This window comes from Macaca nemestrina, chromosome 13 (genome assembly GCF_043159975.1).
Source record: "Macaca nemestrina isolate mMacNem1 chromosome 13, mMacNem.hap1, whole genome shotgun sequence".
In the NCBI taxonomy this organism is placed as follows: Eukaryota; Metazoa; Chordata; class Mammalia; order Primates; family Cercopithecidae; genus Macaca; species Macaca nemestrina.
The window spans coordinates 60,796,934-61,299,864 of NC_092137.1; the positions used below are offsets into that span (position 1 = coordinate 60,796,934).

Genomic DNA, 502,931 nt, shown 5'->3' on the forward strand with positions numbered 1-502,931 from the left:
CTGATGTATAACAGAACAACCCATTTGACCCCCAGTCGTAACACAGCCATTCTGTAAATCCTTCAAAAACCAGCATTTTCAAACAGAAGTTAAGTGTGCTAAATTCATTTGCCAAAGTACATCCAAGTGACTTATTTAGAATAAGGGAGGGTGGGTCTGCTTCCTTCTGTCTCATACAGTCTTCAGTTACACAGAAATGGTTTCCCTCAAGATTAGAGGTGTTTCCTATTTATAACTGAGGATTCCTTTTCTCTGAAAAGCTCCCTGGAAGATTTCTGGATGACTTGGAAACCAAATAAACTAAAAGTTTTTAACAATCTTTTAATCCTGCTTTTGTCTCTCTTGAGCCACTGAAATCAAGATTCTTCCACAGGCAGAGAACCAAAGTGATTCCTCTCAGCAAACTCTTTGACTTACTGTCCAGGTTCTGACACATTCCTCTGCCAACAGCAAATAAGTGAGAATGCTTCCAATGAGCAGTGGCATCTCTTCTCATTTGTAAAAGGGAGTGTCAGACTGAAAATAGTGGCCAACTGTTTTAACCCAAAAAGCAAGAATTTCAGGCCAACTGCAGCCAAGTGGGCTATTCTTAGCTATGCATAGGAGACTGGGAGGTCTCTCTGCGGGTTGTGGGTAGATGGTTCAGGGTTTGTGACTTTTAAATTGCTCTTGAAAATGTTTAAAGATGAACAAGCTCCTGCAGATCACATTCATCATGGATACTTCAATTCTATCAGACCTTCATGGCCCTTCTCAAACATCAACTGGTTTTTGAGGTTTCCCACCAATAACTCAGGAATCAATTCGGAATGATTCTTTCCACTCCTGGTCACCCATGACCCCTTTGATCAGTACTGTATTTATACTTGGATGACATCCTAAGTGGCACTTGGATATTACTTTTGCAGAGTCCTGGCACGGTCTTCATCCACCTTGAGTTTTCAGAAGTATTTGAGGTAACCGCTTCTTCCTCCTTTTGTTTCTAGACCTCTGTGACACATACTTGCCTAGTTTTTCTCACACGTCACTGGACTTTTTAAATTCTTTACTGATTTCTTGTTCTCTAACAAATCTCTAAATGTTGAAGTACTCCAGGGTGCTGTCTTTTGTACTTTTCATTCTCTGTCCACCTCTCTCCCTAGATGATCTTATATGGTTCCATGATTTTATGAACCATGGCTTTGTGATAACTGCCAAATGCTACCCACAGCCTGAACCTCTTCTCTGAATTCTGAACTCATATTTCCAACAATTCACTCAACAGCTCCACATGGATGTTGTGGCGGATTTGTAATTTGTCAGCTTGGCTAGACTAAACTACATTTTTCAGCACTCCCTTTCTTATACGCATGCTTCTTGGCTTAAAATGGGGTTATATCCTGATAAACCCATTGCAAGTATCATAAATCAAAAATGCGTCTAATATACCTAACATATAGCTGCATATACCTACATCATAGCTTAGCCGAGCCTAACTTACATGTGCTCAGAACACTTACATTAGCCTACTTACTTATTTATATGTTTTTTAAAGACAAGGTCTTGCTCTTTCGCCCTTGCTGGGATGCAGTGGCATGATCAAAGCTCACTGCAGCCTTGAACTCCTGGGCTCAAGCAATCCTCTTATCCTAGCCTCCTGAATATCTAGAACTATAGGCACCAGCTACCACACCTGGCTTATTTGTTTGTTTGTTTCTTTCTTTCTTTCTTTGTTGTAGAAACGAGGTGTGACTTTTTTGCTCAGGCTGGTCTCAAACTCCTGGCTTCAAGCAATCCTGCAGCCTTAGACTCCCGAAGTGCTGGGATTATAGACATGAGCCATTGTGCCCAACCTACGTTAGCTTATAGCTGGCAAAATCATCTAACACAAAGCCTCTTTTATAATAATGTGTTGAATTTCTCATGTAATTTATTGAATACCATACTGAAAGTGAAAAACAGAATAGTTATATGGGTACCCTAAGTATTTTCTACTCAATATGTATTGCTTTCACACCATCATAAAGTCAAAAATCATAAGGAATTCTGTGTTCTGAATGGGCTGGCAACTTTTTTTAATAGAGTAAAATAAAACTAGTAAGTCAAACCATCAGACGTCAGGGACCATCTGTGTATTTTTAGTTAGGATAGGCTACAAAGGTGATTCCTGGGAGATTTTGGAAGGTCACAAAAGCAGCATCCACTTTATAGCTCACAGATATTATGGCTGATCTGCTGACTCACTTCATTGGTGTGAAGCAGCAGTTGGGCCTGCAACTGCACTATCTTCCCTGGGATCTTTCTTCAGCTTTTCTGACTCTTGAATCTGGTGTGTGTGTTTAGATCCAGGACAAAGGGCCCCAGCTTCTGCAGGATATATCTATCTAAGGGTTTTATAAACATATATATATGCGCACATACTATATATATATGCACATACATATATATACACACACATACATATATATATGTTCTAGTGGTTCAACTTCTCTGGTTGAATTCTTGAACTCTGAGAGATATTGATTTCTAAAAGGCATATCAAGCTGGGTGTGTGGCTCACACCTGTAATCCCAGCACTTTGGGAAGCCGGAGTGGGCAGATCATCTGAGGTCAGGAGTTTAAGACCAACCTGGCCAACGTGGTGAAACCCCTTCTCTACTAAAAATATAAAAATTAGCCAGGCGCAGTGGCTTATGTCTGTAATCCCAGCTACTCAGGAGGCTGAGGCACAAGAATCACTTAAACCCGGGAGGCAGAGGTTGCAGTGAGCTGAGATCCCACCACTGCACTCCAGCCTCAGCAACAGAGCGAGACTCTATCTCAAAAAATAAATAAATTAATAATAATAATAATAATAAGATAAAAGGCATCTCAAACATCAAGTGGCCCAAACAGAATTGTTCCATGACTGCTCCCTAATCTTCTCCCCAAAGTTCTCCCCATCTCTATAAATGACAGAAGGGAAACTGCAAGTTAATTCACCAATTGGTCCTGTTAGCTCTATCTCCAAACTACATTACCAGGGTAACTGCCTCTTGCCACCTCTACTGCTAAAATTTATTCCAGCTACCACCATCTCTTACCTGGGTGACTGCAACAGTCTGTCAGCTACACTCACAGTTTCCCCTCTTGCCCTATTTACAGCAGTCTATCCTTCACACAGTAACCAGAAAATCTTTCTGGATCTTAAATCCAAACCCTTCCTTTCCCCTCCTTAAAACCTTCAATACCAGGCCATGCGTGGTGGCTCATACCTGTATCTCAACACTTTGGGAGACCAAGGCAGGCAGACCACTTGAAACCAGGAGTTTGAGACCAGCCTGGACAACATTGTGTTGCCCAGCTCTACAAAAAATACAAAAATTATCCAGGATTGGTGGTGCACACCTGCAGTTCTAGCTACTTGGGAGGCTGAAGTGAGAGGATCCCTTGAGCCCTAGAGGCTCAAGTCCAGCCTGGGCAATGGGGTGAGATTCTGTCTCAAAAAAAACCTTCAATATCTTCCCACTGCAATCAAAATATAAATCCAGAGTCCTCCAAGGTCCTATATATTTTGACCCCTCATGCTCCTTGGGCCTCATTTCCCTGCACTGTCCCATTTATTCTCTATCTTTAGGTACCCGCACTCTCAGACATGCCTGTTCACACCCTGGAGCCTTGGCAGCAGCTGTTCCTCCTGCTTGGAATGCCCTTTCCTCAGGACCTCACGTGGCTCCCTCCTCACTGTTTAGACCTCAACTTAAATGTCACCTCCACAGAGTTCCTCTCCACTCTCACATTCTCAGTTATCTGCGTAAGGTTTCTACCACATTACTCTAATTTGTCTTTTTCATAGGACCTCATTGCACATGAAATTATCTTATTGATGTATTACCATTTTGTGTTCCGGAGTGTCACCTCTGTGGAATGTAAGATCTTTGAAGGCTGGCAATCTGTCTGGTTCACTGCTATTCTCCAGGAGCAAGAAAGTGCTCTTGCAGGGAATAGAAGCATAATAAGTACCTTTGACTATTTCTTATGTTGTTCCCTAACTAACTGGTTCAATCTTTTAACCTTTCCAGTGATAGTTTACACACTTTGGAAATCAAAACCATCTTCAGGAAAGGGAGACCTTACAACCGACACCACAGAAAGACAAAGAATCATTAGAGACTATTCCAAACAACTATACACCAACAAATTTGAAAATCTAGAATGAATTGATACATTCCTGGATACATAAAACTGACCCAGATTGAACCATGAAGAAATGGAAAACCTCAACATGCCAATAATGAGTAACCAGATTGAAGTTTCCCAACAAAGAAAAACCCAGGACCTGATGACTTCACTGCTGAATTCTACCAAACATTTAAAGAACTAACACCAATTTTACTAAAACTACTCAGAAAAATTGAAGAGAAGGGAATACTTCCAAACTCATCCTACAAGGCCAGCATTTCCCTCCTACCAAAGCCAGGCAAGGACATGATGAATAAAGAAAACTACAGGCCAATATTACCAATGAACAAAGGTGTAAAAACCCTCAACAAAATAGTAGCAAACCAAATTCAACAACACATTAAAAAGATTATTCACCATGATCAGGTGGTATTCATCTCAGGGATGCAAAGATGATTCAACATATACAAATTAATACATGATACATCACATTAACAGAACCAAAAACAAAATTCATATGATCAATTCAATAGATGCTGAAAAAGCATTCCATAAAATTAAAATGTTAAAACCCTCAAAAAACTGGATAGAGGAGGAACATATCTCAAAATAATAAAGTCCATATATGACAAACCCACAGCTAACATCATACCGAATGGGAAAAAATTGAAAGCCTTTCCTTCAAGATCTGGAAAAAGACAAGGATGCCCACTTTCACCACTTTTATTCAACATAATACTGGAAGTCTTGGCCAGAGCAATTAGGCAAGAGAAAAAAAGAAAGGGCACCCAAATTGGAAAGAAAGAAGTCAAATTAGCCTTTTTCACAGACAACACGATCTTATACTTAGAAATGCCTAAAGACTCCACCAAAAAATTGTTAGAACTGATAAATGGATTCAGTAAAGTTGCAGGATATAAAATAAACATACAAAAGTCAGCAGCATTTACATGTACCAACAGCAAACAATTTGAAAAAGAAATCAAGAAAGCAATTTCATCTACAATAGCTACAAAAAAAACTTACGAATCAATTTGACCAAAGAAGAGAAAGCTCTGTACAAGCAAAATTACAAAACACGGTTGAAAGAAATTGAAGAGGACACACACAAAAAAGAAAGATATATTCCATGCTCATGGATTGAAAGAATTAATGCCATTAAAATGACATTACTACCTAAAACAATTTACAGATTCAATGTAATCCCTATCAAAATACAAATATATTCTTCACAGAAATAGAAAAAAAATCCTAAAATGTACATGGAACCATAAAAGACCACAAATAGCCAAAAAAAAAAAAAAAAAAAAAAAAATCCTGAACAAAAAGAACAAAGCTGGAGACATCAAATTATCTGACTTTAAAATATATAACAAAGCTATATTAACCAAATCAGTATGGTACTGCCAAAAAAAAAAAAAAAAGCCAAAAACAAAAAAAGAAAAACGGACACATAGACCAATGGAACAGAATAGGGAACCAGATAAAAATTCATTCATTTATAGCCAACTGATTTTCAATAAAGGCACTGAGAACATACAACAGGGAAAGGACTCCCTCTTCAATAAATGGTGCTGGGAAAACTCTATAACTATATGCAGAAGAACAAAACTAGACCCCTAACTCTCACCACAAGCAAAAATAAAATCAAATAGATTAAAGACTTAAATGTAAGACCTGAAACTATAAAACTACTAGAAGGGAACACTGAGGAAATATTCTAGGACATCATTCTGGGCAAAAAGTTTTTGTGTAAGACCTCAAAAGCATAGGTAACCAAAGCAAAAATAGACAAGTGTGATTACATCCAGCTAAAAAATTTCTGCACAACAAAGGAAATAATCAACAAAGAGACAACCCACAGAATGAGAGAAAATATTTACAAATTATCCATCTGACAAGGGATTAGTAACTAGAACATATAAAGAACTCAAACATCTCAACAGCAAAAAAAAAAAAAAACCTGAAACAATCCAATTAAAAAATGAGAAAAAGAACTGAGTAGACATTTCTCAAAATAATATATACAAATGGCCAACAGATATATGAAAAAATGCTTAGTATCACACATTATCAGAGAAATGCAAATCAAAACCATAATGAGATATCATCCATCTCACCCCAGTTAAAATGGCTTTTATCAAAAAGACAGGGAATAATGGATGCTGGCTAGGATATGGAGGAAGGGGAACCCTCATACACTGTTGGTGGAAATGCAAATCAGAGCAGCCACAAAGGAAAACTGTATGGAGGTTCCTCAAAAAACTAAAAATAGAACTACCATATAATTTAGCAATTTCACTACTGGGTATATACCCAAGAGAAAGAAAATCAATATATCAAAGAGATATCCACACTTCCATGTTTATTGCAACGTTATTTACAATAGCTAAAATATGGAATCAACCTAAGTGTTCATCAGTGGATGAATGGATAAAGAAAATGTGATACATATGCACAACAGAATATTATTTAGTCATCAAAAAGAATGAAATCCTATCATTTATGGAAACATGGATGGAACTGGAGGTGATTATGTTAAGTAAAACAAGTCAAGCACACAAAAACAAATATCTCATATTCTCACTCATATGTGGGAGCTGAAGCCAGACAGTAGATTGGTGGTTACCAGATGCCAGAAATGGTCAGAGGGGTGAGGGGCAGATGCAAAGAGGTTGATTAATGGGTCCAAATAAACATAGAAAAAACAAATTAAAAGTTTGATGAAAGAAATAAGACCTCATGCTTGATAGATTAGTAGAGTGACTATAGTTTGCAATAATCTATTATATATCTCAAAATAGATGGAAGAGAATAACTCAAATGGCTCTAGCATAAAGAAAAGACAAATGTTTAAGGTGCTAAATACCCCAATTACACTGATTTGATTTTTACAAATCATACGAATGTATTAAATTATCACGTGTGCCCTGAAAATATATACATCTATTATTTATCAATTATAAAAAATATTGAAAGTGCTGCATGGTACCTAGCAAAAGGCTAGGAATATGGGTGGCAGGTTCTCAATAAAATTCATCTCAGACAAGAGTGGTGGTTGCAACATAAATCACTGTTCAGGGCCCTCTGCACCCCAAGCCTCCATGTAGTTCCTTCTTTTCTCTTGGCTTTTCTCTCTTTGCTTCTTAAAGAGTGATTAAGAACACTGGGCCAGAGAGACAGGGCTCTGGGCTGAGGTGTGTTGCTAACTAGCTGTAGAACTCTGGGCCAGTAGCCTTTTGTGGAACTCAGTTTCTGGAACTCTAAAATGGACAGGTGCCATTCAGGTCACGGAAGTGTAGGAAGAGGCCTGGTTTTAGTCATCAAGGAGTGGAGAGGACCAAAGGACTCCAGAGACTGCCAATGTGCCCATCTTCCCTTATATGACCTCTTACATATATTCAGCTTTCCTCCTCTCTTTCTGCCTTAGATTGAACAGAGCCCTTTTGCCATTTCTTAGTTTAGTTATCTCCTCCAGCAAAATCCTACAAGCACTGCTTCCTCCCTGATGCTCTATGTAAGTGCTGGAAAATTCAGTGAATGCCTTCTCTTCTGAATGGTGCCTGCACCTGATGGCTAGGCCATCCTTCAGAGAACCTGTTCGTCTACTCCCCTGTAATACCACTAGTGTTTAGGTTTATGAAAAGGCAACAGAGGGTGGAGAGTGAGCACTTGGGTGCTTTCCAAACAACTCAAGGCCAAAACACCAATTTGGAGAGGGAAGATTTCTGACTTAAACTGCTCAACTAATTGCTCAACTGCAAACTTCAGAATGTCACAGCAGAAATATTTTTTGTCTTCCAACATTTTAGACAAGGCTATGAGATCATCATGGCTCAAAGCTCTTCAAAATGCTATTTGCAAATAAAGGCAGCAAACTGGGCAGATGGTTGGGGCAGGGGTGAAGGGTGAGCTGCTGCTCTATTTTGGGAACCCTGTGTTCATAAAGAACCAGGTCTCTGAGACACAGCTGTGGATCTGATATCCCCCTCATGCCTTTGACATCCGAGCAAGAGCTATTGGAGCTCAACCACACTGAAGACCCATTTCAAAAAGGCTTCATGGTTCAGGAATGCTGTGCTTCCTTCCACAACAGCCACCTTCTGACTGGCTGAGACCATGGTGGCTTAAGGGATATCAGGACTCCCAAAGGTGTTTTGTCAGCACCTCCTAGGATCTATCCCTAGCAAACTAAGCAGAGATTTTTCTTAAAAGATAAGTAAATAAGCATTAAGAGAGCCAAATGATGATGCCTCAACCAAGTGGCTCATCATTTCTATTCTGAAAACTGTCTCTTTGGACAGGTGGGCAGAGCTATGGTCATAAGTTTTTTGTGACAGGGGAGTCATTGAGTAATTCCAAACTAACACAATTTCCTTAACTATGCAAATGAATTCATATTAATAATTCCATGAAGTGTGTCTACAGTAACACAAGGACAGGAGATGGGCCTTGTAAGAGTGGCCCACTACGTTCTTTGAGGTTTTTGTCAGTTTTACCTGTCACAGACTGTGTAGACTAGCTGCAGTCAAAATTCCCATTCCCTCATCACTTGCTATGAAATTTATCTGAAGTCAAAAGGAATAGGTTGCCAAAATAGAAGCATCCAGAGATGTGGATGGTGCAAGAAGAAATGTTGTAGAACCTCAAAAGCTAGATTCTAGTACCTGATGCTCAGTAAGCCAAACACTAACATGTCAGCACTTAGGAGCAGAGAAAGGTTTATTTGGTGTGCCCACAGTGTGAAGATGGGAGTGGCAAACCTTAAATCTGACTTGCCTTTGAGCATCACTGGCGGATTTATGAGTAAGGTAGGTATGCAGGAGGTGAGATTTCTGATGATCAAAGCTATTTGCATCTCTCGGCCATCAAACTTCTGGATGCCTCCAAGAAGGTCTGTATGACCAAAGGATCACTGTTCTTTGAAAGAAAAACAAGTTCATTAATCTTGCAGACAGCCCCAGGGATCAGGATATGAAGTTAATCAATGATTAGTGAATTAGTGACCACACTCTACCGAAATGACTACGTGCAAGTAATCATGCATGGAGAAAGAAAAGGACAAAGAGAAAAGAAAATAAGTAAAACAAACACTTGGATGATCATATCATACAGGCTTGGTTACAGAAACACAGGAGGAAGAATCTGAATCTACACTGGGGTCCACAAAGAGTAATATTCCCTCTCTTTTCATTAGGATTATAAAATGTTAAAGCTCAAAAGGGACATAAGAGATTATATTATGGGCTGAATATTATCTCCCCAAAATTCATTTCAAGTCCTAACCTCCAGATCCTCAGAATGTGACCTTATTTGGAAATAAGGTCATTGTAGATGTAATTATTTAATATGAAGATTTAATATGAAGTCATAATGGAATAAGGTGGGTCCCTAAGACAATATGACTGATAACTGATATGGCTTGGTTCTATGTCCCCACCCAAATCTCATCTCAAATTATAATCCCCACATGTCAGTGGAGGGACCTGGTGGGAGGTGATTGGATTATGGGAGCAGATTTCCCCCTTGTTCTCGTGATAGTGAGGTTTCACAAGATCTGACAGTTTAAAACTGTGTGACACTTCCTCCTGCTCTCTGTCTCTCTCTCCTGCCACTATGTAAGATGTGCCTTGCTTCCCCCTTGACTTCCACCATGATTGTAAGTTCCTGAGGTCTCCACAGCCATGCAGAACTGTCAGTCAATTAAACCTCTTTTCTTTACAAATTACCCAGTCTCGGGTACCTCTTTTTTTTGTTTTTGTTTTTGTTTTTTGAGATGGAGTCTCTGTTGCCCAGGCTGGAGTACAGTGGCATGATCTCAGCTCACTGCAACCTCCACCTCCGGGGGCCAAGCGATTCTCCTGCCTCAGCCTCCCGAGTAGCTGGGATTACAGGCACGCACAACCACACTCAGATAATTTTTGTATTTTTAGTAGACACGGGGTTTCACCATATTGGCCAGCCTGGTCTCAAACTCCTGACCTCAAGTAATCCACCTACCTTGGCCTCCCAAAGTGCTGGGATTACAGGCACGAGTCATCGCACTGTCTCCCTCAGGTAGTTCTTTATAGCAGTGTGAAAACAAATGCAGCAACCTTATAAAAATGGGAGATTTGCACACGAGCACACGCATGGGGAACACTTCATGAATGTAAAGTCAGAGATCAGCCAAGGAATGCCAAAGATTGCCAGCAAATCTCCAGAAGCTAGCAGAGAGTTTGGAAGAGATTTTTTTTTTTTTTTCTCAGAAGGAACCAGCCCTGCTGATACCTTGATCTTGGACTTCTAGCCTCCAAAACCGTGAGACAATACATTACTGCTGCTTAAGCTGCCCAGTTTGTCATCCTTTGTTATGGCAGCCCTAGGAGATGAATACAAATAACCTACTTAACCTCCTCATCTTAGAGCAGTGGTTCTCAGCCAGGGAATTTTGCCCTCCAGGGAGTATTTGGCAACATCTCAAGATATTTTTGGTTGTCACAGCTGGGAGGTGCTATGGCATCCAATGGATAGAGGCCAGAAATGCTACGAAACATTCTACAGTGCTCAGAACAGTCTCTTACAACAAAGAATTATCAGACTCAAAATGTGAATAGTTTCAATACTGAGGAACCCTCTTTTAGAGATACAGAAATGGAAGCTTAGAGGGCTTAAGCAATTCACAAAATCTCTTAAGAAAATTAGGGCAAAACTGGAACCAGGATCCAGTAAGAAACAGATTAGGCCTAGCAAGAACATTGGTGAAACCATGTCCTAAGATACAGGTAGAGGCAAAGAAACCTACTGGAGGCAAAGAAGGAGAGAAAAGCTCAAGAGGAAGAGACCACAGTATGTCATCCCAGGGCCAAAAAGATAGGTGCTTCACGGAGAGGGAGATTAATGGTGTCCGCTGCAACAGGGAGCCCAAGCTAGAACTCTGCAAGGGGCTCATGGAACTTGGGGATTAGGATTTTGCTGAGGGACCATGGAGAGAGCAGGTCCAGGCACCCAGGGAGTGGGGCCATGAGTCAGACTCCTGTATGACTGTGAGTGAAATGGCAAAGATGGAGTATTCTAGAGCAGAAAACTTTTTTTTTTTTCTAAATATCAATTGGATCTACTGAAGAGCATAAAACTCTTAAAAGACATTGGAAGGGAGGAAGGGATGGAGTCCAGCTTGCAGGGTCAGGGAAATTAGCTTGACCATGAAGAGGATGGCAGAAGCAATTAATGGAAGGTGATCTTCAGAAGGAATAAATGCTCCCACTCTACTATGTCTTAATCTTATTTTACCTTGAGAATGCTTTTTGTTAATAACTAATAAACATGGTGGAGAACTCTGGACTTCCTGGATATACATGCTCAAGGATACGGTAGGAGCATGATCTCAGGAAGGCTTCCAGTTTTCCTTGCTATTCCCTGAAAATCTATTGCTACTTCCTCCTATGCATTGCAGATATGCCTTAGGAAGTTTCCACACTCTGGTCCTACCATGGCTGGTAGATACAGGGAAAACAAAAAACAAACAAACAAACAAAAAACAGTGAGAATAGGCCAAATTCCACAGGAAGGACTTCAATAGGACATGGATGACAGAGAGGGTGGCTTCATGTGTATTTAACTCTTGCAGTCTCACAGCACCCTGTGTTCAGAAGGGAACCCCAGGCTAGGTGTTTAATGCTCTGTGGTCACCATCTTCAAAATGTCAATAACTTTTTTTTTGACATAAGATCTCACTATGTCACCCAGGCTGGAGTGCAGTGGAGCCATCATGGCTCACTGCAGCCCCGACCTCCGAGGCTCAAGCGATCTTCCCAACTAAGCATCCCAAGTAGCTGAGACTATGGGTGCATGCCACCACACTCAGCTAATTTGTAAGTTTGTTTTTGTAGAGACAGAGTCTCGCCATCTTGTCCAGGCTGTTCTCTAACTCCCAAGTTCAAACAATCTTCTCACCTTGGCCTCCCAAAGTGCTGAGATGACATATGTGAGCCACCACACCCTGACCAAACTGTCAATAGCTTTATCTTTGAATTTTTATTTTGTAAGTGAAGTCTGATGAGACAGTGGAGTGTACCCCAAGGGCTTAGAACCTCAGCTCACATGTGGTCCTGCCTCCCACCACCTCCCAGATCGGGCTCTTTACCTTCAGCTCTCATATCCTTACCGAGAAATGATGCCCGCCCCCCTGCCCAGAGTAAGTGAGTGAGTGAGAGGGCCCAGGAGCAGGCAGGTGCCTCTGGGGGGTCTGCATTCCTCTTGCAAATATCCCTATGCTCCAGGGTACACAACATTATATAGCAAATTAAAAAACAAACAAACAAAAAAGAACACTACAATGGGTCAAGAGAGAAGAAGAATGAAAACAGGTTTCCTGCTTTTTAAACAAGGGCTCCCACATTTCCATTTTGTACTGAGAGCATGAATTAATGTAGCTGTTCCTGGTAACTGGCATAAAAGGAGCTGAAAGAACTGAGAAGCAGAAAGTTTCCTAGAGTTTCCATCACCATTTATCCAACTATTAGTTACCAAGCACCTCACAGACCTAGGAATAAAATGACTAAAAAGCATAGTTCCTGATTCCAGTAAGCTTAGAGACTGGGAGGGCTGAATGGATACACATGAAAACAAATCATTGCAGGGCTATGTGAGGGAGCAATGATTTGTTTTCAATCCTCCTTTCATCAGGAGGAAGTCCGCCAGGGGTCTATGGGAGCACCGAGAGGGCCCCAAGCTGCCTTAGGGAGGGCAGCAAAGGTTTTTCTGAGAGCATCTCTTCTGAGCAGAGTCTTGAGTGAGGAGCATTCAGAGGAAGAACAGGGAGCAGTTATTCCAAGGAGGCAGGGAGTACATGGCCAGTTTGGAAGCTGCAAATCATTCCAAGTAGCTGGAGTACGGGGAAGAGGAGCACTCAGAGAAGGAGGCCGACATCACAAGGTGCCTTGCTCTGCAAGCTAAGCATTCCAGCGTTATCCTTAGACTACGGGGAGCCACTGAGGGGCTTTAAACTGGACTGACTGACTCAGATTGGGGCCTTAGAAAGATGGTGCCAGCTCTGTATAGAGGTAGCCAGATTGGAGCCAGAAAGAACACTGAGGTGTTTGTTTCAATCCTAAATCCATGCAAGAAGCCACAAGGACCTGAATCAAGGAGGTGGCAGTTGGAATGGAGAGAATGGACCCCCAGTTGAGTGACCTTGAGAGATATTTCAGAGGTAGAATAGAAACAATAAGACAAGGTGGTAGACTCGCTGGGGTGGAAGGGAAGAGAAGGAGCAAAGGGTGAGTTTGTATTTCTGGTTTGGGCCAATGGGAGAATGGCCCCTCATCGGGGTCCATTACACTGCTCATGGAATAAATTTATGGGATAGGCAGTCCCCCATGATCACGTTCTGCTATTGATGTCCTTGTGTAACCCCCTCCTCGTGAAAGTGGGATAGACCTAGTGACTTGCCTCCAATGAATAGAATATGGCAAAGGTTATGAGACGTTGCTTCTGAGATTTGGTTATAAAATATTATGACACTCATCTGTTTCTCACTGGTTCTATCTCTCTTGCCCTCCTCCTCACTCACAGTAAGAAAAGGTGGCTATCATACTGTGACCTGCCCTGTGGAGAGCCCATATGGCAAGGAGAGGCCAGGAGGCCTCTGGTCAACAGCCTGCAGACAACTGCATCCTGCCAACCACCACCTGAGTGAGCTTGCAAGCAGATCCACTCCAGTTAAGCCTTTAGATGACTATAGCCCCAGCCAATACCTCAAAGCCTCATGAGAAAACAGAGCCAGGGGACCCAGCTAAGCCACATGCAGATTCCAGATGCACAGACACCGTGAGGTGATAAATGCTGTAGCTTTAAGGCACAGTGTTTTGAAGTAATTTGTTATACAGTAATAGCTCATCAGTACAATAAGCAAGATAGGGTTATAGTCACAAGGAATAAGAGAAGGAAAATTTCAAGTACATTTGGTGAACTTCTGGAGCACCAATTTATTTATCTATTTGTTTTTGTTGTAACCTGGTCTTGCTCTCTTGCCCAGGCTGGAGTGTAATGGTGTGATCTCAGCTCACTGCAACCTCCGCCTCCGAGATACAAGCGATTCTCCTGCCTCAGCCTCTCGAGTAGCTGGGACTACAGGCACACATCACCATGTCCAGCTAATTTTTTGTCTTTCTTTTTCAGTAGAGATGGGGTTTCACCATGTTGGCCAAGCTGGTCGGGAACTCCTGACCTCAGGTGATCTGCCCACCTCAGCCTCCCAAAGTGCTGGGATTACAGGCATGAGCCACCATGCCTGGCCTGGAGCACTAATTTATAAACAATAGTTTTCTAAGGATGAATCATGTTTATATTTCTTTTATGCTTTTTTTTTTTTTTTTTTTTTTTTTTTTTGAGACAGAGTCTCGCTCTGTCACCCAGGCTGGAGTGCAGCAGTACAATCTTTGCTCACTGCAGCCTCCACCTCCTGGGTTCCAGCAATTCTCCTGCATCAGCCTCCTGGGTAGCTGGGACTATAGGCACATGCCACCATACCCGGCTAATTTTTGTATTTTTAGTAGAGACAGGGTTTCGTCATGTTGGCCAGCCTGGTCTCAAACTCCTGACCTCAGATGATCTGCCCACCTCGGCCTCTCAAAGTGCTGGCATTACAGGCATGAGCCAGTAAACCCGGCTCATGTTTATATTTAATTCGATAGGTTTCCTAATAACTTCTACTGAATTAGACTTTTATTTGTATATGTTCTCTACTTATAACACTTTGACATATCTCTTTGTATGTCTGTCTCTCCATTAAGCTAGAAGATCTTGGAAGACAAGAATGCTCCTCTATTCAACTTCGCAGCCCAAACACTTAGCTTGGCGTGTAGAGTCAGTAGTGACCAAGTGTTTGTTGAATGAGATTCTAGTTGTTGAATATTCTCAAAATCTCTATCAAACTTTTGTTTGATTAAAAATTGCCATCATTAATCTAGTTCTACTCCCAAGAGGAATTTGGATATAAATTGAGTTCTGGTAAACTGAAACTAGCAGAGGCAGAAAGATTAATAAGAATTTTTTTTTTACATTCTCCAGTGCTATTTTTTGACATTTGTTAAAAGTAGGTGATATAATTTCTTTCATTATTTGCCATGGTATAAATTGTTTAAAACATGAGACATGTGAGAATACTTAGACATTTCAGAAAGAACTTGCAAGTGTGAGGTGTTCAAAAATATGCTTCTTCTGACTGCTACAGAAATTCCACAGATTCATGAATTCATTTATTTAGCAAATGACTCCCTGCTTTGCCGTTTCCTACAGGACCTTGGACACATTCCTTCTCACCTCTGAACCTAGTGTCTTCAATTGTAAAATAAGAGGAAAGGTGGTCAGATCACGTATTTTCGAATTTCTACTTTGTGTCTCAAGTTCTCGGAATCCTATGAAATATACTGAGATATTGTGCTCATTTAGACCCGGGGCAGAGCTGGGTTTGAATTTCAGCTCTGCTTTTCAATGAATAAGTTATCTTTTTCTGTGTGCCCAAATGTAAAAGGGGGTCGTTGGTAACAATTAGACATGAAGAATGTAAAGCATCTGCCTTAAAAAAAAAAAAAAAAAAAAAGAACCATGACCAATGTGTCAAGCACTAATGGGGAAATACAAAAGAAAAATGTAAGATATTAAATCAACTTTCTAGAAATCTCCAGTCTAGCTGGGGACACTATTATTTATGATCATCTTTTAAAATATCTTCCAACCTCTGCTCAGGTAACTATTATCTTATCCTGACTAACCATGAATGTATTTCATTAGCATGAAAATTTTCCCAATGCTTTTGAGATTCAGCCAGCACACCCTGTCCTAACACTGAATTTCCTGGCCTCAATACCTGTGGAAAGCTGTGGTTTCTCTTTTCATTTAGCTTACATTTGCTGCCCTGTAATTTGATTCTTCCCCTTCATTCCTGGACTCTCTCCTTTCTTCTCAAACAAGGGGCCTACTTCGGTCTTGACCAAGCCCTTCATCTTCCTGAATTTCTCAGCTAAATCGTTTCTAACGCTTCCCTTTTTCCAACATAAATAGTTCTTGCTCGCTCATTGTCCCACCCTGCCTCACCTCTGGCTCCAATTAGAGCAATATTTATTTTTCCTTTTTAAGAATCTCCGTAGCCTCTACTCTTCGGAAATGAGGCAACGCAGCTCGTGTTAAAAGCCCTTTATTATGGTCACAGAAAATCTGCTCTGACAAGATCCAGCTCGACAAGATTGTGTTCCTGGAGATCCTTCCCTCATTTATCTGTCATCTCACTTTCTAGGTCACATCATTTCCTAGCATCTAAAGTGTTGTCTGTTTATATATATTTTAAAGCAATGGAGGAGTGGAATGTGGAGTGAGTGCCTCGTGGTGCTGGAATGTAGAAAAGTCTCTTCTAATTTCAATGAAGGGCACGCTGCCATTTTCTGGAGAAGAAAGAGGAACAAACACACATATAGCCTTGTTTTCAAAGAACCCGTTGATGTTAATGGGGTTTATTTTAGTTCACTGAGACGGCTAACAGTAACCCAAAGCCCAAAAGTAGACTCAGATTTGCTGGAACAAGGGCACAGGTCAAACCTCAGGGAAGCGAGTGTGAGTATTCCCTGGAATCTTCCAGAAACACAGACAGCTCTCAGGGGTTTGGGGCCTCAAAAACTCCGGGAGGACACTACAGGCCCCCACCTTCTTAGAAAACAGCCAGTTCCACAGTAAGTCAGCTTGCATCAGGTAGGCCCCAAATCATCATCCTGGCATCTTCTTCCTCAGTCTCTTGCCTCCCTTTTCATCATAATGAAATTTATTCATTGAGTGCTTATAGCCACCAGCACTGTGCTCAGCATGGGACAAGTGCAACCACATAGATGCTTCACAACTACACAAAAAAGGAGGTTCTATTATTACCATTCCCATTTGCAGTGAGGAAACGGAGGCCCATTGAGCACACACAACTTGCCTAAAGGTTCAAAGTGAGTAGAGAACAGAGCCAGAATGTGAACTTGAATGGTCTGGCTCAAAGCCCAAGCTCTTGGCTTGACTCGGTTCATGTTATGTGTTGAACCGTGTCCCCCAAAAAAGATATATTGGAGTCTTAAACCCTAGTACCTCAGAATGTTACCTTATATGGAGATAGGGTCTTTAAACAGGTAATCAATTTAAAGTGAGGTCATTAAGGAGGGCCTTAATCCATTACCCCCTGTGTCCTTACAAAAAGGGGAAATTTGGACACACTTAGAGGGACGATGATGTGAAGAGACATACATAGAGAAGCAGACCATCTACAAGCCAAGGAGAGTGACTGGGGACAGATCCCTCACCCATAGCTCACAGAAGGAACCAACTCTGCCAACACCCCAATTTCAGACTTCAGGCCTCCAAAAATTGTTAGAGAATAAATTTCTGTTGTTTGAGCCACCCAGTTTGTGGTACTTTGTCACAGTAGCCCTAGGAAACTAATATTATTAGTGATCCTCATTGTAAAGCAAAGTCACTCTAGGGTCAAAATTCATTTAGCAAAAACTCTCGGTTTCTCTTTCAGTGTGATCATTGGACCCTGATTGGAGTTCACACACTCTTGAAGCCTAGGTGGAGTCTGACCTAACAGAGATTAAGGTGTTCTTATGCAATGGTCTGTAATATGCATCAAGTTTCTGTGCATCCATAGCAAAGCCCGGAGTAAGCCAGGGACTTGACTATGACTGGGCCCAAGACGGCTGAGGTTCCCAGGAACATCTTTGCCAGCAAAGAGTCAAGTCATCCGATTTGCTTAAAAGAGAATAACTTGGTGTGAGTTTATGGACAGCACCTGGAGGGACACTCGAATCCTCCTCCTGCCCAGCAAACTTGGGCCTGGGTCTTCAAGAGAGGTCATGGAACTGCAGGTGAATAATGTAGGAGTGGGTGGACTCAAGCCCAGTGACACATTGAGAGTGAAGGCAGCACAGCCCTCATGACCAGATATCAGGGTGAGCGACATAAGGAGGTGCAAGGGACACTTCCACCTTGCAGGAGAGTACTGAGGGCTTGGGTACACCGAGAACCCCAAGACACATCTGCCTTGACAGTTCTCAGGACTTTCTGCAGCAAAAGGGGCAGACACTGTGGTTACTGCAGCTCCTGGAGACCCTCTTAACCCAGTCCAGCCCCCTCCTCCTCCTCCTGTGGACCTTGCCCTGGCAACCACTTTATGGCAATCCCAGGTATGGACAGCAGGTCATCATCAGAGCCTGGTGGATTGGGAGCATGGCAGGTGCCTGAAAAATACAGTAGCTGCCAGTATATAACACACGGAGAGAATCTTGCGGTGGAGAGAACACAATCTTTGGAAGCCGACTTGTGACCTGTGGAAGTCAGAACATGCATCTTAACCTCTTTGAGCCTCATGCTCATCATCTGTAACATAGGGACAATATCTATCTTACAGGATTATGGTAAGTACTAGAACAATGTATGTAAATAACACAGCACTGAGCCTGGCACACTGCAGTTGCCAAATAAATTGTAGTTATTGTGAAGATTATATATTTATGTATAAGTAGATGATACTATTTGTGTCCATATATATTCCCTTATTTAGCACAAACTCTAAAAGGCTATACATAAATCAAGAAATCTATTGAGTAGTTATTTCATTCAACAAATATTTGTTAAGCCCCTATGATGTGCCAACTTCCGGGATTCTAGCAGTGAGCAGGGCTCCAAGAAAATGGTACCCCTGGGATCTTGTGAATAAGAAGGAGCTCTTAGTTCTGGGAAGAAGAACAAGGAGACAATCACCACACACTGTGATACAGCCTATAGGAGGTATGGATATATACCGTGGAATCCCATTTGGGGGGATCAGGAAGCTTCCCAGAGACCTAAAGTGCAATAGATGTGAGGCAGGTGAAAAGAGGGTTGGGAAGGGCGTCAGAGGGAGCACATAGTCAAAGACTGGGAGCAGAGCGCAGAGCTCAGCCTGGTTGGGATCTAAAATGAATAACAGGGTGGCAGAGTGAGAGGAGCTGAGGAGCTGGGAGAACAGCAGTAAAACACATTACTCTTTAAGATGCAAGGCACTGGAAAAAGGCAAGTGGCATTTTCTCTGCTATGTAGCATAAACAGAAAGTAAATTTTGCTCAGGAAATGCGAGAGAGAACTCAGGTCCTAGTCTTATGTTTCCATTTGAGTAGCCCAAAGAAGGAAAGGGTGAAGTGTCTTAAAACCTGATAAGTGCCCGGGCGCGGTGGCTCATGTCTGTAATCCCAGTGCATGATTTGCCAAGGCGGGCAAATCGTGAGGTCAAGAGATCGGGACCATCCTGGTAAACGTTGTGAAACCCTGTCTCTACTAAAAATACAAAAATTAGCTGGGCGTGGTGGTACGTGCCTGTAGTCCCAGCTACTCAGGAGGCTGAGGCAGGAAAATCACTTGAATCCGGGAGGCAGAGGTTGCAGTGAGCCAAGCCTACTGCACTCCAGCCTGGCGACAGAGCGAGACTCCATCTCAAAAAAATAAAATAAAATAAAATAAAAATCTGATGAGTCTATGCTTTTCTTTGCATGCATCATCTGAGTAGTATGTTACGTACAGATAAACACCCTACCACTCACATGTATGAATTATAACTACCTTGTTTTTCCATCAGAGTATATGTACCATGAGCTATGAATTCAGGGTCAGCTTCTTGGATAATTTAAATTAAGCATTTTTTTAATTTTTATTTTATTTTATTATTATTTTTTTTTAATGGAGTCTCACTCTGTCACCCAGACTGGAGTGCAGTGGTGTGATCTTGGCTCACTGCAACCTCTACCTCCCAGGTTCAAGCAATCCTTCCACCTCAGTCTCCCAAGTAGCTGGGACTACAGGCATGTGTCACCCTGCCTGGTTAATTTTGTTTTTTATTTTTTGTAGATACGAGGTCTCACTATGTTGCCAGGGCTGGTCTCGAACTTCTGAACTCAAGCCTACCTTGGCCTCCCAAAGTGCTGGGATTACAGATGTGAGGCACCACACCTGTAATTGAGCCTTAATACCTTGACAAGCAATATCTGATATCCTCTGATTAAACAGTGTTGGCCAGCTACCGACTTGTCCTTTCTCCTCCCTTCCTTCCTTATCTACTCAGGGTACATCGTTTGCATATTTCCACTCCGATATGCATATATTCATAAGAAAGTACATTAATTTTCTAGGGCTGCCATGAGTAATGACCACAAACTAGGTGGCTTAAAATAATGAAATTTATTCTCTCACAGTTCTGGAGACCAGAAGGCTGAAATCAAGGTATCTACAAGGTTGGCTCCTTCTTGGGGCTCAAAAGAAGGGTCTGTTCATGCCTCTCCCCTGCCTTCTGGTGGTTGCTGGCAATCTCTGGAATCTGTTGGCTTGGGGCAGCATAACTCCAATCCCTGCCGTCATTATCGGATGGTATTCTCCCTATGTGTCTGTGTTCAAATTTCCATCTTATAGAGACACCAGCCCTGCTGGATTTGGGGTCCAACTGAATCCCATATGACCTTATTTTTATTTGATTACATCTGCAAAGACACTATTTCCAAATGAGGTCACATTCACAGGTTCCAGCGGGGTGTGAACTAACTTTTGGGGGACACTATTTAACCTAGAACAGAAGGTGAATACCATCAGGTATGTAGTCAGTTCCCTTTCCCCTCACCATAGGCTCCCACAAGGAGGCCATTCAGATCGAAACCAGTGTCAAGGACAGGACAGGCAGCAGGGCCAGCTGGCTTCTAGATTCTTAAGTTCAACAAATGGGAACCAGCTTATACCTAGGGAGGAAACCTGATTGGGTCTCAAGTCCCCAAACAATAATAAAATTTTGATTCTGCATGAGACGTAATCCCACCACGTTCCCACCCAGGGATACCACTAGGCTGCCGGGGGCTCTGGAGCCTGCCTTGATGTCCATGAGTCACTCAGGGGCTCCTGCAGACCAAACCACCTCTGTTTGCTGGGGGTCTGGTTGGCAAGTCTGCTTACAGGATCTGGATGTTACTGATTTTGATCTCTTTGACGATGCTAAATCGTGAGAGGAATCTAGAGAATGACTTAGTGAATTCATGGCGTTCATTTTCTAGACTGGTTGAGTCCAACAAATAACCAGTACAGTCCACGTTTTTTTTGAGAAAAATATATTTATAGCTATTAATATAAAAAGCTGACTGCAAGCTATTATGTTAAAAAGATTGTAGGTGTCAAAAGTGTATAACTTGATCCCAATTGTGTGAAAAATAGATATGAAGATATATTCAGAAGTAATAACAATAACAATAAACAAATATTGAACACTTTACACTATGCCAAGCCCTGTTCTAAGAATTTCATGTAGCTTAATCCTTACAACAGCCCTATGGAAGTCCTATTTTTATCCTTACTTTACCACTTTCAGTAGAGTTGGCTAATCTGCTACATATTAAGTGTGACAATAGTGATATTCACAAGACAGAAAGGAAAGAGTTTCATATAAATATTTTAAGATAGAAATCCCATGAATCATTAGAAAATCACAAATATAAATTTTAAATAAGCCCTGTGTGTTTCTCTTTTATTATATTTTGGGTTTTTTTGGACATATTTAATTCTTCCCCAAGTATAAATATTTTCTTCAGGAAGGTTCCCACGTTTTGAACTCATATTCCTATCCTTTGATTCATTGAATTTTTGGCCATTCTCTCATTAGGTTAAAAAAAAAAAAAAAAAAAAAAAAGTCTTGTAGGGCGGGAGTTAAGAGTTGCTCAGAGTTTCATGGGGAATAGCCAACTTCTTTTCCAAGACCTGCCTTGTACTTCCTGCTTCTCTCACTAGGGGCAAATAAAAAACAGAAGATTTAGGAGACAAATTATCCCAGAGAAAGCCTCCTAGAACAGAGTAAAAATAATTGAAAAATGATAACAAGTGGCTGAAATGTTCAGAGAGATAAATGTGATTTATCATAGAGCGCATAAGCACAGACGTGAAATTGTAACTGCAGACTTCCCTTCACATCTGGTGACCTTTGGAACTTTCAGAAAAACTTCCACTATACACAAACACCTAAGAATTTCTAGTTGGAGATGAACCCTGGTTTGTGTTCCACTTTCCTAGATGTACCTTTTAATTTTCCTTGTTTTGTATTTTAGTCCATCTTGAGAGGTATTTCTTAAGAACTTAATCAAAAGCTAAAAACAAAACCAGTTCTGTATCCAACATTGTGAAGTCAATTTGAGTTTCCACAGATGAAGATGTGAAAGGTCGTTTTAAGTAAGGCATTTTTCCTTCTCAACATATTTGCTAAAGAAAGAGGATAAAAAGAACATATGTGTATTGCTTCATTGTTATCAGCCAGTTAGTTTTAAATTTCTGTCTTCGCAGCATTTTCTCCTTGTATAGCTGATTTTCTCACCATTCTGTTACAGAATATGAGACAAGCACCACCACAAAAGAGATAAAGCTTTCCAATAAGAGCCTATTGCTCTTTGGTATGGAAATTTGGGGTTTATGCTTCTTTGATTTTTTGTTTTGTTTTGTTTTGTTTTGTTTTTTTAAGTTTAGCAGCCAAGAATTCAAGAGTTAAGGCTGATAAAACTGCATTAAGATTATCTCACCTGCCCAAGTGTGGGAGAAAACATGAGTCCAGAATAAATTGCCTTTCTCAAAATAGAAAGATTTTTCTGGTTTTATTTGGCCTGGGAACAAAGCCGAAAGGTAGGTGGGGCTTCCCCCTCTAACATCTGCTTCTTGGATCTCTGGGAGGCTCAGAAACTGGGAATCCCCCAAGCACCTTTATGGATGAAGTGAGGGCTCCAGCTCCCCCAAAGAGCAGCGGGCAGGAGACAGTCACCGGGCAGCTCCTGCTGCAACCCTGAAGCAGCTCCTGCACCCCCAAATCTCACAGACTCACATAACATCAAAAATTCAGATGCAGAAACTGGCACCTCACCTTAAACAGAGTAAGACCCTGATTAATTTCCTGAATTATGATCTAATACATATATCTGTAGGTGTTTTAAAGACAATACTTTTCACAACTAAAATTACGGCCAGGTGTGGTGGCTCATGTCTGTAATCCCAACACTTTGGGAGGCCAGGGCAGGAGAATCCTTAAACTCAGGAGTTCAAGTTTGTAGTGAGCTAGGATCACACCACTGCACTCCAGCCTTGGCAACAGAGCAAGACTTTGCCTCAAAATAAAAATAAAAATTATATATATATGATAAAACCAACACAAATCCCAACAAGCATGGTAAGTGTGTATACTGTTGCTGTCCCCATGGCAGTCCATTGTGCACTTAGATACTGAGGAAGACACGTTACCAGCATGTAGTGCTAATGGTACTGTCATGTGGGTCCACTGAACCCAATTGCTGCTATATCTCCTTGAATTGTTCTTATCCAGATCAACATCTTCAAATCCCTTAACTGTGTTGGTCAGTCAATTTCTCAGTTCCTTTTAATACACATCTTCCAAACCCACCATCTTCCCAAACCAGGCCTATTAACCAGAAATCAATTCTGAAACATTGTTTGTTTAAATTTTTAAATTGCAATTTAACTGCACATGCCATGGGATCATGGACCAAAAGCCCAACTGGAGAATAATAATTTTTTAAAACAGCTCTGGGTAACAATGACCTTGTGAAAATGTATTTTGCACATGTTCCATTGGTGAATTTTTGCTGTTCTTTTTTTTTTTTTAATGGGAAGTCGTCATTTTAGGAGATAATATAGTAACCTCAGTTAATTCGTATGCCGCTGTTCAATCGGAGTCTGAAAGCTGAAGGCCACAGGGTTGTGCTGTAATGGAAAAAAGCTTTTTAACTAAAAGCCAGGAGACCTGGGTTCTAATAGCCAGGCTGCTGCCTCGCTGTGAGACAGTAGGCAAGTCGCTTAACCTGCCTGCGTCTCAGTGCCTTCATCTCTAAAATGGGGATAGTGGCCCCGTCCTTGCACACTTGGGGTTCTTGTAAAGATTAAAAGCAGTGATGGAAGTAGAAGCCTATCATGAATTAGGAGTACAGTGTATTTGCCATGTTTTTTGCCACCGAAGGGTTTTATTCATGCCTTCTTTAGACACCGGGGAGCCAGGATTGGCTTCAGGGTACCTTTTCAGAGCAGCCCAGTGCAGGACTTGTGAGGCTGGGCACTCAGTCCAACCACCCTAGGTTTAAATACTGGCTCCACTCTTTATAAACTGAGTGACCTGGGGCAAACTGTATAACTTCTCTATCTCTCAGTAGCCACATCTGTAAAGTGGACAAAATGATACCTACCTCTTAGGGTTGCTGTGCGGACTAAATGAGTCATAGGGACTAAATATACCTAATGAGCACTTAATGCCATCATCAGACTTCTTGTTTATAGGCATATAAGGAGATATTCTTTTATAGAAATAATACTCAGTCGCTATAATGTCCCAAGTCTATCTGGTCCCTGGCTACGTTCAAGTAGCTTGCCCATGAATAAGTTTGAAATAATTGGAGACCAAAATTCAACCATTTTCTGATGTAATCCAAATAATTTAGATAGTGATCAGCTCGGGAGTTACCCCTGTCCTTCCAAAAGCCAGTGACAGATAGTCAAGACAACAGGCAGAGGTGATTTTGCGGAGCATGAAGCCGACTGAAATGGACCTTCTTAAATTAAGTTCCAGCACAAAACAAGTTTGTGCAGTTCAAGTCAGAAATGGGATAACCTGGAGCTGCCTAGTTATTAATGACTCTAGACTTAAAACAGAGATTTTGAAGACAGAGAAACTTGAGAATTCTTTGCAATTGGCTTATGAATCCAAATATAGTAAGGCGACCATCCAATGCTTCCACTGTCTCCTACGTACAATTAGTTCTCAAATTTCCATTTAAATCTGCAACCTGATCTTCTCTACCAAGTTCCAGAGCAACACTCTCAATTTATGCTAAACAACAGATACCACAAATTCACACAGCAAATACATGGTAAGTATCTACTGTGTGCCAGACAAGCCACACAGAGAACTTGCACCCCGGTGGGACATATAGAAAGATGAACAGATAATTAGGGTATGAGCAGGGTCACAGAGTGCTTGGGGAAGCTACATGGGCTGCTCCCATCTGTGGGAAGCAGGGCACTTCATTTTCTGGAGGGAGTGAGGTCTCAGCTGATACAGGAAGGGCAAGTCAACCAGGTGTGTTGGGTTCCGAGGAGCATTCAAGCAGAAGAAACTGCCTATAGAGACCCTGCAGCAAGAGAAGCTACACTAAAGGGACTGGGAACCATGAATAGATTCAAACATAGAAAATCTCTCAAAACCATGCATATTTGAAGGAGGCAAGACTACAGGTAGGGAGACCAATTAGGAGGCTGTGGGGTAACCCAGGCAAGACATAGTGGATGGCAGTGGTTGAGAATTGGAGAACAACAGTGGAAATGGAGAAAAACTCATGAATTCAGGGTTATGAAAAAGTTGGAGCCAGTCAGAAGTGGAGGTGGACTGGATGTGAACTGGAAATAGAGATTTGAGAGTCATCATATAAATCATAAAAATAAGCAAGATCATCCACGGAGAGTTTAGAGTAAGAAGGGAAGAAAGCCAAGGATGGAATCCTGAAGAATGTCAGAGTTTAATTGATGGCAGAGGGAAAGAAGCAAAGGTATGACTAAATAACTAGGAAGAAACCAGAAGAGGATAATTCTCTAGAAGCCAGAGCAAGAGAGTGCTTCAAGAAAGCATTCAGCATCATCAGTGTCAAAAATCCAAGAGGAGAGAATGGGAGCTTGACGAGTGGCTAAGGGGTGTGAGTTTTCTTTCTGGAGTAATAAAAATATTCTAAAATTGATTGTGGTGATTAATATCCAGAATATATACAGAATTCCTACAAATGAACAACAACAAAAAAATTCAAATGGGCAAAGGACTTGAATTATTTTTCCAAAGAAACCAATAAGCACATGAAAAGATATTCAACATCACTAGTCATTAGGAAGATGCAAATCAAAACCACAATGAGATACCACCTCACACCCATTAGCATGGCTACTATTTTTAAGGAACAGAAAATAAATGTTTGCAAAAATGTAGAAAAATTGAAATTTTTGTGCACTGTTGGTAAGAATGTAAAATGGTTCAGTTTCTGTGGTAAACAGCATGGCAGTTTTTCAAAAAATTTAAAATAGAATTATTGGCCAGGTGTGTTGGCTCACACCTGTAATCCCAGCACTTTGGGAGGCCTAGGTGGGAGGATTGCTTGAGGCCAGGAGTTCGAAACCAGCCTGAAAAACACAGCAAGACATACATATATATGTATTGTGTGTATGTATATATACACACACAATATTCCAGTGGAGAATGTTCCTAAGAAGAGAGAAATTTGAGCATCTAAAAGCATCCATACAAAGAATAATGGACAAAAGTCAATGTTACAGGAGAGTGAGGGGATAATTGATCTTCCCAGGTTCTGAAGGAGGTAGGTGGAGTTCAGGTATGTGTTAGTTCATTTGAGCTGCTGTAACAAAATGCCAGCTGGGCACAGTGGCTCAAGCCTGTAATCCCAGCACTTTGGGAGGCCAAAGCGAGTGGATGGCTTGAGCACAGGAGGTCGAGACTGGCCTGGGCAACATGGTGAAACCCCGTCCCTACAGAAAAATACAAAAATTAGCCCAGAGTGGTGGTGTGTACCTGTAGTCCCAGCTACTCAGGAGGCTGAGGTGGGAGGACCATCTGAGCCCAAGAAGTCAAGGCTGTAGTAAAATGTGATTGCACCACTGCACTGCAACCTTGGCAACAAAGTAAGACCCTGTCTCAAAAAAAAAAGAAAAAAAAAAAAAAGTCATGAACTGGGTAGCTTAGAAACAACAGAAACTTATTTCTCACAGTTCTGAAAGCTGGGAAGTCCAAACTCAAGGCATCAGTGGATTTAGTGTTGTGTGAGGATCTTCTTTCTGGTTCATAAATGGCACCTACTTGCTATGTCCTTGTGTGATGGAAGGGTGAAGGCAGCTCCCTGGGGCCTCTTTTATAAGGGCACTAATCCTGCTCATGGGGTCTCCACCCTCATGACGTAATCACCTCCCAGAGGCTCATCTCCTAATATCATCAACTTGGTGATTAAAAGTTTCAACATATGAATTGCTGGGGGAATACAAACATTCAGTCCATTGCAAGATGCAAGGGGCAGGAAAAGGGAAGGAAGAAAGCAGGTCAGTTTGGAGTCAGGAAGCAGAAAACTGAAGGAATTCTGACTTGATCCTTGGCAAAGTTGAAGGCTAAGAGTGAGAAGGAAGATGGTGACACAAGGGGAAATCTGTAGAAAGCCGAGAAGGCTCGAACCACCACCCATGGAGAATGAGAGAGAGAACTGACAAGGGAAATGAGATATGGTTTGCTGGCAGTGTGGAAGGTCTTGGTAAGATTCACAACATGAATCTTACGAACATGTAGTGCTTCCAGTAGGTGAGGTCCCTTGTAACCCATCTGTGGGAAACCAAACTCTCCGACTTACCTCTTCATATGTCTTCTTCTGCAGATTTGGCTGCTTCCTTTACTCAAACCTTCACCCAAAGGGGTGCTCCTCTGACGACCATGTCTCAGCTGGCTTTGGGCTGTTCTGTATCTGCTACCATCACCCTACTTGAGGCCCTTGTCTGTCTGTCTCTCTCTCTCTCTCAGCTCCTCCTCCATCACTTAGTGAAATCCAGACTAACCATGTAGGAGCATGGCTCCAATCATGTCACCTCTTCACTACCAAAGGATGGCCAGTATCCCCAGCCCCAGGTTCCCAGCTTCCTACAGTAGGCCATCAACCATACTTCAGAGCCTTACCTGCTCATTTTCTTCCATATACCCCGATCTTTAGTCGCATTGACTACTCACTGCCTCCCAGATATACTTTGTGTTTTCCTGCCTTGGTGCCTCTGCTCATGTTCTTCACTCCCTAGATAAGAATGCCCTCTCTGCCAGCCTCCTGAGTGAAATCTCTGCCATTCAAGACCAGTCTCTTCTCAAAACATATCAGATTTCTTGTGTTGGACATAACCTCTCCTTTCCATGGATCTTTGCTAATACTTCTCTTATTTTCTTCTTCCCACAGTCCTTTGGTAAACTCACTAGGAGCACAGACAACGCCTTGTACACAGTAGGTATACAATAAGTATTTACTACATTGAGTTATGTTAAATTAATAACATGGGATTTAGGAAGAGAGTCATGTCTAAGCAGGACTTCAAGCAGGCTACTCTTTAGTCAATATGGCAATAATTGATGAGCTCTTAAGCTTTATTTCTGGCAAAACAGTTCCTTCTTTTTTTAAAGGATATATCACATTTTTCACTGTGGTAAAATATATATAACATAGTAAATTCATGTGCCACACAACGATGTTTCACTCATAGATAGACCACATATGCAACCTCGTAAGATTATAATGGAGCTCAAAAAATTTCTATTGCCTAGCAACTCCTGTCATAATGTCATAGGACAATGCATTATTTTATCCACATGCTTGTGGTGATGCCGGTGTAAACAAGCCTACTGTGCACAAGTTGTATACAAGCATAGCACATACGGCCTGTAATCCCAGTACTTTGGGAAGCTGAGGTGGGAGGATCACTTGAGGCCAGGAGTTAGAGACCAGTCTGAGCAACATAGTGAGACCCCATTTCTAAAAAAAAAAAAAAAATTAGCTGGGCATGATGTTGTGCACCTGTAGTCCTAGCTACTTGGGAGGCTGAGGTGGGAGGATCACTTGACCCTGCGAGGCAGAGGCTGCAGTGAGCTATGATCGTGCCTCTGCACTCCAGCCTGGGTGACAGAGTCACACCTGTTTCAAAAAAGAAAAAAAAGTACAGCACATACAATTATGTACAGTACATAATACTTGATAATAATTGACTATGTTACTGGTTTATGTATTTATTATACTACACTTTTAATCATTATTTTAGTGTACTCCTTCTACTTGTTAAAAAGTCAGGTCCTCCAGGAGGGATTCCAGAAGAAGGCAGTGTTATCATAGGAGATGACAGCTCTATGCATGTTGTTGCCCCTGAAAACCTTCCAGAGGGATAAGAGGTAGAGGAGAAAGACAGTGATATTGATGATCCTGCCCTTGTGTAGGCCAGGATAATGTGTGTGTGCTTTGTCTTAGTTTTTAACAAAAAATTTTAAAAGTAAAAAAAAGAATGCTTAAAAGAGAAAAAGTTTTTAGGATAAGGATATAAAGAAAAAATCTTTTTGTACAGCTGTACAATGTGCTCGTGTTTTAAGCTAAGTGTTACTACAAAACAAATATTTTTTGTTAAAAAGTTTATAAAGTAAAAATGTTACAGTAAGCTAAGGTTAACTTATTATTGAAGAAGTCAATTTTATTTGTTTATTTATTTTTATTTTATTTTTTGAGATGGAGTCTCACTGTGTCACCCAGGCTGGAGTGCAGTGGTGCGATCTCAGCTCACTGTAACCTCCGGCTCCCAGCTTCAAGCAATTCTCATGCCTCAGCCTTCCCGGTATATGGGACCACAGGCACATGCCACCATGCCCGGCTAATTTTTTTTTTCTTTGTTTTTTTTTTCTTTTTTTTAGTAAAGATGAGGTTTCACCATGTTGGCCAGACTGGTCTTGAACTCCTGACCTCAAGTGATCAGCCTGCCTCAGCCTCCCAAAGTGCTGAGATAACAGGTGTGAGCCACCGTGCCTGGCAGAATGAAGAAAATTTTTAAAATAAACTTGGTGTAGCCAACGTGTATAGTTTTTACACTTTTTATCCTAGGCCTTCACTTTCACTCACCACTCAGTCAGTGACTTACCCAGACAACTTCTAGTCCTGCAAGCTCCATTCATGGTAAGTGCCCTATAGAGCTGTACTATTTCTTACCTTTTATACCATATTTTTACTGTACTTTTTCTATGTTTAGATGTGTTTAGATGCACAAATACTTACCATTGTGTTACGGTTGCCTGCAGTATTCAGTATGGTCACATGCTATACACATTTGGAGCCCAGGAGCAACAGGGCATACCATATAGCCTAGGTGTGTGGTAGGCACCACCATCTAAGTCTAACTACACTCTGTGATGTTCACACAATGACAAAATCGCCTAACGACGCATTTCTCAGAATGTGTCCCCATTATTAAACAATGCAAGACTATATTTATTATTTTAACACATTTGTAAGTGTATAATTCAATGCCATTAAATATATTCATAAGGCTGTGCACCCATCATCATTATTTATACCCAGACTTCTCATTATCCCCAACATAAACTCTGTACCCACTAAACAGTAACTTCCCTTTCCCCCTTGCCTCCTTCTCCCCAGCCCCTGGTAACCTCTATTCCACTTTCTGTGTCTGTGAATTTACCTGTTCTAGGAATCTCACATAAGTAGAATCATATAATATCTGTCCTTCTGTGTCTGGTTTATTTTACTGAGCATGATGTTTTCAAGGTCCATCTATGTCGTATCATGTATCAAGATTTTATTCATTTTTATGGGCAAATAGTATTCCACTGTGCATATATACCACATTTTATTTAGTCATCTACTCATAGACGTGGGTTATTTCCACCTTTTACCTATTGTGAATAACGCTGCTGTGAGCATTGGTGGACACTGAATCCCTGCTTTCAATTCTTTGGCTATATACCTAGGAGTGGAATTGCTGGGTCATGTGGTAATTCTATGTTTAACTGTTTGAGGATCTGCCAACTGTTTTCTATAGTGGCTGCACCATTTTACATTCTCACCGGCAACACACAGGGGTTCCAGTTTCTCCACATTCTCACTAACACTTGTTATTTTCTTTTTTGAAAAAAATTATTATAGCCATACTAGTAAGTATGAAATGGTATCTCATTGTGGTTTTGATTTGCATTTCTCTAATGACTAATGATGTTGAGCATCTTTTCATGTGTTTATTGGCCATTTTTATTATCTTCTTTGAAGAAATGTCTATTCAAATTCCTTTGCCCATTTTTGAATCGAACTGTTTGTCTTCTTTATTGTTGAGAGTATTTTCTTTTTTAAAAAGGTGTCTAGGGCTGGGCACAGTGGCTGACGCCTGTAACCCCTGCACTTTGGGAAGCCGAGGCAGTCGGATCACCTGAGGTCAGCAGTTCGAGACTAGCCTGGCCAACATGTCTCTACTGAAAACACAAAAATTAGCCAGGCATGGCGGCAGGCACCTGTAATCCCAGCTACTCAGGAGGCTGAGGCAGGAGAATTGCTTGAACCTGGGAGGCAGAGATTGCAGTGAGCCGAGATTGTGCCATTGCACTTCAGCCTGGGTGACAGAATGCAACTCCTTCTCAAAAAAAGAAAAAAGAAAAAAGAAAAAATATATATATATATGTATACACACACACACATATATATAAAAAAAAATAGAAGTAACCTGTGGTCACTTCACGCTTGGTGAAAACCCACCATCCAGTATGGAAGTTTTCTATAGGCTATTGCATTCCCAAATATATACATCAATTTTCTCTATATTCTTTTCATTTATCAAAATGTTAGGATTTTCTTAGATCCCAGAGAATCCACTCATCAAGATCATTAAACCTGGATCTTCCAGGCAGCCTCCTAGGTTCAAATCTGTACACGGCATTAAAACATCACAGAACGGCTGGGCGCAGTTGCTCATGCCTGTAATCCCAGCACTTTGGGAGGCTGAGGTGGGTGGATCACCTGGGGTCAGGAATTCGAGACCAGCCTGACCAACATGGCAAAACCCTGTCTCTACTAAAAATACAAAAATTAGCCAGGTATGGTGGCAGGTGCCTGTAGTCCCAGCTACTCAGGAGACTGAAGTAGGAGAATCACTTGAGCCTGGGAGGCGGAGGTTGCAGTGAGCCAAGACATGCACAGAGGAAGAAGGCCACATGAAGATGAAGGCAGAGATTGGAGTGAGGCATCTACAAGCCAAGGAATGCCAAAGATCGCCAGCAACCATCAGAAGCTAGGACAGAATCATGGAATAGATTCTCCCCGACAGCCCTGAGAAGAAATTCACAACCCTGCCAACACCTTGATGGTGGATTTCTAGCCTCCAGAACTATGAGACTATACATTTCTACTGTTTATGCCATCCAGTTTGTGGTACTCTGTTAAGGCAACCCTGGCAAACCAACATAGTTCTCTTCCTTCAGAAACAGGTCCGGAGTGGTATAGTGGAGTCATTTGGAATGGAAATTTAAAAAAAAAAAAAAAAAAATCCTGGTAGTATGTGGAAGTTGTTTGTGGTGATAGAATAGCTCTGTGTGTTGATTGCAGTGGTGGTTACACAAACCTATACATGGAACAAAAGTGCACAGAACTATACACACACATTCCAAGGAGTGCAGGTTTTAAAAATGGTGAAAACTGCATAAGGTCTATCTCTAGTTAACAGAAATATGCTAATGTCAACCTCTTGGCTTTGATATTATACTACAGCTGTACAAGATGTCACCTCAGACTGGGCAGGGTGGCTCACGCCGGTAATCCTAGCACTTTGGGAGGCAGAGGTGGGCAGATTACCTGAGCCCAGGAGTTCAAGACCAACTAGGGACACATACTGAGATCTCATATGTATAAAACATTTAAAAATTAGCTGGGCATGGTGGCGTGTGCCTGCAGTCCCAGCTACTCAGGAGGCTGAAGTGGGAGGATGGCTTGAAGCAGGAGGTTAAGGCTGCAGTGAGCTGCGATCACACCATCACCCTCCAGCCTGGGTGACAGAATGAGACTCTGGTTTAAAAAAAAAATTTTTTTTTTAATTAATAAAAAATAAAACGTCACCTTTGGGGGAAGCTGGCTGAAGAGTACACAGAATTATCTTACTGTTTTTGCGAATTCTTGAGTCTGAAATTATTTCAAAATACAAAGTTTTGAAAAAAATTAATAAACAGCAACACTCCCGACCAAAGCTGTCTTCCTGAGTATTTTTGCGCCACTCGTATGCAAGCTGCCCACCAACGGAGACACTAGCCCTGAAGTCGGCCAGCTCACAGCTACAGTCAGTGAAATTCTGAAACTGCATAATGCTAAGCACAGTGTGACTATCAGGAACAAGTGTTGCATTTTGGCCAGGCGCAGTGGCTCACGCCTATAATCCCAGCACTTCGGGAGGCCACGGCCGGTGGATCACTTGAGGTCAGGAGCTTGAGATCAGCCCTGGCCAACATGGTGAAACCCTGTCTCTACTAAAAATACAAATTTAGCTGGGCATGGTGTCATGCATCTGCAATCCCAGCTACTCGGGAGGCTGAGGCAGTATAATTGCTTGAACCCGGGAGGTGGAGGTTGCAGTGAGCCGACATCACGCCACCTCACTCCACCCTGGACAACAGAGCAAGACTCCATCTTAAAAAAACTGAAAAGAGGACAAGAACAGAAAGGTAAGAAACATTATGCTGCGATTTTTTCAGAACATTGTCACAACTTCATCCAGACGTACATTTAGTAAGAAAATTAGCCTGTGACTACAATTTTTATTTGTAGAAAATCAGTGTTTTCCATATCCTATTAAATACAAGCTAAGCAATTTTTTTTAAAAAAACTGATTTGAAGGGAAGTCAAATTATTGTCATGCCTGGAGCACTTTCATGTCTCTAAACCCAGCTCTACAGGTAAGACTTTCAAAGCAACATGTATTTAATAAAACAAATTGAATGTGGTGCAAAGGCAAGTGAGGGTCAAATTGCAGAGAGAGCCCAATTCCTCTTGGCTCTGTCACCCCACCACTATCTCCTACCTCCTCTTTGCTTGCTGGCTTTCTCCTTTTCCCACCCCTCTATTTTCCTATTCATAGTGTCATGGAGAAATGCTTGCAAAGGGTCAATTCCGCCCAGCGTGGTTCTAGTGGAGATATGAATCACCATCAGCAGCAACTATAAGAAGTGGCTAAAAATTATAGGATGCTTTTCTTAAAGGGAGTTACAGAAATAGAATATGTCACAACCATCCTGAAGATTCAGAATTGATCAACACTTGAAGGGAATGAAGCCCCAACTCCTGGGGCTGTGTCTTTGGTCAAAGGTAACCATTATCCTGGGACAATTAACCCCAGTGTCTCCACTGAAAACAGGTTCTTCTCTGTTTGTCAGATGGAAAAATGAAATTTTTCCATTTCCAAAGAAGGTAATTATTATGAATACTTTTATCCAACAAAATGATTTTCTGTCTCACCTCCTGGGTCTGGAGGCTGCACGGACTGCCTCATGGGGTAGACGTTTCAGTGGGGAGAAACCTCTCATCTGTACTCTGTTGCTTTCAGGCTTGGTGCTTTGTTTCTTGGGAGCCTTTAATGAAAACAGGTTCATTGGGATTTTAACATAATTTTTTTTTCCTTCTGAATAAATTTATCAAGCAATTCTCCTGCCTCAGCCTCCCGAGTAGCTGGGACTACAGGCACATGCCACCAGACCTGGCTAATTTTTGTATTTTTAGTAGAGACAGCGTTTTACCTTATTAGTCAGGCTGGTCTTGAACTCCTAACCTCAGGCGATCCACCCACCTCAGCCTCCCAAAGTGCTGGGATCATAGGCGTAAACCACTGCAGCTGGCTAGTATTTATTCTTAAAGGGATAAGAGAGAAACTTTTGAGACTTTCTGGAAAAGCTTGAGTTCAGTTCCACCATTCTACCTTGATTTCTCTTTGAGAAGGGAGACTTAAAGCAGCCACAACCTGATGGCTTCTTAGATGTGGGTGCCGTGATTCTCTTTGGTCTATGTGCCTTTGGGTATTGTGATTTATCTTCACATCCCCTGACATGGCTGTCTCATTAGTTGGAACATAGAAGTAACACTCTTTCTTTGTAGGCAGATCTGGCCCAGACTCAAACTTGGTAGTAGCCTTTGTATCCTGCATGAGGACGTTGGTGATAAGAAAAGATGCAATTCAGAATGTCATTTGTGCACATTGTAGTTGAAGACAGCTCCAAGTGGGCCTTACTGGTGTTGGGTCAACTGTACTCTCTGTGCCTCTCTCTAGTTTTACAGAAGTTGAACCTTCTGTGTTGGGTTCTCCTTCCCTCTGTTATTTAAATTACATTTGATTCTTCCTTCCATCTTCATTTTACAACTGCTCCTTCCCTTAAGTAATCTACCTCCTACCTTCTCTTCACTGCATCTTATGCCTCCATCTAAGGAAAGCAGGAACTATGACATGCAGTACTGTAGGTTGTGTTCTGAAAGGACCCAGTCCTGGAACAGATATGAGACCTCTCTTATGCTTGATGTTAGAAAGCCATTGTCCCTGGGGCTTTCACCAGGGACCAATGGAACAAGTGCAGATGACTCTGGCCAGGGCCCCTTCTGTGATACCATCCATTCTGGTCTGGAAGTCAAAACAACTCAGGAGGTTATAAAGATAGCCCAAAATTGGCTTCTCTGGGTTCAAAGTAAAAATGAAAAAAGCCCAAACTAAGCAAAACAGTCCTTGCTTTTGGTAGACAGAAGCAGAAAGCTTGGATTTGTGACTCATTCAAGGAAACTGGCACTCACCTGGCTGAGTCAAATACTAAATATGATCCCTCTGCCCACTCCCCAGTCTCCTAGTAGCACTTGTACTTATTCAATAGAAGAAGAAATTTCAAGGCTTAATTAGTGCAAATGAAGAAGTGTTAACAGTGGTTAATGTACCCAACCAACAGTAAATATTTTATTAAACATGCTTCACACAGATGCAGTTTCTATTACCTACTATACTTAAGACTACTATCTAGCATTAGTAAGTGTAGGACTGCGGAGGTAGTTAAATAACAGATATTACTTTTACTCTGTTTTTAGCCAAAGCTTATGATATTCATTCATTCAACAAACATGCATTGAGCGCCTACCAAGTGCTAGGTACTGTGTTACATACTGGGAATAAGCACTGAAAAGACAGATCCGTGTTGTCCTGGAGTGATACATGCTGTTGACCATGAAAACTGGTTAGTGTAAGTAAGATAAAAAAAGGAAAAGGTAAATGTTGAAAAGAAAACCCTCACTGCCTTTCAATTTTAAAATAGCCTTCTGAGACCATGGGGTCCAGTGGTCAAGTGGTCATCCATTCTGTGCAAACAACTTTAACCTCACTCATCTTTTTGAAACACTCTTTTTCACTGGTCAGTTGAAGGCCAGGCTTGAAGAGCTTTTTTGTTTTTTTATTTTTCTGGTTGCCTCATTCTGTCTTTTAAACCATGACAGAAAAGGATGAATAGCCAGAAGAACGCAGAGCCTGACAACTCAATTCCATCACCCAGAGTCCTTACTGAGCTGCCACCTGGACAGAGCCCAGTGCTAGATGCTCTTGCTAATAATATGTGTTTGTGTCTTCTCCCTGCAGGACCTTGGCACACACAAGACTTGACAGGAAACTGCTCCAGAGCCCATGGTGGGTGTGGGATTAGGGCCTGGGATGAGACTTCACGTGTGAATCTTTGTGGGGAGTAAGGAAAAAGAAAGAAAATATGACTCTAAGGTTAATTACTTCCCAGGGAGCTCACACTTTGAGCAACATTGTGGGGAAGGGCTGGCTGGTGACTGTGTGAAGGTTAATGGCACTACCATATACTCTAAGAGTCTATATTGTTCTATGACAATTAACAATAAAGAGATGGACTTCTTTTTAACAATAACATAATTGACTATAACCACTCTTCTGGTGCACAGAGACAGGGCAGTAAAAACGGGGGCATTATTAGAAGACGCAAACGCACACGCACACACACCAAGCACTTTGCAAGGAGACTCTCTCCACTATCTTTGGCTTCTCAGATGATCATGGCATCAGTTAAAATTGGGAGAGCTTAATTATTCTTTTGGTTATTGGGTGATATGGTTTGACTCTGTGTCCCCACCCAAATCTCATGTTAAATTGTAATTCCCAATGTTGTGAGAGGGCCCTGCTGGGAGGTGATTTGATAATGGGAGTGGATTTCCCCTTTGCTGTTCTCGTGATAGTGAGTGAGCTCTCATGAGATCTGGTTCTTTGAAAATGTGTCATGCTTCCCCCTTTGCTCTCTCTCTCCTGCTGCCATGTGAAGACATCCTTGCTTCCTCTTCACCTTCCACTGTGATTATAAATTTCCTGAAGCCTCCCCAGCCATGCTACCTGGACAGCCTGAAGAACTGTGAGTCAGTTAAATCTCTTTTCTTTATTAACTACCCAGTCTCGGGTAGTTCTTTACAGCAATGTGAGAATGGACTAATGCATTGGGTGAAACTCATTTGAAGATACCAAAATGCTAAAGCTTAGCATGGAGAGAGTTTCAAGGTTTCCTTAGAGTGAGACTTTTAAGGCAATGTATGTTTCTCAATTGGACCCACTGGGAAAAGGTCAACCAGGCACACTTGAAAACTGTGTCTGTCTTACTCTGTCCCTAGCCTGCAGCATGTGCTCTGTGAATACCTGCTAAATGAAGACTCTTCAAATCCCAGAAAGGTGGGCAAGGCTGCCTCTCCATCACCCTGGGGGCAAGACAAGAGCAGAGACAGGAAACTGACTATTGCTCGAAGCCTCAGTTTTCTTTCCTTTAAAATGAGGCTATTACCCCAGTTTTGAGAATTACATGGAACGATAACTGAAAATTTATTTAATTATTAAAGGGATTATAGATGTAAGAAATTATTTTTAGTTTAAATAGTTTAAACACCTGTTTAAATGTTTCACCTTATTAAGGGTAAGAATATAATGCTTTAAAAGGAGATGTTCTCAGTCTAGAATATATGGATTATACAAGTGACTCTTAGTTCACCCAGGTCATGTAAATGGGGTTTACGGAGAAAAGCGCAGAAGAGTTTTCCATGTCACTATTGATTTCAGTTTGCCCAGGACTAAGAAGTTTCCCTGAGTGTTTTCAGTGCTAAAACCAGAACAGAAGTGGGAAAACCAGGATGAGATTTTCACCTGTCCCTGTTCAACTCTCTTAATTCCATGAGCTCCAAGTTCAGTTTTCTTATTTCTAACAGAGTGTTAACAGAAAACCCTGTCTCTACTAAAAATACAAAATAAAGACAATATCCTTGAGTGATGTCAGATATTGAATGAGTGACAGAAAAGCTGTCCCTGTGGTCCTTGGTGAAATATTAGGGGTACCAAAGGAGCAGAAGAAAAAAAATATTCTCTTTCATTTTGTTTCTTCTCCCAGCCTCCTGTTACTCATCTTTGAGAAGAGCTGTGAGTTGAACAATGCACACTCAACACTGGCCACCTGAAATCAGTCACTGTGCGACTCCCAGGCTTCTCCAACCACAGATATGCAAGAATAATGTTTTCAAAGTGTCAGTGGAGAACATAAGTTCTACTGAGCACAAACTTGGGAGGCAACTAATCAAGGCATTTACCTGATGAATGAAGAGGGGGAAGAAGGCATTATCATTTCAAATATATCCAGCACATTCCCATTAAGCCATGGAACTTGCAGTTATTAATCACCAAAATAAATGTACCTTGCCCTTAGGCAAGTGCAGCCTTGAACAAGAGAAACCACCAATACAGCTCTTTTTTTCATCAAATTATCGAAAATGAAATGAATTTTGAAAGAATATCCTAGGTGAATTAGACATTCAACTATTTAACAAGAGGTTTTGCTGGGACTCTCATTTATTATTTTGAGAAGTTAAGTCAGTTCCTGCCAATAATTCAGTAGCGTTTACATCTCCATCATTTCACAGGCAGGAGATTCTGTGGCTAATGGCCAGTCCCTATTATATCTCGAGTTTGGCATTGGAAATGGTTATAAGAGCTTCCCACTGAGCCAAGAGTCAAGTTAGAGATCTCCTGTGCAGAAAGGAGTGGGCATTCCATTATTCTGCAATATAGCAGAGTAAAATAAGTAGGATTTCATTTAGGCTGTGTGGTTTTTGTTTTTTAGATTAGGTTAAATGGCCAAGATGCTAAAAGCCTTCCTGTCTTGTACAAATCGAGTGCTTCTGTCTGCTGGTTCCGACCATTCTGGCTGCATATTCTGTAAAGCTCTTGATAAGCGTCTTAAGTGTAGACAGACATCTCATGTGTCTTGCTAAGCACAGGCACATTTTCATATCGAAAAGGTGCTGCGCCTTTTGAAAGTCTCCCTCTTCCTTCAGGGGTACTTTATAAGCAATACAGAGAATTTTAAATTAAACTCTAAATTCAAGATTCAAACATTAGTCCCCAGTTTTAGGGGAAAAAATTGTTTAGAGGACAAGCCAGAACATCAATATTTCAAAGTATACCCACCAGAAAGATACCTGTTCTCAGAGAAAGCTCATTTCACAGTTTAAAGAAAACAAAGAAAAGAAAAGGCACAGAATGAAAAAAAAAAAAGCAGTCTGGGTCTACTGTCCATCCATCCACCCATCTGCAATCTGGCCTTGCCCTCCCTGGACCGTCCTCCTCTCCCTTCAAGCCTGGAGGGAAGGTCCCTCTGGCAACAGAATATCCTCTTCCACCCACTGGCTGATGCTCAAAATTCTACTATTAGGACATAATCCCTTTAGTTTCAGCTTTGATCACTGTTAAAATGCAAATACCTCTGGGTGGGGTAATACTTAAACTGTTATCAGCCCTTTACAGTCCACCAAGGAGGAAGGAGCTGGGCAAATTTCACTAAGCATTGGAGGGTAGATCTGGAGGCCGAAAAGCCACAGAGGGTGACGTGTGGGCATCCAAGAAAGATCCAAGGGCCAGAAAACAAACCGCTTCTCCCATGTGCCAAATCATGGCCGGACCTGAAAATAGGAATCTTATTTTGTCTGAATGGGACAGCATACATTTATGTAGAAATTCGTCCACCTAAGAATCTAAGAAAAGCAGTAGCTGAACAATGGGACAAGCTATCATTCTACTAAAAAATAATTCAAATGTTGGGGCTCGTTCTGCAATAAAACATAATGGCTAATCCTCAGGGTTCAGCCTTTCTGTTCTAACTTTAACTAAGGAAAAAAGTTTAGCCTTGTTAAAGCTATTATCTGTTCCTAAATTGCATAGTATATAAAATGTAAATGTGATCACACCACTCTTAAATTATTATAACAATACACCATTCTGTTTTCTTCCCCTTGACATTTACAAAATTCATTTGGAAGAGTGGGATCTACCTCACAGAGATTAGTGATAAATCATGTATTTTTAATGAATATCAATAGGAGAAACCCCATGACATAGCCCACCATCTAATTTGATTAAACTGTGCTTAAGGCAACACTACCTCTCTGGCTAGGGAATAGCTCCATAATGACTTTGTGAGCATTATTGCAGGCTGTTTTAATGATTTAATGAACTGCCTCTATATTTAGTTCAATAGCCTTAAAATGATTAGTGTTTAAGAAAAATTAGCTCACTTTGATTTGATTCTATTTGATGGTAAGTTTAAATAACCTAACCCTTCAAAACACAGTGGAAAAAAAATCCTACAATCCCAGCCAGCTAACTGCTAGAAAACATTATGACCATCATTAATAACCATTCATTTATGTTTAGCTACAGTATCCAGCCTGACATGCTCATCCGAGGAGCTGGGCTGTAGCAACAAGGGCTAATGCTGCATTTCATCTTCCCTCTCTACGACTGGGAAGGGGAGGGAGAGGAGAGGAGAGGAGATGGCAGAAGCAAGACAGAGCCTTCGATTTCATATGTTGGGCTATAAGGAATTTTCTCTAGTTCAGGTCTAAAGTGGGCGTCTGTCTACACTTGGGAGAAGTTCTGGGTTTCTAAAAGAGAAGGAGGGGAAAATTGGTGTGAGGTTTTCAGCCAACCTCTCCTGCTGTGATGCAGGCAGTCAGCATAGTTAGGTTTGAGCAGTGTGGTCAGGAAGCTCCCTGGGACACCCGGATGGGAGTCAGGGAGGCTTTCTGCAAAAAGACTGAGGCAGATGGCTTTTCACCAGGGAAAGCGATCTAAAAGTTGGTGTGATACCGCAGGGACCAAAGCCAGCTCCTTATTCCAAAAGAAAGAAAGTCACAGCACACACACAGAAGTCCATTCTGCAGTATCCTCGTGGGTGACCGCTGCTTGTCCACACCCCAAAACGTGGAAAAGAATTGCACATTGGGTACCCCAGTACTGCGCTTCATCTGAAACCATCTAGGCCAGTCATCTTCTGTGCAGACCACAATGTTACGAAACCATTATCAGAAGAAGGAGACAAACTGGGAAGTCTGTTTAACTTTGAACTGTAGAATAACAATAGGTAACATTTATTAAGCACTTACCAAATGCCAGGCACTGTTTACTCTCTACATAAACCCAAGAGTTAGATACAATGATTATCCCCATTTTTGGCAAAGAAGCCAGAGGTCAGAAAGACTAAGCAGCTTGCCTAAGGCACACAGCAGAGTGTAGAGAGGGGACAGGCTTGCACCCAAGTCTGCTTGACTTCTGGTTCTTACCTACTCCGTCCCATTGTCTTTCATTTTGCCATCTGTGCCATGTGACGTGCTGAGTATATTCTGAGTTAGAAACAGGGATAGACTTAAAGAAAATGGATGTTAGAGGAAGGTTGGTGAGTATCCAATGAATAATTCACTAAATGAGGCCACTCACCCCAGCCTTCATTATTCAGAGCTGTCGCTGTGGATTCTTGGGCCTTGGGGGCAAGAATGCAATCCACTAACCATTACTACTCCTTGTCTTTGGGAAGGGAGAGGAAATATTTCTAGATGAGCCATTGTCATCTAATGAAAAAGCCCTGTATTTCTTGGCATGTATTGGGTACTCCCAAGACACCTTCCTCTTCTCTCTCTCTCTCTCTGTTAAGGTCCACCCTTCCTCCACTCTCCTAATCTGCCTCTTCCCACACTCAGATGTGTGCACACAGATCCACACAATGTGCTCACACATGCAACACAGGTGCACATGCACACATGCACAGGCATACCATTTAGTCCCATTTCATGGACATTTACTGAGTCCATAGTGTGGGGCAGGTACTATGCTGATATGGTTTGGCTCTGTGTCCCCACCCAAATCTCATCTTGAATTGTACTCCCATAATTCCCACATGTTGTGAGAGGGACTTGGTGGGAGATAATTGAATCATGGGGGCAGTTTCCCCTATACTATTCTCGTGGTGTGAATAAGTCTCATGAGATCTGATGGTTTTACCAGGGGTTTCCACTTTTGCATCTTCCTCATTCTCTCTTTGCCTGCTGCCATCCATGTAAGATGGAACTTGCTCTTCCTTGCCTTCCGCCATAATTATGAGGCTTCCCTAGCCATGTGGAACTGTGAGTCCAATTAAACCTCTTTCTTTTGTGAATTGCCCAGTCTCGGACAATTATGTCTTTATCAGTAGCGTGAAAACGGACTAATACATATGCCAACATAGGAAACAGAGATGAATGAAAAAGGGTCTGTGCCCATGGCTCTGTACTTGAAGGAGGGCTCGGTCTTCTAGGGAGGAGGGAGTGGTTCAGTAATCATGCCCACCATCTCATGGCCGTAACTCTCTTGGCCTAATCCCAGACAACCCAACACTTTTTCAGAGTCCTTTTTGCAAGTGTGTCAACCTCCCTCCTTTCTTTCTTTCTTCCTCTCTTTCTTCCTAACTCTTTCTTTCTCTCTTTCTCTCTTTCTTTCTTTCTCTCTTTCTTTCTCTCTCTTTCTTTCTCCTTCTTTCCTTCTTTCCTTCTTTCTTTCTTTCTTTGACAGGGTCTCACTCTGTTGCCCAGGCTGGAGTGCAGTGGTGTGATCTTGGCTCACTGCAACCTCTGCCTCTCAAGCTCAAGGGATCCTGCCACCTTAGCCTCCTGAGTAGCTGTGACTACAGGGGCCACCAGCATGCCCGGCTAATTATTTTTTGTATTTTCTTGTAGCAACAGGGTTTCGCCTTGTTGCCCAGGCTGGAACCTCCCTTCTGATATCACCTTCCCCAGTGACTCAGAGCCACCCTTTGTCTTTCTCACCTTACTTCAGACTTTTCTCTTCCTTCTCCATCCCCTCACCAAAAACAAAAGAAAACAAAACAAAGTCCTGAACCCACGACTCATTTTCATGAGGCCAATTATTCTGACACACTCATCCTAGACTTACGCATAAATAACTGAGAATAACTTTAGTAGCTTTTCTCCTCCCAGAGAGGCTATGAGCAACTATTTTGTACTATTTAAGAGAATCAAGCCATTTGTGTGGACATTTCCTGATGGTGGAGCCGTAAATTCTTGTACAGGGCAGGAAATGTAAACGAATGAAGTAAGCTACATGAAAACTGACCAACTAGACAAACAAGTTCCATCTAAAAGGGGCAGCACCACTCAGCAACAGCCCATGGCTACCAATCAGTGTCCCCAGAGCACCCCAGCTTTCAAGGAAAATACAGCATCCTGATTTTTATTCAAAACATTCTAATTTTTTTAAGTTGGCTCAGTAAAAAATAAAATAAAATGCCATACAGGCTAAACAAATACAGTCCACAGCTGCCAGTTTGCAACCTCTGCCCCACCATTACACAAGCAGCATTGACAGACCAGTTATGTGATGGCCTATAGAGCAGCAGTCTCCAGTGCCACAGCCACGGCTCCCCGCAGGAGGGATGCTCTGCACAGGCTTGCTTTCTTATTTTGGAACAGGGTCCCCCTCTGTTGTCCAGGGTGGAGTACAGCAGTGGGATCACCACTTACTGCAGCCTCAACTTCCTGGACTCAAGTGATCCTCCTGCCTCAGCCTCACGAGTAGCTGGGACTACAGGTGTGCACCACCACGTCTGGCTAATTGTTTTCTGTTTTGTTTTATTTTTGAGGTGGAGTCTCACTCTGTCACCCAGACTGTAGTGCAGTCATATAATCTCGGTTCACTGCAACCTCCACCTCCTGGGTTCAAGCAATTCTCCTCCCTCAGCCTCCCAAGTAGCTGGGATTGCAGGCGCCTGCCACCACACCCAGCTAGTTTTTGTATTTTTAGTAGAAACAGGATTTCACCATGCTAGCCAGACTGGTCTCACTCCTGACCTCAGGTGATCCGCTCGCCTGTGTCTCCCAAAGTGCTGGGTTTACAGGCATGAGCCACCACACCCGGCCGCATTTATTATTTATAAAGACGGGGTCTCACTATGTTGCCCAGGCTGGTCTCAAACTCCTGGACTCAAGCAATCCTCCAGCCTCAGCCTCTCAACGTGCTGGAATTGCAGGTGTAAGCCACTGCACCCGGCTGCACAGGGTTTCAAAAACCTTGGCTTATGCCTATAGTCCCAGCACTTTGGGAGGCCCAGGCAGGCAGATCCCTTGAGGCCAGGAATTCGAGACCAGCCTGACCAACAAGGTGAAACCCCGTCTCTACTAAAAATACAAAAATTAGCCGGGTGTGGGAACCACAAGCCTGTAGTCCCAGTTACTCTGGAGGCTGAGGCATAAGAATCACTTGAACCCAGGAGACAGAGGTTGCAGTGAGCCAGGATCACACCACTGCACTCTAGGGGCAACAGAGCAAGACTGTCTCAAAAAAAATAAAAATTAAAAATTAAGAACAGTGCTAAAATAAGCACACAGCAACACATGTGTAAGCATATATCTTGTGCGTGGATACACGTATTTGAGTGTGGAAAGGGGTAGGTTGGGGGAGTGGATGAAGGGTGGTCATTAACAGAGAGACAGAGAGAAGAGGCTGACACGTGCCTCTTGAGGTGAACCTAGAAGACCCTAGATGTTGCTGCTAATAACTTTCCTGTAAGCCACCTAACTCTCCAAATCTGTAATTCTTGATGGGAAAAAAAAAAAAAGCTCCTGGCTATGCATATGCAATATCCTCCAATTGGAATTAAAAATTACTTGACCTACATTTAGATCTTCTGACTCTGTTTTTCAGCACTGCGTTCTTGAAACAGCTGCTGCTGATTCAGAATTCTGACCCTACTTGTTATTTGCTTCTGCTCTGCCTCTGAGAGCTTTCTGTAATCACAAATCCAGTTGTTTTAACAGAAAATATGAAGTTTTATGCAGAAGACAGGTTTTAAAATTTAGAAAGCTTTATGGGAAAGTGGCAGACCATGATTTTCAAAGAGCGGGGAATCCCATAAATTTTCCACTTTAAATTCCATCGTCTCCTGGCGAGTGGAAAACTTGCCCTAAAAACTGGGGTGAGGAGATGGATCAGCGGTTTTGGACCCAAAAGGGAAAATCTCAACAGGTTTCCTGTATGTGCAAAGCCACTTGAAATTGAGTATGTGTCAACACAGATTTAATTAACTCCCAGCCAGGACCTATTGGAAATGATCCCAGAAAGTTGGGACAAAGGAGAAGGTGTTAATTTCTCAGCAGGAGAGAAAGTGCCTTTTAACTGCATTGGATTATGGCTTAGGGCCTGGTGATAGAGCCGCAGTGCATTTTCAGATGATTCATTTCAAGTGGGCTGAAAACAGGTGGCAATAAAAATCAACAAGTCAGTCCCTGCCGGTAAGGCCGGAAGATGCAGGACAGGGTCCGGCAGTCAACCCCACTCACATTATTCACTTATTCCATGCACAGGTAGTCCCAGAATCTCTGATTCCAGGAAGGACAACAGGAAAGTGTCCTCAAGAATTTAAAATCCAGGTTACTTTGTAAGAGTTAAACCACTTTTTAAAAATGAAAAATGACACACTTATATGATTACCTTTTATAGGAGAAAGCCAAGAGACTGGGAAGTTTAGGAGCTTCAAACCCCAATTGACAATGGCAGCCCCTAAACCAGGATCCTCCCTCACATCCTCAGAAAGCCATACAGATCCACAAAGACAGCAAGTAAACCACACATAAACCAGGACTTCAGCCTACTGGGACAAATACTGTGAATTTCAAATTACCTCTAAGTAATAGATATTGATTGATAGATGATAGATTAGATAGATAGATAGATAGATAGATAGATAGATAGATAGATAGATAGAGGCAAACATCAGTTGAACCCATTGAAGTAATCAGAGTATAATCTTGGAGAAGCAGAACCGGACGTGATCGTAATTGAGTAAGCAGACACAAAATCAATTATATGGTACCCTGTTAGGAGAAAGCCTGGAACACAGAAGGGAAACTCTAAGGAGTGGGAAGTTGACCCTGTTTAGTCATTGGTGTTCAAGGGGAGGAGGCATTGAAGTCGGGGGATTGTGAACCTCCTACTCCCTGGAGAAATGGACTTTGTTGTAGGGTAGGAATGACTCATGAAGCCACATGGTAGGCAAGATTGAACACTTTTCTTAAGAGTCCACTTATCCACACCAGGGTTCCAGGATCACCAAGCAATCTTCCCTAGACAAACCTGGCTTCCCAATCATGCAGGTACCCAGAAGGGGCTAGGCAGGAACTATCAACATTTCAGGGATCAGAAAGCAGTTCCCCACTCTAAACAATAAGCTGACATCTGGCTGCTATGTATGCAGCAGTCATCTGTGAGCTTGATTGATGTGGGTCTGCCTCCCCAAGTCCAATCAGCTACAATGACATGGCAAAGGGCTAAACCCAAGACAACTGTACATTTACCAACAAATTACCTTTTGTTAGATAGTAACTCTGAAGCAATCTATGCCCCCTTTTGTACCTAAAATGCTTTCTGTGTGCCCAGACCTGGTCTAGGTGATTGAAGGCAATAAAATAAGGTCCTGCCAACCGACTCAGAAGAATAAAACTTGACATACAAAACAATTAGAGGACAATATATGGTAATAAGTAATTGAGTATTAGGTAGGGCTCATCAGACAGTATTTGCATGAAAGTTGAAAGAGAAACACATCCCTTGGGGACTAGAGCTGTGATACTAGTAATCATAATATGTTTAATTTTATCACACTTCATCATCAATAAAGCAATTACACATATTTGATCTAATTTAATCCTCTCACTAACCAGTTGAAGCAAGTGCTATCATCCCCTCTTTACAGACAAAAAACCTGAAGACCAGAGAGCTTCAGTTACTTGGTCCAAGTCTTATAGCTAGTTAAAGTCAAGCCACATCTCCTGATTCCAAAGCCAGTGCTCCCACAATACCCAGCTGAGATCAGGAAAGTAAATGAGAGGATACAAAGGACCTTCAGTGAGGGGAGAAAGACATGACACCTGACATCAGGGGAGGTTTCCTGAAGGAATCAAGATTTGGGGGGAGGCCGGGCGCGGTGGCTCAAGCCTGTAATCCCAGCACTTTGGGAGGCCGAGACGGGCGGATCACGAGGTCAGGAGATCGAGACCATCCCGGCTAACATGGTGAAAACCCGTCTCTATTAAGAAATACAAAAAACTAGCCGGGCGAGGTGGCGGGCGCCTGTAGTCCCAGCTACTTGGGAGGCTGAGGCCGGAGAATGGCGTGAACCCGAGAGGCGGAGCTTGCAGTGAGCTGAGATCCGGCCACTGCACTCCAGCCTGGGCGACAGAGCAAGACTCCGTCTCAAAAAAAAAAAAAAAAGATTTGGGGGGAGAACCTGCAGGTGAGTGGGCGTTAGAGAGAAGGAAGAGAATATATCCTGAGCAAGGTCAGACTCTCCCCCTGAGATGTCCTGAGGTGTCTCTGGGTCATATCCTTGCAAATCAAGACTAAAACATCAGTCTGTGCCAGAGTTGGATCCAGATATTGTGGAGCCTGGGGTTTGTAACATTGAAGAAAAAGAATACGGATCCCCTCAGGGCCCCTGGAATAGGTCTCTACAAATTTTCAGCATCACATAAACCCTTCTTTGGTCATCACTGATATTCATAAGCCCCCAGATCCTATTCAGACCTATCTGCTGATCCGCTTCCAAAACCAGGAAAGGCTCCTGCCCTTCCCTGGGACCTGATCTATAGAAAGGATCTGTATTAGTTTGGTTTAGACTCAGCTGTCAGTGACAACAATAACAGCAACACCAAAACAGTAGCATAGATGAAAGAGGTTACCTTTCCCAATGTAAATGTAGACCCTTTGGGGTTTATATGATAACTAATGATCAAGATAAAAGAGACTCACACTCCTTCTATCTTGTTGTTCCATTACTCTTTTTTTTTTTTTTTTGAGACGGAGTCTCGTTCTGTCGCCCGGGCTGGAGTGCAGTGGCCGGATCTCAGCTCACTGCAAGCTCCGCCTCCCGGGTTCACGCCATTCTCCTGCCTCAGCCTTGAGTAGCTGGGACTACAGGCGCCCGCCACCTCGCCCAGCTAGTTTTTTGTACTTTTTAGTAGAGACGGGGTTTCACCGTGTTAGTCAGGATGGTCTTGATCTCCTGACCTCGTGATCCGCCCGTCTCGGCCTCCCAAAGTGCTGGGATTACAGGCTTGAGCCACCACGCCCGGCCCATTATTCTTAATACACAGCTTCAACCTCATGGTCCAATATGGCTGCTCAAGTCCAGCCATCATCTGTCTTCCAGCCAACATAAAAAAAGTAATTTCTGGAAGATGTGCATACTTTTCTCTTTAAAGACACTTCCTTGGGGTTACAAACACTTCTTATGCTTGCAACCTATTGGTTAGAATTTATCAGATGGCCATACCACACTGCAAGGGAGACTGAGAATAAATATGGTCTTTATTCTGGATAGCCATGTAACCAGCAAAACATCAAGGGTTCTATTACTAAGGAAGAGGAGGAAATGTATGGTAAGAAACTACTTACCACAGAACTCAAGTTCCTTTGAGGAAGACTGTGGAACTCCCAGTGAAGTCACTGAAGATGGACATGGTAATGATTGCACAACCTGAAGGCAAGATCACAACCAGGCAAGAAGCAGTCCATTTCATTCACCCTACTTCAAGGCCGAATGAAAACCACCAGAGAGGAATAGTGAGCATGTGCAGCTCTCACAGCCATTGGTATACTCTGGGGCCTTTGGAGGACTTAGTTCAGGTTCCTTGGGCAAACCTGGGTTTAACTCCCAGCTCCACCAGTCACAAAATACGTGACATCAAGCAAGTTACTGAACTGCTACATTATCCAAAACTCTTCTGGTTGCAAGTGACAGAGGCCAATTCAAATTGACTTACATTAAAAAGGGAATTTACTTGCCCCCCGACCCAGAAGTTTAAAAGGTTGTCTAGCTTTAGGCATGTCTGAATCCAACCTCATGGCTCTGTCTCAGTCTTGGACTCTGCTTCTCTCTGGGACTGGCATCATTCCCAGGCAGGTTCTCTTATCAGGTGTTAGCAAGCCAACCAGCAGAGCTTATCATCTCCTTACTTAGCAACCCCAGAAGAAGGAAGAGCCCCTTTCTGATTGTCCCGATCAAAGACCCGAAGTCAACTCTGGTCCAGCAGAGGTGATTTATACATCTTTGAGCCAATCATGGTGTCTCTGACTGGCCTGGAGCTAGGTGGGGCTGGCCTCACCTGAATCACAAGGGCCAAGAGTGGTTCTCCAAAGGAAACTGAGGATGCTATTAGAAGAAAGGGGAGAATTATGCTGGTTAGGCAGAAGCAACATGTCTTTGTCCATTTTGTGTTACTATAACAATACATGAGGCTAGATGATTCATAAAAAAAAGAGGTTTATGTAGCTCATGTTTCTGCAGGCGGGGAAGTACAAGAAGCAAAGCACCAGCATGGCTTGGCTTCTGGTGAGGGCTTTCGTGCTGCATCACAACATGGCAAAATGTGGAGGGGGAAGTGGGCTCAGGGGAAGACGCAAAACCTGAGAGGCGCACTGGCTTTATATCAACCCACTCTCGTGGGAACATTCCCTCAAGAACTAGTCCAGTCTCCAGAGAGCGAGAACAGCCCCAAGCCATTCGTGAGGGATCCGTCCCCACAACCCAAACACCTCCCACTAGGCCTCACCTCCCAACACCGCCACCTCAGGGATCAAACATCAACACGATTTTTGGTGGGGACAAACTCAAACCATAACACAACAGAAGCTTATTTTTTTCATGCCTTAGTATAATACTTACTTTATCAGACAATTATGAGAATGGAATGAGACGCCACGCAGGAACACATTTAGCATAGTGCCAGGCACATCGCAGGAGCTTAAAAGATACATGTGACTGGTTATAAGGGGCTACAACAGAGAGGGGAACCAGCACAGAAACTTCAGAGCAGAGTACCAGTAAAGTGTGTGGCCCAGAGCAGAGGCAGTGCAGAGAAGAGGGACAAACTGAAGTGTGTGGCACGACAGAGGAGAAAAGTTCCAGAACAAGCATGTGGCACTGTCCCTGGAACAAGCCAAGCAGCTATAGCCGGTCAGAGTCAGACCTGGTGGGGAGACGGCCTAGGGAACAGGGGGCGAGGATGGCGATGCCAGGCAGGACCTGGCAAGAATCACAACCCATGCCAAAGGGTCTGACTGAAGAGTTTAGCAAACTGTTCGCTTGGTGCAATTACTTTGGCACCAACCTAATATTTGCAGATGACTTACAGAGGCATGGTCAAGGCTAAGTGAACTCCTGCGAGGTGTGTGGGTCCCAGAGACCAGCAAGAGGGGGCCACAGTTTTTTTTCATCCCCCAGGCTGAGGGAACCAGGGGAGAAATTGTATTGCTGGAAGCCAGTGACAGGTGGAGTCCCTCCATGAGGAAGGGCCGCCCAGCAGGAGCTAAAGTCAAAGAAGGATACAGCCACTGCCATGCCCAGGCTCTTTCTCACCCACCTCAACCTCCTGCTGGTGCCTCCTCTTGGCCAACCCAGAGCACGAAGGAGCCGCATAATGCATTCTGCAGAGGTTGGCCTCCCAGGACACAGAGCAAGCAGAGAAGGCAGACAGGGATCTAGAGGGACAAGTAGAATACCCAGCCAAGCCAGCATCAATGGCTCCTGGGGACCCTAACTCTCTGGAATCTTCTGCTCCTAATATGGAACTGCAGGGAAAGACGTGGTGGTGGGCTTTCCTCCTACTCAAAATCTGCCAGCAGTGGGAGAGAGGCATGGCTTCCAGAGGGTCGAGAAGGCAGGAACTCCAAGCAGACTGTAATTTCTCAGGCAAATACACTCCAGAAAACTGTCCTTGCCTACCCCAGCATGGCCAGCTCACCTTACAATTACCCCGTCCTCATGGGCTTTACCCCAAGCCCTGACCAATGAGACCACAGTGGGCAGCGGGGATGCGGGGACAGGGCCCGGGTAGTCGTGTCGTGTTTCTGGAGAAAGCCTCTGAAGACCTGCATGCCTGCAGTGCTGTGCCCCCGACCCTTATCTCCCATCTCCTACACAGAGTCCACAGGTTGGGCTTCTGTTTCCTCTCCTAGTTTGTTCTCTAGTCCCCAGCAAGCATGGGAAGTTCACCTAAGCTCCAGCCTGTTCGGCCTGACTCCCCCACTTTCTGGACATGGTCCTGTCCCATTGTAAAACAGTGCTTGGTATTTGTTTTTTGTTTTGTTTTTTTGAGACAGTCTCACTCTGTCACCCAGGCTGGAGTGCAATGGTGGGATCTCGGCTTACTGCAACCTCCATCTCCCAGGTTCAAGCGATTCTCCTGCCTCAGCCTCCCAAGTAGCTGGGATTACAGGCACCTGCTACCACACCTGGCTAATTTTTTTTTGTATTATTAGTAGAAACAGGATTTCACCATGTTGATCAGGCTGGTCGCTAACTCCTGACCACAGGTGATCCACCCACCTCGGCCTCCCAGAGTGCTGGGATTACAGAGGTAAGCCACCGCACCTGGTACTTGTCTTTTTTTGAAAGAGGCTTTAAGGTAACGGTTTAAAGTACAAACACTGCAGCCAGTGGCTCCATCACTTACTGTGCACCCTTGGGTAAGTTACTTGACCTCTCTCCTCCCTAGTTTCCTCATTCATAAAATGGGAACAATAATAGTACCTGTCTTATAAATTGATTGTGGTGATTAAATTAATAGCTGGAAAATGCTTAGAACATGCTTCACACATTGTTAGCAACCAATAACTTTTGACTAATGTTACTATATTTTCAATGAATGAAAGTTGAATCAGTTGTGGCAGCAATGAGGACTGAATTTGGGAAGCTGGTCTTGAATTATGAAGCTCCTGCTCCATGAGTGAAAAAATGACCAGTCTGTCTTCTCAATTATATTCAACTTGGATTTGAGAGGCTCTCTCTGGGAGGTTCGTCCTTTGATGACCCAAAGTCATGCTCCGCGTGCTTTTGTGATTATGCTCATTAACAGGACCAGGAGCGAAGTTATTTTTAGTATGCCTGGAGACAAATCAGAAAGCCCATGAGAACTAAAAGTAATCTTCCGAAAGTCTCCATCGGTGATCAGCGCGTGTCTACACAGGCTTTTTGAGTGTGATGGAGGCTCAGTGTGTGTCTCATGCTCTGCTGAAACCAGCTTTCTGAAGGCTGAGGAATGTCCACAGAACTTGGGCAATTCGTTATTTTAAACCAGTGACAATAAACAATGCCCTCCCTTTCCCTCCTTCCAGGCTCCACCTCGCTGACAATTCCATGTGAATGTCTCAGTCCTAAGATCAGGGAAGCTAAAGATGGGAGAAATTGAGGCTCCCTCACCATGTCTTTAAAGCGAAGAATGAGACAAATCACCTCTCCTTCAGATCATGGTGAGATTCAATAATTTTATTTATTTGTTTAGAGACAGAGTCTCCCTTTGTTGCCCAGGCTGGAGTGCAGTGGCACTATCTCAGCTCACTGCAACCTCTGCCTCCTGGGTTCAAGTGATTCTCCTGCCTCAGCCTCCCGAGTAGCTGGGATTACAGCTGTGCGGGACCACGCCTGGCTAATTTTTGTATTTTTAGCAGAGAAGGGTTTCACCATGTTGGCAGTCTGGTCTCAAACTCCTGACCTCAAGTGATCCACCCGCCTCAGCCTCCCAAAGTGCTGGGATTACAGTTGTGAGCCACTGCACCTGGCCAATAATGATATTTAATTCACATAGACAGTTCACCCTCCAGGGCCCCACCCTCTATTTTTTACTTTGAAAGATAAAATAGCAAGGATTTAAAGTTGTGAGCAATGTCAGACATGGTGGTATGCACCTGTGGTCCCAGCTACTTGGAAGGCTGAGGTGGGAGAATCGCTTGAGTCCAGGAGTTCTGGGTTGTAGTGTGCTATGTCAATCGGCTATCCACACTAAGTTCGGCACCAACATTGTGACCTTCCAGGAGCAGAGGACCACCAGGCTGCCTAAGGAGAAGTGAACCAGCTCAGGTTGGAAACAGAGCAGGTCAAAACTCCCATGCAGATCAATACTGGGATCATACTGGTGAGTAGCCACTGTACTCCAGCCTGGGCAACATAGTGAGACCCCATCTCTATTTAAATAAAGTTGTGGTTATGCTTTGCTGATTCCTCTCTGGTGTCCTCCTGTTCCTCATTTTCCGCCTCCATGCTATCAGCAGCAGTGTAGGGTGCTCCTTAAGAGCCACATCAGGCTCTGAGGGTCTGTCCCACCATGTCCTTCTGTCCCTAGATCTCTAACACCAGAGCTGATCCTCAGAGTCGCTGCTCATGTTCATCCATCCAACCAGGGGTAAAAGCTGAGTTCTCATGTTCATCCATCCAACCAGGGGTAAAAGCTGAGTTCTAGAGGTGTTGGATCTGAAAGATACCTCAGATACCATCTAGAACCAACACTTCAACTTACTGAAAAGGACACTGCATCCAGAGAAGAGACAGGATTTAGACAAGACTACAGAGCTAATAACTCTGAGATCCAGAATGTAATTTAGACCTCAAGACTTTCAAGTATTCATGCATGCATTCATTCTTCAACTAGGGTATTTGACAAGCATTTTTGAGTATCTGTGATGTGCCTAGCACTAGATTAGCAAGACAGGACCCGCCCTCCCAGGGGACACAAGGCAGCAAATGGACCATTTCCACATAGATTTATAGCCCAGAGCTCTTTCCCTACACCTCACAGCTGGGATTTGAGCACAGAATCTGACCCTCCACATCTATGGAGGCACATCTGCAATTCAGATGCATATCACTTATAAGAATGACAAGAATAGCATGAAACCACTCACTTTAATCCATCTGACCTGTGATGACAAAAACCAAAATGAAAATGTGCACACCAAAGCACCACCCTTCCACAGAATGGTTGTGTGCGTAAAAAAAGAGCATGAACTTAGAAATCAGAAAGCCCTGGATTTGAAACTGATCTACTGTTAATAGTTACTAGCTGTGTGATGCTGTGCAAGGGACTTTACCTCACTGGGCCTGTTTCCTCACCTATAAAAAGGAAGTGATAATGCTATTTCATAGGGTTATTGCAGGATTAAATGAGGTAATGGACCAATGGATGCAATTCACGCAACACAGTCCCTAACACACCACAGTGCTCAAAACACATCAGCAACTTTTCTTCCTCTACCACCCCCTCTGCTATAGTTAGCACTGCAGTTCCATTGCTGGCCTCTGAGGAAATCATAGGCCAGGTGCAGTGGGAGGCAGAGGCAGGCAAATCTCTTGAGCCCAGGAGTTTGAAACTAGCCTGGGCAACCTAGCGAAACCTCATCTCTACCAAAAATACAAAATTAGCCAGGCATGGTGGGAAGATCTATTGAGCCCAGGAGGTCAAGGCTGCAGTGAGCCATGATGACACCAGGCACTCCACCCTCGCAATAGAGTGATATCTGTTTAAAAGACAGAGAGAGAGAGAGAAATTATGGTATTTGGAAGACTTAATAAAAATGATTCACTTGAAAGGGTGATATGATTACAAACAAAGCCCCCAACCAGTTTTCCTTTTATTTCCTGGAATTTTTTTTTTTTTTTTTTTTTTTTTTTTGGCACTTATCAATAAGTGTTAGAGTCTGCCCCCTAGTGGTCATGCCACACAGCACGAGCTTACGCAGATGAAAATTCAGCCCGCGAAACATATCCCCCATCTGTGTTTGATTAACGTTCAATGGTGCCTCCTGCCTAGTCACAACAGATTTTTATCTCAACAGAAAAATTGAACAGGAACAACTGTGACTAAAGTTAATAAGATTGATTGTTTAGCATAGAGGTTAATCCTGGCTACACATTAAAATCACACACACACATACACACATCAATGCCTGGGCTCCACCCCAAACCAGTTGAATCTGACCGTCTGGGGGAAAGGTCCAAGCATGAAGAGTTTTTAAAGCTCTGTAGGTGATTCTGATGAGTAGCCGGGATTCAGAATCGGAGATTTCAAAACTCTATCAGAACTTGACAAATGACAGCACAGGCCATCCACTTGTAAGCAGCTCTCCCAGAACCCTCTGTGCATTCTGCAGAGATATTGCCCTTGATCAGAATGGTTTTGGTGCCCTCGGGGGAAGCTGCTTTCATACCGTGTAGCATATATTTTGGAGCACTCTCAATACTGGCAAATTTTTGTCTTTTGACAGTGGATTTGAGTTTGGATAAAAACCCTCAAATGATTCCAAAATCAAGCTCGCTGAATATGCTGGGCCATTTTGCAGGATAAACTGGGTAAGACCATTTTTGGTCAAACACAACATATGGCCAAGGGGATGGATTTGTCTCATGCGCCTCATAATTGACACAAAAAGCAATTCCAAAAGAGGGCCACAGACATTTTTATTAGTAACAGCTGTATTGGAGCCCGCATGCTGCTCCCCAAAGCACTGTCATTAAAAGACAATGTTGATCTGGATGTGTGAGGGCTGGCGGGACTATTAAAAGTCTGCCTCATTATGTAAGGGTCAAACCCAAATTTAGAATTGAAAGGGGGAAAACTGGTGGGAGGGGTCAGAACCGAACAGCCCCTGGGCTTTATGGTCCTCTCTGTTCATCACCCTACACTGTCAGAATCCAATCTGCTGCACCTAAGAGGGACCTCATTCCAGGCCAGCAGAGCGACAGCCAACCCCAGGAGCTGCTAAGGATCTCTGTTCAGGGACACCAGACTTCTCTTTCCAGGAAACTCTGCAACCAGGTGAGATGATTCAATATTGCGTTGTGATTTTTGTTAGTCCTCTAAACCCTCATAACGAAATTCCCTCACATTCTATCAGATAAATCCTAACTGGTGAGAGCACAACACACTGTTAAACGCAAATAGTCAATCATAAATCAACCGGACTTTACTTCCAGCTCCAACATCTTGCAGTTATTTTCTTTCCCAGATGAGATTTTATTTTGCACTCATACCTCCCGAATCTGCTATGGACATTAACCATTGCACCCTCCTGTCTGGAGTCTTCTGTCTCTAGGATGGAGTTTCCCAGTGTGTATTTCAGGGAACACTGTTCCCTCGGTGCAACAGTAATTACACTAATTACGGTTTTTGCCATTACTTTTGTAACCACAGTTACTGTTGCTCCCACCCAATAGTTTCATAGTATCCATTTGTTCATTCATTTATCTAATAATGATTTGCTGAGCACCTAGTGTGTCCCAGACAGGGGTGGATCTAGGTTTTGTGAGGTCAGAAGCTTATACAAATTCTCACAGTCCTTTTTAAGGAAAAGAACACAATTTGTGGATACAAAATTAGGCACAGGGCCTTGGAAGGGGCCTGTGCAAATGAGGGGCCCCCAAAGCTTAAGTTCTATCACTTCACAACACTTTCGTCTCTGGTTTCAGGCACTGCTCCTGGCTGTGGGGCTAATAATTACAGATGAAACGGACAAAGACCAGCCCTCATGAAGCTGACATTCTAAAGGGATAGAAATGGGAGCTGGAGATCAATAGAACTTAGAGGGGGAATAGGTCCATGGTCATAGGTTTGGAAACTAAGATGCTAAACAAAATTAAACAGGCTTCTTCATGTAAGGGCTTCTCAGAGTCATTCAAATGCAGATGCATTCCATGGCTCTGTAAGAGGGGAATTGCGATGCATCACTCCCCAAATTTATTTATCAGAGAATTCTTCTTTTGTGAGGCATCCCCATGGACAGAATTCTGTGAGGGCCACTTGGGGAAATCCCGCTCTGTCATGTAGTGAATTGCTTGGCATGTGGACATCATCTGTATGTCATCCTCCATGAAACTGGGTCTCCTTCTTGTTTGGGGAAAAGCATTTGGTTTGTGTGCTAGAGAAATAATTTAAATCATTTCTCATTATTGTAGTTTTCTGACTCCTCTCCTACTGTTTTAGGCATTTTGAACACTTATCTCATCTCCTCTGCCTCTAACATTTCAGACTATAAGTCTCAAAATACATGTTTTAAAAGCCTTCCAATCAGGCCCTGGATTTTACATAGCATGGGTTCCTCTGAAAGTAACAAGCATTCACCTTATGAGGGATTTCCAAATTTAGAAATGCAAAATACCACAATACCTTGTGGCTTCAAAACCAGACGTTATTCTTAAGAATCACGGAAGAGTCAGCATTTGGGGTCCTCAATCTGCCTTCACACCTCCCTTTAACCCCTCCAACAGGGTGAGAAGGCTCTTGCGTGGGGCCTTGCTTTCCAGTGGTAAGAATTATATTTGTCTCAGTGCTGGTTTCAGAGACATCTGTCATGGCAGCCCATCCAGCTCTGTTCTCAGGGAGCTAACTTTAGCAGCAGATTCTGCATCTGCTGGCGGAGTTTGACACAGCATATGTTTGCCAAAGCAGCCCTTCCCAATGGCTGACTCTGTCTCGTGTGAGGACATTTAATATATCCTGAGAACTAATCATCCCCCTACTTTCCTAACGTGTAAGCTATTTTTAATTTCATCCAAGTTAACAAGCAGTCCTAGCTGGAGCCCATCTTCTGACTTCAAAATAAATAAAAAAGATTTTCTATAACTCAGATTTCTCCTCTGGGCAGGCCAGCAAATTTATCGTCACCGTTCTCCAAATAAAGTCTTTCTTTCATAGGCTCCCTGACTCTCCCATTAACCTTTTCGCCACTTGAGGAGATTAAGTACAAGTGAACGACCACTATGGTGGTCTTCAAATATGTCCACAATTTCTTTAACACTTCTCTCTTCAAAAGGTGGAGTTTCATTACCCTCCCCTCACGTGTGAGCTGGACTCAGTGATAAACTTCTAAAGGCAAAGTGATGTGTTTGACTTCCGAGGCTGGGTTATAAAAAGCATTGTGGCCTCTTTGTTTTTCTTGGATCACTCACTCTGGGGATAGCCAGGTGACGTGTCATAAAGACACTGAGGCAGCTCCATGGAGAGATCCACAAGGTAAGAAACCAACTCCTCTTGCCAACAGCCAGGAAGGAGCTAAGGATTTTGCCCACAGCCGTGTGAGTGTGGCACTGTGGAAGTGGATCCTCCAGCTCCAGTTACCCTTTGGGTGAATGCAGCCCTGACCACATCTTCACTTTGACCTCATGAGAGACTCTGAGACAGAATTGCCCCACTAAAGCCAGGTGCAGTGGCTCATGCCTGTAATCCCAGCACTTTGGGGGGCCAAGGCGGGTGGTTGACTTGAGGCCAGGAGTTCAAAACCAGCCTGGCCAACATGAAACCCTATCTCTACTAAAAATACAAAAATTAACCAGGCATGGTGGTATGCACCTGTAATCCCAGCTGCTTGGGAGGCTGAGGCAGGAGGATTGCTTGAACCCCAGAGGTAGAGGCTGCAGTGAGCCAAGATCCCACCACTGCCCTCCAGCCTGGGTAACAGAACAAGACTCTGTCTCAAAAAAAAAAAAAAAAAAAAAAAAAATACACTACAAAATAAAAGAATCACCCAGCTAAGCTGCTCCTGAATTTCTGACCAACTGTAAGAGATAATAAATGCTTAATATTTTTTAAGCCACTAACGTTTGAAGTCACTTGTCATGCAGAAATAGATACTAATATAACCATCTTATGGGATCCCATATGATGGTCCAGCTGTACACCCTGGAGCACTTGTCTCATCCATCTGCAGCAGCTGGACTGGGTTGGTCTAGAGTGCTATTACTTGAGTAATGGGAAGGATGTCCATGGACTCCACCTTCTGGGTAAAGTTCAATCCTGTCATGAGAGGGGCCTGCTTTCAAGATTCCCACCCCCTGGTGGGACGGGAAGTGGCACCCACAGCACTCCCAGTTTAATCCTGTCTGCTTCCTACACGCCAGGCAGGCGCCCCTGCACATCTCCAGGGGCCCTCTTCATGCTTCCCCAGGCCACCAGCTAAGCTGCTACCATTGCCTGCTGCTTGGCTACTGAGACTACTCCATGGGGCCCTGTCATTGTCACTGGATGCTGAGCTGACAGCTGTCCTCTCATCTGTTTGTATCTCTTAGAGGGGTCCCAATGCAGTGTTAGGTCTCCATGAACTTTATAGGCACAGCCTTCCTTTCTATGGGGAGGCTGCCACCATGAGGTACCACATACAGGTAGCAGGCAGCATGCCAGAGAAGAACCATCACTCCCTTTTGACCTCCAGAGCCCTATTGCAGAATTTAGCTAGACACACCTAACACTTTTGTTCTTCAGACTAGATTCTCTCCCAGAGCCAACAGCCTCCTTCTTCATTGCTTAGTAATCCCACCAGCAGCAGACACAAACAAGCCCACCAAGCATTCCTGTACAAATAAACGAATCCTAGTCATTTATCTTATTTATTTTCCTAAAAAGTTTCTTGGCCCCTATAACAATGAGATGGCTCTTTCTCTGAGTGGGGAAGCTCTCAAGTTTTAATCTTAATAGCCCCATTTAAAATTTATTTCTAAGATAAGTATGTACATGTGTATATTGCAGGGTTTTGCTGCTAAGCAGTGATTGGTCTCCAGATGGACCCTTTTTGGAAGGAACTATGGCTATATTTATGTATCACCAAACCTCCAACTTTCAAAATCCTTCCAAATACATTGTGCAGCACACCAGCTCTTCAGGATGTTGGGGTTCTGTGGTCATTGGGAGAAATGCCAGAGTCCAATATTTCCCTACTATTGGCCTTCTACAAGCCTTTAATATGGAATGTTCATCATGTGGCACCAAAATAAGGGTTTAGATTAGATGTGTAGGCCGGGCGCGGTGGCTCAAGCCTGTAATCCCAGCACTTTGGGAGGCCGAGACGGGCGGATCACGAGGTCAGGAGATCGAGACCATCCTGGCTAACACGGTGAAACCCCGTCTCTATTTAGAAATACAAAAAACTAGCCAGGCGAGGCGGCGGGCGCCTGTAGTCCCAGCTACTCGGGAGGCTGAGGCTGGAGAATGGCGTGAACCCGGGAGGCGGAGCTTGCAGTGAGCTGAGATCCGGCCACTGCACTCCAGCCTGGGTGACAGAGCGAGACTCCGTCTCAAAAAAAAAAAAAAAAAAAAAAAGATTAGATGTGTAATGTTTCCCAAACTCACCTCATCACAAAGAGCTCATGGTACTAGTATTATATGGAGCGTATTTTATAAAATGCTAGGTGAGACCTGCCCCAAAGAAAATGGAATGTAGCAAATTTGCTACCTGTCCCAGATCATTCAGCTTTGATCTGCTTCCAGCAAGTCTTAGGAATGTACAGGGGAAATAGTTCCTTAAAGACATAGATCTGGAATTCAAAGAACCTTTAAACCAAAATAAGCTGGTTAGCCCATTTTCTCCCTAAGGACAGAAACAATAAGAGTGCTCAGTGGATATCCGTGGGTAAGTCAAATCTGATTTTGCTCTCAGTCATTAAACTAAGACCAAATGTCCCATTTCGAGCCCCAGATTGAAAGCCTGGGATGCCTAGACAGAGAATCATCAGAACCGAGGCCCCTACCCCAGCCCTCCTTTTCAAGAAATCCCCATAAAGACTCTCAAATGAAGGAAGGTGATAGATGGAGGAGGGGGAGAGAGGAAAAAAAACTTTATTCTTTCAACATTGACCCATTTTGTTCAGGTCTAACAACTCAAAAGCAGCAGAGTCATTGAAACACGATTGTAAAACTATAACACTCCTCAATTACTTCTTGTTGGCCAGACAAGCAAACCTATTATTTGACAATGCATCATGCTCCAAGATAGTAAACTTTATCATACAGAGGTCATGAGAAAAAGACCACAGGTACAGTTTGCTAACCTCCACTAGATAATTTTTCACAGTTATCATCCAAGCACTGTAAAAGCACAAAAGATATGTTATCTTTGGGCTCAGTTTATTATAACGTGTGGGTGAAACTCCCTATAAAACCACTTACTAGGTAACTGTTGCACGTTCTCCTGCACAGAAAGTCAAATCAGTAAAACATCTTTTTGACAGTGTCTTTTTAAGTGTCAGAAATAAAAGGACGTGCTCTTAAAGGAGAGGTAGCACACGATTTATCATCCCCCCTCACTTTCCCACACGTACACAAGAAGATCCCCATCGCCTCTCTGCATGCCAGAGACACTCAAAAGAGTCCTACTCAGTAGTCTCGTTTCTTTTACAGTTAAGTATTTCACGACAGAATTGTTCCTGGATAAAGCTGCAAGTAACATTAACTCAAGATACTATAGGTGCCAGCCTCTCAAATACTAGTCATGGTATTTTTTTCCCTAGAGTCATAATATTGAGTGAGACCCAGGAAATACAAATAAAAGGATGATGGATTTCCCCAGCAAATGCTCTCAAGAGTCACGGATTTAATATTAGAGCCTAAGAAAGGTGGTCTAACTATAGCTCAAACCTTGGATTTTTCTAAGATCCTACCTCTCTCTCACAGTAATGGCTTCATGGTCCCTGGGGACAATTCAAGGGGAGGGAGGAAGTCCTGGGTGATTAAACCCTAGGATATATAATGACATCCCAAGAAGCTCAGGGTTCACAATCCTATCCCCAAAAGGAAAGACAAGTTGAAGAATGTGAGATGGGGAATTCCTCCCAGAATGCAGTTTTCTTTAGAATTCACTTCTTCCAGTAGTCCAACAAGTCTAGGAGTTTTTATCCATTCAAAGCAAAGAAACACTTTCTAAATTGGTATACATGAAAGCAGTGATTTTCAAAGCAAATCAACAATACTTTGCAGGGTTAGTTATGTCTCCCCACTAATATCTGCTAAATAAATATTGAGGGTTTTTTGTGTTTCCAATATAAAATAGAGGCTTTGGAAGAATAAAGAGAAATGGAGCATGTGATTGTACAGCATAGTGACTATAGTTAATAATGATGTATTGTATTCTTGAAAATTGCTAAGAGAGTAGATTTTAAGTGTTCTCACCACACTTAAAATGATAAGTATGTGAGGTAATGGATATGTTAATTAGCTCAATTTAGTAATTTCATGATGTATACATACTTCAAAACAATATATTGTACACAATAAATAGATACAATTTTTATTTCTCAATTTCTAAAAGTCAAAAATAAAATAAAAGCTCCCCAGCCAGGAATAAGAACTACTGGTATAGGTTTGATCTGAGGCAAAATGAATGGGGGGCAGACCCAAACTTAACAAAACAAAACACCTGTTCCCAGAGTGGATCTCTTAAGGGTTTGCCAAATTGGCCAAGTTGGTTCCCTGCTATTCTTTAGAGCAGTGGTTTCCAAACTTCAGTGTGCATCAGAATCACGCACACATACACAAGAAGGGAGGAAGGGAGGGAGGGAGGCAGGAAGGCAGGGAGAAAAAAGGAAAGAAAGGAATAGAAAAGAAAAAGAAATAGACTATGCACTCCCTATGCTTGTAAAGTTTACAGTTTGGTTGACAAGATAATACTTTTACACAGAAGACAAAGAACAACTAGCAAAATGCTAAATTGGTTGTCTTATGGTTAAAAAGTTTCCTCATTACTGAAGTATGCTTGGGGACCAAGAAGAGGATGTACAAATTTTCTTTACCTGGAGCTGAGCTCAAAAAATCAACTCAAGGAACCTGAAATACAACCACAAACCTTTAACAGGTAAGCAAAGCCACTTTCCAAATCTTTTTCCCATATCTACCATGTTGAAAGGCCTTTGAAATCTTTCTAGTGCATTCCTCATGTATTCAACCTTCAGTCTTTGAATAAACACTGATGGGGCACTCTCTGTGGTCTAGGCATAAGGTCTCTATTTTATTAAAGACCCAGTCCATGCCTCCCAGGGCCACAGAGATAGCCCTGGGATCCATTCTATGCCTAGCATCATCATCCATTGGGATTTCTAAGCCAGACCAAGTGTGTCACAGAAAACTTCTGAAAACGAAATGGTACCTGAGTTGAAGCATGAAGATTAGTGGGAGTTAGCCACTGGAAACGGGTAAAGAAAGAAAAGCCAGCAATGCATGAGGGCCAGGAGGCTTGGGAAAACATAGGGTGGCCACAGAGCTGCAAGTCACTTAATTTGCTTAGAGAAGAAGATATCAGCGATTTCAGAAAAAAGAATGGCTACATATCTGGGGAGGCTTTGTGGAGGAAATGAGGTTTGGAGCTGAGCTTTGGCAAATGGGTAGGATTTCAGTTAGATGAAGTGAGAAGACAGGAAAGGGAGGTGGTGTTCTCCAGTTTCCTGTACATTGCCTGGCACGAACAGGTGCTCAAAAAACATTATTAAATGTTGAAAAGGTACCAAGGGAATATCAGAAAGCAGAAAATCCAGCTCAAGATATGTTCAGAACAGTGAATAACCTAGTTTGTTGGATGCATAGAATCTTTATGGAGAAGATATGGGAGATAATGTAGGCCAGAACTGAGGCCAGATTAAAGTCTTGACTGTCAGTTAAAGGACATGGGAAAAATCTTCTAAGCAATAGAGAGCCATCAATGAATTTTGAGCAGGACCATGGCAAGACCAAAGTGTGCTAGAGAGATCTTTTGGTAGGATGCAGGAAGGGAGGAATCAAAGTCTAGAGGCCAGTTAACATGCTAACCATAGGCCAGACTCTGTGGCTCCTTCCTGTAATCCTAGCACTTTGGGAAGCCAAGGTGGGCAGATCACTTGAGCTCAGGAGTTTGAGACCAGCCTGAGCAACATGGCAAAAACCCCATCTCTACAAAAAAAATAGCCAGGCATGGTGCCTCATACCTATAGTCCCAGCTCCTTGGGGTGATGAGACAGCAAGATCACTTGAGCCCAGGAAATCAAGGCTACAGTGAGCAGAGATCACACCATTGTACTCCAGGATGGGCAACAGAGCAAAACGCTATCTGAAAAACAAAACTGAAATTCAACTTTGTGCTATTTGTAAGAGACATACTTAAGAAGAAATGGCACAAAACAGTCTAAAATTAAATGAAAAAAAGCAATATCAGACAAACACTAATAAAATGGAAACTAATACGGCAAATTTAATAGCAGCAAGAAAAAAAAGGATGCTAATGATAAACCCAGAGTGACATAATCAGGTACCCAGCTAGGTGGGACCATAAGAAAGGAGACTGTGAACTAACTAGTTACAGGTAGGAAGGGGACTGCGGAGAGAAGAATTACAATGCTCTGAAGGTTTTAGGCTCTGTATTCTAGGAATGTCTAAGGCTACATAAAACACCAGTCACCAGTGGCTTAAAATGTCCCTATTAGTGGCTTAAAACAACAATCACTATTTTGCTTATAAATATGCAATTTGGGTAGGGCTCAGTAGGGAGGGCTGATCTGTGCTCCATGCAGCACCAGCTGGGGCAACTGACTGAGGCGAGAGAGTCCACTTCCCAGATGGCTCAGTGGCTTGGCTGGCACCTTGGTGTTGGCTGTCTCTAGGAACTAAACTAAGGCTAAGGGGAGGGGACCCTCAGTTTCTCTCCACATGGTCATGTCCATGGGCCTGGGTTTCCTCACAGCATGGTGGCTGCATCCCAAGGGCAAGCATGGCAAAAGAGGCAGGCAGAAGCTGTGTGTCTTTTATGAGCTGGCCTCAGGAGTCACACAGCATCACTCCACCACACTTGGTTAGTCAAAGTGGTTGCCAAGGCACACCCAGTTCAAGGAGAAGGGGCATCAACTTCACTTGTTCGTGGGAGAACAGCAAGGTTCTGGAAGAGCCCATGGGATAGGAAAGATGACTTATGTAATATAGTGGGTTGAATGGACTCCAAACACCCCACGCCCCCCCCCCCCCCGCCCACACACACACTTCATGTTACTGAGGACCTCAGAATGTGACCTTATTTGGAAAATGGGTCTTTGCAGATGAATTTTAGTTAAGATGAGGTCATACTGCTTTAGGATATGCCCTAAATCCAATGACTGGTGTCATAAAAAGAGGATTTGACATGCAGACACAGAGACAGACACACAGGGAAGGAAGCCACATGAAGACTGAGGCAGAGACTGGAGTGGTGCAGCCACATGCCAAGGGAAGCCAGGAGCCACCAGAAGCTGGAAGAGGCATGAAAGTCTCCTCCCCTAGCGCCTCTGGAGGGAGCATAACCCCACCAACACTTTGATTTCAGAGTTGGGGCCCCCAGAACAATGAGAAAATACATTTCTGTCATTCTAAGCCACCAAGTTTATGGCAATTTGTTTCAGCGGCCCTAAGAAATTAACACACAGCCCTTTTTGGAGAATGCCATCTGCCATACTGGGTGACTTGAAGATTTGGGGGGATGGTCTTGAAATGTAACAGCAGGAAGAGGAGCTGGCCTAGGCGGGCAGGTTCTAATGTCAAGATTAGCTCTGTGGATTTCGTCGGGCGCCACAAACGCCAGGATGGTGCTGGTGTGAAATGTGGGACTGTTGCTTACAGGACTGGGCTGGGACTAAAGAGGCAGTTTTAAAATCCCGGCCATCGGCAAGAAGCTCGGCACAGAGTCAGACATCCTCTGTGTTGCCACCTCCCGTGGGGACTGCATCAGGTGACCGCACATGTTTCTACGTTTTAATTATTTATGGTGTACAGTCTAAAGTGGCATTCAACCAGCCTAATGACTTGGGGTGATTGAATCAAAGAGGAAGGAGATTGGAGCCGTACATGGAGAGTTTCTAATAGACTTCTCTAGAGTGCGCAGCTGAAGGGAAGAGCTGCTCCCTCTGCTTCCTAATAGACTAACAAACCTCTCTAAATCTTCTTCTGAGACCCCAAAGGTACCCGCCAGTTGCTCTTTCGTTCGAGAGCCAAAATGAGTACAATAAGTTTTGTGGCTGGCACAGATGAAATTAGGAATTTGTTAGTGAAATGTTCTATACGCTGATTTTCCTGACAACCCTCTTATGGTCGTAGATAGCAGTCCCTGATCAACCGGAGGCCAATTAAAAGAGAGCAGCCGTTTCACTCATCCAAATATTTCCACTTCGCTCAAAATGGATTCCAAACAGTCCTGGGATTCTCAGGGATGCTTTCAATTCTTTTTCCTAGCTAGACTGTCTTTTAGATTTTCTGCTCAAGACTCTCACCCTTCCTGGCAAAGCTTAAATGGAAATTAGACCTCAGTTTGGTTACCCACCGCCCCCGCGCCCACCCTCCTCCTTTCCACACCCCATGATAGGGTACTTATTAATTTAGATTTCCTGGGAACTTGGGTCCCTCCTGGCCAGGGCTAGTAAAGAAATCCTATTAAAGATAATGAATTTTTTTCCCTAAACTTTTTGGGCTGGTAGTTTTCCTGAAAGGTGCAGAGGGACAGAATTTTCTTTGCAAGGCACAAAGCTGCAACCACTGTGGATGAGTCCTTAGAGAACTCAACATGAGGAGAAGAAGATGGAGCAAGGAATCAGAAGGGAGTCCCTGGAGGGTGGTGCAGGGGAGGAAAAAAAAAAAAAAAAAAACAGGCAAAGAGGAGGGAGAGAAAGTGGTGAAGGGGAAAGAAAGACACAAAGATGCCTTGCTGCCACAAAACCACAGGCGGTTCCACGAGTGCTCCACAGGTTTGTGGGGTGGGCAACCAGGAAGCTGCACACAGAGCACCTGGGTGAGGGATTATTGGGAGTAGGAGAGGAGGGTCCATGGATTCCAGAAAGGCAAGGAGGGAGCACACCATGAGCCAACCCCAGGAAGGACCACTGCAGAACCCAAAAGAGTTTCTGTCCTCACCTTCCTCCTTCCAAGGAAGGCAAATACCCTCAAAAAACTTAGGGTATGGGGAAAGGAAAGGGTTCTCCACCTTTCTATACCAGTCTCTAAATCAAGGCCAATTTTTTTATTTTTTGCTGGGGGAAGTGGTTTGCTCGCTAAACTTGCCACAGCAATTTAAGCCCATAGTTTTTCTAAGTTACAGCAAATAATAAAATTCATAATACAGCTAACATTTAGTATTTAGTGTACACCAAGAATTGCATTAAGCTTCTTTAATTCTCACAAGCTTTCTGTGAGGTTGGTGCTATTATTGTCATGCCCACTTTTAGAGGAGAGAACTAAGACATAGACAGGTTGCAAAATTTGTCCAAAATCACTCAGAGCCAGGATTTGAACTAGGAAGTCCAACAGCAGAGCCAACCCTTTGAACACTTACTCTACTACACCATTGTCTGGCCTAGTGTAATAAATAACCAGAGGTGTAACATACTGAATAAAGTGAGCTAATTATGAGACTCTTCAATGAGGATCTCCAGACCCGCACATTGTGGAACAGAAGCTACTGTCATTCTAAGCCACCAAGTTTATGGCAATTTGTTTCATTAATAATCCATTTTAAATGGATTTTATAATAGCATTTAAAACTGAAAGGACAGGCTGGGTGCAGTGGCTCACACTTGTAATCCCAGCACTTTGGGAGGCCAAGGTGGGTGGATCACAAGGTCAAGAGATCGAGACCATCCTGGCCAACATAGTGAAATCCCATCTCTACTAAAAATAGAAAAATTAGCTGAGGCAAGAGAATCACTTAAACCCAGGAGGCAGAGGTTGTAGTGAGCAGAGATCACACCACTACACCCCAGCCTGGTGACACAGTAAGACTTGATCTCAAAAAAAAACAAAAAAACCTGAAAGGACTTTAGCAATCAATTGTCCCAGTTAGGGAAACTGAGGCAACAGGGAGGATTTGCCCAAGGTCACACAACTACTCTGGCAAAGCTGTTTTAGAATTGGAGCCTACCAACTCCTGGCTTGTTGCAGGGATGACTGATGCGTTAATATCGCTTGGCTCCTAGAATTGACCAGTGACACCATCAGCCCAGAAGACATATATGGAAACATTCAGGCGTGCCCCCGCAGAGGGAGAGGAGTCTACAAGAAAGGACTGGTCACAGAGGCTCGCAGAGCTCCACTGCAGAGACAGCATCTTTGTTTTACCCTCACCTTCTGTGAATGGAGACCCCAAATCCCAGGTCTGTCATTGGGAACACAGGGGGAAAGAAGCTGCTGATGAGCTGACCCTCCAGGGGCTGGAAAGTTTATCTGCACAAACGGGAAAGGAATTGGAGCTGCAAAGAGAGCTGAGCTGCACGAGGGCTTCTTATTTGTGTTAACAAAATAATCAAACCTTTCCTTGGATCCCTTTATGGCAGATTAAGAAGGCTTTGGGGGATCCTGGCATACCTGTCACTGAGCATTTGCATTTCACACTGCAAAAACCCTTTAGATTAATGACCTCCCTATCTGCAAGATATTCTTGTCTTAATAGTCAAGTTATGTGTAATGCCAATCCCACTAAGATTAAAGAGGAAAGAATTTCTGGTACGAAATTTTCTAATGACTGACGAAGCCATAAAATCCTGCTGCAATAAATTAACACGTGTCTTTAATATGGACCTGCTGATTTACTCGAGGCAAAATTGCTCTGGAACCACACACCTGGGCATCATCGGGCCCCCCTTAGAAATGGTGGTTTTTATATTTATGCTCAGCTGCGGTGAACCCTGAGGACAACCATCTGGCACTGCAAGCACCAATCGCCCTGAAGAGGAAAGCGGCATTTCTGTAATGCTGCAATCAGTAATCCTGCAGGCAGGGTGTGGTGGAGAGAGAAAGGACACCCCCTTAGACCCATCATTGCCACCTAGGCACCCCATACTCCCCTTTACTGACCTCTAGGCACTAGACATTTTTACCTGTTTTGCGGATATTGCATGTCAGGAAAAAGAGTGCCAATTCTGTGCATGCTCTATGCCATCATGCCTCACAGCATGGCGGGAGGCCAGAATAGCCTGGCCCCTAAGCACAAGGACTCTGACCCTACCCTGACTTGGTTCAAATCCCAGTTCTGCCACTTATTATTCATGTGGCCTCAAACAATTGACCTCTTTATGCCTTAGTTTCCCCACCTGTTAAAAAAAAAAAAAGCAGTAGCAGTGGGGTGGGTGGATAACCATACTTATATAAGTCACTTAGAACATGGTTCCTGGCAGATAGGAGGACATCAGAGGGCAGGCATAGAACTGGACTCCCTCTTCTTTCTAATTTTTCAGCCCAGGCCTGCATGCAGAGAAAGCAATTGACCTCAGTGCTCGCCAATAATGTAGCGCTCTACGTGAAAGACTAAATACTATGAACTAAACAATCTGTCCCTCTACTAAGCATTGATTTAAATACGAGCCCAGCAAGGAGAATGTGAGGCATTACTTCACATCACTAATAAGTGAGTCTAGCCACTCGTCCAGCATTAGGATGCCCACAAAACTCCGAGGCTGAATCCTCACCCGACTCCTCCACTCCTCACTGTTTCCTGAGTTCCCCAGTGCTGGGTGGTGTAAGTCCCTGCAGACTCTGGTGTTTCAGAGTTTTATTGCTTTTCTGGTTCCACCAAGACCTTTCCCTGATGCTGACAGTTTTCAGTAGTTGCCAAAGGAAGTCTCTCCACGAGCTTTGTGAATATGGGTTTAACCCATTCAACCTATAGCATAAGACAGTGGCCCCCAAAGGCTAGAGTTTCAGAGGCTAGGACTTGAAATGCAACCAAAGCCCAAGTCTCTGTGTCTCAATTTACACCACTGGTTACTATGATTACAAGGATTCCTGCTTCCCTCCCTACCCATTTCCCTTGCTAGAGTCTGGCTGAACAGGGCACCTCTTCAGGACCAAAGGGCCCTGACATCCCGCTGCCTTCCTCTCCCTTCATTTTTACCACTGAAGCATGTGAAGGATGTGGAGGCAGCCCTTAGCAGCTTGAAATTCGCAAGGTAAAAACGTAGTCCCATCTGTGTGAGATGATGACCAATGAGGCTTTCACCACAGTGCTTCACTGACCTGTCCACAGAACCTCTGGAGGGCAAGAAAGGATAGAGCAGGTCTAGGACAGAGCATCCCTTATCAGTTGCCTTCTTATACACACCATCCTGAATGTGTCTGTCCATTAAGAGTGAGTGGGGGCCAGACACAAGGGCTCACACTTGTAATCTCAGCACTTTGAGAGGCTGAGGTGGGCTGATCACTTGAGATCAGGAGTTCGAGACCAGCCTGGCTGATATGGTGAAACCCTGTCTCTACTAAAAAAAAAAAAAAAAAAAAAAAAAATTAGCCGGGCATGGTGGCATGCACCTGTAATCCCAGCTACTTGGGAGGTTGAAGCAGGAGAATCACTTGAACCCAGGAGGCAGAGGTTGCAGTGAGCAGAGATGGTGCCACTGTACTTCAGCTGGGTGACAGAGTGACACTCCATCTCAAAAAAAAAAAAAAGAAAAAAGAAAAAAAAATAAGTGTATAAATGTGGAAGGGAATGCTGAGCTCCAGGTGAGAATCCAGGCCTGTCGACAACTTGATTTCAACTTTGTAAGAGACCTTGAGCAGAGAACCCGGTTCACTGTGCCCAGACCTCTAACCTACGGAAACTGTGAGATTACAAGAGGGTGTTGTTTTAAGCCACAAAGTTCATGGTAATTTGTTACACAGCCATAGAAAACTGATACACTCACCTTGGTGCTTGATCATATCACATCAGTTTGAAGTCAGGGCCGGCTGTAGGTCTGTTTCTGTGTAGCTTGGTCATCTTTAGCCTTTTCCCTCAGATACTTCTTATGTGTCTCTCCATTTTCAGCTTTGCATTGTCTTTCTATCAATATGCTCTCACCTCTTGGCTCATTATCCTGCTCTGAAACAACTGTGAAATCCTCAGTTCATCCAGCGCTCCTCAGCCTCCCATCTGCTGGGACCTGATAAGTTCTCTGTTTAATAGCCGATATGTTTGGCTGTGTCCCCACCCAAATCTCATCTTGAATTGTAGTTCCCATAATGCCCACCTGTTAGGGGAAGGACCCAGTGGGAGATAATTGAATTATGGTGGTGGTTTTCCCCATACTGTTCTCATCGTAGTGAATAAGTCCCACGAGATCTGATGGTTTTATAGTTTTATAAGGGGAAACCCCTGTTGCTTGGTTTTTCATTTTTTTTCTCGTCTACCACCAGGTAAGACATGCCTTTTGCCTTCCACTGTGATTGTGGGGCCTCCCCAGCCACATGGAACTGTGAGTCCATTAAACCTCTTTTGCTTCATAAATTACCCAGTCTTGGGTATGTCTTTATTAGCAGCATGAGAACAGACTAATACAATAGCCCAGATCTGCATGCAGCTCAGCACAGCTTTGCTTTTCTCTGCTAGTCTTCATCTACACCATGCTCACAAGAAGTGCTCTTATGGATTGCCCAAGTCCGGAGATTGCAAAGTTCTCTCAGCTATATTCCTTAAGGGTATCAAGGGGCTAGCATGCCTTGGAGTTCCACACAGAAGACAATCATTGGTAGAAATAGGAGCTGGGATTTCTCAATTAAAGTGAGATATATGAATGACTGACACCAATCATGAGGACAGTGAAAGTTCTTTAATGAACCAGTGGAATCTGCATAATGAGGTTTTACTGTATTTGATTTAAATTGCAGAAACTTTCTCCATGACCCGCACAAGTGTGTGATTAGTAGTTTCTAAATGAAAGAATGTGTGAATGAAGGAACCAAACAATTTACTCAATCAGCAATAGAATGATGGACCAGTAAGAATGGTACCTAACAAACACCAGCATCCATCAGTCTTTACTTCTTGATGAAATTCAACTATTTAAATACAATTGTCAAAGATATTAGTTGCTGTTTTTACCTAGTTATTTCAATAAAATGGCTTTTAAAAATAGCATTTAATTGAGAGGGAGGACACGCTAACTTCTCTCTGCGAATGCTCATAGGGAGAATAGCCAGTCCACAAGAGTGTAACTAGTAACTAGGCCGCTAGAGACACAGACACAGACATGGAGAAGGGGAGGAGGGTAAAGCACCCTACAGAAAAAAATTGGCCAGGTGAATATTGTCCCTGCAAAATTCCAATCCATGAAGTGATAACAAGCAACTTGAAATTTATTTATAAATATGTTATCATTCTCAAAAATTTGAAATAATCTAAATATTCATCAATGCAGGACCCGTTAGATAAACTTAGGTACATTTGAATGAAGTAGTAAACAGTCATTAAAAATAATAAGGATCTGTATTTATTGACACGAAAGGATTTTGTGACATATTGTTAAGTAAAAGGAAAGCAAATTAGAAAATATTATTTACAGAATAAGCATAAGGAAAAAAAGACTAGATGGCTATGTAACAAAAATGCTAACTGTGGCCATCTCTGGAGAGTGGAACTTGTAGGAGGGGTGACCATACATCTTGGTCTGCCAGGTACAGTCTAATTTTAAGAACACTCTGCTTCATTCTGCAAAGTGTTCCTGTCTGTGTGATAAATTGTATGGTCACTTTAGCTATTGGTAGTTTTACTTTATGCTTGTATTTTTATATTTTAGCATGCTTTCTTTTTAAAAATCAATTAGGTAGGCGCAAAAGTAATGGTGACTTTCGCCATTACTTTTGATCTGCTGTCCAATGTTGTACCTCCGAGCTCCACCCGCTCCTTTTGCCATTACTTTTAATAGCTATTTTCATTTTTGAGGGGAAAGCACTTTATCATTTTCATTTCTCAGTCATTTAAATGGACTGTCTTCCAGGTTAATCCAAATTATGCATTTTGGCTAAATTCCATGGTGTCTTCTAAACACCAGGCACTGTGCTAGATGCAGGGGATACAAGAATAAATTCAGCAGTCCCCATTCTCCATAGCTGGAGGAGTAAGCACCACAGACCACTGTCCATGTGCCAGGCTAATCACTACATGAATTATCTCATTTGACCCTCATGACAACTCAGAAGTGAGTACTATCATTATTTCCTTTTTATAAGTAAGTACTAAAGAGGTTACACTACTTGCTCAAGGTTGCATAGCCAGATTTAAATCCAAGCTATCCGCTCATGTCTTAATTTGAGCATGCGGCCAGGGGGTATAGACAGTGGGGAGTAATAGGCAAATGCAATACCTATTGTATTGTATCACGGAAAGTCCTATGATAAAAGTAGGCAATGAGGGCTATGAGAGCACCCAGGCTGGACAGGTCACCCAGCCCAGGAAGACAGAAGTTGGGGCTCTTGAAGGATGAGCAGAATGAGGATGTAGAGAGCGTGAGTTGGGGGAATGTGCCAGACAGAGGCAATAGAACAGTATTGCTGGAGTCTTCAGGGAGTGGCAGGTAATAGGCGTTGGCAACCTGTAAAATGCAAAGGAGGAACAGGGATACCAGGCTGGTCCATGGAGGGTTTGATGTGCCCACTATGGAGTCTCATCTGTGCCCGGGAGACAATGGGTCACTGGCAAAGGATGCCAGAAAGGGTCCTTATTTTTTAATTTTTAAATATTTATTTTTTTAATTTGTTATTGAGACAGGGTCTTGCCATGTTGCCCAGGCTAATCGTGAATTCCTGGGCTCAAGCAATCCTCCTGACTCAGCCTCCCCAAGTGCTAGGATTACAGGTGTGAGCCACCACATCCAACCCCAAACAGGGCCCTTCTACAGCTGATGCTGGAGGCCATATGAAGGAACACTAGAGTGGCTGGACAGATCAGGGAGCCTCTACCACATAATCATAGGAGGATTTACTGTGACACTTCTGCAGCTGAAGTTTCAGGGACCACCACCAGTAGAGGCCCCTTCCAGGATTTATTTCTAATTTTGTATCCATAGTTTTGTAGCCTTTCTCTTATAAGCCCTCTACCAAAACTGGTTAAGCTCCAGGCCCCCAAAATCTAGATCTGCCCCTGTGAATAGTTATTGTTTTCTTATGCCAGTTTCCAATTCCCAGCACTGTAGTAAAATTCATCTTCTTTAAATTCCTCTTTTGACTTTAGTTTCTCTTCCTCTTTTTTGAAATAAATACCTTGTTTTTCTTAATATCCTAATCTATTCTTATCTTCTTGCTTTCATTTTGCCACCTAGTTATATTTGTTACTGTCAAACTTCTGCTGCTTTTCATACCATTTCTCTCTCTCTGTTGCACCTCATAATATTTTAAAGTGTAAATAACAACAGAGTCTGGTGAAATGGAAATAGAATAATGCCATACAGACCCCATCCATCATGGAGCAGAGCCTTCTGCCGGCAAAGACTTCCCCTGCAAGGCCCCTCTGCCCCTATTGCTAAACCTCTGACCAGCTTCTCCTCTCTCTGGGGTTCTCCCTTCCTGCTTACCTTCTGCTAATTTACCTTCCTTTTCTGCTAATTTACCTTACCACTCTTTTCTCTGAGCCTCTGACAGGCCTGAGGTCACAGCCCCAGGTCTTTCCTTCAAAGTCAAACTTTGTCTTCTCAATGTGATGCCCACTAGGCACTAGCAAATAGGGTGATTACAACAGGGTCCCCAAAGCATGGGGCCTTTGGAGAGTACCGTGTGATGGGCATTGAAGAAGGAAGCAGAAGGGAGCAATCACTATGCGATATACATATATGAGTCAATATGCAGATCTTGCCCCTGAATTCTGCTGCTCAAGCCGGCCCTGTTCCTCATCCTCAGTGTTGGAGGACACCAGTTCTGTCACTATCTGTGTCCTTCCCACCCTCCCCAGACCCATACTTTCAGAGCCTTCTGGAAGCATCCTGACTTAAATATTTAGCACCTATGACCATGCAGCCAACTATGCAACCAATTAGGCATCCTCATCAGCAGATTAGTGAATGTGGTCACCTAACCCATATTTCAGAACATGAACCCCTTGAGGGCGTGGCTGGTTAGTCCTCTTGGCTCTCTAGTACTGCCTCGCCTGGAACTCAGTAAGTATTTGCTGTATAAATGAAAACCTGCCAAGGAGATAACATGACCTTCAAATGTGCCTTTCACCTTCCTGGCTCACACATGTTGCCCACTTCCTGGATGGTCCTCCCATCTTCCTCTCCCTCTCCATCTCAACCTTGCATGATGTGCCTTCCTGCGTCCTTGCCAGCTGAAAAAGCAGGGCCAAGAGCAGGAGAGACATGCACAGCATCGCCTTAGTAACAAGTTCTAGGCCACTGAGTCTCCCAGCAGGGTCAAACACTCTTCCATTTCTGAGTGCATTTTTCACCCTCCCAAGTCAAAGCAGCCAAATAAATGGCCACAGGCCCATACTGAGAATGTCAGATCCGTCAATAGCAATTAAGAGTCTCATTTAAAAACTGGATGGTTGGTCCACAGAACTGGCAGGATTCTTGCACAGGCTACTGAAAATCAATGTCACCACATGTATCATGATGCCACATTGGTTGCAGTTAGAAAGATGTGTAGGCAGGAAGGTCGTGGGTCTCACCCAGGAAAAGTCAGTGGCTAGGCTTTCAAGAGACCTCAGGGCTTGGACTGGCCTTGATGAATATATCACTGTCCAACATCAGATCTTCAACTTCGCAGTATCCGAAATGAACTTGCTCAACAAACCCAGAGATGATCAGACTTTCTTTTTTTTCTTTTTTTTTTCTTTGAGACGGAGTCTCGCTCTGTCACCCAGGCTGGAGTGCAGTGACGCAATCTCAGCTCACTGCAAGCTCCGCCTCCCGGGTTCACGCCATTCTCCTGCCTCAGCCTCCCGAGTAGCTGGGACTACAGGTGCCAGCCACCACACCCGGCTAATTTTTGTATTTTTAGTGAAGACGGGGTTTCACCGTGTTAGCCAGGATGGTCTCGATCTCCTGACCTTGTGATCCGCCCGCATCAACCTCCCAAAGTGTTGGGATTACAGGCCCGCCTCGACCACCCAAAGTGTTGGGATTAGTATCTACAGATACTAATTGGCCAAGTTTTCTGGATCCAGTTTTTCAGTGACGACCTCCTCCACTACCTACACATTCCTTTTTCTTTTTTGTAACAGCTTTATGGAGCTATAAGCCACCGTGCCCGGCCAATCAGACTTTCAATGGTAAACTCCAGCTAACTAAACTCACAAAAGACTCAAATATAAATCAGAATACTAGTTCGTTCTTTTTACACGGCTTATTTCTTTCCAGAAGCCAGAAAGTTTCAATTTCCCAACCCAAGCTCCACCCCTTCCCTGTGTCATGCTGAACTAATAATCTGAAGATTTCTTGGTGCAATAGAAACAGAGCACAAGGAAATGGGAGGTCTTGAGCCTTATTTTGTCCTCAGCAGAAAATCCTTCTCAAGGGAGAAGAAGCCCCATCCTACTCTTCTCTACAGATACTAATTGGCCAAGTTTTCTGGATCCAGTTTTTCAGTGACGACCTCCTCCACTACCTACACATTCCTTTTTCTTTTTTGTAACAGCTTTATGGAGCTATAAGTCACGTACCGTACACTTCACCTATTTAAAGTATACAATTCAATACTTTTCAGTATATTTGCAGAGTTGTGCAGCTACCAGCACAATAAGTTTTTGAACATTTTCATCACCTCAAAAAGAAACCCTGTGTCCTTTAGCTATCACCCCCCACTTTTTCCATCCACCTCCTCCCCCAGCCCTAACCAACCAGTGATCTACTTTCTGCCCCTATCTATTTGCCTATTCAGGACATTTCATATGGTCTCTGTGCCTGGCTTCTTTCACTTAACACACGATTTTCAAGGTTCATCGATGTTGTAGCCTGAGTCGGGATTTCCTTCCTTTCTATGGCCGAATAACATTCCATTCTATATATATGCCGCATTTTGCTCATCTATTCATCAGTTGATAGAAATTTGGGTTGCTTCCACCTTTTGCTTTTGGCTATTAGGAATAATGCTGCTATACACATTCAGGTACAAGTTTTGTGTGGACATATGCTTTTATCTCTCTTGGGTATACATCTAGGAGTAAAACTCCTGGGTCACATGGCAACTTTATGTTTAACTTCTTCAGGAACTGCTGAACTGTTTTCCAAAGTAGTTGCACCATTTTGCATTCCTACCAACAATGTATGAGGTTCTGATTTCTCCACATCCTCGTCAACACTTGACTAACTTTCTGATTACAGCCATATATAGCCACTGGGCATAAAATGCTCTCTCATGGTTTTGATTTTCATTTCCCTGATGTTAAGCATCTTTTCATGTGCTTATTGGCCATTTGTACATCTTTGGAGAAATGTCTGTTCTGATCATTTTTAATTAGGTTATTTTCTTTTTATTATTGAGTTGTGATAGTTCTCTATGTGCTCTAAATACAAGCCACTTATCAGACACGTATTCTTTTTCACATGTGTTAATGGCTCTGGATAACATATTAAGGTATTGTTTCCTCCCCCTTACCTGTCTATTCTTGGTTTAAAACTCAAGTGTTTTTAGACGTTAATATTTCTGGCATTGAACTAAGTTGATAAACACTGTGTGTGTGTTTCCTGCTCCTCCATGCCTGTTATGGTTTGGCTGCATCCCCACCCAGACCTCACCTTGAATGTATTCCCCACAATGCCCACATGTTGTGGGAGAGACCTGGCAGGAGGTAATTGAATCGTGGGGGTGGTTCCCCCATGCTGTTCTCTTGATAGTGAGTTCTCATGAGATCTGATGGTTTTATAAGCACCTGGCATTTCCCCTGCTGGCACTCTCCTTCCTGCCACCCTGTGAAGAAGGTGCTTTCTTCCCCTTCACCTTCCACCATGATTCTAAGTTTCCTGAGGCCTTCTCAACCATGTAGAACTGTGAGTCAATTAAACCTCTTTCCTTTATAATTACCCAGTCTCAGATATTTTCCTTATAACAATGTGAGAACGAACTAATACAATACCCAAAAGCTGGAGAGAAGGCAATGGTGTACATTATGATGGTGATGACTTGTTAAAGAGCATCCTGAGGTCACTTCTATGTAGTTATGGTAAGTAAATAAACAAGGGAAGAACTGACGGGAAGAATAAAAAACTAGAGGAGGCAGCCAGGCGCAGTGACTCATGCCTGTAATCCCAGAACTTTGGGAGGTCTAGGCGGGTGGATCACCTGAGGTCAAGAGCTCAAGACCAGCATGGCCAACATGGCAAAACCCTGTCTCTACCAAAAATATAAAAAATTAGCCAGGTGTGGTGGTGCACTTCTGTAATCCCAGCTACTTGGGAGGCTGAGGCAGGAGAATTGCTTGAACCTGGGGGGCAGAGGTTACAGTAAGCCAAGATCGTGCCATTGCATTCCAGCCTAGGCAACAGAGCAAGACTCCATCTCAAAAAAAAAAAAAAAAAAAAAAATCAGCTGAGCAGGACCTTCAAAATGATCAAGCCCAGTGGTTCGCAAAGTGCAATCCATGCATCTGCAGACTCCACTTTGAGACCCCAAGACCTGATGGTACCCAAGACATTTTCAGGGTCATCTGAGAGGTCAAAAATTATTTCATAATAATACTAAGACATTATTTGTCTTTTTCACTGTAATGACATTTTCACTAATGATATGAAAACAATGGTGAACAAAATGGCTCATACCTTAGCATGAATCAAAGCAATGGCACTAAACCGTACCGGTGTTCATCATAGGAGCAGTTACGAAGAAAACAGCCAGTGTCCCCGAAAAATGTCCTTGATGAAGCAATAAAAATTTTTAATTGTATTAAATCTCAACCCTTGAGTTAATATTTAGTGGGACAAAATGGGGAGAATAAATAGAGCATCTGCCGCATTCCAGGACAAAGATCCTGAGTGAAAGTACTTGTGCAATTGTTTAGTTGAAAGCCGAACCAGTCATTTTTTTCATGCAACTTTATTTTTATGTGAAAGAACAACTGACAAAGAGTCATTCTTCAGACTAGGGTATGAGGCAGAGATTTTCTCCAAAATAACTAAGTGTATCTGTTCGCTCAAGGAAAACAATTGACAGTATTTGTTGCCAATGATAAAACTCAAGCTTTCAAATAAAATTTTGAAGCTGGAAAATTTGTCCTTGCCATAATGTGCTTAATAGCTTCCCAATACTTAGTAACTTTCTGGATAAGGTTTGTGGTGATAGTAACAAATGTGATTTTTAAATGTTGTATATTTGGTATTGTATATATGATATTGTATAATGGAATGTGTCCACAATTCAAATATTTGCTTAACTCTGTGAACTAATATTTTCCAAATGATGAACACACAATGTTATAAAATCATAAATGGGGACCAGGTGCAGTGGCTTCTGCCTGTAATACCAGCACTTTGGGAGGCCAAGGTGGGGGAATCATGAGGTCAGGAGATTGAGACCATCCTGGCTAACACGGTGAAACCCCATCTCTACTAAAAATACAAAAAATTAGCCGGGCGTGGTGGCAGGTGCCTGTAGTCCCAGTTACTCGGGAGGCTGAGGGAGGAGAATTGCTTGAGCCCGGAGGCGGAGGTTGCAGTGAGCCGAGATCATGCCATTGCATGCCAGCCTTGGTGACAGAGCGAGACTCCGTCTCAAAAAAAAAAAAAAAAAAAATCATTAATGGCCAGGCACAGTGGCTCCTGCCTGTAATCCCAGCACTTTGGGAGGCTGAGGTGGGCAGATCACCAGAGGTCAGGAGTTCAAGACCAGCTTGGCAAACATGGTAAAACCCCATCTCTACTAAAAATACAAAAAATTAGTCGGGTGTGGTGGCACACATCTGTAGTCCCAGCTACTCAGGAGGGGAGGAGGGAGGAGAATCACTTGAACCCAGGAGGCAGAGGTTGTAGGGAGCTGAAATGGTGCCATTGCACTCTAGCCTGCGTGACAGAGTGACACTCCATCTCAAAAAAAAAAAAAAAAAAAGAGAGAGACTAGCTTTTCTTGGACTGCATTTTGAGAAATGCTGACCTAGTACTACCTCCTCATTTTGCAGAGGAAACTGAATTGGGACATTCTAGAAGTTTCCTAAATCCTAATCACAGAGAACTATCAGAGAAATAGTGTCATAAATTATACTACTAATTGGTGGCTATATAGAGACTAGGACTCAGGTGTTCAGACTGCCAATCTAGCCAGACATGGTGGTCCCAGCTACTCGGGAGGCTGAAGTAAGAGTTTTGCTTGAGCCTGGGAGGCAGAGGTTGCAGTGAGCCCAGATCAAGCCACTGCACTCCAGTCTGGGCAACAAAGTAAGACTCTGTCAAAAAAAAAAAAAAAAGGAAACAAGGGAAGGAAGAAAGGAAGGGAGGGAGGGAACAAATAGACTATAGGTCGAGTACGGTGGCTCACCCCTGTAATCCCAGCACTTTGGGAGGCCGAGGCAGGCAGATTACCTGAGGTCAGGAGTTCAAGACCAGCCTGGCCAATATGGCAAAACCCCATCTCTACTAAAAATATAAAAATTTGCCAGGCGCGGTGGGGCACGCCTGTAAGCCCAGCTACTCAGGAGGCTGAGGCACAAGAATTGCTTGAACCTGGGAGGTGGAGGTTGCAATGAGCCGAGATCGCACCACTGCACTCCAGCCTGGGCCACAGAGTGAGACTCTGTCTCAAAAAAACAAAACAACAAAAAAAAACCACAGACTGCGAATCTAGCATTCTCTCATTCATTAGAACCTGGAAGGCTCCCCCATCCCCATCCTCACTGAAAGGGATTAGAGCACAAATTTCAGTTAATTTGCACCATCCAGGGTTTCTAATCTGTTACCTTTAAGAGATAATCCTACAAAATGCAGCAGAATGCAGATTCCAAAACCTGCAGAGATTACATTTTATGGGAGGGGAATTATCTCTGTAATCCAATTAACACAGCAAGCAACAGGGGAAAAACATAGGCTTTAGATTAGTGTTGTGGGGAGGAATTGGGACATTCTAGAAGTTAATTCATATTAACAGGTTCAAAAACCTCTGAAGTACATTTATAATTTCCTAAATCCTAATCATTAATCTGCATTGTGAACCAGTAGCTTTTGGAAAGAATATTACAGCTATGAATCGTGTGTTTTGTTTTGTTTTGTTTTGTTTTGTTTTGTTTTGTTTGAGACCAAGTTTGCTCTTGTTGCCCAGGCTGGAGTGCAGTGGCACCATCTCTGCTCACTGCAATCTCCGCCTCCCAGATTCAAGCGACTCTCCTGCCTCAGCCTGCCGAGTAGCTGGGATTACAGGCTCCTGCCACCACGCGCGGCTAATTTTTTGTGTATTTTTAGTAGAGACGGGGTTTCATCGTGTTGACCAGTCTGGTCTCAAACACCCGACCTCAGGTAATCCGCTTGCCTCAGCCTCCCAAAGTGTTGGGATTACAGGCGTGAGCCACTGCACCCCGCCAAATCAAATGTTTTTAATGTTTGGGTTTTTTTTTTTTTTTTTTTTTTTTTTTTTTGAGACGGAGTCTTGCTCTCTCGCCCAGGCTGGAGTGCAGTGGCGCGATCTCGGTTCACTGCAAGCTCCGCCTCCGGGGTTCACGCCATTCTCTTGCCTCAGCCTCCTGAGTAGCTGGGACTACAGGCGCCGCCACCACGCCCGGCTAATTTTTTTTGTATTTTTAGTGGAGATCGGGTTTCACCGTGGTCTCGATCTCCTGACTTCGTGATCCGCCCGTCTCGGCCTCTCAAAGTGCTGGGATCATAGGCATGAGCCACCGTGCCTGGCCCGGAATTTTCTTTATTAATGTCCTAGTTTCCTTTGAAAGTTGAGTACATTTCTCCCTTTCAAATGATGAGTTTATAATTCACCACATTTCCCTCTTCATCTTGGCTGCCAGGAAGCTTTGAATCAGGTTAAACACACATCCAGATAATCAAATCAATATTTGGCGGGTGATTCCCAAATTTCTAGAGGTGGGAGATTATTTATGTCATATAGGATTAGCTAAATAATCCTTCCCCTCTCAGTGGGTCATTTTTGTCATCTGTTGAGTCAAAATGAAATGGCCACTACCAAATTCCCTTTACAATCTTCCCAGGTCTCCAGGCAACTTCCTGTCTAAGTTCATGGTCCTAGCTGCTGAGCATCAAGGTGTCCATCAGATGGTTACTCTGCCTTCCCTTTCAGTATCTCCTATGCTAATATGATCAATAATTATGCAGAGGGCAATAATATTAAACTGCTTTTATCCCCTGAAGGAAATGCTTATGTGCTCAGGATTGCCTGCATTTTCTGAGTATATTCCAAAATCTCTGAAGATTTTATTCATGCAAGATAAGTGTGACCTTCAACTAAACTCAAATCTATAATTTAAAGTGGCCTCTTTGACTCAAAATCCTCTCCATTTCAATGCCAAATGGATCATCAGCTGCTCTCCAAGTAATACTCGCTCCAGTGGAAGGTTCCAGCTACTGATCGACACACATTTTTGCATTTCTACTCACAGACTTAAGTTCTGCTCTCCAATATGTGACTGTAGCTTAATTGACGGAGGAATGCAAAAAGAGATTTGGAGGCGTCTGACTACTGTCGACTCATTGACTTCCCTCAGAGAATTCTTTCACTTGTCTTTTAAATTTTCCTTTCTTGTCAAAATTGCAGGTGCAGATAAATGCTGGAATCTTATTTCAATCAGAAAGTGCCAAGAACAAGAAAAGATGGAGAATTTTGATTGTCGTTGAGGACAGAGCCTCAAACAGCTGGAGGCCTTCCATTCTCTTTTAGCTTCCATCCATCTAAGAAAAAAAAAATGCACCAAGGATTTCACTCAATTTGTGCAGAAAGATGAGGAAATTCACACTGAAATGAAGAACTGCATTCCCAAAATAGCGTTAACCTAGAACAGCACTGATGAGGGAATAAGAGACCTTGGATGTGGTGGGTCCAACCTTTGGTAAAAGGTCCAGGGGATGCCCCAGAAGGGATTCCTGTGTGACAGTTAGCTGATGATACATTGGCCTTTCAGGGAAGCTTAGAGCCAGCTTAGGGATTCTCACCTCAGCCAGATTTTCTTTCTCCAGACAAATGTGTATTTCAGACAACTTCTAAGTAAATCTGGAAATGATTATGAAAAAGGAAAAATAAAATCCAACAAAAGCCTCTGACTTAGTTATCATTCAGAGTCTCTCCTCCAGGGTGGGTCTAACGATCTCTCCCAGGGTCCACACCAGAGCCTGCCCATAGACTTGCTGTGGTGGGTGTTTTAGGGATTTGAAAGGTTCTGTTTCCATGCTGTCTCCCAACTACTCTGGACCCAGGTCCTCAGATCAGGGACTGTGTGTGGTGGCTTATATATCTCCAGCCTCTGGCCCAACTGCTAGCATATAGTAGATGCTCAATAATGAACTGAAGGCTGGGCACAGTGGCTCACATCTGTAATCCCAGAACTTTGGGAGGCCGAGGCAGGAGGATGGCTTAAGCCCAGGAGCTTGAGACCAGCTTGGGCAACATAGGGAGACCCCATCTCTACAAAAAAAAATGTAAATTAGCCAGGCATGGGGGCATGTGCCTGTAGTTCCAGCTACCCGGGTGGCTGAGGCAGGAGGATCAAGGCTGCCTCGAGGTGTGATCACACCATTGCATTCCAGCCTGGGTGACAGCAAGACCCTGTCTCAAAAAAAAAAACACAAAAAAACAAAAAAAAAACAAATGTAGCTCTTTGGTGAATATTTATTTATGTACAAAAACACCAGAATCGGCCAAGTGCGGTGGCTCATGCCTGTACTCCCGGCACTTTGGGAGTCCGAGGCAGGCAGATCATAAGGTCAGGAGATCAAGGCCATCCTGGCTAACATGGTGAAACCCCATCTCTACTAAAACACAAAAAATTAGCCAGTCGTGGTGGCGGGCACCTGTAGTCCCAGCTACGCAGGAGGCTGAGGCAGAAGAATGGCGTGAACCTGGGAGGCAGAGATTGCAGTGAGCCGAGATCGCGCCACTGCACTCCAGCCTGGGCGACAGAGAGAGAATCTGTCTCAAAAAAAAAAAAAAAAAAAAAAAAACCACCAGAATCTGTCCCCAGGCCAAACGTTAATCTTTCCCCATTTCTGGTCCTAATTTCCCCTCTCCCCCAGCTTTAGATATACTCTTAGACATGCACTGTCTAATACGGTGGCCACCAGCCATGTGTGGCCATTGAGCACTGGAACTGTGGCTAGTCAGAATTGAGATGTGCTGAAATATACACAGACCCTCAAAAAGTTAGTGGAGGGAAAATGGAATATAAACTGTTTCATTAACAATATTAATACTAACTACATGTTGAAATGATTTTGGATATATTGGGTTAAATAAAATATATTATAAAAATTAATTTCACCCATTTCCTTTTACTTTTTAAAAATGTAGCTTCGGGCTCACGCCTATAATCCCAGCACTTTGGGAGGCCAAGAAGGGAGGGTTGCTTAAGCCCAGGAGTTAGAGACCAGCCTGGCAACAAAGCAAGATGTTGCCTCTACAAAAAAAAAAAATTAGCTGGGTATGGTGGTGCATGCCTGTGGTCCCAGCTGCAAGGGAGGCTGAGGCAGGAGGATTGCTTGAGTTCAGGAGGTTGAGGCTGCAGTGAGCCATGATCATGCCACTGCACTCCAACCTGGACAACAGGGTGAGACATCATCTCAAAAAAAAAAAAAAAAAAATACAGCCAGCATGGTAGCTCATGCCTGTAATCCCAGCACTTTGGGAGGCCAAGACAGGAGGATTACTTGAGACCAGGAGTTCAAGACCAGCCTGGGCAACGTAGCAAGACTACTTCTCTATACAAAAATAATAATAAACAAAATAAATAAAAATGTATCCTCTAGAAAAGTTTAAATAACCTTTGTAGTTTGCATTGTATTTCTACTGGGCTATACTAGCTCATACCTTACCTGGCTCCCATTCAGACTCGGCAGAGTCTACTGTGCCCCCCACTGACTTGACAAACCTAGGATCAGATCTGATGTCCATAAACAGCTCCAGAAAGCGCCAGAAGCTAGTCGCAGAAGGACACTCCAATCTTGCCTCCGGGCCACACCGTGCACCCAGCAGGTCCCCGTGTAGGACGTGCTTTGCTGCCCTCTGCTGGCCGCGTCCCACTTCCCACAGTCCCCAGGCACTGGCCTCTCCTGCTGCACCCTGGGAGCTGTTCTCACACTTCTCCTCTGCTTCCCTCTTCCCTTTTGATAGCACTGTTTTTAAGAGATAAGGTGGCAAAGAAAAGGGAGACTGCATCTTTTCAAAAGGAAAACATGATCTGGAAGAAGCAGTTTCTTTTTTAGATCATTATATATTTCTTTCAAAAACATAAAGGTATCCTGTAGTGTTCTTCACACTTCATTCATGACTTGTATCCTGTGGGGCATTTGTTAAATATACAAATTACCAGGCCTCTCTGCTGCAAATTCTGGGTCAGTAGGTAAACAGTTGCAAGCCCAGGAATCTGTGTTTAACAAGCTCCACAGGTGATTCTTGTCTCCCCTCCCTGGAGGAAGTTTGAGAAATACAGCTAGGAAGCTGTGCATCTTGAATGTGGAGATGCTCAACTGGCCACGTGGGACCTTGTTAAATCCTGATTCTGATCCAGTAGGTCCCAGTTGAGGCCTGATAGCCCACACCTGTAACAGGCTTCCAGCTGCTGCTGCTGCTGCTGGTACTGCTGCCTAGGGCCACGCTTTGAGTAGCAGGGTTGTAGTTATGTGAGGTCCACACCCTTAGCTGTAGCCTTAACTAAGCACACCCGTGCTATTTAGAATCATTAAGCACTCTTGCTGCCCACCACTCCTGCCAAGGCTGCTCTACAGAGCAAACTCGAATGATTTCTTTTGTCTGGAAAAGCAAGGATGCCCCCTTTTGACAGCTCAAAATATTTTCTGTAAAATGCCTGGAGAGGAATAGCAGATATATTTTCTCCCAAAACAAAGTCTTTTAAATCATTATTGGTTAGAAAGAATTCATTTATCTAATAAACTGTGTAGCCCTGTCTGTTGAAACCATGTAGAGACCCTGGCCATTTACACTACAAATATGATAGGGAATGACTCAAGCTCCACTATCTAAGAGGGTAACCTCTGAAGATTGTCCTGAAGATGAACCACGCAGGGATAGCTGGGGCTTGGGAAGTGAGCAGTTGCTTTTGAGACCTGTCTGTGGTGTCCAATATTTAAACTCAAGCTTCTGTCTTTAATTTCCTAACCCTTTCCTGCACTGGTTTCCAGCAAACATTTTTACTGCTGTCAGATTGAATAGTTATGCTGGCTTAGGTTGTCACTGCTCCTAACTGTGCCCTGTGATTCTCTGGAAGTTTGCGGGGAAAGGTAGTGGATGGGAAGGGACTCTATTGTATCACCTTTGGTTAAACTCTGCATTTGAAACTTTCTCTTTTTAAAGATGAACTTTGGATTTACCCAAGGTTATGCCTTAATTTCCCAAGACGTCATGAGACTGCATCATAAACCGTGCGATTTCCAGGCACCGATGAAACTGCATTCATGAAACAGAGCCCTTTTAGGGGGGAAATCTTAAATGATCAAAATGTAACATACGCACTAGTGTATAAAAATTATCTGACCATTCTGTTTCTGGCTTAATTTCCAAGAGCTCAGAATATGAGTCTAACTTCTATCTACACAGCTTACATGATGGCAGATCGGTGCTGACGGAGTTATTTGTTTTCTTTTGTCTTGTTTGAAGGCCAAGGATATAATACATCTTTACAGTTAATACCTTCCGATCCTCACCCCTGAATTTTCAAAATACTCCTTCGATAGTTAGCTATATCGCTCCCATTAAAGTCAAATTTCCTTAGATGAGAAAGTCACTGAATGCCTAATTACACATGCAATGCTGGAAAAAAATATTAAGACTGCATTTACATTGCCAGCTTTCTTTTCCCATTACACAACAGAAGATTTATCCTTTCATCTTGTACATGAGCATTGCTCTTGCAAGCTTGTGATTCCATGTAACATATATTAGTATATCATTCACTATTAGCACCAACCTTGACAATCTGGAAGTTATGCCTCTCTCAATGTTATATATAGTCTTTCTTCTGAGCTAGAAACAAACCAAACCAAAAATAATCACCAAATCCCACATCCTGGCTGTCACTTACCCAGACAGAGTGACATTGCAACATCCCAGGGCCCCACAGATCTCCTGTGAGCTGTGTGGATTCCTGCCACAGGCTGCACCCACGTAGCTATCAAATGCAGTTCACTGGCAGAAAGCCCATTTAAACCTTTCTCCAGTGGTATGCTCAGGGTTTTTTTCTGGACAGGTTTCTTCTGCCTGTGGAAATAAGTGAGTACTCAGTGATCAGTCACTATCCAAGGATCAATCTATTTCCTACTGAAAGTGACCCAGCAACGCGTGTAATGCCTGTGTATGTACCTCTGACTATGTTAATTTACAAACGCTTAGACTTTGAAATGTTCATGCAGTTTGAACAGAAGCAAAGCCCAATACCTGCATTCTCAAACTCCAAGGTCAGAAAGTAACTAAAGAAAAACTGCAACCTTTAATTGGGCTGCTGCCAAGGCCTCAGGTGTGTGGGTGTCACCTGGTTTTCCCAGATGTCAGCAGACAGACAGGATTTGATAGATAGATAACTTAGTCCACAACTCTTGGGAACCGCTACTGCAATGCTTGGATTGCCTACCAATTCACATTGCTAGCGGGTTCCCAATAAACGCAACTGACAGACTGTCAAGCCGTGAGGCAGGTCTACTGGGGGAGCAATCTGCTGAGCGGCCCAGCAAACGTCATCATGTCACGCAGAGCCTCAACAACTCATTTGGGGAGTGATCCAGCTTCCAGCCTTGTGCCTCCCGCGATTCTGCCAGGAGAAACCCAGTCAGGACAATTCAGTGCCCTGAACACTGGCATGAGAGGACAGGGGCTGCAGACTGGGGCCTGAGAGTTCTCCGCTTCTCATAGCTGCTGTCACACGTGGCCCCAGCTCTCACTTCCCAGGCTCCTCATGTGAGTTCTATGATTGTAAGAGTGGGAGTAACAGGCGAAACCCCAGGAGAGTCTTCCTGGGATTCAAAGAGTAGGAAGAAACCTCCTGTTAGGTGACACCAGCCCACACTGTCTCCTTAGAGCCTGGGCATCAGCTCATAGCCCCTTTACAAGGACACATGCCCCAGGGACAGATTCACTAAGTCCCTGGGGTCCTTCTCAGGCCTGGGGTTGTGCCTCCCTAGAGTGACATTCATGACCCCTGCCCAGAGAGCCAATTTGAGAACTGCTATGCCACAAGAGTGACAAAGGCAAATAACATATCAATATTTTTGTGCAAATACAGTTGTTTCAACCTCCTGGACCTCCTGAAAAGGTCTTAGGAACTCCCAGAGGTCTGTGGACCATACTTGGACAATCCCTGACCTGTCTCATGATTCTGCCCTTTTTTTTTAGAGATGGAATTTTTCTCTTATCACCCAGGCTGGAGTGCAATGGCACGATCTCGGCTCACCACAACCTCCGCCTCCTGGATTCAAGCAATTATCCTGTCTCAGCCTCCGGAGTAGTTGGGATTGCAGGCATGCGCCACCACGCCCTGCTAATTTTTTGTATTTTTAGTAGAGATGGGGTTTCTCCATGTTGGTCAGGCTGATCTTGAACTGCTGACCTCATGGGCTCCGCCCCCCTTGGCCTCCTAAAGTGCTGGGATTACAGGAGTGAGCCACCACGCCCAGCCATGATTCTGCTTTTATCACCTTGTCTCGTGTATTTGTCTACTTGGCATCCCCGCCACCTGGCTATAAGCCCTATAAGAGCAATGACTTGGCCTTTTGCTCCCTTGTAACCACAATTTCAGGAGTGAAAAAGAATGCTTGGAACATATATGTACATAGTAAATGTTTGTTACATGAATGAGTAAATGACTGGGGTGATGTAGCAAAATAGACCCTCCTAGGACCAGTGCCAGGATTTCTGTGATCACACAGGTAGAGCACATTACGTAGCACCTGCAGGACACGCGGTCTGCACTCAATACCTTTACTCTCCATCTTGGCTGAGAGACTGCTTGCTGATAGACTGAATCCTCCCGTTCCCGACAGCCTTCATTGGCCAGGTCATGGCTAGGGATCTGGGTTCTTGCAGCCCTTTCTCAAGGAAAGATCCCAAAGAAATCCTGGCTGCTCCTCAAGCACAAAGTACACCCCCGAAATACGAGTGTGGCAAAAATTCCTCCTTCCCGCAGTTGGTGTCTTTCCGAACTCAACCGATGTCCAAGTCCCCCAGTGCTGACTGCAGTTGGCTCGAGTCAACCGCTGCTTAATCTGAATCTCAGTGTGAAGCCAAGAAGGGAATTAGCAGAGCCAGAAGATGAAGTCATTAAGGTCTGGTCTTATACAAATGTTTTTAAAAGTTAGTTTTATGGGATCTTTCCTGATTGGCATGTCCTTCCCAGTCTACACACATTTTCCTGACAGAATGTCCCTCTGCACTCCCTAAATCTACAATACAGGCAGGTCACTCTTCCTCTGTCTTACCCGCTCTGGCCAATTCACATCAGACAATGGTAAAAATACAACAAAATACAGGGAGGACATGTACTCTGATCACAGAGCTCTCTTAGCAGGTGTGAGTTTTGCTTTGTAGACTCAGGATGAAAACAATGCCACATTGATTTTCTAGGCACGCATCCTGTCTGGTGGGATATTCAGCACAGGTGTCATGATGACACCCTCTCCCTGGCAATGGCCACAGTGGTCATTACTTGGAGGAGCTGTCTCCAGGGGAATGAGGACCTCAAGGAAGCAGGGAGCTATCTTGCTTGTTTCTTTATTTTCTTTTTTCTTTTTTTTTTTTTTTTTTTTTTTTTTTGAGACAGAGTCTCCTGGGTTCAAGTGATTCTGCTGCCTCAGCCTCCCTAGTAGCTGGCATTACAGGCACCCGCCACCATGCTTGGCTAATTTTTGTATTTCTAGTAGAGACGGGGTTTCACCATGTTGGCCAGGCTGGTCTCAAACTCCTGACCTCAAGTGATCCATCTGCCTCAGCCTCCCAAAGTGCTGGGATTACAGGCATGAGCCACCGCGCCCGGCCAGAAGCAGGCAGCTATCTAAGGAGATGGAGACTGATGAGGAAGGGGGCTTCTTTTAGATAGGATAGCCAGAGAAGACTTCTTTGAGGAGATGGCATTTAAGCAGATATGTGAATGACATAAAGATCTTCAAGGAAAGCATCAGGCAAAAGAAGAAACATAAAGATCTGAGGCAGGGCTGAGCTGGGCATGTGAAGGAAAAGCACGAAGGCTGGTGTGACCAGAACAGTGTGAAAGTGAGGTTGAGAGGGAGGTGGGGGCCTGTCTTTGTTAAGCGTTGTAGGCCTTGGTAAGCAGGTGGTTTCATCCAGAGTGTGATGGATGCCATTGGATGGCTATGAGTAGGGGTGACCTAGCTGACTTGCTCTTTGCAAACAGCACTCTCAGCTAGGCACGATGGCTTATGCCTGTGGTCCCAGCTACTCAGGAGGCAGGAGGATTGAGCCCAGGAATTTGAGGCTGCAGTGAGCTTTGATTACACCACTGAACTCCAGCCTGGGCAACAGAGCGGGACCCTGTCTCTAAAATAACTAAATAACTAAATAAATAACTAGCACTCTCACTGCTATGCAGAAAATAGACTGCAGTGTGGGAAAGGAGCAAGAATGATGGCAGAAAAACCATAAGCCTGGCAGCCATGACAGGTGTCCAGGTAAGAGAGGGCTGACTTGGACTAGGGGAGCAGCAGAGGACATGGTGAGAAGTCGTTTGACCAAGATCTGTTTTGGATTTCTTTTTGCGGGTTTTTTTTTTTTTGGTGTTTTTTGTTTGTTTGTTTGTTTTTGTTCTTGTTTTTTAGTACTTTTAGTGTCTCACTATGTTGCCCAGGCTGATCTTGAACTCCTGGGCTCAAATGATCTGCCCACCTCAGTACCCCAAAGTGCTGGGATTATGGACATGAGTCATTGTGCCCCACCAACCAAGATATATTTTGGAGTTGAAATTGGATCATGAAGTTGGATTAATGTAGGTGTCAGGGGAATAGCCTAACCAAGGATGACCCCTGGGTGTTCAACCCAAGCAAAATCTAGGTGAATCTTAGTAGTATATACTGAAATGGAGAAGACTGAGGTAGGCGATTTGAAGGATAAAAGCAAGTTCTATTTTGAAGAGGTCCAATTTGAGACACTTATTGGACTTCCAATGGGAAGTCTCAGATAGATGGGTAAACATACGCAAGTATGAAGCTCCAGTGTGTTGCAGAGGTTGGAGCTGAAGATATATACAGTCGACTGTGGTATGCAGGGGGATTGGTTCCAGGACCTCCTGGGGATACCAAAATCCACAGATGCTCAAGTTCCTGATACAAAATGGTGTAGTAGGCCAGGTGCAGTGGCTCATCCCACCTGGTAATCCCAGCATTTTGGGAAGCCAAGGTGGGAGGATCACTTGAGCCCAGGAGTTGGAGACCAGACTGGGCAACATGGCAGAACTCCATCTCTATGAAAAATACAAAAATTAGCCCAGTGTGGAGGCTCACGCCTGTAGTTCCAGCTACTCAGGAGGCTGAGACAAGAGGATTGCTTGAGCCAGAAAGGTCAAAGCTGCAGTGAGCCATGATTGCACCACTGTACTCCACCCTGGGTGACAGTCTCAAAAACAAACAAACAAAAAAAAAAGTGGTGTAGTATTTGCATATAACCAATGCATATTCTCCTGTGTATTTCTTTTTCTTTCTTTCTTTTCTTTTTTTTTTTTTTTTTTTTTTTGAGAAAAAGTCTCACTCTGTCACCCAGGCTGGAGTGTAGTGGTGCAATCTCAGCTCACTGCAACCTCCACCTCCCAGGTTCAAGCTATTCTCCTGCCTCAGCCTCCTGAGTAGCTGAGACTACAGGTGTATGTCATCACACCTGGCTAACTTTTGTATTTTTAGTAGAGACAGAGTTTTGCCATGTTGGCCAGGCTGGTCTTGAACTCCTGACCTCAAGTGATCCACCTGCCTCAGCCTCCCAGAGTGCTGGGATTACAGGCGTGAGCCACTGCATCTGGCTTGTGTACTTTAAATCATAGCTAAATTACTGATATCATACCTAATACAATGCAAATGCTATATAAATAGTTGTTATACTTTATATTGTTTAATTGTCATTCTTGCTATGATGACAAGAAAATTCTGTACATGTTCAGTACAAACATATTTTTTTCTGAATATTTCTGATCCACAATTGGTTGACTCCATGTACACAGAACCCACGGATATGGAGAGCCAATAGATATTGGCAAATAGATGGTATTTAAACCCACATGACCGCATGCCACCCAAGAGAATGTAAGTAGAGAAGAAAAAAGGACTGAGCCCGAGGGCACACAACAGTTAAAGGTGAGAAGGAGATACCAGAAAAGGACGCCGAGAGATGGCAAGAAAGACAGAGAGGGCTTCAAGGAGAAGGGATTAATCATATCAAATCCTACTGAGAATTTAAGTAAGATAAGGCTTGAGAATTGTCCAGTGGATTAGGCAAAGTTTTGACCTTGATAAGAACAGTTTCAGCAAAGAGGCAGGGATAAAAGTCTGGTTGAAGTGGGTTGAGAGAATAAAGACCTCTGTGCTGAATGTGGAGGACTGAACAGCTGCATTTCTTCCTTTCTTTCTTTTTTCCAGGAACATGTGCACTTTATTGAATGCCATTGTAGAAAAGTATGTGAGAATAAAGGGCTGATACAGAACTCAGGCCCAGGGTGTAGGGCCTGCAGTGGACGGCGAGTAACTGGGCGCTACTGCTGGCCTTGGAGATTCTTTACCGTTTGAGAAATTGCTTGGAATATTATCATAGAGCTACTGGTGAAAAGGATGATGAGTGCTGTGGTCACATGGATGTCCAGGATGAGGATGCAAACGTTCAGGCACTTGGCAGTGGAGGCGTAGGCCTGGGCCCCGCTCAGGTCGCCAACCATCTTCCTGTCCCTAGACTTCACGGAGTAGGTGAATGCTATGAAGCCCAGGTAGCACCAGTTCATGAAGAGGGTGTTGAACAGGGACCAGATGACGTGGTCGGGCACAGCGGTCTCACTGTGGATGTGGATCACGGTGGATGTCGGGGGAGCAGGGTTGTGGGGTACCCTCAGCACAGCTACCTCCTGCTCCTCCTTGAGCATTTCGCAGTTGAGGGGTGGCTGGTGTTGGCGGAAGTGAAGATGGTCTGGACAGCGTGGTTCATGGTGTCCAGGGAAGATCAGCTGTGGTCAGGATGGTGGGATGCTTCTCCAGCTGCATTTATTTCTGTTTCCTCTTGAATTCTCACTAAAATGACAACAGTGTTTAAAATGCATAAACCTATGGAACAGAGAAAACAAGAGCAGTGATAGGAGAATACGAGAGATGTCAGTACAATTTTGGAATCTAGAAAGTAGATGGATGAGGCCGGGCAAAGTGGCTCACGCCTGCAATCCCAGCACTTTGGAAGACTGAGGCGGGTGATCGCCTGAGGTCAGGAGTTCAAGACCAGCCTGGCCAACATAGTGAAACCCCATCTCTACTAAAAATACAAAAAATTAGCTGGGTGTGGTGGCGTGTGCCTGTAGTCCCAGCTACTTAGGAGGCTAAGGCAGGAGACTCACTTGAACCCGGGAGGCAGAGGTTGCAGTGAGCCAAGATTGTGCCACTGCACTCCAGTCGGTGCAACAGACTCCATCTAAGAAACTCCATCTAAGAAAAGAAAAGAAAAGAAAAGAAAAGAAAAGAAAAGAAAAGAAAAGAAAAGAAAAGAAAAGAAAAGAAAAGAAGAGAAAAGAGAAAAGAAAAGAAAATAGATGGATGAGTTGTAAGTGACTCAAAAGCCTGAAAAAAATTTAAAGTTGAGGATCTGTAGTCTAGATGAGCAAGAAGTGGTCTAATTCGGCCAGGCGCGGTGGCTCACGCCTGTAATCCCAGCACTTTAGGAGGCCGAGGTGGGCGGATCACGAGTTCAGGAGATCGAGACCATCCTGGCTAACACGGTGAAACTCCGTCTCTACTAAAAAATACAAAAAATTAGCCGGGTTTAAGCGTGGTGGCGGGCACCTGTAGTCCCAGCTACTCGGGAGGCTGAGACAGGAGAATGGCATGAACCTAGGAGGCAGATCTTGCAGTGAGCCAAGATTGCACTACTGCACTCCAGCCTGGGCGACAAAGCGAGACTCCATCTCAAAAAAACAAACAAAAAAAAGAAGTGGTCTAATTCATACCAAAGAACCTCAGGAGTTGAAGGTACCAAGTACTTGGGAAGGTGAGGTTGCGGGAAGGTGAAGTTGCTAGAAGGAGATGAAAGCAGGAATGAGTGAAAATCTTCATAGGAAGAAAAAGACTCCTAGCTCCTCTCCTCACGCCCACACAGCTGGATGACTGCCCCTCTACCACCCAATCAAAAGACTAGAACCTCAGCCAGGCCGGGTGGCTCATGCCTGTAATCCCAGCACTTTGGGAGGCTGAGGCAGGTGGATCATTTGAGGTTGTGAGTTCAAGACCAGCCTGGCCAACATGGTGAAACCCATTTCTACTAAAACACGAAAAAAAAAAAAAAATAGCTGCACATGGTGGTGTGTTCCTGTAATCCCAGCTACTCAGGAGGCTGAGGCGGGAGGATCATTTGAGTGTGGGAGGTGGAGGTTGCAGTGAGCCAAATGTTGCAGCGAGCTGAGCTCGCACCACTCCACTCCAGCCTGGGCGACGAGCAAGACCTTGTCTCAAAAAAAAAGAAAAACAAAGGGCGAGCGCAGTGGCTCATACTGTAATCCCAGCACTTTGGGAGGCTGAGGCAGGTGGATCCCCTGAGGTCAGGAGTTCCAGACCAGCCTGGCCAACATGGCGAAACCCCATCTGTACCAAACATACAAAAAATTAGCCAGGTGTGGTGGCGGGCACCTGTAATCCCAGCTACTCAGGAGGCTGAGGCAGGACAATAGCTTGAGCCTGGGAGGCAGAGGTTGCAGGGAGCAGAAATTGTGGCACTGCATTCTAGCCTGGGCAACAGAGTGAGACTCAAAAAGAAAGAAGGAAGGAAAGAAGGAAGGAAGGAAGGAAGGAAGGAAGGAAGGAAGGAAGGAAGGAAGGAAGGAAGGAAGGAAGGGAGGGAGGGAGGGAGGGAGGGAGGGAGGGAGGGAGGGAGGGGAAGATTGGGAGGATGATAAGAAAAAACAAGGTAAAAAGACCAGTTTCTCATTGAAAGAGAGAGGAAGAAGAAAGAAAGAAAGAAAGAAAGAAAGAAAGAAAGAAAGAAAGAAAGAAAGAAAGAAAGAAAGAAAGAAAGAAAGAAAGAAAGAAAGAAAGAAAGAAAGAAAGAAAGAAAGAAAGAAAGAAGGGAGGGAGGGAGGGAGGGAGGGAGGGAGGGAGGGAGGGGAAGACTGGGAGGATGATAAGAAAAAACAGGGTAAAAAGACCAGTTTCTCATTGAAAGAGAGAGGAAGAAGAAAGAAAGAAAGAAAGAAAGAAAGAGAGAAAGAGAGAAAGAGAGAAAGAGAGAAAGAGAGAAAGAAAGAAAGAAAGAAAGAAAGAAAGAAAGAAAGAAAGAAAGAAAGAAAGAAAGAAAGAAAGAAAGAGAAAGAAAGAAAGAAAGGAGGGAAGGAGGGAGGGAAGGAGGGAGGGAGGAAGGAGGGAGGGAGGGAGGGAAGGAAGGGAAGGAAGGAAGGAAGGAAGGAAGGAAGGAAGGAAGGAAGGAAGGAAGGAAGGAAGGAAGGAGAAATATTGGGAGGATGGTAAGAAGAAACAGAGGGTAAAAAGACCAACTCCTTATCTCCCACAACAGGAAGTCAATATATAACACATAAAACTAAAAAATCAAGAAGTAGCAGTACATATGTTATCTGGGGGAAAAAAATAGAGATGAAGAAAACCTAAAGAAACAGTTTAAAAATGGAAAGAAGTTGCTTCTGGGGGGAAGGCATTGGATAATCCTTTTTATTCTAAGCATTTTAAAACTGTTTGATTTTAATTTTCTTACAATTTAAAACTATTTACATGACTTTTTGAAACAATACATGTACAGCGTTGATAAAATACATTTTGGGCCGGGCGCGGTGGCTCAAGCCTGTAATCCCAGCACTTTGGGAGGCCGAGACGGGAGGATCACGAGGCCAGGAAATCGAGACCATCCTGGCTAACACGGTGAAACCCCGTCTCTACTAAAAAAATACAAAAAACTAGCCGGGCGCGGTGGCAGGCGCCTGTAGTCCCAACTACTCGGGAGGCTGAGGCAGGAGAATGGCGTGAACCCGGGAGGCGGAGCTTGCAGTGAGCTGAGATCCGGCCACTGCACTCCAGCCTGGGCGGCAGAGCGAGACTCCGTCTCAAAAAAAAAAAAAAAAAAATACATTTTAATGTCTAAAAAATAAAGCAAAAGAAAATATGAGACGAGATAGAGAAAAGTAAAGATGCAACAGGTCTATTGAAAAGTCTGGACTTAGTGTAGACAGCAAACAGCTTTAATTTTCTTCCATTGTTGCTTTCAATCACTTTCCAATTGAATTTCATTTTCCTGTTACTTAATGAAATATTGAGCAGATTTCCTAACTTTCTGGTGACTTTTGACTACTAACTCCATCGCATTTTAAGTGCTAATCTCATCAATAATTTTAATCTCATTCCCACCCACTCCCACAAGGCAACTGGCTTTTGGAGTTGGAGTGTGGACCTGGAGGAGTCTGTTCTTTTCAACTCCTGCTGCCAATTTCCTGAGGTGGGATACCTGACCTTGGCTCAGACCTCTTCCACCTGCTAAGCTTCCCCTCCCACTTCATCCCTGACAGTCCTGGTTGGTGAGCTCAAAACCTATCCTTAGGTTTCCTTGAATCACAAAAACTAACACTCCCAACAGGGAGGACAAGCTGCCTGCTGCAGCCTCCCCTCTGCCTGACCATCCCCCAGCTCCCATGTCCCGCATTCAGATGGGCAGAGGGAGACAGATGCCCAGCTGGAGAAAGGACATCATCCCCTCCACTCGCGGTCACAGGTGGATCGCTGGGACTCCTCACTTGCTTTACAGGAGGAGAATGAAGGGCACAGCTCTCCCCACTAGGCTGACAGCCGGTGTGATCCTTCTATTTGTTTCTTTTTAATATAAACTAAGGATTGATAGGAAAAGGGAAGTGACAGCTGGGGGAAACAGAGACAGTTAAACCATCTCTTAATACACTTAATTGTCTCCATCTTTGGCCCTCATCAGTTCCAGGACCACAGAGAAAGTCCCACCCAATATGGTATTTCAGGATTTCTTGGAGTGTTGCTGTTGAGAGAAGCAGAGAAATGGAGCCATTGCTGGAGGAGGATATGGGAATCAGAGAGGCATTTCCTTTATTTATTTCTTTATCTTACTTTCCTTTTATTTCTTTCTTCTTTTTTTCCTTCCTTTCTTTTTTTTTTAGGCTGGAATATAGTGGCACAATCATACCTCATTGCAGCCTCAGGTGAGCACCACTACACCTAGCTAATTTTTTTCATTATTTTTGTATAGACGGAGTCTCGCTATGTTGCCCAAGCTGGTCTCAAACTCGGCCTTAAGTGATTTTCCTGTCTTGGCCTCCCAATCCCAAAGGGCTGGGATTACAAGCATGAGCCACCATGCTGGGCCCGGGGAGGTATTTTCTTAACTGGGAAGTATTGCCACATGTTTGTACACTGATCAGAATAACCCAGTAGTGGAGAGCAGATAATGACACAGAGAAAGGGGATGATTGCAACAGCAAGTCCTTGAGCAGGCAAGAAGGCATGGACCAGGAAGTGCACAGTGCCAGCAATAGGAGCAAGGATGGGACAGTTATCGCAGCTCTCCAGAAGGCAGAGCATAGGTGGCTACCAATGAAGGTACATTTGAAGATTCTGAATCATTCTCTGCTGATTGTTTTCATTTCTTTAGTGAAAAAAGGAGACACAAGCCAAGTGTAGTGGCACACACCTGTAGTCTCAGCTATTTGGGAAGCTGAGGCAGAAGGATGTCTTGAACCCAGGAGTTCCAGGTTACAGTGAGCTATGATCACACCACTGCACTCCAGCCTAGGCAACACAGCGAGACTCCATCTCGAAAAATAAAAATAAAAAATCATGCCTGTAATCCCAGAACTTTGGGAGGCAGAGGTGGGTGGATCACTTGAGGTCAGGAGTTCAAGACCAGCCTAGCCAACATGGTAAAACCTCATCTCTACTAAAAATACAAAAATCAGCTGGGTGTGGTGGCGCATGTCTATAACCCCAGCTACTCAGGAGGCTGAGACAGAGAATTGCTTGAACCCGGGAGGCGGAGATTGCAGTGAGCCAAGATCATGCCATTGCACTCCAGCCTGAGTGACAGAGCAAGACTCCGTCTTGAACTCCTGACCTCAAGTGATCCGCTCACCTTGGCCTCCCAAAGTGCTGGGATTACAGGTGTGAGCCAATGTGCCCTGCCAAGACTCTGTCTCAAAAAATAAAACAATAAAGATGAAAAATAAAAAAAAATAAATGAAAATAAAAAGAGACAAAAGGAGCCAGGCCAACAGCGAAGACTGAGAAAGAGAGAGGTGATATTGAAAGTTTGATGACAGAGGAAAAGCTATAATGTAGTCATTTCAAAGGAGGAGAGCAACTTGACCATGGCAATAAGCTGGACAACTGGACGAGGCTGTGGGCTCCTGACATTCACGATCCTTTGTGGGCTTCTCTCCAGCCACAGCCAGCTGCTCAGGCAGGGAATGGAGGATGAAGGGTGCTAAGTTCATCAGAGTTGGGGTTTTGCTAGGGAAGTGTGGATGAAGAGAGAGGCAGGTATATTGAATGTCGTATCAGGGTGTGATGTCAGGGATGAACCATGGAATCCAAACTGATCAAGGTGGGAAGTAGGTAGGCAAGGAGGTCATATGAAAGTGGGTAATTGAGGGGAGGTCGGTGGACTGGGGTCCCAGTGGGAAGAATGCTGGAGCATGTCAAGAGACTGAACATTTGGTGGTTTTCCTGGGATTTCCTCCACACCATGACACACTTGTTCCCACTGTTCTTGCTGTAATTCCCTAGCACTGCCTCACTTAACGATCTTTCTGTGGGCCCCCTTTATGTTAGGTTAGTAGCCTCTGATACCTCAGATGTATGCCTACCTCAACCTCTCTAATATGTGAGATTCATAGCTTCCCCAGACCTACCTCACTTTCATTAGGGAGGAAACCTATTTTCTTTCCTCATTATCCATTTTCTTTGTTTTGTTGTTTTTGTTGTTGTTGTTGTTGTTGTTTAAGATGGAGTCTTACTCTGTCTCCCAGGCTAGAGTGCAATGATGCGATCTCGGCTCACTGCAACCTCCACCTCCCGGGTTCAAGTGATTCTCCTGTCTCAGCCTCCCAAGTAGTGGGACTACAGGCGTGCACCATCACACCTGGCTAATTTTTGTATTTTTAGTAGAGACGGAGTTTCACCACGTTGGCCAGGCTGGCCTTGAACTCCTGACCTCGGGTGATCCATCCACCTCAACCTCCCAAAGTGCTAGGATTACAGGAGTGAGCCACCGTGCCCAGACTCATTATCCATTTTCTTCCCGTCTCTTGGTTCTTTTTCTTCCTAACATCCACCTCTGTCTCCATGGGCCACCCAGAGGCCTCGTAGAAACTTTCTCTTTCCAACCAACCCATTGACTCCTCTCCCTGTGGTGCCTCCCACACCACCACGGTTGTGTCCTAGTTTTTCTTTTGACTTCCTTTCAAATTTTTGTTCATCAGATTAGAACAAGAAGTGGTTGCAGATAAAGTTTACAGGGGAAGGGTGTGACCACCATCCTCTTTACAGGAAATAACTGGCAGTTGTAAAGAATTTTTTTTTTTTTTTTTTTTTTTGAGACGGAGTCTCGCTCTGTCGCCCAAGCTGGAGTGCAGTGGCCGGATCTCAGCTCACTGCAGCTCCGCCTTCCGGGTTCCCGCCATTCTCCTGCCTCAGCCTCCCGAGTAGCTGGGACTACAGGCGCCCGCCACCTCGCCCGGCTAGTTTTTTGTATTTTTTAGTAGAGATGGGGTTTCACCGTGTTAGCCAGGATGGTCTCGATCTCCTGACCTCGTGATCCACCCATCTCGGCCTCCCAAAGTGCTGGGATTACAGGCTTGAGCCACCGCGCCCGGCCAGTTGTAAAGAATTAATCCAGGCTGCAGCCAGGCGCGGTGGCTCACGCCTGTAATCCAAACACTTTGGGAGGCCGAGGCGGGCAGATCACAAGGTCAGGAGATCAAGACCATCTTGGCTAACACGGTGAAACCCTGTCTCTACTAAAAGAAAATACAAAAATTACCCAGGTGTGGTGGCGGCTGCCTGTAGTCCCAGCTTCTCAGGAAGCTGAGGCAGGAGAATGGCGTGAATCTGGGAGGCAGAGTTTGCAGTGAGCCGAGATCGTGCCACTGCACTCCAGCATGGGCAACAGAGCCAGACTCCAGAATTAATCCACTCTGTAATACCTCATGTAGTCAGAGAGAGAGAGAGCATAGTCTGTGTGTATCTCCTATGGTAGTAGAATTCCCCAGGGCCTGGCTTGCTTGGCAAGGGGCTAATGCAGGGCAATAGCCAACAATAACTGGCTCTGGGTGTCCATTTGGATGTCCCAAAACTCATAAGGAATCATGGGTTATTAATATGGCAAGAGGATGTGAGAGATTTGTTTCTGCACACACCCGAGATCCCCCTGGCTTGAAGTTTTCCAAATTTGCTTTAAAATAATTGTTCTGTTTTCTATAATAGCAACAATTTTATTGTAGCAAAGATGGTTCATTGTGTCTGCTATGGTTTGACTGTGTCCCCTCCAAAATGTAGCTGTTGAAACTTAATGGCCAATATGGTTTGGCTCTGTGTCCCCACCCAAATCTCATGTCAAATTGTAATTCCCCATGTTGGAGAGGGACCTGGTGGGAGGTGATTGAATCATGGGGGAGAATTTTCCCCTTGCTGTTCTCATGATAGTAAGTGAGTTCTCATGAGATTTGGTAGTTTAAAAGTGTGTTGCACATCCCCGCCACCACCACTCTCTCTCTCCTGTTGCCATCTGAAGACGTGCTTGCTTCCCCTTTGCCCTTCCACAATGATTGTAAGTTTCCTGAGGCCTCCCCAGCCATGCTGCCTGTACAGCCTGTGGAACTGTGAACCAATTAAACCTCTTTTCTTTATAAATTACCTAGGCTCAGGTAGTTCTTTATAGCAGTGTGAGAATGGACTAATACAATGGCCAATTGATAGTATTAAGAGCTGGGCCTTTAAGAGGTGGGTAGGCCGTGTGGGCTTCTTCCTCATGAATGGGATTAAGGCTCTTAGAAAGTAAGCCACACACAGCATTCCTCCCCTCCATAGCATACAGCAACAAGGCGCCATCTTGGAATCAAAGAGCAACCTTCACCAGACAACTAAACCTGTTGGTACCTTGATCTTCAACTTCCCAACTATGAAAACTGTGAGAAATAAATTTCTGTTCTTTATAAATTACCCAGTCTCAGGTATGTTGTTATAGCAACACAAACAGCTAAGATAACATTTCAAAATTTATTCTCTTCTTTTTAAATAATAGCACTCCTAATTTTTAGCTGGACACATGGGTATCCAAAATGAAAACCAGACTCATTTGTAGCTAGGTGTGGTCATAAATCTGAATCCTGAGCACAATGGGGTGTGATTTCTAGTCATATCCTTAAAAGTAAGGATGGGTCTTCCCTTCCCCTTTTTCTTGCCTCTACCTCTCTGCTTGCAATGGCAAAGAAACAGGGCAGAAGGAGCCAAGGTCTCTGCATGATCTTGTGGATCAGAGCCACTATACCTGCCCTGGACCATCTTCACAAGACAGAAATAAGCTTCCATCTTGTTCAGCACACTGTTACTTTGGGGCTCTGTTACCATCACCTGAGATTGTATCCTAACTAATACCTTCATCCTTCTCTTTCTTTAGCTATATAGGTGACAGACGCGTACAAAATGCCTAATGCATGCTTTCCTCTTTCCATCCTTCATTCCATTCTTGAATCCATCATTAATAAGATTGTTACCTTGGTGATTTTCTTCTTAATAATAGAGCATTTAAGATTTATATCAGGCTGAGCACGGTGGCTCACACCTGTAATCCCAACACTTTGGGTGACCAAGACAGGCAGATCACCTGAGGTCAGGAGTTCGAGACCAGCCTGGCCAATATAGTGAAACCCCATCTTTATTAAAAATACAAAAATTAGCTGGGCATAGTGGTGGATGCCTGTGATCCCAGCTCCTCAGGAGGCTGAGGCAGGAGACACTTGAACCTGGAAGGTGGAGGTGCAGTGAGCCAAGATCTCGCCAATGCACTCCAGCCTGGGTGACAGAACAAGACTCTGTCTCCAAAAAAAAAAAAAAAATTATATCAAAGATAAGGCTGAATTTTCTTTCTGAATTTCTGCAGTCTACAGTTGCAATGGCTAGATCCTATTCCCAAGCTTATGGTGATAAATGAATGTCTTTGATGTCTTTGGGTAAGTTAGATAGCAAATACTGGAGTAATTGAACAACATTTTTTGAATAGTAATCTTTTTTTTTTTTTTTTTGAGACGGAGTCTCACGCTGTTGCCCAGGCTGGAGTGCAGTGGCGCGATCTCGGCTCACTGCAAGCTCCGCCTCCCGGGTTCCCGCCATTCTCCTGCCTCAGCCTCCTGAGTAGCTGGGACTACAGGCGCCCGCCACCGCGCCCGGCTAATTTTTTGTATTTTTAGTAGAGACGGGGTTTCACTGTGGTCTCGATCTCCTGACCTTGTGATCCGCCCGCCTCGGCCTCCCAAAGTGCTGGGATTACAGGCTTGAGCCACCGCGCCCGGCCTTGAATAGTAATCTTTAAACAGAACTAGTTGTATTTAATTCTGAGTATTCCAATAGAAATGGTTTCCTTTACAGTATGCCATCTTGCCCTTTCCCCGTTTGTATTGTTATTGCTAAACCACCCCCATTTTAATTATCATTTAATTATCTTCATCTACAGTTGAGTGCCCCCCTTCTGTTGGAAAGCTTATTTTATACAAACCAAACCATGGGTAATTACCTATCAAAAGCAGATTTATCTAAATTCCCACTGAAACTAGATGAAGCAGTTCCCTTAAGTCATAAAATCATTCAAAATTAGATCCAGGAAAAAAGGCCAGCATTGAATTTGAATTTATAGAATACCAACAACATTATAGGTACCATCGGGAATCAATGCCTATTCATATTCCCTGCTAGGGGAGTATAGAATCTTAGTTCTAAATTCATCCTCCAGGATGTAAATTGTGGCAGGTACTGTATGTGGACTCATTCACCACCTTTTCCCAGCCCACATTATCTTGCCTTTATCTACTGTACTGGAGAGGCCAGGCACGTTGGCTCATACCTGTAATCCCAACACTTTGGAAGGCTGAGGCGGATAGGTCACGAGGTCAGGGGTTCAAGACCAGCCTGGCCAACATAGCGAAACTCCATCTCTACTGAAAATACAATAATTAGCCAGGTGTGATGGCAGGCACCTGTAGTCCCAGCTACTTGGGAGGCTGAGGCAAGAGAATTGCTTGAACCTGGGAGATGGGTTGCAGTGAGTGGAGACCACGCCATTGCACTCTAGCCTGGGCAACAGAGCAAGACTCCATCTCAAAGAAAAAAAATTTAAAAGACTGCAGAAAAAAATTAAAACCTCATTTTCTCAGCCCCACCTCATTCCCTTGCAGTAAGGACACACCATGTGACACAGTTCCTGTCAGTGAGACACATGTACAAATCCCCTACTTAAAAACATAAACTAGCCTGGTGTGGTGGCTCACTCCTCTACTCCCAGAACTTTGGGAGGCCGAGGTGGGCAGATCACTTGAGGACAGAAGTTCAAGACCAACCTGGCCAATATGGTGAAACCTTGTCTCTACCAAAAATACAAAAATTAGCCGGGCGTGGTGGCACACACTTGTAATTCCAGCTACTCGAAAGGCTGAGGCAGGAGACTCACTTGAACGTGGGAGATGGAGGTTGCAGTGAGCCAAGACTGCACCACTGCACTTCAGCTGGGGCCACAGAGTGAGACTCCATCTCAAAAGAATAAAAACAAGAATTACTGGAATTTCCACTCCCAGGTATATTCCAAAAAAAATTGAAAGCAGGGACTCAAACAAATCCTTGTTCACCAATATTCATTGCAGCATTACTCCTGATAGCCAAAAGGTGGAAACACCCCGTGTAGATGAGTGGATAAACAAAACGTGGTATACACCCTGTGATGGAATATTATTTAACCATAAACAGGAAAGAAATTCTGCTACATGCTACAATAGGGATAAACTTTAAAAACAATTATGCTAAGTGAAATAAGCCCGACACAGGACAAATACTGCATTATTCCAATTATACAAGGCACCAAGAATAAGCAAATACATAGAGACAGAAAGTAGAATAGAGGTTACCAGGGACAGGCAGGAAGGAGGAATGGGAAGTTGTTGAATGAGTATGGAGCTTCTGTTTGCAATGATGAACCAGTTCTGGAATAGACAGTGCTGGTGGCTGCACAACATTGTGAATGTGTATAACGCCACTCAATCGTACACTCAAAACGGTTACAGCAGTAAATGTTTTATTATGTATGTTTTACTACAAAAAAATACAAATTTTTAAATCCTTATGCTTATTTTCTACCTAACAAATTGTTAGTCTGGGTCTCTCAATCCTATATTTTGTATAAAGATTCCATATGTTACTGACTTTAAATAGGATTCTAGCTTACTACTGAAGGTGTTTTGAAGGCAGTTCATTTTACCTGAGGCTAACTAGAAGTAAAACCAATAATAAATAATGACAGGCCAGGCGCAGTGGCTCACGCCTGTAATCCCAGCACTTTGGAAGGCCAAGGCAGGTGGATCACTTGAGGTCAGGAGTTCAAGATCATCCTGACCAATGTGGTGAAACCCCGTCTCTACTAAACATACAAAAAAAAATAGCCGGGCGTGATGGCGGGCACCTGTAATCCCAGCTACTCATGAGGCTGAGGCAGGAGAATCACTTGAACCCAGGAAGCAGATGTTGCAGTGAGCCAAGATCGCGCCATCCACTCCAGCCTGGGCACAAGAGTTAAACTCCATCTCAAATAAATAAATAAATACAGAGGTCTGTGGCTCCCTAAATATCTGCTTTGCTTCCCCATCTTGAAGACATGGAGAATAGAAGGGATCTGGAGAGAAAGAGGAGGAAATATGTGCAACCTTCCATTTGGTGCTGACCAAGGCCGGAGCACCCACAGGAGGCAGGAGATGCCTGTGCCAGATGATCAGAAAGGAGGGATATTCTTTCCAGAAGTTTAAGATGCTCCTCCATTTGGAGGTGTCCTACCACAAGATTTAACCTGCCTAGTTGGGAATCACGTTGATGACATGTGGTGCTAGCCAGGAGTAGAAGCAGCTTCTCCTCCCCACCCCACCCTACCCTCACCTTCTCTGGACTCTGGACCCCTGCTTGACACAAGTTTTTTACTTGGTAATAATAATTAACTAATATTTATGGAGTGCTTCCTTTGCCAGGCACTGCTATAAGCATTTAACACATATTACCTCATTTGAATCTTACAAGATTCTTATAAGGTAGATATTATCATTATTATTATTTCCATTTTATAAATGAGGAAATGGGAGCAAAAAAAGTTCATCTGTCCAAGGTTGCAGATTACAAGTGGCAGAGCCAGGATTCAAACCCAGTCTGACCCCAGTTCCCTCTTGCTTAAGCATTACTTTGTGCTGCTGCTTGTTATCTTACAGATAATTTTCTTCTCTGAGTAGTATCTCAGTTTCCAGCTGTGTTTTAACTTCAAAATATTTTTAGCTAGTATCCTCTCTGCCATCGTCATAGGTTTACAGAGAAACAAAAATAATGTCTGTGTGTGTGTGTGATTATACAAATCAAATAACTTTCTATTTCATAATTATATTAATTATGGTAACATTAGCAGCTGTTATGGTTACAACCCCAAAGTTTTCATTTGCCTAACACAATGAAAGACTAATTCTTGCTAAAGTGCAAAATAGGTGTTCCTAATCAGAGGATGAGTCTCTCCTGACACAGGCTTCCAACTTATGGCGTCCCCTTCTAGGAAAGTCAGAGATTCTAAGGACATCATGCTCTTCTGCATCAAGCAGGAAAGAGAAAGAACATGGAGGCTTATCTGTAGAAGGTTATTATGATCCAGGCCTGGAAGAGGCACTCATCACATGAGTTCACATCCCATTTGCCAGAACTCAGTAACATGGCCATACCTAGCTGCAAAGAAAGCTGGCAAATCTCAGCCAGTTGCGGTGGCTCATACCTGTAATTCCAGCACTTTGAGATGCTGAGGCAGGCAGATATACTTGAGGTCAAGAGCTCAAGACCAGGCTGGGCAACATGGTGAAAACCCATCTCTACTAAAAAATACAAAAATTGGCAGGGTACAGTGGCTCACGCCTGTAATCCCAGCACTTTGGAAGGCCGAGGCGGGCAGATCACCTGAGGTCAGGAGTTCGAAACCAGCCTGGCCAACATGGTGAAACCCGGTCTCTACTAAAACTACAAAAAATTAGCCAAGCATGGTGGTGGGCACCTATAATCCCAGCTACTTGGGAGGCTGAGGCAGGAGAATTACTTAAACTTGGGAGGCGGAGGTTGCAATGAGCTGAGATCGCGCCACTGCACTCCAGCCTAGGCAACAGAGCAAGACTCCTTCTAAAAAATAAAAGAAAGAAAGCTGGCAAATCTCAACCAGTTGTGCATGCCAGGAAATGAGAAAACAGGTTTTGGGTGAATACAAATGGCAGTCTTCCATGATAGCCTTCCCATCCAACAATGCGTTTGCCTAGGTAATGTTTTCAGAGCTCTCCTGAGCCAGAGACTCAAGTCACTGAAAAGTGTCTTGGGTAGGTAAAATGGACCACCAACAAGTGAAGACTTTGCCTAAAACTCCCCTTGAATGCATCTATCATTACATACCCTTCCGCCTATTTTATTTTATTTTATTTTGTTTTGTTTTTTGTGTTAGGGTCTCACTCTGTTACCCAAGTTGGAGTGCAGTGGCATGATCTCGGCTCACTGCAACCTCTGCCTCACGGGTTCAAGTGATTCTCCTGCCTCAGCTTCCCTAGTAGCTAGGATTACTGGTGTGCACCACCACACCCAGCTAATTTTTGTATTTTTAGTAGAGACGGGGTTTCACCATGTAGAGCAGGCTGGTCTAGAACTCCTGACCTCAAGTTATCTGCCTGCCTCGGCCTCCCAAAGTGCTGGGATTGCAGGCATGAGCCATGGTGCCTGGCCCTTTATCCCTTTTTTAACCTTACAGATTAAAAAACCACAAGTATGGCTGGGCTTGGTGGCTCACTTCTATAATGTCAGCACTTTGCAAAGGGAGCAGATTGCCTGAGTCCAGGAGTTCCAGACCAGCCTGGGAACATGGTGAAACCCCGCATCTAAAAAAAATACAAAAATTACCCGCCTGTAGTTCCAGCTGCTCGGGAGGCTGAGGTGGGAGGATCACTTGAGCCTGGGAAGTCAAGGCTGCAGTGAGCTGTGATCATGCCACTGTACTCCAACATGACTGACAGAGTGAGACCCTGTCTCTAAACAAATAAATAAAATGAAAATGAAAACCACAAGTGGCCGGGCGCGGTGGCTCAAGCCTGTAATCCCAGCACTTTGGGAGGCCGAGACGGGTGGATCACGAGGTCAGGAGATCGAGACCATCCTGGCTAACACGGTGAAACCCCATCTCTACTAAAACATACAAAAAACTAGCCGGGCGAGGTGGCGGGTGCCTGTAGTCCCAGCTACTCGGGAGGCTGAGGCAGGAGAATGGCGTGAACCTGGGAGGCGGAGCTTGCAGTGAGCTGAGATCCGGCCACTGCACTCCAACCTGGGCGAGAGAGCAAGACTCCATCTCAAAAAAAAAAAAAGAAAAACCACAAGTAATATGACAGTTTGATGCTTTCACTGATTACTCCCATAGAGAGGTATCAGCTAAGGTCCAGAAGATTTAACCAAGCACAGGCTCCTCAGCTATCAACGCTTTTGAGAAGTGTTTTGATACCTTTTGATAATGTTTGGAGCAAACATTAACTTATGATAGATCACAATCTCAAGGAGCAGGAAATGGGGCTATTATTTTAGCCCCTTTTCTGTTTAACCTATACTTTAATAGATGGATATGACTTTTAGGTTACCTGAATGCATGTCTATATGTCACACTAGATAAAGAGGGGATGATAATGTGGCTTCTGTATCTAAACTAGGAATGACCCCAAAGAGCAATTGGTCTAAATGTCTATGACCAGAAGAAAATGTATTCCCTTTAATGAAGTGAGATGATAGTTGAGATAAATTAAGGCACGGCTTTTAAAACATGTTAGCAGCATATTATGACTTTTAAAAGAAAAAACCCATTCCTTAAAGACCTAGCATGAAATATACATAAAGTGACTTGATACTTGCCAAAAACATCGGTTGCAACTATGCCCAAAATACGTACATATTTAAGTAAGGACCAACAGGCAACATTCAAAAACAAAAAGAGTAACCACTATGCTCAGGCAATATGATTATGAGTGGCATATTTTCTCCTTTTAATATTTTCTCTAATATTTTTACATCTTACTGTTAACCATTTGTTTCCAATTTATTGCAAAAGAACAAAGTAAAAGAAGAATCCTTTCCTGTTCTTAACACAGATGTAAGAAGCCTTCCATTCTTCAGTAGGAGACAGTCACCATTTTCATCGAGACTGGCAGAGTAAGCAGTTCTAAAGTGAAGTGTAGAATTTTTAAAAATTATAGTCCCCTGATCAAAACTGGGGGAAATTAATTTTTTAAAGCATGAGAAAAGAACACTTTCCTAGAGGATACACAAACACTGGTCAGTCTTTTCCTAACACTGAGGATGCCCAAAATCTGCTACTCTGACCAGCACTTTCATTATTAAGAAGCTGAGAGGTGAGGCTACTCTTTGACTTAGAGAATATTTTATTGGCAGAAGCTCCGAAGAGATCCTTTCTTTAAATATTCGCTGTGTTCAGCGTACCCTATTACCTCAGGGAGTTACTGAGAAATCCGAGAAAGTCTGTTTTGCATCCTTAGGCAAAGGTTAGCTATTTCAGGGGGTTGGTGTATGTGATGTGTTTTCTTATGGAAACCATAATTCTGTCCCTGAAAACCCCTTTTTTCTACAAGGTCTTTTAAAGTTCCTGAGTATCTTTGAGATTCTTAAGCTCATCAGTGAGTATCAAAAAGTGCCACCTGCGTCCAAACCCACAATTTCTCACCTTCATTAAAATATCTGCCTTCATTGCTATATTAGATCCCAGAGAATCTTTGTCTCACCTACTTGGATATCACTTAAAAATCCAAGAAGATGTAGGGACATTTGAAGCTTCCCTGAGAAGTCAAGTTAGAAATTCAGGGCTCTCTCCTTTATTTATTTATTTATTTATTTATTTATTTATTTGCTTTTATTTTTATTTTTATTTATTTATTTGTTTACTTTGAGACAAAGTCTTGCTCTGTTGCCCAGGCTGGAGTTCAGTGGCATGATCTCTGCTCACTGCAACCTCTGCCTCCCAGATTCAAGCGATTCTCCTGCCTCAGCCTCCTGAGTAGCTGGGATTACAGGTGTGCACCACAACACCCAGCTAATTTTTGTATTTTTGGTAGAGATAGGGTTTCATCATGTTGGCCAGGCTGGTGAAATCTGCCTGCGTCAGCCTCCCAAAGTGCTAGGATTACAGGCATGAGCCACTGCACCAGGCCTGAATGTCTTTAGCAAATGTAACACCACTATAAACACCAACTGTGTGGCCAGGCTATGCACGCACTTACTTTTGAATAGAGTTTTCCCAGGAGGGCGCTGTTTTGTTCTCATTGAATAGAACAGAGTTCTTCCAGGAAGAAGACAGAGTTTAGAGAATGAAAGCTGAAAAATGTTAAAAAATTTCTACTAAATCAAATAATCTTCAACTAGGAAACAATAAAATATACAAAAGTCATATGCAGATACCTCAGTTATAAAGTGAACCATCAATATTTTGCCAGCTATACCTAATGACATATTTTGATTATCAGTTACTTTCCATTCAAACTGTAAATCTTTTTCTAAGAATGAAAAAACTAAAAACATGAGAGAATCTGGCCATCTCTAACAGTAACAGATTATGATACTTAATTCCAAACTTGTGTTAGATAACTTTGATCTACACTGGACACCTGGGATGTAGAATATATTTCATATTTTGTTATTAATGATCATCCAGAGATAGTCTAGAAATTGTTTTCTAGTATCTATGCCTTGTTTTTCAGACTAATACAATCCAAGATTGTTCTAAAGATGCTTAATTGCAGTAAACTAGAGATTTATACGAAATTTTCCTCATTCAATCCAAATATGTATATGATATTTCTACTGTAAACTGGGATAAAAGCAGGTTTAACCACTTTAGTTTGAACTTTACTCTTTGCTTTTCACTAAAATGATAGAGCTGTATAGTAAAATTGTACTACTTCTCATCAGTATTATCATTTGTTACTAGTGAGAAGTTCCTGAATATCAAATGTGTTTTGAAAGAAGAGGGGCCAGTATTTTAAAGATAACTTTTCAAAGGGACATTGAATCTAACTCAAATTGAAATTTCTAAACTTATTCTTTACCTTACTTTCCCTACCCAGAAATATCCCCTAGAGATCAAACCCATTCATAAAAAGAAAAATGCAAATTACAATCACACTGCAATGTGAAATATATATTTTTATCTATAAAATGTACAAAGATAAACAGATTTGGTCATATACTGTGTTACAAGTATGGGAAACCAGGCACTGTTATATTTTACTTAACAGGAGAGGAAATTGATATAACCTCTATAAAGAACAATTAGACAATAGATAAGTATTTTAAATGCAGAAACCATTTGGCTGAGAAATTGAACTTCCAGGAACTTAATATACAGATATGCTTGCACACATGCAAAATGGCATATGCACAAAGCTATTCATTGAAGCACTGTTTGAAATAGCAAAGGATTGGAACAACCCAAGCACAATGGAATACTGTGCCACCACTAAAAAAAAAAAAAAAGCATAAATCTATATATAAAAATTTGGGCCGGGCGTGGTGGCTCACGTCTGTAATCCCAACACTTTGGGAGGCCAAGGCAGGTGGATCACCTGAGGTCAGGAGTTCAAGACCAGCCTGACCGATGTGGCAAAACCCTGTCTCTACTAAAAATACAAAATTAGCCAGGCGTGGTGGCACGTGCCTATAATCCCAGCTACTCCAGAGGCTGAGGCAGGAGAACTGCTTGAACCCAGGAGGCACAAGTTGCAGTAAGCTGAGATTGCTCCATTGCACTCCAGCCTGGGCAGCAAGAGCAAAACTCGGTCTCAAAAAACAAAAGAAAAGAAAAAGAAAAAGAAAAAAGAATTTGGTAGGACCTCTAAGCAAGGTGCAAAAGAATGTATACAGTATGGTAGCATTTGTGTAAGAGACAAAAATGGCATGTATGTAGTGCCTCTGTAATGCGTCAACTTGACTAGCCTAAACTACATTTCCCAGAATTCCTTTCCCAATTTGTTTCCAGTTAAAGTGGGCCTCAGGAGACACTTCTGCATGAGGTTTCAGAAGCAGAAGTGAAACAAAGCCATTTTAATTTTTTGCAGAAAAGGTGGAAGCAGGCACTTTTGTAGTTCACACACAATGTTGTGCATCTGTTGGCTCATCTCTTTGGCATGGAGAGCATCAGCTGGCCTTCAACCACTTCACCTTCCCCTGGATTCTTCTTCAGCAAGCGTCTCCAACTCCGGGCTCAGATGTGTGCTTTGTTTTTTTGTTTTGTTTTGTTTTGTTTTTTGTTTTTGAGATGCAGTCTCGCTCTGTCACCCAGGCTGGAGTGCAGTGGCACAATCTCGGCTCACTACAACCTCCACCTCCCAGGTTCAAGCAATTCTCCTGCCTCAGCCTCCCGAGTAGCTGGGATTACCAGTGCCCACCACCATGCCCGGTTTAATTTTTGTATTTTTAGTAGAGGTGGGGTTTCACCATGTTGGCTAGGTTGGTCTTGAACTCCTGACCTCAAGTGATCCGCCCGCCTCAGTCTCCCAAAGTGATGGGATTACAGGAGTGAGCCACCGCCCCCGGTCAGATAGAGGTTTTATATGAGGGATTGGCTCACTTGAGTATGGAGCAGTCCCTTGATCCGCAGTCTGCAAGCTGGAGGGCCCGGGAAAGTTGGTGGTGTAGTTTCAGTCCAAGCTCCAAAGCCTGAGAAGCAGAGGCCAATAGTGTAAGCCCCAGTCTGAGTTTTATAAATATACAGATAGAGATAGATTGATGATTGGTAGGTAGGTAGGTAGGTAGGTAGATAGATAGATAGATAGATAGATAGATAGATAGATAGATAGATAGATAGATCAATCGATCGATCTTATTGGTTCTGTTTTTCTGAAGAACCCTAACTAATACTTAGGGTTTCTCTGTCTATAATCAGCCTAGGCAAATATAAAAGAGAACAGAGCTCATACACTGGTTCTCATGTGTCCTTTGTCCTTTGCTCTTTCTACCACTCTCTGTCAAAGTACTTCATTTGTTGGGACACTTAAGATGTATAGTACTAAAAGGCATTGGGATGCCCTAAGAGAATGAGTCCCTCTTAAGGCCTTTATGTAATCAGCATACATAACCAGCTGTGTAATCAGCATCAAGTAGACCCTATCAAAGGTAGCTCATCTCTCAATGGTTTGTTCAGTCCAACTGAGATCAAGCATCCTGCATATAATCAGAGTTCCTTGAGGGTTCGGGACTTTGGAAATAATACAATCACTTTCAAGAACCAAAATAAGACTTGTGGTAAAGATGATCATCATTAATAACTGTATAACACTTTACAATTTTCAAAGTACTTATATATACATTGTCTCATTTCTGATTTATATATTAATAGAAAATATTAATTGCTGTATATCCTCATTGTGCAAAAATTTCAACATACTCTAGTCACTCCTGAGGGACCATCATTAATCCCATTCTACAAATGAAGATATTGAGGTTTAAAGACATTGAGACTTACCCAATATATTCAAGTAGGTATCACGATTAAGACTCGAGCCTAGCTGGGCACAGTGGCTAACACCTGTAATCCCAGCATTTTGGGAGGCCAAGGCGGGTGGATCACTTGAAATCAGGAGTTCGAGACCAGCCTGACCAACATGGTGAAACCCCATCTCTACCTAAAATACAAAAAAAAAAAAAATTAGCTATGCTTGGTGGCACATGCCTGTAATCCCAGCTACTTGGGAGGCTGAGACAGGAGAATCACTTGAACCTGGGAGATGGAGGTTGCAGTGAGCCAAAATCACGCCATTGTACTCTAGCCTGGGCAACAAAAGGCAAACCCTGTCTCAAAAAAAAAAAAAAAAAAAGACGAGCCCCGACGCGCCTGAGTCCATGCTCTTCACTAGTTTACAGTACTCTTTCTCACTATAGTCCTGTGAAGGTGGTAGGGTTGATTTTTTTATCATACTCATTTCACAAAAAGTAAGGCCCCAGAAAGAATATGACTTGCCAAGGCCATGTAGCTATGACAAAGTAGAAATCAATAAGAATGTCTGACTTTATATCTCACACTCTGGTTTACTTAACCCCAGCTGCTTGTTATAAGTATATATAAATGCATTCTTGTTTGATATGTATTACTTGCAGAGGATTGATAAATTTTTCCATGAGTAGCTGGAAGCAAAATCTATAAGCTGTTTTGATCTTCAATAGCTCGTGTGTGTGTGTGTGTGTGTGTGTGTGTGTGTGAAGTTCTCACTATGTTGTCCAGGCTGATTTCAAACTCCTGAGCTCAAGGGATCCTCCCGCCTCAGCCTCCCAAAGTGCTAAGGTTATAGGCGTGAGCCACCATGTCCAGCCTTTTTGGGGTTTTTTTTGTTTTTTTTTACTGAAACCATAACACCTGCATTTTAAAACACAACCGGATGGCAACAGTGTAAATATTTTCAGAATATAAGAAAAACCCAAATATAACAATGACACCAAGTACTGATCTAGGAAGATACATTTATTTATATAAGATTTGACAGAGCAGGGGAGTCCCACCCTTAGCTGAGCTATTAAATAATTCTTCCTGTGTGAGAAAATAAGAACATTTACTTACTCCACGTACCTTACCTCCCATTTCTTACTTTGGGAAACATGGCCCACTGCAGTTTCTGCAGCATTGTTTTCCAGGTAGGCTAAAAGTTACTTCGTGCTGACTGTATTCCTAGAATATCTAGAATAATACTTCCCTTGTACCTTTAGCACTAGATGAAGCTTTTTATGTAATTTAGAGGGTAATATGCCCAGTTAGTCTCTGCTTACTTTGTGACATTTTTTACTGGCACCAAATACTCAAATGCAGATCCACCTTTCCAGCCCAGCAAGAAACCTCCTGATATGCAAAGCAGCACATTGGCGGGATTTGGAGAATTTCATTCAATTCAAATCAAGGACTTATACTGGACCTTTAAAATCATTTCACTTGCTGAAGGACAAGCCCTTTCTAGCTCATAATTGTGCAGTGGAGGCTTCCAAATAGGAGCTTCATATTAATAAAAAAAGTATAAGCGGGTTTTAAAACCTATCAACAAACCCTCTCTTGATCAAAGCTGACTTTATACAAATCAGATTTTTATACAATATTTATGTGTGCCTAGAGAGTAGTAGGCATTATAAGCACAATGAATAAAATAAAATATATTTGTCCTTATACGCTCTTGTGCTTAGGTATCTCCCTGGGAAGTGAATGAAATGGTTAAGGAGGAGTATTAATGTTTTTAGGCTACTTAAGGCATAACTACTTGAAGAGGTTAGTACCTTAGTGGGCTCTCTAAACTTATAACTTACTCCTAAGGAGCGACTAACTGGGCATATTGTTTTTGTTTTGTTTTGTTTTGTCCTGGACATATGTAGTTTATTTCCTAGGTATCTTGATGAGCCTTCAGGTTGGCAGAGAAGTTCTCAGACTCCTCTTGCAATATCCCTGAGTCTGATTATCATGTAGTTCCCTGCTCCCACTGATGTCCCTTAGACTAAGCTCTCATAGCAGCATCTTCTCTCCTTCTTATCTCTCGATCTTATCATCTTTGGCAAGGATTGCTTTCTTTTCAGCGCCCCTCTTTGTGCTACTTCTGCATTCGTGTTAGCTTCTAAAATACATTTCAAGCTTCTGAATTTTAGGCAGTAAATCTCAGATTTGTTCACAGTCAGAACACTAGAAAACATTGCTATTAAGGAAGTAAATTAGGGAATCAAAATGGCAAGCCAGGAATTCAAGAGTAAGGAGCAATCTCTAAACAATGAAATGGGAGTAGAGTTCTATGTCAATAACTGAGGCAAGACCTGTCAGTTTGCTTTTTAAAACTTTTTTTAAATATTTGATATGAATATTAAAGCACATAGAACAATATTTCTGAACACTTGAGTGCCTACTCCTTCCCACAATTTTTCTAAAACTAATGAAAGCATCAATTTCAAGATTCAAGAACCACTACAGACTGTGCACAATGGTTCACGCCTATAACCCCAACACTTGAGGCCAAGGAGGAAGAGTCACTTGAGCCCAGGGGTTCAACATCAGCCTGGGCAACATGGCAAGACTCATCATAACAAAATTTAAAAATTAAATAAATAATAAAATTGAACCCCTACATGGGCCAAATAAAATAAATATTAATGGCCAGGTGCAGTGGCTCACACCTGTAATCCCAGCACTTTGGGAGGCCGAGGTGGACAGATCACCTGAGGTTGGGTGTTTGAGACCAGTCTGACCAACATGGAGAAACCCCGTCTCTACTACAAATACAAAATAGCCGGGCATGGTGGTGCACACCTGTAATCCCAGCTACTTGGGAGGCTGAGGTAGAATTGCTGGAACCCAGGAGACGGAGGTTGTGGTGAGCTGAGATTGCACCATTGCACTCCAGCCTGGGCAACAAGAGCGAAACTCTGTCTCAAAAAAACTAAATAAGTAAATAAGTAAATAAATAAATAAAAATATTAAAACAGACATATTGGAACAGAATTTCTTAAAACTAAACAAAAAGGGGCCGGGCGCGGTGGCTCACGCCTGCAATCCCAGCACTTTGGGAGGCCAAGACGGGCGGATCACGAGGTCAGGAGATGGAGACCATCCTGGCTAACACGGTGAAACCCCGTCTCTACTAAAAAAATATAAAAATTAGCCGGGCGCGGTGGCGGGCGCCTGTAGTCCCAGCTATACCGGAGGCTGAGGCAGGAGAATGGCTTGAACCTGGAAGGCGGAGCTTGCAGTGAGTGGAGATCGCGCCACTGCACTCCAGCCTGGGCGACAAGCGAGACTCCGTCTCAACAAAAAAAAAAAAAAAAAAAAAAAAAAAAGCTAAACAAAAAGGATAATTTCTAACCCAAAGCACCCAGAGAGAAAAGAAATATTACTGTCGATCTCATAACAATAATACTCACAGTTGACTTCTCAACAAAAACAATGAAAGACAGATGATGATAGAAAGATATATATATACACATATATATACATATATATAGGCCGGGCGTGGTGGCTCACACCTATAATCCCAGCACTTTGGGAGGTCGAGGCGGGTGGATCACCTGATGTTGGGAGTTCAAGACCAGCCTGACCAATATGGAGAAACCCCATCTCTACTAAAAATACAAAAAGTATCCAGGTGTGGTGGTGCATGCCTGTAATCCCAGCTACTTGGGAGGCTGAGGCAGAAGAATGGCTTGAACCCAGGAGATGAAGGTTGCAGTGAGCGGAGATCCCGCCATTGCACTCCACCCTGGGCAACAAGAGCGAAACTCTGTCTCAAAAAATAAATAAATAAAAAGAAAGGCATATATATATATATATGTGGATATATATATAAAAACATGAGTAGATCTATCTCTATGCTGTTTCTCCTTGCGCAATTTATAATAATGCAGTATAACATGTAGCTAAAATAACGAGGCTTTTTTTTTTTTTTTTGAGACAGACTCTTGCTCTGTGGCCCAGGCTGGACTGCAGTGGCCCCATCTCGGCTCTCTGCAACCTCCACCTCCCAGGTTCAAGCAATTTTCCTGCCTCAGCCTGACCTGGCTAATTTTTTGTATTTTTAGTTGAGATGGGGTTTCACCATGTTAGGCAGAGTGGTCTCAATCTCTTGACCTCATGATCCGCCCACCTCAGCCTCCCAAAGTGCTGGGATTACAGGAGTGAGCCACCATGCCCAGCCAAAAAGTAAATTTTAATAACAATTAGCTGGGCACACTGGTGTGCACTTGGAGTCTGAAATACTCAAGAGGCTGATGTGGGAGGATCACTTTGTCCTTTCCACCTCTAAAAGCAAACAAAAATAAATAAATGTTGTAGAAAATTCAAAAACAATTCCATATATGTTATGATCAAATTCAGTGTATTTAATAAAAAAGTACTGTTGAGCAATTGAAGCAGTTTCGGTGGATGATTCTTATCCTACACATTGTAATGTAGTTTGGCACTACCAAATTTTTCAGATTACACTAAATAGCACTTGCAAGTAAAAATTCTTAATACTATATATATATGTGTATGTGTGTGTGTATATATATATATATATTTTTTTTTTTTTTTTTTTTTGAGACAGTCTCGCTCTATTGCCCAGGCTAGAGTGCAGTGGAGCAATCTCGGCTCACTGCAATGTCCACCTCCTGAATTCAAGTGATTCTCCTGCCTCAGCCTCCTGAGGAACCAGGATTACAGGCACACGCCACCATGCCCAGCTAATTTTTGTATTTTTACTAGAGATGGGGGTTCCTCCATATTGGCCAAGCTGGTCTTGAACTCCTGACCTCAAGTGATCTGCCTGCCTCAGCCTCCCAAGGTGCTGGGATTACAGGTGTAAGCCACCACAGGCAGCCTTAATACTATATTTTTAAGCAGTTTTTGGCTCACAGCAAAATTGAAAGAAAGATCTAGATTACAAGCATGAGCCACCGTGCCTGGCCCAGGTTATGCTTTTCTTGAGTATTATTACCTTCCTTTAGTTTAAACCTTCCTATGTCATTCTGTTATAGATGTACCTATTGTAAGAAGCATAATCAAATCTTGTAGCCACTTGTCTTTCGATGTATGACTTTCATTTACTTATATTTGTTGTTTCAGTGATCTATATAGATTTATTTCTACCACCATGGTTGTTTTCTTTACTATTTGCAATTCTTTTTGTCAGTTTTTTCTCTTTTCTTCCTTGTTTTCTGTTGGACTGATAAATTTTTACAATGTCACTTCACTTTCAAAATCTGTCTATTATATTTCTATGTTTAGGCTCTTAAATATTTAGCATATATTCTTTGTTTTCTTTCATTCTTTTTTTTTTTTTTTTTTTTTTTGGAAACAGAGTCTCACTCTGTTGCCTGGGCTGGAGTGCAGTGTAATCTCCACCTCCAGGGGCTCAAGCAATCAGCCTACCTCAGCCTCCCAAGTACAAGGGATCACAGGCACTCACCACCATGCCCGGCTAATTTTTGTATCTTTTTATAGAGATGGAATTCTTCCATTTTGCCCAGGTTGGTCTTGAACTCCTGGGCTCAAGTGACCCTCCTGCCTTGGCCTCCCACAGTGCTGGGATTATAGGTGTGAGCCACGTCACCTGGCCAAATATTTAGCATATATTCTTCACCATAAGTTTTCAATAACATCTAAAATTACTTTCTATTTGTATCCTCTTCCTAATTATAAAAAGCACATAAAGTCCGGGCACACTGGTTCACACCTGTAATCCTAGCACTTTAGGAGGCTGAGGCAGATGAGTCACCTGAGGTCAGGAGTTCAAGACCACCCTGACCAACATGATGAAACCCCACCTCTACTAAAAATACAAAATTTGCCGAGCATGCTGGCAGGTGCTTGTAGTCTCAGCTAGACAGAAGGCTGAGGCAGGAGAATCACTTGAACCTGGGAGGCACAAGTTACAGTGAGCCAAAATCACGCCACTACACCCCAGCCTGGGTGACAAGAGTGAAACTCTGTCTCAAAACAAAAAAAAAAGTTGGCAAAATGTTAATTATTGCTAAAGCGGGGTAATGACTACAGTATTTTAAAGGACTTAGAATAAACTATCCATTTAACACACACACAATCTTTTGTTTTGTTTTGTTTTGTTTTTGAGACGGAGTCTCCCTCTGTTGCCCAAGCTGGAGTGCAGTGGCATGATCTTGACTCACTGCAACCTCCACCTCCCGAGTTCAAGCGATTCTTCTGCCTCAGCCTCCTGAGTAGATGGGACTACAGGCACACGGCACCATGCCCAGCTAATTTTTATATTTTTGGTAGAGACGAGGTTTCACCATGTTGTTCAGGATGGTCTCGAACTCCTGACCATGTGATCCACCCGCCCTGGCCTCCCAAAGTGCTGGGATTACAGGTGTGAGCCACTGCGCCTGGCCCTTTTTTGTTGTCTTTTGAGAGACTGGGTCTCTCTGTCGACCAGGCTGGAGCACACCAACACAATCATAGTTCACTGTAACCTGGCACTCCTGGCCTCAAGCAATCCTCCCCACTCAGCCTCCTAGAGTATTAGGATTATAGGCATGAGTCACCACAATCAGCCATAATCTTTTTATGGAGGGGAGTTATTGTTTTTATTGTTTTATAAAAACATACAAAAATGTGTTTTATGGGGGACTGTTCAGCCACATAAATACATATCCTGATATAGTTCATCTGCACCTGTGCCTACTCTTTCGGTCAGTCGGTTACTTACGTTTGTATGCCATGCTTTCCCTCTGGGTGCACTTTTCTTCTTGAGGAGATTCTTAACCATCTCTTCAATGAGAGCCTGTGACAAGTTTTACTTTTATTTTTGAGTGACAGTTGAATGGGGCATACAATTCTAGGTTGATGGTTGTTTTTTTTCCTCAACAAACACTGTCATAATTTTACATCTTTGTCTTCTGGCATCTATCATTGTTGATGAGAAGCCAGCTGTCAATGTAGTTGTCATTCCTTTGTAGATAATTGGTCTTCTTCCTCCTTCTGGTCATTTCTAAGATTTTTCTTTTTCTTTTTCTTTTTTCTGAGACGGAGTTTCACTCTTGTTGCCCAGGCTAGAGTGCAATGGAGTGATCTCAGCTCACTGCAACCTCCACCTCCCGGGTTCAAGAGATTCTCCTGCCTCAGCCTCCCAAGTAGCTGGGATTACAGGCACGTGCCACTACACCTGGCTAATTTTTTTTGTATTTTTAATAGAGATGGGGTTTTGCCATGTTAGCCAGGCTGGTCTCAAACTCCTGACCTCAGGTGATCTGCCTGCCTTGGCTTCCCAAAGTGCTGGGATTATAGGCGTGAGCCACCGCTCCGGGCCAACTTTTCTATTTATTTCTGATGTAGTGTCACAATGTGGCCAGTGTGTGGACTTATTTTCATATATTCTGCTTGGTATTTGGGATGCACTTTCATTTCAGGATGCATATTATTTAATTCTAGATTTTGTTTCAATCCTAGAATTTTTAAATATTTAAATTTCCTCAGTTCTCCTTTCCAATCTACTAATATTCTAATCCTCTCTGATCCGGAATTTGTCTCAGCTATTGACTTCTCTTTCAAGAACTGTATTTTTATTTCCATTTGTTTTTCTTATATGGATAGTATCCTTGAATTTTTCCTTTTGAGAATGTGACATTGAAGTAGAGAAAGTAGAAGCCATGGGAACCGGCAGGTCTGGAGTACTCCTGGCAGAGAGGATACCTTTAGGACTGTCTGCTCCTTTACCAGCATTTACTTTCAACGTGACCTATAAGCACAGCTTGATTCGCCAGCACGTTGACCAAAGCTAGAGGCTTCTGGTGCTCTATCCACGCACTTATCACCTAGGTTCAGAGTTGTGAGTAATGTGATCCACAGACCCTCTGAGTAGCTGACTGGGTCTTGGTCTCATTAAATGAGCATACACTAACCGACAGAATCTCTACCTCTATTAGGCCAATTCCACCATATTGTATCCCAGAGATAAACACAGCATGAGCTGACTGAGCAAGACTGCATGGTTTTAGCTGGAGTGAACAACAAAAGGCAAATTTTTATATTTACTTATTATTGTTCCTTAACCTATAAATGTCCACGTGTTCTAGCACCATTTGTTTTGTTGTTGTTCTTGTTGTTTTGTTTTGTTTTGTTTTTAACAGATAGGTCCCATGATGTTGCCCAGGCTAGTCTGGAACTCTTGGGCTCAAATGACCCTCCACCTCAGCCCACCAAGTAGCTGGGACTATAGGGGCAACACCACCACACCTGGCTTAAATTTTATTTTTAGTGTCAAATATGTACTTTATGGAAACCAATAAAATAATTCTATACATATAAACAAAACAGTTAAATATCATCACTTAGCATGATCTTGATTATATATAAAAGTGCAAACTTGGGAATTAAAATCACATGGCAGTGCTCACAAAGGTATTATATGGATGATTTGGATGCTCCAAACTGTACTAATGTTGATTTTTGGGGGTTTGTTTTGTTTTGTTTTGAGGCAGGGTCTTGCTCTCACCCAGGTTGGAGTGCAGTGGCATTATCATAGCTCAACTGCAGCCTTGAACTCTTGGGCTCAAACAATCCTCTCACCTCAGCCACCCGAGTAGCTGGGACTACAAGTGCACGCCACCACAACCTGCTAAATAGTTTCTTTTTTTAGAATATTTAATTTGCAACCAAAAAAAATTTAATCTTGGCTAGAATTTGAAGATACCCAGTTGTAGAATTATTCCTCCCACTCCCTGTAGATGACTGAGTAGCTGGCTGAGTCTTGGCCTCGTTAAGTGCATGTATACTGGCAGACAGAATCTTTACCTCCAGTTGGGTGGCAGTGGCAGTAGGCAATTCTAATGTTCTTTTCCTCATGCCATGTCACGTTCAATACCAGAGTCAATCCCACTGATGCCTCTTCTCTCCCTCTTCCCTTCCTCCTTCTCAACAGTTAACATTCTTAAAATTGCCCATTTTGTGCCATAGGACAGTACTATACTTTCTGACTGAGAAATTAACATATCCACATATCTTGCATTGTCTAATAAAGTGAGCTTTACTATCAGTCTGTCAGACCACTCAGGTGCTGACACACAGCACAGGTAGGTAAGGCGATCCTCTTGGCACGACCACACAGTTTGCCTACACATAGCACAATGGGCCCACTGGCTGTATGCGTGCCATCCACCAACCTTGAAGTCATGCTGAATGTTTTTCTTTTATAAACTTAATAGTGTTGGCTCTGTCTAGCATTCATCATCCTCATTTCTCACAGTGCTTCTAAATTAAGAAACATTTAGATAAAAAGAGGCTGACTAATCTACATTGAGCTTTAAATTTTTAACTCACTTCTGAAATTCCCTGACAAAGTAAAACAATGTTAAGTTTTTCACATTGCAGAAAAACTCTCATACTTTGGGGCTTGGCTAATTCTAGTAAGTCTCTTTTTGGATGAAGTAGTTCAAGCACAGAAGCTGTCTTCATGAAAAGAGAAAACTCTCTCCAGTTCCTCCTTAGAAAGAGGTCAGTGCCTTGATGATGTTCTCTTCAAGAGAACAATGTCCTATGTTTTCCAACAAAGAACCTGCTGCTTCCAATTCAATAACCTGTCTAAATTCACTGCCAAATGCTGGTACAGAAAGAATGTTTAGTACAAAAGAAATCTATGGTCTTAGAAACCAACAGATCAAATCAGTTAATATGAAATCAAATTCAAGTTTTTAAAAAATATTTCTTCCATTTAGAAGCAAAGTATGTGTACAGATAATTTCAACAAAATTAATTTTTAAGTGAATACAGGCTGGGCGCGGTGGCTCATGCCTGTAATCCCAGCACTTCGGCAAGCCGAGGCAGGTGGATCATTTGAGGCCAGGAGTTCAAGACCAGCCACTGCCAACATGGCGAAACCCCATCACTACTAAAAATACAAAAATAAGCCGTGTGTGGTGGTGTGTGCCGGTAGTCCCAGCTACTCAGGAGACCGAGGCAGGAGAATCAATCAGTTGAGCCTGGGAGGCAGAGGTTTCAGTGAGCAGAGATCGTGCCATTGCACTCCAACCTGGGTGACAGAGTCTAAGACTCCATCTCAAATAAATAAACACAGTCTGTTAAGATGGGATGAAAGTTATCATAACTGAACTTCCCATGGCTTTTGAGGTTTCCTATGGCCTTCAAAAACTGGTGTGATCTGGCCCTTGGGGTGTCTTCCAGCCACAACCCAGGCCTTATGCGATTTGCTAATTTCGTTTTCCAGGTATGTCAGCCTTCCCTCAGCTCCTAGATGAGCTGTTCCTACCACAGGTCCTTTGCATTTATTGTTTTCCCTGCCTGGAATATTCTTCTGCCTCTTCTCATTTAAAGGTCACCTCTTTTAAGAAACCTTCCCCGAGCGCCCTATGCAAGTAGGTCAGCCTCCTCAGTCCCTGTCACCACACTCTGCCTATTTCCTGCCATAACATTAATCAGAGCCTTACTTTCTTATTGACTGGTTATTTATTATCTGTTCCCCACACGAGAATGCAAACACCATGAAGACAGGAATCTGATTTGTTTTGCTCTCCTAGACTTTATGTGCCTGGTGCAGAAGTCTACCAGCCAACGACATCTTCCTGATACAGCTGCCTCCGATTTAGAAAAAAGTCATTAATATGATTTAAACAGTAAAGCCAAGACACTTCAATGGATTTCATGCAGAATTATCCACATAACAGAATTTAGGATATTCCCTAAAAGCCACAAACCCTAGCTAGTCTTAAGGTTTGAAATTTTGAGTTCAGTTCTGAAATAGTTGTATTATGGTTAATTCTGCACAATGGCCACTAGAGGGGGCCATGGCCAAATACTATACTCTGAAATTTAAGCTTTTTCAGAGAGAATTTTTTGAAGTTCTGCAGCCCAACCCTACTTCCAGCTTCCCTGACAGATGTCCATCCCACTTCTTTAAAAACAAGCAATATATGATGAAGTCACTACCTCGTGGGACAGACTATTCTTCAGCAGGGCAGCACCATTACTTAGAAAGTCCTCTTTGTCCTTGACCTATCTGTAACTGCCTTGTTCAAAACCATTAAGACGCCAACACCAGGCCAGGAGCAATGGCTCATGCCTGTAGTCCCAGCACTTTGGGAGGCCAAGGTGGGTGGATCACTGGAGGCCAGGAGTTGGAGCCCAGCCTGGCCAACATGGCAAAACCCCATCTCTACTAAAAATACAAAAAAAAATTAGCCAGGTGTGTTGGCCCGAGCCTATGGCCGCAGCTACTTGGGAGGCTGAGGCACAAGAATCGCTTCAGCCTGGGAGATGGAGGTTGCAGTGAGCCAAGATCTCGTCACTGCACTCCAGCCTGTGGGACAGAGGGAGACTGTCTCAAATATAAAAATAAAAGAAATCAACACTTAGAAGCAGATCTTAAAATGAGGGGGGAAAAGCCAGGCACGGTGGCTCACACCTGTAATCTCAACACTTTGGAAGACTGAGGCGGGCAGATCACTTGAGGCCAGGAGTTCGAGACCAGCCTGGCCAACGTGGTGAAACCCCGTCTCTACTAAAATACACAAATTCCCAGGCGCCTGTAATTCCAGCTACACAGGAGGTTGAGGCAGGAGAATCGCTTGAATCTGGGAGGCGGTGGTTGTAGTGAGCCAAGATTGCACCACTGCACTCCAACCTGGGGGATAGAATGAGACTTCGTATCAGAAAAAGAAAAAGAAAAGAAGAGAAAAAAGAAAATAAACCAATGCTACTTTGGGCTCTAGGCTGAGCCATATTGTCTAGAATATCATTTGGAGTCTTGGCCAGTCTATGCTAGCACGCCTCCCACCCTTCCCATCCTCAGCCACTGCTCCAGATGGAAGGCCCCTGTGTTTTCTCTCCATTGACCCACTGGCCCACTGCTCACACAGTAAGCCTACCCCCAACATTGTCAGCACCCCTCCCACAGGAAAATGCTTCATTTCTTGCCATGACTGAAAGCTGGCTGTCCTCAAGAAGGTCTGGCTCCCCTGCCTTTGTCTCTGGGAAAGGTGGCAGGTTCTCCCAAGGCCCCAGTATCGTAAGCAGGATTGGCATTTGCCCAGCTGCCAGCACTGCTCTCAAGGCATCACTTCTGCTGGGAGATTTGTGTCATTCTGCTGCTCCACCGCCCCTTGTTTATCTACTGGTCAAGCCAGCATAGAAGACTTTGGGTTCTCATGTCGATCCAGTACTACCCTGTTCTGTGCGGATAACTTGTCCATTCCCCTCACTCCTTCATTGAGCCCACACCTGGGATCTCACATTGGCCTTTACATGGGCCCTAGTAATTGTGTCTCCAGTTTACTCAGTCCCCACTCCCCATACTATCTCCTGCCTCTCACTAAGCTTCCACTACATTTGCTCCTCACAGCTCAGCTTCCACTTCTTTTCCTATCCAACCTACACTCCCACTACTATTTTTCTGTCCTCCTTAATATCCTTATCCACTTATCTTTCTTCCCCATTACCCAGTGTCAAAACCCCAACTGTATAAATCCAACCGTTGTTGGATTGTTCCTTTTTGTTGCTCCTACACTAAACACTGCTAGTGAAGATAACAATAGCAAATATTTATTGATAGTTACTTCATGAAAAAGCACTGTTATTATCAGTAGATGATGAATGAGAAAAACAAGGTCGTGAGGGAATTAGTAAATCGCCCTAGGTTACACAGGGAGTAAGCCACACAATCTGGCTTAATCAAATGTATTTAAAACATGTAAAGGCACGGTGGCCCACACCTGTAATTCCAGAACTTTGGGAGGCCAAAGTGGGCAGATCACTTGAGGCCAGGAGTTCGAGACCAGCCTGGCCAACATGGCAAAACCCCATCACTACTGAAAATTCAAAAATTAGCCAGACATGGTAGCATGCACCTGTAATCCCAGCTACTCGGAAGGCTGAGGCAGGAGAGTCACTTGAACCCAGGAGGTGAAGGCTGCAGTGAGCCTGGGCAACAGAGCAAGACTCCATCTCAAAAAAAAAAAAAGACATAAATGATGAGAACACACTTAGCAAGCTCGATCTAGTGGACAAATATAGAATACCATCTCCAATAAGTAGACAAGCACACACGCATTTACAAAGATTGACAATGAACTAGGTAAGTAGTACTCAAAATTTCTGGTCTCTGAACCCCTTAACAAATATTATATTTATAAGTTGTATTTACACACTTAAAATTACTGAGGACTCAATGAGCTGTGTTTATTCGGGTTATATTTACCAAGATTTATTATATTAGAAATTAAAATTGAAAGATGTTTTATCTATGAACATATTAAATAAATTTTAAAATAACAATAGGCCAGATGGCTCATGTCTATAATCCCAACACTTTGGGAGGATCATTTGAAGCCAGAAGTTCAAGACCAGCCTGGGAACGTAGCAAGATGCTGTCTCTACAAAAAATAAAAAATATAAAATAAAATAACAATAATTAAAAATCCATTGCATGTTCTCATAAATAACATTTTTGTGGGAAAAAAAATGCCCTTTTAAAAAAAGGGGGGGGAGGAGGAGAAAATGGCATTGTTTCACATTTTGGCAAATCTTTTTAACATCTGGCTGAATAGAAAAGAGCTGGATTCCGTCTGTTGGGATGTGTTGTTTTGGTTGAAGTCCATAAAGAACACCCAGTCTCACATATGAGAGAAAGAAAAGTAGCCCCCGATGCCCAACCAGGCCTTGGTTCTTCCAGGAGCTGGCCTGGCACATAGCTGGCCTTCGTAGTCTCCTGCTGAACATCATGTCACAGAACATCCACATCAGACAAGGCCACCCTGTGACTGTGATGAACCAAAACAAAAACAGAACCAGGAACTTGTCTGAAATGACCAAACATCCTCCTTTTCCAGTCAATCTGAGTCACTGCTGACAGCTACAGCGTGGCTCCACTGAGCCCTTCTCTTCTTTCCTGCAGCTGCTGTGGTGGAGTACCACAGACCTGATGGATTCAAACAGAATATAGCCTCTCTCAGTCCTAAACTCTAGAAGTCCGAAGTGAAGGGATAGGTGGGGCTGTGCTCCCTCTGAAGGCTCCAGGGAGAATCCTTCCCTGCTGCTTCCAGCTTCCGGTGGCTCCAGGCATTCCTTGGTTGGACAACTTCAATCTCTGCCTCCACCTTCCCATGGTCTTTCTCTGTACCTGTCTCAAATCTCGATTTTCTCTTCCTCTAGGTAATCCAGATAATCCAGAATGATCTCATCTTGAGAACCTTAATCACATCTACAAAGATCCTTTTCCAAATAACCTCACATTTACAGGTTCTGGGGGTTGGGATGTAGACATACTTTTTGGGGGGCCACCATTCAACCCACTATACCTTCCCATAAATAAGATTTTTTAAACCTTTGCAGCCATCACCAAAGGTGGAGCGTCCAAAATGAAGTTCAATCCCTTCGTGACTTCTGATCAAAGCAAGAATTGCAAAAGGCATTTCAATGCACCTTCCCACACTCGCAGAAAGATTATGTCTTCCCCTCTTTCCAAAGAGCTGAGACAAAAGTACGATGTTCAATCCAAGACCATCCAAAAGGATGATGAAGTTCAGGTTGTGCGAGGACACTATAAGGGTCAGCAAATTGACCAAATAATCCAGGTTTACAGGAAGAAATATGTCATCTACATTGAATGGGTGCAGTGGGAAAAGGCTAACAGCACAGGTGTGCCTGTGGGCATTCACCCAGCAAGGTGGTTATCACTAGGCTGAAACTGGACAAAGACCACAAAAAGATCCTTGAATGGAAAATCACATCTCGCCAAGTAGGAAAGGAAAATGGCAAATACAAGAAAGAAACAATAGAAGATGCAGGAATAAAATAATCTTATTAAGCTTTTATTAAAACTTGAAGTGCGGCCAGGCACGGTGGCTGACATTTGTAATCTCAGCACTTTGAGAAGCTGAGGCGGTGGGATCACAAGGTCAGGAGTTCCAGACCAGCCTGGCCAACATGGTGAAACCCTGTCTCTAATAAAAATACAAAAAAAAGGCCGGGCGCGGTGGCTCAAGCCTGTAATCCCAGCACTTTGGGGGGCCGAGACGGGCGGATCATGAGGTCAGGAAATCGAGACCATCCTGGCTAACACGGTGAAACCCCATCTCTACTAAAAAATACAAAAAACTAGCCGGGCAAGGTGGCAGGCGCCTGTAGTCTCAGCTACTCGGGAGGCTGAGGCAGGAGAATGGCCTAAACCCGGGAGGCAGAGCTTGCAGTGAGCTGAGATCCGGCCACTGCACTCCAGCCTGGGCGACAGAGCGAGACTCCATCTCAAAAAAAAAAAAAAAATACAAAAAAAAAAATTAGCCAGACGTGGTGGTGCACGCCTGTAATCCCAGCTACTCAGGAGGCTGAGGCAGGAGAATTGCTTGAACCCGGGAGGCAGAGGTTGCAGTGAGCTGAGATCACGCCACTGCTCTCCAGCCTGGGCAGCAGAGCAAGACTCTGTCTCAGAAAAAAAAAAGAAAAAACTTGAAGTGAAAAAAAGATTACGATACCCAATTATAGAATTATCCCATTTCCTAACAATCCAATCCAAAGCAAAATCCCATTTTCTTAAACTGTCCCCAAAATCACCTAACACAAGCCCAAATCTACAATTATTTTCTAAAACTATCTTACTAAGGTGCCCAACAGTTCCCTATTATGTATGTTCTCCCTCACTGCAATGATTAACAAATCCATCTTTTCCAATTACAGCTGTGTTCCCCGTGGTCTTTGTCTGGAAGGCATTAGGCATTGACACATGGAAGGGAGGAAAGAGTGGTCAGGCGCAGTGGCTCACACCTGTAATCCCAGCACTTTGGGAGGCCGGGTGTGGTGGTGCACGCCTGGCACAGTTAGAAAAGGAAGGAGTGGGCCAGGAGCAGTGGTTCACGTCTATAATCCCAGTCCTTTGGAGGCTGAGGTGGGTGGATCACCTGAGATCAGGAGTTCGAGATCATGGCCAACATGGTGAAACCCTGCCTCTATTAAAAATACAAAAATTAGGCCGGGCGCGGTGGCTCAAGCCTGTAATCCCAGCACTTTGGGAGGCCGAGACGGGCGGATCACGAGGTCAGGAGATCGAGACCATCCTGGCTAACACGGTGAAACCCCGTCTCTACTAAAAATACAAAAAACTAGCCGGGCGAGGTGGCGGGCGCCTGCAGTCCCAGCTACTCCGGAGGCTGAGGCAGGAGAATGGCGTAAACCTGGGAGGCGGAGCTTGCAGTGAGCTGAGATCCGGCCACTGCACTCCAGCCCGGGCTACAGAGCAAGACTCCGTCTCAAAAAAAAAAAAAAAAAAAAAAATACAAAAATTAGCCAGGGGTGGAGGTGCACGCCTGTAATCCCAGCTACTTGAGAGGCTGAGGCAGAAGAATTGCTTGAACCTGGGAGGTGGAGGTTGCAGTGAGCTGAGATCGCATCATTGTACTGCAGCCTGGGCAACAAGAGTGAAACTTCGTCTTAAAAAAAACAAACAGCAACAACAAAAAGGTTATTGTGGACGTTTTTCTCTGATACTATGCCAAAATTCAACAAGTTATGATTTTTCTTTTTTTGTTGTTGTTGTTTTCTTGAGACGGGGTCTCGCTCTGTTGCCCAGGCTATAGTACAGTGTTGCAACCTCGGCTCACTGCAACCTCCACCTCCTGGGTTTAAGCGATTCTCCTGCCTCAGCCTCCCAAGTAGCTGGGAATACAGGCATGCACCACCATGCCCAGCTAATTTTTCTATTTTTAGTGGAGACAGGGTTTCACCATGTTAGCCAGGATGGTCTCTATCTCCTGACCTTGTGATCCACCCGCCTCAGCCTCCCAAAGTGCTGGGATTACAGGCATGAGCCACCGCGCCCAGCCAACAAGGGATGATTTCTTAAAGGTTACTTGCAATGTGGAATCTGAAACCACATCAGTAAACATTCCATACTCTATTACATTAAAATTCATGAGTCTAGGCCAGGCACAGTGGCTCACGCCTATAATCCCAGCACTCTGGGAGGCCAAGGCAGGTGGATCACTTGAGGTCAGGAGTTTGAGACCAGCCTGGCCAACATGATGAAACCCCATCTCTACTAAAAATACAAAAAACAAGCAAACAAGCAAACAAAAAATCAGTCTATTTTGCACTTTGGATCATTTGTCCAGGCATAATTTTGAACATCATTCAATGGTCACTTGGGAAATATTGGTTCACTGAATTATGTAGACCTTTTGAATGTTCACACATTTCATTATACATTTTTTAACCACACTTTTTAATATCCCCACCAATCTCATCAGAAAAGTCATTATGCTTTAAAAGACGTCAAATTTACAGAAATGAACATAAGATTGTTTTGTTTTTGTTTTTGTTTTTTTGAGACGGAATCTCCAGCCTGGGCAACAAGAGTGAAACTCCATCTTCCAAAAAAAAGGTTGGGGGGGGGCAATTCTAGGTGACATAGCCATTCTAAATGTGTACACAGCAACCAACAGAACTGCAAAATATGTGAAGAAAAACTGATAGAGAGAATATTAGACAGAAAATAAGGAAGGGTAGAGAGGAATGCAACACTATCATTAACCAACGGGAGCTGTCGACATATATAGAACACTCCACCGAACAACAGCAGAATACACATTCTATTTAGGTGTCCATAGAACATATATCAAGACACACCATAAATGTGCCGTAAAACAAACCTCAACAAATTTAAAAGAATTGAAATCATACAGTGTGTTTTCAACCACAATGGAATCAATCCAAAAGTATATCAATAAAAGTATATCAATAATACACTTTTCTTCTTTTTTGTTTTTGAGATGGAATCTCGCTCTGTTGCCCTGGCTAGAGTGCAGTGGCGCCATCTTGGCTCACTGCAAGCTCCACTTCCTGGGCTCAAGCAATTTTCCTGCCTCAGTCTCCCAAATAGCTGAGATTACAGGCACCTGCCACCATGCGTGGCTAATTTTTGTATTTTTAGTAGAGACAGGGTTTCCCCATGTTGGCCAGGCTGGTCTCAAACTCCTGACTTCAAGTGATCTGCCTGCCTTGGCCTCCCAAAGTGTTGGAATTACAGGCATGAGCCACCATGCCTGGCCCTACATAATCTCTTCTATAAAATAGAAGAAAACGTTTCCTAATTCATTTTATGGAGTTAGTGTTATCCTGATACAAAAACTAGACAAAGGTAGTATGAAAAAGAAAACTACAGACCATTATCTCTCAAGAACTTCGATGTGAAAATTCTCAACAAAACATTAACAAACCTATTCCAGCAATGTATAAAAAAAGTATATACACTATCATCAAGTGGGATTTATTTCAGGTAAGCAAGGCTGGTTCAACATTTTGGACACAGTATAATCCACCATATCAATAAGCTAAAGAAGAAACATTATATGATCAAATTAATTGATGCAGAAAAATCATTAGACAAAATTAAACATTCATTTATGATAAAAATAGGAATAAAGGAAGGTTTTTCCAACTTTATAATGAGCATCTGCAGACCTATAGTCGCATTATTCTTCATGGTGAAAGAATGAATGCTTTCCCCCTAAGAGCAAGAACAAAGCAAGATGTCCTTTCTCACTACTCTTATTCAGCACAGTGCTAGAGGTTTTCAATTAATGGTGGTCTTACGTTGATGTATCTTGGATGTGATTGGATGGCCATAGTTAAGATAGAACACTTGGAAATTGTCCAATACAGAGGAACTGTATGTGGTGCATTTAGGGAGCCCATGGAGGGAGAACCTTCCAGAGAGCCCACATCTCCCACCATTTGTCTGTTTTAAGGGAATTTGCCTGGAATGCAGGGTGCACCTGTAGCACCTGGAAACCCACAGGCTCCAAGAGCCCCAGGCTGATGTTCAGACTAATGGAAGCAGAGCTGAAATGACTTCCTGCCCCATGGGGTTATTGTAGCCATGATTGTGGCCATATATGGATATACTCATATCCAGCCCCTTAAAGGTAAGTGTTATTACTTTCCAGATTTACTATTTCCTTAATGATATAATATGTAATCTATTTCAAAGATGAAACATTCTAGATACCTCAAATCATTTTTAAAATCAGATTATATTTAAATAAATTTCAAAAATTAACAAATAGGCCAGGTGCAGTGGCTCCCGCCTGTAATCCCAGCACTTCGGGAAGCCAAGGTGGTCAGATCACTTGAGGTCATCTCGTAGCTCCCATAATTACCACGTTGTGGGAGGGACCCAGTGGGACATAATTGAACCGTGGGGGTGGGTCTTTCCAGTGCTGTTCTCCTGATAGTGAATAACTCTCATGAGATCTGATGGTTTCAAAAATGGGAGTTTCCCTGCACAAACTCTCTCTTTGCCTGCTGCCATCCATGTAAGATGTGGACTTGCTCCTCCTTGCCTTCCACCATGATTGTGAGGCCTCACCAGACATACAGAACTGTAAGGCCATTAAACCTCTTTCTTTTGTAAATTTCCCAGTCTCAGGTATGCCTTTATCAGTGGCATGAAAACAGACAAATACAATAAATTGGTACCAGGAATGGGGCATTGCTGAAAAGATATCCCAAAATTGGCTAGACATAGTGGCTCACACCTGTAATCCCAGCACTTTGGGAAGCCAAGGCGGGCAGATCACCTGAGGTTGGGAGTTCAAGACCAGCCTGACCAACATGGAGAAACACCATCTCTACTACAAATACAAACTTAGCCAGGCGTGGTGGCATATGCCTGTAATCCCAGCTACTTGGGAGGCTGAGACAAGAGAGTCACTTGAACCCAGGAGGCAGAGGTTGTGGTGAGCCGAGATCATGCCATTGCACTCCAGCCTGGGCAACAAAAGCCAAACTTCATCTCAAAAAAAAAAAAAAAAAAAAAAAAAGATACCCCAAAATGTGGAAGCAACTTTGGAACTAGGTAACAAGCAGGGGTTGGAACATTTTGGAGGGCTCAGAAGAAGACAGGAAAATGTTGGAAAGTTTGGAACTTCCTAGAGATTTGTTGACTGGCTTTGGCAAAAATGCTGATAGTGATATGAACAATAAGGTCCAGGCTGAGGTGGTCTCAGATGAAGATGAGGATGGAAACTGGAGCAAAGGTGACTCTAGTTATGTTTTAGCAAAGAGACTGGCAGCATTTTCCCCTGCCCTAGAGATTTGTGAAACTTTGAACTTGAGAGAGATGATTTAGGGTATCTGGAAAAATAAATTTCTAAGCAGCAAAGCATTCAAGAGATGACTTGGGTGCTCTTAAAAGCATTCAGTTTTAAAAGGGAAATAGCATAAAAGTTTGGAAAATTTGCAGTCTGACAATGAGATAAAAAAGAAAAAACATTTTCTGAGGAGAAATTCAAGCTGGCTGCAGAAATTTGCCCAAGTAACGAGGAGCCAAGTGTTAATCACCAAGACAATGGGGAAAATGTCTCCAGGGCATATCAGAGGTCTTCACTGCAGGCCCTCCTATCACAGGCCCAGAGGCCTGGGAGAAAATGGTTTCCTGGGCTGGGCCCAGGGTCCCTGTGCTGTGTGCAGCCTAGGGACTTGGTGTCCTACGTCCCAGCCACTCCAGCCATGACTAAAAGGAGCCAAGGTACAGCTCAGGCTGTTGCTTCCGACAATGGAAGCCCCAAGCCTTGGCAGATTCCATGTGGTGTTGAGCCTGTGGGTGCACAGAAGTCAAGAATTAAGGTTTGGGAAACTTCACCTTGAGGTGTGTGTGTGTGTGTGTGTGTGTGTGTGTGTGTGTGTGTGTATTTTTTTTTTTTTTGAGATGGAGTTTCCCTCTTGTTGCCCAGGCTGGATGGAGTGCAATGACTTGATTTCGGCTCACCACAACCTCTGCCTCCCAGGTTCAAGTGATTCTCCTGCCTCAGCCTCCCGAGTAGCTGGGATTACAGGCGTGTGCCACCATGCCCGGCTAATTTTATATTTTTAGTAGAGACGGGGTTTCTCCATGTTGGTCAGGCTGGTCTCAAACTCCCAACCTCAGGTAATCCACCCGCCTTGGCCTCCCAAAGTGCTGGGATTACAGGCGTGAGCCACCACGCCTGGCCTTTTTTTTTTTTTTAACCTTTGCCTAGATGTCAGAGGATGTATAAGAACGCCTGGGTGCTTAGGCAGAAGTTTGCTGCAGGGGCAGGGCCCTCATGGAGAACCTCTGCTGGGGTAGTGCTAAAGGGAAATGTGGGGTCAGAGCCCCCACACAGAGTCCCTACTGGGGGCACCACCTAGTGGAGCTGTGAGAAGAGGGCCACCATCCTTCAGACCCCAGAATGGTAGATCCACTAACGGCTTGCACCGTGCACCTGGAAAAGCCGCAGACAATGCCAGCCCGTGAAAGCAGCCAGGAGAGGGGCTATACCTGCAAAGCCACAGGGGCGGAGCTGTCCAAGGCCGTGGGAGCCCACCTCTTGCATCAGTGTGACCTGGATAGGAGACATGGAGTCAAAGGAGATCATTTGGGAATTTTAAGATTTGCCTGCCAGTCGCGAGAGAATAAGCAAGAGGGTGTTCGACTGCTAGAGCCAAGCGAAGCGGTGCCTAAATCAAAGGAACTTGTTTCTTCAAGCTCTTCTGGCAATGATTCTGACAGTGAAGTTGACAAAAAGTTAAAGAGGAAAAAGCAAGTTGCTCCAGAAAAACCTGTAAAAAAGCAAAAGACAGGTGAAACTTCAAGAACTCTGTCATCTTCTAAACAGAGTAGCAGCAGCAGAGATGATAACATGTTTCAGATTGGGAAAATGAGGTACGTTAGCGTTTGAGATTTTAAAAGCAAAGTGCTAATTGATATTAGAGAATACTGGATGGATCCTGAAGGTGAAATGAAACCAGGAAGAAAAGGTATTTCTTTAAATCCAGAACAATGGAGCCAGCTGAAGGAACAGATTTCTGACATTGATGATGCAGTAAGAAAACTAAAATTCGAGCCCTATAAATAAAACCTGTACTGTTCTTAAAAAAAAAAAAAAAAAAAAAGATTTGCCTGCCCTGCTGGATTTCAGTCTTGCATGGGCCTGTAGCGCCTCTGTTTTGGCTAATTTATTCCATTCAGAATGGCTATATTTACCCAATTCATGTACCCCCATTGTATCTAGGAAGTAACTAACTTGCTTTTGATTTTACAGCCTCATAGGTGGAAGGGACTTGCCTTGTGTCAGATGAGATTTTGTACTGTGGACTTTTGAGTTAATGCTGAAATAAGACTTTAGGGATGGCTGGGTGCAGTGGCTCAAGTCTGTAATCCCAGCACTTTGAGAGGCTGAGGTGGTGGATCACGAGGTCAGGAGATCGAGATCATCCTGGCTAACATGGTGGAACCCCGTCTCTACTAAAAATACAAAAAATGAACCAGGCGTGGTGGCAGGTGCCTATAGTCCCAGCTACTCGGGAGGCTGAGGCAGGAGAATGGCATGAACCCAGGAGGTGGAGCTTGCAGTGAGCAGAGACCAGCCACTGCACTCCAGCCTGGGAGACAGAGCGAGACTCTGTCTCAAAAAAAAAAAAAAGACTTTAGGGGACTGTTGGGAAGGCATGATTGGTTTTGAAATGTGAAGGCATGAGATTTGAGAGGGCCCAGGGGCAGAAAGATATGGTTTGGCTCTCTCTCACACCCATAGCTCCCATAATTCCCAGGTGTTGTGGCAGGGACCTGGTGGGAGATAATTGAATCATGGGGGCGGGTCTTTCTTGTGCTGTTCTCGTGATACTGAATAAGTCTCACGAGATCTGATGGTTTTAAAAATGGGAGTTTCGCTGCACAGGCTGTTTCTCTTTGCCTGCTGCCTTCCAAGTAAGATGTGACTTGCTCCTCCTTGCCTTCTGCCATGATTGTGAGGCTTCTCCAGTCATGTGGAACTATAAGTCCATTAAACCTCTTTCTTTTGTAAATTGCCCAGTCTCAGGTATGTCTTTATCAGCAGCGTGAAAACGGACTAATACAGATCAAGGGTTCAAGACCATTCTGGCCAATGTGGTGAAACCCTGTCTCTCCTAAAAAATACAAAATTCAGCCAGGCATGGTGGTGCATGCCTGTAATCCCAGCTACTCAGGAGGTTGAGGCATGAGAATCACTTGAACCTAGGAGGCAGAGGTTGCAATGAGACAAGATTGTATCACTGCACTCCAACCTGGGTGACAGAGCAAGGCTCTACTCAAAATGATAATAATAATAATAATAAATAATTAACAAATAGTCCCCTTGCCTCTCACAAATTAGACAGTACTTCCCAGAATGCCCTGCTGAAGAGTTGTAACAGATAACCCTGTTCCTCCTTAACCTGTGCTTCATTTGCTCACCTGTAAAATAGGATCATAGTAGTACCTATCTTGTGGTGATGCAGAGGATTAAAGAAGCTAATAAGGGGGGGCAGGCACAGTGGCTCATGCCTGTAATCCCAGCACTTTGAGAGGCTGAGGTGGGCAGATCGCTTGAAGTCAGGAGTTCGAGACCAGCTTGGCCAACATGGTGAAACCCTGTCTCTACTTAAAAAAAAAAAAAAAAAAAAGACAAAAATTTGCCAGGCACCAGGCATTGTGGCAGGTGCCTGTAATCCCAGCTAGTCAGTTGGCTGAGGCAGGAGAATCGCTTGCACCCAGGAGGCGGAGGTTATAGTGAGCTGAGAGCGCACCACTGCACTCCAGTCTGGGTGACAAAGCAAGACTCCATCTCAAAAAAAAAAAAAAAAAAAGCCAATTGGGGTGGAAGCACTTAGAACAGTGTTTGCACATAGTAGGCCTTCAGAAGTGCCCTAGCCTGTGACTTGCAGTTATTAGGGAGATCAGCCTTTCAGCAGGGCATGAAAGAGAAGGCTTTCTACCAATCCCACCCCGAAACCAGAAACAATTTGCCAATAGAGTGTTTGCTCCTCACTATCAAAGACTGATGAAAGGGGGTGTATTAGTTTGTTCTCGTGCTGCTAATAAAGACATACCTGAGACTGGGTAATGCATAAAGGAAAGAGGCTTAATTGACTAGCAGTTAAGGCTGGGTGCAGAGGCTCATGCCTGTAATCCCAACACTTTGGGAGGCCAAGGCAGGTGGATCACCTGAGGTCAGGAGTTCAAGACCAGCGTGAATAATACAGTGAAACCCCGTCTCTACTAAAAACACAAAAATTAGCCAGGCATGGTAGCAGGCACATGTAGTCCTAGCTACTCAGGAAGCTGGGACAGGAAAATTGATTGAACCTGGGAGGCGGAGGTTGCAGTAGCAGAGGTGGCACCACTACACTCCAGCCTGGGTGACAGAGCAAGACTCCATCTCAAAAATAATAATAATAGGCCGGGCGCTGTGGCTCACACCTGTAATCCCAGTACTTTGGGAGGCCGAGGTGGGCGATCACAAGGTCAGGAGTTCGAGACCAGCCTGGCCAACATGGCGAAACCCCGTCTCTACTAAAAAATACAAAAATTAGCCGGGTGTGGTGGCGCATGCCTGTAATCCCAGCTACTCGGGAGGCTGAGGCAGGAGAATCACTTGAACCGGGGAGGGGGAGTTGCAGTGAGCCGAGATGGCGCCACTGCACTCCAGCCTGGGTGACAGAGCAAGACTCTGTTTCAAAAAGAAATAAATAGTAATAACTGACTCACAGTTCAGCATGGCTGGCAAGGCCTCAGGAAACTTACAATTATGGTGGAAGGGGAAGCAAATATGTCTTTCTTCACATGGCGGCAGGAGAGAAAACAAATGCCCAGCAAAGGGAGAAGCCCCTTATGAAAACACCAGATTTTGTGAGAACTAACTCACTATGGCAAGAACAGGATGGGAGAAACCACTCCCATGATTCAATTACCTTCCAATGGGTCCCTCCCACGACTCACGGAGATTGCGGGAACTACAATTCAAAATGAGATGTGGGTGGAGACACAGCCAAACCGTATCAAGGGGTATCGGAAAGAAAGTGAGCCGGAGATCACCCACTGGCCTGCAACTGCATCCATCCATGTATCATTTGCTCTGATTTCCATGACCTGCCTGGCCCCCTGAGGCATTTGAGTTTGTGACATATGATATTTTGCTAATCATCTTCTTTATGGAATTCTCCACCACTTCAGCCAGAGAGTAATGGTTTAATGGCTGAGAGAGAGCAATCCTGTCAGACGTAAAGGAATAAAGAAAAGACTTTAGCATTTTCCATCACTGTATGATAAGTCACTTATTTAAAGGTTTCATATGTGAAACCTCAAAGCTAAGTGGACAGGGGGCTGGGAGTGGATTTTAGGGGTTTTCATAGATACTTTTGTTAGAGTAGACAGCGAGTCAGACATGAGCAGGGTAAGAGAGCCCCCCACACAGACACACACACACACCGGGAATGTCAGGCAACCATCAGGTGCTGGTCAGGTGGTTGTTAAACAGTCTCTCTAAAATTGTTCACAGCCAGTACCAGGGACAGGCAGTCTTCCAATAGATAAAAACACCTGAAACTGGTGATCAGCAGCTTCCCGATAAGATCTTAGGAGTTGGGCAAGTGGGCTCAAGCACAAGCATTAAGAGGCAAAATGACGGAGTTTAACATACGTGGCCACCCTCTAGGGACATTTGACTGGTAAGGGAAGGACACCTCAAGTGAGCATGGGCACGACTCCAGAAAACACATCGTGCGTGCTCACCTCCCAAGTGCTAGCAGGCCGCTGCACATAAGCACAGCCCACCCCAAGGGAAGAATCAGGGGAGAAGGGATGCAAGCCCCCAGAAGTCTGCCAGCATATAAAACCCCAAGTCAACAGGTCAAACCACACAGTTGCCTTTCAAGTTGTCTGCCCTCTTCCAAGTGTACTTTTCTTCCTTTCCTTCCTGCTCTAAAGCTTTTTAATAAACGTTCACTCCTGCTCTAAAACTTGTCTGTCTCTCCTTCTGCCTCTTACCCTTCAGTTACATTCTTTCTTCTAAGGAGCAAGAACTGAGGTTGCTGCAGACCTGCACGGATTTGCCACTGGTAACATATTTTCGTGCTGTGTGACTCGGACGCTTTCCACCGCTAACATACTTCCCTTACCAGTCTACCATTCCTAGAGGAAGGTCATATAGAAGGTCATATACCAGTTAAACTCCACCACTTTGTCTCTCTTATGTATTTATTTGTATGTATTTGTTATTTATTTATTTATTTATTTATTTTTTGAGACAGTGTCTTGCTTTGTTGCCCAGGCTGGAGTACAGTGGCACAATCTCGGCTCACTGCAACCTCCACCTCCTGGGTTCAAGCAATTCTCCTGCCTCAGCGTCCTGGGTAGCTGGGATTACACTACAGTAGATGCGCCACCACACCCAGCTAATGTTTTTTTGTATTTTTAGTAGAGACAGGGTTTCACCATATTGGCCAGGCTGGTCTTGAACCCCTGACCTTGTGATCCGCCCACCTCGGCCTCTGAAAGTGCTGGGATTACAGGCTTGAGCTACCGTGTCCGGCCCATTTTGTCTCTTAATGAGCATGCTTGAGCCCACTTGCCCAACTCCTGAGATCTGACTGGGAAGCTGCTGATCACCAGTTTCAGGTGCTTTTATCTATTGAGAGACTGCCTTTCCCTGGCTCTGGCTGTGACCAATTATTATTTTAGAGACACCATTTAATAACCACCTGACCATCACCTGATGGCTGCCTGACATTCCTAGTGGTGGTTTGAGGAGGGGGACTCTCCTACCCTGCTCACGTCTGACTCGATACCTACTGTGACGCTTAGGGTTATCTGTTGTGCTGGTGTCTTTGGTGTGCCCACTTGATGTTCTCTCCACCTTACCCACCATGCCCTGTGCCCGGGACTACATCAGCAACAGGCTGACTTGCTCTCTGCCTTCAGTTAAAGGTGGGGGCCGCTGGTGGGAGATGGAAGAACAAGAGAACAAGGTCAGGGTGCTTGTTTCCTATCAGGGTCACTTCAAACATCTATACTCAGTCAGGTGACCTTGCCCACACAGCTTTCCCTGACTCTGCGTTCCTGTAACCAGTTCCTCTCATGGCCTCTGCAGGCCTAGGAATGGAAACAGAACCTGCTATGACAAGTCTTGAGTGTTGCCCAATCCATTGTGGAGGTAAACCTCACAGCGATAGCTTCGTAGAGTCCCCTTTTAAACTCTCCTTAAATATCTTCATTTGGCAATGCCGTCTATTTCCTAGCACTCTACCTGATGAATGTATATGTGCTTTTCACATAACTCCCTTTTGAACCTAGTACCTGGGTAAAGTACAACTCTCTGTACCAAGAGCCAAGGTCAATAAGAATAGTAGTTTCAAACATCAGTCTGAAAACTCTCAAGTGTGCAAAAAATACAACTTTTTCTACTTTTCTTTTCCTTTTTTTTTTTTGAGACGGAGTCTCGCTCTGTTGCCCAGGCTGGAATGCAGAGGTACAATCTTGGCATCTTGGCTCACTGCAACCTCTGCCTCCCAGGTTCAAACAATTATCCTGCCTCAGCCTCCCGAGAAGCTGGGACTATAGGTGCATGCCGCCATGCCTGGCTAATCTTTTTGTATTTTAGTAAAAATGGGGTTTCATCATGTTGCCCTGGCTGATCTTGAACTCCTGAGCTAAGGCAAACCGCCCGCTTCGGCCTCCCAAAGTGCTGGAATTACAGGCCTGACCCACCGCACCTGGCCCAACTGTTTCTACTTTTTTATACTCCGACTTAATTTCTCTTTCAGCCCCAATCCTCCAGGGTGATAGAAACGTAAGTTAAATCAGCACAGGTTGCCCCCTAACAATTAAAATACAATTAATAGCCAGACGTGGTGGCTCACGCCTGTAATCCCAGCACTTTGGGAGGCCGAGGCAGGCGGATCACCTGAGGTCAGGAATTCGAGACCAGCCTGACCCACATGGAGAAACCCTGTCTCTACTAAAAATAAGCTGGGCATGGTGGCACATGCCTGTAATCCCAGCTACTTGGGAGACTGAGGCAGGAGAATCACTTGAACCCGGGAGGCAGAGGTTGCGGTGAGCCGAGATCGTGCCATTGCACTCCAGCCTGGGCAACAAGAGTGAAACTCTGTCTCAAAATAAATAAATTAATTAATTAATTAAATTAAATACAATTAATAGGCATAAGAATAGAATGACACACTGGGAACTTAGGAACCAAGAGGAGGGACACCTAACCTAACCTCAAGGGAGAAAAAAAAGAAATGTCAGGGAACTTCCCAGAGAGTGTGATGTGTTTGAGATGAGACAAAACAATGAATCAAGTTAGCCAGACTTGAAAGGAAATGATATGCTAGCGCAGGGAACAGCCTGAGCAAAGTCACAGAGGCAAGAAATAGCACAACGTGTAGGAGACTTAAAATTGGAACAATACAGAGAAAATTAGCATGGCCCCTACACTAAGATGACATGTAAATTCGTGAAGCATTCCAAAGCAAATAAATAATAAATTAATTCAGGCCTGGCATGGTGACTCACACCTGTAATCCCAACACTTAGGGAGGCTGAGATGGGCGGATCACCTGAGGTTGGGAGTTTGAGACCAGCCTGACCAACGTGGAGAAACCTCATCTCTACTAAAAATACAAAATTAGTGGGGCGTGGCGGCACATGCCTGTAATCTCAGCTACTCCGGAGGCTGAGGCAGGAGAACGGCTTGAACCTGGGAGGGAGAGGTTGTTGCAGTGAGCTGAGATCGCGCCACTGCACTCCAGCCTGGGCAACAAGAGTGAAACTCCGTCTCAAAAATAAATAAATAATAAAATAAAATAAATTCAGAGCCGGGAGCGGTGGCTCACACCTGTATTCCCAGCACTTTGGGAGGCCAAGGCAGGTGGATCACTTGAGGCCAGGAGTTCAACAGCAGCCTGGCCAACATGGTGAAACCCCACCTCTACTAAAAAGTACAAAAATTAGCCAGGCATGATGGCACATACCTGTAATCCCAGCTACTCGGGAGAATGAGGCAGGGAGAATTGCTTGAACCCAGGAGGCAGAGGTTGCAGTGAGCCAAGATCGTGCCACTGAACTCCAGCCTAGGCAACAGAGTGAGACTCCAACTCCAAAAAAAAAAAAAAAAAAAATCAATGTTGTGGGAGTATAAGGTTCAAGGCAGGGAAAGGTGAGAGGCAAGGACTCTGTTTATAGGACTCTGTCTATAACACAGAGTCCTTTGAACTCTGTGTTATAGGTCAGTGGTCTATAAGGAGGGGTACACACACCCCATGTACAGAAGAAAGTTCACTAGAATACAGGAAGAAAATGTTACAGCTTCTATCTTGTGCTTTAACTTTAAAAAATTTTATGTATGTTTTGTAAGGTGTTTGTCCCCTCCAAAACTTGTGTTAGGATTTAATCCCTGCCGGAGACGGCAGCTTACGCCTGTTATCCCAGCATTTTGGGAAGCCAAGGCAGGAGGACTGCTTGAGCCTAAGAGTTTAAGAATAGCCTGGGCAACATAGTGAGACTCCATCTTAGAAAAAATAATAAAAAGAAAAAGAAGAAATTTAATCCCCAGTGTGGCAATATTAAGAGATGGACCTTTAAAAGGCGATGACTTACTGGGCTTGATGGCTCACGCCTGTAATCCTAGCACTTTGGGGGCCAAGGTGGGTGGATCACCTGAGGTCAGGAGTTCAAGACCAGCCTGGTCAACACGACAAAACCTCGTCTCTACTAAAAATACAAAAATTAGCCGGGCATGGTGGTACACGCCTGTAATCCAAGCTACTTGGGAGGCTGAGGTGGGAGGATCACTTGAGCCTGGGAGGTGAAGGTTGCAGTGAACCGAGATTGTGCCACTGCACTCCAGCCTGGGTGACAAAGTGAGATCCTGTCTCAAAAAAAAAAAAAAAAAAAAAAATCACTTTCTTTATAAATTACCCACCTTCAGGTATTCTGTTATAAGCAACATAAAACAGACTAAGATAATATATTAATAATACCCTACTGCAGAAACATAATATATTACTGCATTAGGGTATTACTACAGTATATTATTTTATATTACATAATAAACAAATACATTAGGCATATACTAAAATGAGTTAAGCCAGAATCAGCCAATTGACTTTGGTTTTGACCAAGAACTTGCTATAAACATCATTTCTGATGTCCCTGAATCTGGGTAATTCTATGAAAGAGTAGCTTACTATCTTTTTTTTTTTTTTTTTCCTTTTTTTGAGACAGATTCTCACTCTGTCGCCCAGGCTAAAGTGCAGTGGCACGACCTCGGCTCACTGCAGCCTCCGTCTCCCGGGTTCAGCCGATTCTCCTGCCTCAGCCTTCTGAGCAGCTGGGATTACAGGCGTGAGCCACCACACAGGCTAATTTTTTGCATTTTTAGTGGAGAAGGGGTTTCTCCATGTTGGCCAGGCTGGTCTCGAACTCGTGACTTCAAGTGACCCACCTGCCTCGGCCTTCCAAAAGTGCTGGGATTATAGGCGTGAACCACCTCAACCCAGCCGTGGCTTACTATCTAATCATGTAACAGGAACAATTATATAAAGTAGGCATGTGATTTGGTCTCATTATTAGTATTCGAATATTTGTTTTCCAAAATGGTGAATATTCTTCAATGTAATTTGGAGTAAATGTTCTTTCTGTGTTTTTTATTTGTTCATTTGAGATGGAGTCTTGCTCCATAGCCCAGGCTGGAATGCAGCAGTATGATCTCAGCTCACTGCAAACTCCCATTCCAGGATTCAAGCAATTCTCCTGCCTCAGCCTCCCAAGTAGCTGTGACTACAGGCGCCTGACACCACTCCCAGCTGATATTTGTGGTTGTACTAGAGACGGGGTTGCACCACATTGGCCAGGCTGGTCAGGAACTCCTGACCTCAAATGATCCGCTCACTTCAGCCTCCCAAAGTGCTGGGATTACAGGCTTGAGCCAAAGTACCAAGACGGCAAGAGAAAAAAATTAAAGACCAATATATTATAACAGATCACTTAGGCACAAAAAGCCTCAACAAAATGTTAGCAAATCTAATCAATGTATGAAAATGGTAATGGTTTGTTTATGGTATAAATAACCATAACCAAGTAGGATTTATTCTATATATGCAAGGCTGGTTCAATATTTCAAAAAATAATCAGTATAATCCACCACATCAATAAGCTAAAGAAAAATCACATAACCATATCAATTGAAAAAAAGATTTAGCAAAATGTTCCAGCTACCCCAGAGGCTAAGGCAGGAGGACTGCTTGAGTCTAGGAAATTGAAGGTTCAGTGAGCTATGATCACACCACTGCACTCCAGCCTGGGTGACAGAGTAAAAAGACCCTGTCTCAAAATAAAATAAGATAAAATAAAAAAGTCTCAGCACACCAGGAATGAAAGGAATTTCCCAACTTGAGAAAGAGCATTGTTCCATGGCCCACAGATCTATGTAAATCTGCCCCAAAGTCTGAGGAAGCTGAGAGGCTGAAGAAAGAGGTGGATAAATCCAGCTTCTTAGAAAAAAACATTAATAGAGACTTACTCACAGAAGTTATGTCTGTGTCTCGGGTAGCAGCGATGACAAGATGTTGGATGCTGTACCCTTACTCACAAGACTCAGGGCATTTTTCTTTTTTTTTTTTTTTTTTTTCCTGAGACGGAGTCTCACTCTGTCACCCAGGCTGGAGTGCAGTGGCACGATCTCAGCTCACTGCAACTTCTGCCTCCCAGGTTCAAGCAATTCTCCTGCCTCAGCCTCCTGAGTAGCTGGGATCATAGGCATGCGCCACCACACCTGGCTAATTTTCTTTTTTTCTTTTTTTCTTTTTTTTTTTTTTTTGAGATGAAGTTCGCTCTTGTTGCCCAGGCTGAAGCGCAATGGGGTGATCTCGGCTCACCGCAACCTCCGCCTGCCGGGTTCAAGCGATTCTCCTGCCTCAGCCTTCTGAGTAGCTGGGATTACAGGCATGCGCCACCACACCCAGCTAATTTTTTGTATTTTTAGTAGAGATGGGGTTTCTCCACATTGGTCAAGCTGGTCTCAAACTCCCGACCTCAGGTGATCCACCTGCCTCGGCCTCCCAAAGTGCTGGGATTACAGACGTGAACCACCACACCTGGCAATTTTTGGATTTTTAGTAGAAACGGGGTTTCACCATTTTGGCCAGGCTGGTCTCAAACCCCTGACCTCAGGTGATCTGCCAGCCTTGGCCTCCCAAAGTGCTAAGATTACAGGGTGAGCCATCACGCCTGGCTGACTGAGGGCTTTTATATCATATGGGAGGGGTAGTTCAGAAGGGATGTGTATGACCTAAGGGCAGAATTTGTGGTAAGTACCTGCTCTTACGAAAGGAACAGTATATAAACTGGAATTCATAGAGGCCTTTCCAGAACATGGATTAATCAAAAGACAACATGGTAGATTTGTTTCCAAAATGAATGTAGGCTTACAAAAAAAAACTTACAGCTAACATCATACTTTTAATGGTGAAAGACTGAATGTTTTTCCACTAAAATAGGATGTCCTCTCACGACTCTCATTCAACATAGTACTGAAAGTTTAATAAGAAAAAAAAGAAAAGAGAGAGAAAGAAAGAAAGAGAGAGAGAGAGAAAGAAAGAGAAAGAAAGAAGGAGAGAAAGAAAGAAGGAAGGAAGGAAGGAAGGAAAGAAAGAAAGAAAGAAAGAAAGAAAGAAAGAAAGAAAGAAAGAAAGAAAGAAAGAAAGAAAGAAAGAAAGAGAAAGAAAGAAAGAGAAAGAAAAGAGAAAAAGAGGAGGCAAGGAAGGAAGGAAGGAGATAAAACTGTCCCAATTTGCAGATGATATGATTCTCTATCTAGAAAATTCCAAGGAATCTGCCAAAGAAATTCCTAGAACCAATAAATGGGTACAGCAAGGTCACAGACACAAAACCAACACAGAAAAATCAATTGCATTTCTATATGTTAATAATGAACATGTGGAAACTGAAATTAAAAACACAATACTATGTACAATCACTCCAAAGAAAATTAAATACTTAGGTATAAACTTATAAAACATGTACAGGGCTGGGCTCAGTGGCTCATGCCTGTAATCTCAGCTCTTTTGGAGGCCAAGACGTGTGGATCACTTGAGATCATGAGTTCAAGACCAGTCTGGCCATGGTAAAACTCCATCTCTACTAAAAATAAGCTGGGAGTGGTGGCACATGCCGTATTCCCAGCTACTTGGGTGGCTGAAGCAGAAGAATCACTTGAACCCAGGAAGCAGAGTAGCTGCCGTGAGCCAAGATCGTGCCACTGAACTCCAGCCTGGACAACAGAGTGAGACTCTGTCCCAAAAAAGTATATACATAGATAAAATAAAACAGTACAGGATTTGTATCCTACAGATTACAAAATGCTGATGAAAGAAATTCTGAAAGACCTAAATAAATGGAGAGACATACCATGTTCATGGATTGGAAGACTCAAAGTAACAAAGATGTTAATTCCCTCCAAAATTTATCTACAGGTTTTATGCAATTCCTATAAGAATCCTAAAAAGGTTTCTTGCAGACATAGACAAGCTTATTCTAACATTTATATGGAAAGGCACAGGTCCTAGAATAGCTCAAACAATCTTGAAAAAGAAGAAACAGAAAAGAATCACTCTACCAAATATTAAGTCTTACTATTTAGTTGCAGTAATCAAATGAGTGATATTGGTGAAGGAATAGAGAACCCAGAAATAGACCCACACAGATGTGGCAAATTGATTTTTGACAATGGTATGAAAGCAATTCAATGGAGGAAAGATAGCCTTTTTAACAAATGATGCTGGAGCATTGAACATGCATAGGCAAAAAAAATGAACTTCAACCTAAACTTCATACCTTCTACAAAATTTAACAAAAATAAATCATAGACTTAAACGTAAAATGTAAAACTATAAAACTTTTAGAAAAAAATAAGAGAAAGTCTTTGGAATCTCAGGCTAGACAAGGGATTCTTACACTTAACATCAAAAGCATGATGGAAAAATTGACAACTTGGCCCTCATCAAAATTAAAATATTTATTGCTTCATAAAAGATGCTGTTAAGAGAATATATAAGTAAAAGCTACAGACTGTAGGGGGAAATATTGGCAAAGTTTACATCAGACAAAGGACTAATATCTAAAACACATAAAAAATAGCCCTCAAAACTCAACAGTAAAAATACAAACCACTTACATGGGCACAAGATATAAACAGACATTTCATCAAAGAGAATATTCAGAAAGCAAAAAGGCGCATGAATAGATGTCCAACACCACTGGCCATTAACCGTATGCAAATTAAAACCACAGTGGAATACCACTACACATCTAGTAGAGTGGCCAAAATAAAATATTGCCAAATGCTGATAAGGATTTTGAGAAACTAGATCATTCATACACTGCTGGTGGGTATGTAAAATAATACAACTACTCTAGAAAAAAGTCTGAAAAAAAATTTTTTTAATTAGAGATGGGGGTCTCACTATCTTGACCAGGCTGGTCTTCAATTCCTGACCTCAAGCAATCCTCCCATCTTGGCCTCCCAAAATGCCAGGATTCGGCTAGGAGCAGTGGCTCACTCCTGTAATCCCAGCACTTTGGGAGGCCAAGGCGGTTGGATCATGAGGTCAGGAGATCGAGACCAGCCTGGACAACATGTTGAAACCCCGTCTCTACTAAAAATACAATAAATTAGCTGGGTGTGGTGGCACGCACCTGTAGTCCCAGCTACTCGGGATGCTGAGGCAGGAGAATTGCTTGAACCCAGGAGTCAGAGGTTGCAGTGAGCTGAGATCATGCCACTCACACTCCAGCCTGCGTGACAGAGCAAGACTCTGTCTTAAAAAAAAAAAAAAAAAAAATGCCAGGATTACAGGCGTGAGCCACCACACGAAACAAGTCGTTTTTTTTTTTTCTTGAGATTAAGTCTCCCTCTATTGCCCAGGCTGGAGGGAAGTGGAGGGTTCTTGGCTCACTGCAACCTCTGCCTCCCTGGGTCAAGCAATTCTCCTGTCTCAGCCTCCCAAGTAGCTGGAATAACCTGCGTGTGCCACCATGCAATTTCTTGTCAGCCTGTGACAAACAATTTTTTCTATAACAACATGCAATTACTATTTGACCCAGCAACTAACTGACCTCCTGGATTTTTTTTTTTTTTTTTTTTTTTTTGAGATGGAGTTTGGAGCGACTTCCTAGGCTCAAGTCCAGTGGCACGATCTCAGCTCACTGCAATCTCCGCCTCCTGGTTTCAAGCGATTTTAGTGCCTCAGCCTCTCAAGTAGCTGGAATTATAGACATGCACCACCACGCCTGGCTAATTTTTGTATTTTCAGTAGAGACAGGATTTCACCATGTTGGTCAGGCTGGTCTTGAACTCCTGACCTCAAGTGATCCGCCCACCTCTGCCTCCCAAAGTGCTGGGATTACAGGTGTAAACCACCACGCTGGCCCCTCCTGAACTTTTATCCCAAAGAAAAGAAAACAAATGTTCTGGCGAGGTGGCTTACGCCTATAATCCTAGCACTTTGGGAGGCCGAGGCGGGAGGCGGCGGGATTGAACTCAGGAATTTAAGATCACCCTAGACAATATGGTGAAATCTTGTCTCTACAAAAAACACAAACAATTAGCCCGGCGTGGTGGTGTATGCCTGGCTGAGGCAGGAAAGATTACTTGAGCCCAGGAGGTCGAGGCTGCAGTAAACTGTGGTCGTCCCACTGCACTCCAGCCTGGCAACCAGACCAAGACCCTGTCTCAAAAAAACAAAAGGACAGCACTTTGGGAGACTGAGGCAGCCAGATCACTTGAGGTCAGGAGTTTGAGACCAGCCTGGCCAACATGGTGAAACCCCGCCTCTACCAAAAATACAAAAATTAGCTGGGCATGGTGGTGGGCGCCTGTAATCCTAGCTACTTGGGAGGCTGAGACAAGAGGATGACTTGAGTCCACGAGTTCGAGACCGGCCTGGGCATCATGGCAAAACCCCGTCTCTACAAAAAATATAAAAATTAGCTGGGGGTCATGGCCCGTGCCTGTAGTCTCGGCTATGTGGTAGCCTGAGGTGGGAGAATTGCTTTGAGCCCTGAAGGTTGAGTCTACAGTGAGCTATGATTGCACCACTGCACTCCATCCTGGGCAATAAGAGTGAGACCCTGTCTTAAAAAATAAAATAAAATAAAGAAATGAAAAAGAAAAAATTAGGCCCGGCGCAGTGGCTCATGCCTGTAATCCAAGCACTTTGAGAGGCTGAGGTGGGTGGATTACTTGAGGCCAGGAGTTTGAGACCAGCCAGGCCAACATGGTGAAACCCTGTCTCTACTAGAAATATAAAAAATTATCTAGGCATGGTAGTACACATCTGTAATCCCAGCTACTTGGGAGGCTGAGATAGGACAATCACTTGTCCCAGGAGGTGGAGGCTGCAGTGAGCTGAGATCCTGCCACTGCACTCCAGCCTGGGTGACACAGCAAGACTCTGTCCCAAAAAAAAAAAATAAAGTTAAAGTTAATGGTTTGAGGAAAAACTATTCTTTTCACTACTCTTGCAACTTGTCTTATAAGCTTGAAATTATTTCCAAAAAAAGGAAAAAGAAAAAAGTAAGAGCAGAGCTTAAAAGTTTGAACTTGAGACAGGCAGTGTCAGAGGCATTTGAACCAGAGCAACTCCATCTTGAATTGTGTCTAGGTAAAATAAGGCTGAGTTGGCCGGGCACGGTGGCTCATGCCTGTAATCCCAGCACTGTGCAAGGCCAAGGCAGGCAGCTGAGGCCAGGAGTTTGAGACCAGCCTGACCAAAATGGCAAAACTCCATCTCTGCTAAAAATACAAAAATCAGCCGGGCGTGGTGGTGGGCAGCTGTAATCCCAACTACTCGGGAGACTGAGGCAGGAGAATCCCTTGAACCCGGGAGGCAGAGGTTGCAGTGAGCCGAGATTGCACCATTGCACTCCAGCCTAGGTGACAGAGCAAGACTTTGTCTTGAAAAAAAATAAATAAATAAGGTTGAGACCTGCTGGACTGCATTCCCAGGTGGTTCACAGTCACAGGATGAGATAAGAGGTCAGCATAAGACACAGGTCACAAAGACCTTGCTGATAAAAGGATGCAGTAAAGAAGCCGGCCAAATCCCACCAAAGCCAAGATGGCGATGAAAGTGACCCCTGGTGGTTCTCACTGCTCATTATATTTAATTATAATTATAATGCATTAGCATACTAAAAGACTCCCACCAGCGCCATGACAGTTTACAAATGCCTTGGCAACATCATGAAGTTAGTCTATATGATCTAAAAGGGGAGGAACCCTCAGTTCCAGGAATTACCCACCCACTCCTTGAACACTCATGAATAATCCACCCCTTGTTTAGCATGTGATCAAGAAATAACCATAAAAATAGTCAACAAGCAGGCCTCGGGGCTCCTCTGCCTATGGAGTAGCCATTCTTTTGTTTATTTACTTCTCTAATAAACTTGCTTCCATTTTGCACTGTGGACTCACCCCAGTTCTTTCTTGCCCAAGAATCAAGAACCTTCTCTTGAAATCTGGGGTCTAGATTGGGACCCCTTTCTGGTAACAGGAGGAGTCAAGAATGACTTCCAGGGTCATGTGCAATGGGTCACACCTATAATCCCAATACTTTGGGAGGTCCAGGCGGGAGGATTGCTTGAGCCCAGGAGTTCAAGACCAACCTAGGCAACATGGCGAAACCTTGTCTCTCCAAAAAGTCAGGTGTGGTGACGTGCACCTGTATTCCCAGCCATTTAGGAGGCTGAGGTGGGAGAATCTCTTTAGCCTAGGAGGTCAAGGCCGCAGTGAGCTGAGATCGAGCCACTGCACTCCAGCCTGGGTGATAAGAGACAGACTCTGTTTTGAAGAAAAAGAATGACTCTCTTAAGTGACTAGGGATCTAGTCACTGAACGTGAGAATATAAAATTTCATATCTTAGAGCATACATTAAATATGATTTCTTTTTTTTCTTTTTCTTTTTTTTTTTTTTTTTTTTTTTTTGAGGCAGAGTCTCAGTGTGTTGCCCAGGCTGGAAAAGAGATCTTGGCTCACTGCAAACTCCGCCTCCTAGGTTCAAGCGATTCTCCTGCCTCAGCCTCCGGAGTAGCTGCAACTAAAGGTGCACACCACCACACCTGGCTAATTTTTGTACTTTTAGTAGAGACAGGGATTCACCATGTTGGCCAGGCTGGTCTCAAACTCCTGACCTCAAGTGATCTGCCCACCTGGGCCTCCCAAAGTGCTCGGATTACAGGTGTGAGCCACCAGGCCTGGCATTAAATATGATTTCATAAATTTAATGTGAAAGAGGATTGCATATTAATATTGCATAAATTTATTAAGGTTATCTTGACAATTTCCTTTATTCTTGGCTAAATTCTAAAAGTTGCCTATCTATAGTCAGATGATTTGGTACAAGAACAAGAACCAGAAATACAGAGTCTCATTCCTGGCTCTAATTTCACAGAGAACCACAAAATGCTTAATTTCTTCAATGCTTGCTTTTTCATTTACAAAGTATTACTGATAATTATAATCTGCAAAGTACTTTCCTCAGGAGAGAGTCATGATTTGAGTGCAATTAACTGCTTCTAATTTTTCTTTTTTTTTTTTTTTTTTGAGACGGAGTCTCGCTCTGTCGGGTTCGGTGTGATCTTGGCTCACTGCAACCTCTGCCTCCTGGGTTCAAGCGATTCTCCTGCCTCAGCCTCCTGAGTAGCTGGGATTACAGGCATGCGCCACCATACCTGGCTGGTCTCAAAGCCCTGACCTCAGGTGATCCACCCACCTTGGCCTCCCAAAGTGCTAGGATTACAGGCATGAGCCACCTGTACCAATAATTATCGAAACTAGAGTTTTATGTAAGAATTGACATTTCTTTTTGTTGTTTATATTTCTCCCCACTTCCACGATGTACAGCCTTCCTAATATGAGAATGTTGAGCTGTTGTGATGACTAATGTTAAATGATATTATATTTATCTGAATTAGTTTCAACTTAATCAGCATTTCATGAAGTCACCTCAAAATGAATTGATGACTCTAAGAAAATAATCACTTTTAGGAAACAATTAGTTTGGACACTGTGTTTCTACGTGAGAACCAAATAGAATTTTATGTTTGAAAAATTAGGCCGGGCGCGGTGGCTCAAGCCTGTAATCCCAGTACTTTGGGAGGCCGAGACGGGTGGATCACTAGGTCAGAAGATCGAGACCATCCTGGCTAACACGGTGAAACCCTGTCTCTACTAAAAAATACAAAAAACTAGCCGGGCGAGGTGGCGGGCGCCTGTAGTCCCAGCTACTCAGGAGGCTGAGGCAGGAGAATGGCCCGAACCCGGGAGGCGGAGGTTGCAGTGAGCCAAGATCACACCACTGCACTCCAGCCTGGGTGACAGATTGAGACTCCGTCTAAAAAAAAGAAATTATTGGTATCCATTCCTCTGTAAGTTTTCTCAGAAAACAGCCAAGATAATTATATAATTATACATAGTCTCACACCTCTACTATGCTCTGCAAAATAAAAAATAAAAAAAGAATTATATATAGTCCCAGCATTAAACTAATGAATTCATGACAACGAATACCACTGGAAATAACAAGATTCTGCCTTGGGATGTTAGTGTCAGACTTTAACATTGAAGACAAGACTTGGAGCTATACTTTTATTTATTTATTAATTTATTTTATTTAGAGATGGAGTCTTACTCTGTTACCCAGGCTGGAGTGCAGTGGCGCCATCTTGGCTCACTGCAACCTCCATCCCCCAGGGTTCAAGCGATGCTCCTGCCTCAGCCACCCAAATAGCTGGGACTACAGTTGCACACCACCATGCCCAAGTAATTTTTGTATGTTTAGTAGAGATGGGGTTTCACTATGTTGGCCAGGTTAATCTCGAACTCCTGACCTCAGGTGATCCACCCACCTGGCCCAAAGTGCTGGGATTACAGGCATGAGCTACTGCACCCAGACAGAGACATATTTTAATCTAAATGGGACTGACTGGGAAATGGTGTCCAGGTAGACACTGTGTCCAAACAAGTTGCTCTTATTGCTCATTGGTAAGCCCCTTTCCCCACCTCTTCAGAATGTCTCTCAGATCTCAGATTGTTCTTTAGTAACTAGAAGCTGAGAGAGAAAAAACAATTCATGTATTCATCACCTCTCCTCACAAACAATGACTTTTATAATATACTAATTTTTCAAATGTTATCCCCCTTCCTATTTTAATATGTCTTTAGTTTAAATAGGCAGACTCATAAAATGATAATAATCATAAAATCATTAAATATGCCTGTAGTCACAGAAATGACAGAAGCTAATGCTTAGAACATACCTAGATAAAATTCTACAGTCACTGTACTGAGTTGAGGAGGAATAGCTAATAAAATCTTTAGATTTTTTTGAGAAAAAATTTATTGGAGTGTAACATATATACAGAAAAGTATACAAATCCTAAATATAGAGATCAATAAATAATAAAAAGGTGACTACATCTATGGAAACAACAGTCAAGTCAAGAAATAGTAGAAATAGTAATCAGGCCAAAGCAGGATGATTACTTGAGCCCAGGATTTCAAGGCCAGCCTGGGCAACACAGGGAGACCCATATCTACAAAAGATTTTTTTAAAAAAAATCAGGCATGGTGGTTTATGCCTGTAATCTCAACACTGGGGCCGGGCTCACGCCTGTAATCCCAGCACTTTGGGAGGCCGAGGTGGGCGGATCACAAGGTCAGGAGATCGAGACCATGGTGAAACCCCGTCTCTACTAAAAATAGAAAAAATTAGCTGGGCGCAGGGGCGGGCGCCTGTAGTCCCAGCTACTCGGGAGGCTGAGGCAGGAGAATGGCGTGAACCCGGGAGGCGGAGCTTGCAGTGAGCCGAGATTGCGCCACTGCACTCCAGCCTGGGCGACAGAGCGAGACTCCGTCTCAAAAAAATAAAAATAAATAAAAAATAATCTCAACACTGGGAGGCTGAGGTGGGAGGATTGCTTGAGCTCAGGAGTTTGAGGCCACCAGGGGCAACAGAGTGAGACCCCATCCCTATAAAACATAAATTTAAAACAATTAGCTGGTCATGGTGGCATGTGTCTGTAGTCTCAGCTACTCGGGAGGCTGTGGCAGGAGACTCACTTGAACCGAGGAACTAGAGGCTGCAGTAAGCTGTGTTCATGCCATTGCACTCCAGCCTGGGCAACGAAGCAAGACCTTGTTTCTAAATAAATAATACAAAATCATAAAGACAAAAAGTGAAACTGATTGCTAGGGGTTAGTGGGAAGGGGCAATGCTCATTATTATTTAATGGATGATAGAGTTCAGACTCTGTCTTTAAAAAAAAGAAGGAAAAAAAGAGTAGTCTATGGAAAATCTAATTCAAGGTACAAATAGATCAGAATAGTAGTTGAAGTTTGGAGTTATCATCTGGGAGGGGGACACAGTTACTGGGGGATGAAATAGTCCATATCTGAATCTAGGTATTTAACATTATGAATGTTTTCCATATGTCAAAATGCTATAATGCTATACATTTAAGATTTGTACATTTTCTCTGGTTATAATTCAATTAAAAAGTAAAAATGTTTTGTGTTTTATTTTTGAGACAGAGTCTCGCTCTGTCCCCCAGGCTGGAGTGCAGTGGCGCGATCTCGGCTCACTGCAAGCTCTGTCTCCCGGGTTCACGCCATTCTCCTGCCTCAGCGTCCGGACTAGCTGGGACTACAGGTGCCCGCCACAGCGCCTGGTTAATTTTTTGTATGTTTAGTAGAGACGGGGTTTCACCGTGGTCTCGATCTCCTGACCTTGTGATCCGCCCACCTCAGCCTCCCAAAGTGCTGGGATTACAGGCGTGAGCCACCGCGCCCGGCCGTAAAAATGTTTTAAGAATGAATTTTGCCTGTTTTTGAACTATGTGTAAATGGACTCATACTGCGTGTGTTCTTTTGTGTCTTGCTCAACATTAGGTTTGAGAAATTCATCCGCGTGGTTGTATATAGTTGCAGTTCATTCATTTTTATTGCCCATAGTGTTCAGTTGTATAAATATGCCACATTTTACTTATCTATTCTATTTTGGGGTTGTATCCAGTTTGGAGCTGATGTGAATAATATTCCTGTATATGTCTTTTGGTGCATCTGTCTTTTCTGCAGGACACATATTTAGTAGTAAAATTGCTGGGTCTTAGGGTATGTGTGTGTTCAATTGAGTATACTAACAGCTTTCCAGAGTGATCATACCAATTTATTTATTTATTTATTTTTACAGATGGGGTCTCGCTCTGTCACCCAGGCTGGAGTGCAGTGGCATGATCATCGCTTACTGCAACTTTAACCTCCTAGGTTCAAGCAGTCTGCGCACCTCAGCTGGAATCTCAGCTCACTGCAACTTTGGCCTCTGGGATTCAAATAATTCTTGTGCTTCAGCCTCCCAAGTAGCTGGGATTACAGGCATGCACCACTGCACCCAGCTAATTTTTGTATTTTTAGTACAGATTAGGTTTCATCATGTTGGTCAGGCTGGTCTTATACTTCTGACCTCAAGTGTCCGGCTGCCTTGGCCTCCCAACCTGCTGGGATTATAGGCGTGGGCTACCCAACCTGGCCCCTCTGTTTATACATTTGAGTAAACTGCAGACATGATGCCACTTTACCACTAAATAACTTTGCAAAAACAATGATATTCTCTTACATAATCACAATATAGTTATGAAAATCATGAAATTAACACTGATACAGTACTATAATTGGTGTACCTTATTTAAGTTTCATCAGTTATCTCACTAATGTCCCCTGTAGCAAAATAATGAGTTTTTTAAAACCTTGGTCCAGAATTCAGTCCAGCATCACGTATTACACTTAGTTGTCACGCGTAAAAAGAAAAACCAGGCTGGGTGCAGTGATGTGAGGTGGGAGGATTGCTTGAGGCCAGGAATTCAAGACCAGCCTGGACAACAGGTGGAGACCACATTTCTACAAAAAAGAAAAACCTTTTTTTTTTTGGCCTTTAATCTCACAACCAACAGAGAAGACTTCTGAGACCCTTGGCCACCAAAATGTGTGGGGATTTTTATCCCACTAAGCAATGCTTCAGTGGGTTCTCCATCGGGGTGTCCCATAATTCAGTTCAATTCTGATGCCACACATTGCATGCCTGTACCAAAATATCTCATGTACTCCAGAAATGCATACACCTACTATGTACTTACAAGAATGATAAGTAAATGAATGAATGAGTGAATGAAAACTCTGACACGATCCTTAGGCCACTGGTACTTCTGACTGGCTAGAAATCAGGGTTCCTGCAACCTCTCCTTGGGTTTGACTACTTTGCTAGGACAGCTCACAGAACTCAGGCAAACACATTGCCAGTTTATTATAAAAGATATCATAGGCCGGGCATGGTGGCTCAGGCCTGTAATCCTGTTACCGGTTGAGGGTGTCCAGGTTCTTGGCATCTTGAACAAAGAATTGGACAAAATGCACAAACAAAGCAAGGACAGAATGAAGCAACAAAAGCAGAGATTTCTCGAAAACAAAAGTACACTCCAGAGGTTGAAAGTAGGCCTGAGCATAGGGGATCAAGAGCCCCGTTACAGAATTTTCTGGGGTTTAAATACCCTCCAGAGGTTTCCATTAGTTACTCGACATACACCCTATGTAAATGAACAGGATGAAGTAAAGTTACAAAATCATTTACTCACTGTACAGCCTAGGTAAATGAAAAGGATATTTCCTGTCATAGCTGAGATGTTTCCATTTGATTTAGTTTTCGGAAGTCCTTAGGTTCCCTGCCTCCAGGTCCTATTCTCCTGCCTAATCCTAGCACTTTGGGAGGCCAAGGCAGGAGGATTACTTGAGGCCAGGAGTTCGAGACCAGCCTGGCCAACGTGGTGGCTACTAAAAATACAAAAGTTTTTTGTACGCCTGCCATGAAATGGGCGCGGTGGCTCACTCCTGTAATCCCAGCACTTTGGAAGGCTTGAACCAGGAAGGTAGAGGTTGCAGCGAGCCGAGATCGCACCATTGCACTCCAGCCTGGGCAACAAGAGTGAAACTCCATCTCAAAAAAAAAAAAAAAAAAGAGTCCTGCTGTCTTGCTCTGTTGCCTAGGCTGGAGTGCAGTGGCATGATCTTGGCTCACTGCAACCCCCACATCCCAGGTTCAAGTGATTCTCCCATCTCAGCCTCCCAAGTAGCTGGTCAACGCGGTGAAACCTCATCTCTACTAAAAATACAAAAATTAGCTGGGCGTGGTGGCAGGCACCTGTAATCCCAGCTACTCATGAGGCTGAGGCAGGAGAATCGCTTGAACCTGCAAGGCAGAGGTTGCAGTGAGCTGCGATCGCGCCACTGCACTCCAGCCAGGACGACAGAGTAAGACTCAAAAAAAAAAAAGCAGGGTCTTGTCCGGTCACGGTGGCTCAGGCCTGTAATCCCAGCACTTTGGGAGGCCAAGGCAGGTGGATTACATGAGGTCAGGAGTTCAAGAACAGCCTAGCCATCATGGTAAAACCCCATCTGTACTAAAAAATACAAAAATTAGACGGGCCTGGTGGTATATGTCTGTAATCCCAGCACTTTGGGAGGCCAAGGCAGGTGGATTACATGAGGTCAAGAGTTCAAGAACAGCCTAGCCATCATGGTAAAACCCCATCTGTACTAAAAAATACAAAAATTAGACGGGCCTGGTGGTATATGCCTGTAATCCCAGCTACTTGGGAGGCAGAGGTTGCAGGGAGCCATGATCATGCCTCTGCAAACCAGCCTGGGCGACAGAGTGAGATTGTCTCAAAAAAAAAAAAAAAATCATAAAAAGATACAGATGAACAACCAAATGAAGAGATGGATATGGCAAAGTAGAGAGGGAGGGTTGTGGTGCTGCCATGACCTCTGGGTGTGCCACCCTCCCAGCACCTTCTGGTGTTCAGCAGAAAGGAAATTCATCAAATCTTAGTGTTTAAATTGTTTAAAAATATTTTTCATATGCACTTTAATTTTCTTTTTTTCCTTCCTCACATACAGAACTTCTCCACATACCACATTTCTTGCAGCTATAAAGTCACTTGATGTTGGCCGGATACCATTTTATCTCTAAAATTCTGTTGACATCAAAACATGACAGTGTTATATCCATAAAATATTTACATAGCACAGCATATTAAGCTTTAGACACTTAACAATTAAACCACATAAAAAAAAGACAAGACCCCCATCCTACATGTTTGGAATCAGGTGTTCACCGGTCCCTATCTGGCGACTGTACACTGGTTCAAAGGGCAGCAGAGGCAACAGGCAGTTACTTCAGAGGACATTGAACACTACGATCTGGAAGCACGTTATGATGTAACCCAGAGTCATGTACCACACATCTTTCTCCAAGGTGGTCTCATAATTCTAGAAAGGAAGGTCCAGCTGATACAAAATGAAGACAGACAACACAACATTTACTCTGTGGAGATATCCTACTTATACTATGCACTTGCTGTGATTTTGAACATAGCTCATCCCAAAAACTTGTCACCATCATCCTGACTTTTTAGGTTGGCTCATCCATCAATCTTGCCCTCAACTGTTACTTCTTTCCCAGTATTGTTAGGAGCAAAGCTGACCTGAACAGTAACCAATGGCTGTAGATACCCCACATGAAGTTTTTTATCATAATATGGGAAATATTTTAAGTCTATAATTCCATTATGAGGATAAAATGCTACATTTGGTATATTTTCGTTCTTTGAAACACACTTTATCCTTGGCACTCCTTCAGGCTTTAATCCAATTATTCTGTTCATTTTCACAAGAATACAAGGGTTTCCTTGAGAATAGCCAAAATCAGGATCATTCATACCACTGCATGCTTGAAGTAACGAAATAGGAAACTGACATGCAACATAAACTGGACCCTTCTGTTCGGAAAGTGCTCCATCAGGACAGATTGTGAGGTTCTTCTGTTCTTCTAAAGTATATGGTTTTAGAAACTTCTTAAGGTCTTCAATGTACCCTGCATACGAAGTTGGATCAGACCTACTGAATGTATATTCCAATGCAGTCACTGGTTTTGGAAAAACCGTAAGTCCTGGGCTAGGAATCTGGTCACGGTATTTTGGAACACGGTATTTGGTTGAGAGTCTCAAGCATAACCCACATCGTGAATGAGAAGAGTGCAGCCAGGAACCCATAAAAAACTAGGTAGAAGAGCAAGATCAAACCCCAGCTGTTGGCGGTGCGCCCCAGGAACTCTCCGGTGGTCAGGTTGCATATGAAGAGCTTCCACTGGGCGAGGCTCTGGTTGAGGGACTTCTCGTTCTTCATCACGGTGTGCGCGCGGACGGCGAGGGGAGCGGGAATGGAGGCGGCGAGGGCAGCGGGAATGGAGGCGAGGGCAGCGGGGATGGAGCCGGCGAGGGCAGCGGGGATGGAGCCGGCGAGGGCAGCGGGGATGGAGCCGGCGAGGGCAGCAGGGGCGCGTCCAGGCTCCGGCGGCGCAGCCGGGCGACTGCAGAGGAGGGTGGGACGCCCGGGAACACCTCCTCGTTATTAGGAGTACTCGAGCCGACTACAGTGTTTACATTTTTTTTTTTTTTTTTTTTTTTTTTGAGACGGAGTCTCACTCTGTCGCCCAGGCTGGAGTGCAGTGGCCGGATCTCAGCTCACTGCAAGCTCCGCCTCCCGGGTTTACGCCATTCTCCTGCCTCAGCCTCCCGAGTAGCTGGGACTACAGGCGCCCGCCACCTCGCCCGGCTAGTTTTTTGTATTTTTTAGTAAAGACGGGGTTTCACTGTGTTAGCCAGGATGGTCTCGATCTCCTGACCTCGTGATCCACCCGTCTCGGCCTCCCAAAGTGCTGGGATTACAGGCTTGAGCCACCGCGCCCAGCCCAGTGTTTACATTTTTAATAGAGCTAAATTTCTTGCACCCTCAGCCCTTCCAGATGTTGGTGGGTGGGGCTTAAGTTCCAACCCTCTAATCCTCTAATCACCTGGACTTTCTGGTGACCAGCCCCATCCTGAAGCTATCTACGGGCCCGCCCTAAGCAGGTTCATTAGCATAAACTCAGGATTTATCAAAGGAATTAATTATGAATCACAAAACTCCTCCTAGCACTCAGGATATTTCTAGGATTTTAAGAGTTCTGGGGCAGAAACTAACCAAATACATTTTATACCACATCATGTCTCTTTAGTCTTCTTTACTCTAGAATAGTTTCTCAGTCTGTCTTTTTCTTTCTTTCATTTTTATTTACTTAAAAAGAATTTTTTTTTTTTTTTTTTTTTTTTTTGAGATGGATTTTCACTGTTGTTGCCCAGGCTGGAGTGCAGTGGCGCAATCTCGGCTCACGACAACCTCCACCTCCAGGGTTCAAGCGGTTCTCCTGCCTCAGCCTCCCCAGTAGCTAGGATTACAGGTGTACACCACCACGCCTAGCTAATTTTGTATTTTTAGTAGAGACGGAGTTTCCCCATGTTGGTCAGGTCTTGAACCCCCAACCTCAGGTGATCCGCCAGCCTTGGCCTCCCAAACTGCTGAGATAACAGGTGTCAGCCACCGTACCTGACCTTTAATGTTTTAATTCTTTTAAAATTCTTTTTATTCTAATAATTTTTCTGTAGATTATTTTGAATTTTCTTGACATGCAAGTATGTCAATTCCATATAATTGAGGGGGGGAGAGAGAGAGAGAGACCCTCTCATATTGTTGTTGTTGTTTTTTTTTTTGTTTTTTTTTTTTTTTTTTTTTTTTTTTTAACTTGAAACACAAACGCTTTATTTAAAGGAGCATCTCAATTCCGCGTGGCGGGCAAAAAATAAAGGAGCAGATTGTGACACACCAATCCCATCGGCCAAGTGGTCGAACCCAACATCCGAGACCCAGCGAGCAGGCAAGCTCAGCGCAACCTCCGGGCTTCTCGCTCTGACTCCAACAGGGTGAGCATGTCGCCCTCGCGCACGGGGCCTTTTACATTGCGGATGATAGAGCGGCTCGTGTCGTCCATGAATTCCACGCGCACCTGCGTGCACTGTCCCTGAGAGCCGGTCCTGCCCAGGACCTTAGTGACCCTGGCGAGCTTGATAGGCTGCACACGGCTGGTGTCCATGATGGCGGCGCAGCGGCGGTCTGGCGGAGAGAGTCATATTGTTTTATATTGTTTTATATTCAGTACCTGTTTTAAGAAAAAAACAAGGAAGTAAAACCAAAGACAGGCAGCCCGGTGCCAGGCCCAAAACCAGGCCTGGGCCTGCCTGTCCTAAACCCAGTAGTTAAAAATCAACTAATAACTTAGAAACCGATATTATTCATAGATTCCAGGCATTGTATAAAAGAACGTAGTGAAACTCTGTTTTGTTTCTCTCTGACCACTGGTGCATGCAGCCCCTGTCACGTACCCCCTGCTTGCTCAAATCAATCACGACGCTTTCATGTGAAATCTTTAGTGTTGTGAGCCCTTAAAAGGGACAAAAATTGTGCACTCGGGAAGCTTGGATTTTAAGGCAGTAGCTTGCCGATGCTCCCAGTTGGATAAAGCCCTTCCTTCTACAACTCGGTGTCTGAGAGGTTTTGTCTGCGGCTTGTCCTGCTACATAATGACAGTTTTTTCCTTCTGTTTTGAGCCTTATATGTTTTATTTTTTCTTGCCTTCTGTATTTGCTAGGACAATGTAGAGGTAGTGGATATCATTGTCTTGCTCCCAACTTCAAGAGGACAAACTTTGATATTTTACTACTATTTTACTATTTAATATGATATTTGCTACAGTTTTTCATTGAGTCACTTATCAGATTAGGGAAGATCTTTTCTATCCATTGACATTAGAATTTTTTTTTTTTTGGAGAGAAAGTCTTGCTCCATCTCCCAGGCTGGAGTGCAGTGGCACAGCCTCGGCTCACTGCAACCTCTGCCTCCCAGGTTCAAGTGATTCTCCTTCCTCAGCCTCCTGAGTAACTAGGACTACAGACATGCACCGCCACACCCAGCTAATTTTGTGTTTTTAGTAGAGACAGGGTTTTGCCATTTTGGTCAGGCTGGTCTCAAACTCCTGACCTCAGGTGATCCACCTGCCTCGGCCTCCCAAAGTGCTGGGATTACAGGCATGAGCCACTGTGCCCGTGCGCCGGGCCTTTTCTTCTTTTTTGTTGTTTTGTTTTGTTTGAGATGGAGTATTGCTCTGTTGCCCAGGCTGCAGTGCAGTGGAGCAATCTCAGCTCACTACAGCCTCCACCTCTCAGGTTCAAGGGATTCTCGTGCCTCAGTCACCTGAGTAGCTAGGATTACAGGCATGTGCCACCACACCTGGATGCTTTTTCTATTTTTTGTAAAGATGGAGTTTCGCCATGTTGGCCAGGCTGGTCTCAAACTCCTGGCCTCAAGTGATCCACCCTCCTCAGCCTCCCAAAGTGCTGGGATTACAGGCGTGTGCCACCACATCTGGCTTGTTTTTGTATTTTTTAGTAGAGAGGGGGTATTGCCATGGTCTCAAACTCCCTGCCTCAAGTGATTTGCCTGCCTCAGCCTCCCAAAATGCCAGGATGAGCCACGGCCTGAGTCAGTCTAGGTTCTTTCTTTTTTTTTTTGAGATGGAGTCTGGCTCTGTTGCCCAGGCTGGAGTGCAGTGGCTCAGTCTCAGCTCACTGCAACCTCTGCCTCCCGGGTTCAAGCGATTCTCCTGCATCAGCCTCCCGAGTAGCTGGAATTACAGGTGCCTGCCACTACACCTGGCTAATCTTTGAATTTTAGTAGAAATGGGGTTTCGCCATGAGGCTGGTCTCAAACTCCTGACCTCAGGCAATCCACCCCCCTTGGCCTCCTGAAGTGCTGGGATTATAGGCATGAGCCACTGCGCCCGGCCCCTAGGTTCTTATTTTTAAGAGTAAATTGCGGCCGCGCACAGTGGCTCCCGCCTATAATCCCAGCACTTTGGGAGGCCGAGGAGGGTGGATCACCTGAGATAAGAAATTCAAGGCCGGGCACGGTGGCTCAAGCCTGTAATCCCAGCACTTTGGGAGGCCGAGGCGGGCGGATCACGAGGTCAGGAGATCGAGACCAGCCTGGCTAACACGGTGAAACCCCGTCTCTACTAAAAATACAAAAAACTAGCCGGGCGAGGTGGCGGGCGCCTGTAGTCCCAGCTATTTGGGAGGCTGAGGCAGGAGAATGGCGTAAACCTGGGAGGCAGAGCTTGTAGTGAGCTGAGATCCAGCCACTGCACTCCAGCCTGGGTGACAGAGTGAGACTCTGTCTCAAAAAAAAAAAAAAAAAAGAAAGAAATTCGAGACCAGCCTGGGCAACGTGATGAAACCCAATCTCTACTAAAATACAAAAATTAGCCAGGCGTGGTGGTGCATGCCTGTAATCCCAGCTACTGGGTAGGCTGAGGGAGGAGAATCGCTTGAACCTGGGAGGCAGAGGTTGCACTGAGCCTAGACTGAGCCACTGCACTCCAGCCTGGGCAAACAACAGTGAAACTCCATCTAAAAATAAATAAATAAATAAATAAATAAATAAAACTAAATTGCAGTTACCCCAAATGGTTTTTTTAATCCTAACTACAATTTGGCCCAGGTTATGGTCAATTTTGGTAAATGTGTCTAGTTTCCTTTCCCAAACACTATGACCATATAACAAATCGCCCATAAAATTAATTGTTTTGAACAACAATCATTTTTACTTCTCATGGTTTCTATGTGTCAAGAATTCTAGAGCAGCTCAAGGGCAGTTCTGCTCAAGTTCTCTCATGAGATTGCAGCCTGACTGGTTGGGGTTAGCTATCTCAAAGGTTTCTTCGTTTACATGCCTGGTGCTTATGCTGAGGAGACTCCAACAGCTAGGTACTGGAACACCTGGGGCTCCTCAGACATCCCTTTTAACTCTGTGTGGTGTCTCCTGCAAGGCAGCTTGAAGGTAGTTAGATTTACATAACAGCTCAGGGGTTCCCAAGGTAGGTGCCCTAATAGGCAGGGAGAAGCTGTTTTATGACCTAATCTTAGAAGTCACATGGCATCATTCCACCAGATTTTTTTTGGTTGAGGTAGACACAAAAGGTTACTCAGGTTTAAGGGTAGGGAACATAGACCTATCTCTCAAAGGAGGAATATCCAGTCACATTGTAAGGAGAACATGTAGAATCAGATACGTACTGCCAGGGCAGTCTTAGAAAATGCAGCTTGCCGTAGCAGCATCCCACAAGTCCCACAAGCAGCCTGATGGTCATCTTTGCCATCAGACCCAGCTCTAGCTTTTGTGTTAGGTCACATATGTCCCTTTTTTTCTCTGCCCCCAGCAGCATAGTGCCCATTTCATTGTCTTTCATGCACAGCCACACTCTGGAGTCCCATAGTCCTTGTGCTTAAAGGCAAGGTCTTTTCTTGTTTGTTTCTTGTTTCTTTGGCTGGAGGGCAGTGGTGCAAACACGGCTCACTGCAGACTCAACCTCTTGGACTCAAGTGATCCTCCCACCTCAGCCCTGCCAAGTAGCTGGGAGCACAGGCCATGTTGCCTGTTGCAGGTGAGTGGCAACTATCTAAGATTGCTATCATGCAGGCGGTAAAGGAATTTACCAAGACAGTTGTTGGTAAAAAAAAAAGGCAGATTTATTACAGAAAGTATGAAAAAAGCTGGGCGCGGTGGCTCACATCTGTAATCCCAGCACTTAGGGAGGCTGAGGTAGGCAGATCACGAGGTCAGGAGTTAGAGACCAGCCTGGCCAAGATGGTGAAACCCCATCTCTACTAAAAATACAAAATTTAGCCGGGTGTGGTGGCCCATGCCTGTAATCCCAGCTACTCAGGAGGCTGAGATAGGAGAATCACTTGAGCGTGGGAGGTTGAGGTTGCGGTGAGCCGAGATCCCTCCATTGCACTTCAGCCTGGGTGACAAGAGCCAGACTCCATCTCAAAAAAAAAAAAAAGAGAGAGAGAAAGTATGAAAATACATTGCAAGGATGCAAGGGGCAGGTCAGTGAGAGAGGGGCAGACTGCAAGGAGACAAAGGTTTGCTGGGGATTTTATAGGATGGTACTGTGTGCTGACAAGGGCTTACAGCAGTGCTGATAACACCAAGGTTGCAATGAGCTAATTAATCTGCAGGTGTCTTGTGATAAATTGGGTGCAGGAGAGCCACATATCCTGGACCATGAAGAAAGGCAGACCCACAGGTTATATGCTTTTGCTTTCTCTTGGTCTTGCCAGCCTGACTCCTTTTCCCTAGATAGGACTCCACATTGCCCAGGCTGGTCTCCAACTCCTGAACTCAAGCAATCCTCCCCACTCAGCCTCCCAAACGCTGGTATTACAGGCAACAGCCCCCTTACCCGGCTTTTTTTTTTTTTTTTTTCTTTTTTAAGACATGGCCTCACTCTGTCACCCAGGCTGGAATGCAGTGGTGCAATCACTGCTTGCTGTAGCTTTGACCTCCCCCGGCTCAGGCTGTCCTCCTGCCTCAGCCTCCTGAGTAGCTGGGACTACAGGCACGTACCACCACATCTGGCTAATAGTTTATTTTCAGTAGAGACAAGGACTCACTATGTTGTCCAGGCTGGTCTCAAATTCCTGGCCTCAAGCGATCCTCCTGCCTCAGCCGCCCGAAGTACTGAGATTATAAGCCTGAGCCACCGCACCTGGCCTAAGAGAGGTTCTTAAGCTTCTCTCAGATACTCTCCCTGGGATTTTGAAGGGTAAGGGAGAGCTCCTGTGGGCTTAAGAAATGAGTGTCACACATCACCCAGGCTAGATAGAGGTCCTGAGAAATGTAATTACACCCCTGGGACCCCTAAATGCATCTTCATGCCAAGGCATCAGGATGAAGTTCTTTCCTCAATGCCTTAAACATTTGTTCAGTGAGGGCCTCCTGTCCCCAGGACTGTTTTAGGAGCTCGCAGCACAATGATAAAGAAGCCACTGCTCCAGAAGGAACTCACAGTGGAGAGAGACATGTATAAACTCATGGGAGTATCATCCAGAGGTCGCAGGGAACATTTAAAAACGTGAAGGCAAGAAGTATTATGATCGGGTTTGTACCTCACTATGTGAAAGCAAAACTATTCGTGTCCTTTACTGCCAGGAACAAGGCATAGTCAGTTGCAATTTGTGTACAAAATCTCCATTACAATGTATTAGACCTGAAGGGGATTTATCTGATATGAGACCTCTTTGAGAATCATCCAGGCTAGGTTTGTTTCTGTATATACCAGGAAGCATACACTGAAGAAAACCTGCAACAGAATGGAGTTCGTTTTCCTCAGTTAGGAAAACAGGATGAGGCGTTGGAGTAGCAACAAACTCATCTTATAATGAATTTCCTTCAAATTCTTTTCTCTTTTTTTTTTTTTTTTTTGAGACGGAGTTTCACTCTTGTTGCCCAGGCTGGAGTGCAATGGTGTGATCTCGGCTCACTGCAACCTCTGCCTCCTGAGTTCAAGTGATTCTCCTGCCTCAGCCTTCCGAGTAGCCGGGATTACAGGCATGTGCTACCACGTCTGGCTAATTTTTTGTATTTTTGGTAAAGATGGGGTTTCTCCATGTTGGCCAGGCTGGTCTCGAACTCCTGACATCAGGTGATCCACCAGCCTCAGCCTCCCAAAGTGCTGGGATTACAGGCGTGAGCCACCACGCCCGGCCTACTTCAAATTCTTAATTAACTTTCACCATTCCAACGGACAAGCTAATTTGATTCCCTAGCTATGAGAAATGTCCATAGCAACATCCTTTGTTAAATGTTTAGAAAATGTCTGATTTCTTAAAAATGCAAGGAATAATCCAGTCCAGGTGGCACTTGCCTGTAATCCCACCTATCCTGGAGGCTGATAAAGGAGGATCATTTGGTGCAAGGCTCTTGCATCGGTTCAAACCCTGAAAGGGCACCAACAAACACAAGGCGGTGTGGAGCAACACAGTTTTAATGAGCGCCTGGATGCAGTCGGGCTGAGGCCTAATATGGCATCAGCACCAAAAGAGGATGGGGCAGGGATTTTATAGTCTCCTGTAAACAGGAAGTGTCTCAGGCTGATGTAACTGCTACACAGTACCGGATAGCCTCTCTCTCCGTCTTCAGGGGATACGTGTCTTCCAGCCAGCTCTCTTCCTGCTTCTGCTATCTTGCTGACGCACACTGCTGGCGCAAGTGGCCTTGCGCCTTGGGACTGGGCCCGAAGAGGGAGGAGTTATTCATTCCCTTAAACTTTCATGCCCTGGAGAGAATCTTTCAATTTGAGGCCAGGAATTCGAGGCTGCAGTGAGCTATGATCATGCCTGTGAATAGCTACTGCATTCCCACCTGGGCAACATAGTAAGACCTTTTCTCCAAATAATATAAATCTAGGCCCTGCACATTGCTCAAATCTGTAATCCCAGCACTTTGGGAGGCCAAAGTGTGTGGATCACTTGAGATCAGGAGTTTGAGACCAGCCTGGTCAACATGGTGGAATCCTGTCTCTACTAAAAATACAAAAATTAGCTGGGTGTGGTGGTGCACACCTGTAATCCCAGCTACTCAGGAGGCTGAGGCAGGAGAATCACTTGAACCTGGGAGGTGGAGGTTGCAGTGAGTCGAGATCACACCACTGCCCTCCAGCCTGGGCAATAGAGCGAGACTTTGTCTCAAAAGAAAAAACAGAAGTCCTACAACAGTGCTTAAGAATTTTCACAATAGGCCTTCCTGGAATCCAGAGCAACAGCAGTAATTCCTGGTAGGACTGTCTTTTCCTGCACCATAACCTACATTGGACATAGAAACTGTACACCTGATTGATTCAGGAAATCAAAGTAATAAAACTGCCAGTGACAATGCAGCCAAGTGATTAGAAGAAGGTTGGTTGAAAATTTAAACACCCTTTTTACTCATTAATCTCCAACCGCTGAAGACAAACAAAAAGCAAAATTAACATGATTGTAAACTAAGCACTTGTGTCCTGTGGCTAGCGTTTTGGCCTGCTGAGAGAGAATGAGTTGATCAAAGCAAGTGAGTCGGCTAAGAACTGTGGGACCAGTGCTGCTTCGGGGAGCGCACAGCTAGGATCCATTAACCAGCATGTTTCAGAAACAGGTGAATACCGTAATTAATCTTGGCTTCAATTTGGAGGGAAGCAGAAAACCTACCTCCCTGTCCACTGAGTTTATACATTAATCCCCTGAGTTCTGGGGGAAAGTTTTAACATTGGAATAAAGACTTTTTCTGCCCTTCCTAATGTGTGGAGAACAAACGTTTGGGAAGGATGGCTGAGTTCCTTAACTTCAGCAGTTAAGATGCCTCCTAGGAAAGCTGTGGATCACTGCCTTGTTTGGTTTGACGCATCCAAGCTCACAGATCAAAGGCTCTTCCAATGAAGTTAGCGGGTTTTTTAATGCAAGAAAACAGGGAGCCTCACCTTACAAACATAAATCATGAAAATCCAAAGACTTGGAATTGGGAAGTTTTTCTGAGGGCAAACTCATCTAATTAATGGATTCTTGAATTGCTTAAAGCATGTCCAGGACTTTATTGTTCTAGGTACGGGAAAATGAATAGATACCTGACTTTGCACCAAACTATTTTTAAGGAAAAAAAAGGCTACAAGTTATACAAATATCTGCACCAGCCACGGAAACTTCATATTAGAAACACAGGAAGCTGGGCGCGGTGGCTCACGCCTGTAATCCCAGCTCTCTGGGAGGCCAAGGCAGGCGGATCATGAGGTCAGGAGATCGAGACCATCCAGGCCAACATGGTGAAACCCTGTCTCTACTAAAAATACAAAAATTAGCTGGGCATGGTGATACGCACCTGTAGTCCCAACTACTTGGGAGGCTGAGGCAGGAGAATTGCTTGAACCTGGAAAGCAGAGGTTGCAGTGAGCTGAGATAGCACCACTGCACTCCAGCCTGGGGACAGAGTGAGACTCCATCTCCAAAAAAAAAAAAAAAAAACCCAGGAATTTATGCTAAAATTAAATGCTAAATGAACTGGGTAGCAAAATAAAACCAAACCACGCAAGGCAATCTTTCCTCAGAGACAGCAAATTATAAGTGTAAACCAAAGACGCTACGAGGTGCCCTCTGACATCCATGTATACATATATGCACCAGCAGTCCAGGCAGCAATAGCACCCCAGCTAGACCTAGCTGTGTACCATGCCCTATTAGGAATGGAAGGATGCCCTTCCTAACGGTGAAGGCTCAGGGTCTAGGGGTGCCTCAGGCACCATGGCCTTAGGCGCATGGCCTTATCTTGCATTAGGACTACAGGTCCTAAGGCTTCTTGTATCTCTGCTGCTAAGGGACTTGCACTCAGCATACTCTGCTGTTCTAAGTAGGCATCCCACTTCACTAAAGTAGATGTCTGTGTTGTCCCAATCCAGAAGATCATTACCTATGAACACACCCATCCTGCTACCAGGTAAGTCATCTGCACAACTGTAACCCATCCTGCCATGTTCTTATGAGCCTGAAGGGCAGCATATGCAGTCACTAACTGCTTATTAATGAACGCCGGAGCTCAGCTCCCTTCGGCAATTGGGACTAACAGCCCATTGGCGCTTCCAAGACCTCTGTGCATTGCTATAGGCCCTATCCAAAACTATCTGTGGTTACAAGTACATCTACACGAATGTGGTTACATGAATGGGCACCCTTGGTTTACTACCCAGAAAAGCTGTCTCAGCCTCATTATCCCAATCTCAGGCAAGAAGGGTGCTACTGCTTCTAAACCTGCAAGAAAATCAGAGATTGGCATAACATTATTAATAAAATCATGACACATGGTGGGGTTGTACATATATCCATGTGGCAACACTGTAAAAGTCCACTGTTGCCCTCCCATGAAGGCAAGTGTTCCAGAAACTGTTCCTGGCTCTCGGTGGACTGTCCCAGTTCCATTGTCAAATGGTCCATCAAGTCCGCGACAGACGGCACAGCTGCTAACCTGTGCAAAACATCCACTCCCAGAATGTCTTCAGGTACAGAACAGACATACACAGTGCATAAGCAGAGAGCCAAGCGGCTGATGCCAAGATGTAGAGATACAGGTTTCACTTTCACTGACCACTCTTCATAGCCATCAATAAATGCAGCTCTGCCCAGAAACTTACCCAGGTTCAGGGACCAGTGGATTGCCAAGTCCACATGTGGCTCCAGTTGTCTGGTAACCCCTCAGTCAGGTATCTTGGTCAGTCTCTTATCAAACAGAAAAGGCTTTACACTTCTGCCTCACTCCAGCAGGTACTCTCTAAATTGGAACGCTCAGGCAGGACCGGCTTGCACATCAGGGAGAAGCAATGTCCTTCTGAATGATTTGCTCTAAATCTGTATACGACTGCCGACATTACTTGCCTAACTCCCACAACTCAGCAGGGGCACAGGCACCACAGGAAATGTGCTTCACCATGGTAGTGGGGTGTGTCTCTGGGCCCAGTCTTGGGGCCTAACAGCTGCTCATGCAGTAGTTCCTGGCAGACCACTAGGTTAGCCTGCCACGGAGGTTCTTCCTCCTTCCTGTGCTGCATCCCACAGGGACTGGGCGCGCACTTCCTGCAGCACAGTCACAAATGCCCATCTGACTCTGCTGGTAAAGGCATGCTTCTTCTCAGTGCTGGGTGCTTCAGCGCCTTCTCCACACTTGCAGGGGACCTGCAAACACATTCATGTACCTTACACTCCACTCCCCTGTCACAGGGGGCTAAAAGAAAAGTTTGTTGACAGTCCTTTTAGGAATTGCAACACTTGGGTGTCCTTTCCTCTTCTGACATCCTTAGTGGTGTCTGAGGTCTCAACGAGGCACAAATTCGCCATTTAAGTATAAAACCTTAAAGGGGAGAGTCCTTTTCTTAGCAATCCTACTCACATTAGAAATATGGCTTCAGTTGTCACTCTACTTTCCCCATTCGACTCTGCTCCTCCCTCACAATTTTATAAGAAATCTGCTATATTTCTGAAATGTCACTACTGCCAGCTTTATTCTTTTTTTATGGTATCTGGATCTGATGTCCTACCATTAAAATTTTGATTGGAAGCCCAGGTGCAGTGGCTCATGGCTATAATCCCAGCACTTTGGGAGGCTGAGGTGGGTGGATCACTTGAGCCCAGGAGTTAGAGACCAGCATGGACAACATAGGGCGACCCCATATCTACAAAAACTGAAAAAAAAAAAAATTAGCCTTGCATGGTTGCAGGTGTGTGGTTCCAGCTACCCTTGGAGGCTGAGGTGAGAGGATTACTTGAGCCATGGAGGCAGAGGTTGCAGTGAGCCATAATCAAACCACTGCACTCCAGGAAGACCTTGTCTCAAAAAATAAAAATTGGTTGGGGATCCACATCAATTTCTGACAACATCCAACTCAGCTCCTGTTTGTTCAAAATCAACCAAGTAAGACCAGACATGAATCCTCTTGGAGCCCATTCAACAATATGTCTTTTTCATTTCATTTGGGTTGTTCAAAGTGAGTGGGGATTCCCTTCATGGTTGCCACCCTTTGTGCATTAGGGCTTGGGATGAATTTCACATGGTCATTCAGCTTGAGTTAAGGAACAGGCTTTAATGGAAAAACATACAAGCCAAGGGTCACCAAGAGATGACATCGTCACAGTCTCCCATCATCCCAGAGGGATGCTAAAGCTATGTGCTATCTGTGTTCCAACGGAAGGACGTGTGCCCCCTGAGATGACACCCTCTTAAAATGTGTCAGAATGTGGACACAGAGACTATTTAGAGCCAGGGTGGCTGAGTTTAGGTGCCAGCTTTAGGAGTTGTCTGGGAAAGCCAGCAACTCAGCAAAAAGCCATCGTGGGAGAAGCTAAGTGCAGGCTCCCTCCTGTTTTTAGAAGGGGAGACCTTAGCCCCACCTGGCACAACATGCAGGCAACCCTAGCACTAGCTCCCAAGATTGTTTTTGGAGGATACTATTGTCAGGTAGGATCACCACACTTTTCTATTCATTCTTTAAAAAGTGGTCACAGCCCACAATATTGACCGGCTGATGACCAGTGCAAGCAATACCATGCTACAATAATCTGCCAGAAAAAAAAGAAATTCTCCAAGTCAATGAAAGAGTCCAGAGATGAAAAGTTTCAATGGAGTAATTGTATAACATTCAGACACATCACAATATTTATTAAGTTAGTGAGGGAGAAGGCAAGGTTGACATAGTCTGTCAATTGGGGCAAAAGATGGAGAAATGATGAGATAAACGCAGATATAAGAAAATAATAGTTGAAATGAATTTTTCAATGACTATTGAGCACTTGTGCTAAGTTTTGAGGATGACCCAGTGTACAAGACTGAGATGGTCCCTGTCCTACAGTCAAGTAAATAACCCAGTAGTAGATATTTACAAAAGTTAAAATAATATTTTATTTTATTGAGATGGAGTTTCACTCTTGTTGCCTGGACTGGAATGCAATGGCATGATCTCAACTCACTGCAACCTCTACCTCCCGGGTTCAAGCAATTCTCCTGCCTCAGCCTCCCAAGTAGCTGGGATTACAGGCATGTGCCACCATGCCCGGATAATTTTATATTTTTAGTAGAGATGAGGTTTTACCATGTTGATCAGGCTGGTCTCGAACTTCTGTCCCCAGGTGATTCCCCCACTTTGGCCTCCCAAAGTGCTGGGATTACAGGCATGAGCCACCACACCTGGCCAAGATAATCATTTTTAAAGATTTTTTCCCCATGAATTACTTGTACTAACATTTTAACATTCTTCCAAGTTGCAATTCTGTTTATCTGAATGAAATTTTAAAAAAATAATAGAGCCAATGAATGGAATAGAAGCAATAATACTTTTTATAGCAGAACAACAAAAAAAGAATGTATCCAATCTTTTAAAAAATACTCAGAAAAAATAATGTTTAACTTGTTCTATATACATTTTTAGGAAAAAGGCCTAACTTGGAGGAATTTTTAAACTTCAAAAATAAGAATTTCACTGGGCACAGTGGCTAATGCCTGTAACCCCAGCATTTCAGGAGACTGAGATGGGAGAATCACTTGAGGTCAGGAATTCGAAACCAGCCTGGGCAACATGGCAAGACTGGTCCCTACTAAAAATGAAAAAAAAAAATTAACCAGGCATGGTGGTGTGCACCTATAGTCTTAGCTACTCTGGAGGCTGAGGCAGGAGAATCTGAGGCAAGAGGATCGCTTGAGTCCAAGTGGTTAAGGCTGCAGTGGGCCATGATCATGCCACTGCACTCCAGCCTGGTCAGCAGAGCAAGATCCTGTCTCAAAAAAAGAAGAATCTTTACAATGTCTAAGATACAACAGCTAATAATAAAACATCTATCAAGCTCTGAAGAAAATGTTATCATGCAGTAGAAGGGTATTTTCAAATAAACCAGAAGAAAATGTATCCCTTTTCTGAATAAGCTGACATTCTAGAGCAGGGAATCATCAAAAGAAAAAATTCAAGCATAGGGAAGTTGTAGCTGGAAAAGACTGGCAGTAAGCACTGAAAACAGTTCATCTGTAGAGATGAGTGTTGATAATTAGTTACATATACATATACACAGTTATATCAATAGGACAATGGACAAAAGATATGAATAGGCAATCCACAGAGTAAGAAATATAAATGGCTGATAAAATATGAAAGATATTCACCACTGGTAAAATATGAAAGATGCTCACCTTTCTTTTTTTTTTTTTTTTTTTTTTTTGAGACGGAGTCTTGCTCTGTCACCCAGGCTGGAGTGCAGTGGCCGGATCTCAGCTCACTGCAAGCTCCGCCTCCTGGGTTTACGCCATTCTCCTGCCTCAGCCTCCCGAGTAGCTGGGACTACAGGCGCCCACCACCGCGCCCGGCTAGTTTTTTTTTTTTTGTATTTTTAGTAGAGACAGGGTTTCACCGTGTTAGCCAGGATGGTCTCGATCTCCTGACCTCGTGATCCGCCCGCCTCGGCCTCCCAAAGTGCTGGGATTACAGGCTTGAGCCACCGCGCCCAGCCAAGATGCTCACCTTTCACCACTGATGAGGGATCTGCAAGTTAAAATCACAAAGAAATAGCACTTTCCAACCTACCAGATTGATTTTTTAAATTTCTAAAAAATACTGGCCAGGCTCGGTGGCTCATGCCTGTAATCCCAACACTTTGGGAGGCCGAGGCAGGAGGATCACCTGAGGTCAGGAGTTTGAGAACAGCCTGGCCAACATGGAGAAACCGAATCTCTACTAAAAATACAAAAATTAGCTGGACATGGTGGCTGGTGCCTATAATCCCAGCTACTTGGGAGGCTGAAGTGGGAGAATCACTTGAACCTGGAAGGTGGAGGTTGCAGTGAGCCAGTATCATGCCACTACACTCCAGCCTGGGTGACAGAGCGAGACTCTACCTAAAAAAATAAAAATTTAAAAAAAATAGAATAAAATTTACAGAACCAGCAGCTTGACAGAGGCATTTATTGGCCAAAGTTGGGACAATTTTAGCATCAAAAGAATAATGCCTGTAACAAATTGAAACACATTGACTATATAAAAATCCATGAGTCAGGCCGGGCATGATGATTCCCACCTGTAATCCCAGGACTTTGGGAGGCGGGTTGGGCAGATCACTTGAGGTCAGGAGTTTGAGACCAGCCTGGCCAACATGGCAAAAACCTATCTCTACTAAAAATACAAAACTTAGCCAGGCATGTTGACACATGCCAGTAATCCCAGCTACTCAGGAGACTGAGGCGGGAGAATAGCTTGAACCTGGGAGACGGAGGTTGCAGTGAGCCAATATTGCACTACTGTACTCCAGCCTGGGTAACAGAGCTAGACTCCATCTCAAATAAATAAATAAATATCCCTGCATCCATAGAATACTTTAAAAAAAAAAAAAAGAGGAGGAGGAATAAAAGAAGTGAGCAAATAAACAAAAACTTTTCTACAGGTGGCCATTCCACCAAGTTCTTATCTGAAAGGGCAAAGAATTAGGTTATTTGCAGTAACCTATTGCAGAGTAACCTAATAGTCCCAGCTGATGAGCAAGAGCCCTTCTTTCTGAAAAAGGCTAGCTATCAATGTAGACAGAATTGAAAACAAACAAACAAACAAAAAAACAGAATTTGCAATCCCTAGGGAAATAATTTATTAAGCCACGAATTATCAATGGATGCTGAAACAATTAGGTGAAAGGCTGGGGAGCTGCATATTCATCTGGTGCTAAAGTTATCACCCTGCAGCTTACTAATGAGTTCTAAGATGACTGTCACCACATAGACCCAGTGATCAATCTTAATATCATTAATAATGGGATAAACAGAGCTTCACTATGTACCTTCTGGTATGATGCAGTATTCAGCCTGAATCTCATCAAGCCTTTAAATCCAACTTCCATTAATAGAAAATACTGAGGTTATTGTTAAATGACACTACAAGGAAACAACCAGAAACATCTAGAAGTTGAAACATTCTAAGGAAATACTAGTCTACTCTCTACAAATCAATGTAACAGGAAAAATGAAAAGCTAGGGAGAAAGTCTGTTCTAGATCAAAATATATTTCAGGATGTTGATAATGGAGGAGACTATGCATATCTTGGGGGAGGCAGCACACGGGGAATCTTTGTATTTTTTTTTTTTTTTCAATTTTGCCATGAACCTAAAACTGCTCTTAAAAAATAAAGCCTTTTTTTTTTTTTTTTTTTTTTGAGACAGAGTTTCACTCTGTTGCCCAGGCTGGAGTGCAGTGGTACAGTGATGCAATCTTGGCTCACTGCAACCTCCACTCAAGAATCGCTCAAGTTCAAGCAATTCTCCTGCCGAAGCCTCCTAAGTAGCTGGGATTACAGGCACCCGCCACCATGCCCAGCTAATTAAAAAATAAAGACTTTTAAGGAAAAAAAAAAGCCATTTCAGAGACCCAACAACTAAATGCCATCATACTTCTTGCTTGGATCACACTATAAACAAACTTGGTGCAAAAGATATTTGGGCAACAAAACTTGAGTGTGTTAATATTATTATGGTTGTACAGGAAAGTATTATCATTAGATATGTGTATCAAAATATTTAGGAGTAAAATTTTATGCATTTACTTAAAAAGATTTCAATGAAAAATGTGTGAAACATGACAAAATGCTAAAAAAATTCTACGTGATAGGTATATGGTGTTTATTATATTATTCTCTCTACTTTTTCTGTACATTTATAGTTCTTTTTTATAAGCATGAAAACATTTTTTTAAAATAGAGTTGGGGTTTCGTTGTTGCCCAGGCTGGTCTCAACTCCTGAGCTTAAGGGATCCTCCTGCCTCAGTCTCTAAAGTACTAGGATTGCAACCATAAGCCACCACACCTAGCCAAATTAAAAAGTTGTTTTTTGTTTTTTGTTTGTTTGTTTTCAAGATGGAGTTTCACTCTTGTTGCCCAGGCTGGAGTGCAATGGTGAGATCTCGGCTCACTGCAACCTCCATCTCCTGGGTTCAAGTGATTCTCCAGCCTCGGTTTCTATAGTAGCTGAGATTACAGTCACCCGCCACCACACCCAGCTAATTTTTTTGTATTTTTAGTAGAGACAGGGTTTCACCATGTTGGCCAGGCTGGTGTCGAACCCCTGAACTCAGGTGATAAACCCACCTGGGCCTCCCAAAGTGCTGGGATTACAGGTGTGAGCCATCGTGCCTGGCCAAAAATTGTTTTTCTGGTTGGTTTTTTTTGTTTTTTTTTTTGAGACAGAGTCTCCCTCTGTCACCCAGGCTGGAGTGTAGTGGCTTACTGCAACCTCCACATCCCAGGTTCAAGTGATTCTCGTGCCTCAGCCTCCCAAGGGGCTGGGATTACAGACGTGCACCACGACGATCAGCTAATTTTTATATTTTTAGTAGAGACGAGTTTTCACCCTGTTGGCCAGGATGGTCTGGAGCTCCTGGCCTCAAGTGATCCACGTGCCTCAGCCTCTCAAAATGCTGGGATTACAGGCCAGAGCCACCACGCCCAGCCATAAAAAAAAACAAAAAACAAACAAACTAAAAAACCCGGATATTTGGCGGGGCACAGTCTCTCATGCTTGTAATCCTAGCACTTTGGGAGGCCAAGGAGGGTGGATCACCTGAGGTCAGCAGTTTGAGACCAGCCTCGCCAACATGGCAAAACTCTGTCTCTACTAAAAATACAAAAAATTAGCCCAGCATGGCAGTAGGCACCTGTAATCCCAGCTAGTTGGGAGGCTAAGGCAGGAGAATTGCTTGAACTCAGGGATGGAGGTTGCAGTGACGCCATTGCACTCCAGCCTGGGCAACAAGAGCGAAACTCTGTCTCAAAATAAATAATAATATCCAGCATTTGTGAGTGTTTGAGAAAACAGACCATCACATACATATTGGAGTATATACTGGTATAAACTTCTAAGAGGACAATTTCGAATATATACATTTTATTTTACAATATACATATCGGCAGGGCAAGGTAGCTCGCGCCTGTAATCCCAGTACTTTAGGAGACCTAGGCGGACGCATCACTTGAGGTCAGGAGTTTGAGACCAACCTGGCCAACATGGTGAAACTCCATCTCTACTAAAAATACAAAAATTAGCCAGGCATGGTAGCGTGCACCTGTAATCCCAGCCACTAGGGAGGCTGTGAGCCAAGATCACACCACTGCACTCCAGCTTGGGCAACAGAGGGAGAGTCTGTCTCAAAAATAAAATAAAGGCCAGCCACGGTGGCCCACGCCTGTAATCTCAGCACTTTGGGAGGCTGAGGCAGGCGGATCACCTGAGGTTAGGAGTTCAAGACTAGCCCCGCCAACATGGCGAAATGCTGTCTCTACTAAAAACACAAAAATTAGCTGGGTGTAGTGGCGGGCACCTGTAACCCCAGCTACTTGGGAGGCTGAGGCAGGAGAATGGCGTGAACCTGGGAGGCATAGCTTGCAGTGAGTCGAAATTGTGCCACTGCACTCCAGCCTGGGCCACAGAGCGAGACTCCAACTCAAAAAAAAAAAAAAAAAAGAAAAAAAAAAAGAAAAAGAAACAAAAAGAAAAATACAGTGTTATTTCTTGCATGTCTGAATTTTTGAGCTGAGATTCATATTGTCTATATATACTATTCTCATTTCATTCTTTTGCAACCCTATTATTTTCACGTTACATATAAGGAAAAAAGGTTTTTTGTCTTTTGTTTGTTTGTTTGTTTGTTTGAGACAGAGTCTCCCGGGTTCAAGCGATTCTCCTGCCTCAGCCTCCCGAGTAGCTGGGATTACAGGCATGCACCACCAGGCCCAGCTAATTTTTGTATTTTTAGTAGAGACAGGGTTTCACCACGTTGGCCAGGCTGGTCTCAAACTGTCGACCTCAGGTGATCCACCCGCCTCGGCCTCCCAAAGTGCTGGGATTACAGGCGTGAGCCACCGTGCCCGGGCGAAAAAAAAAAAGATGTTTTTAAGTTCATTGTTCTGAAGTGACAAAACTAGAAAGTGCAAAACTAGAACTCAAATTTGGGTCTACCTTGCACTGAAGCCCATGCCAGCTACTACTCTATGCCATCTGGAATAGGTTTTGACTTCTCTCCACCACCCGCACTCAATCCCTCCTCTCAAATCTTGCCAGCTTAGACCGAATCCCCTCTTCTAAAAAGGCACGATTGAGGGCCCCCACCACCATGTTTAAATGGCCCTCTTTAGGCCTCCCTTAATACTTTGACACCATCTGTATCACAGACCATACTGTATTTTAATGATCTATGTATAGGTTCTCCATTACATAGTAAACTCTTAAGGGCAGGAATTAAGTATCTGGAGATACTATTGAAGTGCTTGACACATAGTAGGTGGTTTCGTTCTACAACAGAAAAATATCACTTATATTTCTATATGACTATTTCCTCCCTAACCTGTGAATGAACTTTATAGGATCAAATAATATATCTGGTTTTATGCACCATGAAATCATTGCAGCCTAACACACAGCTTGACATAGATCAGGATTTTTGTTTTTTTGAAACAGACTGTTGCTCTGTCGCCTAGGCTGCAGTGCAAATGGCATAATCTCGGCTCACTGCAACCTCCGCCTCTCAGGTTCAAGCAATTCTCCTGCCTCAGCCTCCTGAGTAGCTGGGATCACAGGCGCGCCATGCACCCAGCTAATTTTTCTATTTTTAGTAGAGATGGGGTCTCGCCATGGTGGCCAGGCTGGTCTCGAACTCCTGACCTCAAGTGATCCACCTGCCTCAGCCTCCCAAAGTGCTGGGATTACAGGCGTGAGCCACCGCGCCAGCCCACATCAGGTTTCTGTTGTTGCTTTTTAAGCAAAGATGGTTTTTTACCATGTTGGCCAGGCTGGTCTTGATAGAACTCATGGCCTCAAGTGATCCACCAGCCTTGGCATCCCAAAGTGCTGGGATTACAGGCAAGAGCCACTGCACCTTGCCCAGGTTTTCAAAAATATTTTTTTGTAGTCTTTTTTTTTCTTGAGACAGGGTCTCCTTCTATCACTGTGCTAGAGCGCAGTGGTGCTGTCCTGGTTCACTACAGCCTCCACCTCCCAGACTCAAGAGATCCTCCCATCCCAGCCTCCTGAGTAGCTGGGACTACAGGCACGGGCCACCACGCCCAGCTAATTTTTTTTTTTTTAACTTTTTGTAGAGACAGGGTCTCACTATGTTGCCCAGGCTGTTCTCGAACTCCTGGCCTCAAGCAATTCTCCCACCTTGGCCTCCCAAAGTGCTGGAATTACAGGTGTGAGGCACTGTGTCCTGTCTCAATAAATATTTTTGAATGAATTAATCAGCAAGTAATCTTCTCTATTTACTGTGACTCTGAGTTATGTTCAAGGGCAAGCAGTTCTTGACTTCCCTTTTCTTTGTAATGATTTAGTGCTTGAAATTACTTCTACTCATCAGCATTTTAAAATTGGTCATTATTTTCCCATTTTCATCCCCACACTCACATAGAACATGATCTCCACTATTTAAAAGTGTAAGATTTTTGTTTCAGCCTGGGATTTATCCTATTGCAAACTGCTAGCTATAATTTTCAACCTTTCCCGGCTAAATGCCAGAATGTCACTAATCAAAGGTGGTACTTAGGGGTGAAGTGAACAGTTAAGCCTCCAATTTACAAGCTTGTTTTTCCCTGGGATACTTGTGTTAAAGTCGCACGTTCCTGGGTGTGACACTTTCGAGACAAAAATTTCAACTGGTGAGTTAATTACATATTACTATAATTAAATCAAAGATGTAGGATAATGGAAGCGTTGAAATAGTATTTGCTAGGCAAGGGTGTGATCTTTTTAAAAAATGTATAATATATGCTGCCATTCGAGAAGCAAGGAAAACATTTCCAAATTTCCTTCCAAGCAGTCTACCGGGATTGACAGTACCGCGGACAAAGGAGGGTACCAAATGCTCCTTTGAACCAACGGTACACCGAAAGCCCTGAGCCTGTGGGCGGGGCCCCGGAGCCTCCCGGGGCTTAAAGACAGAGGGGGCGTGGCTGAGGGTGGTCCAGACCTCCAGGGGCGGGGCCGCGGCCGGCGAGAGGCAGGCTGGGAAGCGGCGCCATATTGGCGTCGGCCGCGCTGTATTGTCATAAATAGAGCCGGTTTTGTGGTGTTTTCACTACTCGGTTGGATGCCTCAGCCATAGTAAGTGGGAAAGTGAGGGAGCAAGCGAGCTACAAGCGACCGGAGGAAAGTGAACAGGGGGAGAAGGGAACAGCAAGAACAGGACTCCAGAGCGATAAACACTTGCTGGAGAGGGAGACGCAGGAAGCGATGAAAGAGATGTCTGCGTAAGTGGTGGGGGGCGGCGGTTGGGGTGAGGCGGGTTGGGGTGAGCTGGGGTGGTCCGTCTGTGTCCTCGTTTCCGTTCCCTGTCCCTTGCGCCTTGCACGCAGCTCGCCGGGGGTGGTCTCCTTCCCGGCTCCCGGCCGGTCCGCAGGGGCACCTCCCCTAAACCCGGCGGCTTACCTGGCCACCCCTGCACGGACTTGGGGACTCTGGGAGTCCCCAGCTGTCCCGCCTCTGAGAACGCCCTCAGAAAAGGATGAGGAGGGAAAGAGGTGCCTGTGTCCGTAGGGAGAAATTGTCGGTCACTCGCCTGTCCCCAGCACTGTCTGAGCCCGTCTGCTCCTGTCTGCATTGGCGCAAATACCATCCCCCTACCTCCCCCTCCTCCCTTCCCGACCGGCTGTCTCCAGGTCTTCAGGAGTGAAAGACCTATCGCAGCCCAGGGGTTTCTCTTTCATATGAGGGTAAAGTCTTTTCATCCCTGTCCCCACCCTCTCCCTCACCCCCTGCCTCCCCACCTACCCACAACATCTACCGGTCTGTACCTCTTGTTCACACTTTGATAAGTCAGAAACAGTTCCCAGACTTGGCAAGATTTTGTTGTAGCTTCTTCCATTTTGGCCTATTAGGAAACAATTTAAACATGCAGAAAAATGCAGAGAATAACATAAGCATCATTTGTGGAGCCACCACCCATTTCTCCCAAAACATAACTGTACACACACACACACACACACACACACACAGTGTGTATATACATATCTATGTATTTATTTTAAAGAAATCAGCATTCCAGATACATCTGAAGGACTCTCCTACCTCCTTCTCTGGTCCCAATCATCTCTTGCTCCAGATGTCTCCACAGTCTTGAATTTGATGTGTATTGTTGCTGCGTGTTTTTTATTTTACATTTTTTTTTTCGCCCTCGAATCATGGGAGCTGCATGTTTTTTAATGCTATTACTGCATACACATGTGTTCATAATAACTGGCGTAGTTCTAGTTGTTTTTAAACTATATAGCTGGTATCACACTTGGAATTCTGTAACTTTAGCACAACGTAGTGTCTCTGAGCTTTGTTCACGTTAGTATTTTAGTTGTAATTAATTAATATTGTATTGTATTCTACTGTAGGAATGCATCCTAATTTAATTCTTTTCTTGTTAGTGACTATTTTAGGTTATTTCTAAGTTTTAGTGTTACAGTGTGACAGCGAACATTCTTTTACAGTCTCTTTGTGCGTTTGTAACCAAAATTTCTCTAGGGTGTTTGCCTACAAGTGAAATTGATGGTTTAAAGGAAATGTGGGATTCTGTTGTTTACTTTTCCCTCCCCTCTAGATGGGGGAAGTTCAGAACTCTAGATTTGGAATTTTAGGGCCAGTAGGCTAGTTGGCTAACTTTGTCAGCATACAGGTAAGAAAGTGAGGCTGTCATCATAGTGTCAGAGCTGAAGTAGTTATGGAGGAGAGAATGGAGTAGTGGAAAGAGGTTTTGGAGGTCAGATTCTGGCTTGTCCTCTCTTAACTTTCAGATACTTATCTGTAAAATGGCACTTATTCAATACCTCTTAGGATTATTGTGATTGAGTGATATTATATACATATGTAGATAATTACTCTGTCCTATTCATTTACCATGTATATTTACATATATATAACACAAATAATACCAAAACACTGCTCTAGCTTTCTCAGAGGTAAAAAGCCAAATCTTTAAAAAGAAATTACAACTTGAAATAACTAATTGGAGTTTTGTTTGTTCTACAACAAAATAAATACAGAAGAGAAATTAAGCTGTATTTTGTTTTTTGGGTTTTGTGTTTTTTTTTTTTTTGAGTCATTTTGGAAGGTATACACGCTGTTTTATCTTCCATTGATTCTTTCTCCCTCTCTACCTAATGAGATCTTTTTTTTTTTTTTCTTTTTTTTGAGACGGAGTTTCGCTCTTGTTGCCCAGGCTGGAGTGCAGTGGTGCGATCTCAGTTCACTGCAACCTCCACCTCCTAGGTTCAAGCGAATCTCCTGCCTCAGCCTCCCGAGTAGCCGGGATTACAGACGTCAGCCACCACGCCCAGCTAATTTTTTGTATTTTCAGTAGAGACGGGGTTTCACCATGTTGTCCAGGTTGGTCTTGAGCTTCTGACCTCAGGTAATCCACCCACCTCAGCCTCCCAGAGTACTGGGATTACAGGCATGAGCCACCACGCCTGGCCTCTAATGAGATCTTTATCTAAAGAGCGTGTCTTACTCTGTGCACTTAGTAGGGGTAAGACAGTGTTTTGACGAGTTAAAATCCAAAAACAATTAAACGATCTCTATAATGTGTTATTTTTTACAGGGCTAATTTATTCAACTTGAAAGATTGATTATAATTTTGAGATTACATTCTTACTCTTGGTGTTAATGGCCCTTCATGGAAGCATGTTGAAGACAAATGGTAGCGTTGGTTGTTTAGTGTGTATGTTTTCACTTTCATAGCAAAATTAGAAGTTTTGCCAACCCCTGTTGGTCCCAGAATTTATTTTGAAGTTAATTAGTTTGTGTAAACTCAAAGTCTCAGAACTTCAATTGGCCGAGCGCAGTGGCTCTTGATCCCAGCACTGTGGGAGGCCGAGACTGGTGGATCACCTGAGGTCAGGAGTTCGAGACCAGCCTGGCCAACATGGCGAAACTCCATCTCTACTAAAAATGCAAAAATTAGCTGGATGTGGTGGCACATTCCTGTAATCCCAGCTACTTGAGAGGCTGAGGCAGGAGAATTGCTTGAACCCAAGAGGCGGAGGTTGCAGTGAGCTGAGATCTCCCTAGTGCACTTCAGCCTGGGAGACAGAGAGAGACTCCATCTCAAAAAAAAAAAAAAAAAAAAAAATCTCAGAACTTCTGTTGTACTTTATTCAAGACCGTAGTTTCCTGATGGCTAAGATCTTTAGAGGGTGGCTCATGTATCTTCCAAAAGATTGCCAGTAGTGTAAAGAATTTTATTTCAATGCGAAGATGGTATGGGTACCAGTCTAAAATGAAGAGAATAATTAGCTAGAGTGGCAAAATACTAGGACTGTAAACTCTGATTCAAGCAGAGGATGTTAACCTAGGTTTCCCAAGGACAAATCTAATTATGATTTCCTTTTTAAAAGCCAGATTATTTCACAAGGACCTTCTAATGGGATGTTTTCATTTCTTTCCTGGGGAAAAAAAACCCATTGTTTTTACTAAAAGCTTTCTTTCAAGTGGTTGACTGCTTTTCAAAGATTCTAGAATCTGGATGGTACTTGACTTAAGTCTGCAGTGTAGTGGAGGTGGCCCTGGCGCAGATCCCAATCAAACTCTGGGTTTGAGCTGAGTGGTGTTGGTACAATTGTCTTGATGCCAACACATGCTGCGTTTGGCTTGAAAAGACATCCTAACCATGAAAGCTGCAGGCAGTATGAATAGCCCCTTCATAAACATAAACATAAAATACTCATTTTTCCTTTAAAAGAAAGTATCTGCCCCCACTGTTAGTACTAAGTAAACTTTTAAGGTAACTGAATTAACATGAGTAGATTGAGAGATTCAATGTATCAGTATGATATATATTTTAAATTTTTTCCGTTGTTTCATTTTTCTTATTTTCTTGAACAGAAACACCGTGCTGGACAGCCAGTGTCAACAAAAGCATTATGGAATTACTTCTCCGATTAGTTTGGCGTGTCCTAAAGAAATTGATCATATTTACACACAGAAATTAATTGACGCCATGAAACCATTTGGAGTGTTTGAAGATGAGGAAGAATTGAACCACAGGTGTGTCATTGAAAACCATAAAATATTTGACAGTGTACTGTTTAATCATTAATTCTACGAACATATTGAATACCTACTATGTCTCTACATACAGGTGCAGAAATGACAAAAAGAAAAGTCTTGGCCCTCTTGGAGCTTACATTTTAGGTAGGGGTTAGAGGAAGAGATTTGTCATCAATAATATCAGTATTACACTCGTGAGTAATACTACACATGATAAGTGCTACTGAGAAAAAGCTGAGGGGTAGAGGTTTCAGGGAAAGCCTCATTGAAAAAGTCACATTTAAGGGAATATTTAAAGATGAAAGAGGGAGCCATGTGTCTATCTGAAGGAAAAGTGTTCTAGGCAGAACTCTTGAAGTGGTGTGTTTGAAGAGTACTTAGCAAGATACCCTGGGTATCAGCAGTGAGGAAGCAGGAAGATACAGGCTTGCAGAAAGCAAGGTGGGAAGGAGCTTGGAGGGCAAGAGCTCTTAGGACCTTGTAAGGTGTTGTCAAGGTTTGGTTTATTCTGAGTGAAGTGAGAAGCTATTAGAGTTTTGAGAAGAAGATTGACATGACTGGACTTAAAAAAGTTTTAACAGTCACTCTGGCTGCTGTATTAGAGTAATCTTAAGAGAAGTGCAAGGGCAGAGCAGAGAAACCAGTTATCTAGCAATTATAATAGCCCCAGGAGGAAATAATGCTGGCTAGAACCTGGAGGATGGTCATAGAGGTAATAAAAAGTAGAAATCTGGATATATTTTAAAGGTAGGGTTCTTAGAGTTTAATGACTGGAATGTGTGTGAGAGAGAGGTCAAGGATGATGGCCAAGATTTTTGGTCTCGGCACCTTGAAGGAGTAAGTTTGGACAGAAGTTCAGTTTTGCATGTTATCTTTGGGATGTCTTTTTTTTTTTTTTTTTTTTTGTAGACAGAGTCTTGCTATGTCACCCAGGCTGAAGTGCAGTGGCATGATCTTGGCTCACTGCAAGCTCCGCCTCCCAGATTCACGCCATTCTGCTGCCTCAGCCTCCCCAGCAGCTGAGACTACAGGCGTATGCCGCCATGGCCAGCTAATTTTTTTTGTATTTTTAGTAGAGATGGGATTTCACCGTGTTAGCCAGGATAGTCTCGATCTCCTGACCTCGTGATCTGCCCACCTCAGCCTCCCAAAGTGCTGGGATTAAAGGCGTGAGCCACCACACCTGGCCTTCTTTGGGATGTCTTAAACCCTGCTTTTCTCTTCTAAATGTGGATTCATTTATGCCATTGGTTATAAGTTTGTTTTAATAATACTAAACTTCTTTAATACTATTAGACAGAAATTAGCCAGTAATTAGTTTGCCCATTTTAATTAGTCAAAGACCTATTACTAGCAATTCTAGCTTCTATTACCACATTGAATTGAATTAATTCCATAGTAAAGCCAAGAAAGTTGACAATTCACTAGGCCTTTAGAGCCTCATTGAAGGCAATTTTATGGTTTTTATTAGGCTTTTTGAATTTTGAACATAGCTCAAAAACTAAAATATTGTAATCAGATTTATCACCTCTTTGACACTATTAAGGATCTAAGAATGCCAAAGAGATGGCCTTGTGTCAATAGATGTGATAGCATTATTGCATGTATGTTTTGGTTTTACCCTAACATCAACACAAAGGGTATTGCCTATATGGGTTTTTAAAAATACTGTTGTTCATTTTAATCTGAAGCTTTTTTTTTTTTTTAATAGGCTAGTGGTTCTTGGTAAATTGAACAATTTAGTAAAAGAATGGATTTCTGATGTCAGTGAGAGTAAGGTAAGACTTTAAACTATGTGGAATTCTTGTTTTTATTATATCTTGGTCATTCATCCTGGCAATGAGATGCAGGTGTTGAGAAGTAGCTGAAATACATCAAAGCTTGGCTCTCTGGTATACATAGGAATGAACTGGTCTAGACGGTTGAATTTCTAAGTAGATGAGGATTTACCCAGAAGTAGCCAATATATAGCTGTGAGTCCACATAATTGTCTTGTTTGACTCGTATGTAGTAGGCCAAATATCAGATTTTACTTAAAAATCACATTTCAACAGTTTTTATAAAGTGTTAGATCTGGCAATGCTGGGCCTGCCTTTGTGCACAGCAGGAAGAGGCTTGAAGGGGATTGGGCTCCTATCTTCCATTGCCTCATGGCCCCCACCACTCCTTGTTTTCTTTGCAAGGTGATTAGTTGAGCAGTTACTATGTTTCTCATGTGGGATTCCCTTATTTGCCTACCTGCTTGGTTCCTAAGACATAGGAATTTGCAAACTAATTTATAACTACAGAACTCTTTTCCCCTCCTGTAGCTTAACTATTTTTCCCCTGAAATTGATTACATTTTCCTGCTTTGTGTAGTGCAGTCCTCCCTTGGTATCCTCCGGGGGATTGGTTCTGTGACCTCCAAAGATACTAAAATCTGTGGATGCTCAGGTTCCTTATATAAAGTAATATAGTACATATTTGCATGTTACCCTTTCATATCCTTTTGCATACTTTCAATCATTTCTAGATTACTTAAAATATCTAATACAATGTTAATGCTATGTAAATAGTTGTCACTGTAATTTTTTTTTATTAGCATGTTTAATTTTTTTTTTTTTTTTTGAGACGGAATCTCACTCTTTCACCCAGGCTGGAGTACAGTGGCGCAATCTTGGCTCACTGCAACCTACTCCTCCCAGTTCAAGCGATTATCTTGCCTCAGCCTCCTGAGTAGCTGGGACTACAGGCGTGTACCACCACTCTGGACTAATTTTTGTATTTTTAATAGAGACGTGGTTTCATCATGTTGACCAGGCTGGTCTCGAACTCCTGATCTCAGGTGATCTACCTTCTTCAGCCTCCCACAGTGCTGCGATTACAGGCGTGAGCCACCACGCTCAGCCTAAATTTTATTTATTGTTATTATTTTTTTTGGAGACAGAGTCTCGCTCTGTCGCCCAGGCTGTAGTGCAGTGGCACGATCTCACCTCAGCCTCCCCAAGTGTTGGCATTACAGGCGTGAGCCACCATGCCCGGCCATAAATTTTATTTTATTTTTTTTTATAGATAGACTCTCCCTCTGTCACCCAGGCTGCAGTACAGTGGCACAGTTATATAGCTCACTGCAGTCTCAAACTCCTGGGCTCAAGTGATCCTCCCACCTTAGCCTCGTGAATAGCTGTAACTGTAGGAATGCACAATTGTGCTTGGCTTATTTTCTTCATTATTTTTTGTAGAGACAAGAGTCTCACTATATTACCCAGGCTGGTCTCAAACTCCTGGTTTCCAGCAGTCCTCTGACCTCAGCCTTCCAAAGTGCTGGAATTACAGGCATGAGCCACTGCGCCTTGCCTAAAATTTGCTTTATTTTTTATGGCTTTTTCCCCCCCAATATTTTTTATCCGTGCACGATTGGTTGAATCTGCAGATATGGAAGGCCAACTATATTTTGAATATAATTGTTTTTGTTTTTGTTTTTGTTTTGAGACATAATCTTGCTCTGTTGCCCTGGCTGGAGTGCAGTGGTGAGATCTCAGCTCACAGCAATCTCTACCTCCCAGGTTCAAGCGATTCTCCTGTCTTAGCCTCCCAAGTAGCTGGGATACTTCCCACCATACCCGGCTAATTTTTGTAGTTTTAGTAGACACGGGGTTTCACTGTAATGGTCAGGCTGGTCTCGAACTCCTGACCTCAGGTGATCTATCCGTCTCAGCCTCCCAAAGTGCTGGGATTACAGCACACCTGGCCTTGGTTTTGTTTTTGTTTGAGACATGGTCTGTCTCTGTTGCCCAGGCTGCAGTGCAGTGGCATAATCTTGGCTCACTGCAGCCTCTGCCCCTGGGTTCAAACAGTTCACTTGCGTCAGCCTCCCGAGTAGCTGGGATTACAGGTGCATGCCACCATGCCATCAGCTAATTTTTGTATTTTTAGTAGAGATGGGGTTTCACCATGTTGGCCAGGCTGGTCTCGAACTCCTGACCTCAAGTGATCCGTTCTCTTCGGCCTCCCAAAGTGATCCGCCTGCCTCAGCTTCCCACAGTGCTGGGATTACAGGTGTGAGCCACCGTGCCCAGCCTAAATTTTATTTATTATTATTATCTTTTTTGGAAGCAGAGTCTCGCTGTGTCGCCCAGGCTGTAGTGCAGTGGCACGATCTCACCTCAGCTCTTGACTTACAGGCATGAGCCACCGTGCCCAGCCTCACAATTGAATTTTTATTGTTGTCTGAGAATCACCACTGTGAAGATTATTTTACTGGCTGTACCAGAATGAGGGAGAGAATGTTCAACTGGGTGATACCATTTGCCTCATCACTAGGTAGACAATACTGTTACATTTTAAGGTTTTTGATTTTCATAGTTTTCCCATCTTTGCCCTAACAGCAGTCAGTTGAAAGGTAACGTCTCACAGTTGTCAGTGTGTCTACCTGTAAAGTCCCTTTCTGTCCCTTAATCTGCACGGATTTAGAAATTAGGTAAACACCTGCAGATTTTTTTTTTTTTTTTTTTTTTTTTTTTTGGAGATGAGAGTCTCACTCCGTCACCCAGGCTGGAATACAGTGGCGCGATCTCAGCTCACTGCAACCTCCGCCTCCCAGGCTTCAGCAGTCCTCCAACATAGTTGGGACCACAGGCATGCGCCACCATGCCTGGATAATTTTTCTATTTTTGTTAGAGACAGGGTTTTGCCATGTTGGCCAGGCTGATCTCAAACTCCTGACTTCAAGCAATCCACCCGCCTTGGCCTCCCAAAGTGCTAGGATTATAAGCGTGAGCCACCACACCTGGTCTAGAATTTTTCTTTTACAGCTTTAAACAGTGGGCTCAGAATAAAGTTGAGTCTCCTAAGGACTATAGTCATTGAGTTTAACATGGTCTTTATGCTGTTTACTTTTGTTTTTTTTTTTGTTTGTTTGTTTGTTTTTTTTTTTTTGAGACGGAGTCTCACGCTGTTACCCAGGCTGGAGTGCAGTGGCGCGATCTCGGCTCACTGCAAGCTCCGCCTCCCGGGTTCCCGCCATTCTCCTGCCTCAGCCTCCTGAGTAGCTGGGACTACAGGCGCCCACAACCGCGCCCAGCTAATTTTTTGTATTTTTAGTAGAGACGGGGTTTCACTGTGGTCTCGATCTCCTGACCTTGTGATCCGCCCGCCTCGGCCTCCCAAAGTGCTGGGATTACAGGCTTGAGCCACCGCGCCCGGCCGCTGTTTACTTTTGTTGCCAAAAGGCCGTCTGTCTCATTTCTGAACTCAACAGGGTTATCAATAGTTAAAGTTATTGGATGAGTCAAATTCTGAGCAGGTGAAATTCTAGTCACAAGTAATTAAAAAAAAAAAATAAGTTAACATCTTCCATTGAGTAGATGAGGTCATTTTTCTATGTGAATTATAATTGTCTCTTTCATGTGGGGGAATGCGGGAAGGATCTCTGTCTCCCAAGCTGTAGTGCAGTGGCATGCATAATCATGGCTCACTACAGCCTCAAACTCCTGGGCTCAAGCAATCCTCCCACCCAAGCCACCCAAGTAGCAGAGACTGCAGGTACACATCCTGATGCCCAGCTACTTTTTTTTTTTTTTTTTGTAGAGATAGGGTCTTGCCATGTGGCCCAGGTTGGCCTCAAACTCTTGTACTCAAGTGATCCTCCTGCCTTGGCTTCCCAAAGTGTTGAGATTACAGGCGTGAGTCGCAACCATGCCCAACCTATAATTCTCTCTTTTTTTTCAAATTAAAAAAAAAAGTCATGAGGTCTCACTGTGTTGTCCAGGCAGATCTTGAACTCTTGAGCTCAAGTGAACCTTCCACCTCAGCCTCCCGCAGTGTTAGGATTGCAGGCAAGAGCCACCACTCACAGCCTATAATTCTCTTTATGTATGGTTTTACTTTGGAAAGTAACTGAAGGATTTGGGTTCAATCAAAGATGATTTGAATCCATACACAATTGGGATATTTAAACTTTAAATAGTATAGAACCCCAGATCAAATAATTTTAGTTAGATACTATGGCCGTGGCAAACTGTGATTTAGTGTATCACTTTCTCATAAATCATCCAAGAATCAGACTTCTCAAAGTAGAAATGTGAACTAAAAGATTTTTTTAAGGTCCTGGCTTCTCTGTCCATTTCATTCATGTTAATTATGAATAAATTTATAGATTCCTGGGCATAGTGGTGCATGCCTGTAGTCCCAGCTACTCAGGAGGCTGAAGCAGGAAGATCTTGAGCCCAAGAGTTCAAGGCCAGCCTGGCAGCATAACGAGACTCTGTCTCTTTAAAAAATCTGATTAATAAATTTACTGACTTCTTTTTAGCTATAAAATTATTTGTGATACTCTGAACATTAATATTCATTACACAGAGGCGTTAAGCATAATATCCTATTATATAGATACTTTTATTCAAGGTGAAGTTAATCAGCACATATTATTCTTCAGAACTTGTACTGGGCATTGTGAGAAAATACAGAGAAGTAGTAGACAAAGTTCTTAACTTTGAGAAATTTAAATATTAAAGATTAAATATGATTTTACATACCAAAAAAGTCAGTAAATATAGCAAAAAAGAATTTAAGAATTTTAAGGGCAGAGAGCACAGAGGAAAAAAAAGCTTGTTAGGGAGTAAGGATAACCAGGGAAGGCTTCATGGAAGAGGTGGAACTTGAAGTGAACTTCCAAAAGTGGATGATACTGATAGCCAGAAGCTGGACATTGTGGCTCATGCCCGTGATCTCAACACTTTGGGAGGCTGACACAGGGGGATTGCTTAAAAACAGGAACTTGAGACCAGCCTGGGCAACAGAGCAAGACCCCATCTTTACAAAAATTATTTAAAAATTATCCAGGCGCGGTGGTACATGCCTGTAGTCTCAGATACTCTGGAAGCCGAGGCAGGAGGAATATTTTGTGCTCAGTAGTTTGAGGCTGCGGTGAGCTAAGATCACACTGCTGTGCTTACTTCAGCCTAGGCAACACAGTGAGACCCCATCTCCATCTGTTTTTAAAAAAAAAAAAAAAAACCCAAAAAACAAAAGATGCCCAGAGAGGATGGGCAAGCACTTGAGGCAGGGACAATGGCAAATGCAGTGGAAAGGAGGCTGGATTCTGTAACCATGTTGGTTGGTGGTTGGTTGGTTGGTTGGTTGGTTGGTTGGTTGGTAGGTAGTTGGAGCTTCAGAAAGGAAGATAAGAAGGCAAGAAGGATCCCTAGGAACATGTGGAGATTTTCAACAACAGGCCCAAGGATCCTTACCTCAGTAGTTAGAGAAAAAGGCATTGGCAACTTTTGAGTAGAACAGCTATATTTAATAGAGTAATTTAAGAACATCAGCCAGTGAATTTTATACAAGATAGTGAAAGAGAAAAGGAAGATTAATTAGAGGGTAGTTTAGGATGCCATTAAATAGCCTAGAATTAGGGGAGTATTCGTTGAATAGAAAGGAGGCCACAAATTTGAGGGATATAAGCTAAGAATTGGTAAGTCAAGAAGAAGGAAAAGGTTTGGGCAGTGAGGAAAATGAGGAACAAAAATAGAGAACTCAGAAGCAATATCTGTTAGCATTGGAATAATTTTTTTTGCTTGCTTGAGGCTGGATATTGAAGTGGATCAGGATACTTGAGTGAATATCTGATGGGCTTTTGGAATTGGCTCTGAAGAGAGGCGAAAATTAGCTTTTTTTCTTTTCTTTTTTTTTTTGAGGTAGGATTTCACTCTTGCTGAGGCTCAACCTCCTGGGCTCAAGCAGTCCTCCCATCACAACCTCCCGAGTAGCTGGACTAGAGGCACACACCACCATGCCCAGCTAATTTTTTATTTTTTGTAGAGATGGAGTCTCATTGTGTTGCCCAGGCTGGTCTTGAACTGGACACAAGTGGTCCTCTTGCCTCAGTCTCCCAAAGTGCTGGGATTGCAGACATGACCATGCCCAGCCAAAAGGTAGCATTTTAATTATGTTATAAACCAAGAAATGTTAATTAAGCTTGTTGGAATAGCTCTCATAAGGAGATCATGTCAGGAATGACCCCGTTCTTACAGAAAGGTTGTACAGCTAGAATCAAGAAATTAAACATACCTGTCACAAAAACTAAAGGGGATATGGATTGGCCAAGAGTATTATGTTTTAGAGAGCTGAAAGCACATTAGTTTGGTGAGAGTTCCTTGGTGACTACCAAAAGAGTGATGAAGCAAAAGACAGGCAATTGGAGGGGACATGTATGGTCAAGTGATTAAAAAGAAAAGCTTTTCTTTAGATAGAGATGTATGCATGTGTAGTGGGGGTGAATTTGTTTTGTCTTCCCTCTGGTAATACCCTTACTACTTCAAATCACAGTCAGAGGATCTGTGAAGTACTTTTACAAGTCTAATCTTGACAAAGTTGACAAGTCTGATCATTTGCTCAATAAAGGCCAGTAGACATTATGGTGATTTTTTTTTTTTTTTTTTAATTTTTGAGGTGGAGTTTCGCTCTTGTTCCCCAGGCTGGAGTACAATGGCACGATCTCGGCTCACTGCAACCTCCACTTCCCAGGTTCAAGTGATTCTCCTGCCTCAGCCTACCAAGTAGCTAGAATTACAGGCGCCCACCACCAGGCCCAGCTAACTTTTGTATTTCTAGTAGAGAAGGGGTTTTGCCATGTTGGCCAGGCTGGTCTCAAACTCCTGACCTCAGGTGATCTGCTGGCCTCAACCTCCCAAAGTGCTGGGATTACAGGTGTGAGCCACCACGCGCAGCCAATGTTGAGGTGACTTTTGTGCTAAATAATTTGAATAATTGAATATCTTCTGCTTAATTTTATTTTAGAACCTCCCACCTTCTGTTGTGGCTACTGTTGGTGGTAAAATTTTCACATTTGGATCCTATAGGCTTGGAGTACACACCAAAGGTAACTGCTTTTCTGTGTTCTAGTGCTAAGAACATTCAATGACAAACTCTTGTTCATAATTAGAAAATACAGGAGAACAAAGTTCCCATTATTCCACTACTTACAGCTAATCATTGTTAACATTTTCTTGTACCTAGCTTCCATACTTTCTTCTGTGCATATGTTTGAGTGTACTTTAACAAAAAATATAACACATAATATATTCTTCTTAAGAACTACTTTAATTTACAGGAGCTGACATTGATGCACTTTGTGTAGCTCCAAGACACGTGGAGAGATCTGATTTTTTTCAGTCTTTTTTTGAAAAATTGAAACATCAAGATGGCATTAGAAACTTAAGAGTAAGTATCCTCTGGCATTTAATATTTTGAATTTAGATTAGTAACAAATATCTATAAAAGCTAGGGCTTAAGACTATTGAAATACCTCCTAAGTTACTATTAGGAGATATTTAATAAGAGTAACTTTAATACGTGATGATTAAATGATGATTAAGAACATGGGCCTTAGAGTTATACAGACTTGGGTTGGCATCTAGAATCTACTACATAATAGCTCCTAGATCTTGGTCAGGTAACCTAATCCTCTGAGCCTGTTTCCCAATCTGTAAAATGGAAATGTGGTAGTAACTTTTTTATAAGGTTTTTGAGTATTGATGAGATATTTACATAAACCATTTACTGTAATAGCCAATAATGATTGATACATATCAAATGATGAGTGCTATTATGTGTAAAGCTCAGTTAGTAACTCTTTATATGTGTATATCTAGCCATTCATTCAGCAAATAAAATTTCAGCACCAGTAATTTGTTAGATGCTGTCATTAGTCTTACAGATACAGTAGTAAACCTGACATTGTTTGTTGAAGAGGGGGTTATGTGAACTAAATAAACAAAACAGTGTTAATGCATTCTGAAGTACTAGAATAAGGTGAAGGTCAAAGAATCTGTGATATTTGGGGAATCTGGGAATGTTTTTAGACAAGGAAGTTAAGAATTTATTAGGTTGGGGAGTTAAGGAAGACTCAGAAAACCATTATTTCTACTAATCTCAACTGTATTAATTAAATTTTTAATATATAAATCATGAGCTCTCATTATTTTAAAATTTCTAACCCTAGTAGCCTTTCCAAATAATCAGTTTTCAGTTTAGACTCAAGAAGTTATAAGTACCCAGATAATAGCAGCTTTTTGTTTTTTTGTTTGTTTGTTTTTTAATTTTACTTTAAGTTCTAAGATACATGTGCAGAACGTGCAGGTTTGTTACATAGGTATACTTGTGCCACGGTGGTTTGCTGTACCCATCAACCTGTCATCTAGATTTTAAGCCCTGCATGCATTAGGTATTTGTCCTAATGTTCTCCCTCCCCTTGTTCCCCACCCCCAGACAGGCCCCAATGTGTGACGTTCCTCTCCCTATGTCCATGTGTTCTCATTGTTCAACTCTCACTTATAAGTGAGAACATGCAGTGTTTGGTTTTCTGTTCCTATGTTTGCTGAGAATGATGGCTTCCAGTTTCATCCATGTCCCTACAAAGGACATGAACTCATTCTTTTTTATGGCTGCAGACGATAGCAGTTTTGCTTTCCAGTTCTGAGGAATATTTTTAGAGGGATAATAAATTAGATACCATTATAAGCATTTTGTGTTTCTTACATAATACAGGTCACAAAGGAGAAATACCTGGAATGTAAGACCAAAAGCATTTTCACTTTGTCTGTTGAGTTAAAATACAAATTGGGAGCAAAGATATTCACATTATTGGTAGTTAGGAAGGATAAAGAAGGGATTACACCTATATGTTAAAATTGTTTTCCTTTTTTGTAGGCTGTAGAAGATGCCTTTGTACCTGTTATAAAATTTGAATTTGATGGTATTGAAGTAAGTGTTTAATATTTTTGTGACTTTACAATTGAACTGTTTAACTCGTAAGTTTGTTTTCTGAAAACAGGCTTAACATAAGTGCATATTTTAAAAAATCAAATCTCTTTTTTTTTTTTTTTTTTTTTAAAATAAAGAGATGGGGTCTAACTCTGTGGCCCAGGCTGGAGTATAGTGACACAATCATAACTCACTGCACCTTTGAGCACCTGAGTTCAAGTGATCCTTCCACCTCAGCCTCCTGAGTGGCTGGGATTCCAGGCACACACCACCACACCTGGCTTAATTTTTTGTATTTTTAGTAGAAATGGGGTTTCACCATGTTAGCCAGGATCTCCTGACCTCGTGATCCACCCACCTCAGCCTCCCAAAATGGTGGGATTACAGGTGTGAGCCACTGCGCCCAGCCCATATTTTTAATTTCTAAGAATACTATTTTATTCTTTAAATGTGCCTTTTTATTTATGTCTGTATTTATTTACAGCCTCCTGACCTTATTTCCTAGATACAACATTTTTACCTGCTTTCTTAGGTCTACTGGGTCTGTTACCACTTGTCCATCTGCTTTCCAGCTTTCATAGCTTTTGCTGTTGTCACTTTCTGTTCTTTGTCCTAGTGAATTTTGCATTTAAAATAAAAATAATACTAAACAAAAAAACTAAATTAAATTTTCCTGGTATTTTAGTGAGGTTTCAAGAGGGAGCGAATGTAAATGTGTGTTGGATCTTCTATCTTTATCTAGAAATTTGCTCATAAGGCTTTGATTTTTTTTTTTTTTTATGCTTGGCATATATGCTAAAATTTAAATGCTTTCATTAATTCGAAAGTTTAATTACCTTAACAAAACTTTACAGTTATTTTCCCATGTGAGATTGCCTATATAGGCCTATTGAAGCTTTGGTAGAACTTCCCAAACTAATAATCAGAGGTTTTCACATTTTTATGGTGGGATGGGAGAGGATGGATTGAAAGGAGAAAATGTAATTTTTTTCTCTTTTTTCGCATCTTTCCAAAGATTGATCTAGTCTTTGCAAGACTGGCAATACAAACCATATCAGATAATTTAGATCTAAGAGACGACTCTCGCCTGAGAAGCCTTGATATAAGGTGTATTCGCAGCTTAAATGGTAAGCTTCTAAAAAGAAATCTCAGATACCTGCTTCAAAACAATTAGATACATTTTGGCAGAATTGACTAATAATTCAATTTTGGAGATTGGACTCAGTTTAAAATGTAATTTTGTTTATACAGATAATGTGACCACATTTAAGAATCCTAAAAACCACGAATTTATTTGAAAGACTGTGTATATATATAGTAGTGGTTCTCAAACTTACTGGTCTCAAGACTTCTTTACACTCTTAAGATTTATGGAGGACCCCAAAAAGCTTTTGTTTATGTGGGTTATATCTTTCAATATTTACCATGTTAGAAATAAAAACTGAGAAATTTAAAAAATACTTAGTCATTTATAAATAATAAACCCATTTTAAATTAATATAAACTTGTGTGTGAAGAATGACTTTTTTTTTTTTTTTTTGCATTTTGCAAATCTCTGTAATATTTGACCTGATAGAAGACAGCTAGATTCTTATTTGTGTCTACAGTCAATTGTAATATTTTGTTTTGGTTAACATATAAGAAGAAAATCTGGCTGGGCGTGGTGGCTCACGCCTATAATACCAGCACTTTGGGAGGCCAAGGTGAATGGATTACTTGAGCCTGGGAGTTCCAGACCAGCTGGGATAACATGTTGAAACCCCATCCCTATAAAAAATACAAAAAATTTAGTTGGATGTAGTGGCACTCGCCTGTAGTTCCAGCTACTCAGGAGGCTGAGGTGGGAGGATCACCTGAGCTCAGGAGGTGGAGGCTGCAGTGAGCCGTGATTACACCACTGCACTCTAGCCTAGGTGACAGAGCCAGACCCTGTCTAGAAAAAAAAAAAAAGAGGCCGGGTGCGGTGGCTTATGCGTCTAATGCCAGCACTTTGGGAGGCCGAGGCAGGCGGATCACCTGAGGTCAGGAGTTTGAGACCAGCCTGTACAACATGGCAAACCCCGTTTCTATTAAAAATAAAAGATTAGCCAAGCGAGGTGGTGCTTGCCTGCAATCCCAGCTACTCGGGAGACAGAGGCAGGAATATCGCTTGAACCCAGAAGGCAGAGGTTACAGTGAGCTAAGATCATGCCACCACACTCCAGCCAGGGTGACAGAGCGAGTCTCCATCTCAAAAAAGAAAGAAAAAAATCTGTCCTCTTAATTGGAAAAGGGGCCAGGCGCGGTGGCTCATGCCTGTAATCCCTGCACTTTGGGAGGCCGAGGCGGGTGGATCACGAGGTCAGGAGATCGAGACTATCCTGGCTAACACGGTGAAACCCCGTCTCTACTAAAATACAAAAAATTAGCCGGGCGTGGTGGCGGGCGCCTGTAGTCCCAGCTACTTGGGAGGCTGAGGCAGGAGAATGGCACGGACCCGGGAGGCGGAGCTTGCAGTGAGCCGAGATCGTGCCACTGTACTCCAGCCTGGGCGACAGAGTGAAGACTCCGCCTCAAAAAAAAAAAAAATTAATTGGAAAAGGGAGGAGTGTTTTCATAGCCTTTTCAGATAATTATAGATGTTCTTCTTGACCAGTGACTTTTTTTTCTTTTTAACAGTTTTATTGAGGTATAATTACATACCGTTAAATTTATCCTTTTCAGTTGTGCACCTCACTGGTCTTTTTCTTTTCTTTCGTTTTTTTTTTTGGAGACGGAGTCTGACACTGTTGCCCAGGCTGAAGTGCGATGGCGCGATCTCAGCTCACTGCAACCTCCGCCTCCTGGGTTCAAGCGATTCTCCTGCCTCAGCCTCCTGAGTAGCTGAGATTACAGCCATGTGCCACCACGCCCGGCTGATTTTTTTGTATTTTTATTAGAGACAGGGTTTCTCCATGTAGGTTACACTGGCCTCCGACTCTTGATATCAGGTGATCTGCCCACCTTGGCCTCCCAAAGTGCTGGGATTACAGATGTGAACCACCTCACCTGACCTTCACTGGTCTTTAGTACACTACAATCCAATGTTAGAATATTTTATCACTCTCGAAAGATGCTTTGTACACATTTGCAGTCATTTCCCCTTCCAGTCCCCAGTCCCAGGCAACCACTAATGTGCTTGCTTTCTTTGTAGATTTGCCTCTTAAAGACATTTCATATAAAAAGAATCCTATGTGGTCTTTTGCATAAGGATTCTTTCATTTGGCATGTTTGTGAGGTTCATCCATATTCTGTTTTGTTGCTGAATAAAAATGATAGTTTCTTAAAGGTTAGAGTATGGAGTCTAAAATCATATCAGACTTTTTGTATTCTGTTACATAACAATCCACTGATCTGTCTTGTTCTTTGAGTGGTCCCTTTATTCATGCATGATTCTGTACTATCATGCCTTGGTCATTTGGAAAATATTGGGTCACAAAGTTACTTGGATCTTCCAAATGTTAATACACATTTCACTATAAAATGTGAAAAAAAGGCCGGGCGCAGTGGCTCAAGCCTGTAATCCCAGCACTTTGGGAGGCCGAGGCGGGCGGATCACAAGGTCAGGAGATCGAGACCACAGTGAAACCCCGTCTCTACTAAAAATACAAAAAAAAAAAAATTAGCCGGGCGCGGTGGCGGGCGCCTGTAGTCCCAGCTACTCAGGAGGCTGAGGCAGGAGAATGGCGGGAACCCGGGAGGCGGAGCTTGCAGTGAGCCGAGATCGCGCCACTGCACTCCAGCCTGGGCAACAGCGTGAGACTCCGTCTCAAAAAAAAAAAAAAAAAGTGAAAAAAAAAAACTAGCATTCATTAATATCACCACCAGTCTCAACAGAAAAGTATGGAAAGGTGTCAAGTTCATAGTAACAGATAAAAGTTGTCTAAAATTCATGTTTGACTTGAAAGGTTAAATTTTATTGTTGGCAACAAATTTTGTCATTTTACTTGAACGGAGGGGTTCCTTTTGTTCATTTTAAAAGAAATACCTCACTGAATAACTATAGTTCATCTGCCAGTTACTTTTTCAGGTAAAACTGGTGTTCCTTGAAAAAAGCAGGTGGTTCAGCTTACAACTCACACAGTCTCACGTGTTCTTTCCCCACCTTTATTTTTAACTGCAAATGTTTGGTAGTGAAGATATTTTTTTCTGCTAGTACAGTTTGTTGCCCCATCTTGATTGACTGCAAAGGTACCTGCAGTTTTATCCACCGTTTCTTTTGCACCATCAGTGCAAATGTTAACACGGTGAAAAAAGCAAAGAAAGCCTTAGTATTATTATAAAAAAAGTTTGACCTCACAGATTCCCAGGGGTACCCAGACCATACTTTGAGAACCATTGTTTTTTTTTTTTTTTTTTTGAGACGGAGTCTCACTCTGTTGCCAAGGCTGGAGTGCAGTGGCGCAATCTCGGCTCACTACAACCACCGCCTCCTGGGTTCTAAGCGATTCTCCTGCCTCAGCCCTTTGAGTAGCTGGGATTATAGATGCCCACCACCACACCCAGCTAATTTTTGTATGTTTCACCATTTTGGCCAGACTGGTGTCGAGCTCCTGACCTCAGGTGATCCACCCACCTCGGCCTCCCAAAGGGCTGGGATTGAGAACCACTGTTTTATAGTGTCTTTTGTTTAACCAAATCACTATTGGACTTTGGTGTATTTCCAGATTGTAACAGTAAATTACAGTATTTGTGGAAAAGGTTTACATTGAAGTAATTACAGTGTTGTAATTGGGAGGTATTTGATTAACAGTCAAATATGGAAGAAAACTAAAAAATACTCAGACACATCACATTTTGGATTGCATTACCCATGTATTTTTTAATTATCCTAAAACAAACTGATTTCTCCTAAGTGCTAAATTTCATATACATAAAATAAACCCTGATGTTTTATTATCTTTCATATTTTTAGTATTCGAGAGTCTGGAAGTTAGGAGGGCATTTGATTTAACTATTTGCTGCATATTGAAAATGAATGCTTTGTCTTTTTCAGGATGTAGAGTTACTGATGAAATTTTGCATTTAGTGCCAAATAAAGAAACTTTTAGACTCACCCTAAGAGCTGTCAAATTATGGGCAAAACGTAAGTATCCCTAGTCTTCTATGTTTGCATTATAAAATTCTAATTTTCTCTTGCCAGTGATAGAAGCACATATAGAAACTTTGAATCTAATGATATTGTTGGAGGTTGAGGGCCAATAAACTCTGGAGTAGCTATTTGTTTTTCGGGTACAATGGTTATGCTGTTTTGAAAAGTAGTGTACCTCTTCCTAACTTGGGTAAAAACTAAAAGCCCCTGATTTTTCGTCTTAGGTTCAGTCAGGCAGTCAGAATAATTCAGAAGTTGAAGACTGACACCCTCCCTGTGGGTAGCACCACCTTATATATCTTTGTATTCCCACCCGCAGAGTCTGGTTTTCACTGTAGTAGGTGTTCATTAAGTGAAGAGCCCACAGTGATAACTTTCACTTGTTTTTACCTTATAACACTTTTCTAATAAAGCCTGGAACTGTTACTAGTTTTTATATATGTGTGTGTATATATATAGTTCATATATTTAGGTTCATAAAAATCCCTTTGCTTACCACTGAGCTAGCATAGCACATTCTGTATTATTATTTAAGCACACCTCTGAGATATTGTAGGTTTGGTTCCAGACAACTGCAGTAAAGCAAATTACAATTTTTTTGTTTTGTTTCCCAGTGCATATAAAAGTTACATTTACATTATACTGTAGTCTTTTTTTTTTTTTTTTTGAGACAGAGTCTTGCTCTGTCGCCCAGGCTGAAGTGCAGTGGTGCAATCTCAGCTCACAGCAACCTCCACCTCCTGGGTTCAAGTGATTCTTCTGCCTCAGCCTCCCAAGTAGCTGGGACTACAGGCACGCACCACCATACCTCGGTAATTTTTTGTATTTTTAGTAGAGGTGGGATGTCACCATGTTTGTCAGGCTGGGCTGGAACTCCTGACCTTGTGATCCGCTGGCCTCGGCCTCCCAAAGTGCTGGGATTACAGGCGTGAGCCATCAAGCCCGGCTCCAAAATGTGTTTCTTAAATGGTAAAACAAGAAGATAATTCCTTGATCCATGGGCTACAGAATAGATGCTGTATTAGCAGATATGAAAATAACTTTAATCTCCTAGTATATGTCCACTAGAGCTCTTGCGTGACTAGGTGCATTGTCAAAGAGCAGTCTTACTTAGAAAGGAATCTTTTTTTTTTCTGAGCAGTAGATCTCACCAATGGGCTTTAAAATACTCATTAAACCATGATGTAAACAGCTGTGCTGTCATCTAACAAGAGAATCACCTACCCTTTGAAGCTTTGAAACCAAGCTTCTCCTCTCTAGCTGTGAAAGTCCTAGATTGCATCTTCTTCCAGTATAAGGCTGTTTCATCTACATTGATAATTTGTTGTTTAGTGTAGCCACCTTCATCAATGATTTTAGCTAGATCTTCTGAATAACTTCCCGCAGCTTCTGCCTCAGCACTTGTTGCACTTTTATGTTGTGGAGATGGCTTCTTTCCTTAAACCTTATGAACCAATCTTTACTAGCTTCAGACTTTTCTTGTGCACCTTCCTCACCTCTCTCAGCCTTCATACAATTGAAGAGAGGTTAGGACTTTGCTCTGGATTAGACTTTGGCCTAAGGAAACTTTGTGTCTTGTTTATCTTTCATCCAGACTATTAAAATTTTCTATTAGCAGCCGGGTGGAGTGGCTCACACCTGTTATCCCAGCACTTTGGGAGGCCAGAGCAAGCGGATCATGAGGTCAGGAGTTCGAGATCAGCCTGACCAACATAGTGAAACCCCATCTCTACTAAAAATACAAAATTTAGCTGGGCGTGGTGGCGTGCGCCTGTAATCCCAGCTACTCAGGAAGCTGAGGCAGGAGAATCACTTGAATCTGGGAGGTGGAGGTTGTGGTGAGCTGAGATCGCACCACTGCACTCCAGCCTGGGCGACAGCAAGACTCCGTCTCAACAACAAAAAAATTTTTTCTATCAGCAATAAGGCAGTTTTACTTTTTTGTCATTCCTGTATTCACTGGAGAGTAGCACTTGTAATTTCTGTCAGTAACTTTTCCTTGGCATTCACAACTTGGTTAACTGATTGGCACAAGGAGCATAACTTTCAGACTATCATAGCTTTCAAAATGTGTTTTTCACTGAGCTTAATCTTTTCTAGCTTTTGATTTAAAGTGAGAGACATGTGACTCTTCCTTGAACACTTAGAGGCCGTTAAGGGTTCTTAATTGGCCTAATTTAAGTATTGTGTCTCAAGGAATAGGGAGACCTGAGGAGAGGGAGAGAGATGGGTAATGACCAGTTGGTGGAGCATTCAGAACATACACATTAACCAACTAAGTTCACCGTCTTATATGGGCTCAGTCTGTGGTGCCCCAAAACAATTACAATAGTAACATCAACGATCACTGATCACAAGTCACCTAACAGATATAATAATAATGAAAAAGTTTGAAATATTGTGAGAATTACTAAAATGTGACGCAGAGACATGAAGTGAGAGCTTATGCTGTTAGAAAAATGTTGCTTACAGATTTGCTCAACTCAGGGTTGCCGCAACCCTTCAATTTGTAAAAAACTCAGTATCTGTGAAGTGTAATAAAGCAAAACACAATAAAACGAGGTATGCCTTTATATTTGTTTTATTTCATTTTATTTTTTTAGACAGGGACTTGCTCTGTCTCATAGGCCAGAATGCAGTGGTGTAATCATAGCTTACCACAGCCTCGACCTGCTGGGCCCAAGCAATACTTCCACTGTAGCCTCCTGAGTAGCTGGGACTACAGGCATATGCCACCATGCCCGGCGAATTTTTTTGTTTGTTTGCTTTTATTTTTGTTTTTGTTTTTTTTTTTGAGACAGAGTCCTGCTCTGTTGCCCAGGCTGGAGTGCAGTGGCACGATCTCGGCTCACTGCAAGCTCCACCTCCCGGGTTCACGCCATTCTCCTGCCTCAGCCTCCCGAGTAGCTAGGACTACAGGCGCCCGCCACCATGCCCGGCTAATTTTTTGTATTTTTAGTAGAGACGGGTTTCACTGTGTTAGCCAGGATGGTCTCGATCTCCTGACCTCGTGATCCGCCCACCTTGGCCTCCCGAAGTGCTGGGATTACAGGCGTGAGCTACCACGCCTGGCTAATTTTTTTTTTTTTTAAGCAGAGACGAGGTGTTGCTATGTTACCTAGGCTAGTCTCAAGCTCCTGAGCTCAACCAGTCCTGCCTTGGCCTCCCAAAGTGATGGGATTACAGGCGTGAGCCACAGTGCCTGGCTGAGTATGACAGTTAAAAGTTTCTTTTTGGGGTGCTGAAGACATTCTAGAATTGATCATGTTGATGATTGCACAACTCTATACTAAAAACCATTGAATTATGTACTTTAAATGGACGAATCTTATGTTATGTGAATTACATCTCAATAAAGCTGTTACAAGTTAAAAAATAGCAACACATGGCTTGTGGCTACCATATTAGACAGTGCAGGTCTAACAAGATATTAAGCAAGTAGAATTTGTCCTTGGGCTCAAGTGTCTTGTATAGTTAAAATTTGCACTGACGGGATAACATGAACAATTTGCCCTTCCTTAAAGATTAAATGCCATGTTTTGTCCATTAGATGCATATTTTTCATGTTTACCATGTCTGAAATTGGTATTTTGTAGGTGTTCTTCTTTTGCTCGCTTGGCGGGACGTAATACAGATAGCTATATGAGAATCGGTCATGACAGCCATGGTGGTGCACCCCTGTAGTTATAGCTGCTCGAGAGGCTGAGGTGGAGGATCAGTTGAGCCCAGGAGTTTGAGGCTACAGTGAGTTATGATTGTGCCAGTTCAGTCTGGGTGACAGAGTGAGAGGCCATCTCTTAAGAAAAAAAATCATAGAAATGAGTAATATCAGTGGTGTATTCTACTTTATGGAGAGGTATCCAAATTCTGTGAAATACTGAAGTCTTCAGCTTTACACTTGATTTTAAAATACCCATGAATGTGATTATTAATTAAATAGTCATTCTTCCCCATTGTCTCTTCACATGTCTCCTTCCTTTCATTTTTCTCTCAATCATAAATACTGAAAAATGGGGAATTTCAATGTAATATCAGTGGAGCCCAGTTGAGCAGTTGGAACTGAGGCAAAGAACGGAGGTGTCTATATTAGAAGGGAAAGTAAGGAGGGTAAGATTAGCAACTTATGGTTTACTAATTAGACTATAGGCCTTATGTGAAGGTCTGCTTATCAGTTTTAATGTTTTGTTTATAGGGGAAAATTTCCAACCAACCGTCTTATGAATACAGTTACCTTGTTGAATGTCACGGATATTCATTCACCTTGTAAAGAGCAGAAAAAATAAAAAGAATGTCACAGATAGTAGGTCCTAATAGTAATTAGCAAATATGTTGATTTTCTAGGACGTGGTATTTATTCCAACATGCTAGGATTCCTTGGTGGTGTCTCCTGGGCAATGCTAGTTGCAAGAACTTGCCAATTGTATCCAAATGCAGCAGCATCTACTTTAGTTCATAAGTTCTTTTTAGTTTTTTCCAAGTGGTAAGTATTTATATGTGTTCTTTGACTGTTTACTAACCTCTACCTATATGTAAGTTTGTCTGGACATACAAGAACTATACATAGACCTTTTCTGTTGTTTTACATTCCTTTGTAAAGGCAAAAATATAAAACATCAAATTTGAGGCAATGATGGGACATCCAGTTGTCACCTTCTTCAGGGATTTGTAAATGTGGGCCCTTAACTAGGGAGAGCAGTTAAAATAAGTTTGGCTTTGCAAATTACTAGTTATGTAGAAGTTGTTTAAGCTTTCCTCATTTGTAAAACAGAGATGATAATCACATTGATTTATTAGTATTTTCAGTAAATGTTAGCCGTTGCTGTTACTGAATTATCAGAATTAAATCCATGAAAGCAAATGAGAAGGAAGTGAAAGATTCAGGTGCAAATTAGTTACAGTTAATGAAAAGTAATGTTTACCCTTTCAGAGAACACTGCATTAAAATGAGCAGCCTTTCCTTTGTATACCTTCTTACCTTCTTCTTCCTTAGCCCATTTCTTCTTCTTCTTTTTTTTTTTTAATTGAGACAGGGTCTCACTCTGTTGCCCAGGCTAGAGTGCATGCATCTCAGCTCACTGCAGCCTCTGCCTCCTGGGCTCAAGTGATCCTCCCACCTCAGCCTTGTGAGAAGCTGGGACTATAAGCATGCGCCGGTAGGCATGGCTAATTTTTGGATTTTTAGTAGAGACAGGGTTTCTCCATGATGCCCAGGGTGGTCTCAAACTCCTGAGCTCAAGTGATCTGCCCGCCTCAGCTTCCCACAGTGCTGGGATTACAGGTGTGAGCCACCACGCTCGGCCTTTTTTCCCCCCTTAATACCAAATACCCAGAACATTCGCTCTAGAAGGTTAGAACAATCTAATAATTATGAGGTTTCATGTGGTACCTGAAGTGAGATCATGTGTAAGTTAATTTGCCTTATTCATGTCAGGGAATGGCCAAATCCTGTGCTGCTGAAGCAACCAGAAGAAAGCAATTTGAATTTGCCTGTCTGGGATCCTCGGGTATGTGATTTATTATGGAGTTTCTGTAAACCTTTTAAGGAAAAGGACATTTCTCTAAATTACAGTCTAGTTAAAGATAGTTCCTCTTGTCTCTGTTCTTATCTTCTGTATGACTATTGTCCTCTTGCTCTTCTGCTGTGGTTTTTGTTTTGTTTTGTTTTTTGTTTTTTGTGCAGATGATTTGGATCACTGATGCTGATCCAAATGTTATGTCATTAAAAATCGCCCATGTAAGATGAGTGGGTGTCTCAAGGGCAGTGTCATAATCCATTGTGGAAAAACTGTCTCAAAAATAATTGGTTACTTGGCTGGGCGCAATGGTTCACGCCTGTAATCCCAGCATTTTGGGAGGCCCAGGTGGGTGGGTCACCTGAGATCAGGAGTTCGAGACCAACCTGGCCAACGTGGTGAAACCCCCTCTCTACTGAAAATACAAAATATTAGCTGGGCATGGTGGTGCACACCTGTAGTCCCAGCTACTCTGGAGGCTGAGGCACGAGAATCGCCTGAACCCCAGAGGCAGAGGTTGCAGTGAGCCAAGATTGTGCCACTGCACTCCAGCCTGGGTGAGTTAAGACTTCGTCTCAGAAAAAAAAGTAATTGGTTACTAATAATAAAGTACTAAAGTATAATAAAAGATTTACTTTGAGATACAATTTAAAGCAGATTCATTGTTCCAAGATAGCATAATTCTCACATATCTTGCATTTTAATTTGCTTTTAGAGTGAGTGCTCATTCCTCTAGGTAACCAAGGGGAAGTCATCCATTGAGTGGGTGGTGAAAAAGGATTGAGAACCATGAAACCAGATAATGCTTTTGTAGTTATAATACTGTATTTCCTTGATTATAAGAGATCATTGTTTATAAGATGCACATCAATTTAACAGCTTTTCTGAGGAAAAATACACTTCTGCAGTATTTCCTTTGACTTTGACTATCAGACATATCCAACTTCAAAAATAAATGTAGTTGGGGAGGGAAAATGTACTTCTTAAACTTGAGGAAATGTAGTATTAAATTTATATTTCATATTCTTCAGACTTTTGGGGAAATGAAGTGAGGACAACTGAAATAGGAGAATAGATCAGTTATTCTGCTTCTAATTTCACAGGTAAATCCATCAGATAGGTATCATCTCATGCCCATAATCACCCCTGCCTACCCACAACAGAATTCTACGTATAATGTGTCCACATCAACTCGAACAGTAATGGTAGAAGAATTTAAACAAGGTAAACATGTGGCCCTGTTGCCCTTTACATATTCCCACAAGTTTTAGGTTGACAGTTTTTATTCTCTGTTGCAGCTATGGATTGACAGTTAGAGTTATACCTATTCTTTCTAAATTAGAAACTCTTTCAAGTATGGTTATTTTGTGTTTTAGTAATGAGTTTTCAAAAGTATATGATAATATTAAGGCCAAAAATGGAGCCAGCCCAATCTGGTTGAACCTAATTTTTTGTGTTCTAAGGAACAACATAATATATGTTTATATTTTGTTACTTAAGAATTGGGTGGGCCGGGCGTGGTGGCTCACGCCTATAATCCCAGCACTTTGGGAGGCTGAGGTGAGCAGATCACCCGAGGTCAGGAGTTTAAGACCAGCCTGGCCAACATGGTGAAACCCTGTCTCTACTAAAAATACGAAAATTAGCCGACATGGTGGTGGGCACCTGTAATTCCAGCTACTCAGGAGGCTGAGGCAGGAGAATCGCTTGAACCTGGGAGGTAGAGGTTGCAGTGAGCCAAGATAGAGCCACCACACTCCAGCCTGGGTGACAGAGTGAGACTCTGTCTCAAAAAAAGAAAAAAAATAATAATAATTTGGTGTGGTGGAGTTTGAGATTTTGCAGTAGTAGGGTGATTTAAGAGCTGGTCCCTTTTCAAAATCCTTCTTTTTTTTTTTTTTTTTTTTTTTAAATTTAGGTCTTGCAGTCACAGATGAAATTCTCCAAGGCAAATCAGATTGGTCCAAACTACTTGAGCCACCAAATTTCTTTCAAAAGTATAGGTATGTGAAATTTTGTATTTTGTGTGTATGTGATTTTTTTTTTTTTTAAGAAGAATGTTAAACATAGTTAATATATGGTAGGTGACAGCTCTTTTATTTCTTAAGCAAGACAGAATAGATGAACAAAAATCCTAAGAGATAAGAGTGTTTCTTTATTCTAGTAGTATCTAATCCAGTATTAGTGACTTTTTAAAGTGAATTGTTTTTTTACTTGTGGGACCTAGAATTAATTTTGTGAAAATCAGAGCACATTTAATTTTCATAAACTGTGTGCCTTTATTAGCTCATTTGTTCAATGAGAGGGAGGGAGAAAAGGGGATGATTAAAAAGCAGGCCGTAACAATTTTTCTGGCTTTTTTTTCTGATTGTTGCTGAAAATTCTTCAGACATTATATAGTATTGACTGCCAGCGCATCAACAGAAGAAAACCATCTAGAGTGGTAAGACTTCTATTTCAAGTTTTCTACCTACTGTGTGGTGATAGTAACTTATTTATATGGTGCTTTACCATTTATAAAGTACTTTCTTGCTTGATTTTCAAAATTATTATATCTTTTTTTTTTCTGAGACAGAGTCTCGGTTGTCCAGGCTGGAGTGCAGTGTCACGATCTCAGTTTTGCCATGTTAGTCAGGCTGGTCTCGAGCTCCTGACCTCAGGTGATCTGCCCACCTCAGCCTCCCAAAGTGCTGGGATTATAGGCCTTAGCCACCTCTCCGGGCCTTTTTTTTTCTTTTTTTCTTTTTTTTTTTTTTTGAGAAGGAGTCTCCCTCTGTCACCCAGACTGGAGTGTAGTGGCATAATCTCGGCTCACTGCAACGTCCGCCTCCTGGGTTCAAGTGATTCTCCTGCCTTAGCCTCCTGAGTAGCTGGGACTGCAGGTGCGCACTACCATGCCCTGTGCCTAATTTTGTATTTTTAGTAGAGACGGGGTTTCACCGTGTTGGCCAGGCTGGTCTCGAACTCCTGACCTCAAGTGATCTGTAAAATTATTATATCTTGGCCGGGTGCGGTGGCTCAAGCCTGTAATCCCAGCACTTTGGGAGGCCGAGACGGGCGGATCACGAGGTCAGGAGATCGAGACCATCCTGGCTAACACGGTGAAACCCCGTCTCTACTAAAAAATACAAAAAACTAGCCGGGCGAGGTGGCGGGCGCCTGTAGTCCCAGCTACTCAGGAGGCTGAGGCAGGAGAATGGCGTAAACCCGGGAGGCAGAGCTTGCAGTGAGCCGAGATCCGGCCACTGCACTCCAGCCTGGGCGACAGAGCGAGACTCCGTCTCAAAAAAAAAAAAAAAAATTATTATATCTTACTGGTGATTGTTGTGCATAACCGTGGAGCTTCAGTGTTTAAAATATGCCATCAAATTAATGTTTCAGAATCAGGAGGGACATGAGCGAAAGATACATGTATAGATTTTGCTTCTTGTTGCTTCTCGGAGTCAGATTTAAGCAAAATTTTGAGCTAGTTTGGATGATTCTGATAGCACCATCTAAGTTTTTCTTTTCTCTTTCTTTTCTTTTTTTTTTTTTTTTTTTTTTGAGACAGAGTCTCGCTGTGTCACTCAAGCTGGAATGCAGTGGCACGATCTTGGCTCACTGCAGCCTCTACCTCCTGGGTTCAAGCAATTCTCTGCCTCAGCCTCCAGAGTAGCTGGGATTACAAGCACCCACCACCACACCCGGCTATTTTTAGTAGAGATGGGGTTTCACCATCTTGGCCAGGCTGGTCTTGAACTCCTGACCTCATGATCCACCCACCTCAGCCTCTTAAAGTGCTGGGATTACAGGCGTGAGCTACCACACCTGGCCTAAGTTTTTCATTTTTGCCATCATGTTTACCTCCAACAAAACTCAATAGAAAAGACATTTTGTATATCCTTTTAATTTAGGAGATAATGGCTTAAATCGTTCAGATTAAGCTTCTGTCAATAGGTAGGAGATGTTTGTGGCCAAGAAGTAGTGTGTTCTTTCTAGTGCATCTAAATTTATCCCTTCTGCCTCCCGTATATTCACATCCTTGGCTCTATCAGACGGAAGCTATTAGACCACCAGAGATGGTTGTACTTTCCTTGGGTCTGACTTCTGGAAAAGCAAAACAGCAATACTGTTTTATTTTTGCTTCAAGAGTTTAATCCTTATTTCATTGATAATTAAAGGGACTCTGAAAATAGTCCTGACACTGAAACAGTATTTTGTTTGTATAGATCAGGAGTCAGAAAATAGGGTCTAGGCCAAATTCAGTCTGCCACCTATGTTTATAAAGTTTTATTGGAACACAGCCATGTTTCTTCATTTACGTATTATCTATGGTTGCTTCTGTGCTTGACAGCAAAGTTGAATAGGTGTAACAAAGACTGTATGGCCCAGAAACCCTAAAATTTACTATTTACCCCTTTACAGAAAAAGTTTGCCAACCTGTCATTTAGATGACACTGGAATAACACAGATTTTTGTAGATTCACTGTTAAAACACACACAATTATAATGTATAAGCTTTTGCTGATTTTTTAAAAAACTTAAAATGTTCTTGTAATTATTCTAATTCATAAGTCATTAATAAGTAAGCTGCCATTGGTCACATTTCTTAAGTGAGATAGAAATGCAATTGCAGAAATCTGATGAAACTTACTGTATTTTGATAGTATCTGATACAAATTTAGTGAATTCTTTTTTTTTTTTTTTCTTTGAGATGGAGTCTTGCTCTGTCGCCCAGACTGGAGTGCAGTGGCGCGATCTCAGCTCGCTGCAAGCTCCGCCTCCCGGGTTCATGCTATTCTCCTGCCTCAGCCTCCTGAGTAGCTGAGACTACAGGTGCCCGCCACCTTGCCCGGCTAATTTTTTGTATTTCTGGTAGAGACGGGGTTTCACCGTGTTAGCCAGGATGGTCTCGATCTCCTGACCTCGTGATCCACCTGCCTCGGCCTCCCAAAGTGCTGGGATTACAGGCGTTGGCCACCGCACCCAGCCCGTGAATTCTGTTTTAAATGCAAAGTCTAGCTGATTGTTTCACATATTATGTGCCAATATTAGTTTCATTGTTTAAACTTATCTTAGCCTGAGGATTTATTTATTTTTTTTTTAGAGATGAGTCTCAGTGTCACCTAGTCTGGAGTATAGTGGTGTGATCATACTGCAGCCTCAAACTCCTGGGTTCAAGCAATGCCTCCTGCCTCAGCTCCCCAAGTAGCTGGGGCCTGCAGGCCCATGCCACCATGCCTGGCTGATTTTTTTTTTTTTTTTAATCTTATATGGATGGAGTCTCACTTTGTTGCCCCAGGTGATCTCGAACTCCTAGCTTCATGTGATCCTCCTGCCTCAGCTTCCCAAAGTGCTGGGATTAACAAGCATGGGCCTAGCCTAGCCTTAGGTTTGAGACATAAGATTTGAAGGTAGAAAAAGATTCAGGACTAGATTAACCAGTAGTTTTTGTTCATGCCCTAAGCCATGACTGTTTTATAGTCTTAACTAAAGCAAGGTATTTTAGATTCAGTAATGCATTAAATAGATTAGTTCTTCTATTAAAAAAAAGAACACACAGAAATCTACTAACTTGTCATTTACTACAATGGCATTTTAAATGGGGTTCCTGATATATTAGGCTGAAATTTTTAAATGAACTTGTAAAGATTCATAGCTAATATGCTGTTTGGTTTACTTGAGTATAGCTTTCATATTTAAAGTTGACATAGTGTTTACAATGGCATTTAAAATGGGGTTCCTAATATATTGAGCTGAAATTTTTATTTTATTTATTTATTTATTTATTTATTTAGAGATGGAACCTCACTCTGTCACCCAGGCTGGAGTGCAGTGGGGTGATCTTAGCTCACTGCAACCTCCACCTCCCAGCTTCAAGCAGTTCTCCTGCCTCAGCCTCCGGAGTAGCTGGGAATGTAGGTGTGCGCCACCATACTCAGCTAATTTTTTTTTTTTTTTTTTTGTATTTTTAGTAAAACAAGGTTTTACCATGTTGGCCAGGCTGGTCTCGAACTCCTGACCTCAGGTGATGCACCTACCTCAGCCTTCCAAAGTGCTGGGATTACAAGCATGAGCCACTGCACCTGGCCTGATTTTTTTTTTTTTTGAAATGGAGTCTTGCTCTGTTGCCCCAGCTGGAGTGCAATGGCGTGATCTCAGCTCACTGCAGCCTCCACCTCCCAGGTTCAAGTGATTCTCCTGCCTCAGCCTCCCAAGTGGCTGGGATTACAGGCACCCACCACCACGGCCCAGCTAATTTTTTTGTATTTTTAGTGGAGATGGGTTTTTGCCATGTTGGCCAAAACTGGTTTTAAACTCCTGACCTCAGGCTATCTGCCCGCTCTTTCCTCCCAAAGTGCTGGGATTACAGATGTGAGCCACAGCACCCAGCCTGAAATTTTTTAATGAACATGTAAAGCTTCATAGTTAATATACTGTTTGGTTTACTTGAGTGTAACTTTCAAATTTAAAGTGGATGTAAGATAAATTGTGTTGTTTATTTTAGGGTTGGATTAGTAGAATCTAAAATCCGTGTACTTGTTGGAAACTTAGAACGGAATGAATTTATTACTCTTGCCCATGTGAATCCCCAGTCATTCCCAGGGAATAAGGAACATCATAAAGAGTAAGTTAATTGTTTTTTAATACTATGTTTCTTAAATAATGTTATTTGGCATATGCATCATTTCAGAGTAATTATGAGATTTTTGTTTAACAGGCATTGATGGGAGTATGACACATTATATATTTGAGTTTGAGTGTCTAGGCATTAAAAATAAGTACGCAACTACTTTGGTAGCCCACAAACCCCAGCAAAACACCATCACAATATTTGGAGCATCTTTAAGAATATATTTAGTAAGTCATTTTCATAGCCACTTAATCCTTCTTAGAACAACAGGGGATAACTTACCAGTTCTGGATGTCTCTTTTAAGAATCTGGCCAGACCACTGAAATCTGTATTTGTGAGATAGAGACATAGAGACCAAGTTTTAATTATGAAATAGCATCTGTAAAATTGTAAAATAATAATTATTAATGGAAATTCTTAAATTTTACTTTATAGCAACAATTACGTATCAATGTGGTTCCTTGGGATAATTTTTCGGAGAGTAGAAAATGCAGAAAGTGTCAACATAGACTTGACATATGATATACAGTCATTTACTGATACAGGTAAGACTTCATCATCATAGAGCTGTGATTCTCAAACCTGGCTGTTACTCAGTGTCATCTGCCTACGATCTGGCTGGCTGTACTTATTAAAGTTCCACAATTGGTTAAGCGAACATGGCATATCCATACTGCTGTTAAAACAGGAAAGGAGCCGGGTGCGGTGGCTCATGCCTGTAATCCCAGCACTTTGGGAGGCGGAGGTGGGCAGATTACCTGAGGTCAGGCGTTCGAGACCAGCCTGGCTAATATGGTGAAACCCTGTCTCTACTAAATATACAAAGTTAGTGGGGTGCGGTGGTGGATGCCAGCTGCTTGGGAGGCTGAGGCAGGAAAATTGCGTGAACCTGGGAGGAGGAGGTTGCAGTGAGCTGAGATCTCCCCACTGCACTCCAGCCTGGCCCACAGAGTGAGACTGTCTCAAAAAAAAAAAAAAAAAAGCATTATGAAGCAATTTCCAAGGTATATTAAGTGGGGGGTAAAATTACAGAACACTGTGTACACTGTGCTATTTATATAAAAAGAAAAGATAAATACACATTTGCTTACAAATGCATAGAATATCTCTGGAAGGATACTTAGTTTAAAAAAAATGGCAAGACTGGTTGCTTCTAGGTCAGGGTGCAGGATAAGGAGACATCACTGAATACTCTTCAACGCTTTGAGTTTTGTAGCATGTGAATGTTATTTGTTTTATTTTATTTTATGAAATAAAATAAAAATCAACCCATAAAAATCAAGTCTTTATTTTTTGAGACAGAGTCTCACTCTGTCACCCAGGCCGGACTGCAGTGGTGCGATCTCAGCTCACTGCAACCTCCGCCTCTGGGGTTCAAGTAATTCTCATGCCCCAGCCTCCCGAGTAGCTGGACTTAACGGGTACGTACTACCAGGCCTGGCTAATTTTGTATTTTTAGTAGAGACAGAGTTTCACCATGTTGGCCAGGCTGGTCTCGAACACCTGACCTCAACTGATCCACCTGCCTCAGCCTCCCAAAAGTGCTGGGATTATAGGCGTGAGCCACCTCGCCTGGCTGAATGTTATCTGTTTTAAAACACAGAGAAAGGAAAGCTCTTTGTATGTACAACCAGGGTTTGTGATCACAATAATAAACTCTTTTATAAGCAATCTGGAATAAAAACATTCGCCATAAATTTTTAATAAAGATGACTTGATTTTTGCCAGGCGCGGTGGCTCACAAGCGCCTGTAATCTTAATACTTTGGGAGACTGGGATTGGTGAATCTCTTGAACTCAAGAGTTCGAGACCAATCTGGGCAACATGGTGAAACCCCATCTCTACAAAAGATACAAAAAAAAGTTTGTCAGGTATTGTGCCTATGGTCCCAGCTATCTGGGAGGCTGAGGTGGGAGAATTGCTTGAACCCAGAAGGTCAAGGCTGCAGTGAGCTGAGATTGCGCCATTGCTCTCCAGCCTGGGTGACTAAAGTGAGACCCTGTCTCAAAAAATAAAAACTTGATTTTTATGGGTTTTTTGTTTGTTTGTTTTAAATAGAGGCAGGATTTTGCCATGTTGCCCAGGCTGGTCTCGAACTCCTAGGCTCAAGCAATTTGCCCATCTTGGCCTCTTCAAGTGCTGGGATTACAGATGTCAGCCACTGCACCTGGCCAGACTTTTATGTTTTTGATATGATATAAATATCAGTAAGTACAGAATTGCTGAATATATTTCAGGATCAGTGAAAAGTATGTCTTTCACATCCAGCCCTCTCGTCACAACTCTGGAATATCTTAATGTATTCTGTTATAAATTTGGGGTTATTTATCTTGAAGAATCTGGAATACATTCATACAATTAAAAGTATTGGTTTGGCTCATCTGGGTTTTCTGAATTCTTTTGAAAGAGCCCTCATATTTATCATGAAAATGCAGATTCCTGGCTGGGCGCAGGGGCTGACGCCTGTAATCCCAGCACTTTGGGAGGCCAAGGCAGGCGGATCACCTGAGGTCAGGAGTTCGAGACCAGCCTGGCCAACATGGTGAAACCCCATCTGTACTAAATAAACAAAAATAAGCCAGGTGTGGTGGTGGGCGCCTGTAATCCCAGCTATTCCAGAGGCTAAGGCAGAAGAATCACTTGAACCTGGGAAGCAGAGGTTGCAGTCAGCTGAGATCTCACCATTGCACTCCAGCCTGGGCAACAAGAGCGAGACTCCATCTCAGAAAAAAGAAAATGCAGATTTCTGTGTTTCACCTTAGAACCACTAAATCATACTCTGGGGAGGGAGCCAGAGAATCTACAACTTGAACAAGTGTTCTTGGTAACTCTTTTATAAGCAATCTGGAATAAAAACATTCGCCATAAATTTTTCCATTCTAATTTGGGCTTACATTTTTTAAAAAGAAGATTGGGACATAGTTTATTATAAATTTATAAGATACTATTTTTCAGATGAAGAAACTTGAGGCCCCAAGAGATTAAATAATTTACCACATCTCACAGTACTTGCTGTATAAAACAAGCCTCCCATCCCTGTCTTCAGTGTCTCGTTGAGTATATTTACAATTAAAACATACTAAGAAATTTGTGTGGTAGTTAATAAAACCTGTTTTCCCTTTGGGTATATTTACAATTAAAACATTTTAAGAAATTTGTGTGTTAATAAAACCCATTTTCTTATAAGGTGTGAAAAGCACTAGAATGGGAATCTAGGGCTGTGTGGATTCTGATCCTGGCAAGGCTTTCAGGGCTGTTTAGCCTCCTTTTCTTAACTGTACAATAAGGATGTATTTGTAAGATGGTTCCTGAAGTCTGTCATTCTATGGTTGGTGTGGTAGCTGCAGTAGTAAATTCTCATGGAGGAGGAGGACAGCTTGAATTGCATCTTGGATATTTGGCCTAAGAATTAGCTTAGAAGGCCAGGTGCGGTGGCTCACACCTGTAATCCCAGCACTTTGGGAGGCCAAAGCGGGTGGATCACTTGAGGTCAGGAGTTTGAGACCAGCCTGGCCAACATAGTGAAACCCTGTCTCTACAAAAAATCCAAAAAGTAGCTGGGTGTGGTGGCATGCACCTCTAGTCCTAGCTACTGGGGAGGCTGAGGCAGGAGAATAACTTGAACCCAGGAGGCAGAGGATGCAGTGAGTTAAGATTATGCTACTACACTCAAGCCTGGGTGACAGAGTGAGACTCTGTCAAAAAATAAAAAAAGAATTAGCTTAGACTTGGGCAAGTAATTATAAGGAGAGATTGCCTTTTGGGAAAATATCAGAAAATAAAATCTGGAAAATACCTTTTTTTAAATATACTTATTCTGTTAATAAGGTTTGATTATGAGAAAGTCTTAGAAGGTAGACATGAAAAAACTAATGGATTCACGGCTAGGTGCAGTGGCTTACGCCTGTAATCCCAGCACTTTTGGAGGCCGAGGTGGGCGGATCACCTGAAGTCGGGAGTTCTAGACCAGCCTGACCAACATGGAGAAACCCTGTCTCTATGAAAAATCCAAAAAGTTAGCTGGGCGTGGTGGCGTATGCCTGTAATCCCAGCTACTCGGGAGGCTGAGGCAGGAGAATCGCTTGAACCCAGGAGGCAGAGGTTGTGGTGAGCCGAGATTGCGCCATTGCACTCCAGCCCAGGCAACAAGAGCAAAACTCCATCTCAAAAAAAGAAAAACTAGTGGATTCATGAATAGGATTGTGATGTGATGGAAATGTATTAAAAATACTTGTTTTATGAGAGGGTTGTGCGTGGGTGGCTGGTGGTGATAGCAGGGTAAAGGTATATGCATTTCAGAAAAATTAGGCAGAACTCTTGGTTCAGAAAGAAGTTTCCCATTTAACATATTAACATTGTTACAGTATACAGACAGGCAAACAATATAAATATGCTAAAGGAGGGAATGAAAATTGAAGCAACTCATGTAAAGAAAAAACAACTTCACCACTACCTTCCTGCAGAAATTCTTCAAAAGAAGAAAAAGGTGAGTTTGAGTAGTTTGAGTTTGTAATCTTAACCCTCTAGTATGACTTTACTCAGACAAATGATCTAGGACCAAATTTGCATTCTTAACAGCTCCCAAACCTATTGAGAAAAATAAGGAAGATATAGGCAGTTCAATCTAGGACTAAAATCTCATTTTCATTAATCACAAGAGATAATTTGCTTAAGTGACCGTCAGAATTGAAACCAGTCTTTATATTCTCATTTGCATTTTGAAATCCTAAAATCATTCCCTTCTTTCAGCAAAGTCTCTCTGATGTCAGTCGAAGCTCGAGCGGACTTCAGTCCAAAAGATCATCTCTGGATAGCAGTTGTCTGGATAGCTCCAGAGACACTGATAATGGAACACCTTTTAATTCTCCAGCGTCCAAGTCTGATAGCCCGTCTGTAGGAGAAACAGAAAGGTCTGTCTTTATTTCAAATGTGTCCTTTTGGTTTTCTGTTCAGTTTATTTGAAGGTAATCTGAACTTTTCTATACCCCTGCTACTGCCTTTTTAAATTGTTAGAATATTTTATTTTACAGGCTGCTGGTCAATTTCTTGTTTAAAAATAACTCGCGGTAATCCTGTGGGAGATGGTATAGGTTTATGAGCATATGGGACTAGATAGCTACACAGAAACGTACACATTTTTTGCTTAAATTTTTTTCTTCTTACTGGCTCCTCTGCCTTTTTCCCCCCTTTTATTTCAATTAAATGTTAAAGTACAGGCCTGAGCCAACAGTTGTGATCAGGCATGCTGGCTCAGGCCTGTAATCCTAGCACTTTGAGAGGTTAAGGCAGGCGGATTGCTGGAGCCCAGGAGTTCCAAGACCAGCCGGGACACCATGGCGAAACCCTGTCTATACAAAAAAATACAAAAATTAATTGGCCAGGCACAGTGGCTCACGCCTGTAATCCCAACACTTTGGGAGGCTGAGGCGGGCAGATCACCTAAGGTCAGGAGTTTGAGACCAGCCTGGCCAACATGGCAGAACCACATCTCTACTAAAAATACAATAATTAGCAGGGTGTGGTGGCATGTGCCTGTAATCCCAGCTACTTGGGAGGCTGAGGCAGGAGAATCGCTTGAGCCCAAGAGGTGGAGGTTGCAGTGAGCCGAGATCGTGCCATTGCACTCCATCCTGGGCAACAAGAGTGAGACTCCATCTCAAACAAAACAAAAACAAACAATTAGCTTGGCGTGGTAGTACACACCTGTAGTCCCAGCTACTCAGGAGGCCAAGGTGGGAGAATTGCTTGAGCCCAGAAGGTTGAGGCTGCATTGAGCCATGTGTTCATGCCACTGCACTCCAGCCTAGGCGACAGAACAATACCATGTCTAAAAAAAAAAAAAGACGGCAGTGGTAAATGTTGCAAAAAAGAGTGTTTTAAATAACTAATGGGGCCAGGCATGGTGGGTCACATCTATAATTTCAGCACTTTGGGAGGTTGAGGCAGGAGGATTGCTTGAGCCTCAGGAGTTCAAGACCAGCCTGGGCAACATAGTGAGATCCTGTCTCCACAAAAATGAAAATTTAAAAAATTAGCCAGACATGATGGCACACACCTATATTGCTAGCTACCTGGGAGGCTGAGGTGGCAGAGTTACTTGAGTCCAGGAGGTTGAGGCTGCAGTGAGCTGTGATTGTGCCACTGCACTCCAACTTGGGCAGTAGAGTGAGGCCTTTCCTCAAAAAAGGAGGAAAAAAGTAATATTTAAATCATTTATTGATGATAATTTAACATTTTCATTAGGAATAGTGCTGAGCCTGCTGCTGTAATTGTGGAGAAGCCACTGAGTGTACCACCAGCCCAAGGACTTTCCATTCCGGTCATTGGTGCAAGTAGGTATCTAAACTTGTATATATTAATAATTCTGTATACAAAAAATTAGCCAGGCATGGTGGCACACGCCTGTAGTCCTAGCTACTTGGGAGGCTAAGGTGGAAGGATCACCTGAGCCTAGTAAGTCGAGGCTGCAGTGAGCCATGATCAAGCCACTGCAGTGCAGCCTGGGTGATGGGAATGAGAGATCCTGTCTCAAGAAGAAAAAAAAAATTACATAAATGTTTAATTATTAAAATCCTTTTTTTCATTTTCAGAAGTTGACTCTACAGTAAAAGCTGTATCACCCCCCGCTGTGTGTACCATTCCTACTGTAGTAGGACGAAATGTCATTCCTAGAATCACAACACCTCACAACCCTGCCCAGGGACAACCGCATCTGAATGGAATGTCAAATATAACTAAGACTGTTACACCCAAGAGAGCCCATTCCCCATCCATAGATGGAACTCCTAAGAGGTTGAAAGACATAGAAAAGGTAAAGTTACAACTTTCGTGTTGATATTTCTTACAGTTAATACTAAAGAAACAATTTTCCATAGCTGTTGGTGTTCTGTTAGGAGTTGGCTGAAAAGAATATTTACCCAAATATTAAAGGAACAATATTAATTGCTCATCCTAAATTGAAATTACTAATGTGTCTGAAAATTTGAATGATTGGTCTGAGTTTCTCCTTGACTTGCAGAAGTCATTACTGATAACAAAATCTCATTTCTTGTGTGTTGATATGCCCTACTTCCAGTAGGTGGTAGTAAAACTATATTTGTTAGAATCTGAATTGATTTAACCAAAAAGATGACCCAAACTGTAGAAATTAACGGTGGCAGTTGAATTCAATCTAATTTAAATTATCTTCTCTTACCAACCCATATTTATAGTAATTTTTATAATAGCGTAACTGATAATTAGTCTTCCAGTTTATATAGATTTGTATGGTTTTTTGTAGGTACATAATAGCAATTTATTTCAATGTTTATATTTTAGTTTATTCGACTTGAATCAACATTTAAGGACCCCCGTGCTGCTGAAGAAAGAAAAAGAAAATCAGTGGTAAATATATTAATAGTGTGCTTCAGAATATTTACTGTAAAGTGCCATGTATCGCCGGGCGCGGTGGCTCAAGCCTGTAATCCCAGCACTTTGGGAGGCCGAGGCGGGTGGATCACGAGGTCAGGAGATCGAGACCATCCTGGCTAACACGGTGAAACCCCGTCTCTACTAAAAATACAAAAAATTAGCCGGGCGTGGTGGCGGGCACCTGTAGTCCCAGCTACTCGGGAGGCTGAGGCAGGAGAATGGCATGAATCCGGGAGGCGGAGCTTGCAGTGAGCTGAGATCCGGCCCCTGCACTCCAGCCTGGGGGACAGAGCGAGACTCCGTCTCCAAAAAAAAAAAGAAAAAGAAAAAGTGCCATGTTAGAAAGTAGGTCAGATTAGATCTACTGTCAGATTTTAGTTAGGTTTTATTTTAATTAGAAATAAGTGTTTGCATATAGGAAAGTTAGTTTTCACTTGTGTTGATTCTTCTGTTTTTAGGATGCCATTGGAGGAGAATCTATGCCTATTCCAACTATTGATACATCACGCAAAAAGGTAACAAAATAGTCTTGTTCATAGGTACAGTACATAGGTAAAAACTCATAGGTAATCTACAAGTACAAAAGGCTTATCAAGAGCCTAGCACTGGGAAAAAGTAAGATTTTGTCCCTGTCCTCAAGGACTAGCAGTATAGTTGGGGTTGGATATAGCAAAGTATATCGTTGTGAATGTAGGTACCTCAGAAGTCTAAAAAAGAGTCAGTAGTTTAAGACAACTTTATTATCTATTTAGATTATGTTCACCCTTTGTTTTTTATCTTTAAAGAAGCAGTTGGATGCTCAGCACATTAATTTCTTACCAAGCACCTGGAGGTATATCTCTGTTGTGTACTATTGCTTACTGTCAAAAGATAGATTTGATAATTAGGAACCATATGTGTTAATATTTTAGAGGAACCAAATGTAGTGGTATATATAGTAAGTACCTTTAAAACATGAGCTAAACGCCCCTGAATTGTAATTTAAATGTTTATTATTTGAAGAATTACTTTTATAGTTAACAATATGTAGTATTAAGTGTGGTATGCTAAAAAGCAAGTACTCAAAAACCAGCCTTGTGTAACTAGAGAAAGCCCTTCTCTGAGAGTTTATAGTGAACAGAATGGCTTATTTTCACCCCCCTCTTACCACCCCCACCCCCGCCATTAAATGGTAAAGTGCTTCTCATCATCAACTGTTACCCTGCCCGGTTCTCCAGGATGTATTAACTATTCTAAAGCAAAATAGTATACTCACAGGCTATTATTTGTAGAATTTGAGCCTTTAACATAAGATTAAATTACAAAAAACATGAATATATAATTATGTGTGATGGTGGAAGAACAAATTTTGAGATGGATATTAAAGTACAAAAGAGTGAAATGACATATCTGGACTTTTTTTTTTTTTTTTTTTTTTTTTGAGACGGAGTCTCGCTCTGTCGCCCAGGCTGGAGTGCAGTGGCCCGATCTCGGCTCACCAAGCTCCGCCTCCCGGGTTCACGCCATTCTCCTGCCTCAGCCTCCCGAGGAGCTGGGACTACAGGCGCCCACAACCGCGCCTGGCTAATTTTTTGTATTTTTAGTAGAGACGGGGTTTCACCGTGGTCTCGATCTCCTGACCTTGTGATCCGCCCGCCTCGGCCTCCCAAAGTGCTGGGATTACAGGCGTGAGCCACCGCGCCCGGCGGGACTTTTTAATATATCAAGTCTAAAGGGAAAGTGGGTACACCAAACAATTGCAACAAAATTTTAATAATGTCTGAGACTTGGTTTTGGCATTTAAGTCCTTATTGCCCTGTTCTCTACTTCTTTGTATATCTGAAATTGTTCATAATTGTTTTTTTTTTTTTTTTTTTTTTTTTGAGACGGAGTCTCGCTCTGCCGCCCAGGTTGGAGTACAGTGGCCGGATCTCAGCTCACTGCAAGCTCCGCCTCCCAGGTTTACGCCATTCTCCTGCCTCAGTCTCCCGAGTAGCTGGGACTACAGGCGCCCGCCACCTCGCCCGGCTAGTTTTTTGTATTTTTAGTAGAGACGAGGTTTCACCGTGTTAACCAGGACGGTCTCGATCTCCTGACCTCGTGATTCGCCCGTCTCGGCCTCCCAAAGTGCTGGGATTACAGGCTTGAGCCACCGCGCCCGGCCCATAATTGTTTTATTTTTTTTTTTATTTTTTTTATTTTTTTTTTTATTTTATTTTTTTTGAGACGGAGTCTCGCTCTGTCGCCCAGGCTGGAGTGCAGTGGCGCGATCTCGGCTCACTGTAAGCTCCGCCTCCCGGGTTCACGCCATTCTCCTGCCTCAGCCTCCCGAGTAGCTGGGACTACAGGCGCCCACAACCGCGCCCGGCTAATTTTTTGTATTTTTAGTAGAGACGGGGTTTCACCGTGGTCTCGATCTCCTGACCTTGTGATCCGCCCGCCTCGGCCTCCCAAAGTGCTGGGATTACAGGCGTGAGCCACCGCGCCCGGCCCATAATTGTTTTAATGCATATGGATACGATACAGATACTGGCTTAGCCAAGGTAAAACAGGAGAATTAAACAGTCATCTCTTGACAAGAAACTATCCTCATTACACAAGTCTAGATTTTGCCTTCCTTTTTTTTTTTTTTTTTTTTTTTTGACATAGAGTCTCACTGTTGTTGCCCAGGTTGGAGTGTGGTGGTGCGATCTTTTTATATTTGTAGTGGCTAATTTTTGTATTTGTAGTGGAGTGCTTTCGAACTCCTGACCTCAAGTGAGTCTCCCGCCTCGGCCTCCCAAAGTGCTGGGATTACAGGCGTGAAACCACCATGGTCCTAGATTTTGCCTTCTTTATGTAATAATCTTTAGTGTCCTCAGAGTCCCTCAAACTGATGTCCCTGAATTTCATAACCATCAAAGTTATCTAGCCTAAGTACAAAGTTTGGTTTTCCTGAGAACTTAAGTATCTCAGAGATTGAGTCTGTTCTTCTCCATGAATGTATTACAGAAACAAATTGAGGAACATAACTCTCAGATACTAAATTTTTCTGTACTACACACACTCATTTTTCACTTCACACCCCAAGAGCTTCCTGTTTAGTCACCATACACTTCCTTTTTTTTTTTTCTTTGCTTGACCTTAAGGACTGTATTCTTTATGCATTTCTCGATCCAGGCATGGCAGTTCCTCTTTTCCTGTACATATTCACACTCCTGCCACTTCTGCCCTTTCTCTTATCCCTCTGCTTTTCACCTCTGACTGTAAAAAGAAGTAGTAGTTCTGAAAGCAAGAGTTCCCTATGAACACTGGAAGGAAATATTCATTGCATACTTGAGTGTTTAAGAGCTAGAGGGATTGGGAGAAAAAGTTTGTGACTGACTTTCTAGCTGGGCCTTTATAATATATATGATGTGCTTTTCCTTTTTTGTTTCCTCTTTCTTTCTAACAGAGACTACCCAGTAAAGAACTACCAGATTCATCATCTCCAGTTCCAGCAAATAACATCCGTGTCATCAAAAATTCCATTCGACTGACCCTTAATCGGTAAAAGCAGTGCCTCCTCACTTAAGTGAACAAGCAGTCATTTAGTGGCATAGATGCAGCCACTTGTTTTCAAATAGAAGTGGCTGTCATACGTGAAATAAGGTGAACGTTACAGCCTTCAGCCTAATAACCTTGAAGTGGTTTTTGAACTATCACACTTTGACCTGCAGATGCTGTAGCATTCTCTCACTGATTGCTACATACACTTCTCTGAGGATCACCTGCTGTCAAATTGCCATCTACAGTATTACAGCTTTGCATTTGGGGGTTTTACTGCCTTAACTTTCAATGCTTGTTATGGGAACCAGTTCTTAGCCACTTGGACACTGATAACAAGTCCTGAACTCCTTTTTTTGTTTTTTTTTTTTTGTTTTTTTTTGTTTTGTCTTATGTTGTGATCACTGTATAGAGCTAAAAAAATTGAAAACAAACAAAAAAATTATCTTGTATTTTCCAAATGTTAATACATTTACTTTAGCATTGAAGCCACTTTGTGAAACCTGAGATAAATGAATGTGAGATATCTTTTCTGCTTTCCTCATTTGTGTAGATGTACTGTCTGTTCTGTTGATTTAAATTATTTTTTTCCAGATTGGCACATGAAATATTTAAACTTTTTTGTGTGCCTTTCTATCCAAATGTTGCATAGTTAACAGGGAAGATTAGTCCAGTGATTACAGAAGAGTTGGGCACCATAAATTCTTTATATATTGCCTCCCATGGAGGCCTTTGAAATGCATCTTTATTAAAAATCAAAATATAACCAGGATACTGAAAGTCAGTATATGAATGGTAAAATTGTTACATATCCTATTTCATGCCATTCTTGTTAGTTGACTGGTATTTTTTACTGAGGAGCAACTCATTTCAGCATCAACAATAAGATACCTTTAAGTATGGCAAACTTGTATTTTTGAGGTGTAAAATTAACTTGGCATGATAATTCCTGACCATTATTTATGCCACAACTTCAAATAGTTTCTTCACGGACTAGGCATGCAGAAATAAGCAGTGGATTTTATTGAAACCTAAAGGCATTTTGAATGACATTGTTACCAACCATTAATTGGCTCAGGACCTTTGTAATTTTTATTTAACTATATGAGTTGTCTTTTTTTACGCTGCTTTTTTCAATGCATTTCTTAATATTTTTTAAGTTTCATGAATGCATGCTCAGTTTATTAAAATCCATAACCATGTAATTCTTGTAATATGTTGATTCAGTGTTTTGTAAATGAAGTCGTATGTATTTTCAGAGTATTTTTGTATGTACTGTAAGATACCATCTTTTCAAAGAGAAACGTTTAAAACCTTTATTGTCTCTCCTTAGTCTAATTTTTTAAATATGGATTATGCTTGAATTATTATATTTAAAATGAAAATGTGTAAGATTACACAGCCAGGAATGCTAGTATCTACCACCACCTTCAGATTTCACTCAGCATTTAGTAGGTCCAGTAGGAAGAACCCAAAATGGTACATTGAGTAGTGTGGGGAAGATACTTCGTGTGTTATAGGACTCACGGGATGCCATCTAGCAAGTGGAGAAATAGCAGTCCATTTTCTCTTGCAAGCCCTTTACCATTGAGTTGAAATTCTTGAATTGCCAGAGAGCCGTATCCTCCAGGTCCCACTCCTGTTCCTTGCCCCTTAGGTCTCTGAAATGTAAATTCTAATGTTTACCTTGTACCATGGAAAACATGAAAAGAGTCTTAGAAGTAAAGAACAACAAGGAAAAAATGTTTGTTCTATTATTCCCTTTTTATATAGCAGCAAAAGATAAGAATAAAATCACATAACCAAGTTGTAGCTTCCTTGGCAAAGCTGTTGTCTTAGCTGACTCTTTCCCTTTATTGAGATGTGTTGGGATTTGTTCTACAAATACTTTATTTGAGCAAAAATGAATGATTATGAAAGAACTGAATAATTATCACCTGACTTCAACCTTTGAAAACTTTAGTAAGGAATTTGATTAAATTTTATATACTTGATGTGTATGCATTTCTGCTTAATATCTCTTGCTTTTAAATCAGCCTTCAGAGTATCTTTAGGAATTCCTTCTATATCCATGTTTACCCTATTACATAAATAGATTCTTTGGAGTGACTAGTAGAGTTTTTCTTTAATAAGGAAGCAGCAAGTCTAATCTTGTACTATAGGATAGGCATTTATTTTAGATTAAGGAGCCCATTCAACATGTAAATGAGTCAACATTAGAGTCCTCAAAGATAGCATTCTTCAACCTGTTTGGTAACTGAGGAGTTGATAAAATGCTTCTGAGATGTTGGGGTTTGTCAGAAATAAAATGTTTTCTACACTGACCAGTAGGTAGAACTTTCAGTACATTTCGTTAACTTGGTGGGAAGCTTCCATTGTACTGGTTCCAAGTGAAAAAGGAGAAAGTATGATCTGGGATTTTGTGTTTGATCAGAGGCACTAAGTATATGTGTTTGTTTTGTTGTGTTTTGTTTGAGATGGAGTTTCACTCTTGTTGCCCAAGCTGGAGTACAGTGGCACGATCTCGGCTCACTGCAACCTCTGCCTCCCAGGTTCAAGTGATTCTCTTGCCTCAGCCTCCCAAGTAGCTGGGATCACAGGCGCCTACCACCGCGCCCAGCTAATTTTTGTATTTTTAGTAAGACAGGGTTTCACCATGTTGGCCAGGCTGGTCTTGGAACTCCTAACCTCAGGTGATCCACCCACCTCGGCGTCCCAAAGTGCTGGGATTACAGGCGTGAGCCACCGCACCTGGCTGTGTTTTCAAGTGTGAAAAAATACCTAGAAGTATATTTTATAAAGTCAAATAATCTGTTCTTCAGTATATAGACAGACACATGTTCATTTTCACAAGGGCATTACATTTTAATTTGCTCATTTTTCAGTAGCTCTGGAGAACATGTATGAAAGGAAAACAGTTATCTTCTAGCTTAAACCTTAGGGACTTAACCAATTTAAGATAGAGGTACATGGCTTAAAACTTTGTAAAACTGGGACAGGAGAATGATTTTTTTTTTTTTTTTTTGGAGACAGTCTCACTTGCTGTCACCCAGGGTGGAGCACAGTGGCATGATCTCACCTCACTGCAACCTCTGCCTCCCGGGTTCAAGTGATTCTCTTGCCTCAGCCTCCCAGATAGCTGAAATTACAGTCCTGTGCCATCATGCCCGACTAATTTTTGTATTTTCAGTAGAAATGGGATTTCACCATGTTGTCCAGGGTAGTCTTGAACTCCTGACCTCAAGTGATCTGGCTGCCTCGGCCTCCCAAAGTGCTGGGATTACAGGCATAAGCTACCACGCTTAGCCAGGAGAATGAATTTTAAAAGTCTGTATTAGTGTTTAAAATGAGTGCTTTGTTTTAAAGCAGCAATTTAGTAGCATTATTAAAATGCTTACTTCACTATAGTAGCAATTAGGTAAAGATGGGCAATATCAAAATGGCTAAACTTATTTTCCACTATATTCCACACCTTTGAAATAGGAATTCCTAACTTGAGAATCATGAACCCTTAGGGAATCCTTTGTAATTGTGTATAAGAAGTTCTAGTTTACATGGATTTTTCTGGGGGGAAGTGTATAGTTTAGATCAGCTTCTCGAAGTGGTTCATTACCCCAAAAAAGTATGGGAGTTAGGGTTAGGAACCACCAGGATTGAATAATCCTGGAATATTACATAATTTCCTCCTTTTGATTTTGCTGTGATATATTTCTGAAAATGTGCTGTGGCTCCTAACTAGTAAAATGGGCTGGTGAGGGACTCTGGAATTCTGAATTTCTAAGTTTATAACTTAAGATGAAACTGTAAAGTCCTCGGTATTTAGAAAAATGCTTAATCTTAAATTTACAGATGACCTCATGATAACTTAGATTCGTTAACAGGGTCAAACTTTAGTTCAGCAAATTTCAACCCAATATTATCAGAGTACAATAGCTCAGAATGATCATTAGAAATGGTAGAAAATAGAATAAATCATTAAAGATCCCAAAATGTTGAGTTCTGTAGCATGAAACCTCTTTTGCTCCTCTGTGTTTGTAGTTCAGGCCAGAACAAACTAAACAGACCAATAAATATAAGAGCGTTCGTTTTTGGGGGGATGGAAACTTGTATAAATAAAATTGTACATGTTGTCAAATAACTACCTATTAAATCATCCAAAGCTTAGAATTTAAATTGGTCAAAGTAGCAAATAGTGCAGATGATGGAAGAAAACCAGTCTCAATAATGGTGTTTTTTTTTTCCCCCCCAATTGTACAAGGTCACATCATCCCCCAAATTCTCTATTTTTTCTTTTCTTTTTTCTTTTCTTTTTTTTTTTTTTTTTTTTTTTTTTTTTTTTTTTTTTTTTGGAGACGGAGTCTCGCTCTGTCACCCAGGCTGGAAGGCTGGAATGCAGTGGTGCAATCTTGGCTCATTGCAACCTCCACCTCCCAGGTGCAAGCGATTCTCCTACCTCAGCCTCCCAAGTAGCTGGGACTACAGGCACCCACCACCACGCCTGGCTAATTTTTGTATTTTTGTAGAAACGGGGTTTCAACACGTTGGCCAGGCTGGTCTCAAACTCAGCTCAAGTGATGCACCTGCCCTCGGCCTCCCAAAGTACTGGGATTACAGGTGTAAGCCACTGTTCCTGGCCCCTATTTTTTCTGAAATAATTTTTCGGATATACTTTAATATTTGAAATTAGTTGAACATAAGATGATCATCAAGCTTGCTATAATTTTTAAGCTATTGCTACATTTGAACGAAGACCCACGTATCTTAGAAAGTACTTAGGATATATTTGAGATTAATGGTGCTACATCACTCCACAGTACTATGTAAAATGAATGCAGCTGCTGTTCCTTTCTAGCTAGCTGTTTGTGTAGTTCATATTAATTTACGCTGCCTTTTATTTGGATTGTCTGATTTCTTAGTTGTACACATGAACCTCATTATTTGCCTGGAATAAGTAATCAAATAAACTTGCTTTGATAAATAGGTGATGATTGAGTGATGTTATTTGGGACTAACTCAAAAGTACCAGAAGTCTTTACTTTTTAGTGACAACCAATTTTGTCATTTACCACTCAGACTCTTTTTGGTAGATAATGGTATCTACTACACACTTAGTATGTATGCAAAGCCCAGACCTAATTTGCATCACACACAATTGCATCACACAATTTATTAAACGTTTATCAGCAAGCAGTGGCACAACAGTTTATACAATCTGCTCTGTAAGCTTAATGGAGTGTCCCAGCTTTCCCTTTTGGTGATCTGACCACCCTTTCATGAAAGGGCCACTTGAGGTGTCTGTGTCAAGCGCTAGGGACAAAATTCTGTCACCCTTCTGATCAGGATCAGGCAATCAGGCCTCCGTACTAATAATGGCCGGACACAGGATCAAGTTCTGGGTACTATCCATACAGGTACAGGTTACAGGGCTGGTTACATTCTTAAACCGCTTGTAAGAATGGACAGTGACTGGTGCTGAATTCACAAATAAGAGCTTGTGTCTGCATCGTTAATATTACTAGCAAGCTGTTCATGTCACCAATGGAAACACATTTGACATTTATTAAGCTAATTGGCAAAGTCTGTGTTGATTGAGCTATGGATAACAAGGGCTTCTAATAGTCACTTGTGAAGTGTGGGCTTCTTGATTGGATTGCTAGCTGGCCACCTCTGGAGTGTAAATTTCTGATGGGGCAACTCACTGCTTCTAGGACATAACATACTAACGCAATTACCATGCTGTGATAAAATGTGTTCTAAAGTCAATTAACATCATGACAGGTTCTTTGTGGATCCAAATGTGTTACAGTAAAATGTATTGGGGCGGGGCGCAATGGCTCACACCTGTAATCCCAGTACGCTGGGAGGCCGAGGCAGGTGGATCATTTGAGGTCAGGAGTTCAAGACCAGCCTGGCCAACATGGTGAAATTCCGTCTCTACTAAAAATACAAACAATTAACCAGGTAGTAGTGCTGTGCACCTATAATCCCAGCTATTTGACAGTCTGAGACAGGAGAATCACTTGAACCCGGGAGGCAGAGGCTGCAAGATCTCACAACTGCACTCCAGTCTGGGGGAGACAGAGCGAGACTCCATCTCAAAAAATAAAATGTATTGCTTTTTAATCCCCTATCCTAAAAACCATCTTTCTAACCGTATGATCCAGCCAAACTGTTTTAATGGATAAGTGTTTAAAAATACATACTTCAGGGCCTTCCTTGCCAATCTTTGATTATTGACATTTTTGGCTTACTGCTGCATAGAGACTTCCACTATACCCTGGCCAGGCTCTACCTTTTCAGTATGTTACTTGTATGTTTTAACGTTTAAATTCTTCCGACTTGTGTAATGCTCAGTTTACCTGTTTGTTTCCCCTGACATGATTGTAGGTTTGAGAATAGTGACCTCCAGCCAAGCACAGTGGCTCATGCCCGTAACCCCAACACTTTGGGAGGCCAAGGAGGGAGGATCACTTGAAGCCAGGAGCTGAAGACCAGCCTGGCCAACACAGTGTCTCTACGAATAAAATTAGCCTGGTGTGGTGGTGTCCCAGCTACTTAAGAGGCTGAGGTGGGCAGACTACTGGAGCCCAGCAGGAGAAAAAGAAGAAAGAAAGAGAGAGAGAAAGAGACCTTTATCTAAAAATCTTTATGTAGTGAATACCCAGAAAATATATATATATATATATATATTTTTTTTTTTAAGATGGAGTCTCGCTCTGTCGCCCAGGCTGGAGTGCAGTGGTCGGATCTCAGCTCACTGCAAGCTCTGCCTCCCGGGTTTACGCCATTCTCCTGCCTCAGCCTCCCGAGTAGCTGGGACTACAGGCACCCGCCACCTCGCCTGGCTAATTTTTTGTATTTTTTAGTAGAGACGGGGTTTCACCGTGTTAGCCAGGATGGTCTCGATCTCCTGACCTCGTGATCCGCCCGTCTCGGCCTCCCAAAGTGCTGGGATTACAGGCTTGAGCCACCGCGCCCAGCCCCAGAAAATATTTAAGAGGAAAACATATGAGTCCTTGTTTGGTTTGAGGGGTGGGGTTGTTTTGTTTTTAAATTTAAATAGGATTATCTTAAAGAGTAGCCCAATGAAGGAACTAAGATGCAAGAAGGCAAACAAAACTTCCTGAGGCCATTAAGACACGTTTTCTGTGCCGGGCACAGTGGCTCACACCTGTAATCCCAGCACTGTGGGAGGCCGAGGCAGGCAGATGAACACTTGAGGTCAGAGTTCAAGACCAGCCTGGCCAACATGGTGAAGCAAAACCTCGTCTCTACTAAAAATACAAAAACTAGCCCAGCATGGTGGGGCATGCCTGTAATCCCAGCTACTCCGGAGGCTGAGGCAAGAGAATTGCTTGAACCCAGGAGGCAGAGGTTGCAGTGAGCCAGGATCACACCACTACACTCCAGCCTGGGCAACAGAGCAAGACTCTGTCTCAAAAAAAAAAAAAGAGACATGTTTTCCAAATTTAGACTGTAACCCTTAATAAGAAATACATTTTACATTGCAAGCCAGGACATGTATCCATACATACATGAATATGTGTGTAAATAAATGTATATACACACATAAAACCACAAAACAGTTTTTTCCTTACTGTGTGTGATGAAGTTTATTTTATTTCATTTTTTTAAGTGCTGTGATTTCGCTAAGGTGATTTTATAACCTGTCTTGAGTCATGACCTACAGTTTGAAATACACTGCATTAGAAGGTCCCAAAAGTTCGTCTCAAACTTAGTCATCTTTCTTTTTTCTGTCTGTTCTACAATTCAGACTGTTAAACACTTCTGTAAAGCTTGGTATTATGAAGGAAGTGGGAAAAGTAGATGAAGAATAGACAATCCTTTGTCCCAAGGAAAAATTGTTTTTGTTTTTGTTTTTGTTTTTTTTGAGATGGAGTGTCACTCTGTTGCCCAGGCTGGAGTGCCGTGGCACGATCTCAGCTCACTGCAACCTTTGCCTCCTGGGTTCAAGCAATTCTCCTGCCTCAACCTCCCAAGTAGCTGGGACTACAGGCGCCCACCACCACACCCGGCTGATTTTTGTATTTTTAGTAGAGGCAGGGTTTCACCATATTGGTCAGACTGGTCTCGAACTCCTGACTTCAGGCCATCCACCCACCTCAGCCTCCCAAAATGCTGGGATTACAGGCCTGAGCCACTGTGCTCAGCTCCCAAGGAAAAATTCTTACCTAAAGAACATCTTTGCACCAATCAACAATGAAGAAAAAAATGTAAAAGCCAAAATTAAGCCAAAAGTGGCCGGGCATGGTGGCTCACGCCTATAATCCCAGCACTTTGGAAAGACGAGGCAGGCGGATCACCTGAGGTCAGGAGTTCAAGACTAGCCTGGCCAACATGGTGAAACCCTGTTTCTACTAAAAATACAAAAAAATTAGCCGAATGTGGTGGCAGGTGCCTGTAATCCCAGCTACTCGGGAGGCTAAGGCAGGAGAATTGCTTGAACCCGGGAGGCAGACGTGGCAGTGAGCCAAGATCATGCCACTGCAATCCAGCCTGGGTGACAGAGTAAGACTCTGGCTCAGTAAATAAATAAATAAATAAATAAATAAATAAAAGCCAAAAGCATGAATTTGGACACTTGGAAGGTATTCATCTCAATATTAGTTAACCTCAGGAGGCCAAGAGATAGCAAGATGCTCAGAGAGTGGACTGAGGTAAACTCAAGAATAACAAGGACATCTTACTAACAAAGATTTGCACAAATGAGATGCACAAACTACTCCTTTAGAAAATCTGATTGTGTACACCACTCTCTTATATAATATCCCAACATGGTCCAGACACTCAAGTATACTGGACTGCAGGGGTCCAATAGTAAACTTCCTCATTAAGTACTTAATGTTTACTAAGCATTTACAATGTGCCTTTTAAAATATTATGGTACTTAATCTTAGCACTATGTTGAATAGCGCTATTATTCTTATTCTACAGATGAGGAAACTGAGGCTGAGAGGGATTACATGACCGGCTTCAAAATGCATAACTATTAAGTGGCAGACTCAAAGTCCAAGTGCTCAACCCCATCTTCTACTTATGAAAGAAGTTAGATGGAGATATGTGAATCAACTTCCCACCATCCTCTGTCGTTCCATGAGATCAGGAACTTTTGAGAGTAGCCTGGCCAGTGGCAACGATGGTCATTTGTGTCAGGCTGCAGGGGGCGCTGTACCTCCTGCAGGGAGCCCAGTTCTAGCCTGGCTCTGCTGCTTGCACCTGTGTAATTCTAACTGACACTGCTTTGTTTTCTCCCATCTGAAACACCCTTCAAACCTCAAAGGATAGCTATAACGTGAAAATATTCCAAAGGATCAGCAGGGGTTTTCAAATAGGGAAGACAGTTAATCTCCCAATATAATAGCTACGTAGCATTCCTTACCCATCAGGCCAGCTTGGAGCAGACAGACAAAGGGATCCAGGAGGAATATCTCCAAGAAGAAAAGAAAGGAAAAAAATGAAAGCTTATCTGATATGCTTGAACATTGTGAGAAGATATTAACGATTCTGTCAAAGAGCTTGAAAGTAACCAATTTTTTTTTTTTTTTTTTTTTTTTTTTGAGACAAGGTCTCGCTCTGTGACCCAGGCTGTAGTGCAGTGGTGCGATCTCAGCTTACTGCAACCTCCACCTCCTGGGCCCAAGGGATTCTCCTGCCTCAGCCTCGCGAGCAGATGGGATTACAGGCACGCACCACCACACCAGGCTTTTTTGTTTTTGTTTTTGTTTTTGAGATGGAGTCTCACTCTGTTGCCCAGGCTAGAGTGCAGTGGCGTGATCTCGGCTCACTGCAACCTCCACCTGCTGGGTTCAAGCAATTCTCCTGCCTCAGCCTCCCGAGTAACTGGGACTACAGTCACACGCCACCATGCCTGGCTAATTTTTTGTATTTTTGTAGAGACGGGGTTTCACCATGCTGGTCAGGCTGGTCTAGAACTCCTGACTTCATTATCCACCCACCTCAGCCTCCCAAAGTGCTGGGATTACAGGTGTGAGCCACTGCGCCTGGCCCAAAAATAACCAAGTAAAATTTTTAAAAATGATACATATTCCAGAGAAATCCAAAAGCTAAATAAAAGGAAATGTAACTGCAGCATTCACTTGGTGTCACAGGATCCTTCAGGTGTCGCTTTTCCTACAGGAAAACTCTGTGGCCGGTGGTGCCTTTGCCCAAGTCTTGCTTGGGCCCACTGGGCTCATTCTGCCCTCTCAGCCTGGCAGGCTGCGCTCGGCTTGCACTACCAGCCTGGATCCCACATCTGCCAAGGGCGAGCCAGGCATGAAGTGGCGAGGGGTGTGTGGGCAAGTGAGCACAGGGGTCTGGCCACTGTGCACAACAAAGCATGCCAGCTGCTGTGACAGGGCAGTCAGCTCCAGGCACCAGCTCCATGCAAGGCAAGCCTGTGACTGGATCAGATGCACCGCAAGTGGCTTCCACTGTGAGCACCTGTGTCTGGATGAGGGCAATGCAGTAGTGCCCAGAAGCTTGGAGATGCCACAAACTGCAGAGCCCCAAAGAGTGTGGTCATAGTCCTGGCTCAGGGAGCATCTAGGTCTGGGATCCCCAAAGGGCCACAGCTTTCTCTCTTTCTTGTCACCCACAACATGGCAAGTGTGGGGCAGTGTGTTTTAGCCCTGTTTGTGTTACAGCTCTTTTAGTCCAGCCATTCAGCAGGTCCCAAGTTCTTTTCCCCTGTCCAGGAAGAATGAGGTACATGGACAACTGGAGGGTGAGCAAGGCAGAGAGGAGCTTTATTGAGCAGCAGAACCGCTCTCAGGAGACCTGAAGCTGGTCCAAGCTCCTTTCTGCAGGCAGGTCACCCCTACAGGTGTCCAGCTGTCACTGGAGAGGAGACCTGAAGTGGGTAGCTCCTTTCCACAGGCAGGTCACCCTGATGGGTGTCCAGCTCTCAACAGAGAGGAGACCTGGAGTGGCTAGCTCCTTTCTGCAGACAGCTCATCCTGACGAACTAAGACCCGAAGTGGCAAGCTCCTTCCCACAGCTGGTAGTCCAAACATCTGTGTGAGTCTGTCTGAGCCCAAGGTTTTCCATGGTTGGTCCATGGGTGGCCATGGGCGGCCCCAGAAAAAGCACCATAAGTTGCCACCCTGGGCCGCAGACTCCATCCAGAACTGGCACCCCAGCCCCCTTCCCTGGCCTGAAGCTGTGGCTTCACCTTTGCGCTTAGGAGCCTGTCTACATCCTGCCTCTATCAATCATGTCATCCATGGTGCCCAGGCTATTCCTACCAAGGGGCACCTGCAGGCCTGCGTGGAGCCACCCTCAGCAACCCCTTGGCCCCCGTCCTGTGCTCCTTGGTGCCCAAAGTCCGGAGGGGCTTAGGCAGGAGGGGGCTGGTGTGTCAACTCCACTTCGAGCGCATGCACACCTGGCCAGGTCGTGACAGCACCCAGGCTCAGCCACAACTTTGCTCTGCCCTGGAGTGGGGGCCAGGAGCAGGGAAAGGCCAAGCAGCGGGAGCAGGCGCTTCCAAGCCTGTGGGAGAAGAGGGGCTTCCCAGGCCCATGAGAGCTAGGGATGCCTGGGTCCACGGTTGTGGCTGGGTGGCTGTAGCTGCGCCCAGGAGCATCAGGCTCCTGCCCTGCGAACTCAGAAGTGGGCAGGGCTCCCACCTGTTCCAGGCTCCTGCTGGCTTCGTGGAACAGGCAGCCCTGGCCGAACCTTCCCTGCTGCAGCCAGCATCTTCACAGCGGCCGCTCCACATGGGCCGCTGCTGCCATCAATGGCTTGGCTGTGAATGTTCACATAGTCTTTACAAGTAGAGAATAGAGAATATTGAACTAGCCGAAAATTGTAACTACATTCGGAAGAATGGGGGAGGGAGGTAGGACAGGGTATGAGAGTGAAATCCTCATCTTCAGTGGTAGTGAGTAGAAAATAGATATCTATGACAAAAATCTAGAATAATATAAGCAAGTTATTTAGAAAATTGTAAGTAATCAGTAAGAGAAAAGTCTTAAAATGATGAAAATGTTTGCCTCTAGGGAGCAGATATCAAGAATGAGAAACAGGAAAGTAGGAGATGAAATTTGTTTGTTTGTTTGTTTTTGAGACGGAGTCTCGGTCTGTCGCCCAGGCTGGAGTGCACTGGCACAATCTCAGCTCACTATAACCTCTGTTTTCTAGGTTCAAGTGATTCTCCTGCCTCAGCCTCCTGAGTAGCTGGGATTACAGGCATGTGCCACCATGCCCAGCTAATTCTTGTATTTTTAATAGAGACGGAGTTTCGCCATGTTGGCCAGGCTGGTCTCAAACTCCTGACCTCAGGAGATCTGCCCGACTTGGCCTCCCAAAGTGCGAGGATTACAGGTGTGAGTCACTGTGCCTGGCTGAACTTTCTGAGTTTTAAACTGATATATCCACTATCTAACCAGTAGGGGGTAGAAGAATGTTGTAGACTTTGAAGCTGACAGACCTAGGTAGATACCTCAGCTACATCTCTTACCACTTGTGAGACCTTGGACACATTGCTTAACCTTTGGGTTGAAGGTTACTATTCTGTAAAGTGGGAATCTCAACACCTACTTCATATGACAAAAAGTGAAGGGTTTAAGAGGCTCTGTAGTTCAATGGCCTAGCCTCAGTTGCCAGCTCTAGCACTTATTTATTGACTATGAGAAATGGTGGAAGTTAATGCCTCAGTCCCTCAGTTTTCTCTTCGGAAAAAATGGTGACGATAATAACAGAATCTACACCCAAAGAGTTGCTAAATGGATTAAAAGAGGCAATCCAAAAGTTCCTAGTATAAAGTGGAGTTCAAGAGATGGTTTTGCGGCATGATGAGTTACATGAAATAGTGTATGTCACACACTACGCATGGTGCTTGACCCACAGTGACCCTTTCTCCTAAAAATAATCATAAGAATTGGGGAAGAAGGCCACTGTCTGTCTCTCTAGCCAGACTGAGGAATAGATCTCCACCTCCTGTGCAATAGTGTGAAAATACATGGCCTTTGCCCTGTCACCAAGCCCTCCTCCAAGTATACATCTCTAAACAGTTTTATTCGGAGAAATGTGTAGAACTCATTAATTCTTACAAAGTTTCCATGAAGGCCTGGCTCAGTGGCTCATGCCTCTAATCTCAACACTTTGGGAGGCCAAGGTGAGAGGATCACTTGAAGCCAGGAGTTCAAGACCAGCCTGGGCAACACAGTGAGACCCCCGTCTCTACAGAAGAAAACATCAGCCAGTCACGGTGGTGTGTGCCTAAAGTCCCAGCTACTTGGGAGGTTGAGGAAGGAGGTTTGCTTGAGCCCAAGAGTTGAAGGTTACAGTGAGCTATGATTGTGCCACCACATTCCAGCCTAGGCAACTAAGTGAGATCCTGTCTCTGGCAAAAAAAGAAAAGAAAAAGTTTCACTGAGTACTTCAGTTCACTTAAAGATTATAATAGGGCCAGGTGTGGTGGCTCATACCTGTAATCCTAGCACTTTGGGAGGCCAAGGTAGGTGGATCACTTGAGCCCAGGAGTTCAAGGCCAACCTGCGCAATATAGGAAGACCCTGTCTCAACAAATAACTTAAAAATTAGCCGGGCATGGTGGCACATGCCTATGGTCCCAGCTTCTCAGGAGGCTGAGGCAGGAGATTCATCTGAGCCTGGGAGGTTGAGGCTGCAGTGAGCCGTGATCATACCACTGCATTCCAGCCTGGGCGACAGTGAGACCTTGTCTCAAAAAAGCAACAACAAAAGATTATAACGTTAAACTGAGATGAAAAAGCTTATCAAGCTCATCTCTGCCAGCCCAGGATTCCCAGAATGCCTGGCAGAGTGCACCACCAATGTGTAATAGATGTTCTACAGCATAAACAGTCATCCTAATTTCAGCTCTGACGAGATCTAGAAAATGGGCCACACGTGGAGAGATGGCCACAGGAATGATCTAAAGCCACACCCACACCCAGATGCAACTGTATCTCATTACTCCCACCTCTCCTGGGAGTGAGACAAAACTGTCTAACCCAGATCCCAAGTCACTTCCTGCCAGGGCTTCTCAGCAGTTCAAAGAACTTCTATGTGCAGGTTCTTTCCAAATAGATTGGTTTCTTGAAACTCACAAGAAGTCAAACACCAGAAAAGAGGGGATTTCTGAAAGCCACCCACTAGGATGGCAACTGGTACTTGGTAGTTTCAAATATTAAGAAAAGAAAAAAAAATTGGCGTTGATTAGGCAGTATCTAATCTCCCTAAGCACAGGAAGTGAAGGCGATTGAGTCTGATTTGCAGGAGGCCCCGAGGTTGCACAAAGCAGTCACTCCTCTAGCATGGCCCACTCACTGCCTGCTAAGAAGCCTGCTTTGCCTGCCTCCAGCTGAGCACACCAGAGGGAAAGCACCATTAAATTCCCTGTGAGCTCTTCAACCGATTCGCTGCACCGAGGTCACCAGGTGAAGGGCGTGGGGAAGGAGAGAAGAAAAGATGCTATGGGCTTGACAAGGTTAAATTGATGGGGCCTGTGGGACATGGCTATTCATTCCATGAACGTTTATTGAGCCCCTAGCATCCACCTGGCATTGAGCTAGCCAGGTACCCAGAGCATAAACAAGATTTTAAACCCCACACTGAAGGACCCCTCAGACTGGTGGAAAGTTAGCTGACAAATATCTAGGTTATGCTGCACTGTTGGGAGCACTGCAGAGGGACCCCTTAATTCTGCCTTGGTCAGGGATGGTGTTGGGGAAGTACAACCCCAGAGCTGAATGTTGTAGGCCAACTAAGAGTTTTCCAGGTGAAAGTTGGGGGAGCTGGAAGGCGGGAAAGATTGTGGAAATTGGATGTTGTAGTAGGGCTGTGTGAAAGGAGCATTAGTTGCATTTGGGGAAAAGGTATGAGGCTGGAATGTAGGCAGAGTCCTGCTTCCCATGGACAGGAGAGGGAGAGGAAAAGACAGAGGCATGGAGTTGGTAAGGATAAGGAGGCTCCTGCTGTTGGCTAAGAGATGGGGAGAAGAAACTAAAGTGACATAAAAGAACACGTTGCAAACTTTGGAGGTAGAAAGGATGGGGTCGCTGACAAACTGTATTCAGGGAATAGTGGAGAAGGGTGTCCACCTTCCTTGGATTGGAAGGCTGACTGTATTGTCATTAATCAACTCTGAGATACTAGGGGAGGGCTGGGATAGAGGGGACCTGAATTTAGATTTGGGGGTGTTGAACTGGAGCTGCCTCATGGCCATCCACATGGAGATGTACGGTAGACCATGGGAAATATTGGTCTGGAGCCCAGGAGAGAGACCTTGGCTGGATGTCCAGGCTTCACAGCGTGACAGGGTCATCTTTATGGATATTTAAGTGGGAACCTCGGTTCCTACCGCCCCAGACCTGCTGCAGGAGCTCCGGGCCGCTCTGGTCTTCGCCCTGCCAAGCAGGACGGGTGGCTTACCCGATTGGTCAGCTCGGGGAAGGAACTGAGCATGTGCGGCCACACCCCGTGGCTCCTCCCTTTTACCTTTTTCCCGCCTTGCGCAGTGGCTCCATTGTACCTGCTGGTGGCGCTGACTGTGAAGAGCCTCTGTTTGGAGCACACTCGAAGGCACTGTCTTCAATGACCTCTATTAGTAATAAGGTAAATGTTTTAGACTCCGTCTGTGTCCTAAACTCGCAAAGGAGAAAGGAGAGTGTCATGTATTGAACCCCACTGCCAGGCCCCCAACAGTATTAATTTGTGTGGGTTGGTTTGTTTTTTGGAAAAGGGCCTCACTCTCTTGCCCAAACTGGGGTGCAGTGGTGTGATTCCGGCTCACTGCAGTGTTGACCTCCTGGACTCAAGCGATCCTTCTGCCTCAGCCTCCCAAGTAGCTGAGACTATGCCCAGTTTTTTAAAAAAAATTTTTTTTGGAGAGTTGCAGTCTCCCTATGTTGCCCAGGCTGGTCTCAAACTCCTGGCCTCAGGTGATCCTCCCACCTCACCCTCCCTAAGTGTTGGGATTACAGGTGTGAGCCACCATGCCAGGCTAATTTGTGTTTTGTTTGTTGTTTTTCCCTCCTCTGCATTCCAAGCTGGTGGCCAGGCCTAGTTCCTTTCCTGACATGTTTTTTCAGGGTAAAGAACAGATACTGGTTTTCTTTAGTGTTTGTGGTGTGGAGACTTTGACAGCTGCAAGAGGAGAGAGAAGAGAGTCACCCTGGGATTGGGAGAGAGGAAATAACAGGTTCCAGCAGACTGGGGTCTGGGTGCTGCTCCATGTCAGGTCACTGGGGCAAGTCCTCAAGGGGGTGGTTGATCTGTGTTGTTAGGAAGGCTGAACTCCAGGCCCAGGAGCATTCACTTTGCCAAAGATTCCTTTGCTTTAAGCAGCAAGACTATTAAACCTCAAGGGACAATGCAGTCTAACCAGGGAGCACCTCAGCAGTGACCAGCATGAGCCGAAGACCAGTGCCTTTGCCTAGCAAGACCTCCCAGGAGGAGCCGACTTTGGCACACCCCTGAGTAGAATGTGGGACATTCAGCAATTACTGAGATTAATTTCCTGTCACTTCAGTAGAAGGCGGCTCAATATCAGATTGAAGTTGATTTAAACAAAGTCAGGAAGTGTGTCATGGCCGGGTGCAGTGGCTCAAGTCTGTAATCCCAGCACTTTGGGAAGCCGAGATGAGTGGATCACCTAAGTTCAGGAGTTCGAGACCAGCCTGGCCAACATGGTGAAACCCTGTCTCTACTAAAAATACAAAAATTAGCTGAGCGTGGTGGTGGGCGCCTGTAATCCCAGCTACTCAGGAGGCTAAGACGGGAGAATCACTTGAACCTGGGAAGCGGAGGTTGCAGTGAGCCGAAATAGTGCCACTGCACTCCAGCCTGGGTGACGGAGCAAGACTGTGTCTCAAAAACAAACAAACAAGCAAACAAAACACCTGTGTTACTTCTTTCACATGTGAGTTGGAAGACTAAAATTCACAGCAGCAATAGTAATCAGAACATAGAAGTGCTGGGAGTAGGCCGGGTGCGGTGACTCAAGCCTGTAATCCCAGCACTTTGGGAGGCCGAGACGGGCGGATCACGAGGTCAGGAGTTCGAGACCATCCTGGCTAACACGGTGAAACCCCGTCTCTACTAAAAAATACAAAAAACTAGCCGGGCGAGGTGGCGGGCGCCTGTAGTCCCGGCTACTCGGGAGGCTGAGGCAGGAGAATGGCGTAAAAACCCGGGAGGCAGAGCTTGCAGTGAGCTGAGATCCGGCCACTGCACTCCAGCCTGGGCGACACAGCGAGACTCCGTCTCAAAAAAAAAAAAAAAAAAAAAAAAAGAAGTGCTGGGAGTATGGGAGGTGGGGATTCAGAGGGAGTGAAGCCGAGGAGTGTGGGCAAAGCCTGGACAATCTCAGATTTAGGGGTAAGTGAAGATAGAGGAGGCCAAAAATGTGAAGTCAGCAAGACAGGAGAAGCTGAAGAGGAGGGTTAATGGCATTCAATGCTGCAGAGGACAACTAAGACTAGGATTAAAAGAAGGTAGGTATGTGATCTGGCATTTGGAGGTCACTGATGACCTTAGCAGAGCGGTGCTGTGGAGGTGGAAGTGAATGCAGAGAAGAAAGGTCACATTCTCAAGAAGAGTTGCGGGGGAAAGAAGGAGAGACTACTGGTCATAGATGAAGGTGGAGGGAAGGTTTATTTTTAACTTGGGAGATTTCTGGACATGGCTTAAGGTTGAGGGGAAGGAGGCAATGGAACAATGGCAGATACTCTATAGAGCCAGACCCAGAAGACAGGGACATTTGCACATATTGAGGAACTGGCCCTGGAGGCAAGTAGAAACATGCAAAGAAGAGGAGAAGTTGTGGTAGACAGCTTCTAAGATGGCCCCCAACAATCTCTGCCTCCTGGTGTTCATGCTCTGGTGTAACCCCTCCCCTTAAGTGGGCGCTATACTTATTGACCCACTTCTAACACACAAAATATTATTCGCGTAGCTGGGTGTGGTGGTGTGCACCTTTAATCCCAGCATTTTGGGAGGCCGAGGCAGGCAGATCACTTTAGGTCAGGAGTTTGAGACCAGACTAGCCAACATAGTGAAACCCTATCTTGGCCGGGCATGGTGACTCATGCTTGTAATCCCAGCACTTTGGGAGGCCGAGGCAGGTGGATCACCTGAGGTCGGGAGTTCAAGACCAGCCTGACCAATATGGAGAAACCCTGTCTCTACTAAAAATAAAAAATTAGCCGGGCGTGGTGGCACATGCCTATAATCCCAGCTATTCGGTGGGCTGAAGCAGGAGAATCACTTGAACCTGGGAGGCAGAGGTTGTGGTGAGCTGAGATCGTGCCATTGCACTCCAACTAGGGCAACAAAACGAAACTCCGTCTCAAAAAAGAAAAAAAAAAGAAAGAAAAAAGAAATTCTGTCTCTACTAAAAACACAAAAATTAGCCAGGTGTGGTGGTGCATGCCTGTAGTCCCAGCTACTCGAGAGGCTGAGGCATGAGAATCCCTTGAACCTGGGAGGCAGAGGTTGCAGTGAGCTGAGATCATGCCACTGCACTCCAGCCTGGGTGACCTCAAAAAAAAAAAAAAAAAAACTGTGATGGGATGTCACTTCTGATATATTAGGTTATAAAAAGCATGTGGCTTTCATCTTAGGGCACTGTATTGAAAAACAAACTTTTTCCTCTGCTGTCATATCACAGTAGTCAGCACAGAAGACTTCTGTGAGCACATGTGTGGAGATTTCTCCCCACCAGCAAGCGAGCGGTCAGTTCTGCAGTGGACACCAGCTGAGTGTCTTCTAATTCAGTTTTGTTCTGACACTGACACTATCTACCTGGATATAGCATCAGATACCATAAGTTAAGGGCTCAGTCCCACAAGACTGCCCCCACTTCTGACACCAGTCACAAGTCTAGGCCTCCATCACTTCAGACTGACCAGTTGCCCACGATGCCCTCTTTAGGCGTGATTCATTTGCTGGAGTGGCTCATGAAACTCTGGGAAACACTTATGTTTACTGATTTATTATTTTATTTATTTATTTTTACATTTATTTATTTATTTTGAGACTTGCTCAGGCTGGAGTGCAGTGGCCCTATCTTGGCTCACTGCAACCTCTGCCTCCGGGATTCAAGCGATTCTCCTGCCTCATCCACGCTAGTAGCTGGGATTACATGTGCCTGCCACCACACCCGGCTAATTTTTGTATTTCTAATAGAGACAGAGTTTCGCCAGGCTGATCTCAAATTCCTGGCCTCAAGTGATCTGCCTGCTTCAGACTCCCACAGTGCTGGGATTATAGGCATGAGCCACCGCCCCCGGCCTCTTTAATGAGTTCTTATTCACCTTCCTGGAAGCCTCCATGAGTTCAGCTGTTCGGAGGCTTCCCATACCCCATCTTCCTGGGCCTTGAGACTTCCTTGGATAGGCATGACTGAAGCCTGGACAACCATGCAGAAATGTGACTGGACAAAAAGGGTATAATCTAATACTAATAGGCTAAGTGGGGAAATTCAGCAAGGCCCATCGGTTCCGATTCTTCTTGGCCCTCTGTGCAGCGTTCCTTTCTCCTGGGTATGGGGCAGGACCCCGTCTGAAGTGGGGGTCTTATAACCTACAATCAGACAAGGTAGGCCAGAGAACTTATTTATGACCAGTACCAAGGCAGAAAGGTGGGGCAAGATTTTACTTTTAGTTCCTGTGGCCTGCCTTGGGGAGAAAAAAAGATCAGGTGAAAGGGCCGCAGGAGAAGGTCAGAGACAGAGATTCTGCTTCCTGAGGCCTAAAGTGCCCCAACATTGTAACAAAACACTGTCTTTCACCTTTATCCTCTGAAGCTACTTTAGGAACCAATGACAAAGGGACAAATACTTTAGCAAAAGTTATGCTATTGTTTTAGTCACTTAGGACACAAGAAGGACGATAGGAGTTATCAGCCAGGAACTGTGGACAGAAACACACACACACACCACAGACACACATATTAAATATATGTTAATATATATAAATATATATTATATATGTATATGTATATTATATATGTATATATAATATGTATACTATATAATATGTTATATATATCATAATATCACAGGCATTCTGTCTTGTTCTCTCTTGGATTGCTCACCCTGGAGGAGGTCAGCTGTCATATTATTTTAAGGCAACCCTATGTAAAGCCACATGAACGACCTTAGGAGCCTTCAGCCCCAGTCAAGCCTTGAGGTGACTGCAGCTCCAGCCAATAGCTTGATTGTAATCTTATGAGAGACCCTGAAGGAGATAGACCCAGCTAAACCAAAACCAGAGTCTACAGACTATAAGATAGTAAATGTTTATTGTTCTAAGACATTCAGTTTTGGAGTAATTTATTACACAGCAATAGACAGCTAATAAGTAAACAAGTGGCCAGGCACAGTGGCTCACGCCTGGCAGGTGGATTACTTGGGCACCAGAGTTCCAGACCAGCCTGGGCAACATGGTGAAACCCTGTCTCTACAAAAAATAAATATAAAAGTTAGCCAGGCATGGTGATGTGCATCTGTAGTCCCAGCTACTGAGGAAGCTGAGGTGGGAGGATCAATTGAGCCCAGGAGGAGGAAGCTGCCTCTAGGATGGAGACAGCTGGGGGAGCAACACCTTTTGGGATGGAATCAGGAGTTTCTCTGTGATATGTGAAGTCCTGAGAGGCTTATGAGAGAGGCCATACGCATTTGGGAATTGTGTCCAGAATTCAACATGGGAGCCATCTGTGCAGGAGATAGAATCCAGAAGCCACCAGCGTATTCATGGAATTTAGTCTTGAGACTGAATCAGACCCTCAGGAGGAGCAGAGACACACAAGTCATGGCCAAGTGTCTGACTCTTTGAGGCTTAGTTGTCAAAGCTATAGGAGATCTACCTTGTATGGTTGTTGTGAGTGGTGGCATAAAGAAGCGCCTGATTTCAGTGAGCCATGTTCATGTACTGCACTCCAGCCTGGGTGACAGAGTGAGACCCTGTCTCAAAGATAAAATAAAATAAAGTACACAAGTTTGCATGCAGGGAAGGCAAACATTTGAAGGAGCATGAGCCCGAAAGCCTTCTATTTTCTTTGCTGAGAACAAGTTAAGAAGAGGTACAAAGGTTTGGCATGGCCACCATGGAAAATGGAAAATTAAGCTGGGTGAGGATAAATAAAAGAATGGAACAGTACCCCTAAGGACCCAGTTGAGACTAGTGGCAACAAAGTCAAAGCTATTACCATATGCAGTTGAAGGATTGTTGTCCAACCACCTTGACATCCTGAAATAAAAGAAGAGAGATAAGCTATTGAAATGATCCAGGACTCAAAGTTTATAAGATGATGGGTCAAAAACCAAAGAGGCAAACAGTTGAGGATGCTGGCAAGAGATGGGCCACAGCGATAGAACCACAGGACAGGAACAGAGGAGGTTAGCTCCTGGATGGCTGGGCAGAAAATGGCAGTCTCATTGAAACTAATGAGTTGATGTGCTGGGCTTGAGAGTGAGAGGAGTCAAAATATTTTAGGGGAGGACTTCTGGGTATCTAGACAACTCAGGGTGTACCCATGGGTGATGCTTGCTAACATGGAGTGGCCCCCTGTCAACTCCTCCAGTCTAGCTCAAGCCAGTCTGAGTCCCCTCTGCATCATCACCACAAACACCCTGCTTTAGCCATAAAGGATTTCTCTGGTCTGTTCTCGTCACATCTGCCTATGCTGCCCTCCCTTCCACCCCCACCCCATCTGCCCTTCATCTTTCCCCAACGCATTCCTTTTCAACTCTCAAGCTCAAGCTCATGTTCTGCTTCCTTGGTGAGTCCCACAAATGTCCCCAGTCTGAATTAATGTCTCCCCACCCCCAGCCCAGTGTTGCACCTGCACAGCCATGCAGTTGGCCGTACATTCTGAGGAAGGCGATGGGGTTTTCTGTTTTCTCCATTGGAAGGTGCATCCCTGGGGAGTGGAAAGCATGGGCCAAGATCCTTAGGTAGCTGATGTTCTAGCAGAGCAGCTTCTTCTCAGTTGGTGCTCAGTGCTGAACTGGATCAAGTAGTTAAAAATAATAAAGGCTGAGGATTAGCCTTCACTTCTAATGAGGGTACAGGAAAAAAAAACAAAAGAAGACCGAAGACACTAAGGTCCAAAGGGAGCTGAGCAGACAATAGTGCCATTCTGAGACCAAAAAAAAAAAAAATTCAGTGGGAGAGAGCTACCCACTGAGTACTGGGTCCATTCTGCATCTGCTGCCCACTCACAACAACCATGCAAGGGAGATCTCCTATAGCTTTGATGACTGAGCCTCAAAGGGTCAGACACTTGGCCGTGACTTGTGTGTCTCTGCTCCTCCTGAGGGTCTGATCCAGTCTCAAGAATAAATTCCATGATATGCTGATGGCTCCTAGATTCCTGTAGAGTCTCCTGTGCAGACTGCTCCCATGTTGAATTCTGGACACAATTCCCAACTGCCTCGGAGATCTCTCTCACAGGCCTCCCAGACTTCACATATCATACAGAAACTCCTGATTCCAACCCCAAATGTGTTGTTCCCACCGCTGTCTCCAGCCTAGTAAATGACAGCTCCACTCTAGAACCAGCTAGAACCAAGAAACCTCAGCTCCTGTCTCTCACACACCCACAACCAGCCATCCTTGGGGCACTTGCTGCCAGCTCTGATATCAAAGTATGTCTACCTTCAACCACTTGCCCCCTGCTTCCAGCACCTGCTTGGAAGCCACCATCACCTCTTACCTGGATTCTTGCATTAAGCTCCTCGCTCCTCTCCCTGCATCCATGAGTGTCCCCTTTCAGCCAATTCTCAATACACCAGCAGAGAGTCTTTTCTTTTTCTTCTTTTGTTATTTATTTTAATTTTTGAAACAGAGATGGGGTCTTCCAACAGTTGCCTGGGCTGGTCTCAAACTCCCGGGCTCAAACAATCCCCGCCCTCGGCCTCCCGAAGTGCTGGGATTATAGTTGCGAGCCACCATGTTTCAGCTGGGATTCTTTCTTTTTTTTTTGAGATGGAGTCTCGCTCTGTTGCCAGGCTAGAGTGTAGGGGTGCGATGTCGGCTCACTGCAACCTCCACCTCCAGGGTTCAAGCAATTCTCCTGCCTCAGCCTCTTGAGTAGCTGGGACTACAGGCACCTGCCACTGTGCCCAGCTAATTTTTGTGTTTTTAGTAGAGACGGGGTTTCACCATGTTGGCCAGGATAGTCTCGATCTCTCGACCTCGTGATCCGCCCGCTTTGGCCTCCCAAAGTGCTGGGATTACAGGCGTGAGCCACCGCGTCCGGCCTGGGATTCTTTTTTAATGTAAATCTGATCATTTCACCCTTCTGGTTAAAACCAACTGGTAGTGTCCCATCTCAGAGTCAAAGCACAAATCCTGACCATGGCCCACAAGGCCCTGCATGGTACAGTCTCGTGTCAGTCACTACTCCGATTCTTTAAATAGCTTTATTGGCCGGGCGCAATGGCTCACACCTGTAATCCTAGCACTTTAGGAGGCCAAGGCAGGCAGATCACTTGAAGTCAGGAGTTCAAAAGCAGCCTGGCCAACATGGTGAAACCCCGTCTCTACTAAAAATACAAAAAAAAAAAAAAAAAAAAAAAAAAAATAGCCGGGCACGGTCGCAGGTGCCTGTAATCCCAGCTACTCAGGAGGCTGAGGCAGGAGAGTCTTTTAAATCTGGGAGGCAAAGGTTGCAGTGAGCTGAGATCACACCATTGCACTCCAGCCTGGGCGACAGAGCGAGACTCCATAAAAACAAAACAAAACAAAAAACCCACACACAATAAGTAGCTTTATTAAGATACAATTCACATACCACACAGTTCACTCATTTAAAGCATACATTGAAAAAACCCTTGTATGATTTTCCATATAATCACAGAGCTGTGCAGCTGTTGTCATCTCAGTGCCTTTCAGGTTATTTTCATTATTTCAAGAAGAAACTTGCACCCCAAAGTCACCTCTCCCCATTGTGCCCACTCCTGTAGCCCTAAGCAACTTGCTTTCTGTGCCTATAGATTTGCCCATTCTGGATGTTTCATATAAACCTCTCTGATTTTACCTCCTACTTCTGACACCCTGTTTTCTACTCATTCTCCCTTCCTCCTTGTGTGCCTTGTACATCCCCATCACACCTTCTTCTCAGGGCCTTTGCACAGTTTCCCCCAACCCCAAATCCAGCTTCCCTGATCTCTCCATGGCCACACCTCTCAGGGAAGCCTTTCCTGAGTTCCCTCCTCCCCCTCCCTCTGCCGCCCCCACATGCCCCACTGAATTTTTTAAGTGTAATAAGTATATATTATCACATGGCACTAATCACCATGTATTCTATGTTTCTCTTTTAATCATCTATGTATCTCCTGTCGCTCATGGAACTTCAGCCCCAGAGGCAGGGCTTTTATCTTTTTTACTCCCTGATGTACACTCAGTGCCTTAAACACACCTGAAATATAGAGATGCTCCATAAATATTGTCAAATGAATGGCAGGAATGGGATGTAAACACAAATCTGTCGGACTTCAAAACTTGTGTCCATAACTATTATACTTAAAGATCATAGAGAATGTGAAGGATTTAAACTCATGGCAGCGACTGGGTGCGGTGGCTCACGCCTGTAATCCCAGCACTTTGGGAGGCTGAGATGGACGGTTCACCTGAGGTCAGGAGTTCGAGACCAGCCTGGCCAACATGGTGAAACCCATCTTGACTAAAAATGCAAAAAATTAGCCAGGCATGGTGGTGCATGTCTGTAATCCCAGCTACTCAGGAGGCTGAGGCAGGAGAATCACTTGAACGTGGAGGCGGAGGTGGTAGTGAACCAAGATCACACCACTGCACTGCAGCTGGGCAACAGAGTGAGACTGTCAAAAAAACAAACAAACAAACAAAAACAAACACACACACGTGGTAAAAGTAAGAAAGGTCTGAAGCCTATGCCCAGTGTGGTGGATGCTGGGCTGCAGTAGAGGCGTTCGTAATGCCAGCTCCCAGGAGTGTTGGCAGCTGGAGCTTGCAGCTGCATCTTTTCCAGGGTTTGATCTGGGCTGAGGAGAAGCTGCCTCAATCAAGGCCATTACCACTTTCTAGGGCAGCCTGCATCCCATGGTCAATGCAAGGGTAGCAACCTGCCCCACGCTCCATTTTCAAAGGGCTGTCCTAGCTCCGGAGCTCCTTGTGGCATTGGCAGGAGCCATTGTTTCCACAGCATTAAAGTTCAGCTTTTTCCTCTATTCATCTGTCTTCCTCCTCTCCCCACACAGGTGTTGATCTTGACAGCATTCCCCAGTAAACTTTCTGTGCACAAATTGCTGTCGTGGAGACTGTTTCCTGGAGAATGCAACCCGTGATGCTCAGAATTATTCATTCAATGGCTTCCTAAGGAGGTTGAAGGATCTATGGGTAGGTGGACACAGAACAAATAAGCTGGGCCACTGAAAGCCACACCAACAAGCAGAGGAATCAATCCTACCTGTGTTTTCATGACCCCGGCTCATCATATCGCTCTTAACAAACTAACATGGGAAGGAAGAGAATGTGGTATGCAGGGTCCACAGTCACTGCTATGGCTCGGAAGCATCCCTCATGTGAAGACGGCTCCATTTCTTGGCCAAGCTCCATTTCAGACCCAGAGCTTGGGCTCCGTGTTTGTACTGTGACCTCGCCCTGTGGAGTCCAACATACAGTGACTCATGAGTCATCAGGGGCTCGATCAACATTTCCTCTTGGCTACACATCCCACCCCCACCCCAAAGACAGTGATCATCCCTTTTGGGAGTCTGCTGCTGAGGGGAAACGAGAAGGGGAAAGTGAGTCAGTCAAGAAATGACAACCCCAAGGGGGCAGCAGTATCCCTGCCTGAAGTCTAGAGAAGAACAGGCAAAAGTATTATTAAAATTATTCTTTCCTGTCAGCCTTCTCAGTTGAACAAGAAATGGGAAGGTGGTACCCTCCCTGGTGTGGGAGCAACTTGAGGGCCGGCATCACTTGTCTTTTGTAATAATAAAAGCCAGTCCTTGGTGGGGTGTGGTGGCTCACATCTGTAATTCCAACACTTTGGGAGGCCAAGGTGGGAGAATCACTTGAGGCCAGGAATTCAAGACCAGGCTGGGTGACGTAGCAAGACCCCATCTCCACAAAATATATGTTTAAAATTAGCCAGGGATAGCAGCATGCCTGTAGTCCTAGCTAGTTGGGAAGCTGAGAAGGGAGGATCCCTTGAGCCCAGGAGTTCAAGGCTGCAGTGAGCTATGATCGTGCCACTGCACTCCAGCCTGGGCAACAGAATGAGACCCTGTCTCGAAAAAAAAAAAAAAAAAAAGCCAGTGCCCGTGTAGCGAGACTGTGTCCCAAGATCTGTTCTGAGTACTTAACGTATATTCACTAATTGAATCCTCATAACACCACAGTGAGGAAGAGACCATTATTCCCAGCCCTGTTCTGCAGATGAGGAGACTGAAGCACAGAAAGCTAAAGAATGGATGGGTCTGAAACCTGCTCGGGCCACATGGTTATGCGTGGGTTCCACCACCGTCCTACACTGCCGGGATGTGTCATCCAGGGCTGAAGGCAGGGCCTGGCCTGGTGGGGTGCACTGCCCCTGTGGCCCTTCTCCCAGCTGGCCACATACCCCTCAGATGCAGTGAACGGCCCACTGGACACCTGGCTTACAGAGAACATGGGTGAAGGAGAGCTGCAAGCCTTCTCTCAGAGCCTCCCTTCTTCCTGGCTGGTGTCTGTGGGCTGAGTGTGTCTCCCTCTGGCTTGATTCACGGTTTTTGCTCTCTCTTTGGCGCATTCATTCTTTCCAGATTTTTTACTTTCCATTCGCTCACAAGGGAAGACCTTCTGAGGGCGGAAACATCACGCATGAGTTAAAGGAGAACAATGGGTGAGAGGTGCCGAGTAAGCCTTGAGTGTGGCGGCTGTGTTGTGGTTCCTGAGCTTCCTCCACGCCAGATCTGATCTTCAGTGACGCCCAGCAGGGCCTACGGAGACATTCATCACTTCCTCCCTCAACGAAAGGTGTGAACCCAAGAAAGTTTTCCTCTTCCAGGCCAGGTGGTCCCTGTGCTGAGTGGAGCAGGATCTCTCTAGACTCTGGTTACTTACCTGTCCTTTCAGGGCGCTAGTGTGTCCTTGTGCCTACAAGCCCCTGCCCTACCCCACATGCACACAGGAATTTAGCGATTTGGGAGTTTTAGTTTTTGTTTTATTTATTTTTGAGACAGGGTGTTGTTCTGTCACCCAGGCTGGAGTGCAGTGGCATGACCGAAGTGGTAGAGCTCCCTGATCCCCCTCGTAGGACGCACGACAGGGGTGTGGCTCACCTGTTGGGTCGCCACCGTTGCTCAAAGCCCTTAAGGGAGGGGGAGCACACAGATGGACTGGTGCAGGGGCCCAAGTGGGTGTGTGTTACAATGTGCCCCTTTAGCCTTGCCGTCCATGGATGGCTCAAGTGTTAACCAGCTCCATGGACCCTCTGCCTTTCTGCAAGGGCAGAGGGCCAATGTGACAGCTTTCTGTATCCTAAGCTCTTGTCCAGCATCCCAGAAAAACTGGGTCACACAGGGACTCGAAGGATAAATGTGAGAATTTTATTGAGTGGTGGAGGTGGCTCTCAGCGGGATGGATGGGGAGACGGAAGCAGGGGATGGAGTGGGAAGACAATCTTCCCCTGGAGCCTGGCCATCCAGCAGCTGAACTCCTCTCCCACCAGCAACAGCCCAACTCCTCTCGGCGTTCAGATGTTTCTCCTCTTCTCTCTTTCTCTGCCGCGCCCTCCATCTGCTTGTCTTCTCGTCTTTTCACCCGCTTGTCTGCTCCTGGAGCCTGGGGTTTGGTGTTTGTATGGGGACAGGATGGTACAGGATAGGGGGCATGGCAGACCAAAAGGCAACTTTTTGGGCACAAAAACAGGAATGCTGTCCTTGTTTAGGGCCATGGGTCTTTAGGCTTAAGGGTGAGGTCTTTGCCGGGGAGCCACCCTCTTCTACCCAGTACTTCCCTGTCTACTGTCCATATCACGATCCCAGCTCTCTGCAGCCTCAACCTCCCAGGCTCAAGCGATCCTCCCACCTCAGCTTCCCTGTAGCTGGGGCTACAGGTATGTACCACCACCCCTGACTAATTTTTGTATTTTTTGTAGAGATGGGGTTTCACCATGTTGCCCAGGCTGGTCTTGAACTCCTAGGCTCAAGCTATCCACCTGCCTTGGCCTCCCAAAGTGCAGGGATGACAGGCGGCAGCTACTACACCTGGCCTAGCTGTTTGGTTTTCGCTGGGCATCTCTGCGTTGTGAGGCTTATTATTCCCAAGTTGACTCCTTGACCAAAGAGTGAGATCACCCTTGCAGGTTCTGGTTTGGAGATATGAGAAAGTCCAGACTTAGCTAGACTGATGTTTCTCAAGCTTTTTTCATTTTCACCCCCCAGGAGCCTTGGAAGACATTTTTTTCTATTGCTCCTCTCCCCATGACATTACTGTATGTCAGCATATCTAAAGACTACAAATCATTGTAATGTCTAAGATCTTTTTTCACATACACATCCCTCTCAGTAAACAATTTTCAGCCCCTTGGGGGCAATATCACCTTTTGTTTCTTGGGGTTTTTTGAGATGGAGTCTCGCTCTTCTCCCAGGCTGGAGTGCGGTGGCACAATCTTGGCTCACTACAACTCCACCTCCCAGGTTCAAGCGATGCTCCTGCTTCAGCCTCCCAAGTAGCTGGGATTATAGGCACACACCACCACATTCGGCTAATTTTTCTATTTTTAGTAGAGACAGGGTTTTGCCATGTTGGCCAGACTGGTCTCAAACTCCTGACCACCTGATCCTCCCACCTCGGCCTCCCAGAGTGCTGAGATTACAGGCGTGAGCCACCGCGCCCAGCTTCAATATCACCTTTTGGAAGTCCATGAGCTAGGCTCAGCCACTAAGTGCCCCACCCAGGCCCTCTCTTCCTTTGGGGTGGGAGCTGTTGATATTCCTGCCCAACAGGCATCACTTGTTCATGGTTATATATAAGCCCTCACCTACTTCTGTCAAACCTTAAGCCTGATGCAGTTTCACTCCTAGGTAGTTGCCCAAGAAAACCTCAAGTGCCTAAGACCGCCAAAAGACTATTACAAGGATGCTCACAGCAGCTTGATTCACAGTAACCACAGACTGGAAACAATTGAAATGAACTTCAACAAGACAATATGTAAGTAAATGGGGATATATTCATACAATGCAATTTTACCAGCAATAAAAAGGAACTACCTACTGCTACACATACAATATGGACAAACTGCAAAAACATAGTATAAGTAAAAGGAAACAGATGCAAAAGAGTATGTGCTGTAGGATCTATGAAGTTCAAGAACAACCAAAACTAGCCCACGGTGACAGAATAGTATGTACCTCTGGGAAGACTTAGAGGGAAATTTTTCTTTCCTATCTTGATTTGAACGGTTATTCCGCAAATGTGTAATTAGGTTAAAATGTGTAGACTTATATAAAAATTCTAGCTATAATACACTTAAGATTTGTGTACTTAGCTCTATGTAAATGGTACCTTAAAATTTTAAACAGATCCTTGCAAGTTCCTTCAGAACATTCAGACAGGGGTTCCTGGGTAAGATGCAGATTTCAGGGTCTCATCCAAAGACCTGCTCTATGGACTGAGACGCTAAATCTTACCCATGGCCCCAGGGATTCTGATGCAGGTTATCCTGGAGTTACACTCTGTTAATGGAAAAAAACAAACTGTGTACAGTATTTTAAAGAGGTTTATTCTGAGCCAATTCATGAGTGACCATGGTCTGGGGAAACAGCCTCAAGAGGTCCCAAGAAAGTATGCCAAAGGTGGCTGGGCGAGGTGGCTCACGCCTGTAATCCCAGCATTTTGAGAGGCCAAGGCAAGCAGATCACCTGAGGTCAGGAGTTTCATATCAGCCTGGCCTACATGGTGAAACCCTGTCTCTACTAAAAATACAAAAAATTAGCCAGGCGTGGTGGTGGGCACCTGTAGTCCCAGCTACTCAGGAGGCTGAGGCAGGAGAATTGCTTGAACCGAGGAGGCAGAGGTTGCAGTGAGCTGAGATCACGCCACTGCACTCCAGCCTGGGCAACAGAGCGAGACTCAGTCTCAAAAAAAAAAAAAAAAAGTGTGCCAAAGGCAGTCGGATTAATTTGCTTTTATATGTTTTTATATGCTTTTATATGCTTTTATATGCTTTTATATGTTTTAGAGAGGCAAGAGTTTACAGGCAAACACATAAATCAATACATGGAAGGGATATATCGGTTTGACCCAAAAAGTTGGGATATCTAGAAGTGGAGGGCTTACAGGTTATAAGTGGATTCAGATATTCTTTAATTTACAGTTGGTTAAAGGAGTAAGGCTCTGTCTAAAATTTGGCGCCAGCAGAAAAGAATGTTTTAAATTAAGATAAGGATGCTATGTAGCAACATTGCCATGTTGCCATGCCTGCAGGCATGACTTCACCCTGACCTGGCATGGTTTAAAATCTGGAATCTTAGTGCCACAAAGCATCTGTTTTGTCAGTCTTGTGATCTCTATTTTAACATTAAGGCTGGTCAGTTGTGGTGCCTAAACTCCAAAAGGGAGTGGGTATAATGAGGCAGGTCTGACCTTCCTTCCCATTATGGCCAGGTAGTCTGTTTTTCAGCTATCTCTGGGGTTCCCCTTGACCAAGAGGGGGTCCATGCAGTCAACTGGGGGCTTAGAATTTTAGTTTTAGTTTTCACTATAAGACACACTGGTCAAGAGTCTCAGCAGCATACACTTACTGGTTCCATCAGCTTCTTGGTCCATGTTCCCATAAATGGGAAAACATAAGTCTAAAGAATTTGAAGTGAATGAAACAAATACTGCAAAATGTTCCCTGAGAAGCACAACGGAATAGACCCTGAACTCCTGTAAGCCTAAATCAAATCAATATGCAAATCAATCAATATCAAATCAATATCAATATCAAACTGGCTTCTAGGGGTGAAGGTGGTGATGTTGCAGGAAAGGAACAGGCAAAGAAAGGGGCCCTTATGCTCAGCAGTGTCTCATTGGCTGCAATTTAGTGTTCTGACTCCAGCCCACCCTACATCACTACACTAGAAGGCACAACATTATATCTGGACCCTAATAGGAGCCCCTCCTGTGATGAGCTGCGTGACTTTGGGTAAGTTCCTTAACAGCTCTGATTTTCAGTTCCTCCTCTGTAAAATGGGAATAGTAGAATTTACCTCAAGGGGTTGTTATAAAAATTAAAAGAGAGAAAGTATGCAAGGACTTTGTACAATGTGTAGGGGAGGAAAATATTTTTCCCTCTACTCTCCTAAATTTTCCAGCTAGGGCTCTGTAAATTTGACTGACGAAAAATAGATTAACATGTGCATCACACATACGTATGGGAGTACCCTGTGCTGAGTAACTTAAAAGGGTGGTTCGAAGTTGGGCTTGTGGGAAACCAATGGAAGATAAGGGCTAGTGAGTAAGGTGTGCTATGCATATTCCTCTGGTGCCCTCTCTGGGTTTATAAGGGTCTAGACTTGTCTCCAGTGATTAACTTCTGTCCTTCCTGGTAGAGAGGAGAGGAGGAGAAACCTTTACAAATTGGTGTCCTGGGCCAGGCCATGGCTGATGTCTGTAATCCCAACAGTTTGGGAGGCCAAGGCGTGCGGATCACCTGAGGTCAGGAGTTTGAGACCAACCTGGCCAACATGGTGAAACTTCGTCTCTACTAAAAATACAAAAATCAGCTGGGTGTGGTGGCATGTGCCTATAGTCCCAGATGCTCAGGAGGCTGAGGCAAGGGAATTGCTTAAACCTGGGAAGCGGAGGTTGCAGTGAGCAGAGATCTCACCATTGCACTCCAGCCTGGGAGTAACGAGAGTTGGCAGTTGGCAACAAGAGTGAAACTCCATCTCAAAAAAAAAAAAGAAAGAAAAATTGGCGTCCTGCTTTTGGGCAAATAGAGGACAAGCAGAGAGCCTTTCTTGTATCTGCTTCTCCTCAATGTTCATCAGCTCAAAAAAATCCTATGCCAAAGTAGCATATTTTGGGGTGGCATGTTCTGTGCTGTCCTTCGTATACCTGGCATACAGAAGGAGCTTGTTAAGTGTGGCTTTCTCCAATCTTTCCTGAACTCTACACTCCTGTTTGCATTAGCTTGAGCCCCTCATTCACATATTAAATATTCACTGGCACTGTGCCAAAGACTGGGCCGGGAGGAATAAATGAGATGTAGACACTCAGAGTGGGGAGAACCACCTGGGAGGACAGGTACTGGGGATACCTTGCGATGAGTGCCATATCTTCCCAGTCTCAGCGTGCTAGGAAGGGCTTCCAGGACTCCCCTGAGTTGAGTTTAGCAGGATAAATAGAAATCACCAGCAAGTCAAATCACAAAGACCCAGGGTGAGGAGAAGCTCCAGCTGTGCAAACTTTCTGGGTCCTCTTTCATGGCGTGCATTAATTCAAAAGCCAGCAGCTAGTGCAAGATTGTGTGCCAGTCACCAGGCCAGACACTGAGGAACACACAGATACATGCTCTCAGGAGACTCTTCATCTGAATCAGGCCCTCCAAAAGCACTAGGATGGTAGAAAGCTGGGGATCAGAATTACAGAATTACACACATAATTTGTGAGGTCTTTTTGTTTGTTTTTATGCTTTGTTTGCTTTGGGTTTTGTTTTTGTTTGTTTTTTGTTTTGTTTTTTTGAGACAGAGTCTCGCTCTGTCACCCTAGGCTAGAGTGCAGTGGTGCAATCTTGGCTCACGGCAACCTCTGCCTCCCGGGCTCAAGCCATCCTCCTGCCTCAGCCTCCTGAGTAGCTGGGATTACAGGCACCCGCCACCAGGTTTGGTTAATTTTTTTTTTTTTCGTATTTTTAGTAGAGATGGGGTTTAGCTATGTTGGGCAGGCTGGTCTCGAACTCTTGACCTCTGGTGATCTGCCCACCTCAGGCTCACAAAGTGCTGGGATTACAAGCATGAGCCACCACACAAGGCCTACACCCATAATTTGTAACTGTCCTATGTTGCTAATCAACTGCTAGTCCTCAGAGGAGAGAGATGAGGTCATAGGTGCCATTACTATTTGTCCCAGGATGTGGTAACAGCCTCTGGCTATGGAGGGAATTAGCAAACAGCGCTGACTGGCCAAGTCTAACCCTCTCTATCCCCCTCAAATGACAGCAGTTAGGAAGTTCTGTTTCTTGAAAGCCGATTGCAGGAAACATTCCATGAGTGACAGAAATCATGCTAGATCTTTAGTATGTTGGTAGCAGCTGTCTTTTTCCAGCTGTCTGAGGCAGGATCCAAAGGCAGTCATGTCACTTTGTCATAAATCTAACCTTTTCAAGAAAATTTGTGATGCTCTGAGAAATTGGGCATCTTCTCTGGGACTCTGAAAGGTGGCTCATGCTGTGGCATGCTAGTAAATATTTATCATCAACTCTTAAGAAAAACAAAATGCCCTGCTTTGCAGTGTGTGCTGATTTCCCTGGTGCAAATACTGCCACCATGAGCAACAGTGCCACCAGGCCAATGAGACATCACCGAATGTGCAGTTGGGAAGGGATACGTGCAGTCAGCTCTTGCAAGCAGAGAAGAACCTTCTCCAACATGCCACTGAGTCATGCTCTACTTGGACCTGAGAGAAAACTTGCCAGAATGATATGCACATGTCACCTCAGTGATGAATAACAGCAGATTCTTAAAAGACAAAAAGCCTTGTTTGAAACACGTCTGGGCACTGGCATGACCTGCACCCTGAGCTGGGTCCGGGCCTCTGCATTTTGTTAAATCAAGTGTAGCCTGAAGCTACCTCCTTACATATTTTAAGTTCAGCCTAAATGTTTTTCTGTACTCATGAACTATAACCTAAATGGAACTGTAAACAGACTGTAGCCTACTCTTGTGCCAATCACTGAGTTTTGGCCAATCAAATGTGGCCAACTGTTCAAATTGCGTTCAAATAAGGCAAATGCCGAGCTATAACCAATCCTGTTGTTTCTTTCTTTCTTTTCTTTTTTTTTTTTTTCTTTTTTCTTTTTTGAGATGGAGTCTTGCTCTATGGCCCAGGCTGGAGTGCAGTGGAGTGATCTCAGCTCACTGCAACCTCTGCCTCCTGGGTTCAAGCCATTCTCCCATCTCAGCCTCCTGAGTAGCTGGGATTACAGGTGCGCGACCCCACACTCAGCTAATTTTTGCATTTTCAGTAGAGACAGGGTTTCACCATGTTGGCTAGGCTTGTCTCGAACTCCCGACCTCAGGTGATCTGTCTGCTTCAGCCTCCCAAAGTGCTGGGATTACAGGTGTGAGCCACTGCAGCTGGCACCAATCCAGCTGTTTCTCACTTTCATTTTCTGTACACCGCTTTCCTTTTTCTGTCCGTAAATCTTCCACTACGTGGCTGCACTGGAATCTCTGAGCCTACTCTGGCTCAGCAGGCTGCCTGATTCATGAATTCTTTTTTGCTCAAACTCTTTTAAATTTAATTCTGCTGAAGTTTTTCCTTTAAAAACTTCTTTGGACCAGGCTACTGCCTTCCACATGTCCCATCTTTTCTCTGCCTGGTCACCTCCTACCCATCCCTCTAGTCTCTTTTTTTTGTTTGTTTTTTTGAGACGAAGTCTCACTTTGTCATCCAGGCTAGAGCACAGTGGCATACTTATGGTTCACTGCAGCCTCGATCTTCCAGGCTCAAGCAGATCCTGCACCTCAGCCTCCCAAGTAGCTGGGACTATAGGCATGTGCCACTGCACCCAGCTAATTATTTATTTTTTATAGAGACCAGGACTCCCCATGTTGCCCAGGGGAACTCCTGGGCTCTTGAGCTCCTGGGCTCAAGCGATCCGCCCACCTCAGCCTCCCAAAGTACTGAGTTTACAAGCATGAGCCACCGCACCCGGCCACTGTCCTCCTATTCTTAACTGGAATCTTCTTCTTCTTCGTGGATGTCTTCTCACCCCCCACCCTTCCACCTTAGGTTAAGTCCCTTCACCACATGCTCTCAAAGCCCCACCCACTCCTCCTTCCTGGCCCTCATCACAGTTTTTGTTTGTTTGAGACGGAGTCTGGCTCTGTTGCCCAGGCTGGAGTGCAGTGGCGCAATCTCAGCTCACTGCAACCTCTGCCTCCCAGGTTCAAGCGATTCTCCTGCCTCAGCCTCTCAAGTAGCTGGGGTTATAGGTGTGTGCCACCACCCCTGGCTAATTTTTGTATTTTTAATAGAGATAGGGCTTCACCATGTTGACCAGGCTGGTCTCAAACTCCTGACCTCAAGTGATCCAGCCACCTCGGCCTCCCAAAGTGCTAGGATTACAGGCGTGAGTCACTGCACCCGTCACTCATCACAGTTTAATGTCCATGTTGTTGGTGTGATTATTTTATTTATATCTCCCTGTGGACTGTAAACTCTCTGAGGGCAGGGCCTGTAATCCCTGGTTCACACATGATGGGAGTTCAGATAGTGGGACACGGAGTGCATAGGTGAAGAAGCACCTGAACTGAAAGAGTATGGAGACAGGCAAAGCCTAGAACCAGCTTTCGGAATCACCCTCTGAAGCTCCCTCTCCCTCATCTTCAGTTAGAGGGGTCAACTGATGACCAGGTGACCTTTGTCCTAAGTTTCAAGATTCTGGCTCTTAGCCACATGGTCATCATCCAGTAGGGGAGAAAATTCTCCAGCTCTGATGAGGAGGCCCTCTAGCCTGGCCACCACTACTAGCCTTATGTGATGTATATAAATTAGACAAAGATCTCCCCTTTAGCCAGATGTAGCCCCAAGGACCCTGACTTTGCTACAGGATGCTGTATTTGGTGAAGAAAAATGCACCACTTCTCAGAGCACAAGAGAGCAGACGGCACTGGGACTGAATTTCAGATATCACCGCCCCCACAGTCCAGCATCTTTGTGCAGTGCCTAAACTGGAGAAGTGTTCTGGTGGCCCTGCTGGCTCGGCCTCCGCAGGAGTCAGCCTTGCCCAGATCTAAGGGCAGAGAGTTTCAGACAGAGGGGAACAGCAATGTAAAGTTCCCCAGGCAGAACTGAGCTCAGGCTTTGAGAAATCAGAGGAGGCCTGAGTGGACGGAACTCAATGGGGGCAGGAAGGAGGGGAGGTGCGAGGCGGTAAGGGCTCTGGGCTAAGTGAAGAGTTTGTATTTTATTCTAGGTGTCTGTTGAACTGAATGGGAATCATAAAATCAGATAAAACAGGGTTTCTCATTTTTTAATCTATTGACAATGAATGCATAATAGACCCCGGGGGAATATGACAAGGTCGTCCCAGGAGTTTGGGAACCACATCCTTTCCTAGGGCATGGAGGACCTGAGCCAAGTTATATTGTGTACTCTCTTTCCACAGGCTCTCCTCCCGGTAAAATCATGTTAAAATATGCATCAAGGATGGCCTTAAGAGTGGACGTTTATTGTTCTGCCTGTCGCCTTTAGTTTCTTTTGGGATTATTGTTTTCCCTATTCTGGACATGTGATTTGAATGGGGGCTGCTATGTTTTTTTCCCCTTTCTTTTTTCTTTCTTTTTTTTTTTTTGGACAGAGTCTGCTCTGTCACCGAGGCTGGAGTACAGTGGTGCAATCATTGTCTCACTGCAGTCTCAAACTCCCGGGTTCAAGCCATCCTCCCACCTCAGTCTCTCAAGTAGCTGGGAACACAGGCACAGGCCACTACACTGCACTAATTTTATTTTTTATTTTTATGTAGAGGCTGGGTCTGGCTTGGTGTCCAGGCTGGTTTTGAACTTCCAGGCTCAAGGGATCATCCTGCCTTGGCCGCCCAAAGAGCTAGGATTACAGGTGTGAGCCACCGCACCCAGCCAGCTACATTCTTATAGAGCCTACTCTTGGCCACAGTCCTGAGGTAGAAACTTGGTCCTAGCTAGGCCATTCAGAATTCTTCCCCAGGATTTAAAAAACATAGACCAGAGAGGTCTGAGTAATTCCTTTGTGGTGCATTAATGTATTCAACATTTTTCTCTTTGGGGGTGAACACTTACGGTAATACTGTGCTTAGGTATAAAGAATACAGTAGTAAGAAAAGGAAAGCACAGTCCCTGCCTCCCCAGAGCTTACAATCTAGTGAGAGGGACATGTGTGAGTCCAAAGCTGATGCAAATAAATATAAAATTACACTGAAGACAGATGCAAAAAAGGAGAGTGGTGACACTTTGAGAACCTGTGGTGGGGGAACTACCTGGGGAAGTAGGTCAAGGATGGTTTCCCCAAGGAAACGATGATGGAGCTGAGATCTACGTAATGGGAATGGCATGTGAGAAGACTGAGTGGCAGGAGAGGGCATGGCAAGTGCAGGGAGAACAAGAGGGCAGTGTGACGAGAGAGGGAGAAGGGTGCAGGGGGGGCCTGGTTCCAGATAAGGCTGGAAGGGTAGGAAGAGGCTGTTATATCTGTTATAAATTGTTTGTCTTCTAGTTATAAATAGAGGGGACTTCAATAAGATATAAATGTATAATTTCTCACCTAAAAGTTGTCTAAAGCTAGCAAATAAGTACCTTTATCCCAAGATCCTTATACCGTTCTCTCTGCCATTTTGGGTGCTAGTTTCAGTCTTCAAGTTCTCATAGTCTCAAGATGATCACTGTAGCACTAGCTATTATGTCCACATGCCAGGCAGAAGGAGGAGGAAGGCATAAGGATGAAAATGGCAAAACATCCAGCTGAATCAGCCTTTTGTGAAGGACTTTTGCAGGAACTCAATCTAATTACTTCCGTTTACATCTCATTGTCTACCTCTGGCTGCAAGGGATGCTGGGAAATGTCGTCTTTTCACTGGGTTCATTGCCACTTCCAACAACATGGGGATTCTGTTACCAAGAAAGAAGGGGAAAGTTTCATATGGCTTTGAGATACCCAAGAGCAGATATCAGGAAGGCATTTGGATACACAGGCCTAGAGCTTGGAGAAAGGTCTGTGTTGTAGAATACATTTGAGAATCCTTTAGATAGAGGTGGTGACTGACCTCACATGAGCAAGATCTCAGGGAGGGAGTAAGAGGGCCTAGGATGTAGCCTGCAGGAACTCCAGCATTTGATGGGCAGGTAGGGGGCTGAGCCTACTAAGGAGAGAGAGAAGGAGAAGGATAGAGTCTGGAAGATGTAAGGCTGGGGCACCACCATTGTGGAGAGAGCCACTCTCTGCAGAGAGGAAAGGAAGTGAGTTGGCCAGAGAGGAGTGTGGAATGGAGTGCAGGGGTGAGGGAGGGAGGGATTCCCTGGTTTCGTCATCCCTGATGCCCTGCCCTTCCTGTGATTTGGTTGTTGAACTTTCTGTTATATGCCTTTCAATCAATCTCCTCTTTTGTCTAAATCATTTTGAGCCTGTCCCTCTCAACTTTGCTAATACAGGTAAGTTCAGGACTGAGGAATGTGGAAGATAACTCAACCCATTGTGTCTTGTGAAAAGGGGAAGCGCCTGCTGATTGCAAATGCACGTCTGTTCTTTTCAGCACCTTTGATGGGCCCACTTTTGGGCAAGTCCTAATGCGAGCTCCCGAGGTCAGACCTTGTATCTTCCTAGTGTGGGCTCACAGTAGGCTCCATCTGTCTGAATGAATAAATGGTTGTGGAATGAGAACCACCATGGCATGCTTATTGTTTCAGCACTCATGAAGACACTGGTTTGGTAGAGTTGGGTTTGTTAGTCGTTCACTTCCCTTCTCCTCTTCCACTCAATCACTCTCTCAATGACTTCCAAGCCAGAAATTACATGCCATCTATTTTCTCACCACTGTGACAAGAAAACTCAATGGCAACAGAGAAATAGACAAGGATAAAGGCTCATTGCTAACTGCTCATTTTGTGACCACAATATGGATCTAAAGGGTACATATGTCAGCCTATGTCCCAATGGAAAAAACGGGTTAATCACTATACAAATGGCATTCCTGATTTTTCTTTTCTTTCTTTCCTTTTTTTTTGTTTTTGTTTTTGTTTTTGTTTTAGAGACAGGATCTTACCATGTTGCCCACACTGGAGGGCAGTGACTGTTCACAAGTGCGATACTACTACTGATCAGCACGGGAGTTTTGACCTGCTCCATTTCTGACCTGGGCTGGTTCACCCCTCCTTAGGCAACCCGGTGGTCCCATGCTCCTGGGAGGTCACCACATTGATGCCAAAATCAGAGCAGACACCTGATCAGCATAGTACATTATAGCTGGCATTCCTGAATTTTCATAGTGATGAATCAACTAATAATTTATACAATAATTCAACAAGCAGAAGTTGTTAACCAAGCTTTCTATCCACTTGCTAGAAAGGAATTACAAAATCAGATCTGGCCAAGTGGAAGAAAGAGTTTTAAGTAGTAGGAAAAAGGCTGATCAAACTACTGTCCATTTTTTGGTGGGAAGAATGGTTTGAGTAGACAGAGCTAACTGATAAACCATATCTAATTTCCATGTGACTTTGAGTTCCCTAGGTCCTGGTATAAACAAGGATACAAAACACACACACTCTTTCTGCCTTAACCAAACCAACATGTTCGTGTTCATAGTCATTGGTCGTCAGTTTTTCCAAAGCTTCTTTTCCAATCCAACTCCATATATATATCCATATCCAGTTTCATATATATTTATATATTTGTGTATATGTAATACACATAATATATGTTTGTGTATATATAATATATTATAATATTCTATACTATATGTATATACACACATACTCTCCAGACCATCAACTCCACCAGTGTTGAAAATAGACGTGGAAAAGTCCTCTTCCATATAACCATAGGCGGTCTTGGAGACGGGCTTTTCAACTCAAACCGGTCTCAGCAGCTAAGGGATTAGTCTATCCCTTGAGAAGGAACTAGGCAACTGGAATGAAACAAGAAAAGTGAGCATTTGGGGGTGACGCTTCTCACACTGAAATATTTTTATTCTAGGAAGAATTAATTGGCTAAAGGGTTAATCTAACTGGTGGGTAATTGGCGATGAGAAATTACCTGGTCGTAAGAAGTCTGCTCTCCATGTTCCATGCTTGGGTGAACTGTTCACACACTTCACCACTTTGAAGTCTTCCCTTGCAAAATGTATGGCATTAAAGCCTTTTTGTCTTCCCCCTTAAGGGCTATGAAGCTCGAAATCAGTCACTGAATGAAAACAAAACTCAACTCCTTTGAATAAAACAATCTAGTCCTTGAGTCAACTTGAGTAATTTTCACTTACGCCATTCGTAATTGGAAGGGGGAAAAAAACCTTCTCATGTGTAACTTTCAACAACCTAAGTCATTCTCTGACAGAAAATTCAGAGCTTAGTGATTCATACCAACCCTTCTAGGCAAAAAGATGCCTCTGATTATATGATGAGGTGGTCCCTCATATTTATCCCCTTGAAGGGACACAGGCTGGACCGCTACAACAAAATGTCTCCCTCAATCTCCCCTGCCAGTTAGGGTGCTGAAAACGTGCTGGGCCCTACCCCATTTAAATGAAAATCCCCCCAGAAGAGTGGTACTTTTGCCTTAATCGGACTTACGGAGGGCAGCAGGCAGAGGAGGACAGGTTTTCTGGGGCTGACATTCCCACTCAGACTTCTCACTGAATACAAAATTACTGCCTCAATCTACTCTTTTCTCCTGGAGCCTCCAAACCATAGCTGGGAGGGAGTTTTGAAAATGATCTCATCAAGGCTGCAGTGAGCTGAGATCATGCCACTGCACTCCAGCCTAGTCGACAGAGCGAGACCCATCTCCAAAAAAAGAAAAGAAAATGATCTCAAAGGCAGCATCGGTCAGTGAAGGGCACAGATACTAGGTTGAGTTAGGATCTGCTGCGTACTAGCTGGATGACCTTGGGCAAGTTACTTAACCTCTCAGTGCTTCAGTTCCACATCTGCAATGTGGGGATGATAATGGCACCCACTTCATGTGCCTGAATCTTTCTCCATTCATCTCCTCTTCTCTGATCCAGTAAGCACGAACTTGTTGGTCCCTTAAAACTCTCTCCTGTCTTTTGTCTCTGTTTCTCTCTCCCTTGACCTGGGCCTTCTAAACACTATTCTCTCTTGTTGGGTCAACCTCTCCTCGCAACCTGACCCCTTCCACCTTCACCTACCGCTCTTAGAGTTTACCTTAGACATTACTGTCTCCTAGAAACTGTCCCTGACTGGCTGCCCCCAAGTCTGGGGTCAGCGTCTGTGTGAATGTTCCTGCCACACCCTACATTTCTCTTATCCAGCATCTGTCACCCTGATTGTAGGTGCCAGGTTAGACTTCGCTCTGAGAACAGGCACAGTGTCTTTCTTCTCTCTTGTCCAATGACTGAGCATACAGGTTGGATAAAGATTTGTTGAATTAAGGAATGAACCAGTAGATAGATGGATGAAGGTTAGACAGAAGCCTAATACCAATTTATGGAAACTCCTACACACATTTCAGTGGAGAGGGTATGAGAAAGGAATTATCCAGAGAAGGGATCTTTGCCATCAGATATAGATTTAGATGTTACTTACTTTCCTTTTAAAAATGGATGGCCTTTACTGCCAACAGCTCAGAAACTACTTGTTTCATTTAACTTTATCTCCACATATGTAGTAGTAATATACCCTCAGGATAACAATACCAAGAAGTTTCTTTTTTATTTTAGAAGAGGACAAACAGGAAGGAAAAACAGGAATTGAATCCCCTAGTATGTAGTCATGTGTTTCTGTTTTCTCAGAGCCTCAGTTATAGTGAAGAGGTATATGACATTTAGATATGAAGCTCGGATCTCAGTCCCTGGTGAAATAGGGTATTTCCATGAGGCAATCACTGCTCTAAATATGTCAATAGTGTGTTGTCATTCTGTTGAATAGAGCTCCAGCCCAAAGGAATTTCCCTAGGAGCCCTGCTTCAGCCGTCTCCCTGGCCCCCTGGGAGGGAGGGGTTTATCTGGCTTTTGCCTTGGTCTGAATGTGAGGTCATCCCCATCACGCACACCCTTCAGGGCACTGTCCCAGGCCCTGAGAAACAAAAGGGTGGGAGGTAGATATGGTCTCCATCCAGAGAGAGCGGAGGGTCCCGAGGGTACACAGACAAATCACCATCCCGAGGCATGGAGCCGGGGAAGAGAACAAGACTTTGTTCATTGACAGGCCAGGAAATGAATGAGGGAGCAGATGAGTGGCCAAACTGAGACGCTCTTGCTTTTGATAAGTTGACAGTGAAGCAAAGGAAGCAGATGAGGCAGGCGGTGAAGCAGGGTCAGGGGGTGCATTTGTAGAGGAAGGAGCCGCTAGAGAGGAGAGGCTGTGGTAGATAAAAGAGAGACAGAGTGAAAGGCAGTAGGAGACAGCAGAACAAAATCAAGATGGAGGAGTCCACTTTGGTTTGAAAGAACTTTTCCTCATCTAAAATTCAGGGATTGACCGGGCACGGTTGCTCACGCCTGTAATCCCAGCACTTTGGGAGGCCGAGGTGGGCAGATCACCTGAGGTCAGGAGTTCGAGACCAGCCTGGAGTACATGGCAAAACCCTATCTCTACTAAAAATCCAAAAACAATGAGCCAGGCATGGTGGCACGCGCCTGTAATCCCAGCTACTCAGGAGACTGAGGCAGAAGAATCACTTGAATCCAGGAGGCAGAGGTTGCAGTGAGATCGCTCCACTGCACTCCAGCCTGGGCCACAAAGCAAGACTCCATCTTAAAAAAGAAGAAGAAAAAAAAGAAAGAAAGAAAGAAAAAAGAGACAAATCCAGGGATCAAGACAAAAACAGATTTTTCTAGGGAGAGGAGAGAAGTAAGTATAGGGAGTTCCTACTGGAGCCAGGCAGTCCTGGGACCAAATGCCTGCATTGTGACTTGGAGGAAGTTAGAGGCCTCTTTAAACCCAGGATTCATCATCTGCAAGACAAGGTTATCGATACTCGCCTTGCAGATGAAGTGTAGTTGTGGCGCCAGTCTAGTGCTTGTGGCTGCTGCATACATGGTAGCAGCTGTGATTATTACTACTGTTACTCATCTCAAGGAAGCAGGCGGTGCAGGCATCCACAGGAGGGTAACAGGGAGAGGATGGTTTAGGCGCTTTGGGGAAGCAAGCCGCCATGGGACTATTACAGAGACAGTCTGAAGGCGACTAGAAGGAAGGCCATGAGGTGGTAAAGGACCAGCAAAGGTCCAAGGGCAGGAATTCGGGCCAGTCCATTGGTAACTCTGGGACTTTAACTGGTAGGGTTCAGCAGCCTGGGAGTGGGATCCCAGCAGCCATGGAGAGGGATCAACATTTCCATTAACATTGTGTGGACATTCACATCCGTGAAGGAAGTGTCTAAACTCTAGTTTTAGGGAAGCTGGTCTTTTGATCCGGGTTTGCACGACAAAGCACCACTCCAGTGCTTATAATTCTAGGACTCCCTGTTTCACAGCCATTAGCATCAGACAGGTTTCCACCAGTTTTCATGCAAGTCACTGCCCTAACAACCTTCCTGTGTGTGTGTACAGAAGGAAGAGCCAGATATATGATAAGCAATGGTTTATGACAGACCCAACAAATGCCTTTGATACAGAATGCCTTTGAGATGTTACCTTACGCTGCTGGTCATTCTTTTTGACAACTTCAATTGTCAATTGACCTATAGTAAAAGGAACACCCTAGAATAGTTTCTCAACCTCAGCACTAACGAAATATGATGCCAGATAATTCTTTGCTGTGAAGGTTGTCCTGTGGATTATAAGATGTTTAGCAGTATCCCTGGCCTCTACCCACTAGGTGCCAGTAGCAGCCCTCCCCGCTGGGGGTAGAATTTGCCCCTGGTTGGGAATCACTACCCTAGAAGTACAATAATAATCCTTGATGAAAACCATACTAGTGTCCACATTTTATCACTTTGAACTCAACTGTGATGATCTCCCTAACTAGCAGTTCTCCGAGGACCTTCTTCCTCATGACCAAGTCCCCAGTTGTTGTATCACTTCATCTGGCAAGGCAGAGCTAAATGGTTGCAAAAAAGTAAACTGAGAAACAAGAGCTACACAAATTTACAGGCATTTCATCAAGAGTGGTTCAAGTTTTATAGAGCCTGAAACTTACACACCTTGGGAAGCCCTTTTCGTGAACACTGCATAATCGTAAACACAAAATCGCTAGGGCCCCTCTTGGGGTGCTGGAAGAGGCTGGGACTCAGTCTTTATTGGTTTCTCCATGAACCTGCTTCTATACCTCATGCAAACTTGATTCTTTGCTCAGTTTTCTTCTCTTGTCTGAACTTTTTCCTCCCAGAATACTATGTTGGATAATCCCACATATAACATTCACTTCCAATGTGCTTTTCTCTTGTAAACAATTACTTAAGATATTACCCTTTTGTTCTTTTTTTCCACAAGTTACTGAAGGCGAAACCATACTGCTTTCGGCAAAAGAGTTGCAAAGTTGATCTGAGACTATGTAAAAGAAACCATCTAAATCTCAATTTCCCAAGGTATATGGAAAATGAAATTGTTCTACTTATTAAAATAGCATTTCTTAACCTTCTTGTGACTTACTAAAAATGACCATTAACATTTTCAGTCGGTTGCATTTTGGTTTTGGTCAGAGTTTCTTCTGTTTCACTGAGAACTTCGGTGACATTTATCCTTCACTTCCTTTTTTTTTCTGCTGCCCTCTGGGGCTGAGGTTAGGGGATGTGATGCTCTTGTTGGTCAAACGGCTTCTCCTTTTGGATAGGATCGGCTGACACCCAATACTCCAATTTATGATAACAAATTATGTCTTCCTTTTCAAAGTACTCTAATATTTACTCTCATTAATGTTATATGTAAGAAACTCTTGTGAGTGCAGCATAAACCAGGCTCACTTGGGAATCCATCAGTAAATAAGGTCCTCTCCTCACCCCAATGAGGCTCACAGTCAAGTAGGAATGACATATATATATATATACACACACACACACACACATAAACAACAGCAATAATAATGCCCATCATCATCATTTGAGTGTGTACTATGTTCCTACACTACTCTAAGCACTTCACAAACATTACCTCAAAATATAAGGCAGAGTGTGATGTATAATGACAAATCACAAACTGTGTTATCTGGGGCCATATTAATTACGGCTTTCCGGGGAACAGCAGGGAAGGTTCATGGAGCAAAGGGAATCTGAATGGAGCTCTTGGGGTCACTGTGCTTTATCCAGGTAGAGATGCTTCGAGTCATAGCACAGACGCTCATTTCTTAGTAGCCCTGATGTGGTTCAGGACATGGTATCCCCAGAATACAGCACCTTGGCACATTATTTCAAACTGAAGGAATTTGAGAAACAACATTTACTGGAAGGTCTCTCTGACCGTTCCCTGCCCTTCTGCCCTGAAGCAGGTCATAAGACTTTTATTCAAGAGGTGCCCTCCCTATATCCAGAAGAAAGGAACTGTCTTTTTTCTTTTCTTTTCTTTTCTTTTTTTTTTTTTGAGACAGAGTCTCACTCTGTCACCCAGGCTGGAGTACAGTGGCGCGATCTCAGCTCATTGCAACCTCCACCTTCTGGGTTCAAGCGATTTTCCTGCCTCAGCCTCTTGAGTAGTTGGGATTACAGGCATGTGCCTCCATGCCTGGCTAATTTTTGTATTTTTAGTAGAGACGGGTTCACCATGTTGGCCAGGCTGGTCTCAAACTCCTGGGCTCAAGCGATTTGCCCACCTCGGCCTCCCAAAGTGCTGGGATTACAAGAGTGAGCCACCATGCCGGGTCAGAAGAAAGGAACACTCTTATCTCTGAAGACATAGGAAGACAGAGAAGAATTTGAACAAACGTATGTTGCTAAGCTCCCCCCAGTTTATTATCTTTAGATCATATCCCCTTTGTCCTGTTATATTTCTCCATGACCGTCCACTCTTCATCAAAGGTAGCAATAACAATACACAACCCTGTGCCTTTGGGTATTCATTTGCTTAAAAGGTCCCTGTGTCACGTAAAACATACCAAATAAATTTGCATGTTTTTCTCTTGTTAATCTGTCTTTTGTTATAGAGCTCTCCACTGTAAACCTAGCGATGGGTCAGGAAAAGATATTTCTCCTTATGTTCTCACACAATATTTGAAGCTACTTATTAAAAAAGTGCAGCCATAATAGATTGTTAAAACAAGAATGGAACACAAAGATCACTTTTAGGAAGAGAAGAGAGAGCTATATGAGAAAACCTAGACTAAGAATATTTCTTAGAATTGAGCTAAAATGCTGCCTCAGTGGCTCATGCCTGTCATCCTAGCACTTTGGGAAGCCAAGGCAGGAGGATCACTTGAGGTCAGGAGTTCAAAACCAGCCTGGCCAACATGGTGAAACCGACTCTACTAAAAATACAAAAATTAGCCAGGCATGGTGGCTGGCTCCTATAATCCCAGCTACTCGGGAAGCTGAGGCAGGAGAATCACTTGAACCCAGGAGGCGGAGGTTGCAGTGAGCCAAGATCACACCACTACACTTCAGCCTGGGCGACAGAGCAAGACTCTGTCTCAAAAAATAAAAAAAGAATTGAGCTAAAATGAAAGTGTTCTGGCAATTTAGGTATCATGAGTTTCATAACTTCACCTTCTTTTTTTTAAAAAAGGACACACGTGGTTGCTCTAAACTCTAAGAAAGCTGACAGAGAGAATCTTTATTCAGGGATGGTGAATGGCAGTAAAATTCTTTTTCACAGATACAGAAATGTCTTTCATGTGTCTTACACTTAAATTGTTGTCTTGTGGTGGCATTTGTGTGGGGAGCTGAGAAGCTTCCATCTAAGAGTACCCCTTTCTGGTGCTCTAACTCTAATCTGACCGTGGGAGACAGTGGAGAGCAGTGCTTTTCAAGCTCTAATGTGCATCTGAATGACCTGCGGATTCTAAATCAGTCATCTGGGGTGGGGCCTGAGGTCACGCATTTCCAACAAGCTTGAGAGGCTGAAGGCTTAGAGCAGCAGTTCTCAAACCTGAGCATGCATCAGAAACACAGGGGGCCTTGTGAAAACGTGTGGCTGGGCACCACCTCCAGGGTTTTTGATATAGTAGTACTGAGGTGGGCCTCAAGAATTTGCATTTCTTAGCTGGGCATGGTGGCTCACACCTGTAGTCCCAGCACTTTGGGAGGCCGAGGCGGGTGGATCGCTTGAGGCCAGGAGTTCCAGATCAGCCTGGCCAACATGGCAAAACCCCACCTCTACTAAAAATACAAAAATCAGCTGGGCGTGGTGGCAGGTGCCTGTAATCCCAGCTACTCAGGAGGCTGAGGCAGGAGAATCACTTGAACCCAGGAGACAGAGGCTGCAGTGAGCCAAGATGAAGCTACTGCACTCCAGCCAGGGTAAGAGTGAGACCCTGTCTCAAAAACAATAAATAAAATAAAGAATTTGCATTTCTTTTTACTCATTCATTCATTCATGAGAAGGGAAGTGGTGAAGTGGGGGCGGGGGGGGGTCTCACTAAGTTCCCCAGGCTGGTCTTGAACTCCTGAGCTCAAGAATTCTCCCACCTCAGCCTCCTAAAGCACTGAGATTACAGGCAAAAGCCGCTAGGCCCAGCAGAGTTTGCATTTGTCTTTTGGGTTTTTTTCTTTTGAGACGGAGTCTTGCTCTGTCGCCCAGGCTGGAGTGCAGTGGCCAGATCTCTGCTCACTGCAAGCTCCACCTCCTGGGTTCACGCCATTCTCCTGCCTCAGCCTCCCGAGTAGCTGGGACTACAGGCGCCCACCACCGCGCCTGGCTAATTTTTTTTGTATTTTTAGTAGAGATGGGGTTTCACCGTGTTAGCCAGGATGGTTTCGATCTCCTGACCTTGTGATCCGTCCACCTCGGCCTCCCAAAGTGCTGGGATTACAGGCGTGAGCCACCGTACCGGGCCCAGAGTTTGCATTTCTAACAAGATCCTGCGTGATACACATTTTAAGAACTGCTGGCTTAGAACATCCCTCATGAATGTGAGTGGTCCCTCACCAGCTTTACCTGAAAGTTGGGGGGTTATGAAATTCAAGATGAAACAACCATGATAGGCCTTCTGAACAGATATTTTGTGAGTTTAAATGAAAAGAGATCCACATGCCTTACTTAGATAATGAAGATAAGGATAGCTAACGTTTATTAATCTTTTCTCTTTGTAACACACTAAGGGTATCACACACATTATCTCACTTGGCATCTGGCATGGGCAGCAGTGTTGGTGTTTGCTGTCTGGCTGAGGAGCCAGCCTCGTGTGCATGCTGGGAGGGAGTGTTTTCTGCGTGCTGTTGTGGTCTGCAGAGGTACCTGCATGCCAGGCCAAACTGTCCCTCAGGAAACACCTTTAGATCTAGACTAGCAGACGCTAGAGGTCCGAGTTCTGCTTCATAGTCTGCAGGAAATAAATGAAAGAAGTTGAGGGCAGGTGCTAACAATCATCTGTTTTAACCGCAAAAGTGCCTGAATATAGAACAGAATTTGTCAAGCCTGGCATACAGCAGGAGCACCTGGATGCCCAGGACCCATCCACAGAGGGTGTGATTAGATTGGCCTGGGGAGACACCTGGGCACACGCATTTTTTAAGAGCTTCCCAGCCAGGGCTGAGAAACACTGGTACAGGTTTGATTGGAGCAAGATGAATCAGGGCGGCTGGGGAAGGGAAGGGGCAGAGACCAAATTGAACAAAACAAAACATCTATTCCCAGACTGGATCTCTCTTAAGCATTTGCCAAATTGGCCAAATTGGTTTTGTGCTATTCTTTTTTTTTTTTTTTTTTTGAGACGGAGTCTCGCTCTGTCGCCCAGGCTGGAGTGCAGTGGCCGGATCTCAGCTCACTGCAAGCTCCGCCTCCCGGGTTCGGGCCATTCTCCTGTCTCAGCCTCCTGAGTAGCTGGGACTACAGGCACCCGCCACCTCGCCCGGCTAGTTTTTTTGTATTTTTTAGTAGAGACGGGGTTTCACCGTGTTAGCCAGGATGGTCTCGATCTCCTGACCTCGTGATCCGCCCGTCTCGGCCTCCCAAAGTGCTGGGATTACAGGCTTGAGCCACCGCGCCCAGCCTGTACTATTCTTTAGAACAGTGGTCTTCAAATTTAGTATGCATCAGCGTCACCTGGAGGGCTCCTTAAAGCAGATTGCTGAATCTACCCCCAGAGTTTCTAATTTAGCAGGTCTGGGGTGGGCTCAAGAATTTGCATTTCTAACAAGTTCCCAGGTGATGCTGACACTGCCAGTCCCAGAAGTCAGTTTCTTTGCTATTAAGACCTTAATTGCAACGTAGAGAAGGATGCCTATATTTCTTATTTTCTACTTCTTCTCAAGTGTTTTTTACTGAAGCAAAAAAAAAAAAAAAAAAAATGCAAACAAAAGTGAAAACAGGCCGGGCGCGGTGGCTCATGCCTGTAATCCCAGCACTTTGGGAGGCGGATCACCTGAGGTCAGGAGTTCGAGACCAGCCTAGCCAACATGGTGAAACTCCACCTCTACTAAAAATACAAAAAGTAGACAGACATGGTGGCACATGCCTGTAATCCCAGCTACTCAGGTGGCTGAGGCAGGAGAATTGATTGAACCCAGGAGGCAGAGGTTGTAGTGAGCCGAGATGGTACACTGTACTCCAGCCTGGACAACAGAGTGAGATTCCATCTCAAAAAAAAGAAAAAAAAGTGAAAACATGTGAAATCATTCATAATCCAACGATAGCCACAGTAGACAGCTTTTTTTCTGTGTAGTAGGTATGTATGCATACAGATTTTCTTTCAGAAATTGTAATGGTCATATGAAGAATGTGTTTGCATCTAGAAAGATATTTATGCATTATTTCAAGTTCCTTATATAATCTATATAATACACAAAATTTATATAATTTTTGCTATGAGTTTGGAATTATAACAAAGTTTATTTCTTTTGATAATACCTTCAATATTATGTAATACAAATAGCTTTAAACATCTATATATAGCTATTTTAATAAATGTTCAAGAGGCTACAGTCTTATTAAAATGCTATTTAAGTTGAAGTCTAGTGGTATTATTTTGGTAAAACCCCTGAAGATATGTTAGAAGTGTAGTAGGATCTTTTATCAAGCTACATAGCTTGACCCATAAATGTTTTTCATTTATGAAACCAGAATATCTCCACAGAGGAGATCCATAGAAGAAAGAAATCAGAATAAAGTCAAGAGATACTAAAGGGTCTCCATGTTTATAACCCTTTTCTTAATTGAGAATAGTCGTGAATAGCGAAGACGAAGAGTGGCATGTATTCAGAATTTGTCCCTCACATGTAGGACAAGAGTTAGAATTTAGATAATGAAGAATTTGTCCCTCACATCACCTGGCAGATGATGGCACAATCGGATGAGGTTGTTTAGTTTGCAGACTAAAAGATTATATTATTAAAAGGAAGACAGAGAAGAATTTAAACAACAACCTGTCCACTACGGTAAAACACAAAAATACAAATTAAGAGACAAAACCTCCACAAAGGACCAGGCAAATAAAAATACCAAAAAGCTGCAACTGTTCTGAAGAGTAAGCCTGAAATTAAATTCAGGAATTTCTTAAGGGAGGACAGCCGGGGCAGCCCCAGAAGGCTGGTGGTAGTCTTCATTCACTGCCTCTGGGGAGAAGCCTGTCCTCACTTTCAGAGGTGTGGAGGTGTGGGCCATTCCTGCTACCTTCCTTCCCTCCCGAAGACAGCCCTGTCCCCTCACCGCCTTGAGGCACTTTCAGCAGTACCCAGACACAGTCTTTGATCTTCCCCCTGGGACGAACAGCACCAACAAAGGAGAAGGCAGTGTTCTCACCCCTGGCTGCACTCCTAAAAACACCTGTCCTGTGCCCCACCCGGGGGCTTCTAATTTAATTGGTCTGGGGTGGGAAACGAAGTAGTAGTTTTGCTTTTTGTTTTTGTGTGTGTGTGTGTGTGTGTTTTGTTTTGTTTTTGAGACAGGGTCTTGCTCCATTGCCCAGAGTTGGGGTGCAGTGGTGCACTCATGGCTTACTGCAGCCTTAAACTCCTAGGCTCAAGCAATCCTTGTGCCTCAGCCTCCTAAAGTGCTAGGATTACAGGCATGAGCCATCGTGAACAGCAGTGAGCTGAGATCACAACACTGCACTCCAGCCTGGGTGACTAAGCAAGACTCTATCTAAAAAAAAAAAACCCACAAAAACAAAAACAAAAACCACTATCCAGTGGCATGTCTTAAGAAAAAAATAAAAACGGTATTTATAGCCTGTGTAAATTAAAGGTGGGAGAGGGTGGAGGAGATGCTGACAGTCCCAGTGCCTGGTGGGGAGGGGGCAGTTTGCTTTACTCATTTATATACAGTAGTGATCACTGCATGGCCAACCCGTCCCCCAGCTAGGACCAGCCAGCAAAAGCAGATGAGGCAGCCGCTCATCTAGTGTGATCTGAGGGACACCAAAGACTCTGTTGCACCAACCCCCTGCCACAGTATTTACCGTGCTCTGATCAGGATAGCCCTTCCTTGGGTAAAGACCCCATGTTTCTAGGGGCCACCTTTCAAAGCCCTAGATGTCCTTGTGGAAGGCAGAGGGTTCAATCCAAGACAATCCTTTAGACCTGTCAGTTCCAAAGGAGGTCTACACCATACGTGTCTAAATATTTAAAAGTTACAATCAAGCCAACAAACTGATGAAATATGTTCCATCTTCCTACCCTGATGACAATTTGGAAGGCTGGGTTCAACTTCAGAATTCTCAGACTCTACTTAGACTTCTGCCAGAAGTGGTGGCACATGAAGGGCCAGTCAGCCTCTAGCCTCAGCTCATGTCCAGCCTCCCTTCTCCTCCCACCCTGGATCCCTCCCACACCACAGGGGCCTCCTGTATAGGTATGTGGACACCCCTGCCTGCACATTCAAGCTCTGTCCAACTGCCCCTTCGCTACTCTGGGCTTTGGGATGCACACACCACAAACGTAGTCTGCCCTCAAGAGCACCGACACTGGGAACAGGCCTGCAGGAGAGCTGGGGCTCTTTGAGTTCTCAGGTTCCCAAACTCTGATCTTGAAGGAGAGCATGGGCTCCGGGCTGGGGAGGAGTCCCCTTGGTCCTAAGGACTCTTCACCCCATGGAGAGGTGCATGGCAGGAGCAGGCCCCTCTAAAGTGCAGGACTCAGGGCAAGGGCCCTCTTGCCAGTTCTAATGAGTGAAGCAGGTAACAGAGAAATACCAAGGAAGAATGAAAGGAGAATATGTGGACACAATGGGATGCTGCCTGGGGAGGAGCTCACAATGAGGAGTCCCTGGGCAGCCAGGGGGCCAGCCCAAGACTGGGGAAAGAAAAGCTAGGAAAGCAGGAATGTGAAAGGAGGTGAATGGAAAGTAAAAAGGCACTGAAAACAAACCTACTTGATAACAAACTTTGCTCCCTTTGGGTATATTTTAGTTATGTATGTGTGATGCATGTTTTTTGTTTGTTTGTTTTTGAGACAGAGTCTCGCTCTATCTCCCAGGCTGGAATGTAGTGGTGCGATCTCGGCTCACTGAAACCTCTGCCTCCTAGTTCGAGTGATTCTCATGCCTCAGCCTCCTGAGTAGCTGGTATTACAGGTGCCTGCCACCACATCTGGCTAATTTTTGTATTTTTAGTAGAGACAGGGTTTCACCATGTTGGCTAGACTGGTCTCGAACTCCTGACCTCAGGTGATCTGCCTGCCTCAGCCTCCAAAGTGCTGGGATTACAGGTGTGAGCCACTGTGCCCAGCTGATGTATGCATTTTTAATTGAACCATTAATCCTACTCCCCAGTTCAAGGCACATCATCATCATCCTTATTATATATTTGGGTGGTAAAAGGTCACTCTTGTTTTATTTCCGTATTTATTTCATTTTCATTCCCCAATGCCCACCCCACATCCCCACTGGCAACAACTGTAATATATTAAATGGTATTTTGTATACACAGGGGGCCATCCTGACCCCTCTCTCTTCACTCCTGAATGCAATAGCCCTGTCTGAACCCAGGAACCATTCCTCTACATAGATCTGTTATGTCTCTTCAAAGTGGTCATGCATCCTCCATGTCCAGGACAGGATATAGCTGGCTCCCTCCTAGGCCTTGCAGGAAGACTAGAACACGTTAAAACTTCTAGAAGTCCTTACTAAGCCTAGAATGGACTTTTGCATAGATCACTCCACCTTGGACCCTGTAGAAAGGAAGTGCCAAAATCCCACTAGAAGTCATTTTCATCTGTAAATAAGTCCCTGACATATTTTGTTGTTATGTTATTTTGAAGCCTATCCCATTCCAGTATCATATTTTAATCTCCTAAAAAAGAGTTTGTCATAAATGTCCTACAGTGGGTAATGTGCCTGTACTAATTTTTTTTCCCCGGAAACCAGTCTGTTTTAAGTTTCTGGCTACCAAGTGTATAATAGTAATTATAATTCTTTATCTTTTATATTACAGTTATCTCCTTTAGTCATTTCCTGATAATCATTTTGTTTTGTCATTTCTATTACCTTGGGATACCAGAAACATGGGTAGAATTTTATTAACACAAAATAGTTGATTAATTGACTCCTAATTATAGCATCCAAAGTGCAGACATTTCAAATCTGGCTGTCATCCAGTCTGTCCCTGGATCTAAGGCAAAAAAAAACACTAAAAAATAAAATAAAATAAACGAAATCTGGTTGTTTCATAGGATTGTGTGTGTGTGTGTGTGTGTGTGTTAAAAAATAATTTACATATCTAAATTATCCTGAGGCCAATTTAAAATAAACTTTTAGTATCAATCCTAATTTTTTCCCTTTAATAACACATTTAAATCTTTTTCTTCTTTTTGTTTTTAGAGAGGGTCTCACTTTGTTGCCCAGGTTGGTCTTGAACCCTGAGCTCAAGGGATCCTGCTGCCTCAACTTGCCAAAGTACTGGAGTTACAGGTGTGAGCCACCACACCCAGCCAGATTTAAATCTTAATATGAACTAAATGACCCTTTCAGTCAGAACTGGCATCTTCCAGTAATTTCCCAAAATGACAAACACAAAGAGAAAGAGGCGAGGCACCCAACCTGCGTTCTCTAGGCCTTTTAGAAAACATGGAGTTGTTCCTTTGGCCACATATATGCCAATCTAAAGAAAGGGGATATTGTAGACATCAAGGGAATATGTACTGTTCAAAAAGGAATGTCCCACAAATGTTATCATGGCGAGACTGGAAGAGTCTACAGTGTTCCACAGCATGCTATTGGCATTGTCGTAAACAAACAAGTTGAGGGCAAGATTCTTGCCAAGAGAATTAATGGGGGTATTTATTGAGCACATTAAGCGCAGCCACCATAGATTCCTGAAACATGTGAAGGAAAATGATCAGAAAAAGAAGGAAGCCAAAGAGGAAGGCACTTGGGTTCAACTGAGGCGCCAGCCTGCTTCACCCGGAGGAGCTCACTGAGTGAGAGTCAACGGGAAACAGCCTGAGCCGCTGGACCATCTTCCCTATATGAATTCATGGTGTAATCGGTGTAAAAAAAAATTAAACGACCTCTGGACTGTAAAAAAAAAAAAAAAGAAAAGAAAAAAGAAAAAAACAACAACAAATAAATAAATAAATAAATAAATAAATAAATAAATGCACCCTGACCAAAATTGCTAAACTGTTTTTTCCAATTCCATTTATTTTGGTTTTCTAGGAATGTGAACATATGATAAGTTGTGTGGGAAACTGTAGGTGTGTGGTATTAGCAGGGGCAGCTTATCATTAAGATGTCTCTCGTGGTAGTAATATTTCTACGATATCATAGTTGCAAGTTATTTCATTGAAAAAGGTAAGATATTGTAAATAAGAGTTAAATCCATGTTTCTAAAAACCATGCCTGAAGACCAGCTCTTAAGGAATACGGGCTCTGAGGATCAGGACAGGAGAGAGGGCAGCAATTGGTCCAGGGAGATGCTCTCCCATCCTGAGAGTCAGAGCTGTCCCGTTGCCTTTGCAGTCCACTCCTCGTTAATCTAAAGTGTGGTTCCTAGGAGACTAAGGAGTTGTCACTGAAAATTGGGGTTTGGAGGTATCTCAGGACTCAAGCTGGGAGATCTTTCCCATCCAGGGCAGCTGTTAGCTCATGAAGGATTTTTGTGCAAATTAGGGAAGGTCCTCCAGATAGATGACAGAGCCTGCACTCAAGGTGCCTGGCCAGGAGCATGGGGCCTGGGCTATAGTCCCCGCCATAGCCTCCACAGTACATGTGGCTGTCCTTCTGCATCAGTGTTCAGACAAGCTCTAGCCTCCCCCAGGACACCCTGTCTCCTTCCAGTGACTATCTTAAAGCTCAGTTCCCCTTTCCACCCTTCTGTAAAGTCACCAGTAATTCCATGTGGTTAAATCCAAGGAACTGGTTTTGTTGCTCATATTACTGCCCACTCAGGAAACTCTGGCCCTGCGGATCACTCTCTCCTCAAAATGCTCTTCCCCCTGCCTCTGTGACGCCACATGCTCCTTGGGCTTCTCCTCCTACTCTCCTTTTTCCTCTTAGTTTGGGGCTTCCTCCTTGCAACCATGTTTACATGTAAGCTTCACTTAAGCCTGTCCTGACCTTCCCCTCTTCCTATTCTAGACTCATTCCTATTCCTATTCATGACCTCAGATATGATTCCCACAGCCAGGGAAAGCCTTATTTCTCTATCTTCACATCCACCCCAGAGGGGACAGTACTAGAGCACCTCCCCTGGCTGTCTCTCCACCATTTACCACTCTTTTCCAAAGACCAGGTAAATGAGCTGACGGGGGGATGGACGTGGGGTTTGGGGAAAGGCTGCATAAGCTCTAGTGAGCCAAACTGGACCATATGGCTGGTCTGGCAATCCCACCAAGGAGCCTCTGCCTCTGCTGAGGGGAGGTCAATAGCTGGGTGGGGAGATTCAGCGCTGGGGAAGGTACTAGGAAGCTCAGTGGTGTCTGCAGAGTTCCAGTTGCATTTTCCAATCCAACTTTATCAGCAATAAAGTTGATATTGATCCCTAGCTGTGGACTCATTCTACCACCCTCAAAACCCGCACAGGGCCCAAAGCCCAGGAAAGCTTAAGGAACGGGCACAGGGATGGAGACTTAACATATACCCAGTAAGAAGGATGCTTTGGACAGGAGGGGATTCTAGGTCCTTGACTTATTTAGGATACAGCAGTTTAATGAGACTGGTGTTGCAGGACCTCAGCAAACTCAGGCCTTTGCTACCTCAGTATACACAGGCTGCGCAGACTTTGTAACTGATAGATCTAAGCAGGTGTAGACAACATTAGAGGAATCGTTCAGTCACTTAAAACTTGCAGAGCTTCAGTGAATACATTATTTAGGTATCAGTAGTTGGGATACTTTTTTGTCATTCCTACCATGCTCCTCAGGCAGGGATAGGCCAAAGGAAGCTAAGCTCCATGTGGGCTAGAGCTTCGGTTCTCAAACTCTCACATGCATAAGAGTCACTGAGTAAGCTTATTAAAATACAGTTTCCTGGGCTGTATCTAGTCCCACTGGATACAATCATGGAGACCACTCCATGATTGAGTAGGTCTGGGGTAAAACCTAGGAATTTGCATTTCTAACAGGTTCCTAGGTGATGCTACTGGTCTGAGGACCACTGGGTTAGAGTACACTAGCCTGTGTGACTCTAGCCTTCCGCGCATTCGATCAACTGCTTCAAATTCTCTTCCTATTTATGTTGTGTTGACCTGAATCCAATTTTAGGGCCAAGAAAAGAACTGTGGTGGAATTAATATCCTGATTCTGTATACTTACCTACAGACTCCTAGAATCACTCTCAAAGCCCATGGCATAAAGTCTTCTGTAGATTTGTTACTTAACCCTGGCCATGGTTTTGATCAGAGACCCAGATTTGGAGGTTCAGCCACAGAGTGTAGTGGCTTTTTATCAATGAACAGATAGAGAAATTGGGGCCCTTATTTTATAGATGGCTGGCCATCTTTTGGGGCATTAATGAAAATCTTAGTAAAACCAAAGATTAAGAGGAATAGGCTGGATGGGGTGACTCACACCTGTAATCCCAGCACTTTGGGAGAACAAGGAGGGAGGATTGCATGCCTCCAGGAGTTTGAGACCAGCCTGGACAACATAATGAGACCTCATTTCAAAAATAAAAATTAAAAATTAACCAGGAGTGGTTGTTTATGAATGCCTATAGTCCCAGCTACATGAGAAGCTGAGATGGGAGGACTGCTTGAGCCCGGGATATCAAGGCTGCAGTGAGCCATGATCATACCACTGCACTTAGTTAGCCCGGGCACAGAGCAAGACCCTGTCTCAAACAAAAAACAAACAAACAGAAAAACTGGCCAGGCGTGGTGGCTCATGCCTCTAATCCCAGCACTTTGGAAAGCTGAGGCGGGCAGATCACTTGAGGTCAGGAGTTTGAGACCAGCCTGGCCAACATGGCAAAACCCCGTCTCTACTAAAAATACAAAAATTAGCCGGGTGTGGTAGTGTGTGCCTGTAATCCCAGCTACTCGGGAGGCTGAGGTAGGAGAATCGCTTGGACCTGGGAGGTGGAGGTTGCAGTGAGCCAAGACCACGCCTCTGCACTCCAGCCTGGACGACAGAGCAAGACTCCATCTCAAAAAAAAAAGAAAGAAACAAACAAAAAATGAGTAGTAAAAAGACCTGTGGCAGGAGCATACTGTCTCCAAGAATCAAGGAGGAGCTGAATTGATTTAGACACGTTGACCTAAAGTCAGAATGAGAGCAGTTGGAGAGAAAGAGCTAGGCTGATGATGGGGGAAGGGAGGACAGCAGGGGAAGCCTGGGGTTCAGCCAGAGACACACCTTGGTTGTTTGCAGCCAGTGTCCATTCTGACTGGCTAAAGATGAGTCTTAGCACCACTGCCATGTAGAGGGAAGGATTTCCTTAAGAGAAATGTTTTGATTGTGAAGGCAAGACTAGTCCAATCTGAAAGGCAAAGGGAGATATGCCTGGACCCAACTGCTCTCAAATAAGGTATTATTAATAGAGACTCTTTTCCTTTGGCTACTACTAGGCCAAAAGGGGTGACACGAGTCCAAAGAACTCCAATAAAAAAGGAGAGATTTCAGAGAAGAGACTGGAATAATCTACATACCCACCCCACCCTCAACCAGGGAGCATAGTTCCAGGAAGCTCTTGAGAGGTCCTCTCTTAAAAGGTCAGATAAGGAGTCAACAATAAGTTTAATTGGGGAAATCACCCTTTAAAGACTACGACAGTTATACCAGGTAGTCATGCAACTGTGGCCGGATTTGGGGAGGGAGGTCTGGGAAGATGGGCACAGAATGTGTCCAGCATTACCAGTGAGTTTTGAGGTGGCTCAATCAGAATACTACAGGTGGGAATGTAGGCATGGTATGTACCTTGAGGGGACATACCCAGGAAACTTTTGGAGGAGGCCTTTCAGAGAAGGCACAGGAAGATGAAGTGAGCTGCAGTGAACCAGGCAGCACAGTGGTAGACGGAGTCCCGGCCCAGGTTAGATAATTGATCCAACAGGACAAAACCACCTGCAAGGAGAAAGAAGGATAAGATGTGTTTCAACAGTCATGTTGTTAGCAGATTCAAAACTTCATAATTTCATATTGCTCACTATGGTGGACCCCACAAAGCAGAACTTAAGGACCATATCAGAAAAACAAATGTCCTGACTCAAAAGCAAAGGGAAATAAAGATGAAAACACTAATCAGTACAGCAAACAGTGCTGGCTGACATGTGATAAAGAAGGAAATGGCCAACTGAAGCAGCAAGGTAAAATGTGAAAGACTCGGCTGCGCTGCCCTGAAAAGAGAAGTGGAACAACAGAGGCATATAGATGATCAGAGACATAGTCCACTTCTCAGCAAAAGACAGGACATAAGGTAATCTGCTGCTGCCTTTGACACAGCTTTAATCCTCAAGGCAGAGAGAGGCAGTGCTCTGGGGACCAGCACATGGCAGAGATGTTTGTCCTCACCAAGCCTTAGTGAAAAGCCTCAGAGCCACAGACGAATAGGTACTAAGAACCTTCTATGTGCCAGGTGCTGTTCTAGGCACTGGGAGTACAGCAGTGAACAAAATAAAGACCTCTGCTCCCTGGGAACATACATTCCATGGCAGCTTCAGTTGAGGAATCCACTACTAATGATTCTCCAGATTAAACAAGTGAGAAAACTGCCCCAAGAGGCAGGTATCACAGTCCTTTGAAAATCCAGGCAATGGCCAGGCACGGTAGCTCACACCTGTAATCCCAGTACTTTGGGAGGCCAAGGTAGGCAGATCATTTGAGACCAGGAGTTCAAGACCAGCCCGGCCAACATGGCAAAGCAAAACGCTGTCTCTACTAAAAATACAAAAATCAGCCCGGCGTGATGGCGTGCGCCTGTAATCCCAACTACTCGAGAGGCTGAGGCAGGAGAATCGCATGAACGGGGAGTGGGGGGAGGCGGAAATTCAGTGAGCTGAGATTGTGCCACTGTACTCCAGCCTGGGTGACAGAGCGTGGGCAATCGCTCCTAGGCATTCAAAAGGGGTGATAAATATTTAGGAATTTTGCATGCCACAACCTTGACAGCTTAAAATCTTCCACAGTGAGAGTATTTACACCAAAGAAATGAGAAAACACTGCCAATCAGGGCTTATTTATTTGAGAGCCAGTTTACCAGCACACCATTCCAATGGCTGCTTACGAGAGGACGTGGGGCTGTGTTCCTGGCTCGACGGGGACACAGGGGAAATGGAAATTAAGGGGCGTTAAATCTACAGAACGGGGAGGAAAGGTTTCTCCAGCAACTTTTTTTTTGAGACGGAATCTCGCTCTGTCGCTCAGGCTGGAGTGCAGTGGCGCGATCTCGGCTCACTGCAAGCTCCGCCTCCCGGGTTCACGCCATTCTCCTGCCTCAGCCTCCCGAGTAGCTGAGACTACAGGCACCTGCCACCATGCCCAGCTAAATTTTTGTATTTTTAGTAGAGACGGGATTTCACCGTGTTAAGCAGGATAGTCTTGATCTCCTGACCTCGTGATCCGCCCGCCTTGGCCTTCCAAAGTGCTGGGATTACAGGTGTGAGCCAGCACGCCTGTAATCCACCGAGCCCTAGGATTTTCCAGTAACTTCTAAAGCATCACTGAAAATTTATAAATTTTGCAAGAGGCTAGGAAGGTTTCGATTTCCAGACCTGCCCTAGGCCATAATTAACTTATTGTTGAAAGACTTCTCCTAACATAGTGTAAAGTTCATTGGTCAAGAACTATAGAAAACCGACATCGATTGAGAGGTATTAAGAACAGGCTGATATCTAAAAGTTTTTTCTTTTCTTTTCTGTTTTCTCTACTTCCCACAGATACTGCTGGGCCTCTGCTAGGCTTGTTAGCTGGTGCCAATACTATGTGTGTATTCTGTGATTCTGGGGACTTTATTTTGATTGGTGAAGTAGATGTTCATATGATTTTTGTCTGTTCATCAACTGAACCTCTTTCCCCTCCTTAAAAGTCTTGGTAGGAGGCAGAGTCTATCTCCTTTTATAGAAGCATAAAATGTCACTTACTTTCCCAGCTTCCCTTGCAGTCATGTGGCCAAGATGCAGCCATGTGACCAAGGCTCAGCCAGCAAGATGGACCCACTCTGGACTTTGAACCAGGAGTCAGCAATGCACAGATGAGGCCCGACAGAGAGGTCCCCATGATGACGGGGACACCGTTCAGCTGCTGACAATGCCTTCACCAGACTAGTTCATAGGTCATAGTATGCAAAGCCAGGTTTTCCTGTCTTCCATGTAATTCCCCAACTACCCAATGGACTATGGATAAATTCCTTCTTTGCTTAAATCAGGCAATGTTGGTTTCTGTGGCTCATAACCTAGAATCAGGACTGATATAACTGGTCTAACTGCTGTAGGGGAAAGCAAATTAGTTCATGTTTTCTAAGTCGGGCGTGGGGCTGGTGCTGGGATAATCTTCTCTGTTCTGTTAACCCTATGAACTCTAAAAGTGGAACACACAAGAGACATTGACTGCAGCCACCAGGTGAAGGCCCTGGGCTGAGGCTGAATGGTATGAGAGTGTTTGCAGGAGATCTTCATGGACTTTAATATCCTTGGTCTTTACCTTATAAGAGAAAGGAAATTTGATTCGGGGGGCATTCCTCCTTGGGAATGTATTTAATAACTAACATACTATTAAGAAGGGGGAAAATGCCAGCTAAACTTTGACAAAATGCTCTTTTGTCACTTAAAATGTTTATACTTCATTAACAACCTCTTTTAGACTTACTTGGACATAGATTTGTATCATAGGTTGTGCTTGTGCATGTATACAAGGGAAAATATAAGCAAAATAACGTATTCTTAGAAGCTCTTTATATTAGGAATCCAAATATTCTGAATCATCTTTGCTTTCAAAGTTCAACAAGATTTTTTTTTTTTTTTTTTTTTTTTAATTTTTAGACAGAGTTTCACTGTCGTCGCCCAGGCTGGAGTGCAATGGCGCAATCTCAGCTCACTGCAACCTCCACCTCCTGGGTTCAAGCGATTCTCTGGCCTTGGCCTCGCGAGTAGCTGAGATTACAGGAGCCCGCCACCGCACCTGGCTAATTTTTGTATTTTTAGTAGAGACAGGGTTTCACCATGTTGGTCAGGCTGGTCTCTAACTCCTGACCTCAGATGATCCACACGCCTCGGCCTCCCAAAGTGCTGGGATTACAGGTATGAGCCACCACGCCTAGCTGAAAGTTGGACAAGTTTTTATTGAATGTCTTTTTCCCCCGCTAAGACATAGTTCACACAAGCCTGTAACATACTCTGAATACAGATTTTTCTATATAGGACCTCAATTTTGGATGATATTCCAAAAGTTTTTTTAAGTTTTTTATTTTGAAATAATTTTGGATTCACAATAAGTATAGAGTTCTCATGTGCTCATTACCCGGCTTTTCCCCATGTTCTGAATCACTTTTTGAAAACCAGGATATAATTCACACACCATAAAATACATCCCTTTAAAGTGTACAATTCAGTGTTTTTAGTGCATTCACGAAGTTGTACAACTGTCCACTATCTATTCTAGAACATTTCTCTTGATTTCTTTATTAAAATCCTTCAAGGGAATATTCCAGAACATTTCTATCACTCCCCAAAGAAACCCTGTTATCTATTAGCAGTCACTCTCCATTCTACTCCTCCTGCTCCCCCAGCCCCTGCAACCACTCATCTACTTGCTTTCTGAATCACTTTTTAATTCAGAATGGCCTGTGTGCATCTCAGTGTCACTCTCTGTGTCACCAAGAGCACTGATGATAGAGCATTTTATAGCAGAGTGCTTCGTTCTGTCTGCAGTATTTTCTTCCAAGCTGCTGGTATCTGTTCTTAAAGTTCTAATACACATGTGCAGACAATGACAACTCCATCATAACTGCAGCCTGGATGATGAGACTATAATATGAACACCAATTTCAGAGAGGTTAAAATATGAAAAATTGCCAGGTATAGTGGTGGGTGCCTGCAATCCCAGTTACTTGGGAGGCTGAGGTGGGACAATATCTTGAGCCCAGGAGTTCAAGACCAGCCTGGGCAACATAGCAAGACCTAGTCTCTTAAAAAAAAAAAAATGTGGGGGAAGAAAATGAACATGGACATCTTAGAATCAATGAAATACTGTAATAAAAGTAGGTTATTTAGGACATTTCCATGTTACTGGCATTGTATCATTGTCAGACAGCATATTGTCACACATTTCTATTATTTGATCTACTTCATATCTTCTGGTGAGCCAATCTGATGCTACAGCTGAGGACATATGAGATTAAGAAATAGGACAGTGATGAATTTTCACCCCACGGTGCAGTAGGTATTGATAATTTAATTAAAGAATGGTTCTGCTCCCACTTCACAGCCTTTTTGGAACAAAGGCTAACTACCCATGAGTGGTTGAAGAAAGAATTCAAAAGGGCAATGGATTTTATGGAGAGAGAGGTGGAGGTGAGCCTTATAAAATGGGAGCAGGGTAGCAGGTCTCCAGTGCTCACCTCAGGGAAGTTCACTGGTAGGACAGCAGAGTGATGCCTCTTGTCCTCTCTCCAGCCCTCATTACCCATGCTGGCAATTTTTGAATGGCCCACTCTCCACCCTTCTCTGCCCTGCTATGTGCCCAGGCAGGCTGACTGCTGCAGACTACATTCCCTACTCATGACAGTCCTCTGGTTTCTGGTGGGTTTCATCGATAGGAGGGAGTTATAAGGGGGGAAGAGTGAGTAGACAGGATGATATTTACCTCCCCTCACAGCCCACCCTCACACCTGGCCAGTCAGTTTTGGTTCTGGCTTCTTTCCTCTGCCACATTCCTGTTGAGCAGCATCTCTGCCTGCCTTGGCAACAGCTCCCACTGAGTTACAGTAACAGCTCCCGCCCCTTGTCCCTACTAGAACTTTCTAGTATCTAGTTCCTGAATACATCTGCATACCCTGTTGGTACTTTTAACCTTGCCCACACCTCCACAAGGTGTGGACATGGTTAAAGGTGGTGTCCCTTTGCTAAACTCTCTTCAGGTTCCACTCTGAATGTACCATCTGTTTCCTGTTGGAACACTCAGTCCTTCCCAAAGTGGGTGACTCACAGACAGTTGAGTGCCTCTCTCTCCTCTCCTCTCCCTTCCTCTCTGGGTTGGTGCCCCTGCACCAGGCACCCAGTCCTCTCTCCTACATAACAAAATCTGGCTGGGCCAGGTTCTGTTCTGCAAATGGGGGCTGTATTAGGCCATTCCTGCGTTCCTATAAATACTGGAGACTAGGTAATGTATAAGAAAAGAGGTTTCATTGGCTCACAGTTCTGCAGGCTGTACAGTGCTGGCATCTGCTTCTAGGGAGGCCTCAGGAAGCTTTTACTCACCGTGGAAGGGGAAGCAGGAGCAGGCACGTCACATGGAGGAAATAGGAGTGCATGGGGATGGAGTAGAGGGGAGTGGTGGTGCCACACACTTTCAAACCACCAGATGTCCTGAGAACTCACTCACTATGGGGAGGACAGCACCAAGCCTTGAGGTAGCCACCCCCATGACCCACATACCTCCCATCAGGCCTCCCTCCAACCCTGGGGATTACATCTCAACATGAGATTTGAAGGGGACATCCAAACTGTATCAGGGGCCAATAGGTGAAATTGAAGGAGAAGATATTAAAAAGCCCAATTTTGTCTACAGATATAAGATACATTCTATAATCCAGTTTAACCAATAAAAAAATTGAGATTTTTGATTCCCAAGATCGGTATCTAGTTCTCAGCTGCTTCGGCACTCAGAATGTATGGGACATCATTCACTGGTTCCCTTACATCCCAACAACCACTCTCAATTGTGTATCTCCAGTTTTAGACCCATATGGGCAGCTGTCTTGTTGTTCCACAGGCTCCTCATTGAACATACTCACAGCAAACTCATAATCTTCCTCTTTCTACCCTCAAACCTGGGGCTCCTCCAGTGTTTCCTGTTTCATTCCATGGTACCACTCTCCATACCGCTGCTCATGCCCCAAACCTGAAAGTCATTCTTGACACCTTTTTTTTCACCCTTATATATATTAATTTTTCAGATATGGTAGATCCTATGAACAGATCATTTATCCAATCCATCCACTTCTCTCCACCATCATAGCTATACCCCAGTACAAGCCATCATCAACTCTTGCCTGGACATAGTATTAACTTACAGTCCTATGAGTTCAGCTTTCTTCTTCCCTGACCTCTCAACCATTCTTTAATCAGTATCCAAGGCCTTTTGCATGTTTTAAAATCAAATCTGAGCATGATAGTCTTCCGCTTAGAAGCTTTTAGGGCTCCCAACTGGTCATACGATAAACTCCATTGGGAAGGAGAGTAAGAGGAAAAAAAAAGTTTTTTTAAGGATAAAGTCCAAGGGCTCACCATAGCTTAAAAGGCCTTTCAGGATCTTGCCCTTGGCCTGCCTCATGAAGAACTAAATCGTCTTCACAAACGGCACTCCAGACACACTGGCCTTCTCGATTCCTTGAAACGCCTTACTCCTCTCCACCTCAGAACATCAAACATTCCATTCCAGTTCCATCTGCCCAGAAAGCTCCATCAGCTCCCATATCCCCAGTCCGGCCCTTTCATTCCTTGCCTGGGCTCCAGCTCCTGCACTTGTCCTGTGTAACACTTGTCACCATTATCCATATGTGGTCACTTTGTATCTCCTGTAGACTTGAAGCTCCTTCCGAATTGGAACTGTGTCCACTTTGTTCACTTCTAGGTCTCAGGGCCTAGTACATAGCCTGCCTTGTGGTGGTTGTTTAATACACATCTGTTGAATGAATGAATGATCTTGAGCCCATAGTTTTTTCACTTTGAGCCTCAGTTTCTTCATCTGTTAAGCTAGAGGAAGGGAGGTTTCTTCCAATGTGAACAGTTCATGATTTTATGACTGCAAAGTACTCCTTTGAATACTAAAATTGCTCAGTTGAAGATAAAATCATTAAAGAGGAAATTCTCTTTTTTTTTCAAATTTTAACCATTGAAGTCTCAGTCATAAAGAGGAAATCCTTGAGACAACTGTGCTGCTCCCACCTGTCCACAGTCTACTGGGAAATACAGCATACACAACAGTCTCACAGGTTAAAAGGCATCTCTGCTTTCAAGAGTTTATCCCCTCTCTCTCAAGAAAGTTAAATTACAGGTGTGGCCTGATGTTTCTAGCTACCCTTCTGGTGCACATAAGACAATCCATAAAACCTCCAAACCGTACCCTACTGAGATGTCCCAGATTCTGATGGCACAAACAGGGATGGATTTCGAATTTGTGAGCTTTATCATTTTCTTCTTTTGGGAGTGGTGGGTGTTACTAGAATCTTTATACATTATACTGTTTTAAAAAGTTTTAAAGTGGAAACAAACCAAAGAAACAAACTGAGATCTCTAGAATCTCAGATATAGTTAGTTAAGATGAGATCAGGCCAGGAGTGGTGGCTCACACTTGTAATCCCAGCAGTTTGGAAGGCCGAGGTGGGGGATCACCTGAGGTCGGAGCTCGAGACCAGCCTGGCCAACATGGCAAAGCCCCATCTCTATTAAAAAATACAAAAATTAGCAGTGGCAGACACCTGTAATCCCAGCTACTCAGGAGGCTGAGGCAGGAGAATCACTTGAACCCAGGAGGCAGAGGTTGCAGTGAGCCGAGATTGCGCCACTGCACTCCAGCCTGGGAGACAGAGCAAGACTCCTTCTCAAAAAAAAAAAAAAAAAAAAAGAGATCATACTGAATTAGTATATGACTGGTGTTCTTAGAAGAAGATGAGACAAAACACAGACACAAACACAGAGGGAAGAAGACCATATAAAGACAGAGGCAGAGATTAGAGCTGTGCTGCAACAAGCCAAGGAACACCTGAGGCTACTAAAAGCTGGAAGAGGAAAGGAAGCATCCTCCTCTAGAGCCTTTGGAGGGGAAAGGCCTTGCCAACACTTAGCTTTAAGGCTTTTGGCCTCTAGAACTGTGAGACAATACATTTCTGTTATTTCAAGCCACTTAGTTTGTGATACTTTGTTACAGAAGCCCTAAGAAATGAATGTATCAACCTTTAGGAATTTATTCCTTTAGAGCACAGGGTGACAAACTATAGCCCATGGGCCAAATCCAGCCCACTGCCTGATTTTGTATGACCCGTGAACTAGGAATTATTTTTTTCAGAATAACATTTGCAGTCAATCTGATGATAGGAAACACCAACTTTAAACATCAGTTAAGCAAAATGTTATCCCCAAAAAAGGAATGTCTTCTCATTAGCAGACTTCTATTACAAAAAATTGTACCCAATTATTGTTACATTTTTAATTTCATCAATTAAAAATGTGCAGAAGTTTGTTTTCTCTTGTTATATGAGGACCTATGTAGTATCCACAATTTTGCCTCTTGGCCCACGGATATAGTTTGTCCATGTCCCTACCCAAATCTCTTCTCGAACTGTACTTCCCATAATGCCCATCTGTTGTAGAGGAACCCAGTGGGAGGTAATTGAATCATGGGGGCAGTTAGCCCCAGGATGTTCTCACGATAGTGAGTTCTCACAGATCTGATGGTTTTATAAGGGGCTTTTCCCCCTTTGCTTAGCACTTCTCCTTCCTGACACCATGTGAAGAAGGATGTGTTTGCTTCTCCTTCTGCCATGATTGTAGGTTTCCTGAGGCTTCTCCAGCCATACTGAACTGTGAGTCAATTAAGCCTCTTTAATTACCCAGTCTCAGGTATGTCTTTAGTAGCAGTGTGAGAATGGACTAACACACCCATAAATCCTAAAATATTTTCTTTTTTAAAAAATAGAGACAGAGTCTCTGTTGCCCAGGCTGGAGTGCAGTGGCACTGATTATAGCTTACTATAACCTCCAGTTCCTGAGTTCAAGGAATCCTCCCACCTCAGCCTCCCAAGTAGCTAGGACTACAGGCACAGGTGACCATACCCAGCTAATTTTAAAAATTTTTTTGTAGAGATGGGGTCTTGCTATGTTGCCCAGGCTACAAAGTATTTTCTATGTGGCCTATTAGAGAAAAAGTTTGCTGAACTCTTCTCTAGAGGAATCTGTTTCACCTACTCATTTAGCCAGGGAATTTCTAAGCATCAGTAGAAACATTTTTATTATGATAAAAAGGATCTATTTTTTAATCTGTTTTCATCTTATATAATTTTCCAGTTACTTTTTTATAGCAGCTTTATTGAGATATAATTCACACATCATGAAATTCATCCGTGCAGTTCATGCACTTGAAGTACACAATTTAATGGATATTAGTAAATTCAGTTTTACAATCTTCATTACAATTAATTTTAGAACATTTTCAGCACTCCATAAAGAAATTCCTTAGTAGTCAGATCCCATGTACCCCCGGCCCCAGGCAATCACTCATCTACTTTCTGTGTATGGATTTGCCCACTCTGGACATTACATATACATTTTCCATGTGACTTTTCTGTATTTGCTTTGACTGCTCTTAATTTTTATTTATATTCTTTTAATACTTTAAAACAAGAATCAATACTGTGTGAGTCTTAGGAATCTTTGACACTTCTGACATCCTATCTTTTCCATCACAAAATTTATCCTACAGATAGGGTCCCACTGGCTACATTTCCCTTACAGAAATGTTAAATGATTGAATATCCAAAGGCCAAGAAAGTGGTACTCAGTGCATAGGAGTCCTCAATCTCCCAGCTTGTAGCTTTTTGAGTTGCTAAGTTATGCTATGTCAGGAATCAGCCCAAATATCTGTTATAGCTTATAGATAATATGAATCTCTGAAATGGGGAGAAAAAGTGGTAAAAAGAAAATTGCTTGCACAAATTGCCCTTGAGAAATATGGCATAGTATTTAAATATTTCATTTTAACTAAAGTGTTCTTTGTTCTTTCAGAATTGAGATTTTTTTTTTTTAAAACCATGCTTGGCCTCACCAATAATCATTTGCTTTTATTATTGCTAACAGGTCCTCTGACTGGAAGCTACCACTTCATCTTGATGGTTATAGTAATTAGTTATAATGACTTTTAATGGGTCCTTGAGTTCTTTCCTTACTTATTAAAGAGCCATAGCATTTAAATCACCTCATCTACTGTTCCGGTTATCTATTGCTGCATAACAATCCACCCCAAAGCTTACTGGCTTAAAACAACAACAATCATTTTATTATCTCATGGTTTCTGTGGGTCAGGAATTCAGGAAGAGCTCCACTCGGTGGTTCTGACTTAATATCTCACATGCAGTGGCAGTAGATGGAAGAGCAGGCATTGGGAGAGCTTGGGATGTCAGGGCCTCTCCATGTGATCTGTTTACATGAGTTAATTTGTGCTTCCTAGCAGCATGGTGGTCTCAGGGTAGTAATGCTTCTTAGACAGTGGCTCAAGGCTCTAATGCAGGGTACAGAGAACCAGGGAGAATCTGTACCACCTTTTTTGACTGAGTCCAGAAGGTCACACAGAATCATTTCTGCCATACCCTACTGGTCAACGAGTCACTAATGCTTGGCCCAAAATCAAAGGGAGGGCCACAAAGTTCACCTCTTCATGGGGGGAAGATCAAGGAATTTGCAGGTATGTTTTAAAACTAAAATTAGCTGGGCCTAGTGGCGTGCACCTAATGTGGTCCCAGCTACTTGGGGGGCTAAGGTGGGAGGACTGCTTGAGCCCACAAGGTGGAGGCTGCAGTGAGCGGTGATTGCACCACTGCTCTCCTGCCTGGGAGATAGTGCAATACCCTGCCTTGAAAAGAAATTAATTAATTAAGTTATATAATGTTTTAAAACTGCTACAAGCTGTGCAGAAACATTCTTTGGTTTACGCAATAAGTACTCTGGCAAGAGACATTTCTGTCTTCCGTTTACTTCCTTGTTTTTCTTCTTCTTTAAATGATCCCCTTTAAGTGTTTACAAATTTAAAGATTTCAGCTCTAAATATTTTGTTTGTTTTATAGGTGTTCTGTATATAGACCAATTCTTGTGCCAGGCCCAAATATTTCCGGCTGCTCTGTTCTGCTCTATCTACTTCCTGTTTGGTTGACTTTGATTTCCTGTACTCTGTCAAAGGGCTTCATTAAAGTTGTAAACTTCCATTTTGACCTAGGCACTGTGTTCTATTTCTGAATCCGCCAGTGGTCTTGAGCAACAGTACGCATACGGTAACTGTTAAGTATAATACAGGAAGTGAAAATTAAAGTACTATGTCTGAAGATTGATAGAATTAAATGCTCAGTTTAAGGAAATACATAGTGGAGACCATTTTTCAGGAGCTCAGACCTCAGCCAGGCTGAGTCTCTCTTTTAGGGATAGTTGGATCTCTCTTATTTTGGGCTGCAAATAACAGGAAACTCAACTGATTTAAATCATAATGTAAATGTGTTATCTCATATAACAAAGAGTCTGAGGTAGGATGGTTCTAATTCAGCAGCTAATCATGTCACCAAAAACTCAGATTCCTTCCAGTTCTTTCTGCTCTAACATCTTCAGCATGGTGGCTTTATTTATTTTTTGAGAAAGGGTCTCACTCTGTCACCCAGGCTGGAATGTAGTGGCATGATCTTGGCTCACTGCAACCTGCACCTCCCAGGTTCAAGTGATTCTCGTGCCTCAGGCTCCCAAGTAGCTGGGATTACAGGTGCGCACCACCATGCCTGGCTAATTTTTGTATTTTTAGTAGAAATGGGGTTTCGCCATGTTGACCAGGCTGGTCTTGAACTCCTGGCCTCAAGTGATCTGCCTGCCTTGGCCTCCTAAAGTGCTGAGATTACAGGCATGAGCCACTGCGCCCAGCCCATGGTGGCTTTATTTTTAACTCATTGTCTTAAAATGGCTTCTGTGGTTTACTTGTCACATGCAGACACAGCAAAGTCTAGTGAATTCCTGAGTGTCCCTTTTTATGAGTGGGAAAAAAACAAAACAAAAAAACTATTTCAGTTCATTTGAGCCGCTATAACAGAATATTGGAGACTTTCAGTAATTTATAAAGAACAGAAATTAATTGTCTCATAGTTCTGGAGGCTGGGAAGTCCAAGATCAAGGTGCTGACATCTTGCAAGGACCTTCTTGGCGTGTCATCACATGTAAGAGTGCAAGAGAGCTCCCCCTTCAACCTTGAGTCTTTTTATAAGGGCCCTAATCCCATCCATAAAGGCACCACCTTTATGACTTAATCATCTCTTAAAGGCCCCACCTCTTAATATTATCACATTGGGAATTAGGCTTCCAACACATGAATTTTGAGGGACACATTCAAACCATAGCAAAAACCTATTCCAGGCTGCACACGGAATCCCAGAACTTTGGGAGGCCAAGGCAGGCACATCACCTGAGGTCAGGAGTTTGAGACCAGCCTGGCCAACATGGTGAAAACCCGTCTCTACAAAAAATACAAAAATTAGCCAGGCGAGATGGCACATGCCTGTAGTCCCAGCTACTCAGGAGGCTGAGGTATTGAAAATCACTTAAATCTGGGAGGTGGAGGTTGCAGTGAGCCAAGATTGTGCCACTGCACTCCAGCCTGGACAACAGAGTGAGACTCTGTCTCAAAAAAATAAATAATAATAAGTAATGTGACCAAGATTGTTTCAAAAGTCTAAGGCAAAAAAATATATTCAAAATATACCCAATAATAGGAAAGTATAAGTTTATTATTTATAATATTGATCTATCACCCTTTTTTTTTTTTTTTGAGATGGAGTCTCGCTCTGTTGCCCAGGCTGGAGGGCAGTGGCACGATCTTGGCTCACTGCAACCTCCGCCTCCCGGGTTCAAGCAATTATCCTGCCTCAGCCTCCCAAGTAGCTGGGATTACAGGCACGCACCACCACACCTGGCTAATTTTTTATATTTTTGGTAGAGATAGGGTTTTACCAGGCTGGCCAGGCTGGTCTCAAACTCCTGACCTCAAGTGATCTCCCTGCCTCGGCCTCCCAAAGTGCTGGGATTACAGGCATTAGCCACCACACCCAACCTGATCTATCACTTTTAGTTAAGCACTAAGTAAAAATAAAGATGTACACATTTACTGTGAAAATGAAAACATTTCAGCTGGGTGTGGTGGCTCCCAAAGCCTGTAATCCCAGCACTTTAGGAGGCAGGGGCAGGCGGATCACGAGGTCAGGAGATTGAGACCATCCTGGCCAGCACAGTGAAACCCTGTCTCTACTAAAAATACAAAAAAAAAAAAATAAGCTGGGCATGGTGGCATGTGCCTGTAATCTCAGCTACTCGGGAGCCTGAGGCAGGAGAACTGCTTGAACCAGGGAGTCAGGGGTTGCAGCAAGCTGAGATCACGTCACAGCACTCCAGTCTGGCGACAGAGTGAGATTTTGTCTCAAAAAAAAAAAAAAGAAAGAAAAGAAAATGAAAATATTTCATCTGGAATATCCAAAATTAGGTTTAATATATTTTAAATCTCATTAGACTTTTTGATAGTTTGCCGTAACTATTATTACATGAAAGTCATGCTTGTCTTCAATCTCAATGGTATTAGATATCTAAATATAAGCCTGGTTTTTTAATGCAATAACTTAGAAAGCCCAACTTCCTGCTCATAATTTCCTATTTTTCCAATTTTTCAACTCCCTGGTTACATAAAATCTGTTCTTTAAGCTGATTAGGACCTACAAGCCTTGGAACCATTCTCAGTTTCCTAGGATATCTATTCTCTAGACAACCTCCTTCCTTATAGTGCTCAGCATAAAATCCAGGTCAGGCGCGATGGCTCATGCCTATAACCTCAGCACTATGGGAGGTCAAAGCAGGAGGACTGCTTTAATCCAGGAGTTCGAGACGAGCCCAGCGAGCATAGGGAGACCCCATCTCTACAAAAATAATTGTAAAATTAGCCAGATATGGTGGCTTATCCCTGTAATCCCAGCTTCTCATGACGCTGAAGCAGGAGAATCACTTGAGCCCAGGAATTTGAAGCTACAGTGAGCTGTGACTGTGCCATTGCAGGGTGACAGCTGGTCTCTAAAAAGAAAAAAAAAAGTCTATGGCATGAAAGAAAAATCCAGGCTACCAAAGTTTATATATATATGATCTATAGTGATATAAAATATACAATAAAAGTTACACAAGGATATACTCCAAATTATTACTCTTGGTTATTTTTTGCATAGGGTTGGTCATTTTACTTGACTTTCATTTTCTCTGCCTTAATTTTTTTTACCATGATCAAGTAATAGAAGAAGAAATAAACCAAAGCCTGCATATGAAAAAGCTCTAGAAGACAACACATACAAACATACTCACAGATGCATGTAGGTGATGTCTGTATTACTGAGGTAGAATTATAGGTGAGTTTTCTTCTTTTCTCCAATCTTTATTTAATTTTGTTTATTTGTTTTGTTTTATAGAGACAGGGTCTCACTATGTTGCCCAGGCTGGTCTTGAACTCCTGGCCTCAACTGATCCTGCCACCATGGTCTCCCAAAGTGCTGGGATTACAGGTGTGAGTCACTATGCCCAGCCTTTCTTTAATGTTTTATATGTGTATTTTTTTTAGGTTGTAATTTAAAAATAAACATATTTTAGCAAAAAATCAAAGACTTTGAATGTTATTAAAGAATTTAGGTCCGGGAGCAGTGGTTCATGCCTGTATTCCCAGCACTTTGGCAGGCTGAGGTGGGAGGGCTGCTCGAGCCCAGGAGTTTGAGACCAGCCCTGACATACTGAAATCTCATCTCAATCTAAAAATAAATAAGTAAAATATACATATGAACTTAGTAACCAGTTGGCCCAGCTTGCCTGCTTTCATGACACTAATCCATGATTTTGATACCTGTCTTAATATAATAACTATCATACCTCTCTGCAGGCATAGTTATCACTTTGGGCAGGAGTTGAGCCTTGTGTCTCTTTTTTTTTTTCTTGGTGGTATCTAATGCCCAGTGGTGATACATTGTCACTCCTATCAATACTGGAGTGATTCAATATGTAATAATTTATATTTTATTTGGCATTTAATGAGCATCCACAATGCTCAAGGCACTATACTAGCCACTCTAGGGAATAAAAGTTGAACAAGACACAGTCAATGCCTTTAATTAAAAAAGTAAACGCACTGATTTTTACTTTTCCCATACAGGTATTGAATTGAGAATTTTTGGCAAAAGACATGAGAGTCTTAAAAGATATGGAGCCTGTGAATGCTAAACCTTCATATATTTGCATTTTTATTAGTAAGATTATGGCTGCCAGTTATATTGCTTTATATCTCAGGTCATATTTTGAAAGGTGATATGACACAGTGAAAAAGAAACAAAGAGTCTGGAGGTCTGGTTTCAAGTCTCAACTCAACAATTAACTAGCAAATGAACATGGGCAAGGTACTTACACTTTCCGTGCCTCATTTTCCTCATGTGTAAAACGAGGGAGATGAACTAAATGATCTATAGGGTTCCTTCCAACCTTAAAATTGAACTCTCTCCTGTTGAGACATAAAAGAGGCACCATATGACTTGAAGGTGATGATGACTTCATTACTCGTTCTGAAAAATGTTAATTCTAAATCGGAACAAGTAATCACTGGATCTCATGGTTGTGACACATCAGATATTACTATAGTTAGAGAAACCCAAGTCAGCACACTGTGTCATACTTCTAAGCAGTGCTATATACGCAAAACTAGCATACCACAGTATAGGGCCTACACAATATAAATAAAAGATTAAAAAGAGATTTTTTTTTTTTTGAGATGTAGTCTTGCTTTGTTGCCCAGGCTGGAGTGCGGTGGCACGAGATCGGCTCACTGCAATCTCTGCCTCCCAGGTTCAAGTGATTCTCCTGCCTCAGTCTCCTGAGTAGCTGGGATTACAGGCATGCACCACCATGCCCCGCTAATTTTTTGTATTTTTAGTAGAGATGGGGTTTCACCATGATGGCCAAACTGGTTTCAAACTCCTGACCACAAGTGATATGCCTGCCTCGGCCTCCCAAAGTGCTAGGATTACAGGCGTGAGCCACCACGACCCGCCAATTTTTTTTTTTTTTTTTTTTTTTTTTAATAGAGACAGGGTTTTGCTATGTTGCCCAGGCTGGTTTAGAAATCCTGGGATCAAGCAATCCTCCTGCCTCAGCCTCCCAAAGTGTCAAGATTACAGGCGTGAGCCGCCGCGCCCAGCCAAGAAAATTTTTAACAATGGATATCTTACGAATGCTTTTTGGAGTTTTTATGTACTAAGATTTCATTTGTCTGGGTGTTCATTAATCTTATGTTTCAGTTCCTTAAATGAAAATAGGTGAATGCTGCAGGTTTCCTCAGATGTATAGTTTTTACTTTAGGGACTATCCCTTTCCCCTAAAGTGTGCTTTAAAGATGGCAGCACATGAACTTGTGTTAGATAGGAGGGACAGCAGGCAAAACTGATGACAGGATCTGGGTCTGCTGCCACATGCCAAACTATTTATGAAATTTTTTTAAGAGACAGGGTCTTGCTCTGTCATCCAGGCTGGAGTGCAGTGGTGTGTTCAAAGCTCACTGCAGTCTCAAACTCCTGGGTTCAAGTGATTCTCCCACCTAAGCCTCTCAAGTAGCTAATATTATGGGTGCACGCCCCCACACCTGGATTTTTTTTTTTGTACAGATGGGGGTCTCGCTATGCTGCCCAGGCTGGTCTCCAATTCCTGGTCTCAAGTCTCAGTCTCAAAGTGCTGGGGTTACATGGGTGAGCCACCACACCCGACTCTCATTTTTTTTTTTTTTTGAGATGGAGTCTTGCTCTGTCTCCCAGGCTGGAGTGTAGGGGCGTGATCTCGGCTCACTGCAAGCTCCGCCTCCCAGGTTCATGCCATTCTCCTGCCTCAGCCTCCCGAGTAGCTGGGACTACAGGCATCCACCACCATGTCCGGCTAATTTTTTTTGTATTTTTAGTAGAGACGGGGTTTCACCATGTTAGCCAGGATGGTCTCGATCTGCTGACCTCGTGATCTGCCTGCCTCAGCCTCCCAAAGTGCTGGGATTACAGGCGTGAGCCACCGCGCCCGGCCCCAACTCTCATTCTTTATGGTTTTTTTGTTTGTTTTGCCCTTAGTTTTGTCTTTTACAACCTTATAAATCACATAAGTGAGTTTCAGAGATCTCAAACAATACTAATGCAGTAAGTAAACAGGAGAGCAGGAGTGGGATTTGGCCAACAGCACCGGTGAAATTCACTTATAGTGGTTGAACCCAGCTGTTGCAGCTATTTGTCCTTAATAGTGGAAGGACACCTCCTCACTACAGAGAGTTGGGCAGTACTTGTAGTACGCTAATTGGGACTACAGGGTACTCTCGATCAGGTCTAATTTTTTGTAAGAGAACCGTGTGGCTTAAATTGATGTAAAGTATCTACATAAACTACATAACGGAAGACAGGTAACTCAGATAAAGAGGGTATCAAAGACGAAATTTGGCCATTTATCTAGAATTATCTGAGGGAGAACACCATTGAATCCAACAAATACAATCATTCTGGTGGTTATTAAAGTGTAAGAATCACTGTTATACATGTCCACGTATTCAGAGGGAAGAGTACCAGTGTCTGCAACTTATTTTGAAATACATTTTTAAAAACCAGATAGATGAATGGATAGACAGAGGGATGGAAAAATAAACAGGTGATAAGGCAAGTGCAGTAAAATGTTAGTGGTGGAATCCAGTTAGTGGGTATACATATGTTCCCTGAAAAAATTTTTCAGTTTGGCTGTATATTTGAATTTTTTTTTTTTTGAGACGGGTCTTGCTCTGTTGCCCAGGCTGGAATGCAGTGCAAGGATCATGGCTCACTGTAGCCTTGACCTCCTAGGCTCAAGCAATCCTCCCTCCTCAGCCTTGCAAGTAGCTGGAACCACAGGTATGTGCCACCACACCCGACTAATTAAAAAAAAAAAAATCTTTTGTAGAGATGGTGTCTCACTTAGTTGTCCAGGCTGGTCCTGAACTCCAGGCTCAAGTGATCCTCCCACCTTTGTATCCCAAAGTGCTAGGATTACAGGCATGAGCCACCATGTCTGGTCCCAATAATTTTTATAGTAAAACAGGAAAAAAACCTGCCAACATTTTTGAGTGCTTTCCCTGTGTCAGGCACTTTGTATTAGTGATCACAATTAGTCCTCACAAGAAGCCTGTGAGGTAGGTACCATATTACTACCCCTATTTTACAGATAAGCAAACAGGCACAGAGAAGCTAAGGGACTTGCCCAGAGTCTCACAGCTAACAATCTAGGACGAGTTAAGATTGAAATCCAGGCCTGTGTGTTTGCAAAGCCAAGGCCTTTAGCTGTGGAACAGAGAGAATTCAGCAGATGTTTTTCAGAGCCTCCGTTAAATATTACTGAGTATTATAAAACTTTTAGAAGAAAACATACGAAAATAGTTTCATAACCTCAGTCCAAGAAGAGTTCTCTAACATTACATGTAAAACACTATCAAAGAAAATAAATCAGACTTAATTAAGTTAAAAACTTCTCTAAAATAACGAAAAGGCAAGCCACATACTAGGAGAGGATACTTGCAATGCATATATTTGATAACAACTCTGTGGCATTCATAGAGGTGCTCTGCTCAGATCTCCATTCTAGAGGGGATCTGCCTCAGCTTTCAAGCCAAGGCCACAAATTTCCTCGGAGCCACCTAGCCAATTATAAGCACAGAGGTAGTGTAAGGACTCACTAGCTCTGTGCACAGTGTTTGTGTTAGAGCTCCCCATTGGATTTACTGAGACTTCCTCAAAGATGCACTCTCATCTCACTCTACCAAATTTACCTTCCTTTCCCATTTCTTTTCACCAGTGTCAGACCTGCATCTTAAGATTTTCCCTGCCTGTAACTTTTTTCTTTCCCCTTTATCTTTCATAGATATTACTCCCAATAAATCTCTTGCATTGTTTATTTCATATTGGTACCTGCTTCCCAAAGAACCCACCTGATATACTCATATCCAGAATGCATAAAGAATGTCTACAAATCTATAAGAAAAAGATAGATAATCCGATTTTTTTTTTTTTTTTGAGATGAGTCTCACTTTGTCGCCAGTTTGGAGTGCAGTGGTGTGATCTCGGCTCACTGCACCCTCCTCCTCCCAGGTTCAAGCGATTCTCCTGCCTCAGCCTCCTGAGCAGCTGGGATTACATGTGTGTGCCACCACGCCCGGCTAAATTTTGTATTTTTAGTAGAGACGGGGTTATACCATATATGTTGGTCAGGCTGGTCTCGAACTACCGACCTCGTGATCAGCCTGCCTCGGCCTCCCAAAGTGCCCAGCCCCAATTTTTTTTTTAATGGACAAAAGACTGAAACAGGTACTCTGCAAAGGAAGATAGCCAAATGACTAATAAATTTGTACAAAGGTGTTCAGTATCTTGGCCAGGTGCAGTGGCTCACACCTGTAATTCCAGCACTTTGGAAGGCGAACGGGGGCAGATCACAAGGTCAGGAGTTGGAGACCAGCCTGGCCAATATGGTGAAACCCTGTCTCTTCTTAAAAAAAAAAAAAAATACAGACAGACGTGGTGGCTCACGCCTGTAAGCCCAGCACTTTGGGAGGCCAAGTCAGGCGGATCACCTGAGGACAGGAGTTCGAGACTAGTCTGACCAACACGGAGAAACCCTGTCTCTACTAAAAATACAAAAATAAAAAAAAATTAAAACAAAACCCAAAAAAATACAAAAATTAGCCACGTGCGGTGGGCGTGCCTGTAGTCCCAGTTACTCAGGAAGTGGAGGCAGAAGAATCGCTTGAACCTGGGAGGCGGAGGTTCCAGTGAACTGAGATTGCGCCACTGCACTCCAGCCTGGGAGACAAAGCGAGACTCTGTCTCCAAAAAAAACAAAAACAAAAACAAAAAAAGGGTTCAGCATCTCTAGTTATCAGGGAAATGTATATAAAAACCACAAGAAGGTATTGCTACACCTCCATCAGAATGGCTAAAATTAAAAGGACAATACCAAGTGTTGGTGAAACAAATTGAATTATCTTGTTTGTTTGTTTGTTTGTTTAGACGGAGTTTCACCCTTGTCTCCCAGGCTGGAATGCGATGGCACAATCTTGGCTCACTGCAACCTCCGCCTCCTGAGTTCAAGTGATTCTCCTGCCTCAGCCTCTCAAGTAGCTGGGATTACAGGCATGCGCCACCATGCAGGGCTAATTTTGTATTTTTAGTAGAGACAGGAGTTCTCCATGTTGGTCAGGCTGGTCTTGAACTCCCGACCTAAGGTGACCCGCCCACCTTGGCCTCCCAAAGTACTGGGATTACAGGCGTGAGCCACCACGCCCAGCCTCTTAAGTTTTTTTTTGTGGGAATATAATTTGGTACAACAACCTTGGAAAACTGGCAGTGTCTACTAAAACTAACATATATTTATCATATGATCCAGCAGTACTACTCCTGGGTGTAAACCAACGGAAATAAGTGCTTATATCCACCAAAAGATGGACAACAATGTGGACACAACTCAAATATTTATCAACAGACTGGATGAATGAAATGTGCTATATTCATACAATGGATTTCTCCCCAATAATGAATGTACTACTGTCACACAGTATGGACATGACACATAAACATAATGTTAAGTGAGAAAGTCATACTTAAAAGAGTATACACTGCATGACTCCATTTATATCAAGTTTAAAAACAGATACAACTAATTATTGTCAAGGAGGTCAGAATATCCGGTGCCTTCTGGGGGTGGATATTGACTAGAAGCAGCCCTGAGGCAGCCTTTTGAGTGGCTGAAAGCATTCTGTATCTTAATCCGGGTGGTGGGTTACAAAGACTCTCTCCTTGGTGACACTCTAACAAGGCTTCTCTGAGCCCTGTTCTCCACTAGGCTTCAGCCTTGGCCTGTAACTACTGCAGATTCTGAGCACACATTATTTTATCCATGCCCCACACTAAAAGACCCAAACAAATACTAGCATGTCCCTAGGATGATGACTTCAGTCACCTTTAGTTCCTGCCTGGGAAAGCTCAAGACTGCCAAAATAATATATGTTTGTTCCAGTTCTACAAGCCTATGGTGACCACAACGTTTGATTTTATTCTGAAACTGTTACAACTGTATCCATTCAGTTTAATGATGGGTGTCTTGTTCTTTCAACAAGGAAAAAAATCTCATATGGAGCAATTTCACTTATGATCCCTCACTCTTACTTTTTCATATTCTGGGATCACAGACTCAGAACACATCCATTTGCTAATCAGATTTGTTTGTTTCCTGGAGAATTGTGACTTTTTGACTGCTGCATCATTAAAAAATTTTTTTTCATATATTTAAGGTAAGTTCTTTAGTATCAAGAGTTCTAAAGGTTCTCTGCCCTTTCAGATCAGTGCCTACTGTTTTATAACATATATTTGTAACATCCCCTTTAGTAGCTTGAAATGAAATTCATAATCTACTTTACATGAACATTTTCAAATAAATAAAAATAATATTCTAACAGCAATATTAAGAAATAAAAAGAAAGCAATTTATAGGAAAATAATATCGACCTCAGTATGTAAATACTTGGGCATAACTACATTAAAAGACATAATATGGCCAGATACAGTGGCTCATGCCTGTAATCCCAGCATTTTGGGAGGCTGAGGCAGGAGGATTGCTTGAGCTCAGGAGTTCGAGACCAGCCTGGGCAATGTAGCAAGACCCCATCTCTTTAAAAAAAAAAAAAAGCTATAATGGGCCGGGTGTGGTAGCACATGCCTGTAGTCCCAGCTATTTGGGAGGCTGAGGTAGGAGGATAGCTTGAGCCTAGGAGATGGAGGCTTCAGTGAGCTGTGTTCATGCCAGTGCATTCCAGCCTTGGTGACAGAGCGAGACCCTGTCTCCAAAAAAAAAAAAAAAAGACACAATGAAGTTGGCAGATGTTTGTACTTGTACCTAGAATCAGTGTGAATGCAAGTGCTGCAAATGCAGCCTGATATTACTGTGTTGTATTTTTTTTTTCCCCCAAGACAGAGTCTAGCTCTGTCACCCAGGTTAGAGTGCAATGGCACTATCTCGGCTCACTGCAACCACCGCCAGCCCGGTTCTAGCGATTCTTGTGCCTCAGCCTCCCGAGTAGCTGGCATACAGGTGCACACCACCACGCCCAGCTAATTTCTGTATTTTTAGTGGAGACAGGGTTTCACCATGTTGCCCAGGCTGGTCTTGAACTCCTGAATTCAGGTAATCCACCCACCTCGGCCTCCCAAAATACTAGGATTACAGGTGTGAGCCACCACACCTGGCATACTATGTTGTATTGATGAGCTGTCAGAGTTACAATTTTCCAACTCTTAAAACTTTTTTAATAAAAGTCTGTCTTCAATTTATACAGTATTTGTATTCCTGGGAAATTCAGTGTATATTAAAACCATACAAAAATATTGTATATTTATATATGAAAGGGAGTTGTGTTCTAACCATATATTATTAAAATAGGCATTTCAACTACACAAATGTGAATGTTTAGTGAGACATTTGAAGGTCGTGAGGATGAGGGACAATTCTTGACTGTGCTCTTTCCTATCTCAAGGACCTGCTGCCTGCTGTTCCCCCAGCTGGAATGTTCTTTCCCTGAATCTCCCTGTGAATGGCATTTTTTTTTTTTTTTGAGACAGAGTCTCACTGTGTCACCCAGGCTGGAGTGCAAGTGGCATGATCTCGGCTCACTGCAACCTCCGCCTCCCAGGTTCAAGCAATTCTCTGCCTCAGCCTCCCGAGTAGCTGGGGTTACAAGGAGCCTGCCACCACGCCTGGCTAAGTTTTGTATTTTTAGTAGAGATGGAGTTTCATCATCTTGGCCAGGCTGGTCTTGAACTCCCGACCTCGTGATCCACCTGCCTCAGCCTCCCAAAGTGCTGGGATTACAGTCGTGAGCCACCGCACCCGGCCAGCTCTTTCTTATACTGAGGACTCAGCTCAAATGTCACCTCCTCAGAACATTCCTCTCCCTCAGTCACTTTTCATTTTGAAATTCCTTCAGAGAATTGAAAATGCTTTCCATCTCTTTGAAAGGTATGTACATGTTTTAAAAAGCTAAATAAGCCTCTTGCTAGTTTTGCATCCTCAGAAGGTCTTTCTTGGGGGCCTTGGAGCCATCTCTTGGAAAGTGAACAAGGATGGTGCTCCACGTCTCTGTCTCTACGGGGGTTTAAGCCTTGGCTCTTGGCTCCAAGATACAACTTTCCATTATTTTCCTTTGGATAAAGACAATTAACAGGTATATAATGGATTGTATGTGCCTGACCATATGAAAGGATTAGGTTTCTTTTTTTTTTTGGTCTTTGCACCCTCTTCAGTGGATTGCCTGTGATGTGCATCATGGTATGTTTTAGTACGTATCCAATAATAAAACTGTTTCATTCTTTTGTTGTACATTGTGCATTTCGTGGAAAGAATACTTTGGAGTTGGCGGGATATTTTTAATTATTTGCCCACCTGGGTCCCCCAGTTTTGGGCACTTGTATGGCAGGCTGATACTCCCCATTCCCTCTCCGTACTTATTTTAACTAGTAAGGGATGGGGCAAGGGTATGGAGCTTTGGAGTCAGACAACCCTGGCTTTTTTAAACTGTGCCTTTTCTTACCAGCATTTGGAAGTGCTGTATATTGAAGTAACTTCTCTGAACCCCGAATACTTCAGCTATACAATTAGGAATAATAAATACGTCATAGATTAGGTATAGACATTATCTGACGCATAGCAGGTACTATTCAAATGAAGGAAACGAAGTTATCCTAGGTCCTTTAATGCACTAAATGTTTGCTCCATTTCCCCCTTTCTTGGTATCTGTGTGAAATCTCAGGATACAGTGTCCACTAAACTTCAGCGCACTGCGTAATGAGACAACGACCTGGATGTGCGGACCTTTTGAGTTTAAACGGGTTTCAGTAGGTAAAAGACGTAAAGTTCACAGTACCCTCGCAATTTAGATAGAAAGAGGAAAAAATCAGCCGGGTGGGGGGGTCCCCGTATGCAAATAGAGGAATTATAGAAGAAGACAGGCTCTGCCGCAGCCGCACTTCCCCCTCCGCGCTGGCGCGGGGGTGGAGATTTGCATGCGCGAAGTCGGGAAGAGGGGGAACCACCTCTCGAAAACCCCGGGCTTCGCCCTCCCCGGCCTGGAGGGTCGGCCCCGCTCGGCCGCCCGGCGCGCCCCTAAAAGCTCCCGGGCGGCCGGCCCTCTCTACGTCATCCGCACCCCCCCGCCCGCTCCTGAACTTTAAACCACACTCGGAAGAACAACCTGGAGGAGGGGGATTTCTCGGGAGCCGGCGGCCTTCTCACGCTGCGACCTCCCGGCTGCCGCCGTTCCCTGTGCTCCCGAAGCCCACCCCAAGCTCCCGCTCCCTCGACCCCCTCCCAAGCCCGCCGCCGCAGCAGCGCCGGGGGCGTACGCGCGGGGGCGGACGGTGAGCGTGAGCGGGGGCGGGCAGGGCGGGGCGCTGGGGGCGGTCGCGCGCGCGACGGCAGCTAGGACGCCCCGCCCCACGCCTCCGGCTTGAAGGCTGCGCCGGGCCTACGTCAGCCGCGGGAAATTCCCCTCCCGCCAGGCTGCCAGCCTCTCGGCCTGGCCGGCACTCGGCTCTCGCCCCGCTGCGCCCCCTGCCCCTGGCTCCCGCACGGTGGACGGGCGACGCTGGTGACCCGGAGCGCAAGAATTCAGGGGGTGGGAAGGTGTGAGCCGCAAACCCAGCGGAGGGCGGGAAGAAGGAGGAGGACCCTGGGGTGGTCGGGGGACTGGGGGCCCCGCCGGCAGAGGTCCCTCGGCCTCCTGACTGACTGACTGACTGACCACGGCCGCCTCTGGCCAGGACGCCGGGAACTGCCTGCGGGAAGGTGCGGGGAACGGAGCCATGGCCTCCGGTGAGTGTTCCGGGTCGGGGACCTGGGCCGGGGGGAAGGAGCTTTTCTTGGGGTCCTGCCGCTGTGAGTTTAGGGAGCTCAGTTTTGGCTGGGGCGCGTTCTGTCTTTAAAATCTCATATGGTAAAATTGTCAGCTTTTAAAAAAGTTACCTGTTTCAGGGCTTGCGTGCAAAATCCAAGCCGCGGTCTGTAATTTGATCCTGTTGTCATAGCAGGAAACTTAGAAATTCCTAATGACTTGATTTTAGGATTAGGGAAGTCATAAGCGAACTAAAGGAGGACGAGGAGTTCTCATGTTAAAAATGGATATGTATTGAAGTGGTGGTTTTATGTTTTAGAACAAGAATGAGGAACCTTCAAACCTCGGGCAAGCTCTCTCCCCCTTTTTCATTTCGTCAAATGCAAAGGGGTGATCCCCCTTGTACTGACAGTTGTACAAAATGCGGCACGGCTTTAAAAATCATTCGTGGTATTTTAAACGAATTTAAAAATCCGTGGTATTTTAAGTGTTAATGTTGCATCGACCAGGTGTAGGCCGGGCGCGGTGGCTCACGCCTGTAATCCCAGCACTTTGGGAGGCCGAGGCGGGCGGGTCATCTGAGGTCGGAAGTTCGAGACCAGCCTGGCGAACATTTTGAAACTCCGTTTCTACTGAAAATACAAAAATTAGTCTGGCGTGGTGGCGCACGCCTGTAATCCCAGCTACTCGGAAGGCTGAGGTAGGAGAATCGCTCGAACCTGGGCGAGGTGGAGGTTGCAGTGAGCCAAGATCGCGCCCCTTCTCTCCAGCATGGGCGACAGAGACCCTGTCTCTATTAAAAAAAAAAAAAAAAAAATAGAGTGTGTAATTTTTACTGTGAGATAAAGCACACAGTTTCTAATCTGACGAATAGAGACGTTGAATCCCCCTTCCTTCCCGCTGGAAATAAGGGGAAAGAGGAGTTTTAGAATATCCGTGCTTTAAAATAATAGGTAGTAGTGAATACAACTTTATCACTTATTTGACTGTATATTTTCCCTTAATAAATGCTCGATCTCTCCCTTTGGGGGGAAATAAATTTATAAGAAACATTGCAGAGCAGGGAAGAGCCTCCTGTATGCACAGACGTGGTTTCGGGGTGCCTGGAGCTCAAGGTTGGGGGGACGGGAGAGCCGGGGTGGTGGGAGAAATTAAGTAGCCTGGGTTCGAGTTGGTCTTTTACCAGGATTTTGCCAAGGTGAGTGGGGGGCGCTTTCCAGACAGAGGAAGCAGCGTGAGCAAAGGCAGGGAGGGCTAAATGCATATGTTAAATGCTGTACCTAAGAGAGTGAAGACGGGGCACCGTTTATGAACTTGACTCGCATCCCAAAACTGCCTGGTCCAGTGACCCTCAGAAGTTGGTTGATGTCTAGTGGAGATGAGGAAGTAGGAAGCTTAAAGAACCTTTTTAAAAGGTTGAGCAGAACAATGCCATAGCTACTGCTGTAGGCAGAAAAGGAAATTGGGGTGTTTCACATGACATTTGATTTCAGTTTGTCTGTGGTTGTGAGAATACTAAGTGAAGTTTAAAATATTTCAGCTTTCCCTTTTCCCACTTAAGTGACACCAGACTTTCAGATAATCCTGTAAATTTGTGAATTCAAAGCATGTGTAGATTAGAAGTGCTAAGATGACTTCAAATGTTTTGTTAATTTATTGGTTATCAGAAAGATTTTGTTTGGAAGTAATGAAGAATGCCTAGCATTGTAAGTTAAGTTCAGCCTCTTGGCGATTTAATCAAACTTTATTGATGTATTGCATAAATGTAATACTTATAATTTTTTCAAATGAGAGAGGAAACAACCATTTCTGTATAGAGTATTGTTAAGACCCACAGGATTTTAAAATGTAATACAATTTAAATTTGTTCATTGACACTGTATTTTGTGCTGTTGTGAGGAGGAAGGATTCCCTAAAAGTAAGGAGGAAATGTTTAAAGAAATAGAAAATTTTAAAGGTTTAGAAGTTGAAGGGTGATTAACTTTTTGTTTTTTTGGTCTTTTCTCAAGAGTTGCATTAAAATGGCACTATTTAAAATGTAACAAGTTATTTAAATTGTAATTCAGTTGTTAGAAAACTGCCAAGCCTGGAATTAAAAAAAAAAAAAAAAGAAAATGTTTAAAGGAATCTGTGTACTTTTCCTTAATCTGTTATAAAGACCTTAGAGATAGAAAAAGATTCAGTAATGAAATTCTAAATTCCTATTCTGTTTTGAAACAGCAATTTAACCAGAAAAGTGACACACAAAAAAAAAAAAGAAAAAGAAATTGCTTAGTTTTTCGTTGTCTAGTTTAGATTCTCTTTGTAGTAAGGTAGTATTAAAACCTCAAAAAGTACTTTTATTCATTACAAAGCATTTAAGAGCATTTCTTCATTTCTCACCAGATGTCATATGTAAATAGGTATAAGTGTTGATTATGTGATAGCTATGATGTAAAAGTAACATAAATCATAATCTTACAAGCAAAATTTTGTGATTTAGAATGTAGTTTAAAATCATGTATATGATTCTAAATTTTGTTTAGATAAGTTAGCACGTTAATTAGGATTTCACAGCTTGTATTAAGCTGCTTTTTGTTGCTTTTTTAAAAAAAATTACACCTTGATTACAGTCTTTTGACATAATAATAGACATAGTGAAGGAAAATGTTCCCAAACCCAACTAAGGTATGCATAGTAGGCAGTCGTTGCTTTTGTATATTTATTCTATTTTATTTAATATAAGTAAAATTAGATATTTTATGTCTGAATTTAAACCTTCTCATTGTTCCAGTAAAAAGAGCAAAATGTCTTTGTGTGGCATGTAGCTCTGTTAACTAATAATTAGTGCTGTCTTTGGTAAAATGTTTTAAAATTTAGATAATTTATTTTTATTCACATTTTTCGTTAGTATGGTTCTTCTATGTCACACAATAGGAAGTACTGGAATGAATTGTTTTTGTAAACCTCACTTCTTACCAACTATTTGTAGTGTGAATTTCAAGAGAACTGTTATTTTTCTCTATTAAAGGGGGGAAATGGAAGTAAGTAAAGATGCAACTTAATCTTTAATAACAGGGCTGGAAGTTAGGAATGGATAGCTACAGCTAATGACTTCTTTTTTTAAGTAAAAGGCCACACATGAGCATGAATGTTTCAGAAATGCAACACTTGAAAAAATAGAAATAACAGTGGTGTTAAATAATTAAGGTGACATATGATAGGCATAGATAAAGGGAATGAGTTAATGTAATAACTAGGGAGGAGCCAGACAATGAATCATAATTAGGAACATCTAGGTTATGCATTTTAAGGGACTCAGAGTTTCCTTTTGTTCCAACTTTCTCTCATCTGGGTTCTCTGAAAATGGTTTTGTTTGTAGGCACATGACCCAAATATTGCATGGGATAAAATTGTTTTTCTGAAATTCCTATTTATCTGGGCCTCCTCTATTTTTATTTTTAAAATAGAGGTGATTTGGTCTTGCCATTTGTTTTTAACTTTAATACCTGTATAATCTAGGACAGAATTTAAAATTTCTTTATTTTACCCTGGCACGTACAAGAGTTTTTTCAAGACTTACCTTTTTACCCCCCATGGTAACAGAATCCCTATTGCCAGAATCTTTTACAGTTTTTACCTTGTGGTGCATGAATCAGTTGAATACTCATCTGAAAATTTCCTTTCTTTGATTCTGAAGGCCCAGTTGAAAGTCAGCTGATGTATTGGAGTAATGAAGTAAGCCTCATATATTGGAATAGCCTTTGGCTGATGAGAGACCTGGTTTGAGGAAAAAAATAGTAGATCTTATTTTCTTTTTCTCCAAACTGAGTAGAGGTGATATTTGGAAAAAGGTACATTGTTAGCTCCATTGGTTCCTTTAGGTCTTAGGCAAAGTCTGTCACCCAGGACCTTTATGAGAGACATGCAGTCTAGTCAGCTATTCTCAACTATAGTGTTGACACACTGGCGTGACAATCATTTGTGTGATGTGTTGCAAGAGTTAAAATATTTGTGTTGTAAATTATTTACTTTTTAAATAAATGAGAGCATTTGAAGGCTATCGCTGTATTGTCATTTTTCTTGCTTGCATTTGAATAAGGTTCTTTTTTGAGTGGGAGAGAAAAACAAGTTACGAGTAGCCAGAATTGCTTTGCCCAGATTGCTTCTCTCAATATGTGCATTGTTGCTTTCACTTCATGTTTTAAGGCAATTATTCTTAATCAGGAGTGTGTTAGAATTTCTTGGAAGGCTTTTTCAGAAACATGTATCTGGGCTTTAAAAACTTTGAAGATTTCTTTTTCTTTTAAACATCTCAAGTGGGGTAAGGACATTCATGTTTTGAAAAAACTGCCTAAGTGATTCTGATGTTCATCCCCAGTATGAACTCTGTTCTAGGGATTTCTTTGGATCTAAATACTCATTTGGCTATACCAGGATGCATTATCTTCTTAAATTAAGTTGCATTTATTTTAGATTGCAGGTTATGTGCTGTATCAGTTATTACCTCCAGTTGCTTTTATGCTTGTTTTTTAAATTTGGCAGTGCCATATTAGCGTACCATTCATAATTCATTTTTCTTATAACCATATAATTTTCAACTTTAGTTTTATCATCTTTAAGTTGGGATAATAATTTCTATTGTTTTTCAAATGGAGATTAAAGTTAAGAGGATCAAATGAGAAATGTATATAAAAGGGTCGTTCAAAAGTGTTGTAATTACAATAATTAACTTTTTGTTCTATATACTTGATGCTGGTTGCTCATTCTAGCAATAAGATGTTAGTTAATGTGTCTATTTCTGATAATTTATGATCCATTTAAACATTTATTTCAATGTAATTTTTTATCTTAAAAACTCATACTTTATTAAATAGGCACTATGTTTTAAAATAGCACTCTTTCTTGCCTAAGTGCAAATAAAAACATAAATATATCTTACAAACATTTTGACTGTATTTCAGATATTATTCTGATGTATATTAGCCTTTTAAAATACTCTTCAGAATATAGGGGTCAGTCCCAACTTTGCATAGTATTGCTTAAAGAAAAATACAGTAATCAACTTGTTTAGAGCCAACTTTGGAGACGTTTTTGTGCTTTTCAAAACTGTGGCGATTTGAGGTTATCTTAATTAAGAGTACTTATTTTCCCTACAATTTCCTGATTTATATTTTACCCTCTTCCACTCCATAGATGACTACTTTTCAGCACATTTTATATTCAGGAAGAATGGCACTGCGCAAAGCACAGTACTGAGGAAGGAAATAACTGGTGCATTGTACTGATGCATTATATAAATGATTTATAGCTGGGAAGTTTTTTAAAAATCCTAAACACAGATAAATCGAAATATGAATGAGTATGAGGAAATGCTGAGGTGTAGCAATCCTGGTACCTACAAAGCACTATTTTTTTTTTTCCCTTGGTAGTGGAATCTAATTAAAAAATCTGACTAATCACGTACATGATTATTTAACGTTTGAGTAACTTGTATAAACAAAATACCTTAAGATATTTTAGTCATTCATTCAATAGGTGTTTAATGAATATCTGTATACAAGGCACTGATGAGTAAAACACAATTTCTGCCTTCAAGTAGCTTGAAGAAATAAAACAAGTAGCTTTATCTCAAGAAGAAATAAGATGGTAAGTTTAATTTTAATTAAATAAGATGGTAAGTTTAATAAGATGGTAAGATGTAATTTTCCCTAAATTACAGTTATTTGGAATAATTACTATAAACAGAATACTATGGTAGTTTAAAGGAGGGGAGATTATTTCCAGCTGGGGGAATGTAGAGCATTACAATATACTCTGTTACTTGGTTGTAATACTCTACATTCCCCCAGCTTGTTAATTTTTACCAATTAAGAGCTTCTGCAATAAGAAAAATAAATTCCAAGGATTTTAAATACTCAATATTATATGATAACCAATATTTATGTAATTTTTACTATTTAAAAATATTTTATTTAATCTTTTCAACAACTACTTTTCTGTTCTTTTAATAGACATTTTAATAAACAATCTAAAGAAGTGTCTTGTAACCAATGAAGTTTTGTTTTGTTTTTGTTTTTGGTTTTGGTTTTTTTGAGATGGAGTCTCGCTCTGTCACCCAGGCTAGAGTACAATCGTGCAATCTTGGCTCACTGCAGCCTCTGCCTCTTGGATTCAAGCAATTCTACTGCCTCAGTCTCCTAAGTAGCTGGGATTACATGTGCCTGCCACCACATCCAGCTAATTTTTTGTATTTTTAGTAGAGATGGTGTTTCACCACGTTGACCAGGCTGGTCTGGAACTCCCGACCTCAAGTGATCCACCCACCTTGGCCTCCCAAAGTGCTGGGTTTACAGGTATGAGCCACCATGCCCAGCCTCAGTTAAATACTTGAATGCTCACTATGAACCTAGAATTTTAATTCATACTCTTCCCCTCCCAAAGTTAAACACTTATTAACGATGTCATTTTATTTTATTTTATTATTATTATTTTTTTTTGTTGAGATGGAGTCTGGCTCTGTTGCCCAGGCTGGAGTGCAGTGGCCGGATCTCAGGTCACTGCAAGCTCCACCTCCCGGGTTTACGCCATTCTCCTGCCTCAGCCTCCCAAGTAGCTGGGACTACAGGCGCCCACCACCTCGCCCAGCTAGTTTTTTGTATTTTTTTTAGTAGAGACAGGGTTTCACTGTGTTAGCCAGGATGGTCTCGATTTCCTGACCTCGTGATCCGCCTGTCTCGGCCTCCCAAAGTGCTGGGATTACAGGCTTGAGCCACCGTGCCCGGCCAATGATGTCATTTTATATCAGTTTCCCACCAAGACACCTTTAAATAAGTAGTGGGCGGGGATTTATTTGGCTTTTACTTCAGCCACATAAATTATTTAAAATGTCACTTAAAAAATAATGTTGATTTTAACAGTTTTTAAGAGGAAAATATACTCTTTCTTAAATACTCCTACAAGGATATATAAGGGTATGAAATATTTGAAATTGCGGCCAGGTGCAGTGGCTCACATCTGTAATCCCAGCACTTTGGGAGGTCGAAGTGGGCGGATTACGAGGTCAGGAGATCGAGACCATGGTGAAACCCTGTCTCTACTAAAAATACAAAAAACTAGCCAGGTATAGCTGGCGTGGTGGCGGGCGCCTGTAGTCCCAGCTACTCGGGAGGCTGAGGCAGGAGAATGGCGTGAACATGGGAGGCGGAGCTTGCAGTGAGGCGATATCACGCCGCTGCACTCCAGCCTGGATGACAGAGCGAGACTAAGTCTCAAAAAAAAAAAAAAAAAAAATTGAAATTGCAGTATGAATTTGAAATATTTGAAATATGCAAGGATAAAATTGTGAAATACTCATCTGCATATCTTATGTTTTTGAGTAAAACTGAAATAAGGATTATGTATGGGTTAAAGTCAGTTTTCTCTGGCTCTTCATCTTTTGAATAAACAAATAGGTAGTAGATTCAAGCACAGAGAGTTTGCACCATACAGAATAAAATTGAAAGTAATGGTAATACTTTATTCAGTAACCCAAAGTAGAAGCCATGGAACCATCAATGATTCTTTAATTTCTGAGCCATCAGTGATTTTTTAATTTCTCTTAACCCTAATGTTCAGGCACCAGGTGCTGTCAATTTTATCTTTTAAATAATCTTTCATTCCTTTTATCACTGCCATATATCAGACATACTGTCTTCATTGCCCACATTATTATAGTGGTCTCTAAACTGATCACGTTGCTTTCTTTTTTCTGTCTGCTGTGACCAAAAAAAATTTTTTTTTTTTTGAGACAGAGTCTCGCTCTGTTGCCCAGGCTGGAGTGCAGTGGCCGATCTCGGCTGACTGCAACCTCTGCCTCCCGGGTTCACGCCATTCTCCTGCCTCAGCCTCCTGAGTAGCTGGGACTACAGGCGTCCACCACCACGCCCGGCTAATTTTTTTTATATGTTTAGTAGAGACGGGGTTTCACCGTGTTAGCCAGGATGGTCTCGATCTCCTGACCTCGTGATCTACCCGCCTCGGCCTCCCAAAGTGCTGGGATTACAGGCGTGAGCCACTGTGCCCCGCTTAAAATTTTTACTCTAAAACATAAATATGATCATGTGATTTGCCTGCATCAAATTATTCATTGATTTCATCACACATAAAATGAAATCCACATTGCCAAGTGTGCTCTGACTTTTAGTTCTCTTTCTAAGAGAGGAAGTGTATTCCACTTACAAACATTGGTGATTCTTAAATAAACCCTCCTCTGTGGACACATTGTTCCCCTTTCCCTAGAATACCTAACTTTTTCCTCTTTATTTCCCCCACTCTTTTGCTTCATTAACCGCTCTTTTTCCACTGACACAGTTGGGCGTTCCTGACTCTTCCGCTCTTATTTCCACAAAATTTTGTTAGTGCTTTCCTTCCTTCTGTAGTCTAATAATATGTGGTGTTCGCCTTGCTCTTCTGTAAGGTCCTTTAGAGTGACAGTTGTGATGCCACCATGGTATCACTAAATCATTGTTATCAAGAAAGCATCTGAAATAATAGACACCATTTATTGAACATATATGTATATATGACACTTGGTAAGAATTTAGCACGTATAATCTGTAATCTTCACAACAACCCAATGAGGTAGGTGCTATTATGATTATTCCTATTTTACAGAGGCGGAAACTAAGAGATTTTAATTTTAATAACTTTTCTGTGGTCTTACTGTTAGGAAGTAGCTGGGGTAGGATTCCAGAGGCCTCTTCTTCATACTGTTCTGATAAGGCCCACTGTGTTACCATTTCTCAGGATTGCTTGCATTCTAACAGGAGAAGCCTTAGTCGGCACTAAACTGATTAAGGGACCCTTTTTTTTTTTTTTAATGGAAAACATCTTCACACCCCTATTAACTCCCCTACTTGCAAGTACAGTTGAGTGTCTATTTACCTTTTCCCCCACAATTTGGATAATAAAAAATAGTAAAGTTACATATATTTTAAATAACTTTATTGACATATTGACATATAATTTATGTACAACAAACTGCACTTTTAAAGTATGCAATTTGATAATTTTTGACATACCTATACAACCTTGGAATCATCATCACAAGATAATTAACATGTCCATTGTCCCCTCTGCCTTTCCTATCCACCATATATTCTTGTTCTTAGGCAACCAGTGATCTGCTGTTGTTCATTGTATGTTACTTTACATATCCTAGAGTTTCATATAAATGGAATCATGCAGTATGTGCTCTTCTGGTCTAACTTCTTTCACTCAGCATAATGATTTTGAGAGTCATCATGTTATTATATGTATCAGCAATTCATTCTGCAGATGCTTATTTTGAATTTTAGTTATTATAGAAAGTAAATAATTTTTTTTCTCTGTTGTATCTTTAGAAAAGGTTTACATGGGACTGGTGACACATTCTTTGAGCCTAAAGTCCCTCCTGGGGCTTGTTTTGATATACTATGTGTAAGTCCTTTAACATTTGAATGGAGATAGAAAAAACTTACATATGCTTCTGCAGGGATTTAAATGCATTTTCATTTTCAGTGAATGGTCTTTTCATTCAGTATTATGAATATGATGTAAAATCAAGCAGTTAAATACATTTAACTCACTTTAGGAGTGTAATATTTTACTTCTGACTACTATCTTCTTTACCCTTCTTGGGGAATCTCGGGGGAAACCCTTCTGCTAGGTCTCACGTGGGAGGTGGATATCTCTGAAGTGGTTATCTCAGAAGTTCATATTGATGTTAGCTATAGATATTAAGCTATAAAGTGCTAACCAATCAATATGGTTTGAATGACTTGTTTTGACACTACATAGGGACTCAATCTGAATGGGAAAAAAAGGTGCCTCTCCCAGCCAGTCTCCAAGATAACATTTCAACCTTGTTATTTAATGTTAGGAGGAAAAAAAAATCTTTATTTTAGTCTGCTGTTATGAAAAAACAGACGTGTTAAAATCCATTATTAATTGCTATATTAATCTCACTCACCTCCTCCTTTTAAAAAACTTTTCAGGTGCGTATAACCCGTATATAGAGATAATTGAACAACCCAGGCAGAGGGGAATGCGTTTTAGATACAAATGTGAAGGGCGATCAGCGGGCAGCATTCCAGGGGAGCACAGCACAGACAACAACCGAACATACCCTTCTATCCAGGTAATAGACCCTTCTTCTATGTCTATCTCGCCATTAGTTGCTTCATATATTAGCTATAGCAATTATTTTAAAGGGACAGTTTCTTAACAATCATCTCCACAGTTTTGTCTTTTTCTTTTTTCCTTTTTTCTTTTTCTTTTTCTTTTTCTTTTTCCTTTTCCTCATAATGTTTAGTCGCTCTACTTAGGTTAATACACAGCACCAGCAGTGGGGATAGTTGGCAGCTTTTGGATCATGTTCTTTTTCATGGAACACAAAGATAATAAGGAAAACCCATTCTCTACAGAGGTGGGTGATACTATTCTGTAGATTAAACATAGGTTTGATAACTCAATCATAATTCTTCTTGGCTAGTCTTAGGGCTAGAACATTTTTTTGTCCTTTTTCTTACCTTTGTTGCTTGTCTCTGATTCTCTGGGTCATTGACTGATTTGAAATACCACTTTATAAATGTAGTTTTCTCACATTAGCATAAATTTTTAAAAGCTTTTGACTAAAAATGACTTTGGTAAACATACTAATAGTTATAAGATGTACTAAATTTATTTATTTATTTTTGAGATGGAGTTTCGTGCTTGTTGCCCAGGCTGGAGTGCAATGTCACAATCTTGGCTCACTGCAACCTCCACCTCCTGGGTTCAAGTGATTCTCCTGCCTCAGCCTACCGAGTAGCTGGGATTACAGGTGCCCACCACCACGCCCAGCTGATTTTTGTATTTTTTAGTAGAGGCAAGGTTTCACCATGTTGGCCAGGCTGATCTCGAACTCCTGACCTCAGGTGATCCACCCGTCTCGGCCTCCCAAAGCGTTGGGATTACAGGCATGAGCCACTGCGCACAGCCAAGATGTACTAAATTTATTTACTTATTATATATTTATTTATTTTTTTTTTGAGACGGAGTCTCACTCTTTTGCCCAGGCTGTAGTGCAGTGTCACAATCTCTGCTCACTGCAAGCTCCACCTCCCGGGTTCACGCCATTCTCCTGCCTCAGCCTCCCGAGTAGCTGGGACTACAGGTGCCCACCACCACTGGTGCCTGGCTAATTTTTTTGCATTTTTAGTAGAAATGGGGTTTCACCATGTTAGCCAGGATAGGATGGTCTTGATCTCCTGACCTCGTGATCCACCCACCTCAGCCTCCCAAAGTGCTGGGATTACAGGTGTGAGCCACCACGCCCGGCCTATTTTTTATTTTTTTGAGACAGAGTTTCACTCTGTCGCCCAGGCTGGAGGGCAATGGCATGATCTTGGCTCACTGCAACCTCCGCCTCCCAGGTTCAAGTGATTCTCCTGTCTCAGCCTTCTGAGTAGCTGGGACTACAGGCGTGTGCCACCACACCCAGCTAATTTTTGTATTTTTAGTAGAGACGGGGTTTCACCGTGTTAGCCAGGATGGTCTCAATCTCCTGACCTCATGATCCGCTCGCCTCGGTCTCCCAAAGTGCTGGGATTACAGGCGTGAGCCACTGCACCCAGCCCAATGTACTAAATTTATATTTTCTATTTGTAAACTGTTTTTCATTTGAGTTTCAGTGAAGGGTTTATCCTTTAAATGCCAATTAAAAACTTGAATGGTAAAGTAGATTTTGAAAAGTGTTACTTTTTTTTTTATTTGAAAAGTGTTACTTTTATCAACAGATCTTAATTCATTGTTTTATAACTAGATTATTTACAAAGTCTATTCTGTTGATGAACTTAAAGGGAATTGCTAAGTTATAGAATAAATCAGTGGCAAAATTATATATTGAATTCCAGATTTCTATTTTTATCACATTTTTGGCAGTAGTATGGATTTGGGTTATCTAAGTCTTTTAAATGTTAAAATGGGTGAGATGCTAATAAAAAGGAACTAAGGAAATACTCTTTGGCCAGTTTTTTGAGTCATTTTTAAAGTTTTCTTCATAATTCGTCTTATCCTATGCATCTCTAAAATATTTCTAAGATCTGTATTTTTACTATTCCAGTAGGTCCTAAACACTTTACAGCTTGAGTTGTGTATTTGCCTACTTATAGTCTTGAGCAATTACCTTTACTTTCTTACAGAAAGAAATGTAATACTTCCTGGTTACTTTCAAATTCTAATTCAAAATTATGGATTTTAGTTTCCTCTACCTCGTAAGCTAGCCATTCTTACTTTACCTTGCTCCTTTGTGGTATGCTGGTTTTTATATTCCCCGCTTTGTTCTTGCAAATTTACTAGCTTTCAAACTAAGCATTATTTCCTGTCCTCATTCCTCTTCCATGTTAAACTCTCCTTTTTACTCTGTGTTCTAAGATGTACTTTCTATGTGAAATTTGATGTTGTTAAACTCAATTTGATTTATTGCCTATTCTAGAGTGCAGTTGGGGTATGCTTACTGAAAAAATATTTTTGTGAAGTGAAATGTCACATATTAAGTAAAATGATCATATTTATGTGCTATCCTTTCCAATATGGCTTAAATATATATTCAAGGAATGTTTATGGTATGACAGTACATTTAAGAGCTGGGCATTTAGTGACTTAACATCTGTTTTCTCATGTTCTGTGATAAAATTTGGGTAGAGTTTTACTTGTTTTAAAAGGAAAATTAAGCAGAGTCAAATGATATGACCAAATGAAATTAGGGCAGAAAATATGTCAAGAAGCTGAGAGGTAAGTTCTTCTATACTGGTATTCTCTGGAAAGTTTCATCTAAAGTGCAGTTGTTTGTCAGTTGGACTTTATTTATTTAGTGCCAGTTACATTATAATTAATGTAAATTGAACTCTCATTTAGTAGATCAGTTTCTAATGCGATCTATTTGGATCATATATTTAATTTCCCCCTTTTTTCAGATTATGAACTATTATGGAAAAGGAAAAGTGAGAATTACATTAGTAACAAAGAATGACCCATATAAACCTCATCCTCATGATTTAGTTGGAAAAGACTGCAGAGACGGCTACTATGAAGCGGAATTTGGACAAGAACGCAGACCTTTGTTGTAAGTACACAGCTACAGACATCTTCAGAAATAAGATGAGACATAGGACGTTCTGTTTCTTCTCCATGACAGTCTGTTACTTTTTAGCAGAATAATTTTCTCATTCTACCTCTATTTACTATATTTTACACTTATATTTTTACTATTTGCATTAGAACTACCCTTTCATTCTTCATTAGTAGACACATCTTATGATGGTTAGCAGGAAGACATTTTTATTGTTATTAAAAGTAAACGTAAACTTATTGTATACCGTGATTTCCTTTCTTGGGGTGGACAGTTTTTGAAATAATTTTTCACTCTTTTTTTTTTTTTCAAGACGGAGTTTTTTTTTTTTTTTTTTTGAGACGGAGTCTAGCTCTGTTGCCCAGGCTGGAGTGCAGTGGCCGGATCTCAGCTCACTGCAAGCCCCGCCTCCCGGGTTCACGCCATTCTCCTGCCTCAGCCTCCCGAGTAGCTGGGAGTACAGGCGCCCGCCACCTCGCCCAGCTAATTTTTTTTTTGTATTTTAGTAGAGACGGGGTTTCACCGTGTTAGCCAGGATGGTCTCGATCTCCTGAACTCGTGATCCGCCCGTCTCGGCCTCCCAAAGCGCTGGGATTACAGGCTTGAGCCACCGCGCCCGGCCTCAAGACGGAGTTTTGCTCTTGTTGCCTAGGCTAGAGTGCAGTGGCACAATCTTGGCTCACTGCAACCTCCACCTCCTGGGTTCAAGCGATTCTCCTGCCTCAGCCTCCCGAGTAGCTGGGATTACAGGCATGCGCCACCACGCCTGGCTAATTTTTTTTGTATTTTTATTAGAGATGGGGTTTCTGCATGTTGGTCAGGCTGGTCTCGAACTCCCAACCTCAGATGATCTGCCTGCCTCTGCCTCCCAAAGTGTTGGGATTACAGGCGTGGGCCACCGCGCCCGGCCTCTGTCTTTTCATTTATAGTTAACTTATTATTTTGAGACAGGGTCTCCCTCTGTTACCCAGGCTGGAGTGCAGTGGCATGATCTCGGCCCATTGCATCCTTCACCTCCAGACTCAAGCCATCTTCAGCCTCAGCCTCCTGAGTAGCTGGGACTATAGGCATGCACCACCATGCCCGGCTAATTTTTGTATTTTTTGTAGAGATTGGGTTTTGCTGTGTTGCCCAGGGTGGTCTTGAACTCCTAGACTCAAGCAGTCTTCCCGCTTTGGCCTCCCAAAGTGCTTGGGATTACAGATGTGAGCCATTGTGCCACGCCCATTTACAGTTAATATAAAAATGCCTGGATGTGAGAAAAATCAACTGGAAAACTCTAGAGTTATTATTTAGAAAATGGCAGGTTATAGAATTAACATATAACAATAGTTCTAAGAGAAAAATAATCATGTAATATTTCATGATAGTGAGGCTACCAGAAGATGGGCCCATTCATCATGTTAGAATGTAAATTAATAAAGTCGTCTGGTAGGCAATTTAACTGCATAACAAAAGCCCGAAAAATATGAATGCCTCTTGAGCCAGCCATTCCACTTCTAGGAGTTTAGCCTCAGAAAATAATTACATGTACTCAGACATTATGCTCTAATGCTGTTCATTGCAGTTCTCTTTTTAATGGCAAAAAGCTAGAAGCAATTCAAATAGTAAGCAAAGGGGATTAATTAAATAAACTGATACATTCATGCAATGTACTCCTGTACAGCCTTAAAAATCATATTGCCAGTATGTCTATTGGTATGTAAAGATAGTCACAATATATTAGATAAATAGGTTTTCTGTTTTTTGGTTTTTTTGTTTTTGTGTTTGAGACAGAGTCTTTGTTGCCCAGGCTGCAGTGCAGTGGTGTGATTTTGGCTCACTGCAGCCTCCGCCTCCCTGGTTCAAGCGATTCTCCTGCCTGAGCCTCCCATGTTAGCTGGTATTACAGGCATGTGCCACCACGCCCAGCTAATTTTTTGGTATTTTTATTAGAGACAGGGTTTCACCATGTTGACTGGGCTGGTCTCGAATTCCTGACCTCAGGTGATCCACCTGCCTCAGCCTCCCAAAGTACTGGGATTACAAGCATGAGCCACGTCACCTGGCCAGATAAATAGGTTTTAAAACGATATGTAAAGAATAATCCTATTTTCGTTTAAGATAAATTTATACATATATATGAAGTATATATGTTAATACTAAGGTATTAGTAGTTGTCTGGGTGGGTAAGATTGTAGGGTTTTATGTTTTTCTTTTAACTTATATTTTATAATTCATTTTTGTAATGAACATGTATTGGCTTTTGGGGAAAAATGAACTAATTACAACAGAAAAGAGGTTAATAGTCTCTACATATATTAGTAATAACCATTTAGAAAAAAATGCTTTAAATGCTCCTCTTACAATAACACAAAATATCTAGTATTATACACACTTGGCAAATATTTGTCTATATTACTTGACCTCCCAACAACATTTTACACTGTGATCACTCTTTACCTGAAATATTTTTATTCCTTATCTTCTGTGAAAACAAACCTCTGTTTTACTTCCTGCTTTTCTGGCTGTTCTTTCTTAGTTACAGACAGTTAAATTTTTGGATCACCTTACTTACTGTCCTAATAATGCTCTTTATGGCTGTTCCATCTCTCTCCCCAATTCAGGATCCCATTAAGGATTACACACTATAGGTAGCATTATATTTAACATGAATAACATGAATAATATTTTCATGTTAACATTAAACATTTTGGGCAAGAAATCTATAGAAGTGATGCAGTATAATTCTCAAAATATTCCTTCAGTTTTTTACATTATTAGCAATATTATCTTGGCATTCTATTATAAAGAAGAACTTTCCCTTCCTCTCTTTCTCCATTTAAAAAGTATCACTGTAAACTCATGCATTCTTGTATTTAATGTATTATAGTTATTGTTATTCTTTTGATTTTCAAATTGACCCAGATTTGATTAATGCAAGCCTCTTCAAACTGTCTCCTGTGTTTTTTTGATATGTCTTCATCTTTCTTTGAGCACTTTTTTACTTTCTGACAAAACAAAATGTTCAAGACTTGTGCTTTTCTTTTTTGAGACAGAGCCTCGCTCTGTTGCCCAGGCTGGAGTGCAGTGGTGCGATCTCGCCTCACTGCAACCTCCCCCTTCCGAGTTCATGTGATTTTTGTGCCTTGGCCTCCCAAGTAGCTGGGATTACCAGCGTGCACCACCATACCCAGGTAATTTTTGTATTTTTAGTAGATACAGGGTTTCATCACGTTGGCCAGGCTTGTCTCAAACTCCTGACCTCAATGATCCTCCTGCCTCAGCCTCCCAAAATGCTGGGATTACAGACATGAGCCACCATGCCTGGCCATCTTGTGCTTTGTTTGCCCAGCCATGAAGCTATCAGCTTTTTCCAGAGATTCTTGGTTCCTTTTGGTGGGGAATGGTATTTAGTCTGATTGCCTTCTCAACATATTCCCTTTAATGTCTCAAAAGTACCTTAAGTAGCCAGGCACAGTGCCCAATGCTTGTAGTTACAGCTACTTAGGAGGCTGAAGCAGGAGGATTGCTTGAGCCCAGGAGTTTGAGTCCAGCCTGGGCAACATAGCGAGATCTTATCTCTTAAAAAAAAAAAAAAAAAGCACTTCAAATAGAATATGCCCCAAACCATGATTTTACTGTGATCATCTCTCTTTCCCCTCATAATTGGTCTTGTTCCAATGTGCCATGTGTTAGTGATTGCTATGAAAGGCCTATAGGTGTCATCTCTGGCATTCCTCATCCAGGTGTACACGTTGAATCTACTAACAATTACTTTCTCAAGCGGTTCTGAATCTATCCACTTCACTCAGTGAAATTCATCACTGTCGTACTACCACTATAGTCTAAACCAGGGCTGCTGGAATAATCTGACTGGTCTTGCATCAACCATTTTGTACCTTTTCCAAACCTTCTATCTTTCCTCACTTTAGCCAGAGTGATCTTATGGAATTCCACATACAAATGGAATTGTCTCTCCCTTGCTTAAAACATTTTAACGGGTTTGTTTGGCTCTTGGAATAAAGACAGCATTCCTTCTATATCCTATAAGGCCCACATGACCCACCTGTATTTCTAGCCTCCAATTAACTCTACTTTCCTTAATTTTTACACTCCACTCACAAAGCCTTCCTTTAGTTTCCTCTGTTTCCTCCTCCAGTGCTCTTCTATAGGGGTCTTTGTGTGACCTGTTCCTTTTGCCTGGAAGTCTCTTCTGTTCCATCATAGGCTCCCATAACATCATGTATACTTCCTTCATAAAACTTGTTATGATTGCAGTTTAGCATTTGTGTATGTGTGATTATTTAATGTATATCTGCTTCACTAGACCAGAGACTACCAGACTTTTTCTGTAAAGTACTAGATAGTAAATATTTGGGGTTTTGCAAGCTGTATGGTCTCTGTTGCTCAGCTGTGCTGTTGTAGCATGAAAGCGGCCATAGATAATATGTAAACATCAGTTTGGCTGTGTTCCAATAAAACTTTATGTGCAAAGACAGACAAGATGCTGGATTTGGTCGATGAGTTAGTTTGCCAACCTTTCCACTAGACTGTAAGCTTCTTGAGGAAAGGGATTGTATATCCCCATTACTTTGCAGAGTTTTTGGTATATAGTACGAACCCCAAAACTTGTTGAATGTCTGTGAATGAATGAATGAATAATTGATTCAATCTCTTGATCCTTCATTTCAGAATTTCAAAAATTACCACCACCTCTAATATTCTGTGACTAGCAGTCAAATATGAGATTATCCAGAGGAAACAAAATGAAGTAATATAAATATATTAATATGAAGAATTCTGTAAAATCTTTTGCCAAAGAAAAAGAATCAAACCAAGAATCTTTCAAAGAAGTGGAATACTTTTCAGGAAGAGGATTATAGTTCCTAGATTTCAAGAAAGGATTAAGAATTCAAGCTTTAGCCGACCAAGCATAGTGGCTCATCCCTATAATCTTAGCACTTTGGGAGGCTGAGGCAGGCAGATGCTTGAGTCCAGGAGCTTGAGACCAGCCTGGGCAACATGGTGAAACCCTTACTCTAGAAAAATATAAAAATTAGCTGGGTAGAGTGTCATGTACCTGTAGTCCAGCTACTCAGGAGACTGAGGTGGGAGGATCACCTGAGCCTGGGAGGTGGAGGTTGCAGTGAGCTGTTATGGTGCCACTGCACTCCAGCCTGGGTGGCCGAGTGAGATCATCTCAAAAAAAAATTTTTTTTTTTAAGATTTATTTTTGTAGTTATTGGAGGCAGAGGAAGGAAATGTGAGATATTTTAGGTGCTAGCAAAATTGTAAGTGTGTTGAATGTGAAGAGCATGAACATAAGACAGCATGAGCATGGAGACAGGCAGACAAAGTAGCCTCTAGTTGCAAGTGTCATGTGAAGTTTGAACAATAGTAATGTTATTTTAATTGAGTTTTGCTTCCTTATTCACACCCACTCAATTTTACTGATGTCATGGTTTTTCCATGTGGGAACAAGTATGACTGATGGTGGTGGGGGAGTTCCCCCCACCATCATCTATGCTACACATATGCAAATTAGTAATATTTGTAGCTATCGGGAAGTTTTTCATAAATGACATTTTGAAACTTGTTAAATATTATTGTTAGCATTAAAATCTTTCTAATAAAAAATTTTAGTAATTTTTTGTGATGAATGGCTATAACTTTATATGGCACAAAACATATTCTACTGCTAGTAACAGTGAATTCAGGGCTCAAAAAGCAAATCTCCGTGGAGCTAGGCAAACAGCATAAAAGAGTGGTGTCAAGTGTAGGAGGACTAACAGGCACTGTAGCAAACTGAAGAGCCCTGCATAGATGGGGTTCAGTCCCTAGCCTGTTGTTTCTGTGCCAACCTAGTATTGCCAGGTCTTTAACATGTACAAGAGAAGCCAGAAATCCAGATGTTCATATGCAATTACCCGATTTCTAAATGTAGATAATCTGTGCAGATTTTTAAAAATATAGGCAACACTTTTGTGGGCCTAGCAAAACATAGGTGTGAGCTCCAACCTGTGAACATCTTTTTACAGCTTTTGCTTTGTGTTATCAAACATACAGACATTATTGATTTGATTCCGAATTTGGGAGGTAAATTTTACCATTTGGTATTGCTTTACTGTTAATCTATATTTTGGTATGTTTGACATAGGCATATTAGTAAGATGTAATTGTAAAACACTGTATGTTAAAATGATATATATCATTTTAACAGTTCTTAGAAGTACAACCCCACTTCCTTTGTTTTTTTTTTTTGAGACAGAGTTTTGCTCTTGCTTCCCAGGCTGGAGCGCAATGGTATGATCTCGGCTCACTGCAACCTCTGCCTCCCGGGCTCAAGCGATTCTCCTGCCTCAGCCTCCCGAGTAGCTGAGATTACAAGCATGCACCACTATGCCTGGCTAATTTTGTATTTTTACTAGAGACGGGGTTTCTCCATGTTGGTCAGGCTGGTCTCGAACTCCCGACCTCAGGTGATCCACCCGCCTTGGCCTCCCAAAGTGCTGGGATTACAGGCATGCCACGCACCCAGCCATATAACCCCACTTCTTACTCTCTGATCTTTATTAAGGGCAATTGGAAGCACATTCATGCTTTGGTATGTCCAGCTGACAGCATGATAACTTCAGTATTGCTATGTTTGCTTTTTACAGTATTCCATGTGTTTATAATGCAGTTTTGAATATTGTTTTTTTCCTCCTAGTTTCCAAAATCTGGGTATTCGATGTGTGAAGAAAAAAGAAGTAAAAGAAGCTATTATTTCAAGAATAAAGGCAGGAATCAATCCATTCAATGGTAAGTATGTTTGATAAAATCATTCCTCTTTATTTGGGTGTTGATTTCTATTTATTTTTTCTCCCCCCCCCCCCCCGCCCCGGCCTTTTTTTTTTTTTTTTTTTTTTTGAGACGGAATTTTGCTCTTGTCACCAGGCTGGAGCGCAATGGCACAATCTCAGCTCACTGCAACCTCCATCTCCCAGGTTCAAGCGATTCTCCTGCCTCAGCCTCCGAAGTAGCTGGGATTACAGGCGCCCACCATCACACCCAGCTAATTTTTGTATTTTAAGTAGAGATGGGGTTTCACCATGTTAGCCAGGCTGGTCTCAAACACCTGACATCAGGTGATCTACCTGCTTCGGCATCCCAAAGTGCTGGGATTACAGGCGTGAGCCATCATGCCCAGCTCTTTATATCTTGAACCTGTGTTTTAAGTTCTGTGTTTACTTTTCTACTTGTTGACTTATACCTGTATCTGAGGAATGAAGTATACTATTTAAAATAGTTTCTTCACAGTTGTTGAAAAAAAATCTTACGCACACAGAGGTTTTTGGTATTGTTGGAGAGTATCACTGTTTTATATAATAAAACTTCAAAATGTTGTGATCCTTTCTGAATGTGGCCATCCTTATGCCACTTCCAGCTGACAACATACTCTCCCCCTTTTGAATGTTAAATAGGCACTGTGTTTATAAGGTATTGGGGTGCATTTAGCTCAAGGGTATATTTGCCAGTAAGATTTAATCCCAATGTGGAAGAAGCAGCATAGAGATAATAGATATCACACAAAGTATTTTCATAGCATATTTGTGTATATGTTTATCTACTGTTTAGTGAATTTTATTGAGGATAGCATTTATTAAGTATTTATACTTATAGTACTATCTGCCTTGTGCTATAGGTATAAATACTTAATACTTCCTGTTACTTGTAAGCTGTCTGTATTGTTTGAGTAGGTAAGTACTACCACAGTAGATGCTGGCATCCTATACTTAGAGTAGCCTCCATTCTGAAGTCTTCTGCAGCTACTTAAATATGCAGAAGTCAGGAATTAATTGACTATAATGTTTTCAAAGAATATATTTCTTGGTCATATTTAAGACATCCTTATACTGGTGGTTTGTATTTTTCCTGGATGTATAAAAATAATTTAAGAGCTATGTTGATAATTTAAGGAATATATTCACAGATAATTACTGTTTTATGAGCCATAAGATCTGCATCTCTTTTCTCTAGGTTTTATTTTTCATACTATTTAGTATAAAGCTGAAAGCAAAAGTCCCCTTCTTCCCTTCCATCCTTAGCAGGGGAGACTGCTATTAAGTTTGACGTATATTTTTCTAGAATTTTGTTTATACATATTTAGTTATATGTAGAAATATATATTTTATATAAAAGGAATCATGCTATATATCCTATTCTACTCCTTCATTTTTTTTCCACTCAGGAATATACCTTAAACTTTCCATGTCAGTACTTACAAATCTTTTTATTTTTTTTTAACAGAGTATTTTATTGTTTGGGTAGAACATAACTTGTTTATTTAGTCATCTTTTTTTTTTTTTTTCTTTTGAGGTAGTCTTGTTCTGTCACCCAGGATGGAGTGCAGTGATGTGATCACAGATCACTGCAGTGTTGACATCCTGGGCTCAAGCGATCATCCCACCTCACCTCCTGAGTAGTTGGCGCACCACCATGCCCAGCTAGTTTTTGTATTTTTTGTAGAGACAGGGTCTCGCCATGTTTCCCAGGCTGGTCTCAGAACTTCTGAGCTCAGCAATCCACTTGCCTCGGCCTCCTAAAGTGCTGGGATTACAGGCATGAGCCTCTGCACCTGGTCTATTTAGTCTTCTATTAATGAACATTTATGTTGTTTTCATTTTGTTTTAAAAACTCTACTGAACATACACTTTGAGCTCTTGTGTGATTATTTCCCTAGGATAAATTTTTGGAAATGGAAAATTTCTGGGTCAAGAGTATGCTCATTTAAAATTGTGAATCATTGCCAAATTAATAGGCCAGACTTTTAAATTAAAGAGGCAGATAAGTGTAAATGCAATATAAAACAAGGAAATTATAAGTGGTAGCTGTCATTTATTAAGCACTTGTTGTATGTCAGGGAGTAAACGTTAGTGCTTTATGTACACTATTTTATTTAATCGTTGGAACAATTCTGCTTTATGGAAGAGAATACCAAGGCTTTTGTTAGTTAACTGTCCCAAATCATGCTGCAAATATAAGTGGCAGACCTGGGATTCATATACAGGTTCCTTGACTCCAGTGATAAAGGGTTAAAAAGGAAGATGCTGTCTGTGGAGTTTCTTTTTCTTAGTTTTGGCAGTTCAGAATCAGGCATTTTTTTGAGATGCCTGGGCTGGAGTGCAGTGATGTGATCACAGCTCACTGCAGCCTTGATCTCCCAGGCTCAGGTGATTCTCCCACCTCAGCTTCCCAAGTAGCTGGGACTACAGGTGTGCATCACCATGCCCAGCTAATTTTTTTTTTTTTTTGAGACAGAGTCTCACCCTGTCACCCAGGCTGGAGTGCAGTGTCACAGTCTCGGCTCGCTGCAACCCCCACCTCCTGGATTCAAGCAATTCTCGTGCCTCAGCCTCTCGAGTAGCTGGAATTATAGACGTGTACTATACCTGGCTAATTTTTGTATTTTTAGTAGACACAGGGTTTCACCATGTCGGCCAGCCTGGTCTTGAACTCCCGACCTCAAGTGATCCTCCTGCCTTGGCCTCCAAAAGTGTTGGGATTACAGGTGTTACCCACCACGCCCAGCAAGAGTTTTTATATTTTTTGTAGAGATGGGTTTTGCCATATTCCCCAGGCTGGTTTCAGACTCCTGGGCTCCAGTGATCCACCTGTCTCTGCCTCGCAAAGTGCTGGGATTACAGGTGTGAGCCACTGAGCGCGACTCAGGCATGATAATTAATAGTGAATACTCATAATGGCACTTAAAATAGTTCTTGGTAGATAGTAAGTGCTTTATTTTATTTCATTTAATGTTTATAACAACCTACGAAATAGGTACTATTATTAACTCAATTTTATAAATAAGAAAATGGAAGCATAGAAAAGTTAACAGAGGCCTGTAATCCCAGCACTTTGGGAGGCCAAGGAGGGTGGATCACGAGAGTTCGAGACCAGCCTGACCAACGTGGTGAAACCTCATCTCTACTAAAAATACAAAAAATTAGCTGGATGTGGTGGCATGCACCTGTAGTCCCAGCTACTTGGGAGGCTAAGGCAGGAGAATTGCTTGAACCCAGGAGGTGGAGGTTGCAGTGAGCCGAGATTGCGCCACTGCACTCCAGCCTGGGCAACAGAACGAGACTCTGTCTCAATTAAAAAAAAAAAAAAATTAGCCGGGCGTGGTGGCGCACATCTGTAATCCCAGCTACTCAGGAGGCTGAGGCAGAAGAATTGCTTGAATCCGGGAGGTGGAGGTTGTGGTGAGCTGAGATCGTGCCATTGAACTCTAACCTGGGCAACAAGAGTGAAAGTCCGTCTCCAAAAAAAAAAAAAATTGATTATTAAAAAAAAAAAATAAGTAGGCCAGGCACGGTGGCTTACGCCTATAATCCCAGCACTTTGGGAGGCCAAAGTGGAGAGGATTGCTTGAGCCCAGTAGTTTGAGACCAGCCTACGCAATACGGTGAAACCCCATCTCTACAAAAGAAATGTTTTAATTAACCAGATGCAGTGTCACACAGCTGTGGTCTTAGCTACTCAGGAGGCCGAGGTAGGAAAACTGCTTCAGCCTGGGAGGTCAAGCCTGCAGTGAACGGGGTTCTCACTATTGCACTTCAGCCTGGGCGACAGAACGAGACCCCATCTCTAAGCAAAGAAAAGGAAAGTAATTTGTTCAAGGTTATATAGCTGATGAGTGGTAGCGCCAGGATTTGAACACAGGGAGCCTGGCTCTAAGGTCATGCTTTTAACAGCTCTACCATGCTGCCTGAATGAATATTGATTTGGGGAAGGAACAATTCTGCCAGTTAATCCTTCCCACTATTTACGTTTTCTGTTGTTGTTTACTTGTTTTTAAAACATTCATTCCTTCCCGAGCACTTCAGTGGTTCTCAATTTGAATGTGCATAGGAATATCTGAGTACTTGTTAAAAATGTAGATTTCAGGCCTCACTTCCACTAATTTGATAGGGCTGGTATGGGTCCTGGGAATCTGCATTTTAAAAAACATTTTAAAAATAATAACTTATCTGAGTCACATGGCACCAAAGTGTGTTAGCAGCCAGAAGTATCTGTTCAGGTCTGCAGCAGCCCCAATTCTTGCCTCCTCAGGAGACAGAAGGAGAGACTGAGACAAGCTTTAGAGCAGGAGTGAAAGTTTATTAAAAAGCTTTAGAGCAGGAAGGAAAGGAAGAAAAGTACACTTGGAAGAGGGCCAAGCAGGTGACTTGAAAGACAGGTGTGCTGGGAATCTGCATTTTAACAAACATCTAGATCAGTATTTCTTAACTCTTTGACTGTGACCCACAGTAAGAAATAGATTTTATTTTTCAGCTCAATATATATACATACACCACACCCTTAGGACAACGATACCCTGTGTATTAGTCCGTTTTCACTCTGCTGATAAAGACGTACCTGAGAATGGGAAGAAAAAGAAGTTTAATTGGACTTACAGTTTCCACATGGCTGGGGAGGCCTCAGTATCATGGCAGGAGGTGAAAGGCACTTCTTACATGGCGGCAGCAAGAGAAAATGAGGAAAATGCAAAAGCAGAAACCCCTGATAAAACCATCATATCTTGTGAGACTTATTCACTACCACGAGAGCAGTATGGGGGAACCACCCTGATGATTCAGATTATCTCCCACTGGGTCCCTCCCACAACGCATGAGAGTTATGGGAGTACAATTCAAGATGAGATTTGGGTGGAGACACAGAGCCAAACCATATCACCCTACTACATGCAGTGTTCTCTATTCTATTCTATACCTTTCCTTTCTCTTCTTTTTCTTTCTCTCTTGCTTTGTTAGTGCTTACCTAGCCCACTAAATTAATTTTACAGTCAGTGGTTCCCAAACTACAATTTGAAAATCTCGCTACCGCGGGAGCCTGAGGGAAGCCGTGCATTCAGTTCCAAGGCGTCTGTGAGTCTGCGGAGTATACGCCATGAGCAAAGCTCACCCTCCCGAGTTGAAAAAATTTATGGACAAGAAGTTATCATTGAAATTAAATGGTGGCAGACATGTCCAAGGAATATTGCGGGGATTTGATCCCTTTATGAACCTTGTGATAGATGAATGTGTGGAGATGGCAACTAGTGGGCAACAGAACAATATTGGAATGGTGGTAATACGAGGAAATAGTATCATCATGTTAGAAGCCTTGGAACGAGTATAAATAATGGCTGTTCAGCAGAGAAACCCATGTCCTCTCTCCATAGGGAAATTAGGTCATATACATTTTCATATTAGACTTTTTGTTAAATAAACTTTTGTAATAGTCAAAAATGCTTTCTCAAATGTTCTGAATATAGAATATTAGCTCTCATTCCAATTTTTTCTAACATGAATTTTCCTGGTTGACACTGATATCAAAGGGTTTTATGCATTAAAGTGGAAGAATCTTAAAAAAAAAAAAAAAGAAAAGAAAATCTCTATCTCAGATGATTCTGATGCAAGTGATCCACAGAGTCTACTTTGAGGAACTTTGATCTGATCTACATGCTGAATTCAGCTTGTCAAGTATGGCATTTAAAGCCTTTCATAATCTGGAAGCCTTGCTTTCCATTCTGTCTTTCATTCTGTACCTCAGCTTCCTACCCCACCTTCCTCTACCACTGAGTGCACACATGCACGTAACTTGTTTCTGCCATTCTGAACTATCTGCACCGTTAGAAGAGCCATGTTCTTTCTTACCTCTGTGCTTTTATACGTGCAGTTCCTTTGCATGAAATACCCTGATCTGCCTGGTGAATTTTTCTTACTCATCCTCCAAGTTTAAGGATCACATCTTCTTTAAAGCCTTCCCTGACCTTTACTCTGTTTTCCCAAAGTACCTGTATATATATATACAATCTTGGCTCACCGCAACCTCTGTCTCCCAGGTTCAAGTGATTCTCCTGCCTCAGCCTCCTGAGTAGCTGGGATTACAGGTGCGCACCACCACGCCCGGCTAATTTTTTTTGTATTTTTAGTAGAGACGGGGTTTCACCATGGCCAGACTGGTCTTGAACTCCTGACCTCAGGTGATCTGCCCACCTCGACCTCCCACAGTGCTGGGATTACAGGCATGAGCCACCGTGCCTGGCCAGTACCTGTATATATTTCTTTCTTTTTTTCTTTTTTCTTTTTTAAGATGGAGTCTTCGCCCAGGCTGGAGTGCAGTGGCGAGATCTAGGTTCACTGCAAGCTCCACCTCCCAGGTTCATGCCATTCTCCTGCCTCAGCCTCCTGAGTTACTGGGACTACAGGTGCCTGCCAGCACACCCGGCTAATTTTTTTTTGTATTTTTAGTAGAGACGGGGTTTCACCATGTTAGCCAGGATGGTCTCGATCTCCTGACCTTGTGATATACCCGCCTCAGCCTCCCAAAGTGCTGGGATTACAGGCGTGAGCCACCGCACCCGGCCATCCTGTATATATTTCTAATATGGTTTGCTATAACTTTGTTTACATGTTTTTCCTTCACTAAATCATGAAATTCTGGAGGATGAGATCTGTCTTCCATGTATCTCTGGCACATGAAAGAAGCTTGATTAAAATGTGTTTAAAGGGCCAGGCACGGTGGCTCATGCCTATAATCCCAGCACTTGGGGAGGCCGAGGTGGTTGATCACTTGAGTCTAGGAGTTCGAGACCTGCCTGGCCAACGTGGTGAAACCCCGTCTTACAAAAAATTGGGTGGGTATAGTGGTGCTTGCTGCAAGTCCCAGCCTGCTCCAGAGGCTGAGGTGGGAGGATCACTTGAGCCCAGCAGGCTGGGTTGCAGTGAGCCCAGATCATCCCGCTGCACTTCAGCCTAGATAACAGTGAGACCCCGTCTCAAAAAACAAAACAGACAAAAAAATGTTGAAAGAATAAATGGACGAACATGTCTTATTTGTACTTTTCTACCAAAAATATCACAGTTGTTTTCCTTATCTAAGATGCCCTGAAAGCCTTCTCAGTTCTCTTAAGTCTGTGGTAGTATCTTCCTAATTATACTGTATACTCAGCAATTAATCATTGAAAGTTTTGTGTTATCTGTTAGATCATTTGATTCTTCAGGAATTGTCTTCAAATATTAATTTTATGCTCATTGTGGACAGGGTCTGTGATGGAATCTTGTTTCCATTTCACTTTGGCACCTAAACAATGTATTTGTTTTACTGTTACATAAATCTCTATCTTCTCAGCTAAGTGCCTTGAGCTATTGAGTTTCTGCCTGCACACAATAGATTCCCCAGTTAGTTGTTTTAAGGTCGGTCTGTATCTTTCTTGTCATTAGTTCTTTAAAACTAAGGAACAGTATCTAAGGGGACATAAAGCAGTTTAATACTGTCAAATTTGAGGCTTCAAGTAAAGGATTATTCAAATTGTTTAATATGTGCCAAAGTCTAACTTGGGTGAGGAATTTAAAGACTCCAATATCAGATTTTAACAGTGTGTACTTAGCTAGAACAAGAGTGGCAGTTAGACTTTGTAGAGGACTCTTAACTGCAAAAGTTGAAAAAAATTATTGTTATTTTTGATACAGAGTCTCGCTCTATCGCCCAGGCTGGAGTGCAGTGGCGCCATCTCGGCTCACTGCAAGCTCCGCCTCCCGGGTTCACGCCCTTCTCCTGCCTCAGCCTCCCAAGTAGCTGGGACTCCAGGCACCCACCACCATGCCTGGCTAATTTTTTGTATTTTTTAGTAGAGACGGGATTTCACCATGTTAGCCAGGATGGTCTCCATCTCCTGACCTCGTGGTCCGCCCACCTCAGCCTCCCAAAGTGTTGGAATTACAGGTGTGAGCCACCGCGCCCGGCCAAAAAATTTTTAATTATATATCATTTTCTAGTTACGTGTTTTGGTAATGAAATGTTAGGATTTCTAGTATGCAGCAGTTAAACTCCATAGAATATCTAAACTCTATATTAAATTTTAAATTTTGTGCAATAAAATTGATTTTGACAATAAAGAATTTGCAATTAAGTTTTATTAGGTATTTTGCTATTTTCCCACGAAGAGAATCTTGAGTCATTATGAGAGTAAAAGGCTGCTATACAGTTGAGTTTGGGAAAACTACATTACTTAGTAGTCTGAAAGGGAATACAGTTTAATAAGACAAGTAGTCTAACATAGATTCTTATTTCTGAAGTCTGGTCTAATACAAGAAAAAGCCTTTCCTTACAACTGAGAACTTAAAGCTTGAAAAAACTGGCTCATATGTACTTCGTTGTCCTTTCTTCATTGCAGTCAGAGTTTTTGAAGCCTTTTTTTCATTACCCTAGGCAGAACTTGTGTACTTTCTTGCTTTCAGTATTCCTTGAGCATACTTCCATTATAACATTTTTCATGTTGCATTATATAATTTCAGTTTATGTATCTATTTCTCATCCGGATACTCATCTCACTGAGGTCAGGCATTGTCTTTTCATATTTGTATCTAACATTTTACTGGGGTAGCACATAATAGATACTCAATAAGTATGTTGAAAGATTGAGTAAATTAATGATATACTTCTAGTATACTTCTAGCATCTTTACCGTGTGCCTGGCACATGAACACTTAAATGTCAGCTTTTATTATTATATATATAGGATAGTTTATATACTTTTTAAGTAACAAAAATGTAAATTAATTATAACTAAATTTAAAATTTGTCCTTAAGTGAGACCTAGTTCATTTTTTTTTTTTTCTATGATTTGTAGAGACAGGGTCTCCGTATGTTGCCCAGGCTGGTGTTGAACTCCTGAGCTGAAGTGAACTTCCTGCCTCAGTTTCCTAAAGTGCTGAGATTACAGGCATGAGCCACCTTGCCTGGCTGAGACATAGTTCTTAAAATTGTTATTCCAGGCCGGGTGCAGTGACTCATGCCTATAATCCCAGCACTTTGGGAGGCCGAGATGGGTGGATCACGAGGTCAAGAGATACAGACCATCCTGGCCAACGTGGTGAAACCCTATCTCTACTAAAAATACAAAAATTAGCTGGGCATGGTGGTGCACACCTGTAGTCCTAGCTACTTGGGAGGCTGAGGCAGGAGGAGAATCATTTGAACCCGGAGGCGGAGGTTGCAGTGAGCTGAGATGGCGCCACTGCACTCCAGCCTGACGACAGAGCAAGACTCCGTCTCAAAAAAAAAAAAAAAAAATTGTTATTCCATATGCTGTGTATTTTTGCCTTATTATTTATTTTAGTAGTGTTTGACAGTATTAGAATTTTAGAAATGTTACACTTCTAGAGCTAGTAAATATCATAATTGATTGTAAAAAGTTAATTCCTGCTTATGAAAGAAATGTAGCATGATAATATCTTCTTGGTTAAAAATGAAATTCTCATTACACACCTGATTTTAGGGTTAAAGGAGTGATATTTCTTTCTAAAGGTAGATTAAACATTTAACATAAAAAGGAAGGGGCTGGGCGCGGTGGCTCACGCCTGTCATCCCAACACTTTGGGAGGCCGAGGCGGTCGGATCACGAGGTCAGGAGATCAAGACCATCCTGGCTAACATGGTGAAAACCCGTCTCTACTAAAAATACAAAAAATTAGCTGGGCGTGGTGATGGGCGCCTGGAGTCCCAGCTACTTGGGAGGCTGAGGCAGGAGAATGGCGTGAACCTGGGAGGCAGAGCTTGCAGTGAACCAAGCGCATCATTGCACTCCAGCCTGGGCGACAGAGCGAGACTCCGTCTCAAAAGACAAAAACAAAAACAAAAAAAAACCAAAAACACATAAAAAGGAAGTAGAATAGTTATTACCTTACATTCTTTTGACTAACTACAAAGTGAAATTTTAAACTAGTTTAAGAGGAATTTAAGAGCATTTTATTGGTCTCATGCTTCCTTCCGTTAGTTTTTGCAAATGTTAAAACTGAGTATCAGGCCAGGCATGGCCGCTCACACCTGTAATCCCAGCACTATGGGGGCCCAAGGTGGGCAGATCACTTGAGGTCAGGAGTTCCAGACCAGCCTGGCCAACATGGTGAAACCCTGTCTCTACTAAAAATACAAAAATTAGCCAGGCATGGTGGTGCACGCCTGTAATCCCAGCTACTTGGGAGGCTGAGGCATGAGAATCTCTTAAACCCTGGAGCTGGAGGCTGCAGTGAGCCAAGATCACAACACTGCACTCTAACCTGGGCTACAGAGTGAGACTCCATCTCAAACAAAACAAAACAAAACTGAGTATCAGTTTTCACATTACAGAATAAAACACTGCATTTTGTATTATAGAATATGTATCTATTAAAAAGCCTACAGTAAGCGTTATCCTAAAAGAAATATCAGAAGCATTCACTTTGAAATTAAGAATGAGAAACCGAGGCACACTTTTACCACTTCTATTCAACATTGTAGTGAAGATCATAGCCAGGGCAGTGAGCATTGTAGCCAGTGTACAGTGAGACTCCCCCAAAAAGTAGAGGCATAGGATTGAAAAATGAGGAAATTAAACTGTAATTATTTGAAATTATTATAGTGATAACCCAAAAGATATATAAATGGATTTTTCAAATAAGTTTAAAAGAGTGAGCTTTGCACATTGACAGTATAGCCAAGTGAGGTTTATCTCAGGAGTGGTTATTGTTAATTGAAAACTTTTTCCTAATACCCTGTTGTCATGACTTTCAGTATAGTCGGCATTGGCAATTTTTGACAGTCTTTTTGGAGACTGAATAAAAAATAAAGTTTAAAAGGATTAGTGGATGTAAAATTAGTATACAAAAGTCAATCATGTTTCCATACCTCAGCAGCAAATAGCTAGAAAACATCATTAAAGCAAATATCGTCAGGAAATACAAAGTACGTAGAAACAAAGAAATGATAATCAAGATTTCTTTAGGGGAAATTATAAAATTTTATTATGAGATCTTAGAGAATACTTAAATAAATGGAGAGATATTCCATGCTCTCTAATAGTAATATTGTAAAAATGTCATTTTCCTGGGCTGGGCACGGTGGCTCACACCTGTAATCCCAGCACTTTGGGAGGCCAAGGTGGGCGGATCACGAGGTCAAGAGATTGAGACTATCCTGGCCAACATGATGAAACCCTGTCCCTACTTAAAATACAAAATTAGCTGGGCGTGGTGGCATGGGCCTGTAGTCCCAGCTACTCGGGAGGCTGAGGCAGGAGAATCACTTGAACCCAGGAGGTGGAGGTTGCAGTGAGCCAAGATCATGCCACTGCACTCCAGCCTGGGTGAAGAGCAAGACTCTTGTCTCAAAAAAAAAAAAAAAAGTCATTTTCCCCCACTTGATAAATAGATTCAATGCAATTCCATATTAAATATGGTAATTCTAAAGAGGAACAGAATACTTTATAGAAAAAGAACAGTGAGGAGAAATTGACCTCATCGGAGAGAAGTATTAATACTAATTAAGGCAGTGTCATATTGGGATAAGAATAGACAGATTGACTAATTAGAGTAGAATTGAGAGCCCCGAAGAGACTCCAATAACCTGTGACCCTGAACTGGAATAATTGGGTAAATCATTATCTTAACTTGTTTTTATTAATCTTTCTTAAATGTATGTATAGCTCAGATTTATTTCAGTATTTAATATTACAAGTGTTTTGGTCTTTACTTATAAATTCAGTGATGTTTTTGTGACCAGAAGTTTGCCGTAGAAACTTAACTCTTATTTATATTGATTAGCCTATGGTAAAATTGGTTTTATTACAGTGTTGTTTCACTTGAAGTTGTGATTTCCAAGAACCTATAGACATCATCCTAGAGGACATTAAGTGAAGACTTACTGTTTGTATAAGCAGATTTGAAATTAAAAATATAAAAGATCTTCTGAAGTTGCAAGAGTGCTCAAAAGTATTATAAAATAGAAATAAATCATTTCAAGAAGAGATATTTCATTTTCGTCCAAAATCTTTCTTTTAAGCTATAAAAGACAGAACTGTTCAATACACATTTTTGTCAATTTAAATCTACATATTCACCCAATTTTTATAAGATAAAAATGTATAATTATTGAAAAAAGAAAAAGAATTGAGAGCCCAGAAACAGAGCTAAGGAAATACGCGACTTTAATGTATGACAGAGGTGGCATGTCATATCAAGAGGAAAGGAGGAAATGTTTGAGAAAGGAAGCTTGAAAAAAATAGTTATTTAATTAAGTTGGATTCCCTACCTCATATCATATACAAATATCAGCTGAAGATGGATTAAAGGCTTTAAAGTGAATCAACACTTTAAAAATTTATGGTAGACTACGTTGGTAAACATTTTAATCCTTGGGGTATAAAAAGACAAGACACAACATATTTTCTATAAAACTTTTGATAAATTTGATTGTATTCTTCATCTCAATTTATTATATTTTTCAGTTCTAGAATTTGATTCCTTTTTTTCAGTTTCAAGATCTCCAGTAAACTCTCAATCTTAATTCCTTGAATATATTAAGTATAGTTACTTTAAATTATGTTTCTGAAAACTTCATTATTTGGATATTTTGTGGTATGTTTTTATTGCCTGTTGCTTTCTTTTTAAAAAAAAAAAATTTTTATTTTGCCTCCTCATATGTCTGATTATCTAAGATAAAATACCAGTCATTTTCTGTGAAAAAGTGTAAAGATTTTAGGCCTACAATATTATCTCCCTGCAGAAAATTTTCTTCTGGCTAGTGGCCAAGTACACTAGCAATCCCAGATCACCTAAAATCAGTGAATGATTTAGGTTATTTGAAGATGGGCTTTCATCCCTGAAATCTGATATGTTTCCAGTTCACCCGTACTCCTAGGGTATAGCTCTTCCAGACCTCAAATCCCCCAAAGCCTTGGGTATTTATCAGATCCCACATCCTTGGCAGACTCTTAACTCCTTTATTTTCCCCCATAGTTTATTGAGAGTTCATCTCAATCTTCTTAACCATCTCTTAGAAAATTGTCAGGCTATATTTAGATAAAAGTGGCCTCTCATTCTGAACTGTGGGTTTTCTTCTCTCCTATCTTGGTCCCATGATTTTTTATGACCTTGTTAACTGTCTGATGTCATTAGAGAAATTTTGTTTCATATTTTTTCCACTTTCTTATGGTTGAATTGGTCCCAGTTTATGGATTATCATCTGCCATTACCAAAAGTAGAACTTCTTTTTTATTAACTTTTACTTTATGCTTTCTTCAGTAATTTGTAAAAAATATCTAAATGTTTGGTTATTTGATAGGCCTTTAAGTAATTCTTCAGTCATTTATGTTAATTGAGGAAATGTATAATAAATATCAAATGTTTGTAAACCACTATGTTCGATGCCTAGTGGAGATACATCAGACACCCCTTCTGGCTTCATTTGAAACTTTGTCTAATAAGATAGAAGAGGCATACATAAATGGTTATCATGTAAGATTTTAAAACTTTTAAGTGCATAAGAAAGGTATAGGTCGTCCAGACGCGGTGGCTCACGCCTGTAATCCCAGCACTTTGGGAGGCCGAGGCGGGCAGATCATGAGATCAGGAGATCGAGACCATCCTGGCTAACACAGTGAAACCCCGTCTACTAAAAATACAAAAAAAAAAAAAAAAAAAATTAGCCGGGCATGGTGGTGGGCACCTGTAGTCCCAGCTACTCGGGAGGCTAAGGCAGGAGAATGGTGTGAACCGAGGAGGTGGAGCTTACAGTGAGCCGAGATCGTGCCACTGCACTCCAGCCTGGGCAACAGAGCAAGACTCCGTCTCAAAAAAAAAAAAGGGATAGGTCAAGTCTTGCACTGATTTAGAGAGGAGAAATATTCCTTCCACTGCAGAGGATGAAGTTAGGCTTTATAGAAAAGAAGTTTTGAACTGGGTTTTCAGCCTTACACTGAATTTTGCATTGGGTAAAAAAGGGTATCTGTCGTTCTTGCCTGTCAGTAGTTTTTAACCATGTTGTGCAGAGATGAAAGTAATTCAGATGCAGTAGTAATTGTATTTCCACACATTGAGAAGATTCAAAGCAAAATCTCATAAATAGTGATTTTTTCTGAGAGGTAGGTAAAATTTCTTCCCTGTAGAGCTATTATGTGACTAAATGTTTTTAAACTTTGGCTTATTGACCAGTTTATTTATTTTTCTTTTATGTAACATTTAAAAATATTTATTTATTTTTTATTTTTTATTATTATTTTTTTTGAGACGGAGTCTCGCTCTGCCGCCCAGGCTGGAGTGCAATGGCCGGATCTCAGCTCACTGCAAGCTCCGCCTCCCGGGTTCACGCCATTCTCCTGCCTCAGCCTCCCGAGTAGTTGGGACTACAGGCGCCCGCCACCTCGCCCGGCTAATTTTTTGTATTTTTAGTAGAGACGGGGTTTCACTGTGTTAGCCAGGATGGTCTCGATCTCCTGACCTCGTGATCCGCCCGTCTCGGCCTCCCAAAGTGCTAGGATTACAGGCTTGAGCCACCGCGCCCGGCCTAAAAATATTTAAAATAAATTTTTATTGAGATGCAATAAAATCTACCAGAATATATCCTGCCACATAACCACCACCACAATCAAGATGTGGAACATCTCCATTACCCCCTAAAATTTCCGTGGTCCCCTTCTCGTTCATTTCCCTACCCTGCCTCTGCCTCAATTACTAATCTGCCTTCTGTCACTGGAGATTAATCTTTTCTAAAACTGCATATAAATGGAAGCATACAGTATACTTTTGTATCTGGTTTCTTTTGCTCAGCATGGTTTTGAGATACATTCATTTGGGAGTATATACCCCCCATAGTTCTTTTTTTCTTTTTCTTTTTTTTTGAGATGGAGTATCGCTCTGTCCCCCTGGCTGGAGTGCAGTGGCACGATCTTGGCTCACTACAAACTCTGTCTCCCGGGTTCACCATTCTCCTCCCTCACCCTCCTGAGTAGCTGGGATTATAGGCGCCCGCCCCCATGCCCGGCTAATTTTTTGTATTTTTAGTAGAGGCGGGGTTTCACCGTGGTAGCCAGGATGTTCTCGATCTCCTGACCTCATGATCCGCCCACCTCGGCCTCCCAAAGTACTGGGAATACAGGCGTGAGCCACCACGCCTGGCCAGTTTGTTCTCTCTTATTGCTGAGTTTATTCCATTGTAGGACTATACCACAGTTGGTTTATCCATTGACAGAGTTCACATAGGTTTGTTTTTAAACTTATCAGGAACATCTAGCTACAAATTTATCTTTTTTGCATATTGATTACTCATCTTTGCAATTGATAGACACTAATATCTTGAACGCTACATTTATAATGCTATAAAAATGGGTTTTGAAGAGGTAGCGCTCGTATCGCCTACACAATAGTGCCAGTAGAGTATGCTGCTGTAACCCAAGCGTTGGTATCATAACATTTTGACCTTTCAGTTGTACAGAGTACAGATTTTTTTAATGCACTCTTTCAAAGGTTAGGCTAAGAATGCTAATACTGGGATACTTCTAAATATTGTGATAGCTACGTAGGCTGTCAGTGTCATTAAATAAAAACAGTACAAAATACATTATCATTTTTATTAGTTATTGCCTGTAAAATAAGGAATTTGGGCTTAACTGTGTTTCTAAATTTAGTGTTTCAAAATTTAATACTTTGCAAAGTAAAATTGTTGTGTAAATAATGTGCATGTCATGCTTTTTAAAAATATAACTTAGTGCTTTAGCTTATGGCATTTGAAAAGGCAATATTTTCTTTTGGAACTGGATTTCTCGTTCAAATATTAATTTAACAAACTATTATACTATATTCTGTCATGAGCTTTTCTAGTTTTATAGAACTGTAAAATTTTTAATTAAAAAAATTTTTAAGCAAAGCTAATTTACACATAAAATTTCTTATGGAAACTAGCTATCTTACTTTGTTTGTTTCTTGGTATTTCATCCTTAAAATGTTGATCCACATTTTAGTAGATATTCTTGTTTATGTCATTTTTATGTATAACATATGTACAGTTTTCTAATAGAGTTCAATTTTTAAAAGCATAGGCTCTAAATTTAATGACTTGAGTTCACATTTCCACTTTGCCACTGTGAAACTTTGGGCAAGTAATTCCTCTCTTTAAAATCAGTTCCAGGCCAGGCTCAGTGGCTTACGCCTGTAAACTCAATACTTTGGGAGGCCAAGGTGGGTGGATCACTTCAGCCTGGGAGTTCGTGACCACCTTGGGCAACATAGCGAAACCCCATCTCTACAAAAAAATAGAAAAATTAGCTGGGCGTGGTGGCATGTGCCTGTAGTCCCAGCTATTCGGGAGGCTGAGATGGGAAGATCACTTGAGCCTGGGAGGCAGAGGTTGGGGTGAGGCAAAATCGCATCATTGCACTCCAGCCTGGGAAACAGAGTGAGACCCCCATCTCAAAAAAGCTAATTAAACTCAGTTCCTCATTTGTAAAATGAGGATGAAAGTAATTCTTTTACAGATTTAGGAGATAATTTACAGAGTCCTTAATACAACACCTGGACCAAATACATGTTTGTTGAATGAATGGGTAAATGCCATTCTTTGTTGTGTACAAACTTGCAACTTTTTTTAAAACTTTGATTTGGTATTAATGTCAACTTGGGATTATCCCCAGCTGAGGAGATAGTTACTTCCTGAACATGGCTATAATTTATTAAATACTGTTTGATAGTGACTACTTGATAAGAATGATACAAGGCATTCTTTGTATACTATCCTATTTGTATTCGTACAGATTTGGATTCTATTCAAGGTTATTGGCTATAATGGGCAGGGAGGAGGACCTAGCAGGACTTTAGGTCTATGTGACTATTACATTCTTAAATTTTTTTTTTTTTTTTTTACTATTCAGTCCCTGAAAAACAGCTGAATGATATTGAAGATTGTGACCTCAATGTGGTGAGATTATGTTTTCAAGTTTTCCTCCCTGATGAACATGGTAATTTGACGACTGCTCTTCCTCCTGTTGTCTCGAACCCAATTTATGATAACCGTAAGTACTTCATTTTCTTACATTTGTAGTCTTGTTTTTTTGTAATGGTTTAAGTCTTAAAAGTATTTTGGTAATTAGAAAAACAATATATTCATGATAGGAAAACTTCCAGGCATTACAGAAATATATAACAGAAAGGAAATCTTCTCTAATCTCATCCTCCAGGGATAATCACTATCCTTAGGTGCATATTTTACCAGTTTTTTCTTCCTATATATACATAAATACATTGTCGTCATCATTTTTGACACAGTACAATTGTGGCAACTTAAAATCATAAGTGATGATTGTTTAAAAACTTTCTTCTTACCATATATCTTGAACATTTTCCTTTCAATCACCTTATTCTTTTCAGTAGCAGCATATTTTATTATGTAGTTATATCATAATTTTATTAATTACCTTCTTATAAGACATTTGGTTTGTTTCTTTTCTCATTTTTTCTTTTTGGCCTAGCAAACTGTACTGCAATACATATTCTTGTATATGTTTTTTTTTAATTGGTTTTTTTTTGGAGACAGGGTCTCACTCTGTCACCCAAGCTGGAGTGCAGTGGTGTAATCATGCCTCACTGCATGGCAAATGCTGGATCAAAGGATATGGATATATCTCATTTTAAAAGATTATGAAACTTTCCCCCAAAATACTGTGTGTGTGTGTGTGTGTGTGTGTGTGTGTGTGTGTGTGTACATAGACTTATATATATGTCCACCAATGGTGTATGGCCATACCTGTTTTATGTGTAGAAGGATAGAGAGATGTAGGGCTATAAAGGTAGATCAGAGTATCCTTATCATGTAGAGCTTTAAATGCCAGGAATAATTATAATAATCTTATGGCCACATAATAGGAAGCATGAAAGTTGTATTGCCATAGGGAGATGTATTGCCGTAGGGAAAATTGTATTGCCATAGAGATATGGTCATGATTTATGAAGATTAATCTGGTGACAGTGCATAGGATTGACTGGCAGAATCAGAATTTAGAAGCAGGGAGATGTAATTAAAGAATATGTCATTACCTAGAAATGAAGCCACAAAGTCTGAAGTAAAGCAGTTAGAAAGGAAGTGGACAGATACATAGATGATTAATGTATTTAGTGTTCTTTATACACTAAAACTTTTATTCTGTATATGGTTTTCCTCAAATTCTCCCCTGCAAAAAGGAATAAAATATTACTAAGGTAGCAACTCGTTTTTTTGAAAATCCTTTTTATTTAGGTGCGCCAAATACTGCAGAATTAAGGATTTGTCGTGTAAACAAGAATTGTGGAAGTGTCAGAGGAGGAGATGAAATATTTCTACTTTGCGACAAAGTTCAGAAAGGTATTTATTTATTTCATTGAATTTAGAATAAATTTTAGATTAATAGATGCAGTTACTTTGTTTTCCCATTATTATTTTTTTGGTTTCTTATTCACTAGATGACATAGAAGTTCGTTTTGTGTTGAACGATTGGGAAGCAAAAGGCATCTTTTCACAAGCTGATGTACACCGTCAAGTAGCCATTGTTTTCAAAACTCCGCCATATTGCAAAGCTATCACAGAACCCGTAACAGTAAAAATGCAGTTGCGGAGACCTTCTGACCAGGAAGTTAGTGAATCTATGGATTTTAGATATCTGCCAGATGAAAAAGGTATGACATTTTGCTGGTGATAATTTATATATTTCTTAAAGTGGTCCTGCTAATAACATCTTGTAAGATTCATTTGAGTACAGTTATGTATATTCACAATTTATGTTTCTTTTCCTGGAAGCTTTCTGTTGGGTTTTTTCTTTATGCTCTTTGCATTTCTTTGTTTTTTTGGTTTTGTTTTGTTTTTTTGTTTTTCGTTTTTCTTTGAGACAGAGTCTCACTGTCACCCAGGCTAGAGTGCAGTGGCACAATCTTAGCTCACTGCAACCTCCACCTCCCGGGTTCAAGCGATTCTCCTGCCTCAGCCTCCCGAGTAGCTGGGACTATACAGGCACGTGCCACCACGCCAGGCTACTTTTGTAGTTTTAGTAGAGCCAGGGTTTCACCATGTTGGCTAGACTTGTCTCTGCATCTCTTTCTTCAGAAAGAGGTTTGATTAGGATGGAATAATTTCAAAGTATCTAAACTGCTTACTAAAATTTGTTTTATTTTTGAAGGTCTATTTTAGTCCTTGTGCACTTACCACTCAGAGAATAGTCTCTATATTGGTTTCTTATCAAACCTTATTGCACTAGTTGACATTACTGACTTGTGTGATAAGAAAACAAGATGAACATTTTGAACAGTTTGTTTTGGGTTTTTTTGAGACAGGGTCTCACTCTGTCACTCAAGCTGGAGTACAGTGGCATGATCGTGGTTTACCAGAACTTCAACCTCCTGTGCTCAGGTGATCATCCCACCTCAGCCTCCTGAGTACCTGGGACTACAGGTGCACACCACCACACCTGGCTAATTTTGGTGGGATTTTTTTGTTTTTTTGTTTTGAGATGGAGTCTCACTCTGTCTTGCCCAGGCTGGAGTACAGTGACGTAATCCCGGCTCACTGCAGCCTCTGCCTCTTGGGTTCAAGCAGTTCTCCTGTCTCAGCCTCCTGATTAGCTGGGACTACTGGCATGTGCCACCACACCCAACTAATTTTGTATTATTTTTAGTAGAGATGGGGTTTCACCATGTTGGCCAAGCTGGTCTCAAGCTCCTGAACTCAGGTGATCCACCTGCCTCAGCCTCCCAAAGTGCTGGGATTGCAGGCATGAGCCACTGCACCCCGCCAGTTTTTCTGTTTTTTATGGAGACAGGGTTTTGCCATGTTGCTCAGGTTGGCCTCAAACTCCTGGGCTCAAGTGATCCACCTGCCTCAGCCTCCCAAAGTGCTGGGATTACTTTAAACAATTTTTTACTAAGAGAAAAATATCCTTTTCTACTGATACTACTGATTTGGGACGTATTCTATAATACTTATTTAATCTAAATTACATATGTATTTATTGAAAACATTTTCTATATGTGAATAAAATATTTGTTTATTAAAGGAGAGGAAACAATCCTATAATTTTTTGTCTGCTTTCCTGGTTTCTTTCTAATCAGATACTTATGGCAATAAAGCAAAGAAACAAAAGACAACTCTGCTTTTCCAGAAACTGTGCCAGGATCACGGTAAGAATATTTTGGATCGATTCATATTTAAATAGGTTTTGTTTTATTTACTGTATTCAGTTTTTCAAATTTTATTATTTTTGTTTTGTTTTGTTTTTGTTTGTTTTTTGAGACAGCGTCTCTGTCTGTCACCCAGGCTGGAGTGCGGTGGGGCAGTCTCAACTCACTGCAACCTCTCCCCTTGCAGGTTCAACAATTCTGCCTCAGCCTTCCGGGTAACTGAGATTACAGGTGTGTGCCACCACACCCGGCTAATTTTTGTATTTTTAGTAGAAACGGGGTTTTGCCTTGTTGACCAGGATGGTCTTGAACTCCTGACCTCAGGTGATCCACCCACCTCGGCCTCCCAAAGTGCAGGTGGGAGCCACCACTCCCTGCCAGTTTTTCAGATTTTAACTGATAATGTTATTTTTCAGATGCCATTTAATAATGGAAAAACTTTATCCTAACAGTTAATTTTCCTGAGAGACCAAGACCTGGTCTCCTCGGTTCAATTGGAGAAGGAAGATACTTCAAAAAAGGTATTTTATTTCCTATAGCATATTTCTCGTGATCAGAAAGACCAGTGCTGTGCACAATATATTGGAATTCTGTTTTTAGGAATGAATAACTGCTTCTTTGAAAATTTTCTCTCCAAATTTTTCATGCTTTCAGTATAGAATAAATTAAGCATGACTTCTGAAGGTTGTGTTAGAAACCGATCGTGTTTTTGGAATTTATTGTTCAAGAAATTACATGTCATTCATATGGTAGTGATTTTATTAGTTACATTGCGTCATGGAAAAAAATGTTATTGATTTGGTTAGTTACCTATTTTTATAAATAAAATTTTACTGGAACATGGCTATGAATATTTGATTAAATATTATCTCTAAACTGCTTTTTTTTTATAACACTATGGTAACAGGGTTGAATAGTTCGAACAGAGGCTGTATATAGCTCACAAAGCCTAAAATATTTACAATCTGACTTTTTACAGAAAAAAAAAATTACCAATTCCTAGTTTAGATAATTCAACCAAGGGCTAATTAGAAGTCTTTTTCCCCCATGTACATTCTTAAATCAGTGCTTTTTCCTGGTTTAGTTCATAAAGCATTTGTATAATATGTAAATAAATACAGAATTAATTTTTTCTGTAATTTTTTCTGACTGTGAATTTTATAGTCTCTTAGGGTTCTGTCGTAATATATCTTAAAAGTTGTATGTATTTTCTTATCCCTAATGAGTGTTTTCTCCATCCTTCCATTTTCTCCTAAGAGATGATTTTGGCTATTTGGAGTCCCATTAATTGTAATTCTAATATTTATCTTTTAGTTTTCAAAAATACCTTTATAGAGCCTCAGAAACTAGATTTTCATATTTAACTGGAGTGACATTACATATGCCAAAGTAACTTGCAAAAATCATTTTACCTGTATTTGTAAAATGGTATGTATGTTACAGAATTTCATTTTGGATTCGTGTAATAATTTTAGTGCTTTTAACATTTTTTTATTTGAAATGTTACATTGGTTTCCCTGACATTTTTCTTTATATATATTTGTGTGCTTATGCAATTTTAATTTAGAAATACTTTTTATAATTTTGTTCCTTTTAATTTTGTAAAACAAATTTTTCCTCCCACAGAACCAAACTTGTTTTCTCATGATGCAGTTGTGAGAGAAATGCCTACAGGGGTTTCAAGTCAAGCAGAATCCTACTATCCCTCACCTGGGCCCATCTCAAGTGGATTGTCACATCATGCCTCAATGACACCTCTTCCTTCTTCAAGCTGGTCATCAGTGGCCCACCCCACCCCACGCTCAGGCAATACAAACCCACTGAGTAGTTTTTCAACAGGGACACTTCCTTCTAATTCGCAAGGTATCCCACCATTCCTGAGAATACCTATTGGGAATGATTTAAATGCTTCTAACGCTTGCATTTATAACAATGCCGATGACATAGTTGGAATGGAAGCGTCATCCATGCCACCAGCAGACTTATATGGTATTTCTGATCACAACATGCTGTCTAATTGTTCTGTGAATATGATGACAACCAGCAATGATAGCATGGAAGAGACGGATAATCCAAGACTTCTGAGCATGAATCTTGAAAACCCCTCATGTAATTCAGTGTTAGACCCAAGAGACTTGAGACAGCTCCATCAGATGTCCTCTTCCAGTATGTCGGCAGGTGCCAATTCCAATACTACTGTTTTTGTTTCACAATCAGATGCATTTGAGGGATCTGACTTCAGTTGTGCAGATAACAGCATGATAAATGAGTCGGGCCCATCAAACAGTACTAATCCAAACAGTCATAGTTTTGTTCAAGATAGTCAGTATTCAGGTATTGGCAGTATGCAAAATGAGCAATTGAGTGACTCTTTTCCATATGAATTTTTTCAAGTATAACTTGCAAGATTTAAATCCTTTTAAATCTTGATACCACCTGTATAGATGCAGCGTTTTGTATTTGTCTAACTGGGAATATAATACTGTATTTATACTGTATATATAATACTGACTGAGAAGAATAATACTGTATTTGAGAATATAAAAAACTTTTTTCAGGGAAGAAGCATACAACTTTGGACATAGTGAATACAAAATTGGAAGCTGTCATAAAAGGACAACTCAGAGGCCAGGTGCAGGACCTCACGCCTGTAATCCTAGCACTCTGGGAGGCCGAGGCGGGTGGATCACTTGAGACCAGGAATTCGAGACCAGCCTGGCCAACATGGTGAAACCCCGTCTCTACTAAAAATACAAAAATTAGCTGAGCATGGTGGTACGCACCTGTACTGTCAGCTACTTGGGAGGCTGAGGCACAATAGTTGCTTGAACCCAGGAAGCGGAGGTTGCAGTGAGCTGAGATCACACCACCGCACTCCAGCGTGGGTGACAGAGTGAGACTCTGTCTCAAAAAAAAAAAAAAAATGCTTTTTTATATTTCTTTTTATAATGTTTTAATGTATTCTTAAATTTCAAGCAAATTTAAGATAAAACTTGTAATGGCTATGCCATTGAAAAACTTAATTTCTTATTTTTGAGGCCCATGGGCCAAGGTAACCCCTAAGGGGTTTTCTTAGGCTTCTTGGGGCTTCTTAGATTTGTATGTGTATCAAAATATCTTTAAAATGTTAAGTTGGGCAGAAGGCAGTTGAGGTGAGCTTTCAAGGTATGGGAGGTTTTCTACATTTTATACTATTTCAGTCTATGCCTTAAAAGTTGCTTATGATTTTAGCTTTACACTCATATTTTTTAAGGGGAAGAAGTTTCCTTGGACCACTCTCCTTTCTTAGATGTTCTAACTCCCCGTGATCTCATAAAACTGCCTATTTGACATCTCTATCTAGAAATCTAATTAAAGCTCACACTCAGCGTATCTGAAACTGAATTCTTGGTCTTCCCTCCCAAACTTGCTTCTCCTTCAGTCTTCCCCAACTCAGTAAATGGCAATGCCATACTTCTAGTTGCTCAGGCCAAAAACCCTGACGTCATCCTTGATTCTTCTTTTAGATCCCATATCCAATCCATTAGCAAATCTAGTAGACCCTACCTTCATAATATATCTAAAGCCGACCACTTCTTTTGATCTCTACTATTAACGCCCTATTCCAAGCCACCATCATCTCTTCCCTGGATTGAAGCTATCATCTACAAAAATTCTCCTTATATCCTTGCATCCCTACAGTCTGTTCCCCATAAAGTAGCCAGAATGATTATTTTTAAAACAAGTCAACTCCTACCATTCATCTGCTCAAAACCATCCACTCAGAGCAGTCAAAGTTCTTAAAAGTTGCAGGCCTAGACTCCCTGTCCTACTTCAGGTACTACCATGTCCCACCTCGTCATGCAGCTCCGGGCACCTTGGCCTCAGTGCTCCTCAAAGCATCAAGTATGCACATGCCTTGGACTCTTTGTATTCCCTCTGCCTTGAATGTTCTTCTCCCAGAAAAATGCATAGTTCACTCTTTTACATCCTTCAGGTGTCACTCCACTGTTACCTGAGCAGGTCTTCCTTGAATATATACATCAGCATTTGCTGTCCCTCCTGCTTTATGTATGTCCATAGCACTCACCATGATCTGACTTTACTAAGCATTTATTCATTTACTGTTTGTTTTCCCATACTGAAATATTAACTTTCTAAGGACAGAAATTTTTGTGCTTTATTGTTGAATCTCCAATTTGTAGAAAAATGGCTACCTTATATTAAACACTCAGAAAATATTTATTGAACATTAAAAGTAATACTAATAGAACTTTAGTTTTTGAAAGAAATAGTAACTTTAATTATAAGATGTATATGATTTTTGCAGTTTTACTTAGTGTGACATTGGGTTTATAAGAATCATGTACATTCAAGTCCAGGAATAATAATGGTCATCCAAATTGTTCGAAAGGAAAATAATCCCAGTGGCAAAATGATGGTAGAATTTGGGTAATCTTTTTTTTCCTTTTATGAAAGGAGATTTTATTGAAGGTAAAATATCTGTTCATTGAGAATCTCTAAATCCATGTTTTGACATTGTCAAGCTCACCATAACTTCCAGATTGAGTAACACTTATAACACATTTCCTTTTCAAAGTGCAAGATTTTTAAAAGAGACTTGTCACATATTCATTTGGCTGGTCTCAAATGGTGAGCTGAATGCTGGGTAATCTCTGCTGGCTCCTTCATCAGATTTAAAATTCTCAGTGTTTGCTAGTTGTTTCTGCATGCTTTATTTGAGTTGTTGTAGCTGTAACATGACACTGTATTTGCCCTTTCTGTTTCCTAACTTTTGGTAATTCTGGCATTTAGAAACCTTTTACTTGTGCTTCAAAACATAGTTATATTTTAGGAGTTTTCATTTGATATGTAATTATTTATTTTGCCCTTTTATTTCTCAAAGACATTGTAAGGGTTAATTAGATCATTATATTTTATTACAGATTAAAGTTGGGCAGTAATCTTAATTGTGATGGAATTATCATTATGCTAAGTAATTAACTTATTCAAGACCTAGTTTGTTACTACAACTAGAACCTGCCCTAAATGTTGAATATCTTCTTAGCAAGAAGCAGTCTGTCATTTTACTTACACGATGTCTAACCAAACCATAACTTTACATGAATTAGTTGTTTTGGTCAAATTGAGGAATGTATGAATGCCATAAAAACAAAAATTCTCAGTTAAATGATACTGGGAAATAGGGAAGAGAGCAAGATAAGGCTTGGGGTCAGGATGGTTCAGGAAGGAAAAACAAAAAGAATTAAAGAACCTAAGTACCATTAATATTCCTCAGAAATTATTATTTCAAAAAGAAATATTTCTGTATTATAAATTTTTCATGAGCAGCAGTTGTGAAATCTCACAAGAATCATAGACTTCAGTAAAAAAGGTAGAAATTTTTTTTTATTTTTTATTTAAAAATATAAATTAAAATAAATTTTTAAAATCATAAGCACATAAATAGAACTTACCAGGGAGAAAGAAAAACCTGAAGGCACAATTTCTTTTCTGTTCAAAATATGAACCCAGGATGGCTCTAGATGGTGATGGATAGGTGGTGAGGTTTGTTTTTTTTTTTTTTTTAAACACAGAATCTCATAGTTTTAGATTAATTAGCACCAATCAGTTTAAACACTGACTGTTAGAATAGCTATATGGATTTTTTTTAAACTAAATAAGCTTTGGCTACTTAGTATAAGTAAGTATAAGCAGAATTAAGGTTCTGCTACACTGTGTTTAGAATATTCCCAATGGATTTTTCATTTTTCAGGTGCTATTTTTTGATCATAGACTTTAATTTAAAATGAATTTGGCAACATTTCTCCTCTATCTCTACATGTATTTATCCTTTCCCCTGCTCTTTTAACACCCACTTTTAGTTTCTAAGGCACTTTTCTGAACTCTACTTGTGCACTGGATCCCTCCTCCTTTCTCTCCCAGGCTGTGTTTAAAATCCTTACATCACCAATTAGTGCTTCCTTTCTTTGTATAAACATGGTAAATGTCTTCATTAGCCTAAAAGGAAAGACCAAATAAAACCTTTCCTACCACCTGGATGCCTTTGCATCCTGACTTCTGAAATGCCTCCAGCCTCCGTTTTCTCCCTTCCCAGTTATTCCTTAGCCCAGTGATCTCTATCTTTAGCTCCTACAATTTTCTTAGGATATTCTGGGAAAGATAAGCGGAGACTGCCCATCTTGTCAAGTCTAGTGTCTTTTTATCTGTCCTCACACTGCTTGACCTATTTATAACCTCCTATACTTCCCTGTTTGGATATTCGTCTGGGTTTTCTGTGGTAGACAAGATTCCTCCCTGAGATTTATTTCCCATGAGTCTCAACCTCTCCCCTCAGTTGGTGCTATTATTCCCCCTGGATGATCTTATCAGAGCCCACAGGTTCGGTTTTCTTTCATGCTACCTGAATGCCCTGGTAAACTGGCTCCCTCTCTTCTTTACCTTCCATAATGGCATTACCATTTACCACGCCACCCAAGAAGCTTACTAGGACCTCAAAGTATTGTATTCTTTTTCTCCGTCACACTCATACTTAATCATCAAGTCCTTTTGAGCTTGTCTCCTCTTGCATCTGTCCCTTCTTCATTCCTGCTGCTTTCTTAGTAAAGGCCTTCATTCTTTTTTCCCTAGTAATAATCTTTTCCATATGTTCCAGTTAAAATACCACATTCTCCCTATACCTTATTACATAGTTAGCATTCCTTGAAAAAAGGCAATTCTTTCAGGCTTCCATACCTTTAACATGTTACCCACTCTGCTTCTGCTCTTCTGGAACTAGAACACTCATCCTTGAAGACTGGGCTTCTCTATGAAGGTTGGTCCTGCCTCCTCAGTTGAGGTGAAGCTTTGTACATGCCTGTATTATGGACATCCTTTTATTTAAGTGTTTGTCTCATTCGTCATTGGGACTCCAGCACCCAGCATAGTCCCTAGTATACTAGTTGGTGCTGAATAAATAGTAGCTATTATTAGAGAAGGAAGGGTGGAATTGACATAGGAGCGATTATTGCAATGTATATGGAAATGATTTTTAAAGGGAATGGTAATGATTTTCTGGCAGGAAAAGCAGCAATGACAAGATTACTTAAGTCTTGTGAAATACACTTCTCTTCCTTGACCTGCTGCTTCCCTTTTTTACCACACACACGCACACATACCACAGCCCTTTGAGACTGAAAGCAGCTCTATTGAGAATAGTAGTGTCAACTGTATTATGTAGAAATTCTAAAGTTTTTAGGATTATTTCATAGCCCTGACCTTGCTACTTCTCTCCACTTTATGTGGCAGGTTTAATCTCAAGTCTCCCTCGTATACTTCTCAGCCTCAGCACCTAACCCTTACACAGACACTCCAGTATTGATGCAACCAATCTTGTATAACATTTTTTGAATGTCTAATGTACAAAGCCCCATGTTGGAAATTATACAGAGGTGAATAAGACAAAAACTCTTGCTCTCAAAGATGCCAGTCTTTTTCTTTGCAAGGATAACACATGTAGAGTAAAATGCATAAAGGAGACTAATTTTAAATGTACAGCTTAATTAATTTTTATGTATGTTAACACCCATGTCACCACCATGTTTAGGACATTTCCAACCACCCCCGAAATTTCCTTCATGCCCCTTCCCAATCTGTACCTACACCTCTAAATCTATTTTCAATCTTAATGGCCTTTTAAATAACTGGGCCTCTCACAACCATAGTGAACAGAAACAGCTGGGTTATCAATGTATAACCTAATACTTCAGGAAAACTTGTGATAGTTTCCATGTTAAGAGAGACATGGAGCTGGACATTGGGCATGGTGGATGGATCACGCCTGTAATCCCAGCACTTTGGGAGGCCGAGGTGAGGGGATTGCTTGAGCCCAGGAGTTCAAGACCAGCCTGGGTAATATAAGGAAAACCTGTCTTTGCAAAAAAAAAAAAAATTAGCCTGGCATGGTGACATGTGCCTGTGGTCCCAGCTATTAGGGAGGCTGAGGTGGGAGAATCCCTTGAGCCCAGGAGGTTGAGTCTGTAGTGAGCAGCGATTACGCCACTGCACTCCAGCCTGGGCAAGACCTTGTCTCAAAAAGAAAATACTTGGAATTGGTGATCCAGGCTGCCTAATGGCATCAAATAATTTGTTATATCTTTAATTGATTTCTTGAAGGATCACCACATGCTATTAAGTAGCATGGAGAAATGGAAAGAATAGGGACTTTTTAGTCAGGTAATACCCAGCCTGCTACCTAACAGGTTGTATTGTACTAAATAAAATGGTACATAGGATACACTGTAAATTATGTAGTGCGAATCAAATATTGGGTTTTTTTTTTATTATACTTTAAGTTCTAGGATACATGTGCACAACATGCAGGTTTGTTACATATGTATACATGTGCCATGTTGGTGTGCTGCACCCATTAACTTGTCATTTACATTAGGTATATCTCCTAATGCTATCCCTCCCCCTTCCCTGCTCCCCACAATAGGCCCCGGTGTGTGATGTTCCCCTTCCTGTGTCCAAGTGATTTCATTGTTCAATTCCCTAATTCTATGAGTGAGAACATGCAGTGTTTGGTTTTCTGTTCTTGCGATAGTTTGCTGAGAATGATGGTTTCCAGCTGCATCCATGTCCCTACAAAGGACACGAACTCATCCTTTTTTATGGCTGCATAGTATTCCATGGTGTATATGCAAATATTGTTAATAAACCAATATCTGTGTATAACCTATGGCCCTGGTTAATCTTTAATTCAGATACTCCTTCTAGTTATCTCATACACAACAGAGTGAGAAAGATCATTATGGATTAGGTTCTTTAGTAAGAAACCTAAGATGGACTTCTCATTAGAATGACTAGTTATTGCCCAGATTTGGAGAGCCTTCTTTTGGCCTTATTTTTCCAGAAACATTTCCTATTGATTAGTAAAGGTAAGGCCAATTTTAATGACTTCAATTCTGAAATTTTGTGACTCTTAATTTATTTGTAAAAGTTGATTATGAATTGGGAGTGGTTTGACTTTTCCTAAAAACGAATCTCATAGCTCATGAACTTGCCACTGAAATGTTTCTCATCTGTTTTGTTTTCAAATGTTGACTATAAAAGGGGAAAAATTGTAATGCTTTTTATATCACATGTAATAGAAAATGTCATGCCATTTATCATTTGTTATAAGCCCAGAAATAGGTGACTAATCAGAGATAAATGTATGGGTTGTCTGTATCCAGTTTTATGCCTTTTTTGTCTGAGACATAGTCAAATTAATATTTTAACTAATACATCTTAGCAGTTAAGCACAAGGTTAACAGTGGGTAAGATTGAATCTCAAAAGTAATCATGTCTGTAATGTTTGTAATGCATGCAAAAAGCACAGAAAAAACCACTCATGCCCTATTAATAAACAAAATACAGATCAAAGTTTTAAAAAGTAATCACTCTATTTATTCTAAATGTCTATGGCTTTAGGAAAATACCACCTGCTAGTACTTATCTATTTAAAGATGTAGAATTTATCATCCTCTAATATTCTTATCAGTTGTTTCCACAATTTTAGTTTACTATTGGACTTTCAAAAATTTAAAGAATTACAAGTCAAATTCATTAAACACCTGTGTGTGAATAGTAATACACAGTAATTAGTACAGAATGTTGCTTCTTCAACAAATTGAGTTTTCAGGGAAATCAGCAAGTAAATGAAATATAAATTTTTGGTAAAAGTATCAAACATTCATCTTGCCCATTTTTCCTGTTAAACTTTATTATCTAATCAAAACATAGTTTTCCATAAGATGTAATAAAATATAGATAAGGTTGGAATATTTGAGGATCCATTTGTGGAATTGAGTTTAATGAGACTTCATTGGTGATACACTTGAGTTTTACTGGGTAATTAGCTGATAATGTTGGTCACTGTCTCACAATTCAAGTAGCTTTCAGATGACGTGGCAAGAAAAACACAAAACTTTTGGGTAACCAGCATTCTTAAATGCATGGTTTTGACCAGGTGAATCCTTTAGAAGTGGTTTCTGTTTTAAAAGTATGTACTTGAAATATCTTTGGCTGTGATGAATCTAGATCCCAGCAGAATACCAAAATCCTATTTTTTTGGCTGAGTATTTGTATATGCTTAATGACTGAAATGAATTTGGAGGCACTGATGAAAGTGATTTTTTAAAGTTCTCAGGTACTGTTCAGTTATTTAATGTTAAGTTTAGTATCAAGATGCAATTGTTTTTAAAATGCCAAAATGCCGTTTGTTATACAGAATATTTTATTACATTTGTAATATCTTTGTATAGAGTGATTTTTTTCTTGATAATAAATGGAAATATTCTAAAATACTTGCTGAAATTTTGTTGCTATTTAGCTTTTAAAATATCAATCAGATTTTCTTCATATTTATAGCATCTTCCTAATAGGAAAAGGTAGTTTTGGTTGCTTAGAAACATTAGACATTTTTTATGGAATGTTGTTGCTGAATATGGTTGCATATGTAACTGTCCTTTGAAATAATTTTGTAGAGTACTGAAGTGCCTTCTTTCAAGATTTTTTTCCTTTTTCCTTTTTTGGCTTAACCAACAAAAGTCTGTTTTCAGAGTCCTGGAGGCTAAAAGTCCAAGATCAGGGGGTACTAGGATGGTTTATGCTTAGGCTCTCCTCCTGGCTTGCAGATGGCTGCCTTCCCACCATCCTCACATGGTAGAGAGAGAAGGATGGAGATCTAGGGTGTCTCTTCTCTTTTTTGAGACAGAGGCTCAAAAGGCTGGAGTGTCACCCAGGCTGGAGTGCAATGGCACGATCACAACTCACTGCAACTTATGCCTCCTGGGCTCAAGAGATCCTCCCACCTCAGCCTCCCAAGTAGCTGGGACTACAGGTGCATGACACCATGCCCGGCCAATTTTTGTATTTTTTGTAGAGACGGAGTTTCACCATGTTATCCAGGCTGGTTTCAAACTCAAGCTCAAGTGATCCACCCGCCTTGGCCTCCCAAAGTGCGGGATTACAAGCACGAGTCACCATAGGTGGCCTGGCCTCTTCTTAAATCCTTTTTTTTAATTGACAAAACTGTATATATTAATATTTATCTTGTATAGCATGATGTTTTGAAATATGTATACATTGTAGAATGGCTAAACTGAGCTAATGAACATGTATTACTTCACATAGTTATTTTGTAGTAAGAACACTTAAGATCTACTCTTAGCAACTTTCAAGAATATATGTTATTAACTATAGTCACCATGTCGTACAGTAGAACTCTTAAACTTATTCCTATAAAGCTGAAATTTTAAATCCTTTGACCGATATCTCCCCAATTCCACAACCCCTATCCCAATCCCACCTCCCCAGTTCTAGTAACCACCATTCTACCCTCTACTTCTATGAGTTCCAACTATTTTAGATTCCACATATAGATGAGATCATGCAGTAGTTGTCTTTCTGTGCCTGACTTACTTCACTTAACAAAATGTTCTTCAGGTTCATCCACATTGTTTCAAATGACAGCATTTCCTTTCTTATGGGTGAATAATATTTCACTGTACATATACACCACATTTTCTTCATTTACCTACTGACTGATAGACGCATAGGTTGATGCCATATCATGGCTATTGTGAATAATGCTGCAGAGACCATGGGGGTCAGATACCTCTTCAACATACGGATTTTATTTCCTTGGGATACATATACCCAGTAGTAGGATTGCTGGATTATATGGTAGTTCTATTTTAAATTTTGTTTTCTGTTTACATTCCCACCAACAGTATGCCAAAGGTTCTCTTTACTCCGTGTCCTTGCCAACACTTGTTATCTTTCATCGTTTTTGGTAATAGCCATTCTAATAGTTTTGAGGTGGTGTCTCACTGTGGTTTTAAATTTGCATTTTCCTGGTTAGTGATGTTGAGCATTTGTGTGTCTTATACCTGTTGGTCATTTGTATGTCTTTTGAGAAATGTCTATTCAGGTCCTTTGCCCATTTTTTAATCAGGCTCTTTGTTTTCTTGGTATTGAATTGTTGGAGTTCCTTGTATATTTTGGATATTAACCCCTCATTAGATGTATGGCTTATAAATATCCCATTCCGTAAGTTGTCTCTTCACTCTGTTCATAGTTTCCTTTGCAGTGCAGAAGCTTTTGTTTGCTATAGTCCCATTTGATTTGTCTTTTTTTTTTTTTTTTTTTTTTTTGGTTACCTGTGCTTTTAGGGTCATATTCAAATAATTGCCCAGACCAGTGTCATGGAGCTTTTTCTCTACGTTTTCTTCTAATAGTTTACAGTTTGGGGTCTTAGATTTAGGTCACTTTGAGTTGAGTTTTTAATATGGTGTAAGATAAGGGTCTAACTTCATTCTTCTGCATGTGGATATCCAGTTTTCCCAGCACAATTTATTAAAGAGACTGTCTTTTCCCATTATGTTTCTTCACACGTTTGTAAAAAATCAGCTGGCTGTAAATATATGGATTTATTCCTGGGCTCTTCTTCCTATTCTTTTGGTTTAAGTGTCTGTTTTTATGCCAGTATAAAAATGTTTTGTTTACTATGGCTTTGTAGTAATTTTGAAATCAGGTAGTGTGATATCTCTAGCTTTGTTCTTTTTGCTCAAGATTGCTTTGGCTATTCAGGGTGTTTGTTGGTTCCATATGAATTTTAGGATTGTTTTTTCTATTTCTGTGGAAAATGTCATTGGAATTTTGATAGGGATTACACTGAATCTTTAGATTACTTTGGTTAGTATGGACATTTTAGCAATATTAAGTCTTCCAATCAATGAACATGGGATATCTTTCCATTTATTTATGTCTCCAATTTCTTATATCACTGTTTTACAGTTTTCAGTGTAGAGATCTTTTACCTTCTTGGTTAAATTTATTCCTAAGTATTTTATTTTTTGTAACACTACTGATTATTGTATATTGATATGCGCACAACCTTACTGAATTTATTAGCTCTGACAGTCTTTTTGGTGGATTCTTTCAGCTTTTCTATATATAAGATCATCATCTGCAAACAGGGACAATCTCCTTCCTTTCCAATTTGGATGTCTTTTATTTCTTTCTCTTGCCCAATTGCTCTGGCTGGGACTTCAGTTCCAGTACTATGTTAAACAGAAATGAGAGTGGAAGTCCTTGTCTAGTTCCTGATCTTAGAGGAAAAGCTTTCAGTTTTTCACTGTTGAGTATGGTGTTAGCTATGGCTTTGTTACATAGGGCCTTTACTTTTGAGGTGTACTCCTTCTAATTTGTTGAGAGCTTTTATTGTGAAAGTATGTTACATTTTGTCAAATGCTTTTTCTGCATCTATTGAGATGATCATATGGTTTTTGTCTTTCATTCTGTTCATGTGGTATATTTATAGATTGGCGTATGTTGAACCATCTGTGAATCCCTGACATAAATATTACTTGGTCATGGTGATTAATCTTTTCAATGTGCTGTTGAATTGGTTTACTAGTATTTTGTTGAAATTTTTTGCATCTTGACCAGGCATTGTGGCTCACACTTGTAATCTCAGCACTTTTAGGTGGTCAAGGCCTGAGGCTGGCTTGACCCAGGAGTTCAAGACCAGCCTGGACAACATAATGGGACCCTGCCTAGACGAATAATTTTTTGTTTTTAATTAGCTGGGCATGATGGTGTGCACCTGAAGTCCCAGCTACTCAGGAGGCTGAGGTGGAAGGATCACCTGAGTCTGAAAGGTCAAGGCTGCAGTGAGCCATGATTGCACCACTGCACTCCATCCTGGGTAACAGAGGGAGACCCTGTCTCAGAAAAAAAAAAAATTTTTTTTTGCATCTGTGGTCATCAGAAATATTGACCTGTAGCTTTCTTTTTTCTTTTTTTCCATATTTGCCACAGTCTAATTGACAAGTTTTCTTTAATAGTGTCCTTGTCTGGCTTTGGTGTCAGGGTAATGCTGGCCTTGTAAAATGAGTTTGGAAGCATTCCTTCCTCTTCAATTTTTTGGAAGAGTTTGAGAAGGGCTGGTATTCTTCCTTTTTTGAGATGGGGGTCTTGCCCTGTTGCCCAGGCTGGAGTGCAGTGGCACTATCACGGCTCGCTGCAGCCTTCACCGCCTGGGCTGAATTAATTCTGCCACCTCAGCCTCCCGAGTAGTTTGGACCACCAACATGCATCACCACACCCAGCTAATTTTTTATTTTTTGTAGAGACACATTATCCCTATGTTGCCCAGGCTGGTCTCAAACTCCTGTGCTTAAGCAATCCTACCACCTAAGCCTCCCAAAGTGCTGGGATAACAGATGTGAGCCACCGTGCCTGGCCGTAGTTCTTTAAATGTTCGATAGCGTTCAGCAGTGAAGCTGTCAGGTTCTGGGTCTTTTATTTGATGAGAGACTTTTTTTTTTTTTTTTAATTTATTTATTTATTTTTTATTATTATTATACTTTAAGTTCTAGGGTAAATGTGCATAACGTGCAGGTTTGTTACATAGGTATACTTGTGCCATGTTGCTGTGCTGCACCCATCAACTCGTCAGCACCCATCAACTCGTCATTTACATCAGGTATAACTCCCAATGCAATCCCTCCCCCCTCCCCCACCCCATGATAGGCCCCGGTGTGTGATGTTCCCCTTCCCAAGTCCAAGTGATCTCATTGTTCAGTTCCCACCTATGAGTGAGAACATGCGGTGTTTGGTTTTCTGTTCTTGTGATAGTTTGCTAAGAATGATGGTTTCCAGCTGCATCCATGTCCCTACAAAGGACACAAACTCATCCTTTTTTATGGCTGCATAGTATTCCATGGTGTATATGTGCCACATTTTCTTAATCCAGTCTGCCACTGATGGACATTTGGGTTGATTCCAAGTCTTTGCTATTGTGAATAGTGCCGCAATAAACATACGTGTGCATGTGTCTTTATAGCAGCATGATTTATAATCCTTTAGCTGGAGGCATCACGCTACCTGACTTCAAACTATACTACAAGGCTACAGTAACCAAAACAGCATGGTACTGGTACCAAAACAGAGATATAGACCAATGGAACAGAACAGAGGCCTCAGAAATAATACCACACATCTACAGCCATCTGATCTTTGACAAACCTGAGAGAAACAAGAAATGGGGAAAGGATTCCCTATTTAATAAATGGTGCTGGGAAAATTGGCTAGCCATAAGTAGAAAGCTGAAACTGGATCCTTTCCTTACTCCTTATACGAAAATTAATTCAAGATGGATTAGAGACTTAAATGTTAGACCTAATACCATAAAAACCCTAGAGGAAAACCTAGGTAGTACCATTCAGGACATAGGCATGGGCAAAGACTTCATGTCTAAAACACCAAAAGCAACGGCAGCAAAAGCCAAAATTGACAAATGGGATCTCATTAAACTAAAGAGCTTCTGCACAGCAAAAGAAACTACCATCAGAGTGAACAGGCAACCTACAGAATGGGAGAAAATTTTTGCAATCTACTCATCTGACAAAGGGCTAATATCCAGAATCTACAAAGAACTCAAACAAATTTACAAGAAAAAAACAACCCCATCAACAAGTGGGCAAAGGATATGAACAGACATTTCTCAAAAGAAGACATTCATACAGCCAACAGACACATGAAAAAATGCTCATCATCACTGGCCATCAGAGAAATGCAAATCAAAACCACAATGAGATACCATCTCACACCAGTTAGAATGGCGATCATTAAAAAGTCAGGAAACAACAGGTGCTGGAGAGGATGTGGAGAAATAGGAACACTTTTACACTGTTGGTGGGATTGTAAACTAGTTCAACCATTACGGAAAACAGTATGGCGATTCCTCAAGGATCTAGAACTAGATGTACCATACGACCCAGCCATCCCATTACTGGGTATATACCCAAAGGAGACTTTTTTTTTTTTGAGGCTGAGTCTCACTCTCTCACCAGGCTGGAGTACAGTGGTGCGATCTCGGCTCACTACAACCTCTGCCTTCCAGGTTCAAGTGATTCTCTTGCCTCAGCCTCCCAAGTAGCTGGGACTACAGGTGCGCACCACAACACCCAGCTAATTTTTGTATTTTTAGTAGAGACGGGGTTTCAACATGTTGGCCAGGATGGTTTCGATCTCTTGACCTTGTGATCTACCCACCTCAGCCTCCCAATGTGCTGGGATTACTGATTCAATCTCCTTTTTTTTTTAAGGCTTAAAATGTATTTTAACAAGTGATGCTGCATTGCTGCTCCATTTCTCAGAAAACCTTCAAATTTAAGGTATTAGCAACAAATCAAACATAGTACATCCATTAAATATGCACAGCATAACTACTAAGTAAGATAGGCAAGGCTAAGAGCTGCTCTCAGACCTTCAGCATCCAGCAACCCTGTTTCCAAGACTGTACTAGGCCTATCAAGGAAAGCTGTGAATAGCAACATCATAGACACAAAAGGGCCATTCCTGGGTTGTCCTCATCCAAGAAAAAGATTGAGGCAAGTTAACACAAGATTTTTGAAAAGATATACTGAAATGAATCTCTAAGAGAAAATGTCTTCCTTAGGACATGAAGGGGATAATATATGGGGTATAAAAGAACTATACGTACATTGTTTGTGACCTCTGTGGACATTTGCCTGAATTCTCACCTGGGAGTGAATGGAGCAGTGGGGCGAAGGGCATTGGAGGAGGTTTGTTTTTTGTGGTGTATGTGTGGTGTCTCTGGGGTTGGTTAGTGTATGGATAAGAAAGCAAATGAAACAGGATGGAGAAAAAAGGAATCATCAAGATTAATGGGTCTCTAACTGGATTCATTTCACCGTGGTTCCCCCACGTCTTCAACAGTCGCATTTGAGACTTCAGTAATGCACCACAGAGAATTTTCAGTTAAACAGTATACCACACAGAACTGGTTTGTTAAATACCACTCCTCCCTTGCTCTCTTCCTCCAAAATACTCCCTAGAGTAGTGTAGGTAGCGTAGACCTATCGGGAGGAATCTCACTTTTCTAGGGTAGAATTCTGGCTAGTCCAAATAGGGTCCTCTTAAAGGTTTTCAGGAACTAGACACTGTAACTTTATTAGTATCAGCAACGTGTGTTTGGAGGAAATTCAGCTTCAGGAGTTGCACAGTTCAATGCAGGAGGAGTTCCACCAATTGCCCCAATTCCTTCCATTGCAGCAGCTTGGCCAAAGCATTCCATCGTTGGTGAGGTCAATTAGCATCATAGGTTCAGGTTCTGGAAGAGCTGGGGTAACAGCTGGCACAAAAGCAGGGGGCATGGTGCCTCTGTTATGCCCGTAGCACCTCCCGCAGCCATCTGGCACAGCTGTCTCTCCTGCTCTCTCATATCAGAGAAGGTTCCGGTGAATCTTTCCTACCATTACCAGTGCATCACTTCCTTCTAGTGCCTGCACTCCTCTCGCATGGGCTCCAGTTGCCGTCGTTTTTGCATCTCTTGGTTGTTCAGCTCTTCCATCCTCCACAGCTCTTCTTGGCACCTCATCAAATCCTGCCTCATTAGCATGACCTGGCATTGATGAAGGCAAGCAACCCCCATCTCCATCTCCAGCTTCTCATGAGCCTCCTTGATAATTGTGATCCACTTCGTCCTGCTGCTGCTTCTCCATCTCAATGAGCACCCTCCAGTGCATGCCATACTCATATTCAAAAGCCATGCTGTGCATACTGGGGTGGCTGTTCTCACTCCTTGTGAAATTGCTGATTTTTTACAACCAGCTTCTCTGGAAGTCCTTCTTTGTCACCTAATTAGCCTATGGGCTACCCAGTAACAGGATGAGGAAATGTGGTTAGCAGGAAGCAGCCTGCACTTTCTGAGCAACTGGCTGCCCTGAGAACTCAACAGTGCCTTTCCCTGAGGGCCTTCCTTGATTATCCACAGTGACTACAGCCCCCTCCACCTGGCCAAATAAAGAAAAGGCTTCTTCCAAAAGTTTGTTAGAAGGTTTCGGACTGTAAGGGATGCACTGTGGCAGGCAGAGTGCACACAGCTGCATATTGTCCAGACCCACTTTGGCAATCTCTACTAGGGTTTGTGCTTCCAAGTGCATAAAGTCAAAGCCTTTATCCTTATGAAGACCTCACCTGCCTTCCCATGTTTCTTTTTTGTTGTTATTGTTTTTAATTTTTTAATTTTTCCTTTTTGTTTATTTAAATCCTCTTTCTGTGAAATTGCCTTCCCGTATTTCTCACATTTCCTCATTTCCTCCTCAGTGATGTGAACACTTCCCACAAAGAAATAGCTTTGTTTGGTGAAGGGCTTCTTTCCTGGTTTCCTAAAATGCTTCGGGTCAATAGTCAAGCCTTCATTTTGGCTGCTGGCCTTTTTCCCATTTGCAGGTATTGGCAGCAGCGATGGCTGCTGCTGTTGCTGGGGATGCTAATAATGTTTCCCTAGAGCATGGTTTTGCTCCAAGTTAAAAGTTGTACTGCTTCCCTACCTACTGTCCTCTCCTCAGAGTAATGGTGACCCTTATTTGCTATTGGTCTGTTTAGATTTTCTGTTTATGATTCATTCCTGGTAGGTTGTATGCGTCTGGAAATCTGTCCACTTCTAGGTGATCCAATTGTTGGCATATAATATATAATTGTTCCTAATAATCTCCTTTGATCCTTCGTATTTCTGTGGTATCAAACGATTTTTATTTTCTGCCTTCCTGACTTCCTTCCCACCTGTCTCCCTCCCTTCCTGAATAATTCAGGACAAAAGCCATTTGCTTGTTCTGTACCAAGTGCAAGAAGATGTTACCACAGGGGGCAGTGGTAGTGGCCTAGTGTAGGGCTGCAGTGTGGAGCCTGAGGAGAACGTCTGAGGGCAGCAGGGAGGGGACTGTGAATAATGAAGCAGCAATAGATTGGTTATTTTTGAGGAGGACTGAGTCAAATTTCTTTTTTCTTTCTTTTTTCTTTTTTTTTAAGTGAGTGTCTGTGTGTGTGTGCCAAAAATTTATTTGTTCATTTCTTGCATTTGAAGTACTCTTCAATGACGTCCTTGGCCTGAGACTCCTTGCCATAGTTCTTAACTACTACACAACTTCAACCAACCACTTTACGGGGTTTCCCCTCTGTCAGTTTTACAGAGGCCTGCCCATTCTCCTAGTTTCTTGTCATCAACCTTAATTAGGTTGATTTGGTGTTCAGCACAAAGGGCCTCCACCAACTGGACATACATAGGCTCATCACAGTTGGATGCAAGCACACACAGCACCCAAAGATGGGCTTGGCACTTGTCTAAGCCTTTGGCAGCTTTGCAAATTTCACGTGCTAGGCCATCATGGATGACGGCGGTCTTCAGCACCTCCTGTAAAACAGTATTAATGTCCACTGCACCTCCAGCAGCACTGCCTTCCTCCGCCATGGCAGTGGGTTACAAGTGAAGCCAAATCTTGAATGCACCCGAGACTCCACCTCTATACAACTCGGTGGCGGCAGAGAAAAAGCAGGAGCCAGATTTCTTATAGTCAGAGAAGAGAATTACAAATTTGGAAAGGGTGAAAACTAGAATAAGGTTGGAATTGGAAGTACTGGTATAAACTCTTACAGCTTTCAGTATGTGTAGATACAGAGACGTATAGGTGTATGTGTGTGTGTGTGTGTGTGTGTGTGTGTGTGCATGCATATGCATTCATGTTTGTTCCCTAGCTCTGTTCCATGAGAGGGCTTGGAAACAGCAATGGCACAAAACAATGAGCATGCCTACTGCCCAGATCTTGGTTTCTAAATACCATTTTCTGCTAAAAGAGATCAGATCTTAGAGAAAAAGCCCTTTGCAGGGTTAGTGCAGAGGAAATAAACTGGACAAATCAAAACTGTGTGACACCTGATAAGATGCAAGAAGAAGACAATCTCTCTTTTGTGGTTTTCTTGCCAAAAAGGTACAATCTGAATCTAATAAAAAGGAAACATCAGGCAAACCCAAATTGAGGAATGGTCTACAAAATAACTGACCTGAAATCTTAAAAAATATTAAAGTAATTAAAGTCAAGAAAGACAAACTTGTAAGAGTGGTGGAGACTAAAGAGATGTAACAAAATGCAATGTGAGCACTTGACTATGAAGGACATTGATGGGACAACTGGCAACTTGAACAGGGTCTGTAGGTTAGATGGTAATATATCAGCGTTAATTCCCGATGTTGATCACTGTGTTGTGGTTAAGTAAAAGAATGTCCTGGTTTGTAGAAATGACACACTGAAGCCTTTAAGATCATGGGGCATCACTGACTCCATGGCTCAGGGAAAAAGGTTCTTTGTACTTTTTTTGCAACTTTTCCTGTAAGTTTGGAATTATTTCAAAATTTAGAAATTCAAAATAGAATTATAAAAGTAATATTTTTCATAATAAACAAGGGTAGCCTTTGTTAAAAAATCAGAAAAGCTGATATCAAAGTTCATTCTCTTAAGTGGACTTAAAGAATAATTAGCTCCAAAAGAAAAGATCTGCCAAGTAAGATGTTTTTCTCTTAGAAAATGGAAATTTAACTTCTAAATTTACTTCACATAACTCACAAATGTAACCGGTTATCTTACTTGGAAATTTTTCATTTTGCCAATTTTATTTTCTCTTGACTTTTCCAGGTATCCAGAGTTGATGTTTTTCCTAAAATAAACCACAGACTATATTTGGGACAAAGAGATACTAAGAAGTACAAAGGGCTCTTTCTCTAAGTGTTATGAAAAAGACTTCGAATTTAAATAAAGCTTACAAAGAAATCATAAAACTAATTTTAAAATGCTTTTATGTAGGCAAAAGGGAAATTGTAGCACTCTCACTACTTAATATTCCCAGTTCTGCCTGAAACAAAGACAAACATTAATTTTTTACAATCTTTGTCTCAAAATTCTATGAACATTTGGAAGAAGTATTTAAAGCTAATGCTTACTCTTTGCTTGAAATTTTGTATAATCTCAGGAATAGAAATTTAAGAAATAGAAGTCTTCTCATTTCAGTTTGCTAAGCACGTTCTTCATTCTTACACATTACAGGTCCACTGAATTCAAAGCTAAGCCAAATATACCATGCGAAAGACTGCCTCCTAAACTATTTAAGTCTCTTTTGTAGCAGAATTTTCCCAGAAACTGAGAAACATCCACACAGAAAATCTTACCTTTTTATCAAAAGTTTATTTGTTATCCTTTTCTCATTTTCTGGGCATTTCAATGCATTGGCATTGACAACAGTGAAAAAAGCATTTGCTGTTATTCACATATCAAACACATGGTTTCAACGTGGTATGAAACCATGTTGGTTCCAACGTGGCTGACTCCTTTGTGTCCATTAAAACCATTTTCCTCATATCTAAAGTGAATCTTGGTATCTGTGATTTATGTTTAATACAGAGATGGGAAACGGTGAGTAATCTAATACTAGTCAAGTTACATGTATTCTTAAAAAAAGCTCAAATAGTTGAATTAGGGTGATGGAAATTATACTCAAATCTGAAATTGTAATAAGGCTCCTTTCTGAAATTTAATGACCCATTCATTTTTTTTAGGTTTAGCTTAATGTTTTTCCTCTTTGTAATACCAACTGAGCTTTAACTTAATAACAAATGGTAACTATATAAGATTGCATTAAATAGTCTTGGGCTATTTTTTGGTGAGCTCTTTGATTTGGTAACTACATTCCAAAAGTTAATTCTCAGTTACGTGAGTTTAAATGGCATCCATAGCTGCCCCTTCACACAAACAGGTGTTCAATAATAGGGCTTATTAGAAAGACCCTGGAGACCAAGAAACTTCAGTTCTAGTCCTCAATATAGAAGTAGCTAACAATTTTGGATAAGTCATTTAACTTCTAGTCTTTGGTTTCCATATTTATAAAATGGAGACAATATCCTATCTACTTTAATAAGGTATCATTAAAATGTTTATAATTGGATAATATATTGAAGTATTCTGAAATAATATCAGTTCTTCTTTGTTTAGCATTCTCAATTTTTCAAATTCTTAACCCTGGGATTGAAGTTATTAAAGGCACTTGTTTCTCCTTATTTAAAAGATTTATTAAAGGCTCCTACCATGGCATGCCTTGGTTCCTATGGTTTTACTTTCCCTCCACAGGAAAAATGTATTGACAATTTTAGATTGTCAAAATTCTTCCTTAATGAAAGTATTAATGAGAATTATTTCATTATTCATAGTTTGGTTAAGATTTATGACAAATCACAGCCAAAAGTACTTCATTGGTAATAGCTCGTTTGAGGCTTCCTGGGAAAAATAATAATGTCAGATTTGCATTTGCAATCTTAGAATATTATAGGATATTATGCTGCATAAATCTAGATGTAACTTTTATTCAGATAATTTTTAAAAATTAGAACATGATTTTAAAGGTAGTATATCTCTTGTGGAGGGAAATCTTGCTGAAATTAAAGCTTCTTAAGAGAGAATGTGTTCTGTTTGTGTACCTCTCTAAATGAAAGAATTAAGGAGAATTATTTCATTATTCATAGTTTGGTTTGTGGGGGTGAGAGAGGGAATGAGAAAAATCGTAAGACATCCTTGGAACAATTTAACACAAAATATACACATATATAGATCCTGAGATGTTACAACAAATTAACAATTATATAGATCAACATGATCCAAATGGTTTCCAAGACACCGTTATGGTGGGTAAACAGCCATTTTACGGCGTGTGCTCCGTGGATGTCCACACCATGCCAGGAAAACCCTACGCTTTGTCTCCAACTTTGAAAGCTAGTCATCCAGAGCAGGTGGCCAGTCAACATCTACAGACTAGAAGGGAGACAAGAAGTCATTAAAACAGATATTGCTGTTGTGGTAAGCATTTGCTGGTAATGCTGTATAAATGTAATAGTTTTAATATAATGCAACAGAAGAAACTGCATTTGAAGAAAAGAGCTATTGAATACCATAAATTAACACCGTCAAGTCTGTTCTAGGGATTCTTGGACCTGAGATCTTCTGAATTAATTGAGTAGCAGTATTTGGCTACTCAGTTGGTTATTAATTGTGCTTTTTGACTGACAAGAGAATACATTTAAAAATTTTAAATGGTATTTATGGGGCCAGACGTGGTGGCTCACACCTTTAATCCCAGCACTTTGGGAGGCCGAGGTGGGCAGATCACTCATGGTCAAGAGTTCAAGACCAGCCTGGCCAACATGGCAAAACCCCGTCTCCACTAAAAATACAAAATTTAGCCGAGCATGGTGGCACACGCCTGTAGTCCCAGCTACTCGGGAGGCTGAGGCAGGAGAATAGCTTGAGCCCAGGAGGCAGAGGTTGCAGTGAGCCAAAATCATGCCACGGCACTCCAGCCTGGGCGACAGAATGAGACTCCATCTCAAAAAAAAAAAAAAAAAAAAAAAATGGTATTTATGGGTCAAAGTAGCAAACAAATTCAAGTGACTACACCAATTTTCCCTCAGAAGTCTCAGAAACTTTCATTCTTCTGATCATTTTCATTCTCTCATCTTGCATTGAACAAATATTCAAGTAGTCTATACGCCTATAAGTCTTGTTTGCAACATAGCAACAAAATGTGAAATAAATGATTATGAAAGATGACCTGGAACTAGAAAAGGATTAAGGATCTTTGTGCTTCACTTCTGTAGAATTTCTGTTTCTTTAAAATCCAGTTCATCTATCTCTACTTACCTTTATTTTGTTCTTCTAGGACAAAACCTTGACCTTTGAGTCAGAATGAAATTACAGTAAACAGACTATTTGTCTCCACATAAACACATACCAGGTCTATCAAAGGCTAGAGGATCTACTTTAAGAGAAAGTTAAAACAAAACAAAAAAAACCCCCACTGTATCTGTGGTTTTTATTGACATTTAAAGTTTAAAACGTGAAATTATTTACTGAAAATTTCTTCATTAATCCATGAGTCACTTCATGTACTGGCTTCAAAAAAATTTATTAGAAAAGCCTACAAGCTACGTGTGTGTGTGTCTTTTACAAATCTCAAGAAGATATTTTGGTTCTGTTTCAGAATATAGCCATATACCAAACACCCAAATGTAAATTAATGAGTGTTTTCTCAAGCTGAAAATAAAACATGACTGATCACAATCTCTGTGTGTGTGGAGGGAGGCATGTTGTAGTGCTTACAAAGCTCCACAGTGATTCCAGTGGGCAGTCAGTGTTGAGAAACACTGGCCTGTGAGTCTTTGACACTCCTAACTGTTCTGAGAATTAAGGAAAAAAAAGATTAATGCAAGCCTGGGCAACATGGTGAGACCGCATCTCAACAACAACAAAAGCCAGGCATAGTGGCTCATGCCTGTGGTCCCAGCTACTCGGGAGACTGAGGCAGGAGGACTGCTTGAGCCTGGGAGGTCAGGGTTGCAGTGAGCCATGATCGCACCACTGCACTCCAGCCTGGGTGACAGAGCAAGACCCTGTCTCAAAAAAAAAAAAAAAAAAAAAGAATGGAGTAGAGATTTTTCTTTAACAGAAGTTGTCTTCCTCCAAATGACAGTTTCACTGAAGAGGCTCCCTGCAACCTTGAGGGCACGATCACTGGCTATACTGCAGGAGCTAATCTAATCCCAGAGCACTTGAGAGAACTGCTGGTAAGGAAATACTACTCCAGTGATCATTTGATTACCATAGATGTTTTCACATTGGGCAACTATGCCCACTTCTTTCTGTAACTTTGCTATTATTCCCAAGTACAAATCCCCAAGTCCTAAGATTCTGGGGAGAGTAGTGGGGGAGGTACTCTATTCCTAGTCAGATTTTCATGAAGAAACACCACTCATGACTCAACACTTACTGATACTCAAATGAAATATTTATGGAGACTTGCCCGACAGAACCATTCTTACAATTATTTTAGAATTTAACCTTGTTTCAATTCAGACTATAAGAGCAGAGAACTTGGACCACATCACAGGGGTCCTTATAGAACTGCTTTTATGAAGAAACATTGGCTCACCTCACTTTCTACCCTTGTGAATCAATGTTTCTGAATCGGTTGCTTTAAAGTCTATAAAACGCAACAGGTATGGGAATGAATTCTCTAGAGTCCAAAGGACATATGGAGAACACTTACAACTTTATTTCCTTGCTTGGTTTAAGGGTTTAGATTTGATAAAGCTCAGTTAGTAAATTAGCTATATATTTGCAAGGAACATGAGACCTCGTATTAAAAACAAACAAACAAAAAAATCCAAAGACAGTCCCGCCCTTCAATACAATGTTACTGTGAGATTTTCACCATTCTCAAATACCTATGGAGGTGGGTAGTACTAAAACAGCTTAATGCCAAAGCGCATAACTTTGGTTGAATTCACTTTGCCAATGTGCATTCCATAATAGAATGGTTTACCTCAACATCCAGCTCAAGAATGTCTGCGGTCACATTCATCAGGGACCCAATGTTTGGCTTGGTTCTCCCGAAGTCTCCATGTACAAACTCTTTAATGTAGCTGGGGTTTGTTTAAGGAAAAAATGAAGACAGCATGCTGTACCAACTATTTGGTAAGGTTTGACAGGCAAAAATAATAAGAGCAGAAATGTTACAAAAGAGAGGTTATTTCTGAGCTCTGACTTGTGTGTCTTAAAAAAAAAGCTTTGGCCAGGTGGTTCCTAGTAGGCTGGCAGCCAACATCAGAGCCTGGGAAATGTGTTTACATCAAACTTACCAAAAATCATTACTTTCTTTTTTCTTTATAGCTCATCTCCAAGTGTCAAGGTTTGGATGTGGATTTTAAAAATTAACTATAGCTGAATGCTTTTATTAAAAAACAACTTGGCCACAATTTCTGTATTATCATGTTGTTAGTCCCATTTTTTAATAATGGCAACTGTCACCTGCCAGATGGTACGTTTCCACAGAGTCACACACAGAGTGATCTCAATGATGGCATTCCTTGTAACATGACCCAGAGGCAATAGGATGGAAGGAATAATGAGACTATTAGTTTAGTCTTAATGATGGCTCTTCAGACCTACCATCTAGTTTGCTAACACGGTTAGCAAAAGAACTAAGTTAATTCTGTCTCTCTTTTTTTAAGGGGCAACTTTGTATTTCCCTCATAGGTCTTCAAATTTTGAAATCAATAACTAATTCTAGAATTTGTTTTTCAGATTAACATTCCTTACACAGGACTGTACTGCAGCTTTGACAATATTTATCTAAAAGATTTGTTTTTGCCACCATTCAGTAAAAATGCAGCATTATGTTTTGTTCTACAAACCAGCATTTAGTAGAAAATAATTAATGGAACTTGAATAGAGAAACAAATTTGTCTCTAGATGGTGAAAAATCTATACTATAATATACTGATATTATGTCCTCACTGTCTGAACGTTTTACTCACTCTACCTTTGCCAAATGTTTTGACTAAAGCACAAGACATAAAATTATCTAGTAACTGTCTTTTTTGATAAACTCACAACTACCCAACAATTGTTATTTATTGTCTCTCATTTTCTTTAAAGAATCCCCTTCTGCGTAGCAATGATGAAGACAGAAAACCAAATAGCCCCAGAATAACCAGTTAAAACATCCAGAGACGTTCTTATTCCTAACCAGAGGGACAAGGTTTAAGTCAAATGAGCTATCTCAGTGCACTGATCGATGTAAATATATAAGGTATATATAAAGTAAATTTAGTAAGTGAAAAATTCATATACTTCTGTGTATAACCATGTGGCATCTAAAGCTTTAACACATAGTTTTTCTTGGCTAATACCTTAAGTACATGTACATGGGTAGTTCTAAGAATGTTTTAATAGGATTGAAAAGACATCAAATTCTACAAAAGACATTTCTCCTTGGCCCACCAAAACTAAAAGCCAGGATTAGGTAAGAAGATTTTTTAAAAATATATACATGATTTGAAATTCCATCCATAATAGGCAAATATGCTCCAAACAACAAAGATACAAAGATCTATCCACTGGAGTCGAAATTGAAATTGATGCAAATTACAAAATTTAGAAGATTTTAAGAGTAGATAACCTATACTTGGCTTAGCTGAGTAAATCCAGGTCCTAGGGTAGTGCAGGGGAAGAAGTGAATGCAGGTTGGTGGGGAAGGGCAGGCAGACTAGTTACAGCAATATAGTAAGAATGGTATTTGGTAATTAAAACTTGCTTTTTTTCTATATATATATAGTGTGTGTGTGTATATGTGTTACACATATACACACACATACAATAGTACATCATTAGTTCTATACCAGTTAGAAGGCATTTTGTCACTTCATGCTATTGGATCACATAATAATATAAAACCAAGAAGCAAACAAAAACTAGGAAGACCTTCAAAAAGTAAACTAAAGCTAAGCCTGTTAGAGCTCCCTGATATATTTTAATCAGCGACTCAGTTCTGATACAAAAATCATACAAGTCAGGTTAGATTATGAACAAATTATCAGCCTTGGACTATGGATATTTTAACTCTGAATCTCAACCTTTCTGTAATACAGTCAAAACTCTTTGCAGTCTGAAAATGGTGATAATGATATGTCATCTGAGTCGTTTTAGTTTTGTTTTTTTCACAAGGTAGTAGACAAAGATATTCTCTGTTGTACTAGGCCAGTGGCCAAGTAAAAGATCATGATGTAAAGTAGTGCTATTCCCATCTACTACCTGTGTTTAATCATCCGAGGCAAATACTTGAAATGTTGAAAAGACCCAAATATGGTCATAAATACGTGACTTGCAAATAATGTCAAGACAGCAAATGAATCTATCAAAAGTATTTTCTGGATACTATGCGCTCAGCACTGTGTAAGACACGGCAATTACAGGAAACATAACTTTAAAGCTGACATTGAACTCACTGCTACCTCAGTGTTTAGAATCATTTTGAAAAACAAATTTCGTGGGAAAAAAACACATCGAACAAACAAACAAAAATATTCTTCTGCAGTACAATCCTTTCCCGAATCCCTCCCAGACCAAGCTGACCCTGTTTTCCAGGGTAGCATGAACTTTTCCAACAGGGTTCTGGCTCATTGCGGCAGTGCAGCAGGTGGAAGGATACGTGCCGGCCTGAGTTTTCAAGCGGAGGCGGAAGTGGTGCTCATCCACGTACTGAGTCTCCATGGAGTGAATGACGCGAGCTCGCACAGCCAGGGGCCTTCGGTGAAGGACGCGCAAAGGTGTTTTCTGGTCGATCTTTAAGTCCTAGGGGAGAATGTGACACACAGTCCCGGAGTCACAGCTTTGCCACCCAGTGAAGCCTATCTTAGCCCTTCCTTCACCATCCATAGCTCACCACAGATGTTTCCTTTAGAGAACTCCATCTGTATCACGGGGTGGACACTAATTAATGGTAAAATGAATTGAGTCCCGTTAGGTTCAAACTCTGTGGGACTTCTCAGAACCCAGTCTATCATTACTCATTTTCTGGGCCCCAGTAACCTCGCCATTTAAAGAGGGCTTTGAAGTAAATAGGTCTCTTTTACTCTCATATTTAATAAATTGGTGAAGGCCCTGGAGTTCTGGCCTGCCCTTAAGGTCTATCGGGTTGCCCTAAAGACAAGGCCTTTACCTTTGTTTACTTTTTTTTTTTTTCTTTTCTTTTTTCTCGCTCTGTCGCCCAGGCTGGAGCTCAGTGGCGCAGTCTCGGCTCACTGCAACCTCTGCCGCCCGTGTTCAAGTGATTCTCCTGCCTCAGCCTTCCGAGTAGCTGGGACTACAGGCGCCTGCCATCGCGCCAGGCTAATTCGTGTAGAGACGGGGTTTCACCGTGTTAGCCAGGCTGGTCTCACTTCTCCTGACCTTGTGATTCGCCGGCCTCGGCCTCCCAAAGTGCTGAGATTATAGGCGTGAGCCACCGCACCCGGCCCCTTTACCTTTGTTTTCTAACCCAACAGAGTGACCTAAGAGTGGGGATTTCAGGCTGCGTGAGAAATGGCTGGTTGCAGAAGGTGGGACATCAGCATCGCTTGGGTGTATGGCAGTTTGCGTTTGTTTGAAACAAGGTCTCGCTCTGTTGCCCAGGCTTGAGTGCAGGGGCGCCATCTCTGCTCACTTGCAACCTCCAATTCCTGGGTTCAAGCGATTCTCCTGCCTCAGCCTCCAGAGTAGCCGGAATCACAGGCACACGCCACCACGCTCAGCTAATTTTTGTATTTTTTTGGTAGAGACGTGGTTTCACCATATTGGCCAGGCTAATCTCCAACTCCTGACCTCAGGTGATCTGCCCTCCTCAGCCTCCCAAAGTGCTGGGATTATAGGTGCGCGCCACCATGCCCCGCTGAGTTTGCATGTTTTAGGGAGACCCACATACCTACTGTCAGGGGTGGGTTGTTTGGATTTGTTTTTTTTCGTTTTTTTTTTTTTTTTTTGGTGAAGGAAAAGGGTTATACAAAAGGATACATCTGGAAAATATATTAATATTAATACATCTTGTTTAGGGTGATATTTCAATATAATAATTACAAATCAATGTGCATAATAAACCAGGACCTTTCAATGTTTGTTAGCCCAGCTTGCAACTAATAATACTGCATGTCTTTTTACATTTCAGATTTTTTAGGGACACAGGCTTGTTTTTCTCACAATTCGTTCAAGTTAGAGATTTTCTGTCACAAGATAAAAATTAAGAAATAGAGGTTAACACTGTAAAAGGTCAACTAATTCCAAGTTTTAAAAATTGGGCGTAATCAGAAATTCAGATTCATAAGAACTGAATCCTCTGCATTTTCTTGTCGGAACAACTCTTCCTAATTTCCATGGTTCTTGAGTGCCGGAAGGCCTGCTAACGAAAGAAAAGTTTCTGTTTGGTCTCTCCTCTATCAAGTTCTCCACCAACAAAAAAAGAGCAAGTTCTAACAAAGACCACATTTGAAAGGGTGTGGCTGCTTTTACCAGAGTGGTGAGTCAATGGCTCCTCCTAACTCTGTGGTTTTTATGAGTCTTTGATTTTATTACAGAAATACTTTGTCCTGATGAGATAAGCTGTCTCCATAAGACCTGATTTTTCTCTGGTCAAAGAGACAAAAAAACAAAAAACAAAACAAAACAAAAAAACATAAATAAAGGACAAGGCTGAACTGTGAAGGAATCTATAAAGACATGGCTTCCACTTTAGAGAAACAGCAGCCTTTAAATTAATGACCATCTATGGAGTCCTCTCCCCTGCTTCCTTTACCTTTAGAGTTATTCCTAGTACTTTGACCATGAGACAGTCGGTCAATGGAAATACCACGAGTCACATGTCTTTTTTGGTTTGTTTGATTTTAGTTGATAAAAGGAAACTACTTCATTTATTCTAATATTGCACTCTGCTGCTCCTGTACTGCTGAGTTTTCAGAAACACACAAACACACACATATGCTTGTTTTTTTTTTTTTTTTTAGAAATAGGTTGCTCCTGAAGAGGGGATAAGTAGTAAATGTGAAATGACTTTTTCTCAGTATGGGGAAGTAAGTCGGTTTTTATAATTTTTATGCTAACTGGAATATTTGAAAACTAAAAACATTATTTGAAATCAACTAGTTGCATCAGTCTACTTAGGCTATGGACCATTAAAAGAGACCCTTTCACCACTTAGTCTGTACCTATGAAAATCATCTTTCAGCCCAGGCTGGAGTGCAGTGGCACAATGATGGCTCACTGTGGCCTCGATCTCGTGGGCTCAAGCAATCCTCCTGCCTTGGCTTCCCAAAGTGTTGGGATTACAGGCATGAGCCACTGCACCTGACCTCAGTGTTATTTCTGAATTATCTCTATGGCTACCCCAAACTATGAACCTATTTTTTAAATGAGTTTATTATTCCCACGGCATTCTCAATAACTTGTACAACCCATGTGAAGGCATAGAGAAATTTAGAAATTCATTTTACAATCTTAAAGATATCTGTCTATATTATAACTACCATCCTAAGAACCTTACATAGTATGGCCAAAAGCTAAAAGGCCTTAGCTATAGAATCACAGAATCTGAGAACTGGAGAGGCCATTGGAGATGATCTAGTCCATCTCCTCATTTTATAAATGACCTTCTTTAAGCAGGTGAATGATTTGTACGTTTTTACGAAAATACTCATTCTATAAACATTATTCTGCACTTTGCTTTTTTCTCATGTCATAAGTGCTCCTACGAGTCATAGATATAGACATACCTCTATCTTTTTTCCCAGCATTTTTAGGTACATATGTACATACTAATATGTAAATTAAATAGGGTCATATGCTGGTTTTGTTTTTGCTTTTGTTTTGAGATGCAGTCTTACTCTGTTCCCCAGGCTGACTCTGTCCCCCAGGCTGGAGTGCTGTGACGCAATCTTGGCTCACTGCAATCTCTGACCTCTGGGTTCAAGCTATTCTCATGCCTTATCCTTCCAAGTAGCTGGGACTACAGGCATGCACCACCACACCCGGCTAATTTTTTGTGTTTTCAGTAGAGATGGGGTTTCACCATGTTGGCCAGGCTGGTCTCAACCTCCTGACCTCAAGTAAGTTATCCACCCACCTCAGCCTCCTAAAGTGCTGGGATTACAAGCATAAGCCACCATGCCTGGCATGATTTTGTTTTTTTAATAGCTGTATATATCCCAATTTACTCTACCGTTTCCTTATTGAGGGACGTTGATTATGTTCCCAGTCTTTTTGTTGTTGATTCTGCCACTTAAAGCCCTTAAACACTGTGTACATATTCGTATGCACTGGAGTTTTATTTCTACAGGACAGTTCAGTATATTTTAAATTTTTACAGTCACTACCATGTTGTTTTTGAAAAAGGCTGAAACACTACATTTCTACTGAGAACTCTCCTCCACTCCAACCCACCGATAGGTATTATTAGTCTAAGGGGAATAAAGTGATGTCTTATTGTTACATCAACCTTTTCAAATGATTCTTGGCCACTGGAGTTATTCTTTTTGCAGCTAACTGGTTCATATTCTTTGTCTATTTTTATTTGTTGCGTGTTCATATTTTTCATAAGTATAAATTCTATTTATAGTATCTTTTGCCATACAATTTGTTTTCTACATAATCCACTATATGTGTATACATATACATATATATGCATTTGTGTGTGCTTAAATCAGCAGTCCCCAACCTTTTTGGCACCAGGGAGCAGTTTCTGGGAAGACTATTTTTCTATGAACTGGGGAAGGAGGGGATGGTTTGGGGATGATTCAAGCTTGTTACATTTATTGTGCACTTTATTTCTATTATTATTACATTGTAATATATAATGAAATAATTTTACAACTCACCATAATGTAGATTCAGTGGGAGCCCTGAGCCTGTTTTCCTGCAACTGATGGATCATCAGGCATTAGATTTTCATAAGGAGCATGCAACCTAGATCCCTCGCATGTGTCATTTCCAACAGGGTTCACGCTTTTATAAGAATCTAATGCCACCACTGATCTGACAGGAGACAAAGCTCAGGTGGTAATGTGAGTGATGGGGAGCAGCTGCAAATACAGATGAAGCTTTGCTCTCTCATCCACTGCTCATTTTCTGCTGCGTGGCTAGATTCCTAACAGGTCACCAGCCAGTACCACCGGAGGGTTGAGAACCCCTGGCTTAAATCACAGCATATCATCCTCTCTAGAGTCTATACTTTTATTTTTTTCCTTAGCACTTACCAGAAACATTTTCCTGTGTCAATAAATATTTATCTACCACATAATTTTCAATGGTTGAATAGTAGTAGTCCATTATACAGATACGTCATTAATATTAAACCAGTTCCTTCTAGTAGGTCATCTAGGTTGTTGCAAAATATTGCCTATTTAAACAATGGTAACTATATGTGTCTCTGTGCTGCCCATGTATGCTCATTCCTTGCATTTGAAAATAAACTGTTTCTGGCTGGGCACGGTGGCTCATGTCTGTAGTCCCAGCACTTTGGGAGGCTGGGGCAGGCAGATGACAAGGTCAGGAGTTCAAGACCAGACAGGCCAACATGGCGAAACCCCATCTCTACTAAAAATACAAAAATTAACCAGGTGTGGTGGCGTGTGCCTGTAATCCCAGCTACACGGAAGGCTGAGGCAGGAGAATCACCTGAACCTGGGAGGCGGAGGTTGCAGTGAGCCGAGATCGTGCCATTGCACTCCAGCCTGGTGACAAGAGCAAGACTCTGTCTCAAAAAAAAAAAAAAAAAAAAAAAAAGAAAGAAAGAAAAAAGGAAGTAAACTATTTTTATAAGAAGAGGTGGGGGCAGGTGGTAAAAAGTATGCACGTGAACAGGCAGACACATGCTCAGGTATAGGAAAACTTCACATGTGGCAAAATGCATGTGCTTTACATATATTATCATGTGTTTTACTCATGTACTTAATCTCAGCCTCAGTTCTATTAGATAAGTGCTATTTTATATTTATGTTTGACAAATGACCAAAGATGATAATAGCATTGCCGAGTTTTTCCTATGTGCCAGGTACTGTTCTAAGTGCTTTATCTAATTAAACTCATTTAATTATTTTAACTAATTTTATAGATGAAGAAATTGAAGCAGAAAGAGGTTAAGTAACTTGTCCAAAGCCACAGAGCTCAGAAATGCAGATCCAGGATTTGCACCCAGGCAATCTGTCTTCAGAGTGGGGCTCTTCCCCACTGGCCACACTGCCGCTCGAGCAGGTTAGATGACATACCCAGTCCTTCAGCTAGTCAGTGGCAGAACCAGGCGTGGAACCCAGGTCTTGCTGACCCCAAAGCCCATGCCCTGTGACTTGCTAGTAATAAATTAGAAGACAATGGGATCTTTGATAGGCAACAGAAAAATGAAATAAAAAGAACAAGCATACTTAAACTACCTTTATGTCATTTAGGAATTCAATGTCTTTCTTCTGGATTGCTTTATCTGTCCATATTAAGGCACTGTAGGTCTTTGTCTTTTCTTCTTCACCTTCTTTCATATGTCCTATTGCCTCTCTAAACAAAAACAATTTTTAAAAGCTTGTCCAAATAAATAAAATGCAAACAAACCTTGCCCCAAATTAACCTTTCTTTAAAAATAGTTCCAATGAGATATAATTTACATATAATTTCTCAGTTTTAACTGTACAATTCAATGATTTTTAGTATGTTTTCAGAGTTGTCCAGCTATTACCACAATCTAGTTTTAGAAACTTTCATCACCCTGAAAAAGAAACTTTGTACCCATTAGTGTCACTTCCCATTATTATTCTCCCCAAGCCCTAGACAACCATTAACTGACTTTCTATCTCTATAGATTTACCTATTCTGAATATTTCATATAATGAAATCATACAGTATGTGGTGCTTGGTGACTGGCTACTTTCATTTCATAATGTTTTCAAGGTTCATCCAGGTTGCAGCATGTATCAGTACTTCATTCCTTTTTATTACCAAGTAATATTCCATTGTATGGATATATCACATTTTGTTTATTCATAGACACTTGGGTAGTTTCTACTTCTTTGCTATTGTGAATAATGTTACTAGGAATATCATGTACAAGTCTTTGTGTGGATGTTTGTTTTCATTTCTCTTGCATATATAATATCTAGAAGTGGTTAAGATTTGTATTTCCCCAATGACTAATTATGTTGAGCATTTTTTCATACATTAATCGGCTATTCCTATATCCTCCTTGCAGAAATGTCTACTTAATCATTTCCCCATTTTTAGTTGGGTTGTTAAGAGTTCTTTATATATTCTGGATGCAATTCCCTTATCAAGATATATGACCTGCAACTAAAATATCCCTTCAAAATCGTCTCCAGTGAGCCTACTCTTACCTTGTGACAAGCTGCAAGTCACGTACTTGGATTTTGTTAGATGAGTTATTAATTTTCTGTAGTAGCAGAAAAAGAAAAACAATTAGCAAGTCTAGCTCAGTTACAGAATTGCAGAAACATGACGATTTCCATGTCATGAAGTGGTTTACCTGCTGAAGTTCCTTAATTTCTTGTGAAGTGAAATGTACTCTATGAGGATTCACCAGCTCAATTGCAAAGGGCCTTCCTGGCAGCACACACCCCGTCATGAAACAGAAACGTGTTGATGGAGTTAACATTTGGGCTAATGCAAGAGGGTTAGGAGGTGTGAAAAATGGGTTGAGCTCTAGAGGACTGAAAGTTTAGTGACATGACTACATCTGAGGGAGGGAAGAATGTGTGAGAAGAATCAAGGGGCTTTTTGTGGGGGCAGAGGGACTGCTAAACCCCAGCACAGGCAATATGTGAAAATGACTGCTTTCCCAAAGGCCCATGAACAAGCCTGTGCTAATTACAAAACACAGTTCAAATAACTGCTAATTAACTTAGTTACACTAATGTAAAGTTGTCACATGCAGCAATGCCCTGTTGAAATCCATCCTCCTAGCCTGATCCACTAGTGAAATGGAAAAGCTTTGGTTCCATGAGAGGAAGGAACTATAAGTCTCAAACAGTTGAGGATTAAATGTCATCATCTTTCCGATAATGCAGCAGGGTAAAATGAGAGACATGAAGGTTAAGACAGCAGAATAACTTTTTAAATGAAGATGTACATTTTGAAAACTGTATTGGTACTTCTGAAATGTTATTAAATGAAAAAATTAATAATCAAACTTTTGGATAAAAAATCAGTCACCTCTTTGTTAATGCACATACAAGTCCCTTATAACCTACAGGTATGCAATCAGGATGGCCTCTGAAGAAATGATTCCTGTTAAGGTGTATTTCATATAATTCATAAAGGGGCCTCCATAATCCACAAAGCTTCCTCCCTTGGAGAAGCTCTCGACCTTGCTCACTTTGTTTTTCACTGAGTGACTACTAAGCCTGCTGTCTAGAAAGGATGAATATCAGAAAGTTAGTTCTAATTAGGTGATGCTGTTGCAGTCTTACCATTTCCTAATGTTCTCACATCTACATCTTCTCTTCCAGAGGATGAAAAATTAAAACCTTTGAAAAGCAGATAAAGAAAAAAAAATTAGAGACATCATAGCCCTAAGATATTCATTCCCAACCTTTGGTAGAAACCCAATTGAAAGTCTTGAACAATCTACAGGAGAATCCCCCAGGAGAGTCATCGTCCCACCTCTAATGTCAATCTCTACTAAAAATAGTAATGCTAATAGTAAACACCATTTATTGAGAACTTATTATATGCGAGGCATTGGACTAAAAATTTTATATATATGATTTAAATTTTATTTACTTATTTTTTTTCTTAGAAATGAGATCTTACTCTGTCACCCAGGCTGGAGTGCAGTACCATGATCATGGCCGACTGCAACCTCAAACTCCTGGGCCCAATCAATCCTCTTGTCTCAGCCTCCCAAGTAGCTAGGATCACAAGTGCACACCAGCACACCCGGCTAATTTTTTAATTTTTGTAGAGATAAGGTCTTGCTTTATTGCCCAGGCTGGTCTTTAACTCCTGAATTCAAGCTATTCTCCTGCTTTGGCCTACCAAAGCACCGGAATTACAGGTGTGAGCCACTGCACCTGAACCATGTACTATTTAATCCTTATTATAACCTTATAAAGTAAGTACAAAATAAAAGAACACCAAGCTTCAGAAAAGTTAGGTAATGATCCCAAGGTCGCACAAGTAAATGGCAGAGCTAGGTGTTTCTGATGTTAAAATCTGACCTTAACTACCATCCCATGGGAAAGCCAAGGCAGAGTCCTGTTTGGAAGAAGAGCCCACCACCCCTCTGGCCATAAGCCTATGGTAAAAACTCTACCATCTTTCTCTTTTTCCTTAAAACACAACCAAGCAAAAACATTCATTATTTAAGAATTAAACTCCATGAAAGAAGCCAGGCGCAGTGGCTCACGCCTGTAATCCCAGCACTTTGGGAGGCCGAGGCGGGCGGATCACAAGGTCAGGAGATCGAGACCACGGTGAAACCCCGTCTCTACTAAAAATACAAAAAATTAGCCGGGCGCGGTTGTGGGCGCCTGTAGTCCCAGCTACTCGGGAGGCTGAGGCAGGAGAATGGCGTGAACCCGGGAGGCGGAGCTTGCAGTGAGCCGAGATCGCGCCACTGCACTCCAGCCTGGGCGACAGAGCGAGACTCCGTCTCAAAAAAATAAATAAAATAAATAAATAAATAAATAAATAAACTCCATGAAAGAAAAAGGAGGGAAAAAAAGGTCTGACTCTAAAAAGCAAATTCATTATATATGTCATCAAACCAAAGCTGGAAACGTGATAAAACCAGTGTATGCTCTATCATAAGTAGATCATCACAGACTAAAAGCTGCAAATATTGGAATAGGAAAATTGTTTTTTTGTTTTGTTTTGTTTTGTTTTAAAGGCGAGGGGCTTATACAACTACGTTTTTAGACACAGAACTAGGCCAGGCAGGAAGTAGGAGTCTGTGAACCACTAAGTCCCCAAAAACTCTCCATTCTGTGTTTACACTCCAGTGTGAAGTTACTAATAAATCCATAGGAACATCAGTATCTTCTAATAAGAGTCAACAGACTCAACCTGTAGTGCTAACAACAGATGGATGGCCATGGCTCAGTGGTGAATTCAAAAAGGGCATCTGGGAAGCCGAAGATGCAGACTCCTTGGGGCTACGATTTGACTTCTACCTGCCCATCCCTGTCTCCCAGTCAGCCCTGTCAGGAAAACAGGGGGTCCACAGTGACTGAACCGGAACCTGTGACTGGCAGGGGTGAAGGGAATGAACAGGCCTCGAAGAGCTAAGTCTACTAGTAAATGAAGGAGCAGAAATCTTAAATTCGTAAGTCAGCCATAAAACTTCCCACAAATTCCAGCCCATCAGTAAGAAAGAGGTGAAGAAAGAGGTGTAGAAACTAGGCCCTTGAGAAGGCCACAAAAGCATTTGATCCAGACTAAAGGAGAAGGCATATTTACTGATCTTTTAGAAAAATGTTTCAAACCAGGCTGGGCACGGTGACTCATGCCTGTAATCCCAGCACTTTGGGAGGCTGAGGCGGGTGGATCATGAAGTCAGGAGATCGAGACCATCCTGGCTAACATGGTGAAACCCATCTCTGTTAAAAATACAAAAAAATTAGCTGGGTGTGGTGGCACGTGCCTGTAGTCCCAGCTACTCAGGAGGCTGAGGCAGGAGAATGGCGTGAACCCGGAAGGTGGAGCTTGCGGTGAGCCAAGATCGTGCCACTGCACTCCAGCCTGGGTGACAGGGCGAGACTCCATCTCAAAAAAAAAAAAAAAAGAAAAATGTTTCAAACCTGAAAATTAAGGAAACATCCTTGGACCTCAGAGTGAGAGAAACTTGCGGGGGCAAACCTGAAAACTTACTAGTGTGCAATTATAAATGGCAGCTGACAAAAAAGGAAAAGAAGCCACTCCCTTAAGTATTAGAAAATACATGCTTAAAACTTAGTTGAGTTTTTTAAACTCACATTGTGCCTTGTCTCATTCCCCTAAAAACCAAAATCAAGGGCAAGAATGATCAGGAACTATAAGGGGTTCAGCTAATCTGCAGTGGTCCTCGTACTTGGGACAGACAGACAATCGGACCGAAAGATGGGCAGAGGCCAGACAATGAAGGACCCAGAATATCCAGGTAAGTGGACTTCATCCTGTAGCTAGTCATTGACCAGGTTTTAGCAGGGAACTGACATGGAAAGTATGTATTCAATAAGTGAATTAATAAATATATTAGGAGAAGATTTCTTAGACATACAGATTTTTGAGAGCATGTCAAAATTATTACTCATTAGGGAATTAACAAGTAGATAATAAGACATGCAGTCTGAAGTGACTGAGAAACACGTTTGTATATCTCACATAGGGGAAGGGATGTTTATATAGGTAGCCACACTGCTCCATGCAATACTGGCTCAGTTTATAGAACTTTAACACTTAGGAGTACCACAGTTAGAACCATCTTCCCAGAGTTGTCAGATGTGAACCACTAATCAATAATAAGTAATATATCTGAGAAGGACAGGTTCAGCAAATTGATGTTATCAATCAGAGATTTCAAACAACAAGATTTTGTCTCCTGACAGGGAGCCAGTTAGCACTGAGGCCCAGAGGTCTGCTTTTTCTCAGGGGACTCTCAATAAATTATGTCAGGACACATTTACAGCTATCAAACATGCAATATTCTTCTTTTCAGTTTGGGAATAATTTTCCCCCCATCAAATGGAAAATGACAACAAACCACCTTCATTAAAAATTGTAAGGGGGAAAACACAACTGTTTCAGAGTCAGTCCTCCAGCAGCCCTAGAGATAACAGGGTCTTCCCTGGGGCCCAAATAGAACTGAAACTTTCTTGAATCTTCTTAAAATAAAGGAGTAAGGTGGCATAAGGGAAATGGCTGTGCTTTAGTCAAGAGTAGGCTGAGGTGGCCTTCCGGCACAGCATGACTCAGCGGGTTTAGAGTGCAGGTGCACAACCCCACTCATTATGTAACCACGCCACGTGAGGCACATTAGGTGCTCACTCACATGAGCTAGTGCTTGGCTCGGTACCACTATTGTCTGTAAAATGTATAACTACCCTGCTGATGCTGTACATACCATTCAGACTGGGGCTTGTGCCCAGAGACAGAGAATAAAGCCATGTTGAAACTCACTACGATTCCTTGAGTGTTCTTTCAGCTGCCCACCACTCATCCACCCACTGCCCTCGGTCCTCCGCTTGGGCTGGAACCCGACACTTGGTGTTGCACTTGATGTAGCAGGATACTGAGATTTAGAAGCAACAACACCCCTCTTGCCTGAGATTGGGATGATGTGGCTGAGACTGCCTTCCTAGCAGCCAAGCGGGTTATTCAGCAGGTACAAGCCCTTTGGGTTCACATGCTCCAACTGCACTGTGGATTGGGCCCACACCTGTGCTGAGGTGACCAATGTTTCCAACTGTTGGATCTGTACCGCCCTTCCAGCAGCAGCTGTGGATGGTTTGCCCTGGCACATACATCCCACATCTGTAGAGAAGTGAACATGGTTGGAGACTTCAGGTCCCACGGCTGACGCCTGGAACACAATGCACAAGTTTTGGACAAAGGATGCTGCAAGACCCATGGCATGCTTGCCCCCTGGTTGGCCCATGGCATTTATGATGGATGGAGCTGGTCAGTGGGGGAACATGTAGTACCCCCAGCCCAGGCACTGTGGTGCATAGAGCAACATTGGGGTAATACCACTGTGGGATGGCTACCCATCATGGTCTGTATAAACATAACATAATGCTGTACCTTTATCCCGGATAATCAGCAGAACATAAAAGCAGCTCTGCAAGGGGTCTCACGGGAGATTAAGACAGTTGAGGGCTTTACTCACGAAAAGCAGCTCTGCAAGGGGTCTCACGGGAGATTAAGACAGTTGAGGGCTTTACTCATGACCCCCTGCAGAGATGGTGGGCATCCCCAGGCTCTGGCCTATGCTGGGCCCTAATAGACATAAGTAGCATAGTTGAGATCCTAGTAGTGATCTGTTGCTCTCTGTATTGTTGTTGTGGACTATGGATTCAGGGTTCTGCCCCATGGGCATGTGTCCCTGCCCAGAGGACACCCTCAGCCTGGAGGGTGGAGTATAAGGGAAATGGCTGCGCTTTAGTCAGGAGTAGATTGAGGCAGCCTTCCAGCACAGCATGACTCAGCAGGTTTGGTGCGCAGGCGCGCAACCCCACACATTATGTAACCACACCACGTGAGGCACATTAGGTGATCACTCACATGAACTTGTGCTTGGCTTGGAGCCACTATTGTCTGTAAAAGGTATAACTATCCTGCTGATGCTGTACATATGGCTCATGCCTGGGCTTTTGCCCAGAGAGAGAGAAAATAAAGCCATGTCCAAAACTCCCTATGACTCCCTGAGTGTTCTTTCAGCTACCCGCCACTCATCAACCCGCTCCCTTCAGTCTTCAGCTTGGGCTGGAACCTGACAGTTGGTGTGACAGGTGGCCCCAAAAAGAATTCAGATGAAACTTTTTGTGCTAAAGCTTTATTTTCATCCCTTCATAATCTGCATAAGTCTTACATGATAATTCATTTGTAAATACCAAATTAAGTGGGCAAAAAAGCTCATGGCAATAGTCCAGGGTCTTTACTGCTAAGATCTGGGAAAATATTAGGGTGCTGGGATACTTTTTTTTTCCATTCAGTAAACAATTCTTAAAGACCCTTAAAGAAGGTCCACCTATGCGATAGGCAACAAATTATAAGAGGGATGTGGTTTGAAGTGTTTCTCTTTCCTCCTTGCAAGTCAGGGAGCTGGAAGGGTCAGCCATGTCTCATCTAGACCATGTGTTTGTCATGATCAAAGCATGTTTATCTTAAGGTCTTTCAGAGAGAAGGATGGATTTCTAGCTGGTCTGTCAAAAAAGGGTTTGCTGGCTGAGTGTGGTGGTTCACGTCTGTAATCTCAGCACTTTGGGAGGCTGAGGCAGATGGATTGCTCGAGCTCAGGAGTTTGAGACTAGCCTTGGCAACATGGCAAAACTTCATCTCCACAAAAAATACAAAAAAATTAGCCAGGCATGGTTGTACATACCTGTAGTCCCAGCTACTTGGGAGGCTGAGGCAGGAGGATTGCTTGAGCCCAGGAGGTAAAGGCTACAGTGAGCCATGATCACACTACTGCACTATAGCCTGGGCAACAAAGTAAGACTCTGTCTCACAAAAAAAAAAAAAAGTTTTCTAATTATGCTAGGAGCCTCATTCCAAAGAGTAACATCATTCATGCCCTGCAGTTTTTCCTGACGTGTAACACAATTTCCTGCAATTGAAATCACAAGACTTTATGCTGCCTTTGACCTGACAGGCCTGTTGAGACAAGGAAAACATAAACCTGATGGAACCTGACTCATCCCACGAACCTAGGCTCGTTAATACCTAAATTCAAAAACAATACAACTGTCATTCAGTCTTTGTAAAATGGCTGCTGTTGATTTACTTTATCTAGGCCTGAACTTTATTCCAGGACACTTTATAGGTTAAGAGAGAAGCCAAACACTTGCCAGTGATTACTCTTGAAGAAGCACTGGATGTGGAAGATGTGTTTTAATTTCCTCATATTCCCCCAAAGAGGCCAAGGCAGAGGTGTACCAAGGTCAGGGCTTAGGTGCATTCATTTAGTTTCAGTTGTTTTGAATTTCCCCAGGAAAGAACAGTCATTTTTTTACTTTATTTTTTATTTTCTTAGGCAGAATCTCACTCTTTCACCCAGGCTGGAGTGCAGTAGTGTGATCTCAGCTCACTGCAACCTCCGCCTCCTGGGTTCAAGCGATTCGTGCCTCAGCCTTCTAAGTAGCTGGGACTATAGGTGTGCACCAACAGGACTGGCTAATTTTCGTATTTTTAGTAGATACAGGGTCTCACCATGTTGCCCAGGCTGGTCTTGAATTCCTGACTGCAAGTGATTCGCCTGCCTCAGTCTCCCAGAGTGCTGGGATTGCAGGCACGCGCCACTACACCCGGCAGAGCAGTCATCTTGAGAGAGGACAGGCAGATATTCTTGAGTGCCTTGGCCGAAATCCAGCCCAGGCCAGTGGCACCCAGAACATGATGATCCCTGTTCACAGGAAGCCTATGGCCAAGAGGCCCAGACTTAGTAGTGATTAACAAAACATAGAAATTTTTCTTACCACCTCCAAGAACTCTATTCATGAATGTCAGTGTATTAAATATATGGCCGAGTACAGTGGCTCCTGCCTATAATCCCAGCACTTTGGGAATCCCAGGCAGGAGGGGCACTTGAGCCCAGGAGTTCAAGACCAGCCTGGGCCACGTAGTGAGAATCCCATCTCTAAAAATATATTAAAAAATAACCGAGCATGGTGGCCCATACCTGTGGTCCCAGCTACTCAGGACACTGAAATGGGAGGGTTGCTTGAGCCTGGGAGGTTGAGGCTGCGCTCCAGCCTGGGTGACAGGGTGAGACCCCCTCTCTCTCAAAAAAAAGAGAATAAAATATGAAGATTAGGTCAGGTGGGGTGGCTTATGCCTATAATCCCAGGACTTTGGGAGACCAAGGTGGGCAGATCATTTGAGCCCAGAAGGTTAAGGCTGCCGTAAACTGTGATTGTGCTACTGTAATCTAGCCTAGTTGACAAAGAAAGCCCCTATCTCAAAAAAAAAAGAAATAAAGTATGAAGATTGTAACACTTACTCTCTGCTTTGAATACTGCCAACAGATGATCTGAAATTAATTCTTCCACTGAAGATTCCAGCTTTCTTTCTCCATCAATTATCCAAGGAGTTTGTGGTAGATTCCTGGAGTATTTATTATACCTCCCTGAGAAAGAAACAATCAGGCAGCCTGGATGGAATGGAGTAATTAACATAACAGGATAAAAAGAGAAGCAACAACTATAAGGGCCAATATCCTAAGTGCTACGATATAAAACAAGGCCTATCCTTTACCTAACTAACAACTCAATTTGGAGACCTGGGACACAGACATGTAGAGAATGAAATAAAAAGGTTTAAAGTAACAATAAAATAGATGAGTAAATATATGATATGAATGGTGCATCAAATGAGTTTGAAAGGAATGCTCAATATATTTAATTTGATTGGCTGACTGAACAAATTATATAATATTATTAATGTACCAAGGATTAAAAAAAAAAAAAACCAAAACACAACCAAACTTGCTTTTATACCTGATGAATAAAGCTACAGTAAGGCAGGTAGCTTTCATTGCCCTAGGATAGGATATTATAGTCAGGGCTGAAGAGCAATTTCACTTCAGCCATTACTATAAAACAGTTGTAACTTTCGAACAAAAATTTGTCTGCCAGATTACCTTTAGGGAAAGTCAATGAACAATTTCTTTCCAGTGGAAGCCAAGTGTTTAGTCATTTTGGAGATAATAAATTGTTTTTTCAAGTTTGCTTTTATGTTATAAAACAGCCTCTGTCCTGCTGTTTTTCTCCAAACCAGTTTTGGGTCTCTGCATCTACCCATATTTCTACTTGGCCATCTCTGATGAAAACTATTAAAACCTAGGAAGTGTCATTTCCTTTTGGCATGGCATTTAAAATAACTGATCTCCTAAGTGATCCTTTAGAATGCCCACAAAACCTAAAATAAGTTTGGCTATTGATTCTACTTCTCAAGAGAGTAAACTTATTAGAATCTAATAACAGCAATAAGAATAAAATAGAACAGGAGTCAGTTGAGTTTTCAGAAAGGAGAGTACATTCACAGTGTATGTATATTCTAGACTAAATATTTTACCAGCCACAAAAACAGCACCATGAGCACATTCAATTTCAAGAACAGTGCATACAGCCTTTGGTGAGTTTGGAGGACAAGGAAACTGCCTGCAAAACAAAATAAATTTTATAGCTATTTTCCAGACATAATATTGAATCACAAAACTTAGATGAATCAGCATCGTCTGAGACATACACAGAGCCCAAGTCTCTCGCTAACTTTTAGTTTCAGAACAATAGAGGTCTTGCAGGCCTGTGGAGTAACAATTTTAACATATGAGAGTGGCAGTAAGTAAATAAGGGCTCTGCTGCTACCTTTCACCCTTGGGAGGCCTTATCTTCCTAGGCAAAAACTGCAATTACTTTTGCACCAACCTAATACTTTCCAATAGTCTCAAGATTTGAGGGAAAAATCCATACAAAGGAAGTGGAAGCCCCGTCAGGCTCTTTAACCATTTTGCTGTCCATGGTCATGTGCAGTTTACTGCTGACTCTACCCCCCTTATCACATCATTGTTTGAAATGTATTGAAGGATCTTCTGGAAAGAAAACTACAGTAATATTTTATTTAATAAAATGAATGTACCAAGAATTAAAATGTAAGGTTTATTGCATTTATTTTATTTTACCATATTTTAACAAGTGAGGAAACTCATGAGCCTTCCTCTCCCTTTTCTGGAGATGAACGATACTAGGAAATACAGGACTAAGGATGTAATGGGCGTAGCACTGGGCTAGAATGTCAGGAAATCTGGCTCCAGATCTACTCTATTACTAGCTTAGGCAAGTCAACTCCCTCTTTGGACACAATACCCTCTTCTAAAAGATCAAGAAGTTAGACCTGATTTGGCTGGGCACAGTGGCTCACGCCTGTAATCCCAGCACTTTGGGAGGATGAGGCGGTTGGATCACCTGAGGTCAGGAGTTCAAGACCTGCCTGGCCAACATGGCGAAACCCTGTCTCTACTAAAAATACAAAAAATTAGCCGGGCAGTGGTGGTGCATGCCTATAATCCCAGCTACTTGGGAGGCTGAGGCAGGAGAATCACTAGAACCCAAGAGGCAGAGGTTGCAGTGAGCTGAGATTGCTCCACTGCACTCCAGCCTGGGCAACAAAGGTGAAACTCCATCTCAAAAAATAAATAAATATATATTTTTAAAAGACGTTACACTTGATATTAATTTGACAAACATTTACTGAACACCACTATATGCCAGGTACTGCATCGGGGTTGGAGAGATAACCATGACTAAGACACAATCCTGGCCCCTGAAATATATCATCTTGTTTCAGAGATAATCCAGCTTATCTCTAACATTCCCTTTATTCTAAAATTTCATGACGCTTCTTTGTTTCTATACTTCTACTTACTTAAGGAAATCCTCTTCTTTTATCTTATTCAAGGCTTTCATAACTGCCATTCTAGTGAATACAGACTATATAGGGTAAAATGAGAAGAAAATACATTTTATTATCCAGACAAGAAAACGTCAGATGTGAAACATAGAACATGGTTGGAGAAATTGTATCATTTCATTACATCATTTCATATACTTAACATGGAGAAATACTTAAGCTTTTTAAGAAAATAAATAAAACTTAAGCATTCATGTCAGTTCTGCAACTGGCACACCTCTATAACCCTTCTCTTCAATCTGGTCTATGTCTATAATAACAGGTAGATCCAGCAGAACAGGTCTTCTTCACCACACTGTCCCACTTCTCTCAAATTATGGTATAATTCAAATACAAAAAAATGATGACATTGTAGGAAGTGTGATTTAATTTTTTTTTCCCTTGACTTCAACAGGGATTTAGATTGATTCAGCTACCTTTTCTTTCCTACATCCCTTCAGAGGTCACAGTATGTAATTTAGGAGTTGGCTGCCAGGGTAAAGGGTAAAGCAGAGTCAACCTGCCAGCCCTGGCATCTAGCAACTCAGTCTCACTCACCAGCCACAGAATAAGCAAATCCACTGTACTGAACAGAAGGGCATCTACAACAAATGTTCCACTTGGATTTTTTAAGATAAGAAAAGCCAAACTGCATGGTAGATATACTAGAACTAATTAGTGCATATATACGTGGCTTACTATGATAAATCACAATTATTTCTTCTGTTACGAGAAATCACATTTGACTGAAAAGGATTACAATGGAGGCAGCTCAACAGTTTATCACCAGTCAAAGGAATGATTTTTTCAAAATCATATTCTAGGGACCACCATGGCATTCTACAAGATACCATAGGGTTACAACTGAAATTAAGTGCCTGTTTGATAAGATATGAAATCTTAGGACTGAAAAAAATCTCAAAAGGTCATTCAATTTGCTCCCAGCCATGAGGCAAGCAAACTATACTTGAGTCTACAACTCCCACTGGCCAAATGGTGTGGTGTCTATGATGCTTTAACAAAAATCTCTTAATCCTATTACTTGATGCCTATTATTATATTTCCTCAAGGGTAAATAAAATAAAACTAGGTCTTCAATATAGATACATCTTACAGGTTATTTGGGCAGAGCTTCCCAACTGGCGTGGCAAAGCAGTGGACTATGGTTGTGCCAAGATGTTGATCTCTTTAGTTCAGAAGGGCTGCTGGGCAGGGCCTCAGACAATGGAAACCCCAGTCCTGTTGCTGCCAATCTGAAGCAACTCCATCCTGTTACGCTCAGGGTGCTGAACAAACATGGTAATATTTTAGATGTGCCACGATAAGAGAAAAGTAGGGAGGCGCTGCTTTCGGCTTGGTCTGCATTTCTAATTATTTCTGCACAGGGCATTAGGCAAATGTTACAAACTTCTTTCCCCCAGTTCTAAAAGGCCCAGCAATTAGTCAAAGCAAGAGGCAAAGCCAACAGATGTATATTTGACAATTAGTTTATGTTCTTTTTAACAATCACAGCAACAAAATGAATGTAAGTAAAACTGTAGGAATGCCTAAGTCTGTGTACGAAACCACCTACGAAACTGACGCATGAAAGATGACCAATATCGCACCACATCATTCTATCCTGACATGATACGAGCTAAGAGTGTATGTTAACTAACTTGTCCATTAACATGAAGATTAGCTAACATTAAGATGATAAGGAAGAGTTTGAATAAAACACCCTTTTTGCAAATGTAGCCAGAAAGAGGCCATGTTAATTCAGGACTGTCCTAAATAAAACAACTTACTTTGGTTTATATATTGTAAACCTCAATTTCTGGAAAATGGGTATCAGCTGAAAGTTTGGAATGCTACTGACACTTACCATTGATTTTCCCAGATGATGTAATTTGGGGTATTAAAATCTAAACGTCGAATTTAATAAGTAATAGTAATATCACCGAAACATTGATTCTAAATTTAACACCGTCAGGGGAACAATCTAGACACTGACACAAACATGAGGATGTTTGTGTGCTACAACTTCCTAGCCGGAGGTGAAGGTTGAAAAAGTTGAAAAAAAATAAAAATTAATGTAGCAAATGGAAATATTTAAAGACTGATTCTTAGTATAATAGAGTTGCCATGTTTCTAATGCATATCCTTTTTGTTGGAAATTTGAATATTCAGCTCAGACAAAACTCACTCAAGAGTAAGAAGCAGGAACCTTTCCTTACCTGTTTGTTTTTGGCTGGCTTAAAACAATCTGGGCATATCGCAGCTCTAAAATAAAATTCAAGTTAATGTAAAAGGTTGAGTTTATTTTGGGGTAGATATAATTCAAATATATTTAATACAAAATGGCTGCTAAACTCAGGACATCAGGAGCAGACAAAATGAGTCCCTGTAGGAGCTACGTCGGTTTGCCCAGGAACCTATGTTCAAGGACACGTTTTATTTTATTTTTTGAGGGCACATTTTAAACCTACTAAGACATAACAAGTTCTGAAATGCTTATTAGGAAGCATTTCCTATGCTTATGAGAAGCAATACTATTTTCATGAAAACCAAACAGCATTAACAATTTTACACCACTGACGTTGTTTACATGGCAACTTACAGGAAGTGGCAATCCTCAACTGTTTCTGGGTGAGCAAAGACCACACTCACTTCAAACAAGCTCTAAAAATTATAAAGACAGTTTAAAAATGAGCAAAAGGAAACTAACATCTAACAACTTATGAATGGAAATAGAAATTAATTCTCAAACATTGGCTCAGAAAAGAATGACCAGAAAAACTGGAAATACTACTGCTCTCAAATCAACTTGTTCACAGGGCAGCTGTAAAGGAAATGGTTTTTGTTTTTTTTTTAACTTCTAAAACTCAGTCATTAGTGATCCTACCAAAAAAGTTTTAAAATAAATTTGTATGCTTTTTGGACAAATGTGTAAATTAGGTGTGAAGATGAATGAGAATTTACAGAATTGAAAATAAATAATAATGCAAAGAAATGAAGAATTATTTTGCCAATACTATGATTTAAATTATTAGCAAGGCAAAAAACATACATTCAGATCCCTAAAAACCGTATGAAGCTTTTTTTAAAGTGCTCAAACGTCTTAATGTATTTGTAATTTTTTTGTTTTATTTCAAAAATTATACACTTAAGTCATAAAATGATCAAATACAAGGTAGTTTTTCAATCCCACTCCACTGAAGCAGAACCATTAACAATTTGATGTTTTTTCTAGACATTTTTGTGAATATAAATGTATATGTATTATTTTTTAAGACATGCTTTTGAAAAATTGCTTTAATATTATATCATGGAAATCTTTTCAACTCTAGGGACTGTCAGACATTTAAGCTGTAGAAAATTTTTCTGTAACAATAACAACAAAAAATGCTACAGTGAACATCCTTGTACACCAAAAAAGCATGATTTTATACTTTTACCTCCATGGAGAATACACAAAATTCCATATGGGGGAAGTGTGTGTGGGGAGAATAGCTAAAAATGCCATACTATGTTACAATTTTGTCTTTATATTTACTGAGTTCATTGGATCGTTAGTAGACCTATTAGCTACTCTAGAATCACGATAATGAAGAGCTGTTTTTTTGTTGTTGTTGTTGTTTTTTTGCTCCTTATTCTAATCTATACAATAATTAAAGTGAACAACGCATTCCTTTTATTCAGGGAAACTTCACTCAACCCACATCTTTTGTTTTCTATTTTCTGTTCTCACTTATATGACATGTAAAATTATTTGTGCTTCAAAACTGAAATTTGAGGTAAAAATATTTTGCATTAATGACTTCTCTAACTTCCAAAATACTTTCATTACCTCATTTCCTCTTCATGCTATCTGAGAAGTGGTTTTATTCTCTATTCTCTCAATATTCAGTTTACAGAACAGAGCATATTCTTACAGAAGGAAATATTACTGCATAATTCAGAATGGTTTTGAAAAACTGTTTAGCTTTAGTAGGCGGTTTTGTGATTTTATTTGAATAGGGGTGTATCTGATATTCAGGGAATTTCCTTCTAGCAAAATGATGAAACAATGAGGCCATAATATTAAAACCTAATTTAAGATGACCTTCCTGTTTTCACATCTGGAAGCCTGTTGAGTCTTCCCTGAAATTCAATACATTTCAGAGACTGAGGTAAGGTCTGCTCTGGAAAAGGGAAATGTTCTGCTTTCAAAGGCAGTTACTGCCTAAAAGTAAACAGGGGGATTTGAGATACCAACAAGGTAGGATTGAGCCCATACTCATTGTAGTTGAATAGGTTCTGTCCATGCATTTGAAAACAAGACTAGCCACAGATAAACCAAAATTAAATAGTCCAGAGTTGACTCTACATTTGCTTGCAGTTATTTATATGTTGCTTTGCATCAAGTCTGTTCCTCCAATTGAACTATAAATACATTAAAGGCAAAGATTCATTTCTAACCTTTTAAGGTCAATTAGGGCACCTGGTACCTTCATAAGTGTCTTAGGTCATGAAGAAGTTTTTTTTTTTTTTTTTTTTTTTTTTTTTTTTGAGACGGAGTCTCGCTCTGTCGCCCAGGCTGGAGTGCAGTGGCGCGATCTCGGCTCACTGCAAGCTCCGCCTCCCGGGTTCACGCCATTCTCCGGCCTCAGCCTCCCGAGTAGCTGGGACTACAGGCGCCCGCCACCTCGCCCGGCTAGTTTTTTGTATTTCTTAATAGAGACGGGGTTTCACCGTGTTAGCCAGGATGGTTTCGATCTCCTGACCTCGTGATCCGCCCGTCTCGGCCTCCCAAAGTGCTGGGATTACAGGCTTGAGCCACCGCGCCCGGCCTTGGTCATGAAGAAGTTTTAGGGAAAAAAAAAAAGAAATGCTTTGACTTCAATTTAAGACTATCAGAATTTAACATTTGAAAAGCTTAAAAATCCTTCACTGGATTATTTAAAAAGAAGTTTTTTTGGCTAACCAAAACCCTGCCATATAATTAAGCAAAACTAGTAAAATCAGAGAATAAAATTAACAATGCTGTTGACCCGATACCTTTCCATCAATGGGAACACCCAGTTCCTCTGAAAACAGGGGGTGAGTTATCCATTTGTAGGCTTCTTTTAGCTGAACTATATCATCTCTTCCCAGCGACAGACTCTGCTTTCTGAATAACATAAAAATTAATTCACTGACATGAAAAACTTTACTTTTTCTTTTAAAGGCAAGAATTTATGCAATTATTTTTAAAATATTGAATGAGTGCCTAGTATGTACCAGGCACTATTCTACACATTAAATAGAAAGCAGAGAACAAAGCAGACAAAAATTCCTCACCTCATGGATCTTATTATACCCTAGTGGAATCATGGAATTACTTTTTTAAAGGCATATAACACAATTTTTAAAGCTTCAAAGTCAAAAGCACACTATTGGGTTTTTCTGAGCTAGAATTGCCAGATTCCAGGATTTGGAATACATCAGAAGACAGAAAGATGGGATAGAGATGATTGTTTACTGCTCACAAACTATAAACTGTGTATTACAATAATCACATCCACATTTTAATGCTTGCTTTTCCTCTCTTGTTGAAAATGGGGCTTACTTTTGGGAAATCAACATAAAAGTTGTACTTTTTAAAAAACTTTACTGATGAAGAAGAAATATTAAATCCTGAAGTATCAATGTTCTGAAATGCTCATCAATGTATTATCAGATAAATAGCTGAATAAAAATTTGACATTCCCCCAAAATATACTCATGAGACAATAAATAGGTTTTGGGAAGTCCCTTTTATAAATTCTAGCTTTAGTTTGTAACCTAAAATTGTGATAGAAAGGAACTTGAGATAAAAGGGATGAAAAACATGGTGTGGTATTATTAAAACTCCTCTACTCTGCTGAGAACACTGGGATATTACTAACAAACTAACAAGCCCACATCATTCAAATAATTAAAACTTCAAACCAGCCTTATGGCTATTTATAGGACTGCTTTTAATGAAAGAGATGTAAGGGCCAACTTATGCATCACCCCTTTTAATGCCCAATTTTCACTGATAGAAATTACTCCTTATAGGCAACATCCATTGTTATTTAAGACCAAAAGACACTACTAACTACAGGTCAAAAACAAAAAGTAATTAAGCTAATGGCTGAATGTAGTTGATCAGAAAAAAAAAGAATATGCAGATCACTGTTTCTCTAAAAATGCAAAATATGAAATAGTTGACCCCCCCCAAAAAAAAAGAAAGAAAGAAATAGTTGATCTACCCATTCTGTATCCAGCTGAGAATATAACTGGTTACAGAGATAGCTTTTGTATGCTTTGGGATTGTGATTTAACAATGAAATACCCAGATAAACTCTACATCTGACAAATAATCAAATTATTTCTCTATATTCAAGAACTTATCCAAATACTGTGTGAGCTTCATAAACTGTTCCTAAATTCTCTGAATATCAGAAAGATTTCAGGTATTTTAAAAGACTATCCTGATATTGTGTCAACAGTTCAACTATTTAATATTTGCACAAAATAGCATCACAGTTGAAAGTAAATAATATATGAAAATACATTTTAAAGAATAAACATTGAAACAGAAAACACAAGAATGGAAACTATTTTTTAAATTGTTTAGACTCTGGAAAGTCCAAAGGGTTGTTACAAAAGCCAATCCCAAAAGTGAATTAAAACATTATTTAATAAAACCGGTGTTTTAAATCCTTCACAGTCTTTGACATATATTTAGTGCATTTGAGTCTAGTTTAAAAACTTCAACTATAGGTAATTTTTCCCTCCAGATTATAAAGCCAGAGGAAAGGGTTAACAGACAGCTTGGAAACCTCATCCTTATATATAAAGCAAATATAATACTTAAAATGCCAGATTTCCAATCTGAAAGTTAAATGGGGCTAATAACTTTCCTAATACAATTTGGGCTAAATATTTTCATAGAGGTCCCTACCATATACCAGATTGTCCTTTAGAGGGACTAGTACTCATTAAAGTAAATTCAGTCCCCATTTCATACTTAGTAACTACACTTCTCTTTCTCTTCTCTGTCAGATAAGTGCTTATGAGGGTGTCAGTTGCAATCACTTTTGCTGTAGATACAACACAACCACCATTCTAGAGAAAAGATGAACCGGAATATGCAAGGCAATTAATTTTTTTTGTAAATTCCCTAAATCAATTCTTTAACAGCAATTCCTCCACAATCTTTTCAACCCAGAATGAACTAGGGACACTGAAGGAAAAAAACCAGTGACCTGTGTTTCCTTCTGTTCCATTATCCCTATATCAATCAGAATCTTTAGGAAGAACTAAACTTAGTTTAAAATCCTTTGATAAGAAATAAAAACAAGCCAGGAGCGGTGGCTCACGCCTGTAATCTCAGCACTTTGGGAGGCCGAGGCATGTGGATCACCTGAGGTCAGGAGTTAGAGACCAGCCTGGCCAACATGGTGAAACTCTGGGTCTACTAAAAATACAAAAAATTAACCAGGCGTGGGCGCTTGCCTGTAATCCCAAGACAGTTGGGAGGCTGAGGCAGGAGAATCGCTTGAACCTCGGAGGCAGAGGTTGCAATTAGCTGAGATTGCACCACTGCACTCGAGCCTGGGCAACAGGGGAGAAAATACGTCTAAAAAAAAAAAACCGAAATAGAAACAGTAACTCATTAGCAACATGGATATAAATTGAAAACATTTAGAAAAAAGCATGCTCTGACTATGCTAGCAAATTTCTAAAAACATAGGATCAAGTTTTACTATTACACCAGAATCTAAACCATTTGAGACTAATTTAATAAAACCTAACGAAACCCCCAAACCTTATGTAGTTATTACCCTTTTGAAAATGCAGATATATAACACAAAACAAACAAAAAAGCCAAATTAATTATTTTTCTATAAGTCACTTAACCAAGTATGAGATTCTAAAATAGAAATTTATACCTCTTCCTGGATTTTTCTCTCCAGAGTATACAAGTACTGCCAATAGTCACATGGCCCTTTTTTGTACTGGTATTTTTTTAGTTTCAAACTCCAAAATATTCTGGAGAATTTAAAAAAAAATTTTTTTTTTGAGATGGAGTCTCGCTCTGTCGCCCAGGCTGGAGTGCAGTGGCGCAATCTCAGCTCACTGCAAGCTCCGCCTCCCGGGTTCACGCCATTTTCCTGCCTCAGCCTCCCATGTAGCTGGGACTACAAGCGCCCGCCACCGCACCCGGCTAATTTTTTGTATTTTTAGTAGAGACGGGGTTTCACCATGTTAGCCAGGATGGTCTTGATCTCCTGACCTCGTCGTGATCTGCCCGTCTCGGCCTCCCAAAGTGCTGGGATTACAGGTGTGAGCCATCGCGCCCGGCCAAAAAAGTTTTTTTAAACTCAGTTGGGAATCAAATCCTGATTTGAAGGAGGCAATTTAGAGACTTTATCAAACTTACTGTGAATATTCATATGTTTTGTTGCAGAAATATCAGTATGTTTGATTATGTAGTACCACCCCAGAGCCTGGGGGGGAGGAAGGAATGATATACATGATCTTTAACATCATATCACATTTTAAAAATCCAAAAATTTTATATTTCAAAACATCTTTGGCCTCTAAGGGTTTCAGATAAAGGATTGTGAATCTATGTTTTCTATGTCTTACCTATGTGTAAACTCATTGTTGTTCCGCCAGTTATTCACTTTCTATCTTTTATGACATAGCTTTATAGTTTAGTTTCTAAGACCAATATAAAATTTATTTTTAGGCTGTGCGCAGTGGCTCATGCCTGTAATCCCAGTACTTTGGGAGGCCGAGGCAGGTAAATCACCTGAGGTCAGGGGTTCAACACCAGCCTGGACAACATGGTGAAACCCCATCTCTACTAAAAATACAAAAATTAGCCAGGCATGGTGGCAGGCTCCTGTAACCCCAGTTACTAGGGAGGCTGAGGCAGGAGAATCGCTTGAACCAGCGAGGTGGAGGTTGCAGTGAACTGAGATCACACCACTGCACTCCAGCCTGGGTGACAGAGCAAGACTCCATCTCAAAAATAATAATAATAATAATAATTAATAAATAAAATTTATTTTAAAAATATAATTGCCCAAACTACATTACATAAGTACCTAATGCATATAAACATGTGTTTACATTCATATTGAAACACACAAAAAATGAATCTGCTTTAATAAACTACTAATATGTTATGCAAATAAACTAATGAAACAAGGTTGATACCCTAAATGTATACAATAAAAATTGGTTATTTGTGCTGATTTCTCTAGTAGCTAGTGAATGCACTATAAAAATAGAGATGGTAGTAGTAAAAGTACTTAAAAACCAGGTAGCTTGTATTTAAATGGTAGTAAAAATTCCCTACCTAAATTACTTACCCCATTTCCTGTTTTACCAGCAACCATGCAGCATGCTGTAGGCAATTTAGTCACACCCAGAAAGAGAAAAGGGGGAAACATGTTCAGTGAAATTAAGTCTCGATATCATTACTGAAGTGCTTAACTATTTGCTAATCAAACTCCCCTTTTTAGGTGATGAGTTAATATTCAAAAATTTACCAGTGACCTCAGTCTCATTTAAAATCAGAAATGAGGTAAGATTTTATTTTGCAATGCTGGTTTACTGTGGCCTAGGAATTTAGCAGGGGTATCCCCCTCCTCCTTACAGATTTCTATTTCTCATTAATGAGGTATGAGTGTTTTTCTTTTTCTTTCTTTCTTTTTCTTTTTTTTTTTTTTTTGAGTGGGAGTCTCACTCTGTCACCCAAACTGGAGTGTAATGGAAGGATCTCAGCTCACTGCAACCTCTGCTTCCCAGGTTCAAGCGATTCTTCCACCTCAGTCTTCTGAGTAGCTGGGATTACAAGTGCCCGCCACCACACTCGGCTAACTTTTGTATTTTTAGTAGAGACAGGGTTTCGCCATGTTGGCCAGGCTGGTCTCGAACTCCTGACCTCAAGCGATCCACCCGCCTCAGCCTCCCAAAGTGCTGGGATTACAGGCGTGAGCCACCGCGCCCGGCCCAGATTAAATGAAATTTATGCAGGCTGGGCGTGGTGACTCACGCCTGCATTCCCAGCACTATGGGAGGCCGAGACAGGCGGATCACGAGATCAGGAGATCGAGACCATCCTGGCTAACACGGTGAAACTCTGTCTCTACTAAAAAAAAAATACAAAAAAAATTAGCCGGGCGTGGTGGCGGGGGCCTGTAGTCCCAGCTACTCGGGAGGCTAAGGCAGGAGAATGACGTGAACCCGGGAGGCGGAGCTTGCAGTGAGTCGCTGCACTCCAGCCTGGGCGGCAGAGCGAGGCTCCGTTTCAAGAAAAAAAAGAAAAGAAATTTATGCCAAATGCTTTGCGTAGTAAGTGACTGACACTGAGATTTCTGTTTCCTGTTAGACTCCCACAGTTTTCACCTTAAAGAAAGGCAATGATATATCCCCCACAGCACACAGTATTTTGTAAACATGACGGAAACATTGTATACGTCAATAATATACCATATGTAGTCTGCTTCTACGTGTCACCAAAAAAGGCCAATGATTATCATTCACATCCACTTCAAGACACGGCTTAATTTATAGATGTGCTGTGGTTTATATGTAGACCTGTCCTTCTAAACTAACAGGACTTCCTTCAAATGACCAGTAGGGTACTATATAGACTCCTAAAGACTGATGATCACTTGGAAAGGTTGACGTGAGCCAAGGAGAATAAATTAATTGCTAGCTAGGCACAACCTGTTACCAGTGATGGCAGCGTGGACCGTCCAGAGTGGCTGCTGCCATCAGGCCTGCTGCAGCAGGGAGGTGTGGGTGGCGGCGGCAGGAGGGGTTGTGGGAGCAGCAGTGGCGGCGGTGGGACCCCTGTGCTCCACGTTCCCAAGGCAGCCAACTGTGCCACCTCTGCTCTCGCTTGGCCAGCCAGGACCTGTTCTCAGGCCCAAAGCCTCCGTCCCAGCCTCAACCTTGCTCCCCATCGCCATCTCAGAAGCCCACGAGCACCTGGCCAAAGGCGCAGCCAGGACTCCGTCACAGAGTCAGGTTAATTTGCGTGGGGTTGGCTGGGGCGGCCTCTGCTGTCGGGAAAACGCAAAGAGGCAGGCAATCCCTGGAGTCTCACCCAACTTGCGGCTGCGGACCCAGGCATCTCTGCACTTTCAGGGATTCTGGAAGGCCCCCCCTTCCTCCCACAGGCTTGGAGGTGTCTGCTCCCGCTGCCTGGCCTCTCCCTGCTCCCTGTGCTTGCACCAATCTCTGAGCAAGGTTGGGGCTAAGCCTGGGCACTGTCGCAGCCCAGCCAGGTGTGTGCACACTCAGGGCAGTGCTGACAGGCCAGGTCCATGCTGCCTCAGCCCCCTGCAGACTTTAGGCACCAACAAGCACAGGAGGGAGGCCGAGGAGAGGTTGAGGGCAGTTTGGCCCTGGCCTGCAGGCGCCCCCTGGCAGGAACAGCCGGGGGCAACGAACAGCAGCAGGAGGCAGACAGGTTCCTGGGCAGAAAGCAGCAAGTCCACAGTGAAGCACCACCTTCAAGTTGGGGAGGGCCTGAAGCCTGGGGGTGGGGCTGCCAGTCCCTGGGACAGGAGTAGGAACTTGTGGTCCTTTATCCAGGCCCACCCATGGCTGCCCATGGACCAACTGGCACACACTTCCTCCCCTCTGAGGCCCATATAAAGCCCCAGACTCAGCCAGACCCAATGAGATGAGGGGACAACCAGCAGCAGAGAGGTGCGACCCACCCCAGGGTCTCTCTGCTCAGAGCTGAAGAAATGACAGACGACCTGCCTGCAGAGAAGAGCTGCCCTCTCTGCTGAGAGGTGAAGAAATGATAGGATGACCTGCCCGCAGAGAGGAGCTACTCTCTCTGCTGAGACCTGAACATTTATCGGGACACCCTGGCTATGCAGAGGAGCTACCCTACCCACTGTAGGTCTTCTCTGAACTGTTCTATCACTTGATAAAGCTCCTTTTTTTTTTTTTTTTTTTTGAGACGGAGTCTCGCTCTGTCACCAGGCTGGAATGCAGTGGTGTGCGATATCAGCTCACTGTAACCTCTGCCTCCCGAGTTCAAGTGTTTCTCCTGCCTCAGCCTCTCGAGTAGCTGGGACTACAGGTGCCCGCCACCATGCCCATAAAGCTCCTTTTCATCTTGCTCATCCTCCACATGTTTGCATACCACATTCTTCCTGGACTCAAGACAAGAACTTGGGACCTGATGAATGGTGGGACTAAAAGAGCTGTAAAACAAACAGGACTGAAGCACGCCCCTTGCTCACCACAGTGGGGATGAGAAGAGGAGAGAGGAGAGAGGAAGAGAAGAGCTGTGGTCCGGAACCCAGACCGAGGAGCTCCCTGAGCCAGGGCTGTGACACCCTCTTTAGGGCTCTGCGGTTTCTAGCGTCTCCAAGTTTCCAGGTGCCACCATATTCCCCGGGGTCAGCTGTGTAAGCTGTTTATAGTATGTCTGGTCCAGCCGCAGCTTCACAGGGAGCCATGCCTGCCCCTGGAGCTGCCTGCCCCACTGCAGCCAGCGTGCCTGCTGTGTGCAATGGCTGGACCCCATCCTCACTCACACACCCCTCGTACTCCACGCCTGGCTTGCTCTTGGCAGGCATGGGACCCAGGCATAGCCTCCCAGGCCGAGTGGGCAGAACTAGCCTAGCGGGCCAGAGAAAAACTCGGGCAAAGACGCCACTGTCCACAGAGGCTTCTAGCTGGCGAAGCAACACCCCAAGGATCCCGTAACACCAGTGCCTGAATGTCTCACCAGTACCTTCTGATTTGTTAGTTTGTTTACTCTGCTAGCTCAACCTAATACCATTTATAATAGTAGTATCACAAGACCCCTTCCTTCTTTTCTCTCATTTATTCGAGCCTTATTTCAAAATGCATGGGCATAGTATCATGGTAATTTTTTTTTTTTTTTTTTGAGATGGAAAAAATCACCCAGGGTGGAAAAAACCACCCTGTCACCCAGGCTGGAGTGCCATCACGTGATCTTGGCTCACTGCAACCTCTCCGCCTCCTGGGTTCAAGCAATCCTCCTGCCTCAGCCTCCCGAGTAGCTGGGATTACAGGTGCATGCCACCATGTCCAGCTAATTTTTGTATTTTAGTAGAGACAGGTTTCACCATGTTGGCCAGGATGGTCTCAATATCTTGACCTCATGATCCACCCACCTTGGCCTCCCAAAGTGCTGGGATTATAGGCGCGAGCCACTGTGCCCGGACAGTATCATAGTATTATAATACAGAAACCTAACTTTAGGTTTTACTTAATTTCTGGGACTCAATTTTCTAATGTGTACAATGAGAGGATTACTAAGATGATTGTTATTTAAACTTTTCTGGATGGCTAAAGGTAATCATTTAAAGACACTGTTATTAAACTGTTTTGTAATACACTATTGAGACCTGTGGGACTTAGGGAGCATTCAAAAAAAAAAAAAAAAAGAAGAAGAATGGTCTCCTAAAACTGAAACTTTGTCATTAATTTTGTCCTGCCCTTCCTTCAGCCTCATTCTTTTACTTTCTTTCTTTCTTTTTTTTTTTTTGAGACAGAGTCTCGATCTGTCGCCCAGGCTGGAGTGCAGTGGCATGATCTCGGCTCACTGCACCCTCCTCCTCCCCGTTTCAAACGATTCTCCTGCCTCAGCCTCCTGAGTAGCTGGGGACTACAGGCACCCACCACCACATCCAGTTAATTTTTATATTTTTAGTAGAGACAGGGTTTCACCATGTTGGCCAGGCTGTTCTCAAACTCCTGACCTTAAGTGATCCACCTGCCTCGGCCTCTCAAAGTGCTGGGATTACAGGCATGAGCCACCGCTCCTGGCCCAGCCTCATTCTTTAAGAGATCAATAAACACATGTCCTTATATATACAAAAATATTAATACTTCCCTTGCAGGAATATTGTGAGGATTTAATGTGTTTGTAAAGACCCACGTCATATTCCTGGCAAATACTGAATAAATGGTAATTAATGCTGTTGTTGAACTGAAACCTTATCTGTACTTTACAAATAATAAAATTCAGATTTATCCCTTAAAAGATTTACAGGACTTGATCTCATTCCATCATATTTCCAAACTGCTTTGCTATAGCTAGTTTTGAAACCTCCAGATTCAATGAAATCTGAGCTATAGAAAACTATCTGTCTCTTCTTTAAGGGATCTCAGACTCTTCTGTCTTTTCTTAGTGACCACTGTGTCTCTTCTTTTGAAGCAAATTCTGTTCTCCACAAGTCACTTTCAGGTAATGTCATCAAGTCTGCAATGTAACCTGCCATCCTCTAATTATATAGTAGGGCGGAACTGGAGGTTGCCAAGGGAAACCAGGTAACCATGTGTAATACATGAAATTAAGTCAAATGTCTTTAGTACCCGAGACTTGCTAAAGGGTTTTTCCTTCCTAAGCTTCTGCAGGCTCCCTGCTCCAGCATGCCAACAGATTGGACAGAACTAATCACACAGCAGGGGCTTAAAGGCTGAATCTGAAATCAGTCAGTATTGCTCGATTATCAGTTGTTACCACAAGCTAATAATGCCCTGGACCTGCTTCTGGCAAGGAAAAAGAAGCACATTTCTCCCTTTCAGATCACCAAGATAATTTTAATAAATGTTCTGTCCCTTAGTCAATGGGAAAAAATCCATTCTCTAGAGTAAACAATTAAATTTTTCCTCCCCAACAGAACCAAATGGCATTAAAGTTACCAGGTTTAATCAAATTTGATACCAGAGGCAGTATGTCACCTCCGGAAAACTCAGAAAACATGCAATTAATCTTGGACTATATTTAACTTTATTAGAGAATGTTAGGCAAGTCCTAAATGGGGCAGTTGAATAAGTGCTTGCTAAAGTGCTTGTGTACTCTGCTAACACTAACACACACACCATAGACGAGAAGGTCTATGCCTGGGAATGGTGTTTGAGCTTTCTGAGTTAGAGGTTCATCTAGTACCAAATAATGACAGTGGGTAACAGTAGGACCAGGGATTGAAGTTGATTCAAGCAGAGGTGACAGAGAGAGGTGTTAAAAATGGTGTGTTGCAAAACTACAATTCGGTAAAGTTGGACACTTTGGGGTATATTATGTGTGTTCATAAGTGAGGTTAGGGGTTCAGCGATTAAAGATGAAACTGGAAAGGTCAGAAGGTTTTGACTGCCAAGGTCATGACCCCAAAGACTGAAACCATAACATAAGATGTGATTCATTTATGTATGTGCCAAGTCTCGCGGCAGCACAAAGAAACATTTGATCTTTAAATCTTCTATAATTCATCAAGTTGCAATATAACCATCATTTTCATACTATTGTTTTTCTTGTGTGGCAGTTTAAGAGGAAAATATGTCTTGTGCCACAATATTTCTTTATCATACATGGGAAAATGTAGTGTGAGAAAGTCATATTTTCCAGAAAAATGAGAGAATGTGTCCAGCCCACTTTTCTCATTTTTGTTGTCTATCTGGCTCTTATAGACATCTGAGTTAGACATCTGAGTCTGTAATTCCTGATGGAGGGAAACAAACACTAGATCAAAAGGCAGGCTCTGCTTCTGTTATGTGATCACTAGCAAGGTAGCTTCTCTTTCTGGGTTTCTCAAACCGTAAGAGGAAGGTATTCAATTTATTTAGGGGTACTGCCTATGTGGTGAGATTGCAATTGAGAATGCAGAGATAAAAAATCAGTCTCTGCCCATGAGCAAACCCATGAACTAAGGGAAAAGGATAATAAACATTAAGATATTAATAGTAACAGTAATGAAAATAATTAAAATACAGAGTGGTGGGGGCTGAGACAGAGATACACTTAGGAGGCGCATGTAAAGGATCCTTGGCTCAGTCTTGCAGGAGAAGTGACACCTAATCTGAGCTTTGAAGGATCCGCTACTTAGAATTCATAGGGCAGGCCGGGCTCGGTGGCTCACGCCTATAATCTCAGAACTTTGGGAGGCTGAGGTGGGTGGATCACCTGAGGCCAGGAGTTCGAGACCACCCTGGCCAACATGGTGAAACCCCATATCTACTAAAAATACAAAAATTAGCCAGGTATGGTAGTGTGCACCTGTAATCCCAGCTACTAGGGAGACTGAGGCAGGAGAATCACTTGAACCTGGGAGGCGGAAGTTGCAGTGAGCTGAGACTGCACCACTGTACTCCAGCCTGGGCAACAGGGTGAGACTCCATCTTAAAAAAAAAAAAAAAGAATTCACAGGGTAAAGAAATGTGGAAAATATGTTCCAAACAGAGGCAACCTTAAGGTGCAAATGCCAGAGAGCACTGGGAAGGTTCTAGGGACTACGTCAGTGGTCCCTAAAGAACTGAGCATGTATGGCTGGGAAATGCAAAGGAGGAAGCAGGACTTAGATCACAGAACTATCGGACCCATACTAAGGGGTTTAGATAAAATTCCCCTTAAGGCAATATGGTGCCACAGAAGGATTTTAAAGAATGAAGTAGCATGATCATATTTGTCTTCAGAAATGCCCATTCTGGTTGCATTGTGAATTAGAAGAAAAAGATGGGAATTAAAGAGAAGGAAGATTTTTCGTAAACTAAAGCAGTAATTCAAGCAAGAAAGAATATATTACAGCAATGCTAGTGATGATAAAGAGTAGGCAACTTTAAGAAGTATTGAGGACACAGATTGGCAGGACTTGCTGATTGGCAGTGATGTTGAGGTTTCTAAATCACCACCAATGCCCTTCAAACTATATTCTTTTGAATTTTACACATCTCTTGGACTCATTTATAATAACAAAGATAATATAAATATACTGAGAATAATGACAATAGAAAAATGACAATAGTTGTGTGGGCAGCTGGAGGCATTTAGCAGTACCCCCTGCTCCAAACTCTTCTCCCAACACATACACATACACATACACATACACATACACATACACATACACATAGGCATACATACATACATACAAACATTTATGTAAATTTTTCTTGCACTCTTCATTTGGAAATTGGGTTCAATAAGGAGGTTAGTGACAAGAGAAACTCTTCTTCCTTCTCTCTATCCAGACCACTGCCTAAGATTTCCTCCTTCTCCTCCCCATCCCCAGCCTGCTAGTGCCTTAAACTTCTGCCCCATCAGGGCCTGTGCCTCACTGTGTGTCAGGGTTGTGGCAGCATGCTATAACCTTGAACATCTGCCGCTCCAGGGCCTGCCCCTCACCTTGCATCTCAGGCGTGGTGGCAGAAAGAGGAAGGTAAGAGAGGAAGGGGGAATATTTTCCTATAACCACTGTTTGATCTACCACTTAGCTGACTCTTGCACCACCACCATCTCCTCCACCCCACCACCTCCCCATCTCAATCCTACTTTCTTCTTTTCCCCCAAAGCCTTGGATGTCAGACCTGTGATTAAATGAATGTAACAGACTGAATCTGGGTGTCTCCTCTGATAAATAAAACTTATGTTGGCCATGTTTAAAAACCCATCAAAATCCTCTTTTCTTTCCCTACACGGTTGAGAAAAAAGAAAATGAAGTGAGACATAAGAAGAAACCATTTAATTCTAGGTTTTCTCTCTACTTTGGTAATAAGAACTTTTAGATAGCATTTAAAAGGTTGAAGATCTTCTTTTAGGACAAGTCAAAGGGGAAAAGCAAGGACAGATGAGCAAAGATAGAATGAATCTGTGGGGCCAAATTAGGTTTTACAGCTCTATTACTCCAGTTCCTGGAATCACTATTTTTATGTTGTGAGTTTTAAGGAAATTGCATTGCATCTTCCAACACTGTAGGTGCTGATGTTTGTTTAGCACGGAAGGATTTGATTGGAAATAACAAGAGGAAATTCTGCAAGTTAGGTGGGGTAGACGTAGAGGCAGGGAGCGGGATCAGAAAAGACAGAACAGTTACAATAAATGAAAGGCTCTGGGATAGATAGATGAAGACAGACATGGTTCAGTCTTGTCCTTTAGTGTCATATGAAAATGAGAGAGAACACGCATAGCAACTGAATTTCAGGTAACTCTAGAGTTAACAACCTCAGTGAAGCAAGGATCTCAAACATCTTTTGGCAGCCGGGTGTGGCTGAGAAGTGCAAATGTACTCCCTCTTTGAATTTGGTTTGAGAGAGCCAGCATCTTCTCTGAAACATTCATAGTGGCCAGGACTTTGTACAGTGAAGCCCCATTCTAAGGATACTTCTGAGTTCCTGCCTTGAGCACAATACAAGTTTCAAGAAATCCAGCACAACCATCAGAGAATAAGGCTGACCTGTGATGAAGCTTCTCTGGAGGACCGCCCATCTCCCACCAACTCTTCCTGCCTGTGGCTACGGAACTCTGTGCCTTTCATCCAAGACTATCATCAGAAATCCACTAGCTCACATATCTAAATCACTTCTAGAAACGGCCTGTGGACAAAATCAGCCACAAGAAAGAACCAAAACACCAACTTGCTTCCATTCAAGTTGCAGTTCTGTTGACAAACACACATGAACACATAATAAATGTGTAAAAACAAAAATGCACATAAAATGTAATTATATATAGATGCAGATATATACACATGTACAGTAGACTATTCTATTCAAAGAAGATTTAAAGAATTATAGAAGATGAGTACAGGCACCTTCAAAAAAATTAAATTGTTATATGTAGATCGGTGGTTCTCTAACAGTTTGGTTAAAGGACCCATCACATTCTTTTTTTTATGAGACAGATTCTCACTCTGTCGCCAAGGCTGGAGTGCAATGACACGATCTCGTCTCACTGCAACCTCTGCTTCCTGGGTTCAAGCAATTCTCCAGCCTCAGCCTCCAGAGTAGCTGGGACCACGCCTGGCTAATTTTTGTATTTTTTTAGTAGAGATGGGGTTTCGCCATGTTGGCCAGGCTGGTCTCAAACTCCTGACCTCAGGTGATCCACCCACCTTGGCCTACCAAAGTGCTGGGATTATAGGTGTGAGCCACCACGCCCAGCCTACATTCTTAAAAGTTTTTGAGAACCTCAAGTAGCTTTTGTTTATGTTGGTTATAGCTATCAATATTTACCATATTAGCAATTAAAACCATGAATTAATTTTTTTTTTTTTTTTTGAGACTGAGTTTCACTCTGTCACCCACGCTGGAGTACAATGGCAAGATCTCGGCTCACTGCAACCTTTGCCTCCCAGGTTCAAGTGATTCTCCTGCCTCAGCCTCCCGAGTAGCTGGGATTACAGGTGCCTGCCACCACATCTGGCTAATTTTTGTATTTTAGTAGAGATGGGGTTTCACCATGTTGGCCAGGCTGGTCTTGAACTCCTGACCTCAGGTGATCCGCCCACCTTGGCCTCCCAAAGTGCTGGGATTATTGGCGTGAGCCACCATGCCTGGCCTAAAAATTATTTATTAATTCATTAAAAATTAATGACAAAGTAATAAATCCATTATGTGTTAACATAAATAACTTTTCTTGAAAAACATATTTTTCAAACGTAATAATTTAATGAGAAAACTGATGCTGTGGTACATTTTTGCAAATCTGTTTAATATACATCTTAATAGGAGATACCTAGATTTTCACATCTGTCTCTACATTCAATTTGCTGTAATCACATAGTCTCTGGAAAACTCCACTGTATACTCTTAAAAGAATGAGAGTGAAAAAAGCAAATTATTATAAATTATAAAAATACTTTTGACCTCAAGAACCCCTTCCTCCTAGTCACAATGCAGGCATATGGTCCCAGGACTACACGACTGCCTGGCTCCCGCAGTAACTCCTTATACTTATTTTTCTCCTCTCCCCAGAAAATCTGTCTTTATCTTGATCCCTGGATTTATTTATTGATTATTATTATTATTATTATTATTTTTTGGAGACAGAGCCTTGCTCTGTCACCCAGGCCGAAGTGCAGTGGCACAATCTTGGCTCACTGAAACTTCCACCTCCCGGGTTCATGCAATTCTTGTGTCTCAGTCTCCCAAGTAGCTGGGATTACAGGTGTGCGCCACCACACCCAGCTAATTTTTGTATTTTTAGTAGAGGCAGGGTTTTGCAGTGTTGGCCAGGCCGGTCTCAAATTCCTGACCTCAAGTGATCCATCTGCCTCGGCCAGCTGAATTGTATTCCCTTCAATTCAGCATTTCCAATTCTAAGAATTTTTCAGATAAAAATATAGTCTCGAGTAGCTGGGACTACAGGCACACACCACCATACCTAGCTAATTTTTTTTCTTGGTAGAGATGGGGGTCTCGCTATGTTGACCATGGTGGTTTCAAACTCCTGGCCTTAAGCAGTCCTCCTGTCTTGGCCTCCCAAAGTGCTGGGATTACAGGCATGAGCCACCATACCCAGCCCTTAAGTCTAATTGTTATAATCAGAATGAAAAATGCTTATTTCAAGAAAACAACAAAAATTCAACACAAGGAAATTATTAATTTACTTGACTACAAAATAGATAAAAGAGAAAAGTATAATTACTGCAAATATCTATTTATCATTTTTAATAAAACATACTACACTTGGAATAGAAGCAAATTTCATTAAATAAAGGATAGGCCAGGCATGGTGGCTCACGCCTGTAATCCCAGCACTTTGGGAGGCTGAGGCAGGTAGATCACCTGAGGTCAGGAGTTTGAGACCAACCTGATCAACATGGTGAAACCCCCTCTACTAAAAAATACAAAAAAATTAGCCGAGCGTGGTGGTGCATGCCTGTAATCCCAGCTGCTCAGGAAGCTGAGGCAGGAGAATAGCTTGAACCTGGGAGGCGGAAGTGGCAGTGAGCCGATATCGCGCCATTGCACTTCAGCCTGAGTGACAAGAGTGAAACGCTATCTCAAAAAAAAAAAAACAAAAAATTAGATAAAGGGTGCCTATCACAATAGAGCTAACACTATACTTCGTATTAAAATATATACATATGATACACCTAAATATACTGTATATATATTTTAAAAATAGTAAAAAAGAAATGACAAAAGTATCATTATTTGCAAATAAGGTAACTGCATACCTAGATAATAACTGAAAAACCACTAGCATTAATAATAGAGACCTGTAAGTTAGTGAGTTCCAAGACAAACATTAAACACACACACCTACAAACATACTTATATTACTTTCCTAATAGCCAAAAAAAAAAAAAAATTATGGGAAAAAGAGATTCCACTCAAATTTCAACTAAAATTAAAAATAAAAAACATTTAAAAACACACAGGAATAAACATAAGAAATATGTGAGGAAAACTATAATATAATTGAAAGACCAAAACAAATACTGAAAAAATACAGAGAAATTTGTTTCTAGATGAAAAGTTCCATAAAAATTAGAAATTTATGTTTGTTAAATGACCACAAACAAAGGTAAATGACAAATGACAGGCTGGGGGAAACAGAATTGATGAAAGATTCATAGTCACTATGTCCAAAGAGCACTTACTAATCAATTTTAAAAAGCCAAATAACCAGATAATAGAAACCCAGATGGCTAGTAAACATATAAAAAGATGTAAAAGTTCACTTGAAAATACAAATACTACAAGTGCAAACTAAAACAAGAAAACTTTTGCATATAGGTTAGAAAATACTGAAGAGTATAACTTCAGTTTGAAAAAGACATGCAGTCGTAATACACTGCTGTGAACTGGTCACCTTTTAGGAGGGCAATTTGGAAATACCTATCACAATTCTAAATGTGTATTCCCACCAATTCAGCAGTTCCAGTTCTAAGAATGTATCAGACAAAAATATAGATATGCTAGACTCCATATACAAAAATGTTCACTGCAAATTTCATTTGTAATAATAAAAACTGAAAACTGAAGGTGATCTGAATATTCTTCAACTGGATAAATGAATTAATTTAAGAAATTCTGATTTAACCATCTGTACGGGAAAGCTCATATATGCATATGTGAGCTCTGTAAGTTCTAACACAGTTGAAGGTTGTCAATGGTTGTTGCAAGATAAAAAGTTTGCAGAATATGTATGTTTCACTAAAGCAAACAAATCCAAACCATGTGCAGTGCATGTATGTATACGTTTATATGTATATAGCAAAAGGTCTTAGAAAGAGATTACCAAAATGTTACTCCAGAAAATGGGAAGTAGAAAAGAGGAAGAGAAAGAGAGAGACTAATGTTAACTTTACATACTTCTGAGTTCTTTGGCATTTTCAGTAAGCATGTGCTGCTTTTATAATTTAAAAAAGAAAAAAATTAAATGTAATAACTTGTGAGTCCTTTTCAGAAATTTAAAGGTTATTTTATAAACTCCCAACCGATTATCTAAGTTATCTTTTGCATAACAGTAAGTTTGCTAAAATGAATTATCTCAATTTATTACCAAATCAATTTACTAAAAAGAAATTAATAGTAATATTAGATCACAAAATTTTAAAGTGTTACATAGTATATTTGCTTGGGTACTATTAGTTTGAGGAATCCTCATTTAAATATTATCTAATAGGTTGAGATCTATTTTATTTTATTTTAAAATGCATTATATTTTTAGGAACTTTGCTGCTTCACTATTACCTCTCAGCAATGAAAAACAGAGGAACAGTACAAAAGAGTTTCTATCTTTGGGCTGAGAACAAATTTTTACTTTTGAAAAATTTATAGGTTTTTTGAAATTTATTATTTCTATAAGGAGTTTGTGCTAAAGATGAAACATTTTTTTCACTTTTTTTTTGAAACAGGATCTCACTGTGTTGCCCAAGTTGGAGTGCAGTGGCATGATCTTGGCTCACTACAACCTCTGATTCCTGGGTTCAAGTAATTCTCATACCTGAGCCTCCTGAGTAGCTGGAATTACAGGCATGTACCACCACAGCCAGCTAATTTTTGTATTTTTAGTAGAGATGGGGCTTCACCATGTTGGTCAGGTTAGTCTTGAACTCCTGGCCTCAAGCAATCCACCCACCTAGCCTCCTAAAGTGCTGAGACTACAGAGGTGTAAGCCACTGCACCCGGCCTTTTCTCTTCTTTTTTATTCCTTGGTGTCTTACCTGGATGGGGCCGTATCTAATGGGTTTACTCTAGGTTGGGTCTGCAATCCTTCAGAAATATGCTCCTAAGATTAGAACACTTGTTATAGGAGAAACCAGACTTCACCAAAAAAAAAAAAAAAAAAAGCTACTTGCACTTTTGCATGAGGGAAATCAAAGGAAAATGCATTAAAAGTACCTACTAATTCAGAATGTGTGATGTTTTTGAATGGGGCGGGGAGGATTTACCTTTCTTTGGCAAGTACTTTCTTCATTGATAGATCAGTAACACAAACCAGATTTTCAGGGGCAATGTTTTAAATGTTTTAAAAAAAAAACAGTTTTAAAGCGCTCTCATATACATTTTTAAAGACCATAAAATTAACATGCTAATTACAAATTTGGTTTTATCTATTCATTAAAAGATAACTCCAAGGATTCTTTCAAGCTGAAATTTAATGAATGGACTATGTTGACCTAGTTTAAATTACTATATGTATTTGAATGCAATAAAAGTACGTGTTTTAAAATTTTCTATATTTTATTTTCATTTCAAAGAGAACAGTTACCCATTTATTTGAATGTAAACCTCATTCCCCATAAATGCAACAGCTAAACTTTAGAGGTATTATGATATAGAATGAATGCTTTATAAACTGTGAAATGCACACAAGCCCCATATATCATAATTTTATTTTTAAAGAAATGTCTTCCTAAACTTAGTGAATTTTGCACTTTTCTTAAAATTATATGAATTTTCTGAAAAATAGGTTGTATGTCAAGCTATTGATATTTAAGTCTTTCTAAATTTATTAAAGCAATACACCAAAAACTTCAAACAAAATCTTTCCAATATAAACAGTAAAGTCTTCAATCTGCCAGTTTAGTGTTCCTGCCATCTCCTTTTCTTTCCAGGGACTTGCCTAAGTAGTATCAGAACAGGATGGGAAGGAGGTCATAAAGTATCCCAAACAAAGCAAGGGATTCGGAGACAGAAAGAATAGGGTTCAAGTTCTCTCTCCTACTTAGCCAGCAAGTGATTTAGAGCAAGTTCTGTGCCCTGTGGGTGCTTCTTTCCTCATCTAGAAGACAGGAAAAATGAGGTTTCTTGTAAAATTGGAAGTTTAAATGAGATAGTTTATAAGAATGTTAGTTGTTGTTTTTATAATAGAGGTCTCCTGACTCTCTGTTCAGTAATTCAAAAAATAAATTAAGTAAAGTCCATTAAATTAAAAAGGATCTCCTCAAGTTTTGATCTTTCCAAATTTTCTAGTTTTAGTCTAAAAGTTTAAAGTAGATGATATGATATTTATCGAATTTTGCCATGAATCTGAGAATGGAACAGTATCTGCAGTGGGTTAGTTTCTAGCTATAAATGCTTGTTAACAGGTGTGTAAGACGTAATGAATGACCAAGGCAGATTTAACCACACACCCAATGACAAAGTGCAATAAGACACTGGGGAAAGGAGAAAGGCAGGGGTCCTTGGACCTTAAGTCCTGTCCAATTTAAATCCTGCCACTATCTTTATTAGGACACCTTGATGTAATATTTGCAGGGAAGAGAGGAAGGGAGGGAGGAAGAAAGAGAAGCAGAAAAATACAGAAAGTGTGTGAGAGAGAGAGATTTAAAGGAAGAAGAAAAAAGGAACCACAGATTCCTAAAAATAATTTGGTGACAACCTATCTAAAGGCAAGGTCTAATGATAAAGGTGTGTGGGAAATTTCAAGCAAATTTTTGGACAATGGTAATGTGATGAGCTGTTCATATATCACCACTAACTGTATATAGTATGATACAAAAATAGAAGCTAAAATAACTAAACAGGTCAGTGCAGTGGCTCGTGCCGCACTTTGGGAGGCTGAAGTGGGCGGATCACTTGAAGTCAGGAGTTCCAGACAAGCCTGGCCAACATGGTGAAACCCCATCTCTACTAAAAATACAAAAATTAGCTGGGCATGCCTGTAATCTCTGCTGCTCGGAAGGCTGAGGCAGGAGAAAAGCTTGAGCCCAGGAGGTGGAGGCAAACTAAACTGGCAACGAGCAGAGATCATGCGACCGCACTCCAGCCTGGGCGACACACAAAGCCTCTGTCTCAAAAAAAAAAAAAAAAAAATTAGTGGGCATGGTGGTGCATGCCTGTAGTCCCAGCTATCTGGGAGGCTGAGGCAAGAGAATCGCTTAAATCCAGGAGGAGGAGGGTGCAGTGAGCCGAGATCGCGCCACTGCACTCCAGTCTGGGTGACAAAACAAGACTCCGTCTAAAATAAATAAATAAATTAATTTAATTAAATTAAATAAATAAACTTTAAAATGCCTAGGCTCACAAGATGTCAAAAATGATTATTAAATACACCATGAAAATAACCAGTAATGAATTTTTTCTACCTTTCTCTTTAGCCAACTACTCCTCCATTACATAACCTTAAAATCTGCAAACATTCTAAGGGTCACCATTAGGTGTAAATTCTAATATTATATTAACTGCCAAAAAGAATATAAACTACTATAAATAAAATTTTGACATGTTTTCACTTCATAATCCTCCTTGTAATTAGTTTGTAAAATAAAAACTAGATTGGTAGATTTCCATTACGGTTGCTTTAGTGTAAGAAAGTATTTCTGACCTTACAGATGAAGAAAAAAACAAGCTAGTACACTTTGGTCTTGGTAATTTGCTTAATGCAGTAAATACAAATAATGTAACTATAATACAAATTAAAATTAGACAAAAGAAAAATTTTATCTTATAAGTAAACAAATATATCTGGCCTTCTTGGTAAAAAGGGAAGATCGAATTTGAGGACGCAGTTGTTTGTTTGTTTGTTTGTTTGTTTTTTGAGACAGAGTCTTGCTCTGTAGCCCAGGCTAGAGTGCAACGGTGTGATTTCGGCTCACTGCAACCTCCGCCGCCTGGGTTCAAGCGATTCTCCTGCCTCAGCCTCCTGAGTAGCTGGGATTACAAGCACACACCACCACACCGGGCTAATTTTTTTTTGTTGTTTGTTTTTTTAGTAGAGACGGGGTTTCACCAGGTTGGCCAGGCTGATCTCAAACTCCTGACCTCAAGTGATCCACCTGCCTTGGCTTCCCAAAGTGCTGGGATTATAGGCATGAGCCCCCGCACCCGGCCAGGTATGCACTTTTGTTGAGCCCCTAAAACAGCAATACAAAGATTTGTTAAAAGCACATAAAATCCACTAGGATGGGAACAGTGGGAGTGCAGGGAATAGCAACAATTTGGAAGCTGGAAAGCAGATTGAACAGTGGTAAAGGACTTAGCAGACACCCAAAAAGTCGAATCCTAAATTGGCAGCAGAAGAAATGAATACTCCACAATCAAAACAGGAGTTTAAGAAATAAGCAGCACCAAGGAATTCTGGAAGTGGTGGTGGAAGGTAAAAGGTGGGAATAAAGAAAATTGTTTGCAAAAGAGGCAGATTCGCAGGTCCCCTACCCCACTTCATGCAGCCAGGTGAATGTCCCTCTCTAACCCTAGTAAAAGACCAGAGTTTTATTTCCTGGAGATGGTAAAATGAAGGTCTTTTGATTGAGTCTTTTGAGTCACACTTAACGGCATTAATACTTCACTGAGTAAATACAGGCAGAAAGATGATGATATACACACATCACCCCAGCCACCACCCATTTCTAGACCTTGGCAGATTGCTAGATGGAGACTGCATCTTCTATAAGGAAATGTCACCTGCCCAAGACCTAAATGAACACAGATAGCTCAGTATTCAGTAAAGCTCACAGCGAATCTTCCCTCTTTATTCACACATCTAGCTTCCAACTGTTTCTTATTTATTCTTTTTTCTGAGGCAGAGTTTTGCTCTTGTTACCCAAGTGTAATCTCAGCTCACTGCAACCTCTGCCTCCTGGGCTCAAGTGATTCTCCTGCCTCAGCCTCCCAAGTAGCTGGGACTATAGGCACCCACCACTACGCCCGGCTAATTTTTAATTTTTATTAGAGATGGACTTTCACCATGTTGGTCAGGCTGGTCTTGAACTCCTGACCTCAAGTGATCCACCCGCCTCAGCCTCCCAAAGTGCTAAGATTACAGGCATGAGCCATCATGCCCAAGCTCAACTGCTTCTTATTCTGTACTCTTCAATATGACCAACTCACCAAGGATAAATAGGCAACTGAGGAAAGCCCCTAACATAGAATGTACCAAAATAAACTGAAAAAAGCAACTTTAAGAAACTAGAGACAAAAACATTACACAATAGCAACACATATTGATATTCTCAGAAAGATAAAATATTGTGTTTATCAAACAAAAATAGGATCCTATTTTTCTAAAAGACACATACACACACACACACACACACACACTCTGACACACACGCATGGGAAAAAACCTAGAAAACAGACAAGGTCTTGGAATTAAAAACATAGTATTACTATTTATGAAAAACTTAACAAGATTAGAACACAAAGTTGAGAAAATTTGTTAATAGTGGATCAACCCTATTGAAGACAACTAGAAAAGCTGGACAACTAAAAAAAAAAAAAAAATTGCATGAAGACATCAGAAAGTTAACAAGGCAGTGAAGAGTTACAGGGTCAAAATTTAGAAGAAGGAAACCAAAGATGAGCCAGGCATTTTGAGCAGCTTTTCCCCAAGGGGCATCTGTCAGTCAGAAGAGAGAGAGGGAATCCTGATAAGCCCTATGCGTTGGCTGAAACCATGAAGGATGACACCCTAGAAGTAGGGGTAAATGGGGACGAGAACAGTTCTTAAAGGTGCTAAAGATCAACTTCAAATCACTGCAATCCCTGTCGCTGAATTAAGGTAATTCAGAATTGCTAAAGCCTCTAGCTAGAACTCAGAAGAAAACAAAAATCCTCTCTGGAGGAGAACATTATTTTAGGTTTCAAATTATATTTTTCGTAATCAATGTCCAAATTTTCTTTTCTTTTTTTTTTTTTCTTGAGACAGGGTCTTGCTGTCTTGCCCAGGCTGGAGTGCAGTGGCATAATTTCAGCTCACTGCAGCCTCCACCTCCGGGTTCAAGCAATCCTCCTACCTCAGCCTCCTGAGTAGCTGGAACTACAGGTGCATGCCACCACGCCCAGATAACTGTCTTGTTTTTTTGTAGACATGAGGTCTTGCTAGGTTGCCCAGGCTGGTCTTGAACTCCCAGGCTCAAACGATCCTGAGCTGGCCCCCAAAGTGCTGGAATTACAGGTGTGAACAACCATGCCAGGCCGAACATTTTATTCTTTTGTAGAGACTGGGTGTCCCTACGTTGCCCAGGCTGGTCTCAAACTCCTGTGCTCAGGTAATCCTCCTGCCTCAGTCTCCTAAAATGCTGGGATTACAGGCATGAGTCCCTGCACCTGGCCTGACCTATATTTTAAAAAATAAAAACTAAACGAAAGGATATTCTTCATGCAGAAGAATATAATCCCAGATAAAAGCTGAAATAAAGGGTAATACACAAGATGAATATGTGGGTAAATCTGTGAATATTGACTGATTGTATAGAATATTACTTGTATAAAATAATGTCATATGGGATTGAAATATGTGTCAAATTAAAACACACACAATGAAATGTAAATTAAGAGATACAAGGAATCTAAGTATTCCAGGGTCTTTGCATTCTCTGGGAAAGATAGAAATATTTATTTACTTTTATTTGAGAGAGAGCGTCTCACTCTGTCATCCAGGTTGGAGTGCAATGGCTCAATCTTGGCTCACTGCAGCCTCAACTTCCTAGACTCAAACAATCCTCCTATTTCAGCCTCTTGAGTAGCTGGGACTACAGGCATGTGCCACCATGTCCAGCTAATTTTTTATTTTTTGTAGAAATGGGAGTACCAATTTAATCAGTACTTTTAAGATTAAAAGAAAAACTTTAAATACATAACTTCTAAGATAATGATAGGCATGAGGGGGTAGAATTTAAATGGAAAAATAATCCAAAAGAATTCTCATTATCCCTAATTTTGTGTAACATTGTACTAGAGATCTTAGCCAATGCAACAAGGCAAGAAAAAAAATAATTATTAAGAAAATTGGAGGGGAAAAGTCATTGTGTACAGACCATATGACTTCCAATTTAACAGGGGTAGGGGACACCTCCCTGGGGCCAGACCAATAAAGCAGTAACTGAAATATCAGTTGCTGCATGCCACCTAAGAAACAAGTTGCAGATTGAATGTTACTCAATAGAATTACCTTCTTTTTTTTTTTTTTTTTTTTTTTTAGACAGGGTTTTGCTCTGTCACCCAGGCTGGAGTGTAGTAGTGTGATCGCAGCTCACTGCAACCTCCACTTCCCAGGTTCAAGCAATTCTCCTGCCTCAGTTTCCGAGTAGCTGGGACTACAGGTGCCTGTCACTACACCCAGCTAATTTTTATATTTTCAGTAGAGTCAGGTTTTTGCTATGTTTACCAAGCTGGTCGTGAACTCCTGGCTTCAAGTGATTCACCTATCTAAGCCTCCCAAAGTGCTGGGATTATAGGCATAAGCCACTGCACCCAGCCAGAAGTACCTTAATACACGTCTACAATTAAAAAAAAAGTTTTGGAATACAAATTTAGCATTCATGACTAGCTACTGATTTACTCAATAGGGCATGAGTGCACATGCCCACTCCACAATAGGTCATGAATTTCTGTGATGCTTTCAGAATATGAAAGTCTCACTAAAATCACCAACTCATGATTTCTAATATGAATTTCTAGTGATAATACTAAAGGAATATCAGATAATCAATACACTTCATAACACCCCAGCCTCACAGAAAATTTAAATCCTGGATGTGAACTAAATTCTAAATGAAACCATTCATATTATGCTTCTTAATACAAGCCTAAAAGGGCTATCTATGTTGATACCTTTGCATCTATTTTATTATTTCATTTGCTTTTATATGGTTCATGACCACATTTAAATAAAATCCATTTTATTTTTTCCCCACGCAAGTTAGTTCCCCTCACATTATCTTTACTCAGCTACTGGCAGTAACATTTTAACAACGAGTTTAGACAGAAACTTAGATTCCATCAGAAAAAAGAATCAAAGTTTTCAATCATACTCAACACTGCAACATTTACTTACACAAGTAGCTTTCAAATTATAATTTAATGAATATAATATATGGCTCTTTAATTTGCCATGTATATAATTTTTAAAGATAAAAAACTAGCCCTCTGCAAGTACCTACTGAGCACTCTTGCCCTGGCTCTGGAGACTGCCATGTATCCAGCTGATCTCTGACACACTAATTGTGAAACCAAAAGTTACACGCAATAAAAAGGAAGTGAAATGGCAATCCAATGCTCAACTATGGTTTTTTATATCAGAGCTTTATAAATTATGAAAGTGTCTAAGCCGGGCGCAGTGGCTCACGCCTGTAATCCAAGGACTTTGGAAGGCTGAGGTGGGCAGACCACGAGGTCAAGAGATCAAGACCATCCTGGCCAACATGGTGAAACCCCGTCTCTACTAAGAATACAAAGAAATTAGCCGGCTGTGGCAGCACGTGCCTGCAGTCTCCACTACTTGAGAGGCTGAGGCAGGAGAATCACTTGAACCCATGAGGCGGAGGTTGCAGTAAGCCAAGATCATGCCACTGCACTCCAGCCTGGGCAACAGGGTGAGACTCTGTCTCAAAAAAAAAAAAAGAAAAGAAAAAAAGAAAGTGTACAAATTGACTGGAAAATATGTATTACATTAAGACAAACTGGATAACTTTGCATAATAAACATAATGGCAAGGAGAAAGGAGAAAGATAGTCAGTTTTTTTAAAGACAAAATCCCCAGCTAAACATTTCCACCTGGGGCCTTGAATGGTATCTAGTCTAAAAAATAGATTCCACTAGTATTGATCCTGTATTAATATCAGTGAGGAAAAACAGATTCAGTTTTATTTAAAAGGGAAGATTTGTAAAAATAACTTTCAATATTTGGAGCAGTAAAACCTAATTTTAAAAAGGAGGAGCAGCTGTAGCACTGCAATTTATCAACACTTCTTAACTGACAAACCCAGCCAAAGACTATTTTGCTGGTCCTTCCTTTTGCTTAGAGGGAAGAAAGTAGAAGTACTATTTCTTAAGAAAGAGGTTTCTGACAATGAGTTTGGATGTGTCTGATTTCAAGGTAGCACTTGCCACCTAGCCCCCTCTTCTTGGACATTTGGACATATCCATGACAAAGGATGTGGCTGAAAACTTTATTGGGACTTCCACCTCCAATTAAGGGACTTCACCATCATAATTCATCATCACACATACATGCATCAATCTTCCTAAGAGCAAAAAAAAAAAAAAAAAAAAGGGAAAATCAAAAATAGCTCCTCACAAAAATGACTTGAAACTCCTGTATTTTAAGATAGATGCTGTAATAAAATATTTGACTCGAAACATCTTTGCACCTATTCCAGTCATCTGATAACAAAACCTGAACATAAATGTGATAGGAAAGTGCTAAAATTGTAATTTAAATTTTATTTCTAGAGTTATCATTTTAGAGAATCACAAAATAAACTGGTGGTTTATCATTATTCTTATTAAATTATAACACTTATTAAATAATTACAAGAGTTCTGGTTTCATATTTTTACCAAGAATCCTCTCCCTAACCTTGAAGATACTGGACCATTTGGAGAAAGATAATACTAAAGTCAAAACCTAGGCTAAGTCCCACTTATAACACAGAAAGACAATAACCCTTTTGAAATCTGACCAAGGCCAGGTGCAGTGGCTCATGCCTGTAATCCCAGCACTTGGGGAGGCTAAAGCAGGCGGATCACCTGAGGTCAGGAGTTTGAGACCAGCCTGGCCAACATGGTGAAACCCTGTCTCCACTAAAATTACGAAAAATCAGCTAGGCAAGGTGACAGCGCCTATAGCCCCAGCTACTCGGGAGGCTGAGGCAGGAGAATTGCTTGAACCCGGGAGGTGGAGATTGCAGTGTGTTGGGGTCCACGTGTTTCCTAAACAAAGGAATGAACACGCAAGGCAACACAGGACAAGACATACATGGCGGCCGCGCTCAGAGCCTCCGCCTCACTTTATTTATACTCCATAAACCCCACGTCAGCAGAAAGAACACAATGCAAAACAAGCTTTCTTTACCCAGATGTAACCTTCTGCTTAGTTCCTTGTCTCTATGCTCTTCCTTATTTGTCCGCCTTCTTGGTGCCTACGGGAGTTCATTAAAAGTGGAGATACTGTCCTTGAGCCCTATCTATTCTTAGCATACTGTTTTCAAGGGCCCCTGCATTTCCCCCTTTTTGTTTTGCCTCAATCCTAAAAAGGTAGCCCATATTTGTTCCTGTGTTTTTTGTTTTTGGAGGTGACGGAGGGAGCATCGGATCACCAAGAGAAACAGACCCAATCCGAGCGCCCAAAGCAATATACTTCCAGAGATTGTAGAAATCCATGTTTTCATCTGGGTCCATGGGTTAAGGGCAGCAAGGCGTTGACCCAACTCCTGCAGGGTTGCGGTTCCGGACAATACATGTAATTGTTGTTGAAATGCTTCGGAAATGTTTTGAGTGAGCTCTTGGATGTCCAAACTAATATTTTTATGGCCTACTAATAATTTTCGGATTTCGGTCCAATTTTGAGAGATATTAAAAGGCACAGGTGTTACACAAAATTGAGTGGAGTTCAAATCACATTGTAATGTTATCTGAGTACTGAGGACAGTGAGCTGATCTCCAAGCCATGTCAATGCTTGCTCCATGCTGTCCAATCTTTCAGCAAGTTGAGAATCAATGTTTTGTTGTTGAAGCCATAACCGGTGAGATTGCTCGTGCCATTGCTGCACAAATTCAGCATTTTGTATGCTTTGAGGTAGAGTGAGCCCTGCTACGGCCGCAGTGGAGGCGATGGCGACAAGGCTCATCACCGAGGCAATTATAAGTCCAAGGGCACGGCGGGTTCTCTGGAGAGAAGTCCAAATATAAGTCTCAAGAGGTGATGCCCCCCACGGTCGCGTAAGGTTAACAGGTAGCCAAATTTCCTTACGAGCCCTGAGGATATAAATATCCCCAGTAAAGTTGTGCCACCAGGAATGATTGAGACAAGACAAAAATGTACACGTATCTGTACAATTAACAATCCCCGTGTCATTATCCCATGTCAAATTCCCCGCTAATAATAGGTAGGGCTTACGGACACAAGCAATAATATATCGGGAGGTATTCCGATATAACTGAATATGAAAGGAGTTATTCGGGTTAGAAAGATTAAGGGACATATTCCCCACAAAAGTGCTAATGGCATCGCCTGCAGCTAACAACTTCCAAAGATGACTCTGTACTTGTAAAGAGTGTCTAAGATGAGGCCTCCTTCACGCCATACCAAGGTTTCATTACCATTAGCGGCAATACTTTTATTTACCCGGTGCTGTTTCAAAGGTATGTGACTAAATTTTGTTTGAAAATCACCGTGCACACTCCAATCAGTTATTTGCATCCTATTGTGTTCTAATAAAATCCGGGGTTTAGTTCCCCGACATTGTTGCCACTCCAGCACCTCAATATTAGGGGAAACCTCTGGGATAGGACAAAAAGGTAAAGAACTAGGAATAGTCTCATTACTATATACAGTATGATTATACTGAAAGCTTCTAGTTACAATAATAACAGTATTAGCAGCCACATGACTATGATTATAGCGAACAGCCCAGGCTTCATGCAATTTTCGGAGACAATGAGGACTATTTCCCATGCATATTGGAAGTCCTTCCACTCCAAATTGGTATGTGCTGTTTATGATTCCCGTTTCCCGTTCTATCTTGTCCTTTTCCATATAGGGGGACGGCATCCAAGTAGTGTCATTGGTGAAAACCTTAATTTCTGCCTCCCCCCAGGCGACTCCCTGATACAAGGGCGGAAAGGGAATATAAGTCCAATATTCATACAAAGCCTCACTAAGGGAAATAAGTCCCCCGCCGAGGCACATCCAACAAAGGAAGAAATGCATGCTGAATCCAGTTTTCTTTTCAACAGGGTTTCAATCGTCTTGTAGGAAACCACTCAGGTCCGCTCCCTGTAAGGACAAGAGCATAGACCCGTCCCTGTTTTAGAACTTGCCCTTGAACATACTTATCTTCTTCATTGGGATACCAAACCCTTAAATTGTCAGCGGGGACTATCACCGAGGGAGGTGAGGAAAGATGGGTTACGGCAGCGGAGTCTTGCAATTGTCTCCATTGATTCAAAAAATTTAAGGTAAAAAGAACCTTCAGAATCTGGTTTCTGGGGGACTCATTTCCCCCTTTTTGTTTTTGCAGTTGAGTTTTTAAGATTAAATTTGCGCGCTCAATGATGGCTTGACCTTGACTGTTGCCCGGGATACCGGTGATATGTTGACTATTGTATTGCTGTAAGAAAACTTGTAATTTACGAGAGACATAGGCAGGGGCATTATCAGTTTTAAGTATAAGAGGAATGCCCATGATGGCGAAACAAGCTAAGAGATGTGTAATAACAGAACCAGCTTTCTCAGATGGCAACGGAGTGGCCCATTGAAAATGAGAAAAGGTATCAATGGTATGATGAACATACTTTAATCGTCCAAAAGAAGGGACATGTGTGACATCCATTTGCCAAATCTGATTAACTTGAGTACCTCGTAGATTAACCCCAGGATGGAAGGATGGAATGCTCAAAGGAGCACAGGAAGGACAAGCTTGAATAAGAGAACGAGCTTGTTTACGAGTTAAATGAAACCGTCGTTGAAGGCCAGAACTATTAGTGTGATGTAGAGCATGTTCTTGTTCTGCAGCCTGCAGGTGGCAAATTAAAAGCGAATCAATCTGAGTATTACCATGAACTAATGGTCCAGGAAGTTGAGAATGAGAACGAAGATGAGTGATGAATAAAGGAGCTCGACGTTGGCTTAAGGTCGAGGATAACAAAGAAAAGAGTTTTTGAAGAGAAGAAGTAGCACAAAGAGGTAAAGTGGCCTGAGAAATATAAGAAGTAACATAAACGGCATATTGAGAATCACTAACAATGTTACAACTAGTAGTAGGAAAATCAAGTAAGACCATGAGACTAGCAAACAATTCTCCCTGTTGCACCGAGGGATAAGGATAAACTGTAACTCGAGATTGATGAACACTCCAATATCCAGCCTTACCATTGCTACTAGCATCAGTAAAAAAGGTAGGACCTTGAACAAGAAATACAGAAATTGGTGAGAAAGGCAACACAGAATGTTGCCTAAAAAATGAAAAGATCAGAGACTTAGGATATTGGGTAGAAAATTGTCCAACAAATGAAGCGCAAGCAACTTGCCAAGAATCAGAAGTTGCAAGAAGATAAGTAATCTATGAGTGAATTGAGAGATAATTAAGGAAGGATTTCCTCCCCAAAGTTGTCGACAGCGATGCTGTCCTTTGATGATCAGTTCAGCTAAACGGTCGATATAAGTAGTCAAGCGTTTAGATGTTTTATTGGACAAAAAGATCCATTCTAGCGGACAATTAGTTTGATGAATCATTCCTGTGGGAGAATGTAAAGTATGAAATAAACAAAAGGAAAGGGGAACGTCGGGAAGGATATAATGTAAATGGGCCTTTTGAAGTTGCTCTTCTATAAGCTGGAGTTCCTGTAAAGCCAAAGGAGTTAAATGACGTGAGCTGTCCAAGTGACTGTCTCCTTCTAGAATAGAAAAAAGATGTTGTAACTGATATGTTGGTATTCCTAAAACAGGACGCATCCAATTAATGTCTCCTAAAAGCTTTTGAAAGTCATTTAATGTTTTTAAATGATCATGTCGAATTTGAATTTTTTGGGGTCGAATATTTCGTGCTCCCAAGGTATAACCTAAATATTGAATAGGAAAATCCACTTGAATTTTTTCTGGGGCAATATTAAGTGAGTAGAAAGAAAGCTGAGTTTGTAATGATGCAAAAGCATCTTGCTGCTTTTTTCTGGTGGGTGCAGCAAGAAGAATGTCATCCATATAATGATATAAAAGAACAGAAGGATGACGCTTTTGAATGGGCTGTCTATTATTATATTTAGGAATAGTAAAGGCAAACTTTTTACAATGTTGAGGTGGTAATGGAATAGAGAAAAAACAATTTTTGAGATCTATGACCATTAATTTTTAACTTTGTGGGATAAGGGCAGGATTAGGAAGACCAGGCTATAAACTTTCCCTAGGTTGAATGTAAACATTTATAGTTTTAAGATTAGTTAATAAACGCCACTTTTCACTTTTTTTAAATTTATTTTTATTTTTATTTTTTATTATTATTTTTTTTTATTATTTTTTTAACATGACAAAGACAGGGGAATTCCATGCAGAAGTACTTGGCTTTATATGCCCCTCGGCCATTTGTTTTTTGACTTACTCTTTTAAAGCCCTAAGTTTTTCTTTAGATAATGGCCACTGTTTCACCTAAACAGGAGCGGTAGTTTTTCACTTTAATTATAAAACTTGAGGCTGGTGAACAGTGGCTATGAGTTTAAAGGATTGTAGCCCATTTTGAACATCATATTTTTGGCAGCTGAGGAAATATGAGGAATGTTTAAAAAAGCACCAAATTGTTGTGAAAGATCTTGTCCCCAAAGATTAATATTGATAGGAACAATATAAAAAAAAACTTGACCTTTTTGACCTTTAGGACCGACACAGGTTAAAGGTTTTACGTTTTGATAAACCACAGAAGCAGTACCCAGGCCAGTGAGTATAACTGAAACTTATCTTTTTTTTCCATTGTATAGGCCACTAATTTAAACAAATGATAGATACATCCACCTCCGTATCAATTAACCCTTTAAAAACTATTTCATTAATGTGCAATGAACATAAGGGCTTTTGATTAGAAACTAAAGTTTCCCAAAAAACAATTTTTTCTGTGTTACCAAACCCTCCCTGTCGAGATACCTCTCTAGATAGGAACGGGAAAAAAAAAAAAAAGGCAATAAAAGTAATTGTGCAATACGCTCCCCTGCCTCTAGGCGTATAAATTGTGAGACTTGTATCATAATAAGAATTTTATTAGTAACATCAGGATCAATGATTCCTGGAATCACCATTAACCCCTGTATAGCACTGTTGTTTTGACCTAACAAAAGTCCTACATGTCCTTTTGGCAAAGGGCCACACACTCTAATAGCTAATTTATATACTCCTCTATTGGGAGACAAGGTATAAGGCCGAGTAATAGCTAAGTCAGCAGCGGCGCTCTGCTTAGTTGCCGCATAGAGCTGAGAAACTGGGGTAAGGTGTGGGATCCTTAAGGAGGACTTGAATTCATTCCTTGATGTTGTAGGCCATTGCTTACTGGGTATTGTAGTAGACTTGTATTGTAATTGTTGGGGCCCCAAGCCTGTGGGCCCCGGCTCCCGTTTCCCGGGAGAGGAGACAGTAAATTTCCACTTTTACCAGTTTTGGAACGACATTCATTTGTCTAACGTCAACCTTTACCACAACATTTGTACGCCTCTGAAGGCAGCTTTCTGCCTTGAGGGATAAAAGTGTTCAATTTTTTACGACATTCTTTTTTGAAATGTCCAGGTTTGGCCGGGCGCGGTGGCTCAAGCCTGTAATCCCAGCACTTTGGGAGGCCGAGACGGGCGGATCACGAGGTCAGGAGTTCGAGACCATCCTGGCTAACACGGTGAAACCCCGTCTCTACTAAAAAATACAAAAAACTAGCCGGGCGAGGTGGTGGGTGCCTGTAGTCCCGGCTACTCGGGAGGCTGAGGCAGGAGAATGGCGTAAAAACCCGGGAGGCGGAGCTTGCAGTGAGCTGAGATCCGGCCACTGCACTCCACCCTGGGCGACATAGTGAGACTCCGTCTCAAAAAAAAAAAAAAAAAAAAAAAAAAGAAATGTCCAGGTTTACCATACTGAAAGCAAACACCTTGTTTGTTATTTCCTTTTAAGGCTTTAGACAAAGCTCCAGCAAATAATTGAGCATTATAAATAGCCCCTCCAACACCAGCACAAGTTTTAATATATTTATCTAAATTGGCCCCACTGGCTTTTAACGGTTTTAACAATTTTTGACAGTCAGCATTAGCATATTCAAAAGACAATGTTTGTAACAAAATTTTTGAAGCAGGGCCAACACCCACAGTTTTTAAGACAGCATCCTGAAAACGGGCTACGAAATCTGGATATGGTTCATTTGTGCCCTGTAAAATCTTCACAAAGGAAAGGGAAGATTTTTCTGCTATCTCTACCTTGTTCCAGGCCCTTAAAAACAAAGTCTTGATTTGAGTAAGGGCGATATCATCTAGGCCAGCCTGAGCATTAAGAGTAGCATACTGGCCCATGCCTGTGAGTTGTTCCTCAGTGGGTCCTGGGGGATCACACGTAGCATTTTTTCTAGCCTGTACATGTGCCTTGTCCATCCACCAGCTGTGCAATTGTAACCACTGAGAACGATCAAGAAAAGCCTTCCCCAAAGTCTCCCAGTCTATAGGAATCATCAAATTTTCTGATGCAAAAGCATCAAGAAGACCAAGGATAAAAGGAGATTGAGGTCCATAGTTAGAAATGGCAGCTTTTATTTCTTTTAAAAATTTAAATTGTAAGGCATTAAATTGGACATTATTGCCACCATTTGGAAACTGAGCATTAGGAGCAAAAGAAGCACGAAATATTGGAAACAGATCCAGCTCCTTAAATTTTCTTATCTTTTCCTTTTCTCCCTCCCCCAATGGCGGGAAAGGCACTGAGAAAACTTTGCCAGACAAAGGTAAGGAAGCTGGGGGGTTGGAGGCACTGGAAAATCCTCTTCTAACAGGGCAGAAGGAAAAGAAACAGGGAAAGCTCGCAAAGGTGAATTAGAAGAATGTATCTGTAATATCTGTTGAAGCATTCCCATAGTATGCTGCATGTCAGAATTCCCCTTAGAAGAAGGAAGAGCTGGCCCTTCCTCTTCTCCCCCTTTTGCTACCCCCCCCATCCTCTATTACTCTGGCATAAATGGGCTCCATTTCAGATTTATTTTTTCCCAAATCCTCAGATGCCTTTCCTCCTGTGGCTACATCACCACACTCTGAATCAGTCTCAAGTAACTCTAATGCCTGAGTGACAGAGTTACACAAGGTCCACAAATTTAGAGGCATAGTATCCCCTAACTGGCGAGCTCTAAGCAAAGCTTTTACTACCTGTAACCATTCTCTCCGATTCAGCTGCACTTTAGTCTGATACTGAAACCAGTAACAATGTTGTTCAACATGGGCAAACAATCGCTTCAAAGTCTTTTTCTTTCACTTCTACTCCTATAGACAGCAACAGTCCTTGAAATAGCCGTAAATATTCTGAGGCCAGAGAGGTGGAATTCCCTATAATTTTCCCGAGGGTCCCCCTTTTTTTGTTTTACTTACAAACCCGGGGTGCTCCCCCTCCGGTTCCTTGCTCTCTTGGAGCCACGGACCCTGCTCGCTGCGCCAGTTGTTGGGGTCCGCGTGTTTCCTAAACAAAGGAATGAACACACAAGACAACACGGATGTCCTTTGTGTGTTCATTCCTTTGTTTAGGAAACACGCGGACCCCAACAGCAGTGAGCCGAGATCGCACCACTGCACTACAGCACGGGTGACACAGTGAAACTCCGTCTCAAAAAAAAAAAGCATAAACTTTGGAGTTTAATAGATCAGAGTTCAAATCCTAGCTCTGCTATTTATCAGCAATGTGACCTTCAGCTTCAATTTCATCATCTGTAAAATTGAGACGATAACACCACCTACTTTAAGGGGTTGTGATTATTAAATGAAAGAGCACATGCAGCATACTCTGCCATGAAAATATTAAATAACTGTTGGTGGCTTGTTTTCCTAAGAAAGGGGTTTTATCTTGCCGCTCCTAAAAAATAACTACATATTATGGTGGTGTGGCTGTTTTACATATAAACAGTTGCTTTATATACATATGCATACATACACATATATTTGTTATTTTTATGAATAATTTTTCAAAAACAATCATATCTTAGTAAGCTAGAATTACTAGGTATAAAACACAGTGGTGGTATCAGAAAAAAGGACAATTCTATGCAACAAGAAAAACCTAGACCTGAACTAGGCAAGAGTCTAAACTAGAAGTTCCCTTTTTCAGCAACTTAATCTACTAAGCCACACGGTCCTAAAAATTAATGGAGGAAAAATAGTTTAATAATGATCTCTACAGTTAGAAGGTAGCAATGTGCTAATATGTTCCATTTCACAGGGAAAGCATTTTGAAGAAAAAGGATGTGTTTCCTCTTGTATTCTTTTTTATTCTGCTATATTACCATTTCTTACTGTAAATTTTAAAGATGCCAAATGTGACAATTCACAAGAATAAGACCATACAAATTTTTAAAAGAAACTTCAAATATTTGAGGCTACCTCATGTTCTTAATGCATCTGGTCTCCCTCAATTACCTACACGCTAGATGAGCCACAGCAACTTCTTTTCTTCCTTGCCTCCTCCTCCATTATACTTAGCTGGGTTCAGGTCAAGGAAAAGGCAATGCCATAAAGAGATGCATCTTTAAGCATTTAAATATATGTCTGAATAATCTCCAACTGCAATCCTGAATCCAATATACATTATATTATTGTGGTGGTCTTTAGAATTAGGCTTGCTTCTAGACCTGCTTGACTATGGCTTCCTACTCACAGGAATGTGATTTGTTCCTCCTTGCTGCATGCCACAGTGACCTCAGGGATTGGGTGCTTTATCTATTGGGCTTCTTGTGCCAGTACCCCAATAATGAGCTATTACATCTCTTCAGTATCTGCTTTGACTCTTTGATAGTTGGACTTCTGATTATACACGCCAACCAGGGCTTGGGTTCTATATAGACCTTGACTAATCACATGTCACTCATTCTTTCTCCCTCAGAACACATCCTCGTGATGTATCACATAACAGAGTCGTAAACCTGCACCCATGTCTAGTCTTACATTCTCCTAAACACAGCAGCTCTGCCTGGATTCATCACTCTGGTGATCCTCTGACCTTTAGTGATGTTCATGAGTGTATGGCTTAATAGGGTATGTAGTTAAGAAAAGGTAATACCCATGGAACCAAGGTAGTCAGGTAAATAAAACATACGAAAATATACAAGATGTAGAGATAGTGTGGTTTAAAAAAAAAAAAAAAAACTTAAAAAGCAACAGCAGCATGAAGCAGGGAGGCATATCCAGATTCCAATAAATGGGACACATTGGGCAAATCACATAACCTCTACAAGCCCTGGTTTTCTCCTCTTTAAGTAAGGATGAGTGTGATGACTACTGAAGTGGTCTCAATCTGTGAAGCTGAAAAAAATTACCCAAGCATAGCATATCTTCTTTCCAATCTACAGATACTACCCATTAACTCTCAGATATTAAAGGGGGATCCCTTATACACAAAGGTTGGAGACTCCTGGACTCTCAATCAGACATTCCCAATAGGTATAAACAGGTTTACACTTGGGTGGTAGCCTAGCTGAGACTCTGACAAATCACAACCATATATACATTGACTTTTTCAATAAGTGCCATAAAAAGCTGGGGAGTCCTGTTCTAGTCGATCACCAAGGTCTCATATACATCTATGATTCCATGATTATAATAACACAGACTTTCATACACCAATGTTATATTCACAGAAGCAAGTTCTTGGAGTTACCTTTCATAAGATAGGGTGGATTGCTGCATGAACACACTCATTTCCTGTTAATGGTTTTAAAAGTGGCAGCCTGCGTACCTAAAACTAGCAAGGTTACTATACACTTCCCAACCCACTCATGAAAAGTCTATTGAAAGATCCTTAAGGGGCAGTCCCTAAAAGAACTAAGACTCAAAAGCATTTAACTTTTAAAAGGACTTAGTGGGGCTGCGCGCATTGGCTCACGCCTGTACTCCCAGCACTTTGGGAGGCTGAGGCAGGCGGATCACGAGGTCAGGAGATCGAGATCATTCTGGCTAACACGGTGAAACCTCGTCTCTACTAAAAATACAAAAAATTAGCTGGGTGTGGTGGCGGGCGCCTGTAGTCCCAGCTACTCAGGAGGCTGAGGCAGGAGAATGGCGTGAACCCAGGGGGCGGAGATTGCAGTGAGCCGAGATCGCGGCATTGCACTCCAGCCTGGGGACAGAGCGAGACTCCGTCTCAAAAAAAAAAAAAAAAAAAGGACTTAGTGGAATGTTCTCTCTTTTCCCATAAATGCAAGTTTGGCCTAATATTAGCATACGTCTGGGACATTCATTCTATAGTAGTTTTGTGTGGCATTATGCTGTAGAAGTTTAGAGGAATCAAACTTGCTTTGCATGGATAAGTGGACCATATAGTAATTGAAGGGAGTTCTAAACTAATCTAACCAAAATAGGAGCTATAAATTCTAAAAACTCCTTAGTAAGCTCAGAAAAGGTTTATTGAATGAAGTGGACCTAGGGTTGGTCTTAAATGGTAGGTGAAAGAGAACATACACAGATTTAGGAAGAGTGCCTGTCATACAAAATAAAAATGGAGAAGCCATGCACAAATGGACAAAAAGCAGAAAATACACATGCTAAATCAGAAAAGTTGAGTTAATGAACAAAGACAGCCAGCTCATGCCTGCACACACAATATATATATAGCTCTCTATACTTGAAGTTAAGAGAATTTTGTCACATTCTATTTATGAGCTAAACATAATTAGAAAAAATATAGTCCTTTAGAAAAAGAACATCAATCAATAATAGAAAGGAAATTACCAATTAAAAAAGATTCTAGGACTAATGGCCTGAGAGTTTAAGAAGCCTCTGTAAATACATACAAAATGTTTAGTATGTGCATTTTTAGAACAAAGGAATTCACTGCTTTCTTCAGATTCTGAATGAGATCAATAATCCTAAATTAGTTAAGAATCCACAGATTTAAGTAAAAATCCAAAGCCATTTGAATATCCATTTTTCAGAATTTAAAAAGAATTTCAGGCAGGCACAGTGGCTTATGCCTGTAATTCCAGCACTTTGGGAGGCCGAGGCAGATGTATCACCTGTCAGGAGTTCAAGACCAGCCTGGCCAACAAGATGAAACCTCGTCTCTACTAAAAATACAAAAATTAGCCAGGCGTGGTGGCACATGCCTGTAGTCCCAGCTACTCAGGGAGGCTGAAGCAGGAGAATCGCTTGAACCTGGGGGGCGGAGGTTTCGGTGAGCCGAGATCACGCCACTGCACTCCAGTCTGGGTGACAGTGAGATTTCATCTCAAAAAAAAAGAAAGAAGACAATTTCTTAAAATAAAAAAATGCTGCTACAGAAATTGTACTGCCGTCTGTGGCCATACCACCCTGAATGTGCCTGATCTCGCATGATCTCAAAAGCTAAACAGAGTCGGGCCTGGTTAGTACTTGGATGGGTAGAAATGGTACTGCTTTTATTTTTAGCTAATTTTCTAGGGTTGTGTATAATTTGTAGTACTTACTGCAAAGTATGAAATTATAAAGTATAATAAATGATAGGGAAAGGTTTTGATCTGACAAAACTCCAACCATATCAAGTTGCATATTGAGAAGTGTTTCATCCAAGTAACACTTAAAAGACAATATACACATTTAAAGTCAATGGACTAAGCAAACTGTTTCCCATACCCTACCCATGAAAAGGGACCAATAAACCAAAGTGATAGTACAATATTGCCCTCTACTGGACTCAACTAGTAAAGATGACCCTAATAAAACTGAAAAGCATTCAGCTTTTAAAAGGACTTAATGGAATCTTTTCCCATAAATACAAATTTAACCTAATATTAGCATATGTCTGAGACATTCATTCTATAGTTTTTGTGTGGCATTATGATGCAGAAGTTTAGAGGAATCAATTATGAATATAAAATAACCACTACGGGGCCAGGTGCAGTGGCCTGTAACACTAGCACTTTGGGAGGCCACACCAGAAGGATCACTTGAGCCCAGGAGTTCAAGACCAGCCTTGGCAACATAGGGAGACCCCATCTCTAAAAAAAATAAAAAATAAGTTAGCTGGGCATAGTGGTATGCACCTGTGGTCTCAGTTACTCAGGAAGGTTAGGCGGGAGGATCACTTGAACCTAAGAGGTCAAGGTTGCAGTGAGCTGTGATCATACCACTGCACTCCAGCCTGGGTGACAGAGTGAGACCCCGTCTCAAATACATAAACACTGTAATAAGTATTTTTGTTAAAACTATACAGAATCTTAGAGTTGAAAAGGCTTAAGATCTCTAGTCTAACCAACTATATAGTGCACACTTTCTATGTATCTTGGCCAAGTACATTGGCACTCTGTATCTATGGATCCTGCATCTATGGATTCAATCAATCCTGGATAGAAAACATTTGGGGGAAAAAAGGATCTGTACTGAACAGGTACAGACTTTTTCCTGTGATTATTCCCCAAATAATGTAGCATAACGACTATTTACATAGCATCCACATTGTATTATTATTATTATTATTTGTTGTTGTTGTTGTTGTTGTTGTTGAGACGGAGTCTCGCTCTGTCGCCCAGGCTGGAATGCAGTGGTGCAAGCTCCGCCTCCCAGGTTCATGCCATTCTCCTGCCTCAGCCTCCCGAGTAGCTGGGACTACAGGCACCTGCCACCACGCCCGGCTAATTTCGTTTTATATTTTTAATAGAGATGGGGTTTCACCATGTTAGCCAGGATGGTCTCGATCTCCTGACCTCGTGATCTGCCCACCTCAGCCTCCCAAAGTGCTGGGATTACAGTCGTGAGCCACTGTGCCCGGCCCCACATTGTATTATATAAGTAATCTTGAGATGATTTAAAGTATATAAGAGGATGTGTGTAAGTTATATGCAAATAGTATACCATTTTATATGAGAAACTTAAGCATCTGTGGATTTTGGTATCTGTGAGGGGCTCGGGGGTCCTGGAACCAACCCCCTATGGCTATCAAGGGACAATCGTATTTTCCAGCCTTGGCTTAAACACCCTAGTGACGGGAAGTCTCTGGAAACAATCTATCCTGTTCTGGATAATTCTTAATTCTTAATAGCTCTTGATTCTATTCTTGCAGCAATCTAATTCCTCTTTTATAAGGAAGCCCCTCAAATATTTAAGGAAAGCAAACTCATCCCACTGCATCATCTATTCTCCAAATTAAATAACCCAAGCTCCTTCAGCAGTGGATCCTGTGACCAGGTTTCAGATGGCCCCACCACCTGAATGCACTAAATCCTCTAAATGTGCATTCATTTTCTATTGCTTCTATAACAAGTTATCACAAATTTAGTGGTTTAAAACAACACCAATTTATTATCTTCAGGTCCCAGGTCTGACACAGGTCTCACTGGGTTAAAATCAAGGTGCCAGCAGGGCTGTGTTCCCTTCTGGAGGCTGTAAGTAATAAATCTGTTTCCTAGGCTTTTCTAGCTTCAAAAGAAAATCCGCATTCCTTGGCTCATGGCTCCCTTCCTCCAGCTTCAGAATAAATGTTACATCCCTCTTACCATTATTTTATAATCACATCTCCCTCTTATCCTGACCTCTGTGGCCAACTTTCTTCCCCTTTGGAAAATTGCAACTGCCTTTATCTGTCTCCAGTCATTTGTAAAATCTGCTATTTTTAACCCATTTCCCTAGTGTTCCATTATTAGAACGCTAAGCTTGTGGGAGATATTTATATCCTACTGCTCAAGGTCATCACCAAGGTCTGATTTTTCACCAAAAAAATTTGCAACCTCCAGCATAAATGGGTTAAAAGCCCTCAAAAATCAGGAACAGCTGCAAGTTCTTTCTGAAGCTATACTGGAATGTAATGCACCCAGGTCTAAACACCTGAACCCATTTTGAAACGCTTCACCATGTGGAGCATTCATTCTCCCTTACCAATGACCAGTCTACCTCTTTTTGGAAGGAAGATCATTTTCCTCGACATAAAGCACAGAAGCAAAACAGGATTTTTCAGAGTCCTGCTTTCTCTATATCAGTTCCAAATAGCAGATCTATCCATCCTTTTCATCTTTTTCTTGCTCTGAACATAACTTTAAGTCCACAAATCTTCCTTAGCAATTCTTGAAAGCTTCTATTCATTAGTAGCTTCAGTTTTCTGGTTGCTGTTCTTATAGACATAAGCCATAAGCCACCTCTTTCTTTTTTTTTTGTTTTTTTGTTTTTTTGTTTTGAGATGTAGTCTCCCCAGGATAGAGTACAGTGGCACAATCTCGGCTCACTGCAGCCTCTGCCTCCCAGGTTCAAATGATTATCCTGCCTCAGCCTCCTGAATAGCTGGGACTACAGGTGCACACCACCACACCCGGCTAATTTTTGTATTTTTAGTAGAGACGGGATTTTACTATGTTGGCTAGGCTGGTCTCGAACTCCTGACCTAAGGTGATCCACCCACCTCAGCCTCCCAAAGTGCTGGGATTATAGGCATGAGCCAACACCCAGCCAAGTCATCCTCTTTCATTTGCATTAATTTGACTTGACCTTTCCTGTACTTCTTTTGAAATTGATCCCAGATTGGCAAAAAATTTAACTGTTGGAGTTGGATGACAGGTACACAGGGTTCATAGGCCAAACTAAAATGTCAAATAAATATATCTAAATACAAGCCTTTGTGTAAAAACAGAGGTAGAGACAGAAAGAGATCCCTATTTCTTATTCATTGAGATGTATTTTCCCCCAACCTTTTTTTTATTCATTGAGATAGTTTGGTTTGAATTAAAATGTGAATTGCACTTTGTTTGATGCTCTCAATCCTTTTATCTTCCAGCACAGAATCCTATGCCATTTTTCTTTGCCTTTTCTTTGTAGTGTTTGAAATACACCTATCAGAAGCTTAGGATATATTCTACTTATGCCTCTTCTTCCCATCCTTCAGGAATACAAATTTAAAAGGCTACCAATTTTTCATTTAGGACTAGATTAGTTGCCCCACCATCCTTTAGGAAAATGGTTCTCAGAGTGTTGTTGTAATAGCACCAGCATTACCTATGAGCTTGTTAGAAATGCAAATTCATGAGTCTCACCTGACCTACTGTATTAGCATCTCTGGGAATGGGGCCTGGGAAACTCTCCAAGTGAGTCTCATGCATATTAGAGAACCACTACTTTAGGAAAAGAAACAGTTCCAATCCAAAAGTTGTCAGATAACACACTTTTAGTTAAACATGATTTCCATCATGTACCCAGACACTGAGAGTCCCTCACACCACTGTATTCATTAGCCTTTGTGATTATTTTGTATCTGCAATTAATCAATCCTCCCCTTGGCCAGATATTATACAGTATACTTCTACTACTCTATCTATCCTATTTTGTTTTGTTGTGTTGTGTTTTGTTTTTTGAGACAGGATCTTACTTTGTTCCAGGCTGGAGTGGGAGTGCAGTGGTACAATCGCAGCTCACTGCAACCTCCGCCTCCTGGGCTACAGTGATCCTCCCACCTCAGTCTCCCCAGTTGCTGGGACCACAGGTACCACCGTGAGATCACTCTCAGGATCTCAAATCTCAGTGCAGGTACATAATTTCTTGCCATATCACGCTATTACATCTTTCCCCTTAACAAATCTGAGCCTTATAAGAAGGATTTATCCTTCCATTATTACATTCAAATGATAAAACCAAACCCAGAAAGTCACCATGACAGTCGTAGGTATTTACTACTCTCTTATAATCTCAAATTCTGCTTATGCTTCTCCTCTTTAGTAGTATTCAGTTTAAAACTGTTCTGGTTGATTAGCTAGTTCCTTCTAAGAAAACACATTTCGGACATATACTCCATCCTGCTTCCATATTCTCCCGAACTCAGTGGAAAATGATTATTATACTATGAACAAAAATACAGACTTTTCTTTCTAAGCTTTTAAATTAATGCTTTTATAATGATGATAAATAATAACTACTGGGGCCAGGAGAGGTGGCTCACACCTGTAATCCCAGAACTTTGGGAGGCTGAGGCAAGTGGATCACTTGAGATCAGGAGGTCGAGACCAGCCTGACCAACATGGTGAAACCCCATACAGAAATTAGTTGGGTGTGGTGGCACATGCCTGTAATGCCAGCTACTTGTGAGGCTGAGGCAGGAAAATGGCTTGAACTTGGGAGGCGGAGGCTGCAGTGGGCCAAGACTGCACCACTGCACTCCAGCCCGGCTGACAGAACAAGACCTTGTCTCAAAAAAAAAAAAAAAAAAAAGCTATCATCAGAAAAGGATTAGTATAACCAGGAATATAGATGCGTTAATGCAAATTTTATTGCTTAATTTTTTTTTTTTGAGACAGGGCCTCGCTCTGTCACCCAGGCTAGAGTACAGTGGTGTGATCATGGCTCAATGCAGCTTCAACCCCCCAGGCCCAAGCAAGCCTCCCACCTTGCCCTCCAGGATAGCTGGGACTACAGATATGCATCACCACACCTAGCTAATTTTTAAATTTTTTTGTAGAGACAGACTCTCACTGTGTTGCCCAGGTTGGTCTTCAACTGAACTCAAGAGATCCTCTCACCTTAGCCTCCCAAAGTGCTGGGATTACAGGCATGAGCTACTGCGACTGGCCGTTTAATTAAAAAAAAAAAACTTTACTTGAGGCCACCCCTTATTTCTTTTGTAAGCAGGAATATAATAAATACCACCATATTGATAAAATATTGTTGCTTTAAATAGATCTGTGATCATCTACTTCTTAGAAGTGGAAAAAACCAAATCATTCAAATGGACTCAATTGTATATTCTAGTGTGAATTATGAGATAATTGACATATATCAATTTTATGGATAGTATATTGATGTTTGTTCTACAAACAGACAAAGAAGTTCTAAGGTAGAGATATTTACAAGGTCTAAGTTGAAAGCCATATATGTAGAACATGGCACTAGAGAAATCACAGAATTTATATTCAAAATGCAGAATATTCTGAAGATATGTGTAACTAGTTCAAATTGAGATGTGTAACAAATAAGTGGTTTAAAAAGCAATTTATATACAGCCTGGCTTGCACAGCATATCTCAATTCCAAAGAAGTAATAAAAGATGGCAATAAAAGAATGTAACATATGGCCAGGCGCGGTGGCTCACGCCTGTAATCCCAGCACTCTGGGAGGCCGAGGCCAACAGATCACAAGGTCAGACGATCAAGACCATCCTGGTTAACACGGTGAAACCCCATTTCTACTAAAAAATACAAAAAATTAGCCGGGCATGGTGGCGGGTGCCTGTAGTCCCAGTGACTCGGGAGGCTGAGGCAGGAGAATGGCGTGAACCCAGAAGGCGGAGCTTGCAGTGAGCCAAGATTATGCCACTGTACTCTAGACTGGGTGACAGAGTGAGACTCTGTCTCAAAAAAAAAAAAAAAAGAAAGTAACACAATAATAACAGAAAATAACGAACTGAACCACAAACATAATTTTCTGAAGAAACCTGGGATGTGAAAAGAGTATACTGCATATAAAACTGTAATTACTTGAACTATTATTCTTAGGAAATGAATAGGTAAAAATACATTACTCATTACTACAAATAAAACAAAACATAGCACATTAAACTATGGAAACATATTAATTCTTCAATAATTAGAACAGTTACATATTTCTACTAAATAGTTTTCTGGTTAAAATCAGTTATGAAAAGTAGAGTTTAAGCAGAATAATTCTATTTTTAAAAACAGTATCTTCTAGCCAAGCACGGTGGCTCACGCCTGTAATCCCAGCACTTTGGGAAGCTGAGGCGGGCGGATCATCTGAGGTCAGGTGTCCGAGACCAGCCTGATCAATGTAGAGAAACCCCGTCTCCACTAAAAATACAAAAAAAATTAGCTGGCGTGGTGACGCATCCCCGTAAGCCCAGCTACTTGGGAGCCTGAGGCAGGAGAATCACTTGAACCCGGGAGGCAGAGGTTGCAGTGAGCTGAGAGGGCGCCATTGTACTCCAGCCTGGGCAACAAGAGTGAAACTCCATCACAAAAACACAAACAAACAAAAACAGTATCTTCTGTTTCTAATATGGAATAGAAATACCTTATGAATAGTAACATTAAGCTAATATTGTTAAAATCATCAAATAAGTGATAAAATGGATAATATGAATCTTAGTGTAAAAATATAAACTTTGATTCACAGGTTCTGAGGGTTATGGAAATATATAAATATAAGCTTTGAGAGGAAAGGTTTGATGGTAAGATATATAACCACATTCAGAAAATATACTTCTTATTCCTATTTGTTTCTCAAAACTCTCACTAAAGTGAGAGTCACTTAGCTTTTGGAAGTCTGTTTCTCTGTACCAAAATTGGACCAGAAGATGACACATCAGTGAGAAATGCTTTGATGATTGACTAGAAAATTAAGTGTTTATAAACCCAGTATATCATCATCATCATCATCTTTATTCTTCCATTTGCTCAGTTATCTTGTCAGCAACACAGATACTATATAAAATCATCCTACCCTTTTTCACTTCCTGGCTCTTCTTTATCATTCTATCCAGCTTCAACGATCTTCAGCTTATTTAGGGCTAATAAACATGCTCACCCAAAGAAAATGAGGGTTTACGATGTAATGTTCTGGTGATACTGTAGGTTTCTTAGGGGAAAGACATCTCATAAATATAAACGAATATGCTTAGAACCCATGGTTGTAATTTAAGATTACAGAAGTTTCTCACTATACTTCATTTAACAATATTAGCAAAATGTTATGTTTTCATGTCAGTTTTGACACATAAGAATAATACAGCAATGAATTTTTTTTCAATTAACAAAGAAAACAGTTTTAAAAAATAAGGCCAATTCTCTCCCTTTTATCATTGACTGGAAGATACGCCATCTTTTTATATTTTACTCCAGAGAGAATAAGGCTCATCATAATTGAAACGACTCTATTCTAGGACTATTCTAAAGTGCACATATCCACCTCAAAAGATCTCTGGAAACCTAGTCAAATGTCTTTCTCTGACCATCATGCCTCACATGGAGCTAATAATGAATGTCTGCAACCGATTGAGGGTCTTTAAAAAAGATGGCTGTCCTAGGAACAAAACTAATTCCTTTTGTCATTCACTCACTCAACAAGTATTTATTAAGCAGCTATAAATTGCTTCAATCATTCAATAAGTACACAAAATGTAAAAAATATAATAGAGTAAGGAATATTTCTACATTCCCATTTTTTGAGAAATTCCTAGCATGCACTTCACATATAGTTTTATGCATGTAAATGACCTTACCTCTCTTACAGATAGTTGTGGTGGGAAGGAGACTGAAAATACCAAGCTGGTGAATTCAAACCCAGAGGCTTCAACCTTTTGGCACACCTAAAAAAGCATTACAATTACGTAAATTCCCAGGAATTGCTGAAAATATTACTTACTCTAATCTTAATAACATGAATTTCTGGTCTGGGAGATGACATGGCAAAACTTCCAAACTTTCACATTTGACAGTGGAACACTCACAAATATCTTGAGATTAAATATTGCCTAACTATGACCCTGAAGACTAATACTACAAAGAACCAAAACAGCCAGGAATAACATCTGCAGAATAAACTGTTAAGTGTCAAAATAGCTTTCTATTAGGTCACCCCCTAACTTTCAAACAAAACAAACCCAAATATAGCACTCTTGACAGAAAAAAACAAACAAAAGGCAATCCCACATTCAATCATTTACCTTCTACAGGGCTGTACCACCTGTCTTTTTGGGACAATAATAAGTACAACTAGAAATGAACTTTTCTGTAATTCAGCTATATTAAACAGCAAAATGAAAACAAACTGCTACATTTTTCTTCAATTAAATAGCACTTATGACTGAAACACATGAATATACATTTTATTAATTTTCAGATATGTCAATTAAAAAGTAATTTGAGAATCGTAGGTTTTGGTTTTTTAAAAAAATTAAGAAAATATTTTAATGATCCAATTGTGTGAAAAAAAGTTGAAATGAATGGCAGTGTTCCTTTCAATATAAAAATTCTTGTACTGGGGCATGGTGGCATGCACCTGTAGTCCCAGCTACTTGGGAGGCTAAGGTATGAGGATCACCTGAGCCCAGAGGTGGAGGTTGCAATGAGCCGGTATCATGCCACTGCACTCCAGCCTGGGTGACACAGTGAGACCCTGTCTCAAAACAAAAACAAAAACCAGAAGATCGGGCGCGATGGCTCATGCCTATAATCCCAACATTTTGGGAGGCCAAGTCAGACAGATGACCTGAGGTCAGGAGTTTGAGACCTGAGGTCAGGCCCACATGGTGAAACCCCGTATCTACTAAAAATACAAAACTTAGCTGGGCGTGGCAGCACATGCCTGTAATCGCAGCTACTCAGGAGGCTGAGGCAAGAGAATCATTTGAACCTGGGAGGTGGAGGTTGTAGTGAGCTGAGACTGCACCACTGCACTCCAGCCTGGGTGACAAGAGTGAAACTCTGTCTCGGAAAAAAAAAAAAGAATTCGGCCGGGTGTGGTGGCTCACACCTGCGCCTGTAATCCCAGCACTTTGGGCCAAGGTGGGCAGATCACGAGGTCAAGAGATCGAGACCATCCTGGCTAACACAGTAAAACCCTGTGTCTACTGAAAATACTAAAAATTAGCCGGGCGTGGTGTTGGGTGCCTGTAGTGCCAGTTACTAGGGAGGCTGAGGTAGGAGAATGGCGTGGACACAAGAGGCAGAGCTTACACTGAGCCGAGATCACGCCATTCATTGCGCTCCAGCCTGAGCAACAGAGTGAGACTCCGTCTCAAAAAAAAAAAAAAAAAAAAAAAAATTGAATTCTTGGCCTTGGCCGGGTGCAGTGACTCACACCTGTAATCCCAGTACTTTGAGAGGCCAAGGCAGGAGGATGACTGGAGGCCAGTTGTTCAAGACCAGCACAGTAACATAGGGAGACCCTACCTCTACAAAAAGATTTAAAAATTAGGGCCAGGCGCAGTGGCTCATGTCTGTAATCCCAGCACTTTGGGAGGCCAAGGCAGGCAGATCATCTGAGGTTAGGAGTTTGAGACCAGCCTGACCAACATGGAGAAACCTTGTCTCTACTAAAAATACAAAATTAGCCAGGCATGGTCGCGCATGCCTGTAATCGCAGCTACTCGGGAGGCTGAGGCAGGACAATCACTTGAACCTGGGAAGTGGAGGTTGCGATGAGCCAAGATCGTGTCATTGCACTATGGCCTGGACAACAAGAACAAAACTCCATCTCAAAAAAAAAGAAAAAAAAATTAGGTGGGCATGGTGGTACATGCCTATAGTCCTAGCTACTCAGAAGGCTGATGTAGGAGGATTGCTTGAGTCCCAGGAGTTAGAGGCTGCAGTGAGCTGTGATTGTACCACTGCACTTCAGCCTAGGCAATAGAATAAAACCCAAAAAAGAAAAGAAAAAAGAATTGTCCTATCTCCAAAAAAGGAAAGAAAAAAGAATTCTTGGTCTTAAGACTGAAAATCTCTACATAATTGCACCTATAATGAAAAACAGGTTATTTACCTTTTTAACGAAATCTTTCTCACAGAATTCTTGAAGAATTCCTAGGCATACATTACATACATTTAAATTTGAGTTCTTGGAAGCAATGCTTCCATCTTGACTAAGAGAGATCCTTCCCTCTCCATTTTGACTTAGATTATCAATACTATCTTCCAGTTCTTGCAGTCGAATTTTCTTGGGAGGTGGGTTCATAACTTCCAAAATTAATTCATCTTTTTCAGTTTCCAGAAATTTCTGTAGTTCATTGAGCAACTCCTGGAAAGTTAATGAAAGAAAAAGTAATGACCCACTGACAATGTCCTTAAGGCTTTCTAGGTAAGACGAAACAAGAAAATACGAGTGAAAATTAGGACATATCACAGATTTTACAATGTTGACATATCAATTCTGAAGCAATCCAGTTATTTTATTAGCCAGCATTGGCTTTTATGGAATTTAAAAGAGAATTACCTATCTCTATTATATATGTGGGAATACTTTTTCAAAAGAGTTCCATATATCAGTGAAGCAAAAGTCATAAATCTGAGGGAGAAAGGCTCCATTACAAATTTGTTAATTTGTAATTCTGTTGTGAGTCATTCACTTGCTAATTTCAGTAAAAACAAACTTCAGTTCTAATGATTAACATATAAAAATACAAACTGAATTTCCATCCTTGCTAGGTTATTTAATAACCTCACAATTACTAAGCGCTCACAAGTATAATATTTATTTAATATGAAATCTGATCATTAGAGGTAGTCTAATAAGTAAAAATAATTTGGAGAAAATTTACTAAGAAAAGTACACAAATGCTGACAATGCTGAAAGTTAGCATATGATTATAAACTATTTCCATATATTAATTGAAAGACATGCTCTACTATATTCTAGTTTGCCTAATTTCTGTCTTGTATTAGAACTTGCATTTCTTTGAAACCATTCTCATATTTCTCTCATTCAGATATCCCTCTCATCTAAATACTCAGAGTATTTTCCCATTTTGTTTAGACATGTTTTTTATGCCATTGATGAAAAAGTATCTTTTTCAAATTCATTCAGATGACAATTTACTGACTCTAAAGGGAAAAAATCTTCCACTCAAACAAATTTAAATCCACTTTATTGAGAAATTAGCTCACCTGCTTTAACAGATAAATATACGTACATACATATACAGGTACATTTTGACTCACACAAATGTTTGTTGTTACCTAAAATCTGTAATATAGGTAAAACATAGTGCATATACAGATGTGCATATACATACATAGCTACATGAATAGAACAGATCAAAATTTAAGAACATTTCCAAAAACTTGTCCAAATATTCTTGTATATTTCTTTACATAAAATGAAACACACAAAAGTTGGTAACACTCAGTCTCTTAATATAAATTTACAATCTAATAACATAATAGAGTAATAGTTTAATATAAATTTAAAATCTAATAACATATAATAGAATAATAATCTGAAAAAATGTGTAAGCAGGGTTACACAAAACCAGTCTTATTACTTTACAGTCATATTGTGTATAAATGAATATACACATATTTAAATCATCATAGCACAAGTACCATTTCTGGTTTGTTTTTTGTTTTTGTTTTCTTAATTTTCAGACGGAGTCTCACAGTCACCCAGGCTAGAGTGCAGTGGCACAATCTCGGCTCACTGCAACCTCCACACCCCCGACCCCCAAGTTCAAGCGATTCTCCTGCCTCAGCCTCCCAAGTAGCTGGGATTACAGGCATCTGCCACGGCGCCCAGCTAATTTTTGTATTTTTAGTAGAGACAGGGTTTTACCGTCTTGGCCAGGCTGGTCTTGAACCCCTGACCTCATGATTTATCCACCTTGACCTCCCAAAGTGCTGGGATTACAGGCGTGAGCCACCACGCCCGGCCAATTTCTGGTTTTCAAAGTGTTTCCAGTGTTTCCACATACTTTATTAGGTATCATCCCTTAAAGTCCTGTGAGGTGGGTATTATCATCATTCCCATTTACAGAGGAGTAAACTGAAGCTGCAAAGTGGTGGAACTGGGATTCAAATCCATGTCTTCTAGCTCCAAATCCTAGGTTTTGAATTCAGTCAGACTGCTCAAATCCTAGCTTGCTCACTTAATAGCTGTGTAACTTTGGGCAGGTTGCTTAACCTCTCTGTATCTCAGTTTCTTCATCTGAAAATAGAGACAATCATAGTATGTACTTACCTAATCAGTTTATGAGAATTATATGAGAGCTTGACATATAGTAATGATAATTGAATATTATGTATTATTATTGCCAAAATAATAGAAACAACAACATTTTAAAAATAACTGATACTACTAACTCCTGGACAATTTTTTAAATTACAAGAAACTGTGTGTGTATATGTTGTATACATACTGTCTATAAAGTATATATTTACATATGTATTATTACTATTTGCCTCTAAAAAGAGTATCATTTTTAGAATCAAACATTTCATAAATGTTACACATCTTATGCAAAAAGTATTATATTAAACGTCAAAGCTCTCTGTATATCACCATAAATGTCAAAGATCTCTGTATATTACTTTTGTCATTAATAACAGTAATAATGATTATGATAAGCATTTATTTCTAAAGGACTCCAAATACCTATTTATAAATACCACTAGTAATATAGAAAATCGGAAAAAACAGAAAAAGGCAACCATACCCACAATGCTTCCACTTAGTAGGACATGTAAGGAATATTAGCCCCTCCTGGGAGGAAGCAATATTTTGTGATATTGTGTTTAGATATCCTTTAGGAAACATCTACACAAACGTTAAATGCACCAGGGAGTTCCTCCACAAAGATCCCATTACACTAAATGTTAGATACCTAGATACAATCACTTAAGAAGGAACTTACATTTCTGAGACTATTCCAAAATTAAGACTATCACTCATTTTATCATAGATTTTTAATTTTAAAAAGAGTTATGAATATATACCTGCTCTCAAAAGTACAGGCATTCATTGTAAAATATAGAGAACCTTCTCTTAACTTGAAAAAAAAAGAAGAAAATACCTTGTATGGAAGTTTGTAAGGTGCATGAAAATCCACACCACAGAATCTGAAGATACATCTTGGACAAGTACCAGTACTGAGCAACAACTGGGCCACATGCTTGTTTTCCTCAGTCAGTGGGAACATACTGAATAATTATAACTAGAAAGAAAAAAAGTAAAACTAATGATCAGCTTCTGCATTTTACTGTCACAGACAAGTCATCATGTTTAGGGATAAAAACTAGCTTTCATTTGAAAAGCACTATTGTGTACTCTCTAACCAAGCCCCTTTCATTATACACATATTATAAAATACAAACTTGAAGGAAGTTTATAAAATGGATCCAGTAAAGGTTTCTAATTGTTAAGAAATTTAGTTTAGCATTCTGGATTATGATAAAATATATCAATATAACTAAGTTGATCAAAAGAAATAAAAATAATCAAGAATGGTTGCTTCTGAAGAGGGTAATGAAAACAGAGGTACAGGGTGAAATTTTTCTCTTTGTTTTGTACCATTCAGTATTGTACAAAGTTAATTCATTAAACTTTTCCTATAAGAAATTAAAAATGAGTTTGCTGGTGGTGGGGCTTAGAAAGCCATACCCCAAAATGAAGGCCTCAGCAGCAGCCTCAGAAGCAAAACTTTTTCTCTGACCTTCTGCCCTCCTGTCTCTCAGTCTCATTCTTCCCCAGACTAGCCATAGAAAAACTACTGTCCCTCTTCCTCAAGGTGAGTCATAGAAACCAGAACTCCCTTTCCCCAAAGCCAGTCATAAAATCTAAAAATATTACTCAAATTTGGTCAGGTGCAGTAGCTCATGCCTGTAATCCCAGCACTTTGGGAGGCCGAGGTGAGTGGATCTTCTGAGGTCAGGAGTTTGAGACCAGCCTGGCCAACATGGTGAAGCCCCATCTCTACTACAAATACAAAAACTATTAGCCAGGTGTGTTGGCGTGTGCCTGTACTTTCAGCTACTCAGGAGGCTGAGACAAGAGAATCACTTGAACCCTGGGAGGCGGAGGTTGCAACGAGCCAAGATTGTGCCACTTCACTCCAGCCTGGGCAATGACAGTGAAACTCCATCTCAAACAAACAAACAAACAACAACAACAAAAAACCTCCAACAAAAACGAATTAAGTACATAGTATTTGAGAGCAACGGTTTGCTTAAGTTGCCAATTTTTGCAATTTAAATAAACTCACAAAAAAAATACTATATAGAGAATGAGGGCAAATCTGTCTCCTGTTACCAGGAAGGAGGGGTACTAAAAATTCAAACAACCTAATTTGTTCAGCAAAACTAGATCTTCTAATTAGTGAAACAGTCCATATTACCTTAAAATGATCAACTACCAATATTTTAGAAAATAATCATTGCATGGCAATCTTGTGGCATGCTATAACTGTGGTCATAGAAACACAGTGGCATCTTTTAATTTGTGCCGTTTCATAATTCAAATGAACTTGCTTAAAATTTGTGGAAGGGTGAAGCTCTTCCCAACAGCTTAGTATAAAGATGTGATTCTTCTAGTCTGTGTTTTCCACACCTCTAAAACTTACTACTTACTTGCAAGTTGCTAAATGTTTGGGGCCACTTATCAAGATTCTTGCACAAAATAATGAGGAAGACAGGTATATAGTTACATAGAACTCTTCACCATAAAAATCAGTTCGGCAGCCAGGACGACTAAAAACAGATTGCATCTGGCTGAATTCTAATTCAGGTGAATATGTGAGTCAGCAGGGAGAAAAAAATCAGGCTTGTATGGACGCACCATACAAGCTGACTAGGTGACAACTTTGAGACACCAGAATTGAGAAACATGTATTTAGGGTTGCCTAAGTGAATTTGGGCTCCATGGTATTTTCAAGAAAGAGGACAGAATATGTGGAAAATAACCTCTAAACAATGAAGATCTGGCCAGGCCCAGTGGCTCACACCTGTAATCCTAGCACTTTGGGAGGCCAAGGCAGGCATATCACTTGAGGTTTGGAGTTCAAGACCAGCCTGGCCAACATGGTGAAACTCCATCTTTATTAAAATACAAAAATTAGCCAGGTGTGGTGGTACGTGCCTTTAATCCCTGCTACTCGGGAGGTTGAGGCAGGAGAATCGCTTGAACCCAGTAGGTGGAGGTTGCAGTAAGCCCAGCACTTTGGGAGGCCATGGCAGGCAGATCATAAGGTCCGGAGATCAAGACCATCCTGGTTAACACGATGAAATGCCATCTCTACTAAAAATACAAAAAATTAGCCAGGCATGGTGGCACGTGCTTGTAGTCCCAGCTACTCCAGAGGCTGAGGCAGGAGAATCGCCTGAACCCAGGAGGCAGAGGTTGCAGTGAGCCAAGATCGCACCACTGTACTCCAGCCTGGGCGAAAGACCGAGACTCCATCTCAAAATAAATAAATAAATAAATAAATAAATAAATAAATAAATAAATAAAATCTGTGTGGTCAAGGTCAAGTCATTATTATTTACTAGTGATCTGTATCCCTTTTCCCAGTCCATTTAATCTAGTTTGATGCAGAGAAAAGATTGGATGCTGTGAGGGGCTGAATATAAGCATTTACAGTGCATCTCTGACTACATACACAGAGAAACTGTTTCTGTTTCACCGGTTATTCTAAGTTATTTTTTCTCCATTAGTTTAGCTTAAGAATTTTACTTAATTCAGAAGTAACATTTAACTCAAAAAGAAACACAAATACACCCTCTTCCAATAAACAAATCAATAAGCACTTTAAAAGGACACTTAATGATTTCCCTAGAAACTTAAATAGCTATATTAAAATTTATTTTATTTTCCATGGCTATAAGACCATGTTTATTTCTCCAATAAATTCACAAGAACAAAGGTATCATGCAAAGCGAATAAACGACACATTACAAACTCCTGGCTCTGAGAAGTTCCCAAACCTGATTGATGAGAATTACAAAACTTCCAGTCCTGAGTAATTTGAAGAGGTCTAAAAATAGACCCCAAACAAAAAGACCTCTTTTGAATGTGTGTTAATAAACGAGCTATGAATTTACAAACCTCTCAACATCATTTTCACCTCCTAACAATCTATCAACTTCTCAATTTCACCTACCAACAATCTATCAACATTAAAAGGAGAAAACACGTTACGCCTTAAATTTGATTGTTTCATCGTGAGGTAATGAAATGTCAGGATTTCATAAGACATCAGAAATCGGTTGTCCATATTAGATTATGTTTGAAAGCAAGCCCTGAAAAAGGCATCCCATAATGTAAGTTTTCCAGTGTTGGTTACCCTCAAGATGTTTGCTTTTCGTTTACGTGTTTGTTTTATAGAAACAACGCTAACAAGTTGCTACACAGCCGCCTTTCACGTGTCAGGCTCCCTAGGAGGACTGAATCCCTCCTCCCCAGACCAAGGATAACTAGCCCAGTCTCTGGCTTACTGGAGGAGAGGAAGGACTTTATTTTCACCTCCTGGACGATTACAAAAACTAGTCATCGAAAACGAGGAAAGGAGCAGGGTGTGAGAAAAAACTGCCTGAGTCTCATATCCTAAGATCTTTTAAACTCCTTTCCCTACCGAAGGGTGTCATTCGTACCGCGGCGTGGGGCTGGGGGTGTGGATTTACGGGGAAAAAGGTGATCACACTTCACTGGGCTTCTGAAACATTCAGCTATGGAATCTACTGTGGACTCTTGAAAAGTTCATCCCGAGATCTAACCTCAAGCCTCAGTTTTGGCCAAGCAAGCCCTTCCCCCTTCGGTCAGGTGCAACAAACTTCCCACTCACCCCTCTTTGCTAACAAAGCCGCTCCGGCAGGAGAGAAATGACCTCTCTCTCTCGCCACACCTCTTCTGCACCCAGTCTGCACTCCTTCACCTCATACGTACCCGCCTCACCTTCTCCCCAGACGCCGGAGCCTGAGATTTAACCCCTTCCGGCCCTCGAAGGGAACGGGGAAGACTAAAGACAACGCACCTATTGCGTCTAGCAATTCTGTTCCCCGAGGAAACGTGAGCTTTAAACGAAAGTACCAGCTCGTTCTCGCTAGGACTAAGTGAGCTTCTCCCTTCTTGTTTGTAGGGAAATCCGTCAAATCGCCTACTTTGCCACCTCACCCCACCGCCCCCGCGACTGTAGGAGTGCGTGGGGCTTTACTCCCAGCCTTACTGGTCCACTCCCAGAAAAGCCTCTGTCGGACTCTGACGTCTAGGGAGTCGTAGCCGTTGCCAGAAATATCGATGAGCCTTTACCCTGAGATTTAGAACAGGAGCTCTTTCTGGGGCAAATACAAAGAACGTGTTTCTTCCTACAAATTAGTAGCATCCTCTCGCTGTATGGATTCAGCTGGCGAAGTAACTCAAGCCTTGTTCTGACTGCCAGGGTGGGAGGGGTGGACGGCTCGGTGTTCTTCCCGTTGTGCCTTGCGCTCGAGGTGCTGGTCTACGCTGGCCTGGACAGTCCGGGCTAGGAGCGGGAGCCGAGCGGAGGCGGAGGAGATGGCGTCCCAGCCGCCACCTCCCCCGAAACCCTGGGAGACCCGCCGAATTCCGGGAGCCGGACCGGGACCAGGACCCGGCCCCACTTTCCAGTGAGTGTGGGATTCTTCAGGCTGTGAGGTTGGTGGGCCCGAGCGGGGACTTGGCCGAAGGCGGTTGAAGCGGTTGTTGGGGGAGGTATTCCCTCCCCCCCTTTTAACCAGTCCCCAACCTTGCGGGTAGGAGTCGAGGTGGAGTTGGGGCGCTTACCAGTGGGGATTTTTCAGTGTCTCACAGCTGTTTCTGACCCCCGGCAACTCTTAAGCACCAACGTTTTTTTCGGGAGCTCCTGGGCGTCTCTCTGGGTCTCTGTGCTTGAAAGAAAGCGGGGCGGCTTCCTACCTACCCCTTCTGTTTTCACTTTGACAGAACGGCTTCACTATCTTTAGAGCATAGACTTTGGGTCTGTAGCAGTTGACAGAGGCATTTGTCCAGCCACGGCATCGGTAGGGAACAAAGTCTCGTTAAAGGTGTTAACCTCTCGAGAAGTTGCCGAAAGCCCGAAAGGTTTTACGCAACTAGAACTCAGGCCCCGAACGCTTTGCCTTCTTTTCCAGCGTAACTCAGCCAGTGTTTCAGTTTGAGATTGGAGAAGCAACATTAAAGCAGGAGTTCTAGATCTGAGGCCTATGGATGGCCTTTGTGTGCAAAATGATGTATTTTTCTGAGGGCTATAGTTTTTTGTTTGGTTTTTAATCAGTATCAGTTGGTTTCTAGGACTTTGAAAAGGCTAAAACATGCAGAGTTGGGAGTGTTTCATGGCCTCGTGTGGCTTTTTTTTGGTAGTACTGGACATCTTAATTCAGATAGGTGTGATTCAAATGTCAAATCAACTACTATTGTAGATTTTCGTAAGCGTAAAAACCCCAACATATTGGAATGTATTTCTGCTGTGTTCTGAAATCTTTTATTTAAACACTAAAATGCTTTAACACGGTAACTACTTAGTTTAATAAGGATATATACATAACAAGTAATAAGCTTTAATTAGGCTGGTAAGCCACGGTGACATTATCTGCTACCTTTTTTATGATTCGGTTCTTTTTTCCCCATTTAGACTGCTTGTCGAATGAGAAGAGGTTTTATTTTTTGCATCTGTTAAAGTTCTTTTTATGTAAAATTAACCATTTGCTCACTTTATCATGAAATATTTTAAACACAGAGACTAGCAGAGAGTAAGAATACCTGTTTATTCACTGTCCAACTTTAAAAAATGTTAACATTTGCCAAATTTATGTCGCATTTTTAAAAATAAAAGTTAAAGTCTCCCATTCTTCTTTGTAGTAGTCCTTATTTGGTGTTTCGCATACCCAGTAATGTTTTTTAACGTTAGTACTTAGGTTTGTGCTATTTATATGCATTTTATATCTAAAACTTAACAATGTAACAGTAATATATATGTTATATATAGTTACATGTTAATGTTTATTATTTTTTATATCTGTTTTTGTTTTTTCTGTTGCCCAATTTTCTATTGGCTTTATCTTTGCTTATCAATTTGTAAGAGTATTGTTAATACTAATCCTTTTTTGTTACTACATTTTGCTAATATCTTTCTCTGTGTGGCTTCTCTTCTTTATGTTCAATTTTTTGTACAGATGTTTTTGATTTTAATATTGCCAAAACTGTCGTATTTTATTGTTTGTGCTTTTTGTCTTGGTCAAGAAATCCTGTCTACCTAGATCAGGACGGTTCTTCTGTATGTTTTCTTTTAAATCTTCTGGTTTTCCCATTTATATATTTAATCCACATGGAACTAACTTTGTATAAAAATCAATGTGAAGTAGGGAATCTAATTTTTTTTCCATATAGGTAACTAATTGTCTCAGCACCATTTATTGAGTAGTCTATTCTCAGTTTATAATGCCATCTATATCATACCAAGTTTTCCTAAATATGTAGTTCTGTTTTGGGCACTTTCTGACTTTCTACTAGCACCACACTATCTTAATACAGAATTTTATAAGTTTTGATATGTAGTATGTCAAGAGTTTCCACACATTGCTGTTCTTTGTAATTGCCCTTGTTACACTTAGTCCTTTATAAAAAGACTTACTGGGATTTTTATTGGAACTGAGCTGAATTTATGGATCAAGTAAGTTTTTATTCCATGAATGTTGTATAAGCTACAATTGGTGAGAATTTTGATAATCTTTTTGCCTTAAATATCTTATAATTATCCACTTTGGGAGGCTGAGGCTAGCAGATCACGAGGTCAGGAGATCGAGACCATCCTGGCTAACACGGTGAAACCCCGTCTCTACTAAAAATACAAAAAAAAAATTAGTTGGGTGTGGTGGCGGGCACCTGTAGTCCCAGCTACTCAGGAGGCTGAGGCAGGAGAATGACGTGAACCCACAAAGCAGAGCTTGCAGTGAGCTGAGATCATGCCACTGTACAGCAGCCTGGGCAACAGAGGAAGACTCCCATCTCAAAAAAAAAAAAACTTGGCCGGGCGCGGTGACTCATGCCTGTAATCCCAGCACTTTGGGAGGCCGAGGCGGGCGGATCACAAGGGCAGGAGATCGAGACCACGGTTAAACCCCGTCTCTACTAAAAATACAAAAAATTAGCCGGGCGCGGTGGCGGGCACCTGTAGTCCCAGCTACTCAGGAGGCTAAGGCAGGAGAATGGCGGCAACCTGGGAGGCGGAGCTTGCAGTGAGCTGAGATCGCGCCACTGCACTCCAGCCTGGGTGACAGAGCGGGACTCTGCCTCAAAAAAAAAAAACTTAAACTATCTCCATGAAATTTTTTCCCATATTTTTTATTCATAGATTATTTTTGCTGTAGTAGTTGCAAATGGGCTTTCTTTTTTCTTTTTACATTTTCCAGTTGGTTATTAACTGGTATGGCAGAATGCTATTTTTTTAATGTAAATATTATATGCAGCATAATCTCAAACTCTTAATTAGTTCTGATGGTTTGGTTGAAATTCTCTTTAGTTCTGTATAGCCAGTTATGTAATTTACAGATAAGCTAGCATCCTTATATTGGTCCTGACTTCCATTGGAGTGCTTCTGAAGTTTTACTGTTATGAAGTTAGCTTTTTGTTTTTGATAGATATCTTGTCAAAATTCTCTCTCTCTACCTTGTTCAGAGTTTTTAAATTTTATTTTATTTTTATTATTTTTGTTTGAGATGGAGTCTCACTGTGTCTTCCAGGCTGGAGTGCAGAGGTGCAATCTTGGCTCATGGCAACCTCTACCTCCTGGGTTCAAGCAATTCTCCTGCCTCAGTCTCCCGGACAGTTGAGACTACAGGTGCATGCCACTCTGCCCAGCTAATTTTTGTATTTTTAATAGAGATGGGGTTTCACTATGTTGGCCAGGCTGGTCTCGAACTCCTGAACTCAGGTGATCTGCCTGCCTAGGCCTCCCAAAGCGCTGGGATTACAGGTGTGAGCCACTATGCCTGGCCCTTACCTTGCTCAGATTTTTATCATGAAGAAATATTAAATTTTATGAATGGCTTTTCTGCATCTGTTGAGACCATTGTGTGTATTTTTGCTTTAATATGAAAATGTGGGAATAGGAACAGCTCTGGTCTGCAGCTCCCAGCGTGATTGATGCAGAGGACAGGTGATTTCTGCATTTCCATCTGAGGTACCTGATTTATCTCATTGGAACTGGTTGGACACTGGGCGCACTCCATGGAGGGTGAGCCGAAGCAAGGCAGGACGTCACCTCATTCAGGAAGCGCAAGGGGTCAGGGGATTTCCCTTTCCTAAGCAAAGGACACCATGACAGACTGTACCTGGAAAAACGGGACACTTCCGCCCAAATACTGGGCTTTTCCCACATTCTTAGCAACCAGCAGACCAGGAGATTCTCTCCCATGCCTGGCTCGGTGGGTCCCATGCTCACGGAGCCTTACTCAGTGCTAGCACAGCAGTCTGAGATCAATCTGTGAGGCAGCAGCCTGGCAGGGGGAGGGGCGTCTGCCATTACTGAGGGTTGAGTAGGTAAACAGAGCAGCAGGAAAGCTCGAACTGGGAGGAGCCCACTGCAGTTCCGGAAGGCCTACTGCCTCTATAGACTCCACCTCTGTGGGCAGGGCATAGCTGAACAAAAGGCAGCAGAAACTTCTGCAGACTTAAAACGTCCCTGTTTGACAGCTCTGAAGAGAGCAGTGGTTCTCCCAGCACGGTGTTTGAGCTCTGAGAACGGACAGACTGCCTCCTCAAAGTGGGTCCCTGACCCCCTGACTGGGAAACATCTCCCAGTAGGGACCGAAAGACACCTCAAACAGGCAGGTGCCCCTTTGGGACAAAGCTTCCAGAGGAAGGATCAGGCAGCAATATTTGCTGTTCTACATCCTCTGCTGGTGATTCCCAGGCAAACAGGGTCTGGAGTGGACCTCCAGCAAACTTCAACAGACCTGCAGCTGAGGGACGTGACTGTTAGAAGGAAAACTAACAAACAGAAAGGAATAGCTTCAACATCAACAAAAAGGACATCCACACCAAAACGCCATCTGTAGATTACCAACATCAAAGAGCAAAGGTAGATAAAAGCCACAAAGATGGGGAGAAACCACAGCAGAAAAGCTGAAAATTCTAAAAATCAGAGCACCTCATCTCCTCCAAAGAATTGCAGCTCCTTGCCAGCAACAGAACAAAGCTAGACAGAGAATGACTTTGATGAGTTTGTCGAAGTAGGCTGCAGAAGGTCAGCAATAACAAACTTCTCTGAGCTAACCCATTGCAAGGAAGCTAAAAACCTTGAAAAAAGGTTAGACGAATGGCTAACTAGAATAAACAGTGTAGAGAAGATTTTAAATGACCTGATGGAGCTGAAAACCATGGCACGAGAACTTCGTGATGCACGCACAAGCTTCAACAGCTGATTCAATCAAGTGGAAAAAAGGATATCAGTAATTGAAGATCAAATTGACGAAATAAAATGAGAAGACAAGATTAGAGAAAATGTGGTTTATTGTATCAATTAACCTTCTATCGTTGAACCATCCTTGCATTTCTCAATGAACTCTGATTAGTCATGATTTTTTCTGATATGTATTCCAAATTCTATTCTAGGCCAGGTGGAGTGGTTCACATCTGTAATCCCAGCACTTTGGAAGGCCAGGGCAGGAGGATTGCTTGAGGCCGGAAGTTCGAGACCAGCCTGAACAACATAGGAAGACTCTTATCTCTATAAAAAATTTTTAAATTGACCAGGTGTAGTGGCATGCCTCTGTAGTCCTAGCTACTAGGGAGGCTGAGGTGGGAGGATCCCTTTGAGTCCAGGAGTTCAAGGCTGCAGTGAGCTGTCATCATACTGCTGCACTCCAGCCTGGGTGACATAGCAAAACCCTGTCTCCAAAAAGAAAAAGAATTCTATTCTAATATTGTAAGACTGTTGCATACATTTTCCTAGGTAAAATTGAAGTTTTCTTTCTTTGTACTATTCTGGTTTTGTATCAAAGTTTTATAGCTAGAGAAATTTTTCTGTTGAGTCTATTTTTTTTTTTTTTTCCCTGAAAGTATCTCACTCTGCCACCCAGGCTGCAGTGCAGTGGTGAAATCATGGCTCACTGCAGCTTCTACATCCTGGGATTAAGTAGTCCTCTTGCCTCAGCCTCCTGAGTAGCTGGGACTACAGGGGCATACCACCATGCCCAACTAATTTTTATATTTTTAGTAGAGATGGGGTTTTGCCATGTTGCCCAGGCTGGTCTCAAACTCCAGGGCTCAAGCAATCCACTCACCTCAGCCTCCCAAAATGCTGGGATTACAGGCGTGAGCCACCTTACCTGGCCTAATTCATTTCTTTGTAGGCAGACTGCCTTCTCCTTAGTAGCCTTGATATGTTTGGTCCTCTAGCTTTATTATATTGTATCCAGGTATGAATATACAGACACACACACACACACACACACACACACACATTTATTTTTTTTCCTTCCTGCTCGGCCCACCATATTCAGTCTGAGGATTCATGTATTTTTTTAATTCAGGAAAATTCTCACCAATTATACCTTTAAATATTATTTTAAGTTTTGTTTGAACACTAGTCTTTACTATCTCTTCTTCTGTTAAGCATTATATCAGGAATAGTGTCTGCTATAAGTAACAGTATCTGACTTACTGTGATTTGGACTATAAAGACATGTATTGTTTAGTTAGCAAGAAGTCTAGAGATCTGCCTTCTCAACATTGTCATCAAGGGACTTAAGTTTTTCCTGACTTCCTTTTTTTTTTTTTTTTTTCTTTTGTCAGCTCTCTGACTTTTTGGCCATCTCTGTCTTTTGTTTTGTTTGTTTGTCTTGAAATAAGTTTCACTCTGTCACCAGGCTGGAGTGCGGTGACACAGTCATACCTCACTGCAGCTTCCGCCTCCCAGGGCTCAAGCAGTCCTCCCACCTCAGCCTCCCGAGTGGCTAGGACCACAGGCACATGCCACAATGCCCAGCTAATTTTTGTATTTTTTGTGGAGACGGGTTTTTGCCATATTGCCAAGGCCCATCTTGAACTCCTGGGCTCAACTGATCTTCCCACCTAGGTCTCCCAAAGTTCTGGGCTTACAGGCATGAGCCACCACTCCTTGTCTTATTCTTTGATCCTTTAAAAAGAACCTTACCCCACCCCATGTCTGGCTGCTTTCAATTTCTCTGTTTTAGTGTTCAACAATTTGCTTTGTTAGGCCTCAGTGTGGTTTTCTTTGTATTATTCTGGTGGAATTCATAGAGATACTTGAATCTGACTTTGATGCCTCTCATTAATTCCAGAAAACTTTAAGCCATTATTTCTTTAAATATGGTTTTTATCTATTGTCACTTTACTCCTTTAACTCAACTTGCATATATACCCCATGTGTTACTATACTCTCTGTATCTTACTCTCTTTTCTGTATTTATCGTTCTGTTTCTTATGCTTCATTCTGGGTATTTTCTTCCCATCTGTTTCCTAGTTCACTGATATTTTTCTTTCACTGTGTCTAATCTGGTATTAAACCAGTCATTGAGTTCATAGTTTCCGGTTTTGTTTTGTTTTGTTTTGTTTTTAGTTGTAGAATCTTCATTTGGTCCTGCTTTATATTATAGTTTCTATTTTCTTCTGGAAAATCCCAATCTTGCCTTTTTTATTTGAATATATTCAGCATAGTTGTTTAAAGTCTCTGCCTAATAACTCTATAATAACTCTGTTATCTGGATCCCCTTTGGAGCTCTTTGTATTATCTGAAGTTTCTTTTTTTTTTTTCTGAGACAGTCTCACTCTGTTGACCAAGCTGGAGTGCAGTAGCGTGATCTCAGCTCACTGCAATCTCTGCCACTCAGGTTCAAGCAATTTTCCTGCCTCAGCATCCCAAGTAGCTGGGATTACAGGTGCCTGCCACTGCACCCAGCTCATTTTTTGTAGTTTTTAATAAAGACGGGGTTTCACCATCTTGGCCAGGCTGTTCTTGAACTCCTGACCTTGTGATCCACCCCTAATTTTGTTATATAAGCCCCATTATTATTATTATTATTATTATTATTAAAATTGAGTTTTGCTCTGTTGCCCAGGCTGGAGTGCAGTGGTACAGTCTTGGCTCACTACAACCCCTGTCTCCCAGGTTCGAGTGATTCTTGTACTTCAGCCACCTGAGTAGCTGGGATTATAGGCATTCGCCATCACACCTGGCTAATTTTTATATTTTTATTTTTTTATTTTTATTTTTATTTTTATTTTTATTTTTATTTTTTTTTTGAGACGGAGTCTCACGCTGTTGCCCAGGCTGGAGTGCAGTGGTGCGATCTCGGCTCACTGCAAGCTCCGCCTCCCGGGTTCCCGCCATTCTCCTGCCTCAGCCTCCTGAGTAGCTGGGACTACAGGCGCCCGCCACCGCGCCCGGCTAGTTTTTTGTATTTTTAGTAGAGACGGGGTTTCACTGTGGTCTCGATCTCCTGACCTTGTGATCCGCCCGCCTCGGCCTCCCAAAGTGCTGGGATTACAGGCTTGAGCCACCGCGCCCGGCCAAATTTTTATATTTTTAGTAGAGACAGGGTTTCACCATGCTGGACAGGCTGGTCCCAAACTCTTGGATTCAAGTGACCTACCTGCCTCAGCCTCCCAAAGTGCTGGGATTACAGGAGTGAGCCACCATGCCCAGCCAAGCCCATTTATTTTTAAATGAGAGCTGCACATTGTATATAGACAGTTTAATGTGATTTGAGGCCTAGGGATATCTTTCTCTAAAGACTTTTCCTTTTGACCAGAATGTTAGGCCACTAACAATCTAGAATCACTTTAATCCAATAAAGGATTGAGCTGATTTAAAACTTGGTTTTCATTCCTACCAGAGTTAGTCCATTTCCTATTAACCTTTTCACCCTTTCTACTAGCATATTTCCCTTTTTAAGGTCCCAATCTGAAGTGTGAGGGTTCCCTATGGCCTTCTTCTTTAGGGTTCTGAACTCCAATTTATGTCTCCTTAGCCCAGGGAGTCTGTTAAAATCTCTGCCTAGCTTCTCATTCTGTCAACCATCTCTTCTGGAATTGGCCCTAGTTTCTAGGGAAACATCTCAAAAGATCTGACTCTCTGGCTTTTTTTTTCCTCCTGGATTTTGACTCCAGAATTCCTCAGTGCCTTGTTCTCTAATGTGTAAACAGAATTCTTTTCTATTTCCTACCCTTCTAGTTCAGTGGGAGGGTTAATCTAATTACCTCGACAACCATTACTTAAAGTAGAATTCCCAAGTTCTGTATTTCCACTCTGCTCCTTAGTGTACAGCAGCTAATTTTCTTCTTGACTGGTAGTTGAAAATGGTTCCTATCGGTGTGGCCACCTTTTCTTTTTTTCTTTTTTCTTTTTTTTCAAGATGGAGTCTCACTCTGTCGCCCAGGCTGGAGTGCAGTGGCACGATCTCGGCGCACCACAACCTTCACCTCCCTGGTTCAAGCAATTCTCTGCCTCAGCCACCCGAGGAACTGGGATTACAGGTGCCCACCACCACGCCCAGCTAATTTTTGTATTTCTAGTAGAGACAGAGTTTCACCATCTTGGTCAAGCTGGTCTTGAACTCTTGACCTCGTGATCCACCTGCCTCAGCCTCCCAAAGTGCTGGGATTACAGACGTGAGCCACCACACCTGGCCTGTGGCCACCTTTTCTAATATTTCTAATGGAATTTTTAAAATATTTAAATGTTTTTATTTCAATTTTTATTTCACAGATATTGTTTCATTTCTCTCTCTGATAATTTTTAACATATCTAAAATCATTCCTGAGCTGTTACATAAAATTAGTTTTTTTAATTGGGTTTTATACTTGCTGATTTTTGTTGGCTTTGTTTCTTAGTGTTTTTATTTCTTCATGTGTGTGGCATTTTTGAGATGGTTATTTTGAGTAGTAAGTTTAGAGTTCTGTTTTCTCTCCTTTCCCTCTTCCATGTTCCCCTCTCTATATCTAATAGGTTTCCTGTTGCCTCTACCTGTTCCCTCTACTTACCACTTAGGTAAGAATCAGGTATAAAAACAGTGGGTCAGACTGGACATGGTGGCTCACACCTGTAATCTTAGCTCTTTTGGAGGCCGAGGCAGGAGGATTGCTTGAGCCCAGGAGTTGGAAACCAGCCTCTCAAGATGTAACGAGAACCCATCTCTATAAAAAATACCAAAAAAAAAAAAAAAAAAAAAAAGGCAGGCATGGTGGTGTACGCCTGTAGTCCCAGCTACTTCGGAAGCTGAGGTGGGAGGGATTGCTTGAGTCTAGGAGTTTGAGGTTGCAGTGAGCCTTCAGCCTAGGTGACAGAGCAAGACCCTGTCAAAACAAAAACAAAAACAAAACGCCATAAAAACAGTGAGTTAGATTAAGGATATCACAGATCAAATCGGTCAGTAGTTCTTTCATTTCCTGGGTTGGAGGCCTTCTCACAGTCCTCTCCCTTTCTCAGTTCTCTAACTTTCTCAAAATATTAAACTGTCATCAGCAAATTTTATAATCTCTTTGTAGGAGCCAAGGTGACACATCCTCACTCCCGGCCTCAAGCAATGAACTGGTTCCATTCTAATGGAGCACTTTTCATTTTTATTACTTCATGGAAGCCTGCATCTTGGCTGTCACTGCCTGATTACAGAACCAGAATTGAGTAGGCCCGTAGCTTCAGCCCTCCTTACCGTGTTACATTTCTGTTTCGTTTCTGTTCCATAAATCTGTCTTGTGTTAAATCTAGATAATGTCTGTTTGTCTCTCTGTTTTCTGTATTATTGCTTCTACTTTGGAGCAGAACTCCTTCATCAAAGCCTGAATGCGTTACACTATCTGGCCGTTCACTAGCTCCTTTTAAGTTTTGTTCCATTTTTAAATATTAGATCCAGTAAAAAAAGAATATATATATAGAGAGAGAGAGAGAGAGTTCTAGTAGCTTGTTTATAATATTATGATACAAGTCTAAATTAAAACTTTAGCCTGGATTAGAAAATTACCATTTTGCAGTTCCACATCTAATATTTGTTTCAGGCAAGGATGATGAATGGATGCTAAACTATCAAATGAACAGTTGCTGGGGAATAGAATATTTGTGTGGTACCAAACTGTCATCCCATAGATCATATACTAATTACAAAGGGAAAGATACATTTTAATGGAAAGCTCTCATAGTCACCTCCTTAACCAACTAATCAAACTTAGCTTCACAAATGAGGAGGCAATAATATGGCATTTTATGTGCCTCCTAAAGTAATACTGTGTGAAGTAAACAATAGCACTTATGAGTTATTCTTGCCAAAAAATATTGAACCTGATTCTAATCAAACTGTTAAATGCAACCTTAATTTAATAAGAGGCGAAATAAGAGTACAAGTTAAACAACACTTTGGGGAAACACAAATCTGGGGGTAGGACATTTCTTTTTTTTTTTTTTTGAGACAGAGTCTCACTCTGTTACCCAGACTGGAGGGCAGTGGCATGATCTCAGCTCACCGCAACCTCCGCCTCCCGGGTTCAAGCTATTATCCTCCCTCAGCCTCCCGAGTAGCTGGGACTACAGGCGCCCACCACCATGTCCAGCTAAGTTTTGTATTTTTAGTAGAGACAGGGTTTCACCATGTTGGCCAGGATGGTCTCGAACTCCTAACTTCAGGGGATCCGCCTGCCTCGGCTTCCCAAAGTACTGGGATTACAGGCATGAGCCACCACACCTGGGCTGGGGGTAGGACATTTCTAGAAAAAAACTGGGTTGACTCTTTAGAAGGTCAGGGATATTTGAAAAAATTGAATTGTTCTAGTTTAGAAAATAAAAGAAACAAAACAACCAAATGCAGTGTGTGAGCCTTAATTGAATTTTTGTTCAAAAAAAAGTTTTAAAAGATATTTTTGACTCATGTAGCACAATAATTTAAAAAGCAGCAATAAAAAAGCTAAGCCAAGTGCAATGGCTCATGCCTGTAATCCCAACACTTTGAGAGGCAGAAGTAGAAGGATTGCTTGAACCCAGGTATTTGAGACTAGCTTGGGCAAAAAAGTGGGACCCTCATCTCTACCAAAAAGTTAGCTGGGAGTGGTGGTCTCAGCTACATAGGAAGCTGAGGCAGAAGGATCACTTGAGCTGTGTTTGCACCACTGCACTCCAGCCTCAATGACAGAGGGAGACCCTGTCTCCCAAAAAAAGAAGGCAAACTTAAAAGTGGGCAAAGTATCTGAACAGATATTTCTCCAAATAAGATTGCAAAATGACTAATAAGTACATGAAAATATGCTCAACATCGTTAGCCGTCAAGAAAATGCAAATTAAAACCACAGTGAAATACCACTTCATGCCCACTAGGATAGCTATAATGAAAAATATAAGAGCAGATGTGGCCAAGGATGTGGAGAAATTGGAAACCCTCATATATTGGCGAGAATGTAAAATGGTACAGTTGCTTTGGAACACAATCTAGCAATTCCTCAAAAGGCTAAATGTAGAGTTTCCATATAACCCAGCAAACATGTCCATACAAAAACTTGCACATAAATGGTCATTGCAGTATTATTTGTAATAGCAAGAAGTAAAAACAGCCCCAATATACATCAACTGATGTGTGAATAAATATAATTTGGCAATAAAAATGAATGAAATACAGTTGGCCTTCCACATCTGGGGATTCAACCAACTGTGGATCAAAAATAGTCAGAAAATAGGCCAGACGTGTTGGCTAATACCTGTAATCCTGACATTTTGGGAGGCCGAGGTGGGAGGATCACTTGAGGCCAGGAGTTGGAGGCTGCAGTGAGCTATGATCATGCCACAATGCTCTAGCCTGGACAACAGAGTGAGACCCTGTCTCTTAAAAAGAAAAAAAAAAAAAAGCAGAAAAAAAAATTGCACCTGTTCTGAACATGTACAGACCTTTTTCCTTGTCATTATTTCCTAAACACTACAGTATAACTAATTACATAACATTTACACTGTGTTAAATACTATAATCTAGAGATGATTTTAAGTATACAGGAGGGTGTGCATAGGTTAAATGCAAATAGCATATTGTTTTATATTAGGGACTTGAGCATTCATGAATTTTGGTATCTGAAGGAGGTTTTGAAACCACTCCCCCACAGATACCAAGGGCTGCCTGTACAGATACATGCTGTAAAATGGATAAACCCTGGAAACATTATGCTAAGTGAAAGAAGCCAGTCACAAAATACTACATATTGTATGAGTCCATTTACCATAGATCCTCATTATTTGTGGATTCTGTATTTTCAAATTGGTCTGCTCACTAAAATTTATTTGTAATCCCAAAATCAATATTCCTGGCATTTTCACAGTCATTTGAGGGCAAACATAGATCAGGTAAAAATCTGAGTTGTCCCTCAGCTGACAACTGAGGAACAACCGAGAGAGACAAAAAAAGCAACACTCTGGTTTCTTATTTCAGCTCTCATGCTGTAAACAGTTGTCCTTAACAAAGTCTGTTTAGTGCCGGGTTTTTTCACATTTTTGAATGGTGATTTTGCTGTCTAAAATGGCCCCCAAGCATAGTGCTGAAGTGATCTCTAGTGTTCCTAAGCACAGGAAGGCTGTAGTGTGCCTTACAGATACAGTACAGGTGTTAGATAAGCTTCATTCAGGCATGAGCTATTGTGCTGTTGGCCATGAGTTGTTAATGAGTTAACAATATACCTGGAATAAAGTGACTTTAAACAGAAACACATATAAAATAAGTATATGTATTGACTGATGAAAGAAGCAATGATTTGGTATCTGCTGGTTCAGAGTTCACAGTGACTTTACAGAATATAACTATGTTAAATAACAAGAATTAACTATATATGAAATGTCCAGAATAGACAAGTCTAGGTACAGAAAGTAGACTCATGGTTGCCAAAGATGGGTGGAGGAGTGGGCAGGAAATGGGGAATACCTGCTGATGAATATGGGGTTTCTTTTGTGAGGTGATGAAAATCTTCTGAATTACACATGGTGATAGTTACACACCTCTGTGAGTATACTAAAAACTATTAAATTATGAACTTTAAAATGATGCCTGGGCACAGTGACTCACACTTGTAATCCTAGCACTTTAGGAAACCAAGGCAGTGGATCATTTGAGCCCAGGAGATTGAGACCAGCTGGGCAACATGGCAAAACCCCATCTCTATAAAAAATTAGCCAGGTATGGTGGCATGCGCCTGTAGTTCCAGCTGCTCAGGAGGCTGAGGTGGGAGGATCACTTGAGCCTGGGAGGTTGAGGCTACAGTGAGCTTTGATTGTGCTACTATACTCCAGCCTGGGCAACAGAAGAAGTTGTCATAGCACCAGGTATATAGGAGGTGTTTAATAGTTACTTTGAATTGAATTTATTGTATGCTTAAATAACTGTTTTGAATCTTTTTTGGTTTTAGATCTGCTGATTTGGGTCCTACTTTAATGACAAGACCTGGACAACCAGCACTTACCAGAGTGCCCCCACCTATTCTTCCAAGGCCATCACAGCAGACAGGAAGTAGCAGTGTGAACACTTTTAGACCTGCTTACAGTTCATTTTCTTCTGGATATGGTGCCTATGGAAATTCATTTTATGGAAGCTATAGTCCTTATAGTTACGGATATAATGGGCTGGGCTACAACCGCCTCCGTGTAGATGATCTTCCACCCAGTAGATTTGTTCAGCAAGCTGAAGAAAGCAGCAGGGGTGCATTTCAGTCCATTGAAAGTATTGTGCATGCATTTGCCTCTGTCAGTATGATGATGGATGCTACCTTTTCAGCTGTCTATAACAGTTTCAGGGCTGTATTGGATGTAGCAAATCACTTTTCCCGACTGAAAATACACTTTACAAAAGTGTTTTCAGCTTTTGCATTAGTTAGGACTATACGGTATCTTTACAGAAGGTTACAGCGGATGTTAGGTTTAAGAAGAGGCTCTGAGAATGAAGACCTCTGGGCGGAAAGTGAAGGAACTGTGGCATGCCTTGGTGCTGAGGACCGAGCAGCTACCTCAGCAAAATCATGGCCAATATTCTTGTTCTTTGCTGTTATCCTTGGTGGTCCTTACCTCATTTGGAAACTATTGTCTACTCATAGTGATGAAGTAACAGGTAAGAGAACTGTAAGGGAACAGGTTCAGATACCATATAACAATCTCAAATTTCAAGAATATATTTGTTAGTTTTCTTTATATTCGTTTGTATTTACTGTTTCTGTCTAGTTCTATTTTCATTTAAGAGCTTCAAAACTGGCAGAGGAATATGTAGCAAAAATAGATTTGCTAATTAATTTATTGTTAGTTCAGTTTAACAGTGCACATTACCTTACTGTTTACAAGGTACTGAAATTGGTGCTGTGGAGGATACAAAGATACATAGGGCATAATTCCTATCTTTCTAAAATTTGTTGGAAGGGAGGTGGTTTAAGACACATACACAGGTAATTGTAATGAGGCAGAAAATGTGATAAATAACAACAACTGGGGAGAGACATAAGATTTCTTGAACCCTTTTTTAAGATGCAAGACACTGTGCTAGGTATTTTGTGTGTTTTATCTCATTTATTTCAACAACCCAAGCAGATAGGAATTATCCTCATTTTGCAAGTGATAAAACTGAAATCCAGAGAACTCACTTACCCCAGGGTCACATCTTTAATAAGGCAGAACTATAAACAAAACGAGGACTGGTTGATGAATGTTATGCTATATTCTCTCAACTAGTAGAGAGTATTAGCTAACTTTCGAAAAGGGAAGCTAACATTTTTGACTGTGGTATCCAGGAAGAAATGGTATCTAAGTTAGATTTTTGAAAGCTAGGCAACCTTTCATCAGTTAGATAAAGAAACAAAAACTGTCAAGCTGATAGACCAGCTTGAACAAAAGTATATAGGCAGAAAATACAAGATTTGTTTAGCAGTTGTCCTATAGTATTGCATTGGATAGTAAGAAATAATGCTGAGAAATTAGGTTGAAAGCTAATAGTAGAAGCTCTTAATTGACATTATGAGACTTAATCTTTAGGTAAGGAATGGATGGTTTTTTGGTAGTTTATGTTTGTTTTTATTTTTAAGCAGATTGTGACATACATGTAAACAATAAGTCAGTCTGAAGTGTTTAAGATAAATCAGTAGAAGTCAAAGCAGGTTGTAATTAGATGGTAAAGTGCATAAAGGATTTGGATTGTGTTCACCTTTTATTCCTACTGTCTAACCTGCTTGGCACATAGAAGGTACTTAATATTTATTAAATTGGGAACATCAGTTATGATACTTTTGTATTAGACTATTTGAGAGATAATGAAGACCCAAAATAGAGTGTGTGAGAAGCAGGATTCATATAATAGATTCAGTGGATGTAGTTACTGACTAAATGAGATATATAAAGGCAAAGTAGAAATCAAAATGCCCTAGACCTTTAAATTTGGGTTATAGAGGGATGTTTTATTCATTGACTCAATACATATTTGTTGGGTGCCAACTACATACCAAAGAATTCTCAGAGCTAGAGATATAACAATGAATAAAATATATTTTAAAAATCTCTGCCTTTGTGGCTATCTAATAGGGAGAAACAGTAAATAAATAAGTAAAATATATAGTAAGCCAGAAGGTAAGTGCTATAGGGGAAAAAAACAAAACAGGGAAGAATGTTGGGAGTGTCAGGAGTACAGGAGTAGGAACAGGGATTGCAATGCTACATACAGTCAGGGAATGCCTCCCTGAAGGAATTAAGGGAATAAGTCCTACAGCTCTTTGAAGGAAGAGTGTTTTGAGGCATATGGAACAGCAAAAGTGCAGAGGTATTTAAGTGGCATGTCATGGGAACAGGAAGGAGGCAAGTGTGATTGGAGCAAAGTGTTAGTGGCAGGAAATGAAGGGAGTAGATGGTATAAGTTGTAGACATGTGTAAGAACATTGGCCTTTATTCAAAAATGGGAAACCACTGGAGATTTGTGAGTAAAGGAGTAATATGACCTGACTTAGTTTTTTTTTTTTTTTTTTTTGTGGGGGGACACAGTGTTGCTCTGTCACCCAGGCTGGAGTGCAGTGGCATGACCTCAGCTCACTGCAACCTCCACTTCCTGGGTTAAAGCAGTTCTCCTGCCTCAGCCTCCCAAATAGCTGGGACTACAAGTGTACGCCGCAACACCTGGCTAAGTTTTTGTATTTTAGTAGAGATGGGGTTTCACTGTGTTGCCCCAGCTGGGTCTCGAACTCCTGAGCTCAGGCAATCTGCCCACCTCAGCCTCCCAAAGTGCTAGGATTACAGGCATGAGCCACCGTGCCCAGCCGATGTAGGTTTTAAAAAGAATACCTTATTGTGGGCAGTTGCTTCCAAGATAGCCAAATAGGAACAGCTCCGGTCTTCAGCTCCCAGCAAAATCAACACAGAAGGTGGGTGAGTTCTGCATTTCCAACTAAGGTACCTAGTTCATCTCATTGGGACTGGTTGGACAGTGGGTACAGCCCATGGAGGGCGAGCTGAAGCAGGGTGGGGCATCGCCTCACCCAGGAAGCACAAGGCATCAGGGGATTTCCCTTTCCTAGCCAAGGGAAGCTATGAGTGACTGTACCTGGAGGAACGGTACACTGCTGCCCAAATACCGTGCTTTTGCCACTGTCCTCACAATCGGCAGACCAGGAGATTCTCTCCTGTGCCTGGCTTAGCAGGTCCCACGCCCACAGAGCCTTGCTCACTGCTAGCACAGCAGTCTAATATCAACCTGCGATGCTGCAGCTTGTTGGGGGGAGCAGCATCTGCCATTGCTGAGGCTTGAGTAGGTCCTAGTGTCAACAGAGCGTCTAGGAAGCTTGAACTGGGCAGAGCCCACTGCAGCTCAGCAAGGACTATTGCCTCTAAAGATTCCACCTCTGTGGGCAGGGCATAGCTGAACAAAAGGCAGCAGACAGCTTCTGCAGACTTAAACATCCATGTCTGACAGCTCTGAAGAGAACAGTGGTTCTCTCAGCACGGTGTTCGAGCTTTGAGAATGGAGACTGCCTCCTCAAGCAGGTCCCTGACCCCTGTGTAGCGTGACTGGGAGACACCTCCCAAAAGGGGCCGACAGATACCTCAAACAGGCAGGTGCCCCTCTGGGACAAAGCTTCCAGAGGAAGGATCAGGCGGCAATACTTGTTCTTCTACAGCCTCTGCTGGTGATACCCAGGCAAACAGGGTCTGGAGTGGACCTCCAGCAAACTCCAACAGACCTGCATCTGAGGGGCCTGACTGTTAGAAGGAAAACTAACAAACAGAAAGAAATAGCATCAACGTCAACAAAAAGGACATCCACACCAAAACTCCGTCTGTAGGTCGCCAACATCAAAGACCAAAGGTAGATAAAAGCCACAAAGGTGGGGAGAAACCAGAGCAGAAAAGCTGAAAATTCCAAAAACCAGAGCACCTCTTCTCCAAAGGATCGCAGCTTCTCACCAGCAAGGAAACAAAACTGGGTGGAGAATGAGTTTGACAAGTTGACAGAAGTAGGCTTCCGAAGTTCGGTAATAAACTTCTCCAAGCTAAAGGAGCATGTTCTAACCCATTGCAAGGAAGCTAAAAACCTTGAAAAAAGGTTAGACAAATGGCTAACTAGAATAAACAGTGTAGAAAAGACCTTAAATGACCTGATGGAGCTAAAAACCACAGCACAAGAACTTGGTGACGCATGCACAAGCTTCAATCAAATGGAAGAAAGGATATCAGTGATTGAAGATCAAATTAATGAAATAAAATGAGAAGACAAGATTAGAGAAAAAAGAGTGAAAAGAAACGAACAAAACCTCCAAGAAATATGGGACTATGTGAAAAGACTAAATTTACATTTGATTGGTGTACCAGAAAGTGATGGGGAGAATGAAACCAAGTTAGAAAACACTCTTCAGGATATTATCCAGGAGAACTTCCCTAACTAGCAAGGCGGGCCAACATTCAAATTTGGAAAATACACAGAACACCACGAAGATACTCCTCGAGAAGAGCAACCCCAAGACACATAATTGCCAGATTTACTAAGGTTGAAATGAAGGAAAAAATGTTAAGGGCAGCCAGAGAGAAAGACCAGGTTACCCACAAAAGGAAGCCTATCAGACTAACAGCAGGTCTTGGCAGAAACCCTACAAGCCAGAAGACAGTGTGGGCCAATAATTCAACATTCTTAAAGAAAAGAATTTTCAGCCCAGAATCTCATATCCAGCCAAACTAAGCTTCATAAGTGAAGGAGCAATAAATTCCTTTACAGACAAGCAAATGCTGAGAGATTTTGTCACCACCAGGCTTGCTTTACAAGAGCTCCTGAAGGAAGCACTAAACATGGAAAGAAACAACTGATACCAGCCACTGCAAAACTTGCCAAATTGTAAAGACCATCAACACTATGAGGAAACTGCATCAATTAATGGACAAAATAACCAGTTAACATCATAATGACTGGATCAAATTCACACATAAAAATATTAACCTTAAATGTAAATGGGCTAAATGCCCCAATTAAAATACACAGACTGGCAAGTTGGATATAGAGTCAAGACCCATGAGTGTGCTGTATTCAGGAGACCCATCTCTTGTGCAAAAAAGGCAGGAGTTGCTATCCTAGTCTCTGGTAAAACTGACTTTAAGCAAAGATCAAAAGAGACAAGGCCATTACATAATGATAAAGGGATCACTTCAACAAGAAGAGCTAACTATCCTAAATATATATGCATCCAATATAGGAGCACCCCAGATTCATAAAGTCCTTAGAGACTTACAAAGTCTTAGACTCCCACACAATAGTAATGGGAGACTTTAACACCCACTGTCAATATTAGATCAACGAGACAGAAGGTTAACAAGGATATCCAGGAATTGAACTCACCTCTGGACCAAGCGGACCTAATAGACATCTACAGAACTGTACACCCCAAATCAACAGAATATACATTCTTCCCAGCACCACATTGCACATATTCTAAAATTGACCACATAATTGGAAGTAAAACACTCCTCAGCAAATGTAAAAGAACAGAAATCACAACAAACTGTCTCTCAGACCACAATGCAATCAAACTAGAACTCAGGATTAATAAACTCACTCAAAACCACACAACTACATGGAGACTGAACAACCTGCTATGGAATGACTACTGGGTAAATAATGAAATGAAGGCAGAAATATGTTCTTTGAAACGAATGAAAACAGATACAACGTACTGGAGTCTCTGGGACACATTTAAAGTAGTGTGTAGAGGGAAATTAATAGCACTAAATGCCCACAAGAAGCAGGAAAGATCTAAAATCAACACCCTAACATCACAATTAAAAGAAATAGAGAAGTATCTTTGTGGCGTTCTCTGTATTTCCTGGATTTGAATGTTGGCCTGCCCTACTAGGTTGGGGAAGTTCTCCTGGATGATATCCTGAAGAGTGTTTTCCAACTTGGTTCCGTTTTCCCCCTCACTTTCAGGCACCCCAATCAGACGTAGATTTGGTCTTTTTACATAATCCCATACTTCTTGCAGGCTTTGTTCATTTCTTCTTCTTCTTCTTCTTCTTCTTTTTTCTTTTGGTTTCTCTTCTCGCTTCATTTCATTCATTTGATCCTCAATCGCTGATACTCTTTCTTCCAGTTAATCGAGTCGGTTACTGAAGCTTGTGCATTTGTCACGTATTTCTCGGGTCATGGTTTTCATCTCTGTCATTTCGTTTATGACCTTCTCTGCATTAATTACTCTAGCTATCAATTCTTCCACTCTTTTTTCAAGATTTTTAGTTTCTTTGCGCTGGGTACGTAATTCCTCCTTAAGCTCTGAGAAATTTGATGGACTGAAGCCTTCTTCTCTCATCTCGTCAAAGTCATTCTCCGTCCAGCTTTGATTCGTTGCTGGTGATGAGCTGCGCTCCTTTGCCGGGGGAGATGCGCTCTTATTTTTTGAATTTCCAGCTTTTCTGCCCTGCTTTTTCCCCATCTTTGTGGTTTTATCTGCCTCTGGTCTTTGATGATGGTGACGTACTGATGGGGTTTTGGTGTAGGTGTCCTTCCTGTTTGATAGTTTTCCTTCTAACAGTCAGGACCCTCAGCTGTAGGTCTGTTGGAGATTGCTTGAGGTCCACTCCAGACCCTGTTTGCCTGGGTATCAGCAACAGAGGTTGCAGAAGATAGAATATTGCTGAACAGCGAAATTCGGTATTGATGGAACGTACCTCAAAATAATAAGAGCTATTTATGACAAACCCACAGCCAATATCATACTGAATGGGCAAAAACTGGAAAAATTCCCTTTGAAAACTGGCACAAGACAGGGATGCCCTCTCTCACCACTCCTATTCAACATTGTGTTGGAAGTTCTGGCTAGGGCAATCAGGCAAGAGAAAGAAATCAAGGGTATTCAGTTAGGAAAAGAAGAAGTCAAATTGTCCCTGTTTGCAGATGACATGATTGTATATTTAGAAAACCCCATTGTCTCAGCCCCAAATCTCCTTAAGCTGATAAGCAACTTCAGCAAAGTCTCAGGATACAAAATCAATGTGCAAAAATCACAAGCATTCTTATACACCAGTAACAGACAAACAGAGAGCCAAATCATGAATGAACTGCCATTCACAATTGCTTCAAAGAGAATAAAATACCTAGGAATCCAACTTACAAGGGATGTAAAGGACCTCTTCAAGGAGAACTACAAACCACTGCTCAGTGAAATAAAAGAGGACACAAACAAATGGAAGAACATACCATGCTCATGGATAGGAAGAATCAATATCGTGAAAATGGCCATACTGCCCAAGGTTATTTATAGATTCAATGCCATCCCCATCAAGCTACCAATGACTTTCTTCACAGAATTGGAAAAAACTGCTTTAAAGTTCATATGGAACCAAAAAAGAGCCTGCATTGCCAAGACAATCCTAAGTCAAAAGAACAAAGCTGGAGGCATCACGCTACCTGACTTCAAATTATACTACAAGGCTACAGTAACCAAAACAGCATGGTACTGGTACCAAAACAGAGATATAGACCAATGGAACAGAACAGAGGCCTCAGAAATAATACCACACATCTACAGCCATCTGATCTTTGACAAACCTGAGAGAAACAAGAAATGGGGAAAGGATTCCCTATTTAATAAATGGTGCTGGGAAAATTGGCTAGCCATAAGTAGAAAGCTGAAACTGGATCCTTTCCTTACTCCTTATACGAAAATTAATTCAAGATGGATTAGAGACTTAAATGTTAGACCTAATACCATAAAAACCCTAGAGGAAAACCTAGGTAGTACCATTCAGGACATAGGCATGGGCAAAGACTTCATGTCTAAAACACCAAAAGCAACGGCAGCAAAAGCCAAAATTGACAAATGGGATCTCATTAAACTAAAGAGCTTCTGCACAGCAAAAGAAACTTATCATCAGAGTGAACAGGCAACCTACAGAATGGAAGAAAATTTTTGCAATCTACTCATCTGACAAAGGGCTAATATCCAGAACCTACAAAGAACTCAAACAAATTTACAAGAAAAAAACAACCCCATCAACAAGTGGGCAAAGGATATGAACAGACATTTCTCAAAAGAAGACATTCATACAGCCAACAGACACATGAAAAAATGCTCATCATCACTGGCCATCAGAGAAATGCAAATCAAAACCACAATGTGATACCATCTCACACCAGTTAGAATGGCAATCATTAAAAAGTCAGGAAACAACAGGTGCTGGAGAGGATGTGGAGAAATAGGAATACTTTTACACTGTTGGTGGGATTGTAAACTAGTTCAACCATTATGGAAAACAAGATGGCGATTCCTCAAGGATCTAGAACTAGATGTACCATATGACCCAGCCATCCCATTACTGGGTATATACCCAAAGGATTATAAATCATGCTGCTGTAAAGATACATGCACACGTATGTTTATTGCAGCACTATTCACAATAGCAAAGACTTGGAATCAACCCAAATGTCCATCAATGACAGACTGGATTAAGAAAATGTGGCACATATACACCATGGAATACTATGCAGCCATAAAAAGGATGAGTTTGTGTCCTTTGTAGGGACATGGATGCAGCTGGAAACCATCATTCTCAGCAAACTATCACAAGAACAGAAAACCAAATACCACATGTTCTCACTCATAGGTGGGAACTGAACAATGAGATCACTTGGACTCGGGAAGGGGAACATCACATACCGGGGCCTATCATGGGGAGGGGGGAGGGGGAAGGGATTGCATTGGGAGTTATACCTGATGTAAATGACGAGTTGATGGGTGCTGACGAGTTGATGGGAGCAGCACACCAACATGGCACAAGTATACCTATGTAACAAACCTGCACGTTATGCACATGTACCCTAGAACTTAAAGTATAATAAATAAATAAATAAATAAATAAATAAATAAATAAATAAATAAAGGAAATAGAGAAGCAAGAGCAAATAAATTCAGAAGCAACAGAAGGCAAGAAATAACTAAGATCAGAGCAGAACTGAAAGAGATAGAGACACAAAAAACCCTTCAAAAAATCAATCCAGGAGCTGGTTTTTTGAAAAGATCAACAAAATAGACTGCTAGCAAGACTAATAAGGAAGAAAAGAGAAGAATCAAATAGATGCAATAAAAAATGATAAAGGGGATATCACCACCAATCCCACAGAAATACAAACTACCATCAGAGAATACTATAAACACCTCTACGCAAGTAAACTAGAAAATATAGAAGAAATGGATAAATTCCTGGACACATACACCCTCCCAAGACTAAACCAGGAAGAAGTTGAATCTCTGAATAGACCAATAACAGGTTCTGAAATTGAAGCAATAATTAATAGCCTACCTACCAAAAAAAGTCCAGGACCAGATGGATTCATAGCCAAATTGTGCCAGAGGTACAAAAAGGAGCTGGTACCATTCCTTCTGAAACTATTCTAATCAATAGAAAAAGAGGGAATCCTCCCTAACTCATTTTATGAGGCTGGCATCATCCTGATACCAAAGCCTGGGCAGAGACACACACACACAAAAAGAATTTTAGGCCAATATCCCTGATGAACATCAATGCAAAAATCCTCAATAAAATACTGGCAAACCGAATCCAGCAGCACATCAAAAAGCTTATCCAGCACGATCAAGTCAGCTTCATCCCTGGATGCAAGGCTGGTTCAAAATACACAGGTCAATAAATGTAATCCAGCATATAAACAGAACCAACAACAAAAACCAAATAATCATCTCAATAGATGCAGAAAAGGCCTTTGACAAAATTCCATAGCCCTTCATGCTAAAAACTCTCAATAAACTAGGTATTGATGGAATATATCTCAAAATAATAAGAGCTATTTATGTCAAACCCACAGCCAATATCATACTGAATGGTCAAAAACTGAAAGCATTCCCTTTGAAAACTGGCACAAGACAGGGATGCCCTCTCTTACCACTCCTGTTCAACATAGTGTTAGAAGTTCTGGCTAGGGCAGGCAGTCAGGCAAGAGAAAGAAATAAAGGGTATTCAGTTAGGAAAAGAGGAACTCAAATTGTCTCTGTTTGCAGATGACATGATTGTATATTTAGAAAACCCCATCGTGTCAGCCCAAAATCTCCTTAAGCTGATAAGCAACTTCAGCAAAGTGTCAGGATACAAAATCGATGTGCAAAAATCACAAGCATTCCTATACACCAGTAATAGACAAACAGGGAGCCAAATCATGAGTGAACTCCCATTCACGATTACTACAAAGAGAATAAAATACCTAGGAATCGAACTTACAAGGGATGTGAAGGACCTCTTCAAGGAGAACTACAAACAGGACACAAACAAATGGAAGGACATTCAATGTTCATGGATAGGAAGAATCAATATCGTGAAAATGGCCATACTGCCCAAGGTAATTTATAGATTCAATGCTATCCCCATCAAGCTACCACTAACTTTCTTCACAGAATTGGAAAAAACTACTTTAAAGTTCATATGGAACCAAAAAAAGAGCCCACATAGCCAAGTTAATCCTAAGCAAAAAGAACAAAGCTGGAGGCATCGTGCTACCTGACTTCAAACTATACTACAAGGCTACAGTAACCAAAACAACATGGTACTGGTACCAAAACAGATATATAGACCAATGGAACAGAACAGAGGCCTCAGAAATAACACCACATCTACAACCATCTGATCTTTGACAAATCTGACAAAAGCAAGAAATGGGGAAAGGATTCCCTATGTAATAAATGGTGCTGGGAAAACTGGCTAGCCACATGTAGAAAGCTGAAACTGGATTCCTTCCTTATACCATATACAAAAATTAAGATGGATTAAAAACTTAAATGTAAGACTTAACACCATAAAAAACCCTAGAAGAAAACCTAGGCAAAAGCATTCAGGACATAGGCATAGGCAAAGACTTCATGACTAAAACACCAAAAGCAATGGCAATAAAAGCCAGAATAGACAAGTGGGATCTAATCAAACTAAAGAGCTTCTGCACAGCAAAAGAAACTATCATCAGAGTGAACAGGCAACCTACAGAATGGGAGAAAATGTTTGCAATCTACCCATCTGACAAAGGGCTAGTATCCAGAATCTACAAATAACTTAAATTTACAAGAAAAAAAAAAACCCTTCAAAAAGTAGGCAAAAGATATGAACAGATACTTCTCAAAAGAAGACATTTATAATGCAGCCAACAGACATATGAAAAAATGCCCATCATTAGTGGTCATCAGAGAAATGCAAATCAAAACCACAATGAGATACCATCTCACGCCAATTAGAGTGACGATCATTAAAAAGTCAGGAAACAACAGATGCTGGAGAGGATGTGGAGAAATAGGAACACTTTTACACTGTTGGTGGGAGTGTAAATTAGTTCAATCATTGTGGAAGACAGTGTGGCGATTCCTCAAGGATCTATAACTAGAAATACCATTTGACCCAGTGATCCCATTACTGGGTATATACCCAAAGGATTATAAATCATGCTGCTATAAAGACACATGCACATGTATGTTTATTGTGGCACTGTTCACAATAGCAAAGACTTGGAACCAACCCAAATGTCCATCAATGATAGACTGGATTAAGAAAATGTGGCACATATATGCCATGGAATACTATGCAGCCATAAAAAAGGATGAGTTCATGTCCTTTGCAGGGATGTGAATGAAGCTGGTAACCATCATTCTCAGCAGACTGTCACAAGGACAGAAAACCAAACAGCGCATGTTCTCAGTCATAGGTGGGAGTTGAAAAATGAGAACACATGGACACAGGGCGGGGAGCATCACACACCGGGGCCTGTTGGGGAATGGGGGAGCTTGGGGAGTGATAGCATTAGGAGAAATACCTAATGTAAATGATGAGTTGATGGGTGCAGCAAACCAACATGGCACATATATACCTCTGTAACAAACCTGCACATTGTACACATGTACCTGAGAACTTAAAGTATTATATATATATAAGATATATATTATATATATATATCTTTTTGGTAAGAATGGTTTTTAGGTTGAGCTAGGGCAGAAGAGACCAATCAGGAGAGTCAAGTAGCCATTACCTTAATTCAAGTGAGAAATGATGGTGGCTTGGCTCAGCATGGCAGTGACATGGGTCCTGAGATACAGTCAGATTGGGATTATTCACACCTGTAATCCCAACACTGGGAGGCTGAGGCCTGCAGATCGCTTGAGCCTGGCAAATCGCTTGAGCCCAGAAGTTTAAGGTCAGCCTGCACAGCGTAGGGAAAACCTATCTCTACAACAATTACAAAAATTATCCGGGTGTGGTGGTGCATGCCTGTAGTCCCAGTTACTTGGGAGGGTGAAATGGGAGGGTGGCTTGAGTCCTGGAAGTTGAGCCTGAAGTGAGCTGAGATTGTACCACTGTACTCCAGTTTGGATGACACAGCAAGACCCTGTCTCAAATAAATGGAAGAACTAATGTAAGTGAATGATACTACTATCATAGAAAGACAAAAGAAGACAGAATAAGATGGAAATCAGGAAGAACAGAAATAGAACCATATTATTGCTGCATTATGGAGGAAGGGTGGAAGGATGATGAATGATGTAAGGTTCTACGATAAGATCAAGAACTGAGAAGAGATTATTAGATCTGGCAACTGGAAATCATCACGCTCCAGGAAGTAGTTTTGGTAGTGAGAAGACAAACTGCAGAGGATAAAGGGTAAATAAAGTCAGAAGTGAAAAAGAAAAGATTAGCAGTGAATGGAAGGAGGGAGAAAAAGAATGGCCAAATTGAGTGATCAAGTTGTTGTGGTGGGTGATTGTCAGTTTTTTGTTTTGCTTTGTCTTTTCAGAAGTGAGGAGATCTGAGAATGTTGTTAGGCTGAAAGAAAGGAGTCAGTAGAGAAGGAGCAGTTATAAATAAAGGAAAGATACGAGTTAAATGATGAAGAAGCTCCTATAGGAAGTAAGAGAGGGTGTGATCTTACAGAACCTGGCAGGTAAAAAGGAAGGACAGTTTTTTATCTGAGTCAAAAGGAGAGGAAATCGGTAATGATACAAAGATTTTTGAGGAGAAGCAAAACTGAGGTCCTATTACTTTAGCTGCTTAGAGCAGGGATTGGCAAACCATGTCCTGTGGGCCAAATCTGACCTGCTCCTATTTTTGTACAGCTCACAAGCTAAAAATGGTTTTTATACTTTTCAGTTGTTGGAAAATTAAAAGATTGTTTTAAAAATTGAAATAATTTGTGATGGGAAAATAATATAGAATTCAAATTTCATTAATAAAGTTATATTGGAGCACAGCTAAACTTATTTTCATACATACTGTTATGGCTGCTTTTCCACTGTAACAGCAGAATTGAATAGTTTGCATAGAGACTGTATGTGAAATTCCAATGGCTTCACTTTTGCTCTGCCCACTACAAATTTCAGTAACTGAGTTATAACTTGATAGCATGATGAGTAATATATACATTGTTAAACCACAGTGTTTTTTTTTTTTTTTGGTGAAATTACAAATACATGGCACACAAGAAAAAGGTGTACTTTGAGTGTCATACTTTCAAGGTACAATATAGTATGAATTTTTTTGTTATTGAATTAGATGGTAAAGAACTATATTTATTATACAGTGACACTATAGCTATGTTAAATGGCTATACTACAAATCAACATTACCAGATTGAGCACTCATCACAGAAAACCAACAGTCAAAAAAATTAGAAAATTTAAAATGGAATTCTCATCGCAGCAGAATTTCCTCATCAAAAGAAAAATAAAATAAAATGAGGCTGCAACCAAAATAAGTTCCTGAGAGGTTCATGTGTTACCCAGGCAAGGAAACCTGTTTACTTGTAATTGCAACAGCCAAAAAAATATGTCCAGAGTAAGTAGACTTGTCTAAGGTTATTAGCTTCTCAGTGAGAACAGTTTCTTGAAGAGTTGATGACATTTTGAACAACATGGCCAACTTAAAATAAAACAAATGATTTGAATGTTTTTCCTTGGCTCATCATGACCCAATGGATATGAATACTTGCTAAATTTGTTGGCTAAATGTTACCATCATGGGAGTGAGTTCATTATCTTGAGAGTGAGTTTGTTATACAAGCTAGTTCGGCCCTCTTACTCTCTTGCATGCACTCTCTTGCCATGTGATTCCTCCTGCCATGTTACGACACAACAAGAAGGCCCTTAACAAATGCCCCTTGATCTCGGATTTCCTAGTCCTCAGAACTGTGAGCAAATAAACTTTTATTGTTTACAAATTACCCAGTTTGTAGTATTCTGTTAAAGTAGCATAAAACAAAGACAGGCCAGGTGCGGTGACTCACGCCTGTAATCCTAGCACTTTGGGAGGCTGAGGCAGGCGGATCACGAGGTCAGGAGATCAAGACCATCCTGGCTAACATGGTGAAACCCTGTCTCTACTAAAAAAAAAAAAAAAAAAAAAAAAAAAGACAGTACCGCTTAGTTGTTTGAGAAGTCAGTGATGAATTGGAAATGACTGAAGAATTAGCCTCTGTGAATAGTCATGGTTCAACTACAGATAAGAACATTTTCTAAGAAGGTGAAAACACTGATTCTATACAACCTGAATCTGCTAAGATGTGTTGCACCTGATAATGGTGAAAAATATAGGTGGAGCAGGAAAAGGCCTAGTTGGACAAAAGTTAAACTTTTGCAAATACAGGTTTTTTGTCTGTGGTTATTCATTTTATTATTCATCAGCAGGTACATTGCAGAAAATATTTGAATTTATCATGTGTTACTGAACTGGTAGTGTCGAGGTAAAGTTTATTCACTCTTGTGACATAATCATTGTCAGTTTTGTGAATTTTTGTCAGATATAGAAGCTGAAGATCCCTACTTGCCCTACCGCATGGCAATTCAATGGCAGAACAAGGCTTAAGTTTTATTTTTTGAGATTGAGGCCAAGAATGAAATTTTTCTGAACAGAACGCCTTTTCAGCTATTGTTATTAAACCCATTCAGCTTTGGAAATCACCTTTTACTGCAGACTTAGTTAAATTCTGAGTTCTTTTTGGAGACAGGGTTTTACTTTGTCAGCCAGGCTGGAGTGCAGTAGCGTAATCATAGCTCACTGCAACCTCATACTCGGGCTCACATGATTCTCCCACCTCAGCTTCCCAAGTAGCTAGTACTAGTAGTACACACCACCACACCTGGCTAATATTTATTTATTGTGGAGACAAGATCCCACTGTGTTGCTCAGGCTGGTCTTGAACTCCTGGCCTCAAGCAATCCTGCCTCAGCCTCCCAAAGTGCTGAATGAGATTACAGGCATGAACCACCATGTCCAGCCCAGACTTAGTTATATTCTTTGTTGTTGTTTTCTTTTTGAGACAGGGCCTCGCTCAGTTGCCCAGGCTGCAGTGCAGTAGTGCAGTCTCAGCTCACTGCAACCTCTGCCTCCCAGGTTCAGGCGATTCAAGCTGAGACTATAGGGTCGTGCCACCACATCTGGCTAATTTTGTTTACTTTTTTGTAGAAACAAGGTTTCCCTATGTTGCCCAAGTTGGTCTTGAACTCCTGGACTCATGCAATTCCCTATCTCAGCCTCTCAAAGTACTGGAATTACAGGCATGAGCCACCATGCCTAGCTGACTTGTTCATATTCTTTTTGTTTGAGACAGGGTTTCGCTCTTGTTGCCCAGGCTGGAGTGCAATGGCGCGCTCTCAGCTCACCACAACCTCCGCCTCCCGGGTTCAAGCGATTCTCCTGCCTCAGCCTTCTGAGTAGCTGGGATTACAGGCATGTGCCACCATGCCCGGCTAATTTTGTATTTTTGGTAGAGACAGGGTTTCTCCATGTTGGTCAGGTTGGTCTCAAACTCCTGACTTCAGGTGATCCACCCGCCTCGGCCTCCCAAAGTGCTGAGATTACAGGCATGAACCACTGTGCCTGGCCTATATTCTTAAGTAATTGAAATTGAAACCACAAAGCAGAACAGTGCTTATATGCAAAACTTACACTGGAGTAAAGTTTTGACGACACCTAGTATAGTTTGACTCACAAGTAATGTCACACTGCTTTATATACCTCTCAGACCATCAGAAGTTAACACAAGCAGTATCTCCATTCCCATGCAAGTTGGCAGCAGATACATTTTCCAAGCTTAAGCTAATACGATGCCAGACCATTTTTTTTACCTCCATGCAAGCACAAAGGAAATTTCCATATTTCAAAATCCATTTAACTATGCGATTGAGGAATTTTCACTTAATCTTCATTTGGAAGTGATTAATCTGCAATGTAATAATATGGTAAAAGGCAAATATCAAGAGAAGAATTTAACAGAATTATATTCTGGCCTGTTACTCTCCCATCTAATAAATATGCTCAATTAAAACCACATACTCATAGACTGATATTAGGATTTGACCTTACCTATCAGTGTGAAAAGGCATTTTCAAAAATGCAGTACCTCAAATTTTATTACAAATTAGAATTAGCAAATGAATATTTATAATTGAATTCCAATTAAGTGAAATATCCTTCCCCCAAAATATTTCATTCTTCTAAGTAACTTCCAAATAGACCTGTATTACAAAAAAGGAACATGGTTATTGTATTTTTAATCTTGTCAATAAATTTATGGAAATTTTGTTTCCTCTTTTTATATAAGGAATTGCACAATATCCTGTTTTGCCTCTTGGCTTTCAAAGTCTAAAATATTTACTCTCTGACCCTTTGCAGAAAAAATTTGCCAACCCCTGCCTCACGGTAAGGGAGCTGGAGAGTGGAACTTAAAGAAAGGAAAAAGTTCATAATAGGTATCTCTAGTGGATCTATTGTTGATTTAACATAGTATTCATTATAGATTTTACTTGGGAGGGGAGGACTTTTCTCTTGGCAAATTTATGCAGTTTGCAAACCATAGGCCGTGAAATATCTATACTTTTCTTTTGTAAATTTTATTAACCTAATTTTAATTTGGCTTATAGACAGCATCAACTGGGCAAGTGGTGAGGATGACCATGTAGTCGCCAGAGCAGAATATGATTTTGCTGCTGTATCTGAAGAAGAAATTTCTTTCCGGGCTGGTGATATGCTAAACTTAGCTCTCAAAGGTAATAAATTATGAATAAGTTGGAATTATCTGTAAATTTTGATATTCATAAATGCAGTATTAAAAACTACAACAAATGATCTTGTTTGTTGTTAGTTAACTTAGAGATAGTTACTAGAACTTCTTTTTCATGTCAATTTAGAGCTTCTAAATCTGGAGGAGTCAGGAAGAAATGCCCCAGCAGCTATTCTAATAGTATTTCACTGAGATAAGGAAAGGCTTTATTTATATAGGCTTTTCTAAACTCAAAATACTTGAATTTCAAACTGTTAATCCCCACACAAAAATGTGATGTCAGTAACTAAACATAACAAATCTAATAAAGCAAAGAAATTATCTAGCATCATCTAAGCATTACTGTTAGTCCTTGATTACTGGGACTGGTGTTGCTTCTTTATTACTTCAATAGTGTTTACTTCAGAAATTTCATCATGAGTATTTTAGGAAATATTGTCATGAAGTATTATAGAACCCCAGCAAGAAATTTATACACATCTCAGGTTTATTTTTGGACCAAGTCACTGATACTTTTTAATGACTCTAGGCAAAATGACCTTTTCCTTCACCTTTCCTGAGTAATGATTATCAGAATTTTTATGGATTTTATTTAATATGTGTGTTTGTGGGGATTCAAGTTTATTGCAAAAAGTAATGTTTTGTTGATAAAGGTACTAATAACAATAACATATTATTTATTGAGTACTTACTATATACAAAGTACTGTATTTTACATATTTCATTTAACCCTTACAATAATACTGTGAAGTGGTACAATTATTATCCTGTCCTTGTTTTACACTTGAAGAAACTGAGACTCAGAATAAGTAAATTGTCCAGTGTCACAAAGCCAAGGTGCAATAGAGCTGGACTATGAATCTAGGTTTGTCTAACTTGAGACCTTGTGCTTTCAACAACTCTGGCTGTTTTTTCATGGAAGGATCTATTAATGGAAACGTCACCATTTTTTTGGCTTTGGTCATTCTATGTAGGGAAGAAATACCTTCAATGTTCATTACTATGCAAGTAGTTGAAATCATTACTATGTAAATAATTGAAAATTTGGGATGAGATTACTAAATCTTTGCCTCATCCCTATTACAAAAATCCTAGACTTAAGCGAGGTACAGTGGTGTGTGCCTATAGTCCCACCTACTCAAGAAGCTGAGGCAGGAGGATCACTTGAGGCCAGGAGTTTGAGGCTGTAGTACACTGTAATCACATCTGTGGAATAGCACCACTGTACTCCATCCTGGGCAATGTAGCGTAACCTTGTCTCAAGAAAAAAATAAAATACAAACCTCTAGACTTTTAGGTATTCTATTCACATTTTTCTTTTTTCCCTTTTTTTTTTTTTTTTTTTTTTTGAGACAGAGTCTCGCTCTGTTGCCCGGGCTAGAGTGCAGTGGCACCATCTCAGCTCACTACAACCTCCACCTCCCAGGTTCAAGCAATTCTCCTGCCTCAGCCTCCTGAGTAGCTGGGACTACAGGCACATGCCACCACACCCTGCTAGTTTTTGTATTTTTAGTAGAGACAGGCTTTCACCATGTTGGTCAGGCTGGTCTTGAACTCCTGACCTTGTGATTCACCCACCTCGGCCTCCCAAAGTGCTGGAATTACAGATGTGTACCACCACGCCTGGCCTACTCGTATTTTTCTTATAGGGAAAATAGCAATTTACTATTTTGGGTTTCAAACGAGTGATTTTTTAAAGATTTATTGTTAGGGACAGGAACAACACAGATAATTTTCATTAGGGGTCATGTGGTTTCTTTCAGTTACTTAATAACACTTCAGAAAAATTTTATATTTCATTCTTCAATGAATAGTGCCTCAACACTAGCTTGCTTCTTGGCTTTCCTCCATTGCTCAAGAAACGTATGTTTGGGCATTTGGAACAAAATCAGTCATAGACATGGTAAATTTGTTTTTTTCTGTTATTATAGAGTATTAAACATTAAAAAGTCTTATATTGTGCCTAAATTATAATGTTGAACTAAAATTGTAACAGTTAAGCAGCTTTTTAAAGATATAGATAAGATAGGAAAATACCATAGAAAATTGAATACATTAAATAATCTTCCTTACTTTAAGCTTAGAATATTGCCTTTATTTATCATATGACTAGAAATAACAGAGGTCTTCAATTTTTTGCCCATCTTGGATTGAAATTAATATTCACTATCTTCAGGATTGTTTATCATAATCACATGAAATGAATTTTATATTTTTGCCAAAAGTAGGCTAAGAAAGCTGAGTGCGTAAAGGTATATCTTTTCTATACTTATTCCTAACTTACACAGTTGAGAAGGAATGAGATATTCATTTCTTAGACTCCAATTTAAAATATGAAAGACATTGTTTTCAGTTTTGAGAGAACTAAATCTCCTTACTCTATGAATGGACCAACTGATATAAACTGTATGTTCTTCAAGGTAGAAGGAAATATTTAGTAAGTATAAAATAAAAATAGAAGAATGGACCCTAGAACTGTTAAGCCTACTCAGCATTTGATTTTGAAGATATATGCATGTACTATTTGTTATCTACTATGTAAGCATAACAGATTTTCCTGAATATGATACTTTACCATTAATATTCTGTTGGACCTCCAAAGTATATTGTAATTACAAGACTGTCTTTTTTTTCCATCAGAACAACAACCCAAAGTGCGTGGTTGGCTTCTGGCTAGTCTTGATGGCCAAACAACAGGACTTATACCTGCAAATTATGTCAAAATTCTTGGTAAAAGAAAAGGTAGGAAAACGGTGGAATCAAGTAAAATTTCCAAGCAGCAACCTTCTTTTACCAACCCAACACTACCTAAAGGAGCCATGGTTGCTGATTCTTTGGATGAACAGGAAGCTGCCTTTGAATCTGTTTTTGTTGAAACTAATAAGGTTCCAGTTGCACCTGATTCCACTGGGAAAGATGGAGAAAAGCAAGATCTTTGATATCTTTCATGTTTGCTTGCAGTTGAACAATAGAGTACTTTTTAAAATTATTTCTCACAAAGAAATGAATGTACAATCCAATGAAAACATTTGTTATTGGCTATTTCAGGTGTTTTGCTGCTAGAAATTTAATTAAAGTTACACACTAGTATGTTGGTCTGGTGACCTGGTTACATTTTATTACACACATTATTGGACCATAAGGACATTTGTTTCACCTAGATTTTAAGATTATGGAGACTGCTGTCATTTTCATCTTACTTAGATCTCTAGGTTTATTGGAAGAGTAAGATTGATGAACTATAGCATGCACAGTTTGGTACAGTAGGGATCATTAATACTTTTAAAAGTTCTAAATTAATTGACTTGGAATCCTTAGAAATGGAGTGATAACATATCAGTATGAGAACAAGCAAAAGGTAAATTTTTTTTTTTACAACCTTAAGTAATCTCAACAATAAAATTTTCTGATCTGTATTATATCCAGTGTTGGGTTTATATTTTCACCCACAAACAACTGACACTACTATCTTTTACTGTATTTTTAAAAATTTATCTTGAAAAGGTCACCCAGAAGCATTCTGAAGGAGATGGTTCTAGAATGATAGAGTATGTAGCCCTAATAGTTTTCCCTCCTAGCAAAAAGTCTGAAACTTATCTTTCTTACAAACTGTTCCATTTCTTCTAAGGATCACTTATTTATTTATCTCTTTAAGCTGGGCATGGTGGCTCATGCCTGTAATCCCAGCACTTTGGGAGGCTGAGGTGGGCAGATCACCTGAGGTTGGGAGTTCGAGACCACCCTGACCAACATGGAGAAACCCCATCTTTACTAAAAATACAAAATTAGCCGGGTGTGGTGGCACATGCCTGTAATCCCAGCTACTCGGGAGGCTGAGGTAGGAGAATCACTTGAACCCGAGAGGCAGAGGTTACAGTGAGCCGGAGATCTCGCCATTACACTCCAGCCTGGGCAACAAGAGAGAAACCCCATCTCAAAAAAAAAAATTATTTATCTCTTTAAAATATGACTAGTTTTCATACTGGGTGAATCAGAAGTATATGAAAGGTATACTTTCTTTTCCTACAACAAATACTTGAGTTCTTTTGAGTTTGCACTTAATGATACAATCAGTTATAATAGTAATTTTTAATCTTTTCATAGATTTTTTGCTTCTACCTTGTGTGATTTTTTTTAATTCCATATTTAGGATGCTCTGTAAATATTGAAAATGTGTCACATTGGATACATTTTTCTTTTAGGTTTAATTTTTACTTCTGTGACTTATTTATAGTCTTAATGCTCAATTGCCATTTAGAATATGATAATCCTCACGCCTGTAATCTCAGCACTTGGGGAGGCCAAGGCAGGTAGATCATCTGCGGTCAGGAATTTAAGACCAGCCTGGCCAACACAGTGAAACCCTGTCTCTACTAAAAATACAAAAGTTAGCTGGGCGCAGTGGCATGCACCTGTAGTCCCAGCTACTCAGGAGGCTGAGGCAGGAGAATCACTTAAACCCAGGAGGCAGAGGTTGCAGGGAGCTGAGATCACGCCACTGCACTCCAGTGTGGGGGATAGAGCAAGACTGTGTCTCAAAACAAAACAAAAACAAAAACAAAATAATACATATGCTATTTGACATGTTTTTTGGTTTATAATGATTTTAAATGCAGTTAACTTTCAGTACGCTGAATATTGCCCCAGAAAATAGGAAACTTCATATACTTGCTATGAACGTACTACAGAGTAATACTATCAGGAATACAGGTGTATAAGAATACATTTATAGACATTGTTGAAAACTTTGAATTGTTTGATAAAAATTGTGATTTAGTATGTTTTTCTTTTTCTTTTTCTTTTTTTTTTTTTTTGAGACGGAGTCTTGCTGTGTTGCCCAGGCTGGAGTCCAGTGGCGCAATCTCGGCTTACTGCAAGCTCTGCCTCCCGGGTTCACACTATTCTCCTGCCTCAGCCTCCCGAGTAGCTGGGACTACAGGCACCCGCCACCAGGCCCGGCTAATTTTTTTTGTATTTTTAGTAGAGACGGGGTTTCACCATGTTAGCCAGGATGGTCTCCATCTCCTGACCTGGTGATCCACCCACCTCAGCCTCCCAAAGTGCTGGGATTATTATAGGCATGAGCCACCACGCCCGGCGGTTTAGTATTTTTTTTCTAATAGACTATGTTCAACAAATAAGTAATTCTCAAATAGTTCAGACTGAAACATACAGGAACCAAGTACATACCCAGCATAGAAGAACTTTACTAAAGGCTTCTTGGAAAGCCCTTTTTTGAAATAACAGTATCATAAGTAACATATCTTTTAAAATAGAAATCTTGACCCAGTGCAGAAAAATAAATACTTTATAGTAAAATGTATTTATCTTTGGCCAATTTTCCAACACCCAGGTATTAGCCTTGAAGTTGAAGAGATAAGTTTTCTTGTGTATTATTTTTCATTTGTGTTCTACAATTAAAGGTTCTGCTTTGATTTGTTAAATAATTTGTAGAAATTTTGTTCTCAAAACAAATTTTTGATAAATTATTAAATTTGGGGTTGAGATGTCTAAATTGAATGCTAGAAGTAAAGTAGAAGTGACCACTATTAAAGATGTATAGGGAGAAGAGTATAGCACAAAGTTATACAACAGTGGCACTTTTGTAAGGGTGTTTATTGTTTGGTTAAGTCTGCTAAATTATAGTATGCATTATCTGGTGACTATTTGTGTCTGAAAATTCCTTTTGTATTAAAATTCTGGAGAAGGAATTGAGAACTAGAATAAAGAGAAATTTTGTAACCTTTTTTATCATGACAGTTTTAGAATAATTTTTTTAGCTAAGATAAATGTTCAAGGCTCCAATATTATTTTTAGGAACTTATTTAAGGAGTGCTACTTTACAGAAATTGCTAACACACCAAAACATTTTTAATTAAATAAAATATGTTACAATAATAAAACATGTTTCTTTTAATTTTTCTGATTATATTTTATGAGTTCAGAAAGGAAATGGTAAGAGAACTATACATTTTCATGTTTTAACATTTTATGTACGTACTTGATTCAATCTGTGTGTCATAATTACACATTACTTGAACACAGCTATCCTTTATCTTTATCTTTAATAGAAAAATGAACAGAAACTGAATGCAGTTAAATTTTTATTTTTAGTAGGTTGTGAAGTTACTTTTACGGAGAAATAAAAATATGTGAAACTTGGCCGGGCGCGGTGGCTCAAGCCTGTAATCCCAGCACTTTGGGAGGCCGAGACGGGCGGATCACGAGGTCAGGAGATCGAGACCATCCTGGCTAACACGGTGAAACCCCGTCTCTACTAAAAAAAATACAAAAAACTAGCCGGGCGAGGTGGCGGGCGCCTGTAGTCCCAGCTACTCGGGAGGCTGAGGCAGGAGAATGGCGTGAACCCAGGAGGCGGAGCTTGCAGTGAGCTGAGATCCGGCCACTGCACTCCAGCCTGGGCGACAGAGCGAGACTCCGTCTCAAAAAAAAAAAACAAAAAAAACAAAAAAAAAAAATGTGAAACTTGATTGACTTTTTCTTTAAGATAAATTGTTAATGCTTTTGCAGGATTAGAATTAATATGAAGTCTCTTTTTAACATGATTGTATATATTACCTACTGCAAACATGTCTGTTCTATTTCTTTGTGATTTAAAGAAAAATAGGCCAGGCGTGGTAGCTTACACCTATAATCCCAGCACTTTGGGAGGCCAAGGTGGGTGGATCACAAGGTCAGAAGTTCGAGTCCAGCCTGGCCAATATGATGAAACCCTGTCTCTACTAAAAATACAAAAAGTAGCCAGGCATGGTGGTGGGTGCCTGTAGTCCCAGCTACTCGGGAGGCTGAGGCAGGAAAATTGCTTGAACCCGGGAGGCGGAGATTGCAGTGAGCCGAGATCACGCCACTGTACTCCAATCTGCTACAGAGCGAGACTCCAACTAAAAAGAAAAAAAAAAAAGACAAATAATACATTTATATAGAATTACCTACAGGTGTGTTAAATAAAAAGACTTCATACCTAGATTTTGGGGAATCTAGATTCTAGTTTAGACATCACTGCTTACTCTAAGATTTAAGTCCCATTATTTGTTTTTCAGTTTCCTAATTTATAACAATAGGTATAACTGCTACACCTGCCTCACATACAAGTGCTTTTTTTATATACTTTAATTTCAATTTTCTTCTGAGACGTGTTTTGCTCTTGTCGCCCAGGGTAGAGTGCAGTGGTGAGATCTCAGCTCTGTAGATCTGAGATCTGCCCACCTCAGCCTCCCAAAGTGCTGGGATTACAGGTGTGAGCCACCGCACCGGGCCTGAAAGTCCTTTTTAAAAAATACAGGGGCTGGCCGGGCGCGGTGGCTCAAGCCTGTAATCCCAGCACTTTGGGAGGCCGAGACGGGCGGATCACGAGGTCAGGAGATCGAGACCATCCTGGCGAACACGGTGAAACCCCGTCTCTACTAAAAAATACAAAAAACTAGCCGGGCGAGGCGGCGGGCGCCTGTAGTCCTAGCTACTCGGGAGGCTGAGGCAGGAGAATGGCGTAAACCCGGGGGGCAGAGCTTGCAGTGAGCTGAGATCCGGCCACTGCACTCTAGCCCGGGCGACAGAGCCAGACTCCGTCTCAAAAAAAAAAAAAAATACAGGGGCTGGGTGCGGTGCCTCATGTCTGTAATCCTAGCACTTTGGGAGGCTGAGGCAGGTGGATCACCTGAGATCAGGAGTTGGAGACTAGCCTGACTAACATGATGAAACCCCGTCTCTACTAAAAATACAAAACTTAGCCGGGCGTGGTGGCATGCATCTGTAATCCCAGCTACTTGGGAGGCTGAGGCAGGAGAATCACTTGAACCCAGGAAGTGGAGTTTGCAGTGAGCGGAGATCGCGCCATTGCACTCTAGCCTGGGCAACAAGAGTGAAATTTTGTCCAAAAAAAAAAAAAATTTTATGGGCCAGGTGTGGTGGCTCACACCTGTAATCCTAGCACTTTGGGAGGCTGAGGCGGGCAGATCACCTGAGCTCAGGAGTTCAAGACTAGCCTGGGCAACATGGTGAAACCCCATCTCCACTAAAAATACAAAAAATTAGTCTGGCATGGTGGTACGTACCTCTAGTCCCAGCTACTCGGGAGGCTGAGGCAGGAGAATTGCTTGAACCCGGGAGCCGACCTTGCACCACTGCACTCCAGCGTGGGCAACACAGACTATCTCCAAAAAAAAAAAAAAAAAGTTTTATATATATATATATATAGAGAGAGAGAGAGAGAGAGAGAGGTGCTGTGGTGGCTCACGCCTGTAATCCCAGCACTTTGGGAAGCTGAGGTGGGCAGATCACCTGAGGTCAGAAGTTCGAGACCAGCCTGGCCAACATGGTGAAACCCCATCTCTCCTAAAAAAGCAAAACCTAGGCCGGGCAAGGTGGCTCACGCCTGTAATCTCAGCACTTTGGGAGGCCGAGGCGGGCGGATCATGAGGTCAGGAGATCAAGACCATCCTGGTTAACATGGTGAAACCCCGTCCTCTACTAAAAAAATTAGCCGGCCGTGATGGCGGGCACTCAGCCTGGGTGACACAGCGAGACTCTGTCTCAAAAAAACAACGACAACAACAAAAAAGCACATTATATAAATAATGTGGATAAGTCTTAAAAACCTAATATTTTATGAAAGAAGAATACAATTTATGCCACAATATAACTTATGTTAAAAATTTAAACATATAAATACTATTATATGGTTTTCAAGAAACTATATCCAAAATATGAGAGATGACTTGGAAGGACAAATATTAACTAGGGGGAGTACAGTATGAAATTGCAGGAGGGAGATGAATTAAAACTCTTAAGGTAAAACAACACAAGAGTAGTTCTATTTTTTGATGGAGTTTCACTCTTGTCACCCAAGCTGGAGTGCAATGGCACGATCCTGGCTCACTGCAACCTCTGCCTCCCAGGTTTAAGCGATTCTCCTGCCTCAGCCTCCTGAGTAGCTAGGATTACAGGCGCTTGATACCATGTCCAGCTAGTTTTTGTATTTTTATTTTTTGAGACCGAGTCTCACTCTTAACACCCAGACATGAGTGCAGTGGCACGATCTAGGCTCACTGCAAGCTCCGCCTCCCAGGTTCATGCCATTCTCCTGCCTCAGTCTCCCGAATAGCTGGGACTACAGGCGCGCGCCACCACACCCGGCTAATTTTTTGTATTTTTATAGAGATGGGGTTTCACCGTGTTAGCCAGGATGGTCTCAATCTGCTGACCTCACGATCCGCCCGCCTTGGCCTCCCAAAGTGCTGGGATTACAAGCGTGAGCCACCACGCCTGACCTAAAATGTGCTTTTGACCGGTGCATATTATTCTATTGTGTTCATATACCAAAGCTTATCTTTTCCTCTAGTCACAGATACTTATATTTTTCCTAGCTATTTCCACTTCTGCAAGCTTGTACATGTCTTCCTATGAAGGAAGAATGCCCTTTCAGGAAACCTGCCCTTTCATTTCTTTGCTATACATGTCCTAGAGTTTGAGGTATATGCATATTTAATTTAAGTCATGCTGGATCGTTCTCAGGAAAGGTTGTCCCAGTTTCCTTTCCACAAGCAAGACCTGAGGGCTTCATTTTCTCTTCATTTTCAGTAGCACTTGATATTTTCTGATTTTTGCTAATCTGATGTGTATAAAATATTATTTTTTCTTAATCTGCATTATCTGATTACTGATGAAGTATATGCTTTTTAGTCATTCTGATTTTCCATTCTGTGGATAGTCTGTATTTATAATTTGTCTCTTTTCTATTAAGTTTTTCTTTCTTGCTGATTACAGTATGGTATAAACTCTGTGTGTGTGTGTGTATATATATACATATATATACACTTTTTTTTTTTTTTTTTTTTGAGACAAAGTCTGGCCCTGTTGCCCAGGCTGGAGTGCAATGGTGTGATCTCACCTCACTGCAATCTCCACCTCCTGAGCTCAAACCATCCTCCCACCTCAGCATCCCAAGTAGCTGGGACTAAAGGCATGTACCACCACGCCTGGCTAATTTTTGTATTTTTTTGTAGAGATGGGGTTTCTCCATATTGCCTAAGCTGGTCTCGAACTCATGAGCTCAAGAGATCTGCCTGCCTCTCTGCCCCCAAAGTGGTGGGATTACAGGCATGAGCCACTGCTCCCAGCCAAGAAATTATTTATATGTAGATACTATTTTCTTGTCAAGTTCAGATGTTGGAAATAACTTGCCATTTGTTCATTCTTGTCTTTGTTGTTTTTCATATAATAGAAATCCCCCCAATGGTTTATGTTTTTTATGTCTTTTGTTTTGTTTTGTTTTTGAGATGGAGTTTCCCTCTTGTTGCCCAGGCTGGAGTGCAGTAGCACAATCTTGGTTCACTGTAACCTCCGCCTCCCGGGTTCAAGCCGTTCTCCTGCCTCAGCCTTCCGTGTAGCTAGGACTACAGGCATGCACCACCATACCCGGCTAATTTGTATTGTATTTTTAGTATAGAGAGGGTTTCACCATGTTGGCCAGGCTGGTCTCGAACTCCTGACCTCAGGTGATCTGCCCACCTTGGCCTCCCAAAGTGCTGGGATTACAGGTGTGAGCCACTGCGCCCAGCCTTAGGTCTTGTTCTTCTATCAGTTTTATAGTTTTACCATTTACATTTAGGTCTTACATTTAATTGGAATTAATTTTTGGATATAGTATGAGGTATGAATTAAACTTTTTCTCCATCTAGTCATTAAAAGGAAGGGGTTAACAAAATCCCTTCTCTTGCTATGGGGAAAAAATTATCTGGGGTTTACTTTCTGTTCAGCACTGTTTCCTTGGTAACCTACAAAGTTAAGATAAATATGGAAAGTAAACTCTTTACCAGGCAGCCTTTTTTGCTTGTTTTAACTGTAAAAAGACAAAGCACAGATGTTGATTTATCTGAGTAAGATATGAAACCGGTAACCAAGCTTGTTCCTTGTTGTAGGGACCTGGAACTACCTTGAGGGTTTTTTACAAGATACTGCTCCCTATCACACACGAGGTTTACCTAAGGAGGATGCCTCCTTTACATGCTAGTTGTTTACTGTGCTATATCTTTCTGCCAACCTAAGTGACCTTGGTGCCAAGTTATATTATTTTGGGTTTTCTGAGTGAATGTGTGCAGAGCATGCCAAGTAGGATTGCAGTCAGTTTTTCTGGCACCATCTACTACATAATCCCTATCATCTCATTTCATTACATTCCAAGTTCTGTAAGCATGAAACTGGGGCTCTCTGTTTTGTTGGTATGTGTCAGTTTCTTTCCCAGTACAACATTGTCTTTTATTTTACTAGTCTAGTCTAGTCTAGTCTCTTCTAGTCTAGTCTATTCTATTCTAGTCTAGTCTAGTCTAGTCTAGTCTATACTAGTCTATTCTAGTCTATTCTTTCCTAGTCTATTCTATTCTAGTCTAGTCTAGTCTAGTCTAGTCTATTCTAGTCTAGTCTAGTCTATTCTGTTCTATTCTAGTCTTCTAGTCTATTCTGTTCTAGTCTATTCTAGTCTATTCTAGTCTAGTCTATTCTAGTCTAATCTAGTCTATTCTAGTCTAGTCTATTCTAGTCTATTCTAGTCTAGTCTAGTCTAGTATAATCTAGTCTTCTAGTCTATTCTAGTCTAGTCTATTGTAGTCTAGTCTAGTCTATTCTAGTCTAGTCTAGTCTAGTCTAGTCTAGTCTAGTCTAGTCTATTCTCTTCTAGTCTAGTCTATTCTATTCCATTCTATTCTAGTCTAGTCTAGTCTATTCTTGTCTAGTCCTATTCTATTCTAGTCTAGTCTAGTCTAGTCTAGTCTGGTCTAGTCTATTCTAGTCTATTCTATTCCACTCTAGTCTGGTCTATTCTAGTCTAGTCTATTCTATTCTAGTCTAGTCTAGTCTATTCTAGTCTAGTCTATTGTATTCTATTCTGGTCTAGTCTATTCTAGTCTAGTCTATTCTAGTCTATTCTATTCTATTCTAGTCTATTCTATTCTATTCTAGTCTATTCTATTCTATTCTAGTCTATTGTATTCTATTGTATTCTAGTCTAGTCTATTCTATTCTATTCTAGTCTATTCTACTCTATTCTATTCTAGTCTAGTCTAGTCTAGTCTACTGTAGTCTAGTCTAGTCTATTCTATTCTATTCTATTCTATTCTATTCTATTCTATTCTAGAGACGGAATCTCTCTCAGTTGCCCAGGCTGGAGTGCAGTGGCAAGATCTCGGCTCACTGCAAGCTCTGCCTCCCGGGTTCACGCCATTCTCCTGCCTCAGCCTCCCGAGTAGCTGGGACTACAGGCGCCTGCCGCCACACCCAGCTAATTTTTTGTATTTTTAGTAGAGACGGGGTTTCACTGTGTTAGCCAGGATGGTCTCGATCTCCTGACCTTGTGATCCGCCCGCCTCGGTCTCCCAAAGTGCTGAGATTACAGGAGTGAGCCACAGTGCCTGGCCCTTTTTTATTTTTTTGAGACAGAATCTTGCTCTGCCTCCCAGGCTGGGGTGCAGTGGTGTGATCTCGTCTCCCTGCAATCTCTGCCTGGTGGGTTCAAGCGATTCTCCTGTTTCAGCCTCCCAAGTAGCTGGGACTACAAGCGAGTGCCACCATGTCTGGCTAAGTTTTTTAGTAGAGATGGGGTTTCACCATGTTGGCCAGACTGACCTCGAACTCCTGACTTCAAGTGATCTTCCTGCCTCAGCCTCCCAAAGTGCTGAGATTACAGGTGTGAGCCATTGCGCCTGGCATGTCCTTCCCTCACAGTCCTTATGCTTCTGTTTTGTTGATTTGGCCAAGTTGTCAGTCTATGTTTGACACTAACTGGGGTAGCAGGCATTTTCATCTTATTTCTGCTTTAGATTCTAAGGTTGCTCTATTAACTCATGATGTTTACTGTGAGTTTTATACTAGTCTTTATTGAAAGCTTTTCTCTTTTTTCTCTATTTTTTTCTCTTCTTTTCCTCTCTCTCTTTTTTTTTTTTTTTTTTTTTTTGAGATGAGTCTCGCACTGTCGCCCAGTGGAGTGCAGTGGCGCGATCTCGGCTCACCACAAGCTCCGCCTCCAGGGTTCACGCCATTCTCCTGCCTCAGCCTCCCAAGTAGCTGGGAGTAGACACGGAGTTTCACCGTACTAGCCAGGAAGGTCTCGATCTCCTGACCTTGTGATCAGCCCACCTTGGCCTCCCAAAGTGCTGGGATTACAAGCATGAGTCACCATGCCCGGCCGAAAGCTTTTCTCTTTTATAGCTAATTTAAATCTGCATTAGCGGAGCCAGGTACAGTGGCTCACACGTGTAATCCCAGAACTTTGGGAGGCCAAGGCAGGCAGATAATTTCAGCTCAGGAGTTCCAGACCCACCTGGGCAATATGGTGAAACCCCATCTCTACAAAAAGTAAAATTAACCAGGCATGGTGGCACGTGCCTGTGTGGCACGTGCCTGCAGTCCCAGCTACTTGGAAGGCTGAAGGGAGGATTGCTTGAGCCCAGGAAGTTGAGGATGCAGTGAGACATGATTGCACCGCTGCACTTCAGCCTGGATGACAGAACAAGACCCTGTCTCAAAAAAAATAAAATATAAAAGAAATAATCATTTGTCTAGATGCTTTGTAGTTTCTCACCTTTAGTAATGTGGTAGATGACATTGAGTTTTCTGATACTGAACCTTTGTATTCTTACTTGATATAATTTTTAAGGAAATTATTTTATCAAATATTAAAATAAAAAGGGTAACATGCAGAAAGCTAGCTGTATACAGAAAAGGCAATATTACCACTATTTGGTGAGGTGTGCTAGGTGATGATAACCTGAAAAGAGGCAGTAGGTCATAAGACTGGCTTCAATTCCTCTGAGAATTTACTGGGGAGGCCTTTTCTGAGCCTTTTCTGGGGAGGTCATTGGGCAAGGCCCTAAGCAAATTCTGAGAAACATTGGGTTATCCATAATTGGTGTATTTTGAAAGGTGTACTGGCTACTGGAGCACACCTATCTAGGATTAACTCCACAGAGGACTTGCTTCTCCCTCTGCTGGCAGTGTGGGAGTACCACCATTCTGGAACCACTTCCGTCCTCCCTTGAAGGTTCTAAGGATGGGAAACATGAACAACTTTTGCCCACTCTACTTAGTGGCCCAATGCTCAATGTCCTGACAGCTAGGCCATTATAGGCATCCACCCTCAGGGCACCCATACCCCTTTTCTTCTCCCTGCAGTTTCCCAGATCACTGGTTTTGATTGATTTAGGGTACCCTCTCCCCACTTCTGTGAGTCCAGCAGTGCTTTAATGTGTCCCAGCCAGGGTCTTCCTTGTTCACCAAGGAAGTTTCCCATATAGCCCACCACACCAGAAGTAGAAGTTCCTCCAGATTCCAGACTCTAATAGCCAGTTATTACAAAGGAAATCAATAAAACCTAGTGGCTTTGTTTCTTTGAGATGTTTGGTTTTTTAACTATTAAGAATATTTACTTTATACAAATTAATCCACAGTTTGAAATTAACTGGGAAATGTGTCTTAATGGGATATGAGCAAGGAATGGAGGACATTAGAAAATAGAAAAGCCATAATTTCAGGAAGAAAAATGTTAGCAAACTTAATGACAAGCATGTATATTTCAACAAGTCTGTATATTTCATCTTATTTTTCTCATTTTGCCACAGATCCTCATAGGGCCTTAAATTGAGATGGGCATTTGGAAACTGCTGCTTTAAAACTTAGGAAGTTTCCTAAGTATCTTCTGACAAAAGCTGGTAGATTTATAATAGTGTAATTTTATGTATTTTTTGTAGTCTATGGTACTCTTATTTGAAATTCTTTGAAAATTGGTCATTCATGTATGATACATGGCAACTAAACTGATTAATTGGAAAAGCCCACTCTTTAACCATTGTCTTAATGATTAAATGTGTTTTTCCATTTGTATGTGAAAATATACAAACTTTTAAAACAATGAAAATGGGTTTCTTAATATGAATAGTAAACACATTTTCCATTTGAAACTTGTTAATATCCATTAAGTTCAAAATGGATCAGAATTTTTCATATATTTCTGGGACTGGAAAATGAGAAGATTAAGTAAGATGACTGGTAAACTAATAAAGGTTATTGTGAACACCAAATTAAGGAGTCTTTTTATTTCCCTTTTCTAACAGTATTTTCCGGGGCAGAATATTTCACTTCTTACCACATTGTTACATTTGGGATGAGACCCCTGTTTGAATTCCAGTTCTGTCACTTTCTAGTTTTTTTTCTTTTCTTAAATTAAGACGGGGTCTGGCTGTGTCATCTAGGCTGGAATGCAGTGGTTCACTGCAATCTCTGCCTCCTGAGCTCAAGCCATCCTCCCACCTCCCAAGTAACTGGGACTACAGACACAAACCACATCTGGCTAATTTTTTTTGTATTTTTTGTAGAGATAGGGTTCTGTCATGTTGCCAGGCTGGTCTCAAACTCCTGAGCTCAAGCAGTCCACCCACTTCAGCCTCCTGAAGTGCCGGAATTACAGGTGTGAGCCACCCTGCCCAGCCTATAGTTTCCTTAGAGAATTTAACCCATGTATCTCAGTTTCTTCTTCTGTAAAATGGGGATAATAATCATACCTTCTTCATTAAGTTGTTGAGAGGAGTAAGCAATGCTGTGTACTGTGCACTTAGAGCACTTCCTATATAGTAAAGGTTCAATATAAACTCTTGTTAAAAGTGGTAAGCACTTTTTAATAACCATATTAGCAAGATGCAGTTTTCAATCAGGAGCTATCTTAAAGACTAAAGCCCTGCTAAGGGGATCAGGTGGAACAGTGTCTAGGAATAGGGATATTCTTGAATAGCAGCCTATTAGAAGAATAGGAAAGTCTCTTTGGGAGGCCAAGGCAGGTGGATCACAAGGTCAGGAGATTGAGACCATCTTGGCTAACATGGTGAAACCCCATCTCTACTAAAAATACAAAAAAATTTGCCAGGTGTGGTGGCATGCACCGGTAGTCCCAGCTACTCGGGAAGCTGAGGCAGGAGAATGGCGTGAACCTGTGAGGCGGAGCTTGCAGTGAGCCAAGATCACATCACTGCACTCCAGCCTGGGCAAGAGAGCGAGACTCCATCTCAAAAACAAACAAACAAAAAGAATAGGAAAGTCTCTCTTTCTAGCACAGGTACTGGGAGACAAAAGGGAAAAATATTGTTCAACAGTAAGCAATCAGTAGAAGCTTGATAGGCTTGGGGGAAAAAGTCAGTTAAGATTCTGCAGTGTTAGATATGGAACTGCCACACACATATACACATAAGGGATGACACCATGTAGCACTTGTAGTCTCAACACTTGGCATCTCAATTTAGGAGAATATTATAAACAGGGGCCTCTACTTTTGGTAGTAAAAAGCTCCATGCTGGAACGTAACTATCGGAGACACTTGGAACGTGAACATGGCCTCTAACACATACCTTTCTTACAGACCTTGAAATAGACAAAAAATGTTTATTGATACCTCCTACTTTTCCACATTTTGTTATTTTGTACAACCCTATGCCTTGTCATGGAGAAAAAGATGTTTAATTTTAAATCTCATTCTCAGGTAATGTTTGGTAGTAGCTGGAATCTCAAAGGCATTTGAATTTATTTTTATTGCCTTTTATTCATAAACATTTGTCCGTGTATATATTTTTAGTATGAATGGGGTTCCTTTTTAGTTTCATGTTTCACTGTAATTTAAAATGTTTAAAAAATGTATTCTAATGAAGTAAATAATAGAAATCTGGGTAGCATATAATCCTTGAAATTAAGCTGTTATGTAGAGACTGCTAATTGACCACCAGTATTCACTCCCATAATTTAAAAGTGAAACTCTCCCACATTTTATTTAGCTACACAGCTGCTCAGAGTCTACATTTTCTTTTTCTTTTCTTTTCTTTTTTTTTTTTTGAGATGGAGTTTCGCTCTTGTTGTCCAGGCTAGAGTGCAATGGCGCAATCTCAGCTCATCACAACCTCCGCCTCCCAGGTTCAAGCGATTCTCCTGCCTCAGCTTCCCAAGTAGCTGGGATTACAGGCCTGCGTCACCATTAGAGATGGGGTTTCTCCATGTTGGTCAGGCTGGTCTCGAACTCCTGACCTCTGGTGATCTGCCCGCCTCGGCCTCCCAAAGTGCTAGGATTACAGGTGTGAACCACCATGCCCAGCCAGAGTCTGAATTTTCTAGCCACCTCATTTGTAGTTAAGTTCTAGCCAATGGGATGTAAGTGGAAGTGATGCATTTGACTTTGGGATCATGTCCTTAAAAAGTACTGAGGCATGCAACAGGTATATGAAAAAATGCTCAACATCACTAATCATCAAGGAAATGCAAATTAAAGCCACAACGAGACATTACCTCACACCTGTTAAAATGGCCATAAAAAAGACAAAAGATAAGTGTTGGCGAGGGTATGGAGAAAAGGGAAGTCTTGCACATTGTTAGTGGGAATGTAAATCAGTTCAGCCATCATGGAAAACAGTTATGGAGATTCCTAAAGAAAATAAAAAATAGAACTACCGTATCATCCAGCAATCCCATTACTGGGTATAAATCCAAGGGAAATGAAATCAGCAGTCAAAGACATATTTGCATTCTTCTGTTCATTGTAGGATTATTCGCAATAGCCAAGATAAGGAATCAATCTAAGTGTCCATCAACTGGCGAATGGATTAAGCAAATGTGATATATATACCTAAGGGAATAATATTCAGCCTTCAAAAAAGAAGGACATCTTGTCATTTTTGGCTACATGAATGAACCTGAAGGATATTATGTTAAATGAAATAAGCTAGGCTCAGAAAGACAAATACCACATGATCTCATATGTGGAATCTAAAAAGTTAAAGTCAGAGAGTAGAATGACAGTTACCAGGAGATAGGTGGTGCGGGGATTGGGGAGTTATTGGTAACAGCATACAAAACTTTAAGAATGAAGTTCAACACATCTATTGTAGAACATGGAGACTATAGTTAGTAACAATGCAGTGCCTATAATCCCAGCTATTAGGAAGGCTGAGGCAGGAGGATCACTTGAGCCCAGGAGTTCAAGGCTGCAGTGACCCCTGGTCACAACACTGCACTCCAGCCTGGCTACAGAGTGAGACCCTGACTCCAAAAACAAACACAATGTGTACTTGAAAACTGCAAAGAGAGATTTTAAGTGTTTTCACAAGTATGTGAGGTAATGCATATGTTAATCAGCTTGATTTAGTCATTTCACTACACATATTTTGAACAGTATGTTGTATGCCATAAATATATACAATTTTTGTCAATTTTAAAAATAGATTTTTTTTTTTTTTTTTTTTTGAGACAGAGTCTTGCTCTGTGCCCCAGGCTGGAGTGCAGTGGCGCTATCTCGGCTCACTGCAAGCTCTGCCCCCCCAGGTTCACGCCATTCTCCTGCCTCAGCCTCCCGAGTAGCTGGGACTACAGGCACCCGCCACCTCGCCCGGCTAATTTTCTTGTATTTTTAGTAGAGACGGGGTTTCACCGTGGTAGCCAGGATGGTCTCGATCTCCTGACCCCGTGATCCGCCCGCCTTGGCCTCCCAAAGTGCTGGGATTACAGGCTTAAGCCACCGCGCCCGGCCTAAAAACAGATTTTTAAAAAGTACTAGAGCATGCATTTCCCTTGCCCTGCCTCTCCTGTTGAGGTAGGAGTGAAAATTCTGCAGCCATTTCAGACACTGAGAGACAAGTTGTCTGTCAAGTTTGACAAAGCAGCTGTAACAGCCCTGGACCACCCACCTCTGTAATTTGAGAAACTTTTATTGTGTTTAAGCCACTGTGTTTTGGGTCTTTTTCTTAAAACAATTTAGACTGTACTGAAACTAATAGAGGAATAGATGAGCTTCTGAACACAAAAGGGTTAGACTTGGTGAAAAGGGGGAATGGGATGAAAGCCTTAGGTGAAATTGCCCATTCTGCATAAACGGCATCAAGGAGGAACATCTGTACAATGGGGAAGAAAGATTCGTCCTTGACCAAAAGTCATTGAACCTAATGAGTTGGCCATTTGGCCTTGGACAAGTCACTTAACTTTCTCTGTATTTGAGACTTAAATTGGAAAAAATTGAAGAAGTTGGCCTCTCAAGAATCCTTTCTAGCTATCATTTCATAAATGCATGTTGTTCTAGAAAAGGGAATAACGAGAAAGCTTGAGACAGTAAGTATCCAAATTGATCCTAAGATGCTTACTAGTAAGTGGATCAACAACAGGAGCAGAGCAGATGTAATGGAGTGGGTCCAGTACAGTTTTATTGTCTTCAATCTCTGTTTACAAACTAGTGTGTGTTTGTTTGTTTGTTGAAACAGGGTCTTGCTCTGTCACTCAGGCTAGGTTGCAGTGGTGTCATTGCAGCTCTCTGCAGCCCCAACCTCCCAGGCTCAAATGATTCTCCTGCTTCAACCTCCCGAGTAACCGGGACTACAGGCACACGCCACCACATCTGGTGAATTTTTGTATTTTCTGTAGCGACAGGGTTTCACCATGTTGTCCAGGCTAGCAAACTGGTTAACTGACTTGGTGTCGTTTTGTTGAACCTTGCTAAAAGCAAGGAATAGTAGCCAACACAAACTCACATTCTGGCCTTTTCTAGACACTTTCCTCAGAGCTATATATGGGCTTGACGATCTGCCTTCAAAGTTAATATGGGTGACATTTTTCCCCAATACATTTGGGAACAGTCACTAGCCTTCTGGCCTGCAATATGTTTCCACCTGCTAACCAATGCCATATGTATCTTAGATCTTTGTTATGGTAGGTAGCACACCATTTTCAGGGACCAACTTTCTCTTCTAGGGAACACA

The 502,931-nt window shown here is 41.9% G+C and overlaps 6 protein-coding genes, 3 long non-coding RNA genes, 2 other non-coding genes and 6 pseudogenes across 22 annotated transcripts; 10 read left to right on the top strand and 7 right to left on the bottom strand.

Annotated features, from left to right (window-relative positions):
• Positions 1–92,289: 92,289 nt before the first annotated feature.
• LOC139357734 (interferon-induced transmembrane protein 3 pseudogene) lies at positions 92,290–92,732 on the bottom strand (annotated as a pseudogene).
• Positions 92,733–126,922: 34,190 nt separating this feature from the next.
• LOC112423676 (large ribosomal subunit protein uL24-like) lies at positions 126,923–127,362 on the top strand (annotated as a pseudogene).
• Positions 127,363–133,816: 6,454 nt separating this feature from the next.
• Positions 133,817–134,433, top strand: LOC112423677 (activated RNA polymerase II transcriptional coactivator p15 pseudogene; annotated as a pseudogene).
• A 6,314-nt stretch (positions 134,434–140,747) lies between these two features.
• LOC112423782 (U6 spliceosomal RNA) lies at positions 140,748–140,850 on the top strand. Its single transcript, XR_003014334.1, has one exon. It is a non-coding gene; the product is annotated as a U6 spliceosomal RNA (small nuclear RNA).
• Positions 140,851–157,352: 16,502 nt separating this feature from the next.
• LOC105465090 (sodium/potassium-transporting ATPase subunit beta-3 pseudogene) lies at positions 157,353–159,359 on the bottom strand (annotated as a pseudogene).
• Positions 159,360–160,101: 742 nt separating this feature from the next.
• On the bottom strand, positions 160,102–160,476 carry LOC105465091 (small ribosomal subunit protein eS28-like). Its single transcript, XM_071076093.1, has one exon. It carries the CDS (start codon positions 160,447–160,449, stop codon positions 160,240–160,242), a length of 210 nt encoding a protein of 69 aa, XP_070932194.1. The 5' UTR covers positions 160,450–160,476; the 3' UTR covers positions 160,102–160,239.
• A 19,288-nt stretch (positions 160,477–179,764) lies between these two features.
• LOC105465427 (poly(A) polymerase gamma) lies at positions 179,765–227,677 on the top strand. Of its 3 annotated transcripts, XM_071076759.1 has the most exons (22): positions 179,767–180,022; positions 183,642–183,803; positions 185,518–185,584; positions 192,585–192,666; positions 192,898–193,007; positions 194,496–194,549; positions 195,565–195,676; positions 199,564–199,653; positions 204,001–204,139; positions 205,091–205,163; positions 206,276–206,396; positions 207,091–207,175; positions 207,562–207,615; positions 211,660–211,779; positions 212,222–212,331; positions 216,151–216,272; positions 216,536–216,696; positions 218,030–218,118; positions 218,377–218,597; positions 219,104–219,169; positions 219,655–219,711; positions 222,609–227,677. In XM_071076759.1, exons 1-22 carry the CDS (start codon positions 180,006–180,008, stop codon positions 222,705–222,707), a joined length of 2,211 nt encoding a protein of 736 aa, XP_070932860.1. In that variant the 5' UTR covers positions 179,767–180,005; the 3' UTR covers positions 222,708–227,677. The 3 variants fall into 3 exon arrangements, with proteins under 3 accessions (XP_070932862.1, XP_070932860.1, XP_070932861.1); XM_071076760.1 differs by lacking the exon at positions 219,655–219,711; XM_071076761.1 differs by lacking the exons at positions 205,091–205,163; positions 207,091–207,175; positions 207,562–207,615; ... (7 more) ...; positions 219,655–219,711; positions 222,609–227,677 and having other exon boundaries at positions 179,765–180,022; positions 206,276–206,344.
• Positions 227,678–238,198: 10,521 nt separating this feature from the next.
• On the top strand, positions 238,199–261,367 carry LOC105465092 (uncharacterized). Its single transcript, XR_977290.2, has 4 exons — positions 238,199–238,303; positions 249,480–249,693; positions 251,745–251,871; positions 261,054–261,367. It is a non-coding gene; the product is annotated as an uncharacterized lncRNA (long non-coding RNA).
• A 9,342-nt stretch (positions 261,368–270,709) lies between these two features.
• Positions 270,710–305,431, bottom strand: LOC139357862 (uncharacterized). Its single transcript, XR_011611767.1, has 5 exons — positions 305,287–305,431; positions 296,413–296,505; positions 280,969–281,100; positions 280,393–280,516; positions 270,710–270,986 (listed from the first exon to the last, which is right to left on the bottom strand). It is a non-coding gene; the product is annotated as an uncharacterized lncRNA (long non-coding RNA).
• Positions 305,432–305,521: 90 nt separating this feature from the next.
• On the top strand, positions 305,522–356,324 carry LOC105465093 (REL proto-oncogene, NF-kB subunit). Of its 3 annotated transcripts, XM_071076762.1 has the most exons (11): positions 305,523–305,906; positions 312,168–312,260; positions 315,921–316,063; positions 318,882–319,030; positions 325,728–325,819; positions 342,726–342,866; positions 344,087–344,191; positions 344,290–344,502; positions 345,928–345,996; positions 346,449–346,517; positions 347,623–356,324. In XM_071076762.1, exons 1-11 carry the CDS (start codon positions 305,897–305,899, stop codon positions 348,393–348,395), a joined length of 1,857 nt encoding a protein of 618 aa, XP_070932863.1. In that variant the 5' UTR covers positions 305,523–305,896; the 3' UTR covers positions 348,396–356,324. The 3 variants fall into 3 exon arrangements, with proteins under 3 accessions (XP_070932864.1, XP_070932863.1, XP_011711623.1); XM_071076763.1 differs by lacking the exon at positions 346,449–346,517 and having other exon boundaries at positions 305,522–305,906; XM_011713321.3 differs by lacking the exon at positions 312,168–312,260 and having other exon boundaries at positions 305,525–305,906.
• LOC139357861 (small nuclear ribonucleoprotein G) lies at positions 330,860–331,330 on the top strand. Its single transcript, XM_071076764.1, has one exon. The coding sequence runs from the start codon at positions 330,950–330,952 to the stop codon at positions 331,178–331,180; it is 231 nt and encodes a 76-aa protein (XP_070932865.1). The 5' UTR covers positions 330,860–330,949; the 3' UTR covers positions 331,181–331,330.
• Positions 336,499–336,638, top strand: LOC112423759 (U4 spliceosomal RNA). Its single transcript, XR_003014315.1, has one exon. It is a non-coding gene; the product is annotated as a U4 spliceosomal RNA (small nuclear RNA).
• Positions 356,325–363,010: 6,686 nt separating the features above from the next.
• LOC105465097 (non-POU domain-containing octamer-binding protein pseudogene) lies at positions 363,011–364,147 on the bottom strand (annotated as a pseudogene).
• LOC105465095 (small ribosomal subunit protein eS12-like) lies at positions 363,870–366,560 on the bottom strand (annotated as a pseudogene).
• A 105-nt stretch (positions 366,561–366,665) lies between these two features.
• Positions 366,666–452,670, bottom strand: LOC105465099 (pseudouridine synthase 10). Of its 8 annotated transcripts, none has more exons than XM_011713328.2 (18): positions 452,417–452,670; positions 447,696–447,836; positions 444,674–444,928; positions 442,413–442,499; positions 400,727–400,761; positions 396,393–396,504; positions 393,973–394,034; positions 393,590–393,635; positions 391,350–391,414; positions 390,000–390,085; positions 388,927–389,052; positions 381,698–381,754; positions 380,755–380,831; positions 380,606–380,661; positions 379,658–379,775; positions 373,918–374,060; positions 371,251–371,350; positions 366,666–368,684 (listed from the first exon to the last, which is right to left on the bottom strand). In XM_011713328.2, exons 2-18 carry the CDS (start codon positions 447,819–447,821, stop codon positions 368,646–368,648), a joined length of 1,590 nt encoding a protein of 529 aa, XP_011711630.2. In that variant the 5' UTR covers positions 447,822–447,836; positions 452,417–452,670; the 3' UTR covers positions 366,666–368,645. The 8 variants fall into 8 exon arrangements, with proteins under 8 accessions (XP_011711630.2, XP_011711629.2, XP_011711628.2 ...); XM_011713327.2 differs by lacking the exon at positions 452,417–452,670 and adding an exon at positions 451,647–451,839; XM_011713326.3 differs by lacking the exon at positions 452,417–452,670 and adding an exon at positions 451,559–451,642.
• Positions 374,056–389,111, top strand: LOC139357863 (uncharacterized). The gene is made up of 3 exons (XR_011611771.1): positions 374,056–374,208; positions 384,242–384,366; positions 388,952–389,111. It is a non-coding gene; the product is annotated as an uncharacterized lncRNA (long non-coding RNA).
• LOC105465098 (peroxisomal biogenesis factor 13) lies at positions 452,105–486,566 on the top strand. The gene is made up of 4 exons (XM_011713323.2): positions 452,105–452,259; positions 466,016–466,710; positions 483,008–483,133; positions 485,788–486,566. The coding sequence occupies exons 1-4, from the start codon at positions 452,168–452,170 to the stop codon at positions 486,084–486,086; spliced, it is 1,212 nt and encodes a 403-aa protein (XP_011711625.1). The 5' UTR covers positions 452,105–452,167; the 3' UTR covers positions 486,087–486,566.
• Positions 486,567–502,931: the final 16,365 nt, after the last annotated feature.

Excerpts from the sequence above, each read along its gene's own strand:
- LOC105465091 (XM_071076093.1), bottom strand. The coding sequence starts at position 160,449 with ATGGACACCAGCCGTGTGCAGCCTATCAAGCTCGCCAGGGTCACTAAG.
- LOC105465427 (XM_071076759.1), top strand. Across the intron at positions 183,804-185,517 it reads GAGGAAGAATTGAACCACAG|GCTAGTGGTTCTTGGTAAAT; the intron begins GTGTGTCATTGA and ends TTTTTTTAATAG. Across the intron at positions 199,654-204,000 it reads TGTCAAATTATGGGCAAAAC|GACGTGGTATTTATTCCAAC; the intron begins GTAAGTATCCCT and ends TTGATTTTCTAG.
- LOC105465093 (XM_071076762.1), top strand. Across the intron at positions 312,261-315,920 it reads CCAAAGTGCTGGGTTTACAG|GTGCGTATAACCCGTATATA; the intron begins GTATGAGCCACC and ends AAAACTTTTCAG. Across the intron at positions 342,867-344,086 it reads GAACCCAATTTATGATAACC|GTGCGCCAAATACTGCAGAA; the intron begins GTAAGTACTTCA and ends CTTTTTATTTAG.
- LOC139357861 (XM_071076764.1), top strand. The coding sequence starts at position 330,950 with ATGAGCAAAGCTCACCCTCCCGAGTTGAAAAAATTTATGGACAAGAAG.
- LOC105465099 (XM_011713328.2), bottom strand. The coding sequence starts at position 447,821 with ATGTTCCCACTGACTGAGGAAAACAAGCATGTGGCCCAGTTGTTGCTC. Across the intron at positions 442,500-444,673 it reads AGAAAGATTTCGTTAAAAAG|GTGTGCCAAAAGGTTGAAGC; the intron begins GTAAATAACCTG and ends ATGCTTTTTTAG. Across the intron at positions 368,685-371,250 it reads TTCTTGAGCTGGATGTTGAG|TCTGTAGATGTTGACTGGCC; the intron begins GTAAACCATTCT and ends TCTCCCTTCTAG.
- LOC105465098 (XM_011713323.2), top strand. The coding sequence starts at position 452,168 with ATGGCGTCCCAGCCGCCACCTCCCCCGAAACCCTGGGAGACCCGCCGA. Across the intron at positions 452,260-466,015 it reads GGACCCGGCCCCACTTTCCA|ATCTGCTGATTTGGGTCCTA; the intron begins GTGAGTGTGGGA and ends TTTTGGTTTTAG. Across the intron at positions 466,711-483,007 it reads TCATAGTGATGAAGTAACAG|ACAGCATCAACTGGGCAAGT; the intron begins GTAAGAGAACTG and ends TTTGGCTTATAG.